General features: G+C 43.4%; 1 protein-coding gene and 3 non-coding genes across 4 annotated transcripts; 1 reads left to right on the forward strand and 3 right to left on the reverse strand.

Moving 5' to 3' along the window:
• The first annotated feature begins 15,107 nt into the window (after positions 1-15,107).
• Trnat-ugu (transfer RNA threonine (anticodon UGU)) lies at positions 15,108-15,182 on the forward strand. Its single transcript has one exon. It is a non-coding gene; the product is annotated as a tRNA-Thr (tRNA).
• A 6,569-nt stretch (positions 15,183-21,751) lies between these two features.
• LOC126470745 (sodium-dependent transporter bedraggled) lies at positions 21,752-467,766 on the reverse strand. The gene is made up of 18 exons (XM_050098751.1): positions 466,953-467,766; positions 465,906-466,162; positions 428,338-428,952; positions 354,429-354,530; positions 241,395-241,471; positions 187,778-187,909; positions 102,184-102,323; positions 90,156-90,286; positions 82,986-83,133; positions 75,744-75,920; positions 75,060-75,217; positions 73,829-74,051; positions 70,158-70,438; positions 48,096-48,227; positions 43,942-44,169; positions 36,878-37,075; positions 31,687-31,874; positions 21,752-22,511 (listed from the first exon to the last, which is right to left on the reverse strand). Exons 1-18 carry the CDS (start codon positions 467,764-467,766, stop codon positions 22,160-22,162), a joined length of 4,353 nt encoding a protein of 1,450 aa, XP_049954708.1. The 3' UTR covers positions 21,752-22,159.
• On the reverse strand, positions 412,468-412,544 carry Trnat-ugu (transfer RNA threonine (anticodon UGU)). The gene has a single exon. It is a non-coding gene; the product is annotated as a tRNA-Thr (tRNA).
• Positions 467,767-538,707: 70,941 nt separating the features above from the next.
• On the reverse strand, positions 538,708-538,782 carry Trnat-ugu (transfer RNA threonine (anticodon UGU)). Its single transcript has one exon. It is a non-coding gene; the product is annotated as a tRNA-Thr (tRNA).
• Positions 538,783-576,716: the final 37,934 nt, after the last annotated feature.

The raw sequence follows: 576,716 nt of genomic DNA on the forward strand, positions 1-576,716 counted from the left end.
TTTAAGAAACTTGAAATTCAAAATAATTGAATGTCAGAATGGGTGCTACAGCTAACAATTTTTAAGTAAAGCAGAAAACAAAATGCTACTGTACTTACAAACTTTGAGGTGCCACATGCCTTGACACAGGCTACCAATAACCCACAAGTATTTTTGACATCTCATGCCTCACAGGTACTTAACTGGATTGAAATCTGATGATTGCTGCTATCAACATGAAAGATAATATAGTTGTATCCAGTGGCCAAATTTCAAAGCCGATACTGAAATTAAGTTCTAAGTTACAAATTCCAGTATTTACATATACATCACTGGTAATCCATTCACGTGTCATAACATTAAACTCAGTGCAAATGTACCTCCATTTTAAGTGAAAGGTCAAGTTTGCCATTGTATGCAAAATGCTATTACCTTATACTTCAAGTTTTCTTCTACAGGACTGTGTAACATTTGCTGCTGCTGGAAGACTATCGGAGCCATAACTGGAACAAAGAGCTCCGACTTACCACCTGCCAATATAAACAAACTTAAATTTTAAACTGAAGGTGAAATATGTCATATGTGTCCACACCACTACCACATTATTCTTCAAGCTTCTCGCATTATGGCTGTGTGATGTCTGCTGCTGCTGCTGCTGCTGCTGACTTCTGGAGCTGTAACAGGAACAAAGAGCTTTGAGTTACCATTTGCCAGTATACTCTTAAGGACTGTAACTGTACCTTCATTTTAAGTGAAAGGTGAAATTTCCCACACATATCCAAACCACTAGTACCTTATTCTTCAAGTTTCCCATTTTATAACTGTGTGACATCTGCTGCTGGTGGCGGTTTTCTGGAGCTATAACTGGAACAAAGTTCTGTGTGTTACTGACTGCCAAACTACATTACACACTTCAAATGTACCTGCATTTTATGTGGAAGTTGAATTTCCCACACATGTATCCAAACCACTAGTACCTTATTCTTCAAGTTACCCAATTTACAACTGTGTGACATCTGCTGCTGGTGACTGACTTCTGGAGCTATATCTGGAACAAAGTGCTCTGACTTAGTGACTGACAATATACATTAAACACTTCAACACAAAACCACTAATACTCTTTTAATGTAGCATAACAAATATATGCTATGCCCTACAGTTATATCTCCATTTTAAGGGGGAGATCAAATCTGCCAAAAATGTACCCAAACTAGAATTACCTTACTGTTATAATATCCCAAGTATTAAACGGAGACTCATCTGCTGGTGTTGGTGTGCCTCTCGAATCCACTACCGAAACAAACGTCTAAGATAAGAAAAGCATATTTTGGGGTATAAATCACGAGTAATCTCTCATTAAATACAATAAACAACACGTACCCTGTAACAGGAAATTCAGGAGTTAGTACTGTTCATATTTAGAAATATAAGTTTTTCAACTTTGGACGCCTTCAGCCGTGTTCGCCTTTCATTTATAATGATACCAGTTTTAGAAAATATTCTTTCGCATGGCACGGAAGTGGCCACTATGTTGAATTTTTCCCTCACCACTTTAGAAATATTTGGGAAAATATATTGATTTTCACGCCACCATGCCAGTGGATCCTCACTTCTACTGATAACTGGGCTGTCCATGTACCTTTGTACTTCCACAATAGCAGCTGACTGAGGAGTGCCCTGGGGCTGTGTTGATTTTACAATTGCATCATAGACACCCCATACTGACAAGGGATCAGTGGTGGTTGAAGTTGACACAGTTTCATGGCTCTGGCCTGTGTTTGTCACTCTTCTGTCACCCATCTTTTGTGCTACTAGTTCAATAAGCTGTTTCTTTGCATTATCTGCTGCAACTCGGCTTTCAAACACAAGCGATTTAAAGCATGGATCTAGTAGAGTGGCTACTCCTATAGACTTGCTCATCTCTACATTGTGGAAACGGTCCTTCAGGCCTTTTGTTAATTCTTCAATGACAGTCCCTGTCACACTGTTAAATGGCTTTTTCAAAAGTTCTGCACACACTGATAATAATCCGCTTGTCAGAACAATAACCTGAAAATTGGAATAAGTTCTTCAATATAACACAAACAGTACAATATCTCAGAAATGATTATGCCATAATACCACAGCTAACATTTTAGCAAGAAAAAAGCTGCTTAACTTACTTGGCTGCCAGTAGGCTATGACTCAGCACTAAGCTGTGTTGAAACCTGTGCAAATGGCTTCAACACAGAGCAGAGTTCTGAGCAGATGTTCCATTCCTCGTCTGTCAGTTGTTCAAAATCAACTGTGAATAGTACAAGTGAAGTATTCACTGCATCTTTAATTTCAACTATTCGCTCTAACATACACAGAGTAGAGTTCCACCTTGTTGGCACCTCCTGCGCCAGTTTTTTAACATGACCTGCCCCATTATTTTGCTGGCATGTCAGCAGTCTTTCTGTTGCATTGCAGCTTCTCTTGAAGAATGCTACAATAGTTTTGACTTTCTGCTGAATTGACACAAAATGTTTTAGTGCATACTGCACAATAAGATTTAGTGTATGTGCATAGCACCCAAAGTGTTTCCACTGTAAAATGGATACTGCATTTTTAATATTTGGTGCATTATCCGTCACAACCAGCAAAACTTTGTCTGTCAGCCTGAAGTTATCTGTCGTGCCTATTAGAGATGCCGACAGATTCCAAGCAGTATGTGCACCAGAGAATTGGGAACATCCTAACAACACAGACTGCAAGGTGAAATCTTCAGACACAAAATGCCCTGTCACCGCCATGTAACCTTCATTTGCTGCCGATGTCCAGCAATCTGTGGTCAAACAAACTGTCTTCGCAGCTGACAGTTTGTCTACCACTTTGTCCTTTGCTGCGGTGTATGCTGCTTGCAGCATTACATCTGAAATATGCTTCCTGCTTGGTAACTCATAACCAAGATTAAGGGCCCGCACAAAACCCCGAATCTTCAATGACTGAAAATGGTTGGAAGTCTTTAGTGAACAGCTGAAGAAGTTGCCCATCTATCTTCTTTTTCTGATTCACTCCGATCCTTTTGGAGAGGTACGATGTCAAAGAACTTTGAACACCTTGCTGCATTGAGGGGGCTGGAGCAGCTCACTCCTCTTCCACACTACTGGTGCCAAGGATCACCTCTACAGGAAGGGTTTCACCTACAGCAAAATAGGTTTCATATCAGCATAAGCACAATAGAAATGATGCCATATTATTTTTGGTGATATATATTACAATGTTTGCATACAGTATTCTACATGGTACTTGCAGCTTGAATATTTATTTCATACAAGTTGACAATTGACTCAGTTTTAGTAATGACTATAGCTTCAAGTTTCTTCTTTAATCCTAGCAACACCAACACATTTTCAATAATGTGTATTGGGGTGAAGGGAGGGTACTGTATTTCGACCCTAAAAAAATATCTTAATTGCTGTTGACATATCATATTTTAAACAAATACTGATGTATAAGTAGGGCCCCTCCCCCACGCGGATCCTGTACGATCTCATTCCATTCCCCACCTCCTCATTTTCCTTGAAAGGATACGGATCCTGTACACCTCCCGCAAACTTGATCCTCCTCACCCGCTTGTCTCGCCCATCCTCTCCCGCCCCCGCCCGCTGCTGCGCCTGTATTCCCACGTCCCACCCGGTCTCCATCTCTCCACCCTCCTTACCCTCTCCCAAGGTGGCTTCCGCCAGCTCCCCCTCCCTGATGATGTCCTCCTCCCCTCCATACACCCCTCCTATCAACTTTGATCCTCCCTCCCTCTTCCTGTGTCTGTTCCTTTGGGCACCCTCCCTGCCTCCTCCCTTTCTACCCACTCCACCCCCGGGCCTCCTTTCCCCCGTCCCTCTACTCCTCCTCCCATCTCCTCAGCCACTGGCATCTTTGTTCTCCCCTCTCCACCCTCTCCACCCCCCCTCACCCTTCTACCCCTCTTGGCAGGTCCCCGGACTCGCACACGCTACATGGACTTTCGCGCGCCGGAGATCATCGCCATCAGTGTCTCGTGTGTGTGACGTCGTTTTGTGTTTTTAGTGCCCGCCGTCACGCTTCTACGTTCACTTGTGCCGTCGGATTCATCAGTGTTATGTGCGCCGTGCCAACGTGTTTTCAGTGTCGTTATCGTCGAGTGTGAACGGCTCCGTGTTTTTTGTGTATCTGTGACCACTATTTTTTTGCCCGTCACTATGTTCATTCTGATTCTCCATTCTGTGTTCTGTTATTGTCAACACTATGGCTGAAGAGCGGCGTAGCATGCCGCTGACAGCCTACCTGATTGTTCAGGTATTAAAATAACAATAAAGGAAAAAAAAAGTTTCGTAGAGACTATCAGACAATTACACCAAAACTGTGATAAACACTGACATTTCTGAACTATAGGCCGGAATCTGTATTCTGTGCAGAAAAATTGGCAAATTTAGCTGCAAGATTAATTTATGTCGTAAGGAATAACAATGGTTAGGAAAGCAGAAAAAGGTTTATAATTGTTTATATTTCTTGACAATCATCTTATGAAAAGTAAAGTTTTTTGTGTTAAAAGTGTGATTTACGAAAAAATCAGTGTATGCACTAAAAATACAATTTCAGCACTCAAAAGCTCATAAAATTTGGAAGTGGTATCGTATGAATTCTTGTGTCTATCAATAAATTTATATTTTAATACGGCCAGGAAGCAAATATACTTCATTTGCGTCGTATGACCTATGTGAGACTATAAAAACCCGGCTGCCGTATCGACTCAGGCAAACTGGCTTTCTGTGTGAGTTGGATGGGCAATGACTCGGTCGCTTCATGAAAGTAATGAGTGCCGAGTTGTCGACTCAGAAAATTTTCACACGTGCCACCAGTGAACATTTAGTAATGTTTTGAAGGTGTGGGCTTAGAGTATTTTTTCGTCAGCGGACGATTCCATAACCGTAAATGGTGTAACCATAAAATGTAGATCTAAAAGCTGTGAATGCCACAGTGAAATTGTATCACAATAGAATCTGTTCATGCATTTGAAAAGACAAATGCTTCATAAAAGAGGAGAGTATATGAGTTTTGTATGTATATGGATGGCCTCACCAGAGGGTGATATGCCGTTCGATGTTTGTGGCAGCACGCAAGTTTGTCGACCACTATTATATTTGTCTCTGTCGAAGGTTATGAGAGATGTTGTAAGGTGGCTTGCTCCTCGTGGCAATATGAGAGCGAACCAACCTTTATTTGCGCCTACTGTTGCGAACTGATTTTGTCTCCGTTCAGAGAGAGGGGAGATTTTTGTTATGTGGCCAGCTCTGCGCAATGCCCTGTGGGAACAACAATATATTATTGATGATCCAATGTGGCTTGTCGAGAGGTCGACGAGTACAATTTTATGAATGCAATAATGCTACAAAGGTGAGAGCGATGGGTGTCTCATGAGCGAAGTGACGAAGGAAGTTCCGAGAACTGTTGAAACGTAAATGCATGAGTTGTTGTGTATTTAGTGATCATAGCGGTCGTGCTAATGAGCAGTGCTTGTGTTATCTTGTGTACTGAGATCTTTGTAGTCCGCAGGTACTCTCGTTAGCACCACAACAGACATGTAAGAGGACAGAAATGTGCGACAGCAGCACCAGACAAAGGACAAATAGAAAATAGGTATTACTGAATGTAAAAGTGAAGGTACTGTAGAAACTGATTAAAATATATTAATTAATGAACTGTACTAAAATTTTCTGTACTATACTTACGAATAGCCAACTAGTATCAGTCTAAAGGATACTAAAGAAGGGGAAAGGACATCCATGATCATGTATTTGCATTTGCTTTGCGCAGTCATGCATTCTGTACTGTTCACAGATACAATGACGCCCGCAGCGAACAGAGGTTCAAAATGGCTCTGAGCACTATGGGACTTAACTGCTGAGGTCATCAGTCCCCTAGAACTTAGAACTACTTAACCTAACTAACCTAAGGACAGCACACACACCCATGCCCGAGGCAGGATTCAAACCTGCGTCCGTAGCGGTCGCGCGGTCCCAGACTGTAGCGGCTAGAACCGCTCGGCCACCCCCGGCGGCCGAACAGACGTGCCTCAAGACTGGGCGATCTTGTGACTCCGTACAGTGACATCTGATTTTTAGGAGTAAACGGTGGTATCTGACAGAACACAGTAACAGTTATTTAGAAAATACTGGCCAGTATGGTTAAATGCAAGTGAGTCTTGCTTCCTTGTGCAATTATGGAGCAATATGTGGCCACTAAAAATAAAGATACATCTGCATATTAAAATTTGTAAAGCAACGTAAAGTGAGTGCGTGATATTTTACTATAAGTACGTAAATATATGCATGAGAAAGTTGTTGTGCAATAGGGGAATTTGTGGTGTATGTGCGAGTGAGCTTAATTTTGTAAAAGGCAGCCGTAAGTGGAGTTGAATATTAAATTCATTAGTAATTTATTTTGTAGAAAGGAATCGTATTTTGTTTTCATTAAATTTTATTTAGTTTCGGAATTACGAGATTTCTAGTCTAAATTGCTTGTGGTAATCTGGCTGACATTAGAAATACCGCGAGTGTACAAGTGCTCGAGATGATCTGATTGGCTGCTTAACATACCAGCCAATAAGAATTCATCGTTTTCAGCTCGGTTGAGTAGGGCTTTGTGCCTCAGACCTGTGAGTCGAGATAGTTGGTCGGGAGCCATCGTCTGGTAAAAACGCGCTGATCAAATTTGTACCAAAATGAAGAAAATCGCGCGTTTGATCGGTTCTCGTTTTACTGTGAAGAGCGACTACAGTTTTGAGTACTTAGTGAAATTTTGAGCCTTGTGAGTGGTTTATTTAAGGAGATATACGCGAGTGAACATTTCATGTCGTCAATTAACTCCGCGTGGCGCGTTTCGTGCATATAACGAGATATTATGGCGAGCAATTCTTTACAGGAAGCCTACTGAGCGGCTGAACGTGTTAACTTGCAGGTAGTCAAGGGTCAGTGACAGTTTAGGACGTTCCAAATATCTTCTGGCTTCTTTTTGGTGTAAACTTGTTACGGAGACAGTCAGTAACATCGCATAATTGATCTCGGGATATTAAATGTGGACTTGATAGTCATTTTCCCTGTTTTAAAGACAATAAACTAACTAAAAGGAAATTTTCCACATTTTTCAAACGACTCATGCAGGAATCACGAACGCTGGATAGTTTAACTGACTTTCAGCTACTACCCATGGTCTGGAGTTATGTGGCCTTTGCATGGTAGTTATTTAGTCGAATTCTCGTCAACGCTGCTTTCGTTGGCTAAAACAGTATTTACGATCGCAGAGTGAAAGGGCAAACAACTTGAAACCTATCCAGGTAGGTGGACTGGTTGTTTAAATGATGGTGAGACATCAGCCCGCCCCGCCGCATTTTGTGCATTTAGCGGCCGGGAAAGTAAAGTTCGTGTCGAATGAACTTTAAAAGCAGCAATGTAAAACCCGGACGCATATGCAGATAAACTTTTGAACTGAAGCGATAGTAGAAGGACTTAAACCCAGTGCAGATACTATGAACAATATTAGTGGAGGGACAAGACACAGCAGGCGGAGAGGTCAGCGAAGTACAGGAATCCCAACGGAAGCTGCGGGAGGGGGGGGGGGGGGGGGGGGGAGTGTAGCGAGCAGTAGCAGATGGTCAGCAGGAGGTGGCAGCCGTGGACGATGCTGTGGGGTCCCAGAAACTGGATCGGAGCTGGCAGCCTTCGGCGGTCGGACTCTCAAAGCATTTCGCCATGATGACATCATCGAGGAAAAGCTCAGTAGTGTTTTGCTTCGTTTGGTTTGTGAGTGTGGAAAGAAACTTGTCAACACAGAGAAAAGTGATAAGCCTGTAATGAACGAAGGAGGGGGATGGTATATTTTGATGATTCATTAGTTGCAGATGATAATATGAAAGGAAATTTTAGTTTTGATGTGTCTCAAATTAATGACTGTGGTTATCCAAAATCCGTATGTGATACATTATGTGATCAAAAGTATCCAGACACCCCTACCTTTTTCATATTAGGTGGATTGTGCTGCCACCTGCTGTCAGGTATTCCATATCAGCGACCTCAGTAGTCATTAGACATCGGGAGAGAGCAGAATGGGGCATTCTGCGGAAATCACGGATTTTGAGCGTGGTCAGTTGATTGGGTGTCACTTTTGTCATACGTCTGTACACGAGATTTTCACACTCCTAAACATCCCTAGGTCCGTTGTTAGCGATGTGACAGTGAAGTGGAAATGTGAAGAGACATGTACAGCACAAAAGCGTACAGGTCGACCTCGTCTGTTGACTGACAGAGACAGCTGACAGTTGAAGAGGCTCGTAATGTGTAATAGGCAGACATCTACCGAGACCATCACAAAGAAATTTCAAACTGCATCAGGATCCACTGCAAGCACAATGACAGTTAGGCGGGAGGTGAGAAAACTTGGAATTCATGGTCGAGCAGCTACTCATAAGCCACACATCACACCGGTAAATGCCAAACGACGCCTCGCTTGGTGCAAAGAGCGTAAACATTGAACGATTGCACAGTAGAAAAGCGTTGTGTGGAGTGACGAATCACGGTACACACTGTGGTGATCAGATGGCAGGATGTGGGTATGGCAAATGCCCAGCGAACATCATTTGCCAGCGTGTGTAGCGCCAACAGTATAATTTGGAGGCGATGGTGTTATGGTGTGATTGTGTTTTTCATGGACTGGGCTTGCCCCCTTTGTTGTTTTGCGTGGCACTATCACAGCACAGGTCTACATTGATGTTTTAAGCCCCTTCTTGCTTCCTAGTGTTGAAGAGCAATCTGGGCATGACGATTGCATCTTTCAACACGATCGAGCACCTGTTCATAATGCACGGCCTGTGGCGGAGTGGTTACACGACAATAACATTCCTGTAATGGACTAGCCTGCACAGAGTACTGACCTGAATCCTACAGGACACCTTTGGGATGTTTTGGGACGTCGACTTCGTGCCAGGCCTCACCGACCGACATCGATACCTTTCCTCAGAGCAGCACTCCGTGAAGAATGGGCTGCCAGTTCCTAAGAAACCTTCAAACACCTGATTGAAGATATGCCTACGAGAGTGCTACCATCAAGGCTAAGGGTGGGTCATTGCCATATTGAATTCCAGCATTACCGATGGAGGGCGCCACGAAGTAAAAAATGAGACATCACAGTTTCGCGAAAGCGTGAAAGGACAAATTTGCCATGCAAAACAAGAGCGTAAGAATGATATTGTAACAGTAAAAGGTGAGATAACTAGCCATATGAAGCAAGATGCTGAATGTAGTAAACAGCTAGGTGAACAGTTAAGTGCTGACTTGAATAAAGTGCAGGCCAAAATGGAACATGTTGAAAAACAGTATAATGAGGATCATAAAATTCTGGCTGGTAAAGTTAAAGAGAAAAGTGACAAATGTAAACTGTTTGGAGGGCATGTGTGTGCATGAATAACTGACTTAGAAACTAGCTTGTCAGAATTTAGTACAGCACTAAATGGTAGCCTACGAGATCATGACATTAGACTAACAAATTTAGAACAGAAAGTTACTAATGGTAGTAGCCATGTAATAAGAAATAGTGTTGCAGAGTCCTCCGAAATTGCCTATGTTCAACATAGACAGTTTCTGAGATTTGATTCCAATAAGAGTGTGAATCCGAAAGAGTTCTGCGGTGATTTTGAAGATGTACTGCCTAGGTCATGGAATGACAATCAGAAAATAGACTTTGTGGTGTCTAATCTTATGGGAGAGGCTCGTGTTTGGGGAAATTTAGCTGTAGACAAGTATGACAGCATGGAGAGTTTTAAACATGCTTTCTTTGAGGAATACTGGGGAAAAAACAAACAGATGGAAGTATTAAATAGCTTTGGGTTGGGTGGAAATAGGACAAGCACGCCAACAATAGCGCTTTTTGTGAGAAGCCTGTGAAAAAGTGTATTTAGATAAGAGAGAGGCGCCCTCTATAGTACCTCTACGTAGTGGAGATTACGCATGGCAAAGTTCGGGAATAGCTTACATTTGTAATGAAGAGCACCCACCAAAGTGATTTTTATATAGATATGGTTTCAGTGAATTAATCTAGTAGGTTTTTTCATTGCGAAAAATTCTTTCTACACCGAATATCGTAAAGTAAAGTCTTAAGGTAAAAGTTTTAAAAAAAATCAATTATAATACTTTTTGTAAATAGACATTTGTTTTGTTGAAAACAATAAAAAAAATTGAATTTTGTAGAAGACATAGTTTTTACAATATTTGCAAATAATTTCGATGCATTGCTCTCAAGTCCAAGCCATGAAAGTTCAATGTATTACTGTAACAGCGTTAAATGTTTCGTAAATTTTCATTTCTCAATAAGCATTTTGGCATCCAAAATTTTGTAAAGAATCCGTGGGTAATTAGTTTTCGTTTGTTTAGTGAATATTGTGCTGTGGTAATAATTTTGCCGTTATATGAATCTCAAATGTACTTGAGAGTAATTTTCGATTCATAAGGGGGTGTGTAACATAGCAAGTTATTACGAGTTCTCACTCTGCATTGGAACCGTAGCTTCTCGTGGAGCCGGGAGAGGGCAGATGTTGGTTCTCACGCTGGCGCAGCTCACGCTGGCTACTGGGCCGCCCGAGCGGTGTATTAGACTACACTGCGAGCAATACTTCACACATATTCTCTGTGAATCTGAAGAAGTACTATTAAATATTATTCGGTCTTTTTCATACTTAGTATACCAAATTCTATGGATAACACAACCATACGGTTAAAATTTCAAAACAATAACTTCAATACTTTTGGAGATATAACTTTTTATCTAAAACACATAATAAAAATGCTGGAATTGTGAAACTGAGTTAGGGATTGTAATGTATTCATCTATAGTAGCCGGCCAGGGTGGCCGAGCGGTTCTAGGTGCTTCAGTCTGGAACCGCGTGACTGCTACAGTCGCAGGTTCGAATCCTGCCTCGGGCATAGATGTGTGTGGTGTCCTTAGGTCAGTTAGGATTAAATAGTTCTAAATTCTAGAGGACTGATGACCTCAGATGTTAAGTCCCATAGTGCTCAGAGCCATTTGAACCATCTATAGTATTAGTTTAAACTACAACCAAGAGAATAGGTTCATACAATCTAATTTTCTGTAGTTTCATTATCACAGATTTCTGACGTAATTAAAAATACTTTGGAAAATTGTTACGTCACCGTGTTTTAGTTGTGAGAGTGTTTTAGAGAGGCAGAGAGTGAATGGAGGACATACGTAAAGTGAAAATGTGATATTTTATTAAAACTCTGTAAATATATGCCCGAGAAAGTTGTTGTGGAATAGGGGAATTTGTGATGTATGCCTGAGTGAGCGTGATTTTGTAAAAGGCAGTCAGAGGGGCCTTGAGTATTAAATTTATTGGTAATTTATTTTGTGGAAAGGAATCGTATTTTGTTTTCATTAAATTTTATTTAGTTTCGGAATTACGAGTTTTCTAGTCTAAATTACTTGTGCTAATCTGATTGACTGATGTTAGAAATGCAATCTGATTGGCTGCTTAACATACTAGCCAACAAGAATTCATCGTGTCCCTCTCGTTTGAGTAGGGCTTTGTGCCTCAGATCTATGAGTCGAGATAGTCGTGGCGTGTTTCGTGCAGATGATGGGACATTACGGCGAGCAGTTCTTTGCAGGAAGCCGGCTGAACGCCTGAATGTGTTAACTCCCAAGTAGTCATGGGTCATTGACTGTTTAGGACGTTTAAAATTTCTTCTGGCTTCTTTTGGGTGTGCTCTTCTTACAGAGACAGACAGTAACATTGCGTAATTTATGTCAGGATATTAAATATGGACTTCATAGCCATTTTCCTTGTTTCAAAGACAATAAACTAACTAAAAGGCTATTTTTGACGTTTTTTCTAACGACTCATTCAAGAATCCCGAACGCTGGATAGTTTAATTAACTTGCAGCTACTACCCATGGCCTGGAGTTATGTGGCCTTTCGTGGTAGGTATTTCGTCGAATTTTCGTCAAAACTGCTTTTGTCGTCTAAACCAGCATCAACGATCGCAGAGTGAAAGGACAGACAACTTGAAACCTATCTGGGTAGGTGGACTGATGGTTTAAAGGATTGTCAGGGACCAATCCGCCCCGGCCAAAGTGGCAAGAAGCTACCCCATTCAAAGCAGCAATACATATTTATTCTGTGAAAAGATGTAATGAACTTGAATACCAACTCTGTCAAAAGTTGCTAACTTGGAGTTATCCACTAAATGCGCGAAAGCATGAAAAACGGATAGAAACTAAAATAGAGTACAATAAAAAAAGTATACTTACAGTAAACCGAGCAGTTCATACCCGGATCCACGGGCAGGAACAAATATGCACCGAACACTATGTGACGAAATCAGCTTCTGTTTTAACGAAACAAAAACAAATACAGAATGATTTACAAAGGGCCAACCCAGTGAGGTGGCGCAGTGGTTAGCACACTGGACTCGCATTCGGGAGGACGACGGTTCAATCCCGCATCCGGCGATCCTGATTTAGGTTTTCCATGATTTCCCTAAATCGCTCCAGGCAAATGCCAGGATGGTTCCTGTTGTGTACATAGTTCCATGTAGTCAGCGCGTACACAACATTCCCACTAGAGCATGCCCCGCTAAGCACAACAGCGCACGTGCAGCGCTCGTCCGTCTCTGCACTACGAGATGGCACTGCCATAGAGACGGACCAAATTCTGCTTCTGCCGATCCGGGTATTAATATGTAATGCAGCCAATGAGATTGCTGCTAACGTAGAACCTTTTCTCCTCACGAATCACACTCGCGCATTGATACATGAACGCGTGAGGTATTATAACGAGTGTACAGACCTCCGATTAGTCAGTCTGCATTTGTCTGCAACAGTCTGTACGAGTTCTACATTTGTCTGTACCAGTCTATAGTCAAGTTTCAGTCTGCGCCTAATAAGATTACCATATTCCTGTACATAGCCATGGAGATAAATGTATAGACACTTTTGTCAAGTATCAGAGATATATGTGAGAATAAGATTAACATACCAATACCAAAGGAACTTCAGATTGTCAATTTTGGTCACCGTCAATCTGCTACTCTAAGCGTGCAAGTGGCATTTCTATCGTCTGACCTAACGGCAGATGATAAACACGCCACAATAAGACCACGAGACATATTGCTGACACTCGCCTACTTCGTTAGAGCGACAAGTCAAATAATCTGATGGTGTGTGTACTGAAGGTCTTAAAGTACGCACACCACAGTTCCTTTGAAAGGGCGTGGCTGACTTCCTTCCCTGTCCTTCCCTATTCCGATGAGACCGATGACCTCGCTGTCTGGTCTCGTCCCCCAAACAACCCAACCCAACAAAGCGCCAAGCAGTGACACCTATGCGTGAAGTCAGGATAGCTGCCGGAAACCTGTGGAGCATCGATGATGCCAGTACAACATTTATTTAAGTTCAATTACTTATTCACAGTGATTACAAGTCATTGTTCTTCTTCAGCAGTCTCAGCTGTAGTTATACCTTTCAGATGCGTGTTGGATTCTAGTTGACGTCCGTCGAGTAAGCTCAGTGTTTGCACTCTCAGGAAGTAATGACAGCGACCCAGGCGGCGTGGCGGCTGCCCAGTGCGAAGCAGTTCTAGCGCTGGCTGTGGGGCGTATTCGGTCCCACTCCCCATATCTAATCCTACAATGACCCATCTGTGATGTACCTGGCATTGGTAGTCATGTGACTGGTTGATCTCCTCTCTGCCCCTCATAGGTTTCAGCACAGGAACGTGGACCCCAAGAGGCCCTCCTGCTGGCTTGTTCACGGAAGTCCAGTTCTGGCAGCACTCTGCGATGTTGTGTTGTCTGAATACAGTCAGTTTCTCCATCAGCAGATGGTAGGCAGCGAGCAGCATGAAGTTCATCAGGTGAAGGCCATCATCTTGAGTACATATTTGGCTAGTTCATTGACTGTGCTGCAATGCACACATTCTCTACAGTATCATATTTGTGGGGTCAAGTGCTATTACTGTGAATGCCATCAACCCCAGTGATCAACTCACAAGAGCTGGAAAGCTGGAGTATTTAAAGGGAACTAGAGTCAGGGTACGATGCAAGACTCGGTTCATAATGACTGAATGTGTCCTCCTCATTCTGCTACATTCATTTAACAGGCTGTTAATGACTATGTTGGTCTCTTGCTGTGTGTTCTCATGAAATAGATACAGTTCCTTGCAACCTGCCTTACAAGCTAACAAACATGCTTGTCTTACTTCCTTTGGTTTTCCACCCTCTTTTCTGCTGAATGCTTATTCCGTACTCAGCAGACAGTGTTGCTGACCTGACTCACTTGTGACATAATGGCTAGCTTCCTGCTTCTGATTCTGTCTCTGACATGACTTGAATTTGCCTCAGACCATTTGAGTGAGTTTTAATTCATTTTTTCTAATTTCTACCTCTTACTATCCTGTGCCATAACATAGCTCTCCTCTTCAAAAAATTCATCCCAAATTTTCCTTTCCTTTCACTTACTAATCAGTGGCAGATTAATCTACCAAGTCCCGTACGAGTAATGAGTATGATGGGCAAACATCTATTAGGCGCACTACGAATGTAGTGGTGTGGACATGTTGGGAATGTGGATCTCACGGGGAGCGTGCAAGGGATAAGTCCCTGCAGATGCACTATCCTCTGTGCCCGCGGTGGCTCAGATGGATAGAGCGTCTGCCATGTAAGCAGCAGATCCCGGGTTCGAGTCCCGGTCGGGGCACACATTTTCAACATGTCCCCAATGAAGTACATCAACGCATGTTTGCAGCTAGGGTGTCCATTTAATTATCATTTCATTTCTAGCAAAGCTGCATGGTCATCCACGGTAACTGTTCTATCGGGAACAGATACTACCGTCATATATAGTTAAAATATGGCTTCCCGGCCATTGACCTTCTTGTGCGAACGCACATGCTATGCCCGAACTCGTACGGGACTTGGTGGATTAATCTGCCACGAGTAATGAGTATGATGGGCAAACATCTATTAGGCGCACTACGAATGTAGTGGTGTGGACATGTGGGGAATGTGGATCTCACGGGGAGCGTGCAAGGGATAAGTCCCTGCAGACGCACTATCCTCTGTGCCCGCGGTGGCTCAGATGGATAGAGCGTCTGCCATGTAAGCAGGACATCCCGGGTTCGAGTCCCGGTCGGGGCACACATTTTCAACATGTCCCCAATGAAGTACATCAACGCATGTTTGCAGCTAGGGTGTCCATTTAATTATCATTTCAAATGTTTTATTATTTGCTTGAAATTGATCCTTTTTGCAAAGCTAAGAATTCATCAAGGGATTGTAGCAAAATGGAATCTAAGATTAATGAAGGTAGGATTATGTTTATATAATAAGTGTGGTGGTTCCTCTGAGCAATAACACATTGGTTGGGATATGTTAATCGTGGTTGTGCCTGTTTTGGTAGCTGGAAGGTGAAATTGTTGTCCTGCAGTTTCACATCTAGTTCCATTACTGAACAATCCACTGCACTGCAATTCTAGCTTCATTATCTCAATTGGTTTGCCATTTTTATAGCAAGTGATAATTACTGTTTCAGGTGGAAATATGGAGTAAATCCACTGATTTCCAATTTTCTGGAATTCTGGCTGAGAAGCTAAAACTTTATTTTTGCACTCTATTGCTTCCATTTTTCCTAAGAGTAACTGCACTTCACATCCACATATCACTCTTGTTCGACAAATAATGACATTTTCTCTAATACAATCTTTTAAATGTGCTACATACCTAATTATATGAGTGTCTCTTTGACTGGAAACTAACAATACTTTGTGAGTTTGGATTTATGTCCGTTTTCCAATTGTATTCCATTAAATGTGATATGTATGTACTGTGTAACTCTGTTATTAAACGCTTGTACCTACTACTGGAAATTGTATTTTACTCTGCAATCTGGCTCGATCAGCATCCACTCTTATATAACATTTGCGATAAAATAAAGCTACAATTTTACTGATTATAGGCATGGCATGTTGTAGTCCCTCTGGAAACAGTACAAATAACAATGAAAATAAGAGTTTCTGTAAATAGCTGCTAACATTTCTTTTTCAGTTGTTGAATGATTAGTTTCAGCCTTATTCAACTGTCTGGCGGCATATGCCACCAGATATTCTCTCCCATCAACATTTTGACCGAAAACTGCAGTTGAAAAAAAATATTGTGTCAGCTGAGGTCGAATTTGAGTGTGACAGTGAAGTCATCTGGTTGCGTATAACAGGTGTAGGTGAAACCGAGTTAATTGTTGGATGCTGTGACAGTTCTAGAGTCACTCAAAGAAAATATATGGTAAATAGCATGTAAATACCCAATACTGGTTGGAGGTGACTTTAACCTTCCAAGTATAGACTGGGATGTCTATGGATTCATTGCGGGGGGTAGAGACAGATATTCATGCAAGATACTTCTGAACACTTTTCTGAAAACTTTTTTTAGACCATGCAGCTATAAATAGGCCAGACCTTATTGACAGTGTCGGTATAGAAAGGGGGTTAGCGATCATGTCAACTATGGTTACAAAAGTTAATAAATCAGTCAAGAAGGCTAGAAGAGTGTTTCTGCTAGATAGAGCAGATAAGCAGTTAATAATATCTCCTTAGACAGTGAATTGACATCAGTTAGTTCCAGTAAGATGGATGTAAAGGAATAATGGGCAATGTTTATGCAGATTGTAATTCGTGGTCTGGAGAGTTATGTGCCTAGTAAGTGGATAAAGAATGGAAAAGATCCACCATGGTTTAATAATGAAATGTGGTAGATGCTGAGGAAGCAGAGGCTGTTGCACGCTCTGTTTAAAAGGGAATGCATAAATGATGACAAGCAAAGGTTAGTAGAGATTTGTGCGTCTGTGGAAAGATCTATGCCTGAAGTATACAACAACTACCATGTCACATCTTAGCAAAAGATGTGCCAGAGAACTCGAGAAAATTCTGGTAGTATGTAAAATTGCTGAATAGGTCTAAGGCTACCGTTCAGTCCCTTGTTGACCAGTCTGGTGTGGCAGTCGAAGACAGCAAAATGAAAGCCGAAGTTTTAAATTTCATGTTCAAGAAATCATTCACACAGGAGAATCATACATACATACCATCATTTGACCATCTGACAGACTCTCAAATGGACAGTACAGTAATAAGCATACCTGGCATAGAGAAACAACTAAATGATCTGAATGCAAATAAATTACCAGGTCCAACTGGAATTCCAGTTCAATTTTACAAAGAGTACACTATGGCATTGGCCCCTTACCTAGTTTACATTTATCGTGAATCTCTCACTCAGTGCAAAGTCCCAAGTGACTGAAAAAAAATGCAGGTGACCCCAAATATGTAAGAAAGACAAAAGAACAGACCCACAAACTTACACACCAATATGCCTAACTTCTGTTTGCTGCAGAATCCTTTAACATATTCTCAGTTTGAATATAATAAATTTTCTTGAGACTGAGAAGCTTATGTGCAAGAATCAGCATGGTTTTAGAAATCATCACTCATGCGAAACTCAGCTTGCCATTTTCTCACATGGATTTATTGATGAAGGGCAACAGGCAGATTCCATAGTTCTAGATTTCTGGAAAGCATTTGATGTGGTACCCCATTGGAAGTTGTTAATGAAGGTACGAGAATGTGGTATAAGTTCACAGATATGTGAATGGCTCAAAGACTTTTTAAGTAATAGAACCCAGTATGTTGTCCTCAACGGCGAGTATTTATCAGAGACAAGGGTATCGTCAGTAGCGCCCGAGGGAAATGTGATTGACCACTATTGTGGAAAAATGTAAGTTAATGTGGATGAGTAGGAAGATTAAACCTGTAATGTTTGGATACAGTATTACCAGTTTCCTGCTTGACACAGTCACGTCGATTAAATATCTGGGCATAACGTTACAAAGTGATTTGTGGTGGAAAAAGCATTTGAGAACTGTGATACGGAAGACAATTGGTCGACTTGGGTATATTGGGAGAACTTTAGGAAGTGTGGTTCATATGTAAAGGAGACTGCATATAGGACACTGGTGTGACGTATTCTTGAATACAGCTCGAGTGTTCAGGATCTGTACCGGTTCAGATTGAAGGAAGACATTGAAGCAATTCAGACGGACTGCTAGATTTGTTACTGGTAGGTTCAAACAACATGTAAGTGTTATGGAGATGCTTCGGGAACTCAAATGGGAATCTCTGGAGGGAAGGTACCATTCTTTTCGAGAAACGCTATTGAGAAAATTTGGAGAACCATCATCTGAACATGATTTCCAGATGATTCTACTGCTGCTGACATATATTGCTCGTAAGGACCACAAAGATAAGATACAAGAAATTAGGAGTCATAGGAGGCACACAGACAGAATGGATTAGGAAAGGAAATGACAAGTAGTGGTACGGGGTGCCCTCCCCTGCTCACCGTGCAGTGGCTTGCGGAGCATCTATGTAGATGTAGATGTAGATAAAATAAAGCCCAAAGGATTGTTGGCTGCATCACACGCAAGTATGAATTACTGTTCAAAGTCAGGGAGTACTAACACAAGATCTCATGTTAATATCTCCTTCAGCTTCTCAAATGCTTCTTGACACTGTGTTGTCCAGCGAAAATGAACACCTTCTTGTGGTAACTTAGTTAACAGCTGTCCAATTTCAGTGAATCCCTTCACAAACTTAGAACAATAATTGCATAATATAGTCAAAATGACTGTAATGCTTAGTAGTTTGTGGCCTCAGAAAATCAAGTATGGCAGAAGTAAGTTGAGGATCTGTCCTTACTCCATCTTGACTGACAATATGTCCAAATTAACTTTTTTGTGTTGGATCAAAATGACAGTTCTCCACACTAAGTGTAAGGTGTGCTGTATTCAATCTACCAGATACTTCATCTACATGTTTAACATGATCTTCTGTAGTTCTTGAACAGAAAATTGTATTGTCAATGTATACCATTAAGAGTCTTGATTTTAATCCATGAAGTACCTCATCTAATAGGTGCTGGAGCATTTTTCAGTCCAAATGACATTCTTCAATACTGGAAATGATCTGAAGGTATTGTGAAAGCTGTCTTTGGTCTGTCTTCAGTAAACATTTCCAGTTGGTGATAACCACTTCTAAGATCAACTGTTGAAAAATACACTCCTGGAAATGGAAAAAAGAACACATTGACACCGGTGTGTCAGACCCACCATACTTGCTCCGGACACTGCGAGAGGGCTGTACAAGCAATGATCACGCGCACGGCACAGCGGACACACCAGGAACCGCGGTGTTGGCCGTCGAATGGCGCTAGCTGCGCAGCATTTGTGCACCGCCGCCGTCAGTGTCAGCCAGTTTGCCGTGGCATACGGAGCTCCATCGCAGTCTTTAACACTGGTAGCATGCCGCGACAGCGTGGACGTGAACCGTATGTGCAGTTGACAGACTTTGAGAGAGGGCGTATAGTGGGCCTGCGGGAGGCCGGGTGGACGTACCGCCGAATTGCTCAACACGTGGGGCGTGAGGTCTCCACAGTACATCGATGTTGTCGCCAGTGGTCGGCGGAAGGTGCACGTGCCCGTCGACCTGGGACCGGACCGCAGCGACGCACGGATGCACGCCAAGACCGTAGGATCCTACGCAGTGCCGTAGGGGACCGCACCGCCACTTCCCAGCAAATTAGGGACACTGTTGCTCCTGGGGTATCGGCGAGGACCATTCGCAACCGTCTCCATGAAGCTGGGCTACGGTCCCGCACACCGTTAGGCCGTCTTCCGCTCACACCCCAACATCGTGCAGCCCGCCTCCAGTGGTGTCGCGACAGGTGTGAATGGAGGGACGAATGGAGACGTGTCGTCTTCAGCGATGAGAGTCGCTTCTGCCTTGGTGCCAATGATGGTCGTATGCGAGTTTGGCGCCGTGCAGGTGAGCGCCACAATCAGGACTGCATACGACCGAGGCACACAGGGCCAACACCCGGCATCATGGTGTGGGGAGCGATCTCCTACACTGGCCGTACACCACTGGTGATCGTCGAGGGGACACTGAATAGTGCACGGTACATCCAAACCGTCATCGAACCCATCGTTCTACCATTCCTAGACCGGCAAGGGAACTTGCTGTTCCAACAGGACAATGCACGTCCGCATGTATCCAGTGCCACCCAACGTGCTCTAGAAGGTGTAAGTCAACTACCCTGGCCAGCAAGATCTCCGGATCTGTCCCCCATTGAGCATGTTTGGGACTGGATGAAGCGTCGTCTCACACGGTCTGCACGTCCAGCACGAACGCTGGTCCAACTGAGGCGCCAGGTGGAAATGGCATGGTAAGCCGTTCCACAGGACTACATCCAGCATCTCTACGATCGTCTCCATGGGAGAATAGCAGCCTGCATTGCTGCGAAAGGTGGATATACACTGTACTAGTGCCGACATTGTGCATGCTCTGTTGCCTGTGTCTATGTGCCTGTGGTTCTGTCAGTGTGATCCTGTGATGTATCTGGCCCCAGGAATGTGCCAATAAAGTTTCCCCTTCCTGAGACAATGAATTCACGGTGTTCTTATTTCAATTTCCAGGAGTGTATTTCCCTCTTCCTAGGTTGTCTAATGTATCTGTGATGTTTGGTACCAAATATGCATTTGTTGTGCTTTGTGCCTTCAGCTAATAGTAGTCGCAACAAAATTGATATTTTCGAGTGTTGTCATGTGACTTTTTTGTATAATAACAATATTTGCTGATCACAGGCTATCACTATGCTCGATAATACCCTCACATAATTGCTGATCTATAAATTTGTCTACTTGTGGCTGTAGCTGTTTCGCTATTCTGTATGGTTACCTATCAAGTCATCAGATGACAGGATAACCCTGAAACATGTCACAACATGGAACATTACAAAAAAAAAAAAAATCACAAAAAAACTTGTGAATCTTTTTGAGTAACCTTACAGCATGAAACTTCCTGGCAGATTAAAACTGTGTGCTAGACTGAGACTCATACTCTGGACCTGTGCCTTTTGCAGGCAAGTGCTCTACCAACTGAGCTACCCAAGCACAACAAACAACCCGTCTTCACATGCTCACAGCTTTACTTCTGCCAGTACCTCATCTCCTACCTTCCAAGCTTCACAGCTCTCCTGCAAACCTTCTGGAAGAAAGGAAATTGTGGGGACGTGGCTTAGCCTCTGTCTGGGGGATGTTTCCAGAACCAAATTTTTACTCTGCAGCAGAGTGTGTGCTGATATGAAACTTCCTGGCACATTAAAACTGTGTGTTGGACCAAAACTCAAATTTGGAGCCTTTGCCTTTCCTGGGCAAGTACTCTATCAACTGAGCTACCCAAGCGCGACTCATGACCCATCCTCACAGCTTTACTTCCACCAGTACCTCATCTCCTACCTTCCAACCTTCGGCACACACACTGCTTCAGAGTGAAAATTTCATTCTGGAACCTTATAGTATTTTTAAACTATTTCATAACTACTGCTCAGTTTTACTGACCACATCTTCATGTAACATCTTTATGTGATAATTTGTAACTGTATGTGCTGAGGTAAAATGTTTTTCTGTTCATGATTAATACATATGTGTCAAATGATGAGACATTGAGTTCTAGTTCAGAAGTTATCAGGGTATCACCATGTTCTATGTAACTGATATAATGTCCATCTTGTTACCTTATTACTGATATAACTAGAGCTTCTTTCTTGATTGTTCCTGCTCACTGAAGAAGACTTGATGAAGGATAGAAATGACAGATGACAGATAACCATTGTCCAGTAAGAATTTATGTTTTATTACAAATCATTTTTGCATCATCGCATAATTTTTCCAAAAGTACAATACATGGATAAAATCCATAATAAAACATCAGTGAATGGGACACACACACACACACACACACACACACACACACACACACACACACACACACAGGTTCTGTGAATGTCCTCCAAGACTGAACTTTCAGTAAACACTGACATTTGCTATATGTTCCACATATATCAGTACACACTGATATCTGAATTGTAAATTCAGTTATCAATACAATGAAAGTACAAGAGATGACAGTAATTTTAGTTAATCTTAATTTGGCTAAAAAAAAGAAAACACACACACACACACAAAAGTCTGAAGAGACACAGATAATGTTACTGAGACCACATCTTTGGTATCATATCAGAGAAGTTGAATGCCGTTCCACCTTTGCAGGTTCAACATTATCTTGCTGGGATCGCGGCGCTGGCCTTCGAACACTGCTTCTGAGGACACTAACAACTTCGGCAGCTGTCATGGTGGACTGTGAGGGGTTCATGTTTGCCTCACTATTAACAGGGCAGTTCATCTCCACAAGCACAGCAGCATAATCTGGAGGTGGGGCTTGACTGTTACTGGATGATGCAGTTACTGCAGCTGCTAATGACCTTGGCCCGGCAGGGAACTCAGAGGTGTTGCTGCTGTCAGTCAGAGCTTGTGTGATTCTGCGCACACTACGTCGGAAGCTTTGCCTTAACAGCTTTGCAATTCTGTTGAGCAAAGAATTAAGATCTGTATAACACAATATTTAATATTTAACACAAAAAGTATGAGTGGCAATAACATAAAAGATTAATTGCATTATAATAATTGATAGTAAGTGTGTCATTCATGAAAGTGTAGGCTGACAACACTGAAACCACATTGATGTACAATTTCATATATAAGATGTAGTGGAAATGAAGAGGAAAGAGGCACTGACATACCTCACTTATTCACTGGGACTATTGGTCATTATGACCAGACACATTTATCTATTCACTGTAAACAGAGGAATAGATTTTTACAACAACAAGTCAGTGGTGGCCCTAGTCATTACTAGTAATTGTAAGTTTTAGTTACTTTTATTGCCTTAGGTCCACAGTGACTGTGAAGTTCTTATGTAACTTAATATTTTTCTCTAACAGTGAGAATATGACTCATCATGCTAAGTTACACACACTTTGATCCCACCACTGACAAACAAAACACTTAGATCTACCCACAAAAATTTCTCCAGTGTACTTGAATCACTCACAGTTTACCTTTATTTTTTTTAGCAAACTTAACATTTACAATGATAGCAAAAACTTATAAAAGCCACATTAATCTAAATCCACAGAAATATGACAAAGAAGCAGAATTGTTGAGAACTTTGGAATCAAGGAGTGTGCATATACATAACTATATCTGTAATGTATTTGACATATCCTACAGTATTGTGCACAATGGACAAACAAAAAATAAATAATGAAGATGTTTACTGTCCATCAATGGTGCCATTGGAAAACTAAATATTTCAACCCTTGCTTTCAGAAAACTGATTTCGCTTATGTCAAAATTATCCATTGTTTATGAACCATGCAAACATTTAGTGGCTTTCTTACATTCATGAATATGTTTATTGAATGGAAGAGTAACTAACTAAACATTGGGCTTGACAAACATGCATAGCTATGCAAAACTGAAATCACGACAGTCTAGCATACATAAATGTCAACATTTTTAGTAAGTGGAATTCTACTTCATGTCTCTCATCCTCAATTCAAGGCTCTAGAACTTAATGAAAATAATGTTCTTTGCACTGTCACAAAATTTAGTACACTGTTTCTGTACCAACTAACTGTCATTATTTTGATGCTTTGTGAGCTTCAATGCGGCACAAATCCATTCAAGTTCTCTTATTGTTCTTGTCTGTTGCTATTTGGTATTTATTTGTCCATGAGATCTTGAATGTACATAGAATGTACAGGAAAATGTTGGACATCACTATAAAATATCATTAATTAATTATGGTTACAAAACACATTATTGGTACATTATTACTATTGGTTCAGTGGTTATAATGCTACTATGGTTTCAGTGGATAATACTGGTACATTATTATTTATCAAAGAACTCTTTCAAACTGTAGAAACAGCGGTCAATTTAGATATACCTTCACTGCAACCCTGAGTCCTGCAATCTTGTTTACTGACTATACGGTAGACACAATTCCACAATCTAAATATCTTTTCTCTGACATGTAGAAAGCCATTTTGGCAGAGCTTAGTTTCTGTTCGGTGCATATGGCGATCCATTTTTTGCCTTGTATTGTGGGTGTACACTTATATTTTTGAGGAAGGGTGTAGAATTTTTCGTGGCATACTGCTTTATGAATACTACAGTTTCATATACAGAGTGAACATTAATAAAACCGACAAACTACAGGGATGGATACCTGATGGAAGATGGAGGGAAAAGGGTCTTATGAACATGTGTCTGGAAATGCATCGTTGTCACAATAGATGACACTGACGAATGACAGTTCCTCTGACCACGTGTTGTGGGTTCTTTGTGCATTGCAGGCTGTGTGATTGATGCAATGTACTGTAAGCACCAGAATGGTCCAGTATTCATGTTGGGAACAAGCTGAGATGGTGTTTGTGTATGGCCAAGCCCATGGAAATGGTTGAGAGGCAGCACGACTATACCAAACCAAGTACCCTCCTAGACACCAACCACATCACACAACATTTCAAGCCCTTTTTGGGTGTTTGTATGATAATGTGTCCTTTCAGATAGAAGAACATGCTGGGAGGTGGCAGACTGTGCATATACCAGAGTTGGAGGACTGGGTTCTACAGGATATTGAGATGAACTCTAACACAAGCTTCAGGCAAGTGACCCATCAACATGTGTAAACGAAAGAATGATTATGTGTATCCTGCATGGCCACTGCTACTTCCCCTACCACTTGCAATCTCATGGAGGCCACTTTGAACATCTGTTGTGATGTTGATGCACTGTAGCTGTGTACTGTGTTCCAAGACGATTTGTTGTTGTTGCATAAACACACTGTCCATTTCCAGATACATGTTCATCAGATCTTTTTTTCCTCAGTTTCCTGTCAGGAATCCATCCCTGGAGTTTATCGGTTTTATTAATGTTCACACTGTATGTCCAGGCATATAAGTGGGAAGATTTGTAGTTTAATGTAGAGTGGTGCAAAATCTGTGTGTGGTACCTTCTATGAGTCTTATGATTCTTTTTTGGATTATGAACAACTTAACTGTTTTGGGAAGCAAACAAAGCACCGAAAATGACTTCTCAATAATTGGTGATTCACTAATTAAAAACGTTGCAGTACCGAATACCAAAATTGATATCCACCCAGAGATGGGTATAAATCAATTAAATAATCACCTCACGAACATGCAGACAATGAAACAAAATGCATTCATGCTGGGACATCACAATGAAAACTACAAAGGTGTATTCATCCACGTGGGGACGACCTTACTGCAAAACAGCAGTGAAGAAGAGATTGTAAATCAAGCAAGAAATCTAATCTGGATGGCAAAAAATGTGTACCAGCTTCAAAGTTAATTATTAGTAGTGTCACGCACAGAAGATCGGTAAGCGATAAATAAGTAGACAGGCTAAACAATTGCATCAGATAGCAGTGCAACAGACTTGGTGCAGTTTTCATGGATTCATATAAATTTATCAGTGGTAAATGTGTAGGACAAGATCCAAACAGGTTAGGATCGGCAACATTCAGCAATATGTATAGTGATATTTGTAAGATCATGCTTAGTAAGGGAAACGAGTATGCAGAGATAGGGGTGTAAAAAGCTGATAACGAAGTTGAAATGAAAATACACAAACAGTGTTTCAAAACAGATGCTATTAGGAATATTAAAAAATGTAACAATATGTTCGTAATGCACTTGACCATAAACAGGTTAAGTTCAAACTACACGAATGGCAGAGAAACAAAACTTAATGCCCTGCAAATTGTTTTGTTAGAAATACCAAATATCAAGGTTGTATACTTGAATGAACACTGGCTTATAAAGGATAGTATCAAAATCTTAAATAATCTTGATAATTTTAATGTTGCCAGCAGCTTTTGTAGGAGTAATTTAACTTGAGCAGGATCGTGCATACTTGTGGAAAGATCAATGGAATATAGAGCAAGATCAGATTTCGATTCTCTTAATGAAGAATATATATTTGAAAGCTGCTGTGTAAAGTTAGGGCAAAATATTGTAATTCTATCTGTGTATAGAATTCCAGGCACAGAAATAACAGAGCATTTTTTGTCAAAATTCCAGTGTCTGTTGCCAAAACTTCAAAAAGAAACCGCGAGAAGAGTCATAATAACTGCTGATTTCCATATAGATCTTGCCAGTGAAGCTAGTAACTCGACATAATTCACTGATATGATTCAAATATCGGGTTTCAGTGCAAGTTTAACTGATTTTACTCAAGTAAATGAAATGTCTGCCTCATGTATAGATAATATTCAATTAGAGTTATAATGAGGCAAATAAGTTTTGTTTAGATTTAATACTTTCTGATCATTGCACTCTGTTAATGGAGTTACCAAAAACAATAGAACCTTGCTTGGAAAAAAACCTACACCAAACACCAGTTCAGCAAAGAAAGAACTTATTCTATCATAGATTACATCAGGTAGAGTGGGCTATATCCTAGTATTTCATGCTCTGAAAATTTTGCTAATTTCTTGGCAAACTTCCTACACGTTTTTAATGAAACTTTCCTCCTTATTGTAAATCATTAAAAAGTAGGAAATAAAGTTAAGTGGATTACTGAAGGAATAAAAATGTCCAGTGCAAGAAAAAGACAGCTACATAGGGAACCAAAACATAACAGAAGTCCTGATTTTGTTACCTATGTAAAAGATTACAAAAATATTTTTAAAAAAGTTATAAAGGCAGCCGAAGAACTGGCAAATAATCGATTTATATTGGAGAGTGAAAACAAATCAAAGGCATTATAGTCAGTGATCAAAGATGAAATAGGTGCCGCAGGTAGAGGCCATGATATTTCTGAAATAAAGATAGAGGATAAAACTATGGTAAATCATCCTCAAATTTCTGAATGATTTAATGAATTTTTTTATAAATTAAAAAAAAAGTAACATCAACGTAGAAGATTACCCAGACAAGGTAAATTTCTTCAATAGTGGGCAATTTGATGAAGAATTTTTCAGTATGTTTACCAAAACTATTGTAAAAGATACAGAAAATGTGGTACTCTCACTAAAAAGTAAAACATCAGCAGGATGAGATGGAATACCAACAAAAGTATCAAAAACAGTCTCTAAAATAATTGTGCAGCTGCTAACTACAATAATTAAGCAGTCCCTTCAAGAAGGTTATTTTCCAGACACACTGAAGTACGCACTAGTTAAGTCACTATTCAAAAAAGGCACAAAAGAACATATGGGAAAATATCACCCAATCTCTCTTCTTCCATCACTATCAAAAATATTTGAAAAGTTAGTCACCATACAAAATCAAAATTTCATAGAAAAATTTAAAATTATCTCAAAAAATCAGTATGGATTTCAAAAAGGCAAAATCATAATATCTGCTATAAATAATTTTGTTGATAAAATAAGCTCATCTCTAGACAACCCACTGCACGACAGGAATTTTTGGGACCTATCAAAGGCCTTTGATAGTGTGAATCGTTCCTCGCTACTCTGCAAACTGGAAAAGTATGGAATTAAGAGCACAGTATTAGAATGGTTTAAGTCCTATCTAACTAACCGAAGACAAAAAGTGCTTATATCATCAGAGAGAGGAACTTGTATTTCAAAATGGAAAACCATTTTACATGGAGTACCCCAAGGTTCTGTCTTAGGTCCCATTCTGTTTCTGTTTTACATAAATGATCATCCACTTAATATTGAATATCACTCAGTTTTATTTGCATATGACACAATTTTAATCATTGAAAGTAACAGTACTGATCAAATTCCACAAACTGTATTAAATACTTTAGAAAAATTAGATACCTGGTTTGATTTAAATGGTTAAAATCAAACATTGAAAAGACTCAGTTAATGCAGTTTAAAAGAAAACAAGCAAAATTAAATGATATTAAGGTCAATCACAGAAACCACAATTTGCAGGAAGCTAACTGTGTGAAATTTCTAGGAATGCAACTAGATAAAAATGTACCATGGGGATCACATATACAGTACCTTGCAAATAAATTAAATAGCCTAGGATTTGCAATGAGGGTATTGTACAATGGTACCAGTATGGATATACGAAAAGTAGAGTCAGTAATAAGGTATAGAATTGTATTTTGTGGTAACTCAGACCATGTTTGTCGAATACTAAAACTTCAGAAAACCATCATTAAAAATATGCACAATGTAGGATGAAGATAACCATGTCACCCGCTCTTTAAAAAATCTAAGTATATTAAGTGTTCCCTCACTATACATATATGAGCTGATTATCTTTGTACACAGTAACCCTGATTTATTTGTAGCAAATCATTTTCAACATGAATACATACCAGAAATCAAAATAATGTTATGCTGCCCACCCACCATTTAAAACTTTAAGCTCAAACTCCACATTATATGGGTATGAAAATTTATAACAAAAAGAAAGGAAGAGAATTGCTCAGCATAAATTTAAAAACACTGAAATAATCCTTATATTAGATACTAGTGCAGAAATGTTACTATTCTGTAGAAGAATTCATAAATGACAACCTGAAAATATGATCAGGAGAGAGCAGGTACTTGGACTGTTGATTTTTAAAAGTTTATTACTTCTGAAGAAAAATTGTTAATTGCTTAGTTAAGTAATTATTCAGTGCCATGAATTATATTACTGGTATTATAAGGCAAACTGTAAACCAGTTTTTGTGTTCTGATGAGTCTCCTGTCCATTAAGTCAATGGCTTGAAATTGTATGTTATGAGACAATAAACTTCTATTCTATTCCCCAGAAAATGACTCTGTACTCCATGATCTACAACATCAAATGCCTTCAATAAGTCAAGGCATACACCAGTAATATAGCCACTACTGTCCACTTACTGGTAAATTTGACCCAGGAACTCATAGATAGCAGTGCTGGTTGAGCAATTCTTCCTAAACCCTTGTTGTGCTGTGGATAGAATTTGGTGTTCTTGCATGAAGCCTGTCAGTCTTTTGTGGAAGACATTCTCTAAAATTTTTGATAAGCTGGACAATAGTGCAACTGGCCTGTAACTGACACCTTCTTCTATGTTTGCTTTTTTTTTGGACACTGCTTTCAATTTCACAATTTTTAGACAAAAAAGGAAAATCCTTGATTCCAGTGAACTATTGCATAGATGTGCCAGTGGTTTTACGATGAGTTTACAACACCTTCTTATTATTTTATCGGGTGTATCATATACTCCTGAAGATTGTTTCATTTTTAAAGTTTTTATGATCTAAATTTCTTTTGAACTCATTGGGTATAGACAAATGAGCCAGCAGAGCTGCTGATCTTAATTGATGGGCCGTGCGGGATTAGCCGAGCGATCTAAGGTGCTACAGTCATGGACTGTGCGGCTGGTCCCGGCGGAGGTTTGAGTCCTCCCTCGGGCATGGGTGTGTGTGTTTGTCCTTAGAATAATTTAGGTTATGTAGTGTGTAAGCTTAGGGACTGCTGACCTTAGCAGTTAAGTCCCATAAGATTTCACACACATTTGAACATTTAATTGGTGGTGCTGTTACATTCTGGTTACTTGCATTAATCTTACTGATTAGTTGCCCACTTTTATTTGTAAAATAGTTGTTGAAGATCTTCAATGCTGCCAAACCACAGTCATATAGTTATTTTTTGAAAGAATACACCACTGTATATTAATGTATTTTTCTTTTTTCTTCTATTTTCTTCTGTACAATCTAGATTTTGGCTTTTATGCCCTTATTGAGTACAATGCTAAATGTTCTTAAATCATTAACATGTCATATCTGGTAAAGTCAGCCCAATGCAGATAAACAATACCAGCACATGTCTTTCAGAAGAAAATTACAGTAATATATAGTCAAATGTTGGAGTATTCTTTCAATAAATAGTTGTTGCAGATATTTGCTACTATTCTTGATTCTTATTGTCTCTTCATCTTTACACAGATTGATAATGGCATTTCTGGTAATGACATTACCTGTCCATCATTTTACAACTTTTCACATAGCTTTTGTCTTGTTTCCAGAAGATTATACATGAAAGCCACTGGACTTCATTTTTGCTTCTTTAACTACTTTTAAAAAAATATTGTCTTGTATTTTCTGTAGTAAGCAAGAAATTCATTGCCCATCTGCTGAATCTTTATAGTATTATATGGTTTTCACTTTCTTTTTGTTGGAGATCATAATTCTAGCTGCTGCCCAAGACTTGTTTTTGTTATTTGACCTTAGTCTGCATTTTTTCATTGGGAGTGCAGCTTCATAACAGTTAGTAAATATTTCCACAAATCTGTTGGACTGTTCGCCTGTACTGCCATGCTTGTATACTACATCCCATGTTTCCTTAGCTAATAACTATCTGAAGGTACCTATATTTTGTTCACTTAGGATTCATTCTTCTTCAACTAATTCTGTTTGCATTGTAGTTTTAGGAACTTTGTTGAAAGCAATATACTATCCATTATCGTAACTAAATCCTATATTTATGGTTCCAGCCCAGAAATAATTACTTTCTGTATTTATAAATACAAGGAGTGAAAGGCTATGTGCAATTTGTACAAAAACCAGATGGCAGTTATAAGAGTCGAAGGGCATGAAAGGGATGCAGTGGTTGGGAAGGGAGTGAGACAGTGTTGTAGTCTATCCCCGATGGAAACAAAAGAAAAAATTGGAGTAGGAATCAAAATCCAGGGCAAAGAAATAAAAACCTTGAGGTTCGCCGATGACACTGTAATTTTGTCAGAGACAGCAAAGTACTTGGAAGAGCAGTTGAATGGAATGGACAGTGTCTCAGAAGGAGGATGTAAAATGAACATCAACAAAAGCAAAACTAGGGTAATGGAATGTAGTCAAATTAAATCAGGTGTTTCCAAGGGAATTAGATAAGGAAATGAGACACTTAATTTAGTAGATGAGTTTTGCTATTTGTGCAGGAAAATAACTGATGATGATCAAAGTAGAGAGGATATAAAATGTAGACTAACCAAGCCAAGGGAAGTATTTCTGAAGAAGAGAAATTTGTCAACATCAAGTTTAGATTTAAGTGGCAGGAAGTCTTTTCTGAAAGTATTTGTAAGGAATGTAGCCATGTATGGAACTGAAACATGGACGATAAACAATTTAGACAAGAAGAGAATAGAAGATGTGGCGCTACAGAAGAATGTTGAAGATTAGATGGATAGATCACATAACTGAATAGAACTGGGGTGCAGAGGAATTTGTGGCACAACGTGACTAGCAGAAGGGATCAGTTGATTGGTAGAAATTGTGGAGGGAGACCAAGAGAAGAATACACTAAGCAGATTCAGAGGGATGTAGATTGCACTAGTTACTTGGAGATGAATAGGCTTGCACAGGATAGAGTAATGTGTAGAGCTGCATCAAATCAGTCCACAAACAACAAATATCCAGTAGAAAGTAATACAGAAGAGATATTTTCATTCAACTAAATTTTATGTAAAAAAGTTATTTTTTTTCACCAAACACCACACAGTTCCTCCCAGTGTAATATTAAACAAAATATTGTCAAAAATGTACAGCTTTTTTAGTAACATGTGGAGCAGAGACTAATAAAGCAATGTTCATTTTATGTGTGTGTTATGAAACAGGCAAGTACTTGTTGATCATATTCCGTGAGTGTAAAAACATGTCAAGATCATATAAATCAAATAAAATATACAGTGAAACAACTGTAACAGTTGGCAACTTACCTTGCTCCAGTTGCTGTAGTATATGATGGTGGAGGAGTATATTTAGGTGGTGGATCCTCAAAAGCTGGTTCTTGCACAGGTGAAGATATGATGTTGGTAGTGCTAGTTGTGTTAACATTATTTGTAGAATGGGTACTGTCATGACCCTCTTCTGCATCTACCGGTGGGCGGTAAAGTAATCGGATTCTCTGAAATATAATTTTTTTAAAATTTAAGCGCTCGTTATTAACTTAAACCATAAAACACAAAATGTCATAAATAATACATGGCAAAATATATGGAAAACAATTTTTGGAATGTTGTTATTGATTTCAAAGTGTAATTACCACAATACAAACTTCAGAACTTGTACAGTGCATAAATAAAAAGTCAAACAGACAGTATCACTTACGTGGACTTCTGTAAAGTAAGAGCAGCTCTGTTACTAAGAAGCAAGTGTTTACTAGTACTAAAGTGATTTTAAACACTACCAATTCAAATTGAGTGGAAAAGATTTCCCAAAGAATTTTATGACTATACCACATATGTAAAGAACTCTCCATAGCAAAGCAAATTTGGTGATTCTCATTTGAATTTCATTTTCAGTGACATATTTGCTCAAAAAAATTTAATACTGTAGAAAAATAGTCTAAACAATGAAAAAAGTTACAAAGATAACTTTTGTGTACTGACAGAATGGGAAAAAACATAGAGCTTATCATAGGATGCTCTCCATCCAATAAAAGAACAACCACAATCACAAGGTATGAATTTTTAATGACTTGGTTAATATATTTCCATAGCCAGTATTACTGTTTAACACTCTTAGATGAGTAATGTTGTAATAAGAAGAACATTAAAACATCAAATGAAATTTGGGAGACAAGAGGAGGAATATATTACTTTAATAGTGTATCTGTTACTGGATTGTGACCATATGACACATCCCAAACCATGGGCATGTGAGGATGTTTGTTGTTTTTAATCATTTCCACTAACAGATTCTCTGCAGCCATAACACCATGTTCCAGATCCTAATCTTTCAGTTTTCCTTTTATGACCAATTGCAGTAGCTGATACTTTGGATTTTGTAATGAGATTGTCAAATAAGCAGTTTTTGTTCCCTCAATCAACTCTAAATTTTTATTTAATTGTTGCAAAATATCATCTCATGCTGTCAATGAGATTTTCAGGAGTCAACAGTTTATCCACATCTCAGATGATGCTAACTTTTTCATGCTGCAAACTTTCAATACCCAATCTTCCATAATGTATAACAGTACCAACCATACACAGCACTTTGTAAACAGTACTCCAAGACATACTCTGAAGTCTGTGTTACTAAGAACAGTCTCAAAATTCACAATAAAATATCTATAAGTGACTTATCTTTGATGTTTTACTTCAATACCTGATCTCAAGTCCTCTACGCTAAGATAATTCAATTTCATTAATAGTTCTACTTTTCGATTGATAACACTATTTTTGAATGACCAAAAGACAGCTGTAGTTGTGGTGAAAAGACAAGTTGCCATGTGCAAATAGCTCATGTTCTAATATTATTGTCATGTATTTTCTTCACTTAATATTGATACTTAGGGCCAATTTATTGCTGTATTCGCCAAAATTATCCAGAAGTGACATGTCAGATATTATTTATCTAAACTCTATTCACTTATATCACAATTTCAATGTCAGTGACTTATTATCTAAAGAATATCACTGAATAAAAATTCCTGACAGCAGGAATAATATAATGAAGCCTTCTCAGATCCTCTGTGGATCTGAACTTAGATGAATAGTTAATCATTTAGTTTATTTGAGCGCCGTGGTTCCAATACAGATTTTCTATACAAATCAGCATATCATATGTATGTTTATAACATTGTCATCAACATACAATTAATTGAAGATCTCTGTAGCACTCAGACTAATGATAATAAGTTTAAAGATAAATTAAAGACATCTAATTATGAATCAGACACAAAGAAGTAAATACCAGTAACATAGAAACATTTCTTTCACAGAAGAACAAAATATAGGGAGACAAAACCATATAAATTCTTGCTTTCGGAAACTTATCTCTAGCCCAATAAAAATCATCTACATGAGTGGCAAGGCACATGATTATAACTCTGGTATGCCATTCATTTGTACTTAGCTACTGCACTATACATGTAGACACAAGAATTATAATAAAACTTTGTGCATTGTTTTGATAAAATGAGGGAAGCAGTAGAACCCTTTGGGGATTACTGGTATGTCAGCTATGGAGAAAGGAAACAGTGAAACAATCAGTTTGGCTGGTATGAGCAGAGTGCAATATGGAGACATTCACAGAAAAGTAGTCGTCATTAAAAATTCTATTCTAATGAGAAAATAAGTTATTTTATAAGAATTTATTCACCAATGATAATTTCAATGAATAAAATTCAGTTGGTACACCAGCAGGCAGAGTAAATAATGTAGATGTCAACAAAGCATCTCTATCACGAAATAACATGGAACAGCATGAAAAACCTTTTGGGGGGGGGGGGGGGGGGGGGAAAGACATCAACCTGCGTGTCCTCTGGACCTCAGGAGCAGACAGAGCAAACTGAATTTCACAAGAGCTTTGTTTAAGGAATTTATGTAGATAATTAAAGTTGATTTTTATTTTATAATGAGGTCATAATGTGGTGTCACCGCCAGACACCACACTTGCTAGGTGGTAGCTTTCAATCGGCCGCGGTCCATTTAGTACATGTCGGACCCGCGTGTCACCACTGTGTGATTGCAGACCGAGCGCCACCACAAGGCAGGTCTGGAGATATGGACTAGCACTCGCCCCAGTTGTACGACGACTTTGCTACCATTTTGCGTTTTGTTGCTATGCAATAGCCTTCAGCTAAGTCAAAGTCTACGACCTAGCAAGGCGCCATTAGCTTACATAGTTTGATAGTTATCGTATGAAATGTCTCATCAAGAACAATGTATACAACAAGGATTAAAAGTTAAGTATAATAGCAGCTACGTACTTTTCTTGCTACCATTCATTACGTATCCTGTTTCAGACCTCTATCTAGCCTAAGTGAGATTACGCGTGCCTTTCGGCTACTTCAGTGTGGCGTAGCTGTCTTGTTACGCCACAACAGTTGGCGACGAGTCAACGGAAAGGGACTTGTTCTTTCTAATTGCTTACATTTACTTGTGTCATGGCTTCGCCAGATGTACTGTCCGAATTTTATCGCTTGCAGAATCAGCAGACGCAGGCGTTATTGGATGCCCTTGGACAGCTCGTCCAGGGTCAACGTGCACTGCAACACGATGCGGCCGCCGCCGCTTCACATAACATGCAACTATAAAATGTATTTCAGCGTTCTGCAGCTGAATGAAATCAGGGATGATCTATGCTCCTTTTCCGTTTGCTTGTGGCCCTTCATTGCTATATCCACCTATGATAAACTCCTGTTGGAAGGGGATAAGGTTCTTTCATGTAATCTGTACAGTGTAACGATTATTTTGCCACAGAGTGAGACATCCATTCATCCCTATTGAAGGGTAATTCCAATCAACTTGGAAATCATAGATCTCATCTCACATGTGACTCCTTTGGCACTTTTGACCAGTGCGGAGAGAGCAATGGAAACTTATTTGCAAACCATGTTAGTCACAAGAAAATGAATCACATACTGACATTATATGCTGAAAAGGGGAATAAAGTCTGGTTATGGTCACATCGAGATTGGTGGGACAATGAAAGGTTATCTTGAATTGTGTGGATGGATTCTACTGTTCTGGGTAAATAAAACAAATGAATAAAATAAAAAATAAAATTAATCAAAGCCCTAGAGTTATTTTGGGTGATAAATGACAGGCCAACACTTATTTTTTAGAAGAGTGAGTAATTCTGGGCCTGGCTAGTTGTTATCAGGAGTCTGCCTGTGAAGGTTGAAGAGCTAAATGTATTTAGTGAAGGTAGACTTGCTGCGTATCCAGTGGCTGGTCACTGACCAACACATATATATACCTTAAATGCCAAGGTTGTTGGGGAGGGAACACACTGGGTACAAAAGATGGCAAATTTAAAATGCTTAGTACTGTTGTTTGTTGGTAGGCTTAATAGTGGCTGGGAAATGGAAGTCAAAGTGGAAAGTTGGTACAGAGTTTCAGCACAGAGTTGTGTGGATGATTTAGCATTTAAGTTTCAGCACAGAAACAGATTGTGTAAAATTCATCAACATATCAGGATGAAATGATGGGATGTTGGTTTATAGACTTTAGGAAAGACATCCTCAAGAAATTCTTGAGACAGAAGAAGGAATTGTCATGGTTGCAATACCATAATACTGATCTGTTTGTATGTCTGCTCCTCAATGAGCAAACAATGATGATGTGTACAAAATGAATTAAAGTGAAGAGGATGAACATTTTATATTGTTTTTGTGTAGGCACTGATTGATTGAGGAAGCATTCAGCAACAGACATTTGTGTTATCATCACAGTTTTGCTAATATGAACCACAACTTACTATAAAACTGAGCCATTTCAATCACTATGTAACCATTCCAAATTTATGAGTACATTGGAGTTAAGTGAATCTATGATCATCAGTGGATAAGCAGACATACCTTTTTGTAAGACACAGTGTCGAACATTGTTAGTGGGTATCCTTGGACCTGCAGCTTATTCTAATTCTGTCATAGCATAATGTGAACAGGCTTGGGATAGTGTAAGCTAGAAATAATTTTAGCTATTAAATTGTTGGATCTGAATTACATGACTTATGTGCACAATGAACAACTGACCATTCCTCCTCTAATGGAATCATTGCCCATGAGGCATTATGCTCTGCAGAACAGTTATAGATATTTGCTACACACTGTGTGAATCTGGCAGAAGAATAAATCAGCCAGTCATCTTTCAACTAGTCTGCTTCTTTTTGAAGTCGATTAGTGTGGCCTTGGCTATGAGATGATTCCACAGATCCTCTAGCATTATATTTTGTAACTTTTCTCCTCAATCGAAATTTAGATCTGAGCTTATTAAAGTCATAAGCCATTGCTGTGCAAACATATAGACAATGATGAGGTCATTTTAATCATAAAAAGATGTAAATGTCACGTAGCTACCCCATATATTTGTTGGTTATTATCTGATAAATTTCACAAGTGTTGCAGTTTTAATCAAGGCCCAGTGAGGAAAACATAATTATTGTGAAGAAGGTACTCACATCAAAGAGATCTGGTGGACCACCAGAAAGGTAGCGGCAACTCTGTATCACTGCCACCAGAGGGCCAGCTAACAATGGAAGAATCTGCATTAGTGATCCGATTTCCCTCACCCACAATGGCCAGTAATCATGACCTGTATTGTGCCAGATATACATTTCACGATAACGACCATTTTTAAAAATTGTGATGCACAGAACCTGAAAAAATAAAGATATATTTTAGTAATTGATCCACTGAATTTAATTTATATCGTTAAAACAATTTCTGGGATTCCAAACACTTTGAGAAATTTTTCAACCACCAACAATGAAGAATGTTTTAGACAGATAAATATCCCCTACATATTGGTTATATGCATAGCATCATTAGTCATAATCTTTGTTGTTTTGTGTGTATGTATGTATATGTGTGTGTGTGTGTGTGTGTGTGTGTGTGTGTGTGTGTGTGTGTGGGAGGGGGGGGGGAGACTATTTCCTGATGAGGACTAAAAAATCTGCAGCTGCTTCCAGGGACTCATAACAAAAGTTCATAGGTGTTTTCATTCACTTTTAGGAAGAGGAAAACAATCACATCGGGGGTAAGACTGTTGCATTTGTATAAGTGATATAGCTCAATCTTTCTACATGGAGCATGGACTTGTAGTTTGGACAGAGGATTGAGAGCAGTAGTTTAACAATTTGACATGGGACATTTGGGCTAACTGTATATGATTTTACTGTGAAGTGGAAATGTCTTCATTGAGCCATCAGCCAAGAGGACTCAATATTACAAAAAAGTTTCTCTCCAGAGTGTGCTGATTGTTAAAAAAATCATCTGGCAAATCAGAAATGTCCATCCACCATTTTATGTGACACAAGATGCAAGACTGCAGATTTTGTATATATATTCTCAGCACTGCTGTTAAATTAGATAATTAGATCAAGCACTGTCAGTACAAACTGGTGCTCTGTAAATGAGACTTCTATGAACTTAAAAAATAAACAGTTTATTCACTTTTCACTTCTGCACAAAAATGTGTTTTTCTTTGTTGTTTTTTGTGTGTGTGTGTGTGTGTGTGTGTGTGTGTGTGTGAGGGGGGGGGGGACTATTTCCTGATGAGGACTAAAAATCTGCAGCTGCTTCCAGGGACTCATAGCAAAAGTTCATAGGTGTTTTCATTCACGTCTGGGAAGAGGAAAACAATCACATCGGGGGTAAGACTGATGCATTTGTGTATGGATTCAATACTCTTCTGAAAATGCTCTTCAGAAAAGGCTTACATTTTGATCACTCTGTAAGCAAGTGTGTCATTGCAGTGTAACCATATCCCATATGGACCCACCTTTGGCAATTTACATCCTTCCAAGAAGCCAAGGAAGGCAGACTCCAGCATACTAATATGCCTTTAATTTAATGCATTCATCAGGCGTGTCTGTGTTGATGTGTGAAAAAAGTGTCCACTACTCTGTCATCCACACTCCTTCCCCTCTTCAGTTTTTGTGTAATAAGTGAACTAATGTCATTAGCAAAGTTTTGTCACCAGTTACATTAGAATTAACAATTTTGACCCATCTCTATTAAAACAGTAAGCACCCATTAACAGAGCTCCAAATGCTGGGCCTTATCCACAGATTACAAGCATCCTGATTAGAAGACTTCTGTGTAGGATCCTTGAGACACTGTCGACTCAGTTCCAGTAACATGTATAATGTGCTGATAGGTGTATTGGGTGGTTTCTTAAGGAGATCCTGGAATGCAAAATGTATTTTTTTAAACAGTGGCTGTTGCTGTGGACCTAGATTGTTTCTCATCTTCAGGAGAATTTATTTTGTGAAGTTACTGAACAAACAGAACACCATGGAAATGGAGGGAGGAGAATACCTTAATCTAATAGAGTTGCTCAAGGCACTGCTTCACATTCATGTAAGAAATGTTATAGATAATAGTATTAACATCAAACAAAAACTGAAGTAATGTGTTATGGTATATTGATAATTTTTACTTTTGGCAGTGGTGGCTGCTGAGGCATTCCTTTGGTGGTGCCACAAAAATTTTAGTTTGGTAGCATCAAACATATTATGGAATTTTGTCAATAATTCATATATTTCATAAGATATTATATCAAACAAAATGGAAATAAACACTTATTATAACAACACCCTTCTTATGCATAGTGAGAGTTTGATATATTCCTGAAGAACATGATAGCAAGCATTTGTATAAGAGAGAGAGAGAGTGAGGTTGCTTTAACCATATCTGCATCAGATATAGAATGCAACACTAACCCCGGAAATTTCTCTCACTCACAGATATGCATGCACTCGCGCACATATCAACAGCACAGTTCTTCACTGCTCACAGGATATGTGCGCTCACTTTTACATGGCAGATGTAAGTAGGGAGTGTTTTGATGTATGGTCGCTTAAGATACCGGTGGAGATTGGGCCTGAACTACCATGTTGATGACACTGCCAGTCACAGCTAACACTTGCGCTCTACCAGTTACCGAATAATTTACGTGCTCCGCTTTGCTTTGAGTTGTACTTGCTGGTTGTTTCCATTTCTTATTTTGAAATGAGTGCAGAGAGCAATCTTGCTCTGTCACAGGGTTCGAATACAACTCTCACAGCACCAGAAGGAATCAGCAATCCATATGTCCATTATTACATCAGTTCTGGCTTTCCAGGACAACAGAAAATGGATGTAGGCTGCCAGCCCTGTGAGAGGGAGGTGTGGCTTGTCCTCCCACTCCACTCTTCTCCCCTCAACAGCTAGAACTTGTTTGTTTTACGTTCATGGTTGACTGCCAGGAAAGTGTCCACTACAACATGACTGCCAGTGCCAGAAATAATAGAGCGCATATAAAGTATTTGAACTTGTAATCTGGATTTTGTGAAGCAAATTTAATCAAATTACTGACATTTAAAACTAAAGGTGCTGTACTCACTCAGCAACTCCATGACTTTGGAAAGACAGCTTCAAAATATTTAATAGGAATGGTATTGGAAATCCATTCCTTGTTGCCAAATAAAAATGTCGCTCTCAAACGGAAATCTTCAATTTTACACTTGAATTACTCTTCACAGGATAGTATCCCTAAGGCACTCAGTGATTCTTCTTTCATGGTGTTTTGCAGCAATGTTTTAATTCTCTTGAGCACTGAAAAGCATCGCTCAGTTTCTAATGTCTTTATTAGCAGTTTCAAAACTTTTAACTGTCTCTTTGAATGTTCATCCTCCAGAATCAGCGAAAGAAATGGAACTGTGCCAGAAACTGCTCTCAACTCAAGCTAATGTAGAAGACTTGAAGCTCACCCTTCTAATTTTTTTTCCGGAAATGTATATGTGTCTGTAATTTCAAGGTATTTGTGTGGAAAAATTGTGATGTATCTGTCAAACTGATTTACATCAAATAAGTTGTCTGGATTGAGGTGTCCAGTGAACTGAAAACGTGATTTTATTTCAGAAAGGATGCCAATGCACACTTCCAAAGCATCTCTTTTTTATACCCATCAAAAATCTGTGGCTTCTTGGCAGTCATCGTTTCGTCACTTTCGAAACTAATGTCATTAGGGATTGAGTCAATGTCATCTCTGATGTTTTGCATTACCACTTCAAATTTCTGGATGTCTTGTTTTGCTTTGGTCAGCTCGGTTATCTTCTTCTGAAGCTGATTAAAAAGTACGTCTGCATGAGGAATTATCTTATACAAAAATGATAATCAGAAAATGAATTCATTATCTTGCAGTCTTTGTTGTGTGAACCAGCTTTTTCAATAGTAGGAGATAGTTTTATGCTGTCACTTGTTTCAGTGACTTCCATAACAAGAATAGGATCTTCCCTGTTTTCAAAAACATCTTTTACCACCCCAGAATGGTAATTCCATCTTGTGAAACACACACAGCAAGCTTTTTTGAATAATGCTATGCAACACTTTTGATCTTTGTGGCGAGTAAAAAGAGAACGAAGAAGTGCCCCAAAGATGTGCAAGAAAGATGCGGGCTTTGCGATTAACAGAGGCTGTCATAGATGTAATATGGTTAAACTGATGCGCATAATAATGGATGTAGTTTTCATTTGGGTATTCGTCTTTAGTTAGTTTTTGAACCCCATTCGACTTGCCACTCATAATGTTTGTACCATCGCAACTCTGAGCTATTAGTTTTGCTCGGTCATCACCAATTAATGGTTCAATTCCTTTCAGAATACTCTCAGCTATAGTATGAACATTCTGACTTCCTGGATTAACAAAGTTCCAAACTCTTTCAGCAGGTTTCTCTTAACAATATAACACAAAATAATAACCAATTGAAATTTGCAAGTCACATCTGTGGTTTTAGCTGCTATGATTGCAACATAATTGGCAAGTTTAATCTCATTTCAAACTTCGTCATGGTACACTTCCAATATGCATTGCAGTAGTTCATGCTGAACAGTCTTAGAAATGCCTTTGAACACTGATGCTTGATTGAGATGAACTTGAAGATCTTTATCCTGTTCTGCACTGAAGTGAAGCTCATGGAAAACTTCCTTATTTTGACAGGCACCAGATTCATCATGGCCCCTGAGAGCCAGTTCCAAAGCACCACAGTACTGAATACAGTTTACAATTAAATTGAATATATGTCTATTCTTTTCTACACGTTTGTTGTGGCTGTCAGTTGTTTGTCTATATTGCGAATCTAATTTCTGCTGGATGTTGGTTTTGGCTAGAAATGATAGACTAAGCACATTATTGATGTGTCACTTTGACATTTCATGTACTTTTATTTTAGACCACATATGCCCAATATCAGTTATTTCAGTCTTACCCCAATGAACATCTCCTCAAAATAACACACAAAAAAACAGTGTTGCTTTCTTCACAGCCACAAATCCATTTGTTCTTTGGTAAATTTCTGGATTGAACTTATGGCATCAATTTTTTGTTTAATGCTGCAAATCCAGATTCAGGAGTGGCCTACCTAGTGTTTTTATCTGATTTTTTTCACTGAGAGTCCTGTTGCTAAATGGCATTTTTAAAAATAACTCATTTACGTTGTTCACCTTTGCTATTTTCACAGTCAACTGAATTTTCCCTTACAGATAACACTGTGCACAGTCAATCAATCAATCAATCAACCTAACGCCACAATAACAACATGTTTGTACAGAACTGTATTACATGAACATAAGGTGTATAAACAGAAATACTACACCATTGTTTGAAAAACAGATGCTCAACAGGTGGTGAATACATTAGTTTTTTTTGTTTTGTTCCTATAGCTGTTGTGAAATATACCAATATTGAAATAATGCCTCTTAGTTTCAAAATCTAAGGGCATAATTATATTCAAGTTGCATATAACTATTTATAATGATAATTAAGTTTATTATTTCTGTATTCAATTTAATTAAGCATTAATTTGAGTTTTGCTTTAGCATTAACTTTCAGAAAGGTGATAGAACTAGGTTACAAGAAGTTTGTGCCCCGATGTATTCTAACAAGATCGCTAGATGGCAGATCGTGCTTCTATAGTTCTGCACTGTAATGCTCTCTGGCAGAAGGAACATAAAGCTCTGAGCCAGATCAGCTGTGGCTCCATTCGCGGCCATAAGAAGCATGTAGAAACTGACGGCCGAGCCTTTTACACAGTGCTTATGCGAGCAGACAGTGCCAATCTGCAGTTGGCTCCAAGCTTGAGAAAACCACCACGAGAGTGTGCACAGTGAAACATGCCTTTTAAAATCAGAAAATACATACTCCAAAACAATGTTCTATGTGCAATTCATATAAATTTCTCTTTCTTTCTTTTTCGTACAAGCAGTGCCATGGCACAGTGGCACTACCTCAGAAGCCAACCCTGACTTTTGAACCATCTAACTACAACTGCATCAAACACAATTTTTGTGCCATACATGTTTTGCCTTTATTCTGTGCAAGGCATCTTCAGTGGCATGGAATATGTACATATTTTGACCATTTAGTTTACATTCTGGGGCAATGTACCTGTAAGTTATAAACAGTTCTAGTGGTTGGGTTCTTCTATGATGTAGTAATATTTTAAATACTACTTACAGGTTGCGTGAATTATTTTCTACACCTTATGTTTCTGTTCCATTTTTGGTGCTGTTCCTCTTCTTATAATTACCACCTGGGGTTTTTGTTTTCCACATTTCACAGCACTAGGGACTGAATACTTGTTTTGATGCAATGTTTTGGTTTGTGTTGGTGACTGTGTTTAGTTCCTAGTGCTGTGAAATGTGCAAAATGAAAACTCCAAGTGGCAATTATAACAAAAGGAACAGCACCAAAAATGGAAAAGAAACACAACATGTAGAAAATCATCCATGCAACCCGTAAGGAGAATTTAAAATATTACTATGTCACTGAAAAACCCAACCACCAGAACTGTTTATAACCTACAGGTACATTGCCACAAAATGTAAACTAAATAGTAAAAATATGTACATATTCCAGGCCACCGAAGATGCCTTGCAGAGAGTAAAGGTGAAATGTGTATGGCACGAAAACTGTGTTTGATTCAGTTGCAGCTAGATGGTCCAAAAGTAAAAATTATCAATATACTGTAATATTACATGCAACTGAGGAAGACAGGAATACAAAAGTTGAATATGAAAAGAAATAATATGTGCTTGACAAATATTCCCATTCCAAAGTAAAACTTCTGAATGTGTAAATAATGTGGTGTGTGTGTGTGTGTGTTTGTGTGTGTGTGTGTGTGTGTGTGTGTGTGTGTGTGTGTGTGTGTGAAGGGAAAAAATACCTGTTGTGCGCAAATGCTCCCATTTTAATTCCAGTGTCTGAATTCTGCATGAAACATTACAGTGGAAGCTTTCTAACTGGTTATAACAACCACACATTGCTGAAACTTGTAATAACAAATTAAATCTTGTCATTGTGTAGTGTATATCCTAAGAAATAGTACTACACTAGAAATTCTATCCAGAAGCTCACTCTTCACTTATTTAACTTTTCATTTCTCATGGGATTGGTTTGTATTAGTTGAAGTAACTGTAATATTAAAATTACACAAATATAATAGTAGTTACTGAAATGACTTTAAATATTTTATTATACACACCATTAGTGCCACTGGCAGAATAACATTCCAAGTAAAAACAAGCATGGGCCCAGCCCATACTTGTAAGCATCCTGAGCCTTTCGTAAACAATGTTGAGACAACACTCTCTCCACTGTATGGGCGACCACGTACCACAAAAACAGCTGCAATTTGCAGGAGATAAAGCACCATAATCCACCATCCAGAGCCAACAACAAAGTCCATGAAGTAGACAACAAATATTCCAAGCTGAAATACAAATTTGAAATTGAATTTTAATTTTGGTATCAAAGAACTATAAGTGCACAATAATACAAGTAAACATCACTTTTTTGCTTGGTTTCATTTGGATCCAGTAATTTCTAGAATTTGTGGAATATAAAATCTTAACATGAAAGTAAGCTTTTCTAATTACCTATAAAGGATTAACTTTTTAAGATAATTCTACAGTTTCTAGTAGGTTAGTGTGACTTTCATTGCCTAATATAGGTGAATATAAACCATCAAAGAAAGTATGGCACATTGCTGTTACAAATAAAAACGGAAAAATCTGCACATTTAATGAGGTGTTGATGAATCCATTATTTGTAGACATTAGATGTTGTACTGACAGAACTAACAAACAGCTGATAAAAGAATTTGGATATAAATGTTGGTGAAAACTTAGGTCATGAATACATTTCTTAATTATGTGGAATGTGTCAGTTTAACATAAGGTTTCTTTCCATGAAACAATTTTTTTAAACAATTACTACTTCATATCTAAAAATTCATTTATTGAGTAGAAAGAACTGTCATTCAGAAATTCTTTTAATTTGTATTTAAATTCTGTTTGGCTACCTGTAAGACTTATAATGTTATTTGGTAAATGACCAAAGACTTTTTTGGCAGCTTAACTGACACCTTTGGGTGAAAAAGTCATATTTAACCCAAAACAGTGTAGGTGATCATTTCTTCTAATGTTGTAGCTATGCACTTTGCTATTATATTTGAACTGGGATGGGTCATTAAAAAACAAATATTCATAAGTGAATATATGTATTGTGGAGGTATTTTGAACATTCCTAGTTCCTTAAATTAACATCTGCAAGATGATCTTGGGTGGGTTACAGCTATTATTCTGATTACATGCTTTTGTGCAATCAATAATTTGTCTCTTAATGATGAATTACTACAAAATATGATGCCACATGAAAGCAGTGAATGAAAATAGCCATAGTAGGCTACTTTACTAATATGTTTATCAACAAAATATGCAATAACCCTGATAGCATAAAGAGCTGAACTCAAACATTTCAACAATTCATCATTGTGTTTCTTCCAGTTCAGTTTCTCAGCAATTCACACACTCAGAAATTGTGCATATTCCGTCTTAGCAACAGATTTATGATTAAAGTCTATATGTATCAATGGTGTTATGCCATTTCCTGTACAGAACTGTATATACTGTGTTTTTTCTAAATTAATTGAGTGTCCATTTGCATAGAACCAGTTAATAATTTTCTCAAAGATATTATTTACAGCTTTGTCAGCTAATTCATGTTTATTGGATGTGTTTACTATACTTGTATTATCAACAAAAGGAACTAGCTTTGCATCTTCATGAAAACAGAGTGGCAAGTCATTAACATATATTAAGAACAATAAGGGACCCCAAGACTAAAACCTGTGGGATTTCACTCTTGATACCTCCCCAGTTAGAGTATGCTGCTGATTTTTGCAGGGTCTCTGTACTGTTAATTTCAACCTCCTGTATTCTTCCAGTTAAACATGTATTAAACCATTTATTCACTGTCCCACTCATACCACAATACTTAAGTTCATCTAGAAGAATTTCATGCTTCACGCAGTCAAAAGCCTTTAAGAGATCACAAAAAGTCTAATGAGTGAAGTTCTCTTATTCAGAGCATTTAATATTTGATCATTGAAAGCATATATAGCACTCTGTTGAAAAACCTTTCTGAAAGCCATTTCTGAAAGACATTTTGTTAGTACTTCATTTTTACAAATATGTGAAAGCACCCTTGAATACATTACTTTTTTGAGAATTTTGGATAAAGCTGTCAGAAGTGGGACTTGGCAGTAGTTGTTACCATTGGATCTAGCCCACTTTTTACATGATGGTTTAACAATAGCATATTTCAGTGTATCCAGAAAAATGCCTTGTTTCAGTGAGCTACTACATATGTGGCTGAGAATCCTACTTATCTGTTGGGAACAAGCTTCCAGTACTTTGTTGGAAAAGCCATCAATTCCATGTGAGCTTTTGCTTTTGGGTGAATTTATTATTTTCCTAATTTCAGTATTAGAGGTGAGCTGAATTTCAGTTTTATCGAACTGCATAGGTATTGCCTCTTCCATATACAGCTTTGCATTTTCTAATGAACAGCTGGATCCTATTTTCTCTGCTACACATACGTTAAAAGTGCAGGAGAGGTTAATTAGTCTTAGCATATCCAAAAACTACACAGAAGTCCTCATGTCAGGTACTGTCACATACATCTCATGTATCTGTATCTGCTTCAAGAAACTCAATCAATGTAGTGTACCATACACCAAGATTACAGTGTTATTTGATCTCATGAGTCAGTTCAACTTTGAGCCTTTGTAGAGAGAGACTGGGGCTTGATTACAGGAAGCTGGTTCAAATAAATGTAGACAGCAGTACTTATGTACAGAGTTTGATATATAATGACACAACTGAAAGGCTCCTCTCATGGCTCCAGTACAATAAATTACTGTTAAATACAAACAAGACAGCTCATATGTTACCATGTACCAGGTGTCTGGAAGTAGGATGGACAGAAGCATGGGAAGTATTGGTTTGAATGATCAATTGCTGACTGTTCTTTTCCATATATTAATCCTCTGCTTGATGCATAGAGCAAGCAGTAAAGAAACCAAATAGAAATTTGGAAAGGGAATTAAAGTTCAGGGAGAAGAAATTAAAACTTTAACATTAGCTGATGACTTTGCAAATCTGTTAGACATGGCAAAGGACTTGCAAGATCATTTGAATGGAATGGTCAGTGTCTTAAAAAGAGGTTTCAAGATGAATATCAATAAAAGTAGAAATAAGCATAATGAGATTCTGAGGAAATTAGATTAGGAAATGAGACAAAAAATGTAAAAAATGAGTTTTGCTGTTAGAGTAGCAAAATAAGTGACAACAGTCAAAGTAGAAGGGCTACAAAATACAGATTTGCAATAGCAATAAAAGCATGCCTGAAAAGAGAAATTTGTTAACACTGAAAATAGATTTATGAGTTACTAATTCTTTTCTGCATGTATCTGTCTGGACTGTAGCCTTGTGCAGAAGTAATACAGGGCCGATAAACATTTCAGGTAAGAAGAAAATAGAAGCTTTTGAAATGTAGTTACACAGAAAATGCTGAAGCCTGGATTGGTAGATTAAATAATTAATGAAGAGATACTACATCAAACTGGCAAATAAAGAATTCTATGGCACAACTTGATTCAAAGAAGGAACTGATTGATAGGACACATCCAGAGCCATCAGGGAGCTACCAAATTGTTAAAAGAGGGTAGCATGGAGGTAAACTTTGTAGAGAGAGACTGAGGCTTGATTACAGGAAGCTGGTTCAAATAAATGTAGACAGCAGCACTTATGTACAGAGTTTGATATATAATCCATATTTTGATTTACTCCTGAGTTATTTGTGGGAAAAGACAGTTTCAATAAATACACAGCACATACAATAAAAGAGCTTTTCATTTTATCCACTAACACATTAAAATACTGTGTCCATATCCCACATAATATGGCCTTGAACATTCACAACGAACTACAACAAATGAACTTTAACAGCATAGGATTAATACTGCTAAGCAGAAAATTACACTCCATCTTTGTGCAGAAATACAATTACTCAATAACAGAATTTACAGTGATGGCCACAGTGTTGTAGAATACTGCACAAAATTTGCTCTCTACCCGGTAAATATATATTTATTTATGTTTTCAGATTTTTGTAGTTCTTCTACTTCATGTATTACAAGGTAGTGTAAATCATTGCAATATATAATTTACTGTTTGTTCTTGACAAGTCTCACATAAACTAATTCAACAGTTTAAATTTTTACATGATAAAATAAAAAAAAATGTCATTCTGAATTTTTAGAAACTGGGACTGACTTTAGCAACTGGGACTGACCTCTGTGGTCATGGGCAATCCAAGAACAAATCCACAGGCACAGCTAAAGAATGTAATTGTTGTTTCCCATGATTTAAGGCTGGATGATTTTATAGCTGTTATTCCTGTAATTACACAGTGCCATATGGCCAGCTGCAATTTAAAAACAAAGGACAAGATTAGTAATGTGCTTGTAACATGAAAATATTTATTATTTTGTCAGAAAACATTTAGTATTTTGAAATGAATGTAATATAGTACATTACAAAGAGAAATCATTATCACATGAGTAATTATATCTTAAGCAATAGCAAAAACTGCAAAGCCATTTTCATAAAGACTCTACATCTCACTTACAATTACAGAAGAGAATTAGCCACATCTGAGCAAAACATTTTAATAACATACATCATATTTTGCAAATTGAATCATGAAGGAAAGACTTCAAGAACATGGAACAGGACAAACTTATTGATGACTATTAACAACCAGTTACAACTTGTTCTAATCTACTTACCAGTATGCTGTGGTTATGGAAATTACTTTTAGAATTTATGTAACTTTACACAGAGCAATGTCTGCTGGTATATACTAGTAAAATTAAAGCCTGTTTAATAGGAATGCAAGTGTTAAATGGAATTTATGTGGTGTCATCGCCAGACACCACACTTGCTAGGTGGTAGCCTTTAAATCGGCCGCGGTCCATTAGTATACGCCGGACCCGCGTGTCGCCACTGTCAGTGATTGCAGACCGAGCGCCACCACACGGCAGGTCTAGAGAGACTTACTAGCACTCGCCCCAGTTGTACAGCTGACTTAGCCAGAGATGGATCACTGACAACTACGCTCTCATTTGCCGAGACGATAGTTAGCATAGTCTTCAGCTACGTCACTTGCTACGACCTAGCAAGGCACCATAGCATTTGATATTATTTTATATTGTGGTTATAACATGTACCGTCAAGAGAGATGTTCTACAACTGTGGATTAAAGTTAAGTATTACATCAACTACGTACTTTATTTGCTACTATTAATTCCTTTAACTGTTCCAGACCTCATGCCAATCTGCGTGAGCTTAACGCGTGCCTTTCGGCTTCCTCTCATTGTGACTTGGCTGTCTTGCCAAGTCACAACAATTTATACACTCAGAGTCTAAATATTCAATAAAGTTGGCTTTTATATTAGTTTAGAATATCTGAGGATTTCAAATTTCCTGTCACATTTCTCCTGGCAACCAGTCAAAGACTTTTTACCAGAGCATAAAACTCCCATCCTGACCGAAAATAGGGATTCATAGTCTGTACAGAAATTAAATAACTAAACTGTATTGCCCCAGAAGATTGTGCCACATGACAGAATTGAGTGAAAGTATGTGAAATATACTACCAATACCATCCCCAGGTCAACACAGTGACTGAGCTTTGTAAGTGCTAAGCAGGAAGAATTGATGTTTTGGATAACTTATCCACATGTTGGTGCTACTCCAATTTATTATCCATCTGGATTTCCAGGAATATTTATTTATTTATTTGCTTTCTTTGTGTAGAGATAACAAAGATTATGACTTTTGCAAACATCAGTGTTTTTTTACATTTTGAGAATTTCTTTTAAAATACAAACAAAACAAATAGTTGATCTAAATTAACAAAGTGCAACACAAGCACACAAAAGGGAATGTAAAGCCAAAAAAGTAGGTATAAAATTAAAATATGTCTAATTTCCAATAAATTTCCAACAGAAAATTCAGAAAGTGAGTATAAACATTTCTCTGTCAGGAATCAGTCAAAAGTTTCCATTTTAAGATATCTCCATCATGTGCATATAAGTCTTTTGACACATTTATTAAACCAGATTTGACCAATAATGTATGGGTGTGGTTTGTTATTTTTAGATTAATTCTTTGCCTAAAGTAGTTATTTTTATTTCTAATATTGTTGTCATGTATGTCGCCGCATTTTCTAGACTCTTTTTGATGATGCATGCCCCAAAAATAAAATTGCCTTATATCAATACAAGAAACACATTGTAAGGTTCTTACATTGCACAAAAATCTCTTTACAAGAACCATGCTGACATAAAACATGTATTATTCTAATTGCCTTCTTCTTCCACAACATTAATCTATTGTGGTATGTACCTGCAGCACAGCCCCATAATTCAGTACCATAATTTAGTAAAGGATATATTGTTCCATAGTAGACAGCTTTGACAGCAGGATTTGTAACTATTTTTGGTAGGTGTCTGAATACATATAAACCACTACTAATCTTCCCACATACATAATTAATATGATTTGACCATCCCAAGTTTTCATTTAAGTATAGGCCTAAGAATCTGCACTATCAGTTCCTGTTTCTTCAATTCCACATGTATTATTTATAGAAGTGTGGTTAGAGTTAACAGTCTTAAATTATAATAATTATGATTTGTTAAGATTTATATTTAGATGTTGTTCATGAAAATACTTAATTAAATTTATTACTCCATCTGTTGCAGACAATGTAAGCTCACAGGCATTTATTCCAAAAAACAACAGAGATGTGTCATCTGCATAACTTGCTATTTTGGAATTTTGTGGCTGTGTGACATCACTGACATAGCCTAAGAAGAAAAAGAGTCAAAGAATTGATCCCTGGAGGACTCCTTGTTTCACTAAAAGACTGGGAGATTACTACTCAGTCATCAATTTAATAGATTATTGTCGTGGATCTGCTTCTGGTTTGACAGGTCGTTGGTCAGCAATAGTATTGCTGAATCTTTTAAGCTGTCTGCCTGAAGTTTCTTTATTAATAGGCCATGTTTAACTGAATCAAATGCTTTAGTAAGATCAATGAATGTGCATGTTGCAAAATTTCCTTCATCTAGTACACTATATACACTATGTAAAAATTCAGATATTGTTGTGATGGTGCTGTGGTTTTTCCTGAAACCATTTTGTGTTTTCAGAGTAGATTATTTTTTGTGCAATAATCACCGAGTTGTGAAAGCAAAATATATTCAAATGACCTAAAATTTTCAACCTGTTTTTTGGATCCTTTCTTATATGCTGGTTTGACTGCAAATTTTTAATGAGCCTGGATAGGTGTTTTTCCTTATACAGCAGTTAATGAGATAGATAATAGGTTTAACTAATTCTTTGTGACACTTCTTAACTGGGGCACTAGCTATCTCATCCCAGCCAGCTGAGTGCTTGGTCTTTAATGTGTTGATTATTCAACTTAATTTGTGTTCACTTACAGTTCTGAATTCAAAGTTTATACCTTGGGGTGACCAAATGTTTATCTGACTGTTTTGGTCAACAGGTTGTGCTGGGATACCACACGGAGTGATGAAATATTTGTTTAAAATGTCACAGATTGTCCTTGGATCTTCTATTAATTTTCCCTCATGCACTGTGATTATTTCTTCCATATTCACATTTGATGGTGCTTCCCTGTACTGATTAATAATTAAGCTACCAAGATGCTTTACTGACATTGCCAGATTTAATAACTGAATTGCTGTGAACCTCCTTCCTGAAATTTGAAAGCTCTGTCTGAAACAGTTTTATGGCTTTGCAATGCTTTTCCTGGAGAATGATATCCTTTTTTAATTTGGAAAGTAAGATCATTCTGGTTGAGTTTAATCAGACTACTGGTTAGTTTCAGCTTTGGATTCTTTCTATGTGTTAGAGTGTTTTTAAAATCTTTAACTGGGCAACAATGATTATAATGTCTCAAAATTGTTTCATAGAATGCATCCCATTTATTGTTTGTGCCTTTTACCTTATACAGGAAACCCTGCTCCATTCCTCCTGGGCTAGTTTATGTTCCAGGCAGTTTGTATTATGTTCACTCAGGATCCATTTCTGTTCAATAAAATTTGTTGCTTCTGCTGTGTGTATTGCATGTAGTCAACAGATTGACAATAGTGGTCCAAGTAGTGAAATTTTATATTGCTGTGCTCAAGGTTGTACGAATTCAGTATATCTGTTGACCTCAAGTTAGTCACACGGGGAGTTTCATTTAGTGAGTACTCATTGATATTTACATCCATAAATCAGTTTTATTTGTCTGTAATTGCATAACATGACTATTTGTAAGATTAACAGTTAGCCTGCTTGCTGTGACTGTTTGCTATGATCCAGTTATAAGGCTGTTCCCCTATCCTGCTAGATGTGTATGGTACTGCAAAGTTCCATTTAGGACTTTTAACAGTGTACTTGTACAATCAGTAACCATCACAGTTTTTGAATTCATTCTTTGGTAAATTGTTAACACATGACTCCATCCAGGCAAGGATGATGGTTTTAACACCACACTGTTTTAATTTTGGTTATAAGATTTTATAATATAGTCAATCAAAGGCCTTATTAACACCACACAAATGATAACAGGGCAATCTTTCTTGTTTAGTTCTACCAGAACTAAGTTTATGAGGTTACAAAATGCTTTCTCTGTAGTGAATCATTTACAGGGGTCAAACTGAGCAGGTGGTAAAAAGTCATTGTCAGAAAAGTGGTCCAACATTATGTTATAAGTTACCTGGAAAAAAATAGGTGAAAGAATGAAAAGAAGGAAGATAGAAGAAGAGGCCACTTGCATATCTCCACATTTTTTATGAAATGTATTATTATTACATACAGTATTTCAGTCTTTTAGGAAGTACACTAACTCACTGACTACACTAGGGAAGCAATGCAACAGAAATTTAATGAAATTAAATTTGCTCATACATTCCCACCAAAAGTATAGAAAATCTTAATGTCTTTCACAAATAAAAGTTCATATGGAGTTGAGACATCTCGAATAATACACTAAAATGTGTGGCTCTTTAATGCATAATATTCTGAATCATATAATTAACTGAGACTTTTTTTATTGCCAGATTCTAATATGCCATTGTTTGGCCTCTCTATAAGAAAGGTGATTCCACATATGCCAATTACTACCAGCTAGTCTTACTACTGGTATTTTCCAAAATTTTGAGAAGGTGGTTTATTCAAGGATTGTCACCCACCTGTTTAGTAGTAGGATACTTAGTAGATCACAGTTTGTATTTCAGAAGAATTGCTCTAATCAGGCTTCAATTTATACATTGACTGAGCGCATAATTAAATTATTAAATGATAAAATATCACAAGCCAAGATCTTATGTGACTTATCAAAGACATTCAGTTATGCCACTTATAGCATTCCATCAGAGAAATTAAGGTTTTGTGGAATACATGGGTCTGTGCAAGGCTGGTTTAATTCCTATTTAAGAAACATTATGCAGAATACTACAGTAGGCTATTCAATTAATACAAAGAGGGATGCAACTTCTTTGATATGGGAAGAAATCACTAGGTGCATTCCACTGGCCCATTACTATTCTTGTCCTGTGTCAATGATCTTCCATTTTACTTAGAGCAGGTAGCAAAATTAGCCTTTTTTTAAGATGATACAACAATTTTCTCAAGTGAAGCAAAGAAGCATCAACAGGGAAAAGAGTAAATTATGTTTCTGTTAATGTTATTAAATGATTTTGTACAAACAGGCATGCTTTAAACTTTGAATTAACACAGTTCACCTAGTTTAGTACTGTTCAAAATACCTGATCTCCTATTAACAACGGATAAGAACAAAATACAAGAACTATGGTAGAACAGTCCAAATTCTTGGGTCACCATACCGAAGAATATTTAAACTGGAAAAACTACTGGGCAGACTTTCTAAAATGTTGACATTCAGCTGCTTTTGCCGTATAACTAATTGCCAACTTTGGGGATACGAAAACCATTAAACTGATATATTTTTCATATTTCATTCACTGATGTCCTACAGGATAATATTCTGAGGTAATTTCTCACTTACACAAAAATACTGGGTGATTTTGTGATGATGTTACAATCTTTCAGGGATGATGGAGAAGGATAAATGTAGCAGTTTGAGGCAAGGGATAGTGGTTCAGAAATAACCGAGGTGAAAGTTCTACGAAAATATCTTTCTGATACCTCTGACATTGGAATACATGTACTGGTACTGTCGTGCCAAAACTGTATGGTAGGCAATCTTCACAATGACTTAGATGTAGAGAGTGGGATAATAACTCAACAAATCCAATGCAGATGGTATACTGTGTACTGAAATGAGCAATCCTGGTGTACAATATCAATACCGTAGTAGAATGTACTCAATGTTTAAGAGCTGTAGTACTAACATCAATTAGCCCTAACCAAATAGATGTGTACCTGGTGATGGAACTTATGGATATGATTTTCATGTATGAGCAAGCAAATGGAAGCAGCAGAGAAGTGGAAAGCTTGTACAGGACCAAATATCCATGTGGAAGACATGTGGCACACACCATGTTTCCAAGAATGTACCAACAATTAAGTGAAACAGGGCAATTGGTACCACAGCACAACAATAAAGAAGAACAACAAACTACACAGACTCCTGGCTTAGAAGATGCAGTGCTTGTTTGAGTGGATGAGGTGCTATAATCAGCACTATCAATAACACTTGAAATAAATGTTTTGCACAGTAGTGTGAGGGAAGTATTATGGGAAATGCATCTACAACCTTACCATACACACACAGAGCATGCTTTGACCCCTGATGACTTCAGACCTCATGTCATCTTCAGAGAATGGTTCTTACAGTGCATTAAAGTCATTCCTCACTTTCCTGCATATGTACTTTTCATGGATGATGTGTGTTTCACCAGAGGTGGAACACTAAATAGCTGTAGTAGTCCTGTTTGTGCCAATGAGAATCTCCATGCTACAGCTGTGAAGCCAACTCAGATTATCGGTCAACAGGTGGGCAGGTATAGTCAATGATTACACACTAGGTCCATTTCTTCTTCTTCCCCATTTATTGCAACAGTCAACACAGTGTTTATGAAAAACATACTACCAAGGTCCTGGAACATATACCACTTGTTAGTCATCAACGGATGTGGTTCCAACCTGATAGAATCCCACCTCACTTTGTACTGAGGGTTCATGAATACCTGGATCAGTGATTCCCTGAAAGGTGGATAGGCAGAGGAGGTCCTGTTTTGTGGTTAGCACATTCATCTGATCTCACCCAACTTGATTTCTTCTTGTGAGGCAATGTGGAATGTTTCGTGTATGAGATGCCTGTCAAGACTGAAGAGGATCTCCTGGCATGAATTCTCACTGCCTGTGACACTCTTCAACTGACATTGGGGAAATTAGAATGTGTATAACAGAACTTTGTGAGGCAGTGCTGTACCTGCATTGATGTTGGGGGATGCCATTTCGAACAACTGTTGTACATGTAGCAGCTGGTAAAACTTCTGCAGGTAAATGGAGTTCATTATTACTGTACCATAGACTTAGTAGTTTTGGTCTCTTCAAGATCAAGTTACATGCACTGTTACTTGTCCATCAACAGAGGAAATTATCTGAGGATATCTGGGAGTGTTCAGTGGGAATTCTGTATGTCACCATCAGAGTTCAGAAGTTGGGGCCCTTGGTTTGAGCACTGCACAAGGCTAAGGCCTTATATCTTTTGCTATGGTCACTTCTGAACTAGGGTCCCTTACCTCAGATTGATACATTTACCCTTCTTCGTAACACCTGCAAGTTTGTAACATCATCACAGTAATACCCTGTACATGACTGCACAAAAAAGGTGATTAGAAAGGTGTGGGATTTTTACACATACATCTTGCAGACATGTGTATCCATACTTTGTAAACAGCTGTGAAGTGCATAGCACAGAGTATTACCTATTGTATCACATATTAAGATTTCTTTCTTGTCCATTTGCATATGGACAGTGGGCAAAATGACTGTTTAATGGCTTTGTGCTCAGTGTAATTAGCCTAATCTTGTCCTTGTGATCCATAACAGAATAATACAAATGTGTCTGTAGTATATTCCTAGAGTCTTCACTTAATACTGCTTCTTGAAACTTTGTAAGTAGGCTTTAGAAGTATAATTGGCATTTATACTAAATCATCTGCCAATTCAGGTTTTATGGTATCTCTGTGGTGCTCTGTCATGAGTAAAAGAAACCTGTGATATTTGTGCTTCCCTTCTTTGTATACATTCAATACCCCCTGTTAGTCCTATCTGGTATAGTCCTACACACATGAGCAATATTCTGTTGTGGAATGCACAAGTGACTTTTAGACAGTCTTCTATGTAAACAGTCTGCATTTTCCTGGTATCTTATAAATGAATGGAAATCTGACAGATGCTCTACCTATGATTGAGCATAAGTGATCATTCCATTTCATATTCCCACACCATGTTACACACAGGTATTTTTATTAGTTGACTGATTCCAGTTGTGACTGACTGATATTGCTTTCATAAGATGCTGTGTTTTTGTTTTGTGAAGTAAACATTTTTACATTTGTGAAGCTGTAAAGCAAATTTTCAGTCTTTGTGTTAGATTGAAATCTTATCAATACCTGACTAAATATTTGAACAGGTATTTTCAGATGGAACTTCATTATATATACCTGCATAATATGTGAGAAGTCTGAAGTTTCTATTAATACTCTCTGTCAGGTCATTAATATACAGTCTGAACTGGAAGGGTCCCAACATATTTTTGTAGGACACAGCCTGAAGCTACTTTTAGATTTTCGATGACCCCCAAATGAGATAATGTGCTACATCCTTCCCACGAAGAAATCCTCAATCCAGTCACAGTTTGCCATGCCCCATACTGCCATACTTTCACAAACAAGCACTTATGTGAATCTGAGACAAATGCTTTACAGAAGTCAATAAATACTGCACTCACCTGACTGTCTCAGTCCACGGCATTTAGAATGTAATGGGAGAGAAATGTGAATTGCATTTCACATGACCGATGTTTTCTGAATCTGTGCTGGTTGCCATGAGGGAGATCAATGTGTTACAGTACCTGATTATGTATGAACTCAGAATATGTTATAAGATTCTACAACACTTAGCAATCAAAGATATTGGACAGTAGTTTTGCAGACACTTTTGTTTGCATCCATGTAGATGGATGTGACTTGTGCTTTCTTCCAACCACTGGACACAGTTTTTGGTTTGAGAAATCTATGGCATACTATGGTAAAACATGGGCTAACTCAGCTTCAAATTCTGTGTACAACCTGACAATTATTTCACTGTATTTCTGCTTTTGCTTTGTTCATATCAACAGCATCAAATACACAAACTCCATTTCCCACTATTTATCCTTTCAACAAACTTTTATATTTGCTCCAAAAAATCTCAGTGCTGCCAGTTTTGGGTTTTAGGCTGTTTCCTATACCTAGTTTATGTGAGCTGCATTAGTTTTTTACATGTGCTCAAGCAATGGGACTTTGCTGAGAATGCTTTGGCAGTGTCATCTGAAGGGGCGATTTCTTTGACCTTACACTAACACTTCAGGGACACCTACAGTAATTATTATCTAGGCACGATGAAGAGTCATATGATCTATAAAAATTTTTTTTGTTCCTGCTGTGAACACAGTCAGTTATCTGTCTAGCAGCCTCTGGTGTACAGTGCACTGCTGAGCCACTTAAAGGGACCATACAGTTCTCAGGTCAACGGTTCATGTCCAGGAAGTCATATCCTAGCTTGGCACACAATCTTGAAAGAGTCTGGTTCAAATCTTCTACTCAACTCAGACCCATGGACCCACAATCAGTTCTGGGAACAATGCTGTGGACTACGTATTACACTGAAATACTGTGAGCAAGGCTTATGTCCTCAACCTTCTCCAGCAGTTGATGGACTGGTCCAAGAATGACTGGGTGCCCCAGATGACAGGAATCATGTGTGCAGATGGTTGCAACCTGTTCCTCCCTCCATACCATTAGAGCAACATGTCAAATGAGGCTTCTAGGAACACACATTGAGTGAAAAAGGTGATAATTCTTTTGTCCTTTGCTGTCTAAGGGGTACCATTATTTGCCGCATGTTCTACCTGCTGACAATTAACAGACTATTGCACTTGTTTTCCCAGTATGGGACAGGGGAGGCCCCCTGACAGCTGAAGTGTGTCTCCCAGGCTCAGGTTTTGGTTTAATGGGAGACTGCACCTCAAATTTGTCAGTCGGGGGATGGTTACAGTACCCTGAGTTCTCCCTGCCTGCTGCCTCCCCTGTGTAGGGCCCATCAACCTCACATGCTGCTCACAGGTTAGTTAACATTGATGTCCTGTGTTTCCTGCAGAGGTGGCAGGATACAAAGGAGAGGATACTACTTTTAATACCTTTGGTATCTCCCCATAACCTGCCCAGCACATCCATTTAGTACAGCTTTCATTCAACTTACAGCAGCCATGGCAATTTACAGCTCCTTATGAACAGCAAAAAAGTAATCTATGACTGAAACAGTGGTCACAGTGGAGCTGCATTAAGGCTGATGTAATGTTTTTCTGAACGGTAAACAAATAATCTTAAGCCTAGCTTGCTGGTTCTCTGTTAATGTCTTGATCTTTAATGTTACAGTCACCCATTTAGATACTCAGATGGGGACTACCCAGGAGGATGTTGTAATCAGGAAAAACAAACTGGCAATCTATGGGTCAGAGCATGGTATGAGAGATCCCTTAATTGGTCAGGAAGGTTAGAAAATTTACAGAGGGAAATGGACAGGTTGAAGTTTGATATAGTGGGGATTAATGAAGTTCAGTGGCAGGATCAACAGGGCTTCTGGACAGATGACTAATGGGTTATAAATACAAAATCAAATAGGGGCAATGCAGGAGTAGGCCTAATAATAAATAAGAAAATAGGAATGTGGGTAAGCTACTACCAACAGCACAGTGAACATATTATTGTAGTCAAGATAGACATATAGCCAACACCCACTGCAGTAGTACAACTTTATATGCTAACTGGCTCCACAGATAATGAGAAGATTGAAAAAAATGTAGGAGGTGGCAAAGGAAATTATTCAGATAGTTAAGGGAGATTAAAATTTAATTGCAGTTGGCGAATGGAATTTGATAGTAGGAAAAGGAAGAGAAAGGAAAATAGTAGCTGGGGAAAAGGAATGAAAGAGGAATTCACCTGATAGAATTTTGCACAGATGATAGTTTTATCATCACTAACACTTGGTTTAGGAATCATGAAAGAAGACTGTATATGAGATGTGATAAAATAAAATGGCAGGAATTTTTGTTTTTTCTCAAAGAATTTTTATTTATTCATTGACAACAACTTTAGCCCTTTTAAAGTAATCCCCTTCAGATATAATACATTGGAGCTAGCATTTTTCCCAATCTCAGAGGTACTTCTGGTACCCACTTATCTTTATGGTATTCAGCTCCTTCAGTGATTCTGTTATCATGTCATCAATGATGACAAAACACTGCCCTTTCATGGTTCCCTTCAGCCTGAGGAAGAGAAAGAAGTTGCAGAGGGCCATGTCTGTCAAACATGGTGGCGAGGCAACATAATAGTTTTGTTTTTTGCCAAAAAATCACAGACAAGCATTGAAGTGTGAGTGGGAGTATTATTGTGATGCTATTTACATGAGTGGTTTGGCTACAAGTCTGGTCATTTTCTTTGGACTGCTTCACACAAATACCATGTAACTTCTACGTAGTATTCATTACTGACAGTACGAAACAATGAGAGGAATCTTCACACGCTTCACAGGTGATTGAAATTTTTTCTTTTTGTCTTTTTTTTTGGGGGGGGAGGGGGCTCTTCAGGCAGTTTCTATTGGGATGACTGGGCCTTTGTTTCGGTGTCATACCAGTGTATACATGTTTTGTCACCTATTACAATCTCTTTAGAAGTTCTGGATCACTGTCCACATTATTTGGCAATTCCTGAGTTGTGTTTATGCAATGTTGTTTCTTTGCCAAAGGAAATGCCAACATCATTAGCAACCTCTATGATGGTGATTCAGAACCATTTTCTTCACTTCCTCCACATTGTCATAAGTAACTGATGTGCTAGGGTGTCCAGGGTGGCCGTAGCCTTGATCATCTTTTCAACCCTCTTTGAAATGTTTATACTATTAGACAACAGTTGACTAGAGCAGGCGAAAGGAATGCAATAGAAGCTGAATCAGTGGCTTTGAGAGCTGAAACAGTCAAGGCAACAAAGAACAAGTGCAACAACGCCTGATAACCTTTACAGGCCACACACCTGATTCTATCACTTACAATATACCAGTGGGAAATAGTTTCAAAGTTTTGGCAGGCCTAGTACTACCTAGTACTACCTACAGGAAATGTGAGGGGAATAAATTATTCCCAAATCAGTCCAGATAAACAAAACAGTAAACCTTGTAACCAGTTATGTTATACACAACAGAAAATCTCTGTTGAAAAATTGCAGCATCTCAGTTTATTCTGATAGTCATGGGAGAGCATTAGCACAAATGTCAAGGTCTGAGAAGCTAGCTAATGCAACAAGTTTTGTGAAACATTCTGCAAGTTTGCATGAAATCATGAAAAATGGCATAAATAACAATGTAGGCTTATGAGAACAAAATGATGAATATATTGTGCTAGTAGCAGGTGTAAATGACGTTTATAGAAACAAAGCAAATGAGGCCACTCACAGGCTAACAGAATACTTAAAATGTACAGGTAATTCTAAGTTTATTATCATGGGAATTCCACATGGGTATGACCTAGTTGATCACTTGTGTGAATAAACAACTAGCTAAAACAAATAGGCTACTAAAAAAATCTGTGCTGCGTCTTCCCATGTAAACTTTATGTTCACTGAAAATATGAACAGGGAATTGTTTAATAATCATGGGCAACATCTCAATGGAAAGAGTAAATCATATATCAGTGAAAATGTCTGCCAAGCAATTAATGCTGATTACACAGATCCAAATTTCTGACCTACTCCCCTGCCGGCACCTGATGGCTGCTCAAATCACTGAGTCAAGTAATGAAATTACATCAACTTCAAAAGAAGGCAGCATCCTAGGGCCCATATTGTTTCTTGTCTACATAAATGATTTTCACACCTCAGATGATGCAGCCAAAGCAATAATATTTGCAGATGATACTAGTGTGATAATAAGTGCACCAAAGCAATTGCTACCAACAACTGCTGATAAAGTACTAAATTACATCCACTCTTGGCTCAATGCAAACAGGTTGACATTGAATATAAATAAAACAAATTATATGCAGTTTGGGAAAAGATGTCAAAATGTAAATCTTGATCTGGTGTGGGGTGACAACGCCTTAGACAGAGTGACATCCACAAAATTGCTGGGGATTCATGTGGATGAAAACTTAAATTTTAATGACCACGTAATAAAATTTGCACAGAAACTTAATTCAGCCTGTTTTGCCCTCAGAATTATTGCAAATGTTTGTACCTCAGAGGGTGCCAGAATGGCATATTTCAGCTATTTTCAATCTCTTGCCACATATGGGATAATATTTTGGGGTTCCGCAGCAGGGCGCCTAAAACAAATTTTTTTGTTGCAGAAGAGGGCCATCCGAATAATAACTCTCAGTCATCCACAGACACACTGCAAACCCATACCCAAAAAGCTTAGAATACTTACTATACCATCATTATACATATACAAATGTGTATTGTATGTCAGGACCCACATTGCAGATTTTCAGACAAATGCCAACTTTCATAACTACAACACCCGTAATAGCACAGCACTCCATACTCAGCGAACAAAAAGAACGAATACACAAAGGCATGTGAGCCATATCAGTGCAAAACTGTACAACACACTGCCAGTCAACATCAGGCAGTTAGAATATGATAACAAATTTAAAACAGAATTTAAAAAAAATTCTAGTAGAACAATGTTTTTACTCTGTAAATGACTATGTAGGTCAATAAATTTTTTCTGATGATATTTATAAAGGCAAAATGGAAAATACTCTATCTGTACCTAATCATTCATTACCTAATCATTCATTACATTTACATACTTAAAGAACAGCTGTTGTGTGATGTAAGTATATACTTAAGCAGTGTTGTGTATATAAGGACTTGCCGTTTAGGGAGAACAAAACTAAAGCCTTATGAAAAACAGACTAAGCATTTAAAATAACAAGCAGGGATGTACATAGGCTATATTAATTTCATTATATTATTATTAACTTTATTGTATTATTTTGTTTTGTACTTTTTTACGTATATATTGTTTGTGTCCCATTTCTTTGAAATGGCTTACATGTACCCTTGACAACATCCATACAACATTTATTGTCAACGGATGGATAAATAAAATAAATAAATAAATAAATATTCAACTTCAATGCAACCTCATTACTCCATCATTACTGAGACAACTCCTAAAAAATGCACATCAAGTCCAATAGAAAAACAAATATCATCACTAAAACTCCCACAAATTTCAATCAAAGGAACAGAAAATGAAAAACCACCACTAAGAAGAACAGAAGAAACTGCAATTGGGACTTGCTGCTATTCCAGGACCAAGAAATCATGAGCCCAACTAACAAAACAGGCAAGTCCTCAAATAGCATTACACTCAGTGTCAGATATTCACCTTCCATTTGAGTGTACAGTTTCAACCAGCAGCAACAGGAGCTCGAGGGTTCCAAGAAGGTCAACAAGAACAAACAAAGCACCAGCCATAAATGAAAATTTTTTATGGTCAAGCCACCTGATTCACAAGATGAAATAGCAACAAGCATGTAGCCTCTCCTGTTTCCACACATCAGACAGAAAATCATACTTGCGACTCACAAAAAGAAAAACTCTTGGATTACAAAAGACATTAAAATATCCTCAGAAAAAAATGAGGTTACTGCTCAGAGCTAGCAAACTGGATAGTGGTAAGTTGGGAGAACTCAATTTGTACTTACAAAAATACTTATAGAAGTGTCATTAAAGCAGCAAAAAAGGCTCACAACGATAATCTCTTTAGGAACTTCTCTAAAAAATGTAAGAGAGTATGGAGTATAATAAACAACCAAACTGGAAGAAAGAGAACCACAGAGGATAAATTTAAGTTGAACACAGAAGGACAAAAACATAAAATATACATAAAATTTGTAATGGTTTTAACAAATATTTTTTCAGAAATTTCAAAAAATGTATTAACTGCCTGTTCAAACACTGTTCACACTCATCCTAACAATAATATTCTCTTGAACTCTTTTTTTTCCTATCTCCAACAACATCTTGTGAAATAGAGGATATCATAAGGAGAAGAATAAAAAAAATATTCTTTGCTGGTCATAGTACGGTACCTTGCTTTTTACTTGTAAAGCGTTCCAGTTTCATCTGTAGGCCTGTGTCTAATATCATTAACGCCCCTTTTGAGGAGGGAACATTTTCTGACCAGATAAAAATTTCTAAAATTATACCACTGTACAAGAAAGGAGAGAAAACTGCCATGGAAAATTATAGGCCTATTGCAATACTATCAGCATTTTCAAAAATGTTTGAATGCTGTGTTTCCATAAGATTAGAATGCTTTTTAAACTCCAAAAACATTATAGCATCTTCTCAATATGGTTTTTGCAAAAATAAGTCAACCATAAATGCACAGTAGAGTTTTTAGAGAACTGCTCAAGTCATAAACAGCCTGATGTTCATATATTCCTTGATCAATCCAAAGCATTTGATATGGTCAACCATAAGCTGCTCTTAACAAAACTAGAGAAATTTGGCATAAGGGGTACTGCCCACAGCTGGTTTAGTAGCTATCTAAGAGAAAGGAGAAATATGTAAAAATCAGAAACCCCAAGGATGCTACCCTTTGCAGATCAGATACCATAAATATAGCTTGTGGTGTCCTACAGGGGTCTGTTCTTGGCCCAGTCCTTTTCATATTGTTCATCAATTGCCTCCCAGTAAACATCCCTAATGCTTGTTCTTTTTTGTATGCTGCTAATGCAAATATTTTAATTTCCAACAGAGAAGAAACACTTCAAGAAACAGTCAATGAAATCACCTGTCACATAAAATCTTGGCTGAGGGAAACAGACTGCTAATAAATACTCAAAAAGTTGTAAGCATGAACTTTAACACGAGACAGACTATTACCCCCTTCAATTTAGACATTTATGAAGGCAAAGATGAAATTGTCAGTGTGAAAGACACCAAATTCCTTGGACTAACTGTCAATCATACACTAAAATTGCAACTGCATGTAGAGACAGTTGCAAAGAAGCTCAGCAAAATGTGCTACCTGCTCAGACCAATATGAGATTCAGCCAAAATTGACACTTTGAAGCTTGTATACTATGCTCTGAGTCCATTATGAGCTATGGCTAATTTTCTGGGGAAATAGTTCTGAATCCAATAGACCTACAATTTTCAAATTACAAAAACAAGTAATAAATGAAATGAAATGTCGTGTGGCTAGGGCCTCCCGTCGGGTAGACCGTTCGCCTGGTGCAGGTCTTTCGATTTGACGCCACTTCGGCGACCTGCGCGTCGATGGGGATGAAATGATGATGATTAGGACAACACAACACCCAGTCCCTGAGCGGAGAAAATCTCCGACCCAGCCGGGAATCGAACCCGGGCCCTTAGGATTGACAGTCTGTCACGCTGACCACTCAGCTACCGGGGGCGGACTACAAAAACAAGTGATCAGAATAGTGGCATCAGAAAACAGAACTGAACACTAAACCACTGTTTAAAGTATAAAAAATCCTGCCACTGCCATATCTTTATATAATGGAAATTGTTAGTTTTGTAGCTCAGAATTTAGGAATCCTACACAGAATTCTCAATTGCCACAAACACAACACTAGAAACAAATCTTGATTAAAAATTGTAGTACAAAGCACCAAATTATATGCTGATGGTGTTAAATATATGGCCATAAAAAATTTCAACCATCTGCCATTAGAAATGAAGACAATTAATAATCTGAAGCAAATGAGAACAAAAATAAAACAAATTTTATTAAATCACTGTTTTCACTCTGTTACTGCATTTCTTGACACAAAATTCTAATTTCTACTTAAAGTTCATCTTCTTATATACTACATAAGTCTGTTTAAATTGTTACTTTTTTTATGTCCAAGCTCTACGCATTCTTCTTATATACAAAATAAGTCTGTTCAAATTATTACTTTTTCTGTCCATGCATTTGTATTCAGTCCTAAACTCTGTAACACAGTTTTTTTTCCATTTGTAATGTGTTTTTAGTGTATACTATGAATTTCCTTGTTGTTTGTTCTGTCCATGTTCTGTGCTTTGTATGTAAACCTGAACACCTTAATACAGAAGTGTGTCACTTTCACTGTTTTATTTTAATAATGGATTTTTAAATGTGTATTGTACTTCTGCATTTCCTTGTTATTTGCTTATATGTTTCTTTCCCTTGATAATGTGAACTTATTTCGAAATAACATGTAATTCTGTATTTTTCACAAGATACCCACCTAGACAACTTTCTGTTTCTTGGCATTACACATGTATTATATAAACATTTGTATCATTATAAGATCATTGTCATAATCATTTTAACCATGCATAATCTCATCTCCATTTTTGACTTCTCCTATATCATCATGTGCTTCTCTGCACACAGTGTATGATCTACAGCATAAATGAAACTACAGACGTAGTTGCAACAGCTTCTCTCAGATGATAGGTTAGGGAAAGGCAAATCTATGTTTATGGCATTTGTAAACATAGAGAAATCTTTTGAGAATGCTGACTGGTATACACTGTTTGAAATTCTGAATGTAGCAGGGTAAAATACAGGGACTGGAAGGTTATTTACAATCTGTATACAAACCAGAGGGCAGTTTTAAGAGTCAAAGGATATCAAAGGGTTGCTTGGTTTGTGGTATAAAGGGACCAAACTACAGGGTCATCAGTCCCTTATATCAAAGGGAAGCAGTGGTTGGGAAGGAAGTGAGACTGGGTTGTAGCCAGTCTCTAATGTTATTCAATCTATACACTGAGTAAGCAGTAACTGAGATCAAAGAAAAATTGGAGAAGTAATTAAAGTCCAGGGTGCAGAAATAAAAATTTTGAGGTTTGCCGAAGACATTATAATTCTGTCAGAGACAGCAAAGGACTTGGAAGAGCAGCTGAATGGAATGGATGGTGTCTTGAAAGGAGGTATAAGGTGAACATCAACAAAAGCAAAATATGGGTAAGGGAATGCAGTTGGATTACATCACATGATGCAGGGGGCATTAGATTAGGAAACAAGATACTAAAAACAGCAGATTAGGAAATGAGATGCTTAAAGTAGTAGATGAATTTTGCTATTTGAGCAGTAAAATTACTGATGTTGGCCAAAATAGAGAGATATGAAATATAGTCTGGCAACAGAAAGAAAAATGTTTCTGAAGAAGAGAAATTTATTAACAATGAATATAGATTTAACTGTTAGGAAGATTTTTCTGAAGGTATTAGTCTTCAGTGCAGCCTTCTATAGAACTGAAATGTGAATTATAAACAGTTCAGATGAGAAGGGAATAGAAGCTTTTGGAATGTGGTGCTACTGAAGAATACTGAAGATTGGATGGGTAGATCATGTAACCAATGAGAAGGTAGTGAATAGAATTGGAGAGAAAAGAAATTTGTGTATAACTTGAGTAAAATAAGGGCTTAGTCAATAGGACGGATTCTGAGGTATCAAGAGGTCACCAATTTAGTACTGGAGGGACGTGTCGGTGGTAGAAACTGTAGAGATAGACTAAGACATGAATATAGTAATCAGGTTCAAAAAGGTTGTAGCAGTTATTTGGGGATGTAAAGGCTTGCACAGGATAAAGTAGCAAGGAGAGCTGCATGAAACCAGTCTTTGGACTGAAGACCACCATAACAACAACAATGTTATAATGATTTGGGAATATTAAGTGGTGCCTCATAGTACATTTATTCAATGATGAAATTTGCTGTTGCAAACCATTGCACTTTGACTGTAATATAGATAATCACAACTAAAATACTCTAAAGAAAAATGATCTGCAATTTCCTCTGGGAATCTAACTTTGGCACAGAAAGGATTGAAGTAAACAGCTATAAAGCTATTTGACAATCTGCTCATGGAAATATAATGTCTGACAGACAGCATAAATATTTTCATATGCAGGCTTAAGTTATTTCTACTCAATGAACTTTCAATCATAGAGGAATGCTGGAACAGAAATAAGTAGTCAGTCACAAACCTGTAAATGGCCAGAATAAATAAACTGTATATGCAACATTGCATTCAGTTGACACAGTTCAGATCATAACATTCATCGTGAATATGATCAATGAAACAAGTAACTAACTAACATTATCACAAAGGAAACTTACAAGAGGTGTTATTAAGACAGCAAAAGAATCCACTAATGTACCATCAAAGCCAGAAGAGTAACTGTTTTTCTGTGACACAATGATCTTTGTGATGTATTAACAACTGAGTTGATAAAATGGATGTATGCTCCTGGAGAAAGCAATGTATGACTTTTTGATATGCCACTGATTGCTTCTGATTTAATTAGAGCTATTATAAATAACAAAGCTCATACCAATGTGTGTCAGTATGATACATAGCTAGTTAGATACTCTCCATCTGTTATGCTGCCTACTCCCATGAATAACTAAATTTTCTCCTGTTTTTATTTAATTTTTTGTCATATTTTCAGTATAGGTGCACCCATAATATTTGATATGTATATGAATATTCCAGAATGTTATTTAGGTAGTGTTCCACTTAAATTTATTGGTCAGTTGGTTCCATTTATGTTTTTGGTTGCAATGATGGGAAGTGCACTTTAATTAAAAGTTATAGTTAATTGGAAATTCTACTAGAAAACATTGCATTGCAAGCTATTCAACAAGATAGGAAGTATTGTTACCATTCATTTGAAAGCAGACATTCCACTCTTTCTGATAACATACTTTAAACTACCTGAAACTGATGTTGAAAGTTCGGATCATCATAATTTCCACTGCCAGTTTTGCCTTTGTGTTTGCTATATTCCGAATTTTGACACTGTACTTTTGATGCTATGTTTCTTTCAAATCAGGTGACATCCCTCAATATCTAATTAAGCTACCATTTAATATTTTGCATAATTTAACATAACGTAAAATTATTTTTGGGACAGATACCATACCCACAGTTAGGATATTCCCAATGCGTGTTTGTAACAGAGTTTTGTATACTTTTACAATTTATTAAGCTTCAACATTTTACATAAACCAAATAACTATCTTAATTCACAGTTCATTCAAACCAGAAAAATATAACCTAGCCAATTTTCAAAACATTATGTAGTTTCCGAAGTCAACAAATATCTGTATGGCAGTTCTTAAATAACACACCCTACCCAAATATCACCAGTTGGGCTTCAGATACACAACATATAACAACTATGTTAGTTAGTGTGAAATTATATGATCCTAAAGCTCAGAAGTAATAACTACAGCAGCTTGTGTCAAAATCTTTGGCTACCAACACCAACGTCAGTCAATAGGAGCAAATTCACTGCAATCAGTCTGGTAGAGATAACAGCTTATAAAATGTACTGTTTTCCAGTTGGTTCTCATGTCCTGCTATCAGGGTTGAGAAAAACTTGGTTTTTTTTTTTAAAGGACTGGGGTAAAACTGGGTTTTTATGGTCTTTTGTTTCACGTTGATGATTAAATAGTTTAATCTGAATTGCACTGATTAATTTATTCAGAACACTAACCCATTATTATAACTACTTTATTAGAGGTTGTTTTCTTGTCATTCCAGCACTGCATACATCAGGAGTATCTTCTCCACTTATGGGCTTATTTGGTCAAAATTAAGAAATAATTTAGGAGAGAAAAGACCCAAGAAATTAGTGAAGATCTATAAATTTCTGCATGCTTCTAAAAAGTCGTAAATTTTACTTTACTGTCATTATGATTTACAGTAAGTTAAAGTTTTTTTCTGGCAGTGTAAATGTTATTTAGTTAAGTTCTTTATACGGCAAGCAAAGATAAAACACAATAGTAATAATATACATCCTTGTGACAGTAAATAGTTGCCTTCAATAAGTATGATGGCTCTATCTAATTTTTGTCAGGCTAACTATGTAACATTTTACATGTTAATTATATTTTCGTTATTAAATATAGTTGGGTTTTATTCATTTATTTTTTAGCTTTGTTTATATTGGTTTGAAAATCCTTGATTTTGTAGGTCAGGTTAAACGGCAACAGCCCTGCCTGCCATGTGTAACTTATTAACTCAATGACAGTATCTTGTTATTAATTCACATTGCGAATCTGCATTCAACTTTGCTGACTGTGAGTAACTTTGATAATGGTATGCTGCTATGGTAACAATCAAATGCAGCAACAGACAGATTTAACTAATGCAAACATACTTTCACTCCACAGTCTCATTTAATTCTTATGTCTTTTGGTCTACTCGAGAAACAATGTGTTATCCCAGAGAAATTATTCTGTCATGCAAAATAGTGATATATCTTGCAACTATTATGTTGGCAATCCTTTTTCCACACTAAACAACTGCCAGTTATTCCACCAAGCATAGGCAGATAGAGCTGTAATGAAGAGCAGTTGTAATGTTCCTTTACTTGCATTTAAAAGTGTACTATGAAATCTGAACTGGCCATCAATCATTCGTATTTCAAAAGTGGCATTACAAGTGACTAATATCCAACACTACATACTGTGTGGGCTGCATTATTGGAACTGTACTTCTGTCACTGATTGATTTCAGCTTTTTACAATGATCAAGAGAAGAGACACAAATTAGCAATGGCAATGAAGTAGGTAAAGTGAATTAGTTACCAGTATGTGCAAAGGCCCTTATTAACACAAATCTATTTCATTTCATATCCCTGACATTTCCTGTATCTCTTCATTTTACTCGATGAGATTTATAATCTGCATGTGTATTATTTAAACCAAATTTTGAAAGGAACCAGTTGTATACATCTAGCATTGTCCACGATCAATGGATTTTACTGGCCTGAGGGAACAATAAAAAAAATTGATTACATCAATATCCTGAGAGGCACAGCTTAATAAGACAAAGCCAAGGTGAGCACCATCAATGAAATGGTCGACTGTGGTTTTGTCAGTTACAGTTTGTAGGATGAGAGCTAACAAAGTTTCTATTTGTAATTCACCTCATACCTTGAGAATAAGTGGGTGTTTGGAAGCATAAAGTGATAAACATGTTAGATTTTAGTTTTTGTCCTTACCTGTTGAGCAATTCCAAATGTTATCAAAACAAAATAAAAGAGCACTGCCCAAAAAGGTGAGACTCGTTCAGAGCCCATAAGTGCAAATGTTGCTGGTGCTAGCTCTGTTGCTAGTCTCAGCACTTGATAACCACTTTCCCTTGCTGAATCCATACCAGGAAGCAGAACACGTGACCCAAGTATAAATATGCTATGAGACATGTAGCGCACAGGTGTTCTTGCAAATATTGGATGCGGTGGTGCACCTTCAGCTTGAAGGAATGTCACAGTTCGTAATTGTTCTGTGAAAAATAACAGAAAATTACAAATTAAAAAACTAAATTAAATTTAGCACATGGCAGTCCATATATAATTATGTTAAAATACTGATTTCACACACTCATTGAGCTTCACTTCCACTAGCATTTTCAAAACTGACATAAATTTACGTTCATGGTGACTACAGCCTTTATTTTTATATCACTATGCCAAGTGAGTCATTGCTGTTTTTACTATCACAACCAACAACACACCACTAGGACTTGACATACAGATAACATTAGTAATGAAATTTTTGGATACATGAAACTGCTGAAATAACAGATTGGTTTTCACCTTACACTCTCTATTGATCAATGGTACAACATAAGTAACAGCATTCTGATGAATTCACTTATTTCCAAAATATGAGAGAGTCATGACTGTTTAGTGGTCCCATCAGACTATAGTCCTCAATTTCAATGCTGTTCCATGTGTATCACATTAATCTTTTGAACCTAAAAAGCACCTCATTTTTAATGAATATCACCCATTCTGCTGTATCCATACACAGTTCTTTAAGAAATATCTGTGAGACTGAATGGTCACCAATAAATAGGATCCGCTGTTACAGGATGTTCTCAGCTGCCACTGACGAATCACAATAATAAGAATTCCACTTTAACTTCACTGTCATAGAGGTCAGTGTTTTGTGGACACCAGTTTTGCTGGACTTGGCTCTTCATCTACACCTTTTACATACCAGGTACTGATAGAACAAAATAAATTATACAATACTTGGCACGGACAGAACTTCACTTATCTAGGAAACTGTGTTGAGTAGTGGACAGGTGTATATACATGACCAAGTATCTACTTGCACTCATCTGGGGAGATGTTTACACACTGTGATGACAACAAGCATCTGGCAACTCTAAAGAAAAATGAAGAGACACACATAGAAATATTTTATAAGTGCTTCTCTATCAATCAGTAGTTAATTTTCCAATGAGTGGTGATTTGTTTTTGAATTCAAGCATCTGGATGTTTTTTGCAGCACCTGGCTATTATTGAGGCCACATTCTTCCCTCACAATTCACCCTAATGATCACACAAAAATGATTATATGCTTCTCTTTTTGTTTCCTCTACCTCTATGTGCATTTCTTTGCTTCCCCAAACTGACCATCTTCTGGTCACTTTTAGCTCAGTTCTCTTTCTCCTAATTACAGACCATGTTTTCTGCCAGCATCCCTCATTTGTGTGTTTCAAAATGTGTTCTGCAATTTGTCTGAAATTTGCTGCCACTTTCCAAATACCATACACTGAATCTTCACTTCACTTCTTAGAATCTTCTCTTTCCCTTACTTTGTTCCCAATGAGACAGTTACTCTCTAGATCCAACACTGTCATCGCAATCATATCTCTGGATCAAGATACAATACAACTGTCACTTTGGTAGGAATAAACTATTTTATTTCCATTTCTTCTGTGATGATTGTTTAGCACAACACCTAAAGAAGTTGTAAAATTTATTCTGTACATTCTGCTGTTCATTTATGACTTCTGGCGTAGTGCAGCAACTCAACATGGCATGGACTCAAAAAGTTGCTGGAAGTCTCCTACAGATATATTGAGCAATGCTGCCTCTATAGCTATTCATAATTGTGAAAGTGGTGTCAGTGCACAGGATTTTGTGCACAAACTTACCTCTTGATCATGTCCCATAAATGATTGTTCACAATGTTCTTCAAACCAGTCGAAAACAGTTGTGGCCCAGTGACGTGGTAGATTGTCATCCATAAAAATGAAGTCCATGAGTGACTGCAAATGGTCTTCACGTAGCTGAGCATAACCATTTCCAGCCAATGATTGGTTCAGTTGGATCACAGGACCTTGTCCATTCCATGTAAACACAGCCAACACCAGTACGGAGCTACCACCAGCTTGCACAGTGCCTTGTTGACAACTTGGGACCATGACTTTGTGGAGTCTGTGCCACACTCTAACACTACCATCAGCTCTTCTCAACTGAAATTAGGAATCATGTGACCAGGCCACAGATTTCCAGTCATCTAGGGTCCAACTGATATGATCACAATTCCAGGAGAGGCACTGCAGGTGATCTCATGAAGTTAGCAAAGGCACTCTGCTGCTATAGCCCATTAATGCCATATTTCACCGCACTGTCTTGATGGACACATTTGTTGTACATCCCAGATTGATTTGTGCACTAATTTCATGCAGTATTGCTTGTCTGTTAACACTGACAACTTTATATAAATGCTGTTGCGAGTGACTGCAGTGCAATATGAAGTGGGACAAGCATGTAACGGCAGTTGTGGGGAAGGCGGATAGTTGTCTTCAGTTCATTGGTAGAATTTTGGGAAGATGTGGTTCATCTGTAAAGGAGACCGCTTATAAAACACTAATATGACCTATTCTTGAGTACTGCTTGAGTGTTTGGGATCCCTATCAGGTCGGATTGAGGGAGGACATAGAAGCAATTCAGAGGCGGGCTGCTAGATTTGTTACTGGTAGGTTTGATCATCACGCGGGTGTTACAGAAATGCTTCAGGAACTCGGGTGGGAGTCTCTGGAGGAAAGGAGGCGTTCTTTTCATGAATCTCTACTGAGGAAATTTAGAGAACCAGCATTTGATGCTGACTACAGTACAATTTGTACAATTTTACTGCCGCCAACTTACATTTCATGGAAAGACCACAAAGATAAGACAAGAGAGATTAGGGCTTGTATAGAGGCATATAGGCAGTCATTTTTCCCTTGTTCTGTTTGGGAGTGGAACAGGGAGAGAAGATGCTAGTTGTGGTATGAGGTACCCTCCACCACGCACCGTATGGTGGATTGCGGAGTATGTATGTAGATGTAGGTGTAAAGTAGTTAAGTGAAGGCCATCAGCAATTGCTTTGTCCCATGTGAGAGGTAATGCCTGAAATTTGGTATTCTTGTCACACTCTTTGAAACTGTTGATCTCAGAATATTGAATTTCCTGACAAGTTCTTAAATAGAATGTCCCATGCCTCTAGCTCCAACTACCAATCCATATTCAAAGTCTGTTAATTGCCATGTAGCCATAACCCCACCAAAAACACTTTCACACGAATTATCTGAGTACAAATGATAGCTCTGCCACTGCAATACTCTTTCATCCCTCATGTATGTGATACTACTGCCATCTGCATATGTGTCTATCACTATCCCAGGACTTTCGTCACCTCAGCGTAATATGGGCTACCTCATAACAACATTCTTACTGGGTTTTCCATTATTTGACAACTGTTCTTAGCTGTATGATATCCACTGTCCACTGTAGCAAGGACTTGAAATTACAGTTCTCCAGTACATTTGCTTGTTAAAAATCTTGTCGTTATTCAGTGCAGTTGTGTATTAATGCACAAGTGAACATTTACTTACCAAATGAACTTGGAATGTAGGTGTAGCCACTAGCTGCTAGCAGTTCAACACAAGTGTTAGCAAGGAATGCTGAGAGCAGTAAAACTGCAAGTGTGACAATAATAACAATGCTGATGTCTCGATGAAGGAGATGTTTGTGCTGGTTATGAGATGTAATCTGCATAACAGCAGCTCCCAGCAAACCCCATGTATAGAAAACCTCTGTTGTAGCAGCCACCCAGCACTGAAAAAGTAATCATACACAATGGCAAATATGAACTGCAAATCCAAAAAAAGAAGAAAAGTATTCAAATAATTTTACTCTCAGTGTTTGTGCACGCACATATGAGTATAATTAGCACAAGTTCTTTCTTTCATGAGACTACAGTAAGAGTTGTTGCTTGCTGTATTTGAGTACATTAGCAAATCTATGTAAATATGAACAATGAATATAACTGTGATTTTCTGCCTCTATATGTAACATGAATGTAGCATAACTGAATTTTATGTCCTATCACATCTCTCTAAGGCTGAGTGATCGACTGTGTAGATAACTTCTTCGTCTAGAATTTTGCTATCATTTTTGAACTCTAATGATGTTGGCAACAAACATCATAAGGGAGAAAATGTACTCTGAGGCTCTTGTCATTATGCACAACTGTTTGAACAGCTGGAAACCACATATTATTCTCATTACACACTTCTGCGCAGCAAACTTTTCTTTTCTTTTTTCAATTATGAGTTGATCAATGACCAATTTTGTACCAATATACTTTCTCAGTGCAGTAAGTGACAGTATGTCCTTAGATTATTATTCATTCCTCAATTATTCTAGATAATGGCTTTAACTGTTATAATGTGACAGACATACAGGAATAAAATTGTTAGCAACATACTGAGAGCTTAATATAAATCTGAATATTTTGTCCATAAAAGAATGGTATCATGAGGGCTGCAACTGTTGATAAATATAAAGAACACAGTTTTTGTGTCCATTCACTTATTTATTGGCAAAATAAATGACTGGCACAGAAAACTGTTTTATTAATATTAATTACTTTTCACTTTGAACTATTGGTGAGTTAATGAGGTGGCAATGTTATAAATCAGAGTGAAATGCAAGACCTTTTGTGTTTCACAAAAAAGAAAAAATTTTCAGTTCACTTCAGTAGTAAAAGAAAAAAATAAATTTACCTATCATAAAAAGCACTGTGTTCTGTCAGGCATTAATGCTATTTTCAGAGGTACATACCTTTGTGTTAATGAAAAATTCACTCCATACTGTTTCTGGGAAAACCTTATGTCCAGATGAAGTATTTGTTAGACCAAGAATTTTTGTGCAAAGTATCAACATCCCAAGAACAGAAAACAATGAGAAGACATAAACAACTTTGCCATATGATTTAAGGCCTGAAAGAAATTTTTAAAGAAAAAAACAACACTTTAGTTATTAGGTGACATTTGCCTTTGATTCTATAAGTAATTCATTTACACTAAAATAAAAATCTATCAGACTGTAGTAAGGAGGCTGTGCAGCAAATCAAAATATTTTTGAACACCAGTGTAAGTTCTCTTATCTGTTTGGCATAGATATTCTGATGATGACTGTAAATCAAAGTAATCACTGAAGCTATTTCTATCATGAACTTGCACAGACTAAACCATAGCAATTATCCTAATAAATCATGTACCTATGCAAATAATATCATTCTTTGCTATTCTATGTATTATTCATCCAACATTTCCATTCACAAAATAGAAAGCTGTTCTTGTAGACAGTCTCTGTTTACTGTGTCTACTTCTTATAAATACAGGATTATTTCTTATTAAGCATGTGCAGTACAAAATTTGTTTTGTGTCCTTTTGAGCAATGTTATAATCAACACAATTTATCTTCAAAATATGTTACACTGCTTAATGAAATTTGTGTACTGACCTTTGCTTAAAGAAACAAATACTATCATCCATACTACAGCCAAATTGAATGTAACTTGGAATTTAAGGTGCCCAAATGAAGGATCTGGAGAGACAAGACTTTGTCTTTGAAGGACCATTCCATTGAGGTAGTCAGGTACTGTTTCTTCAAGTTTGTGAGTACCATTTATTTGTGGTTCTGGAAATAAAATATAACAAATTTTAATTATTATGTTATTCATAAATATTGTTTACATTTAAATAAATTAATAATTTTTCCTATTACAGATAAAATCTGATAAAAAAATAATGGGACAGCCAAGTTAACAAGACAGTGTGAAATATACTTAACATTTTTAACTAATGTGTAAAAGAATAGTATGATGAATATTAATTGAAAATGAGGCAGAATATGAGCCATGGTATTGAGCTGTAGCCTACTACTCTTAAATATTATCAAAGAAGTTACTCAGCTTAACATTTACATACGACAGATGTATACCATCATGCATATACAAGGGCTGTTCAAAATGTAAGGTGACTTTCCAAATTGTGTGAGCAATATACATTCAATTATCGATTCTCTTTTTCTTTTTTTATGTTGGTACAAATTTGCATCAAATTTTGTGTCAAAATGGAATCAAGTGCTCTAAAACACTTGAAATGTTGACAGTGGCATACAATGAGTCTGCTCTAAGTAAAAAACAAATTTTTACAAGTGGTACAAGCTGTTCCAAGATGGCCAAGAAGATGCCAATGATGAACCTTGCTCTGGATGTCCCAGCACATCAAAAACAGATGATAACATCAAAACTGTGAAGAAAATTGTTTTGGAAAATTGTTGAATTATTGCAAGAGAAGTTGCTGAGGATGTTGGCATATCGTTCGGCTCATGTCATGCAATTTTTTCGGATGTTTTGGGCATGAGACATGTGTCAGAGAAGTTTGCTTTCAAAACTTCTCAATTTTGACGAGAAGAACCGTCACATGAGCATCACTCACGAGCTCTTCAATGATGTCAATGATGATCCTGATTTGCTCAAAAGGGTCATAACTGCTGACAAAACATGGGTTTACAGTTATGACATCAAAACCAAAGCCCAATTGTCCCAATGGAAGCATCCCGGAGAGCCAAGACCGAAAAATGTCAAAGTTTTTCTCACTGTTTTTTTTTTCTTTAATTAGCATGGCATAGGTCATGAATTTTTGCCTCAAGGTCATTATTATGCACATTATGCACCGTTTGTGAGAAGAAATATGCATAACATGTCTGGAATTGTGGAAAAACAATTCGTGGCTTTTGCATTACGAAAATGCACCTGCTCATTCATCATTGCTTGTGAGAGATATTTTGGCCAAAAACAACATGATGATCATGCCTCAGCCACCATATTCACTGGAATTGGCCCCCTGTGACTTTTTCCTGTTCCCAAAACTGAAGAGACCTATGAAAGGACGAAGATTTTCAATAATTGAGGAAATAAAAACTGCATCATTGGAAGTACTCAAGGCTGTACGGAAAAGTGCTTATGAGAAGTGCTTCGAGGATTGGAAGAAGCATTGGCACAAGTGTATTGTATCTGAGGTGGATTAATTTGAAGGGGACAACATGAATATTTGTGAATAAATAAATATTTTTTCATAAAAATATAAAGTCACCTTACTTTTTGAACACGCCTCATACTTCATGAAACAATGGAGACGTTTGGAGTTTCATACAGGTCATTGGAATACAGTTCAGTGACCCTGAATTACAGACAGCTCCTTCTACTCCCCTTTCTGGCCAAATTATGATGAATAAAAATTCATCCAAGGCAAGGACTTTAATTACCCACTGCAAAGGTGAATACTACAGAGTTTGCTTGTATTAGTAACATCAGCCACAAACGAAGGTACTTGTTGTTACAATCCAGATAAACTGTGGTTATCCCCATATTAATTACACAACTTGTGTTGTAGCTGACAGCCAGCATGAGGTAACAACACTCTCCAGTACCTGGAGAGAGAGAAAAATTTGGTTGCTGAGAAGAGAGTTATACACATTATGAGCGGTGTTCATCTGAGACACTCTTGCAGAAATATATCCCAGAAACTACGAGTTCTTGCAGTGACATCTCAGTATATCCTAACTCTTGTATTTTTCATCAAAAAGCTACTCCTTTTCAAAGCCAACAGTACATATCATGGCCACAATATGAGGTCGAAACAGGATTTATATAGTTACCAGAAAAACTTCGCCCTTGTGCAGTAAGGAGTAAATTACTCAGGCATGAAAATCTTCAGTGCTCTACCTATAGACATCAAAAATCTTGCTCTTAAAACACTTAAATTCAAAAGCAAATTAAAAGAATACCTGTTGAAAAATTCATTCAACTCAATCAGTGACTTTTGTCCGCCCCAGTAGCTGAATGGTCAGCGTGACGGATTGCCGTCCTCTGGGCCCGGGTTCGATTCCCGGCTGGGTCGGAGATTTTCTCCGCTCAGGGACTGGGTGTTGTGTTGTGTTCATCATCATTTCATCCCCATCCGGCGTGCAGGTCGCCCAATGTGGCGCCGAATGTAATAAGACCTGCGATATGGCGGCCGGACCTGCCCCGCGAGGGGCCTCCCGGCCAATGACGCCAAACGCTCATTTCCATTTCCAGTGACTTTTTAATCATGAATGACTGCACGTGTGTAGTTTATTGTATAATGTAAATGGGATATTTCATTAGTTCAAGAATAAATATAAATTATTGTTTGTCATGTATTAAGATATTTCCAATATGAATGTTTCATAGTGTATGACAATTAACAAAATACTCTGAGCTATTATGCCATGGTGGATGGATTTTCCATTAAAACCCAAAACTTCATCCTCATCTGCAAAGGACATTTTCAAGGGGAATCAAAACTTCTCTGAGTGTCCAATTCACACCCTGGCTCACTACTGAGTGCAGCAAAATTCCATTTACGTGTACTCCTCAGCAGTGGAGTGACATCGCATGCTTGGAGTACCTGGATGTATCAACTGGCTGTTGTCCACTGTCGCTACCACCCCATGGTGGAAGCGTCAAACACATCATCTTCAGCACCAGCATCCAGATGACATTCAATTTCATGCTCTCCTTCTTCCTACTGAAATTCCTAGGGCACTTATAAATTTCTGTGGCCTCTCTTTATAGCCTTTCATGGTACCCTCTTGTAGCTGCCAGTACTTGAGTCCTTTCAAAGTGAATGTGGTGGTCATCTGGGCGCAAAGAACATTCTACAACAGCTGATCAGTCAGTCTCTCCCCTCCTACATGTTGCCCCTGAGCTCTTCTAGTTGTTTGTTAACTGTTCTTTTTGTTGTATCCATATTGCGAGTTAATGAGCATTGCGTTTCATTTAAATATATGGCAAAAAGAGTCAGCCTACAGGAATTGTGAAATGAACCCTGTCATTGAGGACTGTGTGTCACAAAGGATGCAGATTCACCACGAGGTGGGGAAATTCACACGCACCTATTGTCTATTGAGGTCTATGTGCTGTAGTGTGTAAGTGAGACATATGAGAACCTATGTCATTGGTAAATCCAGTAGAAGCTGTCTGTGGCCGAGGCAGACCTAAGATTGGCAATAATGGGAAACATTTATGAAAACTATTTAATTCTGTAGCAGTGCATGGAGTGAAGTCACAGAAATTTTAATCTGCCATCCTCCATAAATTTTCATGGTGATCCCAATAAAACTTGAATATTGATCACATCTATAATAGTTTAGGATTTACTGTTAAAGTGAAATTAACAAGTTTTGTAAGAAAGACCTGAATGCTAAAATCTGAATGCTTTGGTTGACCTTAACGATCGGCATTCATATAGAAGCGCATCATTAAAATGACAAACACTGTAAATATCAACTCTGTAACTTTATTTGTTTAAAAGATAGAGTAAATTTTATTTACCAGTATTTTCAGTTAAGCGTCAGATCATCATTTCCTCCACACAAAACACATTGAACAATGACAGCATGTCACCTTATTGAATCATTAGGTGATAGAATATTTGTTGTAAAGTTTAGTTCATATTAGTTACTTTTGTTCTTTATTTATTTATCAGAAAGCACATTGGTGCAAGGCTACTGGCATGACATTCAAAGTTAAGAAGGGGATTGTATTGGTTTTATGTAAAAGAATTTAACAATGGATATTATTGTTACTTTATTTAGAATGTGAAAGTGGACAAGCTTTGATTATTTAAATATGTTAATATGTAAAATAATGTAGAATAAGCTGGAGCCAATCAGATGGATGGCTTCAGGAAATGGAACTGGCCTTGTCAGTTGAGCAAGGATATTCAGTGTGCGGGAAACACGGCTGGGGACAGGCAGAGGGAGTGCTGGTGCAACATGAAAGTGGACAGTTCGGCTGGAGACACGAAAGGGTGCAGTTCAGATTGAGATGCAAAAGTGGACAGTCGGTCTTTAGGCAGCTAGGAAGTGAAACAACTTAGAAGATTTTGCATTGTGTGGTATCGCGGGACTTAGTCTCTGAGAGGTGAGCAGCTGCGTGCCTTGTGTGAACTCTCGCATAGATAACTTGTATTTCGCGATGAGATTGTGAGTAATCGAACTGTGTCAAATGGATATATGCTAGAGTGTAACAGTAACTCTAAAAACGACCACTTTCACTATTAGTTTGCTTTCTGAATAAACATTACTCTAACTAAATTGCAACTGTGTGGCCTGCATCATTTATGGGTTGTTAATTTAGTTCCCGATATTATTATTACTGTTATTATATGTTATGTTAACTCTGTATTTTGCAAACTGGCCATCAGCCAGACAATTTAACCAAAGGGTCACAAGTGTCTAATTTAGGGTATGTAATGCGACACACGCGATTCAACCCCTCGATGAGTTTGAGCCAAGATATTTCAACGAAGAGGAACTGCATGTGAGCCTGAACATCTTTTGGATGTTAGCTCACAATATATACCTCCTCACAACTACACAGAAGGAGTCCTATAAACTCCTGCTTTCTCCAGCAGTTTGTGAGCATCCTTGGCCAATTTTAGATGATCCTGTATCTTCTTGGTGGGTTTGTAGATTACTGCTGTGTTCCATTCTACCAAGATTTTTCCTGTGTGGTCAGTAATGCACTTAACAAAAAGCAGGAAAACTTTCAATTTCACAACTGGCATTTGTGCACTGCTACGATTTTGGTGTGGTGGTCTTAATGCTATTTTTACTCCAGTGAATGAATAACCATTGTTAAGCAATGCATTAGTTAGGTGTTTTAATTCCATGTCAAGCAGCTCTGATTAACAAATGTTCCTTGCTCTATCCACCAATGTTTTTATGATGTCTCACTTTTGTTTTTGATGGTGGTTTGGGCCCTGGTGTAGATTGTGGGTGGGTCTTTGTTATACAGAGATTTGAATCACCACCCACAACAAAAGTGAAGCACTACAAAAACATTGCTGGATAGAGCAAGGAACATTTGTGAACCAGAGCTGCTGAATATGGAATTGAAACACCTCACTAATGCATGGCATAACAAAGGTAATTCTTCTGCTGAGGTAAAAAGTGCATTAAGACAGCCACACAAAAAACATAGCAATGCACAAGCACCCATAAAACTGGAAGTTTTCCTGTCTATTGTTAAGTGATACTCTGTCTCTTTGAGGTTCTGTCATCTTATCTAAGAGGCAGGTGGCAGAGTGTTTGTATCCAGGGAGTGACGTATTGTGAAATGGCACTTAAACACTGTGCACAGCAGTGGCCTCTGCTCTTTTTAATGTTTGTCAGTGACCTAAGTTGTGATGATCATACCCTGCTCTTTTAATGACTAAAGGTAGAAATTCAGCTGAGGCAGTAAAGGAACCTGATATTTCATTTGAAGTAGCCTAAAAGTGGTTCAAAGCAAACAAGATCAAATTAAATGAAGATAAAACTCACAAAATATTATGCAGCCTTGCTGACTATGGACCCACAGCAAATGTCGGCAGTGTCAAACACCTGAGAACCACAACTGACAATAAGCTGACGTGGACTGAACATAATGCACATGTGTGTCCTAAGCTCTGAAGAGTAATTTATCTCCTAAGGAAGATCAAATGTGATAACAGATCAGTACTTAATCTCAGTATATTATGCACTGTTCCACAGCCATACCACACATGGATTGCTGCTGTGGGGACACTCTACTGGAATCAAAAACATATTGCTCCTACAAAAGAAGGCTGTACGAATAATATCTTCCAGTAAGAAATCAAATGACTGTAGACCCATTTTCAAGCAGTTGGGAATAATGACAATATTTAGCCGCCGGCCGCGGTGGTCTCGCGGTTCTAGGCGCGCAGTCCGGAACCGTGCGACTGCTACGGTCGCAGGTTCGAATCCTGCCTCGGGCATGGATGTGTGTGATGTCCTTAGGTTAGTTAGGTTTAAGTAGTTCTAAGTTCTAGGGGGCTGATGACCACAGCTGTTAAGTCCCATAGTTCTCAGAGCCATTTGAACTAATATTTAGCCAGTATGTTTTCAACTCTCTCCTCTATATAAAAGAGAATCAAGGATCCTTCTCCAAGAAGATTCAAAGAAGCTACGATCACCCTTGAAAGTGTCTGTAGATGCGGATGAAATGTTAGGTTTTAATGGAAAATCCATCCTGTGTGTGTGTGTGGAAATAAAATTATTAATGTGAGAATGTACCATTATAGCATTCCACTGTGCATGTTTGATTTATGTTTGTTCAACTACAGTGAAGTTTAATACCATGGGTACTGAAGTTATACCCTGATTCATTGACTGTTTACTAAATAAACCTCCATAATTGAGAATTGGAGATTTTCATTTAAGAAATGAGTGACAATACAACATTCACAAATATATCGTATGTTCAACAATATGTAAGACATCTACCAAAGTGGACTGGTGCAGAAGTTCTAGAAAAATGAATAATGCATGGACAGTTTACTTGACCATTATGAAAGTGTTATGGATTTAGTGAGTCATCTTAAATAGGAAGCTTTGTAGTCAGTACACTTTCACTTCATTGTACGTTACAGAAGGGCAAAACATGACAGATTAGTATGCATACAGACACATTTACTTGACACAGAAGCAAGAACATTACTGCACACTGCTTCAAGAACATATACCAGGAAACGGTTTGCGAGTGCACATGTAGGAGCCCACAAATATTGATTCTATGTATTACAACTAGTTTACCACCTCAACTTTCTCAACACTGATCTTAATGAATATCTTAGAAACAGAGAGACATATAAGGCAGATGTATCTTACCTTGACGATATTGTTCAAAAACAGCCCACGGATACTGGTCCTGTTTAGTTATAAATGAGTCACGGAAGTAGATGAACATCCATGACACTCCAACTATGCTGTAGATTCCAATTAAAGCTTGTGATGCTAACAGTGCTACACCGACACCCTGAAGACATAAAAAATACAACTTTTAGTATATATGTAAGCTTACTAGGCACTGAAATCAGCATATGAGAATAAAAATTATCAAAAAATCAACTCACTAAGTGGCATCAGGAGAAAACATGAACAAAGCGTAAATAACTGTTCAAGCTTATGGAGCCAGTGGCTTCTGCTTCTGACATAAGTGTTGACAGGGAAGGAAGAGGGATGAAGGAAAAGGACTGGCAAGATTTAGGAAATGGGGAGAGTTGACCAGAACCCTGGGTCAGAAGAGACTTACTGGAGAGCATGAGAAGGAGAGACTGATTGTTGGAGAATGCACCAGATGTGATTTGAAAACCTGAGAACTTAAAGGTGAAAGATAGTGTAATAAGCAAGACAGAGATTGCTTACTAAACAGCATGCAAGAGTTAATAAGAGCAGAAAGCCAAGTGCATTGTACGTGGTAGAGTTGGAGGCAGGGAAAAATAGACATAAATCATGTATTTCCTATGTGTGTATGTTTGTAAAATCTTCTGATTGTCAGACACAATTTTTCCATCAGTACATTTTTATTATTTATATACTGATATGTTGCCATGTATTGTATTGTATTGTATTTTTATTGATCCAGGCAATCATAGTATTGTACAGCTGTACATATGATATTGGATAGGTCAAGAGAGCTATTTACAAGTAATTTTTACAAATTGATTTTTACATTATTTTGTAGCAAGGAAATTATCTATCTTAAACAAAACAGTTAATACAAATCATAGAATTGTAAGGTTGTACATACGATATTGGACAGGTCAGGGGAACATATTTACAAGTAATATTTAATCAATTGATTTTAAATTATTTTGCAATGAGGAAGTTAGCTTTCTTTAACAAAACAGTAAATACAAATGTTGTATGGTAAAATACAAACAGCCAATACAAATGTAATAGTAAAGTAGTCCAGTGTATTTCATAGACATGCACAGTATATAATAATCCAGTATATTTCATAGACATGCACAGTATATAATTTTCAGACCTAATTGAACATTTATCATATTGTTTACATTTTAACCCCTTTCAAAAAAATGATCAACTGCATAAAAACAATGGTCCAAGAGATATTTTTTTAACTTATGTGAGAAGGCTCTTGGGTTCTTTGTTGCTTTGATTTCATTGGGTAAATTATTATACATTTGTATCCCAACGTTTAAAACACGTTTTTGGTAGCAGGTAGTTCTGGACTGAATCATATGTAGGTCAGATTGTTGCCTTGTTGCATAGTTATGAATATCTCCATTGAATTTTAGTGTGCAGTCATTGTTTAACAGGTATGACTTGACAAATGAGATGATATTATAAATGTAAGCAGAGGGCAGTGTCATAATGCCATTTGTTTTGAAATGTTGTCTGCATGATTCGTTATGTCTTAGATTACATATTATGCGTATTGCCTGTTTTTGCATTTTAAAAATATATCTACCTCCAGGTGAGTTCCCCCAAAATATGATTCCATACTGTAATGTAGAATGGAAGTAAGCATAACATACATGTATGAGAACAGATTTTGTGACTGATTTTTTGTTGTTGTTGTGGTCTTCAGTCCTGAGACTGGTTTGATGCAGCTCTCCATGCTACTCTATCCTGTGCAAGCTTTTTCATCTCCCAGTACCTACTGCAACCTACATCCTTCTGAATACCTCCGGAATATTTTACCCAAGAGGACGCCATCATCATTGAATCATACAGTAAAGCTGCATGCCCTCGGGAAAAATTACGGCTGTAGTTTCCCCTTGCTTTCAGCCGTTCGTAGTACCAGCACAGCAAGGCCGTTTTGGTTATTGTTACAAGGCCAGATCTGTCAATCATCCAGACTGTTGCCCTTGCAACTACTGAAAAGGCTGCAAAATGTAACACACAGTTGAGAGCTTTTTTGAGATATAATTTGTGTGAGTCTCCCACTTAAGATTTCCTTCAATCCATATGCCAAGAAACTTGACAGAGTCCACACACATAAGCTCTTGGTTATTTAGAATCACATCAGGCATTTCTTGTTTTTGGGATGAGAGCCTGAAGTTGATGTATGTTGTTTTCTGTACGTTTATAATCAGTTTGTTCTCGTTGAACCATTTGCTGAGTGACGACATAAGCGGTTTAATTTTTTGGTTGTGGTCCTCTGTATCAGTACCCGTTATTAGTATACTTGTGTCATCGGCAAATAGTGTGGTATGTCCTGTAGCAAGCTTCGTGCTTATATCATCAATGTATAGCAGAAACAGTATGGGTCCCAGGATTGAGCCTTGTGGCACACCATATCTAATGGGCATTGTGTCAGAGGAGTGGACAGTAGATCGATGGGTGGTTGTATTCTTTTTTTCAAAATTAATTTCAACTTTTTGAAAGCTGTTTGACAGGTAACATTCTAACCATTTGTTTGCAATTCCTCTTATACCTTTATTTGCTAACTTCTTAAGGAGTATGGTATGGTCAAAGGCTTTGGATAAATCTAAAAAGATACCAGTAGTGATTTCCTTATTATCCAGTGCTTTTAAGATTTTGTTGAGATACTCACAAATAGCTGTGGTAGTTGTCTTTTGATTTCTAAAACCATGCTGGTGTTTTGTCAATAAGGATAGTTTATTAGTAAAGTCTTCCAATCTGGTGTAAAATAATTTTTCAAATATTTTTGAGAATGAGCTGAGTTGTGATATGGGCCTGTAATTGGCTACATCATTTTTAGAGCCCTTTTTGTGAAGTGGGGTAATTTTAGAAGTCTTTAGTAGGTCAGGGAAAACTCCATTTGTGAAGGATGCATTTATTATGTGGGTTAGGGGTTCTACAATGGATTCTCCACATTTCTTTACAATTAAATCAGGAATGTTGTCACTACCACTGGAGTACTTATTCTTTAGTCCTTTTATAGCTGTAAGTACTTCAGTATTGGAGACTTTGTGAAGAAACATTGATGCCTGTACTGGTATGGATTCTATTAGTGTTTGGTCTTGAGTATTTGGTCTATAGCAGTTATTCTTTATCAGGTTTTCTGCTATTTTGCTAAAATAGTCATTAAAACCATTTACTATTTTATGGGGATCTGATGTGACTTCATCATTTAAGTTTAGTTTTAATGTTTTGTTTATAACCTGCTGCTTACTGTCTGTTTCATTTTTTACAACTGTCCACAAGTCTTTCATTTTATTGTTAGATTCCTTTATAAATTTATCATTGTATAATTTTTTTGCTTGTTGCGAGTTTCTGGCACCTGATACTGTCATCCACCCAGTGACAGTGTGATACAATCCTCAACCAACATCATACAATTTAAGGAGGAGAGTCAAAAAGAGGCAATAAAAAAAGTCACAGGAAGCAAAACATGTCAGTGTCCACAGAATCAATGTGTTTTATCTTACTTTAGCCCACCCAATATCATCATACCAGTCCTGAGGACTACAGAACATAGTGATTAATTTGAATAGTGTATTAGTTTCTCAAGACAGTCATTTGGCAGTTTCTGTTGGCCGTGCAATGAGAATAGGGCACTTCTGTAATGGATGAAGGTAATTCTTCAGCTGTCAGTATAAGCATAAATCATAGTACTGACAGAATGGCATGGACTTTGGTAGAATTACTTTTAGTGAATGTGTCGATATTCTGATTTCATTGATAACCAGACTATCATATAAGGATGGATGGCTTTTCCAACTCACAACTCAATAATGTACACAAATGGCTCTGTTTTTACATAATTTCATGAAAATGCTTTGATATGCCTGGTTTGCCAGATCAAGAGGTGTTTAGCTACATTAACAAGGTTGCTTATCCTAATGACATTCACACTAAAAAGTGTGATGGTGGCATAGAAGCCATTCCATGTTGCTCATGGTGCTCTGAATCTCTATGCTTTGAATGTTTTTATTATTTATGTCACCCTGGGGAGTGAAGTGGTTTGCTTGAAGTAAAAAAATACATAAATAAATAAATTTAAGTACCAGTACTACAATTTATATGGTTTTCACATAAGGCCATATAAGATTTGTAATGATAAATTCTATTTTTATAAGATTTGAAATGCTTATTTCTTTTCTCAGCAACTGCATTGTTTTTCTCAAATGCACAAAAATATTGGTGTCATTGATGTCGCATACTCCAGTGACAAAAAAAGATTGGATTGGAACACAGAGACAAAAATTCCAAACTGTGCTCTTAGCCACTACACTACTGATTCCCTTGGCCTAGTGCAAGATGTGCTAACTGATGAAGCAGCATAAAAACTTTGACTGTCATTTTCTCAGAAACTATTGAGTGTTAGCACCTATGCCAACATAAGTGTCCCTTCATTTTCACCCTTCTTTCAGCAAGCAAAGTTCCAACTTCATAAGAGAGTGACCTGTGGTGTGTTTTCCTTGTAAGATATATTTTGGGTTCAAATAGTTCAAATGGCTCTGAGCACTTCGGGACTTAACATCTGAGGTCATCAGTCCCCTAGACTTAGAACTACTTAAACCTAACTAACCTAAGGACCTCACAAACATCCATGCCCAAGGCAGGACTCAAACCTGTGACCGTAGCAGCAGCGCGGATCCGGACTGAAGCGCCTAGAACCGCTCGGCCACAGGGCCGGCTATATTTTGGGGAAACTCCATGCCTGCACATGGAACATGGTGTTCATTCAGTACTTCCACAGAAGAAATATATCTCTGCCAATCACTACAGATCCTAAATGTCTGTCTTGAGAAACTAATATGCTGTTCAAGTTAATCATCACATCCTGCATTTCTCAGGACTGCTATGATGATATTAGGATGGTCAAAGTAAGATTAAACCACACTGATTCTGTGGAAACAGACATGTTTCATTTCCTGCAATTTGTGAACTTTTTCTTTAATAACACCTTTTGAGTCCCTTCCTGAAACTATATCACTGGTGAGCTTTTTGAGGGTTGCATTGCACTGGGACTGGGATGACTATAGTATCTGGTGGCAGAAACTCCCTATTGCAAGGTACTAAAGTGTTTAAAATGAGTTGAAGAGACTTTTAATTACACATATTTGGTGTTTGTTAGCTGTGTAGAGTCGATTTCAAAGCGAAAATATTTACAGAAGGAATGATTTTGGTTTCATCTCAAAATGTTTAATTTATTTCAACTTCATTTCATCTAAATTCGTTGACTTAGCAATTCTCAAATTTTTCAAGTTAATCCTCAGTGAGGTAAAGAGAGAGTTGCCTAGCTTGCATCCCTACATTCACAACAAAATACAAACATAACCAATAATTCAATAGAGATTAATGGTAAAACAAATTTTATAATTGACAACTTCATGTACATAATGTTATCGTCAGAAAATTTAACATTCATGGCAGAATACAAGCTCTTTGTGAAACCATACTGTCATAATTTGTCTGTAGCATGTTTTGATTACAAAAACAAACAGTGTAAGTGATAATTTGCGCATGTGCGATATTCTGTGTAATGAAGGAGGCACAATACTTCTAATTAGAAAAACAAAAATACTATCTTTAACATTAGCATGTAACTGGCACACCACCACACACCAGCTACTATGACTCATGAATTCTGGTATAAAGTTGTAGCAACATGGAAGGAAATACACAGATCAGCCATCAAAAACTCTGTTCGACTTAATTGCCAACTGGGTTAGAGCCATTGTGACACCTCTGTGTACTAAATTTTGCACCCTGTATACCTGAATCAGCCACAAACTGATTAATTTATTCATCCTACTATACTGCATTTGCACAATTGTTATTTGATTATTTGCTGATTGTGTAAGTTCTCATGGGTTGTGTCTAGTTTGATATTAATGGAGATATATGATTACTATCACAATGATTGCAGGTTTTCTGTAATATCATTGTATGAGGCTTGTGTATCAACTGCACGTACATTTCAAATCAGTGGTTTCAGTTCTGTAATACAATTACTGCAATATTATTCACTCATCACAAAAAACTGAAAATTTCTGTGAAACTGGAATTCAAACCAAGACCTCTCATTAAAAAAGAACAGTCTTTCTAACCATTTAGGACATCCAAACATACCTCTAAGACTAACTCAAACTTTCAATGTCACTAATGTTACACTTTCCAAACACTACAACCAGAGGTTCTCTCTTTGGGTGAACAATGTCTGGTTGAAGAATTCAGTAGCTATGGAGGGTCAACATTTGAACTAGTATTTAAGTGGTGCTTTAATGTGCTAATTGGTTATTGCAACTCCTAGTATTACGCACATGATCCAGGACCAGGCAAATAATTCAATTGCTATAGGACATAAATTAATAGATGCCTTCTTTATTCAATATATATCCTTTGTAGACTACTACCATCAACTTAAATACAGCATGTTATTTAAGCTATATAAGGAACTGAACATGTGAAATATTCCAAGCTAAATATTGTCTGGTTTTATTAAATTATAGTTTTTTGCAACTTGACAATAGTTATGTGTATTTTACCATTAGGTAGACTGATACATACTCTATTTTCCGCCTCCTCAATAAATTAGTTATTAAGCTGACCATATGTGTCTATACCTATGTCATCGAGTTTATATTAAACTTCTATATAGCTTATTCCCATAACACCTCCTATTGTGATCCATCTGTCCACCACAACTTTCTTCTACCTCGTAATTTTTGCAGCGCCTTTCTACTGTGCACAACATTGAACCTCTTTCCACTTATTATACTTCCCAGTCTTCTGCAGATTGCTGATATCATAAAAGTATCTACACTCAAAGCATATTAGTCTGCTGATTTAAGTCACTATTTCTGTATGTTACATTCTCCCTTTTTTTAATAATAATAAAAAAAAAAGAAATGAAGAACTGATATTCCAATAACTGGGGTTCCCCACAAACTTCAAAATGGTTACATCAAGTAAATTTCATATGTTTCTTTTTCTACTCTCTGGATGGTGCAATATAAATGAAACTTCATCATCATTATATTAGGACACCCTCACTATGTCAATTTCAAGACACAGTGTGGATATGATGTTAATGCTGTACTGATGATTTATGCTCACCTGGAAAATTGGAGAGATTCTCCACATGTCCATGATTCCGGCATTGAGATACTGCCCCAGGGACGCTTGGACAGTAAGCAGTGGTATGCCGAGGATGAGAGTCAGGAACATGAACTGCAGTATAAAATTTGCTGAAAGAAGAAAATACAGATATGATAATATAGTTGCCAAACAATGTGTACCTAAGGTTGCACACGCAACTGCAACAGTAGTCTTCATCAGTTAAGAGTATGGGGTTCATCTTCAAAATGTTGAGTGACTATGGAACATGGAAACAGAACTGTAGCCCCAGTCAGACAGACAAACAAAAAATTTCAATTCTTGGAGAAATCATCAGCAGTAAAAGAATTGACATCACAAATAATTCATAGACAGGTAAATAAATATAAACTCAAATGAACATAACAAAATAACAAATCATCTTTATCTTCATTTTCAACAATAACCACATATGTGTTAGGCAAACTTTACATTGATCCCACAATTTTTTTGACTTCTCATGCCTCCTACCTCTATCAGTGATTTGTATTCAAGGAATATGACAAGCTGCACTGTGGTTTACATTCTGTGTTAAACTGTAGGTCGCCTTGTAACTGGCTGAGTAACGCAGAGTTGAAACTGGAGGAGGGTAAGGGCATACAACCACCAATAGGATCACAGCTGGTACAGCACTACACCATCCTAAACAATCTGTGAGTCAGTGACTGCTTTACTTAGGTTTCTATGCAGATTCAGATACATGATATCAGGGAGTATGGTGTACTTTGAAAACTAAGAGGATTATCATCTACTATAACCTGTGGATGTTTCTGATAGTAATTGGGGTGAAACTTCCTTTCAACTGCGTCACAACAGACTTGAATATGGACATCTCTCTTTCTTGCACAATGGTCTTCAGTTACTCCCTATGAACGAACTTAAAACTTGAGGCAGCCAGGACTCAGAGGCAGAGTGATTTAATTGCTAATCTGGTATGAACATTGCCCACAGAATGCAAAGGTCTGGGTTCAGCTACTATGCAGCAAACAGTTTCTGGTACTTTAGAAGTTTTATAACAGAGAGCATTACACTGCAGAGGTTATGCAGATGGTGCAAATGTTGATATAATGGGCTCACATATGGAAGCAAGGGGATTCAGATTCCTGTTTGACCATACATATTTAATCTCTGTTGATCCATCATGGACAGGGAACATCAGCTGGTCAAGTAATTGTCAATATCAATTAAATTTGCCACCAGCCATGTAACTGAGATGTTATTTTATTTTATTTTAACGACCATTTTCTTCATCCCACTATGCCATCTTCAGGTGCCATATGTATCTCTGAAAATAAATAATAATGTCATGCAGTGCCTTATATATCTGGATGTCGTGAATTCACACTGTTTCACAAGTGCTCCATTCGAAGACTTGATAGCAACTCAAGTCTTCGAATGAAGCATTTGTGAAACAGTTGGAATTCATGACAGCCAGGAATATATGGCATTGAATGAAAATATTGTTTATTTTGAGAGATGCATATTCATGACAGCCAGGAATATATGGCATTGCATGAAAATATTGTTTATTTTGAGAGATGCATATGGGGCTTGAAAATGGCATTGTGGAATGCCAAAACTGGTAGTCAAAATAAAATAAAATAACATCTCAGTTACATGGCTGTTGGTGAATTTCATTGATATTGACAATATGTATTTGGGTTTCCCATGGTTTCTCTAAGTCACTTCAGGTAAATGCCTTGATGGTTCACCTGAGTAGGAGAAATTCCTTCTAAATGAGCTTCTGTTCTCTCTGTAATGGCCTCAATAGCAGCTGAAAGTTAAGCTCTAAACTTCCTTTCTTCTTACAGTTTCAGTGTGAGGCATTCATTCAGGTATCAAATGCTATGTTTGGGTAGTTGGAAGTGCAAAGCCTTACCTTTCCTTGAGGACATCATGGGCTTACACTCGTGAGCAACTGAATTGACGCATCTGCCTACTAGCGTTAAGCACTCTCTTTCCCACTGTGACAACCACAACACATAGGGACTTCACTGAACACCAAAAGTATGTCTGTATATATGAATTATGGTTTTAAGTTCATATCACAATGTTGTAATGGTACAGTTCCTACGTACTGAATCTTGCCCTTACTTATCTCTGCCAGACTGTAGTCCACAGGTAGACTAGGAATGTTCCATCATTCGAGTATAGGAGCAGTTTGACACCTGCCGATTTGGTGCATAGCTATCAGTTGGAGGGAGTCTGCAGAATGAGTTGCCAGCAAGCATCGTGTACACGATCATATACTGGAGTGCAGAAGGTAGGTGTGAACATAAAATAACTGTTGATTCACATTAGTTTTGTATTAAGTGAGATAACACAAATATTTTACCATGACTGTACTGAATCAGAAAGCAATGGCTAACTTGATTGGAGGTGTGGAATGGTGTGAATGCTAATTTACTGTGAATGAACTTCAGACATCATACGGACATTTTCTATGAACTTAAAGTATACTAAATACAATGTCTGGTACAAGCTGTTCTAATTTCAAGGAACCTTTCTCATCATTTTACTGACTTTGTTATGTGGAGCAATGAGAGCAGGATCTTGATATTGCACATCACTTAGGCACCTAATTAGGAATTTTATTACCGGTACCTTGGAAGTGACCCAAATTCCTTAAAGAGCATGATTCGATGCCAAACTATTATGAGAGCTAATTAAAGAAGCTACTATTCAAGAAGTAGCATTATTCTGTAACTGGTGTGAAGTTTTACAGGTGGTTTCCAAAGCTTTGGATGCAACCACTATCAGTGTCAGCTCATGAGTATACATTCTGGGTGTCCACAACTTTTTAGATTCAGATAAAATTGGGAGTGTGAAATTAATAGCATCTACTGTATCACATTATGCTTATCAACAAGTTTATACAACTAGAGCCGCTGCCAATAATAATAACAACAGTAATAATAACAACAGTAAAAATAATAATACGCATTCGGGAGGACGACAGTTCAATCCCTCGTCCAGCCGTCCTGATTTAGGTTTTCCGTGATTTCCCTAAATCTCCCCAGGAAAAGGCCGGGATGGTTCCTTTGAAAGGGCACGGTCGACTTCCTTCCCTGTCCTTCTCTAATCCGATGAGACCGATGACCTCGCAGTTTGGTCTCTTCCCCCAAACAACCCCAACCCAATAATAATACTAATAATAATATGATTAACTTTTCTGACAAAAGAAACAATTGTTTATGTAGAATTTTGTTGCTTTGTACATAATTAAGTACAGGTTAGCGTAATAACGAAATAATGTGTAAGCTTTCGCAACTCTCCATTTCGCATTTTTGTAGAGGTGGGAGTTTTCGTGCTTTCCCATTTTTTTGGAAAAATGTGGAAGATCCCTAACGGATGTATTAGTTCACGAATTTACTTCCGGGCAGAAAATCAGATATTCTAACGCTGCACACACACATACACACACACAGACACACACACACCCACACACACACACACACACACACACACACACACAACAACAACAACAACTTGTGCTAACAGTACACTTCCTTGTTAAACATTCGCTTGTAGTCACGCTTATTTGATTTCGTGATTCTCTCAAAGGATTCGTTCTCGGAGGCCCTAGTTCCTTTGCCGCTAACTTATTTACTTTTGTGTTCCCAGAATGATATTTTCTCTCTGCAGCGGAGTGTGCGCTGATACGAAATTTGCTGGCAGATTAAAGCTGAGTGCCGGACCGAGACTCGAACTCGCTACCTTTGCCTTTCGCGGACAAGTGCCCTTCGACTGAGTTACCCAAGCACGACTCACGACCCGTCCTCACAGTTATACTTTTCTGTTAGCATTTAAAACAGATCGAACATAGTTCATATTTACACTGCACACGAAAGCCGATTCCCGCACAGTAAACAATGGAAATGATTAAACCCAAGTAGTAATGTCTACCAACATGGTCACTTGACTAGAATACAAATGAGGCGCTGAGATCCATAAGGGCCTAAAGCACACTGGATCTCACATTTAAGTGAGTGTCAGAGAAACCAGTGATACAGCTTTTCGTGAATTTTCATATGCACAATGTCGGTCTACAGCACAAATAAACCTGACTCACAATAAGATCAACAGATTTCAGAAGCACGAATAAATGCGACAATCTCACTATCGAGGGTCCTGTGCCGGCCGCTGTGACCGAGCGATTTTAGGCGCTTCGGTCCGGAACCGCGTTGCTGCAACGGTCGCAGGTTCGAATCCTGTCTCGGGCATGGATGTGGGTGGTGTGCTTAGCTTAGTTAGGTTTAAGTAGTTCTAAGTCTAGGGGACCGATGACTGCAGATGTTAAGTCCCATAGTGCTTAGAGTCATTTTTTGAGGGTCATGTGCTTTAGACCCTTATGATTCTCACAAGAAGTCACAGCCCCTTCAGATTTAGTGGTAAGAGGGCCCAGAGGATAGCCCGTCAAAAACTGAACACAGATGAGACATGAAAACTGGAAAAAAGGTGTATCAAATTGTGAAAAAACCAAAACAGAAACAGTGAACGGTCCAAGTGCAGTAATTGAGCGAACATCAAGAGCCTTGGCGTCGTGGGTAAGTGGTCACGGTGCTGAACGGCGAAGCGGACGAACCGTGTTAAAAACTCAATCGTGCCCTTTAATTTTATCCACTACATTATGAACTGTCCGTCCGGTCATTGAAATGATTGTTATTTCTCTGTAGTCTTGGCAATTGTCATACTGTACATTGGTTATAGAATACGAGTCATGTGGTAAGAACACGTTACCGTCGCAAGTCACGTGACGAATAGTGGAAGCAGGAGAGATACCACAAGATATCTCACGGAAATGAAAAAAAAATGAAAACAAATAAACGGATGTGAACTATTTTACAGCAAAGGAATTCAAGAGTCAAAACTTCCAAAACGGAATGGAACTTCAAAAACGTTAAAAACATATGTTTTGACAGAGCACAGAGAAATTGTGATTGTGAAACTGTTGCGTTCGTTTGTTGCAGCTTATGTGACAAACTATTGATTTCATCATTTCCTTGGGAGTGATCGCATTCAAACTTATACGATCACCTAAATCGGGCATGGAGCCGTATCTTACTCATTCACTAGGCGTACAAATTACGTGCATCGGTAAGAGATTCCTATCATATCACACACGTACTGTCACTAATGCTGTGTATGACATATCAGACATGTTTTCCAGTGGAGGATTCGGTTGATTAGTCGTCTTGTCATCAAAGGTTTGCGGTTCCGATTCGAAAGCCATTTCCTCTCGGCTGCTGAAGTTGTGCAGAATGAACTGTGATTATAGGTCCATTACTTACACCTCGCTGTTGCAAACGGACGTTACACCACGACACAGACACAAATGGGAATATCTGTTGTAGCGGACGTCATATACATCCGCTCAAGTTCGTTGCTGATACTTAACATTTACTGTGTTATTACAGAGACGAGCAGCTGTCAGACTGAACACGATTTTTCTTTCTATTTTGTTCGTTACTGGTCGTTGTATTTGTGCGGGGCGGACGTCCCATGACGCTTGCTCCATCTCATCGTTGATCCACTATCTCAGTTTTTTATTACAGGGGGCAGCTAACCCTCTAACCAAGGGCTCCCGGCTCTTTCTATGGGGTCCGCGGCGACCCTTCACCAAATCGTGTAAAATAATGAGTAAAATTATTGACTAAAAAGGTGAAAATCAAATTCATCACTTTTTTTCGTGTGAAAAAAATGTGTACTTTTACTTCAGGTCGTATTCCCAAGCAGCCTTTGCAGTTCCTAAGTGAGAACGCATACACAGTATAGTGCCGCAGAATGCGGCTTCTCTGATGGACCGTTTCGCAACAATACGGGGGTCGTTTGTGCGCCGGCTCACGGCGGTAGATGCGGTGAAACCTTTTACGCATGCGCGGAGCGAGCTTTGTCGACCAATCACAGCAGTCGCTGGCACGTATGCGGCCCAAGGCATCATTTAAACTTGCTTTGTCAGTGCACTACCTATTTCATAAGTCGATTTTTGACATTCAAGTTGTTTTCATTCATCTCTAAACCAAAGTCTATTGATACTTCTGGGTGGGAGGGGTGGGGGGGGGGGGGGGGGAGGTAATTGGGAACAGACTTAGGGGTCCGCCATGGATTTTCGACTGAAGGAGGGGTCCACCAGATGAAAAGGTTGGGAAGCCTTGCTCTAACCGAACACGCTGAGCTACCTCGCCGGCGAACACTGAACCAGGACGCATTTACTCTCTCAGCCCGCTCTATATTGCACCTTTTGTCCTTGGGCCGTTCATTGTTTCTATTTTTATTCACAGTCCAGTACAGCTTCTTCCTGTTTTCATACCTGCCCTGTGTTCAGGTTTTGACGGTCTGTCCACTGGGCCCTCTTACCACAAAATCTGAGGGGGGTGCGATAGGGAGTTTCCCTTGTCAGCGCCTCAAATGGATTATGGCATGATAAAATTCATAACTTAATATACTATAATTCATTCAGAAACTCCCAAAATAGGTTTACTGCAAGTACGACTTTAACATGTACTGACGTCCGCTCTAATTTTACTACAGTATATAGTGAGCGAATTACCATACCCAGGAGTGTGCTATCATACAACAGGAATTATGCCGAGCGAATGTGGATACAAGTCTGACACAGTGTGCTAGCATCTAGTGGCACTGGCGTAAACATCTAGTTGAGTTGCAATGGCTTGTGCTTATCATGAACCGTGCACACTGTTGATCAAATCAGTGTGCATTTGGCCTCTAAGGCAATTACGTCACGCGATGCGCAAAAGCTCCTTAAAACGAGCATAACTGAAGGTGCGCTCACGACCGTGTTGCCAAGTTTCACGTACTGTGAAGGAGTAGTAGCACTGTAGATTTAAGAGCAGTATCTTTCAGAGTGCAGCATCTATGTTACGTTTAACAGCATTCAGAGAAAAATAAGCAATAAATCTGCGAGATGTCGAAAATTAGGGTGCTCCAAGTGCTCTTGTGCGTTTACACAGCAGCCGCCACTGACCACTATGGAGGTACAGTTACAATGAACACTCCTAGACAGCATAGATGTGTTTCAGTCTATGGATGCACCCTTCACAAGAAAAACGAACGTTACAGGTGGAATACTATGCATAAAAAATGGAACTAAAAAGTCAGTGGATGCAGAAAGGGAAGAAAAAGGAATGGAGAAAGATGAGAGATGAGGATGGACCGCACGGTGAGCACACTGGGTAGGCAGATGCAACATCACTGCACACAGCAGCCACTAGAAGCAGGAAGTGACAAATGTGGGTACGGCAGGTAATTAGAATCGCTGCGCTAGATGAGTAATTTGATTTTTTGTAGTAGGTGATAATAGTGCCATGGCCGCCCGGTTGTCTGTGCGGTCTAATGCACCGCTTTCCGGACAGGAAGGCGTGCCAGTCCCCTGCACGAATCCGTCTGGCGGATTACTGTCGAGGTCCGGTGAGCCGACCAGCCTGTGGATGGTTTTTAAGGCGATTTTCCATCTGCCTCGGCGAATGCGGGCTGGTTCCCCTCATTCCGCCTCAGTTACACTAAGTCGTCGATTGCTGCGCAAACACTTTCTCCACGTACGCGTACACCATAATTACTCTACTACGTAAACATTGGAGTTACACTCGTCTGGTGTGAGACGTTACCGGGAGGAGGGGTGTCCAGTGGGGGCCGAACCGCACAATCACCCTGTGTTCTGTGTGTGGCGGCGGTGGCGTGAGTGGACTGCTGTAGCCTGTTGTGGGGTTTTGTACCAGTGCGGGCTACGGTGGGGACGAAGCCTCTCCGTCGTTTCTAGGTCCCCAGTTCCACACAATACAATAGTGCCATAATTGTGTGTGATGAAAGTCAGTAGAGCACAGGCTATAGCTGCGTAATATTTTGAACAAGTATTTGTGAAGTCAGGAAAGTAAAATGGATCCATTAATACTGAAAATTGAAGTTGAAGAAGAAAACATGTCAGACAGGGAGGAGTATCAAAATGGGATTTTTTTATAATACAGAATTTCCGCTAGCATGCAATTTTGATTTAATGCATATGATGGCAGCAATCAAAGAACAATAGAAAACTAACGATGAAATAAAGTTACAGTTTAGGAAACAACGAATAGAAATCAGAGCATAACAAGAAAAACAGCATGAAACACTATTGAAGAGAGTAGACAGTGTAAATGCACAGATGCAGGCAAATAAACAGAAGCAAGAGGAGGTCTCATTATGGGCAGTATAGGTGGAACAGAAAGCTGACAGTTAGACAATTAGTACAAGATCTAAAACTGATGGTGGGTTGGTTTGTTTGATGGAGGAGATCACACAGCGAGGTCATCGGTCTCATCGGATTAGGGAATTACGGGGAAGGAAGTCGGCTGTGCCCTTTCAAAGGAATCATCCCCGAATTTGCCTGGAGCTATTTCGGGAAATCACGGAAAACCTAAATCAGGACGGCCGGAAGCGGCATTGAACCATCGTCCTCCCGAATGTGAGTCCCGTGCGCTAGCCACTGCGCCACCTCGCTCGGTACTGATGGTGGAAACACGGGTAGAACTAACAGTAAATAATAAATTATGTCTGGAAGGAGGTATGGTTGGCAGACATCTGGCAATAACTGCTAAAAATGGCCCTCAGGTGGAATTTATATACAGTTGCAAATTTAACAAGTTACACCCAAAAGGAAAATTGCACCTTGTGGCTTTTATTAGGTACTAACTGACAAACACAGCACTGCCCAGATATTATTTTTGCCACGATATACTGTATTTGAAGTGTAAAATCGAAAAAAATTCATTTCCATGTATTCGTGAAAGCACCTTTGAAATTCTGAAATGAACTTACAAAGAAATATGCTTAATGTACAGCTGTTGACAGAATTAGTGAACCCCCTCGCCTACTCGTTATGCTCAACTGCAAAACATTACTGTCTGCTCCGGAGTATAACAGGCTAAGAGATGCATTGCTACCAACATACTGCCAATCTCATATGTACCTAGCGTATCTTAAAGCTGAGAGGAAAACTGTAATCTATAAGCATCACAGCCAGTTGCAACAACTCGCTCGCTTCTTTCTGCATCATCAAGCGGACATCGCAAACAAAACAGATTTTCAAACTGCCTTGCATTTTCCTTTCCACGATGTTTTAAGCTATTCGCGACTAACACATTATTTTCTCTATACCGTTTATCATACACTGACGGCAAAAAAAAAAAAAAAAAAAAGAAAGGCAACACCAATAAGCAGTTGTACGACCTAAACGAAAGTTGGTAGGTGTGTTTCTACATCTACATCCTGAGCGCTTGACAACTGGCCCGATGCCCCACCCTGTGAAGATGCGCTTGTCACACGGTGGCTGGCGCAGATTTATAAAAGCTCTCTGGCTGTTTATACATGGTGAGTAAGACGTGCTCTCACGAGATCATCTAATACAAATTCTTTTTCGGTTAGGATCCATTAATTAACTCAGAGTTCAATGGAGGTGATCATTGCATTATTTAAATTCAACCATCAGGAGAATAAACGCTCTTTCGTGGCATGTGATCTGTGGCTTTTCTGTGCGCGAACTGTGAGTGTGATCTCGTCGTTCGTAACTTAGTAGAATAAATACTAGGATCGACATTCACTTTTGCATGAACCAATATTTACCAATTTTTCTATGTTTTTGATGGATGGAACTGAAAATTGCTGGCCATCTACGATAGAACCATACGTAAAGTCTCGATCATTATGAATGCTTACAAGCCAAGGGAGACACAGGTAGTCTGGGAGTTGTCAGAATTATCGGAACTCTTGCCAGCATGGCGAACTTAGTTTCTGGCCGTCCTCTACCACTACCACTGCGAAACCCGACAATTGACATGCTGAGCCCGTGAGGATATGGACATAACAACGGGCATAATAGTAATTTAGTGTGGCTAATGGCCTGGCTTACGTCTTTTCAATAGGCCAGTACTTCGGCGAATAGCGTGTTCCTAACCCACTAGGGAAAGTGGACTTACAGTTTAATGTGGAATCAGAACCACTTTTCGCTCCTGGCGGATCTTTAGGGCACTGACAGGTGAAGGCTAGGTTAAAGGCAGACTGAAAATTTTCCGCTGATCGACGGGGACACGGTCCTGCAACCTTTCGGTTGCTAGGCTCGCGCTTTGCAACTTTTTCATTTTTATTTTTTGTATATGACGAACTAAGAGTATGCACGAATTACACTGGATAAAATGAAATGTAGTTCTTAATAGTTGAAAAAAAAAGACATCTTTTCTGACGAAGAAGAGAGAGGACAGGAATAGAGAATAAAATAACTGCATTCGCAACAAAACTATTGATGTATTCTAATTAAATAATGGCAACTTTCTGTCGTTAATAACCTCGAAATAATACATGCTTCATCTTATAAATAAATAAAAATGAATTTCCTTTTTTTGGAAATTGGTGAAGATACTGCACCCACTCATTTGATGAGATTAAAATGAAGTTGTTTCCTGTCTAGAAAAAATATCTCATTTTTAGTATACAATACCAGAACGCAGATGCAAGAGAACAGGGAACTTAACGAGAGCAAAGCTTTTCAATTCGTTCGAGTAGCTACTTTTAGTGTTCCTCGTTTGCCTTCTTCTATTTTTCACACGCAAATATGTCATTTATGCAAAACAGCTGTAATAGTGCAAGATACTCTTTTGCGACTTTTTCTATCTCATTGTGTCGATTACCTAGGGGCTGGCGTGATAGTAAGCACTAGCGGGGATTACTCGATCACTACACACAGCATGTTGCCAAATGTTTCGCTTCTGTTCTCATCCTGCACAATTCGAAAACATTCCTCTTCAGAGTAGGACAAGTATAGCATCTCGGTTCTGAATAATATACAAGGCTGTACGTCCGATCATCCACAGAGCCTATGGGGTATCGTCTCAGTTGTGCGACTGGATTCGTGATTTCCTGTCAGGAAGGTCGCAGTTCGTAGTAATAGACGGCAAATCATCGAGTAAATCTGAAGTGATATCAGGTGTTCCCCAGGGAAGCGTCCTGGGACCTCTGCTGTTCCTGATCTATATAAATTACCTGGGTGACAATCTGAGCAGTTCTCTTAGGTTGTTCGCAGATGGTGCTGTAATTTATCGTCTATTAAGATCATTCGAAGACCAGTATCAGTTGCAAAGCGATTTAGAAAAGATTGCTGTATGGTGTGGCAGGTGGCAGTTGACGCTAAATAACGAAAAGTGTGAGGTGATCCACATGAGTTCCAAAAGAAATCCGCTGGAATTCACTTACTCGATAAATACTACAATTCTCAAGGCTGTCAATTCAACTAAGTACCTGGGTGTTAAAATTACGAACAACTTCAGTTGGAAAGACCACATAGATAATATTGTGGGGAAGGCGAGCCAAAGGTTGCGTTTCATTGGCAGGACACTTAGAAGATGCAGCAAGTCCACTAAAGAGACAGCTTACACTACACTCGTTCGTCCACTGTTAGAATATTGCTGCGCGATGTGGGATCCTTACCAGGTGGGATTGACGGAGGACATCGAAAGGGTGCAAAAAAGGGCAGCTCGTTTTGTATTACCACGTAATAGGGGGGAGAGTGTGGCAGATATGATACGTGAGTTGGGATGGAAGTCATTAAAGCAAAGACGTTTTTCGTCGCGGAGAGATCTATGTACGACATTCAGTCACCAACTTTCTCTTCCGAATGCGAAAATATTTTTTTGAGCCCAACCTACATAGGTAGGAATGATCATCAAAATAAAATAAGAGAAATCAAAGCTCGAACAGAAAGGTTTAGGTGTTTGTTTTTCCCGCGCGCTGTTCGGGAGTGGAATGGTAGAGAGATAGTATGACTGTGGTTCGATGAACCCTCTGCCAAGCACTTAAATGTGAATTGCAGAGTAATCATGTAGATATAGATGTAGATGTAGAGCTGCTTTTTGTTTAATGATAGGGTATCGCGTGCGGTCAGACCGCATCACTCCGCGAACATTCACATCCTACAAATTATGGCTAGTCGTGAGCCCAGACTTACCGCCGAACTGGACGCTGAAGACTGCGAAGCGGCTGATGTTGAAGAGGCCGAGCGTGCAGCCCAGGGTGGCGAACATGCAGCTCAGCCCGTGCGGCCAGCAGCCCTGGCCGCTGCTGCGCCCACCTCTGCCAGACCCAGTCCTACAACATCAACTTCTTATTATTTATCTGCTTCAAAATCTTAACCTCTATTTACAAAAGTTTTCATTTGATAATCAAAAACGAAGAAAAAGACTCATTCTTAACGACAATAGAAGTGGTAAGGACAGCCGCCGACCCGTGAGGGAGAGGTGGGGGGAGGCGGTCATGCGGGTCACGACCCACTCCCTCCATATAAAAATTTAGTAGAATTGTTAAATTTTTCACATACATCAATTTCCAAATTTTGCACATAGCTTTATGAGAATAAAGAGGCTCGAAAAGTAACTGTCCCGAAAAGGGCAAGAAATTGTAGAACTTACAAGTTATGTTTCTCACCGTAAACCTCCGAGTTGCTTGCATGATAACCAGCTCCCACGGATGAGCTTGCAGAGAAGGTGCTAGTCAGGTAAGGACGCACATTCAAAAGCGGTCAGTAATACCGGATGATCAAAAAGTCAGTATAAAATTGAAAACTGAATAAATCACGGAATAATGTAGATAGAGAGGTACAAATTGACACACATGCTTGGAAAGACATGGGGTTTAGAATCAAAAAATACAAAAGTTCAATAAATGTCCGACAGATGGCGCTTCATCTGATCAGAATAGCAATAATTAGCATAACAAAGTAAGACAAAGCAAAGATGATGTTCTTTACAGGAAATGCTTAGCTGTAGTCGATGAATAATGTTGTGAACAGCACTGTAAAGCATGTCCGGAGATATGGTGAGGTATTGGCGTCGGATATTGTCTTTCAGCATCCCTAGAGATGTCGGTCGATCACGATACGCTTGCGACTTCAGGTAACCCCAAAGCCAATACTCGCACGGACTGAGATCTGGGGACCTGGGAGACCAAGCATGACGAAAGTGGCGGATGAGCACACGATCATCACCAAACGACGCGCGCAAGAGATCTTTCACGTGTCTAGCAATATGGGGTGGTTCTAATAAAACCCCATGTCATTCCAAGCATGTGTGTCAATTTTTACCTCTCTATCTACGTTATTCCGTGGTTTATTGAGTTTTCAAATTGATACTGACTTTTTGATCACCCAGTATATCTGACACGGTTCGTGAGTATGTGGGTACGATGGGTAATAGTTTACAAGGAGTGAGGCAATGTGATGTGCTTTCAGTATGAAGGCGGTAGGAACTTTCTATCAAGTTTCGTGATCGTTTGGTTTGGCCGAAGAATTAGGGAGACGCCATATTAGATTTCGTCGCTTTTAGTTGAAGATTCTATGTGATTATTTTTATATTGTAACGTATATCCTATCAGTATATGATGTTCCAGTGCACCAGCACATTGAGGATCTCACGAAAAGGCGTAGGTATTGGTTCAATTTGTCGTAACAAAAAGGTGAAAACCATCATAGTGATTGTTAAGGAATATTTGTATTTGGTTATTTTGGTATTATAACTTGTGTGTTATGAAAGTACGCCATTTAGCGGCAACAGTGTGTTGAAGATTTCTCACGATAATGATGGAAGCTGAAGAAATAAATTAAAATTTGTGCCACGACCGGGGCTCGAACCCGAGTTTCCTTGCTGTCACCAAGTCACTCATTGTACAGGGATGGTAACAACAAATTGGTCTCTAGTTGGGGAAATGTGTTCATCGGCGGGGTGGCTATGTTGAGAAATAAATATTTAGAAACAATGAATAAAGATGGTGAATGTTAATAAAGTTTGTTTTAATTTAAAAACGTCTCAGTCTTTTCGCATAAAAGTTTGGAGGTATTACTTTCCACCACGCCCTTGTATTTGACGGGTTCGAGTCCCTGCCGTGGCACAAATTTTAATCATTTCTTCAGCTTCCATAGTTATCGTAGATAAATATGAGACTTAAATGTCTCGGGGAAAATTAATTATAAGATCTAGAAGATTTATCAAATACGAGAGCATGCTGAAAAGTACTGCCTCCAAATTTTTATACGAAAATTCTGATAATTTTTAAATAAAACAAACTTTATTAACATTCAACATCTTTATTCATTGTGTCTAAATATTTATTTATCAATATAGTCACCCCGCCGATGAACACATTTCCCCTAACGAGAGACCAGTTTGTTGATACCACCCCTGTACAATGTGTGACTTTGTTGACAGAGCCACAACATTATCTGCTTACACCGTTTCATCATTACCAAAGTGAAGTCCTGGAAGCCGTTCTTTAAGTTTTGGGAACAGATTAAAATCGTATGGGGCCAAGTCGGAATTGTATGGAGGATGATCGATGACAGTGAACCCGAGGCGTACGTCACAGCGCTCGTATGTGGTCTGGCATCGTCACGCTCCATGTGTGAACGAACTCTTCTGCGGTTAGAAACTCGATTACAGCACGCTGTTTCTCATGCACCGACATATTTACGCTACACATCACCAAGTTACACGCTACAATTCGGAGCCCTCTGGCGCCAGACGGTCGCAACTTGCCGAATAATATGTGTGACATATAATACCTCAACCGATATTGAGAACAGAATAAAAAATTCGGAATCAGCACTTTTCATCACGCCGTCGTGCATGTCGTTCTTGGTACTGTGGTGTCACCGCCAGACGCCACACTTGCTAGGTGGTAGCCTTTAAATCGGCCGCGGTCCGCTAGTATACGTCGGACCCGCGTGTCGCCACTGTCAGTGATTGCAGACCGAGCGCCACCACACGGCAGGTCTAGAGAGACGTCCTGGCACTCGCCCCAGTTGTACAGCCGACTTAGCCAGAGATGTATCACTGACAACTACGCTCTCATTTGCCGAGACGATAGTTAGCATAGCCTTCAGCTACGTCATTTGCTGCGACCTAGCAAGGCGCCACAGCATTTGATATTATTTTATATTGTGGTTATAACATGTACCGTCAAGAGAGATGTTCTACAATTGTGGATTAAAGTTAAGTATTACATCAACTACGTACTTTATTTGCTACTATTAATTCCTTTAACTGTTCCAGACCTCACGCCAATATGCGTGAGCTTAAGCGCGTGCCTTTCGGCTTCCTCTCAGTGTGACTTGGCTGTCTTGCCAAGTCACAACAGGTACGATTTGCTATAATTAAATGTCAGGTAATGATATATCGATGGATCACGATTAGAAATTCAGCACGCTGTAGTGGATAGAGGTTTCGAGCTACGAAATCTAACATAGCAGGGTGACATGCTGTTGTTTAAAAATATTTTTTTATCACTTTCGCGTTTCCAAAAGATTTTGGACTTTCTTGTTAATTTAACAGAAATATGTTCTGTAATATACAATGTTACATATCTATAATGCTGCCCTCTCTCAGGAATGGGTTTTTTGTCACTATCAATAATTTACAAATTGCAGATCAAACACACAAATGCGAGTAAATATTCAAAACACACTGATCAGTTGATAAAAGAAATATCATTCATAATAAAAAGAATATAGTAAACTAACACATTCGGAATATAATTAAAAGGTAACCTGGTATCAACTGCCTGCAAAGTACGAAAGAAAACTTACAAACTAGTTGCTTTAGGAGACTTTTCTCCAAACAAGAACATATTCACAATTCAAGGACATATGTAGGCGAAATGAATTCTGGTGTTGGTACAGAAATGTTCCTCCTGGAGATTTTCCACCTTGTTTCAGTTACATTGAACTACGAAGGAAGAAGTTTATTTTTCTCGCAATGAATTCTAATTTTCTGCACAAATTAGAACGTACTTCACAGAACCAGAACACGTCTTTACCACTGCGTGAGCTTATCCTTAAGTACATGTTAAATAAAGAGTATGAAGTTAGCAGGTTCTCACATTCAAACAAACAAAATTACAAAGAATGTATCAGTTAGTCAACTGGAGACATAAAGTCTTTGACTTACATAAATATGTGATCAAGATGGATGTTCACAAATAATATACTGACTTTGAATATAATGAATTGCTGCTGCTTTTAATTCGTCTGACGAAATGGCTTCCTGCCATTTATAATTATAGACCAACGCCTGGAATTAATTTTCAGAGTTTCTAAAAATAAAATTATGTTGTTGAGGCTACTTAATGAACCATATTGAATATACACGTTACTGGATTCAATGATGGCTGGCTTCTAATCGCTGTTTGCTTGTAAATCAGCAAGGCATCTCACTTTCAGGATTTATGAAGGCAACTTACGATAATAGTTACTTCAGCATTTTCAGTACGTTTCGGAATTACTCTGGTAAATACTTTAATTTCTCCTTTATCCACAGCCCTGTCCATATGAAAGCAACATTTAACACATTTATAAACAATGTACCGGTTACACTAAGGTTAGTAGGGGGGAACATGAGAGGTCTAGATGGCCTTAACCTTTTAGATCTAAAAATGCAAAGTTATTGACAGCATTTCACGATCTGCATTAGCATATTCCAGTGTCAGTGTTTCAGAAACTGGCAATGTCAATAGAGTCTGACGTCACTGTTTCTGGTGCTAAGCCAATTGTGCTTGTTTTTGTCAAAGTCACTGACCTTCCCTCCCCTCACCACCAATGTCATCATGCTCTCAGTAGATTGCCAGGGGACTCCACTGGTTTCAGGTAATTTGCTCTCTGTTCTATATCTGTGCTCTGTAGTATGAGGACCATAATAAATTTGGCAGATTGTTTATAAAATTGGCAGGATATGCTAAAAATGCAGATGCACCTGTTCGAAAATTGAACATTTTATGCTCATGTGCATCGCACGCAGCCAGTACTGACATTGCACGCATGTTGTACTGAATCTGCATGCATGTCCCATGTTGCCTCATGACACTTTATGCAGATGATTTTGCTGCTGTATAAATGCGTCCATGCTTGGAGAAAAAAATTCATACAATGTGGATGTAACTGCACATTGTAAGTAATTAGCTGCCTGATGTTAAGTGTATGTCCTCATATTTCAACACTTGCAATTTGTTAAGGACAATCAATTCGAACTCTTCCTTTTGAGCAATTGCAATAATCTAAACATTTGCAGGGATATAGTCCTTTTGTAAATAATAACAATGATAAAACAAAATAACTAATGGGTTATTAACAATAAAAAATTTTATGAGCAATACCTTTCAACAACCTTGTTTGGACCTTATTAGACGACATACAAACATATACAACAGTAAAATAACATAGTTTTTATAATGACACTTTTTCGTTCTTTAAGGATAACTATATAAATTGGGATCAGGGAAGTTTGACTTGACAGATTTATAGTGGAATCGGTAAACGTGGAGTTTGGAGACATCCACAATGCACATACTGATATGGACAGGCTTCGTGAACTGCACTGAAATTTTAGCCATCTTCACAATGGTTATTCCTTTACTGAAGATTGTGGCCAACTTAAAATCTGGCCTCGCAATGTAATCTGTTGCTGATAATGCCCTTCCTAATGGTAAAGTAAATGAACCTCATGGTGTTTCCTAATATTTTGCATGGTTTTGCCGAAAATGAAATTATTCACTAATTTATATAAATCCTTTTCAAAATCAAACGTCGCAAGAGCTCTCTTCTTGGTAGTTACATCAATGCATTCAGCCCCGTAGCCAGGCGACTAGCGCGAGTTTTGGTGTTCTCGTAAAGATAAGTCATTTTAGATTATAATAACATTTAGTTTAGTACTGATTACGTGGTAAATAGGTGTATTAGTGTGCTTTTTAAGCGCACAATTAAAGGTTCGTTTTCCTTTACGAAATATAGCAGAAAACGCGAAAAGATCGTACAGTCGGGTTATAGTCATATTTTCTGTTTACGTTTTGCCGCAGCAAATCTATAGAATTTCGTTTAATTGTTCTTTGCCCTCTCCAGCAATTTAACTGTAGCGTACCTCTTCATTATATAAAGTTTAAGTTGTTGTTTCAGAAACTTTGCACTGTTGCACAGTTGCGTATAGGCCAAATTTGTGGAATCATATTTTCGTGTTTATGTGTAATTTAACTGACTTTTTCTTAATAAACTATTACGTTTATCGCGAGTGAAAAGTGCTTGACTTGCCGTAGAATTGTTAGGTCGCGGCTTTGATGTGGCGGGTGGAGTAGTTTTTCCATGTGGGTGACTGTAGTGGCGTGGGAGTAGGAGAAGGAGAAGTAAATGAGACTCATCAGTGGTTTTGTAGGATATTTAGTAGAGATAGGAAGATCGTACAAAAAGGTGCGGGGGGGGGGGGGGGAGGGAATTACCGCTCTTCAGGTTGAGTTAGACAAGGTCACGGCAGGTCTTGACAGGTTAAGGAGGGAGAAGGGTAAAGAGGGATGGGAAGTGGCAATAGGCAACAGGAGGAACAGGTCTAGAACTTTGTTTGACAGCTCCGTGGTGAATGTGGAAAATAGATTTGACCTGTTGCTTCAGTCAGAAGCTGGTGAGCCTCAAGCAGCTGCAGGTGTAGACAGGGCACAACAAACTTTCAGCAGCAAATTGAAAAGCAAGAATGTAGGGAAATCAGTAAAGAGAAAGAAAGTGTTGTTGTTAGGTAGTTCCCATGGAAGAGGTGCTCGCCAACTTTTGCAGGATAAACTAGGATCAGAATACCAGGTCACAAATTTTTTTAAACCTAGTGCTGATCTGGAGCAGGTGACAGAGGATCTAGGATCACTTTGCAAAGATTTCCCGAAGGAAGACAACGTGGTTATAGTGGGTGGGCCAGGTAATAGTATTGACAGAGATCCTGGGTACAGTATAGAGTGTGACCTGGCACAGATTGCATCAGCATCGAAGCATACTATCTTTTCTTGGGCGCCATGACCAACCTCATTTGAACTCTTTTGTCAGGAGAGTTAATTTGGAGTCGGAATGGCTGCATATGTCACGTGCAGGGTCTTCCATTGATGTTGTTCCTGTTGATTCTCCCAATAGGTGGGATTATACTAGGCATGGCCTCTAACTCAACAGGAAAGGGAAGGGTAGACTGGCTGGGAAAACAGGAGGACAGTTAAAGGGGGCGGGAGGCACTGTCATGAGTGATAAAATACCAGTGGTTATAGGGTTCAGAAAAGAACCTTTTTAGGGTAGGGAGCACAGAAAGAAACCCAATTTTAAGAGAGGTTAGGATTGAAGCAAACCTTCAGTTTGAGAAAAAACCAAAGAACGTAATTCTAGCTTATTACATCGGCATAAACAGCTATTTGTTAAGAATTTTCAAAAATCAGCAGAAATTTCAACTCTACCCAATTTTAATTCAGTCAGTGTGTGATTTCAGCTATCTTTATTGCATCAAAATATTCGAGGACTGAGGAATAAAATTAATGAATTAATTATCTGCATAGATGAATTAGAGCCCTCAAACCCAGATGACATAATCTGTCTCTCTGAACATCATGTGACCACTGGTATAGAACTTTTAAGTGTTACAGGATTTAGGTTAGTATATCACTTTTGTAGAGCAGAAATGGAGAAAGGAGAAGTTGCCACATTCATCAGGAACTGTCATAAATTTAAGAACGTAGACATTCATACATTTTGCCTAGAACAGCATGTGGATGCATGTGCAACAGAAGTAGAATTTCATAAAAAATCCTTCATAATATTAAGTGTATATCGAGCACCTGCAGGTAACTTTAATCTGTTAATAATTCACCTTGAAGCTGTACTGGCCCATTTAACAACCAAAAACAAAGAATTAGTGGTTGCTGGTGACTTCAATGTGGAGTTGCTTCGAGACTCTCCCAGTAAGAACTTATTTGAGTTAGTAACACTATCATTCAACTTAATTCCCACTGTAAAGCTCCCAACTAGGGTAGCCAATTGCTCACAAACAACCATTGACAATATTTTTATAGAAAAGTCCAATGAACAAAATTATATTACAAAACCAATAGTAAATGGCCTCTCAGACCATGACATGCACTTCCTTCTGTTAAATGTTAATACTGAACTCAAGAGGGTAGTCAATAAGCCAAAAATTGATTATTTTAGGACACTCCTCAGAGACATTCACTGGAGTGATGTTTACACTGCTCATGACATGAATGAAAAATATAACACTTTTGCTAATAAAGTGCTTACCTCATTTGAACACTGTTTTCCCCCAATACTAACCAAGATTAGAGAAAAGTCTACAAAGAAGCCATGGATTACTCAAGAAATAGAGATATCTTGTAAAAAAAAAGAAAACTATATTTGTCAATTTGAAACAGTTCTGGTGTTGATGCTATTGCACATAACAAGAAATACTGCAAAATATACAAAGACTGTAATACGGTCATCAAAGCAAATGTATTACAAGGAAAAGATAGTCATATCAGATAACAAAATAAAAACATGGGATATAGTGAAGGAGGAGACTGGCAGAACCAGACATGAGGAGGGGCAAATAGCGTTAAGAGTAAATGATACATTGGTTACAGATGTGTATAGTCTTGCAGAACTTTTTAACAAAAATTTTATAACTGTAACTGAAAAGATGGGGTTGTCAGGTTCTATAGATGCTGCCATGGGATACATCAGACCAGACATTTCAAGTAACTTCCTTAATATGAATGTGCCCATCACTACCCCAGCAGAAGTACTGTCCATCATAAAATCTTTAAAATCAAAAACATCTAGTGGATACGATGAAATATCAACAAAGTTAATTAAAGAATGTGATTCTGAGTTAAGAATCATATTAAGATATCTATCGTTTATCAGTGGAATATTTCCTGAATGGTTGAAATATTCTGAAGTTAAGCCACTGTTTAAGAAGGGAGATAAAGAAATAGCGTCAAATTTCCGCCCAGTTTCACTTTTTCAAGCATTCTCAAAAATTTTAGAAGAGGTAATGTACAATCGGCTTTATAACCATCTTATCACAAATAACATACTGTCAAAGTCGCAGTTCGGGTTTCCAAAGGGTTCTGATATTGAGAAGGCTATCTACATTTACAGTGAAAATGTACTTAATTCATTAGACAAAAAATTGTAGGCTGCTGGTATATTACGTGATCAGTCAAAGGCACTTGACTGTGTAAATCACAATATCCTTTTAAATAAATTAGAATATTATAGTGTAACGGCAAATGCTGCAAAATGGTTCAAATCTTATATCTCTGACAGGAAACAACGGGTGTTGTTAGGACAGAGACATGTATCAAGTTATCAGGCATCATCCATCTGGGAACTATTTACAGGTGGGGTCCCACAAGGTTCCATTTTGGGGCCCTTACTTTTCCTTGAGTATGTCAATGACCTTTCATCAGTAACATTATCAGATGCCAATTTCGTTTTGTTTGCCGATGATACAAACATTGCAGTAAATAGTAAATCAAGTGTAGTCTTACAAAGATCTGCTAATAAAATATTTGCGGACATTAATCATGATTCCTAGCCAATTCTTTGTCACTAAACTTTGAAAAAACATACTACATGCACTTCAGAGATTGCAAGGGGTGATGACAAGCAGATAGAAGAAGAGGACAGTGTTAAATCCTTGGGATTACTGCTTGATAATAAATTCAACTGGGAGGAGCACACCACAGAACTGCTAAAGCATCTAAACAAATCTCTATTTGCAATGAGACTTCTGTCAGATATAGGGATATAAAAATGAAAAAGCTGGCATACTATGCTTACTTTCACTTCCATAATGTCATATGGGATTATTTTTCAGGGTAATTCAGCAAGCCAAGCTAGAGTTTTCTGGGCACAAAAACGTACACTAAGAGTTATATGCATATACAGGGTGTTTCACGAAATGTGTTTGCCTCTATAAGTTACGAAGTAATAGGCGATGGATATATTTATTGCGGTAGGTCACCGTAAGAAACGTTACACTTTCTGCGGAGCTATGAACATAGTTTATTGTATTATTATCCAAAGAGTTACAGCAAAAAGATACAATTTTTTAAATGGAACAATAGTTGTTTCTGTCATGAGCTGGAATCACTAACACCAGCTGTGTATACATCAATTTATATTACATTCCTATCACCTTTAATTTGGGAGGTACAACCCTTCAATGTTTCAGGGGCAAATAACATACACGCTGCGAATAACGCAATGCGCCTTCTAAATGTGGCACGGCCGAGTTATAACGTCGTCGGTTTCACGGAGCTAGAAGCTTCCTCGATGCGCTGTTAGACTGCTGTTATACCCGCCAGTTCGAGCCACACTTAACAAACGGGGCTCAATATACCACAGTTCCAGACTTCGGATGAAGATGGCAGCAACGGCTCGTAAGCTGACATGAGGATCGTGGTGTACTGCAGCTAAAACAAACACCTCCGTCTCCTCACTTCTTGCAGTTCTTCGCCTGTTACTGCGGCGCATTACCAAGCTGCCTGTTTCCCGAAGTCGTTGTTCGGCACGTAAAAACGTAATGGCTGCCGGAGCTCCTCGCCTAGGATATCTCACGGCGTACGCCATGACAGCTTCAGTGGCATCGTGTCGGCACTCGTCGAGCATCAGCAACATGTCAACGTACTCGTTGTCCGTGTATACCATCTTCATCCGAAGTCAGGAACTATGGTATATTGAGCCCCGTTTGTATGTGTGGCGCGCCACTTATGCTATTAGGGTTATTGCAAATTCTGGTGATAAACGTATCAGTAAATTAGCCTACTATGCCTATTGTCACTCACTGCTTTGATATGGCATCATATTTTGGGGTAATTCGTCATTAAGAGAGAAAGTATTCATTGCACAAAAGCGTGTAATCAGAATAATAGCTGGAGTCCACCCAAGATCACCTCGCATACATTTATTTAAGGTACTCGGGATATTCACAGTGCCTTCGCAATACACATATTCATTTATGAAATTTGTTATTAATAACCCATCCCAGTTCAAAAATAACAGCGAAGTGCATAGCTACAGCACTAGAAGAAAGGATGATGACTATTATGGATTAAATCTCACTTTGGTACAGAAAGGGGTGAATTATGCTAACACAAAAATCTTTGGTCATTTGCCAAATAGCATTAAAAGTCTGACAGATAGCCAACCAACATTTAAAAGCACATTAAAAAATTTCTGAATGACAGCTCCTTCTACTCAATAAATGAATTTTTAGATACGAAGTAGTAACGGTAAAAAAATTGTTTTGTGTAAAGAAAACTTACGTTAAAGTGACACGTTCTACATCATTACGAAATGTCGTATTCACGATCTATGGAACAGAGATTAATGTACGTATGTATATATGTAGGTACATCATCCGACGCGACGCCTGTGAATCAATGGAGCAGTTACTACGTCGGGTAAGTCTCAAACAACACCTTACAATACTGCTTGTAATGGGCTTCTGCAGCTCGACTGTGGCAGCTAGTAACATTCTGATATAATTCCCACTTCGTTCTACATGATATTCTTATTCCCCTAGTCAGCCACCCAGACTGCTTGTTCAGTGTTAGTATCCTGCTTTGAACATTATAATGGAAACCATCTTTCAGACAGCATGAGAAATGTGTTAAAGAAAGCATTATATTTATCATGTAATTTATTAGCACTACAAACATCCTGCCATTCTTGTTCTTAATCATATTGAAGAAGGAATCTATTGCAACTGGATTAGTTCTTCTAAACAACTTATAACTGTAATTACAAATATAATTATAGCGTATACTTATTTTAATCCCCATCCCGCCTTCCTCGTCAAAAATTTTTGTGTGTGAACATATTCGTGCTCTTTTAACACAGAAATTCGAAAACCTTTTGCCAAGGCTCTATTTGTAGTTAAATCTTAATACTCAGCATCTCCCTCTCACTGCGACTGTTTCTTGTTTGTCTCCTTCTCACTGTCTCCTTTTACTCCCATTGAAGGGACCGATGGGCCTTTGTAGTGTGGTCCCTTCAACCCCCACAAACCATCCAACCAACTCCTATTGATTTACAGTATATACCAGTTCCATTGTCTCCTGTTTCACATACACAATTTTCTTTAGTCTTCCTTTCCCACTGCCACTGTCTCCACTATATCTCGACAGCTAAAAATGCTGGGGGGTCCGATTTATTTCTTCCCCTGCAGCCACGAAAGTGTTACAGTTCGCCAACCTGGGAGGTTCCAGATCGTCAAGCCTATGTATGATCTCCACTCATCTGTATTTTTCATTTCCACTGTCTTCTCTCTCTTTTGATCCCACTGCTTCTATCTCCATCCATCTCTCCTTCTTTCCTTTTACTGCCACCGTCTCTCTCTGAACATCAATATACCCTCCTACTGCTGTCGTCTTCATCCGCCTCTCTCTCTCTCTCTCTTTCACTGCCACATACTCCCTTCCACCGTCACTGTCTCATCTCTCTTTCGCTCACAATGGCACAGTCTCCTCTCTCTCCCACCGCACTATCCCTCTGGTACACCCTTTTAGTATGAAAAAGAGCGAATATGTTCCTTGCCAAAAGTTTTGGTGGGGAATGCGGCCTGAGGATTGAGGCAGCTGGTCCCACTTTTTCTGTCCGAGTATTTGAAAGAGGAACACATTCGCCGTTTTTCTTGTGCTCCGACAAGAGCATTTTTCCACTTGTTCTCTTCTTTTTCCAGCTACAGCAGGGTGTGCTGCCTATATAAAACGAATTCTATGGGTTAGTAAAGATTTGACAGTTTATTTACATATTTCGACACATGTAAACAAGAAATACGTAAGCATAATATAAGGTTAACACAAAATCGTTTGCTTTACATTTTTTTCTGAATAGTTTGCTCGTCGATCGTAATTCATCGAAAACGCCCGGATTATGATTTGTACCTTAAAAAAGTAAAAATATTATTAGAAATATTTTACTGAATTTGCAGTCTTTCCTGTTTTAAATAATTTTTTCCGGTAATCTTACGTTCTTTTCAGGCATGTTAAGACCCTTTTTAGCCCATTTTTTTTGTCACTGCGGTATCATTTTGAGCATATTTAAATAGGCGTGAAGCGCCCATTATACAGAGACAGCGCGTCAAAGTTTTATTGGTGAAAGAAAGTTGACTAAACACAGTTCGGTGACCTCAGAATCCTTGCCATAACCCTAGAACCTTTCCATACGTTCACTACGTCGGTTAAAACTACATTCACGCCTCAGACCGGATGTTACGTGCGTATTTTACGTGCGTAGGTAGGGTAACTTTGAACTTCTGAATCTCGGCAACAGATAATGATGTCGCCAAAAAGTTTCAAGTTTCCCCGAGATCATCGTCGTAAAAACATATGGCAAAAATTTCGAAAAATAAAAATGATCGAAGTCGGCCATCCCCATAAATGGCACTTTAGGTATTCAAGAGTCACGATCGTTAGCGTTTTTTTTTCAGGAACCGTCCGTGAACAAATGTCCACTCCGGAACACATATAATGCAAAAGAACCAACCGATTTTCCCAATTTTCCTGGGCTCGAGGAAGTGTGTAACGTTTAAATTTTGATTCTGTACTCTAGGATAGACGCGATCATCGAGACTGGACAGTGGAAACGTGTCGCCTGGTACAATGAGTCACGTTTCTTGCTACACAAGATCGATAGGCGCATCCGCATGCAATCGAACGGCGCCTCGAAAAGTACACAGTGCCACGGATATGGGCCAATAGGGGCATTATTATGCTATGGGGGACATTCACTGGACTTTCATCGGATCTGTGGTAGGAATCAGCATATGGACTACGTGAAAACTATTCGTCCCTTTATGCGCCAAGACTTCCCCGACGGCGACGGCATCTTCCAGTAGGATAGCTGTCTGCGTTATAAGCATCGTACTGCAGTGGTTTGAGAAGCACGGTAGTGAACTCACGTCGTTGTTCTCTCGGACACAAGATCAGCCTGACCTGAGTCAGATCGAAAAGACCTGGGATGTGATCGGGTGCCAACTCCATGCCCACAAAGCACAGACCCGAAATTTATGGGTACTGCGTAACCTGTGCGTAAACGTCTGGTGCTACAAACTTCTGGAAGCCTAGCAAGGACTTGTTGAATCCACCTAACACAAAATGACTGTTGTACTGCATTCGGAGCGTCAACCAGCAAGCTGTTGAGCAGGTGGTCAGAAAGTTCTGGCTCATTAGTTTATGTTTACCTCTAGAATTATGTTTAAACAGCCATTATTTTAACATGTTAATGAGATGTGTTTTCCACTATTATTATCAAACATTAAATGTGCGTTTCAGAAAACGCAATTTTAATTGTACTTGGCGCAAGTCGGCATTTGTTGTTCATGCTTTCATGAAAGATCCCACCCTAAGTGCTGTGGAATGTGTAATGCCCACAATGCCATAACTTTTTAATAGGGACATTAAGTTTGATACGGTTCCGCACTTACGTTTAGTGAAAAAAATACGAGCTTACGGAATATCGGACCAGGTTTGTGATTGGATTCAGGATTTCCTAGAAGAAAGAACACAACATGTCATTCTTAACGGTTCAAAATCTGCAGATGTAGAGGTAATTTCGGGAGTACCGCAGGGAAGCGTGATAGGACCTTTATTGTTTACAATATACATAAATGACTTAGTTGACAACATCGGTAGCTCAGTGAGGCTATTTGCAGATGACACGGTTGTCTACAAGAAAGTAGCAACATCAGAAGACTCGTACGTACTCCAGGAGGACCTGCAGAGGATTAATGCATGGTGCGACAGCTGGCAGCTTTCCCTAAACGTAGATAAATGTAATATAATGCGCATACATAGGGGCAGAAATCCATTCCAGTACGATTATGCCATAGGTGGTAAATCATTGGAAGCGGTAACGACCGTAAAATACTTAGGAGTTACTATCCGGTGCGATCTGAAGTGGAATGATCACATAAAACAAATAGTGGGAAAAGCAGGCGCCAGGTTGAGATTCATAGGAAGAATTCTAAGAAAATGTGACTCATCGACGAAAGAAGTAGCTTACAAAACGCTTGTTCGTCCGATTCTTGAGTATTGCTCATCAGTATGGGACCCTTACCAGGTTGGATTAATAGAAGAGATAGACATGATCCAGCGAAAAGCAGCGCGATTCGTCATGGGGACATTTAGTCAGCGCGAGAGCGTTACGGAGATGCTGAACAAGCTCCAGTGGCGGACACTTCAAGAAAGGCGTTACGCAATACGGAGAGGTTTATTATCGAAATTACGAGAGAGCACATTCCGGGAAGAGATGGGCAACATATTACTACCGCCCACATATATCTCGCGTAATGATCACAACGAAAAGATCCGAGAAATTAGAGCAAATACGGAGACTTACAAGCAGTCGTTCTTCCCACGCACAATTCGTGAATGGAACAGGGAAGGGGGGATCAGACAGTGGTACAATAAGTACCCTCCGCCACACACCGTAAGGTGGCTCGCGGAGTATAGATGTAGATGTAGATGTTAAGTATTGACAAATAACCGTTTTCGTTACGATTACTTATTACAACTCTACTACAACTCGCCAAGAATGTAAAACTATTATTATTTATATTTTTATTATTATTGTTATTACTGTCATTGTTGTTGTTATCGTTTCTTTCCGTTGGAGCATGGTTCACCGTAGCGATGCAAGTGTTTGATGCGAAAAGTATGTTGCGACTTTACATAACGGTATTCTGGTGAGTAGTAGCTTCTCTAACCAGTATGCCACACGAGTAAACCAATTGTGACTTTATCTAATGTTGCTCGTAGCTTAGGTTGTTGGACCATGCAAGGTGCGGTTGAAAAAGAATAGACAGATAATACCCTAGTGTCGAGCCTCACACATCTGCTTTTGTGCCCAGCAGCTAACTACCTGTGACCCTGCAGTCAAATAGTGTATGCGTTAGATAGAATTGCAAAGGGTTATATTCTAACAATTACAACTAATGCAGGCCGGACGCTGTGACCGAGCGGTTCTAGGCACTAGTCTGGAACCGTGCTGCTGCTACGGTCGCAGGTTCGAATCCCACCTCGGACATGAATGTGTGTGATGTCCTTAGGTTAGTCAGGTTTAAGTAGTTCTATGTCTAGGGAACTGATGACCTCAGATGTTAAGTCCCATAGTGCTCAGACCCATTTGAACCATTCGACGGAATTATGTTGAATAACGTTTATTCGAGAAAGTAAAACTCAAATAAAGAGAAAGTGGTCCTACGGTAACTAGTTTTAACGCAGATAGATATTCTTATAAAATGCAACAAAGTTGCGTCGAGAGTGATACGAGAAAGGTAGCAAAATCGAAAGATAAATAGTCATTCAAAACTACAAAAATTAAGTTCATTTCGTGACCACAATATACGGAATGTTCACTAGCTCAAAATACTTCAGAGTTCAACATGACGATTTACAAATTAATACACAAGTGATAACGAGTTAGAACTCATACTCTATTCTCAGTTCCGAAATACAAACGGAAAAGTTAAAAAGTTCTGCACTGGAGCACATTCAGATTTCAAGATAGTTAAAATCCCAGGGAGGTTTGAAGTTTTGTAATTAGACATGACCGTCTTAAGGAGCGCGACTTACTGTAAGTTTTTTCTAAATCATTTGACTTCAACACTATAGTCAAACCATAGTTGTAGTAAATTACCTTCTTGACTACTCTACTGGAGTCAAATAAATTTGAAGAAAAAGAAAGTTGAAGTATTTTAGTGACTGTTCACCTCCCAGAATCTATCACTCACACGATGAAATAGCACACGTTACCAAACGCAGGTCTGCCTTCTTACAGATCTCGACATTATGTCTCCTCTTCTATATCACCACTTACAGTACCCACAATCGGTATTTTGAGCGCGCCACTCGAAAAGTGTTTGTCTCAACTTCATTTCAGCAGTCTTCAGCCCCAGTCTAACTCTCACTGGCTAATGATCATCACCACAAAAAATACATCGTTCCTATGTTCTACAGACATAGTTTCCACTCAACTTGTGCACTTTCTGCACTAAAGTGATCTATTACAACGGTATTTAAATCAAGAAATCTTATAAACATTCGATCACACTCAGAGCATTTACAATAAATGTAAATAACAATTTGTTCGTACATAAATAAGCTAATATTCCTGTGCAAGTGTGCTCACATTAAATGACAACAGATTTTCTTTTAGTATAGTTTAAACAATTATTTATGCCTGGAAGGAAGAATCAATCGTCTTTTGACATTCTTTTCAGTAGTTGTCAGCTAACATATGCGATTGGCCACTTTTAAATTGTATTGTTTTCTTCATACTGGTTGTAATTATGTTCAAATAAGGTTATTGGCAAAATAACTACACAAGTATGGCAAGATATGAGATATTCATTCTGCATTCAGTTGCTATGTTATTGAGGATGATACGATGTCCTCACAAAAATTTGCATAAATTATTAACTTCTGTAATTTTTAAGACGTTGAAAACATTATTATGTCGCTGGATCTGTCTCATTTTCCTGAGAACGCCGATGTACTCAGATTTGCTTTAATTACATACCTGTAATTTATTATAGAATTTCTAATGGTTGTAAGAAGCCATATTTGATACTGGCTTACAGCTCGCCGTTTCTAGTACATCTCCTGCGTCACCGTGTCAGCAACCGCCGTCGCCTTTGTACTTGCCCTGCTGGGCTAGCAACGGTGCGTGTGTCTGGTGCTTTGGCTCAGCCGGCCACGCTGCCCCCTAACCCCTGGGTCCGCTAGCCTTCAGAAAATTCGTCTGCTACCAATTCTAGGCACCCGACTACATACGCACAACATTACAACGTGCCGAGTAAGCGTAGAATGACCCAGCGAGGTTTTTAATAACAAAATTCGGAGAGCAGTGAGATTGTTGCACTCGATTCAAAAAAGGACACATAAATATCGAGAGATAAAATCTAATAGAAACGCACGTATCTACAAAACTATTGATGTGCGAAACATACAGCTTCCAACATCATACGTCAGCGAAATATCTTACCTAGAATCGTAGACAATTCTGGCCCTACGAAAAACTGATAAGCGGGTCAAAGGTTTCTATTCTGTCATTCGTCGACCGGTCTTGTGTGGCTTAAGTTTCAATTTTCATGTTTAAAAATATCATTCACGAAGCAGTACCGTACAGAACTACTGTCATTTGACCGCAGAACCAATTTTCCAATTGAAGTCATACACTGCTGGCCACCGTAAATGCAACACCAAGAAAGACAAGAGGTAGCACAACAAAATTTATTTTGTAGATAACATGTTGGCCAAGTATCAAATGATTACGTTTACAGACGTCTGTGACATGTGGTTCCTGCCAGAATCAGTAGCCAGAGTAGCCGCCATTGTTGGAGATCACCGCTGCCACACGTCTCGGCATTGAGTCAAAGAGACGTTGGATGTGTTCCTGGGGTACAGCAGCCCAAGCAGCTTCCACACGTTGCCAAAGATCATCTGGTGTGGCAGCTGGGGATGTAATCTGGGTCACTCGTTGAGCAACCATGGACCACATGTTTTCTATCGGCGAAAGATCCGGAGAGCGAGCCAGCCAGGGAAGCAATTCAGTCTGGTTATTGACGAAGAACCTTTGGACAATGCGTGCCACGTGTGGTCGCGCATTATCCTGTTGAAATATGGCTGTGGCCGACCCCTGAAGGTAAGGAAGGACAACTGGCTCCAGCACCTCGGATATGTAGCGCCGGCTATTTAAAGTACCGGCAATGCTTACTAGAGGCGTGCGAGAGTAATATCCAATACCGCCCCATACCATAATACCCGGTGCAAGACCAGTGTGGCGATGCATAATGCAGCTGTCCAGCATCCTCTCTCCACGGTGTCTCCACACTCTACATCTACATCTACATCTATACTCCGCGAGCCACCTTACGGTGTGTGGCGGAGGGTACTTATTGTACCACTATCTGATCCCCCCTTCCCTGTTCCATTCACGAATTGTGCGTGGGAAGAACGACTGCTTGTAAGTCTCCGTATTTGCTCTAATTTCTCGGATCTTTTCGTTGTGATCATTACGCGAGATATATGTGGGCGGCAGTAATATGTTGCCCATCTCTTTCCGGAATGTGCTCTCTCGTAATTTCGATAATAAACCTCTCCGTATTGCGTAACGCCTTTCTTGAAGTGTCCGCCACTGGAGCTTGTTCAGCATCTCCGTAACGCTCTCGCGCTGACTAAATGTCCCCATGACGAATCGCGCTGCTTTTCGCTGGATCATGTCTATCTCTTCTATTAATCCAACCTGGTAAGGGTCCCATACTGATGAGCAATACTCAAGAATCGGACGAACAAGCGTTTTGTAAGCTACTTCTTTCGTCGATGAGTCACATTTTCTTAGAATTCTTCCTATGAATCTCAACCTGGCGCCTGCTTTTCCCACTATTTGTTTTATGTGATCATTCCACTTCAGATCGCTCCGGATAGTAACTCCTAAGTATTTTACGGTCGTTACCGCTTCCAATGATTTACCACCTATGGCATAATCGTACTGGAATGGGTTTCTGCCCCTATGTATGCGCATTATATTACATTTATCTACGTTTAGGGAAAGCTGCCAGCTGTCGCACCATGCATTAATCCTCTGCAGGTCCTCCTGGAGTACGTACGAGTCTTCTGATGTTGCTACTTTCTTGTAGGCAACCGTGTCATCTGCAAATAGCCTCACGGAGCTACCGATGTTGTCAACTAAGTCATTTATGTATATTGTAAACAATAAAGGTCCTATCACGCTTCCCTGCGGTACTCCCGAAATTACCTCTACATTTGCAGATTTTGAACCGTTAAGAATGACATGTTGTGTTCTTTCTTCTAGGAAATCCTGAATCCAATCACAAACCTGGTCCGATATTCCGTAAGCTCGTATTTTTTTCACTAAACGTAAGTGCGGAACCGTATCAAATGCCTTCCTGAAGTCCAGGAATACGGCATCAATCTGCTCGCCAGTGTCTACGGCACTGTGAATTTCTTGGGCAAATAGGGCGAGCTGAGTTTCACATGATCTCTGTTTGCGGAATCCATGTTGGTTATGATGAAGGAGATTTGTATTATCTAAGAACGTCATAATACGAGAACACAAAACATGTTCCATTATTCTACCGTGGTGCTGCAGACAGAAGCGTGCCTCGTCAGTAAAGACAACGTCATTCCATTCTGCCGTCCACATCCGTCTGTCATCACACCATTGGTGACGGAGACGCCTGTGGTTCTGCGTCAATGGTAGACGAAGCAATGGACGTCTTGCGGACAGACCACTCTGCTGTAAACGGCGTCGAATGGTACGCGCAGACACTGGATGATGCGTTACAGACGCAGTGTGCTGTGCTATGGTTCGGGATGTCACTGAGCGATCCGTCACTGCCATGCGCACAATTTGCCTATCAGCACGTGCAGTGGTGCACCGAGGTGAATGCGATCGACCACGTCGGTCCGTCGTACCCTCCTGCATCCAACGGTCACATATCCGCATTACAGTTGTTTGGTTTCGTCCAACACGACTAGCGATTTCTCTGTATGATAATCCACAATCTCGGTAAGCCACTATCCTTCCTCTGTCGAACTCGGATACTTGATCAAAAGATGTTCGCTGTTGTCTACGAGACATAACTGATCGTCGTGTGAAACAACCACAAGGTAAACACACGTGCCAAACGTACGCTCGTCGAAATCGCCAAGCCTTAAATGGCGCTATGAGGTGGCGCCACAGGCGCGCGTGATGTGCGTCTGCGCTGAAATTCTAATCAGTTGCATATCTCATCGCTGCAAACTCATGGTGTAAATTTCACTTGATTCGGATGCTTCCTTCATGGTGTTGCATTTACGGTGGCCAGCAGTGTAGAAATTAGCATCCCTGGCGCAGAAAAGGAACTGAAAGATTCGAAAATAAATAAGTTGTCAGGTCCTACTGTTAGCTCATATTTATCGAGAGTCTCTCGTCTGGCGCAAAGTCCTGAGTGACTGAAAAAGAACGCACGTGTCTTCCATACGCAAGAAGAATAGAAGAACTGTTCCACAAAATTATACGCCAATATCCTTAACATCGGTTTGTTGTATAATTCTTGGGCATATTCTCTGTTCTAACGTAATAATTTTTCTTGAGAGAGAAAAGCTTATGTCCACAAATGAGTTCTGTTTAGAAAGCGTCAATCGCGCGGAACGCAGCTTAACTTTTTCTCGCTAGGTATCCTGCAAACCATATGTGAAGGACGAAGGACAGATTTCATATTCCTAGATGTACGCGGAACGTTGGACACAGTGCCGCTCTGCATACTGTCAATGAAGGTCCGAGTATACGAAATAGGTTCCCACATATGTCAGTGGCTCAAAACTTTTTAAGTAATGGAACGCAGAACGTTGGAACGTTGTACTGGGAGAAGAAGCGTTGGTCACTGAAAAATGTATCGTCAGAAGTGCCCCACGGGAGTATGGCAGGATCGCTTTTGTTTTCTACTCACATGAGCTAATGGATAGATTGAGCAGCAGTCTTAGACTAATTGCTGATGACGCTGTAGTGTTGTATTGTTGTGGGGACCTTTATGAGGATACAGGATGACTTGGACACAATTTCTCTTAGGCATATAGGTGGCAATTTGTTCCAGATATGGAAAAATGGAAGTAAGAAAAATTTCTGCAGTGTTCAAATACAACATTAGTGGTGTGCTGCTTGACGCAGGTAATTCGAAAAAATGGTTCAAATGGCTCTGAGCACTATGAGACTCAACATCTTAGGTCATAAGTCCCCTAGAACTTAGAGCTACTTAAACCTAACTAACCTAAGGACATCACACACACCCATGCCCGAGGCAGGATTCGAACCTGCGACCGTAGCAGTCCTGCGGTTCCGGACTGCAGCGGTTTATTGGGAAATTATACGAAAGTCTAGCTCATCTATCAAGGAGACCACGCATAGAACACTAATGCAACCCATTCTTGAATACTGATGGAGTGTTTGGGATGCCCACCAGATCGGATTAAAGGAAGACATCGAAGTAATTCAAAGCCGTGCTGCTAGATTTGTTACTGGTAGGTTCGATCAACACGCGAGTATTATGTAGAATTAAGAAAGACTGCTTCTATAGAATTTAAACACAATTGTACTGATGTTTAATGGTTTTCAACGATGTATATGTTAATGTAATAATTCTTGCTGAATATCATATTGTAGGTGCTCCAAAATGACTTAAGAGTCGAAAGTGGCCAATCGTAGAACGGAAGAAGGATAATTGTATGCCCTACTACGGACAATGTTTTCTTATTACAGAAATGCTGCGTGAATTGAAATTGGCTTCTCTGGACGGAAGAAGACGTTCTTTTCGCGAGACACTATTCAAAAAATTTAGAGACCCAGCATTTGCGACAGACTGCTGAACGATTCTACTGCCACCAGCATACATTTCGTGTAATTACTATGAAGACAAGGAAAGAGAAATTAGAGCTCGTACGGAGTTGTAGACGCAATCGCATCCTCATGTACCGTATGATGGCTTGCGGTGTGTGTGTGTGTGTGTGTGTGTGTGTGTGTGTGTGTGTGTGTGTAGATGTAGCTGCAGACGTAATTGTAGATGCAAGGTCTTAGAGAATGAAGTTTGGAAAACTGAAGAGAGGTACTGACACGAGCGATGCTATTAGGAGGGTTAATGAACTGTGCCTGGATAGCTCATGTGGTAAAAGTAGTCTTCCAAAGGCCAGATTCCGGCTTCGAGTCCTGACCCAGCGACAGATGCAATCTGCCACTAAGTTTCAAGCGTCAGAAGGGCAGGTTCAAATGGCTCTGAGCACTATGTGACTTAACATCTGAGGTCATCAGTCCCCTAGAACTTAGAACTACTTAAACCTAACTAACCTAAGGATATCACACACATCCATACCCGAGGCAGGATTCGAACCTGCGACCGTAGCGGTCGCGCGGTTCCAGACTGTAGCGCCTAGAACCGCTCGGCCACCCCGGCCGGCAGAAGGACAGCAAGGAAAGATGAAGTAATTCTATGCTTATATTGAGAAGAATGTTTTTGTTGTGAAAATTATTGGAATTAGCTGTTGACACGGTGAAATTCCAAAGAATGACCGAAAAGTACAGCAACGAGTATTGTGTTACGACAGTATAGTAGAGGAGAAACATTTTGCTGTTCACTTGCCCCGCTAAAATTTCATAAGGCTCCGTAAGGGAGTTCGTCCATTAGCTCAGTGTACCAATGAGAACGCGTTATCAATTAATTTTAGAGGCGGCTTCTCTATATGGGAGCAAATGAAGACGGAACTACGCATTATTTGTGAGGTATCAGTAATACTGCTTCCATCTGAATTAAAGAAGATCTCTGTCCGGAGATGAGTGTGACTCTTCAATTATAAGGACTAGATCGGCCAGTTTTCGTAATTAAAGACGACTGCCTTACCATGAAAATAGCCGTGCTCTGCAAACGGACTCCTCGCGAGGGGTGCGGGTCGGCAGTTTGCCACGCCTTACATAAGAATGTTTTTTACATTCCTCTTCCTCTGAGTTGCTGCACTGTACACACAACAACCTCTGCTTACGTAGCAATGATGCCTACCCGATTCCACTCAATATTTTAAAAGGCCGGAGGCACATGTGTTATCATACAAAGGATCCAATTAATACGTACAGTACCTAAGGCTTCCCACCAATGCTGGGCTAACGGGACAGCAACTTGTTTCAACCAGTTTGATGTAGATAACAGCCAAAGTTGCAAGATTCAGTTTTTTAACTAACTGATCACTCGTTTCGGGCTATGTGAACACATTTTCAAATCTTTCAAACAGACAAAATTGTATATTCCGTAACAGCATGCAAATCATGTTAAAACTATACATATACGTATATCAACGTCAATTTCTTTTATGAACATTGGCAGGACAAACATACTTACTTTACTTACAAGGAAACTACCTTGGCTGTAACTATTAAAACCGAATAAAAATCATTTTAAAATACGGAGATATGTTTGTTGTAAAACTCATCGACGTTATTTACCTGTAAACTTTGCATTTGTGTACAATCGATATCTGAAGGTTAACGAATATAGATACTGGACTAATAACGTACAGCTATGACCAGCAAGTTCACGAAAGTCATAACCGACGTGTTATTTGCTATATATTTGCATGAAACAATGTATGTCAAGACATGCGGTACTTAGAGCCATTTTACCCAAAACAGAAGCTGCTGTGTTGTCGTACGATTTCGTTAGCGAAATGAAAATGTGGATTGACAATAAAGTAACTGAAACATGTTGAAATGGAACAGTATGCACATTTGAGAAAGGCAACATTTGGATGTACATCATTTTAGGTGTATACGCACTGTCCACATCTACGCGGCGAGCTGTTCCATACCGCTACATCTTAATCACTTCACCGAAACTCCATAATTACACTTGTACGACGAATAAGGGAACAACATTCGACAACACAGCAACTTCTGTTTCGGGAAATGTACTGCATGTAACTGTCTTATTTTTTGTCAAATAATCTGCTTCTCTAGTCTTTAGATTTTTCATCTTCAAACATCGATTCTCCACAAATGCATACTCTTTACAGGTAAATGAGCTTCATGGGCTGTAGAAAAGACATCAGATTTTTAAATTGATTTTGTTCGGTTTTAGCCATCGAAACTGAGATGATCCATTGTGGTGAATCTTTTCATATCGTAGGTCGCAAAACCATTCGTACTCTAATAGACCGTGACAAAAAGTACCTCAATAATGCGAGGAGTCTCCTTTCCGTTTACGCAGCTGAATCTAGCAGATCGTTCTCTCGTTCGTTAGTCACGAATGATGTTAGTAATAGTCAGTTTCGCTGTTTCACGTATCGATCGTGACTGCAGCACATTAAATAATTCTGACAAGCGATGCGTTGCTTCTCCCAGTAAACCGAGCAGTCTACTGTACTCGATGGAATGGAGGCTCCAGAGAAAAGTTGGCGACCTGAATACTTTCACGTACTACGTTATCCACCGATGCACACGCCCCAAAACTTATTACCAGATTCGTTTCGCAAAAAGCAGTAGCTGAAAATGGTAGCCAGCTTTAACTTACTCACTGACCTCAGATGAATCTCCATCTGTAATGAGATAAAGTTTTCGTAGAGAGGTGGAGATGTGCTCGCTTTTACTTACAGCGGCCATGTGTCGGCGGCATGCAGCACCGGCGCAGAAATCTTCCAGAGCGGAACTGAACGGCTTCCTCGGAACGCGTCTTACGCAGCTGCACCTGTCACCGTGACGTAACGCAGTCGGAAACTTACACGCCGGAAGCGCTTCCGAAATTCTGTGACCGTTCTGCGTGCGCAGCGCATGCGCCGGCTGCGCTCATCTGCTGCCTCCAGGCGTTCTGCGAGGGGGTCACCGCGTATCTCTCTCTCCCAAGTATAAATTCCGTTATCAACACTTTTAAAGTATCATAGATAACTACGATTTTAATAAAAATGGTAATAGAAATCGTAATAATAATTTTTTTGTCTTAAGCATACCACATATTAAATTGAGATGAATTTCACTTTTATTTAAAAAATATCAGTAGTGGCTCTGTAAATATAATGTACTCAATACGTTTCTACATTTTACTGTTTATAGATTAAAAACAGTTTTTCCTTATGCATTTGGAGTAAAATTTACTTGCGATTTTCAATATACATTTCTAGATAGTCTGAAGTCAACGCGTTTTTCCTTCTTCGGCAGTAGTTAAAGTTCGAAAAAGCGTTGTTGCACTTGCACCCTTCACGATTTTCTGCTTTTAGGAACCTGCTTTTCTTTTGCCACATTCGCGTTCTGTGCACTGCACTTCACATTCATGAAACTCCACACAAGTTTGCCTTCGTACAATATTTACTGTGGTTTCACCTATTTTGGATACACCACTGCGTTTCTTCCCGTTCATTTGTTTTTCGTGTGGGCGTCAACCTCGCGAATGCTTTGGTGCACTGTTATGTACTGATTTTTCACTGCTTGTTTTTCGTATATGGCATTGTCTATTGCATGCAGAATGTCCTACTCTTTTGCCACTGAATCTGTATGTTCTGTTTCATGGTCTGTTTCACTGGAAAAAGTCCGGAAAAACATACACTGTTAGTTACTGGAAACTGTATCCTAAAATTAATAATGTGAACGACAATCATTTAAACAATTATAATGAAAGTACTTGTTTTTGTTTACTTCTCTTTCAGTTGCCTGCAAGTAGGGAAGAATGTCTTCTTATAGCACAAACATTTGAAAACACTTGGCAATTCCGGCATTGTCTGGGGTTTTGGATCGCAAACTGTCAAAATATAGGCTCGTATTAATAGTGGATCAGAGTGTTCTGATTATAAAAGTAGTTTCAGTATAATACTACTAGGACTCGCTGACAGTGGCTACAACTTTCCATTTACGATTATCGGCATTCATGGCCGGCTGAGTGACGATGGAGTCTTCCACGAAAGTTTATTTTACCGCTCACTTCAGGAGACTGATACATTTTCCAATTCATCTTCTCTTCCTGGTCTAAATTTGCTAATTACTTGTGTCTTTGTAGCCGATACCGCCATTCATTAACAGACAGAATTTTGAAGCCTTAACCTGGAGTACCACCCAGCGGTAGTCAACAGAGAATATTGAATCAGCAGTTTCACGTACCAGAGTTGTAACTGAATGTACATTTGGTATAATGACATCTGTTCTAAGAGTTTTTCAGAAACCAGTGTTGCTGGCACTAGAAAAAACAACACTTGTAACTCACATGTGTCATATTACACAACTTGTTAAAGAAAGGCAGGATTTCACATTGCATGTACATGCCTGAAGGTGTATACGACGCATCATACAGGAAAATCAACCCCACTACTGCCACTAACTAATGCACCAAAGCGGCCAACGCAAAATGAGAGAGAAATTCGTAAAGAATATCTGGCTTACTTTTATTCAGCCAGATCTTGAATATGAAAACGTATACAAGAGCTCATCTCATAATAAAACAGGTATCATATAAAAACAGGTTTGTTTCAATTCATTTACCTCTGTATTTATTGTATTCTTCTTACTATAAATTTCACCACGAAAACTATCAAGTTGTAAGCAAACCATGTGTATCTGTATATGTCATCTGTTGATGTCCCTGAACCGAGCGATTCTTTGTTTTCTTTTGGTATAGTCGATATGTGGACATTACAGATAGTTTTTCAATTCGAGTTCGTTAACGGTACAGTTTAGTCCAAATTTTCATTGAATCCGCTGCCAAGCATCTGCATTTGCATTTGCATTGAGGTTTTTGTGGCTGCTTCTTTCTGGATTCCACAAAGTACTTTCTTGCTGATTAGCTCCTAACACTCTAGCACTTGACTATTTGTCCACTGTTCCTGCGCCATTCCCAAATTACCACGTGTAAATAAAGATTACGAAAACGGGCGATCGAACAAATAAGCTCTACTCCAAAGCTACAATGACAGAAAGTAAGCCCGCATCTCGTGGTCGTGCGGTAGCGTTCTCGCTTCCCACGCCCGGGTTCCCGGGTTTGATTCCCGGCGGGGTCAGGGATTTTCTCTGCCTCGTGATGGCTGGGTGTTGTGTGCTGTCCTTAGGTTAGTTAGGTTTAAGTAGTTCTAAGTTCTAGGGGACTTATGACCACAGCAGTTGAGTCCCATAGTGCTCAGAGCCATTTGAACCATTTTGAACAGAAAGTAATCAAAGTTAGTATCAATGTGTGGGTGGCGTATCGATACTGGCCCACGTCCTTTGATGTTTGATCGAAATACCGACAAGCGACGGATTCGTGCCAACGTTGGGGCACTGTCGGTTCCAATGCTATTTCATAGATCCACACATTCGGCCAACACTGTTGGCGCTAATGTTGGCTCCAATGTGTGTATCTGGCCTTAGCGTCTACAATACGTGGAGAATCGTTACCGTAAATGTGCTCACCGATTTAATTTTTGTGACGACTATGCCCGACACGAGGTGCTCGACGTTGAGAGTTTTCTGAGTGATGCGGCCGGCTACCGACATCATAGGAATACACTTGTCGATCGCGAACAGCACGGCCTATGTTAAGGCGGTGTGCAAACGCATCCTATGCGAGACCAAGGTAGTAGTGGTAGACAGCAGACCCTTGGAGAGGTTTGTTGTTGAAGGGTTAGCCGGTATGCTCCTCGGGTATCGATTCACTGAATGCAGTGGAGGACCGGCATGACGTCGCTAGGCTGAGCTATTCCCACACGAATGGCAACCACATCATACAACTTTTGGATCGATCGAGTGTTGCATTACTCTATTTTTTACGTTTTACGCTTTGCTGATTGCATATTACAGGCTATTTGACTGATGGGGAAGTATTTTCACGAAGACAAAAGTAATTGGGCTAACAAACAGAATAAATCGTAATTACATTATTGCTAGTAATGAGTCACCCGAGAGCGTGGGTCCATTATACCAAAAAACTCAAAAGGTGTCTCTGAACAACCTCCGAAGATTTATCAGTGCATTTCTGGTTCAATCTGTCGAAAGTTCTTTATCATCTCGTTCAATACGCGAATAGAATGGGACACAAAGGTTCTAAGACTGATACGAAATACCCTCTGTCATACACTGCACCGTGGCCTGCAAAGTATATGAGTAGATGTGCTGGCAGGAAATGGATTGTAGCTTTTCTGCACCTTGAAGGGGACCACGCCTACCCGCACCACCGATTTCGTCCAAATTTATAGTGGGCCCTATATTCGAGGCCTGGCGAGAAACGGAAGTCACAGAGGTGGGGGTTCGGAAAAATAGCATTTTTGGCGCAGGTCGGCCTAGACATTAGGTAATTATGTTAGCTTCGATTTCAGACCGCGGCTGGCGCAGCGCGAGGAGTGCAGAACGGTAACTGGGGATCGTGGGGTCGTATCGCTATCTACAATATTTTTTCTTTATTTCCAATTTTTACGTGCAAATCCACGTAAATAACGCTCAGTATATTATATTTATTAATATTTTCATGACGGGCATCAAAAGGAAAGGGAAAGGAAAATGTGGAACTACAATAAATTTCCAAGAATCTACATCTACACTCTGCAAACCACCGTGAAGTGCCTGGCAGAGGGTACGTCTCCTTGCACCAATTATTAGGGTTCCTTCATGTTGCATTCACATATGTAGCGAGGGACGAATGATTGACTGACTGCCTCCGTGTGTGCATTCATTATTCTAATATTAACTTCACGGTCCCTATGTCAGCGATGGTAGGGGTTGTTATATATTCCTTGATCCCCTGTAAGAAATATCTGGTACGGATCCCACACACTTGAGCAATATTCTAGCATTGGTCGCACGATTGATTATGAAGCAATCTCCTTCAGTATTTTACTAATAAACCGAAGTCTATCATCTGCTTCACCCACAACTGAACCTATGAGATCATTCCATTTCATATCCCTACAGGGTCTTACACCCAAGTATTTGTATGAGTTGGCCGGTTCTAACAGTGATTCACGGATATTATAGTCATAGGATACTACGTTTTTTTTGTTTAGCGAAGTGCAAAATTTTACTTTACTGAACATTTAAAGTAAGTTGCCAAACTCTGCACTAATCTGATACCATATCAAGATCTGACTGAATATTTATGCAGATTCTTTCACCTAGTACTTCATTATAGGTAACTGCATCAACTGCAAAGAGTCTGATTTTACTATTACTATTGTCTTCAAGACCATTAATACGCAAATGAACAGCAAAGCTCCCAACAGACTTCCCTTGGGCAAAGCGGAAGTCACTTCTACATCTGACCATCCAAGGTAACATGCTGCGTCTTCCCTACCAAAAAATCCTCAATTCAGTCACAAGTTTCACTTGATACCCTATATGACCGTACTTTTGACAATAGGGGTATGTGTGGCACTGGGTCGAATGCTTTTCGGAAATCATGTCATGTCATGTCATGTCAGGAAGTTTCATATCAGCGCACACTCCGCTGCAGAGTGAAAATCTCATTTTGTAAACATCCCCCAGGCTGTGGCTAAGCCATGACTCCACAGTATCCTTTCTTTCAGGAGTGCTAGTTCTGCAAGGTTCGCAGGAGAGCTTCTGTAAAGTTTGGAAGGTAGGAGACGGGATACTGGCAGAAGTAAAGCTGTGAGTACCGGGCGTGAGTCGTGCTTCGGTAGCTCAGATCGTAGAGCACTTGCCCGCGAAGGGCAAAGGTCCCGAGTTCGAGTCTCGGTCGGGCACACAGTTTTAATCTGCCAGGAAGTTTCAAGAATCTTACTATTCCGCGCTCTTCAACTCTGGAGCACGTTTCCAGTTGCTCCTCCATCTCACTTCCATATTGTGAAGCACCTGGTATCCGTACCGTAGGAGAACTGTGTCTGCGGGAAACCAACAACACATGTATTCTCTTGTGACAAAGTGCCGCTCTGAGCGATAGCCTTAGCATGGGACGATTTTCTGAAGTACCTACGAATTTATGAAACGAGAAAGATATCTCTCTATCGGGGTAACGACCTAATGAAAGCTGAGTAGATGACGTTACAAAACATGCAGGATGCGTATAGTTACAGACTATAATGTATCGAGTCTGGCGGAGGCCTTTATTCGAGCACCTAATTGCAAATAGCATCTCGTCGAACGAAGAGGTTCGCTAAATTATTTAGACAACCATTGTTGCTTATCATGTGGACAAAAACCATTAGTCGGCCGTAATTTAGGCAGGACCTCAATATGAAAGAGAGCATCGTACATTTTCGGTTATTAAGGAATTACTGTACGCAGAGCTACAATCGTTATATCTGTACTGAGACGATAACGCAGTGGTCGTTATTTCGAGTCCCTTCCCCCCTCCCGCGGATACTGTGGGAATCTGCGGTTTTTGAATGTGAGTCCTACATGTTTTCTTTGTAGTGTTCCGGCTGTGGGAACACGCGATGCTGACCACATAACCACAGATGTCCGCCAGCGTGTCAGTATCTGCTGAGGTTTCGGGAAACTCTCGGACGTACAAGACTGTGGAGCTATGGGCTTCAACAGTATAATACTAAGCACGATAGGAATACAAAACACACACACTTCACATTCCTTTTTTTAATCGTTTACATTCCAGTCAGTCGCAATTCTACATCAGCATCTGTACACGACAAGCCACCATACGGTATGTAGCGGAGGGTATATAATGTACCAACTCATTTTTCTCCTTTGTAAAATGAATTAATCACGCTGAAATAAATGGATCAGAAGCTGTGGTAGCAGAATTCGGAAATCATAGGCGGAAATATCAGTGACAATGAGAGTTTTCGTCAGGCACGAAGGAGCGTTCAGACAGGCATGTTTAAGACAACTGCTCGCAAAAATTAGGGAATCTAGGTTCAAGTCCTGGTCTGGCAGTTTTTTAACTGTACAGGCATGCCAATAACAAGCAATGTGCACAAGGTTCAGTATTGAATTCTTTGTCGTTTCTAATACAGGATGTCCCAGGAAAATTTGTCAGTTTTCAAGCATGTGAAGGAGCCGCCATTCGTAGTAAAAAAGTCTAGTAAACGTGGGCTCTAAAATGAATACCTACAGAGCTATGGACAGTTCTTCATCTTCGATACTGAGAAACACATCTCGTCTACTGAAAAAGTGCTCATAGCTTTAAAGGTGCGTATTTTAGAGCCAGTGTTTACTGGAATTTTTTGCTTCGAATGATCGTTCCTGTCATATACCTACTTACTGAACATTCACCTGGGACACCCTGTATTCATAAATTATCTTGCATTTGCAGTTTCACAAGATACACGTGCAGGAATAAAAAATGCTACCAGTTCCCTTATTGAAAAGGTAGATAATGAAATATTCGAAGCACCAATAGATGGTTCAAGTCGAATGAATTTTCATTGATTTTCGGTCAGACTTAGCACATACAGTTCAATACTTTTAACAGAACTGCACAAGCCAAAAGATATGTTTATCACACTAAAATACAAGGAGCAGAAAGTGTTAATTTGTTTTGGGCCGGCCGAAGCGGCCGTGCGGTTAAAGGCGCTGCAGTCTGGAACCGCAAGCCCGCTACGGTCGCAGGTTCGAATCCTGCCTCGGGCATGGATGTTTGTGATGTCCTTAGGTTAGTTAGGTTTAACCAGTTCTAAGTTCTAGGGGACTAATGACCTCAGCAGTTGAGTCCCATAGTGCTCAGAGCCATTTGAACCATTTTTTTGTTTTGGGCTACAGATAGAGCACAACCTCAACAGGTAAACACAATGTCTAGAATTAATAAATAGAATTAATTATTAATGCTATGGTCGATTTAAAAATTGGGAAACTAGTTTATTCCGAATATTTTAATTCACTAATTACTTATGGAATTTTTTTCTGTGGAAATTCAAGTTACAGGGATAGTATTTTCGGCATACAGAAGCAAGTTATAAGAATTACATAAGATATTAATTGTAGAATTTCCGGCACAGACCTCTTATACATTCATTAATATCTTTTGTGGTCACAAATATTTCTCATTTCACAACAAACGAGATTAGATGTGCTTTTTGTTCCAACTGATCCATAGTGAGACAATCCTCAGGAATGTGGAACATGTCAGAAAACCAGAATACACAACAAATATTTACAAAATAATAACAGATATACTAATGTACCTTCCACAGATCCCAAACGAAATTGCCCTTGTGGATGTGGGATCGGTAAAAAAACCTTAACCAAATTTACATTTAAAAGGATACAAAACTTGTCACCAAATATTAAATGTTCAGTACAAATAAGTTCTTACGATAATTTTTAGGCTATCTTAGCCACGCATCATCAAATAAAAAAGATAAAACAAACATTTTACAGCACTTAGTTACAATGATCGCATTACTACACAAAATTTGTACAGAAGTCGCATCATTCGGTTCTGCTAAGCAATTCATCAATGGAGTAGAAGGAATTGATCACCAGTACATCTTTAGACTCTCATGAAACTGAACTTTATTATTCGTTAAACTTTTAATGGTTACTGGCATGTTATTGAAACCCTGTATTGCTGAATAGTGAATACATTTCTGAAATGAAGTCAGTGACTGTAAATCCTTGTGAAAGTTATTCTTATTTCTAGTGTTGATTCCATGAACTGAGATATTGGTTGAAGTTAACATCAGAAATAAGTCTTGTTGGACGTTTCTTGGCTCTGAAAACTTTAGCTTTGCTTGATGAGTTACCCATAAAATAATTCTATATGACATTAATGGAATGAAAGTAAGCACAGTTACTAGTTTTTTTTTATTTTCATACCAACTATGTCTGATAATATTCGCATAGCAAATAGAGATTTGTTTAGGCGCTTCAGCAGTTCTGTGGTATGCTCCTTCTAGTTAAATTTATTATCCAGGTGTAATCCCAAGAATTTAACACTGTCAACTTCTTCTATCTGATTGTTATATTTGAGGCATATACTGGCAGGAAACCTTTTACAAGTTCAGAACTAATTTTACTTCTTAGCCCTCGAATATTTTGATACACTAAGATAGTTGGCATTTAACACTAAGATAAAACAGGATGGAAATAAAATTTCTGCTGATTGGTGAAAATTTTTAACCAACAGCCGTGTTTGCTGATCCAGTGTGCCAGAGTTATGCTAATTAGTTTCTTACTCTAACTGAAAGTTCATTTCAGTCCTGACTTCTTTTAGAACTTGACTTCTTTCTGTCCTACCTATCCTAAGAAAGGTCCTGCTCCAACACCTGTAACCACTAGTATTTTACCACACATGGCGTTTCCTCTCCCCCCCCCCCCCCCCTCCACACCTTGAATTTCCTGCTATCAGCCCAGCCAGTTTACCCTTCCCTTTCCAACTGTACTGAGTCAATCAACAAGAACCACACCAACATGTGACCCCGCAAGCGAACCTAGCAACCGTTCTACCTCCAAATTAACTCTCCTGACAGGAGAGTTCAAATGAGATCGGTCATGGCGTATCAGAACAGACACGAACTACACATTGGTGTATCTCGATGTTGAAGCAGTCTTTAGCAGGTCACACTCTACAGGGTGAAGGTTTAATAAAAGCGACACACTGCAGGGATGGATTCCTGACTGGAAATGGAGGGAAAAAGGTCCTATGAACATGTGTCCAGAACTGCATCGTTGCTAGGATAGATAGAGCTGACGAATGACAGTTCCTTTGACGACGTGCCGTTTGTTCCTCGTATGTTGCAGGCTTTGTGATTGATGCAGCATACTGTGAGCAGCAGAATGGTGTTTCTGTATGGCTAAGCAGATGGAAACGGTGGAGAGGCAGCACAGCTATACCAAAACAAGTGCCCTCACAGACAACAACTATATCACATAACATTTCAAGCCCTTTTTGGGCGTTTCTGAGATCGTGGGTGCTCTCAGACAACGAACGTGCAGGGAGGCGGTGTACTGTGCGTACACCAGATTTGGAGGACCGGGTTCTACAGGATATTAGGACGAATCCTGGGGACGCTCCAAATCTGCATCTGAAACGACCACAATCAGAGCTTGACGTATCACCAAGACAGAAGAAAAGATAGAACGTAAAATCCTCAGAGAAATATTTGTAGCAATATACAAAGATGATATATGGAAGAGAGACCAGCCGAAGAACTATACGAACACACAGACAGATTCACAGACATGATTAGAAGAGTCGACTAACATTGTATGGGCACATACATAGAATGCACAACAACAGACTCACAAAGAAGATTTTTGGTGTAATAAACCGCTCAATCAAAGCAATTGGCTCTAAGAAACAGAAGAAGAACTAAAACAAGCGAGAATCAATAGGGAAATGGTAACTGAAGAGGTGAATTCAGGAACAAAATTATGGATAAGAAATTTGAAGTGAAGTATAGGAAGAAAACAGAAGGTGACGATAGAAGAAAGGAAACAGGAGCACAAAGAATGAAGACATTTTGGAAGATAAAAAGTAGAAGAAAACAAGAAAAAATTGAATAATGATATAAGTTCAAACACTACCTCAATACGAAAAAGGTGTAATAATAATAACAATTGTAATAAATGATGTACATCTCTAACTTCTTTCCATATCCAAGAGACCACTCTCCATGAGAGCCATTTAACATAACTAATTTAATATGAAACATTGTAAATTCAACATACGAGGGTTGGAACTTTAATAGTGGCAACTATTTATTTACAGCTCGTACAAAATACATACGTATTTCAAAGTTTTACTAACCTTCAAAGTAGTCACCAGCATTGTGTATAATCCGTTGCCAGTGATGTGGAAGTCGTAGGACACTCTTAACAGTGCCAGTTGGGTTGACAGTTCGAGCGGCGCGGTCTATTGCCCGACGAATTTGTAGCACTTCTGAAGCGGATGCCGTGAAGTGTTTCCTTCAGTTTAGAAATCGAGTTGAACTCACGAGAGTTTAAGTCAGGGGAGTGCAGTAGGTGGTATAGCACTTAGCAGCCCCATCAGTCAAACAAATATGTAATTTTAATAGAAAAGAGGAAGGTTTAAAGTTGGACAAAATATGGATGTCGACGTTGCGCCAGCAGAATGACAATCGATTACTCTTAATCGAGAATGATGACGCCTTCCAAAGATAGGCATACCGTCAAGATCACGTGACGAATGGTGGTGCCCTCTATGCGCTCTATAAATGCGAAAGTACCTGGAGCCTCAGTGGCAGTAGCCGGATGACTTCAGAAGATGTCTCCCGCAGATGGAGACGAAACGTTAGGTGGAAATTTTATACATCGACCACGGCCTCTCAGCCCGGAAGTTTCAACTGTAGACAACACCGGCCGTGAAAGCCTACATTGTATGAAATCAATAACAGTTTGCACTGCACGCGCTTGAGCATTGTCCTGCAAAACGATGGTCAGGTCCTGCAGAAAATGTCATCACTTCTATCTCTAAGCCGATCGTAGGTTGCGTTTCAAAAATGAACAGCATAGAGACAGAAGTGATGACACTGTCTGCAGGACCTGGCCATCATTTTGCAGGACAATGCTCAAGCACGTACAGTGCAAGCTGTTACTGATTTGTTTCACTGATGGAGCTGCTAAGTGCTACACCATCTACGGCACTCCCCTGACTTAAGCCCTCGATTTCTAAACTGAAGGAAACACTTCACGGCATCCGCTTCAGAAGTGCTACAAATTCGTCGGGCAATAGACCGCGCCGCTCGAACTGTCAACCCAACTGGCACTGCTAAGAGTGTCCTACGACTTCCACATCACTGGCAACGGATTATACACAATGCTGGTGACTACTTTGAAGGTCAGTAAAACTTTGAAACATGTATCTATTTTGCACGAGCTGTAAATAAATAGTTGCCACTATTAAAGTTCCAACCCTCGTATCTGAAATATTGGCAACGATATCATTTCAGGCCACTGAATCTTCATTTATTCAACCGCCAACGATCCACACAGTTAAATTCAGAAAATGGTTCAAATGGCTCTGAGCACTATGGAACTTAACATCTGAGGTCATCAGTCACCTAGACCTTAGAACTACTTAAATCTAACTAACCTAAGGACATCACACACATCCAGGCCAGAAGCAGGATTCGAACCCGCGACCGTAGCGGTCGCGTGGTTACAGACTGAAGCGCCTAGAACCGCTCAGCGACACCGACCGGCATTCAATTTCATTTCAGTATATTTAATTCAAGACGTAGCAGACGTGATTAGTTTTTTTCCCAGATCCGGGCGAGGTGACTGTCTAGTAAGACTCTGGACTCCCATTCCGAAGCAGCGGGGCTTCAAATCTCCATCCGGCCTTACAGGTTAAGGGTTTATCAGGTATTCCTTAAATCGCTTAAATCAAGTGCTGGGACGTTTCATCAGAGAAGAAAATAGCCGATTTCCTTATGTACACTCTTCAAAACCAAGGTTCTGCTCAGTTCTAATAACCTCGCTGCCGACGGGACGTTAAACGCAAGTCCTTCTTTTCTCTCGTTTTCGACTTCAAAATGGTGCAAATGGCTCTGAGCACTATGGGACTCAACTGCTGAGGTCATTAGTCCCCTAGAACTTAGAACTAGTTAAACCTAACTAACCTAAGGACATCACAAACATCCATGCCCGAGGCAGGATTCGAACCTGCGACCGTAGCGGGCTTGCGGTTCCAGACTGCAGCGCCTTTAACCGCACGGCCACTTCGGCCGGCTTTTCGACTTCACCTCTCCGTATATGTACAGTATGCGGCAGGTGTTGATGCTTACTTCGTGGACAGACGATAGCTTCGAAAAGACGTGAAGTAGTTGAGAAGGGACATGGTTGTTGCTCATCTGCAGTCATGGACTGTGCGGTTGATCCCGGCGGAGGTTCCGAGTCCTCCCTCGGGCATGGGTGTATGTGTTTGCCCTTAGGATGATTTAGGTTAAGCAGTGTGTAAGCTTAGGGACTGATGACCTTAGCAGTTAAGTCCCATAAGATTTCACACACATTTGAACATTTTTTGTTGCTCATCCACTAAGTTATTCAACAAGTACATAGAGAAATTAGTAAAGGAAAGCGAGGAAGAATTTAGAATAGAAATTAACCTTCAGGGAAAAGAAACAAAAAACTTTAATGTATGCTGATCAAAATGTTCAAATGTGTGTGAAATCTTATGGGACTTAACTGCTAAGGTCATCAGTCCCTAAGCTCACACACTTCTTAACCTTAATTATCCTAAGGACAAACATACACACCCATGCCCGAGGGAGGAGTCGAACCTCCGCCGGGACCAGCCGCACAGTCCTTGACTGCAGCGCCTGAGACCGCTCGGCTAATCCCGCGCGGTTATGCTGATCACATTGTAATTCTGTCAGATGGCAAATGCGTGGGAATATCACATGGACGGAACGGATACTGTCTTGAAAAGACGTTATAAGGTGAGTATCAAAAAAAGTAAAACTAGGATAACGAAATGTAGTGCGATTAAATCAGGGGGTGCTGAGGGAAATAGACTAGGAAATGATACAAAAAAAATAATAAACAAGGTTTTCTATATGCCAAAGTAAAGAGAATATTATCTCTCAAGAAGAGGAATTTGTTAACATGGAACATATATTTAAATGTTAGGAAGAATTTTGTGAATGTATTTGTCTGGAGTGGATACGATCAGCAGCAGAGACATGAAAATAATAGAAGCGTTCTGAAGGACAGAGAAAAAGACTTTTATGGCACAACTTGAATAAATTAAGGGATCGACTAGAAGGACACATCCTGAGGCGTAGACGAATACCTAATTTGTGTGTGGGAGGAGAGCACGGCTGGACTGAAATTGCAACAGTTGTGCAGGGAGAAAGATTGAAGAACTGCATCGAACAAGCTTTCGGACGGAAGACAACAGCAGCAGCAGAAACAGTCGATGACGCTTCAAAGAGATTAACGTGCTGCGTTCTGCTAGTCAGAAAATGTCGAACCAGCCACAAACACAGATATCCTACCGGAACGTACTTATTTAAATATGGCGTCGATGTAGTACCGAATCAAAATATTTTCAGAGGCATACGAGGGTCACTCCAAAAGAAATGCACACTATTTTTGTAAAAATGCAGTTTTCATTCTGCATGTGTGAAAGTTTTACAGTGTGTAGATACATCCTTCCTGCTTGTTTTCAAACTTAGTTAAACCTGTTCCCGCGAGTGGCGCCGTCACAGCATGTCTTTAACATGGCTGCTACACTTGACGTTCGTCACAAGCAACGTGATGTCATTGAATTACTGTGCTGTGAAAACGAAACAGTGGGAAACATCCACAAGAGGTTGAAAAAGGTGTATGGAGATGCTGCTGTCGATCGCAGTACAGTTAGTCGGTCGGCAAGCAGGTTACGTGATGTAAGTGGGCACGGCAATATTGAGAATTGTCCTCGCAGCGGCAGGCCTCGTACTGCACACACTCCAGACAATGTGCAGAGAGTTAACGAATTGGTGACTGCTGACAGACGCATCTCACAAGGGATCCTCCCCATCGCACCCCCCTCAGGTTTAGTTATAAGTTGGCACAGTGGATAGGCCTTGAAAAACTGAACACAAATCAATTGAGAAAACAGGCAGAAGTTGTATGGAACTATGAAAAAAATAAGCAAAATATACAAACTGTGTAGTCCATGCGCAAGATAGGCAACATCAAGGAGAGCGGGAGCTAAGAAGCGCCGTGGTCCCGTGGTTAGCGTGACCAGCTGCGGAATGAGAGATCCTTGGTTCAAATCTTCCCTCGAGTGAAAAGTTTAATTTTTTTATTCTTAGACAATTATTATCTGTCCGTCCGATGCGAGGTAACTGCGCCGTAGTATGGGGACGCTACACCTAAACAAATATCGAAACACACGACGTCAGTCGATTACAGCGCACGGAGGAGAGACTATTCCTGCTAACGAGGCTCCCTGGCTAGCAGTTGACTGTTCGCTACTTTGGACGAGAGTGCATTAAATACGTGAGATGTATTCCGTGGGCAATATGAATCCAGCGAATATAGCTCGCGACTTCAATAACAATCGCACGGTTTTGCGGTGCAGTCGCAAAACACAGACACTAAACTTATTACAGTGAATAGAGACTTCATTGAACGAACGGACAGGTCATAACTTTGCGAAAATAAAAAAGTAAACTTTTCACTCGAGGGAAGACTTGAACCAAGGACCTCTCGATCCGCAGCTGCTCACGCTAACCACGGGACCACGGCGCTCCTGAGCTTAGTTGCTCCTTGTTGTTGCCTATCTTACACATGGACTACTCAGTGTGTATATTTTGTTTATTTTTTTCATAGTTCCACACAACTTCTTCCTGTTTCCTCGATTGATCTGTGTTCAGTTTTTCAAGGCCTATCCACTGTGCCAACTTATAACTAAATCTGAGGGGGGTGCGATGGGGAGGTTTCCTTGTCAGGAACGAATTGTCACGCAACGTTGGAATAGGGGAAGGAAGTGTTTGCAGAACACTGAAAGTGTTGGCGTTAAAAAAGGTTTGTGCCAGATGGGTTCCCAGGATGTTGACAGTGACTCACAAAGAAACAAGGAAACGGTCAGATGGGTTCCCAGGATGTTGACAGTGACTCACAAAGAAACAAGGAAAACGGTATGCAGCGAACTTTTGGAACAGTACGAGAATGGTGGAGATGAATTTCTTGGAAGAATTGTGACAGGTGATGAAACATGGCTCCATCATTTTTCACCAGAGACGAAGAGCCAATCAATGGAGTGACATTATGCAAATTCACCCAACAAAAAAAATTCAAAATCACACCTTCTGCTGGAAAAGTTATGGTTACGGCGTTTTTCGATTCCGAAGGACTCTTGCTTGTGGACATCATGCCAAGTGCAACCACCATAAATTCTGATGCATATGTGACGACACTGAAGTAACTTCAAGCTCGACTGAGTCATGTTCGACCACATCGGCAAAAGCAGGACGTTTTGCTGTTGCACGACAATGCACGGCCACATGTCAGTCAAAAAACCATGGAAGCGATCACAAAACTCGGATGGACAACACTGAAACACCCGCCTTACAGTCCTGACCTGGCTCCATGTGACTATCATCTCTTTGGGAAACTGAAAGACTCTCTTCGTGGAACAAGGTTTGAAGACGATGACTCCCTTGTGCACGCTGCCAAACAGTGGCTCCAACAGGTTGGTCCAGAATTTTACCGTGCGGGTATACAGGCGCTGGTTCCATGATGGCGTAAGGCAGTCGAGAGGCATGGAAATTTATGTGGAGAAATGAAAATATTGTTCCTAAAGGATGTATCTACACACTGTAAAACTTTCAGACATGTAGAATAAAAGATGGATTTTAAAAAAATAGTGTGCATTTCTTTTGGAGTGAGCCTCGTAGATACACCTAGTCGGTTTGCTCTTGTCATTTATCATACTCATACATGCTGCAAAACGTGGTGGTAGGCGCAACTTTTAACACGTGTGCCGGGGGCTAGGAAATCAGTGTCCCCGCACCAGTGCCGTATTTGAGAACACGTCTGCACGGAAACAGTAGTTCTCCGAACTCAGGCCGGTTGCACACGTCGGTGTAGTGATAAGACGCTGCCAGTGATGCGTTTCCGTCTGCTCAGCGGCACTTAGTTCTTTTATGGATATGGGGTGGCTCGACAGAGCTGGATGTGTACTGTTAGCTGCGTAGGAATATTCATTCGGATTAAGCAATTTCTACTACATTACGTATGCAGGAAAACAAAATTCTGCATGTTACCCACATATTAAGAATCATATTGACAATTTGGAACACACCCATCTAGCTTTTTAATAAAAAAAATTACACATATTGTAGGGAAGCAGCCTACTCACGCTGTGTAAAATTCCCATCAGTCTTTCCATTGTGTGCCAGCCTAGTCCACTGTAACTAGCTCTGACGTCATAAATGTTGCGCAATACTTTAAAAATCAAGTTAATAACCTAAAATGTTTCTAGAATGTCAGGAGTAATACTAAATTAATATGTGTTGAATATCAGTTCAATAACTTTAACCATTTTCGAAATTTGGACGTTTTTCTGTAAAAATCATTGGCGCAACAGAAAAGAGCTAGAGATTTAAAAATTTATACTTAGATTCCTTTTCAATAATAATTTAATAGAAACAGTACTTTGGATCTCACAAATTAAGATTTTAGTTGAAATTCATAATTTTCTGGTTTTTGTCTTAAAACGTATGGAAGCAAGATAGATTAAGTAGGCTAATAAATAAGGCTAGGATGTTTATATTTAAGTAGAATGGAGATCCACTATAATCATGAAGATGTGAGAAGTTTCATTTGAATATCTATAAAACCATAGCTACAGCGTATCTCCAAAGGGCCAGTTCAGAGCTCGTCTACTGCGTGCAGTGTAATTAAATTAATTCTCTCGCCCAAAATATTTAACTTAGCCACGTCAAACTTTTATTATGATTACTTACCTGTGTGCTGAATGCACATTTAAATTGAGAGCTTCATCGGCCATCAGCAAAAGAAGCTATGATTTATTCAATAACTTCCTGTGGTGCATTACTAGTCCAGCGGCTAGTCGGGAGAGCCGATTTGATCAGGCGTTGCCTTAGCCGTCCGCACCGCGGCTTTATATATAAGAACGCTGCGCGAGGAAGCAAGGCCCCAGTTCTCTCCGAACGCTGAATAGCACGCCATCTGTGTCGGGAGTCCCGTCGCGTCGCGTCGCGTCGCGTCGCGTCGGTATCATTGCTACAAACAGCCTCGGATGCCGTATTAAGTTACTCGAGATGCGCGCAGCCATGAAATCAGTGTCGAGTGAAGTGTTAATTCTGGGATGACTATAATTATCGATCTTCAGTTTGCGTATTGTCGTATTTTCACGTGCCGCCGTTCTGGGATGACTATAATTATCGATCTTCAGTTTGCGTATTGTCGTATTTTCACGTGCCGCCGCGGGACAAACATTCTACCATTATTTAGCGTGGCGTTTGATGAACCTTATCATCAAATTATGGCGAGCATTCATTTAAACATTTAATTTGGACATTTATAGTTGCATCAGCGCATTAGACTCTGAACTGCTCTGTTAGTTAGATTATGTGGATTCTTCTGTTTTCATCTGTGACTTTCAGAATACAGAACGCTTTTTCACGACCGTTTTTGATTATAAATCCCAGACAATCTCCTAATTCCTCAGAGCTATAAGCTGTAACTATAAGTGTATTCTCAGATGAAGTTGGCACTAGGAATTCTAATTACAGGCTTCACGTTTTGCTAATCACTTTCTGGTTGCCAATATTGTAGTTAGAAAGCCAGTGTTAAGAACGGCGATAGACTGCATAAATAACATTCTAAATAATAGGAAGTGTTTCAACATTCAAACATATTTATTTAACAACAATAACTCCATCCGCCGCCCCACAATATGAACAAACACTATAAAATATTCAAAACATGAACATAATGCCAGACCACTTCGCATGTTGACACTTACCAGCACTACCCCAAAATATTACTTAAACTCAGTGCCACCACTCAGCTCTAAGCAAACGAGAAAATCTCACTAAATACTCCCACAAGAAATGAGCCTGCACACACTGCAGATACTGTGCCTACTGAAAAAACACACTGTCGTGCCTAAGCACGATAGCAGCTAGTCTCCAATGTGTAGTCTAGCTGCTATCGTGCTTAGTAACGACAATGTATATTTTCAGTGAGCACAGTAGCTGCAGTGTGTGCAGGCTCATTTAAAGTTTTGTAGCCGGCCGAAGTGGCCGTGCGGTTAAAGGCGCTGCAGTCTGGAACCGCAAGACCGCTACGGTCGCCGGTTCGAATCCTGCCTCGGGCATGGATGTTTGTGATGTCCTTAGGTTAGTTAGTTTTAACTAGTTCTAAGTTCTAGGGGACTAATGACCTCAGCAGTTGAGTCCCATAGTGCTCAGAGCCATTTGAACCAAAGTTTTGTAAATATTACTTTGTCATGTACTCTTGTTAAAACTAGTTGAGTAAACAGTAATGGCTACTATGAGTAGAAATAAGCTGAAGATATGATGCGTAGGTAAACAGTAGGTTAGGGACTGTTACGTCTGTTTCATGTATACCATGGACGGATTACCGCAAGACAAGGGTGGGAATCTGACGTCTGATCGTTCGGTACAGTACTGCTGTGTCAGCGGTCATGTAATCTGTGGCTGCTAGCGGGCAACGCTGCAACAGACCAATCCGTTCTCCACTTTTCCGTGTAATGAACGCCCTAGGAGTGCAGCGCTGTAAGTAATGACGTTTTTTTGTGTGCTGAGACCAAGTGCTGACGTGTAAGTGCAAAACAATTCTTATCTTGTTCTGTCGGTGACAGCGGTGTATTTAAATCACTGTGTTTACGTAGCGTTTATTGGCTCTGAGCACTATGGGACTTAACATCTATGGTCATCAGTCCCCTAGAACTTAGAACTACTTAAACCTAACTAACCTAAGGACATCACACAGCACCCAGCCATCACGAGGCAGAGAAAGTCCCTGACCCCGCGGGGAATCGAATCAGGGAACCCGGGCGTGGGAAGCGAGAACGCTACCGCACGACCACGAGATGCGGGCAAAGCGTTAATTCATCTATACCTTCTTTTTCAGTAACTTAAATGACATTGTATTTTGCTTTTGTATTTTTCTTTATCTTATAATTGTAATTATGCTTTTCTGTAGCGGGCTGCGCTATAGGTAGGTTTGTAAGTGTTTATGATTTCTTTGTATGTACTATAATATTAAATTTCTTGACATTTGTTTGCATGCCATGGTATGGCTTTGTGGCAATCAGTCGACTGTACTATCCGTGAGACGGAGTGTTCCACAACCCCCCCCCCCCCCCCCTTTTCCCCAAACCGCCATCACCAGAGGGGTTTCATGTTTTGTTTGTGTCTCGCAATTCTCTACTAGAATTCGAAACTTTTCTGTGCGAGAATGTAAGCAGCATAGAACTGTATCGTTGACTATCGATAGTTGCCTCTCTGCAGAGCGCAGAGAAACAGTGGGGAGCCGTGGCGTAGATTTTGTGGAGCGTGGGCAGTGTGTTGTGTTGATGCCATGAGTGCAGCACGTATCTTACAAGTTATGGCGAAGTAATTGAAAATGTTTGCCACACAAGTTTTGCGTTTAATTTCAGTGTTCACGACGCAGTATCAATGTTTATCCAAAAGGTGATGTTTCTCTGTTTCCTGTGTCGTCGGAAGAACAACAATCACCGCGCCGCGACGATTACGGAAAAATAATGTGGACTGGTATGATCCTAACTGCTAGTGCTAAGTGAACGAAACGCACATCTTTTTGACTGGCTGAATATCACGAGCGCAGGTACTTTCTCGTTCGTATATCGTCCCAGAAATTTTATGGAGCACCACCTTCGCGATTCGGTCACGCGCACGCTCGTGTTATAAGCTATTGAATTGTTTCGTACTCTTGGAAGATCTGTGTCAATCGTTGACTGATAAAACATCCGTTGAACAGTGATTATTTTGTGTTCTATGCACCGTGTTTTTTCATTGGATGCCATCATTTAGACAGCAACCTTATACATCACAACGGACACGTACTTGAGTACAAATACAGATCACGTCCATTGTGGAATAATGTCAATTGTGAACAGTGCAGTCCCATACTGTGTGAGTGTTTAACAGAATACAGTGAAATATACCCGCTAGACAATAATTATTACAGGACACATCATAGCAGGCAGTACAGAGAGCAGCAGATCAACCGCCGCGGGAAGGACCAGGTACGTGGGTTTAGGCACACGGTCGTTAAATATCCAGCCCCGTTCCTGTGTCTAGGGTGTGTTGTACAGTCTCCAGTACTAAAGGCTAGCTTTTATTAGTACTGCATATGTACCCCCTTTCCTGGGGGTCTGTTACACTTTGCCATTCTCTTCATCTGTGTAACTACTTTCCAGACACCTGAAAACAACCCCCTAGGCTGTGGGTAACACGTTTCTCCGCTATATACTTTCTTCCAGAAGTACAACTCCCGCTATGTATGCAGGAGAACTTTTGTGAATTTTGGAAGGTGTGATAAGACGTACTGGCAGAAGTAAAGCCGAGTGATGCCAGGGTAGACGAGTCGACAAGAGCAGTGCACTGCATCCAGAACCGTTTCGCACACCGAGTACTTTGTTACTTATAGCGACAAAATGGCTCTGAGCACTATGCGACTTAACATCTGAGGTCATCAGTCCCCTAGAACTTAGAACTACTTAAACCTAACTAACCTAACGACATCACACACATCCATGTACGAGGCAGGATTCGAACCTGCGACCGTAGCGGTAGCGCGGTTCCAGACTGTAGCGCCTAGAACCGCTCGGCCACTCCAGCCGGCACTTATAGCGACATTTAGAATGGAACTGCGTGATCTAAATTCTAAATTTGTTTGCTGGGTTTGTTTTCTTCAGCCGTAAGTCGCTTTCAGGAAAGGTCTTCTGGGTGCGTGACTTCGTCATGGCCGGCCGGGCTGACCGAGCGGTTCTAGGCGCTACAGTCTGGAACCGCGCGACCGCTACGGTCGCAGGTTCGAATCCTGCCTCGGGCATGGATGTGTGTGATTCCCTTAGGTTAATTAGGTTTAAGTAGTTCTAGGTTCTAGGGGACTGATGACCTCAGACGTTAAGTCCCATAGTGCTCAGAGCCATTTGAACTTCGTCATGATGGTAGAAGTTCTAACGTGCCGGCCCCTAATGAAAGCGGCAATGTTGTTCCTATCTTGTGCCTCGCCTAATCAGAGCAGAAAATCCACGTCTGTCGGCTCGTTTCTAACTCACAATCTCTACTGCAACCACCTCAACAGTCTTATCGCACAGTTCGACAGTCTGTAGGGGATCGGTTGTTAGTGTGCTAAGCGCATTCTCTATACTCGACTTCTGAACGTGCTTACAGCAACACGATAGTAGTTTGTTACCAGTTTACTGATTTATTTCTACGCATTTCACTAAATTTTAAAACATTGAAATTGTTTTTCGCCATCCTGAATCGGCCTTATGTGACAGTGACTAGACACGACAAGCGGGGTAGGCGAAAAGCCCAGAAAGGAGGAAAAGTTCTGCTCTACTCCACAAACAATTAATTTACGAGAGAGAATGTTTTAACTTTGCAAATAAAAGGCGACCATTAATGTTATGGGTACTTCTGTGTGCAACCGAATAAATTAAATGCACGTTTCGCCTCAGATTATAGATGAGCAACATAAGTGGGCTGAGATATTTAGACACAGTACAGGTAGTTTTGTCTTACTACTCTCCGCTGGTTTAGTTGTTCTACTTTCAGCACTCGGTCTCTGCCAGCAGAGACACAAGCACACGTGCAGGTAAAGTGCCTCTGCATATGTTTTACCTAGCAAGTCTAAAAATACAATGTTAGAATATGTGAATGAAGAGTGCCATTGTAGTTTTAAATGTCTGTGTATTTCATGGCAGGTTCGAATCCTGCCTCGGGCATGGATGTGTGTGATGTCCGTAGGTTAGTTAGGTTTAAGTAGGTCTAAGTTCTAGGGGACTGATGACCTTAGAAGTTAGGCCCCATTGTGCTCAGAGCCATTTGAATAATTTTTTTATTTCATGGCACTGAAGATATTTATCAAAAATTGAGGCAAAATGCGTATGCCGGAATATGAAATGCATTTAATAAGTAGCATGCAGACGTAACTTCAAACTAACTACCACAAACAGCCACTATTTTTTCACGAAAACTGAAGGCATCCCTGTATACTGCTGCCACAGAATCGCTGTGAACAATGATAATACTTCCATTTACGGGTTCTTTTAGGATTTTTTATCTTCTTGATTTGCGAGTTTCTTCCAGAGAGAATTTTGTTCATATAGGCATCGTACAGTAGATATGTCAGTAATTTATACAGAAAATTGCAGACATTTAGAATAAAATATTGCAAATGGTTGTAGAACACTAAAGTGAGTATTTTGATGCGAGGAACTAAGAGACATGAACATTAAGTTTGCAACTGACATAAACAGCTTAGACTTTACACAGTGGCGCAGCTAGGTAGTTTCGAACTGGATGCCTCACAAAAACATCAAATAACTGTTATGGTGAAGCAGTTTTTTGATACAAGTGGATAATTTTTAATTATTGACATACCTACTCGGGAAGCGAGCGTGACGACTGTTCGGCAAGGGTAAGGGACTACATACACATTTTAAGGGTCGCCTGAGGACGGGACTGTTTATCGAAAACGGTAGCCAGTAGGCAAAATAAAAAAGATAGACTAAAAACAATACTTTTTTCTGTGTTGGTCGCTGTTCCAACCAACAGTTTGCCAGGAATATGTAGTTTTTCATTTGTCTGAAGTTTGGTAAACACCTCTCACATGACACTACCGAAAGGCACTAAGTTAAGAAAATTCTTGAAGTCAAAATAAGGTTGGGAACAGATTCGGAAAATTAACATTCACCCACGAACAGTAAGAATCTTGAAGAAGTCAAACCAACAGAACTGTTCTTTTCAACTTTGACAGCTTGCATAAATCTTCTTAGGCGTGGAATTTCTGCAAAGATCCTATCTTCGGAAGTTTCATCGCAGCCCTCAACTAAACGTTTTAGAATAGTGGGAAGCTCCGTTTCTGAGGTTTCTCATCAGACCGATGGGCTCTAAACCAGCAAAACGACGTGATATGCCGTACGTTCCACGGTTTTTCAACGAGTATGAATTTGTTGCAAGCACCTGTCTAACATTCACCCTCCAGTTATTGCAGCGTCTCTCAGATCATTGACATCACTGTCTCAAGTACTGACTGAGAATCATTTTTGTTTAAACAGTATCTTTGCGATAAAATGGGCGTACGCGTGCAAAAGGGCCACGCCCAGTCCAGTCTCTAACTGCCCGCTCGCTCCCAAGTGTCATCAATGAAACGATGAAACAGCAACCCGCCCTAACCAAGAACGTAAGTTTGGTCGCCCCTAGAAGTGCGCATGCCTCCTCCCCCTCAGATAACTACCCCACAGCCTCCTGGTTTTCAACTACGCTGTTTCCGATAGCTCACCTATAGGTTACCTTGTACAAACTGAAATAATAAAAAAGTTACCAATAAAATAGCTCTTGCCTCAATGCGGCAATTAAGATCCATTTTGTTATACAACTTGTCAAATATTGGCACCAAATACGATACAGTTGCCCTCATTTGCTTCTCCAAGCGAAGTCTTGGTCTTTGCGCGGTTTTAATGACACTCACTGCCGAAAACACACTCTCGCAAAGATAGAAGGTTGCGAAAGAAATTAATGCCTTCAGTGCTTTCTTACTCAAGCTTGGAAACTCTTTTCTTTCTCACTACCAAAATGCTGGCAATATCATTGATGAAAATCTGGTGAGAGTTGTATCATCTCTTCCTCTTCTGCTGCACTGAACTGAGAACAAGAATAATCACTGAAGGGACTTTGAACCCACTGAAACCTAACACAATTTCCAGGAGTTATATTTGACTTTTAGTTTTTGCACTTCCTTCTGTACTTTATGATCACACTTGAAAACATTGTTTTAGCGATAGTATATCAGTATAATTACTTCGTATTGTCACTATACAAATCATGTAGTATGCTTGTGAAGTCGTACTGACGGTTTCACACAATGTATTAGTTTGTTTTGTAATTGGACCTACTGTTTGTTGTTATACTTTGTAACGAATGTAACCTTGCTAAAAGTGACAGAGCGGATTTTAATGTGGTTTATCGTTTAGTACAGTCTGTTGCTTGACTGGGAGCATCAATATGTAAAACCTATTAGCTTTGGGATTTTTAACTACTTTTTATTTCCTGAAATAAGGTTGTGGTAAATGATCAGTGTTACACCTCATTTACTTTAATATTTCTAAACGTGGCAGTCAAGACTGTGTCTTGAGGCTACAATAGTTTTTCTATCTATGTATCGCTGCAGGTGCTGGAGTAGTTGTATGTCTTCTTATTTGTTAAGTGATTCTGATACGAATCATTGAAGAACGGTAGTTTTTCGAGCATAAGTAACTGAACAAATTGGCCTTGCGCTCTTGTCTATTTCCATTCTCATGTAGGTCGTAGTTTTGTGAACTGTATATTGACGTCCACTCAACTGCGGAGACGCTGAAGTAGTATACGTATAAGTGGTTCTCAGTATTTAGTTTACTCACTCTGTTTATGATGGTTTATGTATGCTTATATATTTTTTGCATTTATACATTTATTTGCACAACGTTAACGGTGCAACGTTCTTTTAGACGTTCATTTTACGTACCTTGCACGCCTTTTTTTTATACAGCTCTCATTTATCAAAAATTTACGTAATTTTGCCCCACATAATGGGGATGCAGCCATTAGGTAATGTTTTTACGCCACATTTTTTTTGTTTACTCATTTACTCGGCCATAACACAATAACGTGTAATAATACAGTCGAGGTGGTTTTCAGTAATCAATAGGAAAGACGATTTTTTTGTGTGTACTTGACAGACGTACACATGATTATGTAACATTACTGAAGTCTGTTTGCTATTTTCTCTGACTGAATATGTTTATAATAGAAAAAGGTAGCACACCCTATAAATTACCGACTTCATTATTTAGATGAGATAAAAGCCTTAGCCAGTCTCACTGTAATTCAACGGACTCGTGATCTACGTGCTACTTTTGCGCTGGTAAAACGAGACTGCATGGGGACGCCAGGTTGGTGGAACTATTGGTACCTAGCTCTGGTGGGGCAAAATATACCTAGGACCCTCTCCAACACAAACGGAGACAATGACGTGCTAACCCAGAGGAGGCCAGAGTGCACAGCTCACTGCTTCCACAGGCTGGCCGAAACAAAACTGCCCAAGAAAATATGAGTGACGCAGAAATGAGCCTTGTTCATGAATAGGAGAACAGCCCATCACAGAATCAATGTACCAATCGCTTGCCGTTACACGTCTGCGCATGCGCATGCTCATGCTCCATCCCGAGTACTTCTGTCATTACATCTGAGTGAGGGAGAGGAAAACACGTGCTCTGTGACTAGTTGAATGTTGCACAAAATGGTGCTCCCCATAAAACAGCGCGTGTTTATCATCGAGTGTGATGCGAAGCATAATTCGCGGAAAACTCGCGTATAACTGTTTGCGCAAGAATTTGTCTGAAAGTGTTTTGGTAAAAACTGCGGCAAATTCTGAAATGCAAAACATAGCGACAAAATGGTGGTAAACTATATCTGTAGCGAATGAAAAGCGCAACATCTGAAACAGTTTGAACAGCAAAGAACACTGCTAGAGTGAAGGCAAATCTGGAAGAAAATCAGAAGAAATCTCACCGCCGTTTATCTGTGCAAGTAGAAATTAAAATATCACGGTTTCGAAATATTACCAAAATTATCTTCATTTGTATCCTTAGAAATTTTCTGTTGTGCTCGAATTAAAACACATTCTCATGTCTAGTTCTGTCGGTCGTTTCTGGGTGAAGTGGAATTAGGACTATTAGGTCGTCAGTTTTTCATTTCTTCAGACGAGGGCTGGTCCAGTCCGTCAGCGTATGTGAACACACAGAACAAGCACTAGTATGCATCCGATAATCCCCGTCAGTACTTTGAAGAGCCGTCGCATAATCTCAAGATTTGTGTTTGGTGCGTAATGTCTGGTGTCTGCATCGTAAGACGATTCTCTCACCAAACTACGAGGGTTGGAACTTAAATAGTGGCAACTATTTATCCACAACCGATACAAAAGAGTTACATGTTTGCACCTGTTACTGCCCTTCAAAGTAGTCACCAGCGTTGTGTAGAACCCGTTGCGATCGATGTGGAAGGCGTAGTATACCGTTAGCAGAGCCTGTTCTGTTGATGGTGTGAATGGAGCGGTCAAAAGTTATGGTGATTTCGTGTTCGACTGTGATGGTGTTATCCTAACGCATTACATTCCTTCACAGCAAAAAAATGGTTCAAATGGCTCTGAGCACTATGGGACTCAACTGCTGTGGTCATAAGTCCCCTAGAACTTAGAACTACTTAAACCTAACTAACCTAAGGACAGCACACAACACCCAGCCATCACGAGGCAGAGAAAATCCCTGACCCCGCCGGGAATCGAACCCGGGAACCCGGCCTGCACAGCAGACCGTCAATGTACAGTATTACTGTTCGTTTTTGGAGCACCACCTGAGACCAGCCTTGCGAAAGAAGCGGCGACACTTTCTGTGCAACCCACCCATCATTCTGTACGACAATGCGCGGGCGCATAAAGCGCAAGCTGTGGCTGCTCTGTTCGGTCGATGGGACTGGGAAGTACTGTACCATCCACCATACTCCCCGGACTTAATTCCTTGTGACTTTGATTTGATTCCGAAGATGAATGAACCACTTCGTGGCGTTCGTTTCAGAACTGTTCCAGAGATTCGACAAGCAGTACACCGCTCTATTCTCACCATCAACAGAACAGGCTCTGCTAACGGTATACTACGCCTTCCACATCGCTGGCAACGGGTTCTACACAACGCTGGTGACTACTTTGTAGGACAGTAACAGGTGCAAACATGTAACTCTTTTGTATCGGTTGTGAACAAATAGTTGCCACTATTTAAGTTCCACACTCGTATAAATGTTAACCAGTACGTCCAGAAACTGTTTTACGGATCATCTCACAGACGATGAACGACTGTATGTGTTGTGACAACGCGAAACTATTTTTGTCCGGCCACAACTGTCGGTTCTTTGATTGCTCTGGCGAGCTGGCACATTAAACGAGAACACACGAAATATTAATTCACTTTATTACATAAATGAACGAAAGATTTACTTAACTTTGACACAGATCTTTACCAAAGGATTGGCTGATAAGTTACATCTGTTATTGCCTATTAAAGCATCACTCGATGAACAGATTAACCAAGTGTTCTCTTGCAGTACAACGTTGTTCCACATGTAAATGAAAATGTCTATCACAAACTTTAACTATCTCGTCGGTCCTAGACGATGCCGTGCGTTCTAAGCCGCCTTGCTACGGTTCGCGTGGCTTCCCCCGTCGGAGGTTAGAGTCCTCCCTCGGGCATGGGTGTGTGTGTTGTTTTTAGCCTAAGTTAGTTTACGTTAGATTAAGTAGTGTGTAAGCCCAGGGACCGATGACCTCAGCAGTTTGGTCCATTTCACGTCAGTCTGTTTGTAAATATTTTCCGGGCCTGTTTCATTTTGTCCACCTTGTATAATGAAGTGCTATTTATAAGGCGCACATTTAATATATAGTGGGACAAGATGTGCCACGATTTCGCCGTACTATTCGTGCAACAACAGAACACATTCAGAAGGCACGGAAGGGGTAATAAATGATTAGTTCGCCATTCGTCAACGCAGAGCAGAAACCTGCCGTTCCAGCATGGCGGGTCGGCTGCGGGAGCGAACAGTCGGCGGTCGTGAAGTAGGAAATTGCCTGTAGAGCCAACTGGAGCACGGACTAAATCAGGCCCGGGATAGTTACGTCAGCGGCCGAGCTACAACCCTGAAAATGGATCCAGGAGGAGGCCGTGCACAAGTAACCTAGCAATATTACAACGGGTCATCTAAGTTAGTTCATTATTAGTGATTCTCTACGATATCACAAGGTCGTAAACATACCCTTCGACACTGACGTGGCTACATTTCCTCTTAATGAGGCATACTGACTTTCGTATGTCCGTGCTGTGTCGAAAATTTAGCTTTGTGTTTATGGGCGCAACCAATCTCGTAAGATTATTAATTAGAATTTTTTATTACTTATATTGTCATAGCACTATGCGTTTCGGAAATTAATCCATTACATGATACATTATTTGCCTCAGTGTAACACAAAACACATCTATATGCTATAAAATAAAATAGTCTTTACTAACTTAACCTACTGTAGCAGTCTTTTTGCAGTTGCTGATGTCTGTTCTTTGCTAGCAGAACGGGCAATACTGCTGGGGACTCGAGCACACGATCCAATGTGATCTGACACTTTCTGAGGAAACTGCTGATGTGGGTAATTTAGATGAGGCAAGGTTGGCACCGAGCGAGGTAGCGCAGTACTAAGACAGAAGTCGCATTCGGAAGGACGATGGTTCGTATCCTCCTCTGGCCATGCTGATCTAGGTTTTCCACAATTTTTCTAAATCGGTCGAGGCAAATATCGAGATAGTTCCTTTGACAAGGACACAGCAGATTTCCTTCTTCCAATTGGAGCTTGTGCTTCGTCTGCTATGATGTTGTCCTCGACACAATCTTCCTCCCTTCTCTTATATTTGGCAGTACTGAAGCCTGTAATGTAATCAAGCCAATGATACATTAGGAATCCTACGATACCACTGGGTATCGATATATCCGTTTACATAAAGAAATATATATATATAGAAACTGTGGCCATAAAAATCAATTATTTCGCGCCTAAATATTTATATTCCACGTATTTAAAATAATGTTGAAATTTAAAAAAATGTTAATTCAGTTCTATTAATTTTGCTAAATATGCCCCAGCGATTGTCTCCGCCAAAGATGTAAAATCTTTGCCATGTATGGTGTCGTTATTCTTCTTCATTTTGCTGAGACCTGACATAAAAGCGGGTTGTAAATGGAAGTAGAGTCGTTTTGTGGGCTTGCAGAAAGCATAAGTATTTTTTTGTTTTGTTTGTTCAAATTAGGTCGTCATAATATGCGAAATGTTTGAGAAAACAGCTGTTCAAAAGTGCAGATACTTTTCTTCATTTAATATTTCGAGATTTACCCGATCACACAATCGCGTAACGCCGACGTCGCCGTGCTGTCTGCCAATCGCTGTGCGCTCCGGGGCACAGAAGTCCAAGCAAATGGCGCGCAAGCTCAGTCCCCATACCCATTGATGTATTTAAATTTTTATAATTTAATTCCCCGACCGCCATCACTTGCTGCTCCAGTGGTTTTGGCAATATGCTCCCATTCTAGCTCAGTACTCTGTAGTGAGAGGATTAGGGTGTGGGTATATACTACAACAAATAATTTTATTATTACTCCAGTGACGCAGCCCTGAAGTCAGAAGCACGCAGTATAAGACACAGTCTGCAAAATGCTAGTCGAGCCTATTACTTATTACAATGCAGCTCCATCTGCTCTGTTCTCAACAATATACGAAATATTTGTCAGAAGAAAACATGTAAAAGCATCTGAATTGCACAAAATACCGAAAATGACTGTTTCTCATTACTGACTTCTAAAAAGTCGTTTATGGACTCGTTCATTATTAACATTGCTAAATTTCATTCAAAGCTATAATTACATCATTCACCATGTGATACTGAACGAGTATATAACATATTCTCGATGCGTAATTAAATAACCAACATTTGCTTACAAGATACCAATAACAAATTATGAGTACGTTGTTTTCGAACATGATTTTTATCTTAAATATTATTCTGTAAACCCTGGAAACGCAAAATAAAATAAACTGTCGTTTCTCATTCCAATTGTTTACTCTCACCAACAGATGGTTCCACTTTTCAAAAACATAAGTTCGAGCTCTGTAGCATGAGCTGTTCTCACTCTCACCATCACGTGTCTGCACTGGTAAAAATGTCTGTAACTGGTGTGTATGTATGTATGTACACTGAAGCAACAAAGAAACTGGTACAGGTATGCATATTCAAATACATAGATATGTAAACAGGCAGAATACGGCTCTACGGTTGGCAACGTCTACTAAAGATAACAAGTGTCTGGCGGGTTATCAAGATTTAAGTGAATTTGAACGTTGTGTTATAATTACAAGGCCTCCCACTTTCTTACAAACTGCCCCAACCTCGCCACTCCTCCTTCCTGTAACACCTGCAATGGCCTCCATCCCACCTACTCCCAAAAGTCTACAGCTAAACCCCCTCCTGCCATCCCTGAGCTTACTGTCCCTGTACGTTCCATCGATCACCCCATCCACCCCATCGACTCCCTCCGTCCACCCCCCACGGCTGAAGACTTCATCCGGTTCCTCACCATAGTCCTCCAAAACATTCACCCATTCCAACGCCCCCACACCCTCCATGAGATCTCCCTCGCTGCCCGCTCCTTCTCCCACCTGAGCACCTTCGCCACTTTCTCCCACAATCAAGCTCACTTCACCTTCACCCGCCTCAACACCATAATTTCAGCCTCTTCCCTTCCCTCGCTTCACCCGACTCTCTTCCCATCATGGCACGGCACGAGTGTTGCATCCTATTCCAGAACATTCACTCCTTCTGCACGAACAAATACCTACTCATGAACACCCTGTCCCACCACTGGGTCATCACCTTCCTCCTGAATGAAACCTTTCTCCAGCCCCACCATACTATCCACACCTCTCCCTATATCCTCCACCGAACTGATGCTCCTGATCGTTGAGCACAGGGTGGAGTCGCCATTGGCCACGCTCAGCACATCCCTGTCCCGTCACAAGCCCTCCTCAGTGACCCCACTGAACACCTTATCCTCAGTGTCTTCTTCCCCTCCCTTACCATTACCTGCGCCACCATCTATGTCCGTTCCACTGCTCCTCTTCCCTATGACTTCATCTCCCACATTCACCACACCTTCTCCACCTATGTGATTGCCGCCATCAACATCCATAGCCACTCCCCTGCGCCCTTCGGTAGTGGCATCAGTTCCTCCCCACGATCCAAGGTGGCCTTGTTCCCCTTCCCCAGTTCACCCATTCTGAAAGCGACACCACCGCCGATGTTGTCATTGCCTCCGCCAACCTCCCTGGGTGTATTGCTGTCGACATCCTTGACCCCACAGGTACTGACCACCTCCCCGTTCTTCTCACCATAACGTATGCTCACCACCCCCCTCCGGCTCCCCACACTGCACCCCTTCCCAAGGTCATTCATGACTACCATCGTGCCAACACCCCCCTCCGGCTCCCCACACTGCACCCCTTCCCAAGGTCATCCATGACTACCATCACGCCAACTGGGATGCCTAACGGGAATCCATCGCCACCCAGGTCGATAGCCACCCTCTTATCTATCACCATCCTGACAACAACATCCACACCTCGTCCTTCCTTCAAAAATCCATTACTGACGCCGTGGAGGCCCATGTTCCTACTAAAACCATCCACCCCCACTGTCCCTCCCTCTGCAGGTTGTCCTCCTCCTCTGCGAATCCCGTCGCCTCTATCACTCCTTCCTGTGCACTCGTGACAAGTATACACTCCAATGCCACCGGAAAATACAGCGACACATACGGAACCTTATTACAGCAAAGAAATGCGGGGACAGGCGCCCTACCTGTACACAACTCAATGCCACCCTCCCTATCAGCTCCTCCAAGTACTGATCAGCCTTCCATCGCCTAACTGGTTCCTCTTCCGCACCTCATTACACCCTTCTCCACAACGACCGCCCCCTTCTGGACAACCTCAGTAAGGCCAACCACTTCCCTTCCCACTTTCCCGAGGACTTCTTTGTCCCTGATGATCCCCACTTTGATTATTCTCTTTTCACAACGATCATGGAACACACCGATACCTCGGTCGTTGCACTTGCTCCTAGTCTCCAGTACTTGGGGCAGTTGCTCCACTCTGACATCAACACTCCAATCACAGCACAAGACATTAAACTTATCCTTTGGTCAAAAGGCAACATGGCCCCTGGTCAGGACACTGTCATCCTCTCTACCGGCTTCTATCTCGACCTGTGGAAGACTTCCCATGTTCTCTTATTCCTCAAACTCAACAAACCCCTTTCTATCGCCTCTTCCTATCATCCAATCTGCCTCACCTCCATCTTCAGGAAGCTCTTCAAATCCATCCTCTCCAGTCGTATCCATCACCACCTTAATCAGCACCACCTCCTCCCCCTTACCCAGTTGGTTTCTGAACCCACTCCTCCACCGAAAACCAACTGCTTAACCTTGTCCACTTTCTCTCTCTCCAGCTTAACTCCCACTGCTCCGCCATTTTTGTTTCCCTCGATCTCCAAAATGTCTATGGCCATGTATAGCATCCTGGTCCCCTCTTTAAACTTATGCCCTGGTTATCAGTTTTGTCCTCTCCCCTCTCCTCTATCTCCTGTACACTGCCGATATGCCCAAGCTGCCCCCTCCTGTCCACCTCCTCCAATATGCTGATGACACCGCCTTCCTGGCTCTCTGTCCTACACTTCAATGGTCTCAACGACCCTCCAAACCCACCCTGACCAGTTCACTACTTGGTGTAACCAGTGGTTCCTTCATATCAACCCCTCCAAAACCCCTGCCGCACCTCTATCGCTGTATCCCTCCCTCTCTCCACCTCCACACCCTCCGTCTCCTCATCAGGGCAACTTCCAGTACCTCCCGGATGTTGAACTTCACTGTGACATCTTCCCTTCCTTCCAACTGTAACCTGGCTTTGTTCCCCGCTCCCCCTCCCCAGGGCCCCCCGTTTCCTCTCCCCTCCTTCTCCCAGAGCGGATTTTCCTCCTTCCCCCCTGAGTCCCTGCACTCCCCTCCTTGACTGTATTCCTCTCATGTCCTTCCCTCCCCAGCCCTCTTCGGCGCGCCCCCTGCCCGTCTTCCCCCCTCTCCTCCCCTCCCCCCCTTCTTCCCTTCTCCCTCACCTCCATGCCCCTGGCAGATCCACTGTTTGCTCATCGTCATCAGTGTGCTACGTCAGTGTTGTGTTTGGTGCTGTTCTCCAGTGTGTCAAGAGCTGTGACTTTAATTGTGTGCTGGACTTGTACATAGTGTTACTGTAAGTGACTGTTATGTGCTACGCTGTCTGTCGATCCTTTTATGCTCTGGTCATTCTTCGCCTTGTGTTCTTTAATTGTCCCAGTGCGCGGTTTTTTTGTGTGTGCTACGTTTTTACGGTTTTTATCTCCATTTTACAGTAGCCCCCTTCTTGTCTGTTCTCTTCCATACTGTTCCCCATTTTTACATCGCTGTGAGCCATATTTTCTTCTTTCCGTTATTTTAAATGTCTTCTTTTGTATAATTACTGTCTTTCGGCTGAAGAGCAGCGCATGTGCTGCTGCCAGCCCGTATTGAAATACAATAAAGGAAGAAAAAGGTGTGTTATAGTCGGCGCACAGCATCTCAGAGGTAGCGATGAAGCGGGGATATTCCCATACGACCATTTCACGAGTGTACGGTGAATATCAGGAATCCGGTAGAACATCAAATCACCGACATTGCTGTGTCTGGAAAAAGATCCTGCAAGAATGGGACCAACAATGACTGAAGAGAATCGTTCAGCGTGAAAGAAGTGCAACCCTTCCGCAAATTGCTGCAGATTTCAATGCTGTGCCATCAACAAGTGTCATCACGCGAACCATTCAACGAAACATCATCGATATGAGCTTTCAGATCCGAAGGTCCCCTCGTGTACTCTTGATGACTGCTCGACACAAAGCTCACCTGGGCCCGTCAACACCGACATTGGACTGTTCATGACTGGAAACATGTTGCCTGGTCGGACGAGTCTCGTTTCAAATTGTATCGAGCAGATGGCGTACGGGTATGGAGAAAACTTCGTGAATCCATGGACCCTGCATGTCAGCAGGGGACTGTTCAAGGTGGTGGAGTTTCTGTAATGGTGTGGGGCGTGTGCAGTGGGAGTGATATGGGACCCGTGATACGTCTAGATACGATTCTGGCAGGTGACACATACGTAAGAATCCTGTCTGATCACCTGTAACCATTCATGTCCACTGTGCATTCCGACGGACTTGGGCAATTCCAGCAGGCAATGCAACAGCCCACACGTCCAGGATTTCTACAGAGTGGTTCCAGGGACACTCTTCTGCTGAGTTTAAACACTTCAAATGGTCGCCAAAATCCCCAGACCATGAACGTTATTGAGCATATCTAGGATGCCTTGCAGCGTGCTATTCAGAAGAGATCTCCACCCCCTCGTACTCTTACGGATTTATGGACAGCCCTGCAGGATTCATGGTGTCATTTCCCTCCAACACTACTTCAGACATTAGTCGAGTCTATGCCACGTCGTGTTGCGGCAGTTATTTATATATATATATATATATATATATATATATATATATATATATATATGTGTGTGTGTGTGTGTGTGTGTGTGTGAGAGAGAGAGAGAGAGAGAGAGAGAGAGAGAGAGAGAGAGAGAGATTTTTTTCCACCGTGTACAAATTGTAGGATTGATCGATGAGAGGATGCGGAATAAAAAACTAAAAAACTTCTAATGAACTTATGTCCGGAAATGCTTTGTTTCCATGCTAGAGACCATTTATTCAATCATACTTTGTTACATAGACTGCGGTCTAATACGCGCTGTATCGCGCAACCACAGTGTCAGTATGCATGGTTTCCTTCTGGAGGGTGGCACTGTTCCTTACACATCATGCCCTAGCGCCCTCTTCTGTCATAGTCATTGGTAATATTGTGTCCGATTCACTTCTCTTGCTAACTTACTTTGTAGCGGATGTGATACGGCGTTGTACACAGTGGTTCCGTATTCGAATCGAGAGCTTGCCGACACGGTGTTTACGTACGGAAAGGCAAATGGCAACGGGCGGCGGGCAGCAAGGTTGTATCAGAAGACCTATTCCCGCCGACAACCACAGCATTCAATGTTAGCAACAGTGTTTCGCCGTTTGTCTGAGACAGAGTCGTCTCAGGAAGCAGAAAATCATTAAGGACGTATCCGAAATGTTCGGACGGCAGACTTGGGGGAAAATGTGATTAACACTATGGAAGGCGACCGTCGTGTCAGTACCATGCAGGTGGCTTGCCAGTACACGGTAAGCCAGACGTCCGTGTGGAACGTTCTCCGTGACAACTTTTACTACCCTTATCACTTACAGCGTGTGCAGGGCTTACTATCGACAGATTTTCCACATCGGGAGCAGTTTTGTCACTGATTTCTTCACCAAGCTACCACGATTCCGGGATTTGTGTTACCCATCCTATTCACAGATGAGGCCACCTTTACGCAGAGTGGTTATCTTCAGCTTTCCTAACAGTCATCTGTGGGACAGTATGCAGAACTCCCACGATAAGGTGACAGCGAATCATCAGCATCGGTGCAGCCACAGTGTGTGGGCCGGATAATTGGCGAAAGTATTTTTAGACCAGTCTTCCTTCCGCGTCGCCTAAAGGCCGGAACTATCCGCGTTTCTTGCAGGTGACTTTGCCTCCCCTGTTGGAAGAAGTGCCATTGATTCGAAGGGTTACGTGGCTGCTACGTGATGGTGCTCCAGCCCACTTCGCCGTTAACGTCAGAGCGCATCTCAATCGCGTCATCCCTGGTCGATTAATCGAATGAGGGGGTCCAGTTGCGTGGCCTGCTCATTCACCGGATCTCAACCAGTGCAGCTTCTGGTTTGGGGTAATCTCAATAGTATCGTGCATGCAGAGCTCATTCCAGATGTGAAGACACTGGAGCAGCGTATTCATGCTGCGTTTGACACTGTTCGAACGCGGCCTGGCCGATGTGAAGGTGTGAGACAGAACATGCTACCTCGCGTACACACATGCTGTGACTGGGCGCTAATGACCATAGAAGTTTTGCGCCCAAAAAACCACAAACCAAAAAAAAAAAAAAAAAAAACACATGCTGTGAGGCACATGGAAACCATTTTCAACACATACTGTAACTGTGGCTGCATGGTATAGCGCATATTAGACCGCAGTTTTTGTAACAACGTATGACTAAATAAATGGTCTCTAGCATGGAAACCATGCATTTGCGGAAATAAGGTCATTTTTTTGTTCCGTATCCTCTCATCGATCACTCCTTAGAGTTTGTACGTCGTGGAAAAAATTACCCTGTATAAAACTACTGGCAAAATATTATAATACTCATTAAATAACTAAACAAGTATTATAGAACATGAAGTATTCACGTTGCATTTAATTGGTACGTTATTGTGGAGGATACGGTGTTCATACAAACACCTGCATAATGACAAAGATATAGAAACGTCGTGTGTTCCAATCTCTTTATTTTTTAAATTTTGAATAAAAATCAGCACCAATGGCGATCACAGAGTTCCAGCAAAGAAGTTACCCTCGTTTTGCCAACGGCCTTGTCAAAGAGGGCAGAGGAGCAGGCAGAGATTCAGTGCACTCTCTTTCCCTTGAGGTGGGAAATAACCGCTAAAAGGAGGAGGAATCAACAATGATCAACGGGATGAGGATTCAGAAGGCAATGGTAGCCCCTACATTACAGGCACGTAATGTATATCCACAGGACATGTAGCCCCTAACTGAAAAAAAAAATTGTCATGATGTTCTCTGCATTGGCAAACGATTCCAGCCTAGTCCCCCATTCGGATTTCCTGGAGAGATTGCCAATGAGAAGGTGACCATGACAAAAACAATGAATAACCAACGAAAGTGTGATGTCCTGCGAGACAGGGCGTGGAATGTCAGAAGTCTGAACGCGGTATCGAAGCTAGAAAAATCTGAAAAGGGAAATGTTAAGGCGCAATCTAGATGTAGTAGGGATCAGTGAAGTGAAATGGAAAGAAGGCAAGGATTTATGGACTGACGAGTACAGGATAATATCAAAAGCAGCAGAAAATAGTATAATGAGAGTAGGATTTGTTACGAACAGGAAGGTAGGGCAGAAAGTGAGTTGCTGCGAACAGTTCAGTGATACGGTTGTTCTCATCAGATCGACAATAAACCGACGCAGACAGCAATAGTCCAGGTATACATGCCGACGTAGCAAGCATAACATGAAGAAATTGAGAAATTATTAGGAAACTGAACGGGCAATTTATTGCGTAAAGAGAGATGAAAATTTGATAGTCATGGGGGATTGGAATGAGGTTGTAAGGGAAGGAATAAAATAAGGTGTTACGAGGACTTAATAGTAGGAATGAGAGAGGAGAAAGATTAACTGAATTCTGCAATAAATTTCAGCTAGCAGTAGCGAATACTCTGTTCAGGAACCACAAGAGGAGTAGGTATACTTGGAAAAGGCCAGGAGATATGGGGCCATCCCAGTCAGATAACATCATGGTCAGGAAAAGATTACGAAATCAGATATTGAACTGTCAGACATAGCTAAGAGCAGATAAAGACTCGGATCATTATTTAGTTATGATGAAGAGTAGGCTGAGTTTTAAGAGACCAGCCAGGACGAATCAACGGACAAAGAAATGGGATACGGGACGCCAGCATGACAGCGCATATCATCTATATACACTTCTGGAAATGGAAAAAAGAACACATTGACACCGGTGTGTCAGACCCACCATACTTGCTCCGGACACTGCGAGAGGGCTGTACAAGCAATGATCACACGCACGGCACAGCGGACACACCAGGAACCGCGGTGTTGGCCGTCGAATGGCGCTAGCTGCGCAGCATTTGTGCACCGCCGCCGTCAGTGTCAGGCAGTTTGCCGTGGCATACGGAGCTCCATCGCAGTCTTTAACACTGGTAGCATGCCGCGACAGCGTGGACGTGAACCGTATGTGCAGTTGACGGACTTTGAGCGAGGGTGTATAGTGGGCATGCGGGAGGCCGGGTGGACGTACCGCCGAATTGCTCAACACGTGGGGCGTGAGGTCTCCACAGTACATCGATGTTGTCGCCAGTGGTCGGCGGAAGGTGCACGTGCCCGTCGACCTGGGACCGGACCGCAGCGACGCACGGATGCACGCCAAGACCGGAGGATCCTACGCAGTGCCATAGGGGACCGCACCGCCACTTCCCAGCAAATTAGGGACACTGTTGCTCCTGGGGTATCGGCGAGGACCATTCGCAACCTTCTCCATGAAGCTGGGCTACGGTCCCGCACACCGTTAGGCCGTCTTCCGCTCACGCCCCAACATCGTGCAGCCCGCCTCCAGTGGTGTCGCGACAGGCGTGAATGGAGGGACGAATGGAGACGTGTCGTCTTCAGGGATGAGAGTCGCTTCTGCCTTGGTGCCAATGATGGTCGTATGCGTGTTTGGCGCCGTGCAGGTGAGCGCCACAATCAGGACTGCATACGACCGAGGCACACAGGGCCAACACCCGGCATCATGGTGTGGGGAGCGATCTCCTACACTGGCCGTACACCACTGGTGATCGTCGAGGGGACACTGAATAGTGCACGGTACATCCAAACCGTCATCGAACCCATCGTTCTACCATTCCTAGACCGGCAAGGGAACTTGCTGTTCCAACAGGACAATGCACGTCCGCATGTATCCTGTGCCACCCAACGTGCTCTAGAAGGTGTAAGTCAACTACCCTGGCCAGCAAGATCTCCGGATCTGTCCCCCATTGAGCATGTTTGGGACTGGATGAAGCGTCGTCTCACGCGGTCTGCACGTCCAGCACGAACGCTGGTCCAACTGAGGCGCCAGGTGGAAATGGCTTGGCAAGCCGTTCCACAGGACTACATCCAGCATCTCTACGATCGTCTCCATGGGAGAATAGCAGCCTGCATTGCTGCGAAAGGTGGATATACACTGTACTAGTGCCGACATTGTGCATGCTCTGTTGCCTGTGTCTATGTGCCTGTGGTTCTGTCAGTGTGATCATGTGATGTATCTGACCCCAGGAATGTGTCAATAAAATTTCCCCTTCCTGGGACAATGAATTCACGGTGTTCTTATTTCAATTTCCAGGAGTGTAAAACAGTTAACTGTCAGGTGTTCGGAGTGTCTCGCAGCTGGGTCGTAAGGCGCAGATGCAGAAGTTATTTGAATTTCTAAACGGTACAACGTGCATTTACAGATACAGTAAGGTGCACTGGCTGAAGGCGGCACAAGGCTATTGCCCAGCGACAGCATACTTGACGAAGGGGCTAAGGACTGAGGTTCCAAGACAGAAATATGACTGTAGCCACATACCGCGCCTCTGGCGAAGAAGCAGCAAAATTTTACTCGCTGACACAGCGGTTTGCACGCTCAGACTTGACAGGACTTGAAATATGGAATTGCATCACTGCGCATACGAAGACACTTTTGCTACTAGGTTTTCCCCGTCGAAGATTCGAGTCCTCCCTCGGTCATATGTGTATGTGTGTGTGTGTGTGTGTGTGTGTGTGTGTGTGTGGTCCTTAGCGTACGTTAGTTTAAGTTAGCTTAAGTGGTGTGTCCATAGGAACTTACCACAGGTTTCCAAAAGCTTTTCCTACTGATTTGGAAATACTCCGAATTATTCGGAACAATATGGTTGGAAGTAGCGGATATAAAATTGAGAACAGCCGCTCCTGGAGAATTATTGATCGTGAACCATCCTGGCTGTTCTTCTCAACGGTTTCTTTAGCATGCGATCAACTCTCAAAGTCTAACATACGTACTACTATTAACAGTTTTTATATTTTTTCGCCTACTGATTACTTGCTGCTACTAACCCATTTTTTTTTCTCTCATCTAGTGTTGTAGAATCTACACTGACTTGCGTCTATAACGTAACAGATTGGAGCAGTAGTCAAAGAATTGGATCGATTAGTCCCAAAATTCACAGTGTGAACGAACTCTCAAAGTTAAGCCTGGCATCTTTCATTTAGTGATTCTTCTGCTTAAACAGATCGTGAATAAAAGATTCTTCTCTTTTCTCCTGTTATACGGTTTTCTTGCCATATTTAAGAATACAATACGTTCTTTTTCACAAGGCATATCTTTTTTTTCCATTCAGCCTTGTAGAACCTGCAAGCAGCACAGAAATAAGCCAATCGATTTCGGGAAGAAGTTGAAGGACTGCAGCGGCTAGTAGCTGACTGACGAAGAAAACTATATATGGCAGGCTGAACATCATCGTCATCACTGACTTCGAATTTTCTTTGAATTACATTAAATGGGTGAAACAGGAGCAAAACACATTAAGTTAGATGATCCTGACTGGGTTACTTTTGAGACTGCATTTAGAAGTCGTATATGTACTGGTGTGACAGATACTTGGTTGGGTTTTTGGAGCCTAGACATTTCTTGGAATCATGTTTTTCACATTTTCAAGAACAAAGTTCGTCAGCTTAACGAAGCGCTTATGATCAGTTGTTCGCTAGTCTCTAATTTTCTCTTGCGAAAGACTGGTCATGAAAAACAGATGTAAGTCACTACAGAGACTGCAAGTTTAATACTGTCCGAACTTAGTGATTATTGGTACTCAGCTGATGTTATTGATAAAATGGTAAAAAGACTTGAGACTCTTCAAATATGAGATCCTGGTCGGGCGTTGATCAAATGATTCAATCGAGTGTTAACGTTAATGAAACGACAGTCTTTTATGCAAAACTAAACGTAAGACTGGCCAAAGTAATAGCAGAAAATATTTAGGTAATAAACGTTTTGTCAGCTGATAATGCCTGATTCAGGTGGTCTATTCTAGCAGGATTATATGCTGCAAATAAGGATGCACAAGGCGAGTCTAAATATTGGCGATATGAAAAAAAATTAAACTTTGCAAACATACCGCTCTCTGCAGAGATAAAACATTTTCATGTTTTCGAAAAACACAATGAAGACGTATCTGTACACGTCTACGGCATCCAGTATTCAGACTATGAATGGATGGCCTTAGATGATAAGAGCAAAGACAAAGAATTTAGAGTTTTTACAAAACACCGTCGCAACAGACATGTGAATCAATGTTGCAGGTTGCTAATAATACAGATACGTGTCATTTCTATTACATGAAAAACTTTCAAGGCTCGCAAGGAGTAGCATTACTCCTACTCATTGTTATGTTGTAATATGCAAGCGATATCTGAGATATTTTTATTCTAGGGAAAAATTAGATGCACATTTAGTTGACTGTGCCTGTTTAAACCACTCACTAGTGTCACGCCAAGTGAAAGGAACTAGTTCGTAAAATTTACAAAATTTAGTAATGACATGAAACTGCCTTTCACTATTTATGCTGATACACAATGTGTCTCGGGACCAGTCGCTGAATGAATGAATCTGGGTTGTATTCCGATCAGGTACATGTTCATAAACCATTCAGTGTTGCATACTGCATACACTGCAGTTATGAACAGAGCTTTTCCTAGTTTAAATTTTACAGAGGCATCGACTGCGTGGAATGGTTCACTCGACAGCTCTACGCAGCCGCAGAGACTATGAATGGATTTTTATTACAAAATAAACAGATGGCATTAAGCCCTAAGAAAAATTGCCGCTTCGATTGTCAGAGCTTTGCCATATTTGCAAGAAACCGTATGAGGAGCGTAGTATTAAACACAGAGACCGTTGCTGTTTACACCAGTGCACCTGCCTCCGCAGCTGAGTACTCAGCGGAGGACCCGAGTTCGATTCCCAATACTGCCAAGGACTGGGAGGATTGGTACTCAATGCACTGTGGATCGTGACGTCAGCTGAGAAGCTAACGTGGCCTTAGATAAACACAGGCCTGTCTGAGGTGAGCCATGTAGTGTTCGTGGCAAACGATAAATATTCATCAAAGCCTTTAGGCCAAATCTTCGGTAGTGTAGTAGAGAAGCTTTTACCAAATTTATTTGATTAAAGTTAGAGCGAAGGCCGTTGTTTACATATAGCTTTGTTTGACTTAATGCATTTGAGCTATAAAATGACGAGGTATATTTGGTGCGGTGCTACCACCACAGTGATCATTTGAAAAGTATGAAGAATGCGAAACTATTCATAATACAAAGCACGCAGAAGGCACTGACTATAAAGACAGTAATACGCCGTTGTACTCTTACGAAGAAAGAGCTGCAGCAATCAACTGCATTCGAAATTACTGCACTGTGGATGATGTTAGGTTTAAATATAAAAAGAAAGTATGTGGAAGGAAGAGGAGGTATGAAAATGTACATAAGTGAAATAAACGCATTTATTTGTACTTTAAGTAACCTCACGTTATCTTCATAAATTCCTCATTAGGTGATTTATATACTGGTTCACATGTTTCTGAAATAATACGTAAAACAGTACACTGTGATATTCGAGTGCTATATTTCAGGGTGGAGTAGCTTTCGCTTCTTGCTAGAAAACACAGCCACGAGACGATCTTTAGCAGAAATAGCATTTGTGATTAAAATAATGACACAATGCACCAGTTACGTATTTTTGCACGACGATTTGCAACAATTTATTCTCACGATCAAGTACAAATATTTACATAGCTAGTTTGTGATGTTTCGGAAAATGGGACAAAAGTAATCTGACCAACTGCAGTAAACAATAAAAAACAACGGCAGGGTTAGAGGGGCAGAACACCACATAAAATACCTTTGCGAATATATACTTTTGATAATGAGAATAAATTCTCGAAAAGCATTATATTGAGTGTGAGAAAGATACCTAACTAGAGCAGTGTTTCGTTATTTAAATCACGAATGACACAGTTACAGGCTTTCCAAAAACATCGATTATGACGAATGAAACTAATAAATGGCATTTCTCGAAAGAGTTCTGTATATGCAAATATGAAAAGCCACTTTCATGCGGGCAAACTGAAATATTTGTTGACCCATTCTCAAATAATTTTCACTGTTCTTAATGTTCTCGCACTGTAGCTCACGAAACAAATTCTAGTGAACACTTCGAGCTCCTCCTCTCTCTATCCTATCCACGGTTGCGCGCACAATACTTTCCATTCCTCTTTCTCTTCGAGCAGTGCGCTCGTCACCGACATACGGTGTCGTTAACTGTTCGGCATCCGGTCCCGAATAATTGACGAAAAATTTTACTGTTGTGTAATAGCTCTAGTGAAGCAGTTTGTCCAAATAAGTTTGACGAAATGTTTGACAAAGAGCGGGTTTGTGTCGGCCGGCAGTCAACACTACGTTGCTGACGTCACACAAGGAGCGCTCAGGCCTGCTACGAGCAGCTATGTGAGCGAATTGTAGCGGCTCCACGGAGAACGGTTGAGTGGTGTGCTGAACACACAGCGGTCGGCAGACACCGAGTGGGAGGACCTCTTTTATACCGTGGTGCAGCACATCCAGGCTGTAATGTAAACTACAGACCTCACTGTACAGTGCCCGTCGTATTTAACAGTCTGCGCCATTAAAACGGGCACTTCTCGATCACAAACAATTGTAAACAAATGGTGACAGATGACAACGAAAAAATTAAATTACAGGGCTATTACAAATGATTGAAGCGATTTCATAAATTCACTGTAGCTCCATTCATTGACATATGGTCATGACACACTACAGATACGTAGAAAACTTTTGTTCGGCTGAAGCCGCACTTCAGGTTTCTGCCGCCAGAGCGCTCGAGAGCGCAGTGAGACAAAATGGCGACAGGAGCCGAGAAAGCGTATGTCGTGCTTGAAATGCACTCGCATCAGTCAGTCATAACAGTGCAACGACACTTCAGGACGAAGTTCAACAAAGATCCACCAACTGCTAACTCCATTCGGCGATGGTATGCGCAGTTTAAAGCTTCTGGATGCCTCTGTAAGGGGAAATCAACGGGTCGGCCTGCAGTGAGCGAAGAAACGGTTGAACGCGTGCGGGCAAGTTTCACGCGTAGCCCGCGGAAGTCGATGAATAAAGCAAGCAGGGAGCTAAACGTACCACAGCCGAGGGTTTGGAAAATTTTACGGAAAAGGCTAAAGCAGAAGCCTTACCGTTTACAATTGCTACAAGCCCTGACACCCGATGGAAAACCGATGGATCGGTCGTGGTGGAGATCATGATCAGCAATTCATGTCATGGCCTCCACACTCTCCCGACTTAACCCCATGCGATTTCTTTCTGTGGGGTTATGTGAAAGATTCAGTGTTTAAACCTCCTATACCAAGAAACGTGCCAGAACTGCGAGCTCGCATCAACGATGCTTTCGAACTCATTGATGGAGACATGCTGCGCCGAGTGTGGGAGGAACTTGATTATCGGCTTGATGTCTGCCGAATCATTAAAGGGGCACATATCGAACATTTGTGAATGCCTAAAAAAACTTTTTGAGTTTTTGTATGTGTGTGCAAAGCATTGTAAAAATATCTCAAATAATAAAGTTATTGTAGAGCTGTGAAATCGCTTCAATCATTTGTAATAACCCTGTACGTCCAGGTCGCGTTTCTATTCTGCCTTTGCACATTTGTGATTTACAGATTCGCTACATTTGCTGAGGTCTCCCCTCGAGAAGTGTACGTCATGCTTAGAACCAGATGAATTCGTGATAATGAGGACATATTTTCCAGCTGAGACTCCTTTTGCCGCACAACCACCTCGCCACGTAGTAGGTTGAAAATACAATATTTTGGCTTTACAATGCGTTCGTCCTAGAACAGCCTCGTCTACCTCCCGGAGCAGAGAACAAAAGAGTGAACGTATTCCGACATATACCATAACTTTTGGTAAGTAAGAAAACACACATTTTGCCCATGAGCAGGAAATCCGTGTTTGAGTCCCTTTTTGCCACAAATTTTCAGTTGCTGCTGTATTCATTGCTTATAACATTTTATTCGATCCTTCTGGAATAATGTGAAACAATGTACAACTTCCAAAAAAATTGATTGATAATTTTAAATCCATTGTATGCTGTAAGGTACCAATGTACTCACAATTATCAGTTTATTTCTTTGCGGATGTAGATTCCTTGTTCCATAGATATGAAAAGGAATGAACAACATCTTCGACAGCTAGACTCAGAAACGGGCTTAGCTGCCGAAAGCTATCGTATGACACAATAAATTGTGAAACATGTGTAAAAAAAGGTGTTTGTGCGTAATAATTAAAATATTTTACCAACAACTTACAGTCAACTCAGCAAAAAAAATTAAGGTTTATGAGCCATCAGAATTAGCTGTTCTTACATTTAAACGACATTAACTACTTGTGTGGGCGTTAATGCGCTTTGACTGACATAATATCGCATCATGTTTGTTGACTCACGCATGCACCATATACTATCCCCTGTTCCTAAACGAAATATCTGGAGATGCTGTGCGGGATTTTAATTGAAAGCTGTGGACAGCTGGCAAAATAATGAGGGTGCACAGTTTGCGGTAGTTGAAACGCGGGAAGAAATAAATTCAACAGTCGCTCCTTGCATAGCGTTAAGGCCAACGTTTCAGTCTTTAATTAATATTAAACTTCACGCCTTTCCCGTGACTCCCAAGCGGCGATGTAATTACAGGGAGCTTTGTGCAATTAGTGCTCGTTAATGAAAGCCAGATTAAGCGGTCTGCCAGCCCTCCGCTGATTAGAGCTGTTGTTTGGACACACCTGCAGATTTCATCACATCTGCTTCACTCCTAAATAAGCGTCCCCGCAGGTTTAGCACACATTTTATTTACGTCTGTAGACAACTTCATTAATAAAAGCTTACTGATTTACTTTTCCTGTCTTGTAACATTAACTTTATTACACCTGCAAGTTTTTACGAAACAAAATTCATCCAAGAAAATAAAAATATTTTGATATGATTATGTTAAACGATGGTAATTATAGATATGGGTGGTGTCTCAGCTGTCGGAAATGTCCGACAACTGATATCTATTATTGTACTGGCGCGACGGTCATTTGAGGAAAAAGTTTCAATGCGGATTCACAACCAATATCCGAACGCCTAAGGGAATCAGAAATCTGTGGATAGGGGGTTAATGGGCGGGCGGTGCGGCGACACAAAAGTCGGGAAGTTTGGTGTGAGGGAAGTATGTCTGGATGAGAGAGGTGTTTTAGGAATCGTTGTAGAGAATTGGTGTTCCCCGATCGAGCCTCGGTGCGGCAAAAATTTTCATCTCTAGCAGATGCATTGCCACAATGCCCTGTGCGCCTGCAAGAAATTATTTTCTTCGCATCTCTTTTCCATTCTGTGTAACATTCTATGAAAATCCATACCACTGAGTTAACAGCTACGAATCACATTGTGTGTTTAGCTGAACGTAACAGTCATACTCACTGTTTTAAGTAAGCCACGTGTATTCTGTACACACAGGGTGATTCAGAAGGAAAGTTACGTAATTTATGAGGTGATGGTACATGAGAAAATAAACAGAAAAAGTCTTATTAACAGGAGTCCGATTTTCGATCGTTGCAGAACTAGAGCAGGTTGAAGACTACACACTTCCACGTATGATTATGAAGAAAAGTGTGAGTATTGCTTATCACAGTGCTGTTGAGGCGCTGTGGTGGACAGAATAATGGTGGGACAGATTTCTGATCCATCCTACATGAGGTGTGGTGGTTCTCCAACAGATAGCAGCACTGTGACGTCGCACCGAGGCAAGTACCTGCAAGTATACCCAGTGTGCAATCGTAGGTTGAATCAGTGAAAAGTCGTGAGGCCGTGTGCGTGGCATGCTCGAGTGTTGTTTAATTCAGCAAGCCCATTTTCTCCGTGAATATCAATATTCTGCATACGTTTACCTGTACGGAATATGCAGACTTTTGTGTATGGGTGCCCTAATGGTAGTGTCCATGCGGCTGTGACTGAATATCAGAGACGTTTCCCTGCTTGAAGAACCCCCTGTGCCAAGGTATTTCCCAAGGTTTTCCAAACATTACATGAATCTAGAGCACTACCCAGTGTACACATAACATCAGAACGGGAGGGCTCCAGTCATTTGAGGAAAGGGAAGACATTACCGCAATGGTAAAATGGAATCCCACCACCAGTGCACTGTGCATAAGCCGTCAACTCGATATTCCACTAACGTGAATGTGGCATATGTTACATCCTGAGGGCTTGTATGCATTCCATCTGCAGCCCGTGCAACATCTGCATCCAGGTGACTCAATACACAGACAACACTTTTCGGAATGGTTGGCTGTACACAGAGACGTCGTACAAAACACTTAATTTACAGGTGAGGCTACATTTACATGAAATGGTATCATGGACACCTGCAGTTATCATATATGGGCGATGCAGAATTCACATGACACTAGGGAAACAAGATTCCAAGTAAGGTTCTCAGTGTACGTCTGGTTTGGTATGATTGGTGACCTGATAATAGGGCCTTTGTTCGGGGCAAATCGCATGACAGCCGCAGCATACGCGCAGTTCCTGATAGAAGACCTACCTGTATTTTTGGAAGACGTGACGTTAGAGCACCGACGAAAAATGTACCTGCAGTTTGATGGATCACTGATGCACTGTATCAGACAAGTCTCAGTATATGAATAACGCATTTCCCCAACGATTAATTGGCCGTGACGGACCCATTAACTGGCCTGCCATATCACCCCACCTACCCCATTAGACTTCTGCGTATGGAGTTGGTTAAAGGGGGATGTGTACGCTAAGAAGGTGGATACCCGTGAAGAACTTGTCGCTTGCATCACTGATGCTGTTGCCCACATTAAAGCATGCCGAGACAATGTTCGATGAGATCCACCTCGATCCTATGATTGTATTCGTTAAATTCTGTGAAATGTCTGTACTATGTTCTGAGCGGCTGTATTCCACTTGCTATCATTTAATATAAAGAATATATGGATCTCACAATACACTCTCCAATGTGTTAACACGTGCGTTGAGATGGGTGGGGGACTTTCTGAACACCTCTTGTAGGATGGATCAGTCATCTGTCCCACCACTGTTCTGTCCACCACAGCGCCTACACAGCATTTCGGTATGTAACATTCACACCTGTTTTCATAATCACTCATGGATGTGTGTAGTCTTCAATCCTCTCCGATTCCGTAACGATCGAAAATCAAACACATGTTCATAGGACTTTTTCGATTTTCACATTTTGATCACCTCATGAATTATATGACATTCCTCCTGAATCAGAAAAACAGTTAATATTTGCCTTTGTTATGCATAAATGTATGAAAATGTTTTGTCGATGGCTGAAACGAACTGCCCCCTGACCAGCTCCACCTGCATAGTCCACCTCGATCCTATGATTGTATTCGTTAAATTCTGTGAAATGTCTGTACTATATTCTGAGCAGCTGTATTCCACTTGCTATCATTTAATATAAAGAATATATGGATCTCGTTTATAATCACAAAAATTTTAATTGTTAGTTATTGCCATCCTTTTATGTATCACACAAACACCGAAAATATTTATTTATTATGTTTCTAAGTTCTCACGTAAAAAACAGCTGCCACCTAGTGGTACCCCTAAATACACTCCTGGAAATGGAAAAAAGAACACATTGACACCGGTGTGTCAGACCCACCATACTTGCTCCGGACACTGCGAGAGGGCTGTACAAGCAATGATCACACGCACGGCACAGCGGACACACCAGGAACCGCGGTGTTGGCCGTCGAATGGCGCTAGCTGCGCAGCATTTGTGCACCGCCGCCGTCAGTGTCAGCCAGTTTGCCGTGGCACACGGAGCTCCATCGCAGTCTTTAACACTGGTAGCATGCCGCGACAGCGTGGACGTGAACCGTATGTGCAGTTGACGGACTTTGAGCGAGGGCGTATAGTGGGCATGCGGGAGGCCGGGTGGACGTACCGCCGAATTGCTCAACACGTGGGGCGTGAGGTCTCCACAGTACATCGATGTTGTCGCCAGTGGTCGGCGGAAGGTGCACGTGCCCGTCGACCTGGGACCGGACCGCAGCGACGCACGGATGCACGCCAAGACCGTAGGATCCTACGCAGTGCCGTAGGGGACCGCACCGCCACTTCCCAGCAAATTAGGGACACTGTTGCTCCTGGGGTATCGGCGAGGACCATTCGCAACCGTCTCCATGAAGCTGGGCTACGGTCCCGCACACCGTTAGGCCGTCTTCCGCTCACGCCCCAACATCGTGCAGCCCGCCTCCAGTGGTGTCGCGACAGGCGTGAATGGAGGGACGAATGGAGACGTGTCGTCTTCAGCGATGAGAGTCGCTTCTGCCTTGGTGCCAATGATGGTCGTATGCGTGTTTGGCGCCGTGCAGGTGAGCGCCACAATCAGGACTGCATACGACTGAGGCACACAGGGCCAACACCCGGCATCATGGTGTGGGGAGCGATCTCCTACACTGGCCGTACACCACTGGTGATCGTCGAGGGGACACTGAATAGTGCACGGTACATCCAAACCGTCATCGAACCCATCGTTCTACCATTCCTAGACCGGCAAGGGAACTTGCTGTTCCAACAGGACAATGCACGTCCGCATGTATCCCGTGCCACCCAACGTGCTCTAGAAGGTGTAAGTCAACTACCCTGGCCAGCAAGATCTCCGGATCTGTCCCCCATTGAGCATGTTTGGGACTGGATGAAGCGTCGTCTCACGCGGTCTGCACGTCCAGCACGAACGCTGGTCCAACTGAGGCGCCAGGTGGAAATGGCATGGCAAGCCGTTCCACAGGACTACATCCAGCATCTCTACGATCGTCTCCATGGGAGAATAGCAGCCTGCATTGCTGCGAAAGGTGGATATACACTGTACTAGTGCCGACATTGTGCATGCTCTGTTGCCTGTGTCTATGTGCCTGTGGTTCTGTCAGTGTGATCATGTGATGTATCTGACCCCAGGAATGTGTCAAAGTTTCCCCTTCCTGGGCCAATGAATTCACGGTGTTCTTATTTCAATTTCCAGGAGTGTATTATAGTCCGGCAGTGTGCCGTCAACGGCCACAGCAGGCAATAAATATCCTATGAGCCAAATATATTTGATCAGAAACTTTTGTGCGTGTTTGGCACTATCATCGTTTTCTTGTATAATGTACAATGTCATACTCCAGTTCTTCTTCTGTCCTTTATATCTGTATTTGGTGTTCGCAAATTCCGGCTATCAAATTCTAGAGCGGTCCGATGCGTCTTGTCACGGTCCGCGCGCCTTCCCCGGTCGGTGGTTCGAGGGTTGGGTTGGGTTGTTTGGAGGAAGAGACCAAACATCGAGGTCATCGGTCTCATCGGATTAGGGAAGGATGGGGAAGGAAGTCGGCCGTGCCCTTTCAGAGGAACCATCCCGGCATTTGTCTGGAGCGATTTAGGGAAATCACGGAAAACCTAAATCAGGATGGCCGGACGCGGGATTGAAGCGTCGTCCTCCCGAATGCGAGTCCAGTGTGCTAACCACTGCGCCACCTCGCTCGGTCGGTGGTTCGAGTCCTCCCTCGGGAATGTAACTTTCTTCCTGGGACAGCCTTGTTTAGTACATAGCCACGAGACCCACTCATCGCCTCGGAATTTTTCGAGCCGGCCGCGATGGTCTAGCGGTTCAGGCGCTCAGTCCGGAACCGCCGCGACTGCTACGGTCGCAGGTTCGAATCCTGCCTCGGACATGGATGTGTGTGATGTCCTTAGGTTAGTTAGGTTTAAGTAGTCCTAAGTTCTAGGGGACTGATGACTACAGATGTTAAGTCCCATAGTGCTCAGAGCCATTTGAACCATTTGAATTTTTCGAATATACTTTTTCTAAAAAATAAAAAAATCTGAACATTCCACGTACGAGGCGTGTTTTTTTAAGTAAGTACCGTTTTGAAATTAAAAAAAGACGTCTTAAGATGTCTCAATAATTTTACTTTTACATGAAAGCCTGTACCTCAATCTACACTACTGGCCATTAAAATTGCTACACCAAGAAGAATTGCAGATGATAAACGGGTATTCATTGGACAAATATATTATACTAGAACTGACATGTGATTACATTTTCACGCAATTTGGGTGCAAAGATCCTGAGAAATCAGTACCCAGAACAACCACCTCTGGCCGTAATAACGGCCTTGATACGCCTGGGCATTGACTCAAACAGAGCTTGGATGGCGTGTACAGGTGCAGCTGCCCATGCAGCTTCAACACGATACCACAGTTCATCAAGAGTAGTGACTGGCGTATTGTGACGAAACAGTTGCTCGGCGACCATTGACCAGACGTTTTCAATTGGTGAGGGATCTGGAGAATGTGCCGGCCAGGGCAGCAGTCGAACATTTTCTGAATCCAGAAAGTCCCGTACAGGACCTGCAAAATGCGGTCGTGCATTATCCTACTGAAATGTAGTGTTTCACAGGGATCGAATGGAGGGTAGAACCACAGGTCATAACACATGTGAAATGTAATGTCCACTGTTCAAAGTGGCGTCAATGCGAACAAGAGGAGACCGAGGTGTGTAACCAACGGCACCCCATACCATCACGCCGGGTGATACGCCAATATGGCGATGACGAATACACGCTTCCAATGTGCGTTCACCGCGATGTCGCCAAACACGGATGCGACCATCATGATGCTGTAAACAGAACCTAGATTCATCGGAAAAGATGACGTTTTGCCATTCGTGCATCCAGGTTCGTCGTTGAGTACACCATCACAGGCGCTCCTGTCTGTGATGCAGCGTCAAGGGTAACCGCAGCCATGGTCTGCGAGCTGATAGTCCATGCTGCTGCAAACGCCGTCGAACTGTTCGTGCAGATGGTGAGTGTCTTGCAAACGTCCCCATCTGCTGACTCAGCGATCGAGACGTGGCAGCACGATCCGTTGCAGCCATGCGGATAAGATTCCTGTCATCTCGATTGCTAGTGATACGAGGCTGTTGGGATCCAGCACGGCGTTCCGTATTACACTCCTGAACCCACTGATTCCATATTCTACATCTACATCTACATCCATACTCCGCAAGCCACCTGACGGTGTGTGGCGAAGGGTACCCTGAGTACCTCTATCGGTTCTCCCTTCCATTCCAGTCTCGTATTGTTCGTGGAAAGAAGGATTGTCGGTATGCTTCCGTGTGGGCTCTAATCTCTCTGATTTTATCCTCATGGTCTCTTCGCGAGATATACGTAGGAGGGAGCAATATACTGCTTGACTCTTCGGTGAAGGTATGTTCTCGAAACTTTAACAAGAGCCCGTACCGAGCTACTGAGCGTCTCTTCTGCAGAGTCTTCCACTGGAGTTTATCTATCATCACCGTAACGCTTTCGCGATTACTAAATGATCCTGTAACGAAGCGCGCTGCACTCCGTTGGATCTTCTCTATCTCTTCTATCAACCCTATCTGGTACGGATCCCACACTGCTGAGCAGTATTCAAGCAGTGGGCGAACAATCGTACTGTAACCTACTTCCTTTGTTTTCGGATTGCATTTCCTTAGGATTCTTCCAATGAATCTCAGTCTGGCATCTGCTTTACCGACGATCAACTTTATATGATCATTCCATTTTAAATCACTCCTAATGCGTACTCCCAGATAATTTATGGAATTAACTGCTTCCAGTTGCTGACCTGCTATTTTGTAGCTAAATTTTAAGGGATCTATCTTTCTATGTATTCGCAGCACATTACACTTGTCTACATTGAGATTCAATTGCCATTCCCTGCACCATGCGTCAATTTGCTGCAGATTCTCCTGCATTTCAGTACAATTTTCCATTGTTACAACCTCTCGATACACCACAGCATCATCTGCATAAAGCCCCAGTGAACTTCCGATGTCATCCACCAGGTCATTTATGTATATTGTGAATAGCAACGGTCCTACGACACTCCCCTGCGGCACACCTGAAATCACTCTTACTGCGGAAGACTTCTCTCCATTGAGAATGAGATGCTGCGTTCTGTTATCTAGGAACTCCTCAATCCAATCACACAATTGGTCTGATAGTCTATATGCTCTTACTTTGTTCATCAAACGACTGTGGGGAACTGTATCGAACGCCTTGCGGAAGTCAAGAAACACGGCATCTACCTGTGAACCCGTGTCTATGGCCCTCTGAGTCTCGTGGACGAATAGCGCGAGCTGGGTTTCACACGACCGTCTTTTTCGAAACCCATGCTGATTCCTACAGAGTAGATTTCTAATCTCCAGAAAAGTCATTATACTCGAACATAATACGTGTTCCAAAATTCTACAACTGATCGACGTTAGAGATATAGGTCTATAGTTCTGCACATCTGTTCGACGTCCCTTCTTGAAAACGGGGATGACATGTGCCCTTTTCCAATCCTTTGGAACGCTACGCTCTTCTAGAGACCTACGGTACACCGCTGCAAGAAGGGGGGCAAGTTCCTTCGCGTACTCTGTGTAAAATCGAACTGGTATCCCATCAGGTCCAGCGGCCTTCCCTCTTTTGAGCGATTTTAATTGTTTCTCTATCCCTCTGTCGTCTATTTCGATATCTGCCATTTTGTCATCTGTGCGACAATCTAGAGAAGGAACTACAGTGCAGTCTTCCTCTGTGAAACAGCTTTGGAAAAAGACATTTAGTATTTCGGCCTTTACTCTGTCATCCTCTGTTTCAGTACCATTTTGGTCACAGAGTGTCTGGACATTTTGTTTTGATCCACCTACCGCTTTGACATAAGACCAAAATTTCTTAGGATTTTCTGCCAAGTCAGTACATAGAACTATACTTTCGAATTCATTGAACGCCTCTCGCATAGCCCTCCTCACACTACATTTCGCTTCGCGTAATTTTTGTTTGTCTGCAAGGCTTTGGCTATGTTTATATGCATATTCTGCTAACAGTCGTTGGATCTCTACCAACGCGAGCAGCAATGTCGCGATACGATAAACCGCAATCGCGATAGGCTACAATCCGACCTTTATCAAAGTCAGTACGTGATGGTACGCATTTCTCCTCCTTACACGAGGCATCACGACAACGTTTCACCAGGCAACGCCCGTCAACTGCTGTTTGTATATGAGAAATCGGTTGGAAACATTCCTCATGTCAGCACGTTGTAGGTGTCGCCACTGGCGCCAACCTTGTGTGAATGCTCTGAAAAGCTAATCATTTGCATATCACAGCATCTTCTTCCTGTTGGTTAAATTTTGCGTCTGTAGCACGCCATCTTCGTGGTGTAGCAATTTTAATGGCCAGTAGTGTACGTTTCTACATAATTTCCGTCAATATTGAGGAACTTTTCATAACGTTGTACCAGTTTTTGAATACCCTCCTCACAGAAGTCTGCCACCTGACCTGTTAATCACTGCATCACCACTGTTTTGACTTTGTCATCGTCTTGAAGACGCTGACCGCCCAAGTGTTTCTTCAAGTGCAGGAGCAGATGGTAGTCACTGCGCGCAAGATCAGGGCTGTACGGAGGATGATCTAGAGTTTCCCATCGAAAAGATGTGATGAGATCTTTGGTCTGATTCGCCACATGCGGACGGGCATTGTCTTGCAGCAAAACGATGCCCTTGCTCAACGTCCATGGACTGTTGCTTTGATTCTGGTGTGACGTAGGCCACTCATGTTTCATCGCCCATAACAATTTGGCCTAAGAAATCATCACCGTCGTTGTGGTACCGCTCAAGGAAAGTCAATGCACTGTCTAAACATTTGGTTTTGTGCACATCCGTCAACATTTACGGTAACCCAACGTGCGCACAATTTTCGGTAATTCAAGTGCTCGATCACAATGCCATACAAAACACTACGAGAAACATTAGGAAAGTCATCCCGCAACGAGGAAATCGTAAAGCGTCTGTTTTCTCTCACCTTATTGTCCACTTCCTGCACCAAACTTTCATTAACGACCGAAGGACGCCCACTCCGTTGTTCACCATGCACATTTGTGCGGCCATCTTTAAGTGCTCTCACCCACTTTCTTACCATTCCATCACCCATAATGTTTTCTTCGTAAACTGCACAGATCTCACGATGAATATCGATCGCTTTTAGGCCTTTAGCACTAAGAAATCTTATAACAGCCCGTACTTCAGTCGGCGGGACTCAAGATTATCGGAGGTATCTTAAACACTCAGTACAAAACATAAACAAAGAAGAATCAGACAGTGATGGCGTCAGTACGTAGATTAAGGTATAGGCTTTCATGTAGAAATAAAATTATTGAGATATCTTAGCACGTCTTTTTTTTTAATTTCAAAACGATACTTATTTAAAAAACACGCCTCGTACATGCAGGGCTTGGCCAGAAGTATGCGTTACAGATATGGGATCTCCAAATGACTAAGCGTTTAGAGAAAACAGCATTTTAGGAGCGGGTCAGACGAGTCGTGAGCCTTATATGTGAGAATAGATTCCTGATGGCGGTTGGCGCAGCGGAAAGTGTACAAAACGGTAATACGAGGGTCCTGGGATTGAGTTACTAGGTGGAAATTTTTTTATTTTTTATTTTTATTTTTTTATTTTTATTTTTTTATTTTCAATTTCCATGTTTCTTACACTGAAAATCGAAGTATGAAGATATTTCCAGAATGATATTTTCACTCTGCAGCGGAGTGTGCGCTGATATGAAACTTCCTGGTAGATTAAAACTGTGTGCAGGACTGAGACTCGAACTCGGGACCTTTGCCATCCGCGGGCAAGTGCTCTACCAACAGAGCTACCCAAGCACGACTCACGACCCGTCCTCACAGCTTTAATTCCGCTAGTACCAGTTTTATGAAGATATTAACCCACTCCTATACAGAGCAGTGTCCCATAAGCGTTTCTGGATAAATTATTGGCAACAGTCTCTCTCTGCCTACAAGAGAGTACTGCCTCTTCTTGACGGAAAGTTCAATAAACCGTGGACGACAACACGGAAAAATATAGGAATGTCGTTGTTTCGTCGTCAAAACCTAGCAAACGTACAACAGCATCACACAAAAAATTTTTGACTGGTGTATTGAACCCTTACGTGCAGGACAACAAATTCCTTCTGTTAAATAACTCATGGAACGACAAAAAAATCCGAAATTATAAGACGAGGTTTCTCAAGATGAAGGATTTCCATCGTGCAGTATTAAAGTGATCCCCCAAAGGCACTCCGCTAGTGCAGCCCCGCGATGTCTGTTTTTATTGTCAGCTAAAGAATTTCATCAAAAGGCTTCAAAACTGCTCTCATCTCATCGAAAGAGAAAATGAATTTAAAATCACGCGAAGACTGCGTCAAACAACGCTCCGTTGTACACTGAGTAGACAGAAGTCACGAGATACACTACTGGACTTTAAAATTGCTACACCAAGAAGAAATACAGATGATAAACGGGTATTCATTGGACAAATATATTATACTAGAACTGACATGTGATTAAATTTTCACGCAATTTGGGTGCATAGATACTCAGGACAACCACGTCCGGCTGTAATAACGGCCTTGATACGCCTGGGCATTGTCAATGAGAGCTTGGATGGCGTGTACAGGTACAGCTGCCCATGCAGCTTCAACACGATACCACAGTTCATCAAGAGTAGTGACTGGCGTATTGTGACGAGCCAGTTGCTCGGCCACCATTGACCAGACGTTTTCAATTGGTGAGAGATCTGGAGAATGTGCTGGCCAGGGCAGCAGTCGACATTTTCTGTATCCAGAAAGGCCCGTACAGGACATGCAACATGCGGTCGTGCATTATCCTGCTGAAATGTAGGGTTTCACAAAGATCCAATGAAGGATGGAGCCACACATGTGAAATGTAACGTCCACTGTTCAAAGTGCCGTCAATGCGAACAAGAGGTGACCGAGGCGTGTAACCAATGGCACCCCATACCATCACTCCGGGTGATACGCCAGTATGGCGATGAAGAATACACGCTTCCAATGTGCGTTCACCGCGATGTAGCCAAACACGGATGCGACCATCATAATGCTGTAAACAGAACCTGGCTTCATCGGAAAAAATGACATTTTGCCATCCGTCCACCCAGGTTCGTCGTTACACCATCGCAGGCGCCCCTGTCTGTGATGCAGCGCCAAGGGTAACCGCAGCCATGGTCTCCGAGCTGATAGTCCATGCTGTTGCAAACGTCGTCGAACTGTTCGTGCAGATGGTTGTTGCCTTGCAAACGTTCGCATCTGTTGACTCAGAGATCGAGACGTGGCAACACGATCCGTTACAGCCATGCGGATAAGATGCCTGTCATCTCGACTACTAGTGATACGAGTCCGTTGGATCCAGCACGGCGTTCCGTATTACCCTCCTGAACCCACCGATTCCATATTCTGCTAACAGTCATTGGATCTCGACCAACGCGAGCAGCGATGTCGCGATACGATAAACCGCAATCGCGATAGGCTACAATCCGACCTTTATCAAAGTCGGAAACGTGATGGTACGCATTTCTCCTCGTTACACGAGACATCACAACAACGCTTCACCAGGCAACGCCCGTCAACTGCTGTTTGTGTATGAGAAATCGGTTGGTTCAAATGGTTCAAATGGCTCTGAGCACTATGGGACTTAACTGCTGTGGTCATTAGTCCCCTGGCACTTAGAACTACTTAAACCTAACTAACCTAAGGACATCACACACATCCATGCCCGAGGCAGGATTCGAACCTGCTACCGTAGCGGTCACGCGGTTCCAGACTGTAGCGCCTAGAACCGCAAGGCCACTCCGGCCGGCAGAAATCGGTTGGAAACTTTCCTCATGTCAGCACGTTGTAGGTATCGCCACCGGCGCCAACCTTGTGTGAATGCTCTGAAAGGCTACTCATTTGCATATCACAGCATATTCTTCCTGTCAGTTAAGTTTTGCGTCTGTAGTACGTCATCTTCGTGGTGTAGCGATTTTAATGGCCAGTAGTGTACATCGCAATATCGTGTCCGATCTCCTTTTGCCTGCAGTGGTACAGCAACTCGATGTGGCATTGACTCAACATGTCGCTGCAGGTCCCCTGCACAAATATTGAACCATGTTTCCTCTATAGACGCCCATAGCTGCGAAAGTGTTGCCGGTGCAGGATATTTCACACCAACTGAACTACCGATTATATGCCATAAATGTTCGATGAAATTCATTTCGGGTGATGTAGGTGGCCAAATCATTCACTCGAATTGTCCTAAATATCCTTCATACCAATCGCGAAAACTTGTGGCCCGGTCACATGGCGCATTGGCGTAAATAAAAATTCCATCCTTGTTTAGGAACATGAAGTCCATGAATGGCCTGCAGATGGTCTCCAAGTAGCTCAACATAACCAAGATCCAGTCCATTCCACGTAAATACAGCCCACACCATTATGTGGGGCTTGCGCCACACTCGAACCCTACCATCAGCTCTTACCAACTGAAATAGGGACTCAACTGACCAGGCCGCGGTTTCCCAGTCGTGTAGGGTCCAATCGATATGGTCACGAAGCCAGGACAAGCGCTACGGGCTGTTTCGCGTTGTCAGCAAAGGCACTCGCGTCAGACGTCTGCTGCCATAGCCCACTAACGTGAAATTCGCCGTGCTGTCCTAACGGATACGTTCGTCGTACGTCCCACATTAATTTCCGCGGTTATTTCACGCAGTGTTGCTTGTCTATTAGCACTGACAGCTCTACCCCAACCCCGCTGCTCTCGGTCGTTAAGTGGAGGCTGTTGGCCACCGCGTTGTCCGTGATGAGAGGTAATGCCTGAAATGTGTTATTCCCTACACACTCGCGACACTGTGAATTCCCTAACGATTTCCGAAACAGAATATCCCATACGTCTAGCTCCAGCTACAAATCCGCCTTCAAAATCTGTTAATTCCCGCCGACCGAAGTGGCCGCGCGGTTCTAGGCGCTGCAGTCTGGAACCGCGAGACCGCTACTGTCGCAGGTTCGAATCCTGCCTCGGGCATGGATGTGTGTGATGTCCTTAGGTTAGTTAGGTTTAACTAGTTCTAAGTTCTAGGGGACTAATGACCTCAGAAGTTGAGTCCCATAGTGCTCAGAGCCATTTGAACCATTTTTGTTAATTCCCGTCCTGCTTATCCAGACATACCTTTTCACACGAATCACCTGAGTCGAAATGACAGCTCCACCAATGCCCTGCCCTTTCATATCTTGTGTACGCGATGCTACCGCCATCTGCATATTTGCATATCGCTGTGCCACGACTTTTGTCAGCTCAGTGTAGATTACCACCTATCCTCGCAAATATTTCGCAAAATGGTGCGCTACTCTCGGATTGTTACCAAACTGTTCGATGACAGCGAACCTTTTATGAATGTAAAACAAGTTTGTTTTTCTAGAGAAGCTTAAGAATAGTGTAATTGTAAAAATGCGGCGTTTATAACGTGTGCATGTCGAAAAAATTACTGCTTCAAATGGTTCAAATGGCTCTAAGAACTATGGGACGTAACATCTGAAGTCATCAGTCCCCTAGACTTAGAACTACTTAAACCCAACTAACCTAAGGGCATCACACACATCCATGCCCGAGGCACGATTCGAACCTGCGACCGTAGCACCAGCGCGGTTCCGGACTGAAGCGCCTAGAACCGCTAGGTCACAGCGGCCGGCCAATTACTGCTTCTCTCGTTATTACCATGAATACCACCCCAGCACGTATAAATCATCAACCGCAAACTAAAAGATTTATCTAATTATGTATACGAAGTTCTCGTGTACGACTTACAATTTCTTCCTAGAAATTTATTTCGAATCCCAAATTTTGTTTCAGTTTTTCATTTTTAGACCTTTTATAAAAATATTAATAAATGCAATATATTAAACATTAAATCCGTTTCTTTTCAGTGTAAGTAACCTTGTTGCTGTATCTGGATCCCCCTCCAACTACTGCCAGGTCTGGGTGTTACTACTGAAATTGGCAGTGTTACAAAGGGTGGCCAGATGCCCTTCCTGTCGCCACCCCGAACTCCCTGGGACGGAATAAGTGTAACCTAGCTGTCTGCGTCTAGTGTAAGTCATGGAATAGCGCGAACGTCTTCAAATGTGAGTCGTGTAACTGATGCGGAACGTGGGGACCATCCCGGTATTCACCAAGTGGGATGTGGAAAACCGCCTAAAAACCACATCCAGGCTGGCCGGCATACCGGCCATCGTGGTTAATCCGCCGAGCGGATTCGAACCGGGGTCGGCGCGCCTACCCGAGTACAGGAAGCAGCGTATTAGCGCTCTCGGCTATCCTCGCGGGTAGTGTAAGTAACGTATGAATTGAAAATAGAGAATGTTACTGCATAGGGCCTCGACCCCACGGCCCTCTGATTACTATTATGTCCTCTTCAAAAATGGCTCTGAGCACTATGAGACTTAACATCTGTGGTCGTCAGTCCCCTAGAACTTAGAACTACTTAAACCTAACTAACCTAAGGACATCACACACATCCATGCCCGAGGCAGGATTCGAACCTGCGACCGTAGCGGTCACGCGGTTCCAGACTGAAGCGCCTAGAACCGCACGGCCACACCGGCCGGCTATGTCCTCTTCGTACTGTGCTAACCGCTCACTGGAACGTTCGCTAACAGAATTAATTCAGAACTCGTCTGAAGCGCGCGGATAATGCTTGGCCATCTGGAGCTTCGCCTTGCATCTTCTGGCCAACGAAATCAGTGACGGTGAGTAGGCGCGGTCCCAGCGCTCGCATCCTGGAAGTTGCGAGCCGAAAAATTCTAGAATAAATGACAAGTGAGTCGTAAGCGATGTGCAAATAGTCCCAGTCGTATCCAAATCGAAATGTACGTTTACAGCAAGGTAAACAACACAGTATTACAACGACGTGTAATAGTGCTTCTGTACAGTATGCGAACTGCTTTGCCACCCCAAGTGCTCACTTATTTAATGGGGCCGAATACGCAAAGAGCTTGTGCACGTGAATGGCATCTCTGCTGTCACGCTGTCCCCTGCGGAGGCGACTAATCGATTAATCGTCGCTGCTCGCTGGTGGGCCACTCTCGTCGCTGCTTTGGGGAGATGCAGTACATATTTTGGAAAGCCGTATGTCAGCGCAGTGCAGCGTGACTTACCTGTCCTGGGACTCGGGTGCGTGCTGCGGGCTATTCTCCGGGGCGGAGTCGGTGCTGGAAGAGGAGGAGGAGCTGGCGCTGGGTCGGTGCCCCAGGCTCTGCAGCCGCCGCCCCACCGCGCTCGTGCTGTACCTGCGGTCCCCAAGGTGCCACATTAGCTCCAGTACTACTCACATTTCACTGCCGCCTTTTGTATAAAGACGGGTATACTGCCCTCGAGAGACACACAAACAGTTACTTCACTAAGATTATTTACATCCCATGAGAAAAAAGTGAACCATCCAGAAGGCACGGTCAGATGTCAATGTACACAACGTCGTCGGGTATGTAAATGATTAAATGTTAAGGTATCTGTGAGAATGGCCGCCAGAGTGCATTAGTATTCTGTGGTCCAGGCAGGGTATACAGGGTGTTACAAAAAGGTACGGCCAAGCTTTCAGGAAACATTCCTCACACACAAAGAAAGAAAATATGTTATGTGGACATGTGTCGGGAAACGCTTACTTTCCATGTTAGAGCTCATTTTATTACTTCTCTTCAAATCACATTAATCATGGAATGGAAACACACAGCAACAGAACGTACCAGCGTGACTTCAAACACTTTGTTACAGGAAATGTTCAAAATGTCCTCCGTTAGCGAGAATACATGCATCCATCCTCCGTCGCATGGAATCCCTGATGCGCTGATGCAGCCCTGGAGAATCGCGTATTGTATCACAGCCGTCCACCATACGAACACCAAGAGTCTCTACATTTGGTACCGGGGTTGCGTAGACAAGAGCTTTCAAATGCCCCAATAAATGAAAGTCAAGAGGGTTGAGGTCAGGAGAGCGTGGAGGCCGTGGAATTGGTCCGCCTCTACCAATCCATCGGTCACCGAATCTGTTGTTGAGAAGCGTACGAACACTTCGACTGAAATGTGCAGGAGCTCCATCGTGCATGAACCACATGCTGTGTCGTACTTGTAAAGGCACAAGTTCTAGCAGCACAGGTAGAGAATCCCGTACGAAATCATGATAACGTGCTCCATTGAGCGCAGGTGGAAGAACATGGGGCCTAATCAAGACATCACCAACAATGCCTGCCCAAACGTTCACAGAAAATCTGTGTTGATGACGTGATTGCACAGTTGCGTGCGGATTCTCGTCAGCCCACACATGTTGATTGTGAAAATTTACAATTTGATCACGTTGGAATGAAGCCTCATCCGTAAAGAGAACATTTGCACTGAAATGAGGATTGACATATTGTTGGATGAACCATTCGCAGAAGTGTACCCGTGGAGGTCAATCAGCTGCTGATAGTGCCTGCACACGCTGTACATGGTACGGAAACAAGTGGTTCTCCCATAGCACTCTCCATACAATGAGCTCTAACATGGAAATTTAGCGTTTCCGGACACATGTCCACATAACATCTTTTGTTTATTTGTGTGTGAGGAATGTTTCCTGAAAGTTTGGCCGTACCTTTTTGTAACATCCTGTATAAGGCGCGTGGACAGCGTCACATGTCGAGTGGTCACGAAGGTGGTGTCTACTCGTGTCAGACAGCGTTATCGGAACTTGACAACGTCTCGATGTCGGTCTCAATGTGGGTTGGGTTGTTTGGGGGAGAAGCCCAGACAGCGAGGTCATCGGTGTCATCGGATTAGGGAAGGACGGGGAAGGAAGTCGGCCGTGACCTTTCAAAGGAAGCATCCCGGCACATGCCTGGAGCGATTTAGGGAAATCACGGAAAACCTAAATCAGGATGGCCGGACGCAGGATTGAACCTTCATCCCCCCTAATGAGAGTCAAGTGGTTCTCAATGTGGCCGAATGGTCAAGTTGTGCAGTATCCAGGTTTCTGGGGTATTTGGACACGAAAACGGCTCAATATAGGACTGCATGGTAACGTGAGGACTAGCCTACTTACCGTCACGGTTGCAGACAACAGCGTGTAACCACCACGAGGGAGCCGGTCGGTGTGGCCTAGCGGTTCTAGGCGCTTCAGTCTGGAACCGCGCGACCGCTACGGTCGCAGGTTCGAATCCTGCCTCGGGCATGGATGTGTGTGATGTCCTTAGGTTAGTTAGGTTTAAGTAGTTCTAAGTTCTAGGGGACTGATGGCCTCAGATGTTAAGTCCCATTGTGCTCAGAGCCATTTGAACCATTTTTGAACCACGAGGGAGGGGCGCCGTTTTGTGCACTGAGGACATTGCTACCCCATCACATCTGCGCTCGCCATCTAAAAACGAGTAATGGACTCCCTACGACATTCTGTATCGAACCGCACTATCGGTCGGAGACTGACTGTAGCCCGACTGGGGAACTATCGTTCCCTCTGAAGGCTGCCTTTATCGCTACGACACGGACAGTTGCATCTGGAGTGCTGTCGAGATCAGTAAGCGTGGACTGCTGACGAACGGCACCTGCGAGTACGGCACCGACCTAGAGGGAGATCCCATTCTGTCAATGGTTTCGAGAGACATAGCGGTCTTACACCTGGCAACGAGATGCGTCATGCGTCAGGTGTGGCACAGGTGGTAGTGACTGTTGTCACTGACGGCACAATGGTAAGTCGCGGTCATACTGTATGTTGTCCTGTTTGTCTCATGCAACTGTATCCTTGTCCCATTATTTTGAGAGGACTGTGCTCGTCCATACCTGGCACTTGTCTCTGTGAGCTGTGTGGCCAGCAAGATCCCAAAATCTGTCCCGAATAAAGCCCGTGTGACACCAGCTCAGATGTCAACTCTGTCCCTTTGCCAGTATCCGGGATATCGAGGACCAGTTGCAACATTGTTGAGCCACCTTACTCAGGAGATGGTACAACGGCTTTATGACACCATTTCCAACCGAATCGGTGAATGCAGTCATGTCAGAAAGGGCTCAACGTCATAGTCAGAAGTTCTTTGTAAATTTGACTCTATTTTGTAATCACTGAAATAACGCCGCATAACGTCTCAACCCGTGTAGTTATTGCGTTTTTTCCTTCCCTTTTTCCTTCGCTTTTTTGTCAGACAGTGCAGTCAGTCACAGCTGTGAAGTATGACGGATCTTCGTGCCAGGTTCCCCATGTTAGAGGCCACTTTCAGTACCAGTACTATGGAAAACAAAAAAATTGAAAATGTATACAAAGATTCAACCCCTCCTATCCTCTGGGCACGTGGCAAGGCTTATGCCGAGGTCATTCGGAAAGGACTATTGTTCTCGTATTCTCAGGTCAAATCGCTTGCCCTCTTCCCAAGCGCCTACAGGAATCGAGCTCCCCTCCCTTTCCCTTTTTTTTTTTTTTTTTTTGTTAAGGCACTATTGTTCAAGTATGCCGAAGTCACTGGACACTGTCTTCTTCCCCACCCCCCTTTTTACTATCCCAGTTGTGTGTGTTTCGTCATTAATTTGTACTCTGTGGTGAAAGGAATATGCTTGTTTTGGGAGGTATTTCCTATAAACAACAATAACAAATGAATGGTTCAAATGGCTCTGAGCACTGTGGGACTTAACTGCTGAGGTCATCAGTCCCCTAGAACTTAGAGCTACTTAAACCTAACTAACCTAAGGACATCACACACATCCTTGCCATAGGCAGGATTCGAACCTGCGACCGTAGTAACAAATGAATATCAGGTTGATTATTAACAATAATATTCACCTCTTCAGCTCATTTTATTTTGTTCCTGTATTCCCACTGTCCACGATTCGCTACCATACAGGACCAAGTACAATCTCTGCACCCCCACCTCCATCTTAATATAAATACAACTGCGCAAGCATTTTCATACACACTTTCTTTACTATAGTGAAAGAATCACCATTTTTACTATCCGAACTGTGTAAGTTTCGACATTCATTTGCGCTGTCTAGTGAAAAGTGTTCTGGGAGGTATATCTCATAAATAATAACAAATGAATATCAGGTTTATTAATAATAATAATAATAATAATATTGACCCCTCCCCTCTTCTTCACCATTCGAGTTGTGTACACTGTCGTCAGATGGAACATCGGCAGCAGAGCTGTTATGATTAGAAAATGGAGGCAAATGTCACCATAATTACTGAGACAGAGCACTTTGGCACTATGTAGTGCAGTGTAGTGCAGTTCTCGGGGGGATTAAAGTCTGTTGGCGGGTGGATGTCTGCAGGCTGATAAAACAATAATACACGTTTGGCAATGGTATCTTTCTCGGTCACTAAAATCGGTATGTCTTCTAGAAAAAGAAATGTTCTCAAATAACTAGTGCCGCCAGCAAAGCCCTGCCGCACAATAAAGTGCTTGAAAATCGAAACCATTTCCCGTAACGTAAATAAACAAACAGCACAGTGTGATATGGTAAGAAATCTGTGTTTAACAATTTCCGCAATGCAATAAGTACATAATTACTATATTATCCCTGCTTATTTAGTGTGTGACGATACGGTGGCGAATCACAGAAACATTAGCCGTCACTCAACAACGGGCGACCCCACCCAGACGACGGCCAGACCACTGCCACTGCCTCTACAGCACCGCTCGCTCTGTCTATTGCTGCCGTAACACGCCCGCGGCATATCACGCAAGCAATCAGTCGCGCTCTAAACACTCCCTGCCATAACAGAGGACAGGAAGGTGGTAGAGGTAATGTACATTATTAAAACGCAGTCCTCTGGTGCCCACACACGACCTGTCGGCAAGGTGGCTCGAGAGAAAATGTTGTCACAGCCTCCAGCCACTCCTCTCCCCTGGGAAAGAGACCGAACCGCAGGGCCGGCATTGGGACAACGTATGCCGAGGTCAGTGGCCAATAAGACGCCGGCTGTATGCTGCCATCGTCTACCTCGCATCGCGCCACCGGGATCGCCGGGCTACGTGCGAGAGACGTTCGATCGGCTGGCCAACGCCCTGTCGCGACCTACCCCAATGGAGAATACGATGTTGTCGGCTAGCTCGTGAGTCCGTCGCACTCTGTCGACTCAGCAGAGCGCAGCGTGTGATTTCCGAGATGTCGAGGATGGAGTGACGCCGCTGCGTGGGCGGAGAGAGCATTTACTCCACGAAAGAAGTTAGCTACAAAACGCCTCTGGAAGGTGTACTGCTACACAAACCAACTTGTGTGTATCATTATTCAAAATGGTTCAAATGGCTCTGAGCACTATGGGACTTAACTACTGTGGTCATCAGTCCCCTAGAACTTAGAACTACTTAAACCTAACCAACCTAAGGACATCACGCACATCCACGCCCCAGGCAGGATTCGAACCTGCGACCGTAGCGGTCGCGCGGTTCCAGACTGTAGCGCCTACAACCGCTCGGCCACTCCGGCCGGCTGTATCATTATTACATCAGTACTACAGTAGTGCTGTATTTGTATATGTTTCGTACTCGAAAGGATGTTATTATCGGCCATTCCCCGAAGTTTTTACGATATCTGTTTTCTCACGTGGTATTAGAGTGGCGATGACTTTAATGCGTAAGTGCGAAACTGATTCCCACCTAGTTACTAGTAGCGAAATCTGCATCTGTATACTCAACCTAATCAAAAATATCGGGACACTTTCACAGCACTATTCTGGCCACGAAAACTGACAACGGTCGGGAGAGCGGTGTGCTGACCACACGCATCCAGTGACGCCTGTAGGCTCAGGATGACACTACAGTCTGTCAGTACCATTGGGCCTTCCGAGACCTGTTCGGACGGAGTTTATTTCCACAGCACCATGCTGGCTGCGAACACCATGAAGTGGCTGGCTGCACTCTCGCCGGCGGATCTCTAAAAACAACAATCGTCTAACACCACACTGGGCTCCAGATGATGCCACCTCTGCACGCAAGGCGAAAGACCGTGCGTGGGAATGATACATTGATATTAACGAGCCATCATTCTGCCTTACTGTCCCTTGAGAGATTCTTCTGTATAAAGGAATCTGACTGATCTAAGCAATAAGTCAAACAAAAAAGTAAGAAATGAAAATGGTAATTTCCTTTACAAATAAGCTGTCTCGACGTTGCACATTATATGTCGTAAGAAGTTATATCTTTTGTCAAGCTCCGCGAAAATCGGCATCATTTCCCGAAACGAATCATGCAGGCAATAAATAGTTCCAGTTTAGACCCGTACGGGCAGGTATGCGTAGGTATTCTACGGCAGTTTAATGGCAATAGTGTAGTGAGGACTGCGAACACACAGCTGTTTGTTTTTATTGTTAGAGCAGTACGAACTCTGATATAAACAGTGAAAAGCGGCACGTATTACCGTCAGGTTACATCGACATGTACGGAAATGTTTCATGAACTCGAATGAGAATCTGTGGAGGGAAGACGACGTTCTTTTCGTGAAGCATTCTTGACGAAATTAAGAAAACAGGCATTCACTACTGGTGGCACAATGACACTACTGCCGCCAAAGTTTCTTGAAGACAATATAAGAGAAATTAGTGCTAGTATGGACACATATAGGCAGTCGTTTATCCCTCACTCTATTTGCGAGCGGAACAAGAAAAGGAACGACTAGTAGCTGTACAAGGTACCCTCCACCAACCACTGCACGACGGATCGCGGAATGTAGTTGTGCTCTATAACTCAGGAGTCGTAGCAACTGAGGTCATGATCAAGAGAAAGTTATAGGTGATCACTTGCCTGCCACGACCTGCCACAAGTAGGGTACTCACGTTACCGCCCTCGACCAGACAATCTCAGCCGGCACCTGTGACCGAGCGGTTCTAGGCGCTTCAGTGCGGAACCGCGCTGCTGCTACGGTCGCAGGTTCGAATCCTGCCTCGGGCTTGGATGAGTGTGATGTCCTTAGGTTGGTTAGGTTTAAGTAGTTCTAAGTTCTAGGGGACTGATGACCTCAGATGTTGAGTCCCATAGCGCTCAGAGCCATTTGAATCACACAATCTCAGCGGCTCCCATCTGCCATACAGCTACATGCTTAGCAGAGTGCAGTTAGCACCGCATGAGATTTCTACGATGTGTTGGTGCTCTGGAAGTATTACGGCAATAGGCGTTGATCGTGCATGTAGTCCCAGTATGTCGGTATTGACTACACGGATTAACAGATCTAAGGAGATCACGAACAGCATTATCCCTGATGCTGTTATCGCCGAACTATACGCTTAACAGCAAATCGATGAACCACATCTTCGTGCTCAAAACTCTAATCACGTTTTGCAGTGGGCTAGAGACGGGTGCTGCGAAAAGTTTGATATTTTCAGTCTCGATATTGTAGTATCGTGGCCTAACGGTATTGCCGGAGCCGCCACCTCCAAGATTCCCGCAGGTGGGGCGAGCGGCGCTTTGAACATCGGCACCAATGAAGACCGCCGGGACGGCGGGCACCCGTGCACCAGTCTTCTAGTTCGAGATCGGTTCCAGTTCGAGATTACTACTAGCTGATACTTGGTGTCGAGCATTACACACGGCTTCTGATACCTCTACCGGCAAACACTCAGTGTAATTAGCCGCACGTCCGTGTCGGACCTGTGCGTATAGCTAGGCGCGTCTGCTATAAGTTGTCAACAGTGTAGCATTCCTTCATCCACAAGTTGAGTACAATATATTTGTTTAAAGTTCCTTTGTGTCAGCTAATGTTCTGCTTGTCTGTCCAGATTCCTACGGCGACAGATCCTTTGGCCGCGTGCCACCATTTATCATAAACAGCGAGAACGTAACATTTGTATCTTCACAACATAACGGTTACCAATCCGCATTGTAACATTTGACGAGGAACTTTGTCGAATCCACGACACCAGATCGCTTTATTTTCTTTGTCGCCTACCCTTTATTCGTTTCTGGACATGTTTGTTTGCGCTTTTACCATTTTTGCTTGTGGATATTTCTGTTTCAGATCCGTGCTTGCCATTTTTGTTCAGTTTACTTGTTTGTCCTGCGACACATTGATTTTTAGCTTTAGTATTTTTTGTTTCGCTACGGCTACCCTACCGCCCCAAGCCCCACGTATGACTGCCTCGCACTTAGTGCCGCCAAAATTGCGAGCGCCTATGGTACCGACGATCGATCTCATACAGCTTCTTCAGTTAAGACGCAACAAATGATGCACCTTACTGAGATGGTGGGCTCCATTCAAATGCAGATGGAAGATAATGAGACTAACAATCAAGTCAAAACAAATTGCAAAACGATTTAGAAAAGATATCTGAATTGTGCGAAAAGTGGCAGTTGAGCCTAAATAACGAAAAGTGTGAGGTCATCCACATGAGTGCTAAAAGGAACTCGATAAACTTAGGTTACACGATAAATCATTCTAATCTAAAAGCCGTAAATTCAACTAAATACCTAGGTATTACAATTACGAACAACTTAAATTGGAAAGAACACATAGAAAATGTTGTGGGAAGGCTAACCAAAGGCTGCGTTTTATTGGCAGGACACTTAGAAAATGTAACAGACCTACTAAGGAGACTGCCTACACTACGCTTGTCCGTCCTCTTTTAGAATGACTGCTGCGTGGTGTGGGATCCTTACCAGGTAGGACTGACGGAGTACATCGAAAAAGTTCAAAGAAAGGCAGCACTTTTTGTATTATCGCGAAATATGGGAGAGAGTGTCACAGAAATGATACAGGATTTGGGCTGGAAATCATTAAAAGAAAGGCGTTTTTCGTTGCGATGGAATCTTCTCAAGAAATTCCAATCACCAACTTTCTCCTCCGAATGCGAAAATATTTTGTTGCCACCGACCTACATAGGGCGGAACGATCACCACGATAAAATAAGGGAAATCAGAGCTCGTACGGAAAGATATAGGTGTTCATTCTTTGAGAATTGTGAAGGTGGTTCGATGAACCCTCTGCCAGGCACTTAAATGTGATTTGCTGAGTATCGATGTAGATGTAGATGTAACTGCCACCAACTACGGCAGCACCACAACTTACGAGGGTCGTTCAATAAGTACATTCTTTTAAAAAGCCATTAACACACGTAGACAAACGTCCTTGTTGGTGCTTCATATCTGATGTTTGTTCTGTAATGTTACTGAATTAAAGTCAGTGGTAGGGAAGCTGGTGCACTACATCCACTTTACTCCGAATGCAGCTCATGTTGCGACACCGTTGTCCCACCTTCGCCGCACGAATGTACGTTTTGTGTTGTCCGAGGAATGTGACGTTGGTTTTCGGCGCTTCAAAGACGCTTCGCTCAGTGATCATTGCCTACGTCATTTTGACCCTTCCAAACTTGTGGTGTTGGCCGTGGATGCTTCTTATTACGGAGCTGGTGTTGTATTCTCGCTCAAGATTCATTCTGCTGACAGACTGACACCCTTCGCCTCTAAATTGCTTAACAAAGCTCGGAGCAATTATTCGCAAATGGAGGAGAAGGCTCTTGCGATCATCTATGCAGTGACTAAATTTCATCAGTATTTGTACAGAAGAAAGTTCTACTTGGTCACTGACCGCAAGCTTTTGCAGTCGCTTTTAACCCGGCCGAGCCTATTCCGAATCGCACTGCGCAGAAATTGCACCGTTGGCCTCTCATTTTATCGCACTACCAATAAGAGGTAATGCACAGGTCCACATCCAAGCAAGCCAATGCAGACACGATTTCGCGTATTCCCTCGGGACCGTATGCGGGCTTCGACGCATCAGAAGCATCTCGGAGCCACGTGGATGCACAGGACTCACATGTGCTTGACCAGTTTCCATTAGGTCACCGTAAGATCACACAGGCAAGGGCAGCTGATCCGGACTTGCAGATTCTGTTGCACTATGTCCGCACTGTGAAACAAATTGTTAGCCGACGCTTCACCGATATTTTGCAAGTCGGCATGACTTTTCTGTGCTACGGGGTATCCTGTTCCTACGCACCGAATCTGAGCAATCGGGTGCGGTGATTCCGAAGGTTATGTTCTTCGCTCGCTTCATAAAGGTCACTGGGGTTTGGTCCGCACCAACCAATTAGCACACGGTGTCTCATCTACTTGCAAATACAGCAGATGAGTTCTCCGTGCCACACTTGAGCGAAACGCCAGGCAGCTCCTCAGCGGCTCTTTGATTGGTAGAAGCCCGAAGCCCCTTGGCAGCGCTTGCATTTTGGTTTTACTGGGCCCTGCTGGAACACTCGATGGCTGATTGTCGTCGACGCAAATAGCAGGTTTCGTTTAGTGATTCCCATGCACTATAGACGGTACATTGCACCCTTCAAGTCTTGCAGTCCGTATTTTGCCTCGAGGGTCTGCCAGAGTTGTTTGTGATCGACAATAGACCTCAGAATGTGTCTGCAGAATTCGAGGACGTCTGTGTAATCGATGAGATTCTTCACATCACCAGCCTGCCTTATCATCATCTACAGTCCAAAGCAGAAGCGGAATGCTTCGCTCGCACTTTTAGGCGACAGATGGATAAACTCTGCACCTACGACGGGCGGGAGCGAGCTTTGCTGCTCTTCTCGTCCTGCCGCTCCCGCCTCGCATCGGCGCATCACTACCAGAGTTACTTCACGGACGGCGCCACCACAACTTGCCCCAGTTGCTGCACCCACCGTTGTGGTCGACGCTTACTCCGCCCGCTCCGGCAAGGTATCATATTAATGATCCAAGCTTTTTCGGATCATACAGCGGTCGAAAGCGCTGGTAACGCGGCATCGTCGCAAAGCTGCTTGGCAACTGCATGTTTTTGATACAGGGTCCAGGCGGAGGTGCTCTGAGCACTATGGGACTTAACTACTGTGGTCATCAGTCCCCTAGAACTTAGAACTACTTAAACCTAACTAACCTAAGGACATCACACACATCCATGCCCGAGGCAGGATTCGAACCTGCGACCGTAGCGGTCGCGCGGTTCCGGACTGCGCGCCTAGAACCGCTAGACCACCGCGGCCGGCGTCCAGGCGGAGCCGGCCGCTGTGGCAGAGTGGTTCTAGGCGCTTCAGTCCGGAACCGCGCGACCGCTACGGTCGCTGGTTCGAATCCTGCCTCGGGCATGGATGTGTGTGATGTCCTTAGGTTAGTTTGGTTTAAGTAGTTCTAAGTTCTAGGGGACTGATGACCTCAGATCTTAAGTCCCATAGTGGTCAGAGCCATTTGAACCATTTGGTCGAGGCGGATTGTAGCGACGCCACCTGAATCAACTTCGCACCTGTAAATTGCGTGATCCTGCCACTGATTCTTTGTTCCCAGACTCGTTGCCTGCCCAGATGATGCAGCCTGCATCCTCTCCATCTACCTGGGGGTCTTGTGCATCGCCAGAAACTGGCACTGAACCGACAGACCTGGGCCTGACGCCTCGTACGGCGCCATGCGGACAGCAGACGTCCACAGGCGTTGGTCGCCTCCTCGCTGTGGATTTTCATTGAGACGCCGTAGCGGTTCGGCCACCAGAAGACCTCGCACCGTCGCAGCCTGTAGCGGTATACCTTCCGCCTCGCTTCTTGGCTGGCGTCCTAGGACGGTCTCGAGGCGACTGCCAGGTCGCGGGCAGGATCTCGGAACCAGCCGCAGCTTCGGCTCCTGTCTTCTCCCCCCGCAATGTCGTTGCAGCAGCTGTCACTAAACGGCGATGGTCAAGAGGTTCAGTGGGCGGGCGGGGGTAGTGTCAAAAATTTCTGTGGATTCCACAAGTGTCATTTTGAACATTGCCACCAACAAAGAACCTCCCAGCCGCTGACCAATGAAGACCTCCAGGACGGTGTTACGAGTGGTGGACACCTGGGTACTACTCTTCAACTGCAAGATCGCTTTTAGTTCAGCAACCCTTCTAGTTGGTGCCGATCATTACACAGAGGTGTTGATAGTTAGCTCTACTGGCAACATTCAGTGTATTTAGACCCTACTTATACAGGGCTATTACAAATGATTGAAGCGATTTCATAAATTCACTGTAGCTCCATTCATCGACATATGGTCACGACACACTACAGATACGTAGAAAAACTCATAAAGTTTTGTTCGGCTGAAGCCGCACTTCAGGTTTCTGCCGCCAGAGCGCTCGAGAGCACAGTGAGACAAACTGGCGACAGGAGCCGAGAAAGCGTATGTCGTGCTTGAAATGCACTCACATCAGTCAGTCATAACAGTGCAACGACACTTCAGGACAAAGTTCAACAAAGATCCACCAACTGCTAACTCCATTCGGCGATGGTATGCGCAGTTTAAAGCTTCTGGATGCCTCACGGTTTAAAGTTTACGGCCCCTTTTTCTTCTGCGAAGAAAACGTTACAGGACACGTGTATCTGGACATGCTGGAAAATTGGTGCATGTCACAACTGGAGACCGACAGCGCCGACTTCATCTTTCAACAGGATGGTGCTCCACCGCACTTCCATCATGATGTTCGGCATTTCTTAAACAGGAGATTGGAAAACCGATGGATCGGTCGTGGTGAAGATTATGATCAGCAATTCATGTCATGGCCTCCACGCTCTCCCGACTTAACCCCATGCGATTTATTTTTGTGGGATTATGTGAAAGATTCAGTGTTTAAACCTCCTCTACCAAGAAACGTGCCAGAACTGCGAGCTCGCATCAACGATGCTTTCGAACTCATTGATGGGGACATGCTGCGCCGAGTGTGGGAGGAACTTGATTATCGGCTTGATGTCTGCCGAATCACTAAAGGGGCACATATCGAACATTTGTGAATGCCTAAAAAAACTTTTTGAGTTTTTGTATGTGTGTGCAAAGCATTGTAAAAATATCTCAAATAATAAAGTTATTGTAGAGCTGTGAAATCGCTTCAATCATTTGTAATAACCCTGTAGGTAGCTAGTCCGCAGCTCGTGATCTTGCGATAGCGTTCTCGCTTCCAGCGCACGGTGTCCCGGGTTCGATTCCCGGCGGGGCAGGGATTTTTCTTGCCTCGAGATGACTGGGTGTTGTTGTGTCGTCATCATCATCATTCATACGGTCGGAGGAAAGCAATGGCAAACCACCTCCACTAGGACCTTGCCTAATACAAGCAGTGCGGGTCTCCCACATCGCCCCTACGTTCCTCAGAGTATGGGACCACATCATCAACAGCTAGCCACGTCTGCGACAAGTTGTCAGTAGTGTAGCATTTCTTCATCACAACTTATTTACAATGTATTTATTTAAAATGCACTTGTGTAAACTAGTCTTTTGTTTACCTGTCCAGATTCCTACGCCGAGAGATCGTTGGCCACTTTCCACCTATTTATCACAAGCAGCGAGGACATAACATTTGGCTCCTCGGAACATAATGGTTACCGACTCACATCATAACACATATAGGATTTCAACGTGTGTTTTAACACTACAAGATTCTGGATAGTGGGAAAAAATGTTTCCCCAGCAAAATACAGCACCTGTGTATAATACCCATGTCGTCTGTGTTAGCAATCTCCCCCTAACTTACAGGCATATATATAAAACTATAGGCAGATACAGAATTACCCTAACACACGTTGCCGATGTGTAACACTGGATTCCATAACACATGAATCGTTCTAAACTTTACAATTCCAATCACTTGGCAGTAATTACCAACTAATATGAGTGTGCTTACCTCCTTCTAACCTGTTGAACTTTTTGCTCCATTTGCGAGGGGAACAAGAAATATTACAATAAGCTACGTGGTAATACACATTGACAGTGCAGTATGTGACTGAATTACAATAAAATAAAGACGTCATGATATTGTCTGTAAGCACACCCACCTTCCAGTGCTATTTGGTACAATTTTACCGATTTTCTCCAAATACCCACGTTTACATTCTAAGATAATGGAAATGTCTGCTGCACTGTTTCTCTCTACTTGCTGCTGTGAACTCTTTCTTGACGACTGTGCAGAACATTTTATAAAATTATAGAGAATACCGTCTAGTCCGGGGCTCCCATGTTTTGGCATAATATTTATTGTCTTCCGTTGCTTCTGATATTGGTTCTGACAAAGCAGTAATATTTTAGTGAGACAGATATACACACAACAGCTGTGCTATTTTTGTACCACAGACTGTCATCTCCATGCAGCCTTCAGAAAACATCTTTACCCTCTTCCAGCTAACAAATGCATTCCTATCTGCGGGCAGGAAATCACACACACACACACACACACACACACACACACACAATATATATATATATATATATATATATATATATATATATATATATATATAATGTTCACATCTTATTTCATTTTCTTGCATGGTGGAATATATTTCATTTCTCCTCTGGCTGGTGGCTGTTAACTTTGCATGTGATAGGCATATTAAGACAGGTCACCCTTGCAAATGAATACGACGTGGACATTAGGAACACCATATACAGAATCTCTCCAACCTTTTGGGTCGAATTGAAACGAGTGATAGTGGGCCCACAAGCGATTATATTGAGATAGGGAACCAATGGTCGGAAATGCGTATTTATTGTGTTATAGGCATACGCAGCATTCATGGCACAACAACAATGTAGCTCATAGTAATTGTTGAAATTAACGACCGCCAGTCTCAGTGCATGCATGACAGTGGCGAACTGAGTTCTTCTGTACTCTCTATGACAAATACACTCCTGGAAATTGAAATAAGAACACCGTGAATTCATTGTCCCAGGAAGGGGAAACTTTATTGACACATTCCTGGGGTCAGATACATCACATGATCACACTGACAGAACCATAGGCACATAGACACAGGCAACAGAGCATGCACAATGTCGGCACTAGTACAGTGTATATCCACCTTTCGCAGCAATGCAGGCTGCTATTCTCCCATGGAGACGATCGTAGAGATGCTGGATGTAGTCCTGTGGAACGGCTTGCCATGCCATTTCCACCTGGCGCCTCAGTTGGACCAGCGTTCGTGCTGGACGTGCAGACCGCGTGAGACGACGCTTCATCCAGTCCCAAACATGCTCAATGGGGGACAGATCCGGAGATCTTGCTGGCCAGGGTAGTTGATTTACACCTTCTAGAGCACGTTGGGTGGCACGGGATACATGCGGACGTGCATTGTCCTGTTGGAACAGCAAGTTCCCTTGCCGGTCTAGGAATGGTAGAACGATGGGTTCGATGACGGTTTGGATGTACCGTGCACTATTCAGTGTCCCCTCGACGATCACCAGTGGTGTACGGCCAGTGTAGGAGATCGCTCCCCACACCATGATGCCGGGTGTTGGCCCTGTGTGCCTCGGTCGTATGCAGTCCTGATTGTGGCGCTCACCTGCACGGCGCCAAACACGCATACGACCATCATTGGCACCAAGGCAGAAGCGACTCTCATCGCATTGTCCTGTTGGAACAGCAAGTTCCCTTGCCGGTCTAGGAATGGTAGAACGATGGGTTCGATGACGGTTTGGATGTACCGTGCACTATTCAGTGTCCCCTCGACGATCACCAGTGGTGTACGGCCAGTGTAGGAGATCGCTCCCCACACCATGATGCCGGGTGTTGGCCCTGTGTGCCTCGGTCGTATGCAGTCCTGATTGTGGCGCTCACCTGCACGGCGCCAAACACGCATACGACCATCACTGGCACCAAGGCAGAAGCGACTCTCATCGCTGAAGACGACACGTCTCCATTCGTCCCTCCATTCACGCCTGTCGCGACACCACTGGAGGCGGGCTGCACGATGTTGGGGCGTGAGCGGAAGACTGCCTAACGGTGTGCGGGACCGTAGCCCAGCTTCATGGAGACGGTTGCGAATGGTCCTCGCCGATACCCCAGGAGCAACAGTGTCCCTAATTTGCTGGGAAGTGGCGGTGCGGTCCCCTACGGCACTGCGTAGGATCCTACGGTCTTGGCGTGCATCCGTGCGTCGCTGCGGTCCGGTCCCAGGTCGACGGGCACGTGCACCTTCCGCCGACCACTGGCGACAACATCGATGTACTGTGGAGACCTCACGCCCCACGTGTTGAGCAATTCGGCGGTACGTCCACCCGGCCTCCCGCATGCCCACTATACGCCCTCGCTCAAAGTCCGTCAACTGCACATACGGTTCACGTCCACGCTGTCGCGGCATGCTACCAGTGTTAAAGACTGCGATGGAGCTCCGTATGCCACGGCAAACTGGCTGACACTGACGGCGGCGGTGCACAAATGCTGCGCAGCTAGCGCCATTCGACGGCCAACACCGCGGTTCCTGGTGTGTCCGCTGTGCCGTGCGTGTGATCATTGCTTGTACAGCCCTCTCGCAGTGTCCGGAGCAAGTATGGTGGGTCTGACACACCGGTGTCAATGTGTTCTTTTTTCCATTTCCAGGAGTGTAATTCTTTACATAACCCCACAGGAAAAAGTCCATAGATGTGAAAAACTGCAGTCGCACTGGCCGTGGGACAGAACCTCCCCTTCCAATCCAGTGTTGGGGTACATGTTGTTCAGGTGTTTGCAGACTTTAACACTGAAGTGGGCTGGTGCACCATTGTGTTGAAACCATATCCTTTCACAGACAAGACGTACAGTCTCCGAGAACTGTGGCAACACGTCCAGAATCACCAAGTAACATGGACCCATCAAATGGAGAGGTAGCAAGTAAGGTCCTATCAGATGTTTGTAGGCAATGTCGACTCATACTCTGACAAGGAATGGTTGCTTGTGGCCACTGATGTGGGTGGCTTGGGAATTTTCCTGACTCCAGACGTGGTTGTTGTGGCTGCTGAAAACACCATCATGGGTGAATGAGACCTCATCCATGAACAATACAAACTGTATGAAGTTCGGCACTACAGCACTGCTGTGGATAATCCATTGACAGAAGCGAATGCAGAGCTCAGTGCTTGCACATGTTCTTTATGGTAGCGTGTAATACAAGTTCCACCAGTACTCTTCACACTGTATCCTTCAAAGGGTGCATTTTACACTCAAGATGATTAGTGTTTATTGCTGGGTTGTCAGACACACATGAAGTACAATCTCCTCTAAGTCTGGTATTTTGACATGGCAGAAACCTTGGCTGGCTCTCTTTGGTGTGGACAACCCCATCTTTCGTAGCTCTGCATCCCCAGCGATGAATTTGTTCCAATTAGAATCACACCTGTTAGGAAAGCGTTATTTGTACATTCGTGTTGCTTTATGGGCACTACATCCTGACACACCGTACTTTAAATGCATGTCTGTCAACTTTGGTGACGAGTAACATTCCATCTTTGACTGTGCGTCATGCACTGGACACAGTAACACACATCACTGTTGATGCATGACAAGCTCTAAGATGCAATGGACAACTGACACCGCCGGCCGCGGTGGTCTAGCGGTTCAGGCGCTCAGTCCGGAACCGCGCGACTGCTACGGTCGCAGGTTCGAATCCTGCCTCGGGCATGGATGTGCGTGATGTCCTTAGGTTAGTTAGGTTTAAGTAGTTCTAAGTTCTAGGGGACTGATGACCATAGATGTTAAGTCCCATAGTGCCATTTGAACCATTTGAACAACTGACACCAGGCATAGCGGTGTGCATACAGCAGAGGTTAATGCGCTGGTGTGATTCGTGCTGTGGTTACGTGACCCACGTGCTATGAGCTAAGTTGTGTACGGTGTGTCAGTATGGAGATCAGGTGTGTTGTTGTTTATCACCTACTACCTGTTCCAGTGTACAACAGACACCCAGGACTTTTGCGAGAGTGTGACCGAATTGTATGTGCTGTTGCAATACATCCAATTAGACTGGCAGTTGTTGCTTTGAACAGTTACAATGAGTTACACTGTTGATATGCAGTGTACGCTGTGTATGTCCACAACACAATAAATATGCATTTCCGACCATTGGTTCCCTGGCCCAGCATAATCCTTCGTGGACCCACTGTCACCTGTTTCAATCTGACCCAAAAGGTTTGGGACACCCTGCATAACATAACTATTTAGAATATAAAGGAGAAAAATAAAGTATGTGTACAGACGGAGAGAAGACATTCCTGAGAAAGGGTGTGAAAATTGGATAACACGAATAACACATATGGGAAATATAGGGTCTATAAAAGATCATGCTGTGACTGCAAATAAAAGCTATATTGGCCAGAAAGGCAATTCCTTTGACGAACAACAAAATTTTTTACATACAGTTGAAAAGTGTAAATGGTTAGGTAGTTCAGAATAACAGGAGACATATACACTACTGGCCATTAAAATTGCTACACCAAGAAGAAATGCAAATGATAAACGGGCATTCATTGGACAAATATATTATACTAGAACTGACATGTGATTACATTTTCACGCAATTTGGGTGCATAGATCCTGAGAAATCAGTACCCAGAACAACAACTTCTGGCCGTAATAACGGCCTTAATACGCCTGGGCATTGAGTCAAACAGAGCTTCGATGGCGTGTACAGGTATAGCTGCTGATGCAACTTCAGCACGATACCACAGTTCATTCAGAGTAGTGACTGGCGTATTGTGCCGAGCCAGTTGCTCGGCCACCATTGACCAGACGTTTTCAATTGGTGAGAGATCTGGAGAATGTGCTGGCCAGGGCAGCAGACGAACATTTTCTGTATCCAGGAAGGCCCGTACAGGACCTGGAACATGCCGTAGTGCATTATTCTGCTGAAATGTACGGTTTCGCAGGGATCGAATGAAGGGTAGAGCCACGGGTATAACACATCTGAAATGTAACGTCCACTGTTCAAAGTGCCGTCAGTGCGAACAAGAGGTGACCGAGACGTGTAACCAGTGGCACCCCTTACCATCACGCCGGGTGATACTGCACTGTGCCGTTTGGGCTGCGTCTACACTTCCTAACATATTTAAGCTAACGTAAACACTTCGCAGCCGGCAGAAGAGTGACAGCCAGCTGCAGGAGAAAACTACCCTGGTCATCTCTTGTAAGCTTATGGGCAAAGGCGTAAACATCTAGCAACATGAATGGCAGCGCCTTCAGCCATCGGAAATATACACGGGTGGTATATCACTTTAACAAGGTCAATTTACTCCACCATGTGGGGAATGACTGGTGCAGAGTACAGCTAGCATAGCTTTAAAAAACCAAATACAAAACTTTTGTAGAATGTCCTGTCCTTTCACTACTGAAGCACATAAATATGGCATCATCCCACACTGCCCACAGCTATCATTGCACTTGGATCACAGCGTCACAAGTTCGATTCCCGACCGGGTAGGAGATTTTCTTTGCCGGGGAACTGGTTCAAATGGTTCAAATGGCTCTGAGCACTATGGGACTCAACTGTTGAGGTCATTAGTCCCCTAGAACTTAGAACTAGTTAAACCTAACTAACCTAAGGAGATCACAAACATCCATGCCCGAGGCAGGATTCGAACCTGCGACCGTAGCGGTCTTGCGGTTCCAGACTGCAGCGCCTTTAACCGCACGGCCACTTCGGCCGGCCCGGGGAACTGGGTGTTTGTGTTGTCCCCACCATCATCATCATCATCATCATCATCATCACCATTCGTGACAATGGCTAGATTGGACTGTGTAGAAATTGGAAGTTTGTACGGGCGCTAATGACCGCGCAGTTGAGCGCCCCACAAGCCAGTCATCATCATCATAATCCCACACCATTATCAAGTGCTTACGTTGAAGTCCTGCAGCTTCTGCCACAAATTCAAATTAATCCCTGTCTATAATGCCTTACCGATGAATATCTGTAGGTCAGTGCAGCAAGGAATTATAACAGATATGTGACAGAATCATATATTTTTCCATTTCATAGACCCAAATGCAGCATTATGCCGCTACTAACATAATCGAGTGTACATGGTACTTCTGGAGTGCTATCCTCATATAGCACAGCCCTTGTAAACAGATGACAGAAACTCAATTGTTTAACTGCAACCATCAAAGATTCTATATACTACTGATGCAGGATGAATGCATGTAACAGATGTTATCCCGCTATAAATACACATAATCCAATTACGCTATTTTGGTGCAGCAGCATCATGCAGAGCTCCCCACTGTCTGAAGTAGGTACTGAGTAGCACCCGTAAGATGCATCCACCCTCATTAAGTGCGAGATATAGTTCAGAAAAGATAAACGACATACTATGTTCAGCAATTTTATTTAGGGTGGATTTGTCATGTGCTTCTTCCATGAATGTTGTTGGGTGTGGCTCCACCTGCACCAAGTCTGGGGTAATAATCGGGGTGGATCCATCCATGCAAAAATTCCAGGATAGTGTTACCGATGGAACCACCCACATATGATTCAAGGTAGCATCTGTGAATGGATCCACCCGTGGTAGGTCTGGGAGGTAGGGTGGGGCCCACCACAGGAAGCCGACATACCAAAACAGTGTAATTGAGTTATGTGTATTTACAAAGGGATAATGTCAGTTTTTCAAACATCAACATTATTTCCATTTGTTACTCCTGGATCTTTAGTGTATATTGAGTGCTACAAAATTCCTGTTAGACTTCTAGGGGTTGTAAAAGGGACATAGTAGATGACGTTTTGATCAGGTACCCATGTCCGGAAATGTACCATTTGGATTTAGAATCAGGTTGAGCATCAAATCACTTTGAAATCTCCTGCTTCACGATATGCAAACAAGGCGAGACGAGGACGTCATTGCAGTTCCTGTTGTTATTACGACAGCATATAACACCTTTGTCTGACTGCAACAATGGTTGTGAGAAATTGGTGCACTCGAAACTAAGAGGGTTGGCTGTAGTGCTCCATGGACGCACTGCACTCTTGATATTGAAGAGCATGTCCTTCATCACATGAGAAACATTGCCCATGCCGTGTACTCATACAGAACATAAATCAGCGCTCATTGTCTCCACTGTGCGCTTATCATGAAGTGGGAGATTTGAAAGCGATCCGATCATCAAACTGATTTCACTTCCCAATGGCATGTTTCTGGACATGAGTTCCTTATCAACACTTCATCTAAGTCCCCTCTACAACCCCTTGTAGAAGCCTGTAATACGTTTTTTGAATCTCCCTGTAGATATATAGAAGCTTTTATGGCTGCAGTTAATCGTCTGGGTCTATATCATCCAGTTACAAGTACTATACCATGTGTGGACAACAGTCCAAAGGTACCATGTACACCCAGTTATGCTAATAGCAACTCAATGATTTATTTGGGTGTATGACATGGAAAAACGCATGACTGTGTCACATACAAATTATAATTCCTTGCCTACACTGATTTACAGATATTCGTAAAAAAGGCGTTATACACAGGGAGCAACTTGAATTTGTGGGAGAAGCTACAGGACTTTAACGCAAACACCAGATATTTGTGTGGGATGATGCAACATGTATGTGCTTCAATAGTGGAGGGACAGGGCATTCTACAGACGTGACGCCAAGACAGAACTCCCATGCTCCCATAACGTGAGTAGTACCTCTTAACATCAGACCACGACTTCTGTGTGCAAGAGGAAGGCTACCAGGGAAGCGATATTCTAATTGCAATCAATGAATAGGTTGTTAGTTCGCCCTTGGCTAATGCTCATGGTTAACTCACAAAGGAATTACAGACATTAGCTACATTTCAACACTGATTGAAATCAATAGGGAAAATTAAAAATTTGTGCCACACCAGGATGCGAACACGGGTCTTCTGCTTAATAGGCAGATACTCTGACCACTTTTTTTTTTTGTAATCTCATTTTGTTCGTTATGGTTCATTGCAATTGTTCGTGGCGGACGTCCCCTGACGCCCATTTAAGGTCATTATTGATCCATTCACTCAGTTTTTTTATTACAGAGGGCAGCTTACCCTCTGACCGAACACGCTGAGCTACCGTGCCGGCTGCCACTAAGCCATTCCGACACAGCGGTCATCGCGATTGCGCAGGCGACCGTAGCACGCCTCCCGTCAGATCCAAATTCACAATTTACCCGCACACTACGAACGTAGTGCTCCTTGCCCATTATCCTCATTGCTCGTGGCATTTCGCCGAGTCCTGTGAGAGTTCGAGCTTGGTGTGCATCTGCACTGGAGAGATCGTTTGCCAGCTCGCCTTAATGATACTGGGTCAGTCACGTAAGATGTAACACGCCTTTTGTTTCTTGAATGGTTACACATATCGAAACGTGGTTTTCGGCAAATGTTGGAGCGTCGAGTATCACGTATTTTTTTGTTTAGTCAATCTTTTTAGTGCTGTTATCAACGGAGATACCGAAGCAAGTACGTTTTTTAAAACGGCGCACAGTACGGCCCATCACGCGCTCCATGATAATGCGTGACAAAGATGGGAGGCCCCCCGCGTACTACGAAGTGAAACAGCGACATGCTGACGCGTGATGTCTTTCTTAGGAATTGTAACTGGGGACGAAACTGAGTCTCTTAACACCAACTAGAAATGAAGAACGTATGGAACGGAGCAATTATTCGTCATGCAAACCAAAGATGTTCGGAATACAGTCATCAGAAGAGAAGGTTATGTTGATTCTCATTTGCGACAAAAAAAAGGCATCATAATTGAGCATTTTACGCCAAGAAGGTTAGTGCTTCAGCCGGCCGGGGTGGCCGAGCGGTTCTAGGCGCTACAGTCCGGAACCGCGTGACCGCTACAGTCGCAGGTTCGAATCCTGCCTGGGGCATGGATATGTGTGATGTCCTTAGGTTAGCTAGGATTAAGTAGTTCTAAGTTCTAGGGGACTGTTGACCTCAGATGTTAAGTCCCATAGTGCTCAGAGCCATTTGAACCATTTAGTGCTTCATTCTCAGACCTCATTTTAGGCTATAAACAAATCGAAAAGGTGAGGATTCCAGTCTGTAAGTACTGTTGCAAGATGAAAATGCACAGACTCATACTATGGTGCAACAATTACGCCAATAATGGCTCTAAAGTTTGAGTGCCTTCGGCAGATATAAGTAGTGGTGCTTTCGTGTAAGACGCCAGCGCTGGATCCGACGCCGGAAATACAAGCTTCTATCGAGACATAGGCAACGGCCCATTGGTAAGTGGCGTGTAGATTTTAATTAATCAAAACGACTTACGAGCGGCTAAAACCGATACGCCAGCTGCCATAGTCTGACGAACGGCTGTGACTGATCCAGCCCTGTTATCTCTTGGCATCCCTGTTGCTTGTTATTGTCCTGTTATTGATTTTTAGTAGAATGTTTCTTAAATTTCGTACGTGTTTTTTCTCTGTGTAAGAAATTTATTCTCTAGTTTTGTAACTAAGTGTAGATTCTGGCAGTGAGTGGCGCACAAATTACTCACTTATTTGTTTTGAAGCGCCAGGGACCGTTCGTTTTGAGCCTAATAAGCGTCACTCCTACTGACGTCTGGCACACAAATGGAAAGCGACAAGTTACGTATTCTGTGTTTTCTCAGTAGTATATTTCTTAAACATCGTTACGTGTTTTTTTTCTATTTAAAAGAAATAATTTCGCGTTTTTGTTACTGTAAAGTGTTGTTAAGCGTTCCGTAGTGTAGTTTTCATTTCTGCTGAACAGCCAGCTTCAGAGCTCATAAGGTGTTACGTCTCCACTGGGGACACGTCAGGAGGTCAACAAGTTCGATTTCTAGGTTTCTGCCTCTGCTTGTATAGCCAGTTCTTTATTAAGTTGGTAATACTGGGATGGGTAAGATGAGTGCATGCTGTGTGCGGACGCAAGAGGAGCTGGCCGCATTCGCGAACAGGTAATGTCTTTTGGGCTACAGTCAGTCATCTTCCGGCTGCTGACTCGGGGTGTAAGCGGTAGCGGAGAATCTGGCGCGTTGCCCGAGACAGCTCAGCTGTGACTTGTTTCGCCCACGGGCTCCGCTACCGGGGCACCACCTAGTGTACCCGAAGCGGTGGATGCGCTCTCACAGGATGATGAGTGACGGGTGGAAACGCATTGCCGGCCGGGGTGGCCGAGCGGTTCTAGGCGCTAAAGTCTGGAACCGCGTGACCGCTACGGTCACAGGTTCGAATCCTGCCTCGGGCATGGATGTGTGTGATGTCCTTAGATTAGTTAGGTTTAAGTAGTTCTAAGTTCTTGGGGACTGATGACCTCAGTAGTTAAGTCTCATAGTGCTCAGAGCCATTTGAACCATTTGGAAACGCATTCGCGACGCTAGAGACGGAGGGCCAGTGTGCAAACTGAGCGCCTGGCCTCGTCTATTCACCCTATGAGTGGACAGGTGGCCGCTCCTCTAACGGGATCCGTCCAGGCACACAGGGAGAGGTGTTCACTAGTTCTCGGGAGCTCCAAAGTTGGGCGCGTTACGGAGCCCCTTTAGGCAGATAGTGTTCAGTCGGTATGTCACCCGAGTTGTGGAGGGGGCCTTGCCTGCAGCTGTAGAACGTGCAAGATGCAGTCATCTGCAAGTTGTGGCTGACGTCAGTCTGTCGCTTGGGTTCCGAGACCATCTTCAGTTCATACGGGCGGCTGGTGGAGATGGGGAAGAGTGTTAGCCTCGCGCGCAGAGCTCGCAATTCGCAGCATTGTTTCCAGACTCGATCAGAGTCCTTTGGTCTGGAGCCATGTGGAGGGTCTCAACCAAGGCTCCGGCGACTCTGTGGCGTTCTTCCTGACTCCAGATTTCTGGACCTGCGTTATCCCATTGATAGGTCAGGGGTGCACTACACAATGGAAGCAGTAAACAGGGTAGGAGAGTACTTGTGCACATCGCGCTTTTTTTTAAGGTCAGGCGGTAGGCTGAGGTTCTCTGATGAACTCTCGCCAAACGTCTCGCAGATAACGAAATCATACCGCAGTCACAGTAAAGACAGTTTGACTTTAAAAATGTTATCAGTAAATTGTCGCAGTATTCGTGACAAAGTTCCAGAATTTACTGCCCTCCAGGAAACATCGTGAGCTTAAATTATCCTCGGGCCCAAGGGCTGGCTGAAGCCCGAAGTAGAAAGCTACGAGATATTTAGCGATTCATAGAACATATATCGAAGACAGATTAGAAGCCATGGGAGGGGGTGTGTTCATTGCAGTTGACAAATATATTGTCTCTACTAAGGTCGAATTTGACTGTGACAGTAAAGTTATTTGGTCGTGTATAGCAGATCTAGGTGAAATCAATTTAATTGTTGGATTGTTGGCGACCCGATTTCTCTGCGAAGGTTTTAGAGTCATTGACACAAAGTCTACGGACAGTAGTGCGGAAATACACAGATGATACAATTTTACTTGGAGGCGACTTTAATCTACCGAGTGCAGACTGATCCCAGGATTCACTGCAGGGGGCAGAGACAGACAGTTTTGAGAAGTTATCTTGAAAACGGTTTTCGAAAACTGCCTCCAGCAGCTAGTTCGACAGCCCACACCTAGTGGAAATATTTTAGACCTTGTAGGTAGGCCGGCCGGTGTGGCCGTGCGGTTCCAGGCGCTTCAGTCTGGAACCGCGAGACCGCTACGGTCGCAGGTTCGAATCCTGCCTCGGGCATGAATGTGTGTGATGTCCTTAGGTTAGTTAGGTTTAATTAGTTCTAAGTTCTAGGCGACTGATGACCTCAGAAGTTAAGTCGCTTAGTGCTCAGAGCCATTTGAACCATTTTGAACCTTGTAGGTACAAACAGTCCTGATCTAATCGACGGCATAAATATAGAGACAGGGATTAGTGACCACGATGTCATAGCGACTTTGGTTACTTAAATAAATCAGTCAAGAAGAGTATTTCTGCTAGAATAGGCAGAATTGCAGTTGTTAGCATCTCACTTAGACAACGAATTGACATCATTCAGTTTCAGTACGATGGACGTAGAGGGATTATGGGCAAAGTTTAAAGGGTTTGTAAATCAGTCTGGAGAAGTATGGGACGAGTAAATGGATTAAGGACGGAAAAGACCCATCGTGATTTAAAAACGAAATTCGAAAAAGGCTGAGGAAGCAAAGGCTGTTGCACTCTGGGTTCGTAAGCGAACGCGCAAGTAACAGCCAAAAGTTAATAGAAATTCGTGTGACCGTAAAAAGATAGATGCGCGAAGTTTACAACTACTACCACCGTCATACCTTAGGAATAGATCTTGCCGAGAACCCGAGAAAATTCTGGCCCTACGTAAACTTGGTAGGTGGGTCTCAGGCTTCTATCCAGTCATTCGTTATACGGTGATGTAATTACCGGGTGGAAGGCTCTCATGATTTGTAATTTTGAAAAAGATTTTTACAAGTTAATGAGAAGTTCAGTTTTAGAGAATTAATTATTTTACCGGTGGGTTAGGAGTTGCGGCACGGAGAGATAACATTGCCAACCAAATTTCAAACAGGTCACCATCTTCAATGAATGACTAGTCGCTGTCTACATCGGTATGTGTGTTCTGAACCTCTCCATACACCACATGTACTGCTTTCACTATGACTTTGCGAAGCCGAACTTCGCCGATCAGAAGAAGGTTATCGACCTGATAAAAAACGAGACGAATGAGTCCCATGTTATGGAATTTGAAGGGTCCAGATTAGAGATGTACGCAGTCCGTATAGATGCAGGTGCCACACAGAGGCAGGATAAAAAAGCAAGAGGTGCGTGCTCGAAGGCGTTATGCCGCTCTACATATGGGACACCAAGAAGCCATAGTCCCGTCAAGACGACAAACGATTCATCTGTGGGGACGAGATCGGCACCCTATTCTACTGACACAATTCACTGGAGTGACTGAGTGTGTGGCTATTTATTTGTGGAAAGCAGTATGAACTGCTTTTCATAGTGAAGAGTGTGGTGTCACCGCCAGACACCACACTTGCTAGGTGGTATCCTTTAAATCGGCCGCGGTCCGGTAGTATACGTCGGACCCGCGTGTCGCCACTGTCAGTGATTGCAGACCGAGCGCCGCCACACGGCAGGTCTAGAGAGACGTCCTAGCACTCGCCCCAGTTGTACAGCCGACTTTGCTAGCGATGGTTCACTGACAAATTACGCTCTCATTTGCCGAGACGATAGTTAGCATAGCCTTCAGCTACGTCATTTGCTACGACCTAGCAAGGCGCCATTATCATTTGGTATTTATCTTGTGATGCATGTACCGTCAGACCGATGTTCACCAATTATGAATTAAAGTTAAGTATTCCAGTAGTTACTTATGTTCTTTGATACTATAAATTCCCTTACCTGTTCCAGACCTCACGCCAGCCTGCGTGAGCTTAAACGCGTGCCTTTCGGCTTCCTCTCCTAGTGGCTTGGCTGTCTTGCCAAGTCACAACAAAGAGTGTGTGTGGATTGCACATTATGTGTGCATATACTGTAAGCATATATAGTGTATGTTGTTTTTCTTTACCTGATGCTGCTGGTCCCATACACATTGCATGTAGAAAAGAAAGAAATGATTGCAATGTAAACACAGAGACAGAAAAAAAACTGAGAAGCAGTTGTGCGACATTAATCAGTTGGTTGGCGTGTTTCTACATCTGAAGGATGTCTATCAAAATTTCGCCCCAGATGTGCCACTAGGAGGATGCAAATCAGGTTTGTTTTAAATACACGCTGTAATAGTGGTGAGCATTAGTTACCTTTGAGATTGGTCGTGCTGAGTTGTTCGTCAAGAATGCCTTTAAGGCGACAAAGACGCCATTGTCAACATCTCACTGTGTTTGAACAAGGTCATATAATAGGGCCACGAGTAGCTGGACGTTCCTTCTGCGCTACTGCAGAAAGACATGGCAGGGACACTGTCACCGTACATGATTGCTGGCAGCGGTCGTCACAAAAATGCACGGTCGCAAAAGGACCAGGCTCCAGACAGCCACGTGGCACTACCGAGAGGGAACACCATTGTATTCGGCGTACGACTCAGGTACATCGAACTGCATTAGCAGCAACAATCTGGGCAGCAGTTAGCACCGCAGTGACGCAACGAATTGTTGAAAATCGGTTACTTCAAGGACAGATCTGAGCCAGAAGCCCTGTAGTGTGCACTCCACTGACCCCAAACCATCGCCATTTGCGACTTCAGTGGTGTCAAGTGAGAGCTCATCGGAGGGCAGAATGGAGGTCTGTTGCGTTTTCTGACAAAAGCTGGTTCTGCCTCCGTGCCAGTGATGCCATGTGTCTGTTAGAAAAAAGGCCAGTTGAGGGCCTGCTATAAACCTGCCTGTGTGCTAGAAACGCTGGACCTTCACCTGGAGTTGTGGTCTGGCATGCGATTTCGTATGACAGCAGAAGCACACTCGTGGTTATCCCACGCATCCCGACTGCAAATTTTTAAGTCAGTATGGTGACTCAACCTGTTGTGCTGCCATTTATGGGCTCTGAGCACTATGGGACTTAACTACTGTGGTCATCAGTCCCCTAGAACTGAGAACAACTGTACTTAAAACTAACTAACCTAAGGACATCACACACATCCATGCCCGAGGCAGGATACGAACCTGCTGCCATTTATGAACGGCATTCCGGAGTTGTTTTTCAACAGGATAACGCTCGCCCATATACCGCTGTTGTAACCCAGCATGTTCTACAGAGTGTCGACATGTTCCCCTTGCCTGTTCTATCACCACATCTGTCATCAGTCGATCACATATTGGACATCATCACACGACAACTCCACCGTCATCCACAACCAGCATTAACTGTCCCTGTGTTGACCGATACGCACGGAACTTCATCTCACAAACTGACATCCGTCACGTGCACAACACAACGCATTCGCGTTTGCGTGCTTGCATTCAACACACTGGCGGTTACACCGGTTATTAATATACCAGCATGTCACATTTGTAATATTTTATCGTGCTCTTACATTAACCTGCGATTTCGCAATTATAATCACTTAAATATGCTACCTAGATAAATATATTCCCGAAATTTTATTACTCTACATTAATTATTTTCTGGCGTTGCGATTTTTTTCCCCATTAGTGTTGATAGAAATGATCAGAATTGTAACTACTGTATATATTTGAAGAAGCGTAAATACAGTATATATTTAATGATGATGAAATCAATCGAAAGAAAATGTAAACGGTTCAGGTACGGAAAACAGTATTTAAGTTCCCAGAATGAGATTTTCACTCTGCAGCGGAGTGTGCGCTGATATGAATATTTAAGTTGTTGTTCTTATACCTGACAGTCATTAGTCTTCAGAAAAAAACTGTAAATAAGCCCTTTGTCTATATGCATTTAGGCACACCAGATATGTTGAAAATGGTTGTCTATAAAGAAACCACTCTATAAATAACAAGGGACTGTAAATAAAAATTGTGTACCAAATGCATTTGTAAAAATAAAACAAACTGTAAATAAAAGGCCTACATTGCAAAAAGGAAACTGTTGATGATTAAAGTTTAGTTTATTTGTTATATGATTGTTATTGTTTTGAAACCCTGCCAATATAGAATTATATTATGAATAATTTGTTTATAACAAACCTGAACCTTTCCTCATAATGCCCAGAACTCATACGAAAAGTCCTACACAGTTGTTGTAAAGGATGGTAAGGGTGATGAGGCGGAGCTTGAATCTTATTGGTCCCTGGATTTCCTGTCATTTTAATGTACTCCCATTGGTTTAGGGCTTTCCCACCAATTTCATATCAAATTAACGTTACTGAGTTATGTCATGACCTCGAATATAAGTAGTTCACTTGCTTATGGTATATGGGTAGGACCGTCGGACTGGTGTCGAGTTACGTCACGACCTCGAATATAACTCGCACTATTGCCTGAGGTATGTGAGCGGTTCCCTGGGTGACCTTGATCAATTCCCGGTGTTGCCTGGTGGGAGGGGGAAGAGAGGAGTGGGGAGGGGTGACGTTGATTGTAAGTTGCCCTACTGTGTAACTGTCACCATCACCTGATATTCATTGCCAACGTCATCTAATGTGCCCACTGACAATCTGCTGCTTATCAGTTACGGCGTTATCATATCACCGGAAGTTATGCGTCGCCCGATGTATACCTGTCTTCGTATCCATCCTGCTATCCTACTTCTGTTTCCCCTGGAAGCCGTTAGATAGGCAACCTGCAATTGGAATTTTAAACCGTTTCAACCGTTCAGTAATATAGATTCGTGTTCTTGCAAAGCATACGCCAGTGTTATAACGGACGTCATATTAAGCGATGTCTGCGTAGTATTAGCACTTGCTCCTTCCTTTTACTACCTATCTACGGATCTATGCATGTAATAATCGTAATTGGAGAACGATTCTGCAGAACAATACAAATCTTTGTGGCTACTTGCCATAGCCACAGGCAATCTAAGCATGTGTTTTGATGGTACTGTTGGTCACTTTATGTATAGTGTTGGCGTGTTAGAACATTATGAAGTCCTTCTCTAATAAGTTATTATTAACAATGAACTCTCGTATAGCCAATTTCGTGAAAGTGTGGTGGTGTATGGAGCCCGAAAACGTGTCGTGCGAGTGTGGTGGCGTGTTCAGAACGCGGGAACTTACCGTCACGCAATGTTCGTATCTGATGAGGCGACTGCCATGCACGACACAGAATCGACGCTGAGGATTCGATAACATCAAACAGTGGCCATCGAGCCCTAACAGAGGCCAATATTCAAAAGCTCGCATATAGCTTCAGGTGGGAGCAGTTATTTATATTAATGGTGACGATCTGGATAGTTCATTTCATGTTGTGGAGAGAACATCCATCGTATATCGAAATACGACACATGTTGCACTTATAACAGAAAGAAAGCGTCACCTTTAGAGGATCAGAACAGTAATGTCGCCAGCTGTTACTGAAGTTCCCTATGTTACTACGTTGGCGTCTGCAAACACATCAGATGCTGCGAAGAACAGACTGTCGTAGCAAATCTCTCTGCTGCCTATATGTATTTCATACATCAACAAATACACCCGAATTTCAAAAAGATTCGTTCGATTTAACGAAAGTTTATCTTTTGCACGTATTAAGACAAAAACCTGAGGTAAATTTTAACTACGCGTCTTCCTCGACAGCCAACTCTATCTCGCTAGTGATCGTAGTATCGAGATGGCGATGACACAGCAACAAAACGCGTTTGCGTTCTCCGTTTCGGCTGCTGCAATTCAGTAACAGCGGTGTACCTCGATTTTCGTCGGAAGTATGGCACTGCAGCTCGATGTATTCGACGATAGCAACAGTTTCAAGTCACTGGTTGTTTATGTGAAGGGAAGTGCGCAGGAGTGCGAATAACTCTTGTGTCCGTGCCTATCCTTCCGACGTCGCAAAGCAGCAGCAGTCAATACAGACACGCTCGCAAACCCTAAACATAAAGTTCTGTGTATAAGCTATACCCTATTGAAAATAAAAACTTTGCATTCCTCAGCGTAAGGTAAAATTCAGCCCAAGTTTTGATCTTCATTCATGTATAATATTCCAACAGCAAGAATACTCGAGCTAGCCACGATTGCTTGCTGAAGATGTGTGAGTGCGACATACTGTTGTTCGATTAGTCCTCCTTATGCTTAGTTAAGGTGGACCGGATAGGTGACACGCTTCATCGGCTTTTCAGCATTACCTGTAGTCACATATTAAATACCTACCATCGTTCAGTAAGTGTTAAATAGTTTCTGTTACGTACAACATCTCCTTCTCCATTTCAGCCGTAAGCCTGTCTGAACAACTACCCATAACCTGCGTCTAATCTAAAACCAGGCAATCTTCGAGAGAAGATGAAACTTTTTCCTTGCCCGGCTCGCTAGCTGCGGGGTCAGCGCGGGTGATTGCTACACGAAGGGGCCCGGGTTCGATTCCCAGCCAGGTTTCAAATTTTCTCCACCCGGGGACTGGGTGTTGTGTTGTCCTTAAAGTCGCCTCAGACACACTGTCGTGTCGTCTTTCCACTTCTGAGACGGCTGCACTAGCACGAAAAAAAAGCGCACTTTTCCTGATATCATCGATAAGCCGTCTCCGTCAGCGTAGCCCAGCTGTCTTCTTCCTGTCCAGCAGAAAACCGGTGACAAACTTCCTGTTCGATTGAAACTGCGTTCCGGACCTGGCCTCGGTCACGGAGCCTAGTCTATCACGGCCAGCACTCTTACCAACTGAGCAATCCAGGTACGACTCAAAACTCATCGTCACAGCATTAATTCTTTCGATATCAAAAAGTACTGACAAAATTTCAGCTTTGAGGATGGGACGTGAATCGTGCTTCGATATATTAATCGGCAAGGGCATCTCTGATATAGGCAGGATTGAAGGTGTGGGGATGGACCGTATGTCGTGGCTAGATAACTTAGTTGGCAACATCGTTCCTCGTGGAAAAAAAAAACTGCGTTCTAGTCCCGGACCGGCATACAGTATTTCGATAGAAGACGAAATACAAAATTGTGAAGGCTTTCGTGGCCACTTGTTGACAAACTGCCTATTGGCTTCTGTCTCGGGTTCTTCGGCCTTCTCTACAACCAGCACTATCACACGCGCTTGTTCAGAGAAGCTGTAGAAATCCAAAAACACGCGAACAGTTTCAACAAGAAAGACGAAAGCCTTAAGGTAAACGGATCCTGGCTTCCCGTACTGCAGCGAACGACCGTTGCAGGTAGCAAGAGGAGAACCGCACCGGAAATGACCGCGGAGAAGCCCTCGGACGTTGGCGCGCCAGGTACATATAGTCTGCGGCCGCGAGCTCGCCTCCAGTTCACCACCGGCAATGGAGGGTGAAGCTTTGACAATGCCAGCCACTCGTGCTGGCGAAACGTCAGAAAAATCATTAGATGAACGTCGGCCGAAGAACCCGAGACAGAAGCCAATAGGCAGTTTGTCAGAAGATGAAATACTTGAACTGCAACGAAGTATTTTACCAATTTAATGCTTCCAAACTGCCGTTATACCACGGAAATTATTTAACGAGATTTACAAAATTAATTTGTCTCAGGAAATGGCATGAAGTGAGGGACATTCAAGTAAACGCTCATTTATTCATGTGTCGTGCTCTAAATATCTTCGCGAGAGACCCTCCTCTGAATAAAAACACACACACACACACACACACACACACACACACAGAGAGAGAGAGAGAGAGAGAGAGAGAGAGAGAGAGAGAAAATCGGTGAGTGTACGAAGGATAAGAGGGTAGGTGACGGGACGACGGTGAGGTGGGGATGGCAGACAGGGAAGAGGAACGCCACAGGTGCAGAGTTGGAGTAGCGAAGGTTATGGTTTAATGTCCCGTCGACATCGAAATCATTAGAGACGCAGCACAAGCGCAGATTGTTTCAAGGAAGGGGAAGGAAGTCGGGCGTGCCCTTTCAAAGGAACCATACCGGCATTTCCCTGGAGCGATTTAGGGAAATCACAGAAATCCTGGCCGATTTGAACTGCCGTCCTCCAGAATGAGTCGCATGTGCTAACCACTGCGCCACCTCGCTCGTAACGAATGGAAGGGGTGAAGTGTGAGGGGGAGAGGAAAAGTAAGACAAAGGAGAGCGCAGAATAAGAGAGGGGAACAGAAAGAGCTAAAGGCAGAAAGGCTGCCCAAAACGAATGGGTTCTAGCTTAACTGTTTGGCGGTCAGCTCTCATACGATCATCCACAGACGATACTTCCGTGCAGAGAACAGCGTTGCTAGCAAACGATTTCGTAGTGGCTGTGACTGTATCGATAAATCTTTTGTGTACATTCAGACAATTTGCCATCCCATTATGCTTCATTGGGAACACATTCGATGTAACCTTCTGTTTCTGTTGCACACTCGCACGCGTGCATTCGTGTATGCATGTCCGAAGGACCATTACATCATTCTTCTTAACAACACAGGTGCTGCAATATTGTATTTGTCCGCCGATGCCAGGCAGCGACTTTCAGTTCAAATGCCCTCACCTATACAGGAATTACGTAACGTGTGTACGAACACAGGTTGTGACACAGGGACATATGGAAGCTTGGGTCTGGCCGTGAGTCGAGCACGGATAGTCAAAGCCGTTAAGACGACCGCTCGCTTAGCGAGAAATACGGGCTCGAGTCCCAGTTCAGCACAAATTTTCACTGTCGTCATTCCCTTATACAGGTGACGGTTGTTCGCATTTGCAACTGCGAATATATTTAATGTACACTCCTGGAAATTGAAATAAGAACACCGTGAATTCATTGTCCCAGGAAGGGGAAACTTTATTGACACATTCCTGGGGTCAGATACATCACATGATCACACTGACAGAACCACAGGCACATAGACACAGGCAACAGAGCATGCACAATGTCGGCACTAGTACAGTGTATATCCACCTTTCGCAGCAATGCAGGCTGCTATTCTCCCATGGAGACGATCGTAGAGATGCTGGATGTAGTCCTGTGGAACGGCTTGCCATGCCATTTCCACCTGGCGCCTCAGTTGGACCAGGGTTCGTGCTGGACGTGCAGACCGCGTGAGACGACGCTTCATCCAGTCCCAAACATGCTCAATGGGGGACAGATCCGGAGATCTTGCTGGCCAGGGTAGTTGACTTACACCTTCTAGAGCACGTTGGGTGGCACGGGATACATGCGGGCGTGTATTGTCCTGTTGGAACAGCAAGTTCCCTTGCCGGTCTAGGAATGGTAGAACGATGGGTTCGATGACGGTTTGGATGTACCGTGCACTATTCAGTGTCCCCTCGACGATCACCAGTGGTGTACGGCCAGTGTAGGAGATCGCTCCCCACACGATGATGCCGGGTGTTGGCCCTGTGTGCCTCGGTCGTATGCAGTCCTGATTGTGGCGCTCACCTGCACGGCGCCAAACACGCATACGACCATCATTGGCACCAAGGCAGAAGCGACTCTCATCGCTGAAGACGACACGTCTCCATTCGTCCCTCCATTCACGCCTGTCGCGACACCACTGGAGGCGGGCTGCACGATGTTGGGGCGTGAGCGGAAGACGGCCTAACGGTGTGCGGGACCGTAGCCCAGCTTCATGGAGACGGTTGCGAATGGTCCTCGCCGATACCCCAGGAGCAACAGTGTCCCTAATTTGCTGGGAAGTGGCGGTGCGGTCCCCTACGGCACTGCGTAGGATCCTACGGTCTTGGCGTGCATCCGTGCGTCGCTGCGGTCCGGTCCCAGGTCGACGGGCACGTGCACCTTCCGCCGACCACTGGCGACAACATCGATGTACTGTGGAGACCTCACGCCCCACGTGTTGAGCAATTCGGCGGTACATCCACCCGGCCTTCCGCATGCCCACTATACGCCCTCGCTCAAAGTCCGTCAACTGCACATACGGTTCACGTCCACGCTGTCGCGGCATGCTACCAGTGTTAAAGACTGCGATGGAGCTCCGTATGCCACGGCAAACTGGCTGACACTGACTGCGGCGGTGCACAAATGCTGCGCGGCTAGCGCCATTCGACGGCCAACACCGCGGTTCCTGGTGTGCCCGCTGTGCCGTGCGTGTGATCATTGCTTGTACAGCCCTCTCGCAGTGTCCGGAGCAAGTATGGTGGGTCTGACACACCGGTGTCAATGTGTTCTTTTTTCCATTTCCAGGAGTGTATTTCATACCGGCTGTAGTCGCTGCAGTGCCTTGCATTGTTCTTCTTATAACACAGGCACTGCAGTATCGGAATTTAGAAAATTTCATTAGCGTTGTTTGGCCGAGGTCACTGGTTGACAACCTTTCTAAGACTGTTCCCCCTTAGTGCAATCACATATTGAGTAGCAACCCTCACGCTATTTCCCAACCATCATCAACATTAGCGAATAATTAAACTTTTTACTCCAAAGAATTTTCTTTGAAAACTTTTCTCTTAAAATGACGAAAGGTAAATGCTATTTACTGGTTATTGGTGTTTTATTAAACCAGAAGCTAATGAGTCAATAAGTCAATTTGTACTGGTAATTTCTAATAATATTTTTTTTACTAGAATCCACGTCTTTAACCCACATTTAAAATCATGTACGTTAAAATGTATGCACTATATTTTTTGTTTTTAATTTAGTTCATTTCTGGACTCTGTACTGCTGAACTGAAAGAAATCAGAAGACTTCAAGCTGCCAATGCTTGCTTTGTGTCTGACCATTACAACTAGTAATAATAATAATAATAATAATAATAATAATAATAACAATAATAATAATACTGTGTAGACCCTACAGCAATGTATTATCAATTACATAGTTATTTTTGTGTTGTGCTGTCAATTAGCTTGTGTAAGTGTAGCGACGTGAAAAATGAATCAATATCTGACTATTTGCTGGGACTTGGAGAAGGCACTTTCATGGGATATTTAAGCATATGTGACCTATATGTCTCAATTTTACTGTCAAAGACGCATGGTACACAGTGCAAAAAATGTTCGTAATGGTAGACAATATGGGGAAGATGCTGTTAATATGTTCGTTTCGAAAGCTCTAACTGGCGCCACATTGTGGCATGCGTTATTGCCAGTATTGTAACGAATTTACAAGTTATATAGGTTAAATACCGTATTTTGCTAATGTAATTAAAGTCTTAATACGACCACACGCGTTTCACTGTAACTGTCCATATGTCGATTTGCAGTAGGGTTTTGGAATATATACTGTATTCGAACGTCCGCAGGTCGTGGTCGTGCGGTAGCGTTCTCGGTTCCCGGGTTCGATTCCCGGCGGGGTCAGGGATTTTCTCTGCCTCGTGATGACTGGGTGTTGTGTGATGTCCTTAGGTTGGTTAGGTTTAAGTAGTTCTAAGTTCTAGGGGACTGATGACCATAGATGTTAAGTCCCATAGTGCTCAGAGCCATTTTTGTATTCGAACATTACGAAGTACCTCGAAGAAAACGATTTATTGACACATAGCACGAATTCAGAAAATATCGTTCTTGTGAAACACAACTAGCTCTTTATACTCATGAAGTAATAAGTGCTATCGACAGGGGATGTCGAATTGATTCCATATTTTTAGATTTCCGGAAGGCTTTAGACACCGTTCCTCACAAGCGTCTTCTAACCAAACTGCGTGCCTACGGAGTATCGCCTCAGTTGTGCGACTGGATTCGTGATTTCCTGTAGTAATAGACGGAAAGTCATCGAGTAAAACAGAAGTAATATCCGGCGTTCCTCAAGGAAGAGTTATAGGCCCTATATTGTTCCTGATCTATATTAACGACATAGGAGACAATCTGAGTAGCCGTCTTAGATTGCAGATGATGCTGTCATTTACCGTCTTGTAAAGTCATCAAATGATCAAAACGAATTGCAAAATCATTTCGATAAGATATCTGTATGGTGCGAAACATGGCAATTGATGCTGAATAAAGAAAAGTGTGAAGTTATTCACATGAGTACTAAAAGAAATCAGCTAAATTTCGATTACGCCAAAAGTCACACAGATCTGAAGGCTGTAAATTCAACTAAATACTTAGGGATTACAATTACAAATAACCTAAATTGGAACAATCACATAGATAATATTGTGGATCGAGCAAATCAACGACTGCGATTCATTGGCAGAACACTTAGAAGGTGCAACAGGTCTACTAAAGAGACTGCTTACACCACTCTTGTCCGCCCTGTTCTGGAGTATTGCTGTGCGGTGTGGGATCCGCATCAGGTGGGACTGACGAATGGCATTGAAAAAGTAAAAAGAAGGGCAGCTCGTTTTGTATTATCGCGAAATAGGGGAGATTGTGTCACAGACATGATACTTGAATTGGAGTGGCAATCATAAAAACAAATGCGTTTTTCGTTGCGACGGGATCTTCTCATGAAATTTCAGTCACCAGTTTTCTCCTCCGATTGCGAAATCATTCTGTTGGCACCCACCTACACAGGGAGAAATGATCATCACGATAAAATAAGAGAAATCAGGGCTTGCACAGTAAAATTTCAGTGCTCGTTTTTCCCGCGTGCCGTTCGAGAGTGGAACGGTAGAGAGACAGCTTGAAGGTGGTTCATTGAACCCTCTGCCAAGTACTTTATTGTGAATAGCAGAGTAATCACGTAGATGTAGATGTCGTCATTCCTACGTCACAACCTGTACTTGTACACGTGTTAATGTAATTTCCGTATAGAGGAGGACATTTTAATTGAAAGTCACTGCCTGGCATCGGCGGATAAACACGATATTGCAATACCTGCGTTATTAAGAAGAACGATGCCATGGTCTTTCGGACCTGCATGCATGAATGCATCAGGTGAATGTGCAACAAAAACAAAAGTAGCATCGAGTGCGCTCCTAATGAAGTATAATCGGACCGTAAATTTTTTGAATGTACGCAAAAGATTTATCAGATAGTCACAGCCACTACGAAATCATTTGGAAATATTTGTAAACAGTATTACAGTCTCATGAAATAGTGATAACAATAATGATGTTTTAAAATAAATAACTTCGTTTCGTGACCGAAACACAATCGGACCCTTTTGTTTTGACCCCCATGAAAATTTCATTTGACTGGTCAGATGATAGTTACCCCACTGGCCAACATGTTACAATTATTGCATTGGGAATTGCGTTGAAACCGTTTTACCCTACTTGGACATAAGTCTTTTGTAAGTTATTCAGATGCTGCGCAGTACAGATGAAGAGTACGAAGACGAATGCCTTCGTACACTAAGAAATAGTGAGGCGACCGTCGCTTATATCACACAAGAAGCCTGCCACGGGTGTAAAATCTGAAAGGGAAATTCGAATGGGAATCTTTTTCATATTATTTAAACTCCTATAGTGTTAGATACATTACTAAATAACAGTGAAACGATTCATTTTAGACGAATAGAATGACTACTAAATTTTCGTGCTATTCTAAAGTAAACAGTTATTCAAAAGATTAATATAACAAAGCAGGATGCAGGGCCACCAGTGAGAACGTTTCTTGGTGACGACAGCAGAGTGGTGGAAGATACACACGAGTGGGCCCTTTGTGCCAGAAGCAGTCACGCAGAAGGCTGCCATTCTGTGTGGCGCGGTCCAGCGAAGGCGGACGCCATCACAGAAGCTTCACGCAGCTGCCGTCGTGGAAATTCCATTTATATTAAGGGCTACCTCATCTCATAACACAATGCTGCAAGTATTAGATAGGTAACAGTCTCGAATGTGAGGATGGCTTCAATTTGTTGTGCCACATAAAGGACGGGACCCTCACCAGCTTGTAAAGTGACCTCTGTAGTTCCAAAGACTTACTGGAATGACGTTTTCATTGATCTTAACGCTGTAGCAAAGATTCAGAATTTCATTTATGTATGCTAGCATGTTTGCTCAGAATACATCGATGATAAAAATACTTCAACCTATGATTTGCTACCTGTGAATTACCCACGCTACCCCAACTGCAAACTTTCTTCTCGAGAGTTTAGCAGAGCATGTGTGGTACCAAGTCACATCCCAAGTCCAATGGACTTACTACATACAACTGTGAGCGGCATAATTTCAAATAATACACTTAACTGCCTCCATCACCTTTCGCCTGGTTAACTCTGTCACTCTTTTAACTTCTTGTTGGTACACAGATACTTAATTACTATTTTCTTATTAACATCTCAGTACCAAAATTAGTAAGAAACTTTCAGTTTTCATCTTGTTCATACAGCTGTTTCGCTCGACTATTTCACTAAGGTGAAAGTCGTCTTTCAGCTTTGTTGGCCAAAGCACTGTGTTCAGAAGGCAGGAAAGAATAATTAATATTTCATTTCGCATCATGTCCGTGTTAAGCGCCGCTGCTCAAAGCGCAGACGCAGCACGTAGGAAATCGAGAGTGATATGGGAGCGACTATCACCAGCCCGAGGCTAGTAACGGGGGGAGAGGAGGGGTGGCAATAAATTGCACGACCTAGGGGGGTGGTCGGTATTTCGGAGACCAACAGCTGACGGAAAATGGGATGAGAAGAAGTTCCCCGTGTCAATAAATTCAACGTTGCAGCTGTGGCATCATAATACCATTGAAGATGGCACGATGTTACAATGGAAAGAACGATGTGTCTGCGTTCCATGACTGTTGACATCCATTCAAAAGGCACTCCGAACTGAGCCACCAGTGGAAATGTTGCAGCTGTTGTAGACGAAACCAAGTGTTTTCTTATGTCACAGAGCTCAGTCGCATATGCTGTTTCTTTGACTGTAAAATTTTTCCCACCATCCTATTCTCGTGACATGGTACACACTGACTACTTCCCCTTCCCACGGGCGAAGAAATCTTCGTGTGGTAGGCATTTCCGTAGTCTATCGTTTCTTGTACAGCCAATTGCTAAATTCTACAACGAAGGTCTCTGCAAAGTCAGTCATCGTCACATTGCAGTATGAATACGTAGAGTACATCGCAGCTTGTGAAAATGAAAACTTTGATAAAGATTTGTCCGCAAAGTGAGCTACCCAGCCTCGACAGCCGGCTGCCGGGGCAACACGCCACATCCCACTGCACCATCCATCCATCAGATGGAAGTCATGTCCACGTGCACCACCAAATAGGCTTGCATACCGTTGCAACATGCCATCCCAATAGACAGCAGATGTGAAAGTACTCCCCACGAATACATTCAGTAGTATGTGTGCTCCTAAGGCTCATATATAATTGAGAATGTCGTCCCCACAGACCGCAGATGTTACAGTACCAGCCGGCCGCGGTGGTCTCGCGGTTCTAGGCGCTCAGTCCGGAACCGCGGGACTGCTACGGTCGCAGGTTCGAATCCTGCCTCGGGCATGGATGTGTGTGATGTCCTTAGGTTAGTTAGGTTTAAGTAGTTCTAAGTTCTAGGGGACTGATGACCACAGATGTTAAGTCCCATAGTGCTCAGAGCCATTTGTTACAGTACCTCGAAGAAACACAAGAAATGCTATACGTCCTCTGAACACGTTGTCATCCCCAGTCGAAAACACGGGTGCTCTTAATTACTATCAGGTACACACCAGACGAACAGATGCTGAGAATCGCTCACACTTGAAAAGAACACTTCCCAAAATGTTTGACTGCATGCAGAGTGGGCAAGACACCATAATCGCCGAGCACCGCAATGCCTTTGTATGAGTGGAATGTGTCTGGCGACCATACAGACGTACCTTTCGAAACTGGAAATACGAGTAGACTAACGGGAGGTATGGTTCAGAGGTTACCGCAGGGTCTCTAGCCAGAGCATGTACTGATTTGAGCGTATTTGCTCCATCTTTTCCATACTACCGCTGAATGATTACTGCCGCCTGTGATCTCTCTCTCTCTCTCTCTCTCTCTCTCTCTCTCTCTCTCTCTCTCTGTCCCTCTCTCTCTTTTTCACACACGCGCACACACACACACACACACACACACACACACACACACACATATTTAGAAATTTGTCTGTGGAATAACAGGAATTGCCAAGAAGATATGATTTCAGTTTGTGTACGAAGTTAATTTTATAATCTGTCTTATCCATTAAATCACAGGGTAGGCGGTCAAAGATCTTTATGTCTGAATACCGCTCTCCTTTCTATGCCACACTAAGGTTGAGTGATGAATAGTAAAAATCATTTCTCATTCTAGTATTGTATTTGTTAATGTTACTGTTGTTATCTATATCTACACGATTACTTTGCAATTCACAATGAAGTGTCTGGCAGATTGTTCATCGAACAATCTTCAGACTATTTCACTACCGTTCCACTCTTTAACAGCACGCCGGAAAACGAACACATATCTTTCTGTATGAGCTCCGATTTTTCTTAATTTATTATGGTGATCAATTCTCCCTATATAAGAGGCTGTCAACAAAATATCTTCGCGCTTTTAGGGGAACGCATTAGATTAAAATTTCGAAAAAAAACTCTCTGCAATGAAAAACACCATTGTTTCAAACGATTGTCACTCCAACGCGCGTATCATATCCGTGACACACTCTCCCCTATTTCACGATAATACAAAACTAACTGCCCTTCTTGGAACTTTTTCAACGTTCTCCGTCAATCCTTTCCTGTAAACGCCCCATATTGCACGGCAATACTTTAGCAAAGGACGGACAAGCGTCTCTTTAGTTGACCTGGTGCATCTCCTAAGTGTTTTGCCAATAAACCGAGTCTTTAGTTTGACTTCCCACATTATCTACGTGATCGTTCCAATTTAAGTTTTTCGTGACTGCAGTTCCTGGGTATTTAGGTGAATTGACAGTCTTTATATTTGTCTGATTTATCTTGTAACAGAAGTTTAACGGATTCCTTTTAGTACTTATGTAAATGACCTCACACTTTTCATTATTTTGGTCAATTGCCACTTGTCGCACCATACAGGTATCTTGTCTAAATCATTTTGCAATTGGATTTGATCTTCTGATGACTTTCGAAGACGATAAATGGCAGCATTATCTACAAACAATCTAAGAAGTCTGCTCAGATTGTCCACCAAATCATTTATATAGATTAGGAACAGCGGAGGTCCTGTAACACTTCCTTGAAGTACAGCAGATATCACTTCTGTTTTACTCGATTACTTTCCGTCAGTTACTACGAACTGTGACCTTTATGAGAGGAAATCACGAATCCAGTCACGCAACTGGGATGATACTCCATAGCCACGCAATTGGATTAGAAGCTGCTTGCGAGGAACGGTATCAAAAGCCTTTCAGAAATCTAGAAATATGGAAATAGTTTTATATCCCCAGTCGATAGCATTCACTTCTTTGTGAGAATAAGGAGCTAGTTGTGTTTCATAAGAATATTTTCTGAATCTGTGCTATGTCAGTCAGCCAACAATATATTTTCGCATTCGAAGGAGAAAGCTGATGATTGAAATATCATGAGAAGATCCTACTGTAACCAAAACCGCGTTTGTGGATCATATCTGTGACACTCTCCCTTCCGTTTCGCGATAATTCAAAACGAGCTGTCCTTCTTTCAACTTTTTTCGATGTCTTCCGGCAATCCTATCTGACGCGGATACCGCGCCACGCAGCGGTACTCTAGCAGAGAACGGGCAAGCGTGGTGTATGCAGTCTCTTTAGTAGGCCTGTTGTATCTTGTAAATGTTCAGTCGATAAACCGTAGTCCTTAGGTAGCTTGGAACTTCCGACACTATCTACTAGGTCATTTATATATATTGTGAAAAACAATGGTCCCATAAAACTGCCCTGTGGCACGCCAGAGGTTACTTTAACGTCTGTAGACGTCTCTCCATTGATAACAACATGCTGTGTTCTGTTTACTAAAAACTCTTTAATCCAGCCACACAGCTGGTCTGATATTCCGTAGGCTCTTACTTTGTTTATCAGACGACAGTGCGGAACTGTATCGGACGCCTTCCGGAAGTCAGGGAAAATAGCATCTACCTGGGAGCCTGTATCTAATATTTTCTGGGTCTCATGAACAAATAAAGCGAGTTGGGTCTCACACGATCGCTGTTTCCGGAATCCATGTTGATTCCTACAGAGTAGATTCTGGGTTTCCAAAAACGACATGATACGCGAGCAAGAAACATGTTCTAAAATTCTACAACAGATCGACGTCAGAGATATAGGTCTATAGTTTTGCGCATCTGCTCGACGACCCTTCTTGAAGACTGGGACTACCTGTGCTCTTTTCCAATCATTTGGAACCTTCCGTTCCTCTAGAGACTTGCGGTACACGGCTGTTAGAAGGGGGGCAAGTTCTTTCGCGTACGCTGTGTAGAATCGAATTGGTATCCCGTCAGGTCCAGTGGACTTTCCTCTGTTGACTGACTCCAGTTGCTTTTCTATTCCTTGGACACTTATTTCGATGTCAACCATTTTTTCGTTTGTGCGAGGATTTAGAGAAGGAATTGCAGTGCGGTCTTCCTCTGTGAAACAGCTTTGGAAAAAGGTATTTAGTATTTCAGTTTTACGCGTGTCATCCTCTATTTCAATGCCATCATCATCCCGGAGTGTCTGGATATGCTGCTTCGAGCCACTTACTGATTTAACGTAAGACCAGAACTTCCTAGGATTTTCTGTCAAGTCGGTACATAGAATTTTACTTTCGAATTCACTGCACGCTTCACGCATAGCCCTCCTTACGCTAGCTTTGACATCGTTTAGCTTCTGGTTGTCTGAGAGGTTTTGGCTGCGTTTACACTTGGAGTGAAGCTCTCTTTGCTTTCGCAGTAGTTTCCTAACTTTGTTGTTGAACCACGGTGGGTTTTTCCCGTCTGTCACAGTTTTACTCGGCACGTACCTGTCTAAAACGCATTTTACGATTGCCTTGAACTTTTTCCATAAACACTCAACATTGTCAGTGTCGGAACAGAAATTTTCGTTTTGATCTGTTAGGTAGTCTGAAATCTGCCTCCTATTACTCTTGCTAAACAGTTAAACCTTCCTCCCTTTTTTATATTCCTATTAACTTCCATATCCAGGGATGCTGCAACGGCCTTATGATCACTGATTCCCTGTTCTGCACTTACAGAGTCGAAAAGTACGGGTCTGTTTGTTTTCAGTAGGTTCAAGATGTTATCTCCACGAGTCGGTTCTCGAGGTAATTTTCGGATAGTGCACTCAGTATAATGTCACTCGATGCTCTGTCCCTACCACCCGTCCTAAACATCTGAGTGTCCCAGTCTATATCTGGTAAAATGAAATCTCCACCTAAGACTATAACATGCTGAGAAAATTTATGTGATATGTATTCCAACTTTTCTCTCAGTTGTTCTGCCACTAATGCTGCTGAGTCGGGAGGTCGGTAAAAGGCACCAACTATTAACCTAGCTCGGTTGTTGAGTGTAACCTCCACCCATAATAATTCACAGGAACTATCCACTTCTACTTCACTACAGGATAAACTACTACTAACAGCGACAAACACGCCACCACCGGTTGCATGCAATCTATCCTTTCTAAACACCATTTGTGCCTTTGTAAAAATTTCGGCAGAATTTATCTCTGGCTTCAGCCAGCTTTCTGTACCTATAACGATTTCAGCTTCGGTGCTTTTTCGCTTGAGGTTCCGGTACTTTACCAATGCAGCTTCGACAGTTTACAATTACAATACCGATTGCTGCTTGGCCCCCGCATGTCCTGACTTTTCCCCGCACCCTTTGAGGCTGCTGCCCTTTCTGTACTCGCCCGAGGCCATCTAACCTAAAAAAACCGCCCAGTCCACGCCACACAACCCCTGCTACCCGTGTAGCCGCTTGCTGCGTGTAGTGGACTCCTGATCTATCCAGCAGAACCTGAAACCCCACCACCCTATGGCGCAAGTCGAGGAATCTGCAGCCCACACGGTCGCAGAACCGTCTCAGCCTCTGATTCAGACCCTCCACTCGGCTCTGTACCAAAGGTCCGCAGTCAGTCCTGTCGACGATGCTGCAGATGGTGAGCTCTGCTTTCATCCCGCTAGCGAGACTGGCAGTCTTCACCAAATCAGATAGCCGCCGGAAGCCAGAGAGGATTTCCTCCGATCCATAGCGACACACATCATTGGTGCCGACATGAGCGACCACCTGCAGATGGGTGCACCCTGTACCCTTCATGGCATCCGGAAGGACCCTTTCCACATCTGGAATGACTCCCCCCGGTATGCACACGGAGTGCACATTGGTTTTCTTCTCCTCTCTTGCTGCCATATCCCTAAGGGGCCCCATTACGCGCCTGACGTTGGAGCTCCCAACTACCAGTAAGCCCACCCTCTGCGACCGCCCGGATCTTGCAGACTGAGGGGCAACCTCTGGAACAGGACAAGCAGCCATGTCCGGCCGAAGATCAGTATCAGTCTGAGACAGAGCCTGAAACCGGTACGTCAGACAAACTGGAGAGGCCTCCGGAACGTCTTTCGCCCCCTGCCACACTTCGAGACGACCTCCCACTCTACCACAGGTGAGGGATCAGCCTCAATGTGGGCAGTATCCCGGGCAGCCACAGTCGTAGTCCGATTGGGGGGGTGGGTGGGACGAGCTGGCCGTCCCCGACAAACCCCCATCCGGACCCCCACAGTGATGCTCATTGGCAACAGCCTCAAGCTGTGTGACCGAAGCCAACACTGCCTGAAGCTGGGAGCGAAGAGATGCCAACTCAGCCTGCATCCGAACACAGCAGTCGCAGTCCCTATCCATGCTAAAAACTGTTGTGCAAAGAACGTCTGAACTAATCTACAGAGAGCACAAACAATTCGACAGAAAATTTAAACGGTTATTAAAATACAAGATTGCCTAGTAAATGCAGTAATACTGCTACTTGCGCACTGCTGACACACTGCTCGGCGGCGGAAGGAGACTACGCGATTTTACACAATTCAGGCACTAAAACGCGATGCTACAACTCTCAAATACTATAATACGCCAGAAATTTTGAATTAAACAATGCAAATACCAAAAACACGCAAAGAAATTAAGAATTAAACTATGTAACAAATAAGTGAGACCCTGCGACTTGCAGTTCTGGTTCTTCAATGTAAAGACCTAAAAATTTAGAATATTATGTTTCATGGATTATTTTACCCTAAAGCATTATTTCTAATAGTATAGTCAGGTGTTGGGCAGAGCAGAACTGCATACGTTGTGTTTTACCTACGTGCAACGACAGTCCATTTTCTGAAAATCAGTTATTAATTGTTCAGAAAATATTGTTTCTCTATTACGATTTTTTATAATACGTGCATTGTCATTAAAGAGAACTGCTTCTACATCTTGGTTATATGATGGCAGATCATTTATACATAACAAGAACAAGAACGGACCTCCTACTGATCCCTGTGGTGCACCTGCAGTTATTTTTTTCCCCCCTAGAGATGCTCTTTCATTTTGCAGAATCCCTGGATACCTTAATGTGATGCTCTGCAGCCTTTTAGTTTGACAGAATGAAAATCAATAACCAGCACATGTATGATACCACAGAAATTTAACTTGATTTAGGACAATATTGTGAACTGCACAATCAAATGCTTACCAAGTCACAGTATTTTCTCATTTAAATTTTATAAATGGTTCAAATGGCTCTGAGCACTATGGGACCTAACATCTGAGGACATCACAGACATCCATGCCCGAAGCAGGATTCGAACCTGCGACCGTAGCAGTCACGCAGTTCCGGACTGAAGTGCCTAGAACCGCACGGCTACCGCGGCCGGCTAAATTTTGTATTATATGATTCATGAATTGGAAAATAGCATTCCTGTGGAGAGACTCTTTTGAAAACCAAATTGAGACGGTCTAAATATCTTGGTTTGACAGAGGTGTAGTATGGTACTGACAAGATTCACGTCATAGCGAGTTGTCGCGAATGCCATCAGCAGAACAGGAAAAAAAAATCAAATTAACTGCCGAACAACGCTTATAACGCCTAACGCTGCCTATGTAGCTTGTCGAACTCGATACAGCTATCCAGAACCTGTAATCGAATAAATAATTAATCTAGTAGGACTCTCGGTTCTGTAGCTATATACTGTAGATTATGACTTTGCAGTGCCAATTGGGTCGGGTTCGAGGCTTTAACATTAGACAGTGTGACTCAGCTGCCCCTACCTATGTGTTTTATGCAGCGTGCAACGATTTCGAAAACCATGCGCGTGATTTTCATATTCTCTCGCTCACTACATAAAAACTAGTAATCCTACAGAAAAAATGAACACGATCTTTTTTTAGGAAATTTAATGTAGATAAATTTTGAAGTGGGATACGTTTTCGCTGGAGGCCATGATTTTCGAGTTATTCGAGAAAGACACCTTTGAAGGTCGATTTTTCTCGAATAATTTGAAAACTATGGCCTCTAGCGGAAATGAATACCAGTACAAAATATAATTACATTAAATTTTATACAAAAAGGTCCACTCCATTTTTTTCTATAGGATCAATAGCTTGCATGTAGCGAGGGAGAGAGTATAAGAATCTTACTGCTGGTATTTGAAGGCATTCTGTGTTGCATAAAACCCATATGCAGGGGCAGCTTAATCACTTTGTACACAAGCGCTCTCTCGTAAGAGTCGTCACGTGCTTATTCTATTTTGTTTCGGTAGATATTTGCAATTTTTGTTTAGCCGTGTACAGCTGGAGTCATCAAAAATTAACACTACTCTTCACGTCTTTCATGGAACTCCCAGTGACGACGGAAAGCATCGGTTTGTTTCCTGTTACAAACAAAATGATTTTTAAAGTGGAATTTTACGTGCTCATTCGTCAGAGCTATCGAACTTTATTTGATCTATATGTATTAAAAGGGACATAAAAACACGAAGAATAACACCTACTCCAGCGGAAACTGAGCAACGTCGTTTCATGGCGGTAGCAGTCAGCGCGGGCTGGGGTGGTTCTGTCGCAGCTAGAGTAGTGGCTACTCTCGACGTTTTCCTGTCCGTGTTAATACATATCGACAAAACGAACATCGCACTACACTAATATGGGACCTCTCTATCTAATGGATGCATAAAGTGCCGTTTTAAAAATCATCCTGTTTGTGAAAAATGAAATGAGCGTATGGCAGCATTGGCCACGAGGCTCCCTCCATACGGGGAAGTTCGGCCGCCAAGTGCAAGTCTGATGTCAGTCGACGCCACACTGGGCGACTTGCGCACAGATGATAAGAATAAAATGATGATGACAACAGAAAATCTCCAACGCGGCCGGGAATCGACCCTGGCCCGCTTGCATGGGAAATGAGCATGTTACCACCCAGCTATGCAGGCGGACGTCCTGTTTGTAACGGGAAACAAACCGACTCTTTCCGCTGAAACTGGGGTCACATGAAAGACGTGATGAACAATATTTGTTGTGGTTGACCCCAGCTACGCATTGACGAAACTAAAGTGCAAGTACCTGCCGGAACACCAGAGAAAGCGCTCCAAACGACTGTATGTTAAGCTCGCGTATGATGACATTTCTGGAGAACGAGTCTCCTACGTAGGAATCAACACCAGTTCCGGAATCAACGATCGTATGAAACCCAGCTCACTCTGTTCTTCCCCGTTCTCGCTTCCCACGCCCGGGTTCCCGGGTTCGATTCCCGGCGGGGTCAGGGATTTTCTCTGCCTCGTGATGGCTGGGTGTTGTGTGCTGTCCTTAGGCTAGTTAGGTTTAAGTAGTTCTAAGTTCTAGGGGACTTATGACCACAGCAGTTGAGTCCCATAGTGCTCAGAGCCACTTGAACCATCTGTTCTTCCCTCGACCTCCGGAAGGCGTTCCATGCAGTTCGGCGTAGTCGCCTAACGAAGAAAATAGGAGCGTATAGACTGCCAGCCCAACCGTGTGACTGACTAAAGAGTTTCTAGCAAACAGAACACATCGCGTCATTTGCAATGGAGAGAAATCTTCAAACGTGTATGTAACTTGGGATGTATCTCAAGTACGATTACTTTTCACAATATACAGGGTGGTCCATTGATCGTGACCGGGCCAAATATCTCACGAAATAAGCGTCAAACGAAAAAGCTACAAAGAACGAAACTTGTCTAGCTGAAGGGGGAAACCAGATGGCGCTATGGTTGGCCCGCTAGATGGCGCTGCCATGGGTCAAACGGATATCAACTGCGGTTTTTTAAATAGGAACCGCCGGCCGCGGTGGTCTCGCGGTTAAGGCGCTCAGTCCGGAACCGCGCGACTGCTTCGGTCGCAGGTTCGAAACCCGCCTCGGGCATGGATGTGTGTGATGTCCTTAGGTTAGTTAGGTTTAAGTAGTTCTAAGTTCTAGGGGGCTGATGACCACAGATGTTAAGTCCCATAGTGCTCAGAGCCATTTGAACCATTTGAAATAGGAACCCCCATCTTTTATTACATATTCATGTAGTACGTAAAGAAATATGAATGTTTTAGTTGGACCACTTTTTTCGCTTTGTGATGGATGGCGATGTAATAGTCACAAACATATGGCTCACAATTTTAGAGGAACAGTTGGTAACAGGTAGGTTTAATAAATTAAAATACAGAACGTAGGTACGTTTCAACATTTTATTTCGGTTGTTCCAATGTGATACGTGTACCTTTGTCAACTTATTTCTGAGAACGCATGCTGTTACAGCGTGATTGCCTGTAAATACCACATTAATGCAATAAATGCTCAAAATGCTGTCCGTCAACCTCAATGCATTTGGCAATACGTGTAACGACATTCCTCTCAACAGTGAGTAGTTCGACTACCGTAATGTTCGCAAATGCATTGACAATGCGCTGACGCATGTTGTCAGGCGTTGTCGGTGGATCACGATGGCAAATATCCTTCAACTTTCCCCACAGAAAGAAATCCGGGGACGTCAGATCCGGTGAACGTGCGGGCCATGGTATGGTGCTTCGACGACCAATCCACCTGTCATGAAATATGCTATTCAATACCGCTTCAACTGCACGCGAGCTATGTGCCGGACATTCATCATGTGGAAGTACATCGCCATTCTGTCATGCAGTGAAACATCTTGTAGTAACATCGGTAGAACATTACGTAGGAAATCAGCATACATTGCACCATTTAGACTGCCATCGATAAAATGGGGGCCAATTATCCTTCCTCCCATAACGCCGCATTATACATTAACCCGCCAAGGTCGCTGATGTTCCACTTGTCAAAGTCATCGTGGATTTTCGGTTGCCCAATAGTGCATATTATGCCGGTTTACGTTACCGCTGTTGGTGAATGACGCTTCGTCGCTAAATAGAACGCGTGCAAAACATCTGTCATCGTCCCATAATTTCTCTTGTGCCCAGTGGCAGAACTGTATACGACGTTCAAAGTCGTCGCCATGCAATTCCTGGTGCATTGAAATATAGTACGGGTGCAATCGATGTAGATGTAGCGTTCTCAACACCGATGTTTTTGAAATTCCCGATTCTCGAGCAATTCGTCTTCTACTGATGTGCGGATTAGCCGCGACAGCAGCTAAAACACCTACTTGGGCATCATCATTTGTTGCAGTTCTTGGTTGACGTTTCACATGTGGCTGAACACTTCCTGTTTCCTTAAATAACGTAACTATCCGGTGGATGGTCCGGACACTTGGATGATGTCGTCCAGGATACCGAGGAGCATACATAGCACACGCCCGTTGGGCATTTTGATCACAATAGCCACACATCAACACGATATCGACGTTTTCCGCAATTGGTAAACGGTCCATTTTAACACCGGTAATGTATCAGAAGCAAATACCGTCCGCACTGGCGGAATGTTACGTGATACCACGTACTTATACGTTTGTCACTATTACAGCGCCAGCTATCACAAAGCGAAAAAAGTGGTCCAACTAAAACATTCATATTTCTTTACGCACTACACGAATATGTAATAAAAATGGGGGTTCCTATTTTTAAAAAACGCAGTTGATATCCGTTTGACCTATGGCAGCGCCATCTATTGGGCCAACCATAGCGCCATCTAGTTTCCCCCTTCGGTCACTATCGATGGACCACCCTGTGTATAACCGACCTAGTAGACAACGTCGGAAGTGCGACGAGACTTTCCGCGGGTGATGCTATTCTATACGAAGAAGTTGTAACGCTAGGAAATTGTAGGAAGAGCTGCAACGCAGCTACGCTCGGTGTTCGGACTGGAAACTGACCCCCAATATAAACAAATGTAACATACTGAGTGTAAATAGCCAGAAAGGCCCATCATTGTACGATTAGACGTTCTCAGAAGAATCACAGGAAGTAGTGACATCCATAAAGTATCTAGGAATATGCGTATGGAGCGGTTTAAAGCGGAACGACTACGTACAACAAATTGCAGTAAAGGCAGCTGCCGGTTTGAAATTCATTGGAAGAATTATCAGGAAATGTAGTCGATCGACAAAGGAGGTAGCTTACAAATCCCTCGTTCGACCGATACCTCTGTCTTGCTCTTCGGTCTGGAGTCTGTATCAGACAGGACTGACAGAGGAAATAGAGACCAGCCACATAAAAGCAGCACGTTTCTTTAAAGGTTCATATGGTAAGCGCAAAAGCACAACGGAGATGCCGAGTAAACTCCGGTGGCAGACGCTTTCAGAAAGGCGTTCTGCATCGAGGTATGGTTTACTGCTAATGTTCCGGGAGCATATATATAGTTTCCTCCTCTGTATAAACACCGCGCGACAGAGTCGAGCTCACATGCAGTCGAAAGAGCGGAAATGAGTACACGTGTACATGTACTTGGGCCAGTCGGACACAGATAGCCGCTACATCGGAGACGGTCAGAGGGACCCGAGAGATTGACGAGTCGGCAGAACACGGGATTTCGCAGATATTGCAGAAAACAAACGGCGCTAGAGATCGATAGGGAAGGCCTGTCGAGGAACAGTGTCGGCAGGTGTGTCGCTTAGAGCACGGAAAAAGAGAGGCTATTCACGACAGCAACAGCTGCTAGGACATAAGTCGATTGTCGAGGTAATGAACCTGACCTTACGAATTACATATACAGACATAGTAACTGAAAATTTTGCAGGTCGTCAGGGGAGAGGACTCTCTTGGCGCGGAATAATCGGATACCGCGCTTCGCGACAGACACTCGCGTCGTTTATCGGGCGTTTGCACTAGGCTTTACTCCCGTGTAGCGCACCCGCAGACGATCGACGCTCGGTAACGGCACTCCGCTAAAAGTCCGCCGGCCGATGTCGTTTCTGTCTTCGACTAATACTAAAACCCAGCAAAGGGACACCGACATAATTATTACTACAATACTGGCCATTAAAATTGCTACACCACGAAGATGACGCGAAATTTAACCGACAGGAAGAAGATGCTGTGATATGCAAATGATTAGCTTTTCAGAGCACTCACACAAGGTTAGCGCCGGTGGCGATACCTTCAACGTGCTGACATGAGGAAAATTTCCAACCGATTTCTCATACACAAACAGCAGTTGAGCGGCGTTGCCTGGTGAAACGTTGTTGTGATGCCTCGTGTAAGGAGGGGAAATGCGTACCATCACGTTTCCGACTTTGATAAAGGTCGGATTGTAGCCTATCGCGATTGCGGTTTATCGTATCGCGACATTGCTGCTCGCGTTGGTCGAGATCCAATGACTGTTAGCAGAATATGGAATCGGTGGGTACAGGAGGGCAATGCGGAACGCCGTGCTGGATCTCGACGGCATCGTATCACTAGCAGTCGAGATGACAGGTATCTTATCCGCATGGCTGTAACGGATCGTGCAGCCACGTCTCGATTCCTGAGTCAACAGATGGGGATGTTTGCAAGACGACAACCATCTGCACGAACAGTTCGACAAAGTTTGCAGTAGTACGGACTATCAGCTCGGAGACCATGGCTGCGGTTACCCTTGACGCTGCATCACACACAGGAGCGCCTGCGATGGTGTACTCAACGACGAACCTGGGTGCACGAAAGGCAAAACGACATTTTTTTGAGATGAATCCAGGTCTTGTTTACAGCATCATGATGGTCGCGTCCGTGTCTGGCGACTTCGCGGTGAACGCAAATTGGAAGCGTGTATTCGTCATCGCCATATTGGCGTATCACCCGGCGTGATGGTACGGGGTGCCATAGGTTACACCTCTCGGTCACCTCTTGTTCGCACTGACGGCAATATGAAAAGAGGACGTTACATTTCAGATGTGTTACGACCCGTGGCTCTACCCTTGATTCCATCCCTGTGAAACTCTACATTTCAGCATGATAATGCACGACCGCATGTTGCAGGTCCTGTACTGGCCTTTCTGGATACAGAAAATGTTCGACTGCTGCCCTAGCCAGCACATTCTCCAGATCTCTCACCAACTGAAAACGTCTGGTCAATGGTGGCCCAGCAAGTGGCTCGTCACAGTGCGCCAGTCACTACTCTTGATGAACTGTGGTATCGTGTTGAAGCTGCATGGGCAGCTGTACCTGTACACGCCATCTAAACTCTGTTTGACTTAATGCCCAGGCGTATCAAGGCCATTATTACGGCCAGAGGTGGTTGTTCTGGGTACTGATTTCTCAGGATCTATGCACCCAAATTGCGTGAAAATGTAATCACATGTCAGTTCTAGTATAATATATTTGTCCAATGAATACCCGTTTATCATCTGCATTTCTTCTTGGTGTAGCAATTTTAATGCCCAGTAGTGTACAACGAGTGTATTAATGTTTTATTTTTGAAAATTTTCACGCGCAATGGAAGGATATGGCGTGAGAACAAGTTTCGCTAAAGTAAGTGCAGTAAATTTAGTGAAAACGTGTTTTGGTTTTGAAACTGACCTGCGCGGGAAATCTGCGGGCGGCGGCGCTTGGTGCGCTAGCGTGGGCGCGGGCGGCGCGGAGGCGCGGCACGGCCGGTGCTGCAGCTGCAGGGGCGGCGCGGCCAGCGGCGGCAGCGGCAGCGGCAGAGCGGGCTGCTGCAGAGGCTCCACGCGCCGCATCGACGCCCGCCGCTGGCGCTCCTCCTCGCCGGACACCCAGCTCCAGTCGATGTCTCCGCTGCCAGAGCTGCGACAACACACACAACACACACACTCACACCTCTCCTCCGCATCTACTGTATTCCCAGCTCCGCGTCGGTGCCAAACACACATTTCGGCAGCGTTTTGCCATCGCCGATTAGGTGTAACATTTAATTTCGTAAATATACCGGGTGATCAAAAAGTCAGTATAAATTTGAAAACTGAATAAATCACGGAATAATGTAAATAGAGAGGTACAATTTGACACACATGCTTGGAATGACATGGGGTTTTATTAGAACCAAAAAAATACAAAAGTTCAAAAAATGTCCCACAGATGGCGCTTCATCTGATCAGAATTGCAATAATTAGCATAACAAAGTAAGACAAAGCAAAGATGATGTTCTCTACAGGAAATGCTCAATATGTCCACCATCATTCCTCAACAATAGCTTTAGTCGAGGAATAATGTTGTGAACAGCACTGTAAAGCATGTCCGGAGTGATGGTGAGGCATTGGCGTCGGATGTTGTCTTTCAGCATCCTTAGAGATGTCGGTCGATCACGATACTCTTGCGACTTCAGGTAACCCCAAAGCCAATAATCGCACGGACTGAGGTCTGGGGACCTCGGAGGCCAAGCGTGACGAAAGTGGCGGCTGAGCACACGATCGTCACCAAACGACGCGCGCAAGAGATCAGTCAGACATTTTGTGAACTTTGTTTTTTTTTGGTTCTAATAAAACCCCATGTCATTCCAAGCATGTGTGTCCATTTTTACCTCTCTATCTACATTATTCCGTGGTTTATTAAGTTTTCAAATTTATACTGACTTTTTGATCACCCGGTACCATTAACGAGGCTGCAGGCCGGTACAGTGTCAAAGATTACGGCCCGTGCCAGACGGTTAGGAGGTAAAACGTCGAGAAACGCCTCCCGCGATTTCTCAGCAGCTCTGCCGACAAATGGTGGTGCCGCGTGCCGGCACGGGACCTGCTGAGGCTCGGGACGGAGGTGAGCGCGACGGCACTGTCAGCAGACATCTGCTAGTTCACTTCAACAGAGTGTCTTTGACCACGAGCTGCTTCAGGAGTTAGTCACAAAGGGTGCAGACAGAACACAGGAAGAACGTAGATACAGGAACCATTAGTATAACAGTTGGAAATTGTTGTAGCTGTGTTGGGAAAGTACCAAAGCTTCAAGCGATAATAGAAAGTACTGATACTCAAATTTTTATCGGCACTGAAAGCTGGCTAAAGCGGGAGATAAATTCAGCAGAAATTTTTGCGAAGAACCTAATGGTGATCCGAAAGGATAGGATAACACAGTTGGTGATGGAGTATTTGTTGCTGTTAGAAGTAGTTTAGCTCGTCGCGAAATGGGTAGAGGTCATTCCTGGAAACCGGAATAAAATAATAATTGAATCCTTTTACTGACCTTCCAATTCAGATGATACAATTGCTGAAAGGTTGGAAGAAAACTTGAGTTCAAATTCAGACACGTACCCGACTTGCACAATTATAGTTCTACATCTACATCTACATGGTTACTCTGCAATTTACACTTAAGTGATTGGCAGAGGGTTCATTGAATCATTTTTCATACTACTTCTCTATCATTCCACTCTCGAATGGCGCATGGGAAAAAGGAACGCCAAAACCTTCCGTTCGAGCTCTGATTTCTCTTATTTTATCATGATGATCATTTCTCCCTACGTAGGTGGGTGTCAACAAAATATTTTCGCATTCAGAAGAGAAAGTTGGTGATTGAAATTTCGTAAATTGATTTCGCCGCAAAGAAAACCACCTTTGTTTCAGTGACTGCCACCCCAACTCGTATAACATATCAGTAACACTCTCACTCCTATTGTGCGATAACACGAAACGAGCTGCCCTTCTTTGCACTTTTTCGATGCCCTCCGTCAATCCTACCTGGTAAGGATCCCATACCGCGCAACAATATTCCAGCAGAGGACGGACAAGCGTAATGTAGGCTGTCTCTTTAATGGGTTTGTCGCATCTTCTAAGTGTACTTGCCAACAAAGCACAGTCTTTGTTTCGCCTTCCCCACAATATTATCTATGTGGTCATTCCAATTTAAGTTGCTCGTAATTGTAATTCCTAGGTATTTAGACGAATTGACAGCCCTTAGATTTGTGCGATTTTTCGCATACCCAAAATTTATCGGATTTCTTTTAGTACCCGTATGGATGACCTCGGACTTTTCTTTGTTTAGTGCCAACTGCCACTTTTCGCACCATACAGAAATTCTCTCTAGATCATTTTGTAATTGGAGTTGATCGTCTGATGATTTTACTAGACGGTAAATGATAGCGTGATCTGCAAACAGTCTAAGGGGGCTGCTCAGATTATCACCTAGATCATTTGTATAAATCAGGAACAGCAGAGGGCCTATGACACTACCTTGCGGAACGCAAGATATCACTTCTGTTCTCCTCGACGATTTACCGTCTATCACTACGAACTGTGACCTCTCTGAGAGGAAATCACGAATCCAGTCACACAACTGAGACGATACTCCATACGCACGCAATTTGATTAATAGTCGCTTGTGAGGAACGGCATCAAAAGCGTTCTGGAAATCTTGGAATTTGGAATCGATCTGAGATCCCTTGTCGACAGCACTCATTACTTCATGGGAATAAAGAGCTAGCTGCGTTGCACAAGAACGATATTTTCTGAATCTGTGTTGGTTATGTATCAATAAGTCAATTTTATTCAAGGTGATTCATAATGTTTGAGTGCAGTATATGCTCCAAAATCCTACTGCAAATTGAGATCAGTGATATGAGTCTGTAATTCAATGGGTTACTCCTATTTCCTTTCTTGAATATTGGTGTGACCTGTCCTACTTTCCAGTCTTTAGGAACAGACCTTTCGTCAAGTGAGCGACTGTATATGATTGCTAAGAAAGGCGCTATTGTGTCTGCGTACTCTGAAAGGAACCTGGTTGTTGTACCATCTGGACCGGAAGACTTGCCTTTCTTAAGTGATTTGAGTTGTTTCGCAACACCTAAGATATATACTTTTATGTCACTCATGCTAACAGATGCTCTGGTTTCGAATTCTGGAATATTTACTTCGTCTGCTTTCGTGAAGGAATTACGGAAAACTGTATTTAGTAACTCCGCTTTAGTGACACCACCATCGGTAACATTTCCATCTCTGTCGCGCAGTGACGGATTTGACTGTTTTTTGCCTCTAGTGTACTTTACATACGACCAGAATCTCTTTGGGTTTTCTACCACATTTTGAGACAATGTTTCATTGTGGAAACTATTAAAAGCATATCGCATTGACGTCCGCACTAAATTTCGAGATTCCGTGAAACCTAGCCAGTCTTGGGGATATTGCGCTCTTCTGAAGTTGGTATACTTTTTTCGTTGCTTCTGCAACAGTGTTCTGACGTGTTTTGTGTACCATGGTGGATCAGTCCCGTCTCTTATTAACTTATGCGGTATGAATCTATCTATTGGTGTCGATACTGTATCTTTGAATTTAAATCATATCTGGTCTACACTTACATAATTAGCTCGGAAGGAATGGAGACTCTCTCTTAGGAAGGCATCAAGCGAATTTTTATCTGCTGTTTTAAATAGATATGTTATGCGTTTATTTTTAGTGGTTGTGGTTGATATGGTTTTGAGCCTCGCTACAATGATCTTGTGTTCACTAACCCCTGTATCCGTCATGACTCTCTCTATTAGATCAGGATAATTTGTGGCTAAGAGGTCAAGTGTGTTTTCAAACCATTTACAATTCGTGTGGGCTCATAAACTAATTGTTCAAAGTAATTCTCAGAGAAAGCATTTAGTACAATGGCGGTGACTTTAATTTACCCTCGATATGTTGGCGAAAATATATGTTTAATTCCGGAGGTACGCTTAAAAATCATCCGAAATTCTCTGAAAATTATTTCGAGCAGTTAGTTCTTGCCCCACGCGATTAATAAACGGTTGTGAAAACATGCTTGACCTCTTAGCAACAAATAAGCCTGAGCTAATAACGAGCATTAAAAAGGGTACTGGGATTAGTGAACAAAGGGTTGTCATAGCGAGATTGAATATTGTAACCCCTAAATCCTCCAAAAATTAATGAAAAATTTACCTATTCCAAAAAGCAAATAAAAATTCACTTGACGCCTTCCTGAGGGACAACCTCCACCCCTTACAAATTAACAATATAAGTGTAGATCAGATTTGGCTTGAATTCAGAGAAATGGTATCGGCAGCAATTGAGAGATTTATACCAAATAAATTAACAAACAACGGAGCTCATCTTCCTTGGTATACAAAACGGATTAGAACACTGTTATAGAAACAACGAAAAAAACATGCCAAGTTCAAACGAACGCAAAACCTCCAAGATTGGCGATCTTTTACAAAAGCTTGAAATTTAGCGCGGATTTCAATGCGAGATACTTACAATAGTTCCCACGACGAAACTTTGTCTCGAAACCTGACAGAAAATCCAAAGAGATTCTGTTCGTATGTGAAGTATGCTAGTGGCAACACGCAACCAATGCCATCTCTGCGATATAGCAATGGAAATACTATCGACGATAGCACTGCGAAGGCAGAGTTACTAAACACAGTTTTCCGAAATTCCTTCGCCAACGAAGACGAAGTAAATACACAAGAATTCGAATCAAGAACAGCTGCCAACATGAGTAACGTAGAAGTAGATGTCCTCTGAGTAGTGAAGTAACTTAAATCACTTAACAAAAGCAACTCTTCCGGTCCAGACTGTATATCAGTTAGGTTCCTTTCAGAGTATACAGATATAATGGCTCTATACTTAACAATCATATACAACCGCTCGCTCGACGAAGGATCCGTACCAAAAAACTGGAAAGCTGCACAGGTCACATCAAAATTCAAGAAAAGTAGTAGGAGTAATCCACTAAATTACAGGCCCATATCAGTAATGTCGATGTGCAGCAGTATTTTGGAAGATATACTGTGTTCGAATATTATGAATTACCTCGAAGAGAACGGTCTACAGACACACTGTCAAAATCGTTAGAAAACATCGTTCTTGTGAAACACAAGTAGCTCTTTACTCACACGAGTTGTTGAGTGTAATTGATAAGGGAGTTCAAACTGATTCGGTATTTCTAGTTTTCCGGAAGACTTCTGACGCTGTACCACCGAAGTGGCTTGTAGTGAAATTGCGTGCTTTTGGAATATCGTCTCAGTTATATGACTGGATTCGTGATTTCCTGTCGAGAAGTTCACAGTTCGTAGTAAATGACGGAAAGTCATCGTGTGAAACAGAAGTGATTTCTGGCGTTCCCCAACGAAGTTTTATAGGCCCTTTGCTGTTCCTTATCTATATAAACGATTTGAGAGACAATCTGAGCAGCCGTCTGAGGTTTTTTGCAGATGACGCTGTCGTTTATCGACTAGTAAAGTCATGAGAAGATCAAAAAGAATTGCAAAACGATTTAGAAAAGGTATCTTTATGGCCTGAAATTTGGCAATTGATCCTGAATAATGAAAAGTGTGAAATCATCTAATATCAGTTAAACTTCGGTTACACGATAGATTAGTCATATTTAAGGGCTGTAAATTCAAATAATATCTGGTAATTACAATTATGAACAACTTAAATTGGAAGGAACATAGAAAATGTTGTGGGGAAGACTAACTAAAAACTAAGTTTTTTGGAAGGACACTAAAAGGACTGCCTACACTACGGTTGCCCGCCCTCTTTTAGAATACTGCTGCGCAGTGTGGGATCTTTACCAGATAGGATTGATGGAGTACATTGAGAAAGTTTGAGAAGCGCAGCACGTTTTGTATTATCACGAAATAGGGGAGAGAGTGTCACTGAAATGATACAAGATTTGGGGTGGACATCATTAAAACAAAAGCATTTTCGTTGCGGCAGAATCTTCTCACGAAATTTCAGTCACCAACTTCCTCCTCCGATTCTAAAATTATTTTGTTGACGCCGATGTACGTAGGGAGAAACGATCATCGTAATAAAATAAGGGAAATCAGAGCACGCACCGAGAGCTATAGGTGTTCGTTTTTTCCGCTCGCTGTACGAGATTAGAATAATAGAGAATTATTGTGAAGTTGGTTTGATGAGTCCTCTGCCAGGCTATTAAATGCGATTTTTGGAGCAACCATGTAGCTGTAGATTTAGGCGTTACTAAATCCAATTGAATATGTCTCTAAATACACTTTCAAAAGAAAGATCACTGCACAGTAGTTTGCTTCAACTTCTCGGTGTCTACCACCACACACTTGAACACAGACTCTGGAAAGAGCGCGGCACACTTGTGAAATCTCACTTCACATGCTTTTATGGGAAACAGATCCCGAAACCAATATCCGCTACAATATCTTAGCCGGCGGGTGTGGCCGAGCGGTTCTAAGCGCTTCAGTCTGAAACCGTAGGTTTGAATCCTACCTCGGGCATGGATGTGTGTGATGTCCTTAGGTTAGTTAGATTTAAGTAGCTCTGTGTTCTAGGGGACTGATGACCTCAGATCTTAAGTCCCATAGCGCTCAGAGCCATTTGAACCACTTGCAATATCTTATTTTACATACCAAAACGATGATATTTGGGAGTCGAAATAAATATCTCTATGGAACTCTAAAAAAAAGGACGCTCACCTCTTTTCGAGTTTTAGTTGCTTGATGAAGGCACTGCCAGAGAGACAGAAGGAGAAAAATTTCCGAGTCCTACAGTCGCTGTGGTGTTCATGAATTTTCTGAAACAGTGAGTAGGCTTAGTTTATATTTTCTGCTGGAGTCAGGGACGTTATTTTTCTCACTTCTCGAGGCATAGCTGGTGTCTAAGCACAGACGGAAAATCGGAAATATTACACAACCAGAATTTGAAGCACATTCCTACAGGCGAGAAAAATGGCTGGAATTTTCGGTGAAATTTTGATGTCCTACAGCTGCTGATCTGGAGATGCTTTGAAGTCACAATTTGGTGGTCTACGTGGACTTGTGTCTGAACGATCGAACAATGAAGACATCACGTTGTTCTCAGACATCACAGAACTTTCTGTAGATACCTTGCACCTGTTTTGTTCGAACTAGTCTGAAGAGGTTCCTATGCCCCATGCAAAGGCTATATTGTGACTCTCTGACGTCATGGAACTGCTTGTGAATGGAGCATTCTGATTGATTCTTACTGAATTTACCTGCCAAAGTGCTGCTGGTTCCTGTGTGCGAGAACTGCCCGCATATTTCTGCAGACAGACAAATTACGAGACTTTCAGCAGCAAAACTATTTTGTACACATCCAAAAAATTATATATCAGCCTTATTGCACTGACAGTTAAACCTTGTAAAAGTGGTCAATAGATCATGAAATATGGAAACTATGGCCAAAGACATTAAATCAATTGCAGTGCTCTGCTACTGTCGAGGAAAGCTTGAATTTTTCGGAGTGAACCCGATCTCCAGCCAGGCGTTATCAGCACAAACGATTCTACCACCATACCATATGGATGCAGTAAACACAATTCATATCCTGCATCATGCAAAATCATCACTTATGAATCCTGCATATAGCTATCGTTCACCATGCAGTCGGACATATATACCACGAAGAGAGACAGATCTAAAAAAATAAAGAAAGAAAGAAAGAAACACACAAGCACATGCACCATACACCATATATAGTCCTCGCACCACTAGAAATTTCTCGCGAGGTCTGTCGGTCATCCACTGCACCCAACGGTCACGAGCCAACCTCCCCGCACACAATAGCCTGATATACGACCAGAGCACCCTCAGTGGACGGTGGTCTCTCTTCGAACTGTTGTACAGATGCTAGGCTGGTTCTCCCCAGCACAAAGGCGTCACTATTTCTAGCCCCAACCTGCTTGCTTGCTTGCTGCCATGCTGTCTACAGCCATCTCCAGACTCTGAGATTACAAGAACTTATGTATTCTCACTTGTTTTGCCAGAATGTCATCTCATTTACGCGATATCAGCCACAGAGCACTATGCTACCAATCGCTTGCAGAGTATAATTCCGAAGATAAACAGTGGAAATTACATCTCTAGAAACCCGAAACTTTAGTGGAAACCCGTATTTTTTAACGAATGCCAATGTCAATGCTATAACATATTTCGAATCATCCTTCTACTTTCCAAAGTCAACTAAGGTATTTCTCATGTCTAGAGCAGCAGGCATGTCTTCCACGTGTCTTTCACCACCTAGATGCACAAAGCACACACCACAATTTATGTTCTCTTAACCAAATAAAGACGCAGAATGTTTAGAAGCAGTCAACCAGACAATTTACACGGGAAGCAATAACTGTGCAGCAGAAACACGCGTCAGTATTGAATCTTCTCAAATTTCCATGCAGAACACACGTGATCACGGAGGCTGCCCAACACACACTGAATATTAGTTCGCTATTCAGTAGCCTAGATGGTGGCACGGTTAGGTCAGCTGCATTCTTGTACCCAACCCGCACTCTCCAATTTGGACGGCTCCCACTGTAAGTCAGAAATGTCAATAGTTCTGGCCACAGGCCACTGCCACCACACAATCCCCGCACCACAGGAAGGATCGTCCTAGGAAACCAGCCACATATGTTTTATCGCTTTACTTACAGTTAAATATTATGCTTGCAGTCTCGATCTGATGATATTCGACAATTGGCAAAGTACCGGAAATATCCCATGCTGCCGGCTGTGACTCTGGGAGTATGAAAATCTGTACCATTCTTATGAGTGGACATAATTTTCCACATAAAATCTCTCACCCCCCCCCCTCCCTTTACAGTTATTGCATTTTTCCATGTCAAATCTATACCTTCCCTTTGCGACAGGACAAAGCCAGTTTCTTTGAACATGTTGGAACACAGACCACAGTACACACATCCCCTAGTAAGGATAATATTTCGCCAAAAGTGAATGTTGGTAATACCAAACAATATTGAGCGAAAATCCGCGATGGATGGGCACGTCTCATTTGTTTTTCTTGCTAGTGATACCAGTGTGTGTTAGGAAGAATGTAATCATAAGCAACTAGCTATTAAAAACACTATCGCACCGACTATGTTACTGTCGCCCCGCATAAAAAGCCGTCTTATTTCTACTAGAGCTCGCAAGTATTGCTAACGATACCCATACAAGCCCTATAAATCGAGGTATGGTATTGCTTATGAATGAAGCGGTCTTCCACACAAATTCTGTATATGTATGAGCAGCCCACAGTCGGCTCGTCCTCCATGTATTCTTTTTTAAATTTTTGTGCCTAAAGCCTTTATCGTTTGATATTTATCTCATATGTGACATGCCAATTTGAATATTTAATTTCTGATGAAGGCACTCACAGAAGTGTCGAAACCTGGTCCAAAGACTTAAATTTTGTGACCGAGGGCTGTAATTGCTTTAACTTTAAGTTGTACACGGTCACTGACTACGCAGCCATGTTTAAAACTTTAAAATTCTGAGACATTGAATATAGACAATGGTCGCTGGGGTGTGTATTAACACATCAAAAGCGCATGTACACCTCACCGGCGGAGTAAGCTCGTAAGAAAATCACTGAATTCAGAAAGTGCTTTGGTTAAGGAATGTGGTATTAAGCCGGTATTTGCAATTCCCTCATGCCACTGCTACATATTTCTCCCGTATTTGCAACTCATTCTATCTCATTGCCATGTTGGAGGTTCGGCGATATATCCACTGGGTTTTAGGCAAGGGAGGATGATCGTTGATTGAGAATGGTCACGTACAGTAGATGGTGTGTTATGTGATGAATCACTTTAAAAATATGCAACGATAGATTGAGGTCGTAAGAAATGTTCACTGGCTTTACAGATCTCTAGTGTTACGCTTTCCGGTATGAATGCTGTCTGTGATTTGGAATAAAGTCCCTCCTTTCAACCACACACTTGCGTTGGATCCTATGGATATGTCTTTTAATGATTACAGCCACCAGTGAATCATATTTGTGGCACTCTCATATCTCAAAACGAGTCACCTTTTTTGAACCTATCGATTACAGTAAAACTCCAATGTTATTTTAGACAGCGCCTGTCCATCTTGTAACTGTCCCTCAGTCTCTATCCCATCCTCTCTGCAGCTTTGCGCATGTGATCGTCCCAATTTAAGTCGGAACTGAGCAGAAGTCGGAGAGTGCCTTATCTACCACCCTCTGCACTCTGCAACCCGTTGAGAAACAGGGTGATCTGAGTTAATACGACATGACCTTTTTTTTTTTTTTTTTTCAACGCTCAGTGGAAATGGGAACATGTTGTTGTAGCTCTACCAACCATGTACAATGTTTAAGGCCAGCCCCAAAATGAAGCTTTCTCCTACAACATGAAGTAGTATAAAACACAGTACAAGCGATTACGGGAACTGAAAGAAGGACGAGGATTATGCTGCTACTTTGCTATTTGCCTCCAAACTAGACACAGTTACTGCGGTCTGAAGTACACTCCTGGAAATTGAAATAAGAACACCGTGAATTCATTGTCCCAGGAAGGGGAAACTTTATTGACACATTCCTGGGGTCAGATACATCACATGATCACACTGACAGAACCACAGGCACATAGACACAGGCAACAGAGCATGCACAATGTCGGCACTAGTACAGTGTATATCCACCTTTCGCAGCAATGCAGGCTGCTATTCTCCCATGGAGACGATCGTAGAGATGCTGGATGTAGTCCTGTGGAACGGCTTGCCATGCCATTTCCACCTGGCGCCTCAGTTGGACCAGCGTTCGTGCTGGACGTGCAGACCGCGTGAGACGACGCTTCATCCAGTCCCAAACATGCTCAATGGGGGACAGATCCGGAGATCTTGCTGGCCAGGGTAGTTGACTTACACCTTCTAGAGCACGTTGGGTGGCACGGGATACATGCGGACGTGCATTGCCCTGTTGGAACAGCAAGTTCCCTTGCCGGTCTAGGAATGGTAGAACGATGGGTTCGATGACGGTTTGGATGTACCGTGCACTATTCAGTGTCCCCTCGACGATCACCAGTGGTGTACGGCCAATGTAGGAGATCGCTCCCCACACCATGATGCCGGGTGTTGGCCCTGTGTGCCTCGGTCGTATGCAGTCCTGATTGTGGCGCTCACCTGCACGGCGCCAAACACGCATACGACCATCATTGGCACCAAGGCAGAAGCGACTCTCATCGCTGAAGACGACACGTCTCCATTCGTCCCTCCATTCACGCCTGTCGCGACACCACTGGAGGCGGGCTGCACGATGTTGGGGCGTGAGCGGAAGACGGCCTAACGGTGTGCGGGACCGTAGCCCAGCTTCATGGAGACGGTTGCGAATGGTCCTCGCCGATACCCCAGGAGCAACAGTGTCCCTAATTTGCTGGGAAGTGGCGGTGCGGTCCCCTACGGCACTGCGTAGGATCCTACGGTCTTGGCGTGCATCCGTGCGTCGCTGCGGTCCGGTCCCAGGTCGACGGGCACGTGCACCTTCCGCCGACCACTGGCGACAACATCGATGTACTGTGGAGACCTCACGCCCCACGTGTTGAGCAATTCGGCGGTACGTCCACCCGGCCTCCCGCATGCCCACTATACGGCCTCGCTCAAAGTCCGTCAACTGCACATACGGTTCACGTCCACGCTGTCGCGGCATGCTACCAGTGTTAAAGACTGCGATGGAGCTCCGTATGCCACGGCAAACTGGTTGACACTGACGGCGGCGGTGCACAAATGCTGCGCAGCTAGCGCCATTCGACGACCAACACCGCGGTTCCTGGTGTGTCCGCTGTGCCGTGCGTGTGATCATTGCTTGTACAGCCCTCTCGCAGTGTCCGGAGCAAGTATGGTGGGTCTGACACACCGGTGTCAATGTGTTCTTTTTTCCATTTCCAGGAGTGTAGATCTTTATCCCTCAGGGTGCATTCACGTCTGTCACCCAAACATTCTCTCATCATTATTTTGTACCACCTAAAGGATAAAAACTAAAAACTATAAAAATCCATCTAACTTCTTCCGATAGAGAACTCCATAGGATTTTACCACATCTCCCTCTCCCACTGTATATATCGAAAACAAATACCATCCGTGTGCTGGCATCGAGCATATGTGGCGAGCCATTTAAGTATCAGCTGGAGAAGGTGACCAGTGATGGAAGTCTCCTGCACAAACCAGCATAAAGTTTTGTCACCTATACTGTAGGGGTCCCTGTTTTGTTGTTTGATACATTGTTTTTCCTGTTTTAAAATGTCCAAGCAGTGTATGACTACAGCTTTGTACACTGTCATACATTTTGTTTTTTCTACCATGACTTCCAAGGCCTGTGTCTGTTTCTGAAATGACATTAACATGTTTCGATCCACTGGCTCTCACAGAAAACGAGGCATCACATAACGCAAATTATTCTGCTGCTCCCATAACACACGCACAGAATGACTGAAATAAGAGACAGTGACAACATATGGAAACTGGTAGATTTTTGCGTCATTGTGAAGCACTTCCAAACAGTTGTGTAAATGTGATTGATGACCTCTACATTTAGACTCTTCTTTCACAGTGATGTGGTAGCAGATGGCTTGGTTCCGTTTCAACTGATTCCTCCTATTGCGGTCATGTACACAATCACTGTTTCGGTGCTAGCCATCCCTGGAAGGTGTTGCCCCTCCACCAAGACTCTTTCTCCGTTTCAAACAACTGATGTCAGTCAATCATTATGTGGTAGCGTAACGGTGGACAGATGGGATGGAAAAGACACCATCGATGTACTGCAGCATGTATTAAACTTAACAATGCGATCAATTCTAGCAATTTTACCAGTTTTTTTCCTTAATTTTAATGCCAACTAGTGACACAGCAGCATGCTTCCCAGTTTCTGTTTCGTCACCAAACCACCCCTCCTCTTCTTTTCGTGTACCGTACACTGGATTGCGAATGTAGATAGATTACTGTGCAGTAAATCCATTCATTGTTTATTCTCGAACATATACACTAAAGTATATCACACAGTGATCTACGTGTCTCTAGCACTTTGATCATAGCGTGTAATTTATGATTACAGTTGCCCATCTTTCCTTAAGAGGATGGGAGTCGCAGACCATTCTTACATTAATAGGATAAAGTTAGAGACTGAAAGATCTCCTCACATTTTCTTTGACCAAACCCCCTGCAACACTGTCACTAATTTAATCTGCAGCTGACCGGAAGCAGACTGCTACATTCCACGTCTCATGAAGAAACAGAGTGAGCCGAGTACGTAACTGCTGTTAAACACCAGTCTTACTCATAACACCCATGCAAGCGCACAAAATCTTTCCAGATGTGCGCATGTTGAGGAGGTTAGCACTCCTTATCAGTGTATAGTAGATATGAAAGTGTTGTGATGATATAACAAATGGTTAAGAAGAAGAAGGGAACGTCTGGTTTTATGCATGATGGAGCTCCGGACAGACAGAGTTTGAAGCATTTTATATAAACGAACTGTGCTATCAATTCTAAAGCATTATTCTAGTGCCTGAGGCCAGTACCAAGAGGTATGGGTAAGAGAGAACATAAGCACATGCACTCTAATTCAGGACACAAATCTCCAACATCTGATATACATCCAACCTGGAAGTTTTCTATCCATTCATTGTGGTGACAAAGATTAAGGAGATAAAACTACTTCCTTAAAACATAGAGTCATAATAATACATATACAATATAGTTTCCCAGAGGTGTATAGCACCCACTGTTCACATCCGATCACTGTTCAGGAATTATACTATGCTCACATACGTCCTATATAAAATGGTCGTTAGTAACAGAGAATGCCCCTTACAAGGAAACAAACGTGTCATAACTGTGTTTGACATGTGAAATTACACGTCATGCTGTCCCTAACTCCATGAACAAGACATCTGTCAAGCAGATGTATATGTTACCGGCCAAACCCGATTTTAGGATGAACTAGTTTCACCTAGGTCAAACTCGTTCATCCTGTTACCGACAAGATAAAACAGTTTACCCTATGTCGAATCGGTTTATCCTAGTTAGAATTTACATGCTTTAGGATAAACTGGTACATCCTAGTCTGAACTAATTTCACCTAGTCTGTGTCTTCTATCGAAATGAAACGAGCGTTTGGCGTCATTGGCCGGGAGACCCCTAACGGGGCAGGTCCGGCCGCCGTGGAGCAGGTCTTATTACATTCGACGCCACATTGAGCGATCTGCGCGCCGGATGGGGATGAAACAATGATGAAGACAACACAACACCCAGTCCCTGAGCGGAGAAAATCCCCGACACAGCCGGGAATCGAACCCAGGCCCGTAGGACGGTATTCCGTCACGCTCACCACTAAGCTACTGGGGCGGACTGTATCTTCACTGTTTTCGTACTGTTCAGTATTGCTGTCATCTTCGATTGCCATCTTTAGGTCATCATCATCTTGAATATAATTTATGATTTCTTGAGGCAACGAGGAAGTGGAAAGCCCTGCTCGAGGTTTGATTCCGAATAATGCTTTGTAAGATTATTGTTTTATGCCAGAGTGGTAAGCTCGATTTTTCATGAATTGGACATACCTTAATCCTTCCGACCACTTCGTCGAATTGTTGTCCTTCAACCAAGAGCTTATCATATTTTAAATGTCCTGGTGGGCACGTTCAACAGAACCCCGACTTCTGCTGTGCCTTGGTTTTCCATGCACAATTTTCAGTTCTGACCAAAGATTTGCGAGTTCACTTATAACATTATTGACAAATTATCTGCCATTATCAGATTGAAGAATGCACGGCGCCCCTAGAGTTAGGGATATGTCATTCAAATGATAAGCCACTTCTTCATCCCTCTTTGATGTTAACGCACTAAGGAGAACAAATTTTGTGAGATGGTCTTGGTAAACTAGAACGAATTTTAAATTGCCGTCTGGTTGTGTTTGGAAATCAATCAAATCGACTTGGCATCTGCTATTCATTTCCGAATGCAGAATTGGCTATGAAACTAGCCATCTTTTCTTTTTTGTCTTCTTTTCTTGACAAAGATCACACATTAATAAATAGAGACATATCATTTCCTTTGTGATATTGACATATTTTTTTTATGTCTCCGCTATCCTATCGTGACCACCATGACCCACAGCTACATGAGCTGCGTCAATCACATCATAAAGTTCATCAGCTGGAACAAAGTATTTTATATTCCATTGACACCGTGCAATGAGTTTTTCACATCACCAATTTTCAAAACAGCCAATCGTTTCAGTCTTCTTTTTTGTAATGAGGTTCTTTTTTCCAACTTTTCCACGTCTTCTAGTTGTTTAACCAAATCTGCATATTCATCTACTGATAACACATTATAATGAGAAACCTTTTTGTTTTCACTGTGCAGAATTTTCTCCAGAAACTTTTCTCTCCACAACTTTTGATTGGCGTGTCTACTACACGAAGGTCCATCCATGATGAAACGCCTCACAATAATTATACTAGGATTATAACAAAATCTTTTAAATGCAACCAGAAACTTAAAATTCACACTCGTCGATGCAAAATAACGTTCAAAACAAAGAACAGTGCGAGCGAAGAGCGGTTGGGAGGCGCGAGGGCCGAGCGAGAGATGATTCGGGGATTCCCCGTTCGTACAGGCAGCGACATGCGTTCCGAATAGGTTCAAACTAGGACGTACCAGTTTATCCTACAGCATGTAAATTCAAACTAGGATAAATCGATTCGACCTAGGCATAACTGTTTTGTTCCATCGGTAACAGAATGAACGAGTTTGACCTAGACGAAACTAGTTCATCCTAAAATCTGGTTTGGCTGGTAACATACATGGCGATGGCAGTGCCTTACAAACACCTGTCACTAACTTAGAATCATCGTAGTTATGAACATGAAGATACGATTTTATGCCCCAAGATGCAGCAGGGGAATAGTGCATGTCGCATAAATCTTCATTCATCTAGAGGAGGGTGCAAAACATGATGGACGTGTTTCATCATCATCACACATGAGTTGGAAGTCCTCTGATGACTGTGGTATGGAGAGGTTTGCTGTTAACGATCATAGGTAGATTGTGCTCTAAGTCACACACAGAACATGCATTTGTATACGAGTCGAGTGCAGGTTATGCCACACACAACTGATACAACCCAACAGAACAACGGAAAAAATGTTTAAATAATCTGCAGCAACATCTCCCTCTCTCTCTAGAATGCATCATCAGTCTACTATTAAATCATAAATCGTTACTACTCCATCTATACCGATCATTCCATCCACTTTCTGTCATGCTTTAAGGCAGATGCAAGTCAGTTTAGAGGCAGATTGTTCTCATTTTTCCAGGAAAGTATCAAAGACAACAGTCAACACATATGGATCACTATTACTTCAGTAGACATACTGTAGAACGTTACCATATAGCAACTGTTTGTCAGTTGACACCGAAAGGTTGTGATTGGTGGAGAGTACAGAGCACATTGTAAATACTGTTTGTTAGGGCGTGAAACATCTAATCAGTCACGCACAGGGACAAACATGTAATCCATTCTGTGCTTGTATATTGCAGTCCCACAGCTGGTAACATAAGATTCTTTAGCTAAGGACATTATAAAAACCTGTAAGGTGATTGCCGAAACTTTGGGGTCACACCTGGCCTTGTGATCCGCTATATTACTCTACATTTGGTGGTCAACCACGTTACACCTCCTATTCCAGGCATCACATAGTGATTCAGCACATAGCACACCGTCTACTGTACATGATCATTCTCCATCAACCATCATCCTCCCTCGTCTATAAGCCAATGGATATATCACAGAACCTCTGACATAGCATCGAGATAGAATGCTTTACAAGTACTGGAGAAATATCCATCGATGCAGGAGGGAGTTGCATATAGCGGCTTAATACCACATTCCTTAACCGAATCACTTCCTAAATTCGGTGATTGTATTATGAGCTTTCCGCCAGTGACATGTATCTGCGCTTTCACTCTGTTAACAAACACCCTGGCAATCACCATCTACATTCAATGTCGCGGTATTTGTGTAGAAAATCTCTTCATTCGCAGGAAATGCAGTATCTGTATTTGTACAGCTTGTATAGTTTTTAACATGGATATCATTAGTGACACTTGTGTGTGCCGGTAGAACCAAGACTGCTTGTGACAATAATATAGCCACTGCGATCGTGTTTTTAACATCTGGTGGCTTGTGAGACGATTGCGTCTCTCTCCCTCAGGACACACTGGTACCACTCGCAAGGAAAACAAATGAGACATGTCCATCCATTGCGGATTTTTGCTAAATATTCTTTGGTATCACTAGCATTCAGTTTTTGGCGAAGTATTTACTTACAAGGGAAACTCCCCATCGCACCCCCCTCAGATTTAGTTGTAACTTGGCACAGTGGATAGGCCTTGATAAACTGAACACAGATCAATTGAGGAAACAGGAAGAAGTTGTGTGGAACTATGAAAAAATAAGCAAAATATACAAACTGAGTAGTCCATTGGCCACATAGGTAACATCAAGGAGAACGTGAGCTCAGGAGCGCCGTGGTCCCGTGGTAGCGTGAGCAGCTGCAGAAGAAGAGGTCCTTAGTTCAAGTCTTCCCTCGAGTGAAAATTTTACTTTCTTTATTTTTGCATAGTTATTATCTGTCCGTTCGTTCATTGACGTCTCTGTTCACTGTAATAAGTTTAGTGTCTGTGTTTTGCGACCGCATCGCAAAACCGTGCGATTAGTAGACGAAAGGACGTGCCTCTCCAATCGGAACCGAAAACATTTGATCGCAAGGTCATAGGTCAACCGATTCCTCCACAGGAAAACACATGTGATATATTCTATACGACACTGGTGACGGCATGTGCGTCACATGACAGGAATATGTTGTCGACCCACCTAACTTATACACTTGGCGAATGGGTAAAAAGATTCTTCTACCATGTCCGATTTAGGTTTTCTTGTGGATGTGATAATCACTCCCAAAAAAGTGATGAAAACATAAGAGTTTGTCACATAAACAGAAAATAAAAAATTAAACTCTTCACTCGATGGAAGATTTGAACCAAGAACCTTTCGTTCCGCAGCTGCTCACGTTACCACGAGACCACGGCGCTCCTGCGTTCCCAGTGTCCTTGATGTTGCCTATCTTGCCATGAACTACTCAGTTTGCATATTTTGCTCATTTTTTCACAGTTCCACACAACTTCTTCCTGTTTTCTCAATTGATCTGTGTTCAGTTTTTCAAGGCCTATCCACTGTGCCAAGTTATAACTAAATCTGAGGGGGGTGCGATGGGGAGGTTCCCTTGTTAGTAGGGGATGTGTGATAGATTTGCTGTGATCAGTAGGCATATAAAGTGTGTGTACTGTGGCTTGTGTTCCGACATGTGCAAAGAAAATGGCAGGGTGAAAGATTTTATGTAGAAAATTACAACCAGTCATAAGAATGGTACAGATTTTAATATTTTTAGAGTCACAGCCATCAGGAGGGGGTTTCACCGATACTTCACTCATTGCTGAAGGTCATCAGATTAAGGCTGCATTCGTAGAATTTAACTGTAAGTACAGTGATGTAATATATGTGACTGGTTTCCTAGGACAATTCTACCTGGGTTGCGGGGGTCGTGTGGCGGCGGTGGTCTGGGCCAGAACGATTGTCATTTCCGACATAGGGCAGGAGCTGTCTGACTTGGAGAGGCCAGATGGGGAACAAGAATGCAGCTACCTAACCGTGGCGCCCTCTAGGTGGCTGGATAGCAAACTAATACTCAGTATGTGTTGGGCAGCGTTGGTGACCGCCTGTATCCCCTGTGGAAATTTGAGAAGATTCAGTATGGATGTGTGTTTGTGCTGGACAGTTATTCCCTCCCATGTAAAAATTCCGGCTGACTGCTTCTCCACATTTCACGTCTTTATTTGGTCGAGAGAATATATCGATTATGGTGTGTGGTGTGTGCATCTAGATGGTGAAAGACAGTGGAAGAGACGTTTGCTGGCTCTCCAGACGTGAAAAACACCTTAGTTGGCTTTGTAAAGTAGTAGGAAGATATGGAATACGTTATATCATTGTCACAGGTATTCGATAAAAAATACGAGTGGAACTACCGGTTTCCCCTATTTTTTTCCTTTTTTTCATGTAAAGATCTTTGCAAACGAGATAGGTTTCTAGTTACTCAGTGGTTTAGAGCACATTCCACCTCTCTACACCTCGCTAAAGTTTCGGGTTTCTAGAGTTACAATTTCCACTCTTTATCTTCGGAATTATACTGTGCAAGCGATCGTTAATTGTAATCCCAAAGTCTGGAGATGGCTGTAGAAAGCATGGCAGCAAGCAAGCAGGTCAAGGCTAGAAACAGTAACGCATTTGTGCTGGGGGGAAACCAGCCCAGCATTTGTACAACAGTTCGGAGAAAGACCACGGTACGCTGAGGGCGCCCTGATCGCATATCAGGCTAGCGTTTGTGGGAGTGGTTGACTCGTGACCGTTGGGTGCGATGAATGACTGACCGACCACGTGGGAAATATCTAGTGGTGCGACGACTATATACGGTGCATATGCTTTTGTTTTTTTGGGATTGGTCTGTCTTTGGGGTATAAATGTACAACTGTCTGGTGATCGATAGCTGTACGCAGGATATACACTCCTGGAAATTGAAATAAGAACACCGTGAATTCATTGTCCCAGGAAGGGGAAACTTTATTGACACATTCCTGGGGTCAGATACATCACATGATCACACTGACAGAACCACAGGCACATAGACACAGGCAACAGAGCATGCACAATGTCGGCATTAGTACAGTGTATATCCACCTTTCGCAGCAATGCAGGCTGCTATTCTCCCATGGAGACGATCGTAGAGATGCTGGATGTAGTCCTGTGGAACGGCTTGCCATGCCATTTCCACCTGGCGCCTCAGTTGGACCAGCGTTCGTGCTGGACGTGCAGACCGTGTGAGACGACGCTTCATCCAGTCCCAAACATGCTCAATGGGGGACAGATCCGGAGATCTTGCTGGCCAGGGTAGTTGACTTACACCTTCTAGAGCACGTTGGGTGGCACGGGATACATGCGGACGTGCATTGTCCTGTTGGAACAGCAAGTTCCCTTGCCGGTCTAGGAATGGTAGAACGATGGGTTCGATGATAGTTTGGATGTACCGTGCACTATTCAGTGTCCCCTCGACGATCACCAGTGGTGTACGGCCAGTGTAGGAGATCGCTCCCCACACCATGATGCCGGGTGTTGGCCCTGTGTGCCTCGGTCGTATGCAGTCCTGATTGTGGCGCTCACCTGCACAAGGCAGAAGCGACTCTCATCGCTGAAGACGACACGTCTCCATTCGTCCCTCCATTCACGCCTGTCGCGACACCACTGGAAGCGGGCTGCACGATGTTGGGGCGTGAGCGGAAGACGGTCTTACGGTGTGCGGGACCGTAGCCCAGCTTCATGGAGACGGTTGCGAATGGTCCTCGCCGATACCCCAGGAGCAACAGTGTCCCTAATTTGCTGGGAAGTGGCGGTGCGGTCCCCTACGGCACTGCGTAGGATCCTACGGTCTTGGCGTGCATCCGTGCGTCGCTGCGGTCTGGTCCCAGGTCGACGGGCACGTGCACCTTCCGCCGACCACTGGCGACAACATCGATGTACTGTGGAGACCTCACGCCCCACGTGTTGAGCAATTCGGCGGTACGTCCACCCGGCCTCCCGCATGCCCACTATACGCCCTCGCTCAAAGTCCGTCAACTGCACATACGGTTCACGTCCACGCTGTCGCGGCATGCTACCAGTGTTAAAGACTGCGATGGAGCTCCGTATGCCACGGCAAACTGGCTGACACTGACGGCGGCGGTGCACAAATGCTGCGCAGCTAGCGCCATTCGACGGCCAACACCGCGGTTCCTGGTGTGTCCGCTGTGCCGTGCGTGTGACCATTGCTTGTACAGCCCTCTCGCAGTGTCCGGAGCAAGTATGGTGGGTCTGACACACCGGTGTCAATGTGTTCTTTTTTCCATTTCCAGGAGTGTAGATGTGAGGATTTTGTATGGTGCAGGATATGAATTCTGTTTACGACATTGATATCGTATGTGGTGATATAACCTGGCTGGAGATCGGTTTCGTTCAAAAACCGAGCGAGGTGGCGCAGTGGTTAGCACACTGGACTCGCATTCGGGAGGACGCCGGTTCAATCCTGCGTCCGGCCATCCTGATTTAGGTTTTCCGTGATTTATCTAAATCGCTCCAGGCAAATGCCGGGATGGTTCCTTTGAAAGGGCACGGCTGACTTCCTTCCCCGTCCTTTCCAATCCAGTGAGACTGGTGACCTCGCTGTCTGGTCTCCTCCCCCAAACAACTCCACTCATTCCAAAAAATTCAGGCTTTCCTCGACAATAGCAGATCAGTGCAATAGATTAAGTGTCTTTGGCGATAGTTTCCATATTTCATGATCTGTAGACCACTTTTGCAGGTTTAACTGGCACTGCAATATGGCTAGTGTATTTTTTTTATCAGTACAAATTAATTTTGCTGCTGAAAGTCTCATAATTTGTCTGTCTACAGAAAACAGCGCACAGTGGTCCCACACTGGAAGCAGCAGCACTTTGGTGGGTAAATTCAGTAAGAACCAATCAGAGTGCTCCACTCACAAGAAGTTCCACGACATCAGAGTCAGAAGACGTCCTTTGTGTGGGGCATAGGAGCCTCTTAAGGCTCGTTTGAACAAAACAGGGCAAGATATCTATGAAAAGTTTCGTGACGTCTGAGAGTCTAGTGATACCTTCTTTGTTTGTGTTCAGACAAGTCCACGCAAACCAGCCTCCTCTGGTTCAGATGGGCGGGATGCTTGACCCTTCAGTGTGACTTCAGGGCATCTCCATATCACCTGCTGTAGGACATTGAAATTTCACCGAAAATTCCAGCCATTTTTCTCGTCTGTAGCAAAGTGCTTCAAATTCTGGTTATGTAATAGTTCTGATTTTCCCGTCTGTGCTTAGACACCAGTGTGTGCCTCGAGAAATGAGAAAAATAACGTCCCTGACTCCAGCAGAAAATATAAACTAAGCCTAATCACCGTTTCAGAAAATTCATGACCACCATAGCAGCTGTAGGACCCGGAAATTTTTCTCCTTCTGTCTCTCTGGCCTTCAAAGAAGCACCTAAACCTCGAAAAGAGGGGAGCATCCATTTTTAGAGTTACATAGAGGATTTATTTCAACTCCCAAATATCGTCATTATGGCGTGTGAAATCAGATACTGCAGCTGATATTGGTTTATTTATTTTTTATTATTTTATTTACCAAATTGAGGAGGAAATCTCCAAGGTCATGGAACGTGTCAGTACATGAACTTACAACATACAAGTAATAACAGATAAAAATATATGTTCATGAACCTGCAAGAAAATCAGTCCATAAGTTTAAGCAAACGCTATCAGCTATACAATGAGAATCAGCTTAATTTTTCAAGGAACTCCTCGACAGAATAGAAGGAGTGACCCATGAGGAAACTCTTCAGTTTCAATTTGAAAGCGCGTGGATTACTGCTAAGATTTTTGAATTCGAGTGGCAGCTTATTGAAAATGGATGCAGCAGTATACTGCACACCTTTTTGCACAAGAGTTAAGGAAGTCCGACCCAAATGGAGGTTTGATTTCTGCCCAGTATTAAGCGAGTGAAAGCTGCTTATTGTTGGAAATAAACTAATATTGGTAACAAGAAACGACAATAAGGAATATACATATTGAGAGGCCAATGTCAAAATACCCATACTCGTGAACAGAGGTCGACAAGAGGTTCGTGAACTCACACCACTTATTGCCCGAACCGCCCGTTTCTGAGCCAAAAATATCCTTCTAGAATGGGAAGAGTTACCCCAAAACATAATACCATACGACATAAGTGAATGAAAATAAGCAAAGTAGACTAATTTACGTGTCGAAGTATCACTCACTTTCGATACCGTTCCAATAGCGAAAATGGCAGTATTCAGTCTTTCTTCTGAACGTGGGCTTTCCACGACAACTTACTATCTATCTGAACACCTAGGAATTTGAACTGTTCAGTTTCACTAATCATATGCCCGTTCTGTGAGATTAAAACGTCAGGTTTTGTTGAATTGTGCGTTAGAAACTGTAAAAACTGAGTCTTACTGTGATTTAACGTTAGTTTATTTTCTACAAGCCATGAACTGAGGTCATGTACTGCACTACTTGAAACCGAGTCAATGTTGCACACAACATCCTTTACTACCAAGCTAGTGTCATCAGCAAACAGAAATATTTTAGAGTTACCCGTAATACTAGAGGGCATATCATTTATATAAATAAGGAACAGGAGCGGCCCCAACACTGATCCCTGGGGCACCCCCCACTTGACAGTACCCTACTCAGATCCCACATCACAGCCGTGTCTCAGTGAGATTTCACAAGTGTGCCACGCTCATTCAAGAGTCTGTGTCCAAGCGTGTGGTGGTAGACACCGCAAAATTGAAGCAAACTACTGTGCAGTGATCTTTTTTTTTTTTTTGAAAGTGTATTTAGTGACATTTAATTGGATTTAGTTACTCCTGAAGCAGTTAGTGTTCAAAGACAAGATTATTTCCCACGAAAGTGCGTGAAGTGTCTCATGGATGGTGTCACACGTTTGTCACGATCTTTTTTTAGTGTCCATCTTCAAGTGTTACACCTCAGAATAAAACATTTATTTACATCACAAATTGTTTAAATAAAAAATGGATACAAAATAAAGACTTACATCTGTTCTAACTGGCAGCCCAGCATAGACTGAGTCCTTTTCCCACCAATTTCCATATAGGAGGCAGGAGGGGAGAGGGGATTGAAGGGGGGAGGGCGTGGGAGAGGTGTGGAGTTGGGTTAGTAGAGGTAGCCCAATTGACCTATTTTCCTACTAAAATTTGAACTGCCCACCATTAAGTCACTGCAGTGTTGCCACATCTATGGCCGCTGTCTTGGATCTGCACCTTGTATTAATTTGGAAACAAAACAGAGTGGACTGAAGCTCTTTTTGCCCCACTACTCACGATCGAATACTCGAAGCAAGATAAGACACAAGTGTCAGACCGCACTCGTTCCTACCCACACAGAAATATTAATTATCCCTCGTCGCGAGTCACGCAATCTGACACCTTATTCGCACTGTGTAAGATGGCATTCGTTCCTCTGTATATTCTGACACGCGCAAATACTATTACTCGTTTCCAGTTGTGGGAAAAAACTCTACAGAACTCGTTCTTTATTAACAGGCACAAAATTCGAGGTAATAGCTATGGCCGTCACTAGCCCACACTCCTTTTGCTGCTGCATGTGGTAAGAGCTACGTTTGCCGCATTTCTGAGCTATGGTCGTTGTGACTTCCCAGCTTTCGGACAAATCAGCTGCCTCCTTCGAACGCGTACAGTCTTCTCGTAGTTTACTGAAGCATCGTCGAACTGTCACTCCACAGTGACAGCTCTGGACGACTCGGTACTCCCCAGTAATGACTGTGACTGCGACTCCAACTCTGATATCCCAGACTGCCTCCAACTGCCGTTTATACATATTGTTTATTCGGAGTCTCGGACGAGTCTCTCTAGCAGTGTCACTTTCTTCTGCTGTTACTGAAAGTTCTTTTAATGACCGAAACATTTCCAGAAGCTACTCGAGATGAAAAAGCTTGCACAGGATAGAGTAGCATGGAGAGCTGCATCAAACCAGTCTCAGGACTGAAGACCACAACAACATCAACTCGAACCTCCTCGAATGATCTGAGCTAGCACTTCCTCGTTGTGGCCACTGTTAGATATAGGTCTGTTACTCTAGGGCAGTGGCCATCACTAGCCCACACTCCTTTTGCTGCTGCATATGGTAAGAGCTACGTTTGCCGCATTTTTCAGCTATGGTCGTTGTGACTTCCCAGCGTTGCGCCTGTGTGTGGTGTTTAACATTACTATGTAATCACATTTTCTTTCTTTTCGTAGTGTCTGAAACACTTGTCACACTAATAAAATTTGACGGCCGTGACACCTCTTACAATAAAAACTTGAACACTTATATTAATAATCCTTGACGGCCATGATACAACTTCCACATCGTCCAAGGCAAAAGCTGAGTATCTCTCGGCCAATGTACCCAATCTGGGGTGTTGCAGGCACGAGTCAATAAATGGGAAGTGCTTCGAGCCTCCAAACTGGGGATTGCTGGCTGTAGGAGACAATTTTGATAGAAAATGAGGCTCGTCTGGATGGTCCAACCACCAGACTAAACCCGCACGGCTCTCACAACGCAGTCAAGAGTCAGTTTCCCTACTGAAGACCCCCACATAGTCGAAGATGAAACAAATCAGAGATACTTTAATCCCCGATGTTGTTGATATGTCCATACATCCAGAAATAGACTCGAGAGCAACCGCTTTGCGAAAACCTGTCAAGTAAGACACCCTCTCTCCTCGGTGACGGTGGCACTGACTACGCGAGACACTGACAGGGTCGGAGAGTCAGCATATCCCACGACCACTCGACCACTACCCGCATCTCTGCAAGATTGGTCGGAGCTGGGTACGAAGCACATACATTTCGTTCGATGGTGTCACTTATGTGCTGAATAGGAGTTTCGTCAGATGCACTTGCGACAAACATAAATACCGTCATGTCTGCAGAGTATCCCTTAAACCATTCTGAAAATCATTCAGGAACTATGGGACGGAGTACTGTCTTGCAGATGGTGTAGATGTTGTAGACGAGAAAACGGATGTATATGACCGATCGCTTTTGTGTAATGGTGCTCCAGCCCACCTTCAACTGCCCCCCCCCCCCTCTCCCCACATTCTGTCTCCAGAGCCACGTAGCTGAAGCTTAGCTTTTACGATCCGTTCAGAGTCTGTGATCTTAGAAAGGCTTGCTAGAGTCATTCCTTAAGTCCTCTGCAGATACTCCATAATTTTTTTCAGGTATTCCATATCCACCAGATGCCCCTCATACATGATTAAACCCTGTAGAACTATGAAAATGACGGTGATTTGATTGCTACGTATCACCCACTGCTTCATATAGTCCAGACGTTTTCTATGACATTAAAATCGTATGATTTAGGGAGCCAGCGAAGGTCGTATAATGTGGCTGATCTTTTGTCAGATCAAGTACATATGCGTGCAGCACTGTGAATAGGGCTGTCGTCATATTGGAAGAGGGGAGTGTCCACAGCACACTCATCATGATGACATACAAGAAGGAACATCCCGGTTGATGATCGTGGTAACCTGAAAGAGTGGACCTAAGTCGCTGTACGAAAAACATGCGCATAATATCACAGACAGACTCCACACATTACGTCTCATTAGCTGTCGGTGCACTCGAGGACTTACACCATCTGAAAAGAAGAACGTCTCCACTCATCTAAGGTCCTCTTTTTGTGTTGTTTGTACAACTGAAGATGTGCAGCTTTATGTGCTGCCGTGATCAATGGCATTTTGCGAGGTATCCAACTCCAAATACCCACTGCGTGCTGTTACCTTCGCTATGTTTGCAGGGAAACTGGTCGAGATAGATCAGTATTCACCGACAGCAGAAATTCCTCTCAATTATAAAACCGATTTTTATCAATGCGGCGTCTCACTCGCCTTCATTCACTGTCGGTTAAGATCTTTCTACAGTCACTGTGCTTAAGTTGTGTGAGTGGTTAGTGATTCTTTGCAGATACGTTAGACAGACACCAATTAATCGGGCACGCCCTTTTTGCCGTCCTGTCACGTCAACCCATCTTACTGCACTGATTCCATACAATCGACTGGTACTTACCACTCCACCGCCACGACTTGTGACGACGTTGTAGGGTCTACAACACCTACAGCGTTCTACGACGACCAGTAGGACGAGTAGTACTTTTTCCAGTGAGGTACTAGAGGCGAGCAGAGGGAAGTGAACGCCACAGCGCCTCACCCGACAAAAATCGTTCCCTTCGCCACACTTCAGCATCGGCGATCATCATAGTCGTCAGTCATTCATAAATGAGATACACAGTTCACGCCCGAAGTTTTGGCTGCCACTTGGAGCTCCTGTACAGCCGCACGATGACGCAATTCTACCGGATGGTCTATCCGTTAACCCTCTATTTCCCAGAAATAAACTCTCTCTTAGAATTATTATATTACAGGGTTATTACAAATGATTGAAGCGATTTCACAGCTCTACAATAACTTTATTATTTGAGATATTTTCACAATGCTTTGCACACACATACAAAAACTCAAAAAGTTTTTTTAGGCATTCACAAATGTTCGATATGTGCCCCTTTAGTAATTCGGCAGACATCAAGCCGATAATCAAGTTCCTCCCACACTCGGCGCAGCATGTCCCCATCAATGAGTTCGAAAGCATCGTTGATGCGAGCTCGCAGTTCTGGCACGTTTCTTGGTAGAGGAGGTTTAAACACTGAATCTTTCACATAACCCCACAGAAAGAAATCGCATGGGGTTAAGTCGGGAGAGCGTGGAGGCCATGACATGAATTGCTGATCATGATCTCCACCACGAACGATCCATCGGTTTTCCAATCTCCTGTTTAAGAAATGCCGAACATCATGATGGTGGAGCACCATCCTGTTGAAAGATGAATTCGGCGCTGCCGGTCTCCAGTTGTGTCATGAGCCAATTTTCCAGCATGTCCAGATACACGTGTCCTGTAACGTTTTTTTCGCAGAAGAAAAAGGGGCCATAAACTTTAAACCGTGAGATTGCACAAAACACGTTAACTTTTGGTGAATTGCGAATTTGCTGTACGAATGCGTGAGGATTCTCTACCACCCAGATTCGCACATTGTGTCTGTTCACTTCACCATTAAGAAAAAATGTTGCTTCATCACTGAAAACAAGTTTCGCACTGAACGCATCCTCTTCCATGAGCTGTTGCAACCGCACCGAAAATCCAAAGCATTTGACTTTGTCATCGGGTGTCAGGGCTTGTAGCAATTGTAAACGGTAAGGCTTCTGCTTTAGCCTTTTCCGTAAGATTTTCCAAACCCTCGGCTGTGGTACGTTTAGCTCCCTGCTTGCTTTATTCGTCGACTTCCGCGGGCTGCGCGTGAAACTTGCCCGCACGCGTTCAACCGTTTCTTCGCTCACTGCAGGCCGACCCGTTGATTTCCCCTTACAGAGGCATCCAGAAGCTTTAAACTGCACATACCATCGCCGAATGGAGTTAGCAGTTGGTGGATCTTTGTTGAACTTCGTCCTGAAGTGTCGTTGCACTGTTATGACTGACTGATGTGAGTGCATTTCAAGCACGACATACGCTTTCTCGGGTCCTGTCGCCATTTTGTCTCACTGCGCTCTCGAGCGCTCTGGCGGGAGAAACCTGAAGTGCGGCTTCAGCCGAACAAAACCTTATGAGTTTTTCTACGTATCTGTAGTGTGTCGTGTGTCGTGTGTCAATGAATGGAGCTACAGTGAATTTATGAAATAGCTTCAGTCATTTGTAATAGCCCTGTATTATTTTCTTATCATAGGCAAGATCGAGTAAATGTAAAATTTACGTAAGTACAAATATTTTCTAAGAAAAAATGGTTTATAGTAATTTTATTGTAAGTGGTTTCACTGTGAATCCATGGTAAATCAATGACTGTTCGGTTTCTGAGACACTCTGCAAAAAAGGAGAGTCCTACATCGCACGACTTGTTCGTTCACCTCCTACTCACTGTGCTACACAATGTACACCTCCTTAATATTCCCTTTACAGCCATATGTTCTTCATTTACCCGCTTAGCTTGTGTCATATATGGCTTCTACCGACTGATGCGCAGTGCTTTACTTGAGTCCGTTCTTGATGGACATGTTAATACCCCACGACCACTATGATGTCAGCAAGTCTGACACGCCGGCCGGGGTGGCCGAGCGGTTCTAGGCGCTACAGTCTGGAACCGCGCGACCGCTACGGTCGCAGGTTCGACACCTGCCTCGGGCATTGATGTGTGTGATGTCCTTAGATTAGTTAGGTTTAAGTAGTTCTAAGTTTCTAAGTTCTAAGTTCTAAGTTCTAAGGGGACTGATGACCTTAGAAGTTAAGTCCCATAGTGCTCAGAGCCAAATCTGACGGCCATCAAACTCATTCTTACTCGGCATTCACTGAATACAGCCCTACCAAGAAAATGCCACTTTTTGCGGTGTCACCATTTCATTTCGATTGTCACTTTCAGAGCTTACTAACTTCTGGTAACTTGGTGTTTATTTCAGTAGCTAACATAGCATTGACTGGGGAGGTCATCGCTGAGAAGAGGAGATGACTCGACCTTCACTTGCCATTTGTTACAGACTGAGACCATACGTGATTATCTTTCTAGTACGAAAGCTGACTATTAGTAATGACTTGCGGCACTCAAAATGTAATTTTAAATAACACATCAACAATAATCGTAAAATCTGTAATTATTATTATTTTATTATTTATTTTATGGCCTTCATTGGACCACTCTAGTCAAAAATACAAAGTTCTAAACAAGTTGTTACACAGGGATACAATTTGGTTCAACAATAACTTAATATGATATTTAGGTAATATTCTTATATGAAAGGTGTTTTGCTCTTCCGTCTGCCCAATATTTCTTCATTCTTTCAGATATTTTCTTTCTTTCTTCATCTGAGACAACTCTTCCTTTACTCCTTTTATTGATTTACATTTGTAGTCTGGTTTGCGGGTCTTGCAGTATTCTGGTTTTCTCTGTCTTGTTTTTTAGGTCATCTACTGTAATTTACATCTTCCTTAATTTCTGTGATCCATTTAATGTCGCTCTTGCTATTCCACAATTTTTGTATTATTTTTATACTGGTTCTGTTTTCTGGAGTTCTTACCAGATGTCCAAAGAATGAGATGCGTTTCTTCCTGATTGTGCTCATGACTGGTTCTATTTTCTTATACACTGTTTCATTTGATGCTATTGTCCAATGTCCATTTATTTTATACTGTTTATTTATACATGTCCTAATTATTCTTCTTTCTATTTTTAGTATTCTGTCAATTTCTGCTGTATTAGTTGTTTTGAAGATAGTTTCAGCTGCATACGTTATTTCTGGTTGTGTAACTGTTTTATAGTGTTTTAATTTTGCATCTATAGATATGCTTTTTTTTGTTGTATGTAGTTTTGGTAATGTAATTTTTTTATTCTATTCTGCCATGATGGCTTCTCATTTAGATTGTATGTTATTATTTCGCCTAAATATTTCAATTTATCAACAATTTTGATTTCCTGTTCTCCTATTGTAATTTTGTTTGCAAGTGGTGGATCAGTTAGAATATCATTTGAAAAAACGGAGATTATGCTAAGTCCTACTTTCTCTGCTATTTCTTGTAGCGATTTCACTTGTTGCCTGGCTTCTTGAACGGTGTTGGCTAGGAGAGCAAGATCATCAGCGAATGCCAAGCAGTTTAAGCTAATATCATCTTTTGCACTTCCAATTCTTATCCTCTTTGGATTGTCCTTGTACCATTCTCTCATTATGTATTCCAGTGCACAGTTGAACAATAATGGTGATAGGCAATCACCTTGTCTTAAGCCTGTTTTTATGAGGAATGGTTCCGAAATTTCTCCTCTAAACTTCACTTTTGATTTGGTGTTGATTAGAGTGAGATGTATTATTTTAATTAGTTTTGGATGGAGTCCTAGATTTCTTAAAATTTTTAATACTGAAGGTCTGTGGAGACAGTCATATGCCTTCTTAAAATCTACAAATGTTATTGCCAGAGGTTTTTTCCGTTTCTTGTAGTATGCCATGATCAATTTTAAACTAATTATCTGCTCTGCACAGCTTCTCCATGGTCTGAAACCTCCCTGATATTCCCCTAACTCCTATTCTAATCGCTCCTTGATTCTTTCATATAGGATCTTGGATAGAATTTTGTATGTGCAATCTAGGAGAGAGATTCCTCTGTAGTTGTCTGGGTTGCTCTTATCTCCCTTGCTTGGAAATCCGTTACTGAATCTATTATTTTTATGTTTACTAAAAACCCTGTTCCATACTGGGGACAAAGATTCAACCAATAATCAGTCCTGATAAATAGCTCCCACGTCTCCACAGATGTGGCACAAATTTGTGAGGAGATGAACAACAGGATTTGCACTCTTAGACGGACAGGACTGTCAGCTCTAAGCAAATAAAAGGTGGAACAACCCGAGTAGCCGCCTTTACCAGGCGGAAACACGAGATTAGTTAAAATGCTACTGACAAGCGGTAGCGTTAGATGCCTGTGCAAAGCGAAATGACTTAGAGACATTTGTAAAACTTACTGCACATAATCTATAAAATCGTGGGAACCCAGCTGTAACCAAACTTGGACTGCTGTTAATATTTCGGCTGTAACCCGTTTAGCCGTCTTCGAAGCGAGCCGCAAAGACAAGGCGAAGCGCTCGTGCCCACCTTATACGCTGACAGAGCGAGCCAATTGGGCATGAGTACGTGGCAAATCATTCTATACGCATGAGCAATTGGCTCGCCCTACTGGTATGCAGGATTTGGAAAATAAGATTGGCCCGCACAATATTGCATACAACCCAACTTATATCATCTGCGCCAGATGCTCATGGGGTAAGCTGATTTGCCTATCTTTCGGTGCACACAATATTTTGCGTGGCAGTTTTATTTTGTCCACACTTTATAAGGTCGACGGGAGCGACTTACAGTCGGTCTATCTGACTCGCTCGGAATTTGGCAGGAAGGTCTGCAGACAAAATATTAGCGACAGACAAACGTTGGCTACAACGAATTCCCGCAATTTGCGTGGCAGCGAGACTATGAACATGAATGGAATCGCCAAGAAAAATGGAGAAGAAGAAAGTACGACAATAATTTAGGAAAGTGTTCCCAATAGCCGGAGAAATCAGACATTCCTTTTTCATTACAAGCTTGAGCATAGGAGAAAGAGGACATACGGCAACCAGCCACGATTTGGTTTTGATTGACTTTATTTACAGACGGCTTACATTCATCTACATCTACATCTATATTTATACTCCGCAAGCCACCCAACGGTGTGTGGCGGAGGGCACTTTACGTGCCACTGTCATTACCTCCCTTTCCTGTTCCAGTCGCGTATGGTTCGCGATTAGAGTGGCCCAATGAAGGCCATAAAATAAATAATAAAATAATAATAATAATAATTACAGATTTTACGATTATTGTTGATGTGTTATTTAAAATTACATTTTGAGTGCCGCAAGTCATCTACACAAACTGTCTGAAAGCCTCCGTGCGCGCTCTAATCTCTCTAGTTTTACATTCGTGATCTCCTCGGGAGGTATAAGTAGGGGGAAGCAATATATTCGATACCTCATCCAGAAACGCACCCTCTCGAAACCTGGACAGCAAGCTACACCGCGATGCAGAGCGCCTCTCTTGCAGAGTCTGCCACTTGAGTTTGTTAAACATCTCCGTAACGCTATCACGGTTACCAAATAACCCTGTGACGAAACGCGCCGCTCTTCTTTGGATCTTCTCTATCTCCTCCGTCAACCCGATCTGGTACGGATCCCACACTGATGAGCAATACTCAAGTATGGGTCGAACGAGTGTTTTGTAAGCCACCGCCTTTGTTGATGGACTACATTTTCTAAGGACTCTCCCAATGAATCTCAACCTGGTACCCGCCTTACCAACAATTAATTTTATATGATCATTCCACTTCAAATCGTTCCGCACGCATACTCCCAGATATTTTACAGAAGTAACTGCTACCAGTGTTTGTTCCGCTATCATATAATCATACAGTAAAGGATCCTTCTTTCTATGTATTCGCAATACATTACATTTGTCTATGTAAAGGGTCAGTTGCCACTCCCTGCACCAAGTGCCTATCCGCTGCAGATCTTCCTGCATTTCTCTACAATTTTCTAATGCTGCAACTTCTCTGTATACTACAGCATCATCCGCGAAAAGCCGTATGGAACTTCCGACACTATCTACTAGGTCATTTACATATATTGTGAAAAGCAATGGTCCCATAACACTCCCCTGTGGCACGCCAGAGGTTACTTTAACGTCTGTAGACGTCTCTCCATTGATAACAACATGCTGTGTTCTGTTTGCTAAAAACTCTTCAATCCAGCCACAAAGCTGGTCTGATATTCCGTAGGCTCTTACTTTGTTTATCAGGCGACAGTGCGAAACTGTATCGAACGCCTTCCGGAAGTCAAGAAAAATAACAATATTTTCTGGGTCTCATGAACAAATAAAGCGAGTTGGGTCTCACACGATCGCTGTTTCCGGAATCCATGTTGATTCCTACATAGTAGATTCTGGGTTTCCAAAAACGACATGATACTCGAGCAAAAAACATGTTCTAAAATTCTACAACAGATCGACGTCAGAGATATAGGTCTATAGTTTTGCGCATCTGCTCGACGACTCTTCTTGAAGACTGGGACTACCTGTGCTCTTTTCCAATCATTTGGAACCTTCTTCTATCAGAACACGATTCATGTTCCAGGTGGTCATCTCATGGCAACTCACCTGTAAACCAACGGCCATGTGCCTAGACTAAAGCGTTAGGCCGTCTGCTGATGAATGCACTGGCCTCTGCTGGCAGTAACAAGCAAGAGCTACGATGATGAAGCCCAAGCGCCAGCCAGCCGGCAATGCTGTATCACGATACACAGGCCAAGCGACGTCCCATATTGGTGAGCTTAGTTATGTGCCACGTTCTTTTCATTTTTAATATTTCCGACGAGGTCAGTAGTCGAAAGATCGTGCATAAAATCGAATAACGGATTGAAAGCCCAAAAATAACAGAAACCACACTACTGTTGTAACAGTATACTAAACAATCGTATAATTGCCAGAGTGAGATTTTCACTCTGCAGCGGAGTGTGCGCTGATATGAAACTTCCTGGCAGATTAAAACTGGCCAGTTCTGCAAGGTTCGAAGGAGAGCTTCTGTAAAGTTTGGAAGGTAGGAGACGAGATACTGGCAGAAGTGAAGCTGTGAGGACCGGGCGTGAGTCATGCTTCGGTAGCTCAGATGGTAGAGCACTTGCCCGCAAAAGACAAAGGTCCCGAGTTCGAGTCTCGGTCGGGCACTCAGTTTTAATTTGCCAGGAAGTTTCAATCGTATAATTGATTTTTATATTTGTTCCACTTACTGTTGTTTTTGAGAATTTTCTGTAATTTGTTGGAACTGGTGCAGTATCAGATAGCAAAACAGTATTAAAATGGACGGAAACATGCTCACTATGAATTCAGTTAGAACTACGCCTTTGGACTGTATAAAACTATAATTTCAAACAACAGTGCTAATCTATGAGAGTAGCACATCATATTTTGCAGTGAATCTCCATTTTAAACACGCATTATATTCGTAATTTTAAGCCAGACAGAAAATTTCAAGTTCATAATGAGGACTAATGTTGCAAATGAGATGTGTTATTAAAAATCATAAAATTAACAGCATTTATTGAACGAAGGTATTGGTCACATCCGAAAAATGAAATCAGTGCGCATTACATCACTAGATGATAAATAGCGCAAGAAATTACGAACTGCACTTTACTCAGCGCAATTCATCTTTGTATACTCCTCTGGGGAAAAACTGGCAATGGCAAAACTTTGTGGAAATATGTCTGATTAAAGAAATAAATCTACTACTTCGCATCGTACAAATCCCAGAAAGAGCCTCTGCAACTCTCTCGAGAGACTACATTAACCTTCCTTTGTTAACGTGGCATTATTTTACACAAGTGGTAACGTGGGGTCCAGCGGATCCCCATGATATGTTAATGTTGATACATATGCATAATATTAATAACTAGGTTATTTAATAGAAATTAATGTAGTAGCAACCACATAAATTGTGAAACAGGATCAGTTAATGCTTATTTGAAGAAAAAATTCATTTTATTACATTAGATAAAAGATAATACCTACAGTTATATTTACACATTATAAACTGAATATTCAGAGGTTGGACAGTCTTCGTCTGATGACTCATTACGATTACCACTTAGACACTGATCACAGACTGAAAGGAAGTGTTCACGCACATACTTTTTCCACACTGATGACAAGTAAATTGAGTTTTTACATCCTTATTTTTAGGCCACAAGATGCATCTCCTTTTCGCAGCTGGCATTTCTTCTTGTGCTGGTTTGTCATTAACAGCAGATATTGATCCACTCATTTCTGCTGCCTTTTGGCTAATTTCTCTGCCAAAGCAATCCAATATTGCTCTCTTCTTTACTGGTCTTTCACCAAGCCGAATCCAGTTTCTCAAAGAAAATCCTTCCTTACCATTTTAAGCATGAGTATGCGAATTTACACCTACTTGCTCGGCACTATCTTCTAACAAAAGTGTTAATGGGAGGTCTACGAACTTCCGAGCCATTAAATAACTGCCAAACGATAATAACAATGAGCAGTACAAGAATGAAAAACTAATGACCGGAAATAAACAGATGCGAGAAGCGATTGCTAGACGGCAGGCAGTGTTGCGAACTTTGATCATATCAATTTAGCTAAACTAAATGTGCTGGGGCTGTGACGGACCCCATATTAACGATTAAAGGTTAAATGAATGGAAATAAGGCAGCTAAGCAAAATAATATTCATTACTCAGAAAAGATACCGTCGCAAACTTAGTACAGTTTTAGCTAACGAGGTAAACCAAGAACTGGCTGCATTTAACATGCGCAAACCTTATTTACGTAACGTAACAAGCGAAATTTTGTTAGAGGAATGTGAAATGAAAAGGCTTTTAAGCTCTATGAGAAAGGCGGGAGGGACTTTCACCGGAATTACAAAAACTTCAGCATGAACGAAAAGAAATACAAATATGAGACAATAGACTTTTTTACGAGAGTTGGGTGTTTATCTGCGGATGCGGACACACACAAACAATGCCTCGCTGGGGCAGTAAGTTACGTTTGACGGCTAAATTATCGTACATTCGAGATGAAAGCAAGATAAGCATAAGCTAAAATAGTTCTCAATGCTCTGGGGTCAGTTTTGATACTTTAGAATGTTATCAGCAAAGTAGATAATTATGTCTGTGTGGGGCGTAGCCCCGGAGCAACACAGGGTACGAGCCCGGATACGGCACAAAGTTTTGATCTGGCACCAACTTTCGAAGTGTTTACCCTCAAAATTTAAGCATACGTAAAATCATATAAGTGGGAAAATACTGATCATATTCCAGCAGCCTGCGATAGACGTTTGCTGGGGTGTAGGCCTACCAGTACTGGAGGCGCCGTGGCGAAGACGTATTATCACGGCAGCCTCTCCCTGAACGGAAGGTGCAGCCCAGCCATTACAGATTTTGCACCAATCCACAGCCCTTTAGTTCTTTTAATTGTATTATTTATTACTTTCTTCTTTTGGAGTGATGCTGCCTAACATATTATTATTATTATTTCTCTTTCCTGTCTCAGACGTTATGTCTGGTTTATTATTATTATTATTATTATTATTACTGTTATGTACAGATACATTGTCCCTTAGGAAATAACTAGTCAGATGACCTTGTGACCCATTATGTAAGTATTTACCTTCATATCAGAAGACCTATCGCCTTTATCGACGTGTGTAGAGTTTCCCCACAGGAACTGTAAACGTCTACACTCAGCTCTAATTGCACACGACTCGGAGCACCAGCAAGTACGCTGTTTATACCTACAGTTAATCGCAAACTGAAATACTCTTCATAGACATAAGCACTAACTGGACGTTTCTTTATCTGTGGACACACTGTTACATTTTAAGACCTGTCAGAAGAAATTCAGCCCCTTTCTCACACAACTACATTTCCTTATTGTATCATGTACTGTAAGAAGCATTTTTGAAAATGCCTATTTTGTGCATACTGCATTTTATTGATACATTCGCTTCTTTACCTTGAGTAGATTTCGGCCTTCAAGCCCTGCTTTAAATTTGACCACAGTTTAAAGTGTATAAATAATTTATTTTAGGATACGACATATCATTATAAAACTAGTTTTTATTATAGTAGAAAGAAACAAGAAAAATAGAAAAAGGTACCTAATCGAAAATCGAAAAGTTCGTTGAACTTAAACATTAGTGCAAAATACTATAGTAGCTAAATCGATTTTGATTTATCATTTTCTATAATCTACGGTTTTATTTTAGGCCCACTATTGGGGTATTCAAAATGACTGATACGACGAAACCAGTTTAGCCACTGCAATAATTTTTGCAAGGATTTGGCTGTAGTGAACTTTATTGTCAAAAGAAATGGGCTCGCCGATGCTCTCCGCCAACAATGTGGCAAACTTGAACTAGTGGAAGATCGGTCGTTGCCATTAAGTAACAAGCAGGAGGAAGATAGATGGGCATAATTACCTGAAGAAATACGACAAAAGACACATTTGTATAGCTTTCTTTGTGCCGAGATGCGTTTCGGGCTATCACTCGTCAATACATTTATATATTCGTCAGTATAACGTTTTTATCCACAGAATTTTGAGCACTGTAACTGTCTTTCTCAAAATACAGCCGATAATGACGTTATACTGACAAATATATAAATATATTGCCCCATTTGAAGATGTATGAAAGCCACTGGCCAAAAATAAAACTATAGAAAAAGTAACTGGTTGCTGCATTTCTTCAAATAATCCAATCCAAAATCATAAAGTACAACTACCGCTGTCACGGATAAATTAATATAGATGCCTATAGTTGGGGACCGTAATGCACGAAAATCTTTGTCGGAACTGTTCGTAAGCCACACATTTCTGTACTCAATATTGAGCGATGCTTTAGGTGGTGTAAAGAGTGACGGCATTGGACGGAGGGTGACTGGAAACTTGTGATTTGGAGTGACGAATTACGCTATGCCCTGTAGCAAACCGATGGAGGTTTTGTGTGTGGCTAGTGGTTGGACAACGTTACCTGCCACTATCTGTAGTACCATCACTGAAGCACGGAGGAGGTAGTGTTAGGTAGCGGTTGTTTTTCGTGCTCACCTTATTGCGCTAAATGCGGAAGGATATGAATGCATTTTATAGCATTATGTATTGCTTAGAGTAGAGGAACAGTTCGTCGACGATGATTATTTGTACAGTATGACAATGCAACCTGTCATAAAGCAGCATCTGCGAGGTAATGATTTGTGGGGCCTGCCCAAACTACCGATCTGAACCCAATGGAGCGGCTCGTCCTCTCATTGGTAACCTACTTGCGTCTGCAGTCAGTCTTTTTGTGGAGTACATGGGAGTGCTGAGTCGGCGGTTCTTACCTGGAGGCAGAGGAGTGCGAGACTGCGATTTCGCCATCGCTGGGCAGTCGAGGAGCCGAAGGAAAAACCGACTCCGACGCCAACTGCACACATGTCGCCGACTGCGGTCGCTCGCTCACCTGCAAACACATCAAGAGCTGATAGAACCAATCCAACAGTGTTTCCTGGACTCACTGCTGACGATTAGAAATGCTAAACACATAACGAATAGCAAGTTGACCCATTTAATCTTCATGCATGGCTTTCTACTGATGTGATGGACTAAAGTTGGAATTCGTTCCCATGAATCCCGAGGTAAACCTTTTTATCCTTCATTGACCATTTTATTCCCCAACATTTGGAGGGAGAAGGTGAATTTATTACAGCCATACTGCTGCTCTTCAGTCAGGTGAAGTTAGAAAACGTTTTCTACAGTTAAAACTTTTAGTCTGTTATTTTAATCATTGAACTTAAAAGCTTAGTATAACAAGATTAAAATATAACAAAATTATTTATTTTCATGATTTACTACAACTTACAGATGGTGATAATTAAGCTGGTGCTAATACGACGACGACGACGACAATGACAACGGCAACTATTATGAATATGGTAATGACTATGACCATGACTATAACGAAAAAGACGACCATTTCTATATTAACGACGACGACGATGTAGCAAAAAAAAAAAAAAATGGTTCAAATGGCTCTGAGCACTATGGGACTTAACTTCTGAGGTCATCAGTACCCTAGAACTTAGAACTACTTAAACCTAACTAACCTAAGGACATCACACACACCCATGCCCGAGGCAGGATTCGAACGTGCGACCGTAGCAGCCGCTTGGTTCGGGACTGAAGCGCCTAGAACCGCTCGACCACAGCGGCCGGCTCCCACACGTACGCCTTCTACACACGTACAGTACGCTTATTGACACTACATGGACCGTGGGTGTGTCTGACTAGGAGTCATTCGTCGCCAGGTGACGCTGCTATCGCCTGGACGGACTTATATCGGTAGTCGGTCGGTGGTCATAATGTTCTAACTGATCAGTGTATACTTATAGTTTGTAGATCGCTAAACTTTCAGGCTGCCAATGTTTTGCGTCTAACCAGTGCCAGTAATAATGAGAATAGTTTTACAGCTGCAGTGAGAATTCTTTTCACCAAAATAAAAATGCACAAAAATTTTAATTGCACCTTACCTGTTTCAAGAGATTAATCTGTTATCTACATAAGTTTGATACAGCATAGGTTAACCAAGGTCAAATATGGATCGGACGATAAAGTCGTCCTGTAGACAATAAGTAAAAATATAAAAAGTTTGTTAAAAACAAACGTACACCAACAAAGTATAAAAAGTTAGTTAAAAGCGAATCTTCTGTAGTTGAGCAATTGAAGAATCAGGCACTTTCGCTCAAGGTGACACATGGAAAAAAGTAGGTATTTTTTAACTGATTCTCTGTAGGGTGTCTTTCTAGTCCAATCCGATTTAACGTCGGCTTGCACATACCTTCAGCCTGTATTAAAAATCTAAAGATGATAGATTAGTCTGTTTGAACCGGTAAAAGAGAAATTAAAATTTAAGTGCAGTTGATGACTGTCTTTTATTTTCGTGAAAATAATAACACTAATAATAATAAACAGAACTCCGTAGGCACTCCAATAATTTAGCTGCTATTGCATAGTTGCTGTTTTGTTGTGTAGTCAATTAGCTCGTTTGTCTTTTGCGAAGTGAATGCTGAAGGAATTTCAGGTTGTGACGGTACAGCCCCCAAAAAGGTGGCCATAAACTTTTGAGAGCGGACGCGGCTGTACCCGCGCGGTTTGTTTTGGGTTGTATGGGAGACGTAGCTGTGTGAGCGCGAGTAAGAGGTGTGGAAACAGGACAGGCACGTGGGGGCCGCACGGAGATGCCCACTGCGCCACCAGCTTTCAAGTTCCACCGCTGGATGTCGGCGCCCTTTGAGGAAGAGGAAAGTAGTGTTTAACGTACCGTCGACAACGAGGTCATCAGCGATGGACCACAAACTCGGATTAGGGAAGGAAGGTGGCCGTGCCCTTTCGAAGGAACCATCCCGGCATTCGCCTTAAGCGATTTAGGGAGATCACGTAAAGCCTAAATCAGGATGACCGGACGCGGCTTTGAACCTTCGTCCTCCAGAATGAGAGTCCAGTGTGCTAACCACTATGCTGCTACCCTGCTCGGTCGTCGGCGCGCTTTGAGCCTCTGCTACTGGGTTATTCTGGAAATATGAAAAATCCTGGTGACTAGCAGACGTTTAGGATGCTCCGAAAACACGTGGTCGGATTTTTCCTTGCTCTCTGGCCGTTGGCTGCAGAGAATGGAGGAAATGGCCGCCATGACTGGCCAGAGGGACCAGCAAAAATGCAGAATATATGTGAATAAAGAGTGAACTCATTAAGGTACTGGAAAGCCAGTACCACAAATAACAGACGCTCCCTCGGTACGGTGCATAGTTTCTACGTTACTACATGTTACTTAGGAGCATAATAACGTGTTAGCCGAGATCGCCATAAGAAACTTTATTATAGATAACCGGTTTCGGTAAAACTAGGTTACCATCTTCACATCTTCATAACGGTTATTTCAAACATCTTGTGCCAGCTACACACATATTTCAACTGACGGTATTGTGGCTCCCTGGTAGGCATGACGTCTTATGTTATTGGAACAAAATGTTTTGGTAAACAGTGATGTACATAGTAATTTTAATTTTGACGTGCCAACGCATCGCTCATTTCATGTTTTATGACTATGGAAATTCAACAGAAAGATTTTGTGTAGCTGGCACAAGACGTTTGTAATACCGCAATCTTTATGAAGTTCCGAAGATGGTAATTTAGTTTTACCGAAACCGGTTATATACAGTAAAGTTTTGTTTATAGCGATCTCGCCTAAGAAGTTCTTCTTCTCCTACGTAATCATTACAGATCGCCCCTTCAAGCTCAACCTGAGTAAAATAAATTAACATTATATGTTAAATGTTTCGTTAACAGTATAAACTTTAAAAATTAGTAACTTGACGACACCTTTACCGATTTTTATAAACGAAGTATCTATGAATGAGTCTCATAGAGTTCTATCAAATAATCAAAACAGAATTGTTATAAACATTAGCAGATTTGAAATAAGGGTTGGGATGTGTATATCACGGGGAAAAATAGTGAATTTTAGCCGTAAGATTAAGTAATATGTTAAAAGCAGCGGCAGTATCTAAACTAAACATACTCAGAAAGTATGAGAATGCTGACTGTTAATTGTTTACATCTATTAACGACAATATAACGACAAATAACGTTTTTTATGATAGAATTAAAATTTAGGAGAAAACTGGAAAATGTAATGAAAAACTGAAGGCAGCAAAGAAAAGCTGAGAACACTTTCACGAAAAATCATGTACAATATGTACAATACATATGTACTGGGATATATTTATAGTTTTTATATGCTCTGGAAGAAAGAAAGTATATTTTTTGATTCATAAATAGCCGGCTAAAAAACCGTTGCAAGATTTTGAAGTGCGCTAGATAGTGCCTGGGTTTGTTTAAATTCTCACACTGGCGTAATAACATTCAATACAGTCAGTTCATAAACTTGTTACTGTGAGAAGAACAGGAAATGAATCAATTTTTTTGTATACTTTAATACGTGAGTGTAGTGAATTCTCTTTACGCAAATTCCTGCCTGCATTTGACTGGAAGTTCCTTTTTCTTAGTTGACGATTTTGTAGCGAATGCGGCGTGTGGTTGATTGCCGCTAGACTTTAATGCAGCCAAATTATGTTTTTAAAAAATCCAGTCATTCACTATGGCCCTTTACAGAATGCTACCAACTGGCACGTTGACGCATTGATAATCTGCATACTAGTATTGGGAGTTCCAAGCTAATTCAGTTATTTTTTGGATGTAAACTTTGAAGAGACAGTTTCAGTCCCTTTTTTATTATTATTTTTTACAAGTTACTGTGGACCTGAACTGAACATAGAAGCCGGCCGCAGTGGCCAAGCGGTTCTAGGCGCTTCAGTCCGGAACCGCGCTGCTGCTACGGTCGCAGGTTCGAATCCTGCCTCGGGCATGGATGTGTGTGATGTCCTTAAGTTAGTTAGATTTAAGTAGTTCTAAGTCTAGGGGGCTGATGACCTCAGATGTTAAATCCCATAGTGCTGCGAGCCATTTGAACCATGTTTTGGACATAGAAGTCGTATAGTCCATTGTAGTAACTGCCTACAACTCGGAGACGTCGCTCTCATGAGATATTTAAGGATCCAGCGGGTTCACGAAAATATGATAACACCAAAAACAAAACACATTACCATGCCTAATATGGTTTAGGAAAACCGATGGCATTCAAATCAGCTTCCAGTGGTCTCGCAATGGATAAATACAGGTCCTGTATGGTTTTCAAGGGAATATTATACCGTTCTTCCTGCAAAACAGTGGCGAGTTCAGGCAACGATGACCGACGTGGATAACGATCACGCATCCTTCTTTCTAAAATAGATCACAAAGGCTCAATAATATTGTGATCTGGTGACTGCGATGGGCAGGGGAGACGCGACAATTCATCCTCGTGCTCAAGAAACAAGCCCTGGATGATGCGAACTATGTGAACAGGAGCCCTATCGTCTGGGAGCACGGAGACAGCATTGCGGAACGAACAGTATGCAGTGAGATAGATCTGATCAGCCAGAATGGTACCATTATCCTTTGCAGTAATGTGACTTTGCAGAGGGCTCACAGGACCCATGGAATACCACGATAACGCTGCCCAAATCATCAACTAAACCGCGCCACGTTTCATTCTTGTACCGTAAACTCGGCCGAAAGCTGGCAAGTGTCCAACAAGACTCTTCCGACCAAAGGGTCACCATGGTTTTTATTGCTTTTACGGGTTTGGCACCACGTTTTCCTGTTACGAGCATTTTATTCACTGCTGAGTTATTTTGGAATTCCAGCTCGCCTGAAATTCCCTGCTTACGGAGAGCCCTTCGGATTGCTTTGGCGCTGACAGGGTTCGCGAGTGCGACATTCAGTTCTGTGGCGAGTTTGGCAGCTGCCATTTTCTTACTGTTCGTCACGATCCTCTTAAGTAACCATCTGTCGCGATCACTCAACGCACTATGGGACTTACCATCTGAGGTCATCAGTCCCCTAGAACTTAGAACTACACTACTGGCCATTAAAATTGCTACACTACGAAGATGACGTGCCACAGACGCGAAATTTAACCGACAGGAAGAAGATGCTGTGATATGCAAATGATTAGCTTTTCAGAGCACTCACACAAGGTTGGCGCCGGTGGCGACAACTACAACGTGCTGACATGAGAAAAGTTTCCAACCGATTTCTCATACACCAACAGCAGTTGACCGGCGTTGCCTGGTGAAACGTTGTTGTGATGCCTCGTGTAAGGAGGAGAAATGCGTACCATCACGTTTCCGACTTTGATAAAGGTCGGATTGTAGCCTATCGCGATTGCGGTTTATCGCATCGTGACATTGCTGCTCGCGTTGGTCGAGATCCAATGACTGTTAGCAGAATATGGAATCGGTGGGTTCAGGAGGGTAATACGGAACGCCGTGGTGGATCCCAACGGCCTCGTATCACTAGCAGTTGAGATGACAGGCATCTTATCCGCATGGCACTAACGGATCGTGCAGCCACGTCTCGATCCCTGAGTCAACAGATGGGGACGTTTGCAAGACAACAAACATCTGCACGAACAGTTCGACGACGTTTGCAGCAGCATGGACTATCAGCTCGGAGACCATGGCTGCGGTTACCCTTGACGCTGCATCACAGACAAGAGCGCCTGCCATGGTGTACTCAACGACGAACCTGGCTGCACAAATGGCAAAACGTCATTTTTTCGGGTGAATCCAGGTTCTGTTTACAGCATCATGATGGTCGCATCCGTGTTTGGCGACATCGCAGTGAACGCACATTGGAAGCGTGTATTCGTCATCGCCATACTGGCATATCACCGGGCATGATGGTATGGGGTACCATTGGTTACATGTCTCGGTCACCTCTTGTTCGCATTGACGGCACTTTGAACAGTGGATGTTACACTTCAAATGTGTTACGAACTGTGGCTCTACCCTTCATTCGATCCCTGCGAAACCCTACATTTCAGCAGGATAATGCACGACTGCATGCTGCAGGTCCTGTACGGGCCTTTCTGGACACAGAAAATGTTCGACTGTTGCCCTGGGCAGCATATTCTCCATACCTCTCACCAACTGAAAACGTCTGGTCAGTGGTGGGCGAGCAACTGGCTCGTTACAATACGCCAGTCACTACTGCTGACGAACTGTGGTATCGTGTTGAGGCTGCATGGGCAGCTGTACCTATACACGCCATCCAAGCTCTGTTTGACTCAATGCCCAGGCGTATCAAGGCCGTTATTACGGCCAGAGGTGGTTGTTCTGGGTACTGATTTCTCAGGATCTATGCACCCAAATTGCGTGAAAATGTAATCACATGTCAGTTCTAGTATAATATATTTGTCCAGTGAATACCCGTTTATAATCTCCATTTCTTCTTGGTGTAGCAATTTTAATGGCCAGTAGTGCACTTAAAAGTAACTAACCTAAGGACATCACATACATCCATGCTCGAGGCAGGATTCGAACCTGCGACCGGAGCGGTCGCGCAGCTCCAGACTGAAGCGTCTATAACCGCTCGGCCACAGCGGCCGGCTCCTTGATTACAAGAACCACCAACAATACGAGTACCAACAATTTGGCCACGTTCTAATTCACTTATCTCCGACATAATGCACTCACACCTACACGGAACACTGTTCTGATCACGACTGACATGCAACGTATTGTGGACGCTGCACTGGTGATGTTCACGGTCGAACACAACATTGCAACCTGCAGGCCCTGCTAGCGACTGAATTTATGCTCAAACGTGCGTCTCTTGCATTGTTTCCATATTTTAGGCCCAATCCTTTGTGTGACATAAATGTCAAACTGTTACTGTCATAGATACATGGCACAATGCATAAAGTAGGTCCCCTCCTATGTGTGTAGTGAATGGATATGTAAGGAAGATGCTGTTCATCATTCCTTTCACAAGCTGTAACTTCCACCAAATTGTGTCACACGTTAATCCTGGTGTTTGAAAAGGAATTGAATTATTGATAATTCATATAATCAGTATAACAGTCTTATGAAATAGTTATAATACTAACGATCTTTTAAAAATAATTTGGTTTCGTGGCCGAAAAACAATCGAGTACTTTTATTTTTACCCCCTCAGAAATTTTCCATCAGGTTGAGGACCGCTGCTGTAGATAACGGTGGGGATCTGTAGTCCCCATGTACGGCCTTCAAGTAGTTTTACTAATTTTGGTCTATTGCGAGTTTTTTGCTGGACATTTAGAGGATGGGAGCTCCATGTTAGTTTGCAGATGAGATTAGTCAAAGATAATTTACTGTGTTCGTACGATCGATCGGATGTTTGTGGATGTCGAGGTGATAACCAGGGAGGCGGAAGCGACAGAAACTATGTCTATGATTATTTCCTGGGCTGAAGTGAATACAGAGCAGGCAGGATATGTATCAGAACTTCTTTTTCCTGACAAATGAAAAGGCATCGAGAGATGTCTCTGTGGCTGTAGTCGGTGACGTGAGCTACGCAGCCAGGTTCAGTAGCTGCGAGCCTTCGGACTGTGACGATCGCGCCTGAGGCGAAAGTGTGCTTATAGCCCGCGACGAGAAAACCATCGATGGCGTTGTACCATCGATTCTTAACAACTATGCTAGCTACGATCTTCATAAGCTCCGTAATTCGTACAGGAACGACGCCGTGTCACGGATGCGTGTTTTTTAATGGGGTAAAAAATTCGAAAATAGCTAGGAAAACATCAACCAGAACAGACAAAACGTGTTCCTAATTTTCACAGAACAACTGGCTCAAATGGCTCTAAGCAATATGGGACTTAACATCTGAGGTCATCAGTCGCCCAGACTTAGAAACTACTTAAACCTAACTAACCTAAGAACATCACACACATTCATGCCCGAGGCAGGATTCGAACCTGCGACCGTAGCAGCAGCGCAGTTCTAGACTGAAGTGCCTAGAACCGCTCGGCCACACCTCAGAACAAATCCTCAAAATATATCTTGGAGGACGAGCACTATACAACGCTTAATTATCGATTATCAGACGAAACGTAAAAAAAAAAAAAAAAAATGGCTCTGAGCACTATGGGACTTAACATCTGAGGTCATCAGTCCCCTAGAACTTAGAACTACTTAAACCTAACTAACCTAAGGACATCACACACATCCATGCCCGAGGCAGGATTCGAACCTGCGACCGTAGCGGTCGCGCGGTTCCAGACTGAAGCGCCTAGAACCGCTCGTACACACAGGCCGGCACAGCAACGTAGCTACTCTACCAAGTGTGTTGTAGTTGTTCAATTGTCTTTTCAATTTCTTTGTTCATTAGAACTAATTTTCGGATGGTATGAATGTTTGAGTTGTAATTTAGCAATAGCGGCAGTTGCTGACGTTTTCCTTCAGTGTCAGGCAGTTGGTCGGCGCGGGAGATCGCGAAGCGGCCAACCATGTCATTCACTTCTTCCAGAAAATCTGTGGAAAGCGTATAGGCAACCGGCTAACAGTTCGACAACAGGCTTGACAAAAAACTTCGGTCTTTGCAGTTCATCGATAGTGAAGTAGTCGAGACACAGAACGCTTAACATCATACAGAGTGTAACTAAATTCCCTCTGCAGTCTCTGAGGACAAGTTCCTTACACCACTTTAGGATTTTATTATATTTGTGTCGACAGGTACTTTAAAACACGTGATACCTCGTCAAGATTGCCTCAGTAAATGTCGACATTTACATGTCACACTTGGTGTTATGGAAAATAAATAGCAAGGGACAGTGGCTGGTAACTAACTGTATTTCTTTAGCCAACCGCATCCAGTAAAAAGGAAAATACAGCCCTTTACAGACTTTGAGGATAGGTTCCGTACACCAAAAGAAGAAAAAAATACCTATTAAACATGGGCTCTAAAATCTTAAGAGTTATCAGATCTTGTTCATCCTCGTTACTGTCAAACGCAATTCCTAAGGTATACATTTTAGAACCAATGTTTATTAGACATTTTTTTCTTGTTTTGGTATAAGGAACATGTCCTCAAAGTCTGTGGAGGGAATTTAGTTACACCCTGTATATTCTATTGTGCTGGACACAACTGGCTGTTCTTTGCAATTTATTTCGCCGTAACACCAAGTGTGACACTTGGATGTCGACATAAGCTCAAGAAAGTACTGCAACATTCTTGACCAGGTCTGACATGTTTCCAAGTATATGTCGGCACCAATCTTATAAAATCCTAATGTACCGGACTTTCCATCTGCCGAAGAATTGTAAATGTATATTTTTCTGTGTAATCCTTTAAATAGTCCAGAGTTAAAGGTCTCTTTGTTCGATATTAATATACAGAATTAACTTTAAACGAGGAAAAATATTTCCTGCAGTGTGTCGCACATTGAGCTACGAACACAATTTTTTTTTTCATCTTCCTACCTCAATAAACAGCAATGCAAGTAGCCGGCCGCGGTGGTCTAGCGGTTCTCGGCGCTCAGTCCGAAGCCGCGCGACTGCTACGGTCGCAGGTTCGAATCCTGCCTCGGGCATGGATGTGTGTGATGTCCTTAGGTTAGTTAGGTTTAAGTAGTTCTAAGTTCTAGGGGACTGATGACCATAGATGTTAAGTCCCATAGTGCTCAGAGCCAGAGCAATGCAAATGAATTGCATAAAATCAGCAATGCAAATGAACTGCATAAAATCGACAAATCTGAAGGGAACTGTTGAATATTGCTGTACACTGAAATGACATGAGATACTTCTAATATCATGTCGGACCTCCTTTTTCCGGCGTAGTGCAGCAACTCAACGTGGCATGGACTGAACGACTTATTGGAAGTCTCCTGCAGAAATACTCAGCCGTGCTGCCTTTATAGCCGTCTATAATTGCGAAAGTGTTGCCGGTGCAGGATTTTGTGCAAGAACTGACCTCTCGATTATGTCCCATAAATGTTCGATGGGATTCGTTTTGGGCGAGCTAGGTGATCTAATCTATCGCTCGAATTGTTCAGAATGTTCTTCAAACGCATCGCGAACAACTGTGGTTCGCTGATATGGCGCACTGACATCCATAAAAAATACATAGCTGTTCGGAAACACGAAATTTATGAATGGCTACGAATGGTCTCCAAGAAACATCACCATTTCGAATCAGTGATCGGTTCAGTTACTAGAGGACCCAGTCCATACCATGTAAACACAGCCCACATTATTACAGACCCACCACCAGCTTGCACAGTGCCTTATTCACAACTTAGGCCCATAGTTTCGTGGGGTCTGCGCGACACTCGAATCCTACTATCAGCTCCTACCACTTGAATCCGGGACTCATCTCACCAGTCGTGTAGGGTCCAATCAATATGGCCACGAGCCCAGGAGAGGAGCTGCAGGCGATGTTGTGCTGTTAGCAAAGGCTCTCTTGTCGGTCGTCTGCTGTCATAATCCGTCACCGCCAAATTTCGACGCATTGTCCTAACGGATAACGTTCGTCCCACGTGCCACATTGATCTTTGCGGTTATTTCACTCAGTGTTGCTGGACTGTTAGCACTGACAAGTCTACGCAAACGCCGCTGCTCTCCGTCGTTAAGTGAAGGCCGTCGGCCACTGCGTTGTCCGTGATGAGAGGTAGTTCCTGAAATTTGGTTTTCTCGGTACGCTCTTGACACTGTGGATCTCGGAATATTGAATTCCCTGACGATTTCCGAAATGGGATGTCCCATGTGTCTAGCTTCAGCTACCAGTCCCCGTTCAAGGTCTGTTAATGCCGTCGTGCTTCCAGAATCACGATGGAAACCTTTTCAAATTTATCACCTGAGTACACAACGCGCTGCCCTTTTATACTTTGAGTACGAGATACGTCCGCCACCTGTAGATATGCATATCGCTATCCCGTGACCTGTGTCACCACAATGTATACCTGTATAATCCATACTCACTGTCACTGTTGGCATCCTGTGGTCCATAAGTTATTACACTACTGCTTGTACTCTACGATGAGATGGCTCTTTGTCTATCTTGCCAGCGCTGACTTATACAAATCAGTACTTCCGCGTGTCATGTGATACAAAAGTAGGGACGGCTGGGGTGGCCGAGCGGTTCTACGGGCTACAGTCTGGAACTGCGCTACCGCTACGGTCGCAGGTTCGAATCCTGCCTCGGGCATGGATGTGTGTGATGTCCTTAGGTTAGTTAGGTTTAAGTAGTTCTAGATTCTAGGGGACTGATGGCCTCAGAAGTTAAGTCTCACAGTGCTCAGAGCCATTTGAACTATTTTTGAACAAAACTGGGAAAATAACATGTCCACAACTTGCAGGTCTTTAGGGTCTCATTAAATCGCCAACCTTTTTTATTTTGCAAACAATAAGAGTAGGGAAGAAATAAGGGTGGTTCTCTACTTGTTATGCATAGCAGCATGAGGCCCCCTAAACGTATTGCCTCATTTAGGACTTACCCTGCATATCGCATCTTATTAACTATACGAAACATTTAGCAGATATTGCGTGTTTATTTTACATCCTAACAAACACTCGTCATTCTGCCCCCGTCACAACCTTACGAAGATTGTGAGATTTTGCCAGCATAACAAGTCTTAACAATTTCTGTACGAGTGGGCGATAATAAACACTTGTCTCATACGAGAGCACTGTACGGACTACCTCTTTTTGTCTGATGTTGCGCTGCTCAAAAGTATAACAGCTTTTACAAGTCAAAAGGTAATTTAAAAAAGTGGCTCTGAGCACTATGGGACTTAACATCTGAGGTCATCAGTCCCCTAGAACTTAGAACTACTTAAACCTAACTAACTTAAGGACATCACACACATCCTTGCCCGAGGCAGGATTCGAACCTGCGAGCGTAGCAGTCGCGCGGTTCCGTACTGAAGGGCCTAGAACCGCTCGGCCACCACGGCCGGCCAAAAGGTAATCACTATCTGTATAAATTTTATTGAAGTGCGCTTGCTAGAAAAGTTCGGAATAGGTAATATTTAAAATTACAATAGCTGAATTTTACCTAAAACTAAAACTGTGGAACTAATTGGTCTGGTAATAATATTCGATTACCAACAGTGCTGTATGTAAAGGCTATTTTTCGCGTCACAGATTTTTCGGATAAACGTTCACGAAGTCATAACTATTTTAATGTGGCTACAATAATTAATTCACCATTCATGAAAATATGGCCTTGTACATCCATCTGATGTGGTTCGCTGCCTCACCGGATGTCAGACGCCTGGTGTTCGGTAAACACTCAGCGCTTCTATCAGCCCTAGCCATGTACTAAAACACCGTGGTGTTCAAACCAGCCCTCGGATTTAGGACAACTTTTCCTTCGCTTGCATCCGATTGTCTTTAACAAGGTAGACCACCCTGTGTCGTCTGCACTCATGTGCCGTTTTTATACACACTGATCAGCCACAACGGTCGCTGTGGCCTAGCGGTTCTAGGCGCTTCAGTCCGGAACCCCGCTGCTGCTACGGTCGCAGGTTCGAACCCTGCCTCGGGCATGGATGTATGTGATGTCCTTAGGTTAGTTAGGTTTAAGTAGTTCTAAGTCTAGGGGACTGATGACCTCACATGTTAAGTCCCATAGAGCTTAGAGCCATTTGAACCATTTGAGCCATCAGCCACATTATGATCACCGACTTACTGTAGATATAAACCCGTCCAGACGATAGCAGCGTCACCTGGCGAGAAATGACTGACACACACACGCTGGTTGCACGTAGTGTCAGTGGGCGTGCTGTGCGTGTGTAGAATGGAGAAGACACGCGATCTATGTGGGTTTGACCGAGGGCAGATTGTGATGGTTCAGAGGCTCGGCACGAGCATTTCGGAAACTAAAAAATGGTTCAAATGGCTCTGAGCACTATGGGACTCAACTGCTGTGGTCATAAGTCCCCTAGAACTTAGAACTACTTAAACCTAACTACCCTAAGGACATCACACACATCCATGCCCGAGGCAGGATTCGAACCTGCGACGGTAGCGGTCGCGCGGTTCCAGACTGTAGCGCCTAGAACCGCTCGGCCACTCCGGCCGGGTAAGGGTCATTATACAGCGTACTTCCGTGATGATGTTACAGACTTCCAAGGATGACAGAGAAGGGTAAACGTATAAATTTGAGGGATGAGAACCTGGTCCGGAACGACCGAGTCGAAAGTTACAATAAAAACTCGTTCTGATTCCTCTGGCAGTGGAACACATGTACCGATACTGTCGTTACTGAGATTGTAAGGCATGAAACTAACAGAGGTGATAGCATGTACGAAAACAAGAAAAAAAGTCTAGTGATCACGGGCACTAAAATGCATACCTTAAGAGCTATGAGCACTTGTGTAGTTTCGCTACTGTGAAACATCTCTTCTAGTGAAGAAGTGACCATAGATCTTAAGGTATGCATTTTCAAGCCCATATTTAGTGGACATTTGTTTCTTGTTTTGGTCAATACTGACACCTCTGGCAATATGGAAATCAAAGAGCTTGCAGTAGAAGAGATCTGTTTCACAGTATCAAGATGATGAGGTGCTCATAGCTCTTCAGGTATGCATTTTAGAGCCCATGTTTACAATAACTTTTTTCTTGTTTTGGTACATATGACGTTCTCAATAAGTTATCTAACCTACAATCTTAGCAACAACAGTGCCGGTACATGTATCCTCTTGTCAGAGGTATCAAAAGATATTCGCTTATACCTTTCGACTCTGTCGTTTCCGGACCAGGGTGCATTGCCTCATACTGATACATTTATCCTTCTCTATCATCCCTGAAAGTCTGTAACATCATTACGGACAATCACCCTTTATATCTTTCTCGTAAAAATACGTTGCCCACAGATTTAAAACTCGATGACTGGCGAATATTTTGAGACGAAAAAATGTTAATATCTAATTCATTGCAAGAGTTTTCTCTATAATAAATATTTTGTAATACATTACACTTCTTATCTTTATAATGCTTCAGTGTCTATACTCGTATTTTTCCCCTATACCAGCATCGTTACCGAAACAATATCAAGATAAGAAGTGTAACATATCACAAAATATCGATTATTGAGAAAACTCTTGCAGTGAGTTATATATTAACAGTTTTCGTCTCAAAATATTCGTCATTCATCGAGTTTTAGATCTGAGAACAGCGTATTTTTACGAGATAGGTATATGCACACAATCATGAAACAAATCAAGGAAATGTCTTTGCTTTTGCTGATGACATCGCCTTTTGGGGAGAGACGGAAGTGGAGGTTCAGAGGAGACTGGATTACCAGAACAACAAATTTAAAGAATTCAAGTTGACTGTAAGTAAGAGCAAGACAGTGGCAATGAAGATGAGTGAGAAACCCACATCTTGTAAGATAATATTGGAAGGAGAGAAGGTTGACTCTGTGAAAGGTTTCACTATCAAGTAATGGAAGTGCCAAACTAGAAGTTTAAAACAGAATAGCAAAAGGATCCAGCTTCTTTCACCAGGTACGAAACCTAATCTGGGACAAGGGAGTCCCTCTAAGATCTAAACTGACCATGTATAAAATCTACCTCCTGTAATTCATGACGCAGAGTCTGGAGACCAGTGTCATAAATAAGAGAGAACAGAGTCGTAAAAAGCATCTGAAATGAAGTTCCTTTGGTCAGCTCAACAAAAAACCAGGGGAAACAGAGTCAGGAATAAATGTGTAACGTGAGACCTGCAGGTGACCTCGTCCATGTAGAAAAGAATGCGTGCTCCGAGATTGAAGTGGTTAGGTCATGCGAAGCGAATGCACTCAACTTGAACGCCACGTCGGTACTTGGAGACAGAGGCACCAGGAAAAAGACCGACTGGATGGCCTAGGAAGAGATGGAAGACCAGGTTAAAGAATATCTCAAGAGGAAAACTGTAACGTCGTATGCACTGGAGAGAGAAAAACTATACCAAGACAGAAGTCAATGGAGGCATATCGTTCACCAAATTCCCACTTGGATCGCTGGAAGGGAATCCTAATGATGATGATCTACACTGGAAGTCATAAAACATTAACGCTTATTTTGTCTAAAAACGGAAAAGGTGTTATTCCTTATTAAAGAAGAATAAAACATGTCACACGTATAGTTCAGAAATCGTCAGAAAACTAAATGCTTCCTGCCAAACTAATATTTGGTCGTCTTCTGTGGAGGCAACGAACTACTCGTAACTACGTTACACGCAGTGCAACAAATACGGTGTGTGTGTGTGTGTGTGTGTGTGTGTGTGTGTGTGTGTGTGTGAAATCTTATGGGACTTAACTGCTAAGGTCGTCAATCCCTAAGCTTACACACTACTTTATATAAATTATCCTAAGGACAAACACACACACCCATGCCCGAGGGAGGACGCGAACCTCCTCCGGGACCAGTCGCACAGTCCATGACTGCAAAACTACGGTAATCCAGTGAATAGCCTAACTGTAATTATGTCGCTTCTAAAAAGGAAGAGCTGTGAGTACAATGTTTCAAACTGTTTGTTGCCTTCTCACCTAGTCAAGTGTAAAAACTGTAACATTAGTACCGAGCATTTCGGAGAAACTGGGTTAATTCTACAACAACATGTGTAATGCTAAATCAAGTCGTTCTGCTGTCCAAATCGGTGCTTGATTTCAGCTATAAATGAGAAAAAATGTAATTGTTAGCTACACCTGGCATAGAGTGTAATAACAGAAACGCGACTGTTAATGCTGGTGTGCGGTTCGTGTGTGGGTGAGAGAGAGAGAGAGAGAGAGAGAGAGAGAGAGAGAGAGATAGAGTTGCACGTGTGGGCAGTTGTATGGTTGGGATTCGTAAATAAAGAGTGGAGAAGACGGGGAGCTTCAGAACTATAAACCCGACGGCTAGTGGGCCGTATCCAGGCCGTACAGTCGGACAGCCCAGTATGATAAACAACGCAGTTAGTTCTAACCTAAACAGCCGCTTTGATGTTTCTCTGCGGGTCATTGGAGGGCAGCGTGCATACCGACCAGTGTTCTCTGCCTAGAACAACTGATGTCTAACGCGTGACGTCCGAGCCATCAGAAAATTGTATGCAGCTGTACAAAAATATACCGTGGGCCAAGAGGTTGCTTCATCTGGCAGTTTCGGGGTAAGCTGTCGCAGCTTCAACGTCTGATTACCTACAGAGCCTTCCCAAAATCCATAAAACTCACCTTCACATTTGATGACGTCTTCCTGTTAAGAACTGTCCACCAGATGCCTTCACTCGAATCGTAAACCTGTTCGCATATTCCATATCTTTACTGGGCGACGATCCTGAAGTGTCATGCAGTTCTGGATCAAAACGTAGCGAAAATTGCTTCGGAACCACGCTACTCACCCGTGACAGTTTGCTGTTTTTTCTTAGAAAGAAAGGGACCTACAACAGAGGCGAAGAAAAATTGACGGGGGTGCTATGCTGCGTAGTTTGTGACAACTCAAAAAATTACTCCCATAAAAACGCTGTTGAGAAAAGTTTATAATATTCGACAGACAATATTTTGGAGGTAATACTGTTCTATAAATATTCTGTAAAATATAAAATGTAGCTTCTGACGAATACAGCTATTTTTCTATCATATGCCGTATAATTTATTGGAACAAGCTGAGCTTTTTGTTCAGTATCTATTTTGAATTATTAGCTAATTTCGGCCAGTGGCCATTTTCAGATGCAGCTCTAACATCTAACGTCAAAAACTTAATAAAATTTTATAATATGTGTTAGAACGTTCTAACACAATAGTTATAAAACCTATTGTAAATATATCGTGACAATTAGTGTTAATTGTACATAGACATTTATACATTCAAAGCCACTTCGTGGTGTGATACTACTATCATTTTCCCCTTCCCTGTTCCAATCGAGAATGGTACGTCCCAATAACGTCTGTCGCTAAACCTCTGTGAGAGCTATATTGTTCCTGATTTTCATGTCGTGGTCATTTCGGGAGCCTCGAGTGGGAGGAAGTCATATGTTGACCGACTCTTCAAATATACGCTCTAAGAATGTCATCAGTAAACTTCTCGATTTCTCCGTGAAGCTTAGCACGTCTGGCACTGGAACATGTTGATCATCTCCTTGCCTCTCTTGCGCTGACACCACGATCCATTCTCTATCATTTCTATTTATTCAACCTTGTAAGGCTTACAGACAGACTCAAGAATCGGTCGCACGAATATTCCCAAACCACTACTTTCGTGGATGAAGTACAATTCCTTAAGATAATTCCAGTGAATTTTAACGTCATCTGCTTTTGCTACAACTGGTTTTCATTGTTTGCAGTGGTTTATCGCAAACGGTGTAATGGAACAGTAATGGATCTCTTCTCATCTTTCCCTGTGCGCAATACGTTACATTTATTTACATTAAGGGCCAACGCTCGAATCGTCAATCCTGTGCAGGTTTTCCTGAATTTCGCTACAGGCTTCTCTTGTCGCAACCTTCCTACAGAAAACACTATCGTTTACGAACAGCCTCAAGTATCTTACGACGTCAACCACTAGATCATTGTGATATAAGTCGCAGTCAAATAAAAACGAGGCAGATGGAAAAGTGTTTATTATTTCAAAAGCAATCGCCATAAGCGGTAAAAATATTTAGCCGACTGTGAGAGAAGACTGTCAATGCCTTCACGGAAAAATGTATGCAGTTGGCTACGAAACCGTGATTGAATCCAGGCATGCCGCTCTTCGTCCGAAGCAAATCGAGGGCCGCAAATGTCTTGCTTCGGGGCTCCAAATAGATGGCAATCGCATGGGGAGAGATCGGAAGTGTATGGAAGACGTGTAAGGGCTTCGCAACGAGTCTTCTGCAGCGTAGTCGAACCAACCCTGGAAACATATAAGCGCGTGCCCTCGGTACATTCATGGTTAAGTACGTAACCACAAATATTTTTTACATGAGGGCATTGACAGCATGGTGATTACTTTTAGATAGCCGCGCGGGATTAGCCGAGCGGTTTGGGGCGCTGCAGTCATGGACTGTGCGGCTCGACCCGGCGGAGGTTCGAGTCCTCCCTCGGGCATGGGTGTCTGTGTTTGTCCTTAGGATAATTTAGGTTAAGTATAAGCCGGCACGGTAGCTCAGCGTGTTCGGTCAGAGGGTTTAGCTACCCTCTATAATAAAAAACTGAGTGAACAGAGCAACGAACAACCTGAACGGGTGTCATGGGACGCCCGCCACAAGCAAATACAACGAACCATACAGAACAAAATGAAAACAACACACAAAAAAGAGTAGAGTGTAAGCTTAGGGACTGATGACCTTAGCAGTTAAGTTCCATAAGATTTCACACACATTTGAACATTTTGTTTAGATGATAAACGGTTTACTTGCTTTTTTTCCATCTCTTTCGTTTTCATGTCGCTGCTGTAAACAGAAATGTCCGTCTAACATTCCGTTGGGGTACAACAGAAAGTACCTTTAATCTGTCAGTTTGATCTCCTCCAGGACAACGTGTAGAGTTCCTGAATCCAGTCACAAGTGTGGTCTGGAATTCCATTAACTCGTATGTTGCTGACTTAAACGACAGTGCAGACGGAGGAGCGGGAACTTGTCCTTACTCACAGATTGAACCATCTTGTATATATACACCATAACAACCAAGTCTACGTCGCCTCTTCTCGGCGGAAGACTCTTGATAGCTTCTATTTGTTTTTCTTCGGACTGCAAACTGGTAGTTTTGCTCGGCGCAGTATTTTGGCTGTTTCAGTGCGTGTTTCCTCAGCTCTTCCACAGCAAAGGATCCGAATGGCCGCTTCGATATTGTTCCGGCGTAACGTCAAGCGCCGGCACGACGATCGAGAACGGAAGAGCAGAGGGGGCTGTGAGACGACGTCAGTCGATGGCACAGTGACGGACCCCTATCTAGGACGACACCAAGACAGGAGCGGCCTCTACGCGAAGAGAATATAAGAGCCACGCCGCCTAGCCACGGCCCGAGTGGAAGACGAGCCGTCATACAAACGCTCCACCAGTGACTTATGAACTGCATTGTTTTGCTTGCTTTGTAACTGTATATACCGAAGGACATCGATTATTTGCATGTCGCCATTTGGTTGCCACACACCTTTGTAAATACCCAAGGTTGAGTATTGTCATTTATCTTTTGTTATAAACTCCATTAATACGATTTGCTTGAATTGTTGTCTAGCGATTCGAGCAAGCAGCTTTCCTATGCACCCTATATTAGACGAGTGGGCACGACACAACAGGTATTAGCAACGATGTCCTCCATACTTATAGTTCTACATCTACACGCACATACATACTCCGCAAGCCACCTGACGGCGTGTGTCGGAGGGTACCTTGAGTACCTCTATCGGTTCTCCTTTCTATTCCAGTCTCGTATTGTTCGTGGAAAGGATTGTCGGTATGCATCTGTGTGGGCTCTAATCTCTCTGATTTTATCCTCATGGTCTCTTCGCGAGATATACGTAGGAGGGAGCAATATTCTGCTTGACTCTTGGGTGTAGGTATGTTCTCGAAACTTCAACAATATCCCGTACCGAGCTACTGAGCGTCTCTCCTGCAGAGTCTTCCACTGGAGTTTATCTATCATCTCCATAGCGCTTTCGCGATTACTAAATGATCCTGTAACGAAGCGCGCTGCTCTCCGTTGGATTTTCTCTATCTCTCCTATCAACCCTATCTGGTACGGATCCCACACTGGTGAGCAGTATTGAAGCAGTGGGCGAACAAGTGTACTGTAACCTACTTCCTTTGTTTCCGGATTGCATTCCCTTAGGATTCTTCCAATGAATCTGTCTGGCATCTGCTTTACAGACGACCAACTTTATATGATCATTCCATTTTAAATCACTCCTAATGCGTACTCCCAGATAATTTATGGAATTAACTGCTTCCATTTGCTGACCTGCTATTTTGTAGCTAAATAATAAGGGATCTATCTTTCTATGTATCCGCGGCACATTACACTTGTCTAAATTGAGATTCAATTGCCATTCCCTGCACCATGCGTCAATTCGCTGCAGATCCTCCTGCATTTCAGTACAATTTTCCATTGTTACAACCTCTCGATATACCACAGCATCATCCGCAAAAAGCCTCAGTGAACTTCCGATGTTATCCAGGTCATTTATGTATATTGTGAATAGCAACGGTTCTACGACACTCCCCTGCGGCACACCTGAAATCACTCTTACTGCGGAAGACATCTCTCCATTGAGAATGACATGCTGCGTTCTGTTATCTAGGAACTCTTCAATCCAATCACACAATTGGTCTGATGCTCTTACTTTGTTCATTAAACGACTGTGGGGAACTGTATCGAACGCCTAGCGAAAGTCAAGAAACACGGCATCTACCTGTGAACCCGTGTCTATGGCCCCTCTGAGTCTCGTGAACAAATAGCGCGAGCTGGGTTTCACACGATCGTCTTTTTGACACCCATGCTGATTCCTACAGAGGAGATTTCTAGTCTCCAGAAAAGTCATTGTACTCTAACACAATACGTGTTCAAAAATTCTACAACTGATCGACGTTAGAGAAATAGGTCTATAGTTCTGCACACCTGTTCGATGTCCCTTCTTGAATACGGGGATTACCTGTGCCCTCTTCCAATCCTTTGGAACGCTACGCTCTTCTAGAGATCTACGGTACACCGCTGCAAGAAGGGGGGCAAGTTCCTTCGCGTACTCTGTGTAAAATCGAACTGGTATCCCATCAGGTCCAGCGGCCTTTCCTCTTTTGAGCGATCTTAATTGTTTCTCTATCCCTCTGTCGTCTATTTCCATATCTACTACTTTGTCATCTGTGCGTCAATCTAGAGAAGGAACTACAGTGCAGTCTTCCTCTTCTCGGTATGATAGCGAAATTGCCTCCATTTTGAAGGACAGACTGCTCCTCTTTGGTCAGTTGTCGTTCAGTGAGGTTGACCACTGTGCGTGACATGTCTGGAATCGCATTGTAAATCTGCTTCCAGCATCTTGCAAACTTTTTCTTCTGTCGCTCAGTGCAGCGCTCGAGTTCGTTCTGCATGTTTCTCAACTGACGCTGTAGGTCCTCCCCAGTCATCTCGATGCATTCTGCTATTTAGTTGATAGAAAATGTCCAAAAGTTCCTCATCCGTTCTTGCCAAGTATCTCCGTGTTGCACGAATACGCTCAAGAAGAAAGGCTAGTTCCATTCTGCCATAGATACGATGTGCTTGGCCGGTGGTGAGTAGGCGATTACATTTCCAGAACTTCGGTGCAGCCCCTTCATTCCGCTACAGCGACAGAAAGGCGAGAGAGGACAGAAATCGCGCGTACTTCTTCATTCGTTGGTCAAAGCGTCGGCACAATCTGGTTGGTTGATTTAGGGGAGGGGACCAAGCAACGAGGTCATCGGTCCCAAGCACAATCTGCAAATCCCCTTCCTGTAGAGGTATAGTACAAAATTGTTAAGCCTTTCGTGGCCACTTGTTGACAAACTGCCTGTTGGCTTTTGTCTGTGGGTTCTTCGGACGACGTTTGTTTGATGATTTATCTGACGTTTCGCCAGCACGAGTTGTCATTGTCAAAGCTTCACCCTCCACTGCTGGTGGTGTACTGAGTCGAGCTAGCGGCAGTAGATTATATGTATGTGGCGCACCAATGTCCAAGGGCTTTTCCGTGGTCATTTCAGGTGCGGTTCTCCTCTTTCCACCTGCAATGGTCGTTGGCTGCAGCACGGGGATCCAGCATCCGTTAACCTTGAGGCTTTCTTCTTTCTTGTTGAAACTGTTTTAGTGTTTGTGTATTTCTATAGCTTCTCTGAACAAGAGGGTATGACAGCTCTTCTCTACAGCAAGAACATCCGTCTCTGAGATGTGGTCGGCCGCACACAGCGCGTGCTCTGCCACTGCCGGTTTATCCACCTGCCCCAACCTGCACTGCCGTGTATGTTCTGTGATCCTGTTGTTGATTGATCGTCCACTCATTCAAACATAAGCTTATCCGCGTGTGCTTTTTATGCGGTATATTCCCGACATTGCAAGCTGGTCCCTTTTCTCCTTTGCTGATCTGAGACATTCTTCAATCTTTTTTGTTGGTCTTTACGCCGTGTTTGCGCAGTATACGACCGATTCTGTCCGGCGCTCCGGGAATTGTACGACAGACAGGCCATACCCGACACTTCTTTTTCTGATGTGTCACTTCGCCCGGTGTTTGACACTGTTACACTTCTTATATAGCCAGTGTATTACCCATTGCTCCTCAGAATGGTTTCCAGGGGCGTTGTATCTTGTGTCTGATGTGCTGCGGCTCACATAGTCGTCTTGCTCGCGTTAAGTTTTGTGGAGCCACGGTGAGGAACAGCTGGGTGACTTCCTAAGACACTTGAACAGCCTCCATGCCAAGATAAAATTTACCATGAAAGTAGAAAGGACAAACAGCTACCCTTTCTAGATGTGCTGATGACAAGGGACGATGAGAACCTGGGAGAGCGTGTACCGAAAACCGACACGGACCGAAAACCGACACGGACCGATACCTCAACGAACTGCCAAATCACCACCTAAGCCAGAAAAGAGCCATGATTAATATGCTAGTAACGCGAACAAGACGAATATGCGGCCCGCAGCACATCAGATGTGAGATACAACATCTAGAAAGCGTTCTGAGGAGCAAGGGGTACTCCCCCAATTATACAGGGTGAGTCACCTAACGTTACCGCTGGATATATTTCGTAAGCCACATCAAATACTGACGAACCGATTCCACAGACCGAACGTGAGGAGAGGGGCTAGTGTAATTGTTTAATACAAACCATACAAAAATGCACGGAAGTATGTTTTTTAACACAAACTTACGTTTTTTTAAATGGAACCCCGTTAGTTTTGTTAGCACATCTGAACATATAAACAAATACGTAATCAGTGCCGTTTGTTGCATTGTAAAATGTTAATTACATCCGGAGATATTGTAACCTAAAGTTGACGCTTGAAACCGACGTTCAGTTGCGTGTGGTAACAAACACGGGCCACGGTCGGCGAGCAGCATCTGCAGGGACATGTTTACGATGACGACCGTGTTTACGAGTGTGGCTGTAGTGCACTGTTGTGGTTTGGTCTAGCTGTCGCAGTGTCCGCATGTAGCGCTTGCTGCTATTGTTATTCTGCATTCGTCTCCGCACGCAGACCAACTGTAGTACACCGTGTTACCAGACGTATGTGATAGTGTAGTGTTGGAGGAACTGTGACCATGATGTATTCGAACTCTGAAAAGGCGGAGATGATAATCATCTATGGCGAGTGTCGACGAAATGCAGCTGAAGCCTGCAGGGTGTATGCAGAACGGCACCCGGACAGAGAGCATCCAACGTGCCGCACATTGCAAAACATCTACCGCCAACTGTATGCAACAGGTATGGTCGTAGCACGCAAACGGGTCCGTAAGAGGCCCGTCACAGGAGAAGCGGGTGCAGTTGGTGTGTTAGCTGCTGTTGCCATGAACCCACACATGAGTACACGGGACATTGCGAGAGCCGGTGGACTGAGTCAAAGTAGTGTCATGCGCATACTGCATCGTCACCGCTCTCACACGTTTCATGTGTCGCTACATCAGCAATTACATGGTGATGACTTTAATCATCGAGTGCAATTCTGTCAATGGGCATTAACAGAGGATGCGTTGCAGTTCTACCTGTTTATCGATGAAGCGGGTTTCACAAACCACGGGGCAGTGAATCTACGGAACATGCATTACTGGTCCGTGGACAATCCTCGCTGTCTCAGACAGGTAGAGCGACAGCGACCGTGGACTGTAAATGTACGGTGCGGAATCATTGGCGACCACCTCATTGGTCCTCACTTCATTGCAGGGGCCCAAACAGCTGCAACATACACCGCGTTTCTACAGAATGATCTGCCAACGTTGCTCGAAAATGTCCCACTGGAAATGCGTCGACGTATGTGGTATCAGCACCTGCACATTCCGCAATTAACACTAGGCTGACCCTTGACAGGATGTTCGACGGGCGTTTCATAGGACGTGGAGGACGCATAAATTGGCCAGCCCGTTCTCCTGATCTTACACCTCTGGACTTCTTTCTGTGGGGTACGTTAAAGGAGAATGTGTACCGTGATGTGCCTACAACCCCAGAGGATATGAAACAATGTATTGCGGCAGCCTGCGGCGACATTACACCAGATGTACTGCGGCGTGTACGACATTCACTACGCCAGAGATTGCAATTGTGTGCAGGAAATGATGGCCACCACATTGAACGTCTATTGGCTTGACATGTCGGACACACTCTCTCACCCCTCATCGTAATGTACATGTGCGTCAGTGAAAAGACCAATAAAAAGGTGTTAGCATGTGGACGTAATGTGCTGTTCCAGTCTCTTCTGTACCTAAGGTCCATCACCGTTCCCTTTGGATCCCTACGTAATTCGGTGCTCTCCGATACACACGATCGAGCAGCGGAGGAGTGGTACTCAAGTGTCAACTTTAGGTTACAATATCTCCGGATGTAATTAACATTTTACAATGCAACAAACGGCACTGATTACGTATTTGTTTATATGTTCAGATGCGCTAACAAAACTAACGGGGTTCCGTTTAAAAAAAAACGTAGGTTTGTGTTAAAAAACATACTCCCGTGCATTTTTGTATGGTTTGTATTAACCAATTACACTAGCCCCTCTCCTCACGTTCGGTCTGTGGAATCGATTCGTCAGTATTTGATGTGGTTTACGAAATATATCCAGCGGTAATGTTAGGTGACTCATCCTGTATAAGAAGTGTAACAGAGTCAAACACTCGGCGAAGAAACACATCGGAAAAAGAAGTGTCGGGCACGGCCTGTCTGCTGTACATTCCCAGAGTGACGGTCAGAATCGGTCGTATACTGCGCAAACAATGTGTAAAGCCTGTTTATAAACCGACAAAGAAGATCAAAGAGTGACTGAGATTAGCAAAGGAGAAAAGGGACCCGCTTGCAATGTCGGGAATATACCGCATACCATGCACATGCGCGAAAGTTTATGGTGGAATGAGTGGATGATCAATTAACAACAGCATCACAGAAGATACGCGGCAGTGCAGGTTGCGGCAAGTGGAGAAATCAGCCATGGCAGAGCACGCACTATGTGCCGCCGACTGCATAGTAAAATTCTCAGAGACGGAAGTTTTGGCTATCACACCCTCTAGTTCAGATAAGCTACAGAAAAACACAAACATGAGAATAGCTTTAACAAAAAAGAAGACAGCCTCGAGGTGAACGGGTCCTTGACTCCCGCTCTGCAGCGAACGACCGTTGCAGGTAGCAAGAGAGGAACCGCAGCGGAAATGACTATGGAAAAGCCCTCGGACGCTGGCGCACCAGGTACATATAATCTTAAGCCGGTAGCTCAACTCCAGTCCACCACCAGTAATGGAGGGTGAAGCTCTGACAATAACAACCACTCGTACTGGCGGAACGTTAGATAAATCGTCAAACCAACGTCGGCCGAAGAACCCGAGACAGAAACCATCGCTCAATTCCATCAAAAACTGTTGCAACTGACAGTGTAATAATGCGTGCAATTCATAAGATCAGTTTGATCACGTACTCACTGTCTGCAAATTTAGCACAAAGTGCTTCCTGATGTGCAGAACAACGACGCCTGTCTGTTGAATCTGTTAATCGTTATATTTTTTTGCTCTTTCATCATCAGCTAAATCTTTGTTTTTCTGCCCGGTCTCGTAATGTTGTTCCATACCAAATTTACAGTACCTGTCGATTACGCAACTGTGTAACGCTTAATAGATATTGAGAACTGTTGTCGTCATCTCCTGTCGTTCCCACTCACTTTAAAAGCTGGATTGCTAGACTGCCTCTTTCTCTGCAAACAGACACTTGACCTTCGGACTTCTTTTATACCACAAAAACTAGCGAATGGTGAACAGCGCTGATATAGCGGTTCTGCCGAACTGCCGACCGAAAAATGCCGCAATGCAATGCTAACAAAAGTGAAATGTCACGCAGTACCGATAAGTACCGAGCAAAGCCGAGACATGCCGAACCTCGGCCGGCACGCGGCCTGCAGATCATGGCCTCACCTGCCCTTAGATAGTTCTGTGCTGAGCAATGGAGAGAGGGGTGTTAAATATCCGCCGTTGTTAGAAAAGTTCTCCGAACCGAAAGCAAATCGAGGGGTTCACCCCAGATTTAAATTTACCCGAACCCTCTACATAAAAAAAAGAAAAAAAATGGACGAAGTAAAAATTACCATGAAGATAGCTACGCGTAAGTAAAGTATTGATTTTAATCGGAGGTTCCCTTAGTAAAGTCGAAAGGATCACAGAAACGCACTTTCAACTCCAGTGACAGACGTTAAAGAGAGAAGTTGTGCATCATTTTGTGGCTTATTGTTAAAATCTGTGAGCATTCTTTCCTGGAAGAGTCAACTATTATATTGCTTCCTCCTAGGTATATCTCGCAAAAAGACCACGAAGGTAAAATTGGAGAGATTAGAGAAATTCACGTGGAGGTTTACGACCAATCGCTTATCCTGCACACCATCCACAACTAGGAAAGAAAAGAGGGGGGGGGGGGGGGGGGGGGGGGGGGGGAATGACAGTGGTACACAAAGTACCCTTTGCCATACACCACAAGGTGGCCTACAGATATAGTGACACTGATTCAGCGGCTAGCATTCAGTGGAGACCTAAGGCGCTCAGATACCAGACGAGATGTTAACGATTTTCGAAAAACTGGGCTCAGTGAAGCACATTGTGTTGAGCGCCAGATACACCCCTGCGAATAATGCGTGCAGCCAGCAGCTGGGGAGGCTCAGCGTCACAGTCTGAAATGGCACACTCTACGTTACTTAAACTCGACGAAATCCTAATACTTACATAAGACGTGATGTGCTCGTAAATCCAGACGGATCCATTCTCCAAGTGAGTGGGAAATAAAAGTGATAATGCTGGACACCAAAATTTCCTCAGTTGGGAAATGATTTGTACCTGCAGCGTAGTGTCACAATGTGATATTGCAGAAAGTCCCAGACATCCGTCTGGACGCATTTTTTTTTTTTTTTTTTTTATGGCAGACCGGTATAGGACGTACCAGAAATACAGGGTTTATCAAGATGATTCACACGGTTCAAAGACCTAGATCTGTTACACGAATGAAGATAGAAACTTGGGATGAACATTAATTAACTCATCGAAACTAAAAGCTGTAACCTCTCTTCCCCTAGATTTTTTGCTCGTGCTTCATTATAACAGCTTATTTTGTGGCGATCGCCCACGGGTAATGGATGGTTAACAGAGAACGCAAAATGTGAATATGTTACCTAAACGAAAACGCGTCTCTTTTCTTTGCAAATGAAGAGTGCGAACGAGAACGTTCCGTGTGCCATTCTTTTTTCCAAAAATACGTTTTTGGTGCTATTGTGTTCTCGGTTCTGTGTTGCACGCTCCTAGACTTGTACCAAGTTTCAGATCATTGAAAAAGTGTTTCAGTCATTCATTACCAGAAGGTGCACTGTCAGTGTGGTAAGCAGTACATATCTCAGGAGTTCCAAATGTCATGCGTCGAAGTCTTAGTTCCAGAAAATTTACAGACGACTGTTGATTCAGCTAAAGCTAGGAACCTAGGAACCCATTCCGTGCAACTACAATGCATAAAACAGACCTCTTTGATTTTAAAGATGCTATTGAAACATTTTTGTCAATGAGTGAGTGTAAAATCTCCAAATGCAATACGATGAAAGTTTCTCATACTCTTCCATCTCAAGTAGGCATTAAAAATTATTACACCGAAACAGAAGAACAGAAAAGTGTCAGTGTATTCAAGAGAGGAAAGACCTTGTCAGATGTACGCCATGCCGTGCTTCATCTGAAAGATCAGCTTTGTTTATCAGTTGGATAGCAGAAAGACCCGTTGACGTGTTGCGTGAAGCTAGAAGAAAAAGAATGCTGGGGGATTTTTTTTCATGAATTTAATTTTGTTATACTCTTCTACAGAAACGTCAAAGAAACGAGAAATGTTTCTGGTTCATTACAGTGTACTAGTTAAAATATTATTGTTGTATTCGATGTTTATAATTAATTATTCCAGGAAAGCTGCAAATAGTTTAATAGTACTAATTTTTCGTTACTACAAGCTTCTTTCGGCTATAGCGCCGTTCTCAAGTAAACATCTAGTTGGAACAGACACCCATATTGCATCAGTGAGCAAACTGTCACCTGTCTAGTTATTGCTAAACTGTTGTAAATCATGTCATTTCTATTTGTGTGGAGGAATGACGTGACTTATAATAGACAGTCGACAGTTTACTCACTGACGAAATACGGGTGTCTATTTTAACAAGACGTTTACTTGAGAATGGCGCTATAGCCAAAACAAGCTTGTAGTAAGGAAAAAGCACGACTAAATAAACTATCTGCAGCTTGCCTGGAATAATATATCATAAAATGTCATATTAGGGCGTATTCTGTGCTGCGGGCCAAGTCGAAAAAGAAATGTATTTCAATTATCACTAATAAAACGTAGTTCCTCTGTATTTATGGCAGCTGGAACTAAAATTTCCTTATTGCAACTTAGAACCAGTCAGTTTCCTGGTATAGCACTTAATTATTTATTTTATAATTTATATCTCATTTTTTGCAGTGATGAGGTGGGCAGTATAGCTCTGTGGTATTAGAATTCCTTCTTAATTTTTTGGATACAAATAAGTATGTACAAAAGGAGATACAGTGTTCTTTTATTCTCTTGACTAATGTGAGATTTGGAACTTACAATGTTGTCCACTTCCATTCTTCAAATGTTGTTGTTGTTGCTGCTGCTTTTGATGTGGTCTTCAGTCCGAAGACTGGTTTGATGCAGCCCTCCATGCTGCTCTATCCTGTGCAAGCCTCTTCATCTCCGAGTAACTACTGCAACCTACACCCTTCTGCATCTGCTTACTGTATTGATCTTGTGGCTTCCCTCTATGATTTTTACCCCTTATAAACTCTCCTCCAGCGCTAAATTGGAGATCCCGTCATGTCTCAGAATGTGTCCTGTCAAACGATCCCTTCTCTTGGTCACGTCATGCCACGAATTTCTTTTCTCCCCAGTTCTATTCAGTACCACATCATTGATTACAATTGGTTACAATCTAATCTTCAGCATTCTTCTGTAGTATCATATTTCAAAAGCTTCTATTCTATTCTTGTTTGAACTTTTTGTCATCCATACTTCACTTCCATATGTGGCTACACTTCAGACAAATGTCTTCAGAAAAGACTTCCTAGCACTTAAATCTACATTAGATGTTAACAATTTCTCATCCATCGTCAGTTATTTTACTGCCCAAATAGCAAAACTCATCTACCACCCTCAGAATCTCTATTCCTAATCTAATTCCTTCAGCATCACCTGATTTAATTCGACTACATTCCATTATCCTTGTTTTGCTTTTGTTGTTTATCTTACAGCCTCCTTTCACGACACTGTCCATTCCGTTCAACTGCTCTTCCACGCCCTTTTCTGTTTGTGACAGAATCACAGTGCCATCGGAAAACCTCGAAGTTTATTATTTCGTCTCCAAGAACCTTAATTCTTTCTCCAATTTTTTCTTTGGTTGCTCTTACTGCTTTCTCAGTATGGGGAATTGGTTACAATCCTTTATCACTCCCTTATGAACCACCAATTTGTATGTGTTTTGTAAATCATAATAGTGAAGTCTGGCCGGCCGGAGTGTCAGAACGGTTCTAGCCGCTTCAGTCTGGAACCGCGTGACCGCTACGGTCGCAGGTTCGAATCCTGCCTGGAGCAGGGATGTGTGTGATGTCCTTAGGTTAGTTAGGTTTAAGTAGTTCTAAGTTCTAGGGGACTGATGACCTCAGAAGTTAAGTCCCATAGGGCTCAGAGCCATTTGAACCGTTTTGAACCAGTGAAGTCTGAATTACTTGAACTGGTAAATATTTCGTGTTTGTCATTACGAAATGGACATAGTTTTCGCAAGTCTTGGATGAATATTTAGTATGGGGATTTTGCTACCATTCTCGTAACGCCCTCAGTGCAACTTTACTGCATTTAATAAGATTATTTTTATCTGTATTATGCTTGCATTGAACTGGGGCCCTAGAAAGGATGGAGAGGCTTCGTCCCCGTCGTAGCCTCAGTGGTACAGAACAGGCTACAGCAGTCCACTCACCCCTCCAACACCCCACACCGAACCCAGGGTTATTGTGTGGTTCGGCCCCCAATGAACCTCCCCTCCGCCGGGCGGATTCGTGCCAGGGACCGGCACGCCTTCACACTCGGGAAACAATGCGTTAGACCGCACGACTAGCCGGGCGGGCTGATAGAGTAATACACCACGTATGGTTTAGTAGTGGCAGATTCGTGCCGGGGACGATTTATTTGACCTTTACTTCTCGAATAAACGTTATCCAACATAATTCCCTGTCGTTTACATCAATTATTTTTTATTCATTTATCTTCATTTAATACGTTTGTTTATTCTATTAATTCGCAATTCCAGCCGACACATTGGCAAATTGAGTGCAGGATCACAGCTACAAGTTGTTATTTGCAGTGACCCACTGCTGCGCATGAAAGCAGACGTGTGCGGCTCGATCCTGAGACACGATCGAGCCATTCTTTTTAAACAGCGCCGTTCATAGCCCAGTTACCTAAGATACGAGCAACTTCAGGTAAAGTCGCAGTATGTTTGCCCGTGTAAAATGCTGGTTAGAGAGCATCCACTCAGCAGAATATCCGTTACGTAATGTCGCACATGATAATTCACATTCGCCCACAAATTTTGGTTACGAAAATTTACTATTATTTCTGTTTCGAATGTTATCACACCTCCAATTGAGACTGATGACAATAACAACGGATTGGTAGTTTGTGCAATAAACAGTCAGCAAAACTTCTCCTGTGGTCGGTTCTAAGAAGGCCAAAGACCATGTACAGTAAAGGTTAAAGATGATAAGGACACGTGATTTGCCTGCCAGACTCATGCGGCACTACAAGTGTGTCATGAGCTGATACATGGACGTAAAGGCTGGATGACTCAGCTGTGTTCCGTGCGGCAACTGAGCCTGCTCAGGAAATGAATATCGAACCATGCACTTATCAGGTAACTAAGCAGCGCTACACACATGAAACGTTCACGACTGACTAATCTCAAAAGCACGCAAAGGTCAAAAACTATTAATACGACTCTATAATATCTTCACTGAATATGCGATGAGTACAATAGCAGACTGAACTGTATTGATAAGATTACTCGATTATTTAACAAAATGATTTCAATTATTGGCTCCTAACTTGGCAAGAAAAGTGAGACAATTCTATCCACATTGTCCACCATTTTACGAGTTCCTTGTGACTCTACGTCTAGGTGAAAAGAGACCCAGAAAAATGTGAGTACAATTTATGGTTTTTGTTGTATTCAAACAGCCATGTTGAATATGGTCATATAAGTTGCCGGTTCGTGTGGGCTGCCCTGGTGCATTCACTCGCTCGCTCGATCATTATCGCAGGCCGCTGTGGCCGAGCGGTTCTAGGCGCTTCAGGCCGGAACCACGCGGCTGCTACGGTCGCATGTTCGAATCCTGCCTCGGGCATGGATGCGTGTGATGTCCTTAGGTTAGTTAGGTTTAAGTAGTTCTAAGTATAGGGGACTGATGACCTCAGATGTTAAGTCTCATAGTGCTTAGTGCCACGTGACCCATTTTCGATCATTATCCGAAAAGCGTCGCCTCCAACACGGCAACAAAAGGTATTTTGCATTCTCTGTTTCAACACACTCAACTACATGTACGAACATTTCATAGCAATGGGCGGCCTCAAAGGTGAGTTGAGCGTAAAAGAGCACAATGATCACGAATTACACCGTCGATGTAAATGGTGCCCTGATCTCAAAGTATATAATTTTTTGCGTGTTGATTTGTGAAAGACACCGTATAGCGCCCGCATCTCGTGGTCGTGCGGTAGCGTTCTCGCTTCCCACGCCCGGGTTCCCGGGTTCGATTCCCGGCGGGGTCGGGGATTTTCTCTGCCTCGTGATGGCTGGGTGTTGTGTGCTGTCCTTAGGTTAGTTAGGTTTAAGTCGTTCTAAGTTCTAGGGGACTGATGACCATAGATGTTAAGTCCCATAGTGCTCAGAGCCATTTGAACCATTTGAACACCGTATAGCAACGTGACTGAATGCGCTGACTTGAGACACTCTTGCAGCAGTGCGAGACGAGTTTGGATGGCTTTTGAACGTCCGGTGAAGAGCCCGTTGAAAATTTGCAAACTTTTATCCTAAAAGTAATTGTAAAAATTACTCCTAGAAAATAATAGACTTTTATTCCTATGCTTAAGGTAAATATAAATTTACCCCAAGTTTCTATCTCCATTCGAGGAATATGTATATGCTTTTGAAATCGATTGAATCTTTTTGACAAACCCTGTGGTTTTTACGGAATTGGCCACAGTTCGTTTTCTTGAAAAGAGTACCACTAATACCAGAGCAAACTATAGCGATACACCATATGAGAAAGGAAACTGAGTGATAATACTCGTCAGACGGAGCGAACGAGAACGAAGAGGGTTTTATTTTACTTGGAGTACCGTGAAAAGCTTGGCTTCTCCGCGACACAGACGCTGTCGGTTTTCGCGGCAAGGAGAGCAGTGCGCCTTGCGGGGACCCTCTTAGCAGCGGCCGGAATCACTCGTTACCTTCATTAGCCGGCTGCTGACTCACACGGCAAGAGGCGAGCTGACGCTATTAGTTGAAGGGGCTGCACGGATACCCGCATGCCCCCTCCCTTCCCACCCACACGCTTATTCACCCTTTCCCTCCAATTTGCATGTAGAGGCATGCTCCAGTAGGCTCAGGACACTGCACTAAGTGGCAGCAAAACTAGTTTCGAGGAAGTTGTACATTCCATCTTGGAATATCAGACTCGTGGATATCAAGATACGGAAAACGGGCAAAACTAATGTAAGTTCAGCAGCGACAGTATTGGAATGTAGTTGGGTGTGGGGGACGGGGAGGGGGGACTGGGGAGTCGAGAGGGAAAGGCCACAGCTTGTCTACGGTGAGGTCATTAGAGACGGAACACAAGCTCTTAATCGACAAGGCTGGGGAAGGAAATTGGCCGTGTCTGTTTCGAAAGAACCATCCTGGCATTCGCTGTAATCCAATTACGAAACGAGTGAAAACCAGAACTATGGATGGCCCTACAGTCGTACGAGCGTGAGTCCAGTCTGTTCAATACTCTGCCACCTCTTCCGGAAGGCGTTCGATACAGTTCCGCATTGTCGCCCGATAAACAAAGTAAGAGCCTACGGAATATCAGACCAGCTGTGTAGCTGTATTGAAGAGTTTTTAGCAAACAGAACACAACATGTTGTTCTCAATGGAGAAACGTCTACAGACGTTAAAGTAAACTCTGGTGTGCCACAGGGGAGTGTTATGGGACCATTGCTTTTCACAATATATATAAATGACGTAGTAGATAGTGTCAGAAGTTCCATGCGGCTTTTCGCGGATGATGCTGTAGTATACAGAGAAGTTGCAGCATTAGAAAATTGTAGCGAAATGCAGGAAGATCTGCAGCGGATAGGCACTTGGTGCAGGGAGTGGCAACTGACCCTTAACATAGACAAATTTAATGTATTGCGAATACATAGAAAGAAGGATCCTTTATTGTATGATTATATGATAGCGGAACAAACACTGGTAGCAGTTACTTCTGTCAAATATCTGGGAGTATGCTTGCGGAACGATTTGAAGTGGAATGATCATATAAAATTAATTGTTGGTAAGGCGGGTACCAGGTTGAGATTCATTGGGAGAGTCCTTAGAAAATGTAGTCCATCAACAAAGGAGGTGGCTTAAAAAACACTCGTTCGACCTATACTTGAGTATTGCTCATCAGTGTGGGATCCGTACCAGGTCGGGTTGACGGAGGAGATAGAAAAGATCCAAAGAAGAGCGGCGCGTTTCGTCACAGGGTTATTTGGTAAGCGTGATAGCGTTGAGGAGATGTTTATCAAACTCAAGTGGCAGACTCTGCAAGAGAGGCGCTATGCATCGCGGTGTAGCTTGCTGTCCAGGTTTCGAGAGAGCGTGTTTCTGGATGAGGCATCGAATATATTGCTTCCCACTACTTATGCCTCCCGAGGAGATCACGAATGTAAAATTAGAGAGATTCGAGCGCGCACGGAGGCTTTCCGGCAGTCGTTCTTCCCGCGAACCATACGCGACTGGAACAGGAAAGGGAGGTAATGACAGTGGCACGTAAAGTGCCCTCCGCCACACACCGTTGGGTGGCTTGCGGAGTATAAATGTAGATGTAGATGTAGAATGGTACGCCTTCTCGTTGTTGCAACATCTGCAATACAAATTGCTCAAAGTACAACTGTATTCCGAAAGCAAACGTACGGTGTGAGGCGAGAGTTCAGGGTGTAGGGGGATCATTTTCTCCGTTTCCATAGGCTATGTACACCCATGGTTTTCTCCAATTTTTACGTTTCGGTCACCACTTGAAATATAAGCTACAGTGATGTGTTTTCCGATTCGTGTTGTAACGTGGGCCCGTGGAAATCTGTGACTAAATCCCGTGTTACGCGAAGAAAGAACGAGTGAATGATAGTGCAGACACAGCCGACAGTTAAACTTGCTAGCAGACGACACAATATACCTTTTCGCCAGTTTTCCTGTCAGGGCTGTCTCACTATCGTTCTAAGTTCATCGCGTATTAAGACTCTCCACGATGCGAAGCGCCTGTCTTGCATCGTCTATCGAGCACTTCCTCTGACAAAACAAAGCCGTGACGTCGTTAAACGCAGCTCTTCGTTGATTTTCGTTCAAAAGAGGACCGTGCCTACTCGTCATCACCGATTTCGGCCAAATTTATCGTATATGCGGGACTTAGCCAGAAATGGAAGTGTCGGAAGTGGAAGCTCCAAATGATCACATGTTTGAAAAAAAAAAAATAGTTTTAGAGCGGGACAAGAGGGGCAAGAACCAATTAAGTAAGTGTTGTTTCCAGGAAGCGAAAATAGTACGGAAAGGTAATCCGATATTCGTGGTGTCGAGACCATATACGGAAGCTTCTTTTTTTTCAATTTCTACGTTACTCACACTGCAGATAAACCGAAATAATGCGAAATATACTAATATTTTCATAATAGACACGAAGGGGAAAGGCAAAGGAAAATCTGAATTGGCACATAAATTTCCAAGTGAGGATTGTAATTTAAATGTCGTGTGACTAGGGCCTCCTGTCGGGTAGACCGTTCGGGTGCAAGTCTTCCTATTTGACGTCACTTTGGCGACTTGCGCGTCGATGGGGATGAAATGATGATGATTAGGACAACTCAACACCGAGCCCCTGAGCGGAGAAAATATCTGACCCAGTCAGGAATCAAACCCGGGGCCATAGGATTGACATTCTGTCGCGCTGACCACTCAGCTACCGGGGCCAGACACGAGGGTAATTGAAGCGTACAGTACTTCGTATTCCGTTACTTTCATTCTCACCTTGGACCAGCGCTCCGTGTGGTTTGCTGCCAGACTGTGCAATGACAGAGAACCTTTTCTGAATGTAGACCGAGTTTGTTTTTTCCTATAAGCTTCAAAACAAACATGTAACTGTAAAAATCCCGCGTCTATAAGGTGTGCAAGATGACAAAATTACTGCTATCCCTGTGTTTGCGATACATATAATCCCAGAACGCGTAAATCATCAACTATCCAATACATAAAGACCTAATTTTACATACGAAGTTCCTGAGTCCACCTGACAACCCTTTACTGGAAATTTCTTTGCAATACAAAATTTTAACTTTTTTTATTAAATACAATAGGACTTTACCGAGCATTATTTCAATTTATTTGCAGTGTACGTAACGTAATAATGGAGCGGACCGGGACTCGATCTCTTGATCCTCGAATTACCGTACCGTACTCTTTCCGCTGCGCCATCCAGAGCCTACACGCTACGCTAACATAAATGCTTTCAGTTCTCGTCCACATAAAGTTATCTATTTGATCCGTACGATAAAGCACTTGTTCCTACAGGAATAACAACAGCAAACAAACAGGCACCATTACTCATGCACGTAGAATATAAATTTCTCTGCTGGATCACAACTTCGTGATTGCTTCTCAACATAAATTAATTCCAAGTGTGTACGCTATCTGTTAATGAAACCTAATGAGATGAGCGGCCCTGAATTGGGCCGACGTACATAGATATCCGCTGTGTCACCGTTTTCGTCTACGGCGACATCTCACGCTGATGATGGCAATATGCTTTTGTCTTGTAAGGCTTTTAAAGCATCTACGAGGGACAATCAAGGCAAAGTAAAACGCGTTCTTATTATTTCATGCGATGGTGGGCCGGATGAAAATATGCGATTCCTTAAAGCGATCGCATACACTGTAAATTATTTCAAAGATAACTACTTAGACGCCACATTCTTAGTAACCAATGCCCTAAGGAGAAGTGCTTTTAACAAAGTAGAAAGGTAAATACTTCGCCTGAGTCGAGAATTGACAGGACTGATACTTGCTCACGACTCTTATGGATCGCATGAAACTGTGAATCCCACGTTAGAACTGGAAAACTTCCAGAAAGCAGGCGAGATTTTGGGCGAAATATGGAGCTCGGTATTAATAGACGGGCACAAAGTCGCTGCCGAATACACAAAGCCGAAGAAGAGCCCATCTGTAGTTCCCGAATTTGGTTCTAATGGCTCTGAGCACTATGGGACTTAACATCTGAGGCCATCAGTCCCCTGGAACTTAGAGCTACTTAAACCCAACTAACCTATGGACATCACACACATCCATGCCCGAGGCAGGATTCGAAACTGCGACCGTAGCGGTCGCGCGGTTCCACACTGAAGCGCCTAGAACCGCTCGGCCACACCGGCCGGCTTCCCGAATTTCCCTGTGAACAATTGTACGCAGATCATTTCAGAGAACGCTAGTATTGGCAAGTATTATATATATGTACTTCAGACTAAAATACTTATTAAATGCGTCTCTATAAACCTCCAATTTATACTCAATCTCTCACGGTGTATCACAGATACGCGGACTATTACCAAATGCCGTCCGATTACTACTGCCTAATAATTTTGGTGAATGATCAAACTATCCATAATCCTTAACAGATGCTACAAGACGTCCTGTACTGCCAAAACAGACGGATTTCAGTGTCCAGTCATTATAACAGAAGTAGCGTATGAATGGTCATGGATAAAGTAAAGAATTCGGGAAGGTGGTGTCGCAGCCTATTTTGTATTTGCTTATTTGCGAAAATTATTTGCAAAAACAACAATACGCAGAAAGCCATTTGACAGTTTTACGTGAACTCGTTATAGTGAGCTTTAAACGTAGTTATTATTTTCACCTCTAATTTTACAAAAAAATATAGTACAAAGAAGATATGCTGTGGGCATTTATAATGGTATGAAGTAAAACATGAACACATCAAATAAATTTAATTATTTAAAACTTATTGGGTAAATCTCATGTGATGGTGTGGGGGCGGGATGTACCACCACATCTCAACAAGAAGCAGGACGGGAGGGCGGGGGGAGGGGGGGGGTCCATATTAATACCCTCATCACGTATTAATGGGAGTCCCCTAAGCTGGTGGAAATCATCTATTCAGGCACTCAGTGGCTATACTGACACCAAAGCTGCATATGACAGAGAGAAGGCAGAATTACTGGATTCGTCTTTCGAAATGGTTCCACCGCACAAGATCGTAATACGGTTCCTCCTTTCAGTCACTTCGCGAACGCCGAAACGGCAGATACCGAGTTACGCGATCGCGAAATAGAAAACCGACAAACAGTGGAAAGGCAACTGGATCAGATGAGAGACCTACGAGATTCTATAGAGATTACGCGAAAGAGCTTGCTCCACTTCTAACAGCAGTTCACTGTATGTTACTGGAGCAATGAAGGCTACCTAGTGATTGAAGAAGAAGAAGAAAAAAAAAAAAAGAGCTCAGGTCATTCCTGTTTCCAAGAAGGGCCGTCGGACGGATGCGTAAAATTATCGCCCTGTATCGCTGGCGTCAATCTGTTGTGCAGTTATTGAACATGTTTTATGTTCATGCGTCATGATTGTTTTCGTGGACGAAAATCTCCTGTATAAAAATCAACATGATTCCGGAAAAAGAGATGTTCCAAAACTGAGCTCACTCCTAATTAATTGTAGCTATTTTTGCTAAGTTTAGGAACCGTGACTGTGTGGATGATTATTTGCATTTTCCATTACCAGTCACACTTCTTTATTTTATGTTTAATGTTTTGCCCATCATTAGGTGATTATGCATCCAGATGTTATTTAAAGATAAAATTCCGTAGACAAAATTACCCTAGAACTTTTTTGTTCACTTGTACTGCTGTTGAGTTACTAGTAGAGGTGGCTAAGGACAGTGGTTGGGCAGAAATCCATGTCTAGTGTTGTCTCCAGCTCACTCTGTTCGCCCACGATCTACAGAGCAGCGTAGACAAAGGTTCTCGGGTCGATGAAGTATTCCTTCCCTTCCGGTGTAGTTTTTCACTGTCGTTTAGTGAACAAAATACGAGCTTACCGAATATCGGACCAGAATAGCGACTGAATTCAGGCCTTCCTAACAGATAAAACCCAAACTGTTCTTATTTCGGTAAAAGTAAAAGTGATACCAAGAGTACCCGAAGATACTCTAAAGGCGCGTTTGCTGTCCACAAGTGGATAACGCTGGAGGCTACTTGAGAATATTTGCGAAAGATAAATTCGTCAATAGGAACGTTGCAACGCGTGACGACTAACGAGCTGCAGGATAACACCAAAAAGTCGACGATTTGTGTAGTTGACGCTCAACGTAAATCAATATAACGCACTGCGCATGAACTGGCGAAGAGATGGACTACTGTTCCACTACACAACTGGCGACAGTAGGAAGTAGCGTAGAATATCTACGAGTAACCATGCGGAGCGACCTGAAGTGGAATGAACACGTAACACTCATAGTACGAAAAGCAGATGCCGTGATGAGATTCACTGGGAGACTCTTGAGGACATGTAATTCTAAGCCAAATATTTTTCCTTCATCCAGTGCTTTATAGAACACTCGTTCATTCGAATGTTTAGTGTTGTTCGTCCTTGCCAGGTGTTGTAGTAATAGAACAGACGAAATCGAAGGAGGAGCGGCACATTCGTTACGGGATCATTTTGTAAACGCGAGAGCAGAACTGAGAGTTTGGGCAAACAGCCATGTGGATGAATGATATTTCGGCTCATTGACTGTACAACTTCTTTATTTTATATTACTATCATGATTTCGGTCTTAAACCATCATCAAGTTCAACAATGTTGCGTATAATTATGAAGGGGGTGGTTATCATAACATTGTTATATTTGATGTTGGCTTAAGACCCAAATCATGACAGTAGTTCAAAATAAAGAAGTTGTACTGTGGAAGAGAGGAAATATCATTCAAACATTATTATATGACTGTGGTCCTAAAATATGAAAAGATTATTAAATAGCCATATGTTTATCAGTTTCCATTAGTTCAGGTCGTTCAACTTCCTGCCTTTGTGGACGTTGTGTAGGACTTCATGCTGCACCTTGTAATTCAGTGTGTCATATCTTTTATCTAAGCCAAATATTTTTCCTTCATATTTTCATCGAAATAATTTTGCTCGCTATGGTTTTTCATCGAACTTTGATAACAGTCACCTTTGTTAGCTAATGAAGTCACTATGGATGCACGTGGTTTAAAATTTTAATATATATTTCAGAATATTAAACAATTATCGGGTGTTTTTCATTCACAATAGAACAGGGCCTCACATTTAATCAAAATAAAAGTACGTGAAAGATAGCGATAATACAAGCTGCCTTCATTATGATCTTCGGTCACTCAGGATGGAGCAAAGTAAACAGAACTATTGCTTCGTAGCCTTACTATCTCTTGCGAGCTACACTGGACTCGCATTCTGGAGGGGCAGGTTTCGTATCTCCGCCTGGTCACACAAATTTTAACTTTGGTGGTTACCCTAAATCGAGTAAGGTTCCTCTGAAAATGACACGACTTTGACTGTTATCCTATCTGAGGTTGTGCTCCATTTCTAATCATCTCGTCATAGGTAAATTTTTTCAGTTACTCTATTATTAATATCAAGGAAGTTACTATTCTTCTTTCAATTGCTCTTCTTCATTTTGGTCGCTGATTTGTTTATTTTTATCCACTACATTCTACTGAATATGGTGACCATTCCATTCAACAGGTCTTCTAAATATCTCTCTTCGAATTTGTATCCTCCGGACATAATTCATACACACACACACACACACACACACACACACACACACACACACACACACACACACACAATCATATGCTTGGGAATATTTAAATCTTGGGTATAACATCGTAAACATTATGTCATTATTTGCTCAGAGCCTTAAAAGTTGAGCACGTGTTCGTATATCGCCACATTGTTTCTTGCTAACAAAGCCATCGCCCTCCTGAGTTACTGATGTCCACCATTTCAGAAAAGGTTGCAGTAAACATTTTGTTTTGTTGACAATAGAGCGCAGATGATGATGATGATGATGATGAAGTCAGTGTTCTTTTTCGGGTCGCACTTTCACAGGGATGAATTAGCCTATTGAAATCCTTGCAGTTCCTTCCTAAGCATTTCGTGATTAAAGAGGCGAAAGTACATAGTGACGAGAAACTTTCTGTGATACACGCCAGAATCGTAATGGAATGTGCGGGATTGTGACCACAAGTACCCTTCCCTTATACTTGTATGAATAACACAGTTTCATATTCCATCTGACTCTGCTTTGCAGCCCGAGAAGCGGAAGTAGTCTGCATCTGAGGCATTCTGATATTTATTTGTGTGATAGCGCGTTGCCTCCTTCATAGGCATGACGATATCTTCACTCCCGTCTGCGATTCATTGGATCTTCCCCCACACCTTAATAGCCTTTTTATTATGGCGAGATAATTCTGACTCCCATCAACAGGCTGATACTGTTGATAACGCTGATTGAACGGTTCTTTAACAACATCAACGCAGAAAGTGAGTCTATCAGCATATTTATGTCTCGAGTTGTGCTATTACCTGTCGTGTATTCCGCTGCGTCTTTCCCTCACAGTATTCACTAACTACTTTTGAGACATGCACGACCCATCTGTATACAGGCATTGTGCGTATTTTTGTTCTGAAACAAAATTCTCCCAAAACTTTCTATTTGTGTTAAATTAAATGTAAGGCGTAGAAGTTCTAATGTCCGCATTCATTACTGTATCCCGATAATTTGCAGGAAAGCAGAATCAGTGAAGGATGTTGCACTTCTGCCACTCAGTGGCAACAGGACGTACAAAAACCATAAGCCGGTTGGGAAATTTTGGTAAAAACCACTATGCTATAAAAAAGAAATACGTTTTATGAGGCGTATCTGAGTCACTCTTGTATTCTAGGCGACATTCTACCGCATGCCGGTAGTCCAGGTGAAATTCGCTGATTAATGGGAGGAGTTATAAAACAAGTTTAAACGAAAGCCTGAAAATCAGTTGTAATATCATTAACACGATACATAATCACCACGTACAAAAGAAACAATGACGTCAAATCACCAGCTGATGGCATTAAGGGAAGGAAACACAGTGAGTGGACTGACAGCGAAACTTACACACGGAAGAACAAAACTGGCATGAACAGCTAATTTAGTTCCCATAATTAAGCATCCGATGTGCCTAAAACTAAAAGTTAACAATCAGCGTGCATTACTATTTTACATACACTGAAGAACCAAGGAAACTGGTGGTGGTGGTGGTTAGTGTTTAACGTCCCGTCGACAACGAGGTCATTAGAGACGGAGCGCAAGCTCGGGTTAGGGAAGGACGGGGAAGGAGATCGGCCGTGCCCTTTCAAAGGAACCATCCCGGCATTTGCCTGATACGATTTAGGGAAATCACGGAAAACCTAAATCAGGATGGATGGAGACGGGATTGAACCGTCGTCCTCCCGAATCAAGGAAACTGGTACACGTGCCTAAGATCGTGTAGGGTCCCCGCGAGCACGCAGAAGTGCCGTAACACGACGTGGAATGAACTCGACTAGTGTCAGAAGTAGTGCTGGAGGGAAGTCACACCAGCGCTGTCCATAAATCCGTAAGACTACGGGGAGTTGGAGATCTCTTCTGAACAGCACGTTGCAAGGCATCCCAGATATGGTCAATAATGTTCCACGTCTGTAAACTTTCGTGGCCAGCGGAAAAGTTTAAGCCAAGAAGAGTGTTCCTGGAGCCACTCTGTAGCAATTCTGGGCCTATGGGGCGTCGCGTTGTCGTGCTGGAATTGCCATCGTCCGTTGGATTGTACAATTGACATGAATGGTTGCAGGTGATCAGAAAGGATGCTTACGTGCGCATCACCTGTCAGAGTCGTATCTAGACGGCGTCGCCGGCCGGAGTGGCCGAGCGGTTCTAGGCGTTACAATCTGAAACCACGCGACAGCTACGGTCGCAGGTTCGAATCCTGCCTCGGGCATGGATGTGTGTGATGTCCTTAGGTTAGTTAGGTTTAAGTAGTTCTGAGATCTAGGGGACTGATGACCTCAGCAGTTAAGTCCCATGCTCAGAGCCATTTTTCGTTTCAGGAGTCCCATATCACTCCAGCTGCGCACGCCCCACATCATTACAGAGACTCCACCAGCTTGAACAGTTCCCTGCTGACATGCAGGGTCCATGCATTCATGAAGTAGTCTCCATATCCGTGCACTTCCATCCGCTCGATACAATTTGAAACGAGACTCGTCCGACCAGGCAACATGTTTCCAGTCACCAACAGTTCAATGTCGATATTGACGGGCCCAGGCGAGGCGTAAAGCTTTGTGTCGTGCAGTCATCAAGGGTACACGAGTGAGCCTTTGGCTCCGAAAGCCCATATCGATGATGTTCCGTTGAATGGTTCGCACGCTGACACTTATTGATGGCACACCACTGAAATCTGCAGCAATTTGCGGAAAGGTTGCACTTCTGTCACGTTGATCGACTCTCTTCAGTCGACTTGGTCCCGTTCTTGTAGGATTTTTTTCCGGCCGCAGCGATGTCGTGGATTTGATGTTTTACCGGATTTCAGATGTTCACGGTAAACTTGTGCAATGGTCGTACGGGAAAATCTCCACTTCATCGCTACCTAGGAGAGCCTGTGTCCCATCACTCGTGCGCCGACTGTAACACCACGTTCAAACTCGCTTAAATCTTGATAACCTGCCATTGTAGCAGAAGTAACCGATCAAACAACTGCGCCAGGCACTTCTCGTCTTTTATAGGCGTTGCCAAACGCTGCGCCGTATTCTGCCTGTTTACATATCTCTGTATTTGAATACGCATGCTTATACCAGTTTCTTTGGCGCCTCTTTGTATATGACAGTGATATATTGTTAAGTTGTAGAGGTTAATTGCCGTCTTTTGCAACTATAATAAAAGTCTTAAGACCAGATGCGTTTCGCTTTATTTTAAAGCATCTTCAGTGGTCACTGTAACAGTATGGTTTTTTGTCTCTAATCTTGTTTGTTATGATCATTAACAGGTCAATGCTTTAGTTATTACTATAAGCAGTTTTTATTCTTTTCGTTACTTACGCTTTTTTGTTGTTTATTGCATTATTCTTCGTCTTCCACGTGTGCGTGTGGAGTTTTAGCATACAGCTCTTCCACTGCACTTAATATATTCACATTTCTGTGTTGAGAAGTATCACGGTTCTCTCGACATTTCGTGTGTTTTATTTTGCTATCACTGGATGCGTCCATCTTTTGCTTGTTTTGGTTATGAAGTAAGCTTCAAAAATGTTCAAATGTGTGTGAAATCTTATGGGACTTAACTGCTAAGGTTATCAGTCCCTAAGCTTACACACTACTTAACCGAAATTATCCTAAGGACAAACACACACACCCATGCCAGAGGGAGGACTCGAACCTCCGCCGGGACCAGCCGCACAGTCCATGGAGTAAGCGTCTCCTATCGCTCTGTGAGTGTTTATATTTTCCGATTAGGGAGAGGGAGAGGGACGAAGAGAGGTTGGGAGGGAGGGAGCATGTGTGGTATGTATGGGGCTTGTTCTTTCTCAACAATATGTTTCATTAGTTTAAATAGCATCAGGTTGGTGATGTTTGTCTGGTAATTTATTATATGTTTCTTCTGTATTACTGCTTTTTAAATTTGGAAGTTTTATTCTAGGTTTAGGAGGCGTTCCTTGTTCCTGAATCTGACACTTTCGATGCAACCTTCTATTATGGTAGGGTGATGATTTTCTTGCCGGAGGTGTCCTGCAAATGTTGAATAGTTGGTGTCATATTTCCATGCTCTTTTTGTTCCTTATAAGTTACTTCAAAAGTTCTGCCTGTCTGCCTTAGGTACAGCATCACAGCTGTTACATTGGAGTTGGTAGATGCTTGATTTTTGGTAGATATAAGTACGGTCTTCCTTTTTTAGACATATCTGTACAGAGTTGTCTTCCAACATGAAAGAAACTTAGGGTTGCTGAGTGGGCAATAGAGAGAGGCATGTTGGGAATTACAAAATAAATTTATCAGGGAAAAATTGGAACTGAAGGCTTAATGGAATTCAAATTTGACTGGGTGTTGTGTGCTGTCCTTAGGTTGGTTAGGTTTAAGTATTTCTAAGTTCTAGGGGACTGATGACCATAGATGTTAAGTCCCATAGTGCTCAGAGCCATTTGCACCATTTGAATTCAAATTGAAATGGGCGGGGAAAGGTGGCCAGACGAATATATGGTAAAAGGCACAGGGAAGCTGTTTTTTGGACTGGGAGATCAAAAGCGACAGGTGAAGGATTACTGAAGAAGCTTAGAAGACATCAGAAAATTTTCCAGAGCGAAATGGCTGCGCACAGATGAGGAGTAACACACAGAAAAGTCTGTAAGAGGCCTTTATCCCGCAGTCTACGTCAAAGAATGCTACAGATGCTGAGGGTGATGACAAACAGTCTGCTGGGAAACATTTCTCCATTAGTTCTCAGATTACTGAAAGCAATACATCTTGCCCGAATGGTGCTCGTTTCATGGAGTGTTGGAAACCAATATCTTACCTCCTAAGACCCAGTAGAGTCTCGTTGGCTACCACACGGAGGACATTTGTCGGAGTTCACGTCAATCAAACCATAAAACTTATACTCGCTTTATACTGAAATCTTTTTTTCTGCTCTAGGATACATGTCTGCGAATCTTAAAAATTGCATCTGGCTGCCTTTAGCTACTCTTGGTGTTTTGGAATTTTCATTCAGTTCTATCATTAGCAACACAAGGGTCGTGCTAAGTTCATTTATTTTATGCTCTTAGTTACATGTAGTCATGGCGTTTCAGGGTTACTCCTAGGTACCTTGCTGTTGTTACTGTTTCTAATGGTTTATCGCCAATAGTGTCATCGAACAGTAATGGGCCTTTTCGCCTACTTATACACTGTATGCTACTTTTATTGACTGTCGGTCTCTCCACTAATCATCGATTTTCCTGGTGTTGTAACCTCCCTATAGTCTTCAGCGTAGTCTGCAAACTTGCCTATGGAGCTTCTGACGTTACCCACTGTATCATTTATCTATATTGTAAATAGTAACGGCCCTATAAAAATTCCCTTCAGGTACTCCTGAAATTAATTTTACGTGTGTCGATACCGTTCACGTAACAGCTGTCGAGTTCTATCCGCTAGGAAGTCCTGAATCCGGTCACAAGCTAGTCCGAGTCGTAGTAAGCTAGTATTTCGTTCACTATACAAAAGTGCAGAACTGTATCGAATGCCTTCTGAAAGTCAAGTAATGCGGTATCAGCCTAAGCGCCAAAGATTTCATCGTCGAACTGACCTCCGGTAGCTGCAGTTGATGCCTAACTTGCGAGGGAGTTATCGCCCTAGCGACAGTGAGGTGACTAACGATGTGAAGCAAAACGGTGGCATTCCATTAGCACAGGTTTGGCTCTGCTGTAAGCACCCTTCGGGTCTAATGAGTGTGAAACAGTGGGAAGCTTGGCGAACACTGAACCACGACTGACAGAGTATAGGAGCTGAGAGAGGGCGAAACTACAACGTTTACACTGGGATGCATGTCTCGAAACTTGTCTGAGCGCCGTGCCGCGATAAATTAGCTCGTGCAAAAGTTCTCCCAACTTGTATAAGGACCTTGCCGTGTATACAAGTCGCATATACACTGAGAAGTTAAAACATTATGACTAATGCCCCCCGCGACGTTGGATGCCCAATGGTGGCGTTGTAGGCACGCGACGCGGCAACAAAAGTATATAAGCGAAGCAGACACGGACGGGGGATCACCCTAGCGAAGATATGGGCTGCAGATGGGGAAGTCCATTGAGATAACCGACTTTGAGAAAGGGTAAAGTGTTATTGCGCAGAGCCTGTGAACGAGTATCTTGAAAACGGCGAATCTGGTCGAACGTTCGCGTGCTACTGTCGTGAGCATCTACGGAAAAAGGAAGGAGGACAGTGAAACTACCACTAGGCGCTAAATGGTTGGACGTTCACGACTCTTCACAGAACGTGGGGGTTCGGAGGCTTGCCCGCTCTGCAAAGTACGATAGATGGTGATCTGTGGCATCTCTGCCGAAAGAGCACAATGCTGGTGTACGCACAAGTGTTTCGGAGCATAACGTCATCGTACTTTGTTGAACATGGAGCTCCGCAGCAGACCACCCCGTGTTCATATGTAGACACAATGACATCGTCAGTTACGATTGCAGTGGGTACCAGATTATTGGGATTCGAGTGTCGATCAATGGAAACGTGTCAGCTTTTCGGATGAATCACATTTTTGCTACACTAGGTCGATGGTCGTCTCCACAAACGCCGTCATCGAGCTGAACGGCGGCTCGAAACGTGCAGCGCACCACAGACGCGGGCTGGTTGAAGCAGTATTGTGCTACGGGAGACGTTCTCCTGCAATGACATGGGACGTGTGATAGGAACCGAAAACACGCTGACAGCTGCGAACCACCTGCATCCCTTCATGTTTGATGCCTTCCCCGACGGCAATGTCATCTTTCAGTAACAGTCTCGGTGCCAGAGCCGCGCTAAAGTGATTTGAGGAGCGTGACAGTGAAGTCACGTTGACGTCTCGACGACCAAATTCGCCTGACGTAAATCCTATGGAACCCATCTGGGTCACTATCGGGCACCATCAGTGCGTACGCAAATCGGCGGCCCGTTATTTACGTGAATTACATGACATGTGCGTAGACATCTAATGCCACATAATCATCTTGTGGTGCAGTTCTTCTTGTTGTCTCCGTGCTTGCTAAGAAAATAGGATGAGAAGTTCCGCCTTATGCAAGACACCTTTTTTTCTTTTGTTTCACCCATACATGTTTCAGCACTTTTGTGCTATCGTCAGTGGGTTCTATTTTATCTTTAACTGTAAATTTGTTGTTAACATATTAACATTTGCGTCGTTTACAACATTATGTAAAAGTTGCATTTATAACTCAATTGGCGAAAAGTGGGTGTAATCATAAGTAACATACCTTACATGATGTTATAGTCCACTTGTTTTGGTAGCAGAACAGCTACCAAAATTTTTCATTTCAGTTTGTGGACTGTTTGCAGTCCTAAAACTGAATACTGTTTACTTCCTGTATTTCAATGTCTGAATAGCGTTTGGTTACAGGTTCTGGAGATCTGTAAGAGATACTGCACTGTTTGGGGCTAGGTCAAACGAAATCCATAAATTTTTAATAAAAAGGACAAATGGCGCCACGAACCAGTATGTTATTAGGCTTGTTCGTAATGATGTCCCGCATGCTAAGTAGATGGTAGCATGATGCAGTTGCACATACACCAACACACTAGCAAATTGCACCAGGGACTGTTTTCGCTCTCTTATTCAGTTTCTGTATGAGGTTTGTAACATCAGGGAGTCTAAAGAATGCAGATAGAAGTTCATCAGTGGCACGATATACATACCATATGCTCCTTATGTGTGGCGGGCGCGGAGCGCTTCGAGCGTGGAAAGATGAAAAAGCCAGTGTGCTAGAAATCCACCGGCTGGCACTGGATGGCATCTAGCAGCTATTAACATCCATCAAGCGTGTGGATGAGCTCTGAACAAGTTTTTATGCGCTTTGAAAACGAAAATTAATCTTTCATTTCGAGAATAGATGAGCAGATCACGAAGATACATTGGAAATACACTCCTGGAAAATGAAATAAGAACACCGTGAATTCATTGCCCCAGGAAGGGGAAACTTTATTGACACATTCCTGGGGTCAGATACATCACATGATCACACTGACAGAACCACAGGCACATAGACACAGGCAACAGAGCATGCACAATGTCGGCACTAGTACAGTGTATATCCACCTTTCGCAGCAATGCAGGCTGCTATTCTCCCATGGAGACGATCGTAGAGATGCTGGATGTAGTCCCGTGGAACGGCTTGCCATGCCATTTCCACCTGGCGCCTCAGTTGGACCAGCGTTCGTGCTGGACGTGCAGACCGCGTGAGACGACGCTTCATCCAGTCCCAAACATGCTCAATGGGGGACAGATACGGAGATCTTGCTGGCCAGGGTAGTTGACTTACACCTTCTAGAGCACGTTGGGTGGCACGGGATACATGCGGACGTGCATTGTCCTGTTGGAACAGCAAGTTCCCTTGCCGGTCTAGGAATGGTAGAACGATGGGTTCGATGACGGTTTGGATGTACCGTGCACTATTCAGTGTCCCCTCGACGATCACCAGTGGTGTACGGCCAGTGTAGGAGATCGCTCCCCACACCATGATGCCGGGTGTTGGCCCTGTGTGCCTCGGTCGTATGCAGTCCTGATTGTGGCGCTCACCTGCACGGCGCCAAACACGCATACGACCATCATTGGCACCAAGGCAGAAGCGACTCTCATCGCTGAAGACGACACGTCTCCATTCGTCCCTCCATTCACGCCTGTCGCGACACCACTGGAGGCGGGCTGCACGATGTTGGGGCGTGAGCGGAAGACGGCCTAACGGTGTGCGGGACCGTAGCCCAGCTTCATAGAGACGGTTGCGAATGGTCCTCGCCGATACCCCAGGAGCAACAGTGTCCCTAATTTGCTGGGAAGTGGCGGTGCGGTCCCCTACGGCACTGCGTAGGATCCTACGGTCTTGACGTGCATCCGTGCGTCGCTGCGGTCCGGTCCCAGGTCGACGGGCACGTGCACCTTCCGCCGACCACTGGCGACAACATCGATGTACTGTGGAGACCTCACGCCCCACGTGTTGAGCAATTCGGCGGTACGTCCACCCGGCCTCCCGCATGCCCACTATACGCCCTCGCTCAAAGTCCGTCAACTGCACATACGGTTCACGTCCACGCTGTCGCGGTATGCTACCAGTGTTAAAGACTGCGATGGAGCTCCGTATGCCACGGCAAACTGGCTGACACTGACGGCGGCGGTGCACAAATGCTGCGCAGCTAGCGCCATTCGACGGCCAACACCGCGGTTCCTGGTGTGTCCGCTGTGCCGTGCGTGTGATCATTGCTTGTACAGTGTCCGGAGCAAGTATGGTGGGTCTGACACACCGGTGTCAATGTGTTCTTTTTTCCATTTCCAGGAGTGTATGTTGGACTCGTCCAGAGGCAAGGCGAAAGGTTGGCCGTGACTAAAAACTATAACAGGTGAGCCCAGCGGTTACGAGGCAGACTGTGGATTACGCAGAGGGAAGTGGGAGGGGGAGCTGGCAAACTGCGTAAGCAAAGAAGTGCTTTTAAACCCCCTCATGGACAGACCGAGGTGGCGACGGCACACTTGACTAGAACAGGGTCCAAACCGCTGTCCGCTGATACTGATTTTGTAGTGGCGTGGCAAGACAGCCAAGCCACTCGGAGGTAGCCGAAAGGCACGCGTTAAGCTCACGCAGATTGGCGTGAGGTCTGGAACAAGGTAAAGTAATTATCCTATAAATAAAAGAACGTAGTTCTTGGAATACTTAACTTTAATCCACAATTGGAGAACATCGCTCTTGTTTAGACATTATTACACTGAATATGAACTGGTAATGGCGCCTTGCTACGTCGTAGCAAATGACGTAGCTGAAGGCTATGCTAACTATCGTCTCGGCAAATGAGAGCGTATTTGTCAGTGAACCATTGCTATTAACGTCGGATGTACAACTGGGGCGAGTGCTAGCACGTCTCTCTAGACCTGCCGTGTGGTGGCGCTCGGTCTGCAATCACTGACATTGGCGACACGCGGGTCCGACGTATACTACCGGACCGCGGCCGATTTAAAAGCTATCACCTAGCAAGTGTGGTGTCTGGCGGTGACACCACAGATTTAGCGTTTCTGAGAGTTTCCTATGTCAATTATGGCAGATACCGCGACGGTTTCGTAGAAAAGGACACGCTCTATTTCATTGGAAGAGGGCTGACAGAGGTGCCGCGCTAATCCTGACAGAGTTTGCGAGGACGTAGCGTATTGCAGCAGTCTGTTGCATGCGCTCGTAGTTGGTAGACGTTCGAGGATGCGCGGCTTACCAGTCACTTCTGAAAAATCATTAAAATTTTTTGTCAGAAATATCTCCGTAACCTAGTGGATTTAGAACATTTTCTACAGTCGATTTTGGGGACTAACTTTGCACTGCAGCGTGGTGTTCAAGTCTTGGTAAATTCTTGCACGAGTCCGCACACTCGTTATGTTTCCCGCAGTGAGTCTGAAAGACTTGTGATGATTTTCATGCGACACTAGGAACGTACAGGCCTTAAACTGTAACCATACCGGAGGTGATGTAGGGCGCAGGCGCTCTGCGCCGTGTCTGGCCTATCGGACTGTCATTAAAGGCGGAAAGTTTGTGCTAAATTCTAAAATGTATTTCTCTGCTTACAGACACTTATTCTTATGGTTTTATTGCTGAACCTCCTATCAGTTTACTGGGGTATGTTCTATGCTGCATACTTGGTTAGCAGATCCTGCTAGTTCTGTGAAATCTCTTCATTGCATGCCCGGTGAATACTACAGGATGCTTAACATTAAAGCGAAGCGTCAGTGGACATTTTATCTCGAACAAAAGTTGTTTCCCATGATGTGATCTATCTGCCCTAGAAGTTTGTCACAGTGACTTATTTACAGACATCAAAAAAAGTTTTGTATCGCCTCGGTTCCGAGAGTTACGAAACCTGTACAGGAAATTGGAATAGAGATTAACATAAACAACATTTCCTCCCTTTTTATTGCTTATGAAAAACACACATTGCATGTTGTACCACCATACAGCGAGACCTTCGGAGGTGGTGGTCAAGATTGCTGTACACACCGGTACCTCAGTAACTCGTCCTCTTGCACTGACGCATGCCTGTATTCGACGTGGCATACTATCCACAAGCCACAGTTGGTCCAGGTTGTCCCACACCTCAACGGCGATTCGGCGTAGATCCCTCAGAGTGGCTGGTGGGTCACGTCGTCCATGAACAGCCCTTTTCAATCTATCCCAGGCATGTTCGATAGGGGTCATGTCTGGAGAACATGCTGGCCACTCTAGTCGAGCCATGTCGTAATCATGAAGGAATTCATTCACAAGATGTGCACGATGGGGGTGCGAATTGTTGTCCATGGAGTCGAATGCCTCGCCAATATGCTGCCGATATGGTTGCACTATCCGTCGGAGGATGGCATTCACGTATCGTACAGCCGTTACGGCGCCCTCCATGTCCACCAGCGGCGTACGTCGACCCCACATAATTCCACCTCAAAACAGCAGGGAACCTCCACCTTGCTGCACTCGCTGGACAGTGTGTCTAAAGTGTTCAGCCTGACCGGGTTGCCACCAAACACGTCTCCGACGATTGTCTGGTGGAAGGCATATGCGACACTCATCGGTAACGAGAACGTGATGTCAAACCTGAGCGGTTCATTCGGCATGTTGTTGGGGCCATCTGTACCGCGTTGCATGGTATCTTGATTCAAAAGGTGGACCTCGCCATGTACGTCAGGAGTGAAGTAGCTATCATGCAGCCTATTGCGCACAGTTTGAGTCGTAACATGACGTCTTGTGGCTGCACGAAAAGCATTATTCAACATGGTGGCGTTACTGTCAGGATTCCTCCGAGCCATAATCCGTAGGTAGCGGTCATCCACTGCAGTAGTAGCCCTTGGGCGGCCTGAGCAAGAAATGTCATCGAAAGTTCCTGTCCCTCTGTGTGTCTTCTGTGTCCGAACAACATCGCTTTGGTTCACTCCGAAACGCCTGGACACTTTCCTTGCTGAGAGCCCTTCCTGGCACAAAGTAACAATGCGGACGCGATCGAACCGCGGTATTGACCGTCTAGGCATGGTTTAACTACAGACAACACGAGCCGTGTACCTCCTTCCTGGTGGAATGACTGGAACTGATCAGCTGTCGGACGCCTTCCGTCTAACAGGTGCTGCTCATGCATGGTTGTTTACATCTTTGGGCGGGTTTAGTGACGTCTCTGAACAGTCAAAGGGACTGGTTCGGATAGTTCAAATGGCTCTGAGCACTATGGGACTTAACATCGGAGGTCATCAGTCCCCTAGAACTTAGAACTACTTAAACGAAACTAACGTAAAGACATCACACACATCCATGCCCGAGGCAGGATTCGAATCTGGGACCGTAGTAGTCGCGTGGTTCCAGACTGAAGCGCCTAGAACCACTCGGCCACCACGACCGGCTCAAAGGGACTATGACTGTGTTACAATATCCACAGTCAACGTCTATCTTCAGGGGTTCTGGGAACCGGGGTGGTGCTAAACTTTTTTTTGATGTGTGTATATGGGCACAATGTCCTCGTCCTAACCAATAGGGTGATGTTTCAGTCCTCCTCCTGCACGCTTTTTATTCTACAAGGAATTACTGGATCAAACAATTACTGATACTTGTTCTGCTCAAGTAGTGATTGTCCTACACACTGACCTACTGAATGTTTTTTCCCCTTGAGTTTATTAAACCATACTGCCAACAGCTTGTTAAACTGCAGAATCTCAATATAAAAAGTTTGAATAATGATTTAAGATTATTTTACAGTATCCACGTACGAACAATACTTGTGGCTACAGAATCTTGACATGACAAATTCTGTACATATTATTAAGTTCTCCACCACGTTTTTCTGTCTATATACACTCCTGGAAATGGAAAAAAGAACACACTGACACCGGTGTGTCAGACCCACCATACTTGCTCCGGACACTGCGAGAGGGCTGTACAAGCAATGATCACACGCACGGCACAGCGGACACACCAGGAACCGCGGTGTTGGCCGTCGAATGGCGCTAGCTGAGCAGCATTTGTGCACCATCGCCGTCAGTGTCAGCCAGTTTGCCGTGGCATACGGAGCTCCATCGCAGTCTTTAACACTGGTAGCATGCCGCGACAGCGTGGACGTGAACCGTATGTGCAGTTGACGGACTTTGAGCGAGGGCGTATAGTGGGCATGCGGGAGGCCGGGTGGACGTACCGCCGAATTGCTCAACACGTGGGGCGTGAGGTCTCCACAGTACATCGATGTTGTCGCCAGTGGTCGGCGGAAGGTGCACGTGCCCGTCGACCTGGGACCGGACCGCAGCGACGCACGGATGCACGCCAAGACCGTAGGATCCTACGCAGTGCTGTAGGGGACCGCACCGCCACTTCCCAGCAAATTAGGGACACTGTTGCTCCTGGGGTATCGGCGAGGACCATTCGCAACCGTCTCCATGAAGCTGGGCTACGGTCCCGCACACCGTTAGGCTGTCTTCCGCTCACGCCCCAACATCGTGCAGCCCGCCTCCAGTGGTGTCGCGACAGGCGTGAATGGAGGGACGAATGGTGACGTGTCGTCTTCAGCGATGAGAGTCGCTTCTGTCTCGGTGCCAATGATGGTCGTATGCGTGTTTGGCGCCGTGCAGGTGAGCGCCACAATCAGGACTGCATACGACCGAGGCACACAGGGCCAACACCCGGCATCATGGTGTGGGGAGCGATCTCCTACACCGGCGGTACACCACTGGTGATCGTCGAGGGGCACTGAATAGTGCACGGTACATCCAAACCGTCATCGAACCCATCGTTCTACCATTCCTAGACCGGCAAGGGAACTTGCTGTTCCAAGAGGACAATGCACGTCCGCATGTATCCCGTGCCACCCAACGTGCTCTAGAAGTTGTAAGTCAACTACCCTGGCCAGCAAGATCTCCGGATCTGTCCCCCATTGAGCATGTTTGGGACTGGATGAAGCGTCGTCTCACGCGGTCTGCACGTCCAGCACGAACGCTGGTCCAACTGAGGCGCCAGGTGGAAATGGCATGGCAAGCCGTTCCACAGGACTACATCCAGCATCTCTACGATCGTCTCCATGGGAGAATAGCAGCCTGCATTGCTGCGAAAGGTGGATATACACTGTACTAGTGCCGACATTGTGCATGCTCTGTTGCCTGTGTCTATGTGCCTGTGGTTCTGTCAGTGTGACCATGTGATGTATCTGACCCCAGGAATGTGTCAATAAAGTTTCCTCTTCCTGGGACAATGAATTCACGGTGTTCTTATTTCAATTTCCAGGAGTGTATTATGGCCGATCTTAGGAACTACTGTTGAGATTTTGATACGGTTTTCACAAATAGGTAGACTGATTCAGCAAGAGATTAGCAGTTATCCAGTAGACAAACGAACCAAGGTAATGAACTTATAACTTCTGGTGTCAGGTTACAAACTTGGGTGACTTCTATTCGAGGACCCCACTCCCCTCCCTCTGAAGAACCGCTGGCTACTGATCAAGATGATCCAGGAGAACCCCATTTCCTCCCCCCTCCCCAGATGAAATAGATTCAAGCACCCCTCCCCACCTTCGTCTTTTGTAACTGTGGCACCTGAGTGTGTGGGATTCACTCTGGAGCTGGGCAGCATAGAGAGAGAGTCACTCTGTGTCTATTTGGTAATAACAAATTACCTTAAGCCCTGTCACTCAAGTTCTGTTTGTTAATAACAATTCAACATTATGTGATTTTCGTCATTTGAGGCACCAGCAGACACCACACTCAGGCAGGTAATATGTAAGTACTTTCATTCTTCCCCAGTCTTATATACTTTCCATCCATTTTCATATTTTTATGTATTTTTACAATTAAAAAACTTTCGTGAAATTTTATCTAATTATGTGAGTTCCATCCTACTACTCCTAACATGACGTCACCATCGCATCATGTGGCATCAACATCATGATACTGTCAGCCAATCACAATGCAGTGTCTCCCCAAATTATTTATCATTGTGAACCCATCTTCATTACGCGCGTGTGTGTGTGTGTGTGTGTGTGTGTGTGTGTGTGTGTGTGTGTGTGTGTGTGAGAGAGAGAGAGAGAGAGAGAGAGAGAGAGAGAGAGAGAGAGAGAGAGAGACGTCATAGCGTATTCATTGGAAATGAACAAGTTGGTAGAAATAATGATGTGATGGCATACTACTCAAAATGGTTGTAAATATTAAAGTAATTTATTGTATAGAACACTATGGCAATGCACCGTGTAGAGAAATTTATGATGTCATGATATTTTTCTAAATTTGATTCATGTCCGTCATTAGATTTTGTTTTTTTGCAAAATGTTAGTCCATCTATGAATCTAGGTGAATTGTGTGCATCCATCACCTTGGTGACGTTGCCAGGTGGGAACGCCCAGCAGAAATACATCAGCTAGATATATAAACTCTTGCAAACTCATCTGTACTGTAGTAGTGTGTGTTAACACGAGCTCGTTCTCGTATTGCTATAAATAATGATGTCACAGCGTATTCCAGTAAATATTAACAAAGTACATGATACTAGTACGTGACGTCATAGCAAAATTATGTAAGCACTGCAGTTTTACCGAGTTTACATTTGCATGCAATGTAAAGTGGTATGATTCCAGAATGTTGAAGTGGTATGCATGAATCTGATATTGACGTTAGTACAGATGAAGTCACAAGATGTTTGCTGATACAGGATAAGGGGGGGGGGGGCTCTGTGCACGATAAGGATAGCATACATTTTATCAGCATGACTTAGGTTATCGTCTAATAATATTGCTCAGCATTTGTGTAATTTTTTGACAAGCATCATAAACGCAACAAATAGATAGAACAGAGACTTTAGTCATCAATAATCTGTTCTGTTGCACAATTTACAACAGTCTGTCAATGCTGCTGTAATTTTTCGATTCCGCGACTATAGAAATCACGTGACTGAGGCGAAAAACTCGTCGAGCCATTTTCGGGACGCATTTTCATGCGGAAAGGAAGTTCCTTGAAAGTTGTTCGATAGAGAGTGGAAAAGATGAAAATCTGAGGGAGCAAGATCAGGTAAATAAAAAAAATGGCTCTGAGCACTATGGGACTCAACTGCTGAGGTCATTAGTCCCCTAGAACTTAGAACTAGTTAAACCTAAGTAACCTAAGGACATCACAAACATCCATGCCCGAGGCAGGATTCGAACCTGCGACCGTAGCGGTCTTGCGGTTCCAGACTGCAGCGCCTTTAACCGCACGGCCACTTCGGCCGGCTCAGGTAAATAAAATGGGTGCGAAATGACTTGCAACTCAACTCCTGTATAGTGTTTTTTATGTCTAGCAGGATACGGGCGGGCGTTATCGCGGAGTTACATCACTTCACGTATGCTTCCTGGTCGTCATTCTTGGGCTGCGGCTGCAAAACGTCTCAGTTGTTGACAATAAATGTCAGCAGTGATGGTTACACCGAGGGGAAGCAATTCGTGTTCCAGCAGATACATAACATTATCTTTTATGGGAGCGCACGTCTTTGTACGTGGAGTTGCTGCTTTGTTTGGGTTTAATGATTCCTTTCTTTTCCTTGTGTTACCGTAAAGACGCTATTTCTCGTTACCAGCAACGATAGAGGGTAGGAATGGTTTTTCACCAGCCAACTGACGGCAAGCAAGCAGAGATGTACATGTAGCGACCTGCTAACTTTTCTTTATGTTGGCTTAGAGCATGACCCATGCACCCAACTTTTGAAGCTTCACCATTGCGTGGAAGCATCGCACGATGGTGCAATGATCACAGTTCATCACATTTACCAGTTCTCGAGTACACTGACGTGTGTCATTGTGGTGTAGTGCGTTTGACGATCTTCATGAAACGAAGAAGGTCTTCTTGAACATGGATAGTCATTGATATCAAAACGATCCTCCTTAAAACGAGAAAACTATTTGCTTCCCGTGGTCTGTCCAATGGTATTATCCACATACACACCGCAAATGTTCCTAGACGTCTCCGCTGCTGTCACCCCTCTACTGAACTCAAACAGAGGAATATGTCGGAAACGTTCCGATTTCTCCACTTGGCTCTCCATTTTCTACGTCCACAGCTATACTTACTATCACATTATTTAACCTCAAATAGCAACACTGAACTACAAATAAAAGTAAACCCATGGCATACAGAATACCAACATACAAAAGAAAGACGGTACGATCTTATGCACCAACCTAATAAAATGTTACTGTTTAGGAAACGAGCTTGCCTTTTATTTAGACTACAAGACTAGCGCCCCGCCTAGAGAAACATCCCCACCCCAAGACCCTGCCAAAACCGTGCTTAATGGTGGGTGCCTCATATGTTTTAGTGTCCATTTCGTTTTAACACGCACTTGGACAGTAGGGATGACTTCCCAGTAGTTTACATGGGGGAGCTGTGGAATTTCTGCTAGGTTTTCCCGCGTGGCTGACCTCAATGAGATGATCATCGATGCTCACAACTCATCTAGTTGCATTGATAGACTAACATTTAGCAAAAACATCTGATAACTTGCAAGAATCAAATTTAAAAATAATATATTAATTTGTAATAAAAATGTTTGAGTCTTCCACCTTTGTGGGTAAATTTTTCCGCCATTTTTGCAGAATATATCGTGACGTCATTAATTTAGCCACACACTGCATTGCCATAGTGTCTTACACCACAAATTACGTTAATATTTACCGCCATTTACATAATATTACTTGACATCATCAATTTGGCCACACACTACAGTGTCATAGTATCTTTCCACACAAATTACATTAATATTTACAGGCATTTTATATAACATATCATGACGTCATTATTTCGACCAACGTGTTCGTTTCTAACTCAATCTATGAGCCGGCCGGTGTGGCCGAGCGGTTCTAGGCGCTTCAGTCTGGAACCGCGCGACCGCTACGGTCGCAGGTTCGAATCCTGCCTCGGGTATGGATGCGTGTGATGTCCTTAGGTTAGTTAGGTTTAAGTGGTTCTAAGTTCTAGGGGACTGATGACCTCAGAAGTTAAGTCCCATAGTGCTCAGAGCCATTTGAACCAATCAATCTATGACGTCCCCCTGCCTCCCACCTCTCTCTCTCTCTCTCTCTCTCTCACACACACACACACACACACACACACACACACACACACACACACTAATAATGAAGTGGTGGTTTAGCAATGATAAATAATTTGGGCACATACTGCATTGTGATTGGCTGAGAGCATTGTAACACTGATGTGACATGACTTGATGTTGGGAGCAGTGGGATGGAACTCATCTCAATGGATAACATTTATGAATAATATGTAAAACTGAAGAAAATACGTAAAAATGCGAAAATGGGTGAAAAATGCGTAAAATTGGGGAAGAATGAAAGTAGTTACGTATTTGGCCGAGTGTGGCAACCTGAATGTCAAAAATCGCGTAATATTAAATTGCTATTAACAAATATACCATAAGTGTCAAGGGTTAGCGTGATCCGTTAGTAACAAATACACACGGCCTGATCCTCTTTCTATGCTGTCCAGCTCCAGAGTGAAGCCCACCCACTCAAGCGCCCCAGTTATACAAGTGTATGTGGAGGGTGTGTGCTTGAACCTCATTGGTTCAGGGGACAGGATGACGGGCGGAAAGGGGGAGGGGTTCCCTGGATGACCCCGATCAATTGCTGATGGGCCCCCAGGGGGACAGGAGTAGGGTGCGACCTCGAATAGATATCGTCCGAATGCATAACCTGACACCTGATATGTAACCTGACACCAGAAGTGATAAGATAGTTATCTTAGCTTGTATGCCCACTGGATAACTACTGAGATATATGTACATCTCTACATATTATAAGCAACTCACGCAGTTGCAGATACATACTGCTACCTGCGCGTAGCTAGGGAAAGTGGGTTGTATAGTACAGAGAGAATGAGTGCAGGTAAACATCAGGCAATGCATCACTTTCGGTGATATGATAACACCACAACAGGTAAGCAGTAAGTTTTTAGTGGGCTTAGGAGCGCCATTATGACCTTATCTCAAGGTCAACTTAAAAAGCCATCCCCTCCCCTCACCCCTAGAAAACAATAGGCAGATGATGAAGGTCATGCAGTGAAATCCTCATTCCCTTATTAAATAAGACAGCTCTCCTCTTAAGTCCTTCGAAGGCGCGCTGTACAATGCTGTCCGAACTGAAACCTGTCGAGCGACGGCCTGCTCCCAGCCCAGAATCCAGATCCTAGCCGACAATCCAACCACAACACCGGTTTTGATTTGGGCTTCAAACATACACACCAGCAGAACTGCCGTAGATACGCAGATGATCCCTTGTTTCCAAGGTTTTGAGCAGGGCGGGACTGTACAGCCTGCTCCACGTCCACAGAACTTCAGTTTATTCCAAAAATTGTGCTCACAGATGTCATCCTGGGTCATCTGCGATGTTTACTACAGTATGGCGACGTGCGATATACCACACATTTTTTTTAGGCAGTTAAATACAGCACCCACAGCGGGCGCTTCGGATCACTTTTTGTACCCCTCACTACTTCGTGTAAATCAGTGCTTTTACGTCTCATTTTTTTAGGTTTTAATTTTTCATTTTTCACTGCTGCGTCTTTAAATCGTACGCCTGAGTAGCCAAAATATTGCTGCTTACTTTCAACACGCTTCAGTGCAATGAAATTATCGACAGCAAACAGTAGGACCGGTATTTGGATCTTTCAAACCGGGGGTAGTCGTTCAGTGTGTCACGTCACACACGCTGTGAGAGCCACTAACGTCACAGAGCCGTTTACGCGACGAAGCCCCAGGGAAGATCGCCAGGCGTTCACCCATCGAGTTGAGTTGGAAACAACACAGTACCTCTCACGAAGGTACCGGAAGTACACTGACAGCAGAACTGTGCAGTAGAGGAAACACGGAAGTGTCCTCTACTGTAACTCGTGAAACGCGGAAAGCTATAAGGGTCGGTGGTCTGTCACCCTCGCGAATGCAGGATGACGAAGCACGGAGCACAGTCTTGTGGACCTGTCACGTGCCATGGGCGCTTATCGAACAGCATTAGCGAATTAGACTTTTATTAGGTATAGTTTGCAACAGAACTGTATTCTCTGCGGCAGCACGGACGAGCGCTGTGGACACAGCGCACAGAGTGAAACGCTTGAGCAGTCTGTCGAGGTGGCAGCTCACACAGCAGAGCCCGTCCAGCTCGGACATCGTAAGGAGTGCGTCAGTCAGTTTCCAGGCACCAGAGGAAGGCAGCGTCAGCTCACAACAGCAGCTGGCGCATCTCCCTAGTACAGGGTGGCGGTGCATCGAGCGCCATCAGTTCACTCCGAGTGAGCTGGTGTCAGCAGATGACGTGTTGGCAGCTCACAGCAGCTAAGTGGAAGACATCAGGTTAGCTGCAGTCTAGAAGGTAGCACTCATCTGGCGAGAAGTAGACATATCCCGCCTCAATACGGGCTCACTGCAGGTGCAAGATAGATGCCCAGTGTGGTGTCACCGCCAGACACCACACTTGCTAGGTGGTAGCCTTTAAATCGGCCGCGGTCCGGTAGTATACGTCGGACCCGCGTGTCGCCACTATCAGTGATTGCAGACCGAGCGCCGCCACACGGCAGGTCTAGAGAGACTTCCTAGCACTCGCCCCAGTTGTACAGCCGACTTTGCTAGCAATGGTTCACTGACAAATTACGCTCTCATTTGCCGAGGCAATAGTTAGCATAGCCTTCAGCTACGTCATTTGCTACGACCTAGCAAGGCGCCATTATCATTTGCTATTAATCGTGTGATGCATGTACCGACAGACCGATGTTCACCAATTATGGATTAAAGTTAAGTATTCAAGAAGCTACGTACTTTACTTGCTAGTATAATTACTGTACCTGTTCCAGACCTCACGCCAGCCTGCGTGAGCTTTAACGAGTGCCTTTCGGCTTCACCTCATAGTAACTTGGCTGTCTTGCCAAGTCACAACACCCAGCAGCTCGAGTGCTTATAGTTATCTGTCAGACGTTATGTTTTGACGAGAATGACCGAATTTTGTCTCGTTTTCTAGGTTCGTCAGTGGTCTTCACGACACCTCGGTGTCCTAACGGTGGCTTTCAGGTGTCCACCTCGGCGATTTTCTGCAATATCAGCAGGCCGAAAGGCGTTCTCGTGTAAGATCTACGCATTGTTAGGGCACCCTGCAGCACCGTCAAACTGACGCTACGTTGCTACCACAGTGAGGTCATCTTGCTGAATTGGCGATTCGTATCCCTCGCCCGAGAGATGTGTCACGATGGCTTCTGCTGTGTGCTACGGTATTGTGTTATCAGCCCTCTTGCCTGTTTGACATCCCGGTTGCGACACTGCACTCGAGTCCGCCTTGCCGTGGCTCGGCACTGGCTGGAGAAAACTTAAAAACGTTTTTACATTCGTCCAGCATATCTTCCTGCGGCGCAACATAGTCAACACAATTACTGTAGTACGAGCGCCACGGGAACTGACTGAGAACCGAGGAGTAACCTCTGGCCAATCCAGAATTTGGGTACACACTCACTTGTCGGAAGCCCCGTGGCCACTGGTCGGCGGTTTTATTACTGCTAGCCTGTGGCTAAGGGTAATATTAGTGGGATTTTTTCGGAATAGTTTCCAGGACTGTGAGTGGGACTGGTTGGAATCATTCCCAGACTTGAATGTTGAAAATTGGAAATTTGTGGTAAGTTCCTATGGGACCAAACTACTGAGGTCATCGGTCCCTAGGCTTACACACTACTTAATCTAACTTAAACTAACTTACGCTAAGGACAACACACACACCCATGCCCGAGGGAGGACTCGAACCTGCGACGAGGGGAGCCGCGCGAACCGTGGTAAAGTGCCCAAGACCGCGCGGCTACCCCGCTCGGCTTGAATGTTGACAGGCAGCGCGACCGCACCAAGGAACGACTTATTTTTACTAAAGGCTGATTACCTGCTAGGTATAGCTTTATATTAGCCACTGTCATATGAAAGAAAATTACTAATCGATGACACTACCGGCTTCTATCACACGATCATCTCCAAGTTCAATAAAGTTATTTCCAACAGCTGACCTGGCAACGTTCTTATTGTGACCGGGATTCGAAAGAACGTCGCGAACGACTCGAAAGGAGCCCACTCGAGATGGACCGTCAATAGTGAGACGAACAACGAGGAAACGGATACGTGGAGATGGCTGTACGAATAAACAAAGTCCAGCGAGTATCCCGGAGAGATAAAACCTGAGACGTTGTCCAACTAACTGTGTGTTACGACAGCGGGGACGTAACTGAAGATGGCGGACGCGAGTTGAATGGCAGGATGGCAGGCTGCGCCAGCGCGCGCAGGATACCACATTTCTTAATGTGACTCGGGGACTTATGCACTGTCTTAGTAGCGTTTAGTGTCACTGTGTACTGTATTTCACTAATGAGGGCATCCAACACCTGTCACAGGACGGTTTTTATTGTATTTGACGCGACAGTAAGAACGTTGCTCTGTAGTTCTTTGCAAAATAACTTTACGATTACAAGAGTAGTGGTGATAATCTCGAGCACATCACATCGTATAATTATTTAAGGCTAATATTGAGAAGCGACATGAAATGGGATGATAACGTAAAATCATCATTGGGACAGACGAATGGAAGGGTTAGATTTGTTGGAAGCAGTCTGGGAAAGTGGGTCGCATCTGTAAAGGAAATCGTATATTGTGATGAATCGTAGAAAACTGTCGCAGTGTTTATCAAGTAGATATACCAACAGACACTGAAGGAATTCTGAGACATATAAGAAGTCGGTATGGTCCATGCCAAAGTCTAACAGAACTTGTGAGAATGACGATGTAGTTTTTTGACTTCCGAAAGGCATTCGATACAGTTCCGGACTGTGGCTAGTGAACAAAAACGAGTTTACGGAGCGTCAGACGAGATTTGCGACTGGATATAAAAGACTGCCCTGCAGCTAGAACTCAACAGTTTATGAAGTCGACAGATGTAAAGGTAGTTTATGGAGTATAGCGTAAGAGTCATCATCATCATCATCATCATCATCATCATCATCATTTAAGACTGATTATGCCTTTCAGCGTTCAGTCTGGAGCATAGTCCCCCTTATAAAATTCCTCCATGATGCCCTACTCAGTGCTAACATTGTTGCCTCTTCTGATGTTAAGCCTATTACTTCAAAATCATTCTTAACCGAATCCAGGTACCTTCTCCTTGGTCTACCCTGACTCCTCCTACCCTCTACTGCTGAACCCATGAGTCTCTTGGGTAACTTTGCTTCTCCCATGCGTGTAACAAGACCCCACCATCTAAGCCTGTTCGCCCTGACTGCTACATCTATAGAGTTCATTCCCAGTTTTTCTTTGATTTCCTCATTGTGCACACCCTCCTGCCATTGTTCCCATCTACTAGTACCTGCAATCATCCTAGCTACTTTCATATCCGTAACCTCAAACTTACTGATAAGGTAACCTGAATCCACCCAGATTTCGCTCCCATACAACAAAGTTGGTCGAAAGATTGAACGGTGCACAGATAACTTAGTCTTGGTACTGACTTCATTCTTGCAGAAGAAAGTAGATCGTAGCTGAGCGCTCACTGCATTAGCTTTGCTACACCTCGCTTCCAGTTCGTTCACTATGTTGCCATCCTGTGAGAATATGCATCCTAAGAACTTGAAACCGTCCACCTGTTCTAACTTTGTTCCTCCTATTTGGCACTCAATCCGTTTATATCTCTTTCCCACTGACATTACTTTTGTTTTGGAGATGCTAGTCTTCATACCATAGTACTTACATTTCTGATCTAGCTCTGAAATATTGCTTTGCAAACTTTCAATATAATATGCCATCACAACTAAGTCATCCACATATGCGAGACTGCTTATTTTGTGATCACCTATCTTAATCTCACCCAGCCAGTCTATTGTTTTCAACATACGATCCATAAATAATATGAACAACAGTAGAGACAGGTTGCAGCCTTGTCTTACCCCTGAAACTACTCTGAACCATGGACTCAATTAACCGTCAACTCTAACTGCTGCCTGACTATCTATGTAAAGACCTTTAATTGCTTGCAAAAGTTTGCCTCCTATTCCGTAATCACGTTGAACAGACAATAACTTCCTCCTAGGAACCCGGTCATACGCCTTTTCTAGATCTATAAAACATAGATACAATTCCCTATTTCACTCGTAACACTTCTCCATTATTTGCCATAAGCTAAAGATCTGGTCCTGACAACCTCTAAGAGGCCTAAACCCACACTGATTTTCATCCAATTTGTTATCAACTAATACTCGCACTTTCCTTTCAACAATACCTGAGAAGATTTTACCCACAACGCTGATCAAAGAGATACCTCTGTAGTTGTTACAATCTTTTCTGTTACCATGTTTAAAGATTGGTGTGATTACTGCTTTCGTCCAGTCTGATGGAACCTGTCCCGTCTCCCACGCCATTTCAATTATCCTGTGTAGCCATTTAAGACCTGACATTCCACTGTATTTGATGAGTTCCGACTTAATTTCATCCACCCCAGCCGCTTTATTGCACTGCAATCTATTGACCATTTTCTCCACTTCCTCAAATGTGATCCTATTTCCATCATCACTCCTGTCCCATTGTACATCGAAATCTGAAACATTACTGATCGTATTTTCACCTACATTGAGCAACTCTTCAAAATATTTCCTCCATCTGCCCAAGGCATCAACAGGATTCACCAGCAGTTTTCCTGACCTGTCCAAAATACTTGTAATTTCCTTCTTACCTCCCTTTCGAAGACTGCTAATTACACTCCAGAATGGTTTTCCAGCAGCTTGACCCAAGGTCTCCAACCTGTTTCCAAAGTCTTCCCAAGATTTCTTCTTGGATGCTGCGATTATCTGTTTGGCTTTGTTTCTTTCTTCAACATAACTTTCTATGTCTACCTGAGTTCTAGTATGTAGCCATTTTTGATACGCCTTCTTTTTCCTTTTACAGGCTGCCTTGACTGTGTCATTCCACCAAGCTGTTTGCTTCGTCCTACCTTTACACACTACTGTTCCAAGACATTCTTTGGCCACTTCTAGTACTGTATCCCTGTACCTTGTCCATTCCTTTTCCAGTGACTGCAATTGACTACATTCAACTAACTGGTACCTTTCTGAGATCACTGTTATGTACTTGTGTCAGATTTCCTTATCCTGAAGTTTCTCTACTCTTATCCTCCTACACATGGACCTGACCTCCTGCACTTTCGGCCTCACAATACCAATTTCATTGCAGATTAAATAGTGATCAGTGTCATCAAAGAATCCCCTGAATACACGTGTGTCCCTCACAGCCTTCCTGAATTCCTGATCTGTTATTATATAGTCAATGACAGATCTGGTTCCCCTGCCTTCCCAAGTATACCGGTGAATGTTCTTATGTTTAAAAAAGGAGTTTGTAATTACTGAGCCCATACTGGCACAGAAATCCAAGAGTTGTTTCCCGCTCCTGTTGGCCTCCATATCCTCTCCAAATTTACCCATAACCTTTTCATACCCTTCTGTTCGATTTCCAATCCTGGCATTAAAATCACCCATGAGCAGATCACTGTCCTTGTGCTTTACTCTAACTACTACATCACTGAGTGCGTCATAAAAACTATCCATCTTATCTTGATCTGTCCCTTCACAATGCGAATATACTGACACAATCCTAATTTTCTTGCTAGACACTGTCAAATCTATCCACATCAGTCGTTCGTTTACATACCTTATTGCAACTACGCTGGGTTCCATTTCTTTCCTGATGAAAAGCCCTACACCCCATTGTGCTATTCCTGCTTTGACTCCTGACAGGTAGACCTTGTATTCTCCCACTTCCTCTTCTTTCTCACCCCTTACCCGAACGTCACTAACAGCTAAAACGTCCAACCCCATCTTACTTGCAGCTTCTGCCAGCTCTACCTTAAGAGTATGATAGGGAAATTACTCTTTTGAAATATATATAAATGATTCAGATGAGAACGTCGGAAGCTCTATGACCCTATTTTGCAGACGATGCTGTCGTCTATATGAAGGCTGCAATACCAGAAGACTGCAGTGAAATGCAAAAAGACGTGAAGAGGATGCGGAGACTGTCACTTCACTCTGAAACGTGACATATGGGCGTAAATAGGCGTAAAGATCCAGTACTGTTCCATTACGCTATTAATGAAAAATCACTGCAAAAAGTAACAACTGCAAATTAGCGACCAGAGTGGAATGACCATCTACATTACTGAAAACCGCTATCCCGGAAACCAACACCAGTTCCAGGTTGCCTATCTGTCGGCTTCCTGGAACTACAAAAAATTGATTTTCAGTATCTCGCGTAATTATTGACCGTATTAAAAATATGAAATGCTGTTCTAATCTACTCATTACCGCGAATAACCTTATGTTAAAAGTTTAACTCATTGTTGGTGTTAGAAAGTTTGTACTTGTCTTTAGATAGCGTGAGTGCTACGCAGTCTCACACGCCTTGCCACAGTTCGCGCGGCTCCACCAGTCGGAGGCTCGAGTCCTCCCTCGGACAGGAGTGTGTGTGTTGTCCTTAGCGTAAGCTAGTTTAAATTAGATTAAGTAGTGTGTAAGCCAAGGGATCCATGACCTCAGCAGTTTGGTCCCATACGAACTTAACACAAATTTTAAAAAGACCAGCGTGACTGACGGCGCCCAATTACGAAACTCGTTCTCTCTTACACCCTCCACAAAATGATAGATACATATCCAGCGATCACAGGCCCTGCAGACCACGCGCTGCTTCCACAAACTGCCTCCATTCCTTCCTGTTTTGTGCCCGGTTCCTCCAGGTGTCTTCAATCCCCAGGGCTGCTAGATCCTTCGCCAGGTCGTCCATCCAACGCTGCCTTGGTCGTCCAATGGGGCGTTTGGCGTTTGGTTTCCCCTCTAGTGCCATCTTCGCTTGTCTTCCATCTGGTATACGGGCTACATGGCCCGCCCACTGTATTCTTTTGCTCTGTATCTTCTGTAGTATAGTTGGTTGTCTCATCAGAACGTAGATTTCCTCGTTTTTCCTCCTCCTCCATTCTCCGTTATCTAAAACTGGTCCCCATATCTTCCTCATTACTCTTCTTTCAAATATTGTATAAACTATTCCTGTGGATGCTGTCATATGCATGTTGAAAATCGACGAACAGGCTGTAGACATCTTTACCATATTCCCAGTGTTTTTCAAACAATTGTCTTAGTGTGAAGGAACGAAAAACATTTATCGCCCACTACACTGTCTTTGTTCACTTACTCAAACTTTAGTATTAGGCACTTTATCACTCCTTTACCAGCAACTGTATTTGCAACACTCTTTGCAAATAATATCTACATAGATCACTGGATGCACGTACAAATTATATCATTGAACGACACACAGTTTAGAAAATTTGATGTCATAAATACTGAGATGCCCAAAAACTAGCTTTTACGCAAAATGGGGCGACAGTTACCAGGTCTATACTCATCCAGAGTTTGATAGTGAGAACACTTAGCAACTTCCAACAAACTTAAAATCATAATTTCAAACCTTTTCTAGCTTTGTTTCCGCTTACATGCTTAACGTCAGATACTTAACACATCAATTCATTTGTGAAGTTGAAATTGTTCAAATGGCTCTGAGCACTATGGGACTTAACTACTGAGGTCATCAGTCCCCTAGAACTTAGAACTACTTAAACCTAACTAACCTAAGGACATCACACACATCCATGCCCGAGGCAGGATTCGAACCTGCGACCGCAGCGGTCGCGCGGTTCCAGACTGTAGCGCCTAGAACCGCTCGGCCACCGGCCATTTGTGAAGTAACCAGACGTTTGAAAGTGTTCTCTATACATGGGAGTTCGAATCTTTGAAGAAGCGGGTTGTAAAACAAATAGTAGAAAAAGAAGATGCCAAACTGAGATTGATTCGAGGAATATTAAGAAAGCGTATTTCTTCCACGAAAAGGTGGTTTCAAAACACGACTTACACCGATTCTTGAGTATTGCTAATCAGTCTTGTATCCTTATAAACTTGAATATATAGACGATCCAACGAAGAGCAGCGCGATTTTTTTACGGGATCGTTTAGTAAGCTCTAAAGCGTTAGTGAGATGTGTGACAAACTGCAGTGGCAGACGGTACAACAAAGTGTCGTGCCTCGCGGATGGAATTCCTGGCGCATATATTCCAAGAGGAGTCGGCCAACGTATCACTTCCTTCCACTTAAGTCTCCCGAAATGAAAATCAGAAAAACTGGAGCTCATGCAGATTTTTACTGACAGTCCTTATTCCCACGTACCATTCGCCAGAGGAACACGGTATGGGGAAAATGCTAGTACTCCCACAAGTACATCGTACCTTCCGCTTGCGGAACCTGTAGACAGTGCGATCAGTGTGCTAGCAACATATACCTCAAGATAAAAAGATAAGGGAGACTACAAAGTGTGCAGCGGGGTTTCCCCTCGCTCAGTATGCGGCAGAAAACCAATAATACTGGTACGCTGTACGCTCCGCTATGCACTGTATAGCGACTTGCGTAGTATTTATGTAGCTGTACGCTAGTAATAAATAAAGAATTATTTTGTCAGGAGCTCGAAGAGGTTTAGAATTGTGACTTCTTTCGAATCTAAAAGCAAGCTTATTCTACATCTACATCCATCGCAAGCCACATGAAGGTGTTTGGCGGAGGGTAGTTTGAGTACCTCTATCGGCTCTCCTGATTAAATTAGCACTTAAAATCCACTTTGTCTGACCTGTTTTTAAATCTTTTTGCGATTTCAGGTATTCGATAGAAGTAGCAATGAGAAAACGAAATATTTTTTTCATGTAATGCGAGTTCTCAAGTCTGGTGGTCGATGTGACAAGCGTTTTAACAATCAAGCAGCTCAACTAATGCCGTCTAATCGTCTTCAGTTTCCAAAAATATTTCTTGTCGCTGTCCTTCTACCGCTTATAGCCATTAGTTGAAAACAACAGCGATATTTTTGTAAATGTGCATCCGAGCGTGAAATTTTACGTACGAGTAACGAAAGTGCGGAAGAATAGGTGGGCTCCGGCAGATGGCGAAGTTGTCAATACGCTGGCCACGTGTTCGGGAGCGAGCTTCCAGGTTAGGACGGCGGTCAGTATTTCCTGGTAGACATGGACAACGAGCTTCAGTCAGCGTTGGCATTTGGTGCAGTACGGAAGGAGCAACCACACATGCAACACGTTTCTACTCCGCATCTCCACCGCGACAGGACATACAGGACTGAGTATTACTCCCGTCACAATCATCGTGGCAACGCTGTTGTTCGAATTGAGAAGCGTTGCTCCAACAGTGATGTGTGCACCTGGTGGCGAAACTAGGCTAAATGGTGTCCGGGACAAATTTCGACTTTAAAGAAGACAATCAAAAATATTAAAATAACTGTTCTGATTGAACTACTGTTACTCATTGAGTATTAGCTCGGGAGAAACGGATATCAACTGCGTTTTTTTAAATAGGAACGTAACTATCCGGCGAACGGTCCGGACACTTGGATGATATCGTCCAGGATACCGAGCAGCATACACAGCACACACCCGTAGGGCTTTTTGATCACAATAGCCATACTTCAACACGATATCGACCTTTTCCGCAATTGGTGAACGGTCCATTTTAACACGAGTAATGTATCACGAAGCAAATACCGTCCGCACTGGCGGAATGTTACGTGTTACCACGTACTTATACGTTTGTGACTATTTCAGCGCCATCTATCACAAAGCGAAAAAAGTGGTCCAACTAAAACATTCATATTTCTTCACGTACTACACGAATATGTAATAAGAAATGGGGGTTTCTATTTAAAAAAACGCAGTTGATATCCGTTTGTCCTACGGCAGTGCCATCTAGCGGGAAACCATAGCGCCATCTGGTTTCCCCCTTGAAGCTAGACAAGTTTCGTTCTTTGTAGTTTTTTCGTTTGACGCTTATTTCGTGAGATATTTGGCCCGGTCACGATCAACGCACTACCCTGTATATTCAATAGCACTCAGCCAATTATTTTTGCACGTTGAGACAACTTCCAGAAAAATGAGATTGACAGAATATTATGACTACTTGGTATTAACAAGTCATTTTCCGAACTTGATGCCTGATTTATTTGTAAAACACAGACATCAGATTTTGGTAGAACACTGTACTAGAACATCTCTGTCTTCAGAGGCAGTAGAGTTCCGAGGAATGTCAATTGTTAGGGCGATAAAATCTTCTCGGGTTGACAACCTAATCAATGTGTTGTTCTCCAGCAACGTTTCAACAAGTTTCTTACTTGCCATCTTTGGGCGAAGTTCACGTCTCGTCCGGATCTTTATAGCCGCTGGACCACGGGCTTCTCTACATTCTCGGTGCCGGTCGGGCCAATCAGTCATGAGCGGAATCGGCGTGGCGGCGCATGGTGGGGTAGTGGGTTGGGGAGGGAGGGGTGGGGAGCCGCGGGCGCCGCGCCCTGGCGTCTCTTCCTGGTGTGGCCTGTGTATTCCATCCGCCGCGACCGACCTGACTCCAACGGTACGCTCTCGTCTTATTCTTGATGATGTTGTGTTTCACGCTGTGCTGAGATGGAAGCCACTATCCCGGTTGACCAGGTTATCACTGACCCGTATCTCCACTGCCTCTTTAATAATAAGAGTCCCAGAAACCTTTCGCTCTACACAGTCTCTTGGTTTCTTCAAATTGAAACGTGTGTTCTTCACTGAGGCTGTGCTCCGCTACCGCGGATTTTTCTTTTTGTCCGAGGAGAACGCTTCTCATATGTTAGAGATGCGTTGTGCTATGCAACGCTGCGTCTGTCCAATATATTGTTTCCCACGAGGAAGAGGCATCAGAGGAGGAAGAGCTGCCCCTGTGCCTGCCTCTCACAGATGAGCGCAGTGTGCAGCCCTTTCTCAAGAGGATTGCGGCGTCCATAAGGGAAGAGTAGCACCACTCCGGACATGCCCAAGTCTCCCCTTCCCCACCATCCGTGCGATCTTCGCCACACCCGTGGCCTGTTGCACGAGGTGGTGTCTTCACCCCCTGCGACTGGGAGCATGTCTACCAGTTCGCGGAGAAGTGGGTGGAGAGAGAGTGGCGCTCCGGTGGGAGGAAGCCTGCCACAGAGGACCAGGCAGCAGTAGACTACTTCGAAAACCTCAGGCCTCCAACGAGAGGCCATCAAACCACCCGAGAGGTCAACGGAGGAACAGCAGCCATGCTGCTTACCCTCCCTCATCACCGGACTCGATGACAGTCCGCGAATTAGTGCAGTGTAGTGAACCCGACACTTTGCGTGAAGACGGCAAGTAAGAAACTTGCTGAAACGTTGCTGGAGACTCGATTGTCAACCCGAGAAGATTTTATCGTCGAGATTCGCCGAGAAAGCCTGCATTTTCAAATTGTTAGGGTATCCGCGGCAAGTGTCGCAGATCTGCTAGGGTTATATACCTTCTACCACTGACAAGTTAAAATTTACCCCAAGTTTCTATCTTCATTTATGCAAAAGATATAATTTTGTAAAATCGGATTAATCTTTTTGAAACATCCTATATTTGTGGTTCTGACGTGTTTTACATTACGAAATTAGGACTTGTGCAATTTTCCTCAGCAGTGCCCTGTAACAATACTGTAAACCATTAAAAATTAGGTCCATAGATTTCCAAATCGCATGCCTCACACACTACATTATCATTACTCTGCAATGCACAGTTAAGTGCCTCACAGACCTTTCACCGAACCACCTTCAAGCTATTTCTCTACTGCTCCAATCTCGAACAGCGCGCGGCAGAAACGAACACTTAAATCTTTCTGCGCGAGCTCTGATTTCTCTTATTTTGTTACTATCATCCGTCTTCATTATCTAGGTGGGCGCCAACATTTCCACACAGCAGTATTTGAGAAGTGGACGGACAAGCGTAGTGCAAGCAGTCTCTTTAGTACTCCTGTTATATTTTTTAAGTGTTCTGCCAATAAATCGCGATCTTCACTCACATCATTATCTATGTGATCTCTCCAACTGAACTTATTCGTAATTGTAATCCCTCAGTATTTAGTTGAATTTCCAGCCTTTAGATTTGTGAGATTTATCGTGTAACATAAATTCAGCGGAATCCTTTTAGTACTCGTGTGGACAACTTCACACTGTTCATCATTTAGTCAACTGCCACTTTTTGCACCATACAGGTATCTTTTCTAAATCATTTTGCAATTGGGTTTCATCTTATGAATACTTTATAAGGCGGTAGATGACAGCATTGCACGCTCGGAGCGTTCTCGTTTGTGTCACTTTATCACATTGCATGGCACCTGCACTCTAGCTGCAGGGAACATTCTTCGCAATCGGAAACTTGTTATATGAAGCCATTATAATTTTTATTGGAAGAGAAAAACAAAGAAGCAAAAATCTCATTACAATCTGTACTCGAGAGGGTAGCAGGAGCAGCATTTGCGCAATAAAAGGGAATAAAGAAGGGAAAGGAAAGCATAGTTGCAAGTACTTCCCATAACTTCGCTACTTAGATAAGACACGGAAGAACGACATCATCTTATTTTTACGTAATATTGTTGAACAGCTCGTCAGGGGCCTGGCACGTAATTTCCACATCGCCTTCGTTCTGTTACATTACGAGGATTGTACACTACTGGCCATTAAAATTGCTACAACACGAAGATGAGGTGCTACAGACACGAAATTTAACCGACAGGAAGAAGATGCTGTGATTTGCAAATGATTAGCTTTTCAGAGCATTCACACAACGTTGGCGCCGGTGGTGACACCTACAACGTGCTGACATGGGGAACGTTTCCGACCGATTTCTCATACACAAACAGCAGTTGACCAGCGTTGCCTGGTGAAACGTTGTTGTGATGCCTCGTGTAAGAAGGACAAACGCGTACCATCAATTTTGCGACTTTGATAAAGGTCTGATTGTAGCTTATCCGATTGCGGTTTATCGTATCGCGACATTGCTGGTCGCGTTGGTCGAGATCCAATGACTGTTAGCAGAATATGGAATCGGTGGGTTCAGGATGGGTAATACGGAACGCCGTGCTGGATCCCAACGGCCTCGTATCACTAGCAGTCGAGATGACAGGCATCTTATCCGCATGGCTGTAACGGATCGTGCAGCCACGTCTCGATCCCTGAGTCAACAGATGGGGACGTTTGCAACACAACAACCATCTGCACAAACAGTTCGACGACGTTTGCAGCAGCATGGACCATCAGCTCGGAGACCATGGCTGCGGTTACCCTTGACGCTGCATCACAGACAGGAGCGCCTGCGATGGTGTACTCCACGACGAACCTGGGTGCACAAATGGCAAAACGTCATATTTTCGGATGAATCCAGGTTCTGTTTACAGCATCATGATGGTCGCATCCGTGTTTGGCGACATCGCGGTGAATGCATATCGGATGCGTGTATTCGTCATCGCCATACTGGCATATCACCCGGCGTGATGGTATGGGGTACCATTGGTTAAACGTCTCGGTCACCTCTTGTTCGCATTGACCTCACTTTGAACAGTGGACGTTACATTTCAAATGTGTTACGACCCGTGGCTCTACCCTTCATACGATCCCTGTGAAACCCTACATTTCAGCAGGATAATGCACGACGGCATGTTGCAGGTCCTGTACGGGCCTTTCTGGATACAGAAAATGTTCGAATGCTGCCCTGGCCAGCACATTCTCCAGATCTCTCACCAATTGAAAACGTCTGGTCAATGGTGGCCGAGGAACTGGCTCGTCACAATACGCCAGTCACTACTCTTGATGAACTGTGGTCTCGTGTTGAAGCTGCATGGGCAGCTGTTCCTGTACACGCCATCCAAGCTCTGTTTGACTCAATGCCCAGGCGTATGAAGGCCGTTATTACGGCCAGAGGTGGTTGTTCTGGGTACTGATTTCTCAGGATCTATGCACCCAAATTGCGTGAAAATGCAATCACATGTCAGTTCTAGTATAATATATTTGTCCAGTGAATACCCGTTTATCATCTGCATTTCTTCTTGGTGCAGCAATTTTAATGGCCAGTAGTGTAGTAAGCGTCCTCTGCTACTACTCTATACTTGTTATTCCTTGTGTTTTTATGAGATTTCCTTCTGACAGCGCGTGGACGGACTTTTTTTTGCTTCGATTGACTCTTTCTTTAAGTGACTACTTTTTCGGTACCTGAGTGACATACTACTGACTTTGAACGTCCACATTACTCGAACTATTGGTCGTACTGACACAGTCTGATAATACGAGCGTTTGCCGTCTCGCTAGCTGTACCTTAACATCCCTGTCGCGTCGCACCTTCCGCGGCTGCCTCCACTACGGCCCTTCTAAGCACACTATCCGCACAGTGGCAAGTTTTAGATACTGACCGTGTGGCGGTGAGGCGCGGTGGCGCGCAGTGGATCTCGCCGCTGCAGTTCGTCGGCCGGTACTGCGATGGAGTGCGGCCGCTGGCTGCGACTACTGCTGCCCTGTAACACGCAAAAAGCATATAATGCTGCAACACACTTACGTACTTCGATCCAGGGCTTAACAAACGAAAACTGAAACTAAATCACTTACACATAGAATAAACTGATTGTAGCAGTGTGACGTGAGATGGCGGTCATGCTGAAACAGCCTAATTTCTGTTACACCGGTTCTTTTCGCGTCCATCTTAACCTAACGGTTAAAACCGCTCGAAATACCCGCCGCAACGACAAACGCCTTTGTTTTAACGGTGCCCATTCCAAATGCTGTATCGTGTCTGTGACACTCTGCCCCCCTATTTCGCGATAATACAAGTGCTGCTCTTCGTTGAACTTTCTCGATCTATTCCGTTAATCCTTTCTGGTAAGGATCCCAGACCGCGCAGCAGTACTCCAAAAGAGGACGGACAAGCTTAGTGTAGGCAGTATCTTTTGTAGATTTGTTGCGTCTTCTAAGTGTTCAGCCAATAAATTGGACTCTTTGGTTTGCCTGCTCCACAACATTCTCTATGCGTTCTTTCCAATTTAAATTGTTCGTAATTGTAATTCCTAGGTAGCTAGTTGAATTTAGGGCCTTTAGACTTGATTGATTTATCTTGTAACCAGAGTTTAGCAGATTCCTTTTAGCACTGATGTGGATGACCTCACACTTTTCTCTATTTAGGGTCAATTACCAATTTTCGCACCATTCAGAAATCTTTTCTAAATCGTTTTGCAATTCTTTTTGATCTTCTCATGAGTTTACTAGATGATAAACGACAGCATCATCTGCAAAAAGCCTAAGAGGACTGCTCAGATTGTCTCCTAAATCGTTTATATAGATAAGAAACAGCAGAGAGCCTATAACTCTACCCTGGGGAACGCCAGAAATCACTTCTGTTTTACTCGATGACTCACCGTCAACTACTATCAACTGTGACCTCTCTGACAGGAAATCACGAATCCCGTCACATAACTGAGACGATATTCCATAAGCACGCAATTTCACTACCAGCCGCTTATGTGGTAAAGTGTTAAAAATCTTTTGGAAATCTAGAAATACAGAATCAATTTGAACCCAGTTGTCAGTATCACTCAACACTTCGCGTGCGTAAAGAGCTAGCTGTGTTTCATAGGAACGTTTTCAAAATCCGTGTTGACTGTATGCCAATGGACCATTGTCTTCGAAGTAATTCATAATGTTAGAACACAATATATGTTCCAAAACCCTGCAGCATATCGACGTTAATGATACGGGCCTGTAATATAGTGGATCACTCTTACTATCTTTCTTGAATATTGGTTTGACCTGTGCAACTTTCCGGTCTTCGGGTACGGATCTTTCGTCGAGCGAGTGGTTGTATATGATTGTTAAGTATGGAGCTACTGCATCAGCATTCTCTAAAAGGAATCTAACTGGTATACAGTCTGGACCAGAAGACTTGCATTTATTAAGTGATTTAAGTTGCTTCACTGCTCCGAGGATATCTACTTCTGGCTTACTCATGTTGGCAGCTGTTCTTGATTCGAATTTTGGAATATCGTCTTCTATGGTGAAGGAATTTCGGAAGGATGTGTTTAGTAACTTTGTTTTCGCAGCACTGTTGTCGATAGAGTAGCCATTGCTGTCTCGCAGAGAAGGCATTAACTGTGTCTTCCCACTAGCATACTTTACATACGACCATAACCTCTTTGGATTTTCTGCCAGGTTTCGAGATTAAGTTTCGTTGTGGAAAACTATTGTAAGCATCTCGCATTGATGTCCGCGCTAAATTTCGAGCTTCATGTCATATTCGGTGTAGAGAAAATGTTGGTCTTGAACGTAATGTGTAGATATAAGAGAGGGTATAAATGCTTTAGTAATGGGAAGACAGCACAGTAGAGGGAGAGAGAGAGAGAGAGAGAGAGAGAGAGAGAGAGAGAGAGAGAGAGATGGTGGAAGATGCAGTCAGAATGGTTACTGCTCGTATTTCATTGTCAATCTGTGCAAGTTGATTCCCAGCACTGCTGATTTTTCAGTATCATTCGTTAGCTCCATCTGCCAGCCCACAATCTCTTTTCGCCATTCTCTGATTAACATTTTACCGTAGTATATTATTATAATTTTAAAATAATCAATTACACATTTGCGATAGATGGACTTGAGTGAGTGTAACGTGAACATACATCCATACGGAAAACACCCACACTACCTCGGCAACGTACATGTAAACAAAATAGTGTGCAATCAGACCCACACTTGGATGGTATGGCGCAAAATTTTGCCATCTTGAGTCTTTACACATATATATTTTTTTGTTTTTGCTACAGATACTAATCACCGACCAAACTGTGTCTAATGCAAAATATTATCTGTCTTTAATTCTAATTATTTAATGTGAAAATTGATTACACAAATCAGTGTTGTTGTTGTGCTCATCTGAAACGTATACTGAGAAGTTTTACTGCTACTGTACAGGGTGCATACTCGAAGCACTGCAGAGCTAAGACTAGAGTGCGCGTATTATTTTATCGATATACACGTCTTACTTCTACTTAAAATGACATCGAATTCATCCTTACATTACGAGGACCCTCTTTGCTAGGGTAGCATTGTCACGTTTTTCCATACACAGGGTGTTTCCGTAACACCGTGCAAAAATTTAATAGAATATAGAGGATGGTCAACCGAACAATTTACGGTAGGGAACCTGGGTTCGGAGAAGCCAGTTTAAGGAGATAATAGGAATAAAATCAAATTACTGTGTACTTTTTTAACTGCAAATACTATCATTGACACAATGAACGTACTATTTGTACTGTATCTTACAAAATATGCTGAAACTGACGGCTAGCAACCTAAATGCACGAACAGCATCAGTGAACAAGATTCTGACGCGCCGTGACAAATATCCCTGGTGTGTTTCGAATCACATCACAGGCAGCACAATCTTTTTGCTCTCTTTATAATATGACATACGACTAAAATATTGTAAGGTTAAGATACCTCTCCTCAAAAGTACATTAATGTGCATTACACAAAGAACTGTTGATACAATTGAAGCGTCACTTTTTGTTTTTTATACTACACTTGAAAGAAAACTCCGTATTAATGTCCATGTTTTATGAACACTGTGTCATCTGTATCTCTCAGATATCTCTCATGGATAACCACTTGGTCACCTCTGTCCCCCCCTCTGTCTCTGGTGCATTCACCACAGCCATCCTTACCCAAATAGAAAGGAGCAGTTTCCTCCTCCAGGTTCACCAAACTATTTTTATACAAATATTTATAACAATTGCATTTCGAACAGTATAGAAATACAGTAACTTAAATAATTAAATTTATGCTCATACAGGTAGCAACTGAATAGGTGTGGACCTTCTTGTCTCGTTCTGTTTCAAGCCGTTCTTTATCTGTGAACTTATCAGCGTCTTCAAATCTTTTAACTGCTACACTTAAATCACCTAGATTTGAGGTTGTGTGTTTCGAGAGTGACTCAAATCGTATTTCTGAGGTTTTCCATTTTATTTTTTTCACAACAATCTAGGTACATGTCTACATTTGGTATAACATCTATTATGGTGTAGTTTGACTTGATCACCTTGTCTGACTGAATACAAATGTGTGATTCTTCTGAAGTTTCATTATTCCCATTCCATATAGTTTAATATCCTGAGATGGATATGTGTTACAGAAAACGGTTATATCTTCCACCTTAGGCACTACATATAGCCATTCATTAGCATTTAACTGTGTCCATAAACTTCTAACGAAGTAATTTTCTTCATAAAAGTACCAGGGATGTGAGTTTCTTGTAATAACTTCAGTTCACAATTCTCTTCGTTATACATTGAGATTAACCCAAACGTTATTTGTTTATACTCCTCTGTTTATCCATATTCTTGCACTCTAACTGATCATGTGATAACTCAGCGCACAACTTCTTGATGTCATCCACCAATAAATAGTCTTTCTCTAGTTATATGCATGCATATGGTCCGGTGGTAGATGTCAGTTTAATTAATTTAATTGGTAATGGCAACATTTTATGCAAATTAAACTCTTTATTGTCAATTAGTTGAATTCTTATTACATAGCATAACACACCAATGGTTACAATACATCAAAATCTATAACTTTTAACAGTATGTGCCCATATGCTTCAATTAAAGGTATTGGGAACCTTACTTGTCTTAATTAATCTTGAATTAATCTTAGATGTTTAACAATCTGGACTGAATTTACAATGTGTGGTCCAAGAATGACTTTCTGTACACGAACTATTGCATTTACTAATTGTTAATATTCCATACTTAATGAATGAAATAAGGTTTGTTATTTTAAGAGTTGTTCTTTGATCGTCATAAATGCTGCAGTCCTCTTCAGACCATGATCTGTAACCCTCAGAAAGTATGTGATGAATTGTTGTAGTTTCGTCATTCAGTTCTTGAGCAATTTCTCATTTGTGGCGATTGAATGTATTGCCTGATTCAAACCAGATAATATGGCCCTCACTGCAGCCACTTGTGCTTTGGATAATTTCAACAATTGTTCTGACCTAGACTCCACACTTTCATATGTGTCTTGCAATATGCAACATTTGCTTCATCCAAGGTTCCAAAAACATTTTATTAATATTTCCTACGCAGTCGAGAATTCCCTTTCTGTCACCCTCCCGGCCATGTTAACTGATGTATTATGGACTCTGTTTCGTGCAACCACTCTGTTGTGTGTAACCCTGTTAATTAACACATTGCCGGCCGAAGTGGCCAAGCGGTTCTAGGCGCTTCAGTCTGGAACCGCGCGACCGCTACGGTCGCAGGTTGAATCCTGCCTCGGGCATCGATGTATGTAATGTCCTTAGGTTAGTTAGATTTAAGTTGTTCTAAGTTCTAGGGGACTGATGACATCAGATGTTAAGTCCCATAGTGCTCAGAGCCAATTAACACATTACATTCTAAATTGATTATGTTTAGGTGGTCCAGTCTGTCTTGACGCCGTTGTACTGCCCTCAGTCCTACCAGTTTTATGGTATGAAATTTCTTGTCTACTGTTCTAAGATTCATATATGTGGCCAACTTCCAGGCTGTCCCGGTTATCTCGACTTCTCGTTCGTTATGGTAGTCTATTCCTAGGAATGTCTTTATCATGTGAATCACCATGATCTTTTAAAACTCTCCATGCACTCGGTAACTGTAGGCCCACCACCCACTGGTGATAATCAGACTCTAAGGTATGGCTGCTTCTGGCACCATGATTGGTCTGGGAGAGAAATCCTGATCGTACTCCCTTAAAATTTTTAGAAAAATTTTGATAACTTCTCGTAACAGTTGTCTTCTATTTGTTTTTAATACTACACTAGGAAATTCTATTTTTGTCACTTCGTATGGTCCTCTGAATTGGGAATCCAAATTTTAATCTCTTGTGTCCTACTATCTCACCATGCATTAAGTCTAACCCCTAACTGAAATGTTCTTGAATGTTCTATTTTGTTATACTGGACTCTGCTTGCTTCTTTGGCCTCCTTTATTTCGTCTCTGGTTACTCAATACACGTATAGCAACACTTCGAGCTTATCTATGAGTTTGTCACAATTTTACCCTATGGTAGCTGTCTCTTTCTGTAACACTCCTGGTAAATTTCCTGTTCTCCTGAAAGTTAATTCAAAGTGGGTGTGGCTTGTGTTTATCTGTGATGTGGTACTGAAAACGAAAGTACTGTAGGTTCAAAATGGTTCAAATGGCTCTGATCACTATGGGACTAAACTGCTGAGGTCATCAGTCCCCTAGAACTTAGAACTACTTAAACCTAACTAACCTAAGGACATCACACACATCCATGCCCGAGGCAGGATTCGAACCTGCGACCGTAGCGGTCGCGCGGCTCCAGACTGTAGCGCCTAGAACCGAAAGTACTGTAGGGAACATACACATCACAATTGCTATGACCCTCATTTATGAAATGTCTCAAATACTCCACTAGCGTCCTTTCTAATGCTCCATTGATCTGGGGGTGAAAAGCGATTGTCTGTATTTTTTTATCATTAATAATTTGCAGCCGGCCGGAGTGGCCGAGCGGTTCTAGGCGCTACAGTCTCGAACCGCGCGACCGCTACGGTCGCTGGTTCGAATCCTGCCTCGGGCATGGATGTGTGTGATGTCCTTAGGTTAGTTAGGTTTAAGTAGTTCTAAGTTCTAGGGGACTGATGACCTCAGCAGTTTAGTCCCATAGTGATCAGAGCCATTTTCTTTAATAATTTGCATGTTCTCTTAAACTTTTTACTTAGAAATTTCGCTCCTTGGTCTGTAATAAACACTGAAGGAATACGATACTGTAACACAACTTCTGCTATGAATTTTTCTGGTCCTTTGTCTACGTCTTGTCTCTGTAACTGTACTGCTGCTGTAAACTTGCACAGATCGTCTTGAAATGTTAAGATATCTGTTGCCTTTTGACGTTATGTCCAATGCACCAACTAGATCCATATTACATTTGTCGAAAACGGTTCCTGCAGTGTCCATAATCGGTTATGGCATTACTGTCTTCCTCTGAGGAAATTTATTTCGTTGGCATTTGTCCATGTTCTGAGGTACTCCTCAATACACCGTTTCATTCCTTTCGATGTTTCATATTTCTTTAAGTGATCCAAGGTTCAGTGCATCTCTTGATGACTACTGAAAGGATTGTCGTGTACTTCTTTCATAATTTCGGCATTCTGCTCATCACTGAGATCTACCGTCTCTTCATCTAATTCATTATGCTCTGTTATCGTTCTTATTTGCTCTCTGGTTTCTCCTACGAGTGTTTCTTCATCGGCTTGTCATCTTTTACTTAGTGCACCCACATGGGGATTCAATGAGCCTGGCTTATTGTAGGTTAAGGGTTCCGTCTTTTTGCAAACACACTATTTTTTCCGTATATACAATCTCGTGAAATATTCAAGTATTAATCACCATTTTAATAAACTTGCTGATGGGTGGTTTTCACTAAAAATCCACATTAATGGCTTGTGAATGGTTACCATTTTGAATCTACTTCCATAATTGCACGGTCGAAATTGTTTTGTTGCCCGAAATAATACTAAGCACTCCTGCTCAGTGGCTGAATAGTTTCTCCGACTTATTCAGTGACCTTGAAGCGTATGATATGAATAGGTCGCTTCCAATATTGCCTTATGATAAAATTGTGCCGACTGCCTCTGCACTTGGGTCTGTCATAATGGTAAAAGGTTTCGCAGAATCAGGATACTGTAGTATGAGAGGACTGATTAACTTCTCTTTTAATTTTTCAGACACCTCTTGCTGTTTTCTTTCCCACTAATAATCATAGCAACTTATGCAAAAGGACTTTAAAAAGTCTTTAATGAATTGTTAACAATATTCTACTAAATCTAGTTATCCTTTTCACTGTTTTATTTTTTATCCTTGTCATTCTGAATCTCTTCACCTTCTCTGCATGGGCTGTACTGCTATCTGTTATTTTACGTCCGAAACATTTTTCTTCCTTCTGTAAAAATTCATACTTGTCTGGCTGCAACTTCAGCCGGTGTTCCATTAGTCTGTCGAAAATCTCTCACAATTTATCATTGTGTTCGTTCAAGGAATTCCCATAACAAACAATGTCATTTAAGTATACCAAGCACTTAGTTCCCTATAACCCTGTTAGTGCAACATTCATTACTTTCTGGAATGGACCAGGTGTCCCTTTCAATCCCATTGTCATCCTCTTGTAGCTGTAGTGCTTTGCAGGAAATTCCTGCCTGCCAAACCACTATTTGTACATCTGTTCCCTTCCTTAAAACGTGGAATTTGTGCTCTTCTAACACATTTCTGGCTATTCTCAAATCCAGTATCACTATCTCAGGTGTGCTCACTGTACAACGTGTTACACCTTTTAACCTCTATACCTGTCCACCCCTGGTAGCTGAGTGGTCAGCGCGATGGAATGTCATGCCTACCGGCCCGGGTTCGAGTCCCAGCTGTGTCGGAGATTTTCTCCGCTCACGGACAGGGTGTTGTGTTGTTCTTATCATCATCATTTCATCCTCATCGACACGCAAGTCGCCGCAGTGGCGTCATCTCGAAAGACTTGCACCAGGCGAACGGTTCAAATGGTTCAAATGGCTCTGAGCACTATGGGACTTAACATCTGAGGTCATCAGTCCCCTAGAACTTAGAACTAATTAAACCTAACTAACTTAAGGACATGACACACATCCATGCCCGAGGCAGGATTCGAACCTGCGACCGTAGCAGCCCCGCGGTTCCGGACTACAGCGCCTAGAACCGCATGGCCACCGCGGCCGGCCAGGCGAACGGTCTACCCTACGGGAGGAACTAGCCACACGGCATTTATTTTACCACTATACCTCTTGTTTATTTATTGGTAAATCGATAGATTCTCCTTGGATAAGACTAATATAGGTTCGTGCATCTACTACGAAATTCAACTCTTTACCGATTTCTTTGCAGTTGGTTATCATTACATCACTTTCTGTGTTGCAGCCCACTACCCTAACCTTGGGCCATCTGACAGTGGTGATGCTTGGCTTTTGCAGATATCACCAGCTTAGTTTCCCATTCTGTTTTTTTGAAATCTTATGGGCTTTTCCCTACATTAATACAATTTATGTCTGTACTTGTCACACAGAAAACATTTAGGAGTCCTGCAGTCCTTTCTATTATGTCCAGCCTATGACATTGTTCACAGATTATTATTTTGGTATATTTCATATCTGTATGCCCGATTAATCCCGATGATAACAAAAATCTTGGGACATCGTGGCTTCCTCTGCCCTGGTGGCTGTTTGCACCCCTCTTACTTTGGCAGTCGTTTGGTGTTTGTCACAGTGTTTGGCTACATGTCCCATTTTACCACAATTGTAAAACTTCGTATTACTTGTCTGTTTATTTTTATTATTATTATTATTATTATTATTATTACCCTGCCAACTTGGCCACCTAGTGAACTGACTCTTTTTCTCCCACGGAAACTGCTGCACTCTCCTGTTATTGCGCTATCTTAATTGCATCACTTAGGCAACTGTCTTCTCCCTTACTATCCACAGTGGTCTGCATTCTCTCATTTGACAGTCCTTCAATGAAACATGCGGGACATAGTGCGAAACTAACTCCACTGTACATTTCAACTGCTCGTTATCTTATTTCCCCAGGAGGCTATTGATTCCCCTGAATATTGTCTGGCATGAAACTTCCTACACACTTTAAAATCAGCTATTCTCCTGTCAGAATAATTTTAAAGAAATGGTTCAAATGGCTCTGAGCACTATGGGACTCAACTGCTGAGGTCATTAGTCCCCTAGAACTTAGAACTAGTTAAACCTAACTAACCTAAGGACATTACAAACATCCATGCCCGAGGCAGGATTCGAACCTGCGACCGTAGCGGTCTTGCGGTTCCAGACTGCAGCGCCTTTAACCGCACGGCCACTTCGGCCGGCTCAGAATAATTCTTCTCTAAAATGGTTCGTACTTCCAGCAACTTATTCCTCTTATCCCTTACTCACAACCTGACCCTTATATCCCCTGCTAGTTTGGATTTTACATGCTGGGACAATAATGTCTCATCCACGCTTTTTATCACTTCAAATGTAGCATTCACATTGTCAGTGACCTTATAGAATTCCTTTTTGCTACCGTCAAATATCCTTGGAACTAATATTAGCATATCCTTGGCGTTTATACCGCTTCTGTCACTACTGGAGATCGTCATTTTGTACAGTCACAGTGGATCATATAATCTGTCGAGCTGTTTTGTCTGTTCTGACGACTTGATGCTATATTGCTCTTTCGACCTGCTGGCGTCTCGTGTCTTAGGCGCCGTTACTCGTACTAGTTTCAGTCTTCTGTGCTCTTCCGGTTTCTGAATCTTTGATGCTGCGACTCATAAGGGCTTCCTCTTCTCGCGGTGACACTCGGTGACACAGCTGATAGATTTGCTCTCAGATTTCTGTAATCTTTGTATTTTTTATTACACACCTTCACACATATAAACATGCCGACCCCAAACACCTGACAGGTAATGTTTACATGTCGCATCCCGGCAGAGGTTCAGTCCAGTAATATGGAGTCGGTGGGGCGTGAGTGACGCATTCTGGGCGTTGACGACAGTGTGAGTTTCTGGTGCTGTTGTAACTACCCTAATTAGTCTTTATAGTGGAGATGATAGGGAGCAGAATCTATCCTCGGTTGCTTAGGATTAGCGACTGTTGAAATATAGATGGTTTTGGCAGGAATGGTCTGCTGAAGTAGAACTTTGTTAATCTTCTTTGAACGGATTTTTTCTGAACACGTTGACATGTTAGGTGTCCGACCATCTACCCCTTGTTATACATACAGAATCACGTAGATTCAGCCAGAAACCTTTCTCGGGATCCTACTCGTATCACAAATGAGCTACAATTTCTATCAGAGATAGGTGCTCTTACTTTTGCTCTTTCTGTGAACTACTGATTTTCTGGCCACATGCCTTACCTAATCAATCATTGGCCCTTGGCTTTACTCATGGGAGACAAGTATTTCACCGAGACTTGTTCCTATTATTAGCTGAGTCCTCAACAGCAGCTATTTGAGACAGAGACCAGCTGTCTTTTATCAGCACTATTCCAATGAAAAGTGCTACTTACTTAAAATTTGTAAACGTGTCCATAAGAGTTTCACTGTCTTCTCGTAGTCGAAGTTTCTAAAATTTCATCAGCAGCTGCTGCTAGGCGCAGCTGCCAAATGACGTCTTGTACCATCTGGATACTGGATACTTGACACTGTGTCTCCTACTGCTCACGGCTGATCCATTACACAGTTCTTAATTGCCCTCCATTCCGATCTACTTGCACACGACCACCTTCATTATCTTACTGCGACATTCCATCCGCACGTGATTGCCTTAATTCTTGTTTAACGTTCCAAATTCAGCTCGATTCTAGTTTGGCAAGGTGACATGTATTAGTCCCATGCTGGACCCCTGCTTCACCCGCGAAAGAGAGCTCATTGCCAGGTGTGTCTAAATGCGTTATCTTTTACAATTATCCTGTTTGACTTTCCATCTCGTCATGTACGCTGGCTGTCTGGAATTCAGAAACCCGCTCCATCTTTTTTTCCTCTTTATGATATGATATATAAATAATATATTCCAAGGTCACAATAGAAGATAGAGAAAAATTATGCCTTTCTGATGGGCAAAGGGGGCAATGTCTGTTCCTCAGACTTGGACCACTATCTTTCGAAGTCTTTGTATATGTAGTGCCAAGGTCGTTCTGCAGTTTTGTTTACTGGAACGTGTTATAGTTACGTGCTGATCATGTGATCGTGGCTTCTTTTTATGGTTAAGACTCCTAAAATTAGAATACATAAGTGTTATTTTTCCAGCTGAATGTGTACATGTTGTGGAAGACTGTGATTTTTATGGAATATTCGTTAGTGGTACGATGCAATACGATAAGCTGAATGTGTACATGTTGTGGAAGACTGTGATTTTTATGGAATATTCGTTAGTGGTACGATGCAATACGATACCTTGATACTCTGCTTAAAAAAGGCAATCAGGACCCATAGTAGGGTCATAAATATATATCCTGTATATCCATACTTTTCTTTATATTAATGAAGAGAATAGATTACACACAAACAGCGATACTGACAGCTGTTTTGTTGACTATCAGTTGGTGGAATTCAATGTCGCTCTGCTGGATGACCGAAACCAATTCGTCAGCCACGTTGCTGGACTCAGTTAATTCCTACAGAACTAAGACTAGGAAACATGTTTCATTACACACTCCCAGCTATGGCTATCAGAAACATATCCTTCCCAGACGTGGTACATTTTCAGCACGCAGCGCTAATGTCAGTGTAGTGTTGTAAATAAGTGCCTACGGTTACTCAGCGATCTATAATTATTTATTATACCATAATACGTTTGAATTTCTGTGGTATCACCCGAAGAACGAGGTGCCAGGACAAGGTTGGTACGTAACGACAAAACCATAAGTAAGCATGGTCAGTGTAACACGCCCAGAAGAGTCTCCATATAACAGCGCATCGGCATGCTCATTCACATGTGAGCGCAGTGCTGCTCGGGCCAGGCTTCAGTTATTGCCCAGGCCGGCAGCACCATTTCTGTACCAGGTCAGCAGTGCGATAGTTGTATCAGACATAACTTTGGTATACATGTATATCGTCGATAGTTCTCTGTGCAAAGAGATTAGTATCTTGTTCTGTATCAAGTGATACGCTCATGCTCAATGACAGTAACAAATGCTGATGACATTCCTCAGGACATGGATTGTTACAAATATATCATATTGTTCAAATTGTAATAAAGCCATCTAATATGTTGTGTTTTGTAGTATCACCTCGGTCTCCTGCAGTAGTAAAGCTAGAACCCACCACTGGCCCTAGGAGTGTTATTTCGTCCAGTATAACATTTTCGAGTTGTATTACGAAAAAATATGGAATTTGCTCGTCAGTCCGACACACTTAACAGGTTCGATTAATAAATGTCAACTATGAAACTTCCTGGCAGATTAAAACTGTGTGCCCGACCGAGACTCGGACTCGGGACCTTTGCCTTTCGTGGGCAAGTGCTCTACCAACTTTTTTTTTTTCTTTTAATTCTTTGTTGATCTCATTTTGTTCTATTTTGTTCGTTGTATATGATCGGGGCGGACGTCTCATGACACCTTGTAAGTAGGCTAATTAGGTTTTTTTATTGGTAACGCCACCTCTGTATGAAAATCACTGGCTGTACTGTGTGCAGTCTGTGGCTGCTTTGCATTGTTGTAATACTCGCCATTGTAGTGTTAGGCAGCTGGCTGTGAACAGCGCGTAGCGTTGCGCAGTTGGAGGTGAGCCGCCAGCAGTGGTGGATGTGGGGAGAGAGATGGCGGAGATTTGTAATTTGTCATGAACTGCTATATTTATATATGATGATATCAAGGTAAATACATTGTTTGTTCTCTACTAATATCTTTCATTTGCTAACTATCCCTATCAGTAGTTAGTGCCTTCCATAGTTTGAATCTTTTATTTAGCTGGCAGTAGTGGCGCTCGCTGTATTGCAGTAGCTTGAGCAGCGAAGATTTTTGTGAGGTAAGTGATTTGTGAAAGGTATAGTTTAATGTTAGTCAGGGCCATTCTTCCATATGAAACTTCCCCTTTGAACAATTTATACATGACTGTGCTTAAACTGACACACAATATTTTGTTAGCGCAACGCAATCTGACTTTCAAAATTCCCTACAAAAGAATGGCCCTGACTAACATTAAACTATACCTTTCACAAATCACTTACCTCACAAAAATCTTCGCTGCTCAAGCTACTGCAATACAGCGAGCGCCACTACTGCCAGCTAAATAAAAGATTCAGACTATGGAAGGCACTAACTACTGATAGGGATAGTTAGCAAATGAAAGATATTAATAGAGAACAAACAATGTATTTACCTTGATATCATCATATATAAATATAGCAGTTCATGACAAATTTCAAAACTCCGCCATCTCTCTCCGCACATCCACCACTGCTGGCGGCTCACCTCCAACTGCGCAACGCTACGCGCTGTTCACAGCCAGCTGCCTAACACTACAATGGCGAGTATTACAACAATGCAAAGCAGCCACAGACTGCACACAGTACAGCCAGTGATTTTCATACAGAGGTGGCGTTACTAATAAAAAAACCTAAACAGCCTACTTACAACCTGTTGAAGTTGTTCGTTGAACCGTTCACTCAGTTTTTTTTTTTTTAATTACAGAGGGTAGCTAAACCCTCTGACCGAACACGCTGAGCTACCGTGCCGGCTACCAACTGAGCTACCGAAGCACGACTCACGCCCGGTACTCACAGCTTTACTTCTGCCAGTACCTCGTCTCCTACCTTCCAAACTTTACAGAAGCTGTTGGTAGAGCACTTGCCCGCGAAAGGCAAAGGTCCCGAGTTCGAGTCTCGGTCGGGCACACAGTTTTAATCTGCCAGGAAGTTTCATATCAGCACACACTCCGCTGCAGAGTGAAAATCTCATTCTGGAATGTCAACTATAATTATCGTGATAACTATACTGTAGCTCTTTCATAGAAGCCTACTTTGTCAGTCGAGTATATGTATAATTCAAAAAAAAAATTAGACATACGCCTGCAAACAGATTCATCGTGTTTCTCAATGCTTGAGTTCCGCTTATTGCTTATAAGAGGATCACAGAGTTATGACTTCTCTTCCTAAAATTTTTAAAACACCCATATACTCTGTTTGGTACCTTTTACCACTCACAAAAATGGAGCTATGGGGGAAATGTCTGTCTGTACAAGTGATGATTTCTCTTATCTTAAGCGAAATGTATGTTGTCCAATTTAAGTTCACATAATACTTGCATGTTGCCTCAACCTACTGGTAACAAGTCCAGCATTACGATTCCCGTTTTGGGTGAAGTCTTCTACTTAGTAAGGGGTGAGTTACTGCATTTCTGTAAGCAACAAAAGATTCACTGCTGTCAAGTGTGGACAGAAAGCAGTATGTGGACCTGTTTTGTGACGCATGAGTCATAATTTACCACTGCTTACGTAACCAAAATGCACATTTAATGGTTCCATCACAATGATAAACATGACAAGTTAGTGAATATTTGTCTTAGCACATTTCTTCCTAGTACAATCAAGTTAATAAATTCTCGGTGTGCAGGTAAGCATGTCATTACTGGAATTATTCTCAGTATTTAGAGAGACGTATAAAGAGAAAAACTTTTAGAATGTTTCAGGGATACCTGCGTGTGCTGGCTGCAGAGCGCTTTCGTCGGGTGACACACATTGCCCGTATTATCAACAGACTTCTTGTGATGCAGGCAGGATGTGGGTGCTCCATAGGTTCTGTTTCATTTTAGCGCCTGCTGAGCGGCTTCTGGACATTGCAATGGAGATTCTCTAGTGGAGGGAAGGAATTTCTTGACCGTTAATACTAGCGACACGAACAGAGTGGGATTCTCTGTGAAGGAACATTTCCGTGGTTACTTGGAGTCAGTCAGCTGATGTTACTCTCCCACGGGCTAGCGCTTGCAAATGTTCAAAGTACAGACGTGTTGCGCTTCTCAGACCAATGGCAGCGTTCACTCGAGGCAGTTGCAGGAATCTAGAAGAAATTGTAGTAGCAGCAGTCGTTGCACACGTGTTGTTCTCAAGTTAATTCCTGTTCATGATAGATTAATTGTATTTACAGTTGCGTTGGAAAGTCCACTCATTGGCAGTCTCTGCAACACTTTAACGTCTCATTTGCTGTCGTAGACCAAGAAAGTGCCATGACGTCTCACTTATGTGACTGGATTTGTGATTTCCTGTCACAGAGGTCACAGTTCGTAGTAATTGGCGGGAAGTCATCGAGTAAAACAGAAGTGATTTCTGGCGTTCCCTAAGGTAGTGTTATAGGCCCTTTGCTGTTCCTTATCTATATAAACGATTTGGGAGACAATCTGAGCAGCCGTCTTCGGTTGTTTGCAGATGACGCTGTCGTTTATCGACTAATAAAGTCATGAGAAGATCAAAACAAACTGCAAAACGATTTAGAAAACATATCTGAATAGTACGAAAAGTGGCAATTGACCCTAAATAACGAAAAGTGTGAGGTCATCCACATGAGTGCTAAATGGAACTCAAACTTCGGTTACACGATAAATCAGTCTAATCTAAAGGCCATAAATTCAACTAAATACCTAGGAATTATAATTATGAACAACTTAAACTGGAAGGAACACAAAGAAAATGTTGTGGGGAAGGCTAACGAAAGACAGCATTTTATTAGCAGGACACTTAGAAAATGTAACAGACCGAATAAGGAGACTGCGTACACTACGTTTGTCCGTCCTCTCTTATAATACTGCTGCGCGGTGTGGGATACTTACCAGATAGGACTGACGGAGTACATTAAAAAAGTTCAAAGAAAGGCAGCACGATCTGCATTATCGTGAAATATGGGAGAGTGTGTCACAGAAGATTTGGGCTGGAAATCATTAAAAGAAAGGCGTTTTTCGTTGCGACGGAGTCTTCCCACGAAATTCCAATCACCAACTTTCTCCTCCGAATGCGAAAATATTTTGTTGACACCGACCTACATAGGGAGGAACAATCACCACGATAAAATAAGGGGAATCAGAGTTCGTACGGAAAGATATAAGTGTTCACTCTTTCCGCGCGCTATACGAGACTGGGATAATAGAGAATTGTGAAGATGGTTCGGTGAACCCTCTGCCAGGTACTTAAATGTGATTTGCAGAGTATCGATGTAGAGGTAGACGTCTGTGGGTCGATGACTTCGTATATGAAAATAGTTTATTTTTGCTGCACTGCGACCACTGCAGTCTCATTTGAGTGGGGGGCGGGGAGGGGGGGCATGTACGAGGGCTATCCACGAAGTACATTACGTTTTGGAATTAAAAATAAGTAAAGTATTGGAATTTTTTTTTATTATATGCAGATGAAAGCCACACTTAAATACTACTTTTCTACATAGTTGCCATTTAAATTAAGGCACTTATCGTAGCGATGGACGAGCTTGGAAATTCCTTCGTCGTAAAATTCGGTCGCCTGCGCCTTCAACCACGTGGTTACCTCTTCTTGAAGCTGTGCGTCGTCATCAAAACGCTGCATAGCCAACCACTTCTTCATTGCTGGGAATACGTGGAAGTCGCTGGGTGCCAGGTCGGGACTGTACGGCGGATGAGGAAACAACTCCCACTTAAAAGATTCGAGAACGTCACGAGTGGCATTTGCCGTGTGGGCCCGGGCGTTGTCGTGAATCAGCAAGATCTTTGAGCCCAACTTTCCCCTGCGCTTGTTTTGTATTGCTCTTCTGAGGTTGTGCAGAGTTTGGTAATACCTTTGAGAGTTTATTGTAGTGCCTCTTTCCAGGAAATCCACAAAAATCACTCCTTTTCTGTCCAAAAAGACAGTCGCCATCACCTTCCTTGCCGACATTGTCTGCATTCATTTCTTGCGTTTTTGGGGGAGAATTTGTGTGCCCCCACTGCATTGACTGCAATTTTGTCTCGCAGTTCACACTTATTCCCAGCAATGGAGAAGTGGTTGGCTATGCAGCGTTTTGATAACGACGCACAGCTTCAGGAAGAGGTAACCACGTGGTTGAAGGCGCAGACGGCCGAATTTTACGACGAAGGAATTTCCGAGCTCGTCCATCGCTACGATAAGTGCCTTAATTTAAATGGCAACTATGTAGAAAAGTAGTATTCAAGTGTGGCTTTCATCTGTATATAATAAAAAAATTTCCAAAACTTTACTTATTTTTAAGTCCAAAACGTAATGTACTTTGTGGATAGCCCTCGTATATATACTCCTACTCCTTATCTACTTAAGTCTTACAATGATATTGCACACTCATATTGCTAGTGTTACATGTCTTTTTATCCTGCCTGGGAGCACTGACAGACTGACACATTGTCAGTGTGCTTGCAGCATAGTATTTTCTAGCTAAATTTTTCCTTATATGTCCTGTATGGTCGACATGTAAGGGGAAATACTGCAGTTGAGTCACTTCTACCTAAGTTTGGAGGAAACTGCAGACTAACCTTACTCCATGTGATGGACACAGAATAATTCTTAACACTCCTAGTCAGCTTCTTTTTTGGGTCTTCTAGCAATGTCACACAGTCTCTAATAATAATAATAATAATAATAATAATAATAATAACGCAATAGTTTATTTCTTGTTATATGGCTCTTTACTCTGTCTGGGACCTGTGGATGACGCCTGCTGTCGCTGGTGTTTCATGATGATCCACTCCGAACGGTGAGGAGAACAAGAAAGATGTTGTCTCCACACATGAGCTAGTTTTAAAAGCAGGGTAATGATTGTTCCAGAGAGAAAGGTGCGAGTCGAGTAGAGTGCTGACGTTTAAACTGCTACCAACGTTTATTTAGAAAGTCGCCCACAGCTTTCCACTGGTGAACATTTTGCTGTGGTGGGATGCCACCTCCCTGAATGTCTGGTTCTTGTAGCAGTGCTTTTTGCGCCAGCCAGTCTGGAGACGATTACGCATACATTGTGCAAATTTCTTGGTCGTTGCTGGGGTGGTGGCAGTGTGTTAACGACCATACTCCAAGCACAGGTGTTTTCAATTGTGGCTGTACTAAACACGTTAATGTTAGAGGGGTGCGCTATCCTGCAGGTGACACATTATTCGCCGGTGTGACTGACAATACTGGTCGCTCTCTCTCTCTAGGAGCATATTTTGTAGCACAGTGCTAGTCCTTATACACAAACTATCTTCGGTTGGAAGCGACAGAATTTTGCTGTGACATCATTATTTCTCTGAATATGCTAACTCCCTCATTTTAACACACACTAGAACTATTCATCATTTGGATTCGCAGCTCCTTGTGTTTACCGTGTATGCAGTTAAAATTATAGGATGTAAGGTTCGCCAGTTATGCAAAACATGGTAAACAAATGAACACTGTCTGGGCTGGGACACACAACAATCACAATTACACTGTGTTTTGGTGAAGTGCAAAGTGCTTTTACGACCTTATTTGCGAAAATATGTGTTATATTTACGTGTGCATCACGACACGTCACCATGATGGTGAGAATAAAAGGGCTTGCCACACGAAAAAGTTAGTAAAAACGAATACAGGCGCAAAATATCGCAACAAAATAAATTACGTTTAGATGATAGGTTAACACCCAACAAAATTTCTCATCGACATCGTTTGGTAGCAGACGACAAGCTACCTGTAATAAATAATACACAAGTGGTCGTGAAAAATCATACACACCAAGTGTAAAGGTATTAACAAACAGAAACGAATTATTGTTTGAACTAAATATCCACATAATTTTGTAATCATTTATTAAAAATGTTCACATTACAGATTAAATAAAACGGAAACTCACTGATATTTGCCCAGTGGTGCGGAAACATGTTTGGGAACTTGGAAAAAACGGTGTTTTGCATAACTGGCGGACCTTACATCCTACAATTTACACAGTAAAACTGTACGGATGAGTTAGCAAGAGGTTAGATATCGAGCTGTGGTATATCTACTAGGTGTTCCTACCAGGCTAACCTCACTGAGGTGACGGATGCACACAATTCACCTAGATGCGTGGACAGAATAAAAGTTTGCAAAACATCTGATAGGTCACAAGACTCAAATTTGGGAACAACTGATACACGCGTTTTGTAGTGCTATGCTTATATACCCACGGTATCATTGTTTGGAAGCATAAGAATTTTGCTACAATCTAGCAATGTAGTGCTGACTTAGCAGGGATTTATCTATCGCTGTGTGATATTTCCTACACATACAGTACCTTTGGTTGGAAGTCGGTAAAAGTGCAGTGCTTATAAAATTTGCTATGACGACGTCATTATTTCTACCAGTATGTTCGTTTGTACCTCATACACTATGATATCTCACTCACTCACTCACTCACACACACACACACACACACACACACACACACACACACACACACTAATAATTTAGTGGTGGCTTTGCAATGATAAATCGTTTGAGCACATTCTGCGTTGTGATTGGCTGAGCGTATCATGAATTCGTGTGCGTCGGAAGCAGTGAGATAGAATTCGCATAATTGGATAATTTTTTTAAAAATACATGAAATGTTGGAAAATACGAAAAAATGTGGAAAATATGGAAAAATATGTAAAATTTGGGAACATATGGAAACTAGGTCAAATTTTGAAAAATACGCAAAATTACGATAAGTATGGAAGAATAAGAGCAGTCACATATCTGCCTGAGTGTGGTCTCAGGTCGTGCCCCAAATGACAAATTTTTATTAACAAATGGACCCCAAGTGACATGGCGTAACGTAATTTGCTCTCAATAAATAGACACAGCCTGATACCTTCCGTATGGTAGCCAGCTACACAGTGAGCCCACCTGCTCAGGTGCCCCAGTTGTAAAAGCTGATGATGGGGTGTGGGTACTTCAGTCTCACTGGTTAAGGGGAAGAGGGTGGAGGGGGAGAGAGTGTGGATGGTACAGAGTAAGAGTTCCCGTGGATGAACTTGACTTGCAAATCTCTGCAACTTTTGCATGATGAGTTGAAGCACTTCTTTATTTCCTCTCACTAACGTCTACGGGCCAGTCTTTATAAAGGAAGAAACTGTTCGTTGTACAGAAGAATCACATAACATATTGCAACCTTTTCCATTCATACAGCTAAATACAAGGAAAAGTTCTTTTTGCAGTATGATGTAAGATGACACGCTGCCAATGCATCTACGACAATGTTACCAGAATAGTTCTCATTATTAAACTCTTTGTAATACTGTCACACATGCAAGCTGTCCTTTTTTCGTAGCAAATAACCATAGGTCTGACGAGGCAATACTCGGTGTGCGTAAGAGCCGTTCCCACGTACATGGGTGCTCTCGCGAACGCCGTCTGTTGCTAGGACTTGACGTAGAACAGACCTCCCTCTTAACTCTCGGCATGAAGGATGAACCGCTTAGTGTACGACCCTTGGTGCTGAACATTACACTCAGTGCCAAATCGTACCCGGCGTATTATATTCAATGTAATTTCCAGAGATTAAATCCGGGGCTTAATTACCGGGAGAAATTTAATGCAAGGGCCCTTATGATCCGTGAAAGAACAATAGCTTCCGAATTTCTTTCTTTCTCGCAAAGAAAAAAAAAAAAAAATACTGCCGCATACTTGAACTGACGGTTGCTGGATTTGTGAATGAGAAAAATTTTTTGATTGGTTCCCCGATTGGAGCTTGTGCTACGTCTCCAGCTACCTCGTCGCCGGCGGGACGTCAAACGCTAATCTTCCTTTTTTAGTTCCTGCAAAAATTGTTTATGTGGATTATAAAAAATTGGAGAGGGGAGAAAAGAAACGGTACACTGGATCGCGTAAGCGTCCCATTTTCCTTTCCCTTTCTCCCATTTACAGAGAAAACAGCAATTCTGAATGTTTCTGAAGATAAGTGGTGTGAGATCATTGCCTCACACTCTCAAGATTCAAGCCCTGTGTACGATGCCTTCATTTGTGTTAACCTTAACGGATCTTACATTTATACTAACAACTGACGAAAAGGCCTATGGTTATTACTTGTCAGACTTTCTCGACGATCTGTTGACATCGTGAGGTGTCGTGTACTCTGTCGGACGTTGTCGAAATATCATTTCGGCCCCAAATTCCTCGTAACCACGATGCGCAATTTAAGAAGAAAATTTTGCTTACTAATGAAAATGCTCGGGAAATAAATGTACCGCACGAGTCGTATTTGCAAAATTGCCGTATTGTCCATTTTTGAATTCTGCTTGAGTACCTGCAGTTGCTGCTTCCAAGTTATAAAAAAGAAATATATGGGATTTTATGTCTTTCCAGCGTTTCCGATGGTCTCGATGAACAAGAAGCCATAATTTGATGTCGACTGACTTGATTCACCCCTCAGATTGCGTTGTATTGATTTTAGGTAAGGTCTTATGGAACCAAACTGCTGAGGTCATCGGTGTATTGATTTTTCCTCGGTACATTCCTGTCCCGTCATCAGATGTGTATGAAAACTCAAGTACATCAGTCGAATATTACATACGAGGGTTAAAACTATAATAGTGACAGCACTGCCGTAGAGACGCAACGTAACGGAATCAAATAATGTTGTTGTTAGTTTACGTACATCTACCTTACCGCAGTGCTCTACTCTCTTCCCCCACGCATGCGCAGTTACGGGAAGAACAAAGTTTCCTGTAGCATACAATCCAATCTGCTAGTATTTTCACGATCTTTCCGAAATAAGAAAACGGACTTAAATAAAAATTGAATTTATCGGAGAGTGTACAGCACGAGAGAATCACCAAGATATTCAAGAGTCTTGTGGGGGATCTACACTGTCTTACAGAACAGTGAGAGGTTGAGAAAAGCTTTGGAAGAGCCAAAATGCGGCAGATATTCTCCGTATTAGTGAAAATGATGTGTTTGCTCTTACCGGCGAGCAACGTCAGAAGTTTCGTGAGCTGACTCGAGGGACAGGACTAGCGCATACGACTGTCCTTCGCGTGCTGAAGGAATGCCTGTGCATGAGAAAAATTGCATCGCGATGAGTTCCGGAAGGTTTCAGGGAAATGCACGATATGACGCTGCTCGCACCCACTTGGACAGCTGTGAACGTGAAGGAGAGACTTTCCTATGCCGCATCATTTCGCTGGATGAGACATGGGCCAAACAGCATGAGCCAAACCTGAAACGCACATCAAACAAATGGCATCATCACGGGTCAACAGAACGGCCGAAAGTTCGTCAGGACCCCATCTACGTGAAAGTTATGACAATTCTCGTGAACGAGTATGATAGTGTTATCCTAACGCATATCGTCAATACGCCGTATTACTGTTTAGTTTTGGAACACAACTAGTGACCAGGGATGAGATAGGAGTGGAGACGCTTTCTATGGAAACCAGCCATTATTTTGCAAGACACTACTCGGGCATATACAACGCAAGCTGTGACAAATTTGTTCGATCAATGTGACCGGCAAGCGCTGTACCACCCACCACACTCTCAAGACTTAAGCCCTTGTGCTTTCAAGTGATTCCAAAGATGAAGTTGAAGTAACCACTTCATAGCATTCGTTTCAGAACTGTTACAGGCATTCAACGGGCAATAACCCACTCTACTCGAACTATCAACACAACTGGCACAGCTAATGATATTCTACCGCTTCCACATCTCTCGCTACACGCAATGCTGGTGACTACTTTCAAGGCCAGCAAAACTTTGAAACAAGTCTCTATAGTGTATCAGTTTCATACGGAGCGCAAGTTTGGAAAGAACTAGAACTGGAGGGAAAATCAGTCGTTTTAGGGAAAACCTACAAGCGGTACGGGGATCTGAATCCCGTTCCTCACGAAAGCAGAACCAGTGCTCTATCACTGCGCTACCTAGCTCTTGTGTAGTGTGGCACGTGAATAGCGTACTATTTGTGTGCACTGCAAACTGATACCGCATTCGTTAGTTACTGATTTATAAAGAACAGTAAATTTCCATCGATATTTCGCCCAGCATACACGGAACAGAGGGAACATTATTTCAAATATTTGTTCCTGCAGTGTACAATCGGTACCATTAAGGGCGTGGATTCCTATTCAAACCACTGACTACCAGGCGTCCCCTGGTTGTCCTAGGAGAACTGTAAAGTGAATTTAGTAATCACATGGGAAATGCCATTGAACGAAACACTGAATGTGAACACCGATTGATTTCCTTGTTATGTGTCTCACCACCATGGCACCAGGAGACTATATTTATTGACAATTCAGAAATTTCATTTTGGGGTGACGAAAACTCTACTTATTGAGATTAAGATACTTCTGACGGTTAACGCACGCATTAACAAGGGGAGCGGGGAAAGTACTTCATGCCCACCTTTTTAAAATAGTGTAATTTAGTCGATTACTTTATACACTGGCAGAAATAAATCACAATACCAAAAATTAATTAATGAAGATCAATGAAATTTTGGGAACATACACTCCTGGAAATTGAAATAAGAACACCGTGAATTCATTGTCCCAGGAAGGGGAAACTTTATTGACACATTCCTGGGGTCAGATACATCACATGATCACACTGACAGAACCACAGGCACATAGACACAGGCAACAGAGCATGCACAATGTCGGCACTAGTACAGTGTATATCCACCTTTCGCAGCAATGCAGGCTGCTTTTCTCCCATGGAGACGATCGTAGAGATGCTGGATGTAGTCCTGTGGAACGGCTTGCCATGCCATTTCCACCTGGCGCTTCAGTTGGACCAGCGTTCGTGCTGGACGTGCAGACCGCGTGAGACGACGCTTCATCCAGTCCCAAACATGCTCAATGGGGGACAGATCCGGAGATCTTGCTGGCCAGGGTAGTTGACTTACAACTTCTAGAGCACGTTGGGTGGCACGGGATACATGCGGACGTGCATTGTCCTGTTGGAACAGCAAGTTCCCTTGCCGGTCTAGGAATGGTAGAACGATGGGTTCGATGACGGTTTGGATGTACCGTGCACTATTCAGTGTCCCCTCGACGATCACCAGTGGTGTACGGCCAGTGTAGGAGATCGCTCCCCACACCATGATACCGGGTGTTGGCCCTGTGTGCCTCGGTCGTATGCAGTCCTGATTGTGGCGCTCACCTGCACGGCGCCAAACACGCATACGACCATCATTGGCACCAAGGCAGAAGCGACTCTCATCGCTGAAGACGACACGTCTCCATTCGTCCCTCCATTCACGCCTGTCGCGGCACCACTGGAGGCGGGCTGCACGATGTTGGGGCGTGAGCGGAAGACGGCCTAACGGTGTGCGGGACCGTAGCCCAGTTTCATGGAGACGGTTGCGAATGGTCCTCGCCGATACCCCAGGAGCAACAGTGTCCCTAATTTGCTGGGAAGTGGCGGTGCGGTCCCCTACGGCACTGCGTAGGATCCTACGGTCTTGGCGTGCATCCGTGCGTCGCTGCGGTCCGGTCCCAGGTCGACGGGCACGTGCACCTTCCGCCGACCACTGGCGACAACATCGATGTACTGTGGAGACCTCACGCCCCACGTGTTGAGCAATTCGGCGGTACGTCCACCCGGCCTCTCGCATGCCCACTATACGCCCTCGCTCAAAGTCCGTCAACTGCACATACGGTTCACGTCCACGCTGTCGCGGCATGCTACCAGTGTTAAAGACTGCGATGGAGCTCCGTATGCCACGGCAAACTGGCTGACACTGACGGCGGCGGTGCACAAATGCTGCGCAGCTAGCGCCATTCGACGGCCAACACCGCGGTTCCTGGTGTGTCCGCTGTGCCGTGCGTGTGATCATTGCTTGTACAGCCCTCTCGCAGTGTCCGGAGCAAGTATGGTGGGTCTGACACACCGGTGTCAATGTGTTCTTTTTTCCATTAAAATTGCAAGACCACAGGTTAACGTAAGCGCGAGATGAGCCATTGCAAAAGTGAAATGTTGGTACATTTATAACCTGTGTAATCACCAGAATGTTGAATGTAAGCATGCAAACATGCATGCATTGTGTTGTATGGGTGCGGGATGTGTGTTTGTGGGATGGAGGTCCATGCGTGTTGCACACGGTCGGTCAACTCAGGGACCGTTAATGACGGTTGTGGATGACGCTGGTGTCGTCGTCCGATGATGTTCCATATGCGCTCGATTGGAGAGAGATCCGGTGATCGAGCAGGCCAAAGCAACATGCTGACACTCTGTAGAGCATGTTGTGTTGCAACAGCGGTATGAGTGGACGTGTTATCCTGTTGGAAAACGACCCTGGAATGCTGTTCACGAATGGCAGCACAACACGTCGACTCACTAGATTGATGTCCAATTTGCACCCATGGTGCATGGGATAAACACGAGAGTGATCTTGCTGTCAAACGAAATCGCACCCCAGACAATAACGCCAGGTGTAGGTCCAGTGTGTCTAGCAGGTTGATTGCAGGCCCTCAACTGGCTTCCTTCTAATCAATATACGGTCGTCAGTGGCACAGAGGCAGAACCAGCTTTCAACAGAAAACCTGCCCTCCAATGAGCTCTCGCCTTCCACCATTGAAGTCGAAAACGGCGGTGCTTTGGGGTCAGTGGAAAGCACGCTACAGGGCGTCTGGCTCGAAGCTGTCCTTGAAGTAACCGATTTGTGACAGTATTGCCAACTGCTGCTCAAATTGCTGCTGCAGATGCAGTACTATGCGCCAGAGCCATACGCCGAACACGGTGGTCGTCCTTCTCGGTAGGGCCACGTGGCCGTCCAGAGCCCTGTCTTCTTGCAGCCGTACATTCTCGTGACCACCGCTGCCAGCAATCACGTACAGTGGCTTCATTCCTGCCGAATCTTTCTGCAGTATCGCAGAACGGACATCCAGATTCTCGTAGCTGGTGAGGTGCTGATAACGGTGTCTTCGTCGCTTTAAACCTTTTTGTGACTAACATCAACTCACCACGTTCACTCTCAAAGTGAACTAATGTTCACGACCGTTACAGCGTGTATCTCTAGCAAACCTGATTTGCATCCTCTTATGCGACTGGCGCGAAATTTTAATAGCTATCATCTGTCAGGTGTAGAAATACGCCTACCAACTTTTGTTTATGTTGCATGACTACTTGATGATACGATTTTTTTCTGTTAGTCTATTTTAGAATTTTGAAAAAAAAATATTCGTTGTTTTCAATGAAGTCTTCTACCATATTCCATAAATGTTTTAAATCTTTCAGTTGAACTTAAATTTTTGGTTTAATTCGAAGTGGAGGATGTCATTTTCCACAACGAATATCATATTCAAAATTTTCAGGTTCGGGACCTTACTTGCACAACAATATCTCTTAAAAGGGTGTTCTGAGTAGATGTCAACAACACTAACGAAATTTTCACTTTTAAATTTTTTTGTGCTCTTCATAAAATACCGGCAGCTTGGTCGTACACCTTACTTAAAACGCAGTGATATATCTAAGAGTGAGCTAGAACACGTTTTTAGGTCCAGGAGCCTACTTACACATAAGGGCATCTTTAAAAAGTGTCGTTAATGTAAGTGAACAACAGTGAACGAAGTTGGTTTCTATTTTAACCTTTTATTAGGGTGGACACAAAGAACGACCCCCCCCCCCCCCCCACTACCCCGGTAATCCGCGTTACGAAAAATGCGTTGGTGCCGGCTGAGGCGGCCGAGCGGTTCTAGGCGCTACAGTCTGGAACCGCGCGACCGCTACGGTCGCAGGTTCGAATCCTGCTCGGGCATGGATGTGTGTGATGCCCTTAGGTTAGTTAGGTTTAAGTAGTTCTAAGTTCTAGGGGACTGATGACCTCAGATGTTAAGTCCCATAGTGCTCAGAGCCATTTGAACCATTTTTTTTAAATGCGTTGCTGTTGTTACAGTAAAGGGAAAAAAAGAAAAATACAAAGGTTAATAAGGAAGACAGATTTGCCGAATCGTCAGGATGAAGTGACAGAACTCAATTTTTTCCAGGAAAAGGAAGGAAGGAACGAACGAAAGAACGAACGAAGGTTACAGTTTGACATCCCGTCGAAACTGAGGTCATTAGAGACGGAGCTCAAGCTCCGGTTTCTCCTAGGATTCGGGGAATCACGGGAAATCTAAATCGGGATAGCCGGACCCGGATTTGAATAGTCGTTCTGCCGAAGTCCAGCGTACTAATCACTGCGCCATCTCGTTTGGTTTTACTCCAAGAAAGCAGTGGCGCTTATAATATTAGGCACCATGAGCTGGCTGAAGCCGTACTTAGACAGTGCCGAAGTCTTTGCGTATGGGAACAATAGGTTAAATTTAGTAGAAGGAAGAAGAAAACAAAAGCGTCAGGTCCAACATAATCTATTTTCCATAATTCTGTAACGGTAAATAAATGGCCAAGGCGGGCATAACCCATCAGCTACAACTGTCTGGACAGACTGGAAGTACCCCTAGCTGTATTAACTGCTTCGAGCAGCTAGTTTCCCAGGCCACACAGGGTCTCCCAGCAGGCACCGTTAACTAATAGACAAGAATAGTGACCACGAAGAGCTATTATGCTGACAACTGCTACTCAATCAAAAATATTAAGCCTAGGTCATGTTTCAGTTATTCACCCACGCAACATCAGTGCTTTCCGATACGTGAATCAAATTACACATCAAATTTTACGAAGTACATAAATATAATGCCACACGCGAAAACAGGAAAAGGGAAACGATGTTGTCTGATTAGCGTAGCACCGAGCGAGGTAGCAGAGTGGTTAGCACACTGGACTTACATTCGGGAGGACGACGGTTCAAATTCCCGTCCGGTCATCCTAATTTAGGTTTTCCGTGATTTCCCTAAATCGCTCGTGACAAATGCCGGAATGATTTCTTTGAAAGGGTACGGCCGATTACTTCCCAATTATTCCCTAATCTGAGCCTGTGCTCCGTCTCTAATGATATCGATGCTGACGGGTCGTTAAACAGGCATCTCCTCCCTCCTCGACTAGGTTAGCGCCGACTAATCACTACAAACAGTTTTATGGCTTGGAGTGCTTGTGATAAATTAACCAGAGATTATAAGAACAAGATTCCAATGTTTCTGAAACGGAAAATTTATAATTAGTGCGTGTTACGAAAGGTATCTCGGGATATAACGTTTCGTTTCGATGGGTATCGGTGTCTTTAATTTATTTCGTGACACTGAATCGATACGATCATTTAGTGATTTTTCAGTCGTCTGCTTTCAGTTTGTTGATTTATATTTTCTAGAAGCAAATTTTATAGGATTTACAAATGTGTATGGCACTGTCAAGCCCAAGCAATTTTTTTAAATATAGTTGTGGTGTCACCGCCAGACACCACACTTGCTAGGTGGTAGCCTTTAAATCGGCCGCGGTCCGTTAGTATACGTCGGACCCGCGTGTCGCCACTGTCAGTGATTGCAGACCGAGCGCCGCCACACGGCAGGTCTAGAGAGACTTCCTAGCACTCGCCCCAGTTGTACAGCCGACTTTGCTAGCGATGGTTCATTGACAAATTACGCTCTCATTTGCCGAGACGATAGTTAGCATAGCCTTCAGCTACGTCATTTGCTACGACCTAGCAAGGCGCCATTATCAATTGCTATTTATCTTGTGATGCATGTACCGTCAGACCGATGTTCGCCAATTATGGATTAAAGTTAAGTATTCCAGAAGCTATGTACTTTTTTTGATAGTCTCAATTCCTTGTCATTTTCCAGACCTCACGCCAGCCTGCGTGAGCTTAAACGCGTGCCCTTCGGCCTCCCGTCCTAGTGGATTGGCTGTCTTGCCAGTCCACAACAATAGTCACGTCGCAGCCAGAATGAAGTCCGAATCCGAAAGCAGGGTCGTCACTGAAGTACAACACTTAGCACTGAAAGCAGGTTTATCACAGACACCGACGTACAACCAAAACAGAACTGAACTCCTCGACGGAGAGTGCAGCTACTACACAAACGCTGATTATTCTAGAAAATACAAATATTACAATATGGTTCAAATGGCTCTGAGCACTATGGGACTTAACTGCTGAGGTCATCAGTCCCCTAGAACTTAGAACTACTTAAACCTAACTAACCTAAAGACATCACACACATCCATGCCCGAGGCAGGATTCGAACCCGCGACCGTAGCACAAATATTACAAACATATGAGAAAGCCAATAAGTATTAAACGACAAATAATTGCGGGTGGTCAGTCAACTGGCGACGTTAACCGCAAGCAGCACAGTTCGCCACAAAATCTGTATTTTCGTTACATTGTAATATTTTTATAACATAAAGAATTATTTCCAATTCATACCGCAAAATATAAACGTATCATTTACAAAATTTAAACTAAAATGAAAAAAAAACTTTCACAAATCAACTGTGTTAGAGATAATATGCAACTGCTTATTAAAAGCATTGTTTTCACGACATATCTGCGGTCGCTTGCCTTTTATCCGGTGCGAGTGATGAAGCAGATTGCTTACGAGACGGTTGGAGCACGGAGCTGTGTCAAGAAGAAATGTATTGCGAAGAACACAAATGAATCTTGTATTTGTTGGAAATTTAATCGGCAGGAACTGTGCTTATTAGTCAAATCGGGAACACTCGTTTAACATGACGTATGGGAATTCAGCGAAGAACTGCCGTCATCAACAAGATAAGTCAAATGGTTCAAGTGGCTCTGAGCACTATGGGACTTAACATCTGCAGTCATCAGTCCCCTAGAACTTAGAACTATTTCAACCTAACTAACCTAAGGACATCACACACATCCATGCTCTAGGCAGGATTCGAACCTGCGACCGTAGCGATCGCGCGGTTCCAGACTGAAGCGCCTAGAACCGCTCGACCACATTGGCCGGCGATAAATCAAGTAAGCGAAAATGTAGTTGCACTGTTTGTTCTCAATTATTCTTAATATGTGCATAATATTAGTCGTGTCGGAATTAAATGCACTTGTAGTTGATAAATTCTTTATGCTTGGATGAGAACGAGCAAGGTTAGAATTAATAGTTTTGACATTGCCAGTTAAACAGAAAACCATTCAAAAAAACTGAGTGTTGCTCAGCCAGTATTGGAGAGATAGAGGTTGGGAGTTGCTAGTAGGGACAGCGTGGACTGGACAGGACAGGACATGTAGCTCAACCGAGGACGCTATTTGTTGGTTTCCGAGAGTTAATAAAAGACCGAAGCTACCACTTAATGGAAGGTGGGTTCACGAGATAAGAAAATATGGATACTTAAGTAGGAAGGTCGTAATGCGTTCCAGAAGAGAGAGAGAGAGATAGGGATATCGCCACTCAGTTCGAACAGCTAAAACCGAATAAGAATGGTTCTAAAATATGGGTATTTGTCTGTTCTGCTACCCATCACGGTGATTTATCTGTGCAGCTGTACAATCTACGAATGTGAAGACTTGAGAGAAGTACACGTTGCTAAAGAACAATGTAGTGTAACAAGAGTGCCGTAAAATGGTTCAAATGGCTCTGAGCACTATGGAACTTAACTTCTGAGGTCATCAGTCCTCTAGAACTTAGAACTACTTAAACCTAACTAACCTAAGGACATCACACATATCCATGCCCGAGGCAGGATTCGAATCTGCGACCGTAGCGGTCGCGCGGTTCCAGATTGAAGCGCCTAGAACCGCTCAACCACACAGGCCGGCAGCGTCGAAAAGCTGAGCTTCCATTATTCGTGATTCAAATGCAAACGTGAATTTCTACTAACAAGGGGAAGGCCTCAGACACGTCCAACCGATTCGGCTCAAATTTGGCAGGTCGCTTGTGTACAACCTAAAATGAAGGAATCTAAGATATTTTGGGTCAACACCTCCGCGTTTTTGAGAAAATCACCCCTACAGGTCATGAGGAGCAATCAACTCTAAATTGGAGGGGTCGATAGATAATTGTAAGTATAGCATTTTTCTTCATCAGGTATGGGGTCCGCAAACGCAAATTTTTGCAGAAATCGAGGAAAGAAACTTTTACAACTGCCGCTTCTGTACCCACATGGTAAACGCTTAGCGCCGGTAGCGCAACGGCTAAGGTAACTGGCTGGGAATCGGAAAAACCGGGTACGAATCTCGAAGAAACATAGCCGATGTTATTCTTTTCGTTTATATTTTTCCATATCTCAATTGAGAGGGATAGGAGGGTTAATAAGGTAAGTAAATCGATAAGGAATGATAACAATAAGGTAGGCAAACTAATTTCCCAAACGCCGTGAGTTAGTAAAGTATTAAACTTTTAAACCTTGTCACATGAAAACAACTCCGAGTAAGAGTGCTGCGAATTCCTCACGAGGGATCACACATAGCCAACCGCGCGACGCTTGTTTACAGCGAGGCACGGGACAGAATGCACGCGGGGAGAGTTACGTTGTCCCGTTTGCCTCTTCGTCATATCATAGTTGTGAACCTGGAAGAGTGAAGGGAGCCCGCATCTCGTGGTCGTGCGGTAGCGTTCTCGCTTCCCACGCCCGGGTTCCCGGGTTCGATTCCCGGCGGGGTCAGGGATTTTCTCTGCCTCGTGATGGCTGGGTGTTGTGTGCTGTCCTTAGGTTAGTTAAGTTTAAGTAGTTCTAAGTTCTAGGGGACTGATGACCATAGATGTTAAGTCCCATAGTGCTCAGAGCCATTTGAACCATTTTTGAAGAGTGAAGGTGTCCGGCACGAGCCTTATAGAAGCCAATCGGAAAGAGTTGTTTTCCGTCATTAGGATGCAGCGAACCTCGCGGATACATGTAGTGACTTTTCCATCGTTAATGCACCGAATGAAATATGTTTTGTGAATGAATACAGTGTTCTTCCGTAAGTAACATATGACGAGTACTGTATGTAGTTTATAGTAATTAGCTCGTCTGTTTATGCCGTAGTAACTAGTTATTACTTGTTGTCATATCTTTCAGGCGCATAATCTGAGTAATGAAGGATGTACACCCTTCGACTAGCGCTGTAATATATAGTTGGGAGCCTGTCACAAACGATGGCAAGCGGGAAGTTACCGTCGCTGTGTTTTGGTTTGTAAAAGTGTTGCAGTACAGATGCATTATCAGTGCACTACCGGAAGCAGGCAGGTCTGTTTCTCGGCGTTCTAGATTGATAGGAGCGGCTATCGTTGAGAGATTTTTCGAGCTGACGAACGAAATGACTTTTCTTGATACTGAAGTACTATACCATGAAGACGAAGCAGAAGGTGATTCAGTGGAAGATATCCCGACTAGTGAATCTCAAAATGGTCATAACACTTCGGAAATCTTCACGTCACTGGGAATATGTGATTCATCTGTTCCCGATGAGTATTACGAGCCGGTTACTAAACGATTTAACTACAGCGCTATACCCCTTGAAGTAAAAGTTAAGGCGGTTGCGCTAGCCAGGAATCATCCAAATTGGAACTTACAAACACTGCAAAAGAATGGAGCAACAACAGCCCTGAAAAGGAAGAAAGACTTGAAATTGTGGGAAAGTGATATCGTTAAAGCAGGGACTAGATACGACAAATACCAGGCGATAAATAAGTGGAAATATGACCGATTTGTCGAATCTCGTTGACGTAACGAGAATATAACAACGAGAATACTTCAGTAGTGGGCTGCAGGTGCAACTCTTCAGTATACGGCCAACAAGGATTTTACATTTGCTGCATCATTATCTTGGGCAAGAAATTTCAAATCGGAGTATAAAATTCGTCAACGGCGCGTCACTAAATACGTGTCTCATAAGGAGGTACAAAATATAGAAGATATACAGAAAGTGACGGCTCTTTTCAACACGTAAACGGCGTCATTTATGACTGGTTTTAGTCGTGATTACGTGATCAACACCGATCAAACATGATGCGAGTATCGTCTGAACATTCGGCGCACCTTATCCCATAAGGGAGAAAATCGAACCCTTGTCGCAGTTGGTAGTAAAAACATACTAACACATTCGTACACGGCGCAATATGCCATTACAGCCTCTGGAAAAGTGTTGCCTAAGGTGTTTACAAGAAACGAATGTTACATTTGGTCCTCGGGTTATAGAAGAGGTCAATCGTTTAACCGACTAGTTGAAAAATGTTTACATTACCTGCTCCAAACTGACGAATGCGATTTCCAGAATGTTTCTTGAGAATGTTTTAAAATCATACGCTTCTGATAACAAGTTTTGTCTAGTATTGGATTCCTGGAGTGGGCAAAGTAATACTACAATATATGACTCAATGTTTATAGATGGCGAGGGTCAGCCGACGTGCACAGTGAAAGTAATACTGCCAAACTGCACACCTGTGTGCCAGCCTTGTGATGTTTATTTCTATCGCCAGGTTAAAAACTTTATTTCCAGGCTTCAGAATTGCAGTGTGTTTCTGGGAACCCAGCGGGAATTGCACAACCGCACGGATGCAATAACTATTTACAGCATAATTCATAACCAACTTTCAGCACCGATTTTTCAGGCAATGATATGGTATGCGTGGTACGCATCAAAATTAATTCCCGAAAAAAAGACATATTTTTAAATGTAAACCAAGTTTGTTTTCCGCCGACTCTTCGGAAGCAACAGTGTAGCTTTCGAAAGATTGCATTCATTAGATGTTCTTGGTGCCTTGAGTATATTTGTTTCAAATTTTTATATGACAAGTACCATCCATATAGTTGTTCGACGAAAAGTGAGGACACGTAACAGTGACTGGAAGAGCCATTGTAAAGTGACCTGGAGTAACATTTCAGTTGTTTATTACCCCACGAGGATTGAGGAAATTTATTTGCCTACCTTATTATTATCATTCCTTATTGATTTATTTGCCTTATTAACCCTCCTATCCCTATCAATTGAGATATGGAAAAATACAAACGAAAAGAATAACATCAACTAGGTTTCTTCGAGATTCGAACCCGGGTTCTCCGATTCCCAGCTAGTTAGATTAGCCGTTGCGCTATCAGTGCTGTCGGCAAAAAGCGTTTACCATGTGGGTACAAAAGCTACAGTTGTAAAAGTTTCTTTCCTCGATTTCTGGAATAGTATGCGTTTGCGGGCCCCGTACCTCATGATGAAAAATGCTCTACTTACATTTATTTATCGATCCCGTCAATTTTGAGTCGATTGCTCTTCATAACTTTTAGGGGTGATTTTCTCAAAATTGCGAGGGTGTTGACCCAAAATATCTTAGAGTCCTTCGTATTAGGTTGTACACAAGCGACCTGCCAAATTTGAGCCGAATCGGTTGGCCGTGTCTGAGGCCTTCCCCTTGTAAGTGATTAAATCACAGTCGAATGGAAAATACGTACACTTGAGGTGAGCAACACGTGGACACAATATATCACTTTCGATGTATTCGCACTGCACAGCAGAGCTACTCCATTCGACTGTGCTGAAAACACTTACCTGAAACACCACAGTCGCAGTTCGATGACGAGTACAGGAAGAACGTACGACAACACATCAACTTCTATTTTGGGAAAATATTACTTTTTTGTTACTCGGTATTTTTGCATCAGCGAATTGTGCTTCCGTGATCACTCGTTTCCCTAACCTTCAAACATCGATTGTACGCAGATGCAGAGTTTTACATGCAAATAAACTCGACTGATGACAGAACTGATGCATCTTCTTATCTTAAAATCATTTTATTCGGTTTTAAGTAGTTGTATCTGTGGTACTTCAACTGTAAGAGCTGCACGTTTACTACGTTAGTTAGTAACGTCACAGGACTTGTCAACAATCTGCGAGGGAGATCACACGGCGAAGATGTAATGGCTTAGACTTGGAACACAGCGTCGTAAATCCCTGTACGCAGTAAGAACCGTATTCGTTTCTCTTCCAAATACTTCAAGTAGTGTCCATGGAGCTAACTCTAGCTTAGACGGTGTCTTACTGACAGCCGCTCTTCTCGTGAATGAAATAGGAAAGACATAAATCTTACCGCTATCCAAACACGGTGGCTTGTCGACATATTAACCACTATACAGCTTTCTTCCGTTATCGAACGAAGTGAGGCACTGGACTCACATTCGGCAAGACCGTCTGGTCCTCCAGATGAAGGTGTTTGGTGCCGCAATGGTTCTGACAATGCCGACTTATTTCCCCGTCGTTCCGCAATCGATCTTGCGCTCTGTCGTTGCCAACGGAGCATTAAACTCTCGTCCTTAGTTCGTTCCGTAAAAGCGCTTGTTGCCAAGTAAATCGACTTGCTTCTGAATCCATAACGTTTGTGTTGCCTACAGTCCGTTTTAGTCTGGCGAGTCCTGGATATTCGCCGACACACGCGTTTAGCTCCGAATAACCGGATCTGCCACTTCCGTAAGCGCTAACCTTGTGTTTCCAGTCACTCGTGGCAACTAGAGGTTTCCTGAAGTAGGTGACGCAGCGGATAAGGCCCGTACCAACGGTTTTGTGGCCTCGGCTCAGTTCGTGGCGCAGAAATGCTTTCCATATTTATCTACATCATTCTGAGCCAATTCAATAATTACTTTTCTCTAGGGCACCCTTATCCCCCCCCCCCCCCCTTCACAGGTCCCCCACCAACCACGCTGTTGCCAAGAACTTTTGCTAAAGTGGTATAGAGGAAGTGCTGTCGTTTAACAAAGCGTCATATATTCTTCTCTTTTGGAATGAAGAGAAAATGGCGAACTCAAACAACGTGGAGTAATGCATTATGATTAAATTTGCAATTATTTGTAGGAAACTCTGACAGTTTTGAGTTACTCTCTGAAAAACAGCTGGCTCTGCGGGATAGCAGCCATCAACGCCTTCCTCCGTTTGCATAAACGATTTGTTAATTTAGACACTTTGGTCATTATAAAGCGTGCCTAAGCTGTACCTAAAAGTTTTCAAGTGCGATTAGAGCTCGCGCTCTGGGGGTTCCGTAAAAACTTAATTATGGATATAAATAGTTCATCCACTCAGGGAATCAAGAATCTCGACCATTTTTTCCTGTTATCGACATCGATATTGGCAAGATTTCGTTCCCGGGAATTCAATGACTTTCGAATTTTAAATTCTAAGTTTAAATTTTTCTCTTAATTTTGCATTTTCTGTTGGAATTGCTAAAGAAAGTCGTGACGGACGAACACACATACAGAGTCAGATAACAAATATAAAAAATTTCCTGTTATATTACAAATTAATAATTTTCGAATATTTTGTTTATTTGAATTGTGAAACCTCGCTTCTTGCCAAATTTCATAATTGTATAATATAAGTTTTATGAACGAGTTTACTAATATCAAAATATGTGACATAAATGACCGTATCTTTTGACTGCATTGACTTAGAAGCTTAATGTTTCGACACCGGCAAGGGACCGTAGACCATAGTATGTGACATAAATTTGATCTTGATACGTCCACCCGTTCCTGAGAAAAACGGTTCTCACCTGTCGGACAGACAGACAGGTAGGCAGACAGTCGGGCAACTAAGTGATCGTATAAGGGTTCTCTTTTTACCGGTTGAGGAACTGAACCGTAAAAGAAGAAAGAAGAAGAACAGGAAGAAGAAGAAGAAGAAGAAAAATTATAAATACGAGCATGCAGTCCTGGTAATAGATAGTATATAATCCCAGAAAGTGGCTCAAATACCGAGTCTGTTCAAAACCTTCCGAGAATTATTTTACTCTGGCGTGTAAACGACGTAAATGCAGTAACTAGGTGGTAGGTTGGACTAACAACTGTAAACAACAGATATACATTCGACTACTCAGTTATAGTGGAATTGCGAATGTAGTGTTGTCACAGATCCTAAAGGAGCGCCGGCCGCGGTGGCCGTGCGGTTCTGGCGCTGCAGTCCGGAACCGCGGGACCGCTACGGTCGCAGGTTCGAATCCTGCCTCGGGCATGGGTGTGTGTGATGTCCTTAGGTTAGTTAGGTTTAAGTAGTTCTAAGTTCTAGGGGACTTATGACCTAAGATGTTGAGTCCCATAGTGCTCAGAGCCATTTGAACCATTTGAACCTAAAGGAGCAACAAGGGGAACTCTCTAACTCCTCATCACCGATTTCGCCCAAATTTCTGGTACGTGTAGAGATGCGCCGCAAATGAAGGAGACCAAAGTGCGAACTCTAGATGGCCAAGCGTTTAGGAAAAAAAAATAGCGTTTTTGGCGTGGGTCGGGGGAGGCAGGTGACGTAGATTCCAGCAGTAGTTGAATGCAGACCGGTAATCCGAGAGTCGTGGGGTCGAGCTGCTATGTGAAAACTTTTTTTATTTTCTATCTTTGTTACTTACAGCGCAAATAAACTGAAATAATGCTCCAAGTACTTTATTTATTAATATTTGGATAAAAGACGTGAAAAATGCAAAGGACACTCTGGGATAGTAAACAGATTTCTAAGAAACGACTGTACTCTGCGCAAATAACTTACTAAGAAAATATTGTACTTAAAACGAGTAAGAATTTGTATTCCGTCAGTTTCATTTTGAAATTAGGATAGCGTTACCCGTGGTTTTCTGCTAAACTGTGCGATGATAGAGAAACTTCTATGAATGTAAATCAAGTTTGTTTTTCTACAGAAACTTTAAAACAACAAAGTAATTCCAAGAATGCGGCGATTATGACTTGTGCAAGATGGCGAGAAAATTACTGCCTCCCCTCTTTTTACGATAAATATAGCTCCAGAACGTGTGAATCATGAAATTAAACATATTAAAGGAATCTAGTATTATATCCGAAGTTCTCGTGAACGTCTCATAATCCTTTGTTTGAAATTTATTTGCACAGTTTCCGTTGTTACTATAAGCACATGCAAATGTATTTGCAATCCCAAATTTTCCTTTGCCTTTCCTTCTCGTGCCTTTTAGGAAAATATTAACAAATGTAATATATTGAACTGTATTTCGGCGTATTTGCGGTGTAAGTAACGTAAAAATTTACAATAAAATGTTTCCGCCTGGGGGCTCGATCCCACGACCCTGCGCTCTTTCCGCTGCGCCTACCCCTGCTTCAAATGTACGCTAGCGTAAATGGCTGATGCCTCGGCCGACTATTTTTTGTAAGCACTTGGCCGTCTGGAGCTCCCACTTACGTCAGTTTCATTTCTGGTCATGCCCAAGCCTTATGTACCATAAATTTGGATGAAATTGGTGATGACCAGTAGGTGCGGTCTCCTTGTAAATCAAATTTGAAGACATTCTCCTGAATTTATTGTAGAAGTGTGTGCTAAACCTATTTCGTACACTATGACTCCCGAACGCAAAACAACGACCCGTGGATGCCAGCCGCGTCTTGACTGAGATGAACAACTTGGACGATGATTTTATGGAAAATGTCATAACAGGTGAGGAGACAAAGCGCACAAATTCACATGAAGGGTCAACGCTTTGACGACGTAACCAACGTTCGAGCCAATGTGACGCGCGATTTGAACAACATCCCAAACAACGACTTTCCTGAGAGTTTCACATGCTTGTATGAACGTTCTGTGCATTGTCCTCCACTGGGTGGCAGGGTATAGGATACAGAACACTCGAAGCATCTTAACGTTCCTCTATTTTTTATTGATACAGTCACGAAACATTTTGGACTGAAGGGGTAAAACAGAATATTCCATTTGAATCCCAAAATAAAGTATAGTAAAATCATAGGACGTCCAACTTCAAATTATGCGAATATAATGCAAAAGCATAGAATCTTGTCAAGAGGACATCACTCACAAGCGATACAATGCACAACCACGAGTGGTGCTATTAATGAGCACCAAAAGAAAGGTGACATTTCTCTGTCCATGCACTGCAAAGGGGTACTCTCAGAGAAGTACCCTAATCTATTCGTGTCAGAATATTGGATGAAATTTCACACGTCGCTTCTCACATCTATTACACGTCGTATAAGACGAGATGCACTGTGAGCACTGGAGCATTTGGAAGGTGGTCTGTTCCTTACACGCTGGGTAATTATTAGCTTCAAAATAAAGTTAGGTAATTATTTTTGTTAGTTTGCACACACTGAAATCCCTGTAGCACGAGGCTGGACAGATCAGAACAAAATGGCGCAGTCCTACCATAAAACAGACTACTGTGCGGTAATCCTGCAGCTCTGTCACTTCATCCAGACCGCTAAAGCAGTCATCTGGATGATGAATCTGTTTCTTTCCTTACGTGGTGCTAATCTCTATATGTTTCAACGTACATTTGGTTTGTACGACCTGGATTCCGTTTTCCATTCTCAGAGTTGGAAACGTACGCGGCTGCTTGTGATACCGTCTTGGGAAACTGAAGGTCGTCCTCAGCATGAACTACTTAGCCAGATGCCTTGCGATCGACTCACAAGTGTCGATGCGATCTGTGGGCGTGACTAGAAAGATTTGACTACTACAAATTCAAGGGTCCCAGATCTCTTACGCTGTTTCTCTGTTAATGATTTACAGTTTTTTCACCTGTCTATTATGCTTTTCGAATTTATAAAATATAAAGGTGATCCGTGCTTCGCATTGCACTCTGAACTGGAGACCCGACGCAACTGTCCCGATAAGCGAGTTGACAGGTCCCTCCAATGACAAGGGCGTAGCAGCGCCTGCTGTTCATAGCAGCCTTCAGTTTTCTTCTTACGTGCTACATAACAATAAAATTAAAACGTTTGCACAGCATGAAATGAGTAAAAGTGATGTTTCTGTAGTTCACATGAAAAGAGTCGTATTTCAAAACGCTTAGGACACGTGACCAACAGATATGGAATTGTGAATCTAATAATTACTAAAAATCTGTTTGGGGTACTAGTTATACTACCGTATGTTACACAGATAAATTAAACTATTCTATGAAAATGACGGGGAACTAATTTGTTTAAAGGTTACATAATAAAATTTGTGATGTACTTGCCATCTGTAATTTTAGGAATAGCACAGTGGCCTAATTTATTAATACAAAAATCGGTCAAATGGTTTCTGAAATTATTTGACTGAAAGTGTGAAATAAAATAATTGCAGAAACATTTGACGCACTTCATTTGCTGCTAGAGCATTACTGTGCGGTGTGGGATCCTAACCAGATAGGACTGACGGAGGACATCGATGAAGTTGAATGAAAGGCAACTGGTTTCGTAGTAGCGCGAAGTAAGGGAGAGAGTGTCACGGATATAATACGCGAGCTGGGGTGACCATCATTAAAGGCGTTTTTCGTTGCGGCGTGATCTTTTCACGAGATTCCACTCGCCAAATTTCTCCTCCGAATGCGAAAACATTCTTTTGATGCCCTCCTACATAGGAAGAAATGATCGTTATTAGAAAATAAGAGACTTCAGAGCTCGCACGGAAAGATTTAAATGTTCGGTGAAAGTGGTTCGACGAATTGTCTGTCAGGCATTTACGTGTGGAATGCAGAGTAATCCTGTACATTAAGAGGAATTGTTCAGAAGAAACGATTTTAAATTAGATCCAAAATTTCCTTTATTAATCTCTCCTGTGAGTAGCTCGATAGCTAACTGGATATGTAATTAATTTCAGACAACAAATCCAAAGGTCTCGGGTTCGAACCTCATACCTCCTAGGATTTGTTTCTTTCGGTTGTCATTTTTTCACCCATACCAATGCCTGGTTAATATAAATTGGCAGGCTGCGCCGTGGTTCCGATAAAACGTTCAATTGTAGGTCCCCATAGATCTGGATGGGTAAGTCAGGTGAAACAAAAGCATGCCTTCATCTCATAGCAAAGCGCTGTGCTGCTCACACCAGCCTTCGGGTTTGAGGACCATTTGTCATACTACCCTAACGCATACGTGAGATTTGAGGTTCGGATGTCGCAGTGACTCGACGCTACCGACTACGTCTCTGGCACATACTTTGAATTGTCACTCTATATAGACGTTACGGTTATTTTGAAGAAAGACCGTAGCACTGCGAGGAAGCGTGCAGAACGGAGTGTGTGCTGACGTAATCGCCGCGGCCCCGAGCTCCGAGTGAAAGTCGGTTCCGACCTCGCGCCGTCGCCGTCGCCGTCGCCGCAGCGGCACCGCCGTCTGGCACGGCGTCCACGCCCAGCAGTAATTATAAACGTTACGCCGTCAGTCATCGACAAGCTAAGTGTACATAGGTACACAGAACGGAGAAGGCGCCAACATCGATGTTGCTGTTGTTGTTGTGGTCTTCAGTCCTGAGACTAGTTTGATGCAGCTCTTCATGCTACTCTATCCTGTGCAAGCTTCTTCATCTCCCAGTACTTACTGCAACTTACATCCTTCTGAATCTGCTTAGTGTATTCATCTCTTGGTCTCCCTCTACGATTTTTACCCTCCACGCTGCCCTTCAATGCTAAATTTGTGATCCCTTGATGCCTCAGAACATGTCCTACCAACCAGTCCCTTCTTCTTGTCAAGTTGTGCCACAAACTCCTCTTCTCCCCAATTCTATTCAATACCTCCTCATTAGTTATGTGATCTACCCATCTAATCTTCAGTATTCTACTGTAGCACCACATTTCGAAAGCTTCTATTCTCTTCTTGTCCAAACTATTTATTGTCCATGTTTCACTTCCATACATGGCTACACTCCATACAAATACTTCAGAAACGACTTCCTGACACTTAAATCTATACTCGATGTTAACAAATTTCTCTTTTTCAGAAACGCTTTCCTTGCCATTGCCAGTCTACATTTTATATCCTCTCTACTTCGACCATCATCAGTTATTTTGCTCCCCAAATAGCAAAACTCCTTTACTACGTTCAGTGTCTCATTTCCTAATCTAATTCCCTCAGCATCACCCGACTTAATTCGACCACATTCCATTATCCTCGTTTTGCTTTTGTTGATGTTCATCTTATATCCTCCTTTCAAGACACTGTCCATTCCATTCAACTGCTCTTCCAAGTCCTTTGCTGTCTCTGATAGAATTACAATGTTATCGGCGAACCTCAAAAGTTTTTATTTCTTCTCCATGGATTTTAATACCTACTCCGGATATTTCTTTTGTTTCCTTTACTGCTTGCTCAATATACAGATTGAATAACATCGGGGAGAGGCTACAACCCTGTCTCACTCCCTTTCCATCTGCTGCTTCCCTTTGATGTCCCTCGACTCTTATAACTGCCATCTGGTTTCTGTACAAATTGTAAATAGCCTTTCGCTCCCTGTATTTTACCCCTGCCACCTTTAGAATTTGAAAGAGAGTATTCCAGTCAACATTGTCAAAGGCTTTCTCTAAGTCTACAAATGCTAGAAATGTAGGTTTGCCTTTCCCTAATCTATTTTCTAAGATAAGTCGTAGGGTCAGTATTGCCTCACGTGTTCCAACATTTCTACGGAATCGAAACTGATCTTCCCCAAGGTCGGCTTCTACCAGTTTTTCCATTCGTCTGTACAGAATTCGGTAATTTTCCCATCTGTCAACACCTTTCTTTAGGAGTGGAATTATTATATTCTTCTTGAAGTCTGAGGGTATTTCGCCCGTCTCATACATCTTGCTCACCAGATGGTAGAGTTTTGTCAGGACTGGCCCTCCCAAGGCTGTCAGTAGTTCTAATGGAATGTTGTCTACTCCCGGGGCCTTGTTTCAACTCAGGTCTTTCAGTGCTCTGTTAAACTCTTCACGCAGTATCGTATCTCCCATTTCATCTTCATCCTCTTCCATTTTCATAATATTGTCCTCAAGTACATCGTCCTTGTATAGACCCTCTATATACTCCTTCCACCTTTCTGCTTTCCCTTCTTTGCTTAGAATAAAGTCAACATCGATAATAGATAAATTATCGTCTTGTCGAATTTTGAAGCTCTTATTGTCGCTTTTACCCGTCTATGCAGAATAACTCAGTTTCTCATAGTACCACCTCGTGCAAAAAGGTTAATGTTTTTCTAGCCTTTTGTTGGCCAAGTAGAATCTAAGGAAGATGCAAGAAAGATGACAGCAAGGCTTGCACAAGGCGAAATGGCTTCCCACAAAACTAAATGGTTGCCAGCATTCAAAAAGAATCTCGCGACATTAAGCATTAGTGACCCATTAAAAGAGCACCATGCTCGGTGTGGAGCGCTGTAAAAAATTTACAACAGCTAGCAGCCGGGCGAGTGGCGTTTATGTGACAGACTGCCGCACGTAATCAGCGCGGGAACACTGAGCGTCGTGGAGACGTTACAGAATGGCAGAAAGGAGCTACCGTGCTCCTACATGCCCATCACCACTTCGTCAATGAAAGTTCCCAATTTTTCCGGTGTATCGACACTCGCAGCTACGTAACACGGCCTAACAACAGTGGTCGTAAAAACATCCTAACCGACAGCTAGTGGAGAGAGAGACACGAATTGTCAATCACTACCGGTTTCAAATCCGACAAGTGGCCATTTGTCTCTTTTTAAACGACGCGAGGCTGTACCGCTGGCCAAGAGAGGCGTTTAATCTGCAGTGCGTTCGTGCCGGAGAGGGCTTTTCATGTCAGGTTACCCTGAATATCAACTAGGATGTATACTTCGGCGATCTCGGTGACCAGGTATTGTTCTCTCTTCGTCATTAGCGCGGCGTGGCATTTCCCGTCTTCCGAGATGACAACTGACTTATTCACATGAAGTTCTGAGTGCTACTGACAAGGGATTTCAAAAATGGCTCTGAGCACTATGGGACTCAACTGCTGAGGTCATAAGTCCCATAGAACTTAGAACTACTTAAACCTAACTAACCTAAGGACAACACACACATCCATATCCGAGGCAGGATTCGAACCTGCGACCGTAGCGGTCGCGCGGTTCCAGACTGTAGCGCCAGAACCGCTCGGCCACCAGTGGACAAGGGATTTCAGATCTATTCCGTATTTCTGGATTTCCGGAAGGCTTTCGACACTACCACACAAGCGGCTCGTAGTGAAATTGCGTGCTTATGGAATATCGTCTCAGTTATGTGACTGGATCTGTGATTTCCTGTCAGAGAGGTCACAGTTTGTAGTAACTGACGGAAAGTCATCGAGTAAAACAGAAGTGATTTCAGGTGTTCCCCAAGGTTAGAGTTATATGCCCTTTGCTGTTCCTTATCCACATAAACGATTTGGGAGACAATCTGAGCAGCCGTCTGCGGTTGCTTGCAGGTGACGCTATCGTTTATCGACTAATAAAGTCATCAGAAGATCAAAACAAATTACAAAACGATTTAGAAGAAATATCGAAATGGTGCGTAAAGTGGCAGTTGACCTTAAATAACGAAAAGTGTGAAGTCATCCCCATGAATGCCAAAAAGAACGCATTAAACTTCGGTTACACGATAAATCAGTCTAATCTAAAAGCCGTAAATTCAACTAAATACCTAGGAATTACAATTACGAACAATTTAAATTGGAAGGAACACACAGAAAATGTTGTGGGGAAGGCTAACTAAAGACTGCGTTTCATTAGCAGGACACTAAGAAAATGTAACAGACCTACTAAGGAGACTACATACACTACGCTTGTCCGTCCTCTTTTAAAATACTGTTTCGCCGTGTGGGATCCTTAATAGATAGGACTGACTGGGCACATCGAAAAAGTTCAAAGAAAGGCAGCACGTTTTGTATTATCGCGAAATATGCGAGAGAGTGTCACAGAAATGATACAGGGTTTGGTATGGACATCATTAAAAGAAAGGCGTTTTTCGTTGCAACGGAATCTTCTCACGAAATTTCAATCATCAATTTTCTCCTCCGAATTCGAAAATATTTTGTTGACGCCAACCTACTTAGGGAGGAACGATCACGAAGATAAAATAAGGGAAATCAGAGCTAGTACGGAAAGATATAGGTGTTCATTCTTCCCGCGCGCTATACGAGATTGGAATAATAGAGAATTGTGAAGGTGGTTCGATGAACCCTCTGCCAGGAACTTAAATGTGATTTGCAGAGTATCCATGTAGATGTAGATGAACAGGAATGTGAGCACACAATAGCAATTTGACGTAAACACAGCCACCCTATCGCACTCGGAGGGTGTTTTTAATCCCATGTAAATGTTCCGAGCAGCGATTACAACGTAGCCGTGCGGGGTCTGTGTGGGTATGGCATACCTGAATTCCTCGCCTAATCGAGGTTATCATGAAGGCTACAGGTGTGCTACACCGTATCTCCTAGGGTTGATTACTTTTTCGCCCGGTGTGCTCATAATCCTTTAGACCAGAAGAAGATCCACGAAATAGCACAGCTCTGTATGGTGCTAAACTTGACCCGCCGGGGAGACAGAAATTGAGTGATAATAGCCTTTGAAATGTGCTGCTACAGGAGAAGAGATGGCTTCAGCGAATAGGGAATGAAGACTTCCTTGAGCGAGTCAACGAAAAAAATGAGTAGTAAAGAACATAATGAATCGAGGAGACAGACTGGATGGAACGTGTTAGCATTCTCGTTGCTGAAAACTGCAGTTTAAAGGGTCGTGGTAGAAGAAAAACCGTAGGCGCAGTCATACAGGTGAGTATACGGGGTGTAATTAAATTCCCTTTACAGGCTTTGAGAACTGGTCCCTTACACTTAAACGAGAAAAAAATGACTAGTAAACACGAGCACTAAAATGTATCCCTTAAGCTATGAGCACTTCATCATCGCTACTGTGGAACACCATTCTTCTACCGAATAAGTGCTCGTAGCTCTTAAGGTATGCCTCTTAGAGGTCATGTTTACTAGGCATTTTTTCTTTTTTTGGTATAAGGAAGCCGTCCTCAAAATCTGTAAAGGGAGTTTAGTTGCACCAGTATAAGGCAGGTCGTTGATATTGCAGGACGGAGGAGCTACGCTAAAACGAAGAGAATAGTCGGCAAGTCGCAGGGCTGCAGAATCGCATAGAACCAACATTAGCGTTTATGATCCAAGCGATATAACCTACATAGGGACAATGGAAAGTACGTTACACATGTCCCTTCTCGCTAGGACCACTGCGCAAGAAGAGTGGCGCATTGTCAGAAGAGAGGTTTCCTGCAGACAGAGTTCTGCTGCGGTACGGATAAGAGTTGCGGCACAGTGTGCGACTGAAATGGTGCGCCAACTGGATACGTACTGAACATTTGAAGCACGCGGTATGGTAAGATTCTTGTGGGCAAAACGTCTAAATTGCACACGGATTCACCGTGAAACTCTGGTGATATATCGACAAAATGCAGCGTCGCGTACAGCCGTTAGTGAAATGGTGACACCAATGTGACCAGGAGAGGGTGTTGCTGCTCGGTAAGTCCAGATGTTGCTCCACGCGATTTCCATCTTTTATGTAACATGAAAGAACTGTGGGAAACCGATGAGGACGTTCCCACAGCGGTTCTCGAAATGCTCCGTGACCGATGAGCATATTTATATCGTAGAGGTAGTGGATGGTTGGTAGAAGGTTCCGACCGTTGTTTACAGACACTTGGTGACTACGCTGAAAAATAGTGTGATTTGTCTGAGTCACCTTGAAGTGCAGTGTAACATTCAATAAAAGTTACTTGGTCTGCCATAATAATGTGTAACTTACATTCTGAAGTACCCTCGCAAATGCCTTCTTAAAGGATCTCACTTCACATTTGTAAAAAAAAATATGGCTGACATCAATCGGCTGATTTGTGGCAAATCCCACGATGCGCACATAGATCCAATACGCAAACACTTTAAAATATTTTATTCTGTGTATCTCAGCGCATTAAAACGTGACAGTACGCACTCCACTTTTGTACATCACTTCAACGATAAAAAAACACCACGGAAACAATGCTGCAACTGATCGGAAATTCCTCACAGACAGTAACGGTCTGCAGTAAAAAATAAAACAAGAGGCAAATTTCCACATACAAAGAGCTGAAACACGACAGACATAAACTTCATACAGTGCACAAAAGATACTCTCTCTCTCTCTTTCTCTCACTCACACACACACACACACACACACACACACACACACACACACACACACAAAAGCCATCACATATGACATGACAAACTATGCACACTCGGTTGAAAAATCAGTTATCCCCACACTGGACACATTCAACACGATTACCAAGTAAAAGCAGTAGCATAACATCGCTCTGTCAGTGTGATGCTTGTCTTCGCCCACTACTTTTATTGACGCACACTTACGAAACACGGTAACAGCGAAACACTAGTTAAAGAGAGGCGAAAAACTCACCACATGCAACACACAGACGAACCACAAAAAGTGAAAATCTTGAGTTCAGAATATCGTCAACTGCTGCTCTATAAAACGCTCTGAAAAGTCCAGATACTGATCATGAGTAACGGCACCGACTACTTTTCGTTATATTGTAGGTGAAATGATATCAGGTGATAAATATATAACATTTCACAGATATAAGTGTTAACTGCTGCATTTCAAAGAGCGCATTCCCATCAAAAGCTGACGGACTGGTTAGCTTCAGGCGTAAGATAATCACATACAAAGCCAAACGACTCTGTCCCATATTTTTACTGAAATAAAGCGAGAGGCACTGAAGATGGCAGACAGGTGTCGAAGTACATCTTGAAAACAAAAGCAAATAACATAATTTTGCAGAGGGTGGTATTATAAAAAACAATATAAATAGTGTATTTCGCTTGTAGCCAGCCCATTCGTTGAGAGGCCAATCATATTTGTGTTATTTATCACATGTTATTTCATTTACGATTAACATTCATACGATTTAATGCTGCATCTAAAGATACGCATACGGTAACGCCACACTGGAAAAAAAAAGCAGCTCGACACGGCCACCGCGAACATCACCTTATGATATTTTTCAGTGTTATTCCACCCGTTTCACCACACATCCCATTAAATTTGTTGAAAATTCGCAGCTCAATCATAAAAAATTGTATGTAAAGGAAGCAAAGGACGTTCAGAGATTGCTGCAACAGTTCACCAGCCGTTGGAGGGATACATTCATAATTAGAGTCGCACTTAAATGAAAGTAAATGGAGTTTCTTACAGTTCAGCGATGCAAATTCTGCTCCATGCAATCACTTCCACTGCACTGCAGTAGAACCATTAACTAAAGAGCAACAGTAACACTACTGCTGTCACCAGGATGCTGCGGGTTCGAGCCATGTACGGCCACGGATATGGGTTTTTGTTATGTGCCTTTATTGTGTCCATATGCTACAGTTGCAGGATGTCAACATATGTATGATTATCATAGACGTAAATGTGTTAACTAAAAGAATCAATGGAGCTATATAGCTTGAACGCGAAATTAAAATTTTTCTATAACTGTGATTAATATCGTACTGTATTTCTTCACAGAAAACTTAAAAAAAAAGACTGACCTTTGTTTTACTTTAGAGCTACAAAATTTACATTTAATCATGACAAGTGAAAGTCGAAGACACTGCAGCCAAATGATTCAGAATCTTTATATTAACCCCACAATTGTAATAGCCACTAGAAAGCAGTTAACATGAGAGAGGCTCTAAGCAGGCAGAATGGACTATAGGCCCTATCTCTGTCGTTATTTTCCATTTTCATAGATAACTTGACCAAATTATGAGAATCACAGACTGTAGCTGTTCCTGCGCGGCACTTAAAACGTCTGTCAGCTGTAAACATAGCGTTGGTGCGCAACGGTTTCTCTCTCTCGGCACACAGGGATTTCACGAATAAAAATTTGATTGTTGTAGATGTTCCTATTATATGCGTTAACTCACTCGCACAAAGCAACTGTAGGGAAATTACACTTACGTATTATGCGCGTGTCGATTATCAGCATTATTAGTATCCACTACTCCTGGAAACAAGGCTGCGAAAGAGGCAATGCGCGGAACGCAGCGAAGACAAAGAAGGAAGCGACGTACAGAAAGCAGCGAACGTAGCTTTGGCACGTACCGTAAGTATGAAGAACATGTGAGCGGGTCGTGAGTGAGAAGAATAGCTGCAGACGTGCCCACTGCTAGTAGTGCAGGACAAGCCAGAGATAAGATAAGATTCAACAACGCGCAGTAAAACTATAAAACCAAAGCTACGGTAAGCTACAGACGACTTATTTCAATACAAGCAACCGCTCTCCTATTTCACCACAAGGTTAGCACAGTTCACCGAGGCTCTAATGGTCTGGCGTCCACGTTGCGGTGGACTTTTGTTCGATATTTGACCAACAAAATTTAGATTCCGCGCAACTTTCTTCTCGCTCTGTGTGTGTGTAATCCGTTCAGATTTCTTCCGAAAATTATGAAATTTCAAACGAGACAGATATTGGAGCTAACCTTTGATATTTTTTATTTCTCTTATTGTTGTTGTTGTTGTGGCCTTCAGTCCTGAGACTGGTTTGATGCAGCTCTCCATGCTACTCTATCCTGTGCAAGCTTCTTCATCTCCCAGTACTTACTGCAACCTACATCCTTTTGAATCTGCTTAGTGTATTCATCTCTTGGTCTCCCTCTACGATTTTTACCCTCCACGCTGCCCTCCAATGCTAAATTTGTGATCCCTTGATGCCTCAAAACATGTCCTACCGACCGATCCCTTCTTCTTGTCAAGTTGTGCCACAAACTTCTCTTCTCCCCAATCCTATTCAATACCTCCTCATTAGTTACGTGATCTACCCACCTTATCTTCAGCATTCTTCTGTAGCACCACATTTCGAAAGCTTCTATTCTCTTCTTGTCGAAGCTAGTTATCGTCCATGTTTCACTTCCATACATGGCTACACTCCATACAAATACTTCAGAAACGACTTCCTGACACTTAAATCTATACTCGATGTTAACAAATTTCTCTTCTTCAGAAACGCTTTCCTTGCCATTGCCAGTCTACATTTTATATCCTCTCTACTTCGACCATCATCAGTTATTTTGCTCTCCAAATAGCAAAACTCCTTTACTACTTTAAGTGTCTCATTTCCTAATCTAATTCCCTCAGGATCACCCGATTTAATTTGACTACATTCCATTATCCTCGTTTTGCTTTTGTTGATGTTCATCTTATATCCTCCTTTCAAGACACTGTCCATTCCGTTCAACTGCTCTTCCAAGTCCTTTGCTGTCTCTGACAGAATTGCAATGTCATTGGCGAACCTCAAAGTTTTTACTTCTTCTCCATGAATTTTAATACCTACTCCGGATATTTCTTTTGTTTCCTTTACTGCTTGCTCAATATACTGATTGAATAACATCGGGGACAGGCTACAACCCTGTCTCACTCCTTTATCCAACCACTGCTTCCCTTTCATGCCCCTCGACTCTTATAACTGCCATCTGGTTTCTGTACAAATTGTAAATAGCCTTTCGCTCCCTGTATTTTACCCCTGCCACCTTCAGAATTTGAAAGAAAGTATTCCAGTTAACATTGTCAAAAGCTTTCTCTAAGTCTACAAATGCTAGAAACGTAGGTTTGCCATTTCTCTTATTACTTGAAGTTATCTCGTTTTCACTGAAGGACACAAATCTAATGAGGCTTTATTGATCAAGGAATTGTCACATGTTCCTGTGGACAGAAACCTTTCCTCACACTCGCTAGGACAGCCGTGCGCATTAAAAGCGCCTATTTTCGGGATAAGGAGGTATGCCAGCCTTGGTTCAAATCTGCCCAGCAGATTAATGATGAACGCCACTGTGTCGGCCAGGCTGGATGTGATTTTTAGGCTGTTTCCCACATCCGACTATGTGAATACTGGGCTAGTATCCATGTCCCACCTTAGACACGCGTTACGCAAACCTCCAGAAAGCTTTCTCACATTTGCACACAGAATTTTCGCTAGACACAGACAAATGGGATTGAAACTCATAATCAGCAGCAGCAGCCTTTCCTGACACAACAACGTGAATTTAATGTACATCAGTGTCGGCAAGACTTGACGCGAAGACAGTGTGCTGCCCACGTGGGGGCAGAGGCTCTGCCTGTATCGCCACTACTTGGGTTTGCTCGGCCCTTCTCGGTATATCGCGAAATTTCATTTAGCAGTGCGATGCCGCTTTCTTCCAGAATTTGGTGCGGCTCATATTGGTCGGCACAGCTTTCTTCGACTCGGCATAATCGTGATATAAACGGTTTATCCTTCGCCATTTGTTACTGGTGTAAAGTACTTTCACAGGTCTGGTGTCTGCTTGCACAAAAGGAGGCAATCTAGTGATGTATCGCCGCAATGCTTTAAAAATGAATGGGAGTCGCAGAGGAGAAGGATTCTCAATATCTATCATGTACTCGCATAATCGACGTGCACCGTAAATTTGCTACGAAACGGCACTACAACTCCACGCAGAAACAACTTAAAGATTTAGTTGACGATGAAAGTGCTAAAAATCATGGCGATTGCCAGACGATTTTTACAAGACTCATTGTTCTGTACTTTTTGTTAAATATGCAGGCAAGGAACACGTGATCGATTTGCTAGTGTGAATAGTAAATTTTCTGAAGTCATACATGTATCTTCAGTTGCAACAGTTTTTGATGGTATGAACGAAGAGTGTGGAGGCGTTCTGTATTACAGCAAAGTACCGAAGTACGCTTGTTAAGTGAAAGGACATGTTTAGAACGAGTTTTAGATTTATGACACACTATTGTTGAATTTCTCAAGGAAGAAAGAAAACAAGAACGAAAATAAAGACGACCCAGAGAGAGTTTCAAACCTTGCATTTTAAACAGTGTTGACTGCAAACTGCGCTCAGTAGGACATTGCAAGGCTAAAAGCAAGTTATTTCTGATAACGTGATGAAAGTGTACGCATTTAAAAAGAAAATCACATTGTGGAAGGAAGAACTCCTGACAAGGAACACCATATATTTCCTTAAGTTCTCTGGCATTAAAAAAAATGTGAACTGTGAACAGCCCATTGTGGCGTTGAAAGAATTCCAGGAATATCATAGTAACACCGCCAATCTTACATCTGTTTTTGAGCTATTTCCGAGACTGTTTGCCGTTCCAGTTGAAAGCACTCCTGGGCATTCGCAGATGGACGTGGTCGATCTGCAGTGTAATTCCCATTTAAAAGACATAACTCTCCAAGAGTTCTATATTGTTTCCCTTGGGAAGAGTTTCCACATCTTCGTAATGAGATTACAAACATGATATCAATGTTGTACCCAACATACGTGCGCAAAACGCTTTTTTAGATTTATAAAACTAAATATGTCACGATTACAGGCAACCTGAGTGACGAAAATCTGCGAAACTGCCTGTGTCTGTCGAAATACCGACAATTTGTGTCAGATATAAATTTTATAGTCTCTTCAGTGCGCCAAAATTTATTAAATAATACTAAAAAATAGTTCTCTTCGTGATCTATGTTGTTGAGAAATATGAAATACGAAAAAAGGTTCAAATGGCTCTGAGCACTATTGGACTTAACGTCTGAGGTCATCAGTCCCCAAGAACTTAGAACTACTTAAACCTAACTAACCTAGAGACATCACACACATCCATGCCCGAGGCAGGATTCGAACCTGCGACCGTAGCAGTCGCGCCGAAATAGGAAAAAAGCCGCATGCGCACTTGCCAGTTTCCCCCAGACAGCGTAGCGTGGTAGATTCAATTTCAATCTTGTGGTAAGTTCCTATGGGACCAAACGGCAGAGGTATCGGTTCCTAGCCGGCCGATGTGGCCGAGCGGTTCTAGGCACTTCAGTCTGGAACCGCGCGATCGCTACGTTCGCAGGTTCGAATCCTGCCTCGGGCATGGATGTGTGTGATGTCCTTAGGTTAGTTAGGTTTAAGTAGTTCTAAGTTCTAGGGGACTGATGACCTTAGATGTTACGTCCCATAGTGCTCAGAGCCATTTGAGCCATCTTCGGTTCCTAGGCTTATACTCTTCTTAATCTAGCTTAAACTAACGCTAAGGACAAAACACCCACACACACACACACACACACACACACACACACACACACACACACATGCCCGAGGGAGGACTCGAACCTCCGACGTGGGGAGCCGCGCGAACCGTGGCAAGCGCCTTATACCACGCGGCAACCCCCCACGCCAGCGTGGTTTATTGGGGGAGGCGTGCACAGCACCACACATAAGTTGAGTTCTCGCCGTCCATCATCTACGTCTACAGGGTGAAACCGAACTTGAGCGACAAAATTGCGAAAGTTTTTCGGGGATACATTCCGAGTATTTTTTTATAAGGCACCCACGAACTCCGGTGGCTCATCACAATTTATTCATTTTGTTTTGCCAGCTAAGAAAATATCTGCACAACAATGAAAAAGCCTGTAGCATTAAATCACAAAACGTGCAACACCAAACACAAAGAAGCGTGACAGCCTTTAGACACATGTAAAAGAATTGTAACATCGTTGCTGCCGCTGCGAGAGCAGCGTAGCACTGTCGTTTCATTGCATTAAGTTGTGCTTATCTACCAACCTACACACACTCCTGCATATCACTGTTAACAGTGCCAATACACAAACCCGAACAGTGCAGAATGCAATAGAAAATACCGTGAGTGAATGGAAAAAAATTGTTTCGAAGGAAGACACACAGCGCAAATCGGCGACATTTGCACTGTTGTGGAGATATTTTCAGTGCAATACAGATACAACAATAAATGAGTGTGAGAAATCAAACGACATGCAACTGGTCTGTAACGAGCCACTGGTGATTAGTAGTTCCTCGAACGAAAATACTTAGAAAATATCAGTGAACAATATACGAGATATGTCGGTGGAGTTTGGGTTCTCTTGGTGTTTTGTGGAATGTTTTTCGGGTACCACTACAGTTTCTTACGAATTGCAGACTTTGCTGTTACCGCGCTTTTTCCAGTATCTGTATCGGTGAAGAAGTTTTGTTTCTCCCAATATAGCAGCAGAAAGAGCACAACAGCCCACAGTCAGCGATGCAGTCACAGACGCAGACACACTCGACAGTTACTGTCTCATTAGGAAGGGAGAGGATATGTCTCATCAGTATCTGCTTCACCCATGCCCAGTTCTCGGAAGGAAATGCGCTTCACCTGCTACAGAATCGGGATGAATGTCCCGAGGGATTATTTACATCTACGTATATACTTCACAAGCCATTGTACAGTGCTTGCGTTGTTTTAGGCGTTACGTTAAAGTAAGAGATCTTCAAATAAAGAACAAATATGTCAATCTCAAATATTTATTTTAAAAGGTAAGCGGAAACAAATCGTCTTAATTTCTTAGACTATAAGCATCTACGCTCTGCCAATCACTATGGAATGCGCGGTACGCCGGCCGGAGTGGCCGAGCGGTTCTAGGCGCTTCAGTCTGGAACCGCGCGACCGCTACGGTCGCAGGTTCGAATCCTGCCTCGGGCATGGATGTGTGTGATGTCCTTAGGTTAGTTAGGTTTAAGTAGTTCTAAGTTCTAGGGGACTGATGACCTCAGCTGTTAAGTCCCATAGTGCTCAGAACCATTTGAACCAATGCGCGGTACAGGATACTGCCTTAGTGTTTCTTCCCATTCACTTTATGTTCGAGGTTAAGAAAGGATGATTACTTCCACGCTTCTGTGTGCGCTGCTATTATTCTGAATTTTCGTTACCCTTTCTAAGGAAATGACATACAGTGGCTAAATAAAATCTACAGATTACGCCTGGAAAATCGTTTACAAGGATTTTCGAAGCTGATTTCTACACGATATTCGGAATATTTCTTTGAGCGTTCCAGGACAGGTTTCTCTGTTACTCTCTCCTAGCTATGAAAGCTTGGAAATCATCCTGCACTTCTTAATACACGATTTATCTCCCCTGTTAGCCCAGACTGATCACGCATACATGAGCAGGACTCTCGTACACTCCATATAAGTCTTTTCTAAGAAATTGCTTTGGTAGGAAATTTACGGTTGCCTAATATTCACTTATAAATACAAGCCCACTTGCTTTAACTGCGACTAACTCACCGAAAGAGGTGGCACAGTGATTATTCTGGATCAGATGGGTTTAAATCTCCATCCAGCCATTCGAATTTAGGTTTCCGTGACTCCTTAAGCCTCTTAAAGCCGAACACAGATGTGGTTAATTTGATATGACCGTCTTCCTTCCCCAGTCGGAACTTCGCTAGGTCTCTGTGGATCTCGCCGATGGTCTTTGAAACCTAATCTTCCGATTTAATTTTGTAAATGTGTTCATGTAATCGTTTCATTTCATTTCGTCATACAGTTTTCTCTCCGGTATTTTTATGTCATGGAGGAGAAAAAATTTTAGTGACTGGAAAGAAACGACAAACGGAGTCCTACGGGGCCCAATTTTGGTTCCACAACTATTCCTTAAGGATACGAATTGCCTTCTACTTAATACACGTAAAGCAGACGCCGAAAGCGAGACACGCTCAAGTGAAGTCGCTGTACATTTTCCGACAACCAGTACAGCCAGTCTTTCTACCACACTCCATCACCACGTGAAGCGATCCCAGAAAAGTTCACGCTAATAACATGTCACACCGTCTCTAGCCTCGCTAATAACATGTCACATCGACTCTAGCCTTAATGGCTTCAGTTAGGCGGGGAAGGGAATCAGCAAGTTCCTTCAGGTACAATACTGTCGGTCCGCAGCTCGTGGTCGTGCGGTAGCGTTCTCGCTTCCTGCGCCCGGGTTCCCGGGTTCGATTCCCGGCGGTGTCAGGGATTTTCTCTGCCTCGTGATGACTGGGTGTTGTGTGATGTCCTTAGGTTAGTTAGGTTTAAGTAGTTCTAAGTTCTAGGGGACTGATGACCATAGATGTTAAGTCCCATAGTGCTCAGAGCCATTTGAACCATTTGAACAATACTGTCGTCGTAAATTGCAGAACGATGAAACAGACGTGTGATAACAATGAAATTTGTTCCACAGATAAGGGACAGGACATCTACAAATGATTAGAATCACCGAAAGGAACATGTAGTTTGAGCCTGAGTGTTCAGTACGAAGTGGAGCTGACACGGGCAGCAATCAAAGCCTCTGTATGTCGCGTCACGGATTCGAGGAGTGGCTGGATATGCTAAAGAAGAACACAATGCTACGTAGTTTGTAAGCGTGTTGACAAAACAATGGCAGTGGTTACAGGAGAACCCCAAAGAGCAAGCTTGCCGACAGACCTTCTCTACATGTTAGATGGGCGAAGTGTCAGGCGGACGTGCCAGGGAACCAGCGGTATCCGACATCCTTCGAAGAAGGCTCGCACATTCCTCGATACGTGCGGCCAGGCTCTGTCCTGGCGTGTGGAACTGCCTGCAGGAGGGGCAGTGACTGGGGAACCAAAAACCCATTCACGTATCGGCTGAAGCTCAGATTCACACACCAGGTACGAGGCGAGATCGTATGTTTTAGTCACTGGTGCCCCAAACCATCACACTTGGCTTTTGCCCACTATCCGCTCAGCAGTGGCGTCTGTCCGACTGTGTTCACCACGGTAAGGTCTAATGTGTACGCGGCCATTACTGTAGGACAAGCTGAAGAGGGGTTCGTCGGAAAACACAACATTCAACCACTCAACGTGGCCGGCCAGAGTGCCCGTGCGGTTCTAAGCGCTACAGTCTGGAACCGAGCGACCGCTACGGTCGCAGGTTCGAATCCTGCCTCGGGCATGGATGTGTGTGATGTCCTTAGGTTAGTTAGGTTTAATTAGTTCTAAGTTCTAGGCGACTGATGACGTCAGAAGTTAAGTCGCATAGTGCTCAGAGCCATTTGAACTATTTGAACCACTCAACGTGCCAGTGACGGCGTTCACATGCCCACTGTAATCTGAAGCGTCGGTGCTTTCTGGTCAGTGGAAGCCGACGCGTAACATCAGTTCGGTCCTAAGCAGTAGGAATCGAACCGTCGACACAAATATGTCCAAAAACATCGAGCCAACACTGTGGACGAAACGGTTCTGTCGGTTACGGTTAGACGCAAAAACGGTGGTCATCCCGCTCGGTGGCCACATTGTCGACCGTCTTCTATCCACTGCTTCCACACGCGCACCACTGTCGTAGCAACGTGCACTGTACAAGCCGCAGTGTCACTGCAAAAAATGGTTCAAATTGCTCTGAGCACTATGGGACTTAACATCTGAGGTCATCAGTCCCCTAGCCTTAGAACTACTTAAACCTAACTAACCGAAGGACATCACACACATCCATGCCCGAGGCAGGATTCGAACCTGCGACCGTAGTGGTCGCGCGGTTCCTGACTGTAGCGCCTGGAACCGCTCGGCCACCCCGGCCGGCAGTGTCACTGCATAATGAACCCGTTTCCCGAAGTCTAATCATTCTGCCACGTTCGATATCATTCACATGCTGATACAGCGCCTTTTGACGTCGGCGAGGCATAACGACTCATACTTGCGCATTTCTACGTCGTTTGACGGCTCTTCACCGACTGAGCGCGACCTAACATTGACCTGCTTGGTCACACGAAAGAGGGGGCTACTGAGCCTACGTCACACCATTTATCTGCAATCTTAATCGCTTTGTTCTACACATCCTCCTATTGGAGTGAGTTCGGCTATTCTATCTGAGTTAGCCGCACGGTCTACGGGCGTCTTGCCACGGTTCGGGCGTCTCCCCCCGTCGGAGGTTCGAGTCCTCCCTCGGGCATGAGTGTGTGTGTGTGTGTGTGGGGTATCCTTAGCGTAGGTTAGTTTAAGTTCGATTAAGTAGCGTGTAAGCCCAGTGACCGAAGACCTCAGCAGTTTGGTCCCATAGTCTTTACCACAAATTATTCTTTCAGAGTATCGTAATTTTCACAATATTTCAAATCCAGCTGAAATCACTCACTGATAATTAGATTCTGTGAAGCTAGCAAAATGCGGGAATGTCGATTGCTACGTTTCGCAATGGGTTTAGAACAGTCCCACACATTTTGTGTGACTTCGAGACCGAGTGATTTAGCAATACGACAGCGTGTCTGAGTGCTCGTCAAAGCAGGCAAGTATGCGTGCCCCTTACGAACACAGCTGCTGTCATTTTGGAAGACAGGAGTGTCCACACCACACTTATCATGAAGACTTAGAAGACAGGACAACACTTGGTCGCCAAGTATGTTGGAATAAACATTCTGGTTCGTGCAAGCGTAGGCTTCCACGGCCTTTGTCACAGTCATAAAATTCTTCTGGGTTTGTGAACGCATTGTCGATGTGTAAAACTTCCGAAGTTTCGGCCACTATTGCAGGTATGATATTAGAATTATATATTAATACCTTCATCTGCTGACGGGCGTTGATATAAATCAACGGAGACAGGTGAAAATGTGTGCCCTGACCGGGACTCGAACCCGGGATATCTCCTGCTTACATGGCAGACGCTCTATCCATCTGAGCCACCAAGGGCACAGAGGATAGTGCGACTGCAGGGACTATCTCGCGCACGCCCCCCGCGAGACCCACATTCTCACCTTATAATGTCCACACATTACATTCGTAGTGTCCCTGCCCAACATACTCATTACTCCTGGAAGACATTCTTACCAAATCCCGTAAGAGTTCGGGTACTATGTGTGCATCGCACAGAAGAGGAAGGTCATGGCTGGTATTGTCAGAACTATATACTTATATGGATATGGTGTCTGTTCTTTCGGACATGTCCGAGAAAACAGACACCATATCCATATAAGTATACTATTGCAAGTGGCCTTCCTCAAGTGTGGCTTTCAATAGCTGTTACAAAAGGAATACCCTCGGGAAGGCCACTTGCAGTAGTAGCCGAAACCTCGGAAGTTTTACATATCGACAACGCGATCACAGATCCAGAAGAATTTTATTGATGCTGGTTCATGTTGACGGTAGCCTCAGTAAGCTGGCTCAAGTGGCGCACTTGACTCCTTATATAATTTCAAAAAGAAGCAAAACTGCGACTCGTCGGTAGACACCATACTCTCCAATCGGTTACCGTCCAGTTTCTGCGTTGTTTGGCCAACTGAAGATGTGCAGCTTCATGTACTGTTACGACCAATGACGTCCTGCGAGGAGCCCCATTTCAAATGTCCCTAGCATACAGTTCTGTTCTCAATCTTTACTTGGAAACCGATTGAGATGGACCTGAATCAGTGGCAGCAGCAGTACTTGTCGGGTTTGAAGGCGAGTGCGTGACAAGGTGTGCCACTCTCTGCAGCTCTTCGTCTTGCTTTACTTTGCGCTAGTCCACTCTACTACGGGCTTCTATGTCGCAATTTTATTTTATTTGACTTCGCAGCCGGATGCCCTACCTGTCGCCGCAGTCGTGTGCGCTACCTCTCTGTCAACTGCGTAAATTTTGTTCCCGTTTGGTCGTATTTTAAATGTTTGTGTATCGAATTTTCTGGTGGGAAATTGGGGACTAGCCCAGCATTTACCTACGCCACAGTCGTGAATCCGGCACGGACTGGATCTCGTGGCTGAGATTCCCAGCGCGCTGGGCGTTACGCAATACGAGCATGTCCCGCCCTGTTTTAACGACCACTACTGTTACGCCGTGTTACGTGGTTGCGGGTGCTACAGTATCCCTCGTAACAGGCAGCTACAGTCACGGGCACGATAGCTCCTCTACACGACTCTGCACGTCTCCACACACACGTACCTTACAGCTGTGACTGCTTACGTGATACTGGACACGTACACCACGTCACTTATATGAGCGGTACACCACCTGGTACCAGTTGCAGACCATCTACAGCGCACCAAGCGACCCGTTTGAACTTTTATGAAACTGACTAATACTTTGTTTGGTCATATATAGACCAATAAAAAGTAGCTCCTTCCACAGGCTGGAGCAAATGCAGCTCAGTAGGGCGCTCCTAGCGGCTGTCAATAAATGAAACTAAAAATAGCCACGTTTATTTCCCCATATATCGTGGTATACTTTCCTTGCCACACGGAACAGCATTTTCAGAATGAAATTTTCCCTCTTCGGCGGAGTGTGCGCTGATAAGAAACTTCCTCGCAGATAAAAACTGTGTGCCGCACCGAGATTCGAATCGAAATCTTTGCCTTACGAGGGCAAGTGCTCTACTTGCAGTTGTCCGCGTAAGGCAAAGGTTTCGAGTTCGAGTTCATCTACATCTACATCTATACTCCGCGAGCCACCTTACGGTGTGTGGCGGAGGGTACTTATTGTACCACTATCTGATCCCCCCTTCCCTGTTCCATTCACGAATTGTGCGTGGGAAGAACGGCTGCTTGTAAGTCTCCGTATTTGCTCTAATTTCTCGGATCTTTTCGTTGTGATCATTACGCGAGATATATGTGGGCGGTAGTAATATGTTGCCCTTCTCTTCCCGGAATGTGCTCTCTCGTAATTTCGATAATAAATCTCTCCGTATTGCGTAACGCCTTTCTTGAAGTGTCCGCCACTGGAGCTTGTTCAGCATCTCCGTAACGCTCTCGCGCTGACTAAATGTCCCCATGACGAATCGCGCTGCTTTCCACTGGATCATGTCTATCTCTTCTATTAATCCAACCTGGTAAGGGTCCCATACTGATGAGCAATACTCAAGAATCGGACGAACAAGCGTTTTGTAAGCTACTTCTTTCGTCGATGAGTCACATTTTCTTAGAATTCTTCCTATGAATCTCAACCTGGCGCCTGCTTTTCCCACTATTTGTTTTATGTGATCATTCCACTTCAGATCGCTCCGGATAGTAACTCCTAAGTATTTTACGGTCGTTACCGCTTCCAATGATTTACCACCTATGGCATAATCGTACTGGAATGGATTTCTGCACCTATGTATGCGCATTATATTACATTTATCTACGTTTAGGGAAAGCTGCCAGCTGTCGCACCATGCATTAATCCTCTGCAGGTCCTCCTGGAGTACGTACGAGTCTTCTGATGTTGCTACTTTCTTGTAGACAACCGTGTCATCTGCAAATAGCCTCACGGAGCTACCGATGTTGTCAACTAAGTCATTTATGTATATTGTAAACAATAAAGGTCCTATCACGCTTCCCTGCGGTACTCCCGAAATTACCTCTACATCTGCAGATTTTGAACCGTTAAGAATGACATGTTGTGTTCTTTCTTCTAGGAAATCCTGAATCCAATCACAAACCTGGTCCGATATTCCGTAAGCTCGTATTTTTTTCACTAAACGTAAGTGCGGAACCGTATCAAATGCCTTCCTGAAGTCCAGGAATACGGCATCAATCTGCTCTCCAGTGTCTACGGCACTGTGAATTTCTTGGGCAAATAGGGCGAGCTGAGTTTCACATGATCTCTGTTTGCGGAATCCATGTTGGTTATGATGAAGGAGATTCGTATTATCTAAGAACGTCATAATACGAGAACACAAAACATGTTCCATTATTCTACAACAGATTGACGTAAGCGAAATAGGCCTATAATTATTCGCATCTGATTTATGACCCTTCTTGAAAATGGGAACGACCTGCGCTTTCTTCCAGTCGCTAGGTACTTTACGTTCTTCCAGCGATCTACGATAAATTGCTGATAGAAAGGGGGCAAGTTCTTTAGCATAATCACTGTAGAATCTTAAGGGTATCTCGTCTGGTCCGGATGCTTTTCCGCTACTAAGTGATAGCAGTTGTTTTTCAATTCCGATATCGTTTATTTCAATATTTTCCATTTTGGCGTCCGTGCGACGGCTGAAGTCAGGGACCGTGTTACGATTTTCCGCAGTGAAACAGTTTCGGAACACTGAATTCAGTATTTCTGCCTTTCTTCGGTCGTCCTCTGTTTCGGAGCCATCGTGGTCAACGAGTGACTGAATAGGGGATTTAGATCCGCTTACCGATTTTACATATGACCAAAACTTTTTAGGGTTCTTGTTTAGATTGTTTGCCAATGTTTTATGTTCGAATTCGTTGAATGCTTCTCTCATTGCTCTCTTTACGCTCTTTTTCGCTTCGTTCAGCTTTTCCTTATCAGCTATGATTCGACTACTCTTAAACCTATGATGAAGCTTTCTTTGTTTCCGTAGTACCTTTCGTACATGATTGTTATACCACGGTGGATCTTTCCCCTCGCTTTGGACCTTAGTCGGTACGAACTTATCTAAGGCGTACTGGACGATGTTTCTGAATTTTTTCCATTTTTGTTCCACATCCTCTTCCTCAGAAATGAACGTTTGATGATGGTCACTCAGATATTCTGCGATTTGTGCCCTATCACTCTTGTTAAGCAAATATATTTTCCTTCCTTTCTTGGCATTTCTTATTACACTTGTAGTCATTGATGCAACCACTGACTTATGATCACTGATACCCTCTTCTACATTCACGGAGTCGAAAAGTTCCGGTCTATTTGTTGCTATGAGGTCTAAAACGTTAGCTTCACGAGTTGGTTCTCTAACTATCTGCTCGAAGTAATTCTCGGACAAGGCAGTCAGGATAATGTCACAAGAGTCTCTGTCCCTGGCTCCAGTTCTGATTGTGTGACTATCCCATTCTATACCTGGTAGATTGAAGTCTCCCCCTAATACAATAGTATGATCACGAAACTTCTTCACGACGTTCTGCAGGTTCTCTCTGAGGCGCTCAACTACTACGGTTGCTGATGCAGGTGATCTATAGAAGCATCCGACTATCATATCTGACCCACCTTTGATACTTAACTTAACCCAGATTATTTCACATTCGCATTCGCTAATAACTTCACTGGATATTATTGAATTCTTTACTGCTATAAATACTCCTCCACCATTGGCGTTTATCCTATCCTTGCGGTATATATTCCATTCTGTGTCTAGGATTTCGTTACTGTTCACTTCCGGTTTTAACCAACTTTCCGTTCCTAATGCTATATGCGCACTATTTCCTTCAATAAGAGATACTAATTCAGGAACCTTGCCCTGGATACTCCTGCAGTTTACCAATATTACGTTAACTTTTCCTGTTTTTGGTCTCTGAGGACGGACGTTCTTTATCAACGATGATAATGTCCTCTCTGGTAAGCCGTCAGGTATTTTATCGTTTCGCCCAAGGGGGGGTCCCTCTAACCTAAAAAACCCCCGTGTGCACGCCACACGTACTCTGCTACCCTAGTAGCTGCTTCCGGTGTGTAGTGCACGCCTGACCTGTCTAGGGGGGCCCTACAGTTCTCCACCCAATAACGGAGGTCGATGAATTTGCAACCATTATAGTCGCAGAGTCGTCTGAGCCTCTGGTTTAGACCCTCCACACGGCTCCAAACCAGAGGACCGCGATCGACTCTGGGCACTATGCTGCAGATATTAAGCTCAGCTTGCACTCCGCGTGCGATGCTGGTTGTCTTCACCAAATCAGCCAGCCGCCGGAAGGAACCAAGGATGGCCTCAGAACCAAAGCGGCAGGCGTCATTCGTTCCGACATGTGCTACTATCTGCAGCCGGTCACACCCAGTGCGTTCAATAGCTGCCGGAAGGGCCTCCTCCACATTACGGACGAGACCCCCCGGCAAGCACACCGAGTGCACACTGGCATTCTTCCCCGCCCTACCCGCTTTTTTCCTAAGGGGCTCCATAACCCGCCTAACGTTGGAGCTCCCTATAACTAATAGGCCCGCCCTCTGTGACTGTCGGGACCTTGCCGGAGAATCGGCCACTGGCCCAACAGGCGAGGCATCCTGTGGTGGCTCGGAAACGATGTCATCACCACTAGGAAGCACCCCGTACCTGTTGGAAAGGGGTAAGGCAGCTGCCACGCGGCCAGATCCCACCTTCGCCTTTCGGCCAGGCACGCGCGAGCCCACCACTGTCCGCCATTCACCCTGGAGTGATGGCTGACCGGTAAGATGCTCACTGCCGGAAGACGCAGCGACATCAGGGGTTCCATGTGATTCCAAGGCCACCGAAGTAGGCATAGGTCTCACCACAGTTGCCCCAACGCCACTACGAGCCGACGCCTGCGCCTCGAGCTCGATGAGCCTAACAGACAAAGCCTCCACCTGCCCCCGAAGAGTGGCCAATTCTCCTTGCGTCCGCTCACAACAACCACAGTCCCTACACATGACTATGTTTACCCTACTCTATACGGTGACAAATTCCCAAGATAATCTTCTGATGAGCTACTCTGATAATCAAGAAACACTCACTGAAATACGAGACGCGAAAACTACGCTAGGTTTTCCCAGAAAAACTATTTAAAAGCTAAGCGCAGCAAATAAGTACAAAAACGCTTTATACAAACAGTACTCGCTGCTGCTGGTGCTCTCGCTCTGGCTGTCACAAGACAACTGCTGATTCAAGTGACTAGTGGCTAACGGCCGCGAAACAAACAAAAGACGGTTTTAGGGCGCTTTCTGTTCTAAACGATCAAGAAAACACTAAGAAATCTAACACGAAAACTACGTAAAGTTTTATCAAGAACTGTTAGTTACTATGCAGAGCAGATAAACACAAATAGAATCCCTTCCTTAGTGGAAGGTCGTAAACAAAATGCAAAATAAACGCTTTATACAAACAGTACTCGCTGCTGCTGAGTTCGGAACACAATTGTGATCTGTCAGAAAGTTTCAGAGAACACTACTTTTATGTCTGGATAAAGGCAAGCTGTGTGGCTCGGTGTCTCAATAGTTAGGTGCCATGCTTCAAATCCAAAGGTCTGGTCTTCAAACCCAAGCCATTCATCATCGCCTGTTGTAGATGTGTAGTAGTTGTTTAGAAAAGCGGAGAAGCAAAGACCTGTTTTCACTATATGGAAATGGAGATTATCTTTGAGTCGTAACAAGTTAAAACTAACAATAACCCTGTTACTTTAAATTCAGTCGCGATGTTCAAATCTTTCCATACCCTTGTAACAGTTTCATCCCATCAGAAAATTAAATCTATTTGTATTTTACTAAGTTTTTTAACAAACAAATACGATATTTCATGAAGGTTTTTATATCCGCATATATCAAAAAGGTCTATCGAAAACAGAGGGCAGTCAGGTCGATACACCTGTCTAATCAGAGCAAGTTGGAACCTCTGAGTAAAATGGTGTGCAAGCCCCGGCCTTTGGAAAATCCGCTCGCTAAACAACACAATCGAGCACACTGGTGTTATGAACACTCTCATCTTGCAAATGTTCTAATTTGTCTATAATTTTGAATAAAAGTATATGTTCGAGCCAATAGCATCTGTGTGCCATATTCAAGACTCAAGTCCGTTCCCAACTGGGACAGGGATAATGTGCGCTCTTATTTACTTCATTGTAGCGGTCGACGCAGTAGTAAGGTCCTTAGAGGCTTATCGATTCATCACTTATAGTTATGCCATATTATTGAATTCGATGTTACAAATAATGAATTTAATACAGCAATTTTCTAGACATTCTGCTCTCGCTGGCTTTATTAGAGGGTCGGGACTCTGTACAGCGAGTCTATTAAAAACTAGATAATAGAAAAAAGCCCCGAATATTACACTATGGCTACAGTCAACCAACTGCACATAAAAAGAACAACAGAAGTCTAGATAATTGCCGGAACATATCTCCTTCGGACTGAACATACAAGATTTTCTCCAGTATTCTGTATGATAGGATAGAACAATTAAAGCAAGAACTACTTGAATACCCGAGAGGCTTCTGACCCTAGAGAAGCTGGACGGAACAAATCACCATTTTAAGTTTAGTTATGGCATATTAAACGAAAACAAATAAGCCTCTTCCAACAATCTTGGTAGGTTTTAAGAAGGCATAGGTTTGCGTCTGCACACATTCAATCTCGAACATATTTACAAATTGTGGACTCCACATAAAATTGGTTAAACTGATACAACTCATCTAATCCAACATAAAATCTAAAGCGTAGATCTGCATCTACATACATAATCCGCAAGCCACCCTACGTTACCATTACTAGTCATTTCCTTTCCTCTTCTACTCGCAAATAGAGAGAGGGAAAAATGACTGTCTATATGCCTCCACACGAGCCCTAATTTCTCATACCTTGGTGGCCCTTACGCGAAATGTACGATGGTGTCAGTAGAGACGTTCTGCAGTCAGCTTAAAATGACGGTTCTCTAAATTTTCTCAATAATGTTCTTCGAAAACAATCTCTTCTTCCCTCCAGGGATTCCCATTTGAGTTCCCCAAGCATCGCCGTAATATTCGCGTGTCGTTAGAATCTACCAGTAACAAATTAAGCATCCTGCCTTTCAACTGCTTCGCAGTCATCCTTCAGTCCGACCTGGTGCTGATTCGACGCTCGAGCAGTACTCAAAAATGGGCCGCGCTAGAGTACTGTATGCGTTCACCTTTACAGATGAACCACACTTTCGTAAAATTCTTCCAATAAACCGAAGTCGACTATTCGTCTTCCGTACTACAATCCTTACGTGCTCGTTCCATTTCGTATTACTTTGTAATGTTGCCCACAGATATTTAATCGACGAGCTGCGTCAGGCGGCACACTACTAGTGCCGTATTCGGACATTACGGGTTTGGTTTCCCTATCTTATCTGGCTTAATTTATACTTTTCTACGTTTAGACCTGGTTGCCATTCATCACACCAACTAGAAATTTTGTCTGAGTCATCTCGTACCCTCGTACAGTCACTCAATGCCATCTTCCCGAAGACTACAGCATGATCAGCAAACAGCCTTCGTTAACGGTCTGCATTGGGGCACTGTGTCAAATGCATTTTGGGAATCTAGGATTATGAAATCTGCCTCTTGTCCTTCATCTGTGGTTTGTAGGATATCGTATGAGAAGAGGGTAAGCTTAATTTCGCATGAGTGATGCTTACGAGGGCTGTCCAGAGAGTAAGTTACGATTGATCGCGAAATGAAAATCACAGTGAAAATCAGAAATGTTTCACTTGTAACAGTTAGCTACAACTTTCAGCTACTTCTCTACGTTGTCGCCGTTCTGACTCAGACATTCGTCGTAGCGTTGTACCAACTTTCCAATACCCTCATCATAGAAGGCAGCCGCCAGTGCTTTCCGCCAATTCTCTACGCTGGCCTAAAGCTCATTGTCTGTGCCAAAATGTTGTCCTCTTAGCCAGCCGTTCGTTTGAGCAGAGATGAAACTCAGTGGGAGACAGTTACGGGCTGTATTGTGGGTAACCAAACATTTCCAATTGAAACCAGGAACATCTTCATTGCCCCTGCAGAATTAGGCTGAGAATTGCCTTGAAGAAGAAACCGCACGACAGTTATGTAATGTTGGTTGCATAGCTTCAGGGAAAAATTCTCACCAGGCCCTTGTACTTGGCGGGAGACACTATTTTCTATAACATCTTTACGCGCTCACTAAGAGCTGAGTAATGGAAAGAGCGACATAATTCTACCTAGAGTCATACTAGAGACATTGCCCAACACATCTTTGCAAAGCTTTATCGGATTTTCATAGTCGTTTCCATTTCGCGACCGATCGTAACTTACTTTCTGGACAGCCCTCGTAAAACCGTGTTGATTCGTGGACAGAAGCTTTTCCGTCTCAAGGAAAATTATTATACTCGGACTGAGAATTCGTTCAAGAATTCTGCCGATGTTTAAGGATACTGGTCTGTGATATTGCGGTGCCGTTCTTTTACCCTTCTTATATGCAGGTGTCACCTGCGCTTGAAACGATAAAAGTGCTAGCTTCAGTCATGCAACATGAGGCTATTGCCAATGGGCATAACTGCGGGGGGCTAGCCGTGGGGATTAAAGAGTCGTCTAGCACGTCGCACATGTCGCCCAATCAGTCCTCTGATTTCGCTGCTCCGGATAATGTCCTTATTGAGGATGACCTCTCACCTGTGGTCGAGTGGGAGGTCGTTCCGAGGTGTGATAGGCAGCGGAAGACTTTCCAGTGGCCCCGGATCGGCCGCTCTCTGTGTGTAATAAACCTCCCGAGCCAGATGCATTCGCTTGCGCTTTTGCAGAGAAGGCCCCTCGACATGCAAGATGTGGTCATTCACAGAGTGTGGGATTACTAGTAGTTAGGTGCTCCAACGTTAGGAGCATAATGGGACCCCTTAGGGATATTGTTGCCAAGGAGGCGTAGGAATCCATTGTGCACTCTGTGTACATACCGGGAGGATTCATTCCACATGTGTTATGGCTGCTTCCAGATGCGATGAAGGGCAGAGAGTCCATGTTGGTACAATCGATGTTTGTCGCGTCTAGCGGATGTGGTGAATACTGTCAGCCTTGTGTGCGAGATGAAGGCAGAGCTCACCGTCTGTAGTACATTCGACAGGACCGATTACAGACCTTTGGTACAGAGACGAGTCAAGGGTCTAAATCAGAGGCTCACGCTTTTCTGCGAGTGTGTAGACTTCAGATCGCTCGACTTGTGGTATAGGGTGGTGGGTTTTTGTGTCCCGCTTCACAGGTCAGGGGTCCACTACACACAGGAAGCGGCTACTTGGGTAAGGGGGGATGTGTGGAGGGGAGTGGGCGGTCTTTTAGGTTAGATAGTTTCGGGAAAGCACAGATAGAGATTTAGTCTCAAAGGGTGTAGGACAAACAATGGAAGACTTTAGACATACCGACAATCAGTAGTGTAGTTGTAAATTGTCGTATCTGTATTGGGAAAGAACCAGAGTTCCACGGGCTAATAAAAAGCACTGGAGCTCAAATCGTTATAGCTACCAAAAGCTCGCTAAATTCATAAATACTTTCAGTCGAAATTTTTACGAAGGACCTAAACGTGTTCAGAAAGAACTGACTAAATGCAGTTGGCAGTGAAGTGTTTATTGCTGTCAGAAGTAGTTAATCTCGTAGTGAAATTGAAGTAGATAGATCCTATGAGTTAGTACGGGTAGAGGGTAAACCTGACAGCTGTAATAGATTAATAATTGGTTCCTTTTAACGACCCCTCCCTCCAGCTCAGATGATGCAGTCGCTGGACGGTTCAAAGAAAAGGGAGTCTCATTTCATATAGGCACCCCACTCATACCATTATTGTTGGAATTGACATTCGATTTGTTGGCGAAAATACAAGTCGGTATTATTTTAAACAATTAGTTCAGGTGCCCACGCGATGTGTAAATGAATGGGAAGACATTTTTGACCTCTCAGCAACAAATAATTCTTAGCAAATGGGGTGCATCATGATGGATACAGGGATTAGTGACCGCAGGGTCGCTGTAGCTGGACTGAATATTGCAACTTTCAAATCCATCAAAAATAAAAGCAAAATACATATATTTAAAAACGCAGATAAAAATTCGCTTGACGCCTTCCTAAGAGACAGTCTTGACTCCTTATTGTCTGACTATGTAAGCGTAGATTAGATGTGATTTAAATTCAAAGAAATAGTATCGACGGCAGTTTATATTATATACTGAATAAATGAGAGATGGTACCGATCCCCTATGATACACAAAAACTGTCAGAACACTGTTGCAGAAGCAACGAAAAGAGCATGCCAAATTTAAAAGAACGCAAAATACCCATGATTGACGACGTTTCACAGAAGCCCAAAATTTAGCACAATCATCAGTGCAAAGGTCTTTTATCTGTTTCCACAACGAAAATCTGTCTCTAAATCTGGTAGAAAACCGAATGATATATGGTCAAATAAAAATTACACTAGCGGCAAGACGCTATCAATACCTTCACTGCGCTACAGCAACGGTAATGTTGCTGATGACAGCGCCGCTAAAGGAGAGTTACTAAGCAGGGTTTTTCGAAATTCCTTCACCAAGGACGACGAAGTAATAATTCCAGAATTCGAATCAATAACGTCTGCAAATATGAGAAACTTCAATACATAGATCCTCATTAAATGTATTCGCAATTGCGGATATGGACAACCATCAGCTGTAGAATGGAATGACAAAAATAAAAAGTTGTGCCAGATCGGTACTCGAACCTGGATTTCCCGATTATTGCGAGCCTTACTACGTGGCTATCCCTGCACGACTCATGGCCAGACCCACATTTCCATTTGCCGTCAACCATATGTCTACAACCTATACTCGTATATCCTTCATGTATATTCCCGTACAGGGTACTTTTATTTGAAAGTCGCTTGTCGCTTGCCCCGTGACGTCGGATAAATAAGATATTGCATTGCCTGTCTTATTCTGAGTACGATGCAAAGTTCCTTTGGACATGCGTACTGTACGCAGTCTCTTCAGTGGATTTGTTGCATCTTCTAAGTATTCTGCCAAAAGACCATCCCTTCATTGGAAATTTTGGACTTTCAGCGCCAAACCAAAAAGAACAAATGATGATTTTTCATAACGAACAATGTTTGTTCTGAATGAATACACTGTACAAATAAGTTCCGAAAAGAAAGTAGATCTGTAGAAGCCCCGACGGCACAGTTAATGTTCAAATGTGTGTGAAATCTTATGGGACTTAACTGCCAAGGTCATCACTCCCCAAGCTTACACACTACTTAACCTAAATTATCCTAAGAACAAACACTCACACCTCCGCCGGGACCAGCCTCACAGTCCATGACTGTAGCGCCTTAGACCGCTCGGCTAATCCCGCGCGGCCGGCACAGTTAAGAATGAATTATATTACGTCCTCACATCGAACAATCGAATGTGCTCAGACGCGTCAGTCATAAATCGATTCAACACAGGTAGAGACAAAAGGCCAATTAAAGCCTGGATCCGTTTTAACACTCAGCTCGAGAGAAAACCTATGATGGAAAGAAACATCCGACCTACGATAAATGAGCTGCAAGAGAAAAGAAGTGAGTTCGACCAATGCATAGGCAAGAAGCTATCAACCGAGAGTTAAGACGAATGGAAATGAACGAACTCTAGACAGAAATCAGCAGTAGTATTCGAACGTCAGTAAACACAGTCAGTGCACGCCGAAATCAGAGAAATCCGAGATTTAGCTTCGAAACAGAACAGCTGATGAAGAAGAAAGGCGAAACACTGACAGACATGCTCCCAAATACGGAGAATTCAGCTAAAGCAGACAGAAGGTGATCGGAAGAGGTCAGTGGACATAAAACACTAGACTGATCTAGGAGAGCATCAAAATTAATGTGAGTGTGGGAGTTCCACGTTTTAGTCAGTGCAGTCGGAAGCTTATCATCCACGACATTCTAAACGAGAAAATGTTACTCAAAGAGACAAAATTATTCAAAAAAAAAAAAGGTCGAAGATTTTCAACGGATGCACTACAGTCGATCACTGATAGGCCAAAGGCTAAAACTTCTCGAGGAATGTAAGATTCCACAGCCATGGAAAAACACAGAAATCACTCTCCTCTTCAAATAATGTGACAACACGAAAATATAGAATTACAGACCTGTTAGTCTTTTATCTATATTTTACTAGCTGTTACAAAAATCATTACGAATCGCCTGAGTCAGTAAGCTGACTTAACAGCCAGTCGAACAGGAGCGATTCATGAAAGGATTCAGTACTACCGATCATATCCAAGCACAGTGACAGGGAAATGTAAGGAATATAAAGTCCCACGTCACAAGGCCTTCACACACTGCCAGAAGTCGTCCGACACTGTCGAAATCTGTCTCCCCTAAGTTATTCATCTTGGTTCTGGAGGATTTGTGGAAGCATCTTTCCTGTGGACGGAAAGGTACCAACATGAAAAACATCTCAACCACCTTTTCTTTGCAAATAATATCATCCAGTTTAGCAGTGACACAAACAGACTGTCAACAATGATCAGAGAATTCAAAGATGTCTCCCAATGTCTAGGCCTCAAAATTAACCTTAAAAAGTCATGGCCATGTAAATATTACGGCCTCCATCGAAAACCATACTCTGGAAGTAATAAATGAATACATTTATCCGGGCACAAAAACCAACTGAGGAGAGACGATGCCAACCACATCTGGGAAAAACCTGGATCCAGATCGTCCCGAAAAGATCGACATGGAAATCTTTAGAAGAGACCTATGTCCAGCACAGGATACCAAGTGGCTGAGGAAGATGTGCATTTTCCTAAGACTCTGGAATCTTTCCTTCCTCGAGACATTTATTTAACAGAATCTGGAATGTTTCTTGGTCCCTCGCCCAATTTTAAGCATCTCACTCGTAATATGATCTTCTCATGGGGGCTCAGAGCTCAAGAATTGTTTCAGAGCTTTTTCCATTTCATTTTTAACAATAGTTTCAGTTCTTCCGATTCCACATTCATAACAAATCTTCGTAATTCATCATGAAGGCTTTGACCCGTCAGTAATTGACATTACAGTTTCCGACAAAAATCCTCGACAGTTTTTTATAATTTTGTCTCTTTCAGTAACAATTACTCATTCCGAATGCTGTGGATGATAAGCTTCCGATTGGGCTGACTGAAACGAAGAACTACCACGCTCACATTATCTTTGATGCTCTCCTCGATCAGTCTTGTGTGTTATGCCCACTAACCTCTTCTGATCACCTTCTTTAAGTTTTAGTTGAAGTCTCCGTATTTGGGTGGGTCTCTGTCAGTGTTTCACCTTTCTTCTTCTTCTTCTTCTTCTTCTTCTTCAGCTGTTCTGTTTCGAAGCTAAATCTCGGGTTTCTCTGTTTTCGGCGTGCCCTGACTGTCTTTACTGACGTCCGAATACTACTCCTGGTTTCTGTCTGGAGTTTGTTCAGTTCCATTCGTCTTCATTTTTCGGTTGATAGTTCCTTGCCTATGCATTGGTCGAACTCACTTCTTTTCTCTTGCAGCTCATTTATCATGGGTCGGATGTTTCTTTCCATCATACGTTTTCTCTCGAGCTGAGTGTTAAAACGGATCCAGACTTTAATTGGCCTTTTGTCTCTACCTGTGTTGAATCGATTTATGACTGAGACGTCTGAGCACATTCGGCTGTTCGATGTGAGGATGTAATCTTATTCATTCTTAACTGTGCCGTCGGGGCTTCTACAGATCTAATTTCTTTTCGGAACTTACTTGTAAAATGTATTAATTCAGTAGAAACGTTCTTTGCTAAGAAAATTCATCATCAATTGTCCTCTCGGGTTTCGCGCTAAAAGTCCAAAATTTTCATTGAAGAGATGGTCTTCTGTGAACTTTACTCCAGGCTAGAGGCTGTTTTCTATGGCAGTGTATATTCTTCTGAGTTGTAATTTCTTGGATGTTATAGTAAAGCGATGTACTACTCACCGAAGTAAAAAATTACTATTATTACATTCAAATACTTTATATATTTTATGGAAATACACAGTTAATTATTATTATATTAATAATATTTTATGCTGTTATTATTATTAAAATAGTACACATTTTCGCGGATGATGCTGTAGTATACAGAGAAGTTGCAGCAGTAGATAATTGCAGCGAAATGCAGGGAGATCTGCAGCGGATGCGGCGATAGGCACTTGGTGGAGGGTGTGGCAACTAACTCTTAACATAGACAAATGTAATGTATTGCGAATACATAGAAAGAAGGATCCTTTATTGTATGATTATATGATAGCGGAACAAACACTGGTAGTAGTTACTTCTGTAAAATATCTGGGAGTATGCGTACAGAACGATTTGAAGTGGAATGATCATATAAAATTAATTGTTGGTAGGGCGGGTGCCAGGTTGAGATTCATTGGGTGAGTGATTAGAAAATGTAGTCCATCAACAAAGGAGGTGACTTACAAACACTCGTTCGACCTATACTTGAGTATTGCTCATCAGTTTGGGATCCGTATCAGGTCGGGTTGCCAGAGGAGATAGAGAAGATCCAAAGAAGAGCGGCACCTTTCGTCACAGGGTTATTTGGTAAGCGTTACGGAGATGTTTAGCAAACTCAAGTGGCAGACTCTGCAAGAGAGGCGCGCTTCATCGCGATGTAGATTGCTGTCCAGGTTTCGAGAGGGTACGATTCTGGATGAGGTATCGAATATATTGCTTCCCCCTACTTATACCTCCCGAGGAGATCACGAATGTAAAATTATAGAGATTCGAGCGCGCACGGAGGCTTTCCGGCAGTCGTTCTTCCCGCAAACCATACGCGACTGGAGCAGGAAAGGAAGGTAATGACAGTGGTACGTAAAGTGCCCTCCGCCACACACCGATGGGTGGCTTGCGGAGTATACATGTAGATGTAGATTTCAGGCACGTTTAAGTAGGGGTAACGGGAAGGGGACGGGGTGGAGGCAACTACGTTAAAGAAATGTGATCCATCGCTAGCACCAACCCTTAGATCTGTATCCGAATGGCGGTGACTCGACACAGCACCACGTCTCCACTACAACTCCGTCATATTCCAGTTCAGTGTGGATGGTGCCTTAGGTTCTAGAAGAGGTCTTAGCCCACACTAGATGACTGTGCACGATTAGTCCTGTAGGGATGGTGGGCGTGTCGCTTACCTCGGGAGAGTGTGGCGAGAAGTACCAGGGCAGGTGATCGGCGTCGGGCCGCGAGATGTCGACGTAGCGCAGGTCTGGCTCGGTGTCCTCGAAGCCGAGGTTGACCTCGCCGGGGGACCAGCGGCGGCTGCCGCTGCTGGCGACGGAGGCCGCGTCCTCCGCCAGCGCGCCCACGCAGCTCCCGCCATGTTCCTCGGCCAAGCTGGCCACAGCTTCCTCGTATATCGTATCGCTAGCCTCCGCAAGCGACGCGTCGGACAGGTTGTCCCGGTCGTCGGCGCTGCATTCGTCGACTACGACTTGCGGGATCTCGGTTGCGGCGTGCGCCAGGGCCACCTCGCCCGACTCCCCGCCGGCTGCGTCCTCTGTCTGCCAGACGTCGTGGAAACAGCCCTCCGGCTGGTGTCGCGGCTCTGCCGGCAGCAGGCACACCTGCGCGTTGCACGCCGGGAGGTCCGCCTCGGCGTCGGCGTCGGCGTCGGCGTCGACGTGCAGGCGCAGCGGCGGCGGCACCTCGGTGCGGCGGCGTGGCGACTGCGCCTGCGAATCCAGTCCGCACCTCCCGCCTTCCTTGCGCCTCAGACGCGCAGGCGCCGACAGCCGCTCAGACCGCACCTGCAAAACACGTACACTCAACCTGAAATGCTGTTCCAGTTATAAAAAATTATATTGATAACATGAAAAACTTCGGTAACGAATTCCATTGCCTGGAAATATTGTGACGACTGTGGGGAGCGTCGACAATATTCTTGACAGTCTCTCGCATGTTGCACAGACTAAAGAGGTCGACTTCGTAACGAGGCGAAAGAGCATTATTATTGGAGTCAAGCGAATTGTACAAACTGTTGCCGGCATTTTGGGATGTCAGCGCAAATGAGTGCAAAAACAGACGTGTTACGAATGATGATATTGATAACACGAAAAACTTCGTCGGTAACGTATTCCGTTGCCTGAAAATATTGTGACGACTGTGGGGAGTGTCGACAATATTCTTGACAGTCTTTCGCATGCTGCACAGACTGAAGAGGTCGACTTCGTAACGAGACGAAGAATTGCACAAACTGTTGCCAGCATTTTGGGATGTCAGCGCAAATGAGTGCAAAAACAGACGTGTTACGAATGATGATATTGATAACATGAAAAACTTCGGTAACGTATTCCGCTGCCTGAAAATATTGTGAAGACTGTGGGGCGTGTCGACAATATTCTTGACAGTCCCTCGCATGCTGCACAGACTGAAGAGGTCGACACCGTAACGAGACGAAAGAGCATTATTATTGGAGTCACACGAATTGTACAAACTGTTGCTGGCATTGTGGGATGTCAGCGCAAATGAGTACAAAAACAGACGTGTTACTGTAAGTAGGCTGTTTAGGTTATTATGTTGGTAACGTCACGTAGCGTTCTGTATGAAAATCACTGGCTGTGCTGTATGCAGACTGTGGCTGGTTGGCATTGTTGGAATATTCTCTATTGTAGTGTTGGGCAGTTGGATGTGAACAGCGCGTAGCGTTGCGCAGTTGGAGGTGAGCCGCCAGCAGTGGTGGATGTGGGGAGAGAGATGGCAGAATTTTGAAATCGGGCGATCTGGACGTGTGTCCATCAGAAAGAGTAAATTTGTAATACTGTATATCATGAACTCATATATATGACTTTTGAATATTATTAAGGTAAATACATTGTTTGTTCTCTATCAAAATCTTTCATTTGCTAACTATGCCTATGAGTAGTTAGTGCCTTCAGCAGTTAGAATCTTTTATTTAGCTGGCAGTATTGGCGCTCGCTGTATTGCAGTAGTTCGAGTAACGAAGATTTTTGTGAGGTAAGTGATTCATGAAATGTATAGGTTATTGTTAGTCAGGACCATTCTTTTGTAGGGGTTATTGAAAGTCAGATTGCGTTGCGCTAAAAATATTGTATGTCAATTTAGTGTTGATCAGAATAAGTAAAGAGAGAAATGTCTGAGTACGTTCAGTTCTGTTCAGCTGTTTGAAAATCAAATAACGCAAGGGGTTAACCAGTACAGAAATTGATAAATTTTTCTAAGGGGACGTTTCATTACGAATGATGAATCGTATGACTTATTGCTCGGAAAATATAGGATACGCCCTCGAAGAAAAATGTCCTCAAAACAGTCAGTTCGTGCGAAGTTACGAATGAAAGTACGAGTATATATACATATACACTGAAAACCCAAAGAAATTGGTACACCCGCTAAATATCATATAGGACCCTCGCGAGCACACAGAAGTGCCGCAAGGTGTGGACTCGACTAATGTCTGAAGTTTTGCTGGAGGGAAATGACACCATGAATACTGCAGGGCTGTCCATAAATCCGTTAGAGAACGAGAGGGTGGAGATCTCTTCTGAAGAGCTCGATCCAAGGCATCCCATTACCCTCAATAATGTTCGTGTCTGGGTAGTTTGGTGGCCAGCGGAAGTGTTTAAACTCAGAAGAGTGTTGCTGGAGGCACTCTGTAGCAATTCTGGACGTGCGGGGTGTCGCATTGCTCTGCTGGAACTGCCGAAGTGTGTCTCAATGCACAATGGACACGAATGGATGCCGGCGATCGCATAGGATGCTGCGGCGGCGCGGTTCCTTTCTTCCTTTTTACCAGCACCTACCTGTCAACTCGTTGCAGCAAATCGCCAGTAGGAAAGCTGAGCAGAAACCTACCGTACTGCAACTCGCACCAGACTGCATACAACGTAACTATTCTAAGAATTGGGAAAAGGCCTTAATTTGAATGAAAAGTGAAGATACTGGCAACATTCCGGTATACTCTGAAGTGAGAATTACACGTTCACTGCCAAGCCCGAGCTAATCGTAACGCAATTATACACAAACCCTTTCATTCACGTTAACAGCCAGCCGCTGTGACCGAGCGGCTCTAGGCGCTTCAGTCCGGAACCGCGCTGCTGCTACGGTCGCAGGCTCGAATCCTGCCTTGGGCATGGCTGTGTGAGATGTCCTGAGGTTAGTTAGGTTTAAGTAGTTCTAAGTCCAGGGGACAGATGACCTCAGATGTTAAGTCCCATAGTGCTCAGAGCCATTTGAGCCAAACCTGGCAACGACTTGATGCTAACGCATTTCCCGAAATCTGAACAGCTACTAAGCCCGGATTTTTCTTAAATGAAAATGCTCGCCACTCTATTAAGTTTATCGGTAAAAATGGAAATGAGCGTACGGCATTGTGGGCAGGGAGTCCCCCATTCGGAGAAGTTCGGCCGCCGAGGGCAAGTACTTATTGCATTCGACACCACATTGGGCGACTTGCGCATCGTAGAGGGGGATGAAATGATGATGACGACAACACAACACCCAGTCCCTGAGCGGAGAAAATTTCCTACCCCAGCCGGGAATAGAACACGGGCCCCTTGGCGTGGCATTCCGCCGCGCTGACCACTCTTTTTTTTTATTGATCTCATATTGTGCGTTACTGTTCGTTGCATTTGTTCGGGGAGGACGTCTCTTCAAATCCGTTCAAGCTCATCGTTGATCCGTTCACTCAGTTATTTATTTATTTTATTTTTTTTATTACAGAGGGCAGCTAACCCCCTGACCGAACACCCTCAGCTCAGTTAACGGGGGCGTACAAGTTTATCGGTGTCTACTGCACTCAAGTTTTTAGTCACGGATCTGATCAATATGCCACGCGGAGTTACTGTCTTTTCTCGTACACAAAATTGCTTAAAATATCCTTACTGTCTAAAAAAACAGAACTTCTAAAAAAAAACTCACCGGAATAAATATGCCTCTACTTTAAAGCACTTTTGAGGTATGTAGCATAACTAAAACCGGCAAAATATAACTTCCTTCGAAGCTCCTTCGAAGTTGAAAGGCTGGGCTCCGACTACTTACACTGCTGTAAGTAAGAGAAAAGACCGGCGAAGAATAGTCCGTTCTGACTGGTCAGTTATCTGTAAGGCCAATAGAAAAACATTATTCTCCCACGTTAGTCCGCACTTTTCATGGCTAACCAATCAACAAATAACACACATTCCAACTGTACTTTCTCCCGAAATAAATAGTTAACATTCTGATATTTTGCTTATATTTTACGTTATTAACTACGAGGGTTAGAACTTAAATATTGGCAACTATTTATTCACAACCGACGATACAAAAGAGTTACATGTTTGCACCTGTTACTGTCATTCAAAATAGTCACCAGCGTTGAGTAGAACCCGTTGTCAGCGATGTGAAAGGCGTGGTATACTGTTAACAGAGCCTGTTCTGTTGATGGCACGAATGGTGATTCTCGTGTACGACTGTGATGGTGTTATCCTAACGCATTGCGTTCCTGTTGTGTCCCATCGCTCGCGCGCCGACTACAGCACCACGTTAAAACTCAACTCACTCAAATCTTGATAACCTGCTATTGTCGCAGCAGTAACCAATCTAACAACTGCGCCAGACATTTGTTGTCTTATAGGTTCACTGTCATCGATCATCCGCCATACAGCCCCGACTTGGCCCCATCTTAATTTCATCTGTTTCAAAACTTGCCCTTCGAGGCCTTTACTTTGATAGTGACGAAGCGGTGCAGCCAGAGGCGAGGTTGTGGCTCCGTTAACAAAGTCAAACATTCTACAGTGACAATATCAATAAATTGGTCTCTCGTATGGAGAAATGTTATCAATAAACTGGTCTCTCGTTGGGAGAAATATCTTCGTCGCCAGGAATACTACATTCAGAAACAAATATGTTGAGATGAAGAATAAAGATGTAGAATGTTAATGAAGTCTGTTTTATTTAAAAATATAAAGCTTTAAGAGTTTTCAAATAAAATATTCGGAGGGCTTCCTTTACAGCACGCCTTCATATCAAATGCTGGACCACCAAAACACAAAAATTTATCATAATATTTTTTTTCTCCGTTCAACCACAGTTCTCTCAGTAAGTTTTCTCGAATATCATTAGCGCTCCTTCAATCAATTTTTCATCCACATTTCTTTTCGGCTTGCAACACAGTAGAGCAAATATCATCGTATCGTTATTCATGCAGAATATTAGTGACATTGTAATTCACAATAGTGTTGAGTGGTCCAGGCAGAACGTCAGTAATATTGTACAATATAAAATTGCCCGTCTAGTCCGGAGAACTGCTTGAACTCGCTCCTCCAGCCGCTGCTGCCGACAGCTGCTGTGCAGTTGACAGCCCCGCGGCGCGCTGGCAAAGTGATTCCGAGAAAAAAAGGGCGGAATATGGCAACCCGGTGCAAGGAACACGTGAGTGTTTTAACTGACAGTATGAACTGAAACCGCATGTGTTGACACCAGAAGCACGGGAAGGCAGCTAGAGACGTCGTCCACTACCGCCGTTATTTCGACAGGAGCACACCCTCCCATTTTCAAAGGATCACTGCATCAAGTAAGCATTGTGCAAGGGAACTAAAACCTCGGCCGGCCGATGTGGACGAGCGCTTCTAGGCGCTACAGTCTGGAACAGCGCGACCGCTACAGTCGCAGGTTCGAATCATGCCTCGGGCATGGATGTGTGTGATGTCCGTAGGTTAATTAGGTTTAAGTAGTTCTAACTTCTAGGGGACTGATTACCTCAGAAGTTAAGTCCCATAGTGCTCAGAGCCATTTTCTTTTTCTTGCAGAGAAAGTCCGGAAACACAACTCTCTCTCTCTCTCTCTCTCTCTCTCTCTCTCTCTGGCGCCGCACCCCGACGTCAGAGGTTGTCGATAGTGAAATTAATAATCAACGTGTGAGGTAGCATTAACAAGGAGAGAGCGGGATTCGATGCAGAATTTAAACAAAGATCACCATCTCCATATATAAGGTTACTTGCTAATTTAAAGCCGCGCGGGATTAGCCGAGCGGTCTGAGGGCGCTACAGTCGTGGACTGTGCGGCTGGTCCCGGCGGAGGTTCGAGTCCTCCCTCGGCAATGGGTGTGTGTGTGTTTGTCCTTAGGATAATTTAGGTTAGGTAGTGTGTAAGCTTAGGGACTGATGACCTTAGCAGTCCCATAAGATTTCACACACATTTGAACATTTTTTGCTGATTTAATTTAAACCGCTTGCTTAATAACACTACCCCAATAGCTGGAAGTGCATGCCAGAATGTCCGTCTTGTTATGTTCCATGGGATGTTTTGCAATGGCGGATTGTCTCGGCTGTTGTAAGTGTGTGTGTGATGCTTGTGCTCGGTACATCGGTCCCCCACTGTCCTGACAGTCTGATCAACTGCCTGCCAGGGTGTGCGCCTCTTCGAAATATCAGCGGTTGTTGACGTCACCCGACTGCATATCCGTAAGTTATCTGGACATGCAAACGCCGGGAGAAACTTACGTCTCACATTGTTTACGTCTACAGGGAGAAAGCGTATCGTTGCTTGCGGAGGTTGGATTAACTTCGCAGCAGTGGAGTAACATTGAAATATACTTTTTCGTTTTTGTTGAGGTATCGTGATCAAAATATTGTTCCAAAGTTTGCCAAACTTGTGCATCATAGTAATTCTCGTGCCGCCAATCGCATCGAGCAACACGCCGGCCTAGCTCTTGCTCCTGAAAGGATCCATTACACTCGTCGACAGTCGGATTTTGTTTCCAAGGAACAGTTTCGGCTTGATTTAAAGACTACTTCAAAAATTTCGGATTTTTCTTAGGACTGGCTAGACGGTCTTCACGGTCGCAGTCTGACTGAGGATTTCATTCTGTTAATGCCTGACATTTGGCGAAGTTTGAACGTTTACGTGGATCGGAGTCTAATACTATATCACTACGGAGAAAGCTTTTGACGATTCAGCTTTATCCGTGCTAGGGAAATGTTTAAATTTGGCACCGACGCCGAAGCATTTGCCAGTGGTTGATTTCATTAGTTTTGCTGGAAAGGCTGTTTTTAAACTACCTCCTGATGTTGCGGAGGAGATTAGGAGAAAAACATGTCGTGTGTTGACTGGGAGCGTCCACCTCCACCCAGGAGTTATATCACAGCAGCTGAGTGGGCTGCTTTACGTTCACTTAGAGTAGATCCCGATACTGTTATTTTACCTGAGGACAGGGGCAAAGCTATTGTCGTTTTCGACATGCAGGATTACGTTCAAAAGATGCAGTTTTAGTGACGTATTCATCGTATCGCGGGATCTGTGCTGACCCCGCAAAAAGTATTGAGAGAAAGACTAACAGCCTCCTGAAAGAAAGTTCCTTGTCGCAGGAGACTACCGAGTCTTAATTCTTATTGTGACGCTCCCCATAGGTTATATGGCCTTCCTAAGGCCCACATAGAAGAGATTACTCTTCATCCGATTGTGAGTAACATTGGTGGTCCGGCATATCGTGCAGCGATCCCTATAAAAAAAATGGTTCAAATGGCTCTGAGCACTCTGGGACTTAATTTCTGAGGTCATCAGTCCCGTAGAACTTAGAACTACTTAAACCTAACTAACCTAAGGACATCAAATGGTTCAAATGGCTCTGAGCACTATGGGACTCAACTGCTGTGGTCATCAGTCCCCTAGAACTTAGAACTACTTAAACCTAACTAACCTAAGGACATCACACACACCCATGCCCGAGACAGGATTCGAACCTGCGACCGTAGCAGCAGCGCGGCTCCGGACTGGAGCGCCTAGACCGCACGGCCACCGCGGCCGGCCCTAAGGACATCACACACATCCATACCCGAGGCAGGATTCGAACCTGCGACCGTAGCGGTCGCGCAGTTCCAGACTGTACCGCTTAGAACCACTCGGCCACTCCGGCCGGAGTTGATCCCTATAGTTGGTTGGTGTGAGCACCAGTTTACGAACTCAGAGGATTTCTTACGTCGATTAGAGAGAATGCAATCGAACAACTCTGATATTCTAGTAAATTTTGATGTGGACTTTTTCTTCAGTCGTGTCCTCTGATTCGTTACAATCGATTGAGATTAGGTTTGGTGTTGAATTAACGAACTTATTTCGACATGTGTTGACTTCCACCCACTTACTTTTTATCCAATGACCAATGCTACGAGGAGATAGATACAGTTGCGATGGGAAGCCAGTTGTCACCTATTATTGCCAATTTGTTTATCGAAGACTTTGAGGAAAATGACTTGGAGTCAGCGGTTTTGAAACGCGCGTTTTTTTTCAGGTATGTAGACGATACTTTTGTTGCTCGGCCCCATGGCCGTGAGAATTTGAACGACTTTTTAGAACACCTGAATTCAATCAACCCGAATATCTCTTTCACGTTGGAGGAGGAAAAGGATGACTGTGTTGCCTTACTTAATGTGATGATCAGGAGGAAGGTTGATGATAGGTTGAGACATGCCGTTTTAGGAAGCCTACTAACACTGACTTGTATCTGCAGGCTGACACTTGTCAGCATCTGGCTCAACGTGAAGGGGTACAGCGTACGTCGGTCCACAGGGCCCATGTTATCTCGGATCCTGAGAGTTTGTCATCTGAGCTAGTCCATCTCCATATCACCTTTCGTTAAAATGGTTATAATGAAAGACAGATCAGACGTGCGTTGCGCTATCGACCAACTATGCAACGGGTGATTGATGACAATACAGAGGTGGCGCCAAGGTCTACAGCCTTTCTGCCTTACACTGGGAGCATTTAGAACTTGATTGGTCCTATTTTGTGGACATATGATGTCAAATTCTTTTTCTACCACCATCTAAAATCAGGGTCCTTTTAGGTTCCGTGATGGATGATCTCGGTTTGCGTGAGGCGGGTGTCTACCGTATTCCTTGCAGCTGTGGCATGTCATGCTGGACAGACTATCAGGATTGTGGAGGACCGTTGTACCGAGCACAAGCGGTACACACGCTTACAGAAGCCGGGCAAATCCGTCACTGCAGAACATTGTCTTGGCACCGGTGATCCTATGGAATATAGCAACACAGATATTGTGACAGGCACTTCCAGCTATTGGGGTAGTGTTATTAAGGAAGCGGTTTAAATTAAATTAGCAAGTAACATTATAAATAGAGATTGTGGTTATTGATTAAATTCTGCATCGAATCCCGCTCCCTCCTTGTTAAAAATCACGGGGACGAAGTTAATGCTACCTCACACGTTGATTATTAATTTCACTATCGACAACCTCTCACGTCGGTCACCTTAGGTCTGAGTGTGGCGCCAGTGCGTGCGTGCGTGAGTGCGTGCGTGTGCGCCTTGAAAATGGCAAGGTGTGCTCCTGTCGAAATACGGCGGCTGTCGACGACGTCACCCGGCAGCAAAACCCGTAAGTTATTTGAACATTGTAGACGACGGTAGAAGCTCAGGTCTCACAGATGTGACACAGCATTAAATGAAATTTGTTATACGTTAAAAAGAGTGTAGACTGTAAGTGCAATGAAAGAGATGAAACAGAAAATGGAAACTGTGCATTCACTATACTGCTGAGAAAGACATGTCAAGAGAGGTGGTGTTGCCAGTACCACGAGTATAATTTGACAGACTTCAATTCACTAGTGACATCGTACAGTAGAGCAGCCGACAGTTTTTCGGTGCAAGTGATTGTTTCTCTCATCGCCGCACTGGGTAGCTGCGCGGTCTTGTCATGGTCCGCGCGGCTCACCCCGTCGGAGGTTCGATTCCTCCCTCGGGCATGGGTGTGTGCGTCGTCCTTAGCGTAAGGTAGTTTAAGTTACATTAAGTAGTGTGTAAGCTTAGGGACCGATGATCTCAGCAGTTTGGTCCCATAAGAGCTTACCAGAAATTTCCAAATTTGCTTCTTTCATCACAGTATCCTGCTTCGTTAAGTTTTGTTGCACAGTCGCGAAGACCCAGCGCCCGTTCATAATAATCGTCCAACTGTACGGAAACCGAGGCAGGAATATATGCAACTGTTTATAAACTAGCCTATTATCGCACAAAGATTACAACTGACACTGAAAATGAAATGACGGCACTTATGACCTACAACACTTACAGGTGAAGAGACTAACTGTTGAAGGAAGGTGGCAATATAAATGAGAAGTGAAAAAGATTTTATTCACATCCTTCAGTAAACGTTTCCATTCTTTTACATTCTGACGAGTAAGATTTTATCTAGTCCCGGTATTTACTTGTCTATTAAGCGCTCCTTCTTTACACTATGACAAGTAAGATTTAATTTAGCCCCTGTACCACCCTTACACACATCCCGTCGTTCCTGACAACTACTAAAACCCGCAAACTACCTGTCTTCCATGTTGTGTCTAGACAAGACAGCCTAGACACAATGAGAGGAAGCCGAAAGGCACGCGCTAAGCTAAAGCAGGACGGCGTGAGGTCTGAAACAGGATACGTAATGAATGCTATAAAGAAAAGTACGTAGCTTCTGGAATACTTAACTTTAATCCATCCTTTTGGTACATCTGGAGATTGTGGCAATACAAGTGAGACTCTTTAGATACATGCAATGTTACTAATGGCGCCTTGCTAGGTAGTAGCCATTGACTTAGCTGAATGCTATTCTATCTGCTCGGCAAAGGAGCGAGGCTTCGTCAGTGTAGTCGCTAGCTACGTCGTCCGTACAACTGGGGCGAGTGCTAGTCCGTATCTCGAGACCTGCCTTGTGGTGGCGCTCGGTCTGCGATCACACAGAGGCGACACGCGGGTCCGACATGTACTAATGGACCGCGGCCGATTTAAAACTACCACCTAGCAAGTGATGTGTCTGGCGGTGACACCACATTCCAGTCTTCGACCGATTAGAATTACCTTCTCCAACACATCAATGAAACTATACGAAGTATACTACGGCGCTTTACCTTTGAAGGGAGGTTACAACTAACTGTGTTGTTTATCATCCTCGGCTGTCCGACAGTACGGCCTGGATACGGCCCACTAGCCGTCGGGTTTATAGTTCTGAAGCTCCCCGTCTTCTCCACTCTTTATTTACGAATCCCAACCATACAACTGCCCACACGTGCAACTCTCTCTCTCTCTTTCTCACTCACTCACTCGCTCACACACACACACACACACACACACACACACACACACACACACACACACACACACACACACACACACGAACAGCACACTAGCATTAGCAGTCGCATTTCTGTCATTACACACTATGCCAGGTGTAGCTGACAATTACATTTATAGCTGAAATGAAGCACTGATTTTAACAGCAGAACGACTTGTTTCAGCATTAAACATTTTGTAGTAGACTTAACCTAGTTACTCCGAAATGCTCGGTACTAATGCTATGGTTACAGTTTTTACATTTGAAGCCGGCCGCGGTGGCCGAGCGGTTCTAGGCGCTTCAGTCCGGAACGACGCAGCTGCTACGGTCGCAGGTTCGAATCCTGCCTCGGGCATGGATGTGTGTGATGTCGTTAGGTTTAAGTAGTTCTAAGTCTAGGGGACTGATGACCTCCGCTGTTAAGTCCCATAGTGCCTAGAGCCATTTGAAACATTTGGAGCGCTGCGCCACTCCGTCCTCCACCGGCGCCAACCTCTTCCTCGTGGCTGCTGTCACCACTCCACACTTACACTACCGGCCCAACACACACTGCCTGCACGTCTGTTTCTGCACAAATCTTGGCCTCTGCCCTGTTTTGATTGGCTGTCTCAAGCAGCCGCAGCGACGAGTCTCATTGGTCAGTTAATTCCCTGCTACCCCAGTGTTTCTCATCCTACACCTAGATGAATTCCACTTCATAAATGTGGACTTGGAACATCTATTACAGTCAACAGGAAAATAAAGCTTGGCAGCCGACGACACACCTCCATTCTGGATTTGCAAAATAGCCACAGCGCTCCCAGAGTCCTTACAAATCGAAGGGTCGCAAGACGTAGCACAAACATTTCCGAGAAACGCCTAACAAAGCTGTGTCTGGCGTTTGGCAGCTACCGAGGAATCTCCATTGTATGTTTGCAAGGTAGCCTCCTAGTTCCCACAGCCACTGCGGTTCCATAATGACTCAAGCGGTCGCAAGGCGTCGTGACGAACATTTCTGACGGTTCAAACCCGTCTCCGGCCATCCTGATTTACGTTTTCCGTAATTTCCCTAAATCGTTTCAGGCAAATGCCCGGATGGTTCCTTTGAAAGGACACGGCCGATTTCCTTTCACATCCTTCCCTACTCCGAGCTTGTGCTCCGTCTCTAATGACCTCGTTGTCGACGGGACGTTAAACACTAATCTCCTCCTCCTCAATATTTCTGAAAACGCGTTGAATTCTTTGTGTCCACCGTTCCTTGGGCGCTCGTTCCCGAGCGTGCGGCCAGCAACCCCTTCTGATGCAAGAAATCGTTACCGTTTTCCACCATCTCCCATTAACTAAAGTGTGGAGCTTAACGAGATCTCCAGATGAAAGTTTCACGAAATGAGCCATCACAAAGCTTCCATCTGCTCATCAGTTTCCTCGCCCATCATGTCCACTTCGTTCGTCACCACGGCGCATAACGCGGCGGCCACAGATAATGTAAGAATTGCTGCAAATTTCTATACAGCATGATATGTGCGTGCAGCATTGGCGTACGCTTTGTGGCGCGACATTTCCCATTCACTTGGTTGCGCTCTTTAAGGCCCGCACAGCACGATCAGCGACTCGTTGCCGGCCGCAGTGAACCTACATCAAATATTGTGATGTCACTGGAAACAAACAGTGCTCGTGTATCAGTAAGTTATGTCGTCGTTATTTTGGTGTGAATGACACAGAGAGGCACGATAAAGCATTGAAAGTCTTGACTGTTTTTCATCGTGTTAAATGTTTAAGTCATGCAGGTCTAGTTTTAAACCTCACCGGACATTTGCTTTCTCTGTAATGCCAGTCGTGCTGACGTGGTCTCTTGATCGGTACGTGTTATAAAAATGTGTGAAGTTGCTTCATGTTCTATGGTGAAACATATGCTCAGAAGATGTGTAAAAAGCAGAGATAAACAGTGTACAGCTCGCTGAAAGGGTTGTGGGCAGGATAGAAGAGGTGATCGTGAGGGGCGATTGGAAGTAATAAATACAATGAAAAGAATTTTGCGTTTATTGCACTTTCGGTTTACAATGGGACGCTCCACGAAGGCTGGAGTACCACAATTCGCTACAAAACGAATGTGCCTTTTTTTATTTTGAAAACCTGTCATTTTCTCCCATTGCGGGGCAAAATTTAGAATATTGGCAGGTGCCTGAAACCATACTCTACAGGAGGAACATTAATAAAACCGATAAACCGCAGGAACGGACTCCTGACTGGAAGTCGAGGAAAAAAAAGGCCCTACGAATACGTATCCGGAAATGCATTGTTGCCACGTAGATGGCGCTGGCGAAAGAAAGTTCCTCTGACCACGTGCCGTGTGTTCCTCGTGTGCTGCAGGCTGTGTGACTGACGCAGCGTTCTGTAAGAAGCAGCGTGGTCCTGTACTCGTGTCGGAAACAAGCCGAGCTTGCGTTTGTGTACGACCAATCAGATGGAAACGGCGGAGAGGCAGAACCCAGTTCTCCATATCTGGTGTACGCACAGCCCGACGCCTCCCTGCACGTTCGTCTGTCTGATAAGACCCACGATCACGCAATCGCCCAAAAAGGGTTTGAAATATTGTGTGATGTGGTTGGTGTCTGTCATGGTACTTGTTTTGGTATAGCAGCGCTGCCTCTCGACCGTTTCCATCTGACTGGATAGACACAAACAGCACCGTGGCTTGTTTCCGACATGAATACAGGACCATTCTGCTGTATACAGTACGCTGCGTCAATCACACAGCTTCCAACACACAAGAAACACACGGCACGTGGTCACAGGAACTTTCATCCACCAGCGCCATCTACTGGGGCAACGATGCATTTCCAAACATTTGTTCATAGGACCTGTTTTCCTCCATTTCCAGACAGGAATCCGAACCCTGCAGTTTGTCGGTTTTGTTCATGTTCACCCTGTATAATGGGGAAAAACGCGAGGCACCTTGTGCCATCACAACCAGGCTTGACGAAGTTTCAGATAGCAAGGTATCGACACCCGCAAAAAGTGGCTGGAGGTCAGATGTTGATGTCAGGTGCAAGGTGCGTTAATGTCACATTGGCACCACATTTCACCACAATATTCCCAACGCCACCGTGGACGTCACTCTCCATGGGAGGGTCATCACACCTCCCCTTACCCACGACTCACTCTTTCTCTCGATGCCTCTGCGAAGGAAGTCAAAACCGTGATGTTCAGAATTTAAATCAAATGGTTTTCTTCTAGGTGGCCAACCCTTTGGAGTGCAGCATGACTGCAATTTTTGTTCTGGTACACAGTGTGGATCCACCAGAGACCGTTCAACGCCACTCGACGAAATGTAAAAGCGATAAGAAGCGGAAATAGGTGTTCATGATTTTTCATCCTTCCTTTCTCGCTCCTTTCCGAGCCGTGTTCATTGACTGGGGGACGGGGAGTGGGAGGGGTAGTACGACATTGACAGATGCATGCTGAATCAAATGTCGAAGCGCCCCCTTAAGACCCTGTAATTTGGCAACACCCTCAGTGCCACCCATGCACCTTTGATGGGCACTTTAAAAATGTCCCTGTACACAGACACCGATCCATCGATTACTTGACACGGGGTGTGGTGGGTGGGGGGTGGGGGGGGGGGGGGGGACAATAGGCAACCTTTGCGATACCAGCACCTGATGGCCCCCAGGTGAAATCTGAGTTGTGGCGGAAGGTTTGGCAATCCCGCCGCCGCATAGGAATTGATGGATGGGTGTGTCAGTACACGGACGTGTTTAAAACACCAACAAACTTTCACAAACTGAAGGTGAACCTGAAAGGTTCGAAAACCGGTTTATGGAATAGTAAATAATTATTCAAGAGAGTGACTGGTTGCAGTTTTATTTAATAACTTTAGGGAATGTTTTAATTTAAAGTCTGATAAAGGATAACAAATGACAAAAGAAATATTTTTTAGTGTGATATAATTACAAATTAACAATATTCTGAAATTTTACTTTACTTGTACTTTGAAGCCTTGTTTCTTGTCAAATTTCATGATTCTACGTCAATAGGAAGTATCCTATACATTTTAATGAGTGGGGTTTCGAGTATCAAAATTTGTTACATAAATGGCCGTATCTTTTGATTGCGTTGACTCAGAATCTTACATTTATCATTCCGCCAAGGCCCTCAGACATTAATACGTGACACGCATTTCAACTTGAGATGGCCACTCGTTCCTGTGGAAAAGGTGTCTTAATACACTGTTGGACCATAGTCTCATAAGAAATGGCAAAAAAAAAAAAAAAAAAATTATTACGATATAATCACAGGATTTGTTTTTCTTTGGTTGCACTGTGAAACCTTGTTTCTTACCAAATTTCATGATCTACATCTATGTTCTGATGTGTGAGTTTTCGACTATCAATACATGTGACAGAAATGGCCGTTCTTTTAATTGCATTGACTTAGAAGCTTGAAACTTTCACACCGCCAAGGGACCTTGGTCATAAATTTCAATATGATTCGTCTACCTGTTCGTGGGAAAAAGGTTTTTAACAGTCGGACTGACAGACGAACAACAAGCCGCTCCTATAAAGGTTCCTTTTTTACCGACCGAGGTACGGAACTCTAAAAACATAGATATTTTAGTCAATTTTATAGTAGCGGGGATCAAAAAGTTCCCGTTTCAGGGCGCTGCTGCAGAATATATGCAACGTAATGCGACTACTATGCTTGTCTACAAGCAACATCGGTAGCTCCGTGAGGCTATTTGCAGATGACACGGTTGTCTACAAGAAAGTAGCAACATCAGAAGACTCGTACGTACTCCAGGAGGACCTGCAGAGGATTAATGCATGGTGCGACAGCTGGCAGCTTTCCCTAAACGTAGATAAATGTAATATAATGCGCATACATAGGGGCAGAAATCCATTCCAGTACGATTATGCCATAGGTGGTAAATCACTGGAAGCGGTAACGACCGTAAAATACTTAGGAGTTACTATCCGGAGCGATCTGAAGTGGAATGATCACATAAAACAAATAGTGGGAAAAGCAGGCGCCAGGTTGAGATTCATAGGAAGAATTCTAAGAAAATGTGACTCATCGACGAAAGAAGTAGCTTACAAAACGCTTGTTCGTCCGATTCTTGAGTATTGCTCATCAGTATGGGACCCTTACCAGGTTGGATTAATAGAAGAGATAGACATGATCCAGCGAAAAGCAGCGCGATTCGTCATGGGGACATTTAGTCAGCGCGAGAGCGTTACGGAGATGCTGAACAAGCTCCAGTGGCGGACACTTCAAGAAAGGCGTTACGCAATACGGAGAGGTTTATTATCGAAATTACGAGAGAGCACATTCCGGGAAGAGATGGGCAACATATTACTACCGCCCACATATATCTCGCGTAATGATCACAACGAAAAGATCCGAGAAATTAGAGCAAATACGGAGACTTACAAGCAGTCGTTCTTCCCACGCACAATTCGTGAATGGAACAGGGAAGGGGGGATCAGATAGTGGTACAATAAGTACCCTCCGCCACACACCGTAAGGTGGCTCGCGGAGTATAGATGTAGATGTAGGCAAGGGATTTGTGTGACATCCTTGTCTTTCTGGCGTGCTTGTCGTAAATGGTGAGACGTCTACTATGACGTTATTACCAAATGCGTCGAAACAGGACCAACGTGCTCTTATTCTTTTCTTGGCTGCCGAAGGACCAACACCAATAGACACCCATCGGAAAGTCAAGAATGTGTATGGGACAGCATGTCTGTCAAAAACTGAAAACTGCTGGTGCTTCATGAAAACTCAGGTCCCCAGATTGCAAATGTCATAACGCACAAATTATGCCATCTCAAGTAAGAGACACACGAGCACCCGACATATAATCCTGATCTCTCCCCGTGCGATTGTCATGACTTCGATCCCTTAAAAAAGGACTCGAAGGGTCAACGATTCTGTCGAACGAGGATGTGCAGACGCAGTTACGGACAACTTCACGCAGCACGACACTCTTTTATCAAATTAGTATCTTCAGCCTTGTTGTTAAAATTATTTTAAATTAGACTAACCATCCATAAATTCAAACAGGCAATATAACACATGAGCACAACTGCAGATATACTGCGTGGAATGGCTGTAGTCGAATTAAGTCGTGTGATGCTGAGGGAATTATGAGACAGTAAAAGCAGTAGACGAATTTAGCTATTTAGGCAGCAAAATAACTGACAGTAACCAAAATAATTGACTACGTAGCTGGTCAACTAGAAGCTAAATATAAATAAGCACAATACAAAAAAAAAAAAAAAGACGAACAGAATGCAGGCTCGTAGCGGCAAAAAAAAATTCTGGAAAAGAGAGATGACAGCGAATATTGTTTTAAGTGAAAGGAAGTGTTTTCTGAAAGTATTTGTCTGCAATATACAATGCTGAAGATTATATTAGTAGATGTGTAAACTAATGAGGACATTCTGAATCGAATTGGAGACAAAATAAATTTATGGCTCAGCTTGACTAAAAGAAGGGTTCGGTTGATAAGATGCATCGGAGTAAACAAGGAATACTCAATCTAGCAGCGGGGGCAAGTGTGAAAGTAAATAAATGTACAGTGAGACCAACATTCTCATACAATAAGTCAGCTGAAATTGATGCAGGTCAGAGCTGTTATGTCTTGCGCAGGATAGACTACCCAGTCTTCAGACTGACAAAAACAACTTTGCATCACCTCATCCCGAAGGAAGTCATTCACAAGATGTGCACGATTGGGGCGCGAATTGTCATCCTTGAAGACGAATGCCTCGCCAATACGCTCCCGATATGGTTGCACTGTCGGTCGGAGGATGGCATTCACGTGTCGTACAGCCGTTACGGCGCCTTCCATGACCACCAGCGGCGTACGTCGGCCCAACATAATGTCACTCCAAAACAGCAGGGAGCCTTCACCTAGCTGCCTGCACTCGCTGGACTCTGTGTCTAAGGCGTTTAGCCTGATCGAATTGCCTCCAAACATGCCTCCGACGCTTGTCTGGCTGAAGGCTATTGCGACACTCATCGGTGAAGAGAACGTGATGCCAATCCTGAGCAGTCCATTCGGCATGTTGTTGGGCCTATCCTTACCGCACTGCATGATGTCGTGGGTGCAAAGATGGACCTCGCCATGAACGTCGCGGGTGAAGTTACGCATCATGCAGCCTGTTGCGCACAGTTGGAGTCGTAACACGACTTCCTGTGGCTGTACGAAAAGCATTATTCAACATGGTGGCGTTGCTGTCAGGGTTCCTCCGAGCCATAATCCGTAGGTAGAGGACATCCAAAGCAGTAGTAGCCCTTGGGCGGCCGGAACGAGGCATGTCATCGACAGTTTCTGTCTCTCTGTATCTCCTCCATGTCCCAACAATATCGCTTTGGTTCACTCAGATACGCCTGGACACTTCCCTTGTTGAGAGCCCTTCCTGGCACAAAGTAACAATGCGGTGCGATCGAACAGCGGTACTGACCGTCTAGGCATGGTTGAACTACAGACAACACAAGCCGTATACCTCTTTCCTGGTGGAATGAATGGAACTGAACGGCTGTCGGACCACCTCCGTCTAATAGGCGCTGCTCATGCATGGTTGTTTACATCTTTGGGTGGGTTTAGTGAAATCTCTGAACAGTCAAAGGGACTGTGTCTGTGATACAATATCCACAGTCAAAGTCTACCTTCAGGCGTTCTGGGAACAGGGGTGATGCATTTTTTTTTTATGTGTGTACAATAACATGATGCAGGCAAACTCACGATACATAACTCACACATAAATGAAAAAATCTGTTGTACATGAATATGTATCCGTAATGTTTTATTTCCATGTTGCAATTAATTTTCTGTAACACTTGGTAGCACAAACAGTAACAGAAGGTACCAGCAAATTATTATTGTCGTCGTTTTCAGTCCGAAGCCCTCGATGCTCGTGTATGCTTTATAAGCCTTTTCAACTCAGCATAACCATTGCAACCTTCATCTATTTGAACCTGCTTACTGGCCTTTTATCCGCTTTCAGGATGTGCCCTATGAACAGAAGTCTTCTGTTAGTCAACTTGTGACATGAATATCTCTTTCCTCCAATTCCACTCAGCGACTCATCATTTCTTATCCGATATACTCATCTAATCTCCAGCATTCTCTTGTAGCCCCAAATTTTAAATCTTCTATCTTTTCTAGTTTCACTTCCATAAAAGGCTACATTCCAAACAAACACCTTCAGGAAAGACTTCATAACGCTTAAATTCATGTTAGGCGTTAGGAAATTTCTTTTTTCAAGAAATACTTTTCTTAGTATAGCCAGTGTTCATTTTATATCCTCTTGACATCGGCCTTTATTAGTTTTTGCTGCCCACATTGCAAAATTCATGTACTACTTTTAGTGGGTCATTTCGTAATCGAATTCCCTCTACATCGCATGATTTAATTCCACTACATTGCATTACCCTTGTTGACATTATCTTATAACTTCTTTTCAAGACAATGTCCATCTCGTTCAACTGTTCTTCCAAGTCCTTTGCCAGCACACATGCGAAACGTCCAAAACTCCTTCGTAGTTATGTGTGATTAAGCTGTAAGTCTCAGATTCACTTCCAGTGTATTGTGTTACATCCTTTTAACGTGTTGAACGCAAAAGAAAATACGACTTCAGCACTGGAAGAAGGTTAAAACAATATCGCTGTGTAAGAATAACAACACTACCGATTACAATCACTACAAAAGATTAAGCCTACTTCATACTACTTAAAAACTCTACGATAGAATTACAAACGACAGACTGTAAGCAACAAAAATGGTTCAAATGGCTCTGAGCACTATGGGACTTAACTTCTAAGGTCATCAGTCCCCTAGAGCTTAGAACTACTTAAACCTAACTAACCTAAGGATATCACACATATCCATGCCCGAGGCAGGATTCGAACCTGCGATCGTAGCGGTCACGCGGTTCCAGCGCCTAGAACCGCTCGGCCACCACGGCCGGCTGTAAGCAACAGACAGATACATAGTTATTGAAGAAATGGGCTTCAGAAAACGCCGTTCAACTGCTGGCACTATTTTTCTTTATGACAGCGCATTGAAAAATAAAAATCGAAAGTTTAACCAAGAAAAACATATATTTACATATTTCGAGAAAGTCTTCGATAATGTTATAAGAGTAATACTGCGCAATATAATGATATACAGATGATACTCTAACTTCTGATGTAGAAATTTAGAGCAAGTACGAACACACATCGTTTGCATTAGATCTAAGTGGGAAAGTGACAGGTCTACTCCCCTCAAAGGAGCCGGACAAGGATATAGGTCGTCTCCTACCCTGATTAACGCCGGGTGGTTATAATGAAAGTGCAGCTTGTCACAGAGGTCTAGTGTGGGCTGCAGTTATCGTATGGTAGCGGAACTTGGTAGATATTCTTTCAAATTTTGCCACCAGGTGCAAATCTAGCGCTCTGAATGTAAGATAGACGTGTAGAAATATTACCATATATAATGGATTAGGAACAGGACTGGGGTGGAAAAAGTCAAACAAGTGAGAAAGACATAATGTTGATATTATTAACCACTCACTGCTTAGATAGTTTGTTCAATATGAGCATCGGACACATCGAAGAGATGCTGCACGACACCAGATCTGCATCCAGTGGCCAAAATTGGAACTAATTTTTTCCCAGCGTGAATCGGTTCCGAAACTGACGCATTAGGTTACCTACCAGATTTCGCTTCCATACAATAATTACAGCCGACACCGTACTTCTGTGAATAGCTACAGTTTAGTTATAACCACCCGGTACCTACACCGACGATTCTGTTTTGGCTGTGGTGTTTCAGACTAGTTACTGGAGTGTAGCTGCTAACCGATCTGTTACTACTAAAAGCAGTTCTCTTCATGCAAATAAGCTGACACTGATTTCCAGGAAATGAAAAAAACCTGTCTACACCTGTCAATGAACTGAATAAAATGTATTATGAATATAGCGACTAATCGAAGAACTAAATCCACTCCTTTTGTAAGCAAAAGGTAACTCTGGCTAAAATTATCGTTAACACTAAAATAATGTAAAAAGCACCCCCGCCAGGATAGCCGAGAGCGTTAACACGCTGCTTCTTGGACTAGGGGAGGGCGCGCAGGCCAGATTAACGACAAAGGGCCGGTGTGCCAGCCAGCCTGAATGTGGTTTTTAGGTGGTTTTCCACATCCCACTAGGTGAATACCGGGCTGGACCCACGTTCCACCTCAGTTCCACGGCTCGCAGACATCTGAACACATTCGCACTAATCCATGGATTATACTAGACGCAGACGGTTGGGGTACACTAATTCCTTCCTTGGGGGGGGGGGGGGGGGGTGGTAAGGGGAGGCGCTAGGAAGGGCATCTGGCCACCCCTTGAAATTAACATGCCATATCCGATTAACCAGCAGACCCTGCATGTCGGGATAAATGCTTGGAAAGAGAGAGAGTAAAATAATGTGAAAAGCAAAATCCGTCAGGTATCTTGGCTGCACTACAACACATAAAGGCGTATAAAATAAAGTGAATAAGTTAAGTAATATTTGTAAAACGTTCAGCATATAAGGTATCTGAAAAATAAAACTCTGCAACATAATAATTTACAGTTATATACGATCTTTCTCTGTTAACACTATTATATGAAAGTGAATTGTAAGTGGTGAACAAACAGCATGAAAATCTTACCCAGAGTATGGAGATGAGGATTCTACGAACTATCAAGAGACGTAAAAGAACAGACACAATACCACGACTCTGAGGGACCGAGGAAAACCGTAACGAGCAATAAACAGCCTAAAACGAATAGTGAAAGGAGCAAAAGGAGAAGAAAGAGGGTAGCTATCACTGTCTTTTCAATGAAACGTATGTTAATGTCGTTATTTGAAAATAGTCTTTCTACCCTGACGCCGGATGAGGTATGGAAGGAAGCACTGGGCCTTTGCATATTCAAATGCGCCCGCAAAGAAAATCGCTCGCAATGCCGCAGTAGGGAGCGCACAGCAATTTTCACTGGCAGCTATGAGTAGGTTTTCCAAGAATGTGACAAAGATTACTCACAAAGCCAGTACTTTTGTCGCGTGCTAATAATAAGACTGCTAATTTCTTACCACGAGCCTTTCCCACAAACTCAGTGTGCTAGAAATTAGAGGCTCGTAAGTGAAACAGTGGGCAGGCTCTCGCAAGCGCATTAAAACTGAAATTATTGCCCGATTATGGAGCACAGCCACGTAATAAACGACAGCATCTGCACGACGCTGTTGTTTTATATTTTCACGTCATTTGCAAAACGAGATTTACGTTAAGAACTGTCTGAGGGAAACACACACACACACACACACACACACACACACACACACACACACACACACAAAGAAGGACGCGTCAGCAAGTAATTTTCCGAATGGGGCGCAATTCGGTAGTTGTGATGTCCATATACAGATAAACAAATGCGTACTCTTCCAGAAAAACTGAATGAACTATTCAAGAGAAACAGTTTCACAAACTGAATAAGCTTGTAGTGGTCCACCTCTGGTCCTAATCCAAGCAGTTATTCGGCTTGGCATTGATTGATAGAGTTGTTTAATGTCCTCCTGAGAGATACCGTGCCAAAGTGTGTCAATTGGCGCGTTACTTTGCAAAATCCCGAGATGGTTGGAGCGCACTGCCTATAACGCTCTAAAAGTTCTCAATCTACGCCCCGTTTCGTTCTTTTTACTCCTTGTCTCCGTGACTGCCAAACCCTACCTTAGCCAGCAAGGTCGCCGGATCGCTCCCCAGCTGAAACCGTTTGGTGAATTATAGGCAGGGCGCTCCAACCAGCTCGGGATTTTGGCAATCGAATGCGCCAATTGGACAGAACTTGGCACGATATCCCTCAGGAGGACATCCAACAACTATACCAATTACTGCCAAGCCGAATAACCACTTGCATGAAGGCCATAGATGGACCAATGCGTTATTGGCTTGTTGAGTTTATGAGGCTGTTTATCTTGAATAAATCATTCAGTTTTTCTGTAATTGTAATCATTTGTTTCTCTGCACATGTGCATCGCATCTACCGATTTCCATCCCATTCGGATAATTCCTTCGTGGTGCTTCTTCTTTTTGGACTTAAGAGTATATATAGCGGAATCTTATGTCCTAGCATGTAACTACTAGAATAGTAAAACAAATCTGGAGTCACTCATTTTAAATAAATACTTGCTGCACTGGGATATGATGTGGAAAGACCGCAGAAATTCTGTTGCTTGTAAAGCAAAAAAATGATTTGATTAATAGCCAAGATAGTACGAAAATGAAAGATTTTCCGATGCAGAGCACTTACAAATTCTTTGTATTAATTAAACGATAAGGATGCATTAATAAATATTAGGTGGGACTAACAGGTCCATCATGGAACTACAAGCAATAGAAGATCAAATGGTTCAAATGGCTCTGAGCACTATGGGACTCAACTTCTGAGGTCATCAGTCCCCTAGAACTTAGAAATACTTAAACCTAACTAACCTAAGGACATCACACACATCCATGCCCGAGGCAGGATTCGAACCTGCGACAGTAGCGGTCTCGCGGTTCCAGACTGTAGCGCCTAGAACCGCACGGTCACTCCGGCCGACAACAGAAGACTAACAAGGGAACAGTACTAAGTGTAAATAAACAATCTTGATGAAACTTGGCGGATATGTAAAGGGGACAAAACAATGTATTATGAATTGTTTTTCTTTGCCCCCAGTCTCACTTTCAAGGGATAAAACACACCGAGAATTGTAATTTGGCATATTATGTTTAGAAGTAATATCTTCCAAATAATGATATATTAAAATGATTTCCATATATAAGCTGGAATTTTTTTTTCAAACCATGCACATAAAACGTGTGAAATTACTGTACATAATTTACACCACTGAGAACACAATACAAAACAAAATTCAGCTGGATTTCAAGAATCTTCCATCAACACGGCGGACCTACTAGCCATCAGGGAAGCTATTCATTATGGTGCCCGAACATTCAAGTTCGTCCTGATACTTACAGACTCTCAGAGTGTGCTGCAGAAACTGGAACATCCCGCGTTTGCTTCAGTCCGGAAACGCGCGACCGCTACGGTCGCAGTTTCGAATCCTGCCTCGGGCATGGATGTGTGGTATACCCTTAGGTTGGTTAGGTTTAAGTAGTGCTGAGTTCTAGGGTACTGATGACCTCAGATGTTGAGTCCCATAGTGCCCAGAGCCATTTGAACCATCCGGCGTTTGATAAACAGACCAACAGGTATGGTCTGGACGTCTTGGTGGCCATAAGAGACGCACGGAGCTTGGGCATTGCCATTCAGTTACTCACAGTGCCGTAGACACTGGCGAGCAGATTGATGCCGTATTCCTGGACTTCAGGAAGGCATTTGATACGGTTCCGCACTTACGTTTAGTGAAAAAAATACGAGCTTACGGAATATCGGACCAGGTTTGTGATTGGATTCAGGATTTCCTAGAAGAAAGAACACAACATGTCATTCTTAACGGTTCAAAATCTGCAGATGTAGAGGTAATTTCGGGAGTACCTCAGGGAAGCGTGATAGGACCTTTATTGTTTACAATATACATAAATGTCTTAGTTGACAACATCGGTAGCTCCGTGAGGCTATTTGCAGATGACACGGTTGTCTACAAGAAAGTAGCAACATCAGAAGACTCGTACGTACTCCAGGAGGACCTGCAGAGGATTAATGCATGGTGCGACAGCTGGCAGCTTTCCCTAAACGTAGATAAATGTAATATAATGCGCATACATAGGGGCAGAAATCCATTCCAGTACGATTATGCCATAGGTGGTAAATCATTGGAAGCGGTAACGACCGTAAAATACTTAGGAGTTACTATCCGGAGCGATCTGAAGTGGAATGATCACATAAAACAAATAGTGGGAAAAGCAGGCGCCAGGTTGAGATTCATAGGAAGAATTCTAAGAAAATGTGACTCATCGACGAAAGAAGTAGCTTACAAAACGCTTGTTCGTCCGATTCTTGAGTATTGCTCATCAGTATGGGACCCTTACCAGGTTGGATTAATAGAAGAGATAGACATGATCCAGCGAAAAGCAGCGCGATTCGTCATGGGGACATTTAGTCAGCGCGAGAGCGTTACGGAGATGCTGAACAAGCTCCAGTGGCGGACACTTCAAGAAAGGCGTTACGCAATACGGAGAGGTTTATTATCGAAATTACGAGAGAGCACATTCCGGGAAGAGATGGCAACATATTACTACCGCCCACATATATCTCGCGTAATGATCACAACGAAAAGATCCGAGAAATTAGAGCAAATACGGAGACTTACAAGCAGTCGTTCTTCCCACGCACAATTCGTGAATGGAACAGGGAAGGGGGGATCAGATAGTGGTACAATAAGTACCCTCCGCCACACACCGTAAGGTGGCTCGCGGAGTATAGATGTAGATGTAGATTAAAGGACATCATGGCATTTTTCATAAACTGTTGACCACCTTGCCAAGAGGAGTATTACAGAAGGCCAGTTACGCCCAACGTCGATACCTTATACGAATCTCACATCGACGATACGGAAGGCTGCTTAGCACGCTTGGAACTGTGAATAGCACTTCTCTCAGCACTGTAACGGCAGCCATACAACCGAACATCGCTTTTCGACCACGGTTCGCCTCGGTGCAGCTTCGTATACGTCATGTGACTTCTACCATTCGCATTAGGCTGGGACACGTGTGTTATCCCGCGCACCTACACTCAAGCGCCAATGAAACTGGTATAGGCATGCGTGTTAAAAAATACAGAGATATGTAAACAGGCAGAATACGGCGCTGCGGTCGGCAACGCCTATACAAGACAACGAGCATCTAGCGCAGTTGTTAGATCGGTTACTGCTGCTACAATGGCAGGTTATCAAGATTTAAGTGTTTGAACGTGGTGTTATAGTCGGCGCACGAGCGATGGAACACAGCATCTCCAAGGTAGCGATGAACAGGGGATTTTCCCGTTGGCCATTTCACAAGTGTACCATGGATACCAGGACTCCGGTTAAACATCACATCTCCGACATCGCTGCGGCTGGAAAAAGATCCTGCAAGAACGGGGCTAACGACGATTGAAGAGAATCGATCAATTTGACAGAAGTGCAGCCCTTCCGCAAATTGCTGCAGATTTCACTGCTGGGTCATCAACATGTGTCAGCACGCGACCCATTCAACGACACAGCATCGATATGGGCTTTCGGAGCTGAAGGCCCACTCGTGTACCCTTGATGACTGCATGACACAAAGCTTTACGCCTCACCTGGGCCCGTCAACACCGACATTGGAATGTTAATAACTGGAAACATGTTGCCTGGTCGGAAGAGTCTCGTTTCACATTGTATCGAGCGGATGGACGTCAGCAGTGGACTGTTCAAGCTGATGGAAGCTCTGTAATGGTGTGGGGCGTGTGCAGTTCGAGTGATATGGGACCCCTAGATACGACACTGACAGGTGACACGTTAAGTGAGCATCCTGTCTGATCACTTGCATCCATTCATGTCCATTGTGCATTCCCGCGGACCTGTTGAAGACCAGCATGACAATGCGCCACCCCACACGTCCAAAATTGCTACAGAGTGGCTCTAGGAACACTTTTTTGAGTTTAAACACTTCTGCTGGCCACCAGACTCCCAAGACATGAACATTATTCAGCATATCTGGGATGTCTTGCATCGTGCTGTTCAAAGGAGGTCTCCATCCCTCGTACTCTTACGGATTTATGGACAGCCCTGCAGGATTCATGATGTCATTTCCCTCCAGCACTACTTCAGACATTTGTCGAGTCCATGTCACGTCTGTTGCGGCATTTCTGCGTGCTTGCGGGGGCCCTATACGATAGTAGGCAGGTGTACCAGCTTCTTTAGCTGTTCAGTGTATATCCGTTGAAGATTATCACGCCTGGACGCTCTCCAAGCACAAGACTGCACAGTCAAACTCGTATAAGAAACTGGTTGCGAGAGGTTATCCCCTCGCTACTAGTGTTCCTGTTTTAGTCAACCGCTTTGATAAAGATATAACTTACAGACTATTTGAAAGCCACCGGCATCCAAATTTAATTTATGAGCTACCGAAGTCTTCATTGTCCAATGTCATCAGACCGGTTCGTAATCGGATGAGTAATTTTGTGTTTTAATTTGCATATGGACTTCGATTTGTATATTACATTTTCATTATTCCTCTCTTGTGCATCTGATGTCACTGTTCTACTGGCACTATTATATAGACCGTTGGTTGAATTGTGTTTGTCACTTTGGGTCTTTCTTTTACGTTCAGTACTCCTATCTGTAAGCTGCAATTCTCACGTTGTTATATGATATTTTCAGTTCTGTTTTTCGGCTATTGTTGTACTTCTTGTACGATGTACCGTGTTTGCCCTTTAATGTTTTGTTCAAATGTGTGTGAAATCTTATGGGACTTAACTGCTAAGTTCATCAGTCCCTAAGTTTACACACTACTTAACCTAAATTATCCTAAGGACAAACACACACACCCATGCCCCAGGGAGGACTCGAACCTCCGCCGGGGACCAGCAGCACAGTCCATGACTGCAGCGCCTCAGACCGCTCGACTAATCCCACGCGGCTTTAATATTTTGTCTTTTACATAAGAGCATATGTATGTATGTGATAATGTTGCTGTATAGTGCTGTTCGGCTCCAGTGTCATTGTCATCACTGCTGTCGGCTGTCTGGTGTTTATCTAATTGCGCTTTTATTTTAAGAGTGTGTTTATATTATGTTTCTTTGGCACTTTATAACCGTTGTTGGCTCCACGGTCCTTGTAACGCAAAGTCAAAACAAAGAAATGAAATTAAAAAATTGTCATGGATAATCCTCTAAATATCCTGACTTGTTTGTTTACCAGTACATTGGCAAATCTTGGCGAAGAAAACTGATTATGCAATAGTGACTGCAGCTCGATTATATTGTTTATCAAGTGGGGATTGACATCATTCAACAGAACTTGTTCTGAAAACCTTCTCACGAAGGCCTTCCAACATCGAAAGTTGTACATGTCCCACGGCTGTACACGTGCCGTGAGCCATTTGCGATCGCCTGACGAACCAGTTCCTCGTCCTCAGCTATGATTATCTAAACAGTATTTTCCCACTGACCACCCCAATAATCTAACAATAATACAGATTTTTCCCTCACTGGAAAAAAAAAACATCGTTCAAATACCTTTTGACCTGGTCAGACGTTTTGTTTACCAGATTTCGATACTGTCACAAGGACATTTGGAGCTTCAAAAAGAGATTCTCGCATTTTCAGGCCAAATCCACCATTAGTTTATTCTAAAACTATGATAAGGCGGGTGGTCAGTGTGAAAAACCGTTCTATGCCTCATACCCGAGGACAAGAAACTTGTTCATCTATTGATCCCAAACGTCCTGATGGCACAGGTACAGCAGTGAGACGTATACGGCTGTATGTTGGAAGAACTTTGTGACAAGATTTTTCATATCGAGTTCTGTTGAATGATTACTGTGTCAGTCTCCACTTGAGACACAATATAATCAACCTGCAGTTACTAGTGCGTAACCAGATCGCTTCGTCAAGGCTTACCTATGTACCGAAATATGCCTGATATAAATCAGGATATTTAGAGGATCACCCATGACAATTTGAAATGATTGTGAATTTCTATTACATTGTGTTCTCCATCGTGTATATTATGTGAAGAAATTTCGCTCATTTTATGCATGGTGTAAGAAAACGTTATGTTTTAAAAAATTATTTAGAAATTATCATTACTGTAATGACTTTGTATCATAATAATGAGTTACTTATTATTTTTAACTAACAAAATGGTTGTGTGTGAAACGGTGAATTAAAAAAAAAGAAATGCAAAATAACAATTCAAAATACAAAAAATCAGAAAATAAGTAATTAGAATATAATGAACGTTTAGATATTTTAATTAGGTATGTTGAAAACACTGCGACAGCACCTTGTGTACAGGCTATTTTCCAAAACTGGTATTTCGGAAACCAGCTTTTTTATACATGGATGTGCGTGGCTTGAAAACTTCTTCAATGTATGCAGTAACAAAAGTTTTCATTTTCCAAAATTAATTAATGGTGGAAGGGGTATTTCCGAAAATTTCATATTATTACAAAAGTTGATTACACCGTTTCCAAGAAAGTTAGTTACATATCAACTTTTATATAAAAAACATTTTTATATACCATCGTTTTGAAGACATTCCCTCCGAATCTAATATGTCAAATTACCAATTGGGGTGTGTTTTATCCCTTCAAACTGAAATTGGGCACAAACAAAAAAATACTTATTGCATTTCCCCCACTACATACCCCCCAAGTTTCATCAAGACACAGGATATATGTTGCGCCTTTTTGCAAACACACTGTTTTTTTCTTTTTATCCAAACATACTTTAGAAGCTCTGTGCCATCATCAGTGGGATTTGTTTATTGAAAACTGTAACAAGTGAGCATATTTTAGGTTGTAACTGATCTAACAAAGAGGGGCCTAAAGAATTTTTTTGTTCGCTTTGCTTCTTACCGTGATTTTACATTATACGGTTTTGCAGGAATAATTTAATCTGCAAACACCTGAAGATCCAAAAGATGAATATTCATCAAGACAGTTTATTTACACTTTGGAATGCTAGTTTGATAGAAATCCTAAATATATGATCCGGGAGAGGCCTTAAGAAAGGAGTCTGATATCTCAAAGAGGTGTTCTAGCAACTGCCTTTCAAGGTTGAATAAAATATGAAAAGTTCTTTAGCCCTTGCACGTTGCTTCCATAGGCTTAGCGAAGCGAAGGCATATTTTTCTTTGCACCATTGTACGAATCACCAACATTGCACTGACCATAATATTGTGAATGAACATGTAACCTATGGCACTGAACACAATATGCAGTTATAAGCAAGTGAATTAGATACGGCTACTATTGTGTTGAATTGTTCGTGCTTTTTGTCTATCGAAATCAAGTGCAAGCACTCGGCGTAACCAATAGTCTCGCACAGAGCCTCATAACCTCGGTTTTTATGCACTCGCTGTTGCTTTTTTTGTAACATAAGTATCTTGAAACCATCTGTCTATTTTCACATCAATATTTTTACATATACAGGGTGATTTAGCCGCTCCTACAGCTGACGTTTTATGGAATCCGCAATGTCATAGCTGGCCTTCGTAAACCACGTAGTATATTTTCACATGCTCTCGCTCGCTACGCGCAAACTACTAGTCCTACAGAAAAAAATGAGCAGGATCTTTTCGTAGGAAATTTAATGTAGTTAAATTTAGTACTGGGATACGTTTTGAGGAGGCCAGTTTTCAGAGTTCCTCAGCAGTGAGGATTTATAGTATGTTGTTCGTGGCACTCCCTTCTACCACTGTACAAAAATTTCTGAATACACGAACTATTTCCAATATTCGATCTCATTTCTTTTCTACTGACTGTATTATTACGTCACCAGCGTTGCTGCCTACATGGCTTTGGAGATAATAATTACGTTGACAGTTCGATCCAAACTTAACCCTTACAAGCACAGTAGTTTCTTAGTCAGAAGACCTGACGAATGTAGTTGTTTATTTTATGCTGCTAAAATTCACAAAATTGTTAGGTAAACATTTTTTCTGTAGGACTAATACTTTGCACGTAGCGAGCGACAGGATATGAAAATCTCGCGCGTGGTTTAAGAAGGCCAGCTATAACATTACGGACTGCATAAAACGACAACAGTAGGATCAGCTGAACCACCCTGTATTTACTTTTTATCAGCTTTCATAGTCTGATTCAAGCTTTCGCTTTTGATTTCCGCTTTAGAAATCAGCCCAAACTATTAACATTTACTGGGAGTTTTATTCGCTTTGACGTAATAGGTTTTGTGGGGTAGCTTCCACGAAGTAACCCACCAATACGGCTCAGCTTACTTTTTGTCACTCTTTTTTAAAAAAGCACAATGACGTCACAAACTCCCGTTATATATCTAGGTAGGCAGATTATAGTTCAACGTTCTGTCCACAATGAGGTCATTAGAGACGGAAGACGAGCTCAGATTACAGAAGAAAATCGGCCGTACCTTCTATAAAGGGACTATCCCAGCAGTTGCCTTAACCTGGATAGTGGACGGGGATTTTAACCGTCGCCCTCTCAAATGCCAATTCAGTGTGTTAACTATTGCGCGACATCGCTCGGTGCTTCCATTATAAAAGATGTTGCCTCAATTAAAGGTAGGCTGTTACGGCAGTTGCTAGCAAAGGGACGGGAACTGGTGATTTGGTTTGACAGCTTCAGATGGAACTAGTTTCCAGGTAACATTACGGTAGCAACACTGATGGCGGCCATACTGAAGTGTAGCAGATGCCTGTTTTTCTTTATGATGGAGGCTCATAAGCAAATGTTACGCCAAGATTGTGTGTGTTATTCTAAACTTTTAGATCACATCACACAGCATACGATGTCGGTATCTTCAGACAATGTACTGCCTGTCAGTACGACAGAATGAGAAGGACTCGTGATATCAGCACAGACAGATAGTTGGTGGCAGTCTTCAGCACATTTCTACATCCTTGTTGTTGCTGCTGCTATCCCGAAGACGGGATTGATGCAGAGCACCGCAAATCTATCGTGTGCAAATCTCTTCATCTTTGCATAAATACTACACTACTGCAGCCTATACCCATTTAAGTCTGCTGACTGTGTTCCAGTCGGTCTCCGAGCCCCCACATTTCCCTCCATTACCAATTTCGGTAATCATTGTTAACATCTTAAGGTCTCGACGACAAGTTATTGCATATCTCCTAAAATTGTAGTTAAAGCGCTCTTTCTCATGAACTGGCAGGTATGTAAACCCACTAGAAGACTGATGCATCAGTATGCCAATAATAAAACAACTATACACACACTTTTTCACCACATATATCTGTCGTATGTCCCTCACAACAGAGCACATCACCTGACTGTTTATCGACTACGTTGCAATTAAGTACAAGACTACACTCCAGACAAAAACCACTAGGAAAAAACTGATAGCATTTAAATGAACGAGGGCGTGCTGAAAAGTAATGCTTCCGAATTTTTTATTCTGTTCTCAATATCGGTTGACGTATTAAATGTAGTGCATTTTACTCAGTCTTCTTTCCCTCTTGGCTGAAGCAAGCCTCGGCCTCTAGAGGGCTTCGAATTGTAGCATGGAATATGGCGCTGTGTTACGTAACTATGATGGTGCGTGAGAAACAGCACGCTGTAATCAAATTTCGAATTCAAAGAGTTCGTCCACATATGGAGCACCCTCTTCTTCAGCATGGCAATGCCAAACCACACACGAGCGCTGCGACATCTGCAACATCCGAAGCCTTGGGTTCACTGTCATCGATCATCCTCCGTACAGTCCAGACTTGCACCCACCCGATTTTTATCTGTTTCCAAAACTTAGAGAACGCCGTCGAGGACGTTACTTTGATATTGATGAAGTGGTGCACGCAGAGATGATGTTGCGGCTCCGTCAACAAGTCCAACATTCAACAGCAACGGTATCAACACACTGGTAATCCGTTGGGATAAATGTGTTTGTCAACAGGATGACTATGTTGAGAAATCAATAGGTAAATATAAAGAATTAAGATATAGAATGTTAATAAAGTTTTATTTATAAAGCTTTAAGACTTTTTACATAAAAATATCGGAGGCATTACTTTTCAGCACGCAATCGTATATTCGTTACCAGATTTCTCTTTTTCCGAAACGACTTTCTTGCTCCTCCTAGTCTGCGTATTGTATCCTCTCCATGTGGGCTATGATCAATTATTTTTCTGCCCAAATGGAAAAACTGGTGTCTCATTTCCTAATCTAATTTCCACAGAATAGCCTGATTTAATTCGCCAACACTGTGCAACCCTTGCTACCGTTGATTTGCTTTTGTTGATGTCGTCTTCTAACTTCTTTTCAGGACACTCCGTTCGACTGCTCTTCCAAATCCCTCGTCGTCTCTGACGCAATTACAATGCCGGCAAACCTAAAAGTTTTTATTCCTTCTCCCCGAACATTAATTGGTTCTCCGTATTTCTCTTTGCTTCCTTCACCTCTTGTGCAGTGTGTAAAATGAATAACATTAGGGAAAGGATACAACCCTGTCTCCGTCCCTTCTCAATTACTGCTTCCCTTTGATGCCGTTTGATTCTTACAACTGCAGCTATAACCTTTCGTTTCTAGTATTTTATCCTTGATATATCTAAACAACAATGAACTGCTTGGCAGGATGTACATCCCATTGTACCATTTACTAGGACTTCTTTTGCAGTCACATAGTGAGTGCCAAACTATGGGGAAACCGAACTCAAACGTCATATCGACATTGTCTTTCAGGTGGCACCATATGGACGGTCTAACGAGAAAACTAACGTGGCTACAGGCAACCGCAACGAATAGTAACGACACGATCATAAAGATCGCCTTCAACTATCACGGATTATACACTGTCTGATCAAAAACATCGTGATCCTTATGACTAGACATTAATATGAGGTGTGTCTGACAGCTTGGAATCTGCTGTGGACGCTTTCAGTCAGGCGTCTGACAGTCGGCGGAGGAATGACAGCCTATTCTAACTCAAGAGCCGAAAACACCCAAGGTAGTGATGTTAGACTCTGGGGTCTGGAGGGACCTAAAGGTGTTCCATTGGGTTCAGGTCGGTACTCTGATCAGGCCAGTCCATTTTAGGAATGTTATTGTCCACAAACAATACCTCAAAAACGCTGCTTTATCACAGGATACATTGTCGTATACGTTGAACAAACAACCGAACTGCCCCTTTGCTGCACGCCGTACACAATTCCGTAAAATGTGGAAACTGGAAATCTGTGGTAAGTTCCTATGGGACCAAACTGCTGAGGTCATCAGTCCCTAGCTTACACAATACTTAATCTAACTTAAACTAACTTGCGCTAAGGACAACATACACATCCATGCCCGAGGGAGGACTCGAACCTCAGATGGGGGCGTAAAATGTGTTCATATCCTTCAGCATTCAGCGTTTTTATTTTTTTGCTTTTTTTACGCAAAAAAGGGACAACACACTAAACACGAAAACACTCCAGTACCGTAATACCGCCTTTCTGTACATTACTGGATGCACTACCCACGATGACAGGTAACGTCCTTCGGGCATTCTCCAAACATAGACCTCTACATCAGATTTCCAGAGACTGTAGCGTCATTCGTAACTCCAAATCACCTGATTCCGGCCATCCAGTCTCCAGTGGCGTCGCTCTTTGCACCATCAAAAGCGTTGCTTAGCACTGCCTATAGAAATGTGTGGCTTACGAGGCGTTACGCGACCACTGTACGTCACTCTCTTTCACTCCCAAACCACAGTCATCGTGCTAGACGGATTGCTGGTAGCTGTTTGGAACACACGCGTCATCCCTTCCGCTTATTTCGCGCAGTTTTTTACAACCACCCTCTGCAATGTTCGACCGCCCCTTCCGTCAGTACACGATGTCTGCCTGGTCTCGGTTTAGCTTAGTTGTTCCTTCATGTTTCCACTCTATATTCACACCAGCAGCAGTCGACACGGGCAGCATTAGAAGGGCTGAAATGATTTGTTACTCAAGTGACTAGCCCACGTTCGAAGTCATTCGTCTCTCCTGACCGACACATTGTGCTTCTTTACTGACGACGCAGTTCGCTTTGCTTCGCAAATTCACGGAGCCTCATGCTCCGGTGAGTTGTGTTGTAGGATGGGCGGATCATGCCTTTCCTACTTCTTTCTGGGGGTGTTGAATATGGTCTTCTCGTCGGAATCTTCTTCATGGTTGCGTTGCTGCTAGTAGGTCTTCTTGCTCATGTTGCGGCGTTTCGCTACACCAGCAACAGGTCTGGCTATCTCGTGGTCGGGCGCCAGTGCACTTGGTTGCCCAAGTCGTGGAGGAGGGCGTTCTCCGACGTCCGCGCGGCCGCATAAAAACGTTGCGCCGCTTGCCGGAATCGGTGTTTTAGCACCGGTACTCCTGCTAATCTATGGAGTTTTCTGCTGCTGAAGTCTCGTGGCAGGTGAAGCGCTAACCTAAGTGCCTTGTCCTGCACCGTCTGCAGCTTTGCAATTGACGAGTCGGCCGCGTTGCCCCATACCACAGCAGCGTACTCTAACACTGGCCTGATGTCAGATACAGAGTAATGCCGCAGTGTGGGGGCAGGGTCGTTGCTGGGTTGAGTGCAGGGTCGTCGTCGGGTTGAGTAAGGGGTATAACAAGTGAAATCTGCCAAGCGCTTTATCCATTACTTCCCTGAGGTGCGCCTTCCACGTCAGACGGCGGTCCAGGGTTACGCCTAGATAGCGTCCGGTGTTCGACCATGGGATGGGGCCTCCCGTGATGCTGGATGGCTGCAGGTCGGCAGGAATCTTCTTCCTTGTGAAGATCACCACCTGACTTTGGGCTGCGTTAAACTTGAGCCGCCATTCGGTGGCCCAACCTCCGAGGACGTTGCAAGCCGATTGCAGGCGGTGACGCATAGGCCTGGCGTTGATGCTCCTTCCGTAGAGCACCGTATCGTCCGCGTAGAGCTCAACATGCACGCCCTGCCTCTTCGGGACGTCGGCGGTGAACAGTGAGTACAGCAAGGGGCCGATGAAGGACCCTTGCGGTACCCCAGCTGCAATGGGACGCGCTGTCGACGTCCCGTCTTCGGCGCGCACGTGGAAGGTGCGCCCAGTCAGGTAGGATTTGAACAGGCGGGCGTGCGACACCGGTAGCCCTTGTGTAAGTAGTTTATACACAAGGGCGTCGTGCCACACGCTGTCGAAGGCTCTGGAAACGTCCAGGAGTACCGCCCCAAGATACTCGCCACGTTCCAGCGCCCCCATCGCCTGCTCTACCAGTCGAGGAAGCTGCTGCTGTGTAGAGTGGCCCCTCCTGAGACCGAACTGCTCGTCAGGGAGCAGGCCTTCCTCCTCGACGTGTCGCCACAGCCTCTTAACGTACAGCCTCTCGAAAACCTTCGAGACTGCAGGCAACAGGCTGATGGATCTGTGGTTTTGCGGCAGCCGCAGGTCTTTTCCGACTTTGGGGACCGCTACAACTTCCGCATGTTTCCATGCAGATGGGAAGCTGCAGGTCCCGAGCACGGAGTTGAAGATCCTCGTTGGTTGCCGCACAGCGCTCGGCGGCAGCATCTTCAGCAGCTCGCTGCTGATGTTGTCGCAGCCCCCTGCCTTCCTTGTCTGCAGGCCAGCGAGCTGTTGCGCGACCTCATCCACCGTCACTTCTGCAATGACGTTGTCCACCTCTGTGTGCGCCAGGTACACAGGGAGGCGCCGCTCCACCAAGCGGACGTGTTCTTCGTCTACGACGGCGAATGGGTCGTCTAACGCGCCAGCTTTGGCGTCAGGCTCGGTGATGACGTCACCTCCAACCTGGAGCGGCGGGACTCGCTAGCGTTGTTGCAAAAAGCTTTTGATCATCCTCCAGGCTGTTCCGTCCTCTATCCTGAGAGTGGCAATTCTGCCGGCCCAGTCGCGGCTGCGGTGGTTTGCAATCGCGTACTTACTTTTCGCGACGCATGCGGTTTATTGTGGCCTTCGTTGACGGCTGTCGCGTAATATGCCACTCTCGGAACAGACGGTTCTTCTCCCGGGTGGCCTGGAGGATGACTGGTGGCAGCTGCGGCGTGGCTGCTGCTGCTGCCGCTTCGTGCGTCAGACGCGTGAATGCGGCAAGGGCCGCATCGGCACTCTCGGCCGCTGGATCACGCATGGCGGCGACTGTCTCTTCTAGGTGGTCCCGGATGTGGTCCCAGTCGACGTTGCGGTTCTGCTTGTGGCCCCTCCGGTGGTGCGATTCCGTCAGTGGCGAGATCGAAGATCACAGGAAGGTGATCGGACGATAGCGTCACGCGTGTGGTCGCGAATGCGTCATGTGCGGCCCCCTTGATGATAGCGACGTCCAAGACCTCGGCGCGGCCACGTTTGGGATAATGTGTGGGGTCAAAAGGCCCCACCACTATCGCGTCGTGTTGTTGGGCCGCTCGCAGTAGCCTTCTCTCGCTAGTGGTCGTCACCCGGGAGTTCCACTCCGGTTGTTTGGCGTTGAAGTCGCCGCCGATGAACAAGTTGGCACGCATCGACAACAGCGAGTGGAAATCTTGCGGTTGCAGCAGCCGTACTGGTTATCGATACGCAGCCATAAACTTTACCTGGTACACTGAGGTGATGACCACGACACCAGTAGCTTCTAGTGTGGTCAACTCTGGCAGCTGGAAGGGATGGTGGCGTAATGATGTCTTCACATACACCGCTATTCCGCCGCCCGCCATCTCTCGGTCAGTGCGGTAGCCTCGCAAGTTTGGCGCCCGCACTTGCACTCCTGGTTTCAGCCAAGTTTCGGTGACGAGGGAGAGGTCACGGCCTCGTCACGCAGAAACTTCCGAAACTCGCCAGCTTGGTCACGAATGCTGTTCGCATTCCAAATGCAAACGGTGAGCCCCAGTTCAAATGGTTCAAATGGCTCTGAGCACTATGGGATTCAACATCTTAGGTCATAAGTCCCCTAGAACTTAGAACTACTTAAACCTAACTAACCTAAGGACATCACACACACCCATGCCCGAGGCAGGATTCGAACCTGCGACCGTAGCAATCCCGCGGTTCCGGACTGCAGCGCCAGAACCGCACGGCCACCGCGGCCGGCTGAGCCCCTGTATTAGAGTGGTAGCCATGATGTGGGGCAGGGGCTGCATGTGTCGTGGTGGCCTGGTTGGGCGCAGTCAGGGCAGATACTATCATCTGCGGAAGCTGCAGTATGAGCTGCTCGAATTCTCGCAGCATTTCGCGCAGCTCTGCAGCTTCACTGGGCGCAGCTGGCGTCTCTGTCGTCTGCGTCGGTGGAGACAGGGCTTGCTCGGCGGGCGCCGAAGCGGCGGGGGCGTTGTCTGGCCGTCCGCGTCTATCGCGCCGATTCTCTGCCCTGGCTGGCGTGGACTGTGCGGCCGGCGCTGGCTGCTCTCCGCCGTCCACGCCCCCGGACGTTCGTGGGGGGGGGGGGGGGGGGGGGGAGAGGGGAGAGGGGGGGGGGGCGCGGGTGGTCTTTTGGCCGATCCCGTTGTCTGTGCCGCGGATGTAGCGGCAACCCACGCAAAACTTTTGCCCGCTTACACAGGCCCCCTGGCTACTGCTCTCTTGAAGGCCTTGCAGCCCCTGTAGTTAGCAACATGCGCCTCCTTACAGTTGCAGCAGGTCGGGGCGTCCTTTCTGGGGTGCGGCCACTCCCCGCTGGCGTGGTTTCCCGCGCATTTCACGCAGTGCGGCATCATCTGGCAATACTTTGCTATATGATCGATGCCTTGGCAGTTGAAGCACTGTGGAGGTCCTCTTCTGCGCCGTAATTTCTCCACAGTGACTTCAGCACTGCCCACCCTCTTCTCCTGGAAGATCTTACTACGAAAAGGGTTGTCATCCAGGACAGCGAGGAAGAGCGGCATGTCACTGTTATCTCTGGGTGATTTCATCCGCGATGTGCTGCGGATGGCGTAACCCTTCTCTTCGAGCAGTTCTCGTAGGTAGACAGGGTCCATGTTGAAAGGCAGTTCAGGAAAACAATCTTAAGTGTCTTCATAGGTTCCGACGAATACGTGAAGGAATGGAGTCCCTCACGCTTCGTCAGCTCCGTTACACCGCTGTAATCGTCCGCGGTGTGTGAGACGACGCGGCACAGGTCTCGGCCTGCCGTCCGCGTTGTGAAGGTGCCCTTCACCACCTGCTTGATCTTCGTCTCGAACTCTTTGAAAGTGCCTTCCCACTGGATGACAACCGGTGGGGGAGGGGGCGCCCTCTCTGGCTGCTGTGAGTCGGAAGCCTCAGCTGTTGCATCAGGAAGGCTGCTGTAGCGGTTGGCGGGTTTACTCCGCCTGCTTATACTGCTAGCAAAACTGCCCTCGCAGTTTGCTTCCTCGTGAGCCTTGAAAACCCGTCTTTGTCGGTCTCGGGTGGGGTCCTGGCCCCCTCCCGTGATTTCTTCTGCTGCGTGCGCACTTTTGGTGCGCTGGTGCAAGTGCCGGCAGCGGTGCCCTTTGCGGACGCGTCGTGCAAAGCAACGGCACGACACTTCCAGCAGGTGCGCTCCAGAGCCGAGTTTTCGTCGTGGTTTCCCGATCTTTGGGCTCCAGGAATGAGCCCCATCAGGAACTGGAGGTGCTTGTCGGCCTCCGTAGCTGCTGTTGCGCCCCCATTCTTTGCGTCGCTCGGGGCGCCGTTGCTGGTTTCGGTCGCTGGTCGTCCGGCAGCGGCTTCCCTGATCTCGGTGGTGGTGAGTGAGGATGTCTGCGGCCCACCCACATCCAAAACACGACAGGCCGTCGTTGGTGGTCAGAATGCGCCATCGCGTCTTCCCTTCGTACGCTGATTTGCCATAGGTGGCGGGCGGGACGTCCCCGCCGCGCCACTCGCCTCGCCAGCCAAGGCTAGGTCCGCATAACGGCTCGTCGACGCAGTAAGAGTGTTGCCCGTCTCGGTGTCCAGGTCCCAGGTCGAGGTCCATCGTAGGTAGCAGGCAGGAAGCGGCCTCTGCCACAGCAAACTCCAACTACAACCGCCCCCCCCCCCCACCCACAAGCTTCAATGTCGTGTGCCACCTCCACATAACGAGTTACCGTACCCAGATCAGATTCAAAGCATTCACACAAGGGTGGCGCCGGTGGCGACACCTACAACGTGCTGACATTATGAAAGTTTCCAACCGATTTCTCATACACAAACAGCAGTTGACCGGCGTTGTCTGGTGAAACGCTGTTGTGATATCTAGTGTAAGGAGGAGGAATGCGTACCATCACGTTTCCGACTTTGATAAAGGTCGGATTGTAGCTTATCGCGGTTGCGGTTTATCGTATCGCGACATTGCTGCTCGCATTGGTCGAGATCAAATGACTACTAGCAGAGTATGGAATCGGTGGGTTCAGGAGGGTAATACGGAACGCCGTGCTGGATTCCAACGACCTCGTATCACTAGCAGTCAAGATGGCAGGCATCTTATCCGCATGGCTGTAAACGGGTCGTGAAGCCACGTCTCGATCCATGAGTCAACAGATGAGGACGTTTGCAAAACAACAACATTCTGCACGAACAGTTCGACGACGTTTGCAGCATCATCGACTATCAGCTCGGAGACAATGTCTGCGGTTACCCTTGACGCTGCATCACAGACAGGAGCGCCTGCGATGGTGTACTCAACGACGGACCTGGGTGCACGAATGGCAAAACGTCATTTGTTCGGATGAATCCAGGTTCTGTTTACAGCATCATGATGGTCGCATCCGTGTTTGGCGACATCGCGGTGAACGCACATTGGAAGCGTGTATTCGTCATCGCCATACTGGCGTATCAGCCGACGTGATGGTATGGGGTGCCATTGGTTACACGACTCGGTTACCTCTTGTTCGCACTGACGGCACGTTGAACAGTGGACGTTACATTTCAGATGTGTTACGACCCGTGGCTCTACCCTTCATTCGATCCCTGCGAAACCCTACATTTCAGCAGGATAATGCACGACCGCATGTTGCAGGTCCCGTACGGGTCTTTCTAGACACAGAAAATGTTCGACTGCTGCCCTGTCCAGCACATTCTCCAGATCTCTCACCAATTGAAAACGTCTGGTCAATGGTGGCCGAGCAACTGGCTCGTTACAATACGCCAGTCACTACTCTTGATGAACTGTGGTATCGTGTTGAAGCTGCATGGGCAGCTGTACCTGTACACGCCATCCAAGCTCTGTTTGACTCAATGCCCAGGCGTATCAAGGAACGGCCAGAGGTGGTTGTCCTGCGTACTTATTTCTCAGGATCTATGCACCCAAATTGTGTGAAAATGTAATCACATGTCAGTTCTAGTATAATATATTTGTCCAATGAATACCCGTTTATCATCTGCATTTCTTCTTGGTGTAGCAATTTTAATGGCCAGTGGTGTAGTTGGGGGGACGGATGGGGCCACCGATCAAGCGAGCTCGGTCGGACAGCGATCTTTTTTTTTCTTTTTTTAGGAGAAGACACTTTATGGTGGAAGATGGATATATATATATATATATATATATATATATATATATATATGTGTGTGTGTGTGTGTGTGTGTGTGTGTGTATACAGTTTAATTACAAAAAACAAAAATTTGCAAGGCGCGAGATTCGATCCGGTGATCTTTGGATTACGAACCTTTTTTTTTTGTTTTTTTTTTTTTTTTTTTTAAAACAACAAATACAAAAAAAAGTTGCATGGTGCGAGATTCGATCCGGCGACCCTTTTTTTTTATTTTATTGTATTATTTTTTTTTATATACATCTATACAAATACATAAATAAGATTTACATACAACTTAAATAAAAGTGAAAATAAAAAAATTAAAATCCGTATTCCAAGCGGATGTTTTTATCTTTTTTTTTTTGGGAGCAGGAAGGCAGGGTAAACAAACAATCTTTATTCGTACAATTGTACTATCTCAGGGATAAGAAAAGGATCGAGACAGCAAAAACAAAGCAAAAACAATTTGGAAACCAGAAAATCAACGTAAAGGCCGCCCTTTTTTTTGTGTAACATGAAGAAAGTAAATGACAATCCTAGTCACGGGCGGGAGTTAAAATGAAGTTATCATCTGCATCACAATCCCTGCAGCACGCGGTGTCGCATCATAAATCTGGCAGACAGCCATATAATCTTGACCATTTCTGCCTTTGTGGGCGGCATATGTTCATGTATTTCTCCTGCGGCGACCATGTAGGGGCCCGTTGTCTTCTCAGTGTGCTGTATGCCAATATAACTGAACCGCGCAGTATTGTCTCTAGTCGTTCTGCTGCAGGAGTCTTCTCAGTTCTGGGACACCCCAGCTGTCGGGCGGATTGTGAAAAACACTTCCTAAAAAATTGGAAAAGTAAGTCCTGTATTTCGTATGACGCCGTATGAGCTCGTGTTGTTCTTGTAAATACATCCAATAATCCGTCACGGACTTAATATCGTACGAATACAAATATTTCGTCGCATGTCCAGCGATCCAATTGACCGCATACGTCTTTTGTTTGGGAAAAAAGGTCTTGTCCGGTAGAAAAAGTACATCCGATGTGATTTCTGTGTAGTTAGTGCGCCGAAGGAAGGCCAATATTCGACGCGTCAGCATCCAGACGTCCCTCGCTGCGCCACACACTAAACCATGTTCTTCCGTTGCTAACAGGCCACAGTTTGTGCAAAGAGGAGAATCGACCACATGAATTGTATGTAATCGACTCCTGGTCACAAGTTTACGGTTTATAAGAATTTACCACATCGATCTCGCTGCTGTTGACAGTAATGGAGTATGCACTGCACACCAAATGTGGTTCCACGTTCTCGACGGGTATTTGAATTCCATTACGTTGCGGGCATGGTGATCCATCAAGCACCTATAGATCTCCCGAGTCGTGGGTAGTCTCGTCGAAGGTACTTTCAGACGAACATAACTGTAATCAACCAGAAATGAGGCAATGTGTGCAAGAGAAGGCGAAATATTGCCCACCGCAATAGGGGGTTCGTACGAAGGCGGAACAAGTACTTCTATCAGAGCTGACGTAATGGTGTGCTTTCGTTGTTGCCAATTTTGTATCATCGCTCGCATGTAAAGCGCCAGAGCTTTGTTTCGCACGTTTGTGAGGTTGAGGCCACCGTTCCGGAAGTGTAGCGTTAACGTGTCATATGTGATCTTAAACAACATCCCAGTACTAACATAGTAACCAAAGGCAGCCATGAGGCGGTCTGCAATACCCTTCGGTATTGGTAGGATCTGCGCTAAATGGGGCAGACGTGACGCTATGTGAACGTTAGTGTATGCCACACGCTGGATCATGTCAAAGGCTCTCAGTGAGTTGTTCCGTATCGCCAGACGAACATTTCGCAGAAGCCGCCGAGAACTCGCCGCCGCTGACCGCCGTAGTGAGCGGGTAAATGTGATCCCCAGACAGCTCAGCGATTCCACCGTCTGAAACGGTCCCGGTATGTCTTCCAGACCCCGTCCAATGTGCATAATTTTGGATTTCGTCATGTTAATGGCACTGCCTGCTGCCGTCCCGTAAGAGTCTAGATATTCAACAGCCTGATGCACTTCATGACCTGATCTGACAAGAAGGATCAGGTCGTCCGCATATGCGCGACAAACGAAAGAGTTCTCATTAAGCGCTATCCTAGTAAGTGAGCGCCTCATAACACACATCAGCGGCTCAAGCGCTATCGCAAACAGCATCATGGAGAGTGGGCACCCTTGTCGGACGGAGCTGTTAATAGGAACCGAGCCCGCTTCTCGACCGTTTACAATCACCTTCGATGTAGCCCCTCTTATTAGCCTCATAATGATGGAGATGAAAACAGGTGGAATCTCCATTCGGCTCATGACTGACGCCAAGAAGTCATGGTTTATCCTGTCGAACGCACGGTCGAAGTCCACAGATATCATCGCTGCTCGCATTTTACAAGTTTCCGCAAGGGCGATAACGTCACGGTATTCACTTAACGCCGAGGAGATGTTGCTTCGCACCCCTAGGCAAGCCTGATCAGGGGATATTGTCCTGGATATCGCCAGCTTGAGACGAGACGCTAGTAGCCGAGCAAAAATTTTATAATCGGTGTTTAGCATAGTGAGAGGCCGATATTGAGTAACACTACGACTCCTCTCCATCTTCGGTATGGGAAGAAGAAAGCCCGTCACAAAATCCGACGGTAGGCGCATGTTCGGACTCATCGCCTCATTGTACATCGACACCAACTGTGGCATCATCATGTCCACGAATTCTCGATAAAACTCTAGCGTAATCCCATCTGGCCCCGGTGATTTATGGGCCGCTCCTTTTGTGAGTGCCACCTTTATATCGCCTTCTGTGAGTGGCTCCATAAGCGCTGCCTTATCCGTCTCTGTCAGTGTCGTTTGCAGATGTTGCAGTATCTCTTCCCCTACCTGACGGTCCGTCGGTGTACCGGCATAGAGATGGCGGAAATGCTCTAAAAATTCATTTGCAATGTCCTGTTGTGTTGTCAGTTGACGGCCATCTAAACCGTGGAGCACTGTTACCAATGCCCGGCGGTAACGCTTATGTTCCCGCGACACATGGTGCATCGAGGTACGTTCCCCAGTGATGGTGTCAAGACATCTTGCCCGTATTGGGATGCCACCCAGTCGTCGTCGCGTGATCGATAGGATTTGTGCCTTGACTCGATGAACTTCCGCATGATGTTCTGCAGACGGCACCTGGAAAGACAGCTCACGAAGCATGGTGTAATAATAATCAAGAGTGTCTCTCTGCCATCTCGCCTTATCCCGACCATACTGTATTAGAGCTCTTCTTATTGCCGGCTTAGTGCACTCGAGCCACCATTGAAGCACGGAGGTATACGTTGGTAGACGGCGTTGACATGTGGTCCATACCTCCTCGACTCTCTGACGACATTCGGGGTCCGCCAAAAGGGACGAATTGAGCTTCCATGTCCCGCAGCTTCTCCACACACTTTGCCTAGGGAGTGACATGGTACAAATGTAAGCCAGATGATCAGTAAATGCCGCAGGCCATCGTTCCGCGTCGACCACCTTATCCTGTAGGCCAACCGAAACATATATTCGATCGAGTCTGCTCGCCGAGTGACTCGTAAAAAAAGTATATCCCTCACGGTTCCTATGAATCATGTCCCAGGTGTCGCTTAACTCCAGATCCCGGCATAGCACATGCAATTCACGACAGGTATTGTAATGTGTTGTCTGGTCTTTTTGGGCTAAAACACAATTGAAGTCACCACCTATAATGAAATGATCGAATCTGCCGGTAAATAAGGGCACAATCTCTTCCGAATAATATCTCGCACGCGCCCGTCTGTTGTCTGTGCCGGAAGGGGCATAAACATTGAGGATGCGAATTCCATTAACAGTTATCGCCAGTCCTCGTGCCGAAGGTAGATAAGCCAGGTCTCGGACTGGAATCCCGTCCCGGACCAATATCGCCGTTCCACTGTCGTTGTTCGAGTGCGGCGAGGTGTAGGAGATGTATCCATGTACGTCCTGGAACTCAGGAATGTAAATTTCCTGCACCATCAGTATATCCACATCCGACGCTTATATCATGTCCCTAAACAACTGCTGTTTCACGGGCGATCTAATGGTATTTACATTCACTGTCCCTATTCTGTAAGCCTGGGGTCGAGTAGCTGTCATCTCCACATGATGTTAAAATGACAAAGTTTCACCGTGTCGATAGTCCCGTTGCACATCCGCCGAGGGTCGCCCGAGGAACGTGTCCCTGCGGCATTAGGTTTCTTGAGATGCGGACGGATGCAAGGCCCCACCAATAGAATGGTCCGCATCGGTGATGTCGTCGTCCTGCTCATACCAGCTGATACTATTGGTGTGCTCCAAATTTTCCTGTGCGGCATCGATGTGTGACATCTGTTGTTCTTTCGCAGCTGTAGACTCCACCGCCGAAGGGGTAGCAGGCCCCTGAGCGGATGCGTCGTCTGAACGATATGACATCATTTCACTGTCCGAATTCATATGGTCTGCGACATACGAAGCTTGTGGTTCCGTGTCAGACAAGTCCATAGTGTTAGACTCGTCTGGGCTCCCTAGAAGAGAAGGGAGCGTCTCCGCCGAGTTTAGTCGGCGCTTCTTGCGGCGCTTTGGCGAGCGTTGTTTGCGGGCCCTAACCTCGGCCTCTGGTGTTGGCGCATCTTGCATCTCCTGCGTTCCCGCCGCCGCCACAACCCCCTGGGGCCGTTCCACTTCAGCTTCCATGCCTATTGTGATGCTCTCATCCTCTTTCTGCGCCACCTGTAGTGTCTGAGATTGGAGGTTGGTCGGAGCCATTCCTTCTTCAGTGGCGTCCGAAGGCGCCTCAATCAACTGCGGCGTCGGTTCGATGGTGCGCTCCGACCTCGGCGTCACCTCCCCGCGAAGTGCCGTCACGTAAGTCATCGGCAGTGACGTTGGTGTGGTCGGATTCTGGAAGTCTCCGCTGGGGAGTTGCACGAGTCTCCTCTGCATACACGCTGATCGAAGATGTCCTTCACCACCACACCCGGAGCATGTCCTGGGCTGTCCATCATAGATGACAATAGCTCGACAGCCGCCGATGTTTATGTACGATGGCACATGTTTTGTAAGGGCAATTCGCACCTGTCGGACACCATTGAGCACTGGATACGTGCTAAAACTTGCCCAGCGTTCGGCCGTATGACTAATAACTCTGCCATATGGCTGGAGTGAGTCAGTGACCAATGATTCGGGTACCTCGAAAGGCAGCTCGAATATTCGAATCGTACGCACGCCCAGGCCCGAATGAGCGACTAAAACTTCGCCAATATGACCATCGGAGTGTCGGAACTGGAATCCTCGTTTGGCGGCTTCAATGATCCTATCACATGCTGCGTCGTCAATCATCTTTACGTAAAGAGTGCTGCTCACGATTGATAAATGAATTCCAATAATCTCCGTGTAATTAAGATGCACTTCGTCCCTCAAGAAACGTTCGATTTCGAAAGCCTTCGGTCTTGCATATTCGTTACAGAACGTGAACTGTATCGTGGTTTTTCGGAAATTGTGTGCCATTGCGTTCGATTTAAACAGTAACACACGCGAGTGACGACGGTGTAAACACCGCTTCTTCCGCGACCGTTCGCAGCCGAGACGTAAACAAGTCCGAGCTGCTCCGCGGCGAATGGCGGACTGTGTCCTTCGATCCTTCGCTTCGTCCCTACAGTCTGCTCGCGATGGCATCTGACGACGCAACACTCCCCGCCTCGTTTTATAATAAGAGAATCGCCTCTAGTGACATCTGCTGGTCAGCTGCGTATTACATACGAGTATCCGGATATCTTAGATCAGATGGACAGAAGGTTTCACAAGTGACTACTGGATGGCACTAGTGTGGTTTAATATTATTACTCTTATTGCAAAATTTGTCATGTGTTATTGTTAAAACAATGACAGCTCGGAAATTTGATGTTCAAATTCAAAAGTTGAAATGTGTGTGAGTTCTTAAGGGACCAAACTGCAGAGGCCATCGGTCCCTAGACTTACACACTAGTTAGACTAACCTATGCTAAGAACAATACACACACCCATGCCCGAGGGAGGACTCGAGAACCTCCTCCGGTGGGAGGGGCCGAGCAGTCAGTGACATGGCGCCTCTAACCGCGCGGCCACTCCGCGCGGCGGAAATTTGATGAGCACTTTATTACTGCGGGCTTCCAAATAAATTGTGTTGTCCAAAAATGGACACTTCGCGCGGAAGTTTTAGTTGCACGACTTTTCACGATTTTCGTCAAACTCCGATTCAAGAAAAATGACTCGACTCCCATCGCTCAACTTTTTGTAATCAATAACTGCCAGGAAATACTGTTTACAATGGGTTCACGTGCTTCCGTCAGCGATTTAATGCGTGAAGGTCGATCCATAAACGATAGTTGTTTAAAAAAAAATTGCTGTGCCGCGCCACATGACTGAAAGGGATCATCGTGTGATTTACTGTAATGTAGAGGTTTCTTGAGGCATATTCAAGACGGCAGTCCATTCGATTTTGCATTAATATTTACCTGTGAGAGATCTGTTCCCAGAGGATCCCGCACAGTATGGTCGAAACACAAAACCGGGATCATGTCAACTGGTGTACCGAATGGTCAAAACTTTGATCGAGGGCATCAAAATCCCTAACCGACAACGTAACAGGAGACGAACCTTGCATATTTATACGAGGTGGAAACTAAGCAGAAACTATCCAGTCTTGTTGATCAGTCTGGTATGACAATAGAAAACAGCAGAAGGAAAACTCGTGTTTTAAATTTCGCGTTTAAGAAATCATTCACTGAGGAGGATTGCACTAACATACTGTCGTTTGACCGTTGCACAACCTCCCGTATGGGAGACGTAGTAATAAGAATTGGCTCTGAGCACTATGGGACTCAACTGCTGAGGTCATTAGTCCCCTAGAACTTAGAACTAGTTAAACCTAACTAACCTAAGGACATCACAAACATCCATGCCCGAGGCAGGATTCGAACCTGCGACCGTAGCGGTCTTGCGGTTCCAGACTGCAGCGCCTTTAACCGCACGGCCACTTCGGCCGGCCAATAAGAATTCTTAGCGTGAAGAAACAACTCAGAGGGTTGAAAACAAACAACTTATCATGTCCGGGTGGAATTCCACTTTGGTTTTACAGACAGTACTCTACCTCAATTTCCTCATACTTTGCTCGCATTTATCGCGAATCTCTCACCCAGCGTGAAGTCCCAAGCGACTGAAAAAAAGAAAAAAAAACACGGGTGACTCCTGCATATGAGAATCGTAAAGGAACTGACGCGCAAAATTACAGGCCAGTATCCTTGACATCGGTTTACTGTACAATTCTTGAACATATTCGAAGTCCAAACATGATAAACTTCCTCGAGGAAGAAAAACTTCTGTCAACAAATTAGCACTGATTTAGAAAGCATTTCTCGTGGCGAAACTCGCCTTGGCCTTTCTCCACATGATATCCTGAGAAAAAGAGACGAAGAAGAACAGGCAGATCCCGTATTCCTGGATTTCTGGAAAGGGTCCGACATGGTGCCACACTGCAGATAGACGAATGTCCGAATATATGGATTACGTTCCCAGACATGTGAGTGGCTCGAAGACTTGTTAAGTAATAGAACCCAATACGTTGTCCTCGACAGTGAAGGTTCATCAGAGAGCAGTGTATCGTCAGAAGTGTGACGGGACCTTTCTTATTCTGTACATGCATAAATAATCTGACAGAGTGACCAGAAAGTTAATGCAGACGAGTAGCAAAAACAATCCCGAAATGTTCGAATACAGCATTGGTAGTTCGCGCTGCTTGACTCAGTTACGTTGATTAGATATCTTGGCGTAACGTTGCAATGCAATCTGAAATGGAACGAGCACGTAAGGGCGGCAGAAGGGATGGCGAATTTTAGGAAGGTGCAGAACACTAGTAGTGCGACGCGTTCGTGAGTACTGCTCGAGTTTTGGGGGTTCCCCGGGTTAAAGGAAGATGTTTAAGCAATTAGAGGCATGCTGCTAGATTTGTTACTGATTGGTTCGATTAACATACGATTATTAGACAAATGCACCGTCAACTCAAATAGGGGTAGGTCAGCCAATTTATCGCAGTAGTTCAGGGAAAAATCATAAGGCGAAGAGTTTGAGATACAGCAAGGGAGTAACATTTAAAGTTTTTTGTGCATCTTTAGTAGTAATGCTATTATAAATAGCTTGTTTATCTTAAGATAAGGTGAACACGTTCTTAAGCAACCTTGCTTGAGGAACGGCATGATTAACTTCGATTTAAGGCGCGAACAATGGGATACTGTTACTGCAGACAACTAATTACACTAATCCTACACTATACAACTAATCACGTGGATGGATGTATGGATTAGTCGACGAGAGTGATTTCTTTTCCAGTTCTCCCTTTTTATTCCTTTCACTTCCTTTTATGTGTTTTGTTTAAGTTGTTAAGATCTTCTGCTCATAGTTTTATATTTTTATACACTCTCAAGTTCATTTTAACTGACAGTATTCCGTAAAGAATTTATGCCCACTACATTAATAACAACTCCCAACGCTGCCACCAGACATTTTGTTTTATTATCAAATTGATTTTGCTGGGCCGGCCGTGGTGGCCGAGCGGTTCTAGGCGCTACAGTTTGGAACCGCGCGACCGCTACGGTCGCAGCTTCGAATCCTGCCTCGGGCATGGATGTGTGTGATGTCCTTAGGTTGGTTAGGTTTAAGTAGTTCTAAGTTCTAGGGGACTGATGACCTCAGAAGTTAAGTCCCATAGTGCTCAGAGCCATTTTTTTTTTATTTTGCTGGTAAACTCAGCACTACTTTACATTATTTTTTTCTACAAACCTAAGGAGCATGTCATAGAGACTGTAAAGTTTAAATTAAAATTTTTTTTGTTCGTTTGTCGTTTCTGTGAACTAAATAATATGATACAGTAATTATAAACTTAATTTTCTTGTTTGTTAAGTTCATTGATGGGATGATTTTCAAATCGGATGCACGCTAAGTTTTTGTAAGACATCAGTGGCTCTATGGTTAATTAGTTTGTATAACTAGCTCAGGCACAGGCTAAGCGGTTGATGCCGTCACAAGGGCCACCTCATATCAACACAATGAGAACGACCGATTCTGCGCTGACGCGTGCAGCCGTCAGAGGGAAATGAACATGTGTCAAGGAGTCGTTAAGCTGCCGGCAGGACATTCAAACGGCAGCCGTTCAGTACTCCTGGCGTCTCCACAACAGCTGTCTGATGTCACCATCAATAAATAAACTGAACGAAGTTGCACGCAACACCACAAAAGAATCCACTTTCTCACAGATTGAGAAACACTCCCTGTGTTACTCGCCACGTACAACGGCGAAGCACGCAACAAACTTACATTGATTGTTCTAGCAAGAGAACTAGTATTTGAGGCCAGGTTTGCCACAAGAGCAACCAGTAACTTGTGGCGTTTATGCTACATCCCAGCCCAGGCTTATTACATTTCTATTGCCATGTTTTAATGTCAAGAATAGGAAGATTTTTGCTACGTGAGGCTAGCGAGTAGGTAGGACCACAATGCCGACTCATAAACGACGCGCGGGATCGTCACATAGCGTGAGAACGGCCGGGCAGCAAGAGCCGTATTGTACTGGAGCCCAGAGACAGTGGGGATGCACCTACTACGCTGGGCACCAAGAAGCAAATCTCTTATTATTTATATTCACTGTTTTAATACTACACTACTGGCCATTAAAATTGCTACACCAATAAGAAATGCAGATGACAAACGGGTATTCATTGAACAAATATATTATACTAGAACTGACATGTGATTACATTTTCACGCAATTTCGGTGCATAGATCCTGAGAAATCAGTACCCACAACAACCACCTCTGGCCGTAATAACGGCCTTGATACGCCTGGGCATTGAGTCAAACAGAGCTTGGATGGCGTGTACAGGTAAGGCTGCCCATGCACGTTCAACACGATTGACTGGCGTATTATGACGAGCCAGTTGCTCGGCCCCCATTGTTCAAATTTTCAAATGTGTGTGAAATCTTATGGGACTTAACTGCTAAGGTCATCAGTCCCTAAGCTTACACACTACTTAACCTAAATTATCCTAAGGACAAACACACACACCCATTCCCGAGGGATGATTCGAACTTCCGTCGGCCACCATTGACCAGACGTTTTCAATTGGTGAGACATCTGGAGAATGTGCTGGCCAGGGCAGCAGTCGAACATTTTCTATACCCAGAAAGGCCCGTACAAGACCTGCAACATGCGGTCGTGCATTATCCTGCTGAAATGTAGGGTTTCGCAGGGATCGAATGAAGGGTAGAGCCACGGGTCGTAACACATCTGAAATGTAACGTCCACTGTTCAACGTGCCGTCAGTGCGAACAACAGGTAACCGAGTCGTGTAACCAATGGCACTCCGTACCATCACGCCGGGTGATACGCCAGTATGGCGATGACGAATACACGCTTCCAATGTGCGTTCACCGCGATGTCACCAAACACGGATGCGACCATCATGATGCTGTAAACAGAACCTGGATTCATCCATTCGTGCACCCAGGTTCGTCGTGGAGTACGCCATTGCAGGCGCTCCTGTCCGTGATGCAGCGTCAAGGGTAACCGCAGCCATGGTCTCCGAGCTGATAGTCCATGTTGCAGCAAACGTCGTCGAACTGTTCGTGCAGATGGTTGTTGTATTGCACACGTCCCCATCTGCTGACTCAGGGATCGAGACGTGGCTGCACGATCCGTTACAGGCATGCGGGTAAGATGCCTGTCATCTCGACTGCTAGTGATACGAGGCGGTTGGGATCCAGCACGCCGTTACGTATTACCCTCATGAACCCACCGATTCCATATTCTACTAACAGTCATTGGATCTCGACCAATGCGAGCAGCAATGTCGCAATACGATACACCGCAATCGCGATGGGGCTTAACTTCTGAGGCCATCAGTCCCCTAGAACTTAGAACTACTTAAATCTAACTAACCTAAGGACATCACACACATCCATGCCCGAGGCAGGATTCGAACCTGCGACCGTAGCGGCCGCGCGGTTCCAGACTGAAGCGCCTAGAACCGCTCGGTCACTCCGGCCGGCGAAGATGAACATTTGATAATTAATACGAATGTTATCCATTCATGTAATTCATAATGATTTTTCAGGAAGATTGTGACTTTGTATGTGTCTAATGTCTGTATTATTTAATGTGGGTTGCAGGTATCAAAATGTACGAGGGGAACAGTGAGAGGGTGCCAACGACACCAGCAACCGGCAGATCAGCATGTAATTCTGCAGTTGGCCACAGAAAACAAGTGAAAGGGTGGGACGGTGTTTTAAAAATTGGAAACAGCCAGATTTTTTATATGAACAATTATACAGACGTTATTATATTCTGACAGTAGGACTGAGCACCTTCAGAATTAAAGGAACTTTGAAAAATACTGAAAAGACAAAATATTAGGGAAATTTTACGTGACTGTGCAGTTAAGGTCCCAGTAGGGTTGGAGTTCTTTCTTATTTTCTTTAACTTTCTACTTTTTTTTTCAAAACCACACAATCTTTTAAAAAAAACGTTCATGTTGGGGAATATGTAGCGTTTATGCTACATCCCTTCCCACGTTGAATACATTGTTATTGACGTTTTTTAATGTAAAGAACAGGAAGATTTTTGCTATGTGAGGCTGCGAGTAGGTAGGATCACAATGCAGACTATCGAACGACGCGCGGGATCGTCACATAGTGTGGGAACGGCAGGGACAGCAAGAGCCGTGTGGTGCTGGAGCACAGAGAGACAGTGGCTGGGCACCAAGTACTGAACCTATTGTAATTTATATTCACTGTTTGCATATTAATATATAGTTCCAACCGTGCTGATGACGTTACTTGCACTGAGAACTTGTGAACAATAATTTCAATATCACTCAATTCATCAGGAAATGCTAATTACAAATATTATTTACTGTCAGTGTTATTGATGGAAGGACGGAGCAGTCACAAGTGCGCTCTGAGAGGGCAGTCGCCGTACTGCTAAGATAGCTTGCTATTGCTCTATGATCTGTTTACGAGAAGGTAATAGATGAATCCGCGTATGAGATCTGATCTCACGTAAAGGCGGAAGAGTTTCTGAAAAATTGCCTCCGATGACGTACTTGTGCGATGTGGTGTTAATCCAAGACAGTCTACGATTGGTTGTCGAGGTGGCAACATGCTATCTAGTGTGTGAAGTACAACTCCGTGTAAAGACGGAATTAATTGTTAAATTTGCCTCGGATGCGATCTCGGGACCTAATGACTAATGACCGGGAAACTTGTTATGAATATTAACGATACACTAGCTCTAGAATTTTGCGATTAGTGATGATAAAATTAGTTGGCATCTTAACATTCTATGGTTCTTAGTATGCTTAGCATTTAAACCTACCCAGTTGTTACACGATTATGCACTGTTTATTGGACAAGCGTCAGAAGAAACTAGCTGGGGCAAAACCAACGAGACGCGAGGTAAGCAAGTTGGCTACAATTCAGTTACGTTACATGAACGCGTGGTGTCTGTTCTTTCGAACATGAACCCGCAGCTGTTATACATTATATGTAAACTGAAGGTGGAGAGGGGAAGAAGGAAACGGAAGGGAGGGGATCAGTCGTGTCTGCTGCATCGAGACATAACGCGGAATCAGCGGCAACGAGTGAAAATGTGTACCGGACGAGGAATCGAATACGAATCTGCCGCTTATTAGGCAGGTGCGTTGACCAATGGGCCATCCGGGACACGGCGTTATCGCGGACTGACTCGGGACTCCTCACGACCGACCCACATTCCCACCGAGCCCCACCTATTCGCATTCGCTGTCCATTTCCTCCATTCGCTCTCTGAGATTCCCACAGGCTGTCGGACGTATTTGTGCATCCGCACTGAAGAAGGTGGAGCCATTGCCCAGCCAGGCCAATCAAATTACCGTATATGAATGCGTGGTGTCTGTTCTTTCGGACACATACTACCTGTACTTAGTTTTTGAACATTCATTTTCATTATTTCATTTTTGTTGTGTGTTCATCTTTCGCTTGCGAATTTTTTTGCTGCAAATGCTTTGAGTTAGTTTATAGTCTTACTGATGCAAGATTGCTTCTTAAGTAATAGAACCCAGTACGTTGTCCTCGACGGTGAGTGTTCATCGGAGGTGAGGGTATCACCTGGAGTGCCCCAGGAAAGTGTGGTAGGTCCGCTGTTGTTTTCTATCTACATAAACGATCTTTTGGATAGAGTGGATAGCAATGTGCGGCTGTTTGCTGATGATGCTGCCGTGTACGGGAAGGTGTCGTTGAGTGACTGTAGGAGGATACAAGATGACTTGGACAGGATTTGTGATTGGTGTAAAGAATGGCAGATAACTCTAAATATAGATAAATGTAAATTAATGCAGATGAATAGGAAAAAGAATCCTGTAATGTTTGAATACTCCATTAGTAGTGTAGCGCTTGACACAGTCACGTCGATTAAATATTTGGGCGTAACATTGTAGAGCAATATGAAGTGGGACAAGCATGTAAAGGCAGTTGTGGGGAAGGCGGATAGTCGTCTTCGGTTCATTGGTAGAATTTTTGGAAGATGTGGTTCATCTGTAAAGGAGACCGCTTATAAAACACTAATACGACCTATTCTTGAGTACTGTTCGAGAGTTTGGGATCCCTATCAGGTCGGATTGAAGGAGGACATAGAAGCAATTCAGAAGCGGGCTGCTAGATTTGTTACTGGTAGGTTTGATCGTCACGCGAGTGTTACGGAAGTGCTTCAGGAACTCGGGTGGGAGTCTCTAGAGGAAAGGAGGCGTTCTTTTCGTGAATCGCTACTGAGGAAATTTAGAGAACCAGCATTTGAGGCTGACTGCAGTACAATTTTACTGCCGCCAACTTACATTTCGCTGAAAGACCACAAAGATAAGATAAGAGAGATTAGGGCTCGTACAGAGGCATATAGGCAGTCATTTTTCCCTCGTTCTGTTGGGGAGTGGAACAGGGAGAGAAGATGCTAGTTGTGGTACGAGGTACTCTCCGCCACGCACCGAATGGTGGATTGCGGAGTATGTATGTAGATGTAGATGTAGATGTAGATGGTAATCCGAAGCAATTTTTGTGTTTTGTTTGGGTCATTTTCGTGTAAGAATTCAAAACTACTACATAAGGAAATCTAATTTGAGTGAATGGGAAATTTCGAGGAGACACAACATATGCTCTCTGTACGTTCTTTCCTTTTTATTATTGCATTTTTAAACTTTTCCTGTTTCTTTTCTTTAATTATTGATGGCCGGATTGAGAGGAATTGTTTCGGGAAAGGTCTCACCATGTTTCTCGGTCAAACCTTTCCTGGCAACAATTTTGTATTGGAAGGCGGGTTAGATGTGAGGCGGCAGCCTCTTTCAGTCCTTTTTCCTCACGTTTTATGCTATGTGCATACTGAACTTCATAAGACACTCTCTTACTTCATTCACTTTCTGATCCACTGGCGCCAATTTTGTAACTTCGACATCTACGTCTACATCTACATCTAAGTAGATACTCCGCAAGCCACCGAAAGTGCATGGCGGAGGGTTCCCTGTACCACTGCTAGTCATTTCCTGTCCTGTTCCACCAGTTAATAGAACGAGGGAGAAACAATTGTCTATATGCCTCCGTATGAGCTCTAATTCTTCGTATCTCATCTTCGTGGTCCTTACGCGCAACCTATGTTGCCGGCAGTAGAATAGTGTGGCAGTCAGCTTCAAATACCGGGTCTTTAAATTTTCTCAACAGCGTTTCTCGAAAAGAACGACGTCTTCCCTCCAGGGATTCCCATTTGAGTTCCCGGAGCATCTCTGTACACTTAAGTGTTGTTCGAACCTATTGTTAATAAATCTAGCAGTCCCCCTCAGAACTGCTTCGATGTTTTCCTTCAATACGCCCTGGTACGGATCCCAAACAATACTCAAGCAGTACTCAAAAATACAGGGTGATTCAAGAAGAATACCACAACTTTAGGAATTTAAAACTCTGCAACGACAAAAGGCAGAGCTAAGCACTATCTGTCGGCGAATTAAGGGAGCTATAAAGTTTCATTTAGTTGTACATTTGTTCCCTTGAGGCGCTGTTGACTAGGCGTCAACGTCAGTTGATGCTAAGATGGCGACCGCTCAACAGAAAGCTTTTTGTGTTATTGAGTACGGCAGAAGTGAATCGACGACAGTTGTTCAGCGTGCATTTCGAACGAAGTATGGTGTTAAACCTCCTGATAGGTGGTGTATTAAACGTTGGTATAAATAGTTTACAGAGAATGGGTGTTTGTGCAAAGGGAAAAGTTCTGGACGGCCGAGAACGAGTGATGAAAATGTAGCACGCATCCAGGAAGCATTTGTTCGCAGCCCAGGAAAATCGACTCGCAGAGCTAGCAGAGAGCTGCAAATTCCACAATCAACTATATGGAGAGTCCTACGAAAAAGGTTAGTTATGAAACCTGAACGTCAACTACCCGAGGCGATGGATCGGCCGCCAGGCAGCCCGTGACAGAGCGCTTCATCACTGGCCTCGAAGAAGCCCTGATCTTACCCCCTGCGATTTTTTCTTATGGGGGTATATTAAGGATATGGTGTTCCGGCCACCTCTCCCAGCCACCATTGATGATTTGAAACGAGAAATAACAGTAGCTATTCAAACTGTTACGCCTGATATGCTACAGAGAGTGTGGAACGAGTTGGAGTATCGGGTTGATATTGCTCGAGTGTCTGGAGGGGGCCATATTGAACATCTCTGAACTTGTTTTTGAGTGAAAAAAAACCTTTTTAAATACTCTTTGTAATGATGTACAACAGAAGGTTATATTATGTTTCTTTCATTAAATACACATTTTTAAAGTTGTGGTATTCTTTTTGAACCACCCTGTAGCTCGCACCAGCGTCCTATACGCGGTCTTCTTGTGATTCATTTGCTTCCAAATCTTATAGGTTTTTTTCTACGCCACGGTTGGTTATTACTATGTCGTCCGTACGGGAATCTGTCTGATGGTCAAATGACGGTATGTTTGCTCGATTCTCCTGTGTGAACGATTTCTTGAACTTGAAATTTAAAATTTGTAGATGGGGACGACACGACATGTTTTCATCGAGACGGTTTTGAACTTTTGTATCCAACCACTATTGTAAATTTTGAGCACCAAGAGTGGGATGTATCGTAGCATTGGATAGTTAATACAATCCGGGCCAGGTGCAGTACCCTACCCTGCAGTCTGGAGCTCCTCTGGCGAGAAGTCTTGTGTAATGTCACTGTTGTCCTCTCCATATTCCGCTTCGACTTCCTTGTCCATTACGTCAGATGTGGTCCACTACACAAAAGAAAGACTCTAAAAGTTCGTAGGATGGTGGAGGTGCATGCATGTCCATTGTCAGACCGGTTTTAATGTTCCGTATTCATCTACATCATTCTTCAAAAAAAATGGTTCAAATGGCTCTGAGCACTATGGGACTCAACTGCTGAGGTCATTAGTCCCCTAGAACTTAGAACTAGTTAAACCTAACTAACCTAAGGACATCACAAACATCCATGCCCCTAGGCAGGATTCGAACCTGCGACCGTAGCGGTCTTGCGGGTCCAGACTGCAGCGCCTTTAACCGCACGGCCACTTCGGCCGGCTACATCATTCTTCGCAAGCTACCTAACGGTATGTGGCAGGGGGTAATTTTTGTACCACTAACTGAACCCTCTAACCCTATTCCATTCGCAAATAGCGCGTAGGAAGAATGATTGTCGATATGCCTCTGTGTTGGCTCCAATTTCTCGATTTTTCTCCTCACGATTATTACAGGAGACGTTTGTGTGGGAAGTAATATGTTGTCCGACTCTTCTCCGAAAGTGCTCTCTCGAGATAACAATAGTAAATCTCGCCGTGATGTACAACGCCTCTCTTGTAACGTCTGGCAGTGGAGTTTATTGAGCACCTCCGTAACGCTCTCGTGCCGATTAAACGATCCCGTAACGAAACGTACCACTCGTCGTTTTCTCTACCACTTCTATCAGTCCTGTCTGGTAGGGAGCCCAGATAAATGAACAATACTCGAGAACCGGTTGAACAAGCGGCGCCTTATTAAGCCACTTCCTTCGTGGATGAGTTACATTTCCTTAAGATTCCTCCTATGAATCTGAGTCAGGCGTCTGCTTTTCTCCCTATCTGCTTTATGTAGTCATTCCACTTAATGTCGCTCTGGATTGTTACTCCTAGATGTTTTACGGCAGATACTGTTCAAAAATGGTTCAAATGGCTCTGAGCACTATGGGACTTAACATCTGAGGTCATCAGTCCCCTAGAACTTAGAACTACTTAAGCCTAACTAACCGAAGGACGACACACACATCAATGGCCGAGGCAGAATTCGAACCTGCGACCGTAGCGATCGTGCGGTTCCAACTGAAGCGCCTAGAACCGCTCGGCCACTCCGTCCGGCGGCAGATACCGTTCCCAACGGTTTGTCATCAATAGTGTTGCTTTACAGAAGTGGACTTATTTTCCTGTGTGTGCACAGTGTCTTACATTGATTTCCGTTCAGGGTCAACTGCCATTCATCAGTTCCTGGAAGTCATTCTGCAAATCTTTACTATCTTCTGGCGTTGCTGCTTTGTTATAGACAATCGCTTCATCTGCGAACAGCCTTAAAGAGCACCCGACGCTTTGTACGAGATCGTTTATATATATTGTAATAAGTAACGGTCCTATCACACTTCCTAGGGGAACTACGAAATTACCTCTACATCTGTCGATTTTGCTCCGTTATGACCTCAGCAGTTGAGTCCCATAGTGCTCAGAGCCATTTTTTTGCTCCGTTAAGAGCGACGTGTCGAGTTCTGTCTGCAAGGAAGTCTTGAATCTAGTCGAAAATCTGCCCCGATACTCGATAAGCTCGTATTTATTTTCACTAAACAGCAGTGCGGCATGGTCTCAAATGCCATGCTCAAGTCAAGGAACACGAACCTGAGCGCCATTCTCTACGGCGCTGTGGATGTCATGGAGGAACAGAGCGAGCTGAGTTTCGCAGGATCTCTGTTTGCTGAATCCATGTTGATTTTTATAGAGGAGGTTTTCCTTCTCCAAGAACGTGATAATTCTTGAATATGAAACATGTTCCATAATTCTACAACAGACTGAGGTCAACGATATACGTCTATAACTGTGTGTATCTGTCCTAAGGCCCTTCTTAGAAACGAGAATGACCTGCGCTTTCTTCCAGTCGCTAGGCAACCTCCGTTGCTCAAACGATCTAAGATAAATTGCTGCTAGAAGAAGAGCAATTTCTTTCGCATAATTTTTGTAGAATCTTATAGGTATCTCAACTGGTCCTGACGCCCTTCCACTACAAAGCGATTGTAGTTTTTCTGTTCCACGATAGGTAATCTCAATATCTGCCACTTCGATGTTCGTATGGAGATTGAAATGAGGCACCGTGTTACGATCTTCGGCGGTGAAACAATTTCGGAAGACCGAATTCAGTATTTCGATCTTCTCTCTGTTACCTTCCGTTTCGGTGCCAGCATGGTCACTGATTGAATGAATAGACTGTTTCGACACACTAAAGCGATTGTAGTTTTTCTGTTCCACGATAGGTAATCTCAATATCTGCCACTTCGATGTTCGTATGGAGATTGAAATGAGGCACCGTGTTACGATCTTCGGCGGTGAAACAATTTCGGAAGACCGAATTCAGTATTTCGATCTTCTCTCTGTTACCTTCCGTTTCGGTGCCAGCATAGTCACTGATTGAATGAATAGACTGTTTCGACACACTTACTGATTTTATATACAACCAAAACCACTTAGGACTTTTCTCAGATCGGCTGACAAAGTTTTACTTTCACAGTCATTGGACGCTTCTCTCACTGCTCTCCTTACATTTATTTTTGCTTCGTTCAGCTTTTGTTTCTTAGCTAGGTTTTTACTTCTCTTGAATCTGAGATGACGTTCTCTTAGTTTACGTAGCAGTTTTCTAACACGGCTATTAAACCATGGTGGGTCTTTCCCATCCCTTAAGACCTCACTCGGAACATACTAGTCTAGGGCATATTGTACGAATCCTCTGGTTTTTTTCAATTTGTTTTCCGCATCTTTGTCCTCATCACCGTATATTTGATGCTGACTGCTCAATTCTCTGAAATCTGTATCCTGTTACTCTTGCTAAGCATTAATGTTTTCCTACTTTTCTTAATATTCTTTGCCAGGCCTGTTGTCATAGATGCCATCACAGCCTTATGATCACTGATACCTTCCACCTACATGAATTAATTCATTGAATTTGTAAGGTGGCAGCTTGAATGACTGTTAATTTCGCACCTTCCATGAGATTCTATGCGTCATAACGAATAGATAGGTATGTCACATGACATAGTATTGTATTGTATTAGACTGGGGACCTAGAAACGACGGAGAGGCTTCATCCTGCCGTAGCCCTCAGTGGTTCACAACCCCACAGCAAGCCACAGCAGTCCACCTGCCCCAAAATGGTTCAAATGGTTCTGAGCACTATGGGACTTAACATCTGTGGTCATCAGTCCCCTAGAACTTAGAACTACTTAAACCTAACTAACCTAAGGACATCACACACATCCATGCCCGAGGCACGATTCGAACCTGCGACCGTAGCAGTCGCGCGGTTCCGGACTGCGCGCCTAGAACCGCTAGACCACCGCGGCCGGCCACCTGCCCCACCGCCGCCTCACACCGACCTCAGGGTTATTGTGTATTGTGCAGTTTGGCCCCCAGTGGACCCCCCGGGAACGTCTCATACCAGACGAGTGTAGCCCAAATCTTTGCGTGGTAGAGTAATTATGGTGTACGCGTACTTGAAGACAGTGTTTGCGCAGCAATCGCCGACATAGTGTATCTGAAGTAGAACAAGGGGAACCAGCCCGCATTCGCCGAGACAGATGGAAAACCGCCTTAAAAACCATCCACGGGCTGGCCGGCACACCGGACTTCGACACTAATCCGCCGGGTGGATTCGTGCCGGGGACCGACACGCCTTCTCGCTCGGGAAGCAGCGCTTTAGACCGCGCGGCTAGCAGGTTGGGCATCACATGACTTACTTGGGTGATAGTGAGCAGATTTGTCTATCAGAACGTACTGTATGTAATGCAAAAAAGGTATGAAACTCGAGTCGACGGTATTAACACACCAAACCCAAATCCTGCATGTCAATGAACACGAGGTGAGAAAAATGCTGCTGGAAGAGACGCTTGAGTTTGGGATGGACTCAGGTTGCCCGGCCACAGCCCGCGTACAGCGAAAGGCTTTTAGCAGGTTGTGACCCATAGCGAGAGAGACGGCAAACGCACCAGGCGGAACATCGAAGGAAGCTGGTGATGGCCAAGCACTGCCTGCGACAGAGAAATTCTTTAGAAAATTGCATTGGGGAATTTCCAGATGGATGCAAACAGGCCTGAGATGCAGTTAAAGAGAGTCGCATTTCTGATCACGTGAAAGGTCTGTGGTGCTCTTGTGATGTATGCGTGTAACTTTTAGGCGTCAGGAGTGTCCGATTGGCTGAAATAAACTCAGATGGAATATAAGTGGCGAGATTACGGCGCAGTTTGAAGGTACGTCCTTTGCGATTGGCGGGATAGTTTCCAGGAGATGAAAGGAATGTTCCCATTGCTCTAAATGGCTGTGACGCAAAGCATGAAAGGACACAATTGGGGGACAGTTTGCTACGAAAGACAGAATATCGAAAACTTCGGGGATTCTCCACTGAACAAGCGTCAAGTGTGAAACAGGGCGCATCACGCTCTGCACGAAGCAAAAAGAGGCATTTTGTGTGAACACTGCGTTCACTTTGGCTGGCATTCAGCTAGAAATTAGCTGAAGAGTCGTTGAGCTCCGATAGTGGAGAAACGAAACAGCCATGTAGTTAACTGTTCTTGTGAGAACTGAGAGGGCGTTGAGATATACATGCTGCTCCATTTATGTGCGTGTATATCGCCATATTTTCCAGATTAGGGGTGAGTGCATGTTTTCTCGCCTAACGAGAAACATAGGGCAGTTTCAGCTGATAAAATCAGTAAAGATATTATTCAGATTTTTATAGGATTTTCAAAGGGCGAGGGCAGCCATGCAGCTGACAACACGTCGCAGCTAAAGGTAAATGCGGCTGGCAGGGGCGTAAAAATATTGCATCACCAGCTTGCATCCACTGTGAACACGAGCAATCTTGAGTAATCTTTTACATATCTTTTCATAAAAACTAACCATCCTCTGTAGACTTGATTGTCATCCTAAATAGTGCCGAATTTAGAACCCGGAATTAGATGATTTGACGTAATATTGGCCAACTCAGACAGTGCTTCACTGTCTAGATGTGAGAAAAAACTTGCAGAGAACCTTCTATTTAAATCTGATATTTTTGTGTTCAGTGTTATTTCTGTTAATCAGGACATAATACATTATCTTGACAATTGTCTGGCCGAGCGGTTCTAGGCGCTACAGTCTGGAACCACGCGACCGCTGCGGTCGCAGGTTCGAATCCTGCCTCGGGCATGGATGTGGGTGATGTCCTTAGGTTAGTTAGGTTTAAGTAGTTCTAAGTTCTAGGGGACTGATGACCTCGGAAGTTAAGTCCCGTAGTGCTCAGAGCCATTTGACAATTGTCCTGAAATTGACATGTCACACTCTATGTAAACCAGTGTGCTTCATCGACAATAATACAGTAAATAAACCAATTTTGTACAGCTAAACACCCATGAGCTCTGTCGTAGAATTAGGGTTCAGTCCTACAACGTTAATTTATTCTAGTGACGCCGACGCACTCACGGGTGTTTTAGCTGGTGTCTGACGAATGTGAAAAGGAGTGGAGTGTCAGAAATGGTTGAAATGGCTCTGAGCACTATGCGACTTAACTTCAGAGGTCATCAGTCGCCTAGAACTTAGAACTAATTAAACCTAACTAACCTAAGGACATCACACACATCCATGCCCGAGGCAGGATTCGAACCTGCAACCGTAGCGGTGGCTCGGTTCCGGACTGTAGCGCCTAGAACCGCAGGGCCTCTCCGGCCAGCGGAGTGTCAGAAGTTCAGGTCTGTTTGTTGCCAGGAGGTCTACGATGTTACCCACATGAGTTGGTTTCCTAACTATCTGCTCAAAGTAATTTTGAGACAAGATATCCAGAACATTGTCACAGGAATTCCTGTCTCTGGCACCAGTTTTGATAGCACAACGCTCCCAATCTGTACCTGGGAAGTTGGAGTCACTCCCTATTACACCGGCATTATCAGGAAAATTACTAACGATATTCTCCAAGTTCCATATGAAGCGCTTTACCACACGAGCTCCTGACTCAGGCGGTCTATAAAAGCATCCGATTACCATTTTTGACCGATATTTGATACTTAACTTCACCCAGCTAAATTCACAATCGGAATCAGTGGTAACCTCGCTAAATTTTATTAAATTCTTTACTGCAGTAAACACGCCACCAGCACTGGCGACTAACGTATCCTTACGATGAATATACCAATATGGACTTAGGATTTCGTTATCATTAGCGTCTGGTTTCAGCCAACTTTCTGTTCCTAATACTATCTGTGCATTATAATCTTCGGTAAGCGATACTAATTCTAGGACCTTTCCTTGGATGCTACTGCAGTTTACTAACATCATATTAATCTTTTCTATTTCTGATCTGCGACAACGATCGTTCTCTGTAGACATTGTGGCTAATTTACCTGACAAATCGTCTTTGATCTCAAGGAATGGTTTCTCTGATCTAAAAAAGCCCCATATGTACGCCACATGTACTCCGCTACCCTAGTAGCCATTTCCTGTGTGTAGTGCACGCCTGACCTATTAAGGGGAACCGTACACTTCTGTACCCGATAGCGAATGTCGCGAAATTTGCATCCGATACCGTCGCCGAGTTGTCTGAGTCTCTGGTTTAGTTCTCCAATTCTGCTCCAAACCAGAGGACCGCGGTCAACCCCACTACATGCAGCCGGCTGCACGCAGTGCGCTCGATAGCTGCTGGCAGGGCCGCCTCCACATCACGGACGAATCCCCCGGCAAACTTATCGAGTGCACTCTGGCATTCTTTCCCGCCTTGCCTGCTACCTTCCTGAGGGGCTCCATCGCCCCCGTAACATTGCAGCTCCCAATGACAATCATACCCACCCTCTGCACTTGTCCGGACTGGGCAGGAAAATCGACCGCTGGCCCAACAGGAGAGGCATCCCGTGCTGGCTCAGCGTATCATCAACATTGGGTAGCGCCTCGTACCTGTTGCTTATGCATAGGGAGCCAGCCGCGCCACCTGATCCCTCTTTCGCCTTCCGCCCAGTGACACGCGAACACACCGCTGTGTGCCACGCACTCTCGAATAAGGACGGAGCGGTCAGATGTTGCGTATCAAAAGGTGCAGCGACACCCAGGTCACCAAGGGACTGCAATGTAGACAAGTGTAATGTGCTGCGAATACACAGAAAGATAGATCCTTTATCATTTAGCTACAAAATAGCAGGTCAGCAACTGGAAGCAGTTAATACCATAAATTATCTGGGAGTACGCATTAGGAGTGATTTAAAATGGAATGATCATATAATGTTGATCGTCGGTAAAGCAGATGCCAGACTGAGATTCATTCGAAGAATCCTAAGGAAATGCAATCCGAAAACAAAGGAAGTAGGTTACAGTACGCTTGTTCGCCCACTACTTGAATACCGCTCAGCTGTGTGGGATCCGTACCAGATAGGGTTGATAGAAGATATAGAGAAGATCCAACGGAGAGCAGCGCGCTTCGTTACAGGATCATTTAGTAATCGCGAAAGCGTTACGGAGATGATAGATAAACTCCAGTGGAAGACTCTGCAGGAGAGACGCTCAGTAGCTCGGTACGGGCTTCTGTCAAAGTTTCGAGAACATACCTTCACCGAAGAGTCAAGCAGTATATTGCTCCCTCCTACGTATATCTCGCGAAGAGACCATGAGGATAAAATCAGAGAGATTAGAGCCCACACAGAGGCATACCGACAATCCTTCTTTCCACGAACAATACGAGACTGGAATAGAAGGGAGAACCGATAGAGGTACTCAAGGTACCCTCCGCCACACACCGTCAGGTGGCTTGCGGAGTATGGATGTAGATGTAGAGTAGATGTAGAAGGTTTCGCAGGTCTCGTCAGCAGCGCCCCGAAGTCGCCCCAGCTTTGAGAATTAGCCAGAGTACGTCAACGGTAGCGGATGCAGCTTCCAGCTGTTTACAGAGATTAGCCAATTCTCCTTGTCTCCGCTCACAATAAGCACAATCGCTAGCTATACTGTAGTGTGAAAAAAAAAATAGATATAAGCTCTCAAATGGCGCCACTGAGTTTGGGATGTACACAAAGTATAATGAGAAGAATAAGAAAAACACTGCACAGGTAAGTATGCAAGCTAGAATACCCTGATCTACATTATATTCTGTACTCCTTTTTCCTTGCCGGCCTATGTGGCCGATCGGTTCTAGGCGCTTCAGTCCGGAACCGCGCGACCGCTACGGTCGCAGGTTCGAAGCCTGCTCGGGCATGGATGTGTGTGATGTCCTTAGGTTAGTTAGGTTTAAGTAGTTCTAAGTTCTAGGGGACTGATGACCACAGATGTTAAGTCCCATAGTGCTCACAGCCATTTTGAACCTTTTTCCTTCATAAATTAAACAACATTTAAATCGAAAACTAGTTCCAGGCGTGCCCCTTGACTTAACCAACACACTTTGCAATAACATATGAGGTCTTCATACTCTTCGTTCATTTCCACTGAAACATGTTGCAAATGAAAATTGAATAATGGGTGCAACTTCTGAAATTTTACTATTCGTGCCATCAACTTCTTCAAGTGCTCCGTGCCAGCAAATTTGGTACGAAGTGCTTCTTCGTGTGCAGAACAACGAATCCCGTCCGCCAATAGTTATAATTTTTTGTTCTTTCATTGCCATCTAAAAGTTTAAATTCTTTCTACGCGGTACTACAACGTCGCTTCGTAGCAAACAGTACCCTCGCTTATGCAAATTGAGAATTCTTATCCCTCTCTTCTGTCATTCCCACCCATTTTAAAAGATAGTGACGACAGATCGCTAGCTGCCTCTTTTCGTGCAAACAGCCACTGGTCCTGTGAACGTCCTCTATGCCACGGACAAACTGTCAAAGGTAAACAGCGCTGACGCCGCGATTCTGCCGAACTCGAGAGTTGTGCCGACCCCAAAATGCTGCACCGCAATGCTAAATGGAAAGTCGCGCTGTTCCGGATACTTCCGAGAATGACCGAGCAAAGCCGAGTGACAGGCCGCGCCGTGGCCGGCGCTGTTGTCCAGAATTTACGCCTTGCTGATAGGTTAGTTGGGCACGCTGTATTAGATCGGTGGTATCGGCGGTGAATCCACTGGACTAACCGTTCCTGGCGTCTGCAGCACTGTCGTCATGACTGGGTTGGTTGCAGATGATCCTAGGTGGTTGTGCTTCCAGTTGCATTGAGCTCCTCTTGTGTCGGGAATTCTGCACCCTGCCTCGTAACGTTTTGGGGAACGGAGCTGTATTCGCTTGAGGCCTTCCTAAGAGACAGTCTCCACACCGTCAATATGAATATGTAAGGGTAGACCGGATGTGGTTTAAATTCAAGGTAGTACTATCGATGGCTATTCAGAAACGTATACCAAATAAATTAATAAGAAGTGATACTGATCCCCCATGATACACAATACAGGTCAGAGCGCTGTTGCAGAAGCAACGAAAACCGTATACCAAATTTAAAAGAATTCAAAACCCTCAAGATCGGCGAAGTTTTACAGAAGCTCTAAATGCAGCGCGAACATCAATGCGAGATGCTTTTAATACTTTCCACAACGAAACTTTGTCTCTAATATGGTGAAAAACTCAATGAGATTCTGGTCGCAGGTAAAGTACACCAGCGGAAAGACACAATCAATACCTCCACCGTGGGATAACAATGGTGATGTAACTGATGATAGGGTCACTAGAGCAGAGTTACTAAATATGGTTTCCAAACATTCCATCACCAAAGACGACGATGTACATTTTCCAGAACTCTAACCAAGAACAACTGCCAACATCAGTAAATCAGAAGCAGATATCGTCGGTGTAGCAAAGCAGCTTAAATCACTCAATAAGGACAAGGCGTCCGGTCCTTATTGTATACCAGTCAGGTACCTCTCAGAGTATGCTAATACAGTAGCACCATATTTAGCGATCGTATACAACCAGTCGCTCGTTAGAAGACTGAAAGTTGCACAGATCACACTAATGCCAAAGAAAGGAAATAGGAGTAACCCGCTGAATTGCAGGTCCATATCGGTAACATCGATTTGCAGTAGGGTTTCGGAAGTGTGTTCGAACAATGTGAGCTACCTCTAAGAAAACCAGTTACTGACCAACCGCCGCCGGCCGTTGTGGCCGAGCGGTTCAGTCCATAACCGCGCTGCTGCTACGGTCGCAGGTTCGAATCCTGCCTCGGACTTGGATGTGTGTGATGTCCTTAGGTTAGTTAGGTTTAAGTAGTTCTAAGTCTAGGGGACTGATGACCTCAGATGTTAAGTCTCATAGTGCTTAGAGCCATTTGAACCATTTTGAACCAACCGCCATCACTGATTCAGAAAACATTTTTCTTATGGAAAACAATCAGCTCTTTATTCTAACGAAGTAATGAGTGCTATTGAAGGGGGATGTCAAATTGATTCCATATTTTTAGATTTCCAAAAGGCTTTTGACACCGAACCTCACAAGCGACTTCTACTCAAATTACGTGCCTATGGACTACCATCTCACTTGGCCTGCTGGATTAGTGATCTCCTGTTTGGAAGAACACAATTCACAGTAGCTGACGAAAAGTCATCAAGTAAAACGGAAGTAATATCTGGCGTTCCCCAAGGAAGCGTCATAAGCCCTCTGCTGTTCCCTGATTTACATAAATGATTTAGGATACAATCTGGGTAGCGCTCTTAGATTGTTTGCAGACGATGCTGTCATTTACCGTCTTATAAAGTCATCAGACGATCAAACCATATTGCAAAACGATTCAGACAAGATATCTGGCAACTGACTCTAAACAATGGAAGATGTGAAGTCATCCACATAAGTACCAAAATGAATCCGCTAAATTTCGGTTGCACGATAGACCAGACAAATCTAAAGGCTGTAAATTCAACTAAATACTTAGGCATTACAACTATGAATAACTAAAGTTGCAACGCTCATATAGATAATGTTATGGTACAGCAAACCAAAGACTACGATTTACTGTCAGAACAATGAGATAGTGCAACAGTTCTGCTAAAGAGACTGCCTACACTACGCTTGTACGTCCTCTTCTTACTGTGCAGCGTAGGTTCCGCATCAGATAGGATCGACGGAGGACATCGAAAAACTTCAAAGAAGGGCAGCTCGTTTTGTACTATCACGAAATAGGAGAGAGAGTGCCACGGCTATGATATTTGAATTGGGGTGGCAATTATTAAAACAAAGCCATTTTTGGTTGGGGCAGAATCTTCTTATGAAATTTCAGTCGCCATCTTTCTCTTCACAGGTTGAAAATATTTTGTTGGCGCCCACCTACATAGGGAGGAACGATTATCGCAATAAAATGACAGTGGGTCCGCAGCTCGTGGTCGTGCGGTAGCGTTCTCGCTTCCCACGCCCGGGTTCCCGGGTTCGATTCCCGGCGGGGTCAGGGATTTTCTCTGCCTCGTGATGACTGGGTGTTGTGTGCTGTCCTTAGGTTAGTTAGGTTTAAGTAGTTCTAAGTTCTAGGGGACTGATGACCATAGATGTTAAGTCCCATATTGCTCAGAGCCATTTGAACCAAATGACAGTGGGACGGTAGAGAAACAACTTGAAGGTGGTTCGATGAAACCTCTGCCAGGAACTTGACTGTGAACTGCAGAGTAATCACACAGATGTAGATTCACATAGCGCCTATTTCTAACACAGATGATGCTTCTCCGAGGGTATTATTAATGACAGGCATAATTTTGTTAATTTCCTTGGGCAGGTTCGAGATGGGTCACTGTGAGCAAGGTACAAAGATTACATGTCCGTTGATCGGCCATCCCAAAGGCACCACTTCTCCTTGGCCCTGGCAGGATACGCATCTTGTGTTACATCTGCACTGTTTGTTGCCACGTCCATATCCCAAACAAATGCAGGATTGTAAGACGGAGGGTGCATACACGTCTACCAGACAACGAACTCAACCAACTGTGGGAGCCGCTGTGATATAAACGTCACAATACAAACTGGAGACGCCTTTGTTATCTTTTGCTCATTCTGGATTATACACACATCAAAAAAAGTTTTGTATCACATCAGTTCCTAGAACTCCTGAAGATAGACGCTGACTGTGGATATTGTATTACACAGTCCCTTTGATTGTTCACAGATGTCACTAAACCCGCCCAAAGATGTAAACAGCCATGCATGAGCAGCGCCTATTAGACGGAGGGGTCCGAAAACCGATCAGTTCCAGTCATTCCACCAGGAAGGAGGTACACGGCTCCTGTTGTCGGTATTTCAACCATGGCTAGACGGTCCGCGGTTCGATCGCGTCCGCATTGTTACTTTGTGCCAGGAAGGGCTCTCAACAAAGGAAGTGTCCAGGCGTCTCGGAGTGAACCAAAGCGACGCTGCCCGGACATGGAGGAGATGCAGAGAGACAGGAACAGTCGATGACATGCCTTGCTCGGGCCGCCAAAGGGCTGCTACTGCAGTGAATGACCGCTACCTACGGATTATGGCTCGGCGGAACCCTGACAGCAACGCCACCATGTTGAATAATGCTTTTCGTACAGCCACAGGACGTCGTTTTACGACTCAAACTGCGCGCAATAGGCTACATGATCGCAATTCCACTCCTGACGTCCATGGCGAGGTCCATCTTTGCAACCACGACACCATGCAGAGCGGTACAGGTGGGCCCAACAACATGCCGAATGGACCGCTCAGGACTAGCATCACGTTCTCTTCGCCGATGAGTGTCACATATGCCTTCAACCAGACAATCGTTGGAGACGTGTTTGGAGGCAACCCGGTCAGGCTGAACACCTTATACACACTGTCCAGCGAGTGCAGCAAGGTGGAGGTTCCCTGCTGTTTTGGGGTGGAATTATGTGGGGTCGGCGTACGCCGCTGGTGGACATAGAAGGCACCATAACGGCTGTACGATACGTGAATGGCATCCTCCGACGGATAGTGCAACCATATCGGCAGCATATTGGCGAGGCATTCGTCTTCATGGACGACAATTCCCACCCCCATCGTGCACATCTTGTGAATGATTTCCTTCAGGATAACTACATGGCTCGACTAGAGTGGCCAGCATGTTCTCCAGATATGAGCCCTATCGAACATGCCTGGGATATTTCCAGAATGAGATTTTCACTCTGCAGCGGAGTGTGCGCTGATATGAAACTTCCTGGCAGATTAAAACTGTGTGCCCGATCGAGACTCGAACTCGGGACCTTTGCATTTCGCGAAAGGCAAAGATCCCGAGTTCGAGTCTCGGTCGGGCACACAGTTTTAATCTGCCAGGAAGTTTCATGCCTGGGATAGATTGAAAAGGGCTGTTTATGGACGACGTGACCCACCAACTACTCTGAGGGATCTACACCGAATCACCGCTGAGGTGTGGCATAATCTCGACCAGCAGTGCCTTGATGAACTTGTGGATAGTATGCTGCGACGAATACAGGCATGAATCAATGCAAGAGGACGTCCTACTGGGTATTAGAGGTACCGGTGTGTACAACTATCTGGACCACCACCTCTGAAGGTCCCGCTGTATGGTGGTACAACATGCAATATGTGGTTTCATGAGCAATAAAAAGGGCGGAAATGATGTTTATGTTGATATCTATTCCGATTTTCTGAACAGGTTCCGGAGCACTCGGAACCGAGGTGATGCAAAACTTTTTTTGATATGTGTAATTTTACTAAATCACCTGATGGCTATAACTTCGCACCAACTCGTCATTTCCGTTAGTGATTCGTCCTCCAGAAGGGAGGTTTCAACATTATTGATGACGCCTTGTTTACTAGGAAGAAGTTTGGACTGTAGACCCCCAAATTTGCTCTGTCTAAGAAACAGTGTGGAACTAAGCCACTGGCCGTTAATCCTGACAGTGTGTCAGTTTTAACACGGTTTTTCCCTACCACCGTAACATTGGTTATGTGCTCGAATAATGACTGGAAGCCCCGACTAATCAGTTTTCCTACTGCCATAGTGTGGAACCTCCTTAGGTTTCTGTCTCTATCTTCAGAAAACAAGATTAAACGCTCTCTGTCCGTACTTGCGTAGAAGTTAGGAGTGCGACTTTCACGTTGGTGGGTGACGGTTGTTTTCGTGTGGCGTCGACACGTAGCACTTCTTCCATTTCGTACCGTCGGTCGTCTCGTCCTCCCGCCTCTGAGCGGTGCCGCAGGTCACTCGCTGTCGCCGAATCGACAGCTGGAACGTGTCGGTGTGGGTCTGCGTTGTGGGACGCCACAACTGCGTCGCTACGCCCTTCACTGATGGGTGCACGAAATGCTTTCGTATCGATTGCGACACTATGCGGCTGATTTGAGCGGCAAGCGGGGGAGGGCGTAATCATCGACGTCCACGGTGGTGATCGCAGCGTAGCAAAAGTCTTGAAGATTCGGCAGAGCCTACACAACTAGAATAAATACCTGGACGAACTATTGCTTATACAAGGGTAATCCCAAAAGTAAGGCCTCCCATTTTTTTTATAAGTACATAGACCTGTTTATTTCTACAATGGTTTATATCAGTTTACAGTATGAACATTCAGCTATTTTTCTACATAATCACAATTTCTGTCGATGCGTTTTTGTAGACGCAGTGGCAGTTTATTTATGCCCATGTCATACCAGCTCGCCGCCATGCTGTTCAGAAAGTTGCGAACCTCTCCTTTCACCTCGTCGTCGGAGCTGAATCGCTTTCCGGCCAAATGTTCTTTAACTTAGTGAACAGATGATAGTCACTGGGCGCGAAGTCAGGTCTATAGGGTTGGTGGGTGATTATGTACCACTGAAACTGTTGCAGGAGAGCAGCGGTTTGCCGAGCGATGTGTGGGCTGTAGGCTCTGAGCACTATGGGACTTAACATCTATGGTCATCAGTCCCCTAGAACTTAGAACTACTTAAACCTAACTAACCTAAGGACAGCACACAACACCCAGCCATCACGAGGCAGAGAAAATCCCTGACCCCGCCGGGAATCGAACCCGGATGTGTGGGCGAGCGTTGTCATGGAGAATGTGTACGCCCTTGCTACACATTCCTCTTCTCCGATTCTGAATTGCCAGTTTTAGTTTTTTCAGAGTCTCAGCGTTAATTGTGGTCCCAGTGATTCAGCTAAGACGACGAGGTGAAAGAAGAGGTTTATAACTTTCTGAATAGCATGGCGGCGAGCTGGTATGACACGGGCATAAAAAACTGCCGCAGCGTCTACAAAAATGCATCGACAGAAATGGTCATTATGTCGAAAAATACCTAAATGTTCAAGCTGTAAACTGATGTAAACCGTTGTAGAAATAAACTGGTCTATGTACTTATAAAAAATAGGAGACCTTACTTTTGGGATTACCCTCGTACAATGAAGTGTTTACACCGTGCGTGCATTTCATTCGCACGAATGGCACAACAGCAGCCCCCTTTGCACAACTGTTCCCTGTGTTGCCCATCTGCAGGCGCCAACTAATTCGGTGCGACAATAACGGAGCGGAGTCAAATGGAGGATTAACGATGGAGCTCGAGGACTGTGCGATGTACGGGTGCAAGGACTCGGCAAACCATTAGCCAGCTTCCCTTTAACATTGGGACGTTGATAAGATGCAGAGCTGTACTCACGAGTGGCGCCCGCGTGGTGGCGTGCTCGTCGTCGCTGGCGTGGCCGTCGAGCCGTCGGCGAGTCGTGCTCTCGTCCAGGGACATGCCTTGCCGCCGGTGCTCCTTCCCTTCGCCAGCTGCAACAGAAACACACTCGCTATACTGCCCGCACCCTTCACTACACCTAACAGGCACGAAATAAAGGTTTCACGGTCGAGATTCGTTGCTGAGCTCACGCCGAGTGCTGTCCGTCCGTTTAAAAGAACACTGTTGTCACTGCAGAGCGCTGTAGCAGGTATAGATCTGATACTGATCGGCCACGGGATCTCCACCGCTAACGTCAGTGGCGGCGGTCGAGTGGTGTATATTTGACAGTCGCTCGTACGGCATCGACGCCGCCGACTCGTGATAGAATGGCAACAAGGAGATATCTCGTGCGGAGGTGCCGCCACGACGCCGCGACTGACGTTGTCATACGAGGTGCGGCTAGAAAAAAACCGGACTGATGCTGGAAAAAACATTTATTTACAATTTCATGTTATCTCCTTCAATGTACTCTCCTCCTCGGTCTCCACACCGCTCCATACGAATTTTCCACTGTTCATAGCAATGCTGCAGATCATTTTCGGTAAGTCCATACATTACTTCCGTCGCTTTTTCTTTTACTGCTTCAACAGTCTCAAATCTAGTTCCTTTCAAAGCTGACTTGACTTTAGGGAAAAGAAAAAAGTCACAGGGGGCCAAATCAGGTGAGTAGGGTGGATGATCTAAGATGGGAATGTTGTGTTTTGCCAAAAACGTCTTCACTGACAACGCACTGTGAGCTGGGGCATTGTCTTGGTGAAGGATCCATGACTTTTTTCTCCACAAATCGTTCCGTTTTCTCCGTACTCGCTCACGTAGGGTAGCCAGGACGCTAATGTAGTAATGCTGATTCACTGTTTGTCCCTCTGGTACCCAATCAATGTGCACAATCCCTTTGATGTCAAAAAAAACAATCATCATTGCCTTGAATTTCGATTTTGACATTCGTGCTTTTTTTTGTCGTGGAGAACCAGGAGTTTTCCAATGCATCGATTGGCGTTTAGTTTCGGGATCGTAAGTAAAAAACCACGATTCATCGCAAGTAATAACATTTTGTAAGAAGATGGGATCACTTTCATGTTTTCCAGGATGTCAGAACAAATCATTCTTCGGCGTTCCTTCTGTTCAATTGTGAGACACTTTGGAACCATTTTTGAACACACTTTGTTCATGTTGAAACTTTCATGAAGAATCTGCCTAACACTTTCCTTGTCATTTCCTGTTAACTCAGACACTGCTCTGATTGTTAAACGGCGATCTTGTCGAACAAGTTTACCGATTTTTTCAATGTTTGCATCAGTTTTTGCTGACAATGGTCTGCCAGTGCGAGTGTCATCACTGGTGTCTTCGCGGCCATCTTTAAATCGTTTAAACCACTCAAACACTTGTGTTCGCGATAAACAATCATCGCCGTACACTTGTTGTAACATTACAAACGTTTCACTTGCAGATTTTCCTAGTTTGAAACAAAATTTGATGTTAACACGCTGTTCTTTCTGTACACTCAACATTTTCCGACGCACAGACAAAACGTCAACTACTTAAAACAGACGCCACGGGCAGACTGAGTGCAGGAGGCAGATGAAACTCGAGCAGTAGGCGGAGCGAGAGTCACATGACAGGCCACGCGACTTTCAGCCTTATTGCATTCGTTTTATTGTTTCACCAGTACTAGTCCGGTTTTTTTCTAGCCACACCTCGTAGTTATTGGTGTATCGACGCAGGAATGGAGGAATGGGGTACCACTCTCAGCTATGTAACGTGGCATAAGAACGGTGGACGTAAGGAGATCCCAAGTGGCAGGGACACGAGACAACTGTCTCACTCCATCAATTGCAATGTGTTTGAAACCCGATAGCTATTGTTGTTGTCCGTGAATGGAGGTCCATTTCAACCAGTTTCAAATCGTATATTGCTAAGGAAAGCCGGCCGGAGTGGCCGTGCGGTTCTAGGCGCTACAGTCTGGAGCCGAAAGACCGCTCCGGTCGCAGGTTCGAATCTTGCCTCGGCCATGGATGTGTGTGATGTCCTTAGGTTAGTTAGGTTTAATTAGTTCTAAGTTCTAGGCGACTGATGACCACAGAAGCTAAGTCGCATAGTGCTCAGAGGCATTTGAATCATTTTTTGCTAAGGAAATTCCGATCAATGAACAATGGAATTCGGCTAACATAAAAGAAGACGAAGTAAATATTCCAGAATTCGAATCGAGAACAGCTGCCAAAATGAGTAACGTAGAAGTAAATATCCTTGGAGTAGTGAAGCAACTCAAATTACTTAATATTACTTAATAAAAGCAAGTCTTCTGGTCCAGACTACATACCAATTACGTTCCTTTCGTAGTATGCTGATGCATTAGCTGCATACTTAACAATTATATACAATCGTTCGCTCGACGAAAGATCCGTACCCAAAGACTGGAAAGTTGCAAAGGTCACACCAATATTCAAGAAAGGTAGTAGGAGTAATGCACTAAATTACAGGCCCATATCGTTAAAGTCCATATGCAGCACGATATTAGAACATATATTGTGTTCGAACATTATGAGTTACCTCGAAGAAAACGGTCTATTGACACGCAGTCAATATGGGTTCAGAAAACATCGCTCCTGTGAAACACAAATAGCTCTTTATTCACATGAAGTGCTGAGTGCTATTGACAAGGGATTTCAGATCGATTCCGTATTCCTGGATTTCCGGAAGGCTTTTGAAACTGTACCACACGAACGGCTCGTAATGAAATTGCGTGCTTATGGAATATTGTCTCAGTTATGTGACTGTATTTGCGATTTACTGTCAGAGAGGTCACAGGTCGTAGTAATTGACAGAAAGTCATCGAGTAAAACAGAAGCGATTTCAGGCGTTCCTCAAGGTAGTGTTATAGGCCCTTTGCTGTTCCTTATCTATATAAACGATTTGGGAGACAATCTGAGCAACCGTCTACGCTGTCGTTTATCGACTAATAAAGTCATCAGAAGATCAAAACAAACTGCAAAACGATTTAGAAAAAATATCTGAATGGTGCGAATACTGGCAGTTGACCCTAAATAACGAAAAGTGTGAGGTCATCCACATGAGTGCTAAAAGGAACTCGATAAACTTCGGTTACACGATAAATCAGTCCAATATAAAAGCCGCAAATTCAACTAAATATCTAGGTACTACAATTACGAACAACTTAAATTGGAAAGAATACATACAAAATGTTGTGGGGAAGGCTAACCAAACGCTGCGTTTTATTGGCAGGACAATTAGAAAATGCAACAGACCTACTAAGGAGACTGCCTACACTACGCTTGTACGTCCTCTTTTAGAATACTGCTGCGCGGTGTGGGATCCTTACCAGATAGGACTGACGCAGTACATCGAAAAAGTTCAAAGAAAGGCAGCACGTTTTGTGTTATCGCGAAATATGGGAGAGAGTGTCACAGAAATGATACAGGATTTGGGCTGGAAATCATTAAAAGAAAGGCGTTTTTCGTTGCGATGGAATGTTCTCACGAAATTCCAGTCACCAACTTTCTCTTCCGAATGCGAAAATATTTTGTTGACACCGACCTACATAGGGAGGAACGATCACCACGATAAAATAAGGGAAATCGGAGCTCGTACGGAAAGATACAGGTGTTCATTCTTTCCGCGCGCTATACGAGATTGGAATAATAGAGAATTGTGAAGGTGGTTCGATGGCCCCACTGTCAGGCACTTAAATGTGATTTGCAGAGTATCCATGTAGATGTAGATGTCGTCGATGACAATATCACATTAAGGTACACGTCTTCGATGGGCCAGACGACACAGTAAGTGTGCAGTATGCTCCGACTTGTAACGATTTTACGTCCTTCCAAATGATGCACAGACGGTCCGACGAGGCAATGTGTTGCGGATGCAGTTCGAGCCACAGTTGGTTCTTTCGTGTTAAGGGGGGACAGGACCCCACATCAGCCTATCAGCATTTGCTACTGTGCTATAAAGCTAGCAGCACAGGATCCCAGATCTCAGTCGTGTTCTGACTGTGCTCTCATATTGTTCGCTTTATTCATTGTTCTTTGGATCCTGATATTGGTACGTCTAGACACACTATTTTGCTCACTCTCTGGTCTCATCATTCTGCCGTGCTATCTTCATTGTCCATCCATCGCTGTTGTTGTCTTCATGTAGTTTTTTGTGACTGACCGTCAACACCATTGGCATGTCGGCAAGTGTTTCCTGGTTTTGTCCGATTCCAATTGCTATAAGATAAAGTGCCAAATTGGAAAGAGTTTCGTTACTCTGTACATAATGCCCCTTTGCTTGGAATCTGTGACAGTTGTGTCATGTGTCTGTTGAGTGTAGACAACTAACACAACTAACCCATATGGTATCTCGTTTATATTGTATACGATGAAAGATGGGAGAGGGTGAAACCCACTGCGAACATATATATAATTCCTCTCCGACAGCTCTGACTCATCCAACAGATGCACCACTATCAGTACTGTCATGTGTCTTCATTCCACAAGACACTGAGGAGAGGTTTGCCACTTAATCCAAGACATTGGTGCCAAGTGTGATGATCAAGACCCCTACGCCATCACATTTTCTCCCTTGCCTGCCACACAGTAACAGTGAAAATTTATTGCACATCCAGGATATGAACCCTACCACTAGGCAGAGAGCCACTATACATAAACAGGGAGGAAATGGGGGGAATGTATATGTAATAATGGAACACAACAGAATTACTTTCCTTCCGCTGATCTCATTGTACTGATTACCTCTAGTGCAGCTAAACTGCAAAAACTCGCAGAAGGACTTAACAGAGCAGGTTTAAAAGCAGGCCTGCATATCAGTTACACTAAGACTAAAACAGTGTACAGTCAACACATCCTAGACAAAATAGCGCAAATTAACAATGCAGTCGCAGATCCAGTGGATACAATTTTGTACTTAGGACAGTGGAAGGAAACGATTGTGTGGAAAGCAAAAGAAACGAATCCGTACCTATTATAAAAGTGTATGTATGTTCCACATCTCCTCCTAAACCACTGGATAGATATCAACAAAACTTGGAACACATATCAGTTACTGTCTGAAAAGAACCACTGTAGGGTGAAAACCACCTACTTCTCGAAAGGGTGAGCGTGGGGCTGAGAATGAAACGTAGCTGACAACACGCCAATAACCAGACTATATTCATGCAGTATTTGACAATGAGAGCACTTAGTGACTACAAGCTAACATTAAACATAATTTCAAACTTTCGTGAGACTTTTCCTCGCTAACACTACCCAAAAAATGATGAAAGGAGAAAATTTCATTGGTTATTAGAGTTCACTCCTTGTAAGTACGCTGTTTAGGTTTTTATGTTGGTAACGGCACGTAGAGCTCTGTATGAAAATCACTGGCTGTGCTGTGTGCAGTCTGTGGCTGGTTAGCATTGTTGGAATATTCGCTATTGTAATGTTGGGCAGTTGGATGTGAACAGCGCGTAGCGTTGCGCAGTTGGAGGTGAGCCGCCAGCAGTGGTGGATGTGGGGAGAGAGATGGCGGAGTTTTGACAGCGGATGATCTGGACGTGTATCCATCAGAGACAGTAAATTTGTAAGACTGGATGTCATGAACTGATTATGACTTTTGAACACTATTAAGGTAAATACATTGTTTGTTCTCTATCAAAATCTTTCATTTGCTAAGTATGCCTATCAGTAGTTAGTGCCTTCAGTAGTTAGAATCTTTTATTTAGCTGGCAGTACTGGTGCTCGCTGTATTGCAGTAGTTCGACTAACGAAGATTTTTGTGAGGTAAGTGATTCATGAAAGGTATAGGTTATTGTTAGTCAGGGCTATTCTTTTGTAGAGATTATTGAAAGTCAGATTGCGTTGCGCTAAAAATATTGTGTGTCAGTTTAGTGTTGATCAGAATAGGTAAAGAGCGAAATGTCTGAGTACGTTCCGTTCTGCTCAGCTGTTTGAAAATCAAATAATGTAAGAGGTTTATCAGCACAGTAATTCATAAATTTTTCTAAGGGGACGTTTCAACCTTTAAACTTTTAATTTGTTATTTCTTTACCACTAACTCTATTTGCAACACATTTTTCATACAGTATTTACGTACCACTAAATGTACTTGCAAAAATACACTCCTGGAAATTGAAATAAGAACACCGTGAATTCATTGTCCCAGGAAGGGGAAACTTTATTGACACATTCCTGGGGTCAGATACATCACATGATCACACTGACAGAACCACAGGCACATAGACACAGGCAACAGAGCATGCACAATGTCGGCACTAGTACAGTGTATATCCACCTTTCGCAGCAATGCAGGCTGCCATTCTCCCATGGAGACGATCGTAGAGATGCTGGATGTAGTCCTGTGGAACGGCTTGCCATGCCATTTCCACCTGGCGCCTCAGTTGGACCAGCGTTCGTGCTGGACGTGCAGACCGCGTGAGACGACGCTTCATCCAGTCCCAAACATGCTCAATGGGGGACAGATCCGGAGATCTTGCTGGCCAGGGTAGTTGACTTACACCTTCTAGAGCACGTTGGGTGGCACGGGATACATGCGGACGTGCATTGTCCTGTTGGAACAGCAAGTTCCCTAGCCGGTCTAGGAATGGTAGAACGATGGGTTCGATGACGGTTTGGATGTACCGTGCACTATTCAGTGTCCCCTCGACGATCACCAGTGGTGTACGGCCAGTGTAGGAGATCGCTCCCCACACCATGATGCCGGGTGTTGGCCCTGTGTGCCTCGGTCGTATGCAGTCCTGATTGTGGCGCTCACCTGCACGGCGCCAAACACGCATACGACCATCACTGGCACCAAGGCAGAAGCGACTCTCATCGCTGAAGACGACACGTCTCCATTCGTCCCTCCATTCACGCCTGTCGCGACACCACTGGAGGCGGGCTGCACGATGTTGGGGCGTGAGCGGAAGACGGCCTAACGGTGTGCGGGACCGTAGCCCAGCTTCATGGAGACGGTTGCGAATGGTCCTCGCCGATACCCCAGGAGCAACAGTGTCCCTAATTTGCTGGGAAGTGGCGGTGTTGTCCCCTACGGCACTGCGTAGGATCCTACGGTCTTGACGTGCATCCGTGCGTCGCTGCAGTCCGGTCCCAGGTCTACGGGCACGTGCACCTTCCGCCGACCACTGGCGACAACATCGATGTACTGTGGAGACCTCACGCCCCACGTGTTGAGCAATTCGGCGGTACGTCCACCCGGCCTCCCGCATGCCCACTATACGCCCTCGCTCAAAGTCTGTCAACTGCACATACGGTTCACGTCCACGCTGTCGCGGCATGCTACCAGTGTTAAAGACTGCGATGGAGCTCCGTATGCCACGGCAAACTGGCTGACACTGACGGCGGCGGTGCACAAATGCTGCGCAGCTAGCGCCATTCGACGGCCAACACCGCGGTTCCTGGTGTGTCCGCTGTGCCGTGCGTGTGATCATTGCTTGTACAGCTCTCTCGCAGTGTCCGGAGCAAGTATGGTGGGTCTGACACACCGGTGTCAATGTGTGCTTTTTTTCCATTTCCAGGAGTGTATATCATTGGAAGACACATAGTTCAGGAGATTTGAGGTCATAAACATTGAGCTGCGTCAAAACGAAACCACAGGACGAAATTCGCTAGAGATACAACTGACATATGGACACAAATATATATGACACGTGTGCACACGGGCAAAGCCAAGAGTAAAACGCCGTTCCTAAACCCTAGGATCGATTTCAGCTGAATGTCGTCCACATATCAGTTAGTACCTGGAAGGAAATACTGTGGAGGGGAGGGGGCTAAGAACCAGCTACCTGCTACTGGGGTGGGGGTGATAACGTGCAGAGAGGAGGGAGAAGGGGGACATGCATGGTGAAGGAGGGGATGGAAAAGAAAGGGAGGCGGATATGGTGAACAGAATGGAGGGGGAGGGGGGGAATGGCCAGAGTGGGAAGAGGAGGAAATGGCCAGAGGAAGGGGAGAGTAGGAGGTGGACAGAAAAAGGAAAGAGGAGGAGATTGACAAAGAGAGGGGGAGTAAGAGATGGGTAGCAAAAATGGAGGGGAGGAGGAAATGGACAAAGAGAATGAGGGGATGGGCAGTGGGGGAATGAGCAGATGCACAGAGGGCGGAGGAACAGATGGACAGAGAGAGGGGGAGGGTGAAGCCGGACTAAAAGAAGACTGGAATAAATACACACTGGGCTGGATAAACTAATAGCTGAATAAAAATTACCTAGAATGCTATTGCTAAAGGAAACATAGTTCTCAAAAAATGGTTCAAATGGCTCTGAGCACTATGGGACTTAACATCTGAGGTCATCAGACCCCTAGAACTTAGAACTACTTAAACCTAACTAACCTAAGGACATCACACACATCCATGCCCGAGGCAGGATTCTAACCTGCGACCGTAGCGGTCGCGCGGTTCCATACTGGAGCGCCTAGAACCGCTCGGCCACCCCAGCCGGTCATAGTTCTCAAAATTAAGTTACTGACATAAAACTTACAATACATAATAAAATAAGCGTATGTTTCAATGGAAAAGATCAATCTATGAGACATTAGACGATTCCAACGAGCAAAATAAAATTTCAACTTCAGTCTTTGGCTGCTCATTATCGCGTTAGCTGGGGTGAGTTATTCCAAAGGGCGACTACGGTTCCCTTCCCTGTTCTTCACTAATAACAGCGACATTGAGCAACCTCTAAAAAACAACACAGCATGCTGACATGGTATTGGCGTCGCTTTCGCGGTGGATCCGAGAACGTTAAATTTCCAATCAGCAAGGACGGCAGCCAGTTGAGCGAAGCGCTTCCGAAGCTAGGCAAACGCCTCACCTTTGAAAGATAATTACGGTGTTCACTCTCATTGCGAGCCTCTGGTGGTTGAACGTAAGGATGTGGCTCCGTTTGTCTTCTTCCTTTGCACTGAAAATGTCCTGTATTGTCCTTCAGAGGAAACGAACGCTAAGCTGATTTAGTTGATCGGCTTACAGAGAAACAAGTCGCCAGTAGAGAAACGGCTGAAGAAACATGATTGTTATACTGCCGACCAGCAAAGCTAGAGAGCTCCAGGTCTTGCAGCTGATTTTAAATATTTACGCTCTTCTTTTAGCAACCGGAGCAACCAGAGGCCACGTTATCTGGAAGAAAAGAACTTGGTGGTACCGTGTCGGCAAATAGCTATTTTAAATTTTAGAGCTGTACAGTTTTTACTTGACGATCTCAGTCGTTGAAAGACAATTCGCTACCAAATTTTATTACCAGTGTGCCAGAGGATGTACTTTCCACGCCGTACCGCTATGCAGTTGCTTTTCGGTATGTTATCTCTAACAGCGCAATAAGACAGTAACGCTGACGATTCGTACGCCGCCGCTGCCGCTAGAGTACTTTCGTCACAGCGCAATGCAGCTCTGCCCGTGTCCGAACCATCACTTACGACGAGAGCATCGTCTTTCTTCACTTTCTTCAGATCCAGCGGCGCGAGTTGTATTAGAAGCCACAACTGTATGTCGAAGTGAATTATCAATCGTACGTTGAGAAAAGACTCTCGTTCAGTATTGTGTCACGTGATAAGCTACGCACTGCAGTGAAAGTAACACACACTGATAGGCCAGAACAGTATCACCAGCGACCTACTATCGATATAAACCCGTCCGGGCGATAGCAGCGTCACCTGGAGAGGAATGACCGATAGCCACACGCACGGTGCATGTGGTATCAGTGAGCGTGCTGTCCGTGCGTAGAACAGGGAAGGCGCGCGATTTATCTGAGTGTGACCGAGGGCAGGTTGTGATAGTCCGGAGGCTCGGCACTAGTATTTCACAAATTGCACGACTTGTAGAATGTTCGAGGAGTGCTGCGATGAGTGTCTTCAAATGGCTCTGAGCACTATGGAAGTTAACATCTATGGTCATCAGTCCCCTAGAACTTAGAACTACTTAAACCTAACTAACCTAAGGACAGCACACAACACCCAGCCATCACGAGGCAAGGAAAATCCCTGACCCCGCCGGGAATCGAACCCGGGAACCCGGGCGTGGGAAGCGAGAGCGATGAGTGTCTTCAACACGTGGTGAAACCACGTCCAGACGTCGTGGGGTTGAGCGGCCACCCCTCGTTACAGATGTCGCACGTCGTAGGCTGGGCAGACTGATACAACAGGACAGGTGGCAGAACTAACATCAGCCTCTAATGCTGGAAGACTGTAAGTATGTCTGAATACACAGTGCACCGAACACTCCTAAGGATGGGCCTCCGCAGGCGACGACCCGTGAGTGTGCCAATGCTAACACCACGACATTGGCAACTCCGACGTAAATGGGCACGTGACCATCGGCACTGGACATTGGCGCAATAGCAGAGTGTTACATGATCTGATTAATTCCGATACCTTCTCCATCATGCCGATGGCGGGGCGCGAATCCGTCTTCTTCCAGGGGAACGACTCCTTGACAGAATGAGATTTTCACTCTGCAGCGGAGTGTGCGCTGATATGAAACTTCCTGGCAGATTAAAACTGTGTGCCCGACAGAGACTCGAACTCGGGACCCTTGCCTTTCGCGGGCAAGTGCTCTACCAACTGAGCTACCGAAGCACGACTCACGCCCAGTACTCACAGCTTTACTTCTGCCAGTATCTCGTCTCCCACCTTCCAAACTTTACAGAAGCTCTCCTGCGAACCTTGCAGAACTAGCACTCCTGAAAGAAAGGCTATTGCGAAGACATGGCTTAGCCACAGCCTGGGGGATGTGTCCAGAATCAGATTTTCACTCTGCAGCGGAGTGTGCGCTGATAAGAAACTTCCTGGCAGATTAAAACTGTGTGCCCGACCGAGACTCGAACTCGGGACCTTTGCCTTTCGCGGGCAAGTGCTCTACCAACTGAGGTATCGAAGCACGTCTCACGCCCGGTCTCACAGCTTTACTTCTGCCAGTATCTCGTCTCCTACCTTCCAAACTTTACAGAAGCTCTCCTGCGAACCTTGCAGAACTAGCACTCCTGAAAGAAAGGATATTGCGAAGACATGGCTTAGCCACAGCCTGGGGGATGTGTCCAGAATGAGATTTTCACTCTGCAGCGGAGTGTGCGCTGATATGAGAGACTCCTCGACACCTGTACGGCGGGACGGAGACAAGCTGGCGGCGGCTCCATTACGCTCTGGAGAACATTCACGCGAGCATCCGTGCGTCCAGTGGAGCTCGTGCAAAGCCCCATGACGGCCAAGGAGTATCGTACACTGGCTGCAGACCTTGTGCACGCTTTCATCACGATAATGTTTCCCGACGACACTGGCATTTTTGAACAAGATAATGCGCCATGTCGCAAGACCAGGAGCCTGATGGAGTGGTTCGAATAAAATCTGACCCCGATCGAACACATCTGGAATGTGATTGAACGTGGCGTCAAGCATCGCTCCCTCCCCCCCCCCCCTCCACTGAATTTACGGGAATTAGTTGACTTGTGTGTGCAGATGCGGTGTTAGCTTCTTCTAGCCACCTACCAAGGCCTGAAAGCTTCCAGGCCGCTGTTACCGGTGCCAAAGATGGACATACGGGCTATTAGGTAGGTGGTCATAATGTTCTGGCTGAACAGTGCATACATGTTGTCATCCCGAGGGCATGGATTGTTTTCAAGCCAAATATTCTATCTTGTTCAAGTTTTAATAAAACGATCTAATATTCTGTGTGTGTTGTTGTATCTAATAGACCTCCTCCAGAAGGAATTCTAGGCTCGCTAGGACCACTACAGTACCGATGCTAATGTCTCAAGTGGTTTTCTCGTCCGGCACTACATTTGAGGGTTGTTTTTTAAGTAAGGGCCGTTCGCGCGTATAGTCCCGAAGTTCGCGCGGACGCCGCAACAAGCCACCGCGCCACTTGCCGGCATCCTTCCCGTTCACACTGATGCAAGTTGCAGCTCTGTAGCTGATGTGTACGCATCGCTGTGCTACTTTATAATGTTTACGACTATTGAATCGCCCTCCGCGTGTGAGATAAGGTCAGTGATACGTTTTTTGACCGCGAGAAGCCATCAGCTGCAGAAATTCATCGTCAGTTAACAGAAGTTTATGGCTTGAATGCAGTGAGTGAAGGTAAAGTGTGTCAATGGGTTAGAGAGTTTAAAAATGGCCGTCAAAACGTCCATGACGAAGAACGCTCAGGCCGGCCCTCTGTGATCACTGATGATTTGGTGGCTGAAGTTGAAACAAAGATTCGTGAGGACAGAAGATTCACAATTTCCACTCTTTCTTTGGAATTTCCACAAGTTTCGAGATAGGTTTTGTACAAAATTGTGTCTGAAAACCTAAACTTTAAGAAACTGTGTTTTCGGTGGGTACCCAGACTCCTCACAGAGGACCACAAAGGGAAGAGATTTGCCACTTCATTGGACTTTTTGATTCGTTACGAGGAAGAAGGGGATCACATGCTGGGTCAAATTGTCACTGGAGATGAAACATGGGTATCCCATATCACTACCGAAAGCAAGCGACAATCGATGGAATGGCGACACACAACCTCACCCGTTAGGGTCAAAGCCAAACAGACGCTGTCAACGCGCAAGATTATGACAACTGTGTTCTGCGACCGGCGCGGTGTCTTGCTAGTGGACTTTATGCCACGAGGAACGATTATCAACTCAGATGCCTACTGTGCAACTCTAAAGAAGCTCCGCAGAGCAATTCAAAACAAAAGGCGCGTCATGCTGACAAAAGGAGTTTTGCTCCTGCACGATAACGCTAGGCCTCACACCTCTCAAAACACTCGGGATTTGATTGATTCTTTTGGCTGGGAAGTTTTGGACCATGCACCATACAGCCCCGACCTTGCTCCTAGCGATTTTCACCTTTTCCGGTACCTGAAACGCCATCTTGGCGGGCAGCGCTTCAATGACGACGATGAAGTGAAAGCGGCCGTGAACTCTTGGCTGTCGGAGCAGGCGGCCGAATTCTTTGAAGAGGGAATAAAAAACTTAGTTGTACGGTATGACAAGTACTTAAATAAACAAGGCAACTATGTAGAAAAATAGGTAAAAGTGTGTAGAATCAGGAAATAAAAGGTTTTTTACAAAAGTATTTGTATTTTTAAAAAAATAAAAACGACCCTTACTTAAAAAAAACCCTCGTACTACTTGTACACGCTTCGTTGCGTCTATATAGACACTCTTCTGTATTCATTAATAAAAAATAAACACCTGTGATCCGGAATGTTCGCTGTCCAGAGTAATGTGTATTGCTTTGAAGCTTCCTAGCAGATCAGAACTGTGTGGCGGACCGGGAATCGAACCTAGTTCCTTTGCCTTTCGCGGGAACGTGCTGTACCGACTGAGGTATCCAAGCATGACTTACAAACCGCCTTCACAACTTCGTCAGTACCTTTCCTGATACCTTCCATACTTCACAGATCTCTCGCATACCTTACAGGATCAGCACTCCTGGAAGAAAGGATACTGCGGAGAATTGGCTGAGCCACAGCTTACGGATTGTTTCCAGAATTCCATATTCGAGACTCAGTCCAGTATATAGTTTAGATGGCAGGAAGATATGAAATTTTTAGGAGGATCTATACAATTTCTTCCTTTACCTCTCATCTTACAGGCCAACACAGAACAAAGTAACCCCTTCCAGATCATCCATTTTACCCCCAAACCCAATACGTAGTGACAAGCGACAGTTGCTGTTGTTGTCTGTCCAGTTACATCGCTAGAGTTTTATAGCGGTCCGCCTGCGCTCCACGGTGTTAACCGCAGTTCGACAGTAATTTATTAAAAAAGAAAGTTAATGCCGAAACCCACTATCAACATGTATGCGCCATCACAAAAGTTACTTCTTGGGCCCCAGCAAACCGCGCGAAATCTGAAAGCTACCAAATTTTGAGACAATGGGAAAAGCTGACAGGAATCATGTCGCTCGCAGCTCAGTCGCTTACTTCAGGAAAAATATTTTTAAGTTTCTGAGCAGCGTATTACAGAAATGTGCCAGAAAAACAAGTAAATAATTTCTCGGCTGTTTGCGACATGCTTAGCGTGGGAAAGATAGCAATTGTCTTGGTGTATACGTAGAGCCATAATCTACAGCAATACGTCTCTGTACACAATTTTTCCAGGCTTCTTCTCTGCGAATATGTAGAGGTGCTGATTATCGGGCGGTGCTCGGCTATGTATTTATTCCATTCTTCTACTAGTCACCTGCGCTTTTTTCCAGTCGCTTCGGACTTTGCGCCGGGCGAGAGATTCTCGATAAATGAGAGCTAGGTAAGGTTCCAATGGCCTAGAGTACTCTTTGAAAAACCAGGTTATGATTCCATCCAGACCTGTTGATTTATTTCCTTTCAAATTTTTCAGTTGTGTCTCTACGCCAGGGGTGCTTGTTACTATGTCGTCCATACGGGAGTTTGTTCGACTGTCAAACGGTGGTATGTTTGCACGATTTTCTTGCGTGAACGATTTCTAGAAAGTAAAATTTAAAACCTAGGCTTTCGTTTTGCTACCTTCAAATGCCACACCAGATTGGACAACATGTGACTGGATGGAAGTCTTAGATCCACTTAGCGCTTTTACATAGGACCAGAATTTTCTCGAGATCTCTGCCAAATCTTTTGCTAAGGTACGAAGGTAGTAGCTATACGCCTCGCGCATAGATCTTTCACACACACCCACGAATCTCTACTAACCTTCGCTAGTCGTCATTTGCACGTTATCTTTTCAACTGAGAGCGCAACAGCCTCTGCTTCCTCAGTGTTTTCCGAATCTTGTTACTAAAGCATGATGGGTCTTTCCCGTCCTTAATGTACTTACTGGGCCCATAATTCTCCAGACCACGTTTTAAAGTCTGCTTAAATATTGTCCATAATTTCTCTTCGCAACCAAGATGATCACTGGAACCAAGTGATGTCAGTTCACTATCTAAATGATATGATAACAACTGTTTATTAGCTGTTTCTCGAAGAAAAACTCTTCTAGCCTTATTAACTGATTTATTAACTTTCGTATCCATAGTTGCCATAATGACATCATGATTGCTAATCCCCGTTTCTATACTGACGTTGTAGATGAGGTCCAGCCTACACGGATGAGCCAAAATATTTTGAACACCTGCTTAATAGCTTGCTTGTTCGTCCTTGGAAAGAAATAAATCACTGATTCTGCGTATTAGGGATCCGAAAGTTTGTTGGTAGGTTTGTGGAGGTATGTGGCATTGGATGTCTATGCATGGGTCATGTAATTCGCGTAAATAACGGGCCACTGATTTGCGTACGAGGTGCTGGCGTCCGATAGCGACCCATATGGGTTCCAATGGATTTACATCAGGCGAATTATCGCCGAGGCATCCATGTGAGTTCACTGTAATGCTCCTCAAACCATTGCAGCACGGTAGTGGCTCTAAGAAACGGACAGTTATTCTGCTGAAAGATGACATCGCCATCGGGGAAAGACATCAAGCATGAAGGGACGCTGTGGTTCGCAGCTGTCTGTGTGTCTTCGATTATTACCATAGGTCCCACGCAAGCGCAGGAGAATGTCTCCCATAGCATAATACTGCTCCTACCAGCCTGCGTCCGTGGTGCGCTGCACGTTCGAGCCGCCGTTCACCTCGATGACGACGTTTGAGGAGACGGCCATCGACCTAGTGTAGCAATAATATGATTCACCTGAAGAGCCGGCACGTTTCCATCGATCGACGGCCGAAGCCCGATGGTCGAGTGCCCACTGCAACCATAACTGACGATGTCGCTGGATTAAGATGTGAACACTGAAACACCTTCGTTTTGTCCTTTATTGGGTTTTGTGTAATTTATCGAAGCCACCAAACAGTTAATTATTATGATTATATGACCGTGTGCTTAATGGGTGAAAGGCTATCGGCTTTCCTGCTGTGGTTTCGGGGGTATTTCAACCGAGTGCGGCAGTTCTGAGTAATAGTGGAATGATTGAAAGTTCGTCTATCATTAAAGACCATAAAGGTTGCGGTGTACAAACTGATATGTATTTTCTACTAACACACAAATTATGAGGCAGTTGCTACCTTCGCCTTACACGTCTAATTACGGTTATATCTTTTACTGGTTGCTGATTTTAAGTGTTTCGTCACACGCAATGATGATGGTTAACATTCACAACAATCCTCACTGCAATCCATGGTTGTTGCTGCCGACGCGGTTGACGCGAAACACGTAATTCGGCACTTGTCACATTTGGTTTCATATCACTCGCGAATCGGTATCGATGAGGGTCCACCCCACGACGATCAGGGGGACGCGCTCATTTGTCATACTCCGGTGAATTTACCGTTTACTACTCACTCGACCTCCATTCTTGCCCGTCTCTCCAGTATCTCTGCTCACTCGACACTAGTCTCACTGCCTCCTGCAAAAATGGTTCAAATGGCTCTGAGCACTATGGGACTCAACTGCTGAGGTCATTAGTCCCCTAGAACTGAGAACTAGTTAAACCTAACTAACCGAAGGACATCACAAACAGCCATGCCCGAGGCAGGATTCGAACCTGCGACCGTAGCGGTCTTGCAGTTCCAGACTGCAGCGCCTTTAACCGCGCGGCCACTTCGGCCGGCCTGCCTCCTGCAGAGCTCGACAATCGACTCCTGTCTGCCATCGACCTGGCTGTCGGATACTAGCGTCTGTGTGTCGTGGGATCACGGTTCAAATGGTTCAAATGGCTCTGAGTACTATGGGACTTAACATCTGAGGTCATCAGTCCCCTAGAACTTACAACTACTTAAACCTAACTAACCTAAGGACATCACACACATCCATGCTCGAGGCAGGATTCGAACCTGCGACCGTAGCAGTCGCGCGGTTCCGGACTGTAGCGCCTAGAACCGCTCGGTCACCGCGGCCGGCGTGGGATCATGGATCCCTCACAACATGTAGGGGTGGTCTGCTGAGGAGCTCCACGTTCAACAACGTACGATGAACGGTATGCGCCAGAACACTTGTGCGTGCACCGGCTATGTGCTCTTTCGGCAGGGATGCCACAGAACACCATCTACCCTACTTTACAGAGCAGACAAAACCTCCGAACCCTACACTCTGAAGAGTTGTGGGCGTCCAACCATTTAACGTCTAGTGGTAGTGTCACTGTCCTTCTACCTCTTTCCGTAGATGCTCACCAGAGTAGCACATGAATATTGGACCAGCTTCGCCGTTTTCGAGATACTCGTTCACAAGCTCTGAGTAATAATAATCTGCCCTTTGTCAAAATCACTTATCTCAATGGATTTCCCCATCTGCAGCCCATACCTTCGCTTGGGTGATCCACCATACGTGTCTCCTCGGCTAATATACTTTTGTTACCTCGATACGTGCAGTTTTGGCTTATCAGTGTATTTGTAGCTACAAGGTCAAATACAGTTCCATTGCATGTGGGCTGCTGAACTAGCTGATCAAAACAGCTTTCAGAAACCGAATTCAAAGGTTTTACGCTAGCTTGTTTCTGTACCCCCTGAAATGAATCCATAGACATCCCTGTCTATACTCGGTAGTTTAAAATCGCCTCAGACGAGTATTCCATGATCCGGATACTTACCGTAGATTTTCTTTGAATTACTTTAGGAGTGTCACATCAGAATCAGGTATCCGGTAGAAACATCCAACAATTAACCTGGTTTCACCTAGGCCTGTTAAACGCGACCAGATAACTTCACTTTCACACTCAACTTCGACCTCAATAGACACAGAATTTTTGTCGACTGCAATGAACACTTCCTCTCCTATTGCCTCTAATCTGTCTTTCCGGTATATGTTGCATGACTCGATAAATATCTCAGAGTTTCCAACTCAGGTTCAGCCAGCCCACGGTCCCAAGAATAATTTGAGTACGAGAGCTTTCCTGGAGGACAGTAATTTCGGGAACTTTATTACCAATACTTCGACAGTTTACTGACAAAATTTTGACAATCGAAGTGTCTTTAGTTTGAACACGGTCCGATTTCCCTAGCTGCGTATCGACTTGCGAGTGTTCGTCAGAGTAGCTCAAGCTACCACATAGTCTAAAAAACCCTCATGTGCACTCCACAAGTATTGTGCTTACCGAGTAGCTGCTTCCTTAGTCCTACAAATCCCCAACCGACAACGCAGGTTTAGAAATTTCGGACTTCGAAGTTCGAACTTCGTTGAACAGAAGGCTCGCAGCGCTTAATGTTACAACTCCTGAACGATGCTTTTAGTTGCTACTTGTGACTTCTATATGAGACCGAAATCGCAGCCAGACTCTATAGCGAGACATAAGATTCTGAGAAAGAAGTACGAACTTCTTGCCACTAGATGGCACATGGCATTGACTGTTAAATGCTACTTTTAGTTGCTACTTGCGACTTCCTGTTGTGACTGAAATCGCAGGCAGATATTGTAGAGTTATTATTGTGAAAACTGCGGCTTCTCAGTCACTGAGATTTGTAACAGACATCTGATTTCTAGCCCTACCCCTAGTGCACATTCGCTGTGTGTCGTACCTACTGTCACCAGAAAATTTAGAACGGTTCTCGAGTCCACATGTAGAACTGGCAAACCACAGTAAGTACAGTAAGTGAAGCGAAAAGGGAAAAACCTCCATTCTGAGATAAAACAACAAAGACTGACTTTCAGAACGTAAGCCGGAACGACTGAAAAACTCTCTCATAACCAGTCTGCTGACGTGTGTGTCCACACAACCGTGAAATGTCCCATTCTCGGGGAATGAGCATATCGGAGCGGATGCACGACTGTTCCATCGCCGTTGTAGGTAAGGCCTTCGTGCAGGTTGTCTGTGTATCTGTGTCGTGTGGGTAGTGCTTGTACAGCGTAATCTTTCATTTGTGTTGCTATGGCTAAAGGAAGGGAGAAGATGAAGCACGTACCCCACTCCTCTCGAAAAGCACCGAGGGGTCGCAGAGCTTAACGTTCCCCTCCAACGGACGGATCACCGTCAACAGTGTCACATCTCCTCACTTTATCAGACGCTGTGGAGTGGTTCGGAAGTTACAGAGACTGGTGATCGGGGAATTCTTCTCCCTTGCAAGCCAAATTTTGCACCACCAGGATACGATTCTGCTTACGCCCGAACCGAGCGCCATCTCGCAAGCGTGTGTTAGCGACCTCGGCTACAGAGGTGGGTGTAAGGGTGAGTTCACACTTCGATTTCATTTTATGCCGATGATGACATAGTCAAAATTGTGAAAGTCTGTTGCTATTACAGCTCTTAAATTAATTGCAAATGCTTCTCAATTTTTCGGACCTAGGTCTTTCAAACTGCAATTTATTTGACATAATGCGAAAATGAGTTTACAAACTCCCGTGTAAACTATTATTATTATACAAGTAGTAACTAAGTTCCTTCTGAGGGCAGGTCCCCCACGCCAAAACAAGAAAGATATCCGAGGGTCACTCCACAAGAAATGTACATTTTTTTTAAAATCCATCTTTTATTCTACATGTTTGAAAGTTTTACGATGTGCAGATACATCCTTTAGGAACAATATCTTCGTTTCTCCACATACTTTCCATCCCTCTCGACTGCCTTACGCCATCTTGGAAACAGCGCCTGTATACCCGCACGGTAAAATTCTGGACCAACCTGATGGAGCCACTGTTTGGCAGCGTGCGCAAGGGAGTCACCGTCTTCAAACCTTGTTCTACGAAGAGAGTCTTTCAGTTTCCCAAAGAGATTATAGTCACATGGAACCAGGTCAGGATAGTAAGGCGGGCATTTCAGTGTTGTCCATCCGAGTTTTGTGATCGCTTCCATGGTTTTTGACTGACATGTGGCCCTGCATTGTCGTGCAACAGCAAAACATCCTGCTTTTGCCGATGTGGTCGAACACGACTCAGTCGAGCTTGAAGTTTCTTCAGTGTCGTCACATATGCATCAGAATTTATGGTGGTTTCACTTGGCATGATGTCCACAAGCAAGAGTCCTTCGGAATCGAAAAACACCGTAGCTATAACTTTTCCAGCAGAAGGTGTGGTTTTGAATTTTTTTTCTTGGGTGAATTTGCATGATGCCATTCCATTGATTGCCTCTTCGTCTCTTGTGAAAAATGATGGAGCTATGTTTCATCACCTGTCACAATTCTTCCAAGAAATTCATCTCCACCATTCTCGTACAGTTCCAAAAGGTTTTTTTTTCTTGTTTCTTTGTGAGCCACTGTCAACATCCTGGGAACACACCAGGCACAAACCTTTTTTAACGCCAAAACTTTCAGTGTTCTGCAAACACTTCCTTCCCCTATCCCAACGTAGCGTGACAATTCGTTCACTGTGATGCGTCTGTCAGCAGTCACCAATTCGTTAACTCTCTGCACATTGTCTGGAGTGTGTGCAGTACGAGGCCTGCCGCTGCGAGGACAATCCTCAACATTGCCGTGCCCGCTTTCATCACGTAACCTGCTTGCCCACCGACTAACTGTACTGCAATCTACAGCAGCATCTCCATACACCTTTTTCAACCTCTTTTGGATGTTTCTCACTGTCTCGTCGTCACAGCACAGGAATTCTATGACAGCACGTTGCTTCTGACGAACGTCAAGTGTAGCAGTCACCTTGAAGACACGCTCTGACGGCGCCACCAAGGGAACAGTTTGAAAACAAGCAAGAAAGAAGACTGTAAAACTTTCACACATGCAGAATGAAAACTGTATTTTTACAAAAATAGTGTGCATTTCTTTTGGAGTGACCCTCGTACCTGACTGGGTGTTGTGTGATGTCCTTAGGTTAGTTAGGTTTAAGTAGTTCTAAGTTCTAGGGGACTGATGATCATAGATGTTCAGTCCCATAGTGCTCAGAGGCATTTTTTTGACCCTCGTACCAAGTAAACATGGGCTCTAATATGCATACCGTAAGAGCTATGAGCACTTGCTCAATACAAGAGATGTGTTCCACAGAAGCTAAGATGAACAAGTTGGTTGGTTGGTTGGTTGGTTTGGGGAAGGAGACCAAACAGCGTGGTCATCGGTCTCATCGGATTAGGGAAGGAAGTCGGCCGTGCCCTTTCAGAGGAACCATCCCGGCATTTGCCTGGAGTGATTTAGGGAAATCACGGAAAACCTAAATCAGGATGGCCGGACGCGGGATTGAACCGTCGTCCTCCCGAATGCGAGTCCAGTGTGATGAACAAGTGTAGCCGGCCGGTGTGGCTGTGCGGTTCTAGGCGCTTCAGTCTGGAACCACGTGACCGCTACGGTCACAGGTTCGAATCCTGCCTCGGGCATGGATGTGTGCGATGTCCTTAGGCTAGTTAGGTTTAAGTAGTTCTAAGTTCTAGGGGACTGATGACCACAGATGTTAAGTCCCATAGTGCTCAGAGCCATTTGAACCATGAACAAGTGCTCCCAGCTCTTAAAGTATGCATTTTAAAACCCATGTTTACTAGACATTCGCTTCTTGTTTTGATGTAAGGAATCTGTCCTGAAAGTCTGTAATTGAAATATAGTTACACCCTGTATTAAAATGTACGAGGGTTGCCCAGAAAGTAATGCACCGCATTTTTTTTTCTTCAACAGTTCTTTACTGAACACAATGAGAAATACTCACACGAAAGAATGGTGTTTTATCTACACACCCTATTTTTCCACGCAATCTCCATCCCGTTCTGTGGCCTTCCTCCAGCACGAAACGAGGACGTGTATGCCCTGTCGGTGCCAATCCTTGTCCTGATGGCGGAGCCAGTGCTTCACTGCGTGAATCACCACCTCATCGTCCTCAAAATGTCTTCCACGAATGGCATCCTCTAATGGCCCAAACAAGCGGAAGTCCGAGTGGGATAGGTCAGGGCTGTCAGGTGTGGCAGCCGTGAATGGTCTTCCCGACCGCTGCAAATCGTGGAGCTCCTTCGAACCGCCTTCTGATGACCTCACTCTCCTTCCCAGCGACTAACTGTACTTCTGTCGACAGCAGATGCTCCATAAACTTTGCACAAGCGTTTGTGAATATTCCCCACAGTTTCTTTCTCTGCAGTGAGAAATTCAATGACGACACGTTCTTGTAACGTACATCGACTAAAGACGCCATTTTGAAACTGTCCTGCAGCTACGCTATCTGTCGGAAGTAGTGATGGGGAGCTCGTGAATGAGTCGTTTAAATGAACGCTTCACTCCAGTGAAGTGTGAACTAACCACTCAATTTCAATGAACTGGTACTTCAAACTCTTCACAGATAGCACACTCCACACTTTTTTCTAGTTCACTCACTCTCTTCCCTCTCCCTCTCCCACTACATCGGCGCTACGTCACTCATCCTCCCTTCACTTCAGTCCTCCCTCTACTGCCTGTCTACGAATCGCGCGGTGTTTGTGGGGAACGATAGGTTTACGTGGGGTTTGAGGGTGAGGGGCGAGGGGAAGACAGCGTCAGCTGCTTCCTACAGTGCTGACATCATTACCCGTGACTATTTGTGCAGTTAAACGTAGCGTCTGCGTTTAACCTACCGTTGGCAGCGCATGCAGACAAATGAGTATTAAAGATACAAACGAAGAGGCTGGCTGTGTGAGCACGCACAGCCAACAGGAAAATAAAAGGTTTGTCAATAACACTGAAAGAGGTATTTTACCTGAAATTGTACCTGTGACTACAGGTGACAGTTTACGTTTTGAATCTTGAGGGTTATTATTCTCAACAAAAATAAAATCTACAGGAAACCTTCTGAATAATTACTTAACGTAGGTATATAGACTTTGTGACAGTGGTAAACATACTCATTCTATTTTGGATTAAATTTTAAAAGGAACATAAAATTGGACTGCATTTCGTTGGTAGCCCTAGTTTTCAGTCCATGAATACAACAAATAATGTTTCATTTGGCAGATAAAGACTTTTTTGGGAGCTTCATGAGAAAGTGTCGAGCAAGAGTAAATGTAATACCTTCTTTATATGTGACAGGCTTCTCTGTTTATCTTTCCTTTGTCCCCTTCGACCATGCTCTATTTAACTCAGACGCTGTAAGAGCGTAAAACGTTGCGTGCACTTTACTGCACAGTTCGGCCATCTGTTGGTAAAATTATGAGGTATTACGAAGCTTTATTGTACGAGCGAGGCGAAGTGAGCGTAGCCGCGACTGAGCGGCGAACTGGGCAACTTCGACAGTCTTCCGTACTTCATGAATGAACTACGTCATTTGAATGCTTGACGGCAAAGAGTGAAATGAATGAAGTAGTTCACGGGAATGATCGAGTTCGACCCATCTCTAGTCGGAAGTGACGGAAACTTGGCACTCTCACTCAGGAGACTTCAAATAATACATACGTAACGTTTCGCATGCGGAGTATTGTTTTCGGCTGAAAAAAAAAAAAAAAAAAAAAATTCGGTGCATTGCTTTCTTGGCAACCCTCGTATTACATATTTCGTTGTGGTTGAACAATTTGGTTTTGTCATACTGAAATATTTTACAAATTTTATTATTATTACTATGACTTGCTGCAGCTTTTGTTAGTATGAGTGTGGAAAATGACGAGCGTAGCTGGTGGCGTACTGGCCGCTCTCCCTCTTCCCCGCTGTCGGGCTGATGACAAGCAGCAATGCGCATCTATGCATCTGCTTTTGAAACAGTGTGCAAGTATGTATTGAATACACCGAAGATTGTATAAGCATTGTGTTCACTGCTTCGAATCGTATCAGGTGCACATATCAACGAATAAATGCATTTTCACAAATATGATAAAAGTACAGAAGTCAAAGCCGGCCGGTGTGGCTGAGCGGTTCTAGGCGCTTCAGTCTGGAACAGCGCGACCACTACGGTCGCAGGTTCGAATCCTGCCTCGGGCATGGATGTGTGTGATGTCCTTAGGTTAGTTAGGTTTAAGTAGTTCTAAGTTCTAGGGGACTGATGACCTCAGATGTTAAGTCATATAGTGCTCAGAGCCATTTGAACCATTTTGAACAGAAGTCAAAGAGCTTATTCAAAGACTAAACATTTTCCCTAATTCGCGTGATGTTCTTCAAATCAATAAGCATCTTGCACGACACACTTTCAAAAGTAGCCTATGTTCTTCCACAGGACTCAGGCTATCACCTTACCGAGCTTCATCGGAATCGGTCGAGTGAGTTAGTAATAACTATAAACGCCATGTACGATGCGGGAGTTTCTCACGTATCTCAGTCTTTATGGCATCATATATCTTGAACTATGTATCGTACAATAATATACTTTTGCAGGTACATTCAGTGGTACATGTGAGCACTGTCTGCAAAATTTGTCGCGAATACAATTAGTAGTAAAAACGTAATAAATTAAAACGTCATGCCTGACGTGAAAATATAGTAAGTGATACACTTTTTTCCTTTCACCGTTTAGTGAGGGGTACCAGCGGAAAAAGTTTGGTAAATGCTTGAAATTAGGTGTATAGTTTGTTGCAAGTCACTAAGCGCTCTCGTTCCCAAATACTGGATGAATTAAATCTGCGTATTCGGGCATCCTGTCCTGCACTTCCTTTTCGGTCACACCCCTTTGATAGTGTTCTTTCTAGACAGAAGTGATATGTGGGCGTGTGATTGAAATCGCCAGAGGTTTCTCAGGAGATAAGAAACATACGTATAGACATGCATTTTTATAATATATACGGATATCATTTTCTTCCGTCATCCGATTTTGATGGATTAAGCCTTTACGGTGCCCAAAACTGTATTCGAGTTACCTGCTAAAATCCCACGAAAATTCGTCTAGTAGTTTTGGAACTAAGCGTGTTGAGACAAACAGTCGAGCAAGTTTTAATAAAACTTCAAATCACGATTCTTTTCGTGATCCGATTTTGATGACCTGAAGCTTAAATGGTGCCTCAAAATGCTTCAAATGGCTCTGAGCACTATGGGACTTAGTGCTAGAACTTAGAACTAATTAAACCTAACTAACCTGAGGACATCACACACATACATGCCCGAGGCAGAATTCGAACCTGCGACCGCAGCGGTCGCGCGGTTCCTAGAACCGCTCGGCCACCCCAGCCGGGTGGTGTTTCAAACTATGCTCAAATTACATGAGGAAATGTCCGCCCCTGGTGGCTGAGTGGTCAGCGCAACGAAATGTCATATCTAACGGCACGGGTTCGATTCCCGGCTGGGGCGGAGATTTTCTCCGCTCAGGGACTGGGTGTTGTGTTGTCGTTATCATTATCATTTCATCCCCATCGACACGCAAGTCGCCGAAGTGGCGTCAACTCGAAAGACGTGCACCAGGCGAAAGGTCTACCCGACGGGAGGCCCTAGCCACATGGCATTTCCATTATTACCTGAGGACATCCCGTAAGAATTCGTCTAGCAGTTTCGGAGATTAGCATGTTCACAGACAGAGAGGTACAACGGTTTTCCAGATTTATCTTTATTATAGATTAAATAAGTAGAATCTGTTGCACGTTAAAAGTAGAGGTGACAGGCAAGTTATATTTGTAGGAAAGGATAGACGGTAGACTCTGCATTTGCGCCTCAACCCATCCTACTCCCCCTCACGGACGTCCACTCGGAGATTTGCGTAATGTCGGAGACGGAGAATAATTTTCTCCTTTAATTCTGCTGCGCCCAGGTAAGAGAACCGACGGCAATGACGTATCACGCCACGTCACGCGCCTCACCGTTCGCATTGCGGCAACTCCGTAGTCGGTTGCACACTTCCCGGCCGAACTGTAAATGCCAAGGCGCCGAGAAAGGCCGAGGGGGGCGGAGACTGCTCACACACTCGTCCGTCTGGCGTCTGCAGCTCGGTCTGTCCATCCCTTCAAATCGTATATCGAGTAATCGAATATTTTATTTGCAATGGGCTCTCTAGTCGAAACGTATTTTATGAATGATAACAAGCTGCCACACTGGCTGTCGTTGGCAGGATTGAATACGCTTTTATTTTAAAATCACCGCTACAGTGCAGTTTCGGCTCTTTCTTCGTGTGATTTAGAGAAATCACGGGAAATATAAATATGGATAACCGAAAGGGATTTGAATTGTCATCCTCCAGAATAACTCCGACAACATCTACATCTACATGGTTACTCTGCACTTAAGTGCCTGGCAGAGGGTTCATAGAACCATTTTCATACTACTTCTCCACCATTCCACCCTCGAACGGCGCGCGGGAAAAAGGAACACCTAAATCTTTCCGTTCGAGCTCTGATTTCTCTTATTTTATTATTATGATCATTTCTCCCTACGTAGGTGGGCGTCAACAAAATATTTTCGCATTCGGAAGAGGAAGTTGGTGATTGAAATTTCATAAATAGAACTCGCCGCAAAGAAAACCGCCTTTGTTTCGGTGACTGCCACCCCAACTCGCGTATCATATCAGTGACACTCTCACCACTATTGCGCGATAACACGGAACGAGCTGCCCTTCTTTGCACTTCTTCGATGTCCTCCGTCAATCCTACCTGGTAAGGATCCCACACCGCGCAGCAATATTCCAGCGAAGGACGGACAAGTGTAATGTCGGCTGTCTCTTTAGTGGGTTTGTCGCATCTTCTAAGTGTTCTGCCAACAAAGCGTAGTCTTCGTTTCGCCTTCCCCACAATATTATCTATGTGGTCTTTCCAGTTTAAGTTGCTCGTAATTGTAATTCCTAGGTATATAGACGAATTGGCAGCCCTTAGATTTGTGCGATTTATCGTATACCCAAAATTTATCGGATTTCTTTTAGTACCCATGTGGATGACCTCGCACTTTTGCCGGCCAGGGTGCCCGAGCGGTTCTAGGCGCTAAAGTCTGGAACCGCGCGACCGCTACGGTCGCAGGTTCGAATCCTGCCTCGGGCATGGATGTGTGTGATGACCTTAGGTTGGTTAGGTTTAAATAGTTCTAACTTCTAGGGGACTGATGACCTCAGAAGTGCTCAGAGCCATTTTTTGAACCTCGCACTTTTCTTCGTTTAGTGCCAATTGCCACTTTTCGCACCATACAGAAATTCTCTCTAGATCATTTTGTAATTGGAATTGATCGTCTGATGATTTTACTAGACGGTAAATCACAGCGTCATCTGCAGACAATCTAAGGGGCTGCTCAGATTCACACCTAGATCATTTATGTAAATCAGGAACAGCAGAGTGCCTATGACAGTACTTTGCGGAACGCCAGATATCACAAACGGTATCAATGGAGGGTACAGTCACATTTTTAAAAAAATGGTTACGGAATTCCATTGTCTAGCGACGGCGTCCCCTCCTCAGTCGCTTCTGACGAAGCTTAAGTTTCGGAGATAGAATGAAACATAAATAGGTATCTCGAAGAGATAGTCCTCCGTGACAATTAGGACTGATTCCGAAACACTCGGTCATTCGAAACATAAATAGCGGCTTTTCCATGAGACAACATAAAAGCCACGGATGAAAACAGCCCGACAGAGGCAGTACTTCGTGCGACTGTGCAGCTGAGACGTCTGCACGGCTGATTGCCATACGGAGGACCTGAGTTCGATTCCTGGTAGTGCCAGCAATTTTTTTCTTGTTGGGGGGAATGGAACGGGATGCCCTCAGCCTCGTGAGGAGCTGTTTTAGAGAGTAGTGGCGACTGCAGCTCACGAATACTGCCAACGGCCAGGAAAGACGCATCCAGTGACGCCATTGGCACTGGTTGACACGCCGGTCGGTCGATACCGATGGACCTGCCAGGGCCTGTGGAAGGAGTTTACATTTTTAGATACAGCATGTCTTCACTTCTTAAAAAAAACATTTGATGCAGTACTACAGCACTGCACATTAATAGAAGTGCGGTCAGACGGGTTATCGAACGAAAACTATGACTAGATTGAGGATTTCTTCGTAGGAAGGACGCAGCATATTATCCCGGATGGGGAGTAATCGACTGCAGTACAATATTAATGGCGAGCTCAGATTTTCTGCAAATGCTTCATTTATCGATAATGAAGCATTATCTGAGGAGACCTGTACAAATCTTCAGTGACACCTCGATAAGCATTGAGTCGTGGACTTGTGATATTGGCGTGTGCCGATAGCAGTGAACACTGGAATATTTTCAACTCAGGGACTTGTTCTAAGTCACGTCAGGCGACCTGGTTGAGTTGTGGACTTATCATACTCGGATGTATTGCTGGCGAATTCACTAAAATATTTTATACGTGTGGACTTTGAATATTTCGTTAGGTGATCTGGTTTGAACTAAAAAACTTTAGTGCGGTTATTTTTGTGAATGAGTTGCACTTAGGAGTTAGTTAGCTGTTGTGGCCGGGAAATATTCTATGGAGTGACGAAGCACATTTTACACTACCAGATGCAGCGAATACATGGAACTGCCGAATTTGGGGTACTGTTAAACTGCGTTTCGTGCACGAAGAGCCGCTGCTCTCGCCGTGGTGCTGATTTATTAGTCCCTTCATTCTCGGTTCGTTCTTCTTTGAAAAGAATACGTCTGCACGTTATCGAAACTTCCTTATACAGCATATAATATTCCTGCTTTGGAAGAGCACAACTGTCTTGAAACCACTGTTTTCATGCATGATGGGATAACATTTCATGTCGTTCACCCAGTGAAAGACCTGCTTAATGGAACCTTCCACGCACTTGTTATATCGTGAGGTTTTCCAGATGCAAGGCACTCATGATCACCTGATCTGAATCCACGTGGCTTTTGGCTCTGGGGGTATCTAAAAGAACGCGTTTACTAGGGACGCATTCGGTCTCCGTCAGGTCCGAAGGCCAGTATTTGGAAACACATTGCTCAGATTCCACCGGAATTGCCGTCAGCGACTGTTGATCACGCCGTTTTATGGATGCAGCATCTCATCGACGTCCGATGCTCATACTGAACTACCTGTGTAAGCAGCAGTTAATAAAAAAATTAACATTATGCCTTTCTCACTTGTTTGACCTATTCTGCCCACGTACCATTCCTAATCCATTGGATATGGAAACATTTCTGTATGTCTTTCTTGCATTCACAGCACCAGATTTGCAACGGTGGCCAAAATTGGAACTAATAATTTTCCAGCGTAAATCGGTTCCGCATTAGAATATCTACCAAGTTTCACTGCCACACGGAAATTACCGCCCACACTGGACTTCTGTCAGTAGCTACATTTTAATTACCACTACACGGCGTTAAGTGGGGACTCTAGCGAAAGTACTAAGCATCCAACAAATCGCTCCATAGCGACCACGAAGATAGAATTACACTACTATTGAAAGAAATTCGGTCGTAAGCAGCAAAAGCTAGTGATCACAGGCATGGGTCCAGGGAGATGAAAGAAATTCGGTCGTAAGCAGCAAAAGCTAGTGATCACAGGCATGGGTCCAGGGAGAGGGCGGCTGATCAGAGCTATGATCGTGCATTCACAAAAGAAGGAGTAGCACTTAAATTTTATTATTAGGCATCACACTCCGACAGCATTCACACAAGAAGTACAAGCGTTTAAATTTTATTTTTAAGCATCGTGCCCCGACAACACAAGTGACAAGTCAGAAAATGGCAATTGTAATTTGTTGTTGTTGTTATGGTCTTCAGTCCAGAGACAGGTTGATGCAGCTCTCCATGCTACTCTATCCTGTGCAAGCTTTTTCATCTCCCAGTACCTACTGCAGCCTACATCCTTCTGAATCTGTTTTTTGTGTATTCATCTCTTGGTCTCCCTCTACGATTTTTACCCTCCACGCTGCCCTTGATGCCTCAGAACATGTCCTGCCAACCGATCCCTTCTTATAGTCCAGTTGTACCACAAATTTCTCTTCTCCCCAGTTCTATTCAATACCTCCTCATTAGTTATGTGGTCTACCCATCTAATCTTCAGCATTCTTCTGTAGCACCACATTTCGTAAGCTTTTATTCTCTTCTTGTCTAAACTATTTATCGTCCATGTTTCACTTCCATACATGGCTACATTCCATACAAATACTTTCAGAAACGACTTCCTGGCATTTAAATCTATACTCGATGTTAACAAATTTCTCCTCTTCAGAAACGCTTTCCTTGCCATTGCCAGTCTACATTTTATATCCTCTGCACTTCGACCATCATCAGTTATTTTGCTCCCCAAATAGCAAAACTCATACAGTACTTTAAGTGTCTCATTTCCTAATCTAATTCCCTCAGTATCACCCGATTTAATTCGACTACATTCCATTAGCCTCGTTTTGCTTTTGTTGACGTTCATCTTATGTCCTCCGTTGAAGACACTGTCCATTCCGTTCAACTGCTCTTCAAGGTCCTCTGCTGTCTCTGACAGAATTGCAATGCCATCGGCAAACCTCAAAGTTTTTATTTCTCCTCCATGGATTTTAATTCCTACTCCGAATTTTTCTTTTGCTTCCTTCACTGCTTGCTCAATATACTGATTGAATAACATCGGGAATAGGCTACAATTTATGTTAACTGAAACATACGTGTGAAGTGCCCCAAGGTGTTCGATAAATATAACGAAATTTACTGTCAACAATACTTACATGAAGTTTAAAGTAACATTATACTATTTCAGTATGCGTTCTGTAGATTTTTAAGTCGGATTTTGAACTGAATCACTTTCCTTGCCACGGTGCGGTGTATCAATTTCCAAATTTCACAACTAAGTTTCGAAGAATACAGTAGCATGACATCTACAGTGTCTCGGAAATATGACGAGATTCTAAAAATTACAGAAATTTAATACAGGCTACTTCACTGTTGCTAATGTGAGGGTGTGCCCACTCGGATGTGATTGCTGTGTGACAGATACCATCCAAGCCACGTAAAGGCTCGCATCCCGAGGCTGGCTGTACCTGCTGTAAACAAAAAATCCGATACGCTTCCTGACTACACAAACAGAACCAGCAAACTACTGGATGTCGTATAACGAAAGAGAGAAATGGTAAAACTCTTCACCAATAAAAAATTTCTGAGTCCACAGTTCAAGTCCATACCGTACATTTTCCGTAAAAACGCCCGAATAAGATCAAGTGCTTCGTATAATACGTAATTTAATTATCAATATCTGTAATACAATGGCTACGCAGAGTAGTATAGTCATTACAAAATAGATAATTCACAGTTATGGCTAGAAGATTTCACCTGACTTGCATGTTCTGTAATTCCGAGCATTCTTACGAGTCATATAACATGACATGTTTCATTATTTTGTAATTTTAAATTGAATACCAATTTTCACTTATATTTCGGCGAATATTTTTACTGTCTTTCTTTGGGTCCTAGTAACACACTGCAAGCTCTTCACAATGACACTGTGCTAGCCAAACGCGTTTCACGTTACACCAGTTTATTACTTTACGCAGAGCTAGTGCGTAACAATCGTGTAAGAATGATGCGTATGTGGCTGCACTGGTACGATGACATCACAGGCAAAATAAATACTGTGCTACATTTTGTGTTAGCAGAAGAGCCAACACCGTGTTACGAGTGTAGGCCGAAATGCACGCGTTTTAGCTCACGCAGGCTGGCGTGAGGAGGGAAGAACTATACTGACGTGAGGTCTGGAACATGACAAGGAATCAGAAATCAGAAAGCGAACGTAATTAGTTTGATACTTAACTTTAATCCATTAATGATGAACGTAGCTCTTGGCGGTACATGATTCACAATATTATCTGTTCAGAATACATTCTTGAAAATAGTAATTATAGTAACTGAATCCCCCCCATGAACCATGGACCTTGCCGTTGGTGGGGAGGCTTGCGTGCCTCAGCGATACAGATAGCCGTACCATAGGTGCAACCACAACGGAGGGGTATCTGTTGAGAGGCCAGACAAACGTGTGGTTCCTGAAGAGGGGCAGCAGCCTTTTCAGTAGTTGCAAGGGCAACAGTCTGGATGATTGACTGATCTGGCCTTGTAACAATAACCAAAACGGCCTTGCTGTGCTGGTACTGCGAACGGCTGAAAGCAAGGGGAAACTACAGCCGTAATTTTTCCCGAGGGCATGCAGCTTTACTGTATGATTACATGATGATGGCGTCCTCTTGGGTAAAATATTCCGGAGGTAAAATAGTCCCCCATTCGGATCTCCGGGCGGGGACTACTCAAGAGGATGTCGTTATCAGGAGAAAGAAAACTGGCGTTCTACGGATCGGAGCGTGGAATGTCAGATCCCTTAATCGGGCAGGTAGGTTAGAAAATTTAAAAAGGGAAATGGATAGGTTGAAGTTAGATATAGTGGGAATTAGTGAAGTTCGGTGGCAGGAGGAACAAGACTTCTGGTCAGGTGACTACAGGGTTATAAACACAAAATCAAATAGGGGTAATGCAGGAGTAGGTTTAATAATGAATAGGAAAATAGGAATGCGGGTAAGCTACTACAAACAGCATAGTGAACGCATTATTGTGGCGAAGATAGATACGAAGCCCATGCCTACTACAGTAGTACAAGTTTATATGCCAACTAGCTCTGCAGATGACGAAGAAATTGAAGAAATGTATGATGAAATAAAAGAAATTATTCAGATTGTGAAGGGAGACGAAAATTTAATAGTCATGGGTGACTGGAATTCGAGTGTAGGAAAAGGGAGAGAAGGAAACATAGTAGGTGAATATGGATTGGGGGACAGAAATGAAAGAGGAAGCCGTCTGGTCGAATTTTGCACAGAGCACAACATAATCATAACTAACACTTGGTTTAAGAATCATGAAAGAAGGTTGTATACATGGAAGAACCCTGGAGATACTAAAAGGTATCAGATAGATTATATAATGGTAAGACAGAGATTTAGGAACCAGGTTTTAAATTGTAAGACATTTCCAGGGGCAGATGTGGACTCTGACCACAATCTATTGGTTATGACCTGTAGATTAAAACTGAAGAAACTGCAAAAAGGTGGGAATTTAAGGAGATGGGACCTGGATAAACTAAAAGAACCAGAGGTTGTACAGAGATTCAGGGAGAGCATAAGGGAGCAATTGACAGGAATGGGGGAAATAAATACAGTAGAAGAAGAATGGGTAGCTTTGAGGGATGAAGTAGTGAAGGCAGCAGAGGATCAAGTAGGTAAAAAGACGAGGGCTGGTAGAAATCCTTGGGTAACAGAAGAAATATTGAATTTAATTGATGAAAGGAGAAAATATAAAAATGCAGTAAGTGAAACAGGCAAAAAGGAATACAAACGTCTCAAAAATGAGATCGACAGAAAGTGCAAAATGGCTAAGCAGGGATGGCTAGAGGACAAATGTAAGGATGTAGAGGCCTATCTCACTAGGGGTAAGATAGATACCGCCTACAGGAAAATTAGAGAGACCTTTGGAGATAAGAGAACGACTTGTATGAATATCAAGAGCTCAGATGGAAACCCAGTTCTAAGCAAAGAAGGGAAAGCAGAAAGGTGGAAGGAGTATATAGAGGGTCTATACAAGGGCGATGTACTTGAGGACAATATTATGGAAATGGAAGAGGATGTAGATGAAGATGAAATGGGAGATATGATACTGCGTGAAGAGTTTGACAGAGCACTGAAAGACCTGAGTCGAAACAAAGCCCCCGGAGTAGACAATATTCCATTGGAACTACTGACGGCCGTGGGAGAGCCAGTCCTGACAAAACTCTACCATCTGGTGAGGAAGATGTATGAGACAAGCGAAATACCCTCAGACTTCAAGAAGAATATAATAATTCCAATCCCAAAGAAAGCAGGTGTTGACAGATGTGAAAATTACCGAACTATCAGCTTAATAAGTCACAGCTGCAAAATACTAACACGAATTCTTTACAGACGAATGGAAAAACTAGTAGAAGCCAACCTTGGGGAAGATCAGTTTGGATTCCGTAGAAACACTGGAACACGTGAGGCAATACTGACCTTACGACTTATCTTAGAAGAAAGATTAAGGAAAGGCAAACCTACGTTTCTAGCATTTGTAGACTTAGAGAAAGCTTTTGACAATGTTGACTGGAATACTCTCTTTCAAATTCTAAAGGTGGCAGGGGTAAAATACAGGGAGCGAAAGGCTATTTACAATTTGTACAGAAACCAGATGGCAGTTATAAGAGTCGAGGGACATGAAAGGGAAGCAGTGGTTGGGAAGGGAGTAAGACAGGGTTGTAGCCTCTCCCCGATGTTGTTCAATCTGTATATTGAGCAAGCAGTAATGGAAACAAAAGAAAAATTCGGAGTAGGTATTAAAATCCATGGAGAAGAAATAAAAACTTTGAGGTTCGCCGATGACATTGTAATTCTGTCAGAGACAGCAAAGGACTTGGAAGAGCAGTTGAATGGACTGGACAGTGTCTTGAAAGGAGGATATAAGATGAACATCAACAAAAGCAAAACAAGGACAATGGAATGTAGTCTAATTAAGTCAGGTGATGCTGAGGGAATTAGATTAGGGAATGAGGCACTTAAAGTAGTGAAGGAGTTTTGCTATTTGGGGAGCAAAATAACTGATGATGGTCGAAGTAGAGAGGATATAAAAGGTAGGCTGGCAATGGCAAGGAAAGCGTTTCTGAAGAAGAGAAATTTGTTAACATCCAGTATTGATTTAAGTGTCAGGAAGTCATTTCTGAAAGTATTCGTATGGAGTGTAGCCATGTATGGAAGTGAAACATGGACGATAAATAGTTTGGATAAGAAGAGAATAGAGGCTTTCGAAATGTGGTGCTACAGAAGAATGCTGAAGATTAGATGGGTAGATCACATAACTAATGAGGAAGTATTGAATAGGATTGGGGAGAAGAGAAGTTTGTGGCACAACTTGACCAGAAGAAGGGATCGGTTGGTAGGACATGTTCTGAGGCATCAAGGGATCACCAATTTAGTATTGGAGGGCAGCGTGGAGGGTAAAAATCGTAGAGGGAGACCAAGAGATGAATACACTAAGCAGATTCAGAAGGATGTAGGTTGCAGTAGGTACTGGGAGATGAAAAAGCTTGCACAGGATAGAGTAGCATGGAGAGCTGCATCAAACCAGTCTCAGGACTGAAGACCACAACAACAACAGTAACTGAATATGGTGCCTTGCTAGGTCCTAGCAAATGCCGTAGCTGAAGGCTGTGCTAAACTGTCGTCTCTGCAAATGTCGTAGCAAATGACGTAGCGGGAGGCTATGCTAAACTGTCGTCTCTGCAAATGAGAGCGTATGTAGATAGTGAACCATCGCTAGCAAAGTCGGTTGTACAACTGGGGCGAGTGCTAGCGAATCTGTCTAGACTAGACCTGCCGTGTGGCGGCGCTCGGTCTGCAATCACTGATAGTGGCGACACGCGGGTCCGACGTATACTAACGGACCGCGGCCGATTTAAGGGCTACCACCTAGCAAGTGTGATGTCTGGCGGTGACACTACACTACAGGTACGTACAGACACTGAAATGCGGCAAGCCTTTCATCAGTTAGCCTGTTTTCATTGTTGTTCACCTTTAATTATGCAAATGGAGGGGAGATGAACAGTTTAACATGAGTCATGATACCACAGTGATTGTATGAGCTGATTTCGTTACCTCTTCTTAACTTCTTGCAATTTAACACGGTTCTGGGTACATTCATTTGCTTTGTGTGTTAACTCTGAAAGTGTGGAGAGCTGTGCATATGAGAAAGGTGACGCTTTGCGAGGCCCGATGGAATAAGCCATGGGGGCGGAGGGAGGGGGGGAGGGGGGCGTGGGTGCTCCCGCCTTCGCAGAAACGAGGGAGAAGTAATAGCAGGCAGGGCGTCCGCCTCCTAGCCAACGAATGCCACCCGGAGAGCAGGCGAACAGGTCATTGCCCATTTATAGTACGGTCTGTGGGCGGCCGAGATAAAACGCCTTCGTTCCAGAAGACGGAACTCTGCCAGTGGGTGGCAGGGCTAGGAGCATGTTGAGTGACATGCATTGACAGATAGACGTCTCCTGGCTTTCCTAAAAACTTATCAAAACAGCACTGACATACTTCACACGAGGACCTGGAACAGAGTCGGCTGGTAGCAAGCTTTTAAACATTTCACAGGACCTATAATGCAACGTTCATTGTTGGCAGGAGTGATAGTACTGATACTGATGTCATGAGGACGTAACAATCAGCTCGAAACGTTTTAGAGAAGAGGAGAACAAATACTATTCATTGGCTCGTTGACGTTTCACTGTTTCTCTGTGCAAAATATTGTCATAGAAACAATTACGCCATTGGTGGGCTGTAGTAAATTTTAAGAGAATTGTTGGTCGCATTTTGTTGGTGTGAAGAGAGGAGCTAACAGCTGGGAGGAGAACTGACTGCATATAGTCGCTCCCGCAGGCTGAAGAGACGTGGAAAGTGGAAGAGTCCTCGGACAGATGTGACAGAGGCAACATGCAGCTGCGCTCTCAACTTACGAAGTCACAGTGTCTCCCCTCTGCGCACCACTAACAGCGCCGGCATGTTAGCGTAAGCGAGAATATTGTAGTTAAATTGCTAGACAGATATCACTGGCTCATTCGTCAGTGTGTGATGTCCTTAGGTTAGTTAGGTTGAAGTAGTTCTAAGTTCTAGGGGACTGATGACCACAGATGTTAAGTCCCATAGTGCTCAGAGCCATTTGAACCATTCGTCAGTGCTTCTTCCGATGTTTAGAGTTCTTGGGTGTCGCTCCTAGAGAAACAGTCACTACGATCGTCGTAGCCAGTACCAAGTTCACAGAATTAGATAAATTTTCTGCTCCTTACTCTCTTCCAGTAACTTTGACAACTCAGAGTTTTAATGTGCACTTCTCATAGTATGGTACATCTTTGTAAATTTCTTGCCCACATAACTTTCTCTTTTGCATCACTATTCGTGTGTCTTTTATAATAAACCATAGTATTACTTAAATCTTGAGTTTATCATCACAGCCACACCTTGTTAATGATAAACATTATCTCAGTTCCTTACCTATAAGTTCAGTGCTAGGGCCAATAAATTACAAGTGTTGCGTACATTAAATTTAACACTGAATCTCGAGGGTGTGACTGATTCCTGATTAATTTCAGATCCTGCTCTCATACACGAGAGGTTTTGCAACACGATCTATCTATTGTGGGCTCAACCTATATTATTAGCCTTTTAGTTATTAGCAATTCAAATCTGACGGTATTTTGTCATAGGATGTTCGACCGACGAACGAATAGAAGTTTTCTCGCGTCAAAAGATAACAGGCCGACTTATTCACTTCTCAAATATACGTGGAAATGACTGAAAGATGCAGCCTTCCACTCACATAGCCATTGTCTGCACAACTGTTTTCACAATCGTAGTGCTTAATGAAGCACTGATAAACGGTGAGAGTACACTTCGATCTTATCTGCATCTACATCTTCGTGACTATTCTGCAATTCACGCTTAAATGCCTGGGAGAGGGTTCTTCGAGACACATTCAGATAATTTCTCTAGTGAAATGATGGTTCAAATGGCTCTGAGCACTATGGGACTTAACATCTGAGGTAATCAGTCCCCTAGAACTTAGAACTACTTAAACCTAACTAACCTAAGGACATCACACACATCAATGCCCGAGGCAGGATTCGAACCTGCGACCGTAGCGGTCGCACGGTTCCAGACTGAAGCGCCTAGAACCGCTCGGCCACTCCTGCCGGCTAGTGAAATGATAATTAAATCTGTCGACAGGCGTTGATATACATCAACGGGAACAGCTGAAAATGTGTGCCCCGACCGGGACTCGAACCCGGGATCTCCTACTTACATGGCAGACGCTCTAGCCATCTGAGCCACCGAGGGCACAGAGGATAGTGCGACTGCAGGGATTTATCCCTTGCACGCTCTCCGTGATACTCACAATCCCAACTTAATGTCAACACACTATATTCGCAGTGCCCTGCCCATTACACTCATTATTCGCGGCAGACAATCTTACCGAGTCCCGTAAGAGTTCGGGCTATGCGTGTGCACCCAGCACAGAAGAAGAAGGAGGTCAATGCCCGGTTACCCTTAACTACACTCCTGGAAATTGAAATAAGAACACCGTGAATTCATTGTCCCAGGAAGGGGAAACTTTATTGACACATTCCTGGGGTCAGATACATCACATGATCACACTGACAGAACCACAGGCACATAGACACAGGCAACAGAGCATGCACAATGTCGGCACTAGTACAGTGTATATCCACCTTTCGCAGCAATGCAGGCTGCCATTCTCCCATGGAGACGATCGTAGAGATGCTGGATGTAGTCCTGTGGAACGGCTTGCCATGCCATTTCCACCTGGCGCCTCAGTTGGACCAGCGTTCGTGCTGGACGTGCAGACCGCGTGAGACGACGCTTCATCCAGTCCCAAACATGCTCAATGGGGGACAGATCCGGAGATCTTGCTGGCCAGGGTAGTTGACTTACACCTTCTAGAGCACGTTGGGTGGCACGGGATACATGCGGACGTGCATTGTCCTGTTGGAACAGCAAGTTCTCTTGCCGGTCTAGGAATGGTAGAACGATGGGTTCGATGACGGTTTGGATGTACCGTGCACTATTCAGTGTCCCCTCGACGATCACCAGTGGTGTACGGCCAGTGTAGGAGATCGCTCCCCATACCATGATGTCGGGTGTTGGCTCTGTGTGCCTCGGTCGTATGCAGTCCTGATTGTGGCGTTCACCTGCACGGCGCCAAACACGCATACGACCATCATTGGCACCAAGGCAGAAGCGACTCTCATCGCTGAAGACGACACGTCTCCATTCGTCCCTCCATTCACGCCTGTCGCGACACCACTGGAGGCGGGCTGCACGATGTTGGGGCGTGAGCGGAAGACGGCCTAACGGTGTGCGGGACCGTAGCCCAGCTTCATGGAGACGGTTGCGAATGGTCCTCGCCGATACCCCAGGAGCAACAGTGTCCCTAATTTATTGGGAAGTGGCGGTGCGGTCCCCTACGGCACTGCGTAGGATCCTACGGTCTTGGCGTGCATCCGTGCGTCGCTGCGGTCTGGTCCCAGGTCGACGGGCACGTGCACCTTCCGCCGACCACTGGCGACAACATCGATGTACTGTGGAGACCTCACGCCCCACGTGTTGAGCAATTCGGCGGTACGTCCACCCGGCCTCCCGCATGCCCACTATACGCCCTCGCTCAAAGTCCGTCAACTGCACATACGGTTCACGTCCACGCTGTCGCGGCATGCTACCAGTGTTAAAGACTGCGATGGAGCTCCGTATGCCACGGCAAACTGGCTGACACTGACGGCGGCGGTGAAAAAATGCTGCGCAGCTAGCGCCATTCGACGGCCAACACCGCGGTTCCTGGTGTGTCCGCTGTGCCGTGCGTGTGATCATTGCTTGTACAGCCCTCTCGCAGTGTCCGGAGCAAGTATGGTGGGTCTGACACACCGGTGTCAATGTGTTCTTTTTTCCATTTCCAGGAGTGTATATGTATGAAGATGGTATCTGTCCGAAAGAACAGATACCATCTTCATATTGATGTATATTTCTCTAGCGTTCCTCTCGATATCGGAGTGTGGGAAAAATAAACACTTAAATCTTTCTCTACCATCTCTGATTTCTCTTAGTTTATTATGATAACCATTCCTCCCTATATAGGTTGGCTACAATAAAATATTTTCACATTCAGAGGAGAAAGTTGGTGATCGAAATTTCTGGAAACGTTGTGTCAATCCTATCTGATACGGATCCCGTACCGCACAGTAGTACTCTAGCGGAGGACGGACAAGCAATCTCTTCAGTAGACCTTTTGCGTATTCTGCTCTGCCAATAAAATATCATCTTTGGTTTGCTTTCACCACAACATAATGTACAACTACATCCACATGATTACTCTGCAATTCGTTTTCATGATTGTAATTCCTAGGTGTTTAGTTGAATTGACACGCTTTACATTTGTGTCACTTATCGTGTAACCGAAATTTAACGGACTTCTTTTCGTAGTCATGTGGATGAATTTACACTTTTAACCCTTCAGAGACAATCGCCACTTTTCGTACCATACAATCTATTGTATAACTCGTTCTGCAATTGGATTTGATCTTCTGATGATTCTACTATACGGTAAATGACAGCATCATATGCAAACAATTTAAGAGGGTGGCTCAGATTGTCTCCTAAATCGTTTATATAGATAAGGAACAGCAGAGGGCCTATAATACTCGCGTCTGTTTTACTCGATGATCTTCCGTCGATAAGTGCGTGCTGTGACGTTTCTGACAGGAAATCTCTATTCCATTCGCACAATTGTAGCGATACTCCATAGGTACACAATTTGATTAGAAGTCTCTTGTGAAAAACGGTGTCAAAAGTCGTCTGGAAATCTATAAATATGTAATCAATTTTAGATCCCCTGACGATAGAACTTATTACTTCGTCCGGATAGAGAGCTAGTTGTGTTTTACACGAACGGTATTTTCTGAAGCCGTGCTGACTGCGTGTCAATAGACCGTTCTTTCCGTTCTTTTATTTTAATTCCAAATGTGTGAACATTATACGTTCCGTAGCCCTACTGATATCTACGTCAGTTAACTGAATCTATAATTCATCCGATTACTCCTACTTCCTTTCTGGAGTATTGGTGGTATCTGTACAACATTCCAGTCTTTCGTACGGATCTTTCGTAGAGAGAGCGGCTGTATATGATTTCTAAGTACGGAGCTATTGTATTAGCATACTTGAAAGGAACCTAACTGGTATAACACCTTGACCGGAAGATGTGCCTTTATTAAGTGATTTAAGCTGCTTGGCTACACCGCAGATATGTACTTCTGAGTTACTGATGTTCAGATGTGCGTAAAATCCTATGGGACTTAACTGCTAAAATCATCAGTCCCTAAGCTTACACACTACTTAACCTAAATTATCCTAAGGGCAAACACACACACCCATGCCCGAGGGAGGACTCGAACCTCAGCTGGGACCGCTTGCACAGTCCATGACTGCAGCGCCAATACCGCTCGGCTAATTCCGCGCGGCTTCTGAGTTACTCATACTAGCAGTTGTTCTAGATTCCAGTTCTGGAATATTTACTTCGTCTTCTTTGGTGAACAAATTTCGGAAAACCAAGTTTAATAAGTGATTGTGTCTTGTCGCTGGTGTACGACCACAATCTCAAATCTTTTTGGATTTTCTGTAAGATTTCGAGACGAGAGTTTCCTTGTGGAAGCTATTAACAGCATCTTGCACTGAAGTCCCCGCTACGTTTCAAGCTTCATTAAAACATAGCCAATATTCTGTGTTCTCTTAAATTTGGCGTGCGTTTCTCGTTGCTTCTGCAACATTGTTCTAAGGTGTTTTGTCTACCACGGGGGATCAGTACCATCTTTTATCAATTTATTCAGTACAAATCTCTGAACTACCACAGATACTGTTTCCTTGCATCTGAGCCACGTCTGGTTTATACTCTCATAGCCGGGAAGAAGGATGTGAAGTGCACTTTTATTGTTTTTTTTTTTCTACATTGATGTATTTTGCGTTTATTTTTTGTGGGTGTGGATGTTACGGTATTCAGTCTCGCATACAATGATCCTGTGGTCACTAATCCCTGTATACGTCATCATGCTCTCTATTTGCTCGGAATTACTTGTTGCTAAGAGGTCAAGTACGTTTTCGCAGCCATTTACACTCCGGGTGGTCTCTGAACAGATTGTTTAAAGTAATTTTCTGAGAACGCATTCTGTACGATTTCAGGCTATGTTTTATTCCTACCACCGACATTAAACATGTATTTTCGCCATCTCGAGGGTAGATATAAGTCACCACCAACTATAATAGTACGACTGGGGTATCTACTTGAGATGATACTCAAGTTTTGTTTGAATTGTTCAGCAACTGAATCATCTGTGTCGGGAGGGAGGGGGGTCGGTAAAACTGTAATTTTTCCCGGTTTTCAAGTATAACCTCTACCCATACTACCTCACTGGAACTATCTATTTCAATTTCGCTACGAGGTAAACGACATCTAACAGCAACAAACAGACCGCCAGGAACTGTATTTTTATAGGTCTTTTCTGATCAACGTTAGTTCCTTTGTAAAAATTTCGACTGAACTTATCCCCGGCTGTAGACAGCTTTCCCTACCTATAACGATTTGAGCTACAGTGCTTTCTATTAGTGCTCGCTGCTCTGGTTCTTTCCCGATACAGATACGACAATATACAACTACAATACTGATTTTTATAGCAACAATCAGTCTAACCTCTTCCTGTGTTCGTCCTACACCCTCTGAGACTGAAGCCCTATCTGCACTTTCCCGAGACCTTCTAACCTAAAAAACCGGCTAGTCCATTCTACACCAGAACCGTAATACCACTAATCCCACCCCCTGTGAATGCCCAATCTTGCGGGCAAAGAGGCTTCCTCTGGAAGAGGACGAGCGACTGCAACTGGTTCAGCATCTTTGTCAGCCAAAGACGGTGCCCGTCTCATGTTCCTGAGACCTGGGGGGGGGGACCCTTCGATCGGCCCCAGGAAAGTCTTTCACTATTGCCACACCTCGAAGCGGTGTCCTGTAAATTGCACCCAGCGAAATCTACACCCAGAAAAGGTGGAGGAAGGGTCGACTAGTCCCCACCCCCGGTTCGCCCCGGCCCGGCCTTGCGTGACGTGTCACGGCGACGGGCGTCCGTGGATGTGCGTGCGCACTGGAGATGCTCCATGATCAAATGTGAAGTCTACGTTTTTACAATCGGTTCAAAATGGGTCAAATGGCTCTAAGCACTATGGGACTTAACATCTGAGGTCATCAGTCCCCTAGACATCACACACATCCATGCCCCAGCCAGGATTCGAACCTGCGACCGTAGCAGCAGCGCGGTTCCGGACTGAAGCGCCTAGAACCGCTCGGCCAAAGCGGCCGGCTTTACAAACGGAAGTGATTATATTTTTATATACATTTTACATACAGCCAAATCTTCAGAAAATACGATGGAAAACATTAAAACCGGATTACAAACAGGGATTTTAAAAATCTCTTCTACACGACGAAGCATACTCAAAAATAAATTACGGTCTACACCCGTGGATCAGCATATGGTACATGTAGTGAACATAACATACATTGCCATTCTAACGAAAAGGCTGTATTGCACGTGTACGGGGTGAATCAGAATTCCACTGACAAAATTTCGGAGGTTGCTTGGGGATATTTCCCGAGTGTTTTGGTATATGGGACCTCTGGCCTCTAGTGGTTCGTTATGGATCAGATTAGTTGCATTTCGTGTAATCTCTTACCCCTATCATCGGTACTTCATTGAAAATATCTGCACAACAGTGAAAATGTCGACGGTATTTTGAACATTGCGTGCTACGTGTGGTCGTGTATTATCCTGTAGCAATGTGGCGGTCGGCAAGCTCCGAAGGCATGGGGACAACAGGATCCGAGAACTTCAGAGATGTAACGCTGACTGGTTAGTGTACTGCCAATGCGTACTAGGAGGCGGGGGAGGGGGGGGGGGAAGGGGGTTGTTACAGGGCCAGGACCACCGGACCAGTATGGCGATGCATGATGCAACAGTTTCTCACCACGGTGTCTCCAAATTCTAATCTCTCCAACCTGGTGGTGGACGCAGAGTCGGTATTCGCCCGTAAAAACAATGTCGTTGCATTCGGTTGTCGGTGTTCGTTATTCATCGCACCACAGCCGGGGCAAAAGCCTGTGGGCTCTGACTCAGTGGTAAACGCAGCAATGGACGGCTTGTGGCGGTCCACTCCGCTGCTAACGGCGTTGAATGGTACGCACGGACACTGCTTGTTGCGCAACACGGTTCGCGACGTGGCAGAAAGAGCCATTACTGCCATGCGTCATCACTTTTAGTGGTGCAACGATCTGGGTGCAATCTGTCCCGTCAGTCCGTCGTTCCTTCCTGCATCCAACGATTACAGATACGCATCACAGTTGCTCGGTTCCGTCCGATGCGGTCACCGATTTCTCTGAAGGATGATCCGCAATCTCTACAAGTAACTAGTCTTCCTCGGTTGAACTGTGAAACGTACTCGAAAGACGCCCGCTGTCTTCTAGGAGGCACACTGAAGCTGCTTACGCAAAACAGCCGCACGAAAGAACAATCTAGTACGTCCACACGGCCTTCTGTTCCCTCTCCCCCCCCCCCCCCCCCTCTATATAGCGCTCGTAAGTGACATTACTGGCGCCAGGCCGGCCGGTGTGGCCGTGCGGTTCTAGGCGCTACAGTCTGGAACTGCGTGACCGCTACGGTCGCAGGTTCGAATCCTGCCTCGGGCATGGATGTGTGTGATATCCTTAGGTTAGTTAGGTTTAAGTAGTTCTAAGTTCTAGGGGACTGATGACCACAGATGTTAAGTCCCATAGTGCTCAGAGCCATTTGAACCATTTGAACTGGCGCCCGTGATTTGCGCCTTAGCTGAAACGCTAATCGTGTGCAGCTCTCGTCGCCGCAAATGCGTGCAGCAAATTTCATCCGATTTGGGAGCTTCCTTCAGGGTGTTTCATTTTGGGTGGCCAGCAGTGTAGCTTGAACGGGGTTCGATGAGCCCTTTGCCAGGCACTTGTTTGTGAGTTACAGAGTAGTCATGTAGATGTAGAAATGCATCATAAAAGAAGGAAAAGAAGGATATGAATTGTAAAATGAGTAGCACGGCTACCACGTGCTTATATAAGAGGGAATATCGTACAACGTTATGTAGACAGTTGGTGTTTTACATTGTTCATTTGAAAGGCAGCGTCGACGCGGCTGCGACAGGGCCGCACAGCAGCCTACCGCGGGTGAAAGGAGGGGGAGGGCGAGGAATCGGGGTTCAGGTAGGCTGTGGCGTAGTGAGCACGTAGTTTCCAGGTAAACCGCGTGCAAATTTCACAGGATTCTGATTTGGTGCAGTTTTGATATATCCCCTTGAAACGACTTTCCAGCCGACCACGGGTCAGGGGTCATCCTCAATGTGGGCAGTAACTGCGACGGTCACAGTACTAGGCCTATCACTGAACAGGACCATGCTGGACGTACCTCACATCCCCCCCTCCGCCTCCCCCGCCCCTCCACAGCGAAGCCAACTGGCGAGAGACTCAAGCTGCATGACCAAAGCCAGCACCGCTTGGAGGTGGTCAGCTAAGGGTCACCAAATGAACCCTGCAATGACAGTCCATTTCCACACTAAAGACAGCGGAAATCCACAGTTATAATAAGGCGGAACTGTGGCAACTGCGTACACAAACCCGCAAGAAATTTACGAATTCGAACTGAAAGGCACACAGTAAATGAAAAGCGAGTCCCTCCTTGTTATGAGAAGCTCGTTACAACTTACAAACGAAACGCTGTCCTCCGGTGTGCTGCTGACGTCACGACAGTTGCTACCCAACTGTATATCGTGTAAATTATTATGTTGTCTGAGTTGTAACAGTTTGTTGCTATCAGAGTTCCTAAACTAATTGCGTGACATATGTACTTCTCAAATTTTCAAACTTATGCTTTTCGAGTGTACATTTCTCTGATTGTAGCTTCTGAGCATTATGTTGGAGGCATGTGCTAACCACTGAAGCAAACAAATTGTTATTATTATTATCAATTATTTTGTTGCAATTATACTATCATCATCTTATTAAAACATTTTACACATTTTATTATTATTATCCACGCAGACAACCGTAAATGTGAAAGCGCCGTTTCTGGGACAGGGAGATGCGCCAGCCCAATATCAAATCCGCCCATCATATTACAGACAATGGCCGGTGTGCTTGTCAGCCTGGATGTGGTTTCCCGCATCTCCTACGTGAATAACGGGCTGGTACCCAATTCCCATCTCACTTACACGATTCACAAACAGTTATAAAAATTTCACTCACTTTCACTACACGTAGACAATTCGGGTACACACACTCCGTCCTAGGGGTACATAGGTGGCGACAGGAATGGCGCCCGGCCACACCTTAAATTAAACCATGCCAAAACTGTTAATGACCATGTCGACTCTGCACCGATGCGGGGCAAAGGCGTAAGAAAAAGAAGAAGAAGAAAGTAGATAGATTTTATTATTATGATTATCATTACTATTAAACTAGCATCTGTGGCACGTTATAATTTGGAATTATGGCAAGCTGCATTTGGGGGAGAGATGGAGGAGGATAGAATGAGGAAGAGTGTGGGAGGGAGGGGGACAGAGAGAGGGGTAGGGAGGAGAGGGAAAGAGGGAGAGAGGGTGAGAGGGAGGGAGGGAGGGAGAGAGAGAGAGAGAGAGAATAAGAATATGTTACTGCCCTCTCCCATTAACAGAAAAATTGGTTCCGCACCTGACTAACCAACGTTTTGAACATTGAGAGCGCGGCCTTGGCGCGTGTCTGGTTGCACTGAGCTGCAGCTAACGCAGAGTGTTTTCCTTGGGACCGCAGCTCCAGTGGAAGCACTGCACCCAAGGCTAACATGTCAGACTCCGCTACTGGGCGAAGTGGCGATCTTGTGAAGACATTCGCTCGTATCCGGAAGGAGCGGGTTCCAGTTCCCCGTATGGCCATACTGATTTGCGTTTTCTCATAAACAGTTTCTAAATGGACACTCTGACAAGGCATTGTCAGAGATACTGCCCCATCCTTGTTCAGCGACAACAGAAGTACCATAGATCGTACGATTAAAACAAAAAAAACTAATTTTAAAACGCGGAGGTATGTGTTCTATCATTGTTCAAGGTATTTTCTGTCTGTATAGTAGATGCCGGAAGGTTTACCAATCTAATGACAACGGGAGCGGAAGCCGCTAGGAAAAAAAATGGTGTATGACAAGCATAAATGAGGAATTATTTAGTAAAAATGCTAAACTTTTCTTCGAAACACATGTTAACACGGGCAGTAGTTACAGAGTCATATTTCCAAAAATAGAGGTTCAGTGTTGGGTGTTCTTTCCTTAATGGCCGCGCGGGGTAGCTGCGCAGTCCAGGGCGCCTTGCCATGGTTCGCGCAGCTCCCCATGTCGGAGTTTCGAGTCCTCCTTCGAGCATGTGTGTGTGTGTGTGTGTGTGTGTGTGTGTGTGTGTGTGTGTGTGTGTGTGTTGTCCTTAGCGTAAGTTAGATTAAGTAGTGTATAAGCCTAGGGACCGATGACCTCAGCAGTTTGATCCTATAGAAACTTACCACAAATTACCAATTTTTTTTCCTTATTCGTCAGCGAAATTTAAATGAACCGATTAAAACGCAATTGAATGGAACCGTGTGCTACATGCGTACACGTTACATCGTTCTCGGTCCACCTACCCTACAGCAGTCCAATATCAAAAGCCACAGCGATCGGTTTTCTACGTATTACCACGAACTGCTCAATTCCGCATTGTTTCGACCACATAACTGAAACTCCACATTTCTAATTCGATAACCAGTACTGGAAGAAAGTCAGACAACACAACTTCTATTTTGAGAAACACGACGTCTACATGTATACTCTGCAAGCCATTTTACGGTGTGTAGCGCAAGGTACTCCCCATTCCTGTTCCAATAGCGGATGGCGCGTGACAGTAATGACTCTCAGTAAATCTCCATGGGGTACTAAATATCTTAACATTTTCTTTACTGTACATTCGTTACCTTTCAAACATAGACTGTGCAGAGTTTTACAGAGGAATGATCTAGACTGTTAGGACGTACACATCTCAGTATTTTTATTCAGCATTCGCAGTTCTTCCCTTGCGACGCGATCTATCTACCTCGACGGGTGCATTGCGCAGGTCACCATATGCTACGCTGTGCTCTAATTCGTGGTGTATACAACCGAGCTATTGTTTCCATTTTATGTACAATATTTCAACGAGTGAACCAGTCGTCTTCTCGAGGTGCTGCGAGATTTGCTGTTATGTGGACTCCAACTAGACTCGATCGGTCGTCGAAATCCATATATACTATAAAAACGGTTGTGTGCATGTTTGTTTGTTCCACATCTCCTCCTAAATCACTCGACCGATTTCAACCATAACCTACTGGCATGCAACAATCGCTGTGGGGGTGAAAAGCACCTACCTATCATAGTGCAGGAGATGTGACATCATAAACAATGAGATGTTTGAAAAACTACCGCATCATTCACAACGTTTAAATTTATTACTCCTATGCTCCTGACTCTAGTCGCAATAAATTTCGCAGTTAGTACCTACATTTGCCGCTGAATGTACCTACACAAATATCATTGTACGGCACGTATTTCAAAATATACACTCCTGGAAATGGAAAAAAGAACACATTGACACCGGTGTGTCAGACCCACCATACTTGCTCCGGACACTGCGAGAGGGCTGTACAAGCAATGATCACACGCACGGCACAGCGGACACACCAGGAACCGCGGTGTTGGCCGTCGAATGGCGCTAGCTGCGCAGCATTTGTGCACCGACGCCGTCAGTGTCAGCCAGTTTGCCGTGGCATACGGAGCTCCATCGCAGTCTTTAACACTGGTAGCATGCCGCGACAGCGTGGACGTGAACCGTATGTGCAGTTGACGGACTTTGAGCGAGGGCGTATAGTGGGCATGCGGGAGGCCGGGTGGACGTACCGCCGAATTGCTCAACACGTGGGGCGTGAGGTCTCCACAGTACATCGATGTTGTCGCCAGTGGTCGGCGGAAGGTGCACGTGCCCGTCGACCTGGGACCGGACCGCAGCGACGCACGGATGCACGCCAAGACCGTAGGATCCTACGCAGTGCCGTAGGGGACCGCACCGCCACTTCCCAGCAAATTAGGGACACTGTTGCTCCTGGGGTATCGGCGAGGACCATTCGCAACCGTCTCCATGAAGCTGGGCTACGGTCCCGCACACCGTTAGGCCGTCTTCCGCTCACGCCCCAACATCGTGCAGCCCGCCTCTAGTGGTGTCGCGACAGGCGTGAATGGAGGGACGAATGGGGACGTGTCGTCTTCAGCGATGAGAGTCGCTTCTGCTTTGGTGCCAATGATGGTCGTATGCGTGTTTGGCGCCGTGCAGGTGAGCGCCACAATCAGGACTGCATACGACCGAGGCACACAGGGCCAACACCCGGCATCATGGTGTGGGGAGCGATCTCCTACACTGGCCGTACACCACTGGTGATCGTCGAGGGGACACTGAATAGTGCACGGTACATCGAAACCGTCATCGAACCCATCGTTCTACCATTCCTAGACCGGCAAGGGAACTTGCTGTTCCAACAGGACAATGCACGTCCGCATGTATCCCGTGCCACCCAACGTGCTCTAGAAGGTGTAAGTCAACTACCCTGGCCAGCAAGATCTCCGGATCTGTCCCCCATTGAGCATGTTTGGGACTGGATGAAGCGTCGTCTCACGCGGTCTGCACGTCCAGCACGAACGCTGGTCCAACTGAGGCGCCAGGTGGAAATGGCATGGCAAGCCGTTCCACAGGACTACATCCAGCATCTCTACGATCGTCCCCATGGGAGAACAGCAGGCTGCATTGCTGCGAAAGGTGGATATACACTGTACTAGTGCCGACATTGTGCATGCTCTGTTGCCTGTGTCTATGTGCCTGTGGTTCTGTCAGTGTGATCGTGTGATGTATCTGACCCCAGGAATGTGTCAATAAAGTTTCCCCTTCCTGGGACAATGAATTCACGGTGTTCTTATTTCAATTTCCAGGAGTGTATATGACGTCATAAATAATAAGATTCGTGAAAACTACCGACTCATGCGCGAAATTTTGATACATTTATTCCTTGTAAATAGTCTTCATGGGTTTGCCGCCGGATGACGTCTTGCAAATTCCACAATATTTCCTAGGAGCGACTGTCAGACATCTTCAGATGGTCGTCGTACCTAACCACCAGCAGGGTTCACCCAGCTGAAGATGTCGGACAGTTGCTCCGAGGAAATATTGTGGAATTTGCACAACGTCATCCGGCGGCAAACCCGTGCAGACTATTTACAACATATCCGCCTGGAAAAATTGAAGAGTCACACATTTATTCCTCACCAACAAGACACTCCTACAGTAGAATCAGAAAGTCCCTGACATCTGGCTACGTTTCTGACATTTTTCAAACCGCTGTATGCAAAAAGTACAGCCGTCTATAGAGCTATGAAGAGGCGTTATTATGGAGACGTTTACAAAATCAGAAAGCAGCTGCGCCCAGCATACAGAAACTGTCCGGGATCATCTCAGCCGGCCGGTGTGGTTGAGCGGTTCTAGGCGCTACAGTCTGGAACCGTGCGACCGCTACGGCCGCAGGTTCGAATCCTGCCTCGGGCATGGATGTGTGTGATGTCCTGAGGTTAGTTAAGTTTAAGTAGTTCTAAGTTCTAGGCGACTGGTGACTTCAGAAGTTAAGTCGCATATTGCTCAGAGCCATTTGAACCATTTTTGTTATTCTATCACATACGTTTGAGGCAGCTCTCTAGCTCAATTACTTTATTTGTACCGCGTACAGCAGCGTAGGATCATGAACGTTTATAATGCAACATCACTGCCGGCACGTCACGAAATAAACCTGCATTCCACCTGCAACAGTGCTGACCACTTCGTCACGGTATGCTCAGGTAAATGAAATGCCTGTGAACGATGTGTCCACACGGGCACAGCTGCAGGCATAGTGAAACAGATTGTCCAGTGACATTTAAAACGAGAACTGCACGGTTTAAACGTGTAGCACTGTGATTAAAAAAGAAAACTTCAGTCTGCCGACGCTTCGCTCTTATCAGTGTGCTACATTCCAGGTTAGTATCACCGGTGGACACTAAAATTTCGTCCGAGTTATACCTCGGCAGCTCACAGAAACAGAACCGCCAGATAGGGGGGAAATGCTGAGCAAGTTGCAGCAAACACGGAAGTTATCGCAGCACGGGCGAATGACCGAGTGCTCCGGTGTGCGTGCGCTCGGCCTTCGAGAAGCGGGGCACTGCACCTGCTCGTCCCATTCCTGTGGCAGACACCGATGCCGCCAGCTCCCGTCTCTTAAACGTGGCCGAGAGCCGACGCCTGCGTGACAGCGAGTACTTCAGGTGCGCCCGGGGTCCGACTCCCGCGTGTGAATCTTCGACGTCAACGAGTGCACTTGAAGATGGATGCGTGGAGCTGAAGGTAGCTGACGTCCCCACGTCGCTGGCCGCCCCGTGACATAAGAGCTGACACCCGACGGTTCGCGGGTCTGGCGGTATTGCGAGACGAGCGCCTGCCGGACATGTGCGCTGGTCCGCAGGCTCAGCGGTGGCGGGGCACTTTGGAAGGCAATCCTGTATTACTGCCAAATAAATGTGCTATCGTCAATGACATTTTCTTGGCACTCTCGAACGTAACTACACTACTGGCCATTAAAATTGCTACACCACGAAGATGACGTGCTACAGACGCGAAATTTAACCGACAGGAAGAAGATGCTGTGATATGCAAATGATTAGCTTTTCAGAGCATTCACACAAGGTTGGCGCCGGTGGCGACACCTACAACGTGCTGATATGAGGAACGTTTCCAACCGATTTCTCATACACAAACAGCAGTTGACCGGCGTTGCCTGGTAAAACGTTCTTGTGATGCCTCGTCTAAGGAGGAGAAATGCGCACGTTTCCGACTTTGATAAAGGTTGGATTGTAGCCTATCGCGATTGCGGTTTATCGTATCGCGACATTGCTGCTTGCGTTGGTCGAGATCCAATGACTGTTAGCAGAATATGGAATCGGTGGGTTCAGGAGGGTAATACGGAACGCCGTGCTGGATCCCAACGGCCTCGTATCACTAGCAGTCGAGATGACAGGCATCTTATCCGCATTGCTGTAACGGATCGTGCAGCCATGTCTCGATCCCTGAGTCAACAGATGGGGACGTTTGCAAGACAACAACCATCTGCACGAACAGTTCGACGACGTTTGCAGCAGCATGGACTATCAGCTCGGAGACCGTGGCTGCGGTTACCCTTGACGCTGCATCACAGACACGAGCGACTCCGATGGTGTACTCAATGACGAACCTGGCTGCACGAATGACACAACGTCATTTTTTCGGATGAATCCAGGTTCTGCTTACAGCATCATGATGGTCGCATCCGTGTTTGGTGACATCGCGGTGAACGCACATTGGAAATGTATATTCGTCAACGCCATACTGGCGTATCACCCGGCGTGATGGTATGGGGTGTCATTGGTTACACGTCTCGGTCACCTCTCGTTCGCATTGACTTCACTTTGAACAGTGGACGTTACATTTCAGATGTGTTACGACCCGTGGCTCTACCCTTCATTCGATCCCTGCTAACCCTACATTTCAGCAGCATAATGCACGATCGCATGTTGCAGGTCCTGTACGGGCCTTTCTGGATACAGAAAATGTTCGACTGCTGCCCTGGCCAGCACATTCTCCAGATGTCTCACCAATTGAAAAAGTCTGGTCAATGGTGGGCGAGCAACTGGCTCGTCACAATACGCCAGTCACTACTCTTGATGAACTGTGGCATCGTGCTGAAGCTGCATGGGTAGCTGTACCTGTACACGCGATCCAGGCTCTGTTTGACCCAATGCCCAGGCGTATCAAGGCCGTTATTACGGCCAGAGGTGGTTGTTCTGGGTACTGATTTCTCAGGTTCTATACACCCAAATTGCGTGAAAATGTAATCAAATGGTTCAAATGGCTCTGAGCACTATGGGACTCAACTGCTGAGGTCATTAGTCCCCTAGAACTTAGAACTAGTTAAACCTAACTAACCTAAGGACATCACAAACATCCATGCCCGAGGCAGGATTCGAACCTGCGACCGTAGCGGTCTTGCGGTTCCAGACTGCAGCGCCTTTAACCGCACGGCCACTTCGGCCGGCGAAAATGTAATCACATGTCAGTTGTAGTATAATATATTTGTCCAATGAATACCCGTTTATCATCTGCATTTCTTCTTGGTGTAGCAATTTTAATGGCCAGCAGTGTATTTCCTTCATCTGGAAATTTTCTTTGTTATAATACAGTTGCAACTAACATTGTTAATAACTGAAGGGTTATAAAACACAATCACAAAAATATGTAAAATAAATGACAGTCATTTTTGTATGGTAAAATATTGCCTTTGAAACTTTTGAAATAACTTTAATATAAGCTCCATGTAGTAAAGATTTTGCTATTAAAGTTGTATGTTACAAGTAGTTCGCATATACTTCGGAATTACTGTAATAATGTGACGTAATGAATAAAAATGTGTACGATAGAAATCAACGGCCTGTAACGTTTTATTTAATAATGTGTATGAAATTAATCAGATTCCTGAAATACTTTTTGCTGCTTCTTGGAGTAGCAATTTTAATGGCCAGTAGTGTAGGTCTCAGCACGGCATCCTGCCCAGCTCTCTCTTGAAGACTGTAGGAGTCTCGGATCAGACTCCTGTAACTGTTTCATTCGTGCAAGAATAAGAACAGAGCTAATACGTAATTACGGTCTAATTACGGTCGTCTGATGACACCAATTCTCGCTCAGTGGAAACGATGACTGATGACAGAGCATAGATTTATTTTTAAGAGGGTTAAACTCAGATGAACACAATATATCTATCTACAGGCGCAACAACCCCCACAGAAGACTTATTCTTCAACTCTTTTTCATTCCCATAGCAAATCGTATCAGCTTAAAGTTGGGAATATTATAAGTATTAGCTGGCGTGAAAAGTCAGTTTCATGTATCTTCTTTCTTTTTCCCCCTTGTGTCTTTCGTGGTAATATAGCACATTTGGTTCAGCAACCGCTCGCCGACTTTATTCCACAATACCGTAGCGAAGTAGATCCGACAATTCTTATTGGCCATGAGCGAGCTGTGTAGGTGGGACACTTGTGTCTGTTCTGTATTACTCGTTTCTTTGTGGTACTACTTGCACAAAATCACACTACTGAAATGGCTGTGTGACAACAGTGTGAGTTTACACTGACGGCTACGGTCGCGGGTTTGAATCCTGCCTCCGGCATGGATGTGTGTGATGTCCTTAGATTAGTTAGATTTAAGTAGTTCTAAGTTCTAGGGGACTGATGACCTCAGATGTTTAGTCCCGTAGTGCTCAGAGCCATTTGAACCATTTTACACTGACGGGCCGGCTGAATTTCTTCTCGTCTTCTCGTAGGAACATCACAGGAACATGAAACGTACAGACCTCTCCCGTTTTTTATACAGCATTGTGCTCTTGCATTGTCCTACGTATAATATCTAAGTCTTTTCGTTAGTTGGTAATTCTCTTGATAAAAGTTGCAGTACGTTTCCCACATAGCTATCAGAAGTCATAGTTTGGTGCAAAAATATAGGTCCAGTAGTTCGTGTTTCCCTAATTCCACATCACACTCCTGTTTTCACATCTTCGAGTAACCGATCATGACTCCAGTGTCGATTGTACTTCGAGTTCACATACCCTGATGAATGCAGCCACGCTTCAGCAAATAAATAACAGCACTGCAGGATCAGCCTCTCCATCTTACACAAACTGTTGTAGCCAGTTGTTCAAAATGGTTCAAATTGCCCTGAGCACTAGGGGACTTAACATCTGTCATCAGTCTCCTAGACTTACTACTTAAACATAACTAACCTAAGGACATCACACACAACCATGCCCGAGGCAGGATTCGAATCTGCGACCGTAGCAGCAGCGCGGTTCCGGACTGAAGTGCCTAGAACCGCTCGGTCACAAAGACCGGCTAGCCAGTTGTACTAAGTACTTTGAGCAACAGTATCAGAATTGGCCAATCGATGCACTGCCGTTACTTTGTACGATTGCTGTTTGAGATCATACACAGCGCTGTGACTGACATGCTAGTCTGCAGAGTTTTACAGAGCAGCGATTGTCTGCATTTTTCTAAGGGCACTCGTTAACTCGTCTACAACCGATACACCGGCTGGCAAAGCCCGAGGGACGGAGCGTTTCGTCCCTGCTTTTGTTTTCCGCGTAACGCGACACAGACCCGGCACATCCTGTATTAACGTATTTCCTATACATCCAAAAATGACAGAAACGTTAGAGATCTGTCACAATACAAGTGTAGAATCATTAAATCCCCCACTACGGAAGAAAATAAGAAGTTAATGAAAGAGAGAGAAGAGAAAAAAGTGTAAAGAGGAGTGCAACCTAAGTAGATAGTGTTCTGTCTAACTGTTTTTGCAGTCAAGGAAAGCAGCTGTAGAAGAAAAGTTTATAAGTGAAACAAGCAATGCCACGTGCAGAAAATATATATTAAAAGTGAAGAAATTCCTCCAGCTGTATTTAATGTGTCGATTTTATTTTGGCAACTAGTTACAGCGTTGTAACAACGTCATCTTCAGGCCCATACACTTGTTGACGTCGGCTGATACCAGCCGCACGCAGTTGATGTCAACAAGTGTATGGGCCTGAAGATGACGTTGTTACAACGCTGTAACTAGTTGCCAAAATAAAATCGACACATTAAATACAGCTGGAGGAATGTCTTCATTTTTAATATAAATTTATACCAGCTGACGTCCCACTGTCCTCCATTTCAACTATGGGTGTACGAAGATGCAGAAAATATGGTGATGGGTAGTGATTGGTGAAAGAGGAGCAAAGAACTAAGTTGGGAGAGTGTTTATACACTTCACTTATCCGAGAACTGTGCGCACTCCTCGTTTCGGAAGTCCTCTCTTAGCTTACCGGCGTTTCCACTCTACCTTCCCAGGTGAAGGCCAAGAGAGTTCGTTAAAGAAGCCTCAGTCGACGCCTTTTTCTCTGTCGCTGTCTAGCTGAGCTAATGTTGCGCGTCTCTGGTGAACTTTCAGTCGATGAGACGTTAAACATTAACGAGAGCAAAACAGAGAGCAGATCCTCGGATAAAACCGTCTGGAATCAGCCGGAGCAGAACTACGTGTAGCGAGTGGCACTGGCTAGTGTTTTTTTTTTCCGCGTTCAGAAGGCTGTGTGTCAGCGGCAGAAGCTGCTTGGCACCTGGCGCCCGTCCGCTTGTCTCTGCCGATGCTTCATTCTTAAAAGACTGAAATTGAGTTCAGGTGCCGAGTGAGTCCGGCCAAAAAAGTCAATGTGTGCCACAATATTTCTCGCTCTGGGAGCCATAAGATTAAGTCTCACGTTTCGCATTCCAGTTGAGCAGTAGCTGCAGTAGCTAACACATGATAACAAAGTGGAGAGAGGAACTACAAGTACACCGATACAGAAACTGCGGGGACCGAATAGTCTCGTAATCGGATTGGCTATTGTGATACGAGTGGAGGGATTGCCCTCCACTGAAGTATAGTTCAGATTATTAACACTGCGCTGTCAGCACATAGCAAAAACCTCATTTTAATATCAGTTTTGGGAGACATTTGAGTAACGAGAAAAAGCCGAATCACTAGTGTGTCACAGTCTTCGCGTCGATTGACCGCCCACCAAAGCCGTACGTGTTGTAGACAGTACAGCCGTTAGTGCCGGCCGAAGTGGCCGTGCGGTTCTAGGCGCTACAGTCTGGAGCTGGGTGACCACTACGGTCGCAGGTTCGAATCCTGCCTCGGGCATGGATGTGTGTGATGTCCTTAGGTTAGTTAGGTTTAATTAGTTCTAAGTTCTAGGCCACTGATGACCTCAGAAGTTAAGTCGCATAGTGCTCAGAGCCATGTGAACAGCCGTTAGTAGAGGGACGAACGGTAGAGTTGAGAGTTACGCGCCAAACAGTACTGTCCTTGCGGAATTTTGTCATATGATGACATGTTTGGAATCCGTGGCTGTTATTTGAAGACAAATGTTGATGGTGTTGAGACAGCAACCAGCCACAAATTTATTTTCAGTTCCTTTATTCAAGAAGTACCGTTACCGGTTTCGAATCATTACGATTCATCTTCAGACGGTTTTCATGCTTTCATTACAACATGTGGTGCGTATTTTTACAGATTAATTGTCCTCAAATATAAATAATACATAATTATAGGCAGGGCACACAGATGGTTGCGTTACAGATTTGCATTGGATGTGACTTACGTGAAATGTCGGTTTGGAGTGTTTGTTTTCATAGTTTTCGTCCAACAGATGTGAATACATTCCCACTGCATTATCATCATTGCACTTTAGATTTGTCACAGAATAGATTTCTAACATGCATAACATGTTTTGATACACACAAAGTGCTTACAAACATATGAGTGTCAAAGATGCTACGATACATCGTAACATTATAAAGATGTTTCATGGTTGGAAAAAGATCATCTGTTCACTTATGCAACTGTCTTTATCATATTGGAGATTTGAGCTCAGTTCCCATGCTTGCAGAAAAATAATAACGAATTAAGAATGGGCCCACAATCCAAATTATTTGTGTACTTGCAAAAAGGCGGGCCCATCCTTAATTCATTAGTACTGTCTTAAGCTGGGAAGTAGGTGCCTAATCGTGCGGATTGCAGTGCGCGATTAAGAGCGCACTTCTGTCAGTAAGGCAGATTAAATTCGAGTTTCGGAATAGATGTGTGATTTGTAAAACAGTCACCATATTTTAATATTAGTGAATAATAAGAACGATTAGTAACTTAACGTGTGACTACTGTAGGTGTACGTTGTTTTATGACACAACTTCTCTGATTATTTTCTGTTTTATCTCACAAAACGTGCACAGAAAAAAGTAAGATGGCACCCTTATAAAATTGTGAAGTTACAATGTCAGCAACAATGAGCCGTAGCCAGTTTGTTAGTTGTTCCATTACAAGCTCACAGCAAGAGTAGTGCCACCTTTGTGCTAGGACGAGGACATCTCTTGAACACGCCAGAAAGGTGGACATTTTTAGACATGGTGTATTCTGCTTTGATGTGGCTGGCTAACGACCTCGCTGTCGACTGGATGTTAAGCTGTAATCTTTCTTTCCTTTGATGCGACAAGACGTAACTGCATCCCGTAAATGTCCTGCTGCTCCAGACAGTTACGTGTCGTCTGTCGTAACACAGAGAAGGGAATCGCAAACGCACTCGCTCTAGTGACTTACTTACGTCACATTCAATAGCGATAACACTGTATAGTAATTGCACGCTCTTCGATAGGAGCGACGTTGTGAGTATCTTTAGGGGGCGTTCAATCACAAGATTGATATTTGGTTAGCAGCGTCTCGTCCACCTCTCTAATGCAATACAGCAGCGAACCTGTGTCTTACGGATTCGGAACGTTCTTTCGTAGATTTCCGAATTTTACGCAGTGGCCACTCAGTTCCTTTAAATTACGGGTCGCCGGTTTGTGAGCGCAAAAGTGGTGGCCGAGACATTAACGTGTTCTCTTTATCACCCTCGCCAAACCACTGTAGACCTATTGCGACACAGTTATCCTGCTGGAATATGCCATCGCCGTCAGGAAAAACATCGAGCGTTGAAGGGATTCGGCGCGTTTCCCTCTATCCGCCGTCCACTGTCGATTATCTTGTGAGCACTGCAATCGTGATTGACGATGTAGATGAATAAGCGTGGAAACACGTAGCGGCCACACACAGTGGAGCCCCACGCTGTGTACCTGCACCGGCATTGTCCTCTGTCACCAGATCACCGCCTATCCTGCTTCACAGAACGATCAAGCCTCCGACCTACACGTTCTGTGATTAGGCGTCAACTTCATTTTGTCAGCCACTTCTCGTTTCACCGTCCTTCAACCAATTTCCAGAGATGTCGAGACAGTAGCTGACCATCTGCGCCGTTTCCGAGATACTCGTTCCCAGCCGTCGTGCCGTAACTATTTGCTCTTTGTCTAAGTCGCTTATGTAAGTGCTTTTCTAATCTGCGGCTCTTATCGTCCCCAGAACGATTCTGTTCCGCTTATATACGAGGGGGGCTCAATAAGTAATGCAGCACTTCTTTTTTCTCAGCCAGTTTCGGTTGGAAAAACAAAGGCCTGGGCTTTGTTGTGAAACGTCGTGGAATATTCCTGCTTCGGCCACTATAGTTTCACGAAGCTGCGATAGGTGGCGGCGCTATACTTAGCCATCAAAATGGCTTCTGTAACGGAGGGGCGTTCCGAGCAGACAGCTGTCATTGAGTTCCTTTTGGTGGAAAACCAGAGCATCGCAAAGATTCGTAGGCGCTTGCAGAATGCCTACGGAGTCCTGACAGTGAACAAAAGCACGATGAGTCGTTGGGGGAGGTGTCTGTCACCATCGCAATAAGGTCGCGCAAACCTATCCGATCTCGTCATCCACCCTACAGCCCGGATCTCGCACCTTCAGACTTCCAACTGTTTGGCCCAGTGAAGGGGAGCAGAACGAGGATGATGGGAAGATTATGGCCGGCCGCGGTGGTCTCGCGGTTCTAGGCGCGCAGTCCGGAACCGCGCGACTGCTACGGTCGCAGGTTCGAATCCTGCCTCGGGCATGGATGTGTGTGATGTCCTTAGGTTAGTTAGGTTTAAGTAGTTCTAAGTTCTAGGGGACTGATGACCACAGCTGTTAAGTCCCATAGTGCTCAGAGCCATTTGAACCATTTTTTTTGGGAAGATTATGGTCGACGTCGGAGCCGAAGTTTTAGTGCATCAGTAGAGTGGTACCATGCGGGCAGACAGGTCCTTCCAGTGAGGTAGTATAAGGCTGTCGCATTGCACGGTGATTATTTTGAAAAATGACGTTTTCTAGCCAAAAGACTTGGGAATAATATGGTGTGTTGGACTCTTGAATAAAACAAATCTGCTTTCAGAAAAAAATGTGTTGCATTACTTATTGAACGTCCCTCGTACAACCCTTCGCGCGTGCCTTGCCGTAACGTCATCAGGCGCGGTGAGCCGTGTTCATAATGTTTTGCTTCATCACTGGTAGGTTTCCAAGATTAGTCCTTATATGGGACGAACAAAGGAGACCAGCCAGTGATGGCGGGGCCAAGAGGTGGATTTCAAATGTAACTGAAGTAAAGAGGAAAAGGAAGATTAAGATTTAACGTCCGGTCGACATTGAGGTCATTAGAGACGGAGAAGCAGCTCGGATTGGTTCAAAATGGCTCTGAGCACTATGGGACTCAACTGCTGAGGTCATTAGTCCCCTAGAACTTAGAACTAGTTAAACCTAACTAACCTAAGGACATCACACACATCCATGCCCGAGGCAGGATTCGAACCTGCGACCGTAGCGGTCTCGCGGTTCCAGACTGCAGCGCCAGAACCGCGCGGCCACTTCGGCCGGCAGCTCGGATTGATTCAAGGATAGGGAAGGAAATCGGCCGTGTTCTTCCAAAGGAACTATCCCGGCATTTGCATGAAGCGATTTAGGGAAATCACGGAAAACACAAATCAGGATGGCCGGACGTGGTTTTTAACCGTCGTCCTCCCGAATGCGAGACCAATGTGCCCAAAAAGGATTTAGGAAGGAAGCTGTCTAGAGTTTTAGCGGCGGCCAGCTGTCAACATGTGTTACTTCTCCCTCGATCCCTATTGGTGATTATCAGCAGCTCACACTTTACGTGAAAACACAACCTTTTCTGAAGCGACGATCTCACTTGGCCTGCAACCAACTACGAATTATGCTGGAATAATACAAGAAAATATTTCAATGAAAATTTCAACATAATAATTACACTGTCTGGGCTACCTAAACAACTGCACCTAACATTATATTAAAACTTTCAGATTTCAATGGTTTGCAACTCTCTCGTGCTGCTCAAAAGACTCGAGGAAACTACGAAATTCCATAAGAACTGCGCACAGAAACGTTAGGTATCGATGAAGAGGTCACTAGAGTCAGAGAACGACTTCGGGTTGGTCAAGAATAAAGATGATGTCCCCCACGGACTTTTCAAAAGGGACATCGCGCCATCATTTCATAGATTTAGTGATGCCACAAGAAGCCTATATCTTAATGGCCGGGTACGAATTTGAAGTCGTCGTCCCTTAAAGTTTCGGTTTCTCCTTCATTATTTGTGGACAGAAAGTTTAATTTTTTGCCACTATAAAGCTGTCCGCAGGTGTGAATATCTTGCGTCCAGAGTTTTGGGATGTAGATCTGAAGTCCATGCTACATAAGTGAAATGGCGGGGGAAATGTTAGTTTTTGCAGACCACATGTTCTCCGTCGTAAGAGATGACTCGAGAACAACTATAGAAGTCAAATGTAATGCTCAACTTGAAGGATGATTCGTCTTGAGCTTCAGTCTCACTTTTTGTCGTTTTTGCTTTCAAATAAATAGGCTTTGGAAAGGACTCTGCATTGACCAAACTAATTTTCTTCTTTTTCATTAACACATGTTTTGGTGAAATGTCACCATCGTCTGTACTAGTATATTAAGAAAATAAAATTAATATACTTACAGTGATAAAGCTTCATCGAAGCTTGTGTGGATCAAAAAGAAGAAGAAATCTGTGTTTGCCGACGATACAGTCCTCTTCAAAACCTATTGGAGGATGGTGTATAAAAGTAAAATTCCCACTAGCATCTCACAAAACTACAAACCTTCTGCAGGGAGCATCCCAAAATAACATTGCACTATGTAATGATGTAGCAACGAGGTATCTAAGTGTATATTCAGATGAATGTCGTTATTTCACTCATTAGTATAGAAGAGATAAGCAAGATAGGTATAAAAATAATACACAAAATTGGAAACGTCGCAAATAGGCAATTTTAACTTCCCTCAAAAAAAAAAAAAAAAAAAAGGAAAATAAGGGCACACCAGCAACCTAATTAACGTCAGTTGCAGAGACCATAGAGCTATGCAACGAGCTGCGCTACTGAGATAAACCAGGGCCTACTGTAGATTCCAGAACTGTGCACTGTTACTAATTCTGGGAATATAACCATTGGACCTGGAAAACATGTGTCCTGTATCGTTTAAAGAAAGACGACCAAACGGAAGTAGGTAGAATGCTTGAAACTGAGGCCAATACAAATACACTCGTAACTGTTTCGCCGCTCCAGAGTGTGATCTTGGGAGGAAACGAAACGCTCTACGAACAACGCCGAATATCACGTCACACTCCAACACGATTACGCTTACCCAGTTAGGATCAGCGATCAGCTGTAAGTATGATTATTCTTTTTTGAGCAGTTTTTCACGATTTTAATAACGATTACTAGACCTGCTGTATTTTTCCTAAAAAAAAACCAGCAATAAGTTTCCTTGAAGCAATTACTTATATACAACAACAGTTAACACAAAACTTGCATTATGAATGTGCACTCCGTAACTTCAACATGTTTCCCCTGACGTTTATACGGAATGACACTTAATGAATAAAGCGCAGTTTATAGAGTACATACGATGGCGCGCTGCAACTTGATGCCACCCAAGTTTTTATTCAGTTCTCAGTATTGGTTGAGGCGTTACATGTCAGGCATATCACTCGGTCGACTTTCCTGCTTCGCTGACGCAAGTTGCAACCATCTGCCGCTACAGGGCCCCGAACTGTAACATGTGTAACGTAACTGTGTCGATGCGTGAGAAACTGAAAGCACGAATTTGAAGAGTTAGTCCTCACATGCAGCACCCCCTCTTTCAGCATGACCACACACGAGCGCTGCGATATCTGCAGCAATCCGACCCCTTGAGCTCACTTACCTATCATGCCCCAAACAGTCCCGACTTGGCCCCATCCGGTTTTCAACTGCATCCAGAACTTAAACACCACCCCGTCCTCACAGCGTGAGTCGTGCTTGCGTAGCTCAGCTGGTAGAGCACTTGCCCGCGAAAGGCAAAGGTCCCGAGTTCGAGTCTCGGTCCGGCACACAGTATTAATTTGCCAGGAAGTTTCATATCAGCGCACACTCCGTTGCAGAGTGAAAATCTCATTCTGGGAACATCCCCCAGGCTGTGGCTAAGCCATGTCTCCGCAATATCCTTTCTTTCAGGAGTGCTAATTCTGCAAGGTTCGCAGGAGAGCTTCTGTAAAGTTTGGAAGGTAGGAGACGAGGTACTGGCAGAAGTAAAGCTGTGAGGACGGGGCGTGAGTCGTGCTTGGGTACCTCAGTCGGTAGAGCACTTGCCCGCGAAAGGCAAAGGTCCCGAGTTCGAGTCTCGGTCCGGCACACAGTTTTAATCTGCCAGGAAGTTTCATATCAGCGCACACTCAGCTGCAGAGTGAAAATCTCATTCTGGAAATTAATTTGGGTTTGATCCGATAAAACTACAATACCAGAGAAAAGATGAAGGCTTCCTTCAGTACCAGCCAAAACGTCGGTAGTTTTGTCACATCACGATGGCGTACGCACCCATAAAAATGTCGTTGAAAAAGAAATCAAGAAAGAAAACACCATCACCTTTGGTTTCGGGACATAATGCAGTATTCTGTGACCTCAACGAACATTAACCCGTTTTTTTCCCAGAAATAAAATATTTCTTAGAATCTTTATTTTCTTATCACTGGTAGGAATAAGTAAATGGCAAATCAACGTAAGTACAAATATTTCGAGAAAAAAGTGGTCTCGAATATTTTCATTTTATCTAGTTTCATTGTGAAATCATTGGAAAAACCTAGAATTCCTCACATTATACGGCAAACACCACACCTCCGGCTCATCCATAATGTACTCACTTTGTTACACAATGCACCACTTCTTGATGTTCCTTCACAGGCGTATGTGCTAATTCACTTACCTGTTTGGTTAGCTTGGTGCACGTGTGGTTTTAACCGGCTGATGCGCGGTGTTTTATTTGCTCTTGCTGTCAGCGAACACGTTAATGTCCCCATGAACAATGCCATGACAGCATGCCTAAGCCCTCCGCATTATCTTCGCTGAATATTATTCTGTTATTGTACATGAAGGAAATGCCACATTATGCGATGCCACCATTTCACTTCAGTTGTCGAAGGCTGAGAATAGGAGATAACTTGGCAGTGGATACAGACTGAGTGCTCACATCATTATCTTGTTTAGTACGAAAGCTGACTACCTGCAATGACTTGTGGCACACAAAACGTAATTTTAAAGACACATCAACACTTATCAACAAAACCTGAAGTTTTCTGAGATGTGTGATGGCCGCAGGAGGTCAGTACTTAACAGTAAACGTCACGATTCCACTATCACACCACTGGTACACTAAGTGGCGACCTAAAACTAGGTGGTTCCGCACAGTAACTATTGGTAAACATAAGGCTAACAGTTTTATGCCGTCCAGAGTGAAATAAATAAATCAACTGCAGGGTCTAAAAGCTTGATTAGTGAACTGATGCACTAAAGTGACTTTAATGTTACTTATGGCCCTCAAGATAGGTAGCTGCATCTGTAAACGTTCCAGAGACGCAGTGTCACCAAAAACAGTAGGTGCTCTCAAACCGACTGGGATATCCATTCAAAATTAGCCAAGAGAAAGTGCCTGTGGCAGTGGCATTCTTGCATGTGGGGTATGCTTCAGAAGACACTCTTGCAGGCACACGAGAAATGAGAACTTGAGTAAGAAAATAGGAAGGAACAGTCCGAAAATATTTATGATTTATAAAAGGAAGGAATTTTGGAGCGAAATGGAAAGAAACAGAAATTAAATTCAAACAGCACACGTAAACATTTAATGACGCGAAATAAAAGTGATTTCACCAGTCTAATGAATTCCTGCAAAGCATCGTATACAAGCGTTTCTGATCTAAATGCTCATAGTCAACAGTGACAGAGCACATTATATGCTCGTTCTGCCCCCACTGTGCGCACTAGTGCCGGTACAGTCTCCTTTGTGAATGACTCAACAGTGACCGGGTGAAATAATTATTTGTATTGTACTCCCTATTTTCTCTTAAACTTGATAGCAAGAATATTCTGCTCATGTCCGGGGGTATATACGAGGGTTGGAACTTTAATAGTGGCAGCCGGCCGGGGTGGCCGAGCGGTTCTAAGCGCTACAGTCTGGAACCGCGCGACGGCTACGGTCGCAGGTTCGAATCCTGCCTCGGGCATGGATGTGTGTGACGTCCTTAGGTTAGTTAGGTTTAAGTAGTTCTAAGTTATAGGGGACTGATGACCTCAGATGTTTAGTCGCATAAATCCCCTAAATCCCCTATTCAGTCACTCGTTGACCACGATGGCACCGAAACAGAGGACGACCGAAGAAAGGCAGAAATACTGAATTCAGTGTTCCGAAACTGTTTCACTGCGGAAAATCGTAACACGGTCCCTGACTTCAGCCGTCGCACGGACGCCAAAATGGAAAATATTGAAATAAACGATATCGGAATTGAAAAACAACTGCTATCACTTAGTAGCGGAAAAGCATCCGGACCAGACGAGATACCCTTAAGATTCTACAGTGATTATGCTAAAGAACTTGCCCCCTTTCTATCAGCAATTTATCGTAGATCGCTGGAAGAACGTAAAGTACCTAGCGATTGGAAGAAAGCGCGGGTCGTTCCCATTTTCAAGAAGGGTCATAAATCAGATGCGAATAATTATAGGCCTATTTCGCTTACGTCAATCTGTTGTAGAATAATGGAACATGTTTTGTGTTCTCGTATTATGACGTTCTTAGATAATACAAATCTCCTTCATCATAACCAACATGGATTCCGCAAACAGAGATCATGTGAAACTCAGCTCGCCCTATTTGCCCAAGAAATTCACAGTGCCGTAGACACTGGCGAGCAGATTGATGCCGTATTCCTGGACTTCAGGAAGGCATTTGATACGGTTCCGCACTTACGTTTAGTGAAAAAAATACGAGCTTACGGAATATCGGACCAGGTTTGTGATTGGATTCAGGATTTCCTAGAAGAAAGAACACAACATGTCATTCTTAACGGTTCAAAATCTGCAGATGTAGAGGTAATTTCGGGAGTACCGCAGGGAAGCGTGATAGGACCTTTATTGTTTACAATATACATAAATGACTTAGTTGACAACATCGGTAGCTCCGTGAGGCTATTTGCAGATGACACGGTTGTCTACAAGAAAGTAGCAACATCAGAAGACTCGTACGTACTCCAGGAGGACCTGCAGAGGATTAATGCATGGTGCGACAGCTGGCAGCTTTCCCTAAACGTAGATAAATGTAATATAATGCGCATACATAGGGGCAGAAATCCATTCCAGTACGATTATGCCATAGGTGGTAAATCATTGGAAGCGGTAACGACCGTAAAATACTTAGGAGTTACTATCCGGAGCGATCTGAAGTGGAATGATCACATAAAACAAATAGTGGGAAAGCAGGCGCCAGGTTGAGATTCATAGTAGCTTACAAAACGCTTGTTCGTCCGATTCTTGAGTATTGCTCATCAGTATGGGACCCTTACCAGGTTGGATTAATAGAAGAGATAGACATGATCCAGCGAAAAGCAGCGCGATTCCTCATGGAGACATTTAGTCAGCGCGAGAGCGTTACGGAGATGCTGAACAAGCTCCAGTGGCGGACACTTCAAGAAAGGCGTTACGCAATACGGAGAGGTTTATTATCGAAATTACGAGAGAGCACATTCCGGGAAGAGATGGGCAACATATTACTACCGCCCACATATATCTCGCGTAATGATCACAACGAAAAGATCCGAGAAATTAGAGCAAATACGGAGACTTACAAGCAATCGTTCTTCCCACGCACAATTCGTGAATGGAACAGGGAAGGGGGGATCAGATAGTGGTACAATAAGTACCCTCCGCCACACACCGTAAGGTGGCTCGCGGAGTATAGATGTAGATGTAGATAGTGCTTAGAGCCGTTTGAACTGCACTAAATGTTAGATTCGTGTAAACAATGCACACTTAAAACAATTTGGCGGTCTTGCAGTGTGTAGCTGGGTATCGACTATCGCTTCTTCCACAACGACATTCGCGATTCTAACAGTTAGGTAGTAATTTTGTTCACAATGGAGCGTCTTGAAGCTATTGAATTAGAAGTAGCTTAAAGGTGCTAAAGAATTTTGAGTTTTTAAATTGAGTTATCTCATTAAGGACATTATCTCCATTTCTGTAGTGTGGATGAAAATTAGCATTTCTTCCAGACAACGAGACACATCCCCGCAGGACGTCGACTTGCCGCCCACCCTCTACGCCCACATACACACATTCGCCAACAGCTACCTCATCAGCATAACAGACCACAAAATTGTAGCTAAAATATTTCTGTCTTAATTTAGATTAATTAAGACTTTTATCAATAAATAACATTCATGTCTAAGTGTATACCGAGCTGAAAATGAATAGAACAAAAATGGTTTAAATGGCTCTGAGCACTATGGGACTTAACATCTATGGCCATCAGTCCCCTAGAACTTACAACTAATTAAACCTAACTAACCTAAGTACATCACACAACACCCAGTCATCACGAGGCAGAGAAAATCCCTGACCCCGCCGGGAATCGAACCCGGGAACCCGGGCGCGGGAAGCGAGAACGTTACCGCACGACCACGAGCTGCGGACTGAATATAACACGCTCGAAACCCGCAGCCTTACGTTACTTTAAACAGAAAATAATTATAAGCGCAGCTTTCTTCCTCTACGTTTGTTTGTCAACATGTACCTCTCAATTGCTTGCTGAGCAACTCTTGGTTTATGGACGGATTTTGAATTAGAAGTTCATGTCTGACTGGCATATACGAAAACAGCTAACACACAGAGATTGTAATACTATATTCCACAGTGACAGTAAAATCGGTCTCTCTGACGGCAAAGTGAATAAGTGGGGGAAAAAGCTGCAAAATGACCTCAGATCCGCCAAAATATTCCCCTAGCCAAAAACACGATAAACGAAATGCTCGACTGAAGGTGTTTTTTTTCTTTTGTTTTTGACAGGTATCTGCAATCATAAATAAATTAACAAGAAGGTACTCGTGTTGTTTCATCGGTGCTGGATCTTGCTGGACTGCAGGGTGTTGCTGGAGAATGCAACCAGGCTCAAATACATTTAAGAAACTTCATGTTACTGCTATGACCAGCATCCGGCTATGATTCCCACCTTCAGATGACAACACTAGTTTCATTAAGTACCAAAATCGTCAGCAGCAATTCTTCTGCTCCTGTATTGCATAAGAATATTTGCTTACATGGTACCACTTCATACGCTGTGTGGGTCACTTGCATTCTTCTTTTCCTGTTTCTCTGCGGGGCCAGCACTGTACCATCGTCGATCTTCGCAAGGTTGCTGGCATTTGTTGGCCAGATGCCCTCATCTGTCTGCATGTACGGTAAATCTCTTTTTGAAGTGTAAGAACGTTCTTCCAAGTGTTTGTGTAATGTGACTCTGCAACGGAACGTGGAACCAGCCCAGTATTTACCTAATCGGATGTGGAATACGCAGCCAGCATACCAGGCCTCGTCGTTAAGCGCTGGCTCGCCTCCCCGTCTCGCGGAAGCAAGCGCTTTAGCGCTCTCCGCTATCTGTGCGGGTTGCGGGTAACTTGTATAATAAAGAAGAATATGCATTTAGAATCAAAACGAAACGAAATACCATTCATTAGAATAAACGTAAGTGCTTGTAAATCAATCACTTTATATTTTATCAACTGTATGCAACGCTATCATATTTTCTATATCTCACAAGCTACGGACAAAGTACATAAAGTGGGGCTAATTACTCATATATTATTATATACAACAGGAGCAGACGACACGTTGCTGGGGACTGTGATACAGTAATAAAACAAGTGGAATCATCTGAAGATTAGCACGACTGAACGAAATAGGTCATGGCAGTAAATAAATCTCTCTAAAAGTATTTGTGGCTGGTTCCGTTCTTCACGAACGAGCCTTGAGAAAATCCCATGATTGTACAATTTAGTGTACTGTGGAAAATCTATACAGCATAGCTCTAAATTTTTGAATGAAAAGAGGACAGTTTCTAGAGGCATCCACTCTGTGAGGTACGAGATCGTAAAGGTCGTAAGCGTTTGACATAGTGAAACACAAATTGGGGATGTGGAACAAGGCGGAAAGACGAACAATACAATTTCTGTACTTTTCGAAAAATGTAAACAATGACAACAAGATACACTAAGAGACGACTGCGTCGCGTGTAGGAGACAGGTGCAGTCTCGATTTGCACGCGCCTCGCACACGCCGGCAGACGCGTGTGGCGCAAACAATGTGCTGCTGGCCTGTCGGTAATTCTTAACACACTACGCAAGGCCATCTGCTCCAACTGCGGTGGGCCAACGGTTGGTTGTCCAACTTCCTGCGGCTTCTCCCTTCGGAGGTTCGAGTACTCCCTCGGGCATGTGTGTGTGTGTGTGTAGTCTTTAGAGTAAGTTAGTTTAAGTTAGATTAAGTAATGTGTAAGTTTAGAGAGCAATCACCTCATTTGTTTGGTCCCATGAGACCTCACCACAAATTTCCAAATTTTTTTCTAACTTCCTAGCTCTCGATAGCCTCAATGTCTCCCAATGCACACTTCTCTCAGTAGGTTTTCTTGCAGACGGTAATTTTTCTCACTCCAGAGTCTCGAGAAAAAAATGGCCAAAATCTCAATAATCTAGTACAGCCTCTCAAGAAATGTTGAACAGCGCTGCCTTCATTTGACAGGGTATGGAAATCAACACGTAGTTAGCCTAATCACTACTCCATCAGAGTGTAGTTATCGGGCCGGCCAGGGTGGCCGAGCGGTTCTAGGCGCTACAGTCTGGAACCGCGCGATCGCTACGGTCGCAGGTTCGAATCCTGCCTCGGGCATGGATGTGAGTGATGTCCTTAGGTTAGTTAGGTTTAAGTAGTTCTGAGTTCTAGGGGACTGATGACCTCAGAAGTTAAGTCCCATAGTGCTCAGAGCCATTTGAACCATTTTGTAGTTATCAGGTTAACCGTGTATCGACTCGCTTCCTCTCAAACAGTAGACATATCTCGATCTCAAACGCAGCTGTTATGCGCAAGAAACGAGAAGTCTGGCGCAACAGTTTAACAAACACTAATGTACCCCCCCCCCCCCTCCCAGGGAACGTCTCACACCAGACGAGTGTAACCCCTATGTTTGCGTGGTAGAGTAATGGTGGTGTACGCGTACTTGGAGAACTTGTTTGCGCAGCAATCGCCGACATAGTGTAACTGAGGCGGAATAAGGGGAACCAACCCGCATTCGGCGAGGCAGATGGAAAACCGCCTAAAAACCATCCACAGACTGGCCGGTTCACCGGACCTCGACACAAATCCGCCCGGCGGATTCGTGCCGGGGACCAGGCTCTCCTTCCCGCCCGGAAAGCAGTGCGTTAGACGGCACGGCCAACTGGGCGGGCTGGTTTAATCATAATAGTGTTAACTTCGGTGTAATTATTTTCTCGGAATAAAAGTGTCATTTCGGTTCGTTTCATTATACTGCAGCATATGTTATTTGGCAGTGACAGATCACGGGAAAGTTACTTTCGTCCTTAACTTTTCCACGCTAGTTTATAATGTGGCTCCTGTTCGACACTAGGCGCTTCAGTCCGGAACCGGGCTGTTGCTGCGGTCGCAGGTTCGAATCCTGCCTCGGGCATGGATGTGTGTGATGTCCTTAGGTTAGTTAGGTTTAAGTAGTTCTAAGTCTATGGGACTGATGACGTCAGATGTTAAGTCCCATAGTGCTTAGAGCCATTTGAACCATTTGTTCGACACTACACAAACAAATACAAACCCGTATCCTGATTTTCATATGGTGAGAATCACCTCTTATAATTCTTCTCAAAAAATAGTGATTTTGCAAATAAAAGTTACGATGAAGTCACCTCCAGATGCCTGGGGCCACATATCAACGATGGAGTCAACTAATCCGATAGAATCAACTAATAAATGACTCCAAATAATTCTTGCGCAGAATAAACAAAGCATACGATTAGAACGGCGCTTACTAGGAATCGTCACCAACTCGACCTCACATTCTAAAGAGAAAAATGCACACTGTCACGAAATTGATCCCGAATGAAAATTTGGCTCATAATTCTGATGGCACGCAATTATGACCTTCCGAAAACAGTATTTAAACTTTGGCGTTCGTCGGTTTTATGCCATTCGCTCCGCCTCAGTGCAGCCGCCTAGTGCCAGAGGGCAAAGTACTTACGAGATTTGTCAATTACTGTCTTGACGTCGTAATGTGCTATCTTTATTATGTTCAAGTGCGCGATGTCCAACTCGTAGCTGATGTCTCTTTGCATTGAACGTATTTATGTTTCGATAAACAAATGCAGTGTAAATCAATGAAACGAATTAGTGTGTAATTGAAGAAGTAGCGTAGCACTTTTTAATTAACATCGTTGTTATGCGTCGGTTACTTTGGATTTTAAAGCAGGGTATGCTCTATTCTCCAATGTCATTCCTGCGATTGAATTTAAAATCGAAATTCATTAACTTCATTTCACAATAATTATTCAGTTACTTACGTTTACTAATTTTTTGATTTTGCGGCATATATATAATTGCATAATATCAATACACGAATACTATTAAAATAATACTGCACGTATATGTACATGTGGTTGACATTTTAAGTTCTCTTACTACTTATTACTTTCCGCGTAGAAGAAAGTGTTCCCGCACAAGATTTCAAAACACGTCCCCCTCCTCTTCCCCAGCTTTCAACAGCCTGCGAACAGGAGGCCTTCGGTTGCCACCCCAATGTACACTGAGGTGAAAAATGTCACGGAGAATCTTCTAAAACCTTGTCGCACCTCCCTGCGTAGTGCAGCTGCTCAACGTGGCATCGACTCAACAAGTTTTTAGAGTCACCTGCAGTAATATTGAGCCATGCTGCCTCTATAGCCGTACACAATTGCGAAAGTGTTGGCAGTGCATGATTTTGTGCACGAATTGACCTCTGGATTATGTCCCATAAATATTTGATGGGACTCATGTCGCGCGATCTTGGCGGCCAAATCATTGTGTCGGACTATCCAGAATGTTCTTCAAACGAATCGCGAACAGTTGTGGCCCAGTGACGAGTTTGGGAACATGAAGTCCATAAACGGCTGCAAATGGTCTCCAAGTAGCCGAACATAGCCATTTCCAGCCAATGATCGGTTCTGCTGGACCACCAGAGGATCCAATACGTTAAATGTAAACACAACCATATCATTATGGCGCCACCATTAGCTTGCACTGTGCCTTGTTGACAACTTGGATCCACGATTTCGTGGCATTGTGTGCCGAACTCGAACCGTCCATTTGCTCTTATCAACTGAGACCGGACTCAGCTGACCAGGCCACGGTTTTCCAGTGGTCTAGGATCCAATTGATATGGTCAAGGTCCCAGAAGAGGCGATGTCGCCCTATTAGCAAAGGCACTCGCGTCGGTCGTTTGCTGCCACAGCCCATTAACGCCAAATTTCGCCCCACCGTCCTAACGGATATGTTAGTCCCACTCCAATTCCTGTGGTTATTTCACGTAGTGTTATTTGTCCGTTAGCGCTTGCAATTCTACGTCAACGCCGTTGCTCTCGGTCGTTAAGTGAAGGCCGTCGGCCACTAGGCTGTCCGTGGTGAGAGATAATGCTTGGTATCATCGGAACACTCTTGATGCTGTGGATCTAACAATACTGAATTCGCTAACGATTTCCGAAATGGAATGTCCCATGCATTTAGTTCCTACTAGCAATGCTACGGTCGCAGGTTCGAATCCTGCCTCGGGCATGGATGTGTGTGATGTCCTTAGGTTAGTTCGGTTTAAGTAGTTCTAAGTTCTAGGGGACTGATGACCACAGATGTTAAGTCCTATAGTGCTCAGAGCCATTTGAACCTACTAGCAATCCGCATCCAAAGTTTGTTAACTCCTGTCGTGCGGGCATAATCATGCCTGAAACCTTGCCACATGAGTCACCTGAGTACAAATGTCAGCTCTGCCAGTGCAGTGACCGCTTATACTTTGTGTACGCGATACTACCCCCATATGTACACTGCTATCCCATGACTTGTGTCTCTTCAGTGTATAGTACTTCGCGCTCTGGCATTAGGCGACTGCAGTGGCCCGGAGAGAATAACATACAACCGGTACGTGCGAAAGTTTAAAAGCCTTACTTTCAGCAGTTTTTAACTGGTAACTGCCTACTATCAGAGTTAAGGCCCGAATTTTCGGGTGGGATCGATTGCTGGGGCCAATATCTTGCTACTGTGCTTTTTTTCTCCTTAAAATTTGAGATAAAGTTCGTGATGTTTCCTTGTTAATATGGGTAGTCTGTTTGTTATTTGTTTTATTTTCCTGTGCCCATTTTTGTAAACAGAATTTTCAGCTTTCTCTGAATATGGAGAGAATCGTGGTACTTCACCCCCACACAACCTTCAACGTCATTTTGTCACATATTTAAGTTTCCACATACGTTCAGTATATGTTAGCATGAGAAATTGACCACAGGAAGTATTTAGAAAATGAAGTTAAGTGTCCAAATACATGGTGCGCGTGTAAAATGAGAAACTACTTAAAGTTTTATTTTGTTTGTTGTAATTTTTCACTTTTAATCATTCTCCATTGTTCATATGTAAACGAAATACTGTAGCCTCCTTGTGTAAACTACAAAGTCGAAAAGTCTAGGTGGTACGTGAGAAACTAATTACGAAACGCCAGTCAATACCCCATTTATGTCGACACAAATTCAAATTTGTGGTAAAGTCTTATGGGACCAAACTACTTACGGCATCGATCCCTAAGCCTACACACTATTTAATCTAACTTAAACTAACTTACACTATGGACAACACACACACCCATACCCATGTCGACACAATCTAAAGGTTTTACAGTTACCGAAATTATAAAATGAAACATTCAAACCCAGAAAATGATTAACTCGCTGTCGTCGTTGTTGTTCATATCTATACTTAGTAACCTACCCAGATGAAGAAGTAGTTGTAATATTGTCATGGTCAAGTTGGTGTGCCATAGCGATTATATTTCTGCACGTGCGACCTGCCGTAACAACAAATGCAATTCATCCGACCAGGCGACACGTTCCCTTTGATCCACGGTCGAGTCTCGATGCCCTTTTAATGATGTACAAACACTACAATAGCGCGTTATCAATGCCTGTTAGCGCATCCATGACCAACCTGAAGATTTTCTGAGACTGCATCATTCCATTAGACGTCGGACAGAAGCACACCTTTCCACGAGTGTACATACGCTGATAACCTCCCCGTTGCGACCTGTAAGTTCCAAAAACACACACACACACACAAACACACACACACACACACACACACACACACACACACGTACGTAATATTAAGCAAATAACATTAGAAGCTCTGTTGTTTCGCAGTAACAGAATAAAGTGTTCTCGTTCGTTTCTTGCACTGTGTAGGTCGCTCGCATTAGCAAACAGCTTACAGTGAAAGAGTTCCATGTCACAGAAGCGAAGATGAACAAGTACTCATACTTCTTCAGGTATGTATGTTACGACCTTCACTTACTGGCCTTTTTTTTTTCTCGTTTGGTCCATACTGTTACGGCATAGAAGAGTAATGGGTAGAAATTACGAAAAAATTATTAAACCTCCCTTACATTTACACAGGCGGAAGCAGGAAGCAAGCCGGTATGTCGTAAGTGATTCAGGCTGACGACACTGTCTGCCCTGTGAGGATACGCATTCAGCAGAAAGCAAACTGTGACAGGAAATCGAGGGAAGCCAGACAAGCATATTTGTTAGCTCGTAAGAAATGTTGCAGGAAATTGTATCTCTTTCATAAGAGCACATAGTGAGAGACCGACACAGTACTTAAAGCATGTTAAGTGAATATAGCCGAATAAGGAAGGCACGTTCAGTCATTAAGAATCGAACCTTGCGTCATAGCCTGACGCTAGCTTCCTTTAAACACTCTTGAGCTCTCCAGCACTCACGAGTTGATCATTGGGATCGATGGCACTTACAATAATAGAAGTAGACACCACGATGGTGAAATTTAGTGAATGTATGTGCTAAATTCTCCAGCACAATCCATGAAGCAGCCGAAAAAGTACTCGAGATGATGGCCTTCACCTCGCCGCCTACCATCTGCCGACGGAGGTACCGACTGTCTACCGACAATAACACATCGCGGAGTGCTACCAGTATCGGGCTTCAACGCGGAAACCAAATCTCGGGGCAAGTTCCTGTTCAACACTAAGGCGCCTTCGAGTGCTGAAACCTACCAGGGGTAAGGAGGAGATCAACCGACGACACCAGCTACATCGCGGATGCATCATACACTCCAGCAGCCAGCCCGAGACGGCCGCGCCTGCTCGCCGGCTTAGCTGACAGCTGCCCCTGGATGCGCAGCTCCTGAGCTGACTCGATGGACGTCAGCTAAAATCCAACACACAGCTGAAAGAGCAACAGCCGAGGCTGATGCGGGAGAACGACGACTTGTAAACATTACGTAAAAGTAACTGGACTCTAATAATGGTTCACTAGCTTCGACATCGCTTCACTAGTTCCCAAGAGCTGTCCCGACTTCACGCAGACGTGTTTTCCGCTCGGTTCTCTATAATACTAGCACCTCTAAAAATATGGAATACATTTTCAACAGTCTGCGTATTTTTCTTGCCAACGCCTTGCCGCAGTGGTAATACCGGTCCCTTGCCAGTTCACCCGCGCAAAGTTTCGTCGGGCTCGGCCAGCGCTCGGATGGCTGACCGTCCGAGTTTGCCGAGCGCTGTTGGTATGCAGGGCTACTTGATAGGAGAGTAGCGGCTCCTGTCTCGAAAATTGACAACAGCCGGGAGAGCGGTGTGGTGAGCACACGCCCATTCACATCTAGTGACGCCTATCGATGAGGATGACACGGCGGTCGATCGGTACCGTTGGGCCTCCAGATGGAGGGTCGGGGGGGGGGGGGGGTTGGGGGCGGGGTGTACTTTCCTTCGTGACGCCACCAGGTGTCATACAGTCTCGGAATGATTAGCTGCAGTGTGTGGTGCACCGTTTTAAGCTCCACTGGAATGCCCACACTTGAAAATGAAACGTATCGTGCTACATACACTACTGGAAATTGAAATAAGAACACCGTGAATTCATTGTCCCAGGAAGGGGAA

The sequence above is a fragment of the Schistocerca serialis genome, chromosome 3 (genome assembly GCF_023864345.2).
Source record: "Schistocerca serialis cubense isolate TAMUIC-IGC-003099 chromosome 3, iqSchSeri2.2, whole genome shotgun sequence".
Lineage (NCBI taxonomy): Eukaryota > Metazoa > Arthropoda > Insecta > Orthoptera > Acrididae > Schistocerca > Schistocerca serialis.

Excerpts from the sequence above, each read along its gene's own strand:
- LOC126470745 (XM_050098751.1), bottom strand. The coding sequence starts at position 467,766 with ATGGACCTCGACCTGGGACCTGGACACCGAGACGGGCAACACTCTTAC. Across the intron at positions 70,439-73,828 it reads CTACATTCCAAGTTCATTTG|AACAATTACGAACTGTGACA; the intron begins GTAAGTAAATGT and ends TATTTTTCACAG. Across the intron at positions 44,170-48,095 it reads GATTGCCCATGACCACAGAG|CTTGGAATATTTGTTGTCTA; the intron begins GTCAGTCCCAGT and ends TTTGTATTTCAG.